At 41.5% G+C, this 576716-nt stretch overlaps 5 protein-coding genes across 20 annotated transcripts in view; 2 read left to right on the top strand and 3 right to left on the bottom strand.

The window, feature by feature from the left end:
* tardbpl (TAR DNA binding protein, like) overlaps nucleotides 1-2774 on the bottom strand; it is a 4487-nt gene extending 1713 nt beyond the window's left edge. For 2 of the 5 annotated variants that reach the window (XR_005053280.1, XM_036988264.1), the window contains exons 1-5: nucleotides 2009-2774; nucleotides 1522-1685; nucleotides 1271-1426; nucleotides 997-1167; nucleotides 793-877 (exon numbers count right to left, since the gene is read on the bottom strand). Coding sequence is in view for 3 of the 5 variants with exons in the window: in XM_036988264.1 (XP_036844159.1) it covers nucleotides 793-877; nucleotides 997-1167; nucleotides 1271-1426; nucleotides 1522-1685; nucleotides 2009-2249 (817 nt within the window). In the remaining 2 variants the exon portion in view is untranslated. Of the gene's footprint in view, nucleotides 878-996; nucleotides 1168-1270; nucleotides 1427-1521; nucleotides 1686-2008 lie in introns of all 5 variants that reach the window. The other 3 variants (XR_002474820.2, XM_036988263.1, XM_021616112.2) reach the window with 3 other exon arrangements.
* A 108722-nt stretch (nucleotides 2775-111496) lies between these two features.
* Nucleotides 111497-374166, top strand: casz1 (castor zinc finger 1). Of its 11 annotated transcripts, XM_036988256.1 has the most exons (23): nucleotides 111497-111694; nucleotides 113493-113549; nucleotides 179196-179299; nucleotides 252379-252431; nucleotides 332958-333551; nucleotides 342005-342938; nucleotides 344493-344558; nucleotides 346227-346313; nucleotides 347406-347496; nucleotides 350278-350442; nucleotides 352897-353069; nucleotides 353600-354492; nucleotides 358569-358704; nucleotides 359178-359241; nucleotides 360256-360410; nucleotides 360551-360673; nucleotides 362197-362520; nucleotides 363061-363268; nucleotides 364226-364397; nucleotides 366126-366274; nucleotides 366938-367169; nucleotides 368022-368339; nucleotides 369175-374166. In XM_036988256.1, the coding sequence occupies exons 5-23, from the start codon at nucleotides 333002-333004 to the stop codon at nucleotides 370470-370472; spliced, it is 6138 nt and encodes a 2045-aa protein (XP_036844151.1). In that variant the 5' UTR covers nucleotides 111497-111694; nucleotides 113493-113549; nucleotides 179196-179299; nucleotides 252379-252431; nucleotides 332958-333001; the 3' UTR covers nucleotides 370473-374166. The 11 variants fall into 11 exon arrangements, with proteins under 11 accessions (XP_036844151.1, XP_036844152.1, XP_021471780.1 ...); XM_036988257.1 differs by lacking the exon at nucleotides 113493-113549; XM_021616105.2 differs by lacking the exons at nucleotides 111497-111694; nucleotides 113493-113549; nucleotides 179196-179299; nucleotides 252379-252431 and adding an exon at nucleotides 276687-277098.
* A 15091-nt stretch (nucleotides 374167-389257) lies between these two features.
* On the bottom strand, nucleotides 389258-505907 carry pex14 (peroxisomal biogenesis factor 14). 2 transcript variants are annotated; one of them, XM_021616103.2, is made up of 9 exons: nucleotides 505758-505907; nucleotides 493947-493991; nucleotides 455562-455646; nucleotides 427283-427408; nucleotides 422172-422257; nucleotides 415963-416065; nucleotides 401394-401491; nucleotides 394897-394988; nucleotides 389258-391771 (listed from the first exon to the last, which is right to left on the bottom strand). In XM_021616103.2, the coding sequence occupies exons 1-9, from the start codon at nucleotides 505791-505793 to the stop codon at nucleotides 391276-391278; spliced, it is 1167 nt and encodes a 388-aa protein (XP_021471778.2). In that variant the 5' UTR covers nucleotides 505794-505907; the 3' UTR covers nucleotides 389258-391275. The 2 variants fall into 2 exon arrangements, with proteins under 2 accessions (XP_021471778.2, XP_036844146.1); XM_036988251.1 differs by lacking the exon at nucleotides 493947-493991 and having other exon boundaries at nucleotides 505758-505879.
* A 336-nt stretch (nucleotides 505908-506243) lies between these two features.
* dffa (DNA fragmentation factor, alpha polypeptide) lies at nucleotides 506244-525356 on the top strand. The gene is made up of 6 exons (XM_021616102.2): nucleotides 506244-506612; nucleotides 520179-520337; nucleotides 520663-520820; nucleotides 521061-521256; nucleotides 521529-521656; nucleotides 522780-525356. The coding sequence occupies exons 1-6, from the start codon at nucleotides 506519-506521 to the stop codon at nucleotides 522990-522992; spliced, it is 948 nt and encodes a 315-aa protein (XP_021471777.2). The 5' UTR covers nucleotides 506244-506518; the 3' UTR covers nucleotides 522993-525356.
* Nucleotides 525357-526905: 1549 nt separating this feature from the next.
* On the bottom strand, nucleotides 526906-534878 carry masp2 (mannan-binding lectin serine peptidase 2). Its single transcript, XM_021616101.2, has 6 exons — nucleotides 534747-534878; nucleotides 533718-533940; nucleotides 533215-533392; nucleotides 530481-530612; nucleotides 529054-529250; nucleotides 526906-528869 (listed from the first exon to the last, which is right to left on the bottom strand). Exons 1-6 carry the CDS (start codon nucleotides 534752-534754, stop codon nucleotides 528705-528707), a joined length of 903 nt encoding a protein of 300 aa, XP_021471776.2. The 5' UTR covers nucleotides 534755-534878; the 3' UTR covers nucleotides 526906-528704.
* Nucleotides 534879-576716: the final 41838 nt, after the last annotated feature.

Genomic DNA, 576716 nt, shown 5'->3' with positions numbered 1-576716 from the left:
ATGAAGGCGTTTCCATAAAATGGTAAACAAAGATACAATCAACTGCATACAGAGATTAAACATCAAATCCAATTCCATATACACGTGGTTGGAGGGGGGGGGGGGGGGGGGGGGCCTGTCGTGATACTCAAATATCTACTTAGCATGCAGTCATCTGATGTCTTTTACAAAATAACGTTTTCTCAAGAAAAAGAAAAAAAACTACATGTAGTAGTTTACCACTAACTATACACTTCAACCACTCGCACTCATTTCCTACAGAATTAGTCACACACACAATTAATGTCTTCTTTAACAAAACAACAAAAAAGGCAATAGTTTTAAATAGCAGAGACATGTGATATGACTAACTCTTTCTTGCCCCTCAAAATACTTACCAGATTAATCTAGAAATAAGACTTTCAATCAAAGCTCTCTACATTCCCCAACCTGATGACTTTGACTCCATAGTGCCAAAGCCAGAGCTGAACCCACTGCCGGAGGCAGAGTTAGTGCCTGCAGCCCACCCAAGACTAGCTGCGCCGGGGCTGCTGTAACTGGTGCTGCTAGAACTATAGGCTTGGCTTTGATCTCCGGTGGCACTTGTCTGCCCGGCGATGGCAGTGCCTGCCACATTGGTCTGACCCTGCTGGTTAGCCAGCATACTTTGCAGAGCGGCAGCCATCATGGCTGGGTTAAGGCTAAAGCCCCCAAAATTCACCCCGCTACTGCCACTGCTCGGTAGCCCTCCACGACCACCGCCATAGCCCTGACCCCCGAACCCACCAGCCCCACGATCCATCATTTGCCTACTATTATTGTGCTTAGGCTCGGCGTTGGAGATGTGCACGCTGACACCCTTGATGATCAGGTCTTCTCCGCACAATGCTGAGGCAACCTAGAGAGACGGGGACGGGTGGAGGAGATGATTCAACACGCAAACCAACCAGAGTGTAATCTGCGTACCACGTCAAGTCTTGATACAACAGGTTGAGGAATGGCCATAGGAAAACATACCTGGTCATCTGAGAAAGTGACAAAGGCAAACGCCCGGAAGGGTTTAGGAATGAAGACGTCGGTGACCTCGCCATACTGCATGAAGAACTGCCGGAGCTCATCAGTGGTAATGTCCTCTGTGCAGCGGCCAACAAAGATTTTACAGTTGCGCATGGGCTCATCAGGCCCTGCCTAACATGAAAATAAAAGAGAAAGCACTTGAGTATTTTACCTGCACAGGGAATAGAACAAAATGGAGACTTACGAAAAAAATTCAAATGAGAGTACTCCTTACATATTGATTAAATACCTTAGAGTTTGGTAGTTTGCAGTCACACCATCTTCCATCGATCATGTGTCGCTGAGAAATCACTTTGGATTGAGTCTCATACTCAGTGAACCGAACAAAGCCAAACCCTTTTGAGTTCCCAGTCTTGACATCTCTTTTGACCTGCAGAGAGAGTGAAAAGTATGATTATTGACATGTATGGTTACCTTTATGACATACATCAACCATTAAAGCAAATCTTTTTACGGTTGTGTTACCTGCACCATGATGACTTCTCCAAAAGTGGCAAAGTAGTCTTTCAAATCTTGCTCAGATGTTTTCCATGGCAACCCAAGGATAATGAGGTCTGATGTTCTATCAATACCTCTCTTCATTTTTACAGCAGAGGCGGCATCCATTTCATCCATCTTCCTTTTGTTATCTGACACAGGAATACAAAATGTTGTAAGATACCACGATAGTACAAAATCAAAAGGCAGTCAAGAAAAATAATTGGTCATTAGCCTAAACACGAGCAAAATAGCTAGCGTGGCAATATAAATGTTAAGTAGTACTGAAATAGTATAGTTAACTAAGGCCAATAAACTTTTCGTGCACCAACTTTAGTTAATGGGTAACTCCGTAAATGAGGCTGCATAGCTACTGTTACAAGTAAGGTTACTAACTAGTTACGCATGACTGGGCACACTGTACAGTCAGTCAAACGTAGCTAGCTAGTACTGGTAGTTAGTTAGTATACCTTACCTTTTGGGTAGTTGACGACGTACACCAGACTACCCCAGTCATTCTCAGGTGCATGCAAGATGCCCTCAACCAGACGGACGCCTCGCATGCACTGAGACGCAGGGCTCCTGTAACGTAGGCCGCACGCTCCGGGAAACTGGGCTGCTACTGTTGACAGCAAAACAGTGCCATCATCCTCAGATGGGATCTCCATTGGCTCTTCGTTTTCATCCTCTCCCACGCGAATGTATAATTCTGCCATGGTCTCTAAATTAGATTAGCAAGTAACGTAAACTAGCTAGCTAATGGCTAATTCACGGTCACAAAGCTGATGGCGCACGCGGGGTTGTCAATTGTTAGCTAGCAAGCCAGTTGGCCTAGCAATATTCCAAAGCGCTTCTAATCTAGCTATTTTAATAAAATGACAAAGACACAAGTTATAATTTATACGTTCACGGGCCATGCGTCTATTTTGAAGGAAAAAAAACTAGATTTGGCGTCTGAGAGCTGAAAGGGCCCTCTTTTAACGGGCTAAAAAAACAACGCACACTTGCAAAATGACGAGCTAGCAGCAGGATCTTGCCCGCATACGATACAAAAATATTGGACTCAACTTCTTTACTAGTTCAAAGAACGAGGTCGACCCGGTTCTTGAATTAAATTATAAAACCAGCATAACTACACCTCAAATTTATGAGACGAAAAAATTATATGAAAGTCGTCAGCTAATCTCCTTTACCTTCAAACTTCTAAAATGTCCGCTTTGCTTGTACACAAATTATGACGTCAGTTTCGTACGGTAACAAAGGAACCTTCAAAATAAAAGCCCACATTTCAACCAGTTTTTCCCACTGGGTAGATTATTAGGTCATTAGTTAGTTAAACTAGGATAGTCACCTTCAATTCTTAGGGCCCGGAAGGAGAGCCAGAGTCTCAAGCCCTCTATTCTCATTCTGTGGACCCACACCTCCATGTACTCTGAGAAACATTCCACATCTCCCTCTGAAAATACTTTTAATTTCAGTGGGTTGGTTCTAGTGTTGCAGGCTACCTGTAATTTACCAAAGTTAACAGAATCTTTGGTCATTTTGGTAATTTATACTTGAATAACTTTTTAAAAAACGTATTAATATAGTATACATTTTTTGTATGGCTAGTGACAGCAGCCACACTTTAGATGTTGTAAGAATTATTTCTGATTTATAGTTATTATTATTTATAGTTATTATTATTCCTCTTCACCGTTTAAACTAGAAATGCCGTTCAAACTTTAAAAAGTGTAGACTGGTTTGGAATAGTATGCTTGCATAAAACTTTGTATACTTAAAACTATTACATTTTTTGTCTCATGGGATTTCCTCAGCATTCTAAAGGTCCCATTGTGACATCATAACACCCAACATTCTATTCTATTCACTGTAAAAAATGTACCTTTGACACAAATCAGCTACTTTGAATACTTTCCCAACAATTTAGACAAAAAAATTAGAGCATATGAAATCTGCCTCTACTTCTCTGATATTCAATTCTGAAACAACAACAAAAAATGACAGCCGTTTTAATAAACCCATGAACTACTTTTCATCTCAAGTTTTACAAACAACTGAAATTTTACTTACCCAGCACTTTAGCCAAAAACCAAGAGAGAATGACATATTGGTCTAGTTCTCTTCTATTCAAATCTGGAATCAGAACAGAATTATCTTCTACCAATCAAAAAACGACAGCTGTTTTAGTTCCGCATCAACTACTTTTCGTCTACACTTTTACAAGACAACTGAAATGTTGACCACCTACCCTGCACTTTAGACAAACACTTAAATGGCATCTTGGTCTACTTCTCTGCTATTTAAATCTGGAATCAGAACAGAACCATCTACTACCAATTAAGAGATTGTTTTAAAACAGATCAGCAATTTTTAGTAACCACATCACCTAATTTACCACTGACATGAATTAACTGCCATAGAACTTTTCAGAACTTACAAATTATAACAATGGGGGGATCACATAAGACTTATTATGCCACACAGTACTGTTTGTTTACATATAGTTAGTTATCTTTTACCTTAAGTACTGGTCTGTAGTCTGCCTTGCACAGTAGTAAACCCCCATCCAGCTGGCGACGCTGATGTGCAATTCTTTGCTCACCACCCCAAGCAATTTAAAACAATGTGTTGATTAGAACACCGAAGTAGGGTTGAAGAATACTTTGTTTTGATTTCAAACATTCTTTGTGTGGAGTAAAGAAAGATACAGTGCCTTGCGAAAGTATTCGGCCCCCTTGAACTTTGCGACCTTTTGCCACATTTCAGGCTTCAAACATAAAGATATAAAACTGTATTTTTTTGTGAAGAATCAACAACAAGTGGGACACAATCATGAAGTGGAACGACATTTATTGGAGATTTCAAACTTTTTTAACAAATCAAAAACTGAAAAATTGGGCGTGCAAAATTATTCAGCCCCCTTAAGTTAATACTTTGTAGCGCCACCTTTTGCTGCGATTACAGCTGTAAGTCGCTTGGGGTATGTCTCTATCAGTTTTGCACATCGAGAGACTGACATTTTTTCCCATTCCTCCTTGCAAAACAGCTCGAGCTCAGTGAGGTTGGATGGAGAGCATTTGTGAACAGCAGTTTTCAGTTTCTCACAGATTCTCGATTGGATTCAGGTCTGGACTCTCTGTTGTTATCATCTATGCATAGTCACTTTAATAACTCTACCTACATGTACATATTACCTCAACTAACCACATTGACTCTGTACCGGTACCCCCCTGTGTATAGTTTCTCTATTGTTATTTTATTGCTGCTCTTTAATTACTTGTTACTTTTATTTCTTATTCTTAAACTGCATTGTTGGTTAGGGGCTCGTAAGTAAGACTTTCACTGTAAGGTCTACCTGTTGTATTTGGCGCATGTAACTAATACAATTTTATTTGAAAAAGGCTGGTCCCCTCTGTATCCGTGGTACTCGAAATGGCACTGTCAGTGGATGAGTTTGGGATTTTAGACCTTGGTACAGTCTGTGCTATCCGGGCCTCTCCTTTACCAAAGGACCATGCAGAGGATGGTGGGGTAGTTACTGTTTGGCCTGTCCAATCTGTGGCTTCTACGACCCCGTAGCACTCACTTCCGTCATCATGAAGTGCTTTGAGAGACTATTTGCTTACCGCCCCAATAGGTCCACAGACGACACAATCTCAATCACACTGCACACTACCCTAACCCATCTGGACAAGAGGAATACCTATGTAAGAATGCTGTTCATCGACTACAGCTCAGCATTTAACACCATAGTACCCTCCAAACTCGTCATTAAACTCGAGACCCTGGGTCTCGACCCCGCCCTGTGCAACTGGGTCCTGGACTTTCTGACGGGCTGCCCCCAGGTGGTGAGGGTAGGAGACAACATCTCCACCCCGCTGATCCTCAACACTGGGGCCCCACAAGGGTGTGTTCTCAGCCCTCTCCTGTACTCCCTGTTCACCCATGAGTGGCCATGCACCCCTCCAACTCAATCATCAAGTTTGCAGAATATACTACAGTGGTAGGCTTGATTACCAACAACAACGAGACAGCCTACAGGGAGGAGGTGAGGGCCCTCGGAGTGTGGTGTCAGGAAAACAACCTCACACTCAACATCAACAAAACAAAGGAGATGATCGTGGACTTCAGGAAACAGCAGAGGGAGCACCCCCCTATCCACATTGACGGGACATTAGTGGAGAAGGTGGAAAGTTTAAGTTCCTCGGCATACACATCACAGACAAACTGAAATGGTCCACCCACATAGACAACGTGGTGGAGAAGGCGCAACAGCGCCTCTTCAACCTCAGGAGCCTGAAGTAATTTGGCTTGTCACCAAAAACACTCACAAACTTTTACAGATGCACAATCGAGAGCATCCTGTCGGGCTGTATCACTGCCTGGTATGGCAGCTGCTCCGTCCACATCCGCAAGGCTCTCCAGAGGGTAGTGAAGTCTGCACAATGCATCACCAGGGGCAAACTACCTGCCCTCCAGGACACCTACACCACCCGATGTCACAGGAAGGCCAAAAAGATCATCAAGGACAACAACCACCCGAGCCACTGCCTGTTCACCCCGCTATCATCTAGGAGGCGAGGTCAGTACAGGTGCATCAAGCTGGGACCGAGAGACTGAAAAACAGCTTCTATCTCAAGGCCATCAGACTGTTAAACAGCCATCCCTAACATTGAGTGGCTGCTGCCAACATACTGACTCAAATCTCTAGCCACTTTTATAATTAAAAATTGGATGTAATAAATGTATCACTAGTCACTTTAAACAATGCCACTTTATATAATGTTTACATACCCTACATTACTCATCTCCTATGTACAGTGCCTTGCGAAAGTATTCGGCCCCCTTGAACTTTGCGACCTTTTGCCACATTTCAGGCTTCAAACATAAAGATATAAAACTGTATTTTTTTGTGAAGAATCAACAACAAGTGGGACACAATCATGAAGTGGAACGACATTTATTGGATATTTCAAACTTTTTTAACAAATTAAAAACTGAAAAATTGGGCGTGCAAAATTATTCAGCCCCCTTAAGTTAATACTTTGTAGCGCCACCTTTTGCTGCGATTACAGCTGTAAGTCGCTTGGGGTATGTCTCTATCAGTTTTACACATCGAGAGACTGACATTTTTTCCCATTCCTCCTTGCAAAACAGCTCAAACTCAGTGAGGTTGGATGGAGAGCATTTGTGAACAGCAGTTTTCAGTTCTTTCCACAGATTCTCGATTGGATTCAGGTCTGGACTTTGACTTGGCCATTCTAACACCTGGATATGTTTATTTTTGAACCATTCCATTGTAGATTTTGCTTTATGTTTTGGATCATTGTCTTGTTGGAAGACAAATCTCCATCCCAGTCTCAGGTCTTTTGCAGACTCCATCAGGTTTTCTTCCAGAATGGTCCTGTATTTGGCTCCATCCATCTTCCCATCAATTTTAACCATCTTCCCTGTCCCTGCTGAAGAAAAGCAGGCCCAAACCATGATGCTGCCACCACCATGTTTGACAGTGGGGATGGTGTGTTCAGGGTGATGACCTGTGTTGCTTTTACGCCAAACATAAAGTTTTGCATTGTTGCCAAAAAGTTAAATTTTGGTTTCATCTGACCAGAGCACCTTCTTCCACATGTTTGGTGTGTCTCCCAGGTAGCTTGTGGCAAACTTTAAACAACACTTTTTATGGATAACTTTGAGAAATGGCTTTCTTCTTGCCACTCTTCCATAAAGGCCAGATTTGTGCAATTGTTGTCCTATGGACAGAGTCTCCCACCTCAGCTGTAGATCTCTGCAGTTCATCCAGAGTGATCATGGGCCTCTTGGCTGCATCTCTGATCAGTCTTCTCCTTGTATGAGCTGAAAGTTTAGAGGGACGGCCAGATCTTGGTAGATTTGCAGTGGTCTGATACTCCTTCCATTTCAATATTATCGCTTGCACAGTGCTCCTTGGGATGTTTAAAGCTTGGGAAATATTTTTTGTATCCAAATCCGGCTTTAAACTTCTTCACAACAGTATCTTGGACCTGCCTGGTGTGTTCCTTGTTCTTCATGATGCTCTCTGCGCTTTTGACGGACCTCTGAGACTATCACAGTGCAGGTGCATTTATACGTAGACTTGATTACACACAGGTGGATTGTATTTATCATCATTAGTCATTTAGGTCAACATTGGATCATCCAGAGATCCTCACTGAACTTCTGGAGAGAGTTTGCTGCACTGAAAGTAAAGGGGCTGAATAATTTTGCACGCCCAATTTTTCAGTTTTTGATTTGTTAAAAAAGTTTGAAATATCCAATAAATGTCGTTCCACTTCATGATTGTGTCCCACTTGTTGTTGATTCTTCGCAAAAAAATACAGTTTTATATCTTTATGTTTGAAGCCTGAAATGTGGCAAAAGGTCGCAAAGTTCAAGGGGGCCGAATACTTTCGCAAGGCACTGTATAATGACTTACACAACACATTCACAAACACATTCACATCTTATTAGACCGAAAATGTCCATTCATCCATATTCCATAACTTTGTATCTTTGCATCCACCATCATATTTCTCTCCCTAAATGATAGCCCACAATTTTTCTAATTCCTTATGAGTAATTATTACAGTTTGTATATGCTGTAGTTTTCTAGTAGGAGAGTGTATACAAGTGTAGTAGTCTTATTTGTGATGAAATATGTGATCCAACTGCCCCACACTCCAAAGTAATAAGGTTGATATAGTAGTCTATCAAAGTAATCCAATCAGCTATTTTAACATATTTAACTTTGACAATATTTCACTGCTTACTTAAGTAAAACATTTTAAACTTCTTACACTACCACAAAAATACTGTGAAGTCGCAAAAATATTTGTCATGGAAAATTACCATCTAGTTTATATCTGTGTCCAAGAGTTTCAAGTGGCTAGATCATATGGTTAAATGGAGAAAATAGCCTAAGCATCTAATCAACAATGGCATTGTTAGGTGTGCTTTCTGAAAGCAAAGCACAACTTTAAAAACTGTTCATACTTCTTCTTATTCTGCTGGAACCTCTTGTTTCAAAACTGTAAAAGCTACCAACACTAAAACCAGGAGCAGGCTGGCACTGGTCAGTGAGAATGTTGGTACTACTACTACTAATAATAATACTTTTCACACTACAACTATATTTGCATACATCTCAATGCATTACAATGGCAATAGACTTGAATGGGAAAATGCTGCTCCCTTTGGCTCCCCCACAATTCGTATCTGATTCTAATCAATGGCCATTTTTATGGTGCAAGAAGGAATTTGTGATTTTTAAAATATATATACAGTACCAGTTAAACGTTTGGACACACCTACTAATTCAAGGGTTTTTATTTAATTTTACTATTTTCTACACTATAGAATAATAGTGAAGACATCAAAACTATGTAATAACACATATGGAATCATGTAGTAACAAAAAACTGTTAAACAAATCTAACCATATTTTATATTTGAGATTCTTCAAAGTAGCCGCGCTTTGCCTTGATGACAGCTTTGAACACTCTTGACGCTCTCTCAACCAGCTTCATGAGGAAGGCTTTTCCAACAGTATTGAAGGAGTTCCCACATATGCTGAGCACTTGTTGGCTGCTTTTCATTCACTCTGCAGTCCAACTCATCCCAAACCATCTCAATTGGGTTGAGGTCGGGTGATTGTGGCCAGGTCATCTGATGCAGCTCTCCATCACTCTACTTCTTGGTCATATACACAGCCTGGATGTGTGTTTTGTCTGTCTGTGTCACGATCGTCGTAAGAAGCGGACCAAAGCGCAGCATGGTGTGAATGCATAATTTTAATGGATGACGAAAACACAAAGTAAACTGACCAAAACAATAAATGAACAACGACCGTGACGCTATATACAAAATGTGCTGACACAAACACTACACATAGACAATCACCCACAACCAACACTGACAAAACAGGCTACCTAAATATGGTTCCCAATCAGGGACATCGACTAACACCTGCCTCTGATTGAGAACCATATCAGGCCAAACACAGAAACAGACAAACTAGACATACAACATAGAATGCCCACTCGGATCACACCCTGACCAAACAAAACCTATAAACATACAAAGCAAACTATGGTCAGGGCGTGACAGTCTGCCCCTGAACAAGGTAGTTAACCCACTGTTCCTAGGCCGTCATTGAAAATAAGAATTTGTTCTTAACTGACTTGCCTAGTTAAATAAAGGTAAAATAAAAAATAAAATATACCACGGTTGTCAGTCAATCAGCATTCAGGGATTGAACCACCCACTTTATAAACATATATGTTTAAAATAAACAAATAAACAATTAAGACCACTTGAAAACTACAATGTACAGACAGGTATATTCCCAATATTGGTCTGTGGAATTATATATGGTGTCATTTCATGGGGGACTGGATAATCAAAAGTGTTGCTGGGCTTTTACTCCACCCATTCCATTGCCCTCAATGCAATACACTGTATATGAATTCAGAGCAAGCTGGTGGGAGGATCTATAGGTGGATGGCTCATTATAAAGATTTAACCATGTGTTTGATACGGTTCCATTTATTCCATTCCAGTCATTACAATGAACCCATCCTCCTATAGGTCTCCCCTCTTGCCTCCACTGTATGAATTACATATTGGCTTATAGAGAAAAAACAATTATTACAATTATTGATGTACAAGTGAGATTGGGAGTACTAAGTAGGGTCTAAAGACTCCTTAACACACAGCCAACACAACACAAGTCTCTGAATGTACTTGAGTGGCCCAGCCAGAGCCCGGACTTGAACCCGATCAAACATCTCTGGAGAGACCTGAAAATAGCTGTGCAGCGACGCTCCCCATCCAACTTGACAGAGTTTGAGATGATCTGCAGAGAAGAATAAGGGGGAAACTCCCAAAGTACAGCTGTGCCAAGCTTGTAGCATCATACCAAAGAAGATGCCAGGCTGCTCCCAAAGGTCCTTTAACAAAGTACTGTGTAAGGGGTCTGAATACTTATGTAAATGTGATATTTCAGTGTATTTTATTTTGATACATTTGCTAAAAATCTAAAAACCTGTTTTTGATTTGTCATTATGGGGTAATGTGTGTAGATTGATGAGGAAAAAAATGATTTCATCCATTTTAAAATAAGACTGTGGTAAAAGGGGTCTGAATACTTTCCGAATACACTGTATATCAAATCAAATCAATTGTTATTTGTCACACGCTCCGAATACAACAGGTGTAGGTAGACCTTACCGTGAAATGCTTACTTACAAGCCCTTAATCAACAATGCAGTTCTAGAAATAGAGTTAAGAAAATATTTATTCAATATTTATTTAATTATATAAACTAATGTAATTTTTTAAATAAAAAGTAACACAATAAAATAATAATAACGAGGCTATATAGAGCGGGTACCTGTACCAAGTCAATGTGCGGGGGTACATGTTAGTCGAGGTAAATGGTGACAAGGGGACTTGAAAACATACATGAAATGAGTTGCAAAATGAATAGGAAATATAGTCAAGATGTTGACAAGGGTATAAATATTTTTTTAGCAATTAAAGCCTTGCAGACCTTGTCAATTTGTTGAGGTTATCTAAATGGATCTCATCCCATGCTTCCTGAAGCACCTCCCACAAGTTGGATTAGCATGATGGACACTTTTTACGTACCATACGGTCAAACTGCGTCCACAACAGTTCAATAGGGTTGAGATCCGGTAACTGTGCTGGCCACTCCATTATAGACAGAATCCAAGCTGACTGCTTCTTCCCTAAATAGTTATTGCATAGTTTGGAGCTGTGGTTTGGGTCCTTATACTGTCATAGGAGGAAATTGGCTACAATTAAGCACCGTCCACAGGATTTGGCATGGCATTGCAAAATGGAGTGAGAACCTTCCTTCTTCAAGATCCATTTTACACTGCACAAATCTTCCACTTTACCACCACCAAAGCACCCCCAGACCATCACATTGCCTCTACCATGCTTGACAGATGGCGTTACGCACTCCTCCAGCATCTTTTCATTTATTCTGTGTCTCACAAATGTTCTTCTTTGTCATCTGAACACCTCAAACTTAAATTTGTCTGTCCATAATACTTTTTTTCAATATTCCTCTGTCCAGTTTCTGTGTTCTTTTGCCCATCTTAATCTTTTCATTTTATTGTCCAGTCTGAGATATGTATTTTTCTTTGCAACTCTGTCTAGAAGGCCAGCATCCCGGAGTCACATCTTCACTGTTGACGTTGAGACGGGTGTTTTGAGGGTACTATTTAATGAAGCTGCCAGTTGAGGACTTGTGGGGCGTCTGTTTCTCAAACTAGACACTAATGTACTTGTCATCTTGCTCAGTTGTGCACCGGGGCCTCCCACTCCTCTTTTTATTCTGGTTAGAGCCAATTTGCGCTGTTCTGTGACGGGAGTAGTACACAGCATTGTACCAGATCTTCAGTTTCTTGGCAATTTCTCGCATGGAATGGCCATCATTTCTCAGAACAAGAATAGACTGATGAGTTTCAGAAGAAAGTTATTTGTTTCTGGCCATTTTGAGTCTGTAATCGAACCCACAAATTCTGATGCTACAGATACTCAACTAGTCAAAAGAAGGCCAGTTTTATTCCTTCTTTAAACAGCACAACATAATTGCAAAAGGGTTTTCTGATGATCAATTAGCCGTTTAAAACGATAAACTTGACAATCGAACAAAGGAGTGAATGTTGCTGATAATGGGCCTCTGTACGCCTATGTAGATATTCCATAAATAATCTGCTGTTTCCAGCTACAATAGTCATTTACAACATTAACAATGTCTACACTGTATTTCGGATCACTTTGATGTTATTTTAATGGACAAAAAAATAGCTTTTCTTTCAAAAACAAGGACATTTCTAAGTGCCGCCAAACTTTTGAACAGTACTGGCTTCTAGAGAAAAAACTATTCATTATGCCGATGTAAAAGTGGGGTTCGGTTAGTACTGGATAAAACGAGGTTAGTACTGGATAAAACGACGTTGTAACGGTTTTCTTGTGTTGAAGGAGAGGCGGACCAAAACGCAGCGTGGTTATTATTCATGGTTCTTTAATAAAGAAACTATACATGAATAGACTAACAAAACCAAGAAATGTGAAAAACCAAAACAGCCCTATCTGGTGCAAACACAGAGACAGGAACAATCACCCACAAACCCCAACACCAAACAGGCTACCTAAATATTGTTCCCAATCAGAGATAATGACTAACACCTGCCTCTGATTGAGAACCATATCAGGACAAACACACAAACAGACAAACTAGACACACAACATAGAATGCCCACTCAGATCACACCCTGACCAAACAAAACATAGAAACATACAAAGCAAACTATGGTCAGGGTGTGACAGACGTGTTGCTGGGCTTTTACTCCACCCTCTCCATCACCCTCAATGCAATACACTGTATGTGAATTACATATTGGCTTACAGAGAAACAACTATTATGTGCTGATGTAAAAGCGGGGTTGGGAGTTCTCAGTAGGGTCTGTAGAATCTATATATTGTGTTATTTCATGGGGTACTAGATAATACGGAGTGTCGATAGGCTTTTACTCCAACCATTCAATTGGAAAATCTGTATCGATGTCAGTTGCATATTTCTATTTGATATTGATATCATACATATGTTAGCTAGCTGGCTATGGCTATCCAACCGTTGAACTCTTCCAAGTCAAGGCAAGCTTTTTTTAACTGCTAAACTGCTTGCTGACTATACACTATACTGCATGATTGTAGCGAGTTTACTAATGTGTTAGTTTTAGTAGCTGTGTTGACTATGACGTTACTAACATTGTTAGCTAATATGTTGACAGTGATGTAGGCTGTGTGTAGCAGTTAGCGGTTATGATATGAAGGTTTGGCTTGGAAAGGTTTCTTCGTCTGGCCACAGACAACTGATGTGTTGTGCACTGAAGTCCACAAGCGAAGGGAAAAGGTGAGAGGAGGAGAGCGCGTAGGTGCGAGAATGAATTATACAATGAGCAAAATGTTCATGCTGTTTGTATGTGGCTGCTATGAAAGTGAACTGTGTTTGCGCGTGATCAGGGGTGTATTCATTTAGCTGATTCTGTTAAAAAAAGTTTCTTATACGGAAGCAAACTAAATGTGGATAAACATACCTGGATTTGTTCAATAGAAACTCTCGTTTACAACTGTTGGATTAATGATTACACGCTAGATCAGCTAGATGCAGGCATGAGTGTGAATGGCGGTATTGAATGTGTCACTGTGTCACCTTGATTACTATACATTTTTCTCTCGACCTGTGAACCCACATTATAAACTTTAATTCGTAGGCTAGGTTGTAGCAACCTCATGATGGGTATAGGTAAAATTTGAGTGTCATGCAGTAGCCTAAACCTATCGATGTAACACTGAGCTGGGTGAATGGAATATGAATGACAGTCATCCAATTTGCTGTAATTGTCACGTTCTGACCTTAGTTCCTTTATTATGTCTTTGTGTTAGTTTGGTCAGGGCGTGAGTTGGGGTGGGTAGTCTATGTTCTTTTTTCTATGTTGTATTTCTGTGTTTGGCCTGGTATGGTTCTCAATCAGAGGCAGCTGTCGATCGTTGTCTCTGATTGAGAATCATACTTAGGTAGCCTGTTGTCCCCATTTTTGGTTGTGGGTGATTATTTTCTGTGTCTGTGTTTTCCACACGGAACTGTTTCGTTTTCATTTTGTGTAGTGTTCAGTTTTAATAAAAAATATGATGAACACTTACCACGCTGCGTATTGGTTCGATCCTTCCTACTCCTCCTCAGAAGAGGAGGACGACAGTAATAGAAATAAGGCCATGCTCATCAAAAATATTATCGTCCTCCCTTACCTTAAACGTCACCAACCGCCACTGCTCCCATATACGCTACATTTATCAATAGATGCAGTGTAGATTATGTTCCTTTTATGCAAAATTGACTCAGTCGGCAAATGAATTTGAGAGAATTGTCCACTTTATTCTTGAATCATGCCTTTGCCTATACTTTATTGAGATTATGATCACAAATATAAACATATTGCTTAACTTTGTACATGCTGTTAAGCAATGAGATTTAGTAAAGTAAAGTAAAGTATCAAAACATCCCTACACCTGGCTTGTCATAATCACTTCGCCCTTTACATTCTTCAAAGGCCCCAGGTGAATTTTCACACTTGGATATATCTGGTGACTGCTCTGATCCTTTGCTTTCATTTCCCTGGTATTTACGTGTTATATTTCAAGACAAACACAGCTGAGAATGCACTGCACCAATAAAAACCCATGCAACAACAGTTTGCTTACCTCAATCACAAAGTGCCATGGATTGGACTATGCTTGGTGTCATCCTTACTATGTAAGTACTGAAGTTTAAAATTGATACTCACTTTTATTTGTGTTTCTTTATTACCAATATTTTAGGCTATAACTTTGGCCTAGGTGTAAAGTCATTCTTTATTAGATTTTATGCCAAAATGGCTATTTGCTGTATGTTAGATAATGTCTTGGCCTGCATGTTTTGTATAATCTGTTTATCTACACAGGAATGCTTGAAGACTTCAAATTAAACTATTTCTTTTTTTACAAGAGGGACTATTGATTTATTTGACAGTAGGACTACCATATTTGTCTCAACTATTCTGCCTTGTTTTCTGTAGTTGTTTTGTCCTGCCTATCAAAGGGGGTGTCCTGAAAGTTCAGAAAAGAGACTGGATGGGGAACCCACCAGCAACATTAACAGGTATTTTCCCTTTCTAAGCTATATTTAGTTTTATGTAAGAATTGTATGTCAGTGACATTGGACAACTGAGAGGCAAGAAAAATAACTAACTAGGGTTGCAAAGGGAGGGTATATTACTGAAAACTTTCTAAGTTTACCAATAAACGACCAGCATTTTGGTAATACGTTTTTATTTGTATTTTCTCAGATGACATAGTGACCCTTTTGGGTACTTCAGATGCAATTATCGCTGGCCCTCTGTGTGGCCTTATCATATTTCAAATATGTCAAATAAATATTATTAGCAAATAAGATTATTACAAAAATAAAAATAGAATGACAAAGCTGTAAAAAATGATCCTAAATTTAAACCACCAATTTCGTGAATACTATTGGTGTTTAATATGAGGGTTTCAGCATGAAATATCCTTTATTTTTTGTACACACTTTTATTTATTTTACTATGTCAATATATATGTCTATGTTGTAACAGTTTTGTCGCCAAACTGGTGTCAGTTGCGAAAAAAGTCAATAGTTGGAAGAGTTGCAAAGTTAATTGAAACCTAGAAAAGTACATTTACTGAAGTAAATGTGGTGTGTTTGGTAGTCTTGAAATATTTATGGTTGTGAAATAGTAGTGGTGGTGATGGCAGTATTAATTATAGGAGTAGTCATGGTAGTAATAGGGTTTTCATAGGCTATGTGTTAGTTATAGTGACCTATTTTTGATGGTTTGTTGCTGTGGAGTTATTATAGTGGGTTATAGTAGGCTAGTATAGTGTGCTAGAGTGAGTACTATATCACATAAGCCATATAATGTGTTTCAAAGCTATCAAATGTATCTGTGGCAGTCCCTTCAGTTTAGAATCATGAAGCCTGCATTCTGCCATACAACAAGTTTTATAGTTTTGGAAGTACCATGAATTTGAACAAAAAGCTGTGTTTGAAGCTATCGAAGTTGAGTCAGTTTGCATTTGAACTTTGTTTTGTTGCTTGTAGCGTAAACACCTCAGTGGCAAATCCAAATGTGGCCTTTGAAGTCTATAGAGCTTTTACTCCTTTTTAAAATGGTTGTGAAGTCAGTATAAAGCCCCCGGTAGCTCACTTTCTGAAGTGATTTCTTTTTGACAATCAGATGAAAATGTCACGACTGGTTGTGCTCGTGCCACATTAAAATGTAATGAATTGTTACTGCTCAATGACGTCTTTACTATTAGGCCCATACATTATTTGAATCAGCTGTGTAGTGCAAAAAACAAAACATGCACCCCTTGGGGTCCCAAGGACTGAGTTTGGGAAACACTGCACCACTGAAAAGGCACCTAATTGGTGTATAGACCCACGTACATGTCAACGCTGGTTTGGTGTTTGTAGCAGTTTGTAACAGTTCAAGAGCAGTGACGAATCCAAATATTTCCTATTCAAGCCTATGGAGCTTTTATGTACATTTAAAATGGTTATAGTCAGAGTGTGAATTATGGGGAATCTACTCTGGTTATGGTTCAGAAATTATAAATGGTATCAAAAAGCTGTATACAAGCAACCTATTCCAGACCGGTCTGCATGTTTTAAAGTTTGTGTGGCGTTTCTAGCTTAAACGGTTGAAGGCCTGAATGTTTCCCATTCAAGTCTATGGCAATTGAAATGCATTGAGATCTATGCAAATGTGGTTGTAGTGGAAAAGGTATAGGTAGTATCAATTTTTTAAATGTTTTTCAAGCAACCTGAAGACAGTCAGCCTGCCCGTTTTAAAGTTGTTTTGGTGTTAGTAGCTTCAACGGTTCAAGGGCAGTGGCGAAACCAATTACTTCCCTTTCAGGCCTATGGAGCTTTTATGCACATTTTAAATGGTTATAGTTCAAAAAAGTATAAATTGTATCAAAATCTGTATACAAGGAACCTATTCCAGACCGGTCTGCACATTTTAAAGTTTGAATGGCGTTTCTAGCTTAAACTGTTGAAGACTAGTTACATGTCAACATTTACCCATTCAAGTCTATGACCTCTGAAATGCACTGAGATGTATGCAAATATGGTTATAGGGTCCAAAGTATTAGTAGTATCAAAAATATATTTTTTCAAGTACACACCAGTGCCAGCCTGCACGTTTTAAAGTTGTTTTGGTGTTGGTAGGTTTAAGAGTTTTGGAGCTAGTGGCTTTATTTCCAGTGAAATAAAAAGAAGTATGAACAGTTTCTAAAGTTTGGCTTTGCTTTCTGCAAGCACACCTAATAATGACATTGTTGATTAGATGATTTTTTCACTTACCATTAGGCCACCAAGGCAATTCATTCCCTGGGGCCTCACATCATCAGGGGGCCTTGTGAAAAAAAGTCACAACTTACTGTTGGGAGTTAGAATAGTAGAATACACAATATTGCAATTTAGGGAGTTGGTAGTGTATACACATATCGTTTTTTTATTCAAGTATAAATTACCCAAGTTACCATAGATTGCCATAGATTGCTTGTTAATGACCAAAATTACATAAGATTCCGATAACTTTGGAAAATTACAGGTAGCTTTGGAAACACTAGAACCAACCCACTGAAATTAAACTTATTTTCAGAGGGAGATGTGGAATGCTTCTCAGAGTACATGGAGGTGTGGGTCCACAGAATGAGGATGGAGGGCTTGAGACTCTGGCTCTCCGGGGCCCTAAGAATTCAAGGTTACTATCCCAATTTAACTAATTAATAACCTAATAATCTACCCAGCGGGAAAAACTGGTTGAAATGATGTCATTGCAACCATTAACTGGTTGTAATGACGTTGTTATGTCAATTCAACCAGATTTGCACAGTTTTGCCTGCTGGGTACCAGCTATGTTACAGCTTTCAAATATACCTTTTGGCATTAAGCTACATCACATATTTGTTTCATGAACATTTCACATTTTGTATTCTACATGAGCAGTTGTGTCACAATCAAGATTAGACTGCATTGTTATGACGTATTGCCCTAACGTTTGTTTTGTAATGCCTTTTCATCCCTTTGTCCTCAGTAATCAGCCTTGCCTTCCTGGATCTGCTGAACCTCCAGCTGTCTGCATGTGGATTCTCACTACACAAAGATCCTGACAAGAACTACATCTTTAGAGTTATGTACAATGGCTGTTTTGTCCAACATCAGGTAAGATAGCAGCAATGTAGGACTTTGGCTACGTCCCGATTCGGCACCCTTCCTCCTTATTCACTTTGAGATGATCTTGTAATTAAAACTTCTTTACAAATGCAATAAATTATTATTATTATTATTAATTGAGTGTTATCTTGCACACTACTCATCAGACATGAATTAACAGTGGTGGAAACTCCCTTCAGCCAATGCTCAAATGTGTTTACATTTGTGATGGGATGTGTGCAAGATACATTGTAGCTATTAGGCTACCTTTGCCGGACCCAGTATAACCCCTTTCTGTTTTGTGTGATGGTTACATCCTAGCAGCATGGCAACAATGTCCTTGTGCTGAATTTGGTGAAAAGAATCAACCGGTTTGGAGGTCGAACTCACAGCTTCATAATGAAGTGTCCAATGGTTCCTGCACCACCCAACAGAGAACACATTCAGTGTGATCCAGACTACATCCAGGTAAAGCGTTACAATTCAGTGATGTACGTCAGCAATATCTCTGTGAATTCAAATAAAGTATTTAACGCGTGTGTGTGTGTGTGTGTGTGTATGTGTATGTGTGTGTGTGTGTGTTTGTGTGTGTGCGTGCGTGCATGTGTGTATGTGTGTGTGTGGATGATTGGGATTGGGATTGGGCAGGGAGGTGGCTGTTTTGTATGTAAGTTTATGATACCTTGAATAAAAGGCCCATTATCCTGCACCAAATGGTATCTTTGTCAATGATCATTGTTATTGTGACCATAGCTGATAATGACATACAGTATTCCCACAGGTGATCAGACAGATCCCACTGGACAGCTGGAACAATGAGGTTAACAAGATATACATACACTGTTCACTCTGTGTGTGTAGTCATTGATTTATTGCATGAATCAGATCGTACAATGTGCTAACATTGTGTGTGTATGCATGCATGTGTGTGTGTGTGTGTGTGTGTACGTGTTGTGTGTGCACATGCACGCACTTGTCCGTTTACAGCTTCAATGGTCGCTTTCCTTGAGGGGTAATCTAATTGTAGCCCTTGAGGATGCTAGCTTGATCCAGGTATACGCTGTCATGAATGGAGCAAGCATCACAGTTCAAGGCAAGAGGAGTGAAATCTTGAGTCCAGTGACGGTAAGCTGCCACATTGTGGCCATTCAAAAAATTACAATGGAAACCAATAATGTTACAACCTAGTGGAACCAGCCTGATCGCTGTGTCCACCATTCTGATTCCACCAAGATAATAATGTTGGTGAACTGTGGAGAATTATTTGCATTTCAATGACTTATTTGGCCATCCATAAAATAAAAATACTTATTGTAGTTCTCAAATGGATGGGCAACTTCAGATTGTTGTAATTGTTTGTTCTTGAATTAACTTGAAATGACAGGTAATGGAAAGGACAGGGGAATTTCTTGCCTTGAAGTTGGTCAGTGGACAGTATGCCTACAGTATGGAAGCTACCTGTCCAAATGGTGGGTCACGAGAAGCAACAATCATTTACTTTGCTTAGACCATCTGGTATCAGTCTACTTAAGCTATAGCCTAGAACTGTCACAAGTGTGACATGATGTTTGTCATAAATGATGGGTAAAATTGTATTTTAAGGTAAACATATTAGCCACTAACTTGTCATGTATAAGTGTCTATATAATTAGCTCATAAGGCATTTATTGTGCCTTATATCAATAATGCCATGATGTATAACATGTAAAAGTAGTTTAAAATATGTCAGCCATGTCAGTGTTTTTCACTGTCATAAACTGTCACAGGCATGATATCATGATAGTTATGCAGCTTGTATCCCTTCAAGTTTGACTGAAAATCCAAAACAAAATTGATACAGTTGTGGGCACTAAAACATTAGGTTGTGCTGTAGTATTGGCAGAACAATTGCCACAATGCACAATGCACTCTATTGTCTCCTAGTGATAGCTTGCCACAAAAACCTGTACCAGTTTTTTTTCATGGACTCATTTTTTGATGCCTGCAACCACTGAATGAAATTGAACACAAACGTAATGTTAATTTCAAGTGTCTCTATTCCCACAACGTAATGCCACCTCCTCACACACCCTCACTTTTAATGTCCATAGTTGTGTCAGTGTCCAGCCCAGCAGCAGAGGACACTATAGTGCACATTTTTAAACGGCGCATGGGTTTGACAAAAAGAGGAGGCTACGAGAGTGACTCCCTAACAGTTAGCAGTGTTTCTGTGAACCAGACAGAGAAGTTCACTGTCTATGAGACCCATGACTTTATCCAAATCAGCGTCCCTACTGCCCTTATCCTACAGGTCAAGGTAGGTGTGTTTCTGTAAAGTCTGCCACTTAGCAGACGTTTTTATCTAAAGCGATTTACAGTTCATAGTGACACGAGGCTGATGTGAGAGTCACACTCACAACCCTGCATGTACTAGCATGCACACAAGACTGTAAGTCGCTTTGGATAAAAGCGTCTGATAAATGGCCCATATTCATCTTCTTCTTCTTCTTCTTCTTCTCTAACCGACTGAGCCATAGCATTTTGACCTAAATGAATGCAATCTACAGTTATCTACACTTATCATACAGTGCTTTTGGAAAGTATTCAGATCCCTTGACTTTTTCCACATTTTGTTATGTTACTGTTCAATCTTGTTTTCTTCAGACCAAATAATCTTGTTTCTCATGGTATGAGAGTCTTTAGGTGACTTTTGGCAAACTTCAAGCAGGCTGTCATGTGCCTTTTACTGAGGAGTGGCTTCCGTCTGGCCACTTTACCATAAAGGCCTGATTAGTGGTGTGCTGCAGAGATGCTTGTCCTTCTGAAAGGTTCTCCCATTTCCACAGAGGAACTCTAGAGCTCTGCCAGAGTGACCATGGGGTTATTGGTCACCTCCCTGACCAAGGCCCTTTTCCCACGATTGCTCAGTTTGGCCGGGCTGCCAGCTCTAGGAAGAGTCTTGGTGGTTCCAAACTTCTTCCATTTAAGAATGATTGAGGCCACTGTGTTCTTGGGGACCTTCAATGTGCAGAAATGTTTTGGTACCCTTCCCCAGATCTGTGCCCTGACACAATCCTGTCTCGGAGCTCTACGAACAATTCCTTTGAGCTTATGGCTTGGTTATTGCTCTGACATGCACTGTCAACTGTAGGACCTTATATAGACAGGTGTGTGTCTTTCCAAATCATGTCCGATCAATTGAATTTACCACAGGTGGACTACAATCAAGTTGTATAAACATCTCAAGGATGATCAATGGTAACAGGACGACCCTGAGTTCAATTTCGAGTCTCATAACAAAGGGTCTGAATACGTTTTTTGTGTGTAAATACGTTTTTTAAATTAAAAAAAAAAAAAAAATTAGCAAAAATAAATAAACTGTTTTTGCTTCGTCATTATATGGTATTATTGCGGAGGATTTCTTTATGTGGAAAAACGGAAGGGGTCTGAATACGTTCCGAATGCACTGTATAAAATCAAATGGTCTTTTACAGAACTGCCCCACTGACGACCGGCTTGCACAGCCTTTCTATAGGGTAGACGTTGTGCTCACGTTCAAGGAGACTAACCACAAAATGTACTGGACTATGGAGAATACTCTGCCATGCACAGGTGAGGGTGTGCTCAGTAACAGTGACAGAAACGTTATGATCAACATTAAGCCTCTGATGTAACTCTTACAATTGAAATAAAAATAGCAAGAAATATGCAACATGTTAGCTACAGCAGGCCTGCCACTTGTTTTGTTATACAGCTGAGGAATTGAGCTGGGGTAATGTAACCCCTTTCAAATATAATTCACTTGATAGTTTTAACATATTTTGAAGCTATACGTTCTTTGTTTACATTGTTGTTTGTAAACAATGGAGTAATATAACTATATATTGGGTTATGATAGGGCAAGACAGTTGTGCTAAGCTCATGAGGCATTTAAATCTTATATTCTTCAAAAATAAATATCAATCATTTAAACTACTTTTCAACAGATTCCTTGATCCAAGCCTGTGCCTTTAAAGTGTCCTTTTGTAGCTAATGTTTTTTAATTCTGCCTTTTTGCAGAGTCCCCCAGACTACTATCAATCTCACCTATATATGATCATACTTCAACAACATTGGACCCTATTTTGACATACACTACATCAACCCCTGCTTCCTATACCACAGTGCCCTTTAGCTCGTACTCAACAATGGACCAACAGTTTCAATCAACAGAGAAATCTCAGGAGGGCACCTCCACCTTCCCAGAAACAACATCAATTGAGAGGACTCAGGCTGAAGAAACAGGAATAAATACATCACCCACCAGTTCCTCACATACACAGACCTCTGGTCCCATTATCTACTGGAGTAATGTGACGTCAATGACTCCAAGTACAATAGACAAAGCAACACAGGACAAATACCAACAGACAAACAGCACAGGTAGAGTGCCAAGGATCGTCCAAGGATCGTTCGTTACAAGTCAAACAGAACCAGTAGAATTCCAAGGAGCAGCTGCCACAACTGCAACAATGCAGGCAGAATTCCAAGGAACAACCAATAGAAATGAAACAGCACAAGTAGAACTCCAAGGAACATCTGTTACAAGTGAAACATCAAAGGTGGAATTTCAAAGAACAACCATTGCAAGTGAAACAAAACATGTGGAATTCCAAGGAACAAACACTACAAGTGAAATAGGACAGGAGGAATTCCAAGCAACAACAGTTACAAGTGAAATAGGACAGGAGGAATTCCAAGGAACAAACACTACAAGTGAAATAGGACAGGAGGAATTCCAAGGAACAAACACTACAAGTGAAATAGGACAGGAGGAATTCCAAGGAACAAACACTACAAGTGAAATAGGACTGGAGGAATTCCAAGGAACAAACACTACAAGTGAAATAGGACAGGAGGAATTCCAAGGAACAAACACTACAAGTGAAATAGGACAGGAGGAATTCCAAGGAACAAACACTACAAGTGAAATAGGACAGGAGGAATTCCAAGGAACAAACACTACAAGTGAAATAGGACTGGAGGAATTCCAAGGAACAACAGTTACAAGTGAAACAGGAGAGGTGGCATTCCAAGCAACAACCATCACAAGTGGAACGATGCAGGTGGAATTCCAAGAAACAACCAGTACAAGTGACACAGCACAGGTAGAATTCCAATGAACAACCATCACAACTGACACAATACAGGTAGAATTCCAATGAACAACCATCACAACTGACACAGCACAGGTAGAATTCCAATGAACAACCATCACAAGTGACACAGCACAGGTGGAACAACTGCCGCAAGTGAAACGATGCAGGTGTAATTCCCGGAACAGTGGCAATTAGTACAACAGATCAGGTACCATTCCAAGAAGTGACTGTTACAGTTGAACAGGTGGAATTCAAAGGGACAAATGCTACAAGTGGGACAGCATGGGTAAGATCCAGAGAGACAACAAGTAGAAGTGAGGCAACACATTTGCAATTCCAAGACAGCAAACAAATCTGAGGTTATTTTCCACTCATCCCCAACAACTGAGACAAAACCACAGTTCTTTTATTTTTTTATTTAATCTTTTTTAACGAGGTAGGCCAGTTGAGAACGAGTTCTCATTTACAACTGTGACCTGGCCAAGATAAAGCAAAGCAGTGCGACACAAACAACAACACAGAGTTACACATGGAATAAACAAACGTACAGTCAATAACACAATAGAAAAAAGTCTATATATAGTGTGTGCAAATGGCACGAGGAGGGAAGGCAATAAATAGGCCATAGTAGCAAAGTAACACTGGAGTGATAGATGCGCAGATGGTGATGTGCAAGTAGAAATACTGGTGTGCAAAAGAGCAAAAAGTAAATAAAAACAGTATGGGGATGAGGTAGGTAGATTTGATGTGCTATTTACAGATGGGCTGTGTACAGCTACAGCGATCGGTAAGCTGCTCAGATAGCTGATGTTTAAAGTTAGTGAGGGAGATATGTCTCCCTATAAGTTGTTACAGTTATTATTCCAAATTCCTGTTCAAGTGAAGCCAACCATACATCCCACTGTGACTGCACCACCACCTCAAATCAAATCAAATGTTATTGGTCACATACACATGGTTAGCAGATGTTAATGCGAGTGTAGCGAAATGCTTGTGCTTCTAGTTCCGACAGTGCAGTAATATCTAACAATTTCACAACAACTACCCTATACACACAAGTGTAAAGGAATGAATAAGAATATGTACATATAAAGATATGGATGAGCGATGGCCGTGCAGCATAGGCAAGATGCAGTAGATGGTATAGAGTACAGTATATACAGTGCCTTGCGAAAGTATTCGGCCCCCTTGAACTTTGCACCTTTTGCCACATTTCAGGCTTCAAACATAAATATATAAAACTGTATTTTTTTGTGAAGAATCAACAACAAGTGGGACACAATCATGAAGTGGAACGACATTTATTGGATATTTCAAACTTTTTTAACAAATCAAAAACTGAAAAATTAAGCGTGCAAAATTATTCAGCCCCTTTACTTTCAGTGCAGCAAACTCTCTCCAGAAGTTCAGTGAGGATCTCTGAATGATCCAATGTTGACCTAAATGACTTATGATGATAAAAACAATCCACCTGTGTGTAATCAAGTCTTCGTATAAATGCACCTGCACTGTGATAGTCTCAGAGGTCCGTTAAAAGCGCAGAGAGCATAATAAAGAACAAGGAACACACCAGGCAGGTCCGAGATACTGTTGTGAAGAAGTTTAAAGCCGGATTTGGATACAAAAAGATTTCCCAAGCTTTAAACATCCCAAGGAGCACTGTGCAAGCGATAATATTGAAATGGAAGGAGTATCAGACCACTGCAAATCTACCAAGACATGGCCGTCCCTCTAAACTTTCAGCTCATACAAGGAGAAGACTGATCAGAGATGCAGCCAAGAGGCCCATGATCACTCTGGATGAACTGCAGAGATCTACAGCTGAGGTGGGAGACTCTGTCCATAGGACAACAATCAGTCGTATATTGCACAAATCTGGCCTTTATGGAAGAGTGGCAAGAAGAAAGCCATTTCTTAAAGATATCCATAAAAAGTGTCGTTTAAAGTTTGCCACAAGCCACCTGGGAGACACACCAAACATGTGGAAGAAGGTGCTCTGGTCAGATGAAACCAAAATTTAACTTTTTGGCAACAATGCAAAACGTTATGATTGGCGTAAAAGCAACACAGCTGAACACACCATCCCCACTGTCAAACATGGTGGTGGCAGCATCATGGTTTGGGCCTGCTTTTCTTCAGCAGGGACAGGGAAGATGGTTAAAATTGATGGGAAGATGGATGGAGCCAAATACAGGACCATTCTGGAAGAAAACCTGATGGAGTCTGCAAAAGACCTGAGACTGGGATGGAGATTTGTCTTCCAACAAGACAATGATCCAAAACATAAAGCAAAATCTACAATGGAATGGTTCAAAAATAAACATATCCAGGTGTTAGAATGGCCAAGTCAAAGTCCAGACCTGAATCCAATCGAGAATCTGTGGAAAGAACTGAAAACTGCTGTTCACAAATGCTCTCCATCCAACCTCACTGAGTTTGAGCTGTTTTGCAAGGAGGAATGGGAAAAAATGTCAGTCTCTCGATGTGTAAAACTGATAGAGACATACCCCAAGCGACTTACAGCTGTAATCGCAGCAAAAGGTGGCGCTACAAAGTATTAACTTAAGGGGGCTGAATAATTTTGCACGCCCAATTTTTCAGTTTTTGATTTGTTAAAAAAGTTTGAAATATCCAATAAATGTCGTTCCACTTCATGATTGTGTCCCACTTGTTGTTGATTCTTCACAAAAAAATACAGTTTTATATCTTTATGTTTGAAGCCTGAAATGTGGCAAAAGGTCGCAAAGTTCAAGGGGGCCGAATACTTTCGCAAGGCACTGTACATAGGAGATGAGTAATGTAGGGTATGTAAACATTATATAAAGTGGCATTGTTTAAAGTGACTAGTGATACATTTATTACATCCAATTTTTAATTATAAAAGTGGCTAGAGATTTGAGTCAGTATGTTGGCAGCAGCCACTCAATGTTAGGGATGGCTGTTTAACAGTCTGATGGCCTTGAGATAGAAGCTGTTTTTCAGTCTCTCGGTCCCAGCTTGATGCACCTGTACTGACCTCGCCTCCTAGATGATAGCGGGGTGAACAGGCAGTGGCTCGGGTGGTTGTTGTCCTTGATGATCTTTTTGGCCTTCCTGTGACATCGGGTGGTGTAGGTGTCCTGGAGGGCAGGTAGTTTGCCCCTGGTGATGCATTGTGCAGACTTCACTACCCTCTGGAGAGCCTTGCGGATGTGGACGGAGCAGCTGCCATACCAGGCAGTGATACAGCCCGACAGGATGCTCTCGATTGTGCATCTGTAAAAGTTTGTGAGTGTTTTTGGTGACAAGCCAAATTACTTCAGGCTCCTGAGGTTGAAGAGGCGCTGTTGCGCCTTCTCCACCACGTTGTCTATGTGGGTGGACCATTTCAGTTTGTCTGTGATGTGTATGCCGAGGAACTTAAACTTTCCACCTTCTCCACTAATGTCCCGTCAATGTGGATAGGGGGGTGCTCCCTCTGCTGTTTCCTGAAGTCCACGATCATCTCCTTTGTTTTGTTGATGTTGAGTGTGAGGTTGTTTTCCTGACACCACACTCCGAGGGCCCTCACCTCCTCCCTGTAGGCTGTCTCGTTGTTGTTGGTAATCAAGCCTACCACTGTAGTATATTCTGCAAACTTGATGATTGAGTTGGAGGGGTGCATGGCCACTCATGGGTGAACAGGGAGTACAGGAGAGGGCTGAGAACACACCCTTGTGGGGCCCCAGTGTTGAGGATCAGCGGGGTGGAGATGTTGTCTCCTACCCTCACCACCTGGGGGCAGCCCGTCAGAAAGTCCAGGACCCAGTTGCACAGGGCGGGGTCGAGACCCAGGGTCTCGAGTTTAATGACGAGTTTGGAGGGTACTATGGTGTTAAATGCTGAGCTGTAGTCGATGAACAGCATTCTTACATAGGTATTCCTCTTGTCCAGATGGGTTAGGGTAGTGTGCAGTGTGATTGAGATTGTGTCGTCTGTGGACCTATTGGGGCGGTAAGCAAATAGTCTCTCAAAGCACTTCATGATGACGGAAGTGAGTGCTACGGGGTCGTAGAAGCCACAGATTGGACAGGCCAAACAGTAACTACCCCACCATCCTCTGCATGGTCCTTTGGTAAAGGAGAGGCCCGGATAGCACAGACTGTACCAAGGTCTAAAATCCCAAACTCATCCACTGACAGTGCCATTTCGAGTACCACGGATACAGAGGGGACCAGCCTTTTTCAAATAAAATTGTATTAGTTACATGCGCCAAATACAACAGGTAGACCTTACAGTGAAAGTCTTACTTACGAGCCCCTAACCAACAATGCAGTTTAAGAATAAGAAATAAAAGTAACAAGTAATTAAAGAGCAGCAATAAAATAACAATAGAGAAACTATACACAGGGGGGTACCGGTACAGAGTCAATGTGGTTAGTTGAGGTAATATGTACATGTAGGTAGAGTTATTAAAGTGACTATGCATAGATGATAACAACAGAGAGTAGCAGCGGTGCAAAAGACCGGGGGGCAGTACAAATAGTCTGGGTGACCATTTGATTAGATGTTCAGGAGTCTTATGGCTTGAGAGTAGGAGCTGTTTAGAAGCCTATTGGACCTAGACTAGACTTGGAGCTCTGGTACCGCTTGCCATGCGATAGCAGAGCGAACAGTCTGTGACTAGAGTGGCTGGAGTCTTTGACAATTTTTAGGGCCTTCCTCTGACACTGCCTGGGGTAGAGGTTCTGGATGGCAGGAAGCTTGGCCCCAGTGATGTACGCACCTTAGCTTATTGATGAGTAGGGGCCTGAGGTCACACAGTGTGCTGTGAAATCTGTGAATGCATTATAATGTTTTTAAGTTGTATAAACTGCCTTAATTTTGCTGGACCCCAGGAAGAGTAGCTGAATGGGGATCCATCATAAATACAAATACAATTTCAAAGGAGCAGCCTTTCAAAGCACTTCATGGCTACAGACGTGAGTGCTATGGGTCGGTAGTCATTTAGGCAGGTTACCTTAGTGTTTTGGGGCACAGGGACTATGGTGGTCTGCTTAAAACATGTTGGTATTACAGACTCGGACAGGGAGAGGTTGAAAATGTCAGTGAAGTCACTTGCTGTGAAGACCTGGCTGCAGGTTGGTTACAAAGGTAGCAGGCAGCTTATCATAGACCAACCCTAACTGCAATTCACTAACCCTAGTCATTAGTTCCTATAGCTTAACTAGCACGTAGCCTAACTACAGTAGCCTATGTAACGCAAACTTGTAGCATTGCAAGCACTAGGCAGCTGGTTTGTGATTTGAAAGGTGCTGTGGTGGTCACTAGGCCTACTGTTGAGGGGGGATTACAAAGGCAGAAGCATAGCAACCTCTCTCTGCCAGCCACTGCCCCGAGGGCAGACATTATCCAGACACATTCAAGCCTGTAGTTTAGTAAACATGTCTCAATTCAACATGGCTTGGAGCTTGAGGGACGGATGCTAAGAGGAAAGCTCCCACAGTGGTGGGACTAAAAAGTGGGACTAAAACGCCTGAAAAGAAGTCATGGAAACTCATTCACGGTGTTTTATCCATTGGGATTTGTAATTGTAGTTCATTATAATCATGTCTAATATTTTTCTTGTGATATTACTGAAATGCATATTGTTTGATACCACTATATCTCCTTGCAATTCATGGACAAATGGGTTGATTGTGTTGTATTGCCTAATGATAGTAGCCTACAGTGGATTTCATACCCCTCAATTATACAGTAGTGCATATTATTTTAGGGTTATGCATCCTGAGAGTAATGTTGGCAAACTATTGCGTAAGAACATTTCAAAGTCAAGGTAAAATAGTAAAAGACAATAACATGCTCCTGTTTTCTTGCATAATCCAACATCTGCTTTGAAACAGTAATACATAAAGTACTGGCTTATTTTTGTTTTTAATCAAATAAATTAAGCTAACCATCTGGTCTACATTTCACGTTTGAGGAACTGTAGGATTTTGCAGTAGCTGCAGTCAATTTATTGGACAAAAGAGGGCGGTATTGTTCATATTTTCTCTTGATTTTAAAGATGAATGGGTTGTATTTCCAGAGGGAAGCTCACAATTCTGCTAAAACTGAAGGTATTTTACATTGTTATGTAATTTTGACCTCAATTTGGTATTTCATTTATTCTTTCTTTTAAAAAATGAACAGAAAAATACACATTTGATTGAAGTGAAAGGTCTAAATGAATAGATCTATTTTATTGATATTGTATCATGGCCTATTATCCAGAATTTTCATTAAAGCATCCAAATGAATAAATAATTACTTTAAGAAATCATTTATGGTAACATTTCCTGACCATTCATAGTGAACCAAATCCTGTTAATAAATCTAATTGGTCTTCGTCATGACAAATTTGAGTGAAACATCCTTATCCATTTTGTACACCTTGGTTATTTTGCCCTCATCCTACGCACTGGAGGCTCCATCCATTATACCAAAGCACTGTTACGCAGTAAAATGCATCATATACAATGGGCTGTCAAGCAGAAAATCTAAACTTCCTTGTGCCTTTGGTCCCCATCTGGCATATGAACTTGTGAGCAGGAAACATGATAGTGCCGCAAAGTACACCAACATCCTACGTCCATGTGGCTTCTCTCTGCCAGTATGTCCACCAACATCCTACGTCCATGTGGCCTCTCTCTGCCATTATGTCCACCAACATCCTACGTCCATGTGGCCTCTCTCTGCCGTTTTGTCCACCAACATCCTACGTCCATGTGGCCTCTCTCTGCCGTTTTGTCCACCAACATCCTATGTCCATGTGGCCTCTCTCTGCCATTATGTCCACCAGTATCCTACGTCCATGTGGCCTCTCTCTGCCGTTTTGTCCACCTACATCCTATGTCCATGTGGCCTCTCTCTGCCGTTTTGTCCACCAACATCCTACGTCCATGTGGCCTCTCTGCCGTTTTGTCCACCAACATCCTATGTCCATGTGGCCTCTCTCTGCCATTATGTCCACCAGTATCCTACGTCCATGTGGCCTCTCTCTGCCATTATGTCCACCAATATCCTACGTCCATGTGGCCTCTCTCTGCCATTATGTCCACCAGTATCCTACGTCCATGTGGCCTCTCTCTGCCATTATGTCCACCAACATCCTACGTCCATGTGGCCTCTCTCTGCCATTATGTCCACCAATATCCTACGTCCATGTGGCCTCTCTCTGCCATTATGTCCACCAGTATCCTACGTCCATGTGGCCTCTCTCTGCCGTTTTGTCCACCAACATCCTATGTCCATGTGGCCTCTCTCTGCCATTTTGTCCACCAGTATCCTACGTCCATGTGGCCTCTCTGCCGTTTTGTCCACCAACATCCTATGTCCATGTGGCCTCTCTCTGCCATTATGTCCACCAATATCCTACGTCCATGTGGCCTCTCTCTGCCATTATGTCCACCAATATCCTACGTCCATGTGGCCTCTCTCTGCCATTATGTCCACCAATATCCTATGTCCATGTGGCCTCTCTCTGCCATTATGTCCACCAGTATCCTACGTTCATGTGGCCTCTCTCTGCCATTATGTCCACCAATATCCTATGTCCATGTGGCCTCTCTCTGCCATTATGTCCACCAGTATCCTACATCCATGTGGCCTCTCTCTGCCATTATGTCCACCAGTATCCTACGTCCATGTGGCCTCTCTCTGCCATTATGTCCACCAGTATCCTACGTTCATGTGGCCTCTCTCTGCCATTATGTCCACCAGTATCCTACGTTCATGTGGCCTCTCTCTGCCATTATGTCCACCAATATCCTATGTCCATGTGGCCTCTCTCTGCCATTATGTCCACCAGTATCCTACATCCATGTGGCCTCTCTCTGCCATTATGTCCACCAGTATCCTACGTCCATGTGGCCTCTCTCTGTCATTATTGTATCCGTATAAACTATTAACTGTCTTTACAAAGTAAAAAATCCCTTTCATGTGTTTGTGTGTCTTTTTTGTGTTTTAATTTCAGTCAAAGCATATGGTTTGCACATCTGGGAGATATTCAACATGATGGCACCCAGCCCCCACACTGCGGCTGTGAAGTGATCCATACGTGGTCTTCACTGCTATCGCAAACAATCCCTTTCTTGATGGGCTATGTTCTCAGAGGGATTTTAATGTGTTAGGTGAATAAATAAATGTACACAATTATTGGAATATTTACAGAAATAAAGTTCAACTTAAAACATCCACTCTCAAAGAAGGGCAAAAAGCTTCTACAGTAGTAGTTTTGTTAGTGCACTGCAACATAGACATAGACATTTTAGCCTTTGAGTTTGAGAGAGTTGAAACAATGCACAGGCGTCTTCAGTCTAGTGTGCAATTACATTTTCCAGGCACCTGTGACTAATCTGGATGTGCTTACATAACCTATTTCACTTATGTCATCATTTCTTGAAACTGTGGATGTGCTTCTACTGTAAAGGACTGACGTGGGATGTCTTGAGATTGCTCTGTAGCCTACTGTGCATCTGCTTTTCCTCATATCTACAGGCCTGGCTGGTTGGTGAAACCAATGAACATACTCAATCTACTCTGCTGCAGCCTAAGGACTAATACCATTTATCCAAGACAACAACACTACATAAAGATAACAGTAACATACACAAAGATGTTGGCTGTGCCATATTTTCTCTACTTTTATTTTGATGTTTACACAGAAAACACAAGTACACACAACACCCCCCCCCCCCCCCCCAGAAGTCAGTGGAGTATCACAATGTTGAGTGAAGGTCGATTGGAGATCCTGTTCAGCAGCTCACAGCTCAGTGGAACAGCTTGTAGTGCCATTGCCTCACATGTTTTGGAGAGGTGGATAGGGATTCATGCCACGGGGGGAATGAGGGAGAGGGGAGGAAGGGGATGTGGGGGTTTTCGGTGGTTTCACTGGGCCTCTTCATCTCGCTTGGAGGGTAATTACAAAATCACGGGTCAACCATGCATGTAACCACGGTTACGTTGCACAGTAGCAGATGTGCTCGTGGCATTATCGGGTGCGAGCGCAAAGGTAAACAAAAACAGATGCAGCTGGTTGCTACGGACCCTCGCCAAACTTACGCAGCCTAATTGTTCCCATGTGGGGATGGCAGAGCTGAAGCAGTAGTAAAAGGGGGGATATGCCCCGTTTAAGAGATGCCCATTGGTTTTCAATGGGAACATTTGTGAATGGACACGGGTTGTTCTTGAATTGCTGTGGCATATGCATCCCTTGCCTTTGCAACCATGAAAAACAGTATAACGTGACAAATAGTTATACATCATACATGTTTCAGTTATATTGAACTGTGTATCATTGATACAACATAATGCCTAATGACCTTTATATTGCAAACAAAATGTTATGCATTGTTTATAGTACTTATGGCAAGTCAATTGGGTTGTCCCAGTAGTGATGAGCAGAGTTGTATGACATGTGGGGCGGCAGGTAGCCTAGTGGATATAGCGTTGGACTAGTAACTGAAAGGTTGAAAGCTCGAATCCCTGAGCTGACAAGGTAAAAATATGTCCTTCTGCCCCTGAACAAGGCAGTTAACCCACTGTTCATAGGCTGCCATTGAAAATAAGAATTTGTTCTTAACTGACTAGCCTAGTAAAATGTTTAAAAATGTATTGGGGATTTAGAGATATTTTTTAGAAATATGAACACCCACTGGCCACACCACATCATTTCAACATGGATAATCTGGTAATGTTTGGTTGAAATGTTGATCAATGAGATTTCAACCTAAAGTATATTCACTCACTCAAAAGACAGCCAAAGGTTTTTGAATAACCAATGTGTTATCACTGCACTCTCAACCATTTAAAAGCACAGCAAAGTTCAACTGGTAATACAATGTCAGATATTTGTTTCATTTATAAAACAGATTAATGCGATATCACTGTGTTTCATCTAATAGTAGAACCAAATGACCTGGACTGCAGTTGAGATTACATTAAAAGTACAAGGTACAAGTGATAATTTTCGTTTGAGATCATGCACAGATTATTACAGCAAGTGTGAAGATCTCTACAGACCTGCAACGACCTATGCATGCTATCTTGAACATGCACACTTTATATGATTACATAAGAAGAAGTGTATAGTTACAGTAACCTCAAAATGTGGCCATGGATGTGGCCATGGATGTGTTTAAGGTTGAATGTAACATTTGTTTGTGAGATAGCCTAAATGTAAGGCTATTTACTGTATTACAAAGGTAATATTGAATTTTGTTTGGTTGACAACACAACCAAAAAATCAACATTTAAAGATTTGGTTGAGTTGGAGATGTGAATCCAACATATTTGTTAACTTATCGACAAGTTAATAGGCTATTGATATTGAATTGTGTTGGTTGTCAATGCAACCAACAATATTTAGCTTCTGCTTGGATAGTGCCATCTATGCCACTGACTTAGTCTGGCTTTAATTCATGTTTGTCTACACATTAATAATTGATACAGTGCCTTCAGATAGTACACCCCTGGACTTTTTCCAAATTGTTACAGCCTGAATTTAAAATTGATTAAATGAGATTTTGTGTCATTGGCCTATACACACACAATACCCCATAATTTCACAGTGGAATTATGTTTTAGATGTTTAAAAAAATGTCAATAAAAAATGAAAAGCTGAAATGTCTAGAGCCAATAATTATTCAACCTCTTTGTTGTGGCAAGCCTAAATAAGTTCAGGAGTAGAAATGTGTTTAACAAGTCACATAATAAGTTGCATGGACTCTCTATGTGCAATAATACCGTTTAACATGATTTTTGAATGACTACCGCATTTATGTACCCCACACATACAATTATCTGTAAGATTCCTCAGTTGAGCTGTGAATTTCAAACACATATTCAACCACAAAGACGAGGGAGGTTTTCCAATGCCTCGCAAAGAAGGGCACCTATTGGTAGATGGGTAAAAATAAAAAAGCAGACATTGGATATCCCTTTGAGCATGGTGAAGTTATTAATTACACTTTGAATGGTGCATCATTAAAACATTTGCATCCCGTAGCTCTAACTCCAAAATGTTTTGGGACACAGTAAAGTCCATGTAGAATAAGAGCACCTCCTCCCAGCTGACCACTGCACTGAGGCTAGGAAACATTGTCACCACCGATAAATCCACGATAATCGAGAATTTCAATGAGCATTTCTCTACGGCTGGCCACATTTTCCTCCTGGCTACCCCAACCCTGGCCAACAGGTCCGCACCCCCCCCGCAGCTACTTGCCCAAGCCTCCCAGCTTCTCCTTCACCCAAATCCAGATAGCAGATGTTCTGAAAGAGCTGCAAAACCTGGACCCGTACCAATCAGCTGGTCTAGACAATTGTTGCAACCCCTATTACCAGTCTGTTCAACCTCTCTTTCGTATCGTCCGAGATTCCTAAAGATTGGGAAGCTGCCGCGGTGACACTCTAGACACAAACTGTTACAGACCTATTTCCATCCTGCCCTGCCTTTCTAAAGTCTTCGAAAGCCAGGTTAACAAACCACTGACCACTGACCATTTTGAATCCCACCGTACCTTCTCCGCTGTGCAATCTGGTTTCCGAGCTGGTCACGGGTGCACCTCAGCCAAGCTCAAGGTACTAAACGATATCATAACCGCCATTGATAAAAGACAGTACTGTGCAGCCGTCTTCATCGACCTGGCCAAGGCTTTCGACTCTGTCAATCACCGCATTCTTATTGGCAGACTCAACAGCCAGTGTTTCTCAAATGACTGCCTCGCCTGGTTCACCAACTACTTCTCAGATAGAGTTCAATGTGTCAAATCGGAGGGCCTGTTGTCCGATCCTCTGGCAGTCTCTATGGGGGTGCCAGAGGGTTCAATTCTCGGGCAGACTATTTTCTCTGTATATATCAACGATGTCGCTCTTGCTGCGGGGGATTCCTTGATCCACCTCTACGCAGACAACACCATTCTGTATACATCTGGCCCTTCTTTGTGATAACAAACCTACAAATGAGCTTCAGTGCCTTACAACACTCCTTCCGTGGCCTCCAATTGCTCTTAAACGCAAGTAAAACTAAATGCATACTCTTCAACCGATCGCTGCCCGCACCCGCCCTCCCGACAAGCATCACTACTCTGGACAGTTCTGACTTAGAATATGAGGACAACTACAAATACATAGGTGTCTAGCTAGACTGTAAACTCTCCTTCCAATCATATTAAACATCTCCAATCCAAAATTAAATCTAGAATTGGCTTCCTATTTCGCAACAAAGACTCCTTCACTCACGCCGCCAAACATACCCTCGTAAAACTGACTATCCTACTGATCCTTAACTTTGGCGATGTCATTTACAAAATAGCCTCCAACACTCTACTCAGCAAACTGGATGCAGTCTATCACAGTGCCATCCGTTTTGTCACCGAAGCCTCATATACCACCCACCACTGAGACCTGTATGCTCTCGTCGGCTGGCCCTTGCTACATATTCGTCTCCAGGTCATCTATAAGTCTATGCTAGGTAAAGCTCTGCCTTATCTCAGCTCACTGGTCACCATAACAACACCCACCCGTAGCACGCACTCCAGCAGGTATAACTCACTGGTTATCCCCAAAGTCAACACCTGCTTTGGCCGCCTTTCCTTCTACTTCTCTGCTGCCAATGACTGGAACAAATTGCAAATATCGCTGAAGTTGATACTTATATCTCCCTCACTAACTTTAAGCATCAGCTGTCAGAGCAGCTTAACGATCGCTGCAGCTTTACACTATTTACATCTGTAAATAGCCAATCCAACTACCTACCTCATTCCCATATTTTTGCTCTTTTGCACATCAGTATTTCTACTTGCATATCATCATCTCCACATCTGTCACTCCAGTGTTAATGTGCTAAATTGTAATTACTTCCCTACTATGGCCTATTTATTGCCTTACTTCCTCACGCCATTTGCACACACTGTATATAGACTTTCTATTGTGTTGTTGAATGTACATTTGTTTATTCCATGTGTAACTCTGTGTTGTTGTTTGTGTCGCACTGTTTGCTTTATCTTGGCCAGGTCGCAGTTGTAAATGAGAACTTGTTCTCAACTGGCCTACCTGGTAAAATAAAGGTGAAATAATACAGGCATCCTTCCTAACTCAGTTGCCCGAGAAGAAGGAAACTACTCAGGGATTTAAACATGAGGCCTATAGTGACTTAAACAGTTAAAAAACAGTTACAGAGCTAAGCACAGGCAAAATCCTAGAGGAAAACCTCTTTCAGTCTGCTCTCCAACAGACACTGGAAGACAAATTCACCTTTCAGCAGACAATAGCCTGAAAACACAAGGCCAAATATACACTGAAGTTGCTTACCAAGACAACATTGAATGTTCCTGAGTGGCATAGTTGCAGTTGGACTTAAATTGGCTTGAAAACCTATGGCAAAACTTGAAAATGGCTGTCTAGCAATGATCAACAACCAACTTGACAGAGCTTGAAGAATTTGAAAAGAATAATGCGCAAATATTGTACAATCCAAGTGTGCAAAGCGCTTAGAGACTTACCCAGAAAGACGCACAGCTGTAATCGCTGCCAAAGGTGAAGGTGATTCTAACATGTATTGACTCAGGGGTGTGAATACTTAAGTAAATGAGACATTTCTGTAATTCATTTTTAATAAATTTGCTAAAACTTCTAAAAACATGGTTTCACTTTGTCATTATGAGAAAAAAATTATATTTAATCTATTTTGAATTCAGGATGGAATTCAACTAAATGTTGAATAAATAATGGGGTATGAATAGTTTCGGTTGGATTCATGTCTCCATCTTAACCAAAAATCTAGAATAGGACTAAATCAAATCAAACTTTAAAATGCACTTTAACAAAGTTTGATTTGATTTAGTCCTATTCTTTAAAGCTGCTATATATAACTTTTTGGGCGACCCCACCAAATTTACATAGCAATGTGAGTTATAGATCTGTCATTCTCATTGAAAGCAAGTCTAAGAAGCGGCAGATCTGTTCTACGTGTGTTTTGTTTTTGCTTCAAACAGCTGAAAATACAATATTTGGGGTTCTGGAAAATATATTTCACAGTGGTTTAGATGACACAATAACTCTCTACACTATACTTGTTAATTTTGTCACATGAACTGAAATTAGGCTAGTAGAATTTTTACAAATTTGTAGACAAACTGGAATTAAAGCCAGACTAAGTCAGTGGCACAGATGGAACTATCCAAGCAGAAGATACATATCCTCCATATGTTGATATTTGGTTGAGTTGACAACCAAACACAATGGAATATCACTAAATATCATTACGTTTTAAATCAGCCAGAGCTTGAAACCCTATGCCTATTGTATTGTCTATTTTTAGTTTAATTCTGGGTTGAATTGAAACAATAGCTGTTGATGATTTCGCAAATACTATATGGGCCTAAGTAGTATCATTGATGATATACAGTATGAGTAATAAAGAATGGTCACATTTGATTTGCTCTGTAAATCTCTCCTTTCGAATGACTTCGATAGCAATAGAGAATCTATTTAGTTGTGTGTGTGTGTGTGTGTGCGTGCGTGCGTGCGTGCGTGCGTGCGTGTGTGTGTGTGTGTGTGCATGCTGATTTACCAGATCATTAGAAGAGGGGAAAGAGGCTTGACCTAATATTTCCTTTGTTGTTTGGTCAGGAAAGGGACGTTATTGTAAAAGTACCGTAAGCATAAATAGTCCTCCCGTTTCCATGACAAAGTCACAAACATTGAGCACTGAAAACAAAAGACTAGAAGACTATAAATCCAACCACTGTCAATTTTGTTTAGTTTTCAGTGTTTCAAGATAAATATGGTTTCAAAACAACACATCCACTTTTCCAAGGAGAAGGGGAAATCTGATCATTTTTTCCATTTTTTTTTTTTTACTTGGCCAGTTTCATATTCTATATTTTCCAGCCCACTCTGCCCTGATTAGTAATGGGAATATCTGATACTTTATTTTTTTTACCATTGGGTCAGGAAACTCCTACAGCTGTAAACGTGTTTTTCTAACCGTTGAAAGAAAGGGCATTGTCTCAAAGTACCAAGGAGCAGATAGTTTATTATAGCCTGTCCAACCATCAAAATCAAGCATGCCAACAAAATATCTCTCCAGCTCTGCCTTTGGTAACAATGCACCATGGGTAGGATAATAAACAATGTGTATGTGCGACCATAGGGTCAGCTGCGATGAATGATCAAGAGAGGATATCATTTAAATGGCCTTTCTGTTTTCTAGTGCAAAAGCTTTTTTTCAACAATTCAAAATCTGAAAGTAAAGAACTGTTGAAATTGCAGTAAATGTAAGTGCTGTTTGAAGGCAATGTTTGGTTGTGGGTTCACTTAAATGACCAATGAGTTGAGGTTTGATTTGGGTCTGAAAGGATATTGTAGCAACCTTAGTAGGCCTGCAACAGCTAGCAACCTCATCAACAGGTTCAAGCCTCTTCGTGTAATAGCTAAGGTGTTGGATTGACAATCGCAGGGACCTGGGTTTGAGTCCTGGTCAAGCTATCCCCGAAATTCTCTTCAATATCATGTCCCAAATAATTACATCTCCATGTGCTGTTCATTTCAATTTCAGCCAGCTTTCACTGTAAAAACCAAGCATGGACACAGCAGGGCAAACATGGACAAGAAGGAAATCATCCCTCTCTCAATCACTGTATCACTGAGTCATCTCCTCATCGCTGAGGGAGACGCCCGTTAGAACCCAGACAAGAGCTGCTGCCTTATCACTTCTAATACGAGAGCAAACACAGGAGTCTTTACAGCATGTTGTCTAAGCGAGCAACGCTGAGCAAGATTACTGGGGCTTTTTAGAAGCCAAGAAGAGACACCATGAAGTAGTATTTTATCTTTGCTTGCCTTTCTGTGAAGCCCGGGGATAAAAGAGCAGCCTCCGCGAGCTGCGTCTGATTACGATCTAATTGTTAACATTCACTGTGTCTTATTATCTGCCTGTTGTTGCCATACACAGAGCAGTTAGGGGCCTTTTTAGTGTTGGCAAAGATTTGAAACGAGAGACTCGTTGTTACTACCCTGTGCGTTACCGAAGTACTAGTTAGCGCTAAGGTGGCAGGAGAGGAGCCCCCAGCTCGACAACAACAACAACAACGAGAGCAACATCAACAACAAACAGGAATTGATGGCGAGCGTTTATTATCTGGTTTAATTGCTCGTCATCTGGAGGATCTGACAGTCGCGGTTAATGAGAGAGAGAAGAGGCACGCGCTGTTGGCAGCAGGCTTCATAGAGAAAGGGTGGTGTGTGGGGAGTGGAAGGGGGTTCTTGGGGAGGGAGGGCAGAGAGCATTCCAGCTCAACAGAAGCAACGGAGGCACAAGCGGAGGCTGCCAAAGCATTTGTTTATCACATTATCAAAACAGTTCTGAGTTTGAGTTTCAAGGGCTTTTCGAGCATCGTGTTAACCTGTGTGTCGTTAGCCCACGTCACCGCACACACACACACACACACACACACACACACACACACACACACACACACACACACACACACACACACACACACACACACACACACCACGTCAGCCCTGATGTATACTGTAATCAGATGGTGAGCATAGACAGGATATCGCAGAAATGTAGCCCCTTCCTCAATTTCTCATCTGGGCTGCAGGCCTGGCCAATGTCCAAGTAGGGACCTCCCTGACATTGTGCAGTGTCACGCACACACAGGCAGGGTTCACCAGAACAAGCATCAGGACCAGACCCATAACAGCAGGCCTATAGGGCTTAAGAGCTGTTCTTTCCTTTCCGCATGCACACATTTAGTTTTCTTGTTATTTTAATTTAGGTAATGGGAAACTAAAATGCTTTGAACCCTATTTAGCCATATTCTAACTAGCTGCTGGGTTTCAGGGAAAAGTCAAAGACACCACTTATCCTTCACAGCGAGATAGCATGTTTGAGGTTAGGAATACAGTTTCATTTTGTTTCATGCAATGGGAATGTTATTTTCTGTAATGTTTCCATGACAGCGTTGTGAGAGCTGTAGTGTGGAGACTGGCCAAGACACTAGGTGGAGACAGAGGAGCCAGTGACTGTCCCATTTCTCTTCACTGTAGATAGCGGTGTACTCTGACTCTTGCATCTTTCTTGGGCAGGTGCTCTAAGAGGAGATGGTTATTCATTTGGTAATGCCATGTCAAACGTTTTAACACATTTTGTAAGAAAGCTCAAATTTGTGTTTTTTTTTAAACAAGTCCATGGAGACCCTCCATGTTTCAGTCTGTTTACGTCCATTTGGTGCCTTAGGAACACAACCCTGGTTCTAACACGCATGTTCTATGGGCCTCGTTTCTAAATATAAATATAAAAACTGAACTTGGCGTATTTGTATTTGTATTTATTATGAATCTGTGAATCTGAAAAGGTAGCAGCTACTCTTCCTGGGGTCCAGCAAAATGAAGGCAGTTATACATTTTTGAAAACATTACAATATACTCACAACATATGAAGATTTCACAACATATGAAGTGTGTGCACTCAGGCCCGTAATCTACGACCACATATCTAAAACACAAAATCCTTGTGTATGTGTGTGTATAGTGTGTGAGTATATTGTTTGTGTGTGAGTATAATGTTATCTTGTGTTTGTATCCATGTGTCTGTGCCTATGTTTGTGTTGTTGCACAATCCACGCTGTTCCATAAGGTGTATTTTTATATATATTTTTCCAATCTAATTCTACTGCTTGCAGGAGTTACTTGATGTGGAATAGAGTTCCATGTAGTCATGGCTCTACGTAGTACTGTGCACCCCCCATAGTCTGTTCTGGACTTGGGGACTGTGAAGAGACCTCTGGTGGCAGATCTTGTGTGGTATGCATGGGTGCCTGAGCTGTGTGGCAGTAGTTCAAACAGACAGCTAAGTGCATTCAACATGTCAATACCTCTCACAAATACAAGTGGTGATGAAGTCAATCTCTCCTCCACTTTGAGCCAGGAGAGATTGACATGCATATTATTAATGCTAGCTCTCTGCGTACATCCAACAACAGTGCTGCCCCGTTCGGAGCCAATTGCAATTTTACTAAGTCCCTCTTTGTGGCACCTGACCACACGGTTGAACAGTAATTCAGGTGCAACAAAACTAGGGCCTGTAGGACCTGCCTTGTTGATAGTGCTGTTGAGAATGCAGAGTAACGCTTTATTATGGACAGACTTCTCCCCATCCGAGCTACTGTTGTATCAATATGTTTTGACCATGTCTATTTACAATCCAGGGTTACTCCAAGCAGTTTAGTCTCCTCAATTTCCACATTGTTCATTACAATATTTAGTTGAGGTTTAGTGAATGATTTGTCCCAAACACAATGATTTACATTTTTGAGATATTTAGGACTAACTTATTCCTTATCATTCTGAATAACTGCAGATCTTTGTTAAATCAGAGAGGTGCATAGTGTTGAGTCATTCGCATACATAGACATACTGGCTTTACTCAAACCCAGTGGCATGTTGTTAGTAAAGATTTGAAAAAGAAAGGGGCCTAGAAAGCTGCACTGGGAAATTCCTGATTCAACCTGGATTTTGTTGGAGAGGCTTTCATTAAAGAACAACCTCTGTGTTATGTTAAACAGGGAACTTTTTATCCACAATATAGCAGGAGATGTAAAGCCATAACACATACGTTTTTCCAGCAACAGACTATGTTCGATAATGTCAAAAGCAGCACTGAAGTCTAACAACACAGCACCCACAATCTTTTTATCATCAATTTCTCTCAGCCAATCATCAGTCATTTGTGTAAGTTCTTGTGCTTGTTGAATGTCCTTCCCTATAAGCATGCTGAAATGCTGTTGTCAATTTGTTTACTGTAAAATAGCATTGTATCTGGTCAATTTTTTTTCCAAAAGTTTACTAAGGGTGGGTAACAGGCTGATTGATCGGCTATTTGAGCCAGTAAAGGGGGCTTTACTATTCTTAGGTAGCGGAATGACTTCTGCTTCTCTCCAGACCTGAGGGCACACACTTTCTAGTAGGCTTAAATTGAAGATATGGCAAATAGGAGTGGCAATATCTTCCGATATTATCCTCAGTCATTATCCATCCAAGTTGTCAGACCCTGGTGGCTTGTCATTGTTGACAGACAGCAATCATTTTTTCACCTCTTCCACACTTACTTCACAGAATTTTAAATTACAATGCTTGTCTTTCATAATTTGGTCAGATATACAGTGCCTTGCGAAAGTATTCGGCCCCCTTGAACTTTGCGACCTTTTGCCACATTTCAGGCTTCAAACATAAAGATATAAAACTGTATTTTTTTGTGAAGAATCAACAACAAGTGGGACACAATCATGAAGTGGAACGACATTTATTGGATATTTCAAACTTTTTTAACAAATCAAAAACTGAAAAATTGGGCGTGCAAAATTATTCAGCCCCTTTACTTTCAGTGCAGCAAACTCTCTCCAGAAGTTCAGTGAGGATCTCTGAATGATCCAATGTTGACCTAAATGACTAATGATGATAAATACAATCCACCTGTGTGTAATCAAGTCTCCGTATAAATGCACCTGCACTGTGATAGTCTCAGAGGTCCGTTAAAAGCGCAGAGAGCATCATGAAGAACAAGGAACACACCAGGCAGGTCCGAGATACTGTTGTGAAGAAGTTTAAAGCCGGATTTGGATACAAAAAGATTTCCCAAGCTTTAAACATCCCAAGGAGCACTGTGCAAGCGATAATATTGAAATGGAAGGAGTATCAGACCACTGCAAATCTACCAAGACCTGGCCGTCCCTCTAAACTTTCAGCTCATACAAGATGAAGACTGATCAGAGATGCAGCCAAGAAGCCCATGATCACTCTGGATGAACTGCAGAGATCTACAGCTGAGGTGGGAGACTCTGTCCATAGGACAACAATCAGTCGTATATTGCACAAATCTGGCCTTTATGGAAGAGTGGCAAGAAGAAAGCCATTTCTTAAAGATATCCATAAAAAGTGTTGTTTAAAGTTTGCCACAAGCCACCTGGGAGACACACCAAACATGTGGAAGAAGGTGCTCTGGTCAGATGAAACCAAAATTGAACTTTTTGGCAACAATGCAAAACGTTATGTTTGGCGTAAAAGCAACACAGCTGAACACACCATCCCCACTGTCAAACATGGTGGTGGCAGCATCATGGTTTGGGCCTGCTTTTCTTCAGCAGGGACAGGGAAGATGGTTAAAATTGATGGGAAGATGGATGGAGCCAAATACAGGACCATTCTGGAAGAAAACCTGATGGAGTCTGCAAAAGACCTGAGACTGGGACGGAGATTTGTCTTCCAACAAGACAATGATCCAAAACATAAAGCAAAATCTACAATGGAATGGTTCAAAAATAAACATATCCAGGTGTTAGAATGGCCAAGTCAAAGTCCAGACCTGAATCCAATCGGGAATCTGTGGAAAAAACTGAAAACTGCTGTTCACAAATGCTCTCCATCCAACCTCACTGCGCTCGAGCTGTTTTGCAAGGAGGAATGGGAAAAAATTTCAGTCTCTCGATGTGCAAAACTGATAGAGACATACCCCAAGCGACTTACAGCTGTAATCGCAGCAAAAGGTGGCGCTACAAAGTATTAACTTAAGGGGGCTGAATAATTTTGCACGCCCAATTTTTCAGTTTTTGATTTGTTAAAAAAAGTTTGAAATATCCAATAAATGTCGTTCCACTTCATGATTGTGTCCCACTTGTTGTTGATTCTTCACAAAAAAATACAGTTTTATATCTTTATGTTTGAAGCCTGAAATGTGGCAAAAGGTCGCAAAGTTCAAGGGGGCCGAATACTTTCGCAAGGCACTGTACTTGGATGTGTAGTGTCAACGTTTGTTGCTGGCAATGTCATGCCTTAAGTTTGCTAATCTTGCCAATTAAAATATTATTAAAGTAGTTGGCAATATCAGTGGGTTTTATGATGAATGAGCCATCTGATTCAATGAATGATGGAGCGGAGTTTGCCTTTTTGCCCAAAATGTCATTTAAGGTGCTCCAAAGGCTTTTACTATAATTCTTTGTCTTTTATCTTTGTTTCATAGTGTAGTTTCTTCTTCTTTTTATTCAGTTTAGTCACATGACTTCTCAATTTGCAGTACGTTTGCCAGACCTATTTGCCATTTTTATTGCCTAATCCCTCTCAACCATACCACTTTTAAATTCCTCAACAATCCACGAGGATTTAACAGATTTTACAGTAATTTTCTTAATGACAGACACTTACGCTATGCCCTCCGACGAACCATCAAACAAGCAACGTGTCAATACAGGACTAAGATTGAATCGTACTACACCCGGTCTGACACTCGTCGGATGTGGCAGGGCTTGAAAACTATTACGGACTACAAAGGGAAGCACAGCCGCAAGTTGCCCAGTGACAAGAGCCTACCAGATTAGCTAAATTACTTTTATGCTCGCGTCGAGGCAAGCAATGCTGAAGTATGCATGAGAGCATCAGGTGTTCCGGGTGACTGTGTGATCACGCTCTCCGTAGCCAATGTCCGAGTAAGACCTTGAAACAGGTTAGCATTCACAAGGCCAAAGGGCCAGATAGATTACCAGGACGTGTAGTCGGAGCATGCTCTTCACTAACATTTTCATCCTGTCCCTGACCGAGTCTGTAATACCAACATGTTTCAAACAGACCACTATATTTCCTGTGCCCAAGAACAACAAGGTGACCTGCCTAAATGACTACCAACTCGTAGCACTCACGTCTGTAGCCATGAAGTGCTTAAAAAGGCTGGTCGTGGCTCACATCAACACCATTATCCCAGAAACCCTAAACCCACTCCAATTTGCATACCGCCCTAAAAGATCCACCGATGATGCAATCTCTATTGCACTCCACACTGCCCTTTCCCAACTGGACAAAAATAACACCTATGTGAGAATGCTATTCTTTGACGACAGCTTAGTGTTCAACACCATAGTGCCCTCCAAAGCTCATCACTAAGCTAAGGACCCTGGCAGTGTGGTGCCAGGATGACAACCTCTCCCCCAAAGTAATCAATACAAAGGAGATGATTGTGGACTACAGGAAAAGGAGGGCCGAGCACACCCCAATTCTCATCGACGGAGCTGTAGTGGAGCAGGTTGAGAGCTTCAAGTTCTTTGGTGTCCACATCACCAACAAACTATTATGGTTCAAACACACCAAGACAGTCATGAAGAGGGCTCGACAACGCCTATTCCCCCCCAGGAGACTGAAAATATTTGTCATGGGTCCTCATATCCTCAAAAAGTTAGGGCCTCCCGGGTTAAGGGCACTGTATTGCAGCGCCAGCTGTGCTACCAGAGACTCTGGGTTCGCGCCCACGCTCTGTCGTAACCGGACGCAACCGGGAGGTCCGTGGGGCGACGCACAATTGGCCTAGCGTCGTCCGGGTTAGGGAGGGGTTGGCCGGTAGGGATAACCTTGTCTCATCACGCGCCAGCGACTCCTGTGGCGGGCCGGGCGCAGTGCGCGCTAACTACGCTGGTACAGTGCCTTGCAAAAGTATTCACCCCCTTGGCATTTTTCCTATTTTGTTGCATTACAACCTGTAATTTAAATGGATTTTTATTTGGATTTCATGTCATGGACATACACAAAATAGTCCAAATTGCTGAAGTGAAATGAAAAAAATATATACTTGTTTCAAAAAAATAAAAAAAATAAAAACTGAAAAGTGGTGCGTGCATATGTATTCATCCCCTTTGCTATGAAGCCCCTGAATAAGATCTGGTGCAACCAATTATCTTCAGAAGTCACATAATTAATTAAATAAAGTCCACCTGTGTGCAATCTAAGGGTCACATGATCTGTCACACGATCTCAGTATATATACACCTGTTCTGAAAGGCCCCTGTCACGCCCTGACCTTAGTTATCTTTGTTTTCTTTATTATTTTGGTTAGGTCAGGGTGTGACGAGGGGGGTTTGTTTAGTTTTTGTATTGTCTAGGGGTTGTTGTATATCTAGGTGTTTATACGTCTATGGTTGCCTAGATTGGTTCTCAATCAGAGGCAGCTGTTTATCGTTGTCTCTGATTGGGGACCATATTTAGGTAGCCATTTTGTCTAGGGTTTTTGTGGGTTCTTATTCTATGTTTAGTTTCCTGTCTGCACTAGCCATTTTCACAGTTCGGTTTGTTGTATAGTTTGTTCAGTGTTCTTTCTTTCATTAAAGAAGTATGTACGCTTACAACGCTGCGCCTTGGTCTCCTCCATATGACGACCGTGACAGCCCAAGAGTCTGCAACACCACTAAGCAAGGGGCACCACCAAGCAAGTGGCACCATGAAAATCAAGGAGCTCTCCAAACAGGTCAGGGACAAAATTGTGGAGAAGTACAGATCAGGGTTGGGTTATAAAAAATATCCGAAACTTTGAACATCCCACGGAGCACCATTAAATCCATTATTAAAAAATGGAAAGAATATGGCACCACAACAAACCTTCCAAGAGAGGGCCGCCCACCAAAACTCACGGCCCAGGCAAGGAGGGCATTAATCAGAGAGGCAACAAAGAGACCAATGATAACCCTGAAGGAGCTGCAAAGCTCCACAGCGAAGATTAGAGTATCTGTCCATAGGACCACTTCAAGCCGTACACTCCACAGAGCTGGGCTTTACGGAAGAGTGGCCAGAAAAACAAGCAAACACGCTTTGGTGTTCGCCAAAAGGCATGTGGGAGACTCCCCAAACATATGGAAGAAGGCACTCTGGTCAGATGAGACTAAAATGTAGCTTTTTGATGTTCTTTTTGGTGTTCTCGGGGTGATGAGAGTTCTCGGGGTGATTTGTCTGGCACAAACCCAACACCTACCCACAATGAAGCATGGTGGTGGCAGCATCATGCTGTGGGGATGTTTTTCATCGGCAGGGACTGGAAAAGTGGTCAGAATTGAAGGAATGATGGATGGTGCTAAATACAGGGACATTTTTAAGGGAAACCTGTTTCAGTCTTCCAGAGATTTGAGACTGGGATGGAGGTTCACCAGCAGGACAATGACCCTAAGCATACTGCTAAAGCAGCACGTGAGTGGTTTAAGGGGGAACATTTAAATGTCTTGGAATGGCCTAGTCAAAGCCCAGACTTCAATCCAATTGAGAAAAGATGGTTGTACAAAAGCAGGAACCCATCAAACTTGAAGGAGCTGGAGTAGTTTTGCATTGAAGAATGGGCAAAAATCCCAGTGGCTAGATGTGCCAAACTTATAGAGACATATGCCAAGAGACAAGAGACTTGCAGCAGTAATTGCTGCAAAAGGTGTTTGTGTAAATCAAATGATACACACACCCCAAAAAATAAATTTGAATTCCAGGTTGTAAGGCAACAAAATAGGAAAAATGCCAAGGGGGTGAATACTTTTGCAAGGCACTGTAGGTTGATTGATAACCTGAACCAGGTTGCAGGCTTTCTCTTTAGTGGGCAGCCTGATGAAAGCCATACAATATTTAAATCAACCAGGAAATATACCTCTCTATTGATATCACATACATTATCAAGCATTTCACACATGTTATTCAGATACTGACTGTTAGCACTTGGTGGTCTATAGCAGCTTCCCTCCAGAATGGGCTTTAAGTGAAGCAAATGAACCTGTAGCCATATTACTTCAACAGTATTTAACAGGAGATCATATCTAAGCTTTACAGGAATGTGGCTCCGGATGTAAACAGCCACACCTCCACCTTCGGCATTTCTGTATTTTCTGTTGATCTTATAATCATGTATTGCTACCCCTGTATCATAAAAGCTACTATCTAAGTGAGTTTCAGAGATTGTCAGATATGAATGTCATCTGTTACTAGCAAATTATTGATTTCATGAACCTGGACTATTAACGTGGGCTATTTTTTAACACTTTTCTGGGATGCATTATTGTTTTCATTGCTTTACTGGGAAGCTTAGCGGAAGTAGAGATGCTCAGGTTATTTATGTTAGTGCAGAGTGAGCTGCACACAGTGGACTTCCTCCTAGGGCACACCACCTCAGTGCTAACAGTATAACTCTGGTTCATAGGCATATGATTACTGCATACAATAGCTGTAAAAACTGCAGAGGCATTTGGGGCAGTAAGAGGGATATAAATTAGGTTACTTACATAGTGTCTTCCAACTCCCCTGGGATAATGTAGATTTGCTGAAGCATTATGACAACTCAGCAACACAATGGTAGGGATTAAATGAGCTGGACTTGGGTCATTGATAAGTCATTGTCTCAACATGTCCTTATAAAGCTGTGAAGGGATCCAGGAACCCAAATGATTTGGGTGGATGCCATCCTCCTTATAATAGAAACTTTGTCTCCAGAAGGTATCAAAATTAGGCTATTTTTCTAAATGGGGGATATAATGACACGCTTTCCTAAAAATATAATAGGAAAACATAATAAGAAGATGTAGCCATTTGCCTTTAGTGAGGAGAGCGAAAATCTATGTTTTCTGTTCTTGGAATCTAAAATAATTATACATAGGAATCTATTTCCTATTATTTATTTTATTTTCATAATCATTGCATAATAAATATAGTGGAAACTCGCCTAGCCAGAGTAGCTTCGCCTTCATGTGGGCGCTAGCAAGCATGCTAGGTAGTGCTAGGTATCAAAGGCCATTGTCAACCAATCCTGTAGGGGTTGGAAGCTATGATGAGCTTTGATTGGTTACTCTCGCTGCGATATTGGACAAGATTTGCTTTAAGTTATGCTTTGCCCAACATTGGTCCTGCCCTGTTCAGCTCCCTCGCCCATTGAAAAAGAATGGGAAGCCGTTGTTTCACTTCGATGCAGTCACTAGTGTATAGGCCCCACAATTCCCCATATGTATAGGTCCCATATTAAGTGTGAAATTTATGCAACGGTTATAACTAAGGCCACAGGGCTGTGACTTTTCTCCCAGTTCACTGGAATACAGAAGCCAACTTGTGCACATTGGTATTGCATCCTAAAGAGATGTGGGGCCAACCCTGCTCACAATTAAGTTGCTACTGTAACTTCATCATTGGTCAAAGAAATCACATTTAGGAGGTCCTTTTATCCAATTTATTATTTTATTGATGTGACAGTGTGGCATATCAGGATATGTATATACACTACATGACTAAAAGTATGTGGACACCTGCTCGTCAAACACCTGCTCGTCAAACATCTAATTTCCTGTGGCGGCCCTCACGAGAGATAGTTTCATCGTAGAGCTTGATGTTTTTGTGACTGCACTTGAAGAAACTTTTCCGGATCGACTGACCTTTATGTCTTAAAGTAATGATGGACTCTCATTTCTCTTTGCTTATTTGAGCTGTTCTTGACATAATATGGACTTGGTCTTTTAGCAAATAGAGCTATCTTCTGTATACCACCCCTACCTTGTCACAACTGATTGGCTAAAACGCATTAAGAAGGAAATAAATTCCACAAATTAACGTTTAACAAGGAACACCTGTTAATTGAAATGCATTCCAGGTGCATGAAGTTGGTTGAGAGGATACCAAGAGTGTGTAAAGCTGTCATCAAGGCAAAGGGTGGCTATATTTGAAGAATCTCAAATATAAAATATATTTTGATTTAACACTTTTTTGGTTATTACATGATTCCGTATGTGTTATTTCATGGTTTTGATGTCTTCACTATTATTCTACAATGTAGAAAATAGAACAAAATTAAGAAAAACCCTTAAATTAGTAGGTGTGTCCAAACTTTTGACTGGTACTGTATATATACTGTATTTTCCTGCTGTAGCAAACGGGGTCAAATTAAGAACCCCTATATATATTTGAGCTAGTTTGCTACAGCAGGAAAATAATCCTGCAGCAAGAGGACATTTGAATTATTATGTGTATTATAGTTAATTTACATTTTTGTAGGGGTTGATACATTTTTCGTTATGGAAAATCAACTCAAGTGGAAATTACCAACTTCAAAAGCCTTTTTAAAACTCAAATACACTACAAATGTGCATTTCCTGCTGTGCAGGAACATTCTCAGCAACAAAAGAGTGATCAAATTAAGATCCTACATCTGCACCACAACCATTGAGTCTGAATTTAACTTGCATTGGGTACATACCCTGCGAAAATGACAAGATGGGAAATAGAAGATTTCAAATCGAGTCTTAAATAAATCTGTATGTACTGCACCAGCAACAACGGTGAGAAGTAATCGCTTAACTTTGAATGGAACAAAATATTGTTGTACAGAAATTATATTTTTTCACTAGCTTAAATTTGTTAGTTCGTCATAAATGTTGCCTCACTAAATCTGATACATTTCCAGACTAAAATATGCCTTGTACAGGTATCTGTCTATGCCTCACCAAACCCTGTTACTTGTGCATGTACCCCAGTATGTCTAGTGCTGTCCGTTTCAGGAGCTAGACACCCAATTACTCCTTTTAGGGAGATGTTCTCACAAATGTTGCCTCCGTATATGCTGAGTACTTTGCTCTATGCCCATAAACAGTGCCAATAATAGACAAAACTGACAATTTAGATGAAGAGGAATAAGCATAAAAGCATGAGGTGCGTAGAAAGTGCATGTCATAATTAAATGACTTAATGGGTGAGGGTCCCCAGATAGATCACATGCAATTTACATCAAGAGTCAGTGTAATAAAGACTTTGTAAAACTTACATTGAAATTCAATTAGACTGTTGAATGCATAACCAAAGCCGTGAAAAATGAACTCATTGGGGGTCCCTTTTCATTTTTGCCCTCAGGCAAAAGAGACCATTAATTTAATACATTACAATTTTTTTTCACATTAGCATTTTTAAGTTACTGCGCATTTCAGTACTAATGTACCCTAATACAATAACAGAGGCTGCCAGAGACTGCATTATACAAACCAAGTAAGAAACTCAGCTACAATTGTTACCTTGAGTAGTCAGGCCACTTTCAATGAGTGAAGCTTGAAAAACGCCCAGCCAACCAAAAAACAAACAGCGGAAAAGGACTCTATTGTTTCATTGATTCATCGTATGTTAAGTTATTATTTTGCTGCAGGCGCCGCTCATGTTTCAGAGTTTGGAGAAAATAGCATCGACTTCAGTTGCAAGCAGTTGGCACTTCTTCATTTAAGATATTAGCGTTTTATCTCACAATAGTGGATGTGCACCCTTCAATCAACCAGAAAGTCAAAACAAAGCATCGAGCCCTTTAGATCCTCAACCCTTAAGAGAGGCTGTAATTAAAATATATTTCATTAACTGTTCCAGCATGGTAAATATACATTTACACAGGGTCAGTAAACTTTATAACACATAATGATTCCAAGTATAATTACTGTGTAACAGTAGCTATGAGAAATGTGGTAAAACGATGCAAAGTTGTTTACTGGTTGGTTCAAGTGTGGCCAATAATGTCAAGCAGGTCAACAGTATCCTGAGGCTACTAGCTAGTAGCAATTGGGTGTACAAACTATATACAATCTTTCCATGTTATGGCCCTTTTAATGGTATTGCTTTAGAATATATTATTTGTTTAATCTTGACTTAACCAAGTGGGTTAATTAAGAACCAGTTATTGTTGTCCATAATGACATTGGCCAATGGTTTGTTGCAAGGAAGATTTAAAATAAAATTGTTCAACCAATTCACATACAATTTCATTCACACACAAAGGAATGGGCCAGCATTAACTTACTGCAGCTACAACAGGTGTACAAGACAAGTCTAGTTTGATACAGAGAGGATGGTGTCGGTGAACCACAATGGTACAGACCATATTCATTTGGGAGTGGTTTGAGGCAAGACTGGTATGGGGAGATGTTATGTGTGTGCACATTTTGAAGTTGACATTTTGTTTTCCAAGGGGGCCATATTAAAATGTATCACACAGATGATGAATGTTTTTCAGAAGTTTCTAGTTTTATTTCATTCTCTTATTCTCTTATTGTGCCTTGCCCAACAACACTCATTCCCAGAGAGAGAGAGAGAGAGAGAGAGAGCGAGCGAGAGAGAGAGAGAGAACAACAACTCCATTTGAGAACAATGTACAGGGCATGTTTTGGACAGGCAGTGCTGGAGATGATTTAATAGAAAGTGGACAGCTGTAGGGAAATGCCCCCCAAATTAGTTTTCCGGTATAAGACAAGAGGAGGTTTGAACACTTAAGCCAATCTGGATGACTCCTCCATCTAAGGGACAAAGGAAACCAACACAACCATTTTCACACATCTCTAAAAATAACAGCATGGGGGACGTACACGTGTGGCAGAAAGAGGGGGGAATAGAGTTGTTAGTCAGGGAAAATCATGTATTATTAATGTAAACACTGTGAATGTAGTGCTTCTTTTCCTTGTTTTCCGCACGCATTTTTCCATTTGTCTTGTGTTGCTAAATTTTTTACGTTTTTTTTTCTCCCCACATCGGAGTGATGTTACATATAATTACTGACTTTGCACCAAAATCACATCTGACATCACTTGGTTAGCAAATTAGAACATTTCAGAGAGGGAATAAATCTCCTGGGACAGAAGGGCATAGAAAGAGTGAAAGTAACGTAAATATTACATGCACTTCCCCCGGAAAAGTGCCAAAATCATTTGAATTAACAGAAAAGATGTGAAGCCTAATTGAAAAGTTCTTATTTATATATTTATGTTTAGAGAGCTCATCAAGTTTTCGAGAACAGGATGCTCCTTGGCCACAAACACGGCATCATCATCTTCCACAGAAAAAGGCCAGGAAATGCTGAAGTGCGTTTTTGATTTATTTATCTTAACCCAGACGGATACTCCAAGCATTAGTAGGATTTTGCCATTTGGTGGTTGAAATAATGGATGGAATGTTCATTCATTTTTTATCCCCGCATGTTGTGTGAAGGGTAAACATGCTGTTTGAGATGTCTTTTCTCTGCTCAACTGTGTTTTCTCATTGTTAGCCTGAGTATAGGGTGTAGAACCTAGTCACAAAAGTGCATACAATGTATTCAAACTGAACGTGGAAAGCATTAGATGCCAACTTGACTTTCCAATAATTCTCAAGCATCTGTTTTCTTGACTAAAAATATTTTTATTTTACAATACATTGTAGGAAGACCCATGTCATCATGGAGCAATGTCAGTCAGTACATGAAAAGACAATTGTTAATTATTAATAATTTCCATGGGGAAAGCTGTTGTGAGGGCCCCATATCTCAATGTTGTTACAATGTCATATAATTAACAATCTTACACACATTGCTAACCTTCAGTCAAGTTCAAAGCAAGCTGTTTAGTTTAATTGAGTGTTATATAACTCTGTGTGGTCGCTAACTTTAAAGCTAAAATCTGGAAAATGGCACTTAGGACCACCACTAGTTTTGGTATACAGCTGAAGGATATGACTGGGAAAGGTTATTCTTCAAGAATCAATAGGTGAATATCAAGAATGTAAATGACCATTGAACAGAGTCCCAGATCACCTTTAAAGAAATTGCTGTTTCATAATAACTACTGTGTAACATAACAATGGCTATACTGTTTAATTTACCACTGAACAGATTTCCAGATTTTACCTTTAATGTCATTGTTTCATAATGCTCCAAGTTGTTTTACACTATATTTTTTATCTCAGAGAGCATTTCCGCAAAGAAATGTAAACAACTGACTGCAACAAGCAGGACTCATCATCCCAGATGGACTAAGTTATGCCACACCCGTACCTCACCACCAGTCATGCAATACAATGCTCTCACTTCGGACCCAGACTCCAACCCACGCACATCTTCTGATGGTGTGTTCTGAATCATTTTAATATGTCCTAATAACGCAGAGGGTATGATTGTGCTTTGCAAGCCCTCGAAGATGAAATATGTTACATTGGGGCCTGATAGTAAAGGATATTGCTTGCCGTTCATACATAATTGAACAATCTTGAATGTCAAACCAGTGGGAGCAAATGCAAGAGAAGCAACAGTACACCTCACCACAAGGTACACAACATCCTCTCAATTCTGAGTGAATGAACAGAAAAGGACATGTGTTATGTGGTATACCAAAGAACCGGGAGGAGCTTGACGTGAGCCGGTACAGCATTTGAGAGCCATTGGCAAAGATGTAATGGTCTTCTTATAGCATAGCCTTTAATAAAGCAAATGTTTCCCTGGCCTGACCCTACTGTTATTGAGAAATGTGTTGCTGGACATTTTGAGGATTGGGGTGCAAGCCACTGGGGTTGGGGTGCAAGCCACTGGGGTTGGGGTGCAAGCCACTGGGGTTGGGGTGCAAGCCACTGGGGTTGGGGTGCAAGCCATGTGTTCAAATCAATCAAATAAAATAACATGTCAAATATTAGTCACATGCGTCGAGTACAACAGCTATTCAGTAAAATGCTTACCTAAGAGCCCCAACATTTTTCACATTTTCCAATACTTACGAGCCCCCAAATGTTTCCAATTGTACTAGAATGTAAACATTTAAATTCCAGCTGCATTTTATTGGCTGCCTCTAGCTAAACCACAGGTGAAGAGTTTTAAAACATCTTGTTGGATTTAAATCTCTCAATCTTGCAGTTCCACTTCCCCTACTCATGTGTGGGCCTAGCTCTCCTACATAACACAAATACTACAGCTTAATAAAGAATACTGTAGAATTCTATACTACACACTGTAGCATCCCTCCATCGTGTAGTGCCTACTATAATATTTTTTGGTATACTGTAGAATTGTATACTATACACTGTAATATCCCTCGATCAGGTAATGCTTACTTTAGAAAAATGTAGATTGATTGGACTGCTAGCTAGCTTTACTGCTAGCTGCTTGCTTTGGCAATGCTGGTTTGAACGTGCTGGTCTTGGGGCGCTCATGCCAGGGATTTCCTCTTAGGTTCCCCTTCGATCATGTAGTGTTGTAGCATACTGTAGAATCATTTACTCAATCCCTTGATTGATTGATTTTATTTAACTATTTAAAAACACAATACAACCACAAATGTGGATACAATGCATTTAGAAATCTGTCGAGCATAACCCTAAAAATTAAACAATAGTATTTATATTCTGGTCCTGGTTCAAACATCCAATGTTACACATTTACAACTAACTCACATGAAAAAGCAGTATAGCATACTATGGCATAAATACTTTATTATTACTATATTTATAAACTATAGTGTTTTGACTGTCGTATACTATAGCATTGACTAGTGTTTTTGCGGACATGACTGAAGTAAACTATAGTATTCAGTGTAGTGTTTTTGCAGACATGACTGTAGTATACTATATCAAATCAAATGTATTTATATAGCCCTTCTTACATCAGCTGATATCTCAAAGTGCTGTACAGAAACCCAGCCTAAAACCCCAAACAGCAAGCAATGCAGGTGTAGAAGCACAGTGGCTTGGAAAAACTCCCTAGAAAAGGCCAAAATCTAGGAAGAAACCTAGAGAGGAACCAGGCTATGGGGGGTGGCCAGTCCTCTTCTGGCTGTGCTGGGTGGAGATTATAACAGAACATGGCCAATATGTTCAAATGTTCATAAATGACCAGCATGGTCAAATAATAATAATCACAGTAGTTGTCGAGGGTGCAACAGCTCAGCACCTCAGGAGTAAATGTCAGTTGGCTTTTCATAGCCGATCATTAAGAGTATCTCTACCGCTCCTGCTGTCTCTAGAGAGTTGAAAACAGCAGGTCTGGGACAGGTAGCACATCCGGCGAACAGGTCAGGGTTCCATAGCCGCAGGCAGAACAGTTGAAACTGGAGCAGCAGCACGGCCAGGTGGACTCTGGACAGCAAGGAGTCATCATGCCAGGTAGTCCTGAGGCATGGTCCTAGGGCTCAGGTCCTCCGAAAGAGAGAAAGAGAAAATTAGAGAGAGCATACTTAAATTCACACAGGACACGGATAAGACAGGAGAAGTACTCCAGATATAAAAAACTGACCCTAGCCCCCCGACACAAACTACTGCAGCATAAATACTGGAGGCTGAGACAGGAGGGGTCAGGAGACACTATGGCCCCATCCGATGATACTCTTGGACAGGGCCAAACAGGAAGGATATAACCCCACCCACTTTGCCAAAGCACAGCCCCCACACCACTAGAGGGATATCTTCAACCACCGACTTACCATCCTGAGACAAGGCTGAGTATAGCCCACAAAGATCTCCGCCATCGCACAACCCAATGGGGGGCGCCAACCCAGACAGGAAGATCACGTCAGTGACTCAACCCACTCAAGTACCGCACCCCTCCTAGGGACGGCATGAAAGAGCACCAGTAAGCCAGTGACTCAGCCCCTGTAATAGGGTTAGAGGCAGAGAATCCCAGTGGCGAGAGGGGAACCGGCCAGGCAGAGACAGCAAGGGTGGTTCGTTGCTCCAGAGCCTTTCCGTTTACCTTCACACTCCTGGGCCAGACTACACTCAATCATATGACCCAATGAAGAGATGAGTCTTCAGTAAAGACTTAAAATGTTGAGACCGAGTCTACTATAACATTCACTGTACTGTCTTTGAGAACTTTACTGTAGTATTCACTGTAATGTTTGTGCGGACATGACTGTAGTATACTATAGAGCCTTGCACAGGCATGAATTTTAAACCCGAGCCCTACCCATGTGCGATTGCTTCAGTTAAATTTAAAGCACTGCCCAAAATAAGAAATAACTTCCTAAGTTAGTAACTCCTTTAGCTGCTTCTCTCTGTCATGAGAGAACAGTTAGCTACTTTTCATCACTCTAAACTCTTGACAACTCAAGGAACATTATTATTTGCTGTGAAATAATCTCTCCTGTATTTGACAAGGTTGAAGGGCTTGACACCATGTTATGATCTTAGATATGACTGTACTGCGCAGCAGAGCACGAGCAAATGGCTCAACTTCAAAATGGTAATGATCAATTTAGTGATACCCGAGCCCTACCCGTACCTTAGTCATTGATGAAAAAACAGACCCTACCCAGCCCTAACCTGATGTATATTGTCGGGGCGTCGGTCTCGGGTAGCAGAGCTATAGTATTCACTAGCGTTTTTTGCGGACATGACTGTAGTATACTATAGTATTCACGGTAGTGTTTTCGCAGTCATGACTAGTATACTATAGTATCCACTGTAGTGTTTTTCCCGGATTTCATTGTTGTCTTTTAACAGACATGACTGTCACGCCCTGGCCATAGAGAGGCTTTTTATTCTCTATTTTGGTTAGGCCAGGGTGTGACTAGGGTGGGCATTCTATGTTTTTGTATTTCTTTGTTTTTGGCCGGGTATGGTTCTCAATCAGGGACAGCTGTCTGTCGTTGTCTCTGATTGAGAACCATACTTAGGTAGCTCTTGCCCACATGGTTTTGTGGGTAGTTGCTTTTTGTTTTTGTGTCTGCACCAGACAGAACTGTTTCGGTTGTTCTCTTTGTTGTTTTGTCAGTCAGTGTTCTGTTCTATTAAATAATGATCAACACGTACCACGCTGCACCTTGGTCCTCACCTTCTTCCACCAACAGCCGTTATGATGACTAGTATACTATTCTATTCATTGTACTGTTTTTGCGGACATGATTGTAGTATACTGTAGTAACACCTGACGACTAGGTTTAGCTAAAATGGCACAACCACCAGACTACACCAGTTACTGTTTAATGTAATTAATCATTAATCTGGCCCTTTGTACTTCTGATGGTATAAAAGAAAGAACAGTTAACCACTGTATTTACATAAACAATAAATATTTTAGAATACGAATTACTTTATTTAAAGACAGTCACCTTATCGGAAGGTGCTGCCAATAAACTGCCTGGACCTCAAACCAGCAATGTCTCTCCAAACCAAGCAAAAGGACGTTATTGCAGTGGCTTTACACAATGAACATCTTGAATAAAGTTGCCGCTATGTCGTTACGTGTCCTACGTACACTTGTAACAACCTAATCATTACGAAACTTCTATTGATCAAAGCCACACGTAGCAAATAAGCAATTACATTTTTTGTTGTCCAAATTCAACACTCATTGACCTCCATACAAAAACTCCTCACTTGTGTTCGAGAAAACACCCCCTGCTGGAGAAGACACATTTTGGGCCCCAGTTACCCCTCCAGTGTCTTCACTTCCCCTCTGTCTCGCCTGAACATGACCAAAGTGTGCTTATGCATTTCCTGCATGTCCTCCCCTAATAAGGGTGCCCAGGGAAATAGTGAACAGAATTTTGGTACCTAGCCTGTCACACAGTATTCTTCAGTTACAAGATTGTGACTGACTGAAGTTTAGGTTAGGGTTATGGTGATGCCCATCTACTATGGGACTCCAGTTAAAGAGTAGGCGGGGGCAGAGATGCAATTCAGTTTAAGAGTCTTTATAAACTCAGCAAAAAAAAAGAAACATCCCTTTTTCAGGACCCTGTCTTTCAAAGATAATTCATAAAAATTCAAATAACTTCACCGATCTTGGTAAAAGGTTTAAACACTGTTTCCCATGCTTGTTCAATGAACCATAAACAATGAATAAACATGCACCTGTGGAACAGTCGTTAAGACACTAACAGCTTACAGACGGTAGGCAATTAAGGTCACAGTTATGAAAACTTAGGACACTGAAGAGGCCTTTCTACTGACTCTGAAAAACACCAAAAGAAAGATGCCCAGGGTCCCTGCTCATCTGCGTGAACATGCCTTAGGCATGCTGCAAGGAGGCATGAGGACTGCAGATGTGGCCAGGGCATTAAATTGCAATGTCTATATTGTGAAACGCCTAAGACAGCGCTACAGGGAGACAGGATGGACAGCTGATCGTCCTCGCCGTGGCAGACCATGTGTAACAACACCGCGGGACAGATACAGGATGTCAACAACAACTGCCCGAGTTATACCAGGAACACACAATCCCTCCATCAATGCTCAGACTGTCCGCAATAGGCTGAGAGAGGCTGGACTGAGGGCTTGTAGGCCTGTTGTAAGGCAGGTCCTCACCAGACATCACCGGCAACAACGTCTCCTATGAGCACAAACCCACTGTTGCTGGACCAGACAGGACTGGCAAAAAGTGCTCTTCACTGATGAGTTGCGGTTTTGTCTCACCGGGGGTGATGGTTGGATTCGCGTTCATCGTCAAAGGAATGAGCGTTACACAGAGGCCTATACTCTGGAGCGGGATCGATTGAGGTGTAGGGTCCATCATGGTCTGGGGCGGTGTGTCACAGCATCATCGGACTGAGCTTGTTGTCATGGCAGGCAATCTCAACACTGTGCGTTACAGGGAAGACATCCTCCTCCCTCATGTGGTACCCTTCCTGCAGGCTCATCCTGACATGACCCTCCAGCATGACAATGCCACCAGCCATACTGCTCGCTCTGTGTGTGATTTCCTGCAAGACAGGAATGTCAGTGTTCTGCCATGGCCATTGAAGAGCCCGGATCTCAATCTCATTGAGCATGTCTGGGACCTGTTGGATCGGAGAGTGAGAGTAAGTGAGGGAGGGCCATCCCCCCCAGAAATGTAAGGGAACTTGCCTTAGTGGAAGAGTGGGGTAACATCTCACAGCAAGAACTGGCAAAGCTGGTGCAGTCCATGAGGAGGAGATACTCCAGAACTTAATGCAGCTGGTGGCCACACCAGATAGTGACTGTTACTTTTGATTTTGACCCCCCCCCCTTTGTTCAGGGATACATTATTCAATTTCTGTTAGTCACATGTCTGTGGAACTTGTTCAGTTTATGTCTCAGTTGTTGAATCTCGTTATGTTCATACAAATATGTATACATGTTAAGTTTGCTGAAAATAAACACAGTTTACAGTGAGAGGATGTTTATTTTTTTGCTAAGTTTAAATTCAGGTAAGATGATACATGACAGGGAATGATTGACTGTGGATGACATGAGACTCATCTTGAATTAAGACTTGGTTGGCTTTGTATATAGTATGGTTTATCTAAAAAGAGACAGAAAGGTGCAAATAATAACGGCAATAACAGCAAAGAACATACAATTAAATCAGCTGTTAATGGCAATAATCAATGACAATATGCAAATGAAATAAGCATATAAATTGGTAACGCTATGCATAAAAGTAGCAGTGATTAACAATGAATGGCCAGAGAGGGAGTGCAATAGCATGCAGCATGGTAGGCCAAAACTTTAGCAGGCTAATTTATCAAAAGCTACATAGCACATCATGGCAAGCAAACAAACAATATAAAGCTAACAAAAGTAGCAAGCATAGCCATAAAGCAGGCCTAGTCAGCATAGGAAAGGCAATGCAAAAAAGTGCAACAATTTTTAACGTGTCCACTAACAATAGAAATACCAAAGAGAACAGATCAATAGACTCAAAATTGCTATTTGACTGAGCCATTAGCATTTCACAGCCATTAGTGTCCAATATCAACTACACAAAACAAACAATATCCTCTTCTATAAGATAAAAGGCTTGTACTTACATTTCAATGACGCATACTGGTTGTTGTTTGAGAGTTGTTTGTCATGCTCAACTACTCAGCTCTGTCTGGGTGAAGGATCCAGATTGATAGGAGGCGCCCACGAACCTAGTATTTATTTATTTATAGGGGACAATGCACATGAATCAACATCAATATTACAATAATGCAACATCCATGTTAATGTGCCGGGGTTAGCCAAAAGCTAATTTGCACCTGTAGTACCTGGGCAGGTAAGGGCCTTTACACAGCCACTATAGAATTACTCACTAAAACAATACAAAATACAAATACATTACATCCAATAATATATCATTCTAACAACAACACCATCATCATCATCATCATCATCATCATCAACTGTCATCTTACATATGAGGAACCACAGATAATTCATGTGTACAGGTTGATAGATTTGAGCCATGTTTTCAAATTAAATTTAAAAAATACAATAATCAATGCAGCTTCTCAAGTCCATGGGCATTGCATTCCAGGATATTGTAGCTCTAACAGAGAAGGCCGAGTGACTGATTTTACTGTGTCAAAAAGGAACAACACAATCCCCTCTAGTTACTGCCCTTGTTATCCTGGAAGTGCTTTCCTTGAGCATGATAAGCCGCCATTGGGGTGGAGGGGCAAGACCATGCAGGATCTTAAAGGCTTGCATCTGCATATTGCTTAAAGCTGAAAGCTATCCAGCCTAAATCAATTATGTTTGTAAATGATTTGACAGTGGTGGTAACTGTTTGGTTTGTTATCAAAAATATTTAGTGTTTGTTTGTAGAGTGATTCAATTGGTTTCAGAAAAATAGCTCCTGCTCGTGACCAACATGTGAGGCAATATCTCAGATGTGAGAAGATCATAGCATACATAGTTGGGCGGCCTCCAGAGGAAGGAAAGGTCTTATAAACCTAAAGTTGGATAATCCAAACTTGACCGTGTTAACCACCTTCTTCACATGTTTCTTAAATGTCAAGTTGTCCAAATGACACCAAGATACCTGAAGTAAGACACAACTTTCAGATTCTCCCCATTAACAAGATCAGCTTGTTGGGAAGAATCAATGGATTTCTTAGAGAAGTACATACAAAGTCTTGTCGATATTTAAATGCAGGCAATAATTAGTATTCCATTTAGAAACATGTACCATGGCTTCAGCTGTCTATTTTTTTAGTGTACATACAGAACTGTATCGTCTGCATGTTAACTTGTGGGCAAGCAAGTGGGAGATCATTTATAGATAGTAAACAGAAGGGGACCTAATATTGACCCTTGTGGTACCCCAGTGTTATAGTAAAGAGAGTCCGACTGAGTGTCCCCCAAACAAACCCTTTGACTTCTATTTGTCAGGTAGGAATACATCCAAATAATAACTTCAGTGGACACATTTAAGGGAGGATAGTTTGGATAGAAGGACCTCATGATTCACAGTATCAAAGGCCTTTTTAATATCCAAAAAGACTGCTCCAACTTCACCACTTAGAGTATGTCCACTTTAGATTTAATGCACTCCAGATTATAGCAATTGGCTGTTTCGGTAGAATGGTTTGTTCTGAATCCAAATTGCATTTGATGTATGGAGTTTCCCTGAATGAGGTGATCAGTCAGATGATCAGTCACCCATCTTTCAGCTACTTTTTATAGCACTAGAATAATTCTTATAGGTCTGTATTTTTCCACCAGTGTTAGGTCATCAGATTTTAAAGCAGGTACCACTGCAGCAGACTTCAAGCATTGGGGAAGAACACATATGATGGGAAGATTAACTAATGTACAATAGTGGCAAACAGAGAATATTTGTGTCTCTTCAGGAATACAGTGAAAATACATATTTTGTTCTAGAGCTCCTGAAGAAGCTAATAATACTGTCCACTGCTGATGCTGAGATTTCAGGAATTCGTAATATTGTTTTTTAAAATTATCTATGAGGTGAGAACTGTGGTCTTGAAAATCTTTGAGCCAGTTCCCTGACAGAGTCAACAAAACAAATTGTTAAAGGTGGTGGACATGAAATCGGAGTCTTGCATTAGAATCAAATTAACCTTCAATTCAGGATGGTTTTTTGGACTTCTCAGCTCCTCTCCCTGGTAGTTTGAGATTTTTCCAAATCACTTTGCCATTTCCATTTGATTCATTGATCACTCTAAGAAAGAACTCTGCTTTTGCTTTTTTTATATACCTTACCATCTTATTTCTCAGTGGTGTAAATATACGTCTGTCATCCTTCTGACCAGACCTCAATGCCTTTTTAAAGGAACGATCCCGTTCTCTCATCTGCATCCAGACGTCCTCGTTGAGCCATGGTAGAGAAGTTTTCCGTCTTGGCTTACGTTGAACTTTCCTTAGTAAAACAGGTATCCGCTTTATCAACAGCTGATAGAAATGTTCCGTATCCAGACTCTGGGTCTTCATTTCTTAACAGATCAGAGCAGTCAATTTGACTTGTAGCTGAATCGTAGTTACTCTGCTCACTTTTCAGTATTTTTTTATCTTACTGTTGCACATTAATATGGTTCTTACTACAGTATATAATGTCTGCAAAAACCCTATAGTGAATAGTCCAGTATACTGTAGTCATGTCCGCAAAAACACAACAGTAAACTACAGTCATGTCCTTAAAAACATTATAGTGAATACTACAGGATACTAGTCATATTCACAAAATCACTGCAATGAATACTACAGTAAAGTCTGCAAAAATCACTACAGTTAATACTACAGTCATGGCCGCAACAACTCTACCGTGAAAATTATAGAATACTAGCATACTAAAATCTGCAAAAACACTACAGTGAATACAATAGTTTACTTCAGTCATGTTCGAAAAAAACACTACAGTGATTATTATAGTATACTATAGTCATCTCTGGAAAAACACTACAGCAAATACTATAGTAGTCTGCAAAAACACTACAGTGAAAACTATATTATACTACATTCATGTCAGCAAAAACACTACAGTGGATAATACAGTAACATTTGAAAAAACACTACAGTGAATACTATACTATACTCGAGTCATGTCCACAAAAACACTACAGTGAATACTATACTATACTTGAGTCATGTCCACAAAAACACTACAGTGAATACAACAGTAAAGTCGGCAAAAATCACTATAGAGAATTCTAGAGTATAGTACAGTAATGGCCGCAAAAATACTACAGTATACTACAGTTATATCCACAACACCACTACAGTCAAAACAATATTATACTATAATCATGACCGCAAAAACACTGCAGTGACCACTACAGTAAAATCTGCAAAAACACAACAGTAAATACTAGAGTAGAATAAATAAAAAAACACTACAGTGAATACTTTAGTATACTAGAGTAACGTCCACAAAAATGCTATGGTGAATGCTACATTAAAGTCTGCAAAGACTATACAGTATACCACAGTCATGTCTGCAAAAACAGTATGGTAAATACTACAGTAAAGTAAAAATAAACACTAAAGTGAATACTTTAGTATACTAGAGACATGTCCACAAAAACACTACAGTGAAAACTACACTAAAGTCAGCAAAAACACTACAGTGAAGAAAACAGTAACGTGTACAAAAACACTACAGTGAATACTCAAGCATACTACAGTAAAGCCAGCAAAAAGACTACAGTGAATACTACAGTAAAGTTAGCAAAAACACTAGTCAATATTACAGTAAAGTCGTCAAAAACACTAAAGTGTATATTATAGTATACTACAGTCATGTCCACAAATACTACAGTAAATACTGGTTATGTCTGCAAAAACGCTAAAGTGTATACAATAGTATACAACAGTGATGTCTGCAAAACGACTGCAGTGAATACTATAATATATTAAAGTCTTCAAAAATACTACCGTCATGTCCGCAACGCTACAGTGAATACTATACTCCATTCATATCCGCAAAAACAGAACAGTTAATACTACAGTGAAGTTTGCAAAAACACAACAGTAAATACTTTACTATACTAGAGTCATGTCCACTAAAACAGAACAGTGACTAAATACTACAGTAAATTCTGCAAAAACACTACAGTGAATTAAAGAGTATACAACAGTGAAGTCTGAAAAAAACATAAAGTAAATTCTTTAGCGTACTAGAGTCATGTCCACAAAAACACTACAGTGAATGCTACAGTAATGGCTGCAAAAAAACACTACAGTGAATACTACATCATGGCCGCAAAACTCTACAGTGAATATTGGAGTGGATCTGGTTTCCGAGCTGGTCATGGGTACACCTCAGCCATGCTCAAGGTCCTAAAAAATATCATAACCATCATCAATAAAAGACAGTACTGTGCAGCCGTCTTCATCGACCTGGCCAAGGCTTTCGACGGTCAATCACCGCATTCTTATCGGCAGACTCAAAAGCCTTGTTTACTCAAATGACTGCCTCGCCTGGTTCACCAACTACTTCTCAGATAGAGTTCAATGTGTCAAATCGGAGAGCCTGTTGTCCGGACCTCTGGCAGTCTCTATGGGGGTGCCACAGTGTTCAATTCTCAGGCCGACTCTTTTCTCTGTATACATCAATGATGTCGCTCTTGCTGTGGGTGATTATCTGATCCACCACTACGCAGATGACACCATTCTGTATACTTCTGGCCATTCTGTATACTACTATGATGTAGTCTATCACCATGCCATCCGTTCTGTTACCAAAGCCCCATATACTACCCACCACTGCGACCTGTATGCTCTCGTTGGCTGGCCCTCACTTCATATTCGTCGCCAAGCCCACTGGCTCCAGGTCATCTATAAGTCTTTGCTAGGTAAAGCCTCGCCTTATCTCAGCTCACTGGTCACCATAGCAGCACCCACCCGTAGCAAGCGCTCCAGCAGGTATATTTCACTGGTCATCCCCAAAGCCAACTCGTCCTTTGGCCGCCTTTCCTTCCCGTTCTCTGCAGTTAATGACTGGAACGAATTGCAAAAATCACTGAAGCTGGAGTCTTTTAAAAAAAAGTTGCCAATCCTTAAGAACTGACTTGCCTAGTTAAATAAAGAAACAAAAATTAAAACACTACAGTATACTATAGTCATGTCCACAAAAATGCTACAGTGAATGCTACAGTAAAACCTGCAAAAACACTTCAGCGAATACTACAGTAAATTCTGCTAAAATACTGCAGTGCATTATAAAGTATACTATATTCATGTCTGCAACTACACTACAGTAAATACTAAAAATGCTACAGTGAATGCTACAGTAAAGCTTGCAAAAACAGTACAGTTAATACAACAATCTTGGCCGCAAAAAGTCTATAGTGAATACTATAGTATAGTACAGTCATGTCTGGATAAACACTACAGTTAATCCTACATTAAAGTCAGTAAAAACACTACAGTCAATACTATAGTATACTAACGTCATGTCCGCAAAAACACTACAGTGAATATTACAATAAATTCTGCAAAAACACTACAGTGAATACTATAGTATACTAAAGTCATGCCTGCAAAAACACTACACTGAATACTACAATAAATTCAGCAAAAATACTACAGTGCATACTATAGTATACTACATTCATGTCTGCAAAAACACTACAGTTAATACCACAGTCATGGCCGCAAAAATTATATAGTCAATGCTATAGTATACTACAGTCATGTCCGCAAAAACACTACAGTGAGTAATAGAGTAAAGTCAGCAAAAACACTACAGTCGATATGACAGTAAAGTCTGCAAAACACTACAGTGAATACTATAGAATACTAAAGTCATGTCTGCAAAAACACTACAGTGAATACTATAGAATACTAAAGTCATGTCTGCAAAAACACTACAGTGAATACTAAAATATATCCTGCAAAAATACTATAGTGCATACTATAATATACTACATTAAAGTCAGCAAAAACACTACAGTCAATATGACAGTAAAGTCTGCAAAACACTACAGTGAATACTATAGAATACTAAAGTCATGTCTGCAAAAACACTACAGTGAATACTAAAATATATCCTGCAAAAATACTATAGTGCATACTATAATATACTACATTAAAGTCAGCAAAAACACTACAGTCAATATGACAGTAAAGTCTGCAAAACACTACAGTGAATTCTAAAGAATACTACAGTAAAGTATTCAAAAATACTACAGTGAATTCAACATTGAAGTCTGCAAAAACACTGCAGTGAGTACTATAGTATACACATATAGTAATACTACACTATTTAGACCATAGTATGCTATAGGATTTTTTTTATGTGGACTCTCTCTCTCTCAACCTCACTCTCTCCTTCCCTTCTCTGTGATAGCCATGCACTGACGGTCCGGGGAAGAGCTGTCTATGAAGATATAGCCTGACTTTGGTACTAAATGAAATACAGAAGAACGCTGGATGGAGGCTATTTATTTCCTTTTGAGACCTAGTCTGTTCAAAGATAAATGACTGCCTGTCTACCAAGCAAAGAGCCAGCTTTATATTTCTGACGTTTTCGTGTTTAATGTGCTGTATATTTTATATGGCCCATCTTTATGCACTCGCTGTTTAAATGTTATTTTAAAGCTCAAATGCAGTTATTGATGCTCTGGCTCGAGTACATTATGCATTATTTGTTAGTAAGCACCATTTTTGCATATTGACGGTAACAAGAAAATGCATGTATGGAAATTCGAATATAAATTGACTTATGTTTACGGGGCCCGGATTCTGCTCGCTAAGCTCTTTCTCAGAATAATATATAGTTCTTTAAATTTCTATTCCTGGGGACCACTCTTAAAGACACCCGCTTGAGGGAAAGGAGACATTTCTGGACCTTTAGTTTTTAAAGAGTTTTATCTTATATTACAGGAGTGACAGATTGTGCCTCTTTCTATGGCTTTTATGCTTTGTTTCCAAAGCCACGCGGAGAGGAAGCGCTATGCCAGGAGGAGAGAGCGTCTGATATTGATAAGTATGGAGGGTGGAGAAGAGTGTACTCCAATGTAATGCAGCTTTATGGTTTCCTTTTTCATTTAGCATGAGCAGTTTTTATGATTTCATGGCTTCGATGAACGGGAATGGGGAATAAAGCCAAAGGGTTGATGCAAAGACTCAGGACTCACTGAAACCACCCACAGAAAACAGTATTTTAGCCATGATCCAAGCCAGGGGACTCACTATATACAGTGCCTAGTGAAAGTCTACACACCCCTTGCACAGTCTTCACATTTTGCTGCCTTAAAATGTTATATTAAAAGGGATTCAATTGCATTTTTTTCCTACCGATCTACACGACCTACTCCACATTTTCAAAGTCCAAAACAAATTATTGAACATTCCCCCTGGGGCATGTGAATGTCTTTTCACCTCAGAGTTAGTACTTGGTGGAAGCACCTTTGGCTGCCATTACAGTGGGTAATCACTTTGTATAAGATTCTACCAACCTTACACCACATACAGTGCATTCAGAAAGTATTCATTGTCTTTTTCAACATTTTGTTAAGTTACAGCCTTATTCTAAAATTATTTAATTGTCTTTTCCCTCATCGATCCACACACAATACTCCATAATGACAAAGCAAAAACAGAAATATCACATTCACATAAGTATTCAGACACTTTACTCAGTACTTTGTTGAAGCACCTTTGGTAGCGATTACAGCCACAAGTCTTCTAGGGTATGATGCTACAATCTTGGTACACCTGTATTTGGGAATTTCTCCCATTCTTTGCAGATCCTCTCAAGCTCTGTCAGGTTGGATGGGGAGCGTCGCTGCACAGCTATTTTCAGGTCTCTCCAGAGATGTTCGTTCAGGTTCAAGTCCGGGCTCTGGCCATGCCACTCAAGGACATTCAAATCAAATCTAATCCAACTTTTTTGTCACATGCACCGAATACAACAACTGTAGACCTTACCGTGAAATGCTTACTTACAAGTCCTTAACCAACAGCACAGTTCAAGAAGAGTTAAGACATTTTTTACCAAGTAGACTAAAGTAAAAAATTATAATAAAAAGTAACAATAAGAATAACGGGCTATATACAGGGGGCACCGGTACCGAGTCAGTGTGTAGGGGTGATGTGACTATGCATAGATAATAAACAGCGAGTAGCAGCAGTGTAATGTAAATTGCCCGGTGGCGATTTTATTAATTGTTCAGCTGTCTTATGGCTTGGGGGTAGAAGCTGTTGAGGAGCCTTTTGGTCCTAGACTTGGCACTCCGGAGCAGAGAAAACAGTCTATAACTTGGGCGACTGGAGTCTCTGACAATTTTATGGGCTTTCCTCTGACACCGCCTATTATATAGGTCCTGGATGTCAGGAAACTTGGCCCCAGTGATGTACTGAGCCATTCGCACTACCCTCTGTAGCGCCTTACGGTCAGATGCCGAGCAGTTGCCATACCAGGCGGTGATGCAACAAGTCAGGATGCTCTCGATGGTGCAGCTGTAGAACCTTTTAAGGATCTGGGGACCCATGCCAAATCTTTTCAGACTGCTGAGGGGGAAAATGTTTTGTCGTGCCCTCTTCACGACAGTCTTGGTATGTTTGGACCATGATAGTTCGTTGGTGATGTGGACACCAAGGAACTTGAAACTCTCGATCCGCTCCACAACAGCCCCGTCAATGTTAATGGGCCTGTTAGGCCCGCCAGAGACTTGTCCCGAAGCCACTCCTGCTTTGTCTTGGTTGTGTACTTAGGGTCGTTGTCCTGTTGGAAGATGAACCTTTGCCTCACTCTGAGGTCCTGAGCAGGTTTTCACTAAGGATCTCTCTGTACTTTGCTTGGTTCATCTTTTCCTCGATCCTGACTAGTCTCCCAGTCCCTGCCGCTGAAAAACATCCCTACCTCATGATGCTGATACCACCATGCTTCACCATAGGGATTCTGCCATGTTTCCTCCAGACGTGACACTTGACATTCAGGCCAAAGAGTTTAATCTTGGTTTCAGGAGACCAGACAATATTATTTCTCATTGTCTGAGAGTCCTTTAGGTGCCTTTTGAAAAACTCCAAGAGGGCTGTCATGTGCCTTTTATTGAGGAGTGGCACTCTACCATAAAGGGCTGATTGTTGGAGTGCTACAGAGATGGATGTCCTTCTGGAAGGTTCTCCCATCTCCACAGGGGAGCTCTGGAGCTCTGTCAGACCATCAGATTCTTGGTCAACTCTCTGACCAAGACCCTTCTCCCCCGATTGCTCAGTTTGGCCGGGCTGCCAGCTCTAGGAACAGTGTTGGTAGTTCCAAACTTATTCCAGTTAAGAATGATGGAGGCCACTGTGCTCTTGCAGACCTTTAATGCTGCAGAAATGTTTTTGTACCCTTTCCCAGATCTGTGCCTCGACACAATCCTGTCTCTGAGCTCTATAGATAATTCCTTCGACGTCATGGCTTGGTTTTTGCTCTGACATGCACTGTCAACTGTGCCATTCCTATGCATTGAAATTTACCACAAGTGGACTCCAATCAAGCTGTAGAAACATCTCAAGGATGATCAATGGAAACAGGATGTACCTGAGCTAAATTTCGAGTCTCATAGCAAAGGGTCTGAATACTTATGTAAATAAGGCATTTCTGTTCTTTATTTTCAATACATTTGCAAACATTGGGGGGTTAATCCATTTTAGAATAAGGCTGAAACGTAACAAAATGTGGAAAATGTGTCAAAATTGCTCAAGCTCAGTAAATTTGGTTGTGAAACATTGATGGAAAGCAACCGTCAAACCTTGTCTCTGACTTTCGAGCAGATTTAAGTCAGGACTGAGACTGTACCATTCAGGAACACTCAACATCTCTTGGAAAGCCATTCTGCCATGTCTTTGGCATTAACACTTGTGTAATTGTCCCTTTGAAAAATAATCTCAGGGTATTTTTTATGAATTAGGAACATTTTCTATAATGTTCTTTCCCTTTGAAAATGTGGAGTGTGTTGTGTAGATCTGTAGGATTTAAAAAAATGTTTTTATCCCTTTTTAGGTTTCATTTTAAGTTAGCAAAATGTGAAGACTGTGCAAGGGGTGTGTAGACTTTCACTAGGCTCTGTACATACAGGTTTTCATTCCAACCAATATCACCAATTAACACGGCTCATTTATGTACATGGTCTCAATCTGACTATGTGATCAAAACTAACCAAAGGTTAAGGTTAGGTTTTGAAATATGTCATCTTTCTCTGACTTGGGTTCACATGATTTCCAACCTAATTTATTCAATCAATGTCCAACTGATGCTCAGCTAGAGTGAAAAGTAAAGAGCTGTTGCTTGCCTTTCTTTCTTATACAGAGGGCAAGGGGGGGTGGAGTTGATTTTTACGACAGTCAAAATATGCTTCCACAATGAACAATAAACAATTAATATTCTATTTCATAAGGAGACACATTTTATTATGAATGTTAATATGTATTATAATCCACTACTGCTACATAATGTCCTCCGATACAAAACATTGCTGGTCTCACTTTAAACTAACAACAACTTTAAAGGAATAGTAGCTGCAACAACATTTTTTTTTTTTAAATGTGTATAATTATAACACAGATATTTATTATTCCTCCACAGTTTTCTTAATCTTAGCCTATCTAGTAATTGTAGAATCACCCAAGTTTGGTAGCCTATGCTGTTGGATGCACTTTCTGGCCAAGGCCATGGCGAGCGACAGCTATAGCCGGGGACAGGCCACCAAAATTGTGGTCTGTCCCCGGAAATCAGGGACATCTAGTCACCCTAACTACATTTCACAAAAAAATATATATATATCAATCCGTGATTGCTAGTGATGGCTAGCTTTGCTATCTATGCTACCAGTCTGTCTTATTGAGTGTTAGCATGCTAATAGCATACCATGCACACACAAAAAAGTATATTTATAAGGGGTATCCAGTAGGTTGATAACAATATCAGCCAAATTACCGTATATTGTAGTTTAAGAGAATTAACTAGATTTAACCAAGGATTTGATCAAGCTTGGGCTAATTTGAATAGACACCAATGGAATATATTTCCATCCATTCCCCAGTAGAAACTACGTGACCGCCGTGAAACATCAAACTTTGTTAAGCGATCCGAGTTCACCAATGACACTAGCTAATTTTACTAGAACCAAAATGTGTCAAAACAATACATTCATGGCCACAATGTATTTAATATTTAATCAATACATTCATTTGTTTCTCTACAAGGCAAGCACCCTCAGCTAGCTGCTACTACTGTAGCTAACTAAGCCGAGTAGTTAGCTAGCCCACAAACAGCGGTGAAACCAGATGGCACAAAGTAGCTAATATAACAGCTGTTGCCTGGAACACATTTTAACTAGCTAACATTAGCCAGCTCCACTGTAGCACATGGGAAGAAAGCTAATAGGTGCAAGAGAATACTTTTATTGCCACCACAATGTATTTAATGTTTCATCCATACATTCATTGGTTTCTCCCATTGACTGTGCATGGATTATCCACGAGTCAAACACCCTCAGTTGGCTGATAAGCTAAAGCTAAATAAGCCAGATAACTTTTTATCCAAAGTGAATTACTGTCATGCATGCAAACATTTTACATTCCAGGTGATCCATGGAATCAAACCCACTATCTTCGCATTGCAAGTGCCATGCTCTACCAACTGAGCTCGGTTTGGAGGTGGCAAGAATGCCCTACATACATTACCCTACAAGCTACACTTGGATATAAAGTTACTTGAGTTCGAGGGATGTCTTTACTTCGAAGGGAAAAACATATTTTATTTGTATTACTTTACAACGACAAAAAATGTTAAATATTTTTTTTAAACATTTTGTTTATACATTTAAACATAGACAGAGACAATACATTTAAAAAAAAAACGAAAAACTAAAACATTTATCAATGTTGATATGCAAATATTATTGGGGCACTTTTTGGAATGAATGAATGTGTAGCAGAAGAGAGAAGAAGAAAGATAGAATATGTCCACAAGACACATTAAATAAAGCCTATGGCTGCATCCGTCCCTTGATCCTCACTTAACAAACTCAATTGCGATCCCAATACCGATACTACTGTTTTCAGCATCCTCTCCTCAGAAACAGAACCCCAACTCTCTACCTTTGAATGAGGTTCTATTTTTTTATTGTCTGCATCTTGGATGCATAAAGGCTTTATTAGGGGAGCTTACAGACATAATTGCGCAGAATCAGACTTTTTGAATCTGTTTAAATGATTTTAAAGGCAGAGTGGAGAGCCCTGATTCCCTGATTTATTGTGCTCTTACCTTGGATTGATGCTTTGTTGTCCCTTCTCCATCCCTTCGCCACTTTTACGGCATCATGTTGTATCTAGAGATGTGGCGTCCCAATAAAGAGCCTTTAAACATTTGCTTGGTTTTCTATAAACAAAGTACAAAAAAACTGTTAAAACAACTTATGTAAATGACTTTCCGAATTTAACAGGATTCCCAGCTATTTACACAGTGTGTATAATATCCTGAGAATATCATATGCATATGAAATGCTGACACACCTTTTTGACCAAATGTTTAAGTTTAGGCTATATACCATGTACATATTATATGAAAATATTATTTATTTAAAGATATATTTTTAAGCGTCTTTCACTCTCTTCATGAAAACTGTACTGTATTCTTATTGGAGCTACAAAGGCACACAATGTTGGATATAGCATATCCATGCCAACTGCTGTGAATGCATTACAATACATATCTTAACCCCCATTGTCATTTCTAACTTCACTTCAGTCAAGAGCTCTGCATTGTATTGGTATCTAAATGAGGACATGGCCTGAAAGCAAGAAAAAGAGTTACAGGGACAGGTAGGGCACCAAGTAAGACATACATTTTAATCAAATGTTACACAGAACAACTCCAAGGCCCTAATACAAGTGGGCTTATTGTGAGGGGCTCTCATTTGGACAAACAAGATGACTGCATCATTCTCTAACTATCAACTCCAGCCGAGAAGCGCCTTGTGATACAGGCCTGTAAAATAAGTGATGTTTGTAAAAAGGGACATTTCTGCTCACTAAGCACTTCTACAGGGACGCTCCGGAGTTTTTATGTGCGGGTTCATGAGCTCCCAAAGCTAATGCATGCTGACACAATGTTTTGATATCATTACAACATTATACTCACCATTTTTTGAGTGAAAAAATTCCAGTAATTCATAAATATATTTATGTCAACTGCACTTAATATTGATTTTGTTAGTGTACAGATTCAATAATAAGGTACAGAGTGCATGAATATTTAAATATAATCTTCATTTCTGCATCTCCTAATGGCTTCTTCTCCTCTACACTCAATTTAAACACAATTTGGGAACTATAATGTATTGAAAATGACTGGAATTCGGCTATAAATCACATGAAGGAATATTGTAGACCTTTTATAAGATAGTTCAATATTAGTCCCCAGAGGGACCAGCACAATTAGATTCCTGTTTTTCAACTTCTCAATTATCCTCCCCCTGCTATCATTTCAGGAGATAGTGTTCTCACCCTTCTTCCTGCCGCCCAATTTCCCCTGTAGAAATGTAAAAAAAAAACCTGCTAAATGGACTAGACAACAAAGAGGATTGTTCCAAAGGAGCAAAGGTCAAGTCGCAGGCAAAAATCTACGTAGCCTCAGCTTTGCCATGCAAATATAGGTACAGATCTAGGATCAGTTTCCCATCCCCCAATCCTAACCTTAACCATTACAGGGAAAATGCAAAACCCAAATTCAGTGTCTACACACGAATCAACACTGGATTGTCTCTCTCATGCCGTCTTATTGTTTTTAAGGAAACCAATGGTAGGTATACAGTCAGATATTATTTAAAGCTAATGAATAAAAGTTAGAGTGAGGAGATGGATGCTTCAATTCAAGCTAGTGTAAATGAACACAACCCCTCTAATAGGTGCGTGGAGCCACAGTGTGCAATCCATATGATGCCTATCAATAATTCATCCATGGTTTGCCCTTTTGGGAGGCATTAAGGTAATGTGAAGAGCAGTCAGTCCAAATGGTTTGCAAATCCTTTTTAAAAGTATGTATGGTAACACTGAACACTGTTTTTGGTCAGCATTTTCAAGTGGTTTAAAAAGTTGGTATCACATGTATTATTTTTATTTCATCAACATTACAAAGTACAATTGAACTACAAATGATGTGAACACGCAGATGTACGAAGACTCTGTAGACATAGCGCTCAGTTAAATGCAGACATGCTCAGTTCAAGACACGCGCAGTTAAATGCAGTGTTTAGATGCACTACACATATTTTTATTAGCAATGTGGTTCAGGGTGAAATGCAATGCAGACAGAAGAACATAGACAGAAGAGTGTAGTGATAGCCTGGCCACTAGTCTATTTCTGTTCTCTTGCCAGTCTGGCACCCAGGCTATGGTAGTGCAAAGCCTCAAAATGTATTACTACTGGAACATTAATAGGTACCCTCAATATGGCCGCCGGTCCACCCCATCACAGAACCTTTATTTGAATGGGAATATCCATTCTAGTAACTACATTTCTACAGTTGCAACACAGGCACCCAAGTGGACTAAAATGAGTAGGCAGTCACAGTCCCCTCACGTAGAAACCACGGCTCACACGTATTTCACACTTTCTCAATCCAACAGCTGATAATGGTTTGTTGTTGGAAATTCCTGTGTATGCATCATCATCTCCGAACATGTGGTTCCTGTTCACAAAGCACACTTTGTTGTCTTCACTTGCCCTTCCAAAAAAAGGCCTGCTTCAGCATTAGTAAATTGGCAGTTCAGAGATAATCTTATGTGTCTTTGTGTTATACTCAAACATGTGGATGTGATTTGAGTGAGAAACAGGCTCTCGTTATCACCTACAAACAATCACTAGCTAAAGACTAACCACTGTCAGAGCAACCAGTGTGAAAAGGATGTTAAGTGTAACCATGTACAGTGCAGTGTCACAATTGGCTCTCAGTCCAACTTAGTTATGATGTTCTCAAAATGTACTGTGTGTGGATAGGATGTGATATAGGCCCAGAATTTGTATGACTCTAGTGCTCAGTGATTAGGATAGAGCCGTATTATGTAAAGGTGGCCAGCTCAGGCGGCTAATGGGCTCCCTGTCTCTATAAGTTATGGATGTAGCCTTTTGTGCAGCAGGGTCGCACATAAAGCCCCCCCTTTTTAATTCACAGTCACCCACGGTCATGCTAAATGGTTGATGGCGGAATTGGAGGCCCTGCTTTATTCCAGTACACACACACTTCTTTCCAAAAATGGCTATTGACATTGATAAAGGATTACAAGGTGTTTCTCTGGGGTGTTTTCACAAGGTTAAATATCTCTACTGATAGTGTCTTTCTGCTGGTGTTCTAGGAAATTCTATAACAGTGGAATAAACTCCTAGAAAATGTCTACAATTTCATTGCATACTGACTGATATATTATTACATGACTCATTTGTATGAGGTTTTTATGTTGGATTCTGCCAGGTCACCTGTGATACAAGTCAGTATTCGATGTCCATCCATGTCTGAGGACGTCAGGAGACCGGCCAACTCAGGCAACAGTGAGCCCTGTTACGTAGGTTTCGGTTTTGCTATAGGTTTCGGTTTTGCTAGGGTGTTGTGGACGTGGATGGAGGATGGGCATGAAGGTTACATGTTTGAATCCAGTGATATAACGTTTTTTTTTTTAAGCCTATCCCAACCTTAACCTTAAAAATGCGGCATTAATGCCGAAAATTAACTTTAAACGCTTTGAAATTTGACGTTTGGAACAACTTCGGAATTTGACATTTGAGAAACATGGAGGAACGTCTTATTCTGATGTGAACTATCACTTAGAAGGATTGTAAATATGAAAATATTGTAAATATACAGAAAAGAAAGACATCACACATCCAACAATATTTTAGGAGGTTGAGTTGTTTTATTGACAGTTGAGTCTAATGCCTCAAACACATACGGTACAACAAGCTGGCAGCAGTGGTCAATAGCATTTCTAATTCTGGCTTCATACTGTAGCATAAAAGCATGGCTTGGAAGCCTTTCATGTTAATTGTGTCTGTGTTTCTGAAAAGTTCCTTAAAACAAAGACGCCAGGCCGGCTTCCTCTGCCAAACACTGATTGTACAATAGTTCCCTTGTACAGCACTTCATTTTTCCTTTCTTGAGTAGATTATTAAACATTTACCATTCTTTGTAATAGCCTCATTTCTGTCAGTTTTCATATTTTAATCTGGTTTTAAGGAAAACAAGATACATTAATCAAATATGACAGAACACACTCTTAATGTAATCATGCAAGGGAATATGAATTGCAAATGCCTCGCCACCCCCTCCCCCGCCCCTTCCCCTCTTCCCCCAAATGTACTTCCATTAATGTTACAAAATAAAATAATCATGACCATTTTAAATAGAAATCAACTACATGGAATATGGCGGAATATTTTAAAACTGGGTTTGGGAGAAATGCGCTGAATGTGGCGGCTTAACATCAAAAGCTAGCAGCTTTGTGCTGTATGAACAAGGACTGGCGTCCGGGGAAAAGGGACTCAGGACAAATGCAAGATGACACATGCATCGTCAGGCCCCATTTCCTCACCGATCGAGATGGAACACAAGTTTCCTGTGTCAAGAACAAAGATTCTCCTTTGCTTAAATGGCTCCACTAATGGTACTTCAGCAGTCCCTGGCCTCCCCTGCTGCAAACTGGATTGACAGTTGCTGCTAGCTGGGTTACAGAGGAACAAGACTGCCGAGATTTCTCTTGTATACAGCTCAGCTCAGATTGGGAGTGCAACCAAGAGTAAAGGCCTTGTTCACTAACAATCAGTAACAGGAAAGTTGTGAACAATCTGCATGGCAAAATGCATGTTTGGACTCGCTTGTTAGATAAGATCATGTTTACTGGGTAAGACAATGAGAAACTCACCTGGATATTGGTTTAAACACTCTCTCGCAACAGGGAAATGGAGCATTGATGTTGATTTCTCTGAGTCTAGAAACTACTGGTCACTTTTTAATTTTCTCATATTTTTTTATTGGACAGAGGATAAATAGTGGGAAAGACAGGAGGAGAGGGTGTCGAACCCACGTCAACACAGGTAGGTAGGTAGGTGAGTTCTAGTCCATGCAGACCACATACTGGTCACTTGTCTTGATTAGAAAACCTTGCAGGATACTGCATTTAATAATGACATTATCTAGGGCCTATCTAGATTTGTTTTTTCTAAATATCATAGACATGCAATCAAATATGTCACTGCATGTTTTCCATGGTTGTAGACTGGACACAAACCGAGGGCTATTGTAATACAATGGACACCTCTTGATGTACTGGATATGGCAGTGCATTGTGTTCTGAAAGTCTCCAATATTGCATCCATCCACAATCAAAACGTTGCCTTAAAGGGGAAAGATGTTGCGACGGAACATTTCAGAGACATTGTCTTTAACTGGAGAAGCACCTTTCACAACAAGTCAATATCCAGCACAGAGGAAAGGGCCCCTAATTAGATTAATTTGCCTCTTGGATCAATGTTTTCCTAGGGATGTGAGTTATAAAGGCAGAGTGGGGCATCAATAATCAAAACCAAATAAAGATGCGTGTTTGAAGAAATATATCTGAAAGTGCTCATAAACCCCATGCTAAGCACGCAAAAAAGAGATATGAATATTTAAAGATGGAGGGAAAGAAAATAGCTCAGGTAGGAAAAAAAAATAGGCAGTTTTTAAAAGGCCCGACCTTGGCCGGGGCCGGACGGGAGTGGAGGAATCCTTTAGAGGGTACCTCGTCCATACTTAGCGAAAAGCAGATAATTCGTTAATGTCACGCACTTGTTGGAAATGGCAGATAAATGGATTTCGGCCATTATTTGCTGCCTAAGTGAAGTGAATGAGGAAGCGTCGCCGAGAGGACAAACTCAGTTATGACTGATAAGTGTCTAAAAGCTAATGAAGGCTGGATAGACCAAGGTCAATGGCTGCCAGTGAGGGACCTGCGTTGCTCCGTTGTCCTGCTGCTTAAATAAAGAGGGAAATATACATTGAGCTTTTAACACCTTGAAACATAGGAGAGACTGAAATATGAAATATGGGCTTGTAATGGCTTTTTAATGACCGCCCCCCAGCCTCCTATTCTGGCCCAAGATTGGAAATCGGAGGTGAACCTTGATATCACTGCGCTAAGTGCTTGTAATGCACCGTAACTTCTGGCCATCCTGTTGAGTGAGACAGTTCTGCCTTAGGAGATAAATGCTGTGGTCCCGGACAGGGTCCCCTCCCCTGTGGGGCCTTATTCAGTCGAAACAGCTACTTACTCAGACAGTTTCTGGGGTTAGGAACAACAACCTTCTTCATAGGCTGGGAGAAGTGATCATTGTACATATAAGGGCCCTTTAAAAAACTATTTTGAACATTTCCTAGAAGTTAATATGGTGTTGGATTCAGTAGGTCAGATCAAGAAAGGAGGTGAGCAGAACGCACAATGATGTAGGGTCTATAATGCTTTGGTTGTCAGTCACTTTTTGTAAGCCCTCGCTAGAACATAGAAACTTTTCGATCAACCTTTTATGCAAAGTCCAGTTAAGAAACCATCAGTCTGAACAATAATAGAGTGACCTCACATTGGTGTACTTGTTCACCTTAGGTCAAACATCCCATATTCCTCTGACTCTTAGCTGGACCCTCCTTTTGAAGAGCTACACTAACAAACAGACCAATTAACAAAGTTGTGGTGAATAATCACAAAATGATTACAACGATGATGTCCACAACGTCATTTTGGTTGTGGCTTCCCTTCGTGCCACCACTTGTTTAATGTCCTCTGAAGACCTATATTACACCCCAATTAGATGGCACTCTTGTTTCCTTACATCAAGGGCTTGACTCTGCTAGCTTGTCACCCTCCCTCGGCCCAATCAATTTCATTACTCCAGTTACAGCCCCAGCCCCGGCAAAGCTGTGCCCTTAAACTTCAGCTCCTGCGCCGATCGATCAATAGCCCACGTCCCTGCCAAGGTTCCATTTAAAGTTCATTTATTTCAAGCCATCATATAAAACAAGACAGAGCATCGATGCAGCCCCACTTTGTTTTATTTGACTGAAGATTTCCAGCAGCATGACACTCCAATCTGCTCCCTTTCCACTCTAAGGGCTGTTCTGAGAACAGGTGGAAGGAGGGTCCTTTTAGAATGGAGCATGTGCTTATTGAATTTCAGTAAGACCTGGAATCATCTGTATGAATGGTTCATTCCCTTTGCATTCCTAGGATGATTAAAAAAGCTCACATTATATGGCCTTTTTCAATCAGGACTGGGTCCCACTCCAGTCTTTTTTTGATTGTAAGCACTAGTGTCTATGAAATTATGTGTCTCAAGAAAACACTGTGACCTAGGCGAGTACGGCATGCTGTGCTGTGACCCGTGCGGGGAAAAAAAGACTGCATCTGTATAGGGCGTTATACTTATCACTGTCACCTAGTGTGACGTCTGGGTTTAGGCATGGCTATCGTTTAATAGCCATTCCATGACGTAGCAATAGGACTTCAACACAAAGTCACAGAAGTTAACAAAGTTATGAACCCCGATCCATGAAATATACAGTACACACTCTTGAAATGAGCGTAACAATAAACTATAATGTGCTCAGAAACTCCCAGAATTCAACACACCTTCAGTGAGCCATATATTTCCCTGTACACCTCTCCCTGTGGATTCCATAAGTCACCAGTTAATTAATTTAAAAGATGAATGGAATATAGTTAGATCTGTCTCCTCCATTACATGCATACTGTATATAATGTCTATGCAGCTTTGGTTCACAATTACACACAGCATTTAGTTTAAAATTCATAAGGCCTAGATAGGAGATGATCATCCTTAAATAGTAAAAGCCTGCATTTCCAACCCACCTCCTTATCATTCATAGCTTGATAAATAAGTGGCAGAGATAGGAGAGTTTTGGGACCAAAACTAATATTGAGAATTTGCCTTGAATATTGTGATCATTCCTAGAATTCACTCATATCAAAATTAAAAGTAAAAAAAAAAAGATTCAACCTCCCATGTGGCGCAGCGGTCTAAGGCACTGCACTGCAGTGCTTGAGGCATCACTACATGCCTGGGTTTGATGCCAGGCTGTGTCACAGCTGGCCGTGACCGGGAGACCCATGAGGCAGTGCACAATTGGCCCAGTATCGTCCGGATAAGGGGAGGGGCTGGCCGGTAGGGATTTTCTTGTCCTATCGGGCTCTAGCGACTCCTTGTGGCTGTCCGGGCACCTGCAAATTGACTTCGGTAGTCAGTTGAACGGTGTTTCCTCCGACACATTGGTGCAGCTGGCTTCCGGGTTAAGCGAGCGTGTGTTAAGAAGTGCAGTTTGGCGGGTCATGTTTCGGAGGACCAGCTTGGGCCAGCTTGGTTTGGCTTGGCTCAGTAATGTGAAAAGCCCTCTAGAGAATGCTGTTTGTAATGGTGAGTCATAGTTGACTATCTAACCTGGGAGGCATCCCAAATGGCATCCTATTCTCTATATAGTGCACTACTTTTGACCGGGACCCATATGGCTCTGGTCAAAAGCAGTGCACTACAAAGAAAACAGGGTGCCATTTGGGACGCACCACTGGCAGTGAAGCTTGGGAACTCAGCCTTCCAATCATTGCCTCATTTCTGACACATGAACGTGACATCACGGCCTGTCACTGCACGTGTCTCGAAGTTCACCTAGCATTTTCCCCTTAATTATAACTGTCACTAACAATCAAACAATTCCCTCAGTGGAATGTCGCTTCTCGTCCTGAATGGCACGGAAACGGTCTAATCTGGCTCATTTCCTTGCAAACAAAAATGCCACATTTCTGTCTCCAATCCTCACAATTGTGATGGGGATCAGGTGAAGGGGTTTCTTACTTCAGGTGTTGGATGGTATATGCTTAATTGAATGGGAAGTCAGAGAGAAAAAAGGTATGTTGTTGGAGTGTGTATTATGTGTGGCTGTGTGGCTGTGGCTGCATCACACGGCTAACCCTACTGTATTAGACTTGGCAGTAAAATCCAAATCTCTGGGAGTGATTTCTTGCAAAGCTGGCCCAAATGAAACCATCTTGTTTTGATCAGGGATTCTGGCTGCGATACCAGCAGTGGGAGCTGTGAGGACTTGGCAGTCGGTTAGCATCGCAGACTGTGGCACTCGTACAAAATACACAAATATTTCCACAGTAATTATGTGTCAAGTTAAACACGCAATTGAGGGCTTGGGCTGAATGTGTTGGAGGAGGTGGGGAGACTGGGGTGAGGGCACAGTGTTAGTTGGACGCCAGGGATTGAGTGAGACCCCTAGCAAGACAAATTAGGCCATCAGACTTTGATGGGGTTCAGAATTTTTGGCTACAGCAACGTAATGGACCGCATTGTAATTGTGAACGCTCTATGGATTGAGTAACATCATGTGGTCTTGGCACGTTCCTTCTCAATGGAGAGAGGCTCTTCCAGTTCACAAGATTTCCAGTTCAACTTCAAAGGTTGGGTGGACAGCCAAAGGACTAAGTAATCGTGAGATCATTGACTTGTCTTTTTTGCGGTCCCCTGTTTTTACAGGCACATTTGTAAATCTACATTGGCACCAGTGCTCTACACTGAAATACGATCACTGTCTTGTTCCACAGTTCAACTAAGGCAGCTGGAATACGGAATGATAGAAAGTTAGAAAGATGGGCTTCAGAACCACTGTGTTCTGACATATCAGTCAGAATAATAAAGGAATGAGACCACTGAGACTAATCCCACTTCCCTGTATATCTTTGTGTATATAAGAGATATTCTATCATAAAAGGAAACAAGTAACACGTGACTTAAACTCAACATTCAGTATCAACGCAATAAGGATGACATAACAGCCATACTAATGGCCCAAGACAAATGACCATAAACGTAAACTTAAAGTAACCCCATAGATATATATCACTGATACAGTATATTGTCTATGAGTAACCCCGTTGATAACGTATGAAGTCGCGACAAAGGGCCTTGATGTGTTGTGAAAAGTGTTGTGTCATTCCTAAGTAGCATTATATAGGCTTTATGTAGGCTCTATGATCTGAAGCTGTGCACAGGAATCTTTTCTCTCAGCTGTAAGTCTATGACTGCACTCATTACACCGGCAGCTACAACTCTAATCCTCCTCTACTCTCTCTCCTCACTCAGATGGATCCGGCACTGTGACAACGCTCCTCGAAAAGAATACGCTCATTAGCAAAAAAACAGCCAACAGTAGATCTCCCCCTGTCTATTAGTGTTACATTTACTTCACATATGACAGTGATTCATCACAAATACTAGCTTGGATGGCGAATCCTGTCGCTTTACACTTCTATTTCTGCTGTGACAACCATTAAATCACCTGCCACAGCTACACTACACTAATGCCACTATACTTCGGATGTGGAACCTTTATAGGGCTTCCTCATAGGCCCCGTACACACTCATGTTGTACAACTGGTGCACAACGCATTTGATGCAATGGGTGGGATACAATTGATATGTTTGTGATATGTTTGTGATTGGGGGGAAAAAATGCTGTTGTATCACAACCATTATAGCAAATGTGTTGTACATCTGTTACTACTTCCAACAAATGCCTTCCATGGACAGACTGACTGAGTTAAGTCTTAAATTCTTGCAGAGAATATCACTAACAGAAAAATATATTTGTCAACTTTTACCTTCAATATCTTCAGAACAGAGATCTTAAAGTTAGCCTGATATGAGAGAACAGCTGATCAGAGAGGAGTTCAAGAGATTGTTGCCAAAGTGTCCTCAGATCCTCAAAAGGTTCTACAGCTGCACCATCGAGAGCATCCTGACTGGTTGTGTAAACAATGTGAAATGGCTAGCTAGTTAGCGGGGTGCGCACTAATAGCGTTTCAATCGGTGACGTCATTCACGCTGAGACCTTGAAGTAGTTGTTCCCCTTGCTTTGCAAGGACCGCGGCTTTTGTGGAGCGATGGGTAACGATGCTTTGAGGGTGGCTGTTGTTGATGTGTGCAGAGGGTCCCTGGTTCGAGCCCAGGTAGGGGCGAGGAAAGGGACGGAAGCTATACTGTTACAGTTGCATAACTGCCTGGTATGGCAACTGCTTGGCCTCCGACCGCAAGGCACTACAGAGGGTAGTGTGTACGGCACAGTACATCACTGGGGCCAAGCTTCCTGCCATCCAGGACCTATATACCAGGCGATGTCAGAGGAAGGCCCTAAAAATTGTCAAAGACTCCAGCCACCCCAGTCATAGACTGTTCTCTCTGTTACCGCATGGCAAGCGGTACCGGAGCGCCAAGTCTATGTCCAAGAGGCTTCTAAACAGCTTCTACCCCCAAGCCATAAGACTACTGAACATCTAATCAAATGACTACCCAGACTATTTGCATTGCCCCCCCCCCCCCCCCCCCCCTATTTTACACTGCTGCTACTCTCTGTTACTATCTATGCATAGTTCACTTTAATATCTCTACCTACATGTACATATTACCTAAATTACCTAAACTAACCGGTGCCCCGCACATTGACTCTGTACCACTATTGTTATTTTACTGCTGCTCTATAATGATTTGTTACATTTATTTTCTGTGTTTTTTTTATCTTATTATTTCTTGTTTTCTTAATTATATATTTTTTTCTTTAAAAAAAAAACTGTGTTGTTGGTTAGGGCTTGTAAGTAAGCATTTCACTGTAAGGTGTTGTATTCGGCACATGTGATAAATAAAATTTGATTTGAAGTGAAAAATAAACAAAAGTATGTGTTTGAGTACCACTGGAGCGCATATGGTACGCTGACATTCTGCTTTCAGGCAGCCTCGAGCCTCTGTTCCCTCTACCCCGTATGGTGTGGAATTTTGTATTTCCTGAGGTATTTGTCTCTTATTCTTGAAAAAAACATTGTCTGTTTTTGTTTTCCTCCTCCTTTTTGTGTTTCTTTCAAGAAATGGTATGGGAATTGAGAAACAGTAGGACCCACTCTATTTCTTATTTAAATGCTCACATTGTCTATGCCAAAACAGTGATTTCTCTCATTCTGAATCTACATAAAGACCACTTTCCCAGGTGTCTGCTACAGATGGTGATAAAATGGTATTTGCCTTTTGAAGGGTGTTGTCTTGGGTTTTCTTAAATCCATTATTTAGGATATCCTTGGCTAGATTTCTATTATTATGTATTTTCCTCAAACTTACTAAGTTCCTGGTTGAATTGTCCCTTGTCACAAAAATTGTGCTCTAGAAAGTTTAGTGCAAGGTATAAATTGTTTTTGAAGAGTAAATGGTAACTGTCTGGCTGAATATTCACCTAAATATTTTTTCTTTCACCCATTGATCAACATTGAGCAACGTCAAAATGAATCATCGCTGTGATAGATGTTTAGACCAATGTTCTCAAGCCCTGTGAAGCCAACAGGAAGACCCTGAGACCCTCAAGAGGTCCTAGAAAAAGCAGAGGGATAACGAATATTTACAAAAACGACAGAATGCCATCAGTAAGCCCAGAATACCTAACATGATATGGAAGAGCACTGTTGGCACACTAACATGTTTTTGAAAAATCTAAATCAAAATGCAATTTCATCCTTGGGTGTCCACAATAAATGCATGTTTATGGCTATAGCACAGTGGTTCCCAAACTTGGGGTCAGGACACAGTGTTGGATCGCATTATCTATTAATGGGGTTGCGAGGGGAAAATAGAACAAATCTTTGTAATTTCATAAAATGCAATGCCTTGCATGTTGCAATGTTTAGTGGTTCGAATCCATTCAATTAGATCTGTAAGAATATACTTGGACCCTGTTCGTATGTGTTAGGAGGGCACGCAATAGCCTAAAAATGTATGTAAGCGTATACTAAATAACTTTTCAAATGGTTGAGGTCTCTGGAATTTCCTTACGCCAATTTGTGTCATGCAAACCTTTGCATAACCTTTGCTCTTTGAAATGTTGTAGCTGAATCACAGCGCGCTTGTATTTTCCCAGAGTCTCATCTCAGGGCACCAAAAAAGAAAAGGATGAGAACCCCAGGTCTTTATTACAGTCCAGATTTAGCCAAGCCAATGCTCATCCATCTTAAACGTTTGGGGTAACAAAACACATCCTATCAAACGCATCCTAATTAGGCCTACAATCTTGTCCAATACTTTGAGTGTCTATGTGTGCTATCATTTTCATTGTGCAATTAAAAGCAGCACAGTGAACCAGTGTTAATGAACAACATCATCAGAGCAACATATCACTTGTGAAAGATTTTCAAACCTATGTCTGCTTTAGGCCTACAAGTCAATCATTCAATCTGGCTGTCCACAGAAACTCCATGCTGGGAGTTTATGGGCTGTGGTGTATTAAATTATACCAGTAGGGGTCGCTTTAGCCGTACAATACTATGTTCCTTTATAGGTGTGAAAGGGCTGCCTTTTCACCCCTAAAAACAAACTTTCACCGGAGGCTTCTTGATCAACAATATTTTCCACACAAAAAGTGCAATTTTTCCTCACAACTTATTAACCCTTAAAGTAAAAGTAGCCTAACTTATAAATGTCATATTTTACTGAAATTAATGTTATTGACTATTCAAGTAAAATATTATTATCATCAGCCTACATGTGCACTTTTCAAACATACTCAAACTTTATGTAAAGATGTAATGAACTGATCTGCATATTTTCAATTAATTGCTATTATTTTCAACACCAAACATGACCATAAATAGCAAAGCAATCGTTTTACCCTCAAATCCATGTAGCTTGTGCCATCCAGGTCTTGCAATGACATGTGGAGCTCTGATATCCTTTGAGCACACTAAACTGGTTTTTGGATGCAAGGGTATGCAAGGTTATTGTGAGTTACGGGTTGCAATTAGTTTAACAAAAAATATGTCTTCAAATGCGGCTATTTCTATGTAAATCCCGGTAGCCTACTAACGCTCTAATCTTTTAAACAATTAATAAGGCTGGCTCGTGTATGGTGACGCGCGCGGGTCAGGGTCAAGGTGTTACTCAAATTTCGTTTCATTTGCACAAAGACAGACAGACGCCCGCCCTAATGATAGTCAATATTGTTAATGACAAAGAAAGGATCCTTTTAGGACACAGACGTCCTTAAAGTTGTCTGTCTCTGCTTAAACTCGCAAATGTGGAGAGCTAGGGTGTTTTTGCAATGCAGCAATCTGCTGATTTGTAATTTAAGATACAGTAGGCTACTTTGAAAAGGTAAACTTGAAGGACTCGGTCATTTAGCAGTTTACCTGTGTAATCTGAGTGGCTGAGTTTGTGCCTTGCGATTTCCAGTCGAGAGGGGAGAAAATACAGACTAGATTTTTTTTCTCCTTGTTTAGCATTAAGCAGTTTACAGAAAATGAAGCATTTTAAAATAGCTGTAAAAGACTGAGGTGCATCTGTCTATTCTATATTAAGCCATTCCTATCAAAACAACGCAGGGTAATGTATTTAAATACAAGTCCTATTATTTTTATTGTTATTTTGCATTTTCTCATTCCCTGCCTCGCATCTTTGGCCACCAGATGTGTCTCCACATTGAATAATTATTTCTCCTCCCCAGAGTCAAATAAATGCAATCAATATGAGTATTGCTCTCAGGCCTTGAAATATTACATTAATGTTCCATGTGGTGACATTTTAGCTGGAATTTTCAAATACATCATGAAGGCTCAAATTAATATTTATCAGCGAGAGGCTTTTATGCTTTGCAAAACAGTATTAGCGTGAACTCGAATAATCTCGTCCTATAGTCTGAGCATGGTAGAAATGGCATTTAGGCCTACCGTTAATGTATTTTAAGCTTTAACAGCTCTATGTGTAAGTTTTCGGATATTCTCAATGCTATTGCTGCATATGCATAGCCTATTAGTTGCAGAGGATTCAGTTTCTTATTTCTGTAATTTAGCCTATATTTCTTTAAAAAAAAATGGTTTGTTATCCTCAAAATGATAATTCATTTGCTGACATTGTTTGTAGATATTGTATGAGTAATTCTATAAGAAACTTAAGCTACTTCTTCAATAACAGACACCAGTTTGTGCTTGTGATTGAAGAAATCTTTGAATATGTAACATCACATAGATGAGCGGGTGGAGGGGGGGGGGGGGGGGGGCTGTGATGATAGGGGGAAGGTGATAGCCCATGTCAGGGGACGCGCCGTTGAGAATTATTTATTCAAGTATGTTAAACTATTTGTCCTTCCTATCCTTGCTGATCAGTGCAGAAAAGCGCAGGAAATTCAAAAAAGATCAATTTCTCGATATGTACTTGAACTCTCAAGATAAAGGCGGATCCACAACACAATGCTCTTGCACACCACTCAGCAAAGACATTTGATGAAGATTGTGTTTTACGCACGGTTCCTTTGCAAGGCATCGCAAGAATCATGCTGTCAATCTAAGGAAATTGTTATGCATCCTTCACCTCAAGGAATTGAATTCTATCGTTTATTGATCTGTTTTAAATTATTCTTGTCATTGAACCCAAATTTATTCTACCATTGATCTTACAGGGAAAATATGAAACGATTTGGGGTTGCTCTTTGGTGACCCCCAGGTCAAGGAGATTTTAACATTGGTCTTATTGAGCGTAGCATATGTCGCCTCTCTTAACTGAAACTGCGTTTATGCGCTCCCACCTTTCCCGCGCTGCACTGCACGAACGCACAAAACATCTGCTAGGACGTTAAAACAAGAAAGTCCAGCGAATCCCTACAAAAACTCTATAAAGAAAACGTCTGTCCATCAATAGCTTGTATGGGAAGGAAATGTAGCTGTCTATGGGTCATTTTTGCTTAAACCCCTACTCTTATTATTCCCACTGGCATCGAACTGCTGTCCTCCCCAGACAATTCCAAATGCAGGACTAGAAAGGGGATTCGAAGGTGCGTTTTGAGAAATTGATCAGGCAACTACTTGTCTGTGCTGCCCACTTACTTAGCAGTCCCCTATATTGTCTCTATAAACTAAAGTGTGATAGGCCTATGTGTTAGGCCTATTATGAATGAATTCACTCACTGGGCTTTCATATCACCCAAAATCCCTAGGAAAACTATACATAAAATAAAACATGACTTTGTCAGGTTATGTGGCTATGCAAGAGGTTTTGTGTGATGCCGGGTGTAAACTTGTATTTTTACGATGTGTAATATGGAGATTAAACCCACTCTCTTTGCCGCTGAGGAAGTACCCCCTCTCAAAGGCAAGGCATGAATTACATTGTGAATATATCCCGTTGATATATTGATTGAGTGGTTAGAAACAGTGTCAGAGTCCACCAAGTGTGTGGAAGTCAATACCCTGACAACATACAGTATGTGCTCCACAGTAGCTATACAATGATATTGGGTCATTTTTGCATTTTCCCCAGTAATGGTTAAGGTTAGGATTAGGGGAGGTGAAGCTGATCCTAGATCTGTACCTATGGGAAACGTCACCCTGGAGCTAGCCTTGCTGCAATAAAGCAGCATCTCTGTGCCTCTAAGAGCTTGTACACTGAGCCAGGTGTTGCGGTAACAGAGTTCCCCCGTGGCCTACTGATGAAGAACATCTGGAGTGCTTCTGTTCCGCCACTTCTTTCCTGTCCCCGATATGACCAGGCGATGTAGCTAACAGTGCGATGCATGTCGACACATGGCTCCAAGGTCCCTTGACAGGGTATGAAGTGCTCCAATAGTCATACCTGGCAATGCTGCCCTGTTGACATTGTGCACCGGGTTTCCATATGTGTGGGACTGGTGTCAGGTGCTGGGGCTCAGAGCCTATTTCAGTGAGGAAATCTCAGGGATGCTCTTGGAACTGTTTCAGGTCCAAATGGACATCAGACGCAGAAGCAAGAAAGAAGCTGGAACGACCCGTATTCATAAAGCATCTCATAGTAGGAGTGCTGATCTATGATTCATTTTTGCTTCATAGATCATAAAAAGATTACATTGGCAAGGGTGGACCTTGCAGCACTCCTACTCTGAGGCTGCGTTTAGACAGGGTGCCCAATTCTGATATTTTTTCCACTAATTGATCTTTTAACCAACCAGATCAGCTTTGAAAAATATCTGAAAAATATATCAGAATTGGACTGCCTGTGTAAACGCAGCCTTTATGAATATGGGTCCTGATGGCTAAGGATCAGACTCAGGTAATAGCACAGGTGAACACATCCCCTTAAATGGCAGTTGTTGTGAAGAGAAAATACCTCAAGAACAGTGGCGGTTGGTGCCGTTTAAGATTAGGGAGTACAATATTTTTTTTTATGAGCACGGCCTTATTTCTATTACAGCATATTGGACGACTGTCATTCATATTCAATTCAACCCAGCTCAATGTAGCCTGGGGCGGCAGGTAGCCTAGTGGATAGAGTGTTGGACTAGTAAAAAAAAGATTGCAAGATTGAATGCAAGAGCTGACAAAGTAAAAATCTGTCGTTCTGCCCCTGAACAAGGCAGTTAACCCACTTTGTTCTTAACTGACTTGCCTAGTAAAATAAAAAAATGTAACATCAATAGGTTTAGGCCACTACATGATACTCAGATTTTCCCTATAACCATCATGAGGTTGCTACAACCCCAGCGGAAATCTAATTAGCCTAATACAAAAACCCAAAAGGTGACAGAGCTAGAGCAGTGTTTATCAGACCATGAGACATCCCGAAAATCAGTCTTCCACAAGCGTCTTGGGACTCATCATTTTTATCAAATACTAGTTTCATATATTTTTTTATGACACTTCAAGGGGTCTTAAAATTCAAATTGCAAAATTATCATTGGTATGAACTTCTTAAAACAATTATATTTAGCTTAGTAGAACTTACACAATAATTATGACCGGTGGACGTCTTCCAACCTATCAGAGATCTTGCAGCATGAACTGACATGTTGTCCACCCAATCAAAGGATCAGAGAATTAATCTAGTACTGAAAGCATCAACTACAGTTAGCTAGCACTGCAGTGCATAAAATGTGGTGAGAAGTTGACATAAAGAGTGAGAAAGTCAAATGTTCAAAAGTTTTGAATAAATGTATTCATTTAAAAATGAAAGAGAAGCAAGAGAGACAGAGAGAGATAATTTGTTGTATTTTTTTAACTTTCACTTTCATTTAGCTAGCAATTGCAGCTAGCTAGTTTAGCCTACTCAAACACCCGGCTCAAACAGAGAGGGATGCTACACTATGTATACAAAAGTATGTTGAAACCCCTTGAAATGAAGGGATTTGATTATTTCAGCCACACCCGTTGCTGACATGTGTATAAAACTAAGCACACAGCCATGCAATCTCCATAGACAAACATTGACAGTAGAATGGCTTTACTGAAGAGCTCAGTGACTTTCAACGTGGCACCGTCATAGGATGCCCCATTTCCAACAAGTCAACACAATAACTGTTCGTTGGGAGCTTAATGAAATGGGTTTCCAGGGCCAAGCAGCCACACACAAGCCTAAGATCACAATGCACAATGCCAAGCGTCGGCTGGAGTGGTGTAAAGCTCGCCGCCTTTGGACTCTGTAGTAGTGGAAACACGTTCTCTGGAGTGATGAATCACGCTTCACCATGTGGCAGTCCAACGGACGAATCTGGATTTGGCGGATGCCAGGAGAACGCTACCTGCCCGAATGCATAGTGCCAACTGTAAAGTTTGTTGGAGGAGGAATAATGGTCTGGGGCTGTTGTTCATAGTTAGGGCTGTGCCCCTTTGTTCTAGTTAGGACTGTTACCGTCTGGAAATTCGAGGCATCATCAAGTTCTTGTCGAATTGTTAATGAGAGTGTCACTTTCTGACCTTAGTTCTGTGGTTATGTCTTTGTTTAGTATGGTCAGGACGTGAGTTGGGTGGGTTGTCTATGTTCCTTTTTCTATGATTTGGGATTTCTGTGTTTGGCCTGGTATGGTTTTCAATCAGAGGCAGCTGTATATCGTTGTCCCTGATTGAGAACCATACTTAGGTAGCCTGGTTTCACTTTTGAGTTGTGGGTGATTATTTTCCGTGTCAGTGTTTTTGCCACACGGGACTGTTTCGTTTGTTTCGTTCTTTCACTTTGTTATGTTGTATTTTGTAGTGTTCAGTTGTACATATTAAAATGGACACTTACCACGCTGCAAATTGGTCCGATATCTCTTACTCCTCGTCGGAAGAAGATGACGAGCGTTACAGAAGCACCCACCACCAAAGGACCAAGCAGCGTGGTAACGGGCAGCAGCAGCGATCTCAGGACTCCTGGACATGGGAGGAGATTCTGGACCCTGGGCACAGGCTGGAGAGTACCGCCGCCCCAAGGCAGAGCTGGAGGCAGCGAAAGCCGAGAGGCGGTGGAATGAGGAGGCAGCACGGCAGAGCGGTTGGAAGCCCGAGAGGCAGCCCCAAAAATGTATTGGGGGGAGGGTCACACGGGGAGTGTGGCTAAGTCAGGTAGGAAACCTGCACTCCCCTTGCTTACCGTGGAGAGAGAGGGACCGGGTAGGCACCGTGTTATGCCATGAGGCGCACGGTGTCCCCGGTGCGCAGGCATAGCCCGGTGCGGTACATAGCAGCGCCTCGTATCGGCCGGGCTAGAGTGGGCATTGAGCCAGGTGCCATGAAGCCGGCTCAGCGCATCTGGTCTCCAGTGCGTCTCCTCGGACCGGGGTACATGGCACCAGCCCTACGCATGGTGTCCCCGGTTCGCCAGCACAGCCCAGTGCGGGCTATTCCACCTCATTGCACTGACCTGGCTACGGGGAGCATTCAGCCAGGTAGGGTTGGGCAGGCTCGGTGCTCGAGAGCTCCAGTGCGCCTTCACGGTCCGGTCTATCCGGTACCGCCTCCACGCACCAGCCCTCCGGTGGCAGCCCCCCGCACCAAGCTGTCTCTCCGTCTCCTCCCTACAGGTGCTCCCGCCTGTTCAGTGCTGCCAGAGTCTTCCTCCTGCCCAGCGCTGCCAGAGTCTTCCTCCTGCCCAGCGCTGCCAGAGTCTCCCGTCTGTCCTGAGCTGCCAGAGTCTCCCGTCTGTCCTGAGCTGCCAGAGTCTCCCGTCTGTCATGAGCTGCCAGAGTCTCCCGTCTGTCCTGAGCTGCCAGAGCCGCCCGTCTGTCCTGAGCTGCCAGAGTCTCCCGTATGTCCTGAGCTGCCAGAGTCGCCCGTCTGTCCTGAGCTGCCAGAGCCGCCGGTCAGTCAGGAGCTGCCAGAGCCGCCTGTCAGTCAGGAGCTGCCAGAGCCCTCTGTCAGTCAGGAGTCTCCCGCCTGTCCGGTGCTGCCGGAATCTCCCGTTCGTCTGGTGCTGCCGGATCCTACCGTCCATTTGGGACGTCTGTCAATCAGGAGCTGCCAGAGCCCTCTGTCAGTCAGGAGTCTCCCGCCTGTCCGGTGCTGCCGGAATCTCCCGTTCGTCCGGTACTGCCGGATCCCCAGTCCGAGGTCGGCAGCGAGGGTCGCCGCTCTAAAGAGGCCACGGAGGCGGCTAAAGAGGCGAACAAAAACTATGGCCCACCCAGACCCTCCCCTATAGGTACAGGTTTTGCGGCCGGAGTCCGCACCTTAGGGGGGTGGGGGGGGGGGGGGGGGGGTACTGTCACGTTCTGACCTTAGTTCTTTGGTTATGTCTTTGTTTAGTATGGTCAGGACGTGAGTTGGGTGGGTTGTCTATGTTCCTTTTTCTATGGGATTTTATTTTCTATGGGATTTCTGGCAGTCCGATATCTCTTACTCCTCGCCGGAAGAAGAAGACGAGCGTTACAGAGAGACTGATGAAGTGTGTAAAGCCTGCGCAAAAAACAAAGCAGAGCTCATGCCTTTCATGCAACTTCAAATCATCATTAGAGTCACATCATGCAGCCTTAGTTTTTATCACAACTACAGTGACATAAATAACTCTAAATTAAGCATATAGGAGTACCTGTTTCTTTGTTAATCGCTCAACGCAGAATATGTGCATGTGCCCACTCCCTCAAATAATTTGAAGAAAATATCCTTTCTTTTGTATTCAGCTATGTTGTAATCTTCATTAAAAAATATATAAAATAATGCCAGAGAATTCTAAGCAAATCTTGTCTGTTAAATTAACTATTGTAAGCCCATAGCCATATGGCATAGCCAGATCAGCGCCTAACATAAGGACAACTCATGGTATGCTATTCTGTTCTTCTAAAATAGCAACATTTTCTTTAGACCCGTCTAAAATATATCAGGAATTTTTTTCAAATGTAGAAGTTCCAAAGGTCTGTGTCAGTGGATGGTAGGCAATATGTGGAAGCCAGGAGATTCTAAATGTCTTTATGTTAATTAACGGTCAATTACGGTGAGACCAGCAGTTATTTGATTGACAATAACCAGCTGACAAAATTTCATGACCACCACAGCCCTAGTTCCAGCATACAATGACATTCTAGACGATTCTGTGCTTCCAACTTCGTGGCAACAGTTTGGGGAAGGCCTTTCCTGTGAAATGGTTTGTCAAGATCGGTGTGGAAGAACTTGACTTGCCTGCACAGAGCCCTGACTTCAACCCCATCAAACACCTTTGGGATGAATTGGAACGCCGACTGCGAATTAGGCCTAATCGCCCAACATCAGTGCCCGACCTCACAAATGCTCTTGTGGCTGAATGAGACAAAGTCCCCGCAGCAATGTTCCAACATGTAGTGGAAAGCCTTCCCATAAGAGTGGAGGCTGTTGTAGCAGCAAATAGGGGACCAACTCCATATTAATGCCCATGATTTTGGAATGAGATGTTTGACGAGCAGGTGTCCACATACTTTTGGTCATGTAGTGTACAAACAGCATGATCATTTTGCTCGTTAATTCCTTCTCACATCTACGCGCTCTCCTCCTCTCACATTTACCCTTTACTTGTAGACTTCAGTGCACAACACATCAGCTGTCTGTGACCAGGCAACAAACACTTACAAGCCAAACCTTCATATCATAACCTCTACACATAGCCTACATTGTTGTTAGCATATTAGCTAACGTCATAGTCAACATAGCTACTAGAACTAATGCATTAGCAAACCCGCTACAATCATGCAGTACAGTGTACAGTCAGCAAGCAGTTTAGCAGTTACACCGCCGGGCCCCAGGTGGCAATAAATTAATAAAACCAAAAGCTTACCTTAACTTGGAAAACTTCTAGTGTTAGATATCCATAGCCAACTAGTTAACATAGCATCCCTTTCTGTTTGCTTCTTCTTCACTTTTGAAGAAATTCATTTGGAAGAAATGAAAACTGTTCAACAATTGTTTTCTTCCTCTTTGAGTCAACTACTCACCACATGTTATGCACTGCAGTGTTAGCTAGCTGTAGCTTATGCTTTCAGCACTAGATTCAATCTCTGATCCTTTGATTGGGTGGACAATATTTCAGTTGCTGCAAGAGCTCTGATAGGTTGAGAGGACATCTTATGGAAGTTGTCATAATAATGAATGTACCCAGAGGAGGACGGAAACTATCTTTCCTCCGGCTACACCATGGCGCTACCATACAGAGTGCTGTTGAGGCTACTGTAGACCTTCATTACAAAACAGTGTGTTTTAATCAATTATTTGGTGACATATGAATATATTTAGTAAAGTTTTAATGTTTCATTATTTTTATTTTTATGAAATTCACCGAAGAAGGTGGTCCTCCCCTTCCTCCCCCGAGGACTCTCCACTGTTCAAGAATACCTCAAGACAATTACAAGGAGACCATTTTGGTATGGATTATAACATTCATTTACACACACTACCAATTGTCAAACAATCAGCCTGTTTCAAATGCACATTATACAAAGTAGGTGACCATCATGCACTAATGCACACAGATACATGCTTGTTACTCTGTTCTGCAGATATAGGGTCGAGTTGTATGAAGTCTCAAACAAGTTGTTATTGAGCAGTGAATTAACGTCACATAATTTATTTGATGCCAGGTGAGTTTATTCATTTAAAAAGAATAAGGAGACAATTTCAACAGAACAGTAGCATAAACGTGGTATACTTGAGAGCTGGTATTAGGTAGCACTGTTTCTTATTTAATCATTAGTTTCAGAATGTTTTTAATTCAGACACTCAAAATGACATTAAAAAAGTAAAGGTTCTCAGAAATAAAATGATGTATAGCAGTATAGCAAGTAGCAGAGCAATTCAATCGTCATTTCTGATTTAGGTCAAAAATAATTTCCATAAATATTCCATCAGAGCAGAAAGAATAAAGGATTTGCACAAATGTTAGATAAGGTCACGTGTTGGCTTTCTTTCTTTGCTAGAATTGCTTTTTGACGAGAGTGAAACATCAAGATCTAAGACAAAAAAATTGAACTCTCCCTTTAATGCTCTCTCTTAGCTGCCATTCTAAGCAGCTGAGGTTATAAAAGGGTTAAATTTCTTGGAAGCTTGTCCTGCATGCTACCCAATTGAATGGCAAGCACTGTGGCTCCAAAACAGCCTGTGCGGAAATAAAACAATATATAGAAATGCACAATAGTGGGATTTAATTTTCCTACTACCATCCATTTATATAATACATCAAATGAAGCCCAAATTAATTTGTACCCAGGCTCTAAAGTAACAATGTAATCTCAGTGCTGTAGCACAGTTGCAAATGGATTTCTGTCTCTTGTAATTTTATAAGAAACACTCTGGGGGTCACCTTAAAAGATGTCGCTATTTTTTAAAGCCAAAACTATCCTGTGGCCTGTCAGCAGAAGGAATGTCGGCGATGCAATCTGTTTTGTGCCATCGATTTGTTTGGTATTGCGTCTTGTCACATGGTCGGGCTGTTAGGTCCACTGGTATTGGCAGAGATGACTAATTTTATACCCAGATGTCCATAATAAAGTTGGAGTATCTGCTTACTTGTGCTCAATCTAGTCCTTTCGAACTTCCTGACTGGTGCAGAATGATTTGAACCCTGCTAAATGTTAAAGGAACTACATTACATAGCACAGCATGAATGGAGGAGATGGGCTCAGCAGAATATGATGATCTTTCTATTAGTAGGCCTATCCCCTGGTATGCATTTAAATTTAAATTTTAGTTATTTAGCAGACACTCTTATCCAGAGTGACTTAGATGAGCAATTAGGGGTTATGTGCCTTGCTCAAGGACACATCAACAGATTTTTCACCTAGTCAGCTCAGGGATTCAAACCAGCGACCTTTCGGTTACTGGCCCCATTCTCTTAACCGCTAGGCTATCTGCCACCTAGCCCAATGCACACTAATGAGTAAATTTGCTATTTAACGAAACCGATAGCCTCTGCTTTTTCTATTAGATGACTACAGCCTCTCGCACATGATGCTGTCAACATAAAAAGTTTGTTCATGTAGAATGCATATTCAGAGTGTAATTTATAGGGAGCAATATAAAGGCATACATGGTCAAATAATTGTAAGACCGAAGAAAAAGTTGATAGTTGACCCCATTCAAAAAAGCCACTTTTGGTCAAAACGGGTAAAGCACATATATGTATTTTGCTCTTTGTGTGCCTGCCTATACACACACACACACACACACACACACACACACACACACACACACACACACACACACACACACACACACACACACACACACACACACACACACACACACACACACACACACACACACACACACACACACACACACACATCTAGGATTATAAAACACAAAAAGTGATACACAAGCATGAAAAGGTCAGAAACTTTTTTCCCATTTCTAAATGGGACAATCATCTGACACTGTGCGTCACCCAGCACCTGTCAGGCTATCCCTCAGTACTGAGAGCTCCCCCACTGCCATAATATATTGCCCCTTATACTACAAATCCACTCAGCATTTTCCAAAATCTTTCATACGTCACATGATCTTACCCAAATACCCAGAGGGCCATAACTCAGTACACAACCCCCCCTTCCTGGACCACCCCGTTTTGCCTCCTTTTGGGAGCAAAGCTCACTATTTAACCTTTGTGGAATGGAGGAAGCTCATGTATTTATTTTTTCAAACAACAACAAAAGACTCTTGTCATCCGTAGAGGTCACTTTGGATATACAATGCGCCATGATTTAAGGTGTGTTTTAAGGAACACAGGCGGTTCAGACCGAGTAGCTGCCAGAAAGGGCAGTTTGGGGACATTGTGTTCATGATGTAGCCTAAAATAGAGAGGTAGATCAAGAAGAAATGCCCCTCCAACCCCTCATATGATAGTCCAAATCACCACATCCTCCCTCAACTCGTTGCCCACCAAGCAACCCGATCAGATGGCTTGTTAATTTCCTCATTTCAGAGTTTTATGGATTTTCCAGTTGCTGCTCTGTTCATAAACAAGCATTTCAGCTGACCCCCCCCCCCTCTCCCCGCGCCTCTTTGGACGTCAGCGTTTTCTCTGAAGGAGGAATCTCCAGCCCTGAAAGTTTATAAATAAGCCTTCTATCAAGTTCCACAACAGGTGTGACCTCTCCGTGTCCTAAAACTGAACACTTTCAGTGTGTGCTATCTCAAAAGCGGGCAAAGGGATCAACTATTTACTGCCATAATACATAGAAACATTGTTCAGGCACTGAGGTCACCTAAAATACACTGCACGTGCATTAGGTTGTTTTAGAAATAAAGTTGCCCTTTTGCAAGAGCCTGCCTTTTTTTGCGAGAGCCTGCCCTCTAAATTTTTGACACAGTATTAGAACGCTATGCCAACATAGCAGCTGTAGCAGAGACAGACAGTCATGTAGAGTTCTGTCCCTACCAGGGGAGTTTGGGATATTCGACTGGGCTTTCAAGGATACCCCTATATCAGTTGATATATCAGTTGATATAGGCCCAATAGCCCTCATCACAACAAAATGTACAGAACTCAGCCCATGTCTCTTCAATGAACAACCAATCACACAATGTGTGGAAGTAGGATAGTCAGGACAGTTTGTGCCGTACCGCCTTCTTTTCAACAACTACATTACACATTTGGCAAGAACTTAAATTAGCTTTGGTTAAAGTCAAACATTTGATTAGATAATACAATGATGTTACATAAAGTGTCATTATGGTGGATCATCATTTATTATCTGTCCTGAAAATGTTGGTGAACAAAGTTATTGTATGTCAAATGATGTTGACATGTACTGTCATTAACCCCTAGAAGATGGAGACTCTCCTTAAGAGTCCAGTTTCTTTCAAGGTTTTTTTTACGTAAGTAACTTCAATGGAACCTTCTCCTGATGGTTACACTTAGCCTGCCCCTAGGGGGTGGTGCATGGCCTATACACTGTAGACCTCGGTGATTTGGTAAGCATTCATTCAGTGCCAGAAGATTTTATAACCGAGTTTGTTTGTAAATATAAACTGAGAAACAAGGGATTATGCGTAATGTTGGGTAAAATGTGCTCCTCCATGTTACTCCCATGTCCTTAAATGTTCCTTGTCTCTGTCCCTAACCGGTGTCAACTGAGAGCTGGCTTTTTGAACGGGGAGCAGGTGAGCAAAGAATGAAAGCTTGCTGGATTACTTTACATTATTCAGATGTCTCCATTGCACCCCATGATGACTTGATGAGACATGCCAAATAGTGACCTCTCCCCCAATATGCATACAAGCGCACCCACACGTACACACAAACACATGCACGCATGCACACGCACGCGCAAAAGCACACACAAACACACATGCACCTGAGTGTGCAAATGCACATGCATACAACCACAACAACAACAACAACAACAATATGACCGTACACTCATCCCTGTTGATTGAGTCAAGCCACGGAGGGATGTTAGATCTGGGTCAACCTGCACGGGGTCAACACCAGCGGGTAATAAAGCTAGTCAAGTTTAATGTGTATGTGGCTCTTGTCACAGATAAGCAGCTGAAACAGCTATTGGTGTAGGAGTGGGAAAGATAGAAGCAAACAAGTGCAAGAGGCACAGAGTACCCTTTGTCCCAGCCCTCGACATTAAAGAGTGTCAAAAGCTAATAAATATTTCAGAATTAGGTGTGTGTCAGGGGCAGGGCCCACTCTATCGGCCGTCTGCTCTCTTTACTCTCCGAGGGGGAACAGGTGCAGGCGCATGAAAGAAGATTTCATTTCTAAAATAGCATTTAGCATTTTAGCCCTTCTGGAGACCCTCTCTGGGAGAAATGATCATGTAATCATACACCGAGCTGGCTGAAAACTTCTATAGTTGATCCTCAGAGACATATGGTGGCTTAAGCAGAGAGGGGGAGAGTAGGAGAGCACTAGGAGGAACGGTTGAGGGGGATAAAAAAAACAAAAGGATTAGGACATTTTTTTTCTTCAAAGATGGGAAGCACATTTCAGGCAACATTGCGTAAATGACGTCTATGTTTCATAAGTTTGAACATCAAAGAACAGCGCAGTAGAGCTTAGTAGAGTACAGCACAGCACAGAGCTGTACAGTACAGTACAGTACAGTACAGTACAGTTCAGTACAGTACAGTACAGTAAAGTGAAGTACAAACATAGTGTACTCAACTCTAGTATGCTCTACTGAACTGTATAGTGAAATATACTCTACTCAACTTTTTTAAAACTTTACTGTACTGTAATCTACAGTGCTTAGCAAACTTTTAGAAAAAAAAAAGGTATTTGACCATAGACAACAACAGACTTTCAGCATGCTTATTGGGAAAGGCAGTCAACATGCTTGGCACTGATACTAATGACTGATGATTGGCTGAAAGAAATTGATAGGAAGAAGATTGTGGGAGCTGTTTTGTTAGACTTCAGTGCAGCTTTTGATATCATTGATCATAACCTATTGATGAAAAAAAGCAGGTGTTATGGATTTGCATGTCTTATCATGGATTGAGAGTAAACTATTTAATAGAACACAGAGTGCTTTCTCTAATGGAAATTCAGAGTGTGGTGGCTTGGGCCATTATTGTTTTCTGTTTTTACTAATGACCTTCTACTGACCTTGAATAAAGCCTGTGTGTGTATTTACACTGACGACCGAACAGTATACATGTCGGCTATGACAGTAAAATAAATAACTGACCCCCTTAACATAGAGCTACAGTCAGTTTTACACTGGGTAACTAGCTGGTGCTAAATATCTCAAAAACGAAAAGCATTGTTTTTGGGACAAATCACTCGTGCAACGCTAAACTTCATTTAGATCTATTATTGAATAATGTGGCGAAACACATAGACTCATTGGCTGCTAAAATTGGAAGAGGTCTGTCCACGATAAGGTGTTGGTCTGCTCTCTTGACATTTAAGTCGACCAGACAGGTCCTACAGGCCCTAGTTTTGTTGCACCTGGACTACTGCCCAGTTGTGTGGTCATGTGCGGCAAAGAAGGACATAGATAAATTGCAGTTGGTCCAGAACAGAGCAGCACGTGTTGCACTTAATGTACACGGAGGGCGAATGTCAGTTACATGCATTTCAGTCTCTCCAGGCTCAAAGTTGAGGAGAGATTGACTGCAGCACTATGGGTCTTTGTGCGAGGTGTTGATGTGTTGAAGGTATCGAACTGTCTGTTCAAGCAGTTGGCACACAGTTCGTACACTCATCGGTACCGCACAAGACATGCAATTAGAGGTCTCTTCACAGTCCCCAGGTCCAGAACAGAGGCTGGGAAACACACAGTATTAAATAGAGCCATGACTACATGAAACTCTCTGCCACCCCAGGTAACTCAAGCTAGTAATAAAATCAGATTCAAAAAACATAAAAAGAACACCTAAGGCACACCAGGGACTGTGAAGAGACACAGACATTTTTATATACTTTGAATTGTAATTTGCATTGTATTATGTATTGTATTATGCAGGTGGGTGGCCTTTCACGAGCCTTGGCTTGTGTGAGCAGGAACGGCTCATAGGGCAGGCGCTATCTCCTGTTTCTGAAGCGTGACGCAGAGGCAGGAGATGATGTAGTATTATGTAGTGTTATGTATATTATGTTTATTATGTATACTATGTATTTTATGTATTTTGTTGTTTTGTTTCCTGTTTGGACCCCAGGAATAGTAGCCTCTGCATTGGCAGCGGTTAATATGAGATCTCAACAAACACTACTGTTACTACTGTACTCTACTGTACTGTGCTGTACTGAATTATACTATATTCAAAGGGAGAGAGAGAGGGGGATGGGTTGTTCAGACTGTTTTCACACTTTCCTTCACCACCAGACGACAGAAAGAGAATGAATACAGTTGTGAGAACATAAGAATATGCCAGCGGAAGAGAGGACTGTAGGTGTTTGGTAACAGAATGACGGCACAAACAGCACAAACCGTCATTCTGTTACCAAACCTTGCATCTGCTCTGTTCTTCAACTAACCGTGTTTATGTAAAATGTTCAGTGGGAAATTGTTAAAAGTAGTCCTTGTGCATACATAGAGTTGTATGGTTTGTTTAACTTTGCAATCGTTGGTTTTTGTTTGACATGCATTTTAAAGTGAAAAATTGGAGTCTCAGTTTCACTCTGTTATCGTGGAACTGCCCATATGGCAAACACTTCAGCCATCACTGAAAGCAAATACACCCCTCCTGATATTTTACAGTAGGCAGGTTTTAAAGCACGTGAATATATTTAAAATATCTAATATACATGCTAGATTGATAGGCTTATTTTACAAATCGGAGGACCATTTGTCTTGGACCCACCACTTCAGTCCAGTCAGTCCAATTTAAAGGGGCTATACATAACTTTTACCTCTGGGGGTGCCCTTGAGCCTAAAGGGGTCCCCTAAATGGACAGAAATATTGTCCAGAAATGACCTCAATAGAAAGAGAGGGACAGGCAGCTTTAAGCAATGCAGTATGTGCCACTAAAATGAGACAAACTAGATACAACAGGGCCAGGGGTCTTCAGTACCTTTTGCAAAGAGAGGGTTGTTGCGTACATCAAGACAACAAAATAGTCATGTGGTCTCTTGCTCTATCCTGCTTTGCGAATTAAAGTGTTGTGGTATTAAGACTAATATCTTTGACATTGTCTTGTGATGGCTCTGTTTAGAGGGCTCTGTTTATTTTCATCATTAGAGGAGTGTGCTGTCTCTTGAACAAGCGGGTCGAGCTTGCACTCGCGAGCCTCTGCGTCTTGTTTTTGAGTTTTTCCATTCGAGTCATCAAATGCTGCTCGCACATAATGAGAGATGTGGCAATTAATTTTCTTTTAATCAAGGTCGAAATGAAGTAAATTGGTGCAGCCCGGCGAGCCCTCATTTTCTATTTTTTGCAGTGATGCAAAACAAATAGGATAAAATTATGGCCCTCCTCACCTTCTGTAATTATAAAGCGTGAACGATCAGAGGGAGATGATATGTGATATACACTACCTCCAACTCTCCCTCTCTCCCCCAGAGATCAGATTTCAGCTCTTTTGAAACAGATGACCATGTTTTCCTTCCTTGCTTCCCTAATTCGTCTGTTCTTTTCTCCCTCTGCTTCGGTTACAGACAGAGGGAGCAGCTCAACATGACATTGACTGCTGTGTTGTTCTAATGCCTTTCAAATCTTATTAAAGGCCCAATGCAGTCATTTTTATATCAATATCAAATAATTTCTGCGTAAGAATTAAGTACCCTGCTGTAATAGTTTTCCATTAAAATGGGCAAAAATGGCTTTTTACCCCCCCCCCCCCCCCCCCCCCCCCCCCATAATTCTCAAGCAAGAACTTTGCTAGGGATGTCTGGGAGTGGTCTGAGTGGGGAGGGCAAAACTGAAAACTAGCTGTTATTGGCAGAGAGGTTTGGAACTCTCTTTGTTATTGGTCTATTAACATGGTTCCAATATGTACTGGACATTCTCCCTTTTTCTTGGATCTTTGTCCAGCTATGTGAAAAGTTTGGACGTGTGTAAAACCCCTACAGAGTCTGCGTTGTTTTAATATAATATGCCCACGGGAAGCAATTATGGTGCCTGTAAGTATATTTAGTCATAGCCTATTTAAAACAAGTTGTTTAGTTTTTGTTTAGAATTTGATTCGAAACATTCGCTCTCTTTTTAGTGAATTTGCTTATTGACAACATTTGACATGTCCATGCTCAGCCATAATGCAATTTACAGTAGGCCTAGCCCCTATAGTGTGAATGCTATGTATATATTTCCACATTGAAGGCATGCAATTACTGCAAACAGGTTCAAGTTAACATATTTAGGAAAGACGAGATAGGTCTAAATGTATTTATTTTGTTTTTGTAAGATATTTAAACTACAATGGACTAACATTGGAATTGGAGTTGATTCCAAAGCAATACATAAAAGACCGTAAATACACAACTTGAAGCAACCACATATTTAGCCATGGAGCACGTTCTGATTGGCCAGTGAGGGGCCAAGCCTGGATACACCCACAGCTTGTGTATTCATCAAAACCCAGCAACTGCGCTGATAATTGTGCTTGTGAAAATAGCAAAAATATTTCTGACACTCCCCCAAACCTCTCGCGCTACTGCATAGCAGTTAGATGGACCATTGCGTTAGGTTTGTTCAACTAGAACCCTTAGTTTCATCACAAAAAAAGGTTTGATGATGTAATCTTTGTTTAGTGTCTTTTTGATTCTATTAAAGAAAATGATGCATTTGAGACATGGGACTTTTGCCTCTGTTGTTTGTTCAGGGTTTTGATTTTGTGATACTGTAATGCTCAAAGAGGGCCCCACAACTCCATTTCCTCTTGGAAGTGATTGAGGAAGTAACCACCTACCTCTTATTGTCCACTAGTTAAGAATGTAAGTACTATAAATTGAGAAAACACATTGCCACGGACAAAAGCACCAAAACATTGCATTTAACATGTGCATTGTTTCCTTTCACCTGTTTTCACGCTTTAGAGAAGCACTGTTCAAGGCTGCATTTTTAACAGAGACCGTCATTTTTCAGCGTTGTCGTGAGAACTGCGAAAATCCCAAAAGTTTTCATAGTGAGAGTAACTCTCTGGCTAAGGAATCCACAGCTCCTGCCCTCTGTTGCTCATGTTGCGTGCATCTGTCACACCAAATGTGTCTTGGCGCAGCCTTAACCATGAGGTGGATGTGCAGTGTTGAAATGCATATAACAAAAACATATACAAAGGCTTCATAGAGCATTAGCGCTTAAGTCAGCACTGTTAGGTGGATCCGGCAACAGCTGTCCAATCTGCTATTCCCTTACCCCTCCCCAATATCCCCCATCACCTTTCAAAAATGCTCCCTGTTTACCATACATAGGCAGCTGCCACCGCTGTTAACTTCCAGAAGACAGCCGCCTGCTAGAGGACATTTGTACATGTCTTTATCTAATTAAGGTGAATGCCAGTTCCCTGGCCTCCCATGCAATGTGACTGGAAATAACAGTCGACCTTGATCAGGCTCTTGCCAGTGGAGAGCCAGGAAGCGTGTGGAGGGCATGTGTCTTAATTGATCAAAATGTAACTTTTGCCAAGCAAAGTTGCCCCTTGTCTCATAAGACATTTCACGTCTCTACCACGTCAAAACAATTGTCAAATGTTATTGAGGCGGAGAGACAGTGAAATTCGAGGTTAAATGTCTTAAACTATCTCAGGGCTCTGTAACTTGACATAGCTCATGCAACCTTTGTTGTGAATTGACCCAAGTTAGTGGTGCAATGGCTCTCTACTCTCTCTGAATGGAGCAATTTAGTCCTACTATATCACAATTTGCACCTTTAGTCAATAGTATTGATGAGCATAAACCATGGTGGAAAGTTAGATATCAACATTTAGAGATACAATGTCACCTGGTTCATGTTCATTAGGCACCAAACAGAAGAAAACAAACAAACAAACAGCAAGGCATACTAGGACTTTCCGCTGTGTGCCCTAATGAACATGACCCAGGCAGTGGTAGAAAAAGTACCCAATTGTCATACTTGAGTAAAAGTAAAGATACCATAATATAAAATGACTAAAGTAAAAGTCACCCAGTAAAATACTACTTGAGTAAAAGTCTAAAAGTATTTGGTTTTAGATATACTTAAGTATCAAAAATAAATTGCTAAAATATACTTAAGTATCAAAAGTAAAAGTATAAAACGAATTCCTTAAATTAAGCAAATCAGACAGGCAACCTAAAAAAAAAATTTATGGATAGCCAGGGGCACACCAACACACAGACATAATTTACAAACGAAGCATTTGTTTTTAGTGAGTCCGCTAGATCAGAGGCAGTAGGGATGATAAGAGATGATTTGGACAATTTTCCTGTCCTGCTAAGCATTCAAAATGTAACTTGTACTTGTGGGTGTCAGGGGAACATTTATGGAGTAAAAAGTACATTATGCTCTTTAGGAATGTAGTGAAGTAAAAGTAAAAGTTGTCAAAAAATATAAATAGTAAAGTAACTACATAAGTAGTACTTTAGACCACTCCTCAGGACTGGTTAGTTTAATCTGTAGGCCTAAACTTCACCCTATCAGTTATCCTCAGGAGCAATATCATGTAAGCTATTGTATGATCACAAGAAGGGTAGGAAAAAAAGAGAAAGCTCTTTTGGATGGTTTAGCAAAACAGTTTTTTTCAAACCTTGTCCTACCATATGATTAGTTTTTAATGTATTATAATTAGTGGTGGCAAAGGAGGAGGAGTCAGTAGGGCAGGGGTGTGTTGGCTACACCCTAGAGAGCAGACCTTATGAATCAATGGCTGGTGATAAATGTACTGGGTCATTACTGAATCAAGTGATCTGCAGAATAATCTATAGATTTTTTGGTCTTCCTTAGTGTACTTCTTTATTATTCTGCATCGCAGTATTGCAACGTCAGGGGGAAGCCTTGATGGATGGCTGGGTTCTCCCTCTGCAGTGCACTGACCATGGGGATATGTTTAGGACCGTACGCAAAAAAAAACAACCCAAGGCTCTTGGACTGTTAAAAATTCACTCACCTGTTTGTTTCTTACAAACACAAAAATTACTTTATTCTGATGTTTTGCTCTAATACAGTGGGATGTGCCTATATATATCACACATGTGATGCTATTTTCATCTTAAAATGTTTGCTTATTGTGTGTTATTTTTATTCAATGTTAAAATACAAGTTGATGTACTCTAATACAGCAGTCTTAACATAACATTTAAGGTTAACATTTGAAGTGACCCACTGGGCACACACTGGTTGAATCAAAGTTGTTTCCACGTCATTTCAATGAAATTACGTTGAACCAACGTGGAATAGATGTTGAATTGATGTCTGTGTCCATTGGGGAGGAACTGTCTTGATAGCACCAGCAGTAATGCACTGTATGGCCATATTAAGCATGTAGGGTATGTAACAATATCCAGCCAACGATAATAGGATGTGGACTTGAACTATGAACATGTCTTTAATATTTATAAAAGACTACAATTCAAAACTGCATTTATTTCACTTGAATCACTTAAAGTGATAAAGGCTATCAATTTATTGAGAGAGGTTTAAATGTAAGTTATTAAACACCTTTAATACCCCCCAAAAGGCATAAGGTGAAAGTAGTGGTGGGGAATTATTCAGGTTATCCTAACCGCAAGTTGAATTTAGTGAAATCCCTAGTTTTCCTCTAGTTAAAGAGATAATGTTTTCAAGCCTAACTTGCCTGGAATCGCAGCTAGTAGAGCTAGGCCACAAAGTGTGAGTTTACAAATCCTTGCAGGCTAAACCCTACAATGAGCCTAGAGATCAAAACACTACCAACCTGTTAAGTTGACTGTGCTATCGATCCTCTAGATTCTTTATTATGTAGAACAGGGTGCATCACAAAACTGCTAATTGGCAATAATCTGTTTGTCAATAGTTCACAAGACTGCAGAATTTAGATAAGGAAAAGTTCAGGTTTAAAATACATTATCATAGCTCTTCTATTCCTATGGGCTTTGATCCTGGAATACCTTCAAGTTGTCTCATGCTCAGAATATTTTACAGAATAATGACACATGGATGGTAGAGAGAGAGGATGGAGAGGGGAGGTGAATGTTTTGCTTTTGAAAGTAATAGGTGATTGTGTGTTAAATTAAATAAATCAGACATTTTTCCAATTATAATCATTTTCAACCAAATGAATGAAACATATTGATCAGAATGGATTAACCTGATGCCAACCCCCCCCCCCCCCCTTTTTTTAAAATTATAGTTTGCAAAAAGATAACCTTTCATGCCTAGATGCTTTGTCATTACTTCCATGCCACTAATACTCTATCTACTATGTAGTAGACAAAGACTATACCATGGCCCTATCCTAACACACAAAGTAGGGTATATCATGTTGATCTGAACATGACATTGAAATGGAAGCTTCTTTTTGCCCATGTGGTCAATATAGGCTTCTCTAATTATCCAAGTAACAAAGCGGCCACCCCGCCTCTGTTTTGGTAAAAAGCTGAGGGATGGGCCTGGAGAAATGTAACCACTCTCAGATTAATAGACAGAGCTATGGGTGCAAGGAATGACCAGCCATGATATCAAAATGATAGTTTTTTACCGTGTTTTGAGGCTGTAATGGGTGTTTACATTTACATATATTTGGGGTTCTGATGGGGTCTGACATTGAACTAAGCTCATGAGGCATTTACAGTGCATTCAGAAAGTATTCATATCCCTTGACCTATTCTACATTTCGTTGTGTTACAGCCTGAATTCAAAATGGATTAAAGATTGTTTTCATCACCCATCTACACACAATACCCCATAATGAAGAGAAAACATGTTTTTAGACATTTTTGCACATTTATTGAAAAGTAAATACAGAAATATCTCATTTATATAAGTATTCACACCCCCAATACTTCGTAGAAGCACATTTGGCAGCGATTACAGCTGTGAGTTTTTTGGGGGTAAATCTAAGAGCTTTGCACACCTGGATTGTACAATATTTGCCCATAATTATTTTGAAAATTCTTCAAGCTCTGTCAAGTTGATTGTTGATAATTGCTAGACAACCATTTTCAAGTCATGCCATAGATTTTCAAGATGATATACAGTACCAGTCAAAGTTTGTTCAGTCTGCTTTCCAACAGACAGTGGGAGACAAAATCACCTTTGAGCATGAAAATAACCTAAACACAATAACAAATCTACACTGGAGTTGCTTACCAAGACAACATTGAATGTTCCTGAGTGGTCTAGTTACAGCTTTGAATTACAGTACCAGTCAAAAGTTTGGACACACCTACCTACTCTTTATTTTTTTACTATTTTCTACATTGAATAATAGAATAACAGTGAAGACATCAAAACTATGAAATAACACATATGGAATCATGTAGTAACCAAAAAAGTGTTAAACAAATCAAAATACATGTTATATTTGAGATTCTTCAAAGTAGCCACCCTTTTACTTGATGACAGATTTGCACACACTTGGCATTCTCTCAACCAGCTTCACCTGGAATGCTTTTCCAACAGTCTTGAAGGATTTCCCACATATGCTGAGTACTTGTAGGATGTTTTTCCTTCACCTGCAGTACAACTCATCCCAAACCATCTCAACTGGGTTGAGGTTGGGTGATTGTGGAGGCCAGGTCATCTGATGCAGCACTCCATCACTCTCCTTCTTGGTCAAATAGCCCTTACACAGCCTGAAGGTGTGTTGGGTAATTGTCCTGTTGAAAACAAATGATAGTCTCACTAAGCGCAAACTAGATAGGATGGCGTATCGCTGCAGAATGCTGTAGTAGCCATGCTGGTTAAGGTTTGCCTTAAATTCTAAATAAATCACAGACAGTGTCTACCAGCAAAGCTCCCCCACACCATCACACCTCCTCCTCCATGCTTCACGGTGGGAACCACACATGCGGAGATCATCCGTTCAACAACTCTGAGTCTCACAAAGACATGGCGGTTGGAACCAAAAATCTCAAATTTGGATGCAGACCAAAGGACAGATGCAGGACCTGTCTAATGTATACTGCTCGTGTTTCTTGGCCCATGCAAGTCTCTTCTTCTTATTGGTGTCCTTTAATAGTGCTTTCTTTGCAGAAATTCGACCATGAAGGCCTGATTCACGCAGTCTCCAATGAACAGTTGATGTTGAGATGTTCTGTTACTTGAACTCTGTGAAGCATTTATTTTGGATGCAATCTGAGGTGCAGTTAACTCTAATAAACGTATCCTCTGCAGGTAACTCTGGGTCTTCCTTTCCTGTGGCAGTCCTCATGAGAGTCAGTTTCATCATATCGCTTGATGGTTTTAACGACTGCATTTGAAGAAACTTTCAATGTTCTTAAAATGTTCCCGGATTGACTGAGCTTCTTGTCTTAAAGTAATGATGGACTGATGTTTCTCTTTGCTTATTTGAGCTGTTCTTGCCATAATATGGACTTGGTATTTTACCAAATAGGGCTAGCTTCTGTATACCACCCCTACCTTGTCACAACACAACTGATTGTCTCAAATGCATTAAGGAAAGAAATTCCACAAATTAACTTTTAACAATGCACACTTGTTAATTGAAATGCATGCCAGGTACTTCATGAAGCTGGTTGAGAGAATGGCAAGAGTGTGGCTACTTTGAAAAATCTCAAGTATAATTTTATTTGTTTAACACTTTTTTGGTTACTTCATGATTCCACATGTGTTATTTCATATTTTTGATGTCTTCACTATTATTCTACAATGTAGAAATAGTAAAAATAAAGAAAAACCCTTGAATGAGTAGGTGTGTCCAAACTTTTGACTGGTACTGTAAGTCAAAACTGTAACTAGACCACTCGGGAACATTCAAAGTTGTCTTGGTAGATTTGGGTTTTAGGTTATTTTCCTGCTGAAATGTGATTTTGTCTCCCACTGTCTGTTGGACAGCAGACTGAACCAGGTTTTTCTCTAGGATTTTGCCTGTGCTTATAGCTGTATTTTGTTTATTTTTAGAAAAAAAAAATCCTTAGTCCTTGCATTCCCATAAAATTATGTAGCCACCACCATGCTTAAAAATATGAAGTGGTACTCAATGATGTGTTGTGTTGGTTGCAAACAGGATGCATGCTTTGGAATATTTTCACTCTGTCATTTAGGTTCGTTTTGCGGAGTAACTACAATGTCATTTTTTTTTATATCACAACCATTAAGCTCTGTAACTGTTTTAAAATGAACATTGGCCTCATGGTGAATTCCTTCCTCTCCGCCAACTGAGTTAGGAAGGACGCCTCTATCTTTGTAGTGACTGGGTGTATTGATACACTATTCAAAGTGTAATTAATAACTTCACCATGCGCAAAGGGATATTCAGCTTCTACCTTTTTTTCCACACATTTACTAATCGGTGCCCTTCTTTGCGATGCATTGAAAATCCTCCAAGGTCTTTGTGGTTGAATCTGTTCTTGAAATCCACTACTCGATTGAGGGACCTTACAGATTATGTGTGATGTACAGTGATGAGGTAGTCATTCAAAAATCATGTTAACCACTTACATACAACTTATTATGCGATTTTTTAAAAGCACATTTTTACTCTTGAACTTATTTATGCTTGCCATAACAAAGGGGCAGCTTCAATTTTTTTATAATAAAACTAAATAATTCTACAAACAAAATTCCACTTTAACATTATGGAATATTGTGTGTAGATCAGTGACACAACATCTCACATTTTAAATGCAGGCTGTAACACAACAAAATGTGGAAAAAGTGTGAATACTTCCTTAAGTCACATTATAAGTTAGGCCAATATTCTTCAATAATTAATATATATTATAAATCTATAAAAAGTCCAGAAATGGATGTAGCAACTAAGCATTCAAGTTTTAATGTGGCCCTTTTCTTGAAGAACAGTTTACTACACTAGAGCGACAACTATCATTTCTAAAGCCTGTCAGGCTGAAATAGAGAATGACATCAGGATTCCGTTCCAGCTTTTCCAACCGACAATTGCTACCGAGAAATTCAATTAAGGACTCCTCTTCCCACTTCGAGCCGGTCTCCAGGGCAGATCTTCCGGGCAACTCGCCCCATGTAAGAAATTGGAAAATGCAACAATAAAACAAGAAAAACTGAAAAAAGGTGCCAACTTTGATCAAGCATGCTCTCTCACAGTCCACCCTAAACACACATACCCCTTAGTTGGAATTGGAAAGTCACCGAAAGACAGCGAAGTAGCCTACAGGTAAGAGTTTTCATTTTCACCTCACTATTTTTGCATTTCCAAAGATATCACTTAAAACGCTGAGCATTCATCAAAGTAGCCTACTATTTTCGGCGTCGCTGTCTTTGACGCCTGTAGACTACCTGCCATTCGGCATGAAAATACTCTCAAAATGATACCTTTAGCAGACGAATGGTTTAACGGTGAACAGCTTGCTTCTACAGTGTAGCCCCTACCTCAGCGCGCGAGCTGGCGGACAGGAGCAGTCGAGCGACTCATAGGTAGGCTGCTGTGCTTTTGACAGTGTCGAGCTGGGCTTTCCAAAACTTTAAAACAGACCGCTGTCAAATTCCAAACTTTCGGAAAGACTAAAAGATAACAATGTAGTCCACCATTCAATTGCCAAGTCAACTTTCTTGTGACTGTTTATTTACGCCATCTCTATCGCACTGCCAAAATATACAACAGAGATGGCTTCTTCATTCTTTTTCATTATAGGTCAACCAACAAGAAAATAACACAGCATCAGTGGCATAGCGCAGGTTCGAGGGGTCCTCGCACGGTCGAGCACCCCCCCCCCCCCCCCCCCCCCCCCCAAGAAAAAATATATTAATAAAACATTTTTTTGCCATGGGGCAGAGGGAAGAATGTGCAGTTTTATAGCTAATCTCATGCTATTTTAAACATTCTGCCATATCTTTGAGAGAAAATGTTGCTGATTTAGAGCTAATTTCCTGCTATTTTTTTTCATGGCTTATGACGCGTTCATATGCTGTCTGGTGGGCGGACCTCCAGGGCTAATGTATTTATCAAACTAGTAGGCCTAGCAACAATGCATGGAAAAGCATTCCATATTCAATGGCAATGCAACAAAATGTCAAAGTTAAGCATGCATTTGATGAGGGTTGTCTTATCTTATCCACCCCATTGTATAATGATTAGCCTACAATGTTGCCATTATGTGTCTGCATTTTTTGTTTGACTTTGTAGGCAAAAAACCCAACAAAGCCTCACATCGTATTGCCAACTCACAGGCACACATATCCCACCCTTTTCCTTATTAAGTTGTTGAAGCGGCACATGACACACACACACACACACACACACACACACACACACACACACACACACACACACACACACACACAATCTACACTCTTCATAGCACATAAAATAAGACATCAGCCACATAGTGGTATTCAGTCCTGAAAGAGGAGATTCATTATACTTGTATGGCTAGAATAAACACGATTTCTCATCTTATAGTTAGTAGGTTTCTTTTACATTCAAAATATTAGCCATTTAGAAGACACTTTTATCCAAAGTGACTTAATGATACATGCATACATTTTTTGTATGGGTGGTCCTGGGAATTGAACCCACAATCTTGGCTTTACAAGCACCATGCTCTACCAACTCAGCCATACAGAATCACTTATGGTATGATTTTTCTCAAATATCAATGAGCTGATCAGTACAATAAGCCAAGGAATATGGTGGATAATACTGTATTTACCTTAAGTCTTTACCTCATTTTCAAAGCATTGTTTCAATGATATCTTTGCATATGCCAGTGTGTATGTTACGTGTAAATTATCCCCATACAGAGAGACTAGAGAAAAGATCACTGGTACTTTAAACCCAGGAGTTCTCATATTCTCGCCGGATCTTTCTCCTTTGCTAATTATTGTGTTGTTTTCAGGGCAAATATGTCATATCCATGGCGACCAGGCAGGTTAATTGTCTTTCGCGTGCAAGGCTCCCATAAGTAATTAATTACCCTTTTTTTTTTCCTTCTCCCCTGTCTTTGGTTAAACAGATCATTCAAGGGAAGCCATCTCCCATATTAAAAATGCCAGTGGTATTAGCGCACAAGGTAAACATGAAACTTTTTTTCCTTCTCGTCAAGCATTGGGGATGTTGGTTTTATATTTTATTCTGTGTGTTTTATACACATGCCATATGTGTATGTGTACCGGTATGGTTTCATTGTGCGTATCAAGCTTCACTATGGACCAGTACTGTAAATGCAATAGGTTTATTCCTTATTTATCTCCCATACTAACACAACAGATGAGTTTAGATGCTATTATGATGTAGGCCAATTTGTTATGAAGCTAGGGAAAACACTTCACTATCCTTGTTACCAACATATTTCAGTGAAGCAGTTTATTAAGCACATGTTGAGGAATATTATATAGTAACTTTTGTCTTAAATGATTACAATAGTAAGCTCTCGCCAGATAAAAAGGTAAGGTACGTCAGCTTCTTACAATGGCATAGTTTGAAACTCCGAAGGAAAGTTTATGCTGTTTAGTGGTTCGATGGTGCACCTGTAATTGTTGACAAAACTCTGTTATGTGGAGTGGTACGGGCTTAGTGTGCTTCACATGATCAACAGAAGTTGCAGTGCAGTAAAGTGTTGTTCAGGAGTTAGAGAGAAGAGTGGGTTGAAATTAGGCTAGATGCTGATCTTAAGTCAGTTTAGCATTTTCCTCACTAATGGGGAGAGGAAGCTGATCCTAGATCTTTACCTAGAAGAAACTTACCCCCAGAGAGAGAGAGACACACACACACACACACACACACACACACACACACACACACACACACACACACACACACACACACACACACACACACACACACACACACACACACACACACACACACACACACACACACACACACACACACACACACACACACACACACACACACACACACTTTTCTTCTTCCTCTACTTTCTCCAAATGTACCCCCTTTTTTCGTTGATTGTGTGAAAAAGTGAACGGAAAGACAGGTGAACAGAAGGAAGGACTAAAACAGTACAGTAACATACATACCGTTTTAAGTAATGTAACTTCAATTGTTGGTGTATGGGTGTAATACATCAGGCCTCTTGATTGGATCGCACCATGCCGACACAGGAAGTATTGACTTGTATGCAGTGGCCCTTGGTCGACAGGGTGGTTGAGTCTTCTTGCGTAGTCGGCTGTCTATTGTCATACCTCCAACCTATACATATTCTGTAGACCTATCAGTCAGAGAAACATTCAGGTGTCTAATTCAATCAATCAATCAATCAAATGTATTTATAAAGGCCTTTTTATCTCAGCAGATGTCACAAAGTGCTTATACAGAATCCAGCGTAAAACCGCAAAGAGCAAGCAATGCAGATGTAGAAGCTCAGTGGCTAGGAAAAACCTAGGAAGAAACCTAGAGAGGAACGAGCCTCTGAGGGGTGGCCAGTCCTCTTCTGGCTATGCCCGATGGATATTATAAGAGTACATAGCCATTAAGGCCAGATCGTTCTTCAAGATGTTCAAAAGTTTCTTGATGACCGGCAGGGTCAAATAATAATCACAGTGGTTATAGAGGGTGCAACAGGTCAGCATCTCAGGAGTAAATGTCAGTTGGCTTTTCATAGCCTAGCATTCCGTGGTCGTGACAGCAGGTGCGGTAGAAGGAGAGAGAGGGTCAAAACATCAGGTCTGGAACAAGGTAGCACATCCAGTGAACAGGTCAGGGTTCCATAGCCGCAGGAAGAACAGCAGAAACTGGACCAGCAGCATGATCAGGTGGACTGGGGATGGGTACAGCCAGAAGTTGTCCGGCCAGGTAGTCCTGAGGCATTAACCTAAGGCTCAGGTCCTCCAGGAGGGGAGAGAGAGAGAGGGCAGGAGAGAGATTGGAGAAATAGAGGGAGCAAACTTAAGTTCACACAGGAATTACACCAGATAAAACAAACTGACCCTAGCCCCCCCGGCACATAGACTATTGCAGCATAGATACTGGAGACTGAGACATGGGGGGTTGGGGGACACTGTTGCCCCGTCCAACAATAGCCCCGGACAGGGCCAACCAGGCAGGATATAAACCCACCCACTTTGCCAAAGCACAGCCCCCACACCACCAAATGGATATCAACACACCACCAACTTGCTACCCTGAGACAAGGCGGAGTATAGGCCACAAAAATCTCCCCTACCGCACAAGCCCGAGCAGGTGCCAAACCAGACAGCAAAATAATGTCAGTGACTCAACACACTCAAGTCAAGTATAGTGAAAAAGCCTGGCACGAAGTGATATACCCCTCCTAGGGATGGCATGGGAGAGCACTAGCAAGCCAGTGACTCAGCCTCCGTAATAGGGTCAGAGGCAGAGAATCCCAGTGGAGAGAGGGGAGCCGGCCAGACAGAGAATGCAAGGGTGATCCGTCACTCCAGTGCCTTGCAGTTCACCTTCACACCCCTGAGCCAGACTATACTCAGTCATAGGACCTACTGAAGAGATGAGTCTTCAGTAAAGACTTAAAGGTAGAGACTGAGTCTGCGTCTCTCACATGGATTGGCAGACCATTCCAGACCATTTCACGAAAATGGATTGGAGAAAGCCCTGCCTCCAGCTGTTTGCTTAGAAATTCTAGGAACAATAAGGAGGCCTGCATCTTGTAAACGTAGCGTACGTGTTGGTATGTAAGGCAGGACCAAATCGGAGAGATGGGTAGGAGCAAGTCCAAGTAATGCTTTGTAGGTTAGCAGTAAAACCTTGAAATCAGCTATAGTCTTAATAGGAAGCCTGTGTAGCAATGGAGTAAGAGGCGAGCATTGGAGTAATATGATCGGATTTTGAGGTTCTAGTCAAGATTCTAGCAGCCGTGTTTAGCACTAGCTGAAGTTTATTTACTGCTTTATCCGGGTAGCCAGAGAGTAGAGCATTGCAGTAGACTAATCTTGTTTTTGTCTTTTGCAGAAAAACATTTCAGATTTTTGCAATGAGACAAGCTGCTCTTCGTATACTTTTGATATGTTTGTCAAAAGAGAGATCAGGGTCCAGAGTAACGCTGAGGTTCTTCACAGTTTTATTTGAGGCATCACATCAAACAGCAGATCTCTTTGTTTCTTGGGACCTAGAACTAGCACCTCTGTTTTGTCTGAGTTTTAAATGTAAAAAATGTATTCTCAAGTAAGTATCTGTCAAGGTTTTGCAGAATGAACCCTGTGTGTGTCAAACCTGTGGTTCAAATGCTATTTTAAATCTTTCAATGTTAGCTTTAGCATTCCTGCAGTGCCAGATGGGCAGGGTTTGCACTTTTGCAACTACTCTATTGGTTCCATTGTGCCAGACAAGCTCAGTCAAGCTCAGCTCAAGTATTTAAGATGATTTCAAATAGTATTTGAATCCAGGTCTGGTGTGTGTTCTTTTCCAGTTTGACCTTGGCTCTGGACCTGCAGGTCTTTGATGTCAAAACAAATGTTAATAATCTCAGGCTGCAATTTGACAGGCCTCAAGAGCTAATACTATTGTTTTCTCACACTTGAACTCCCTCAATTGCCCCATGTAATGATTTTGTATCCAAATTCACACCACACAACAACGTCCATTCGGTCTCGACTTGTAAAATCTACTGCCCTCGACACATACAGTAGTACAAGTGCAAATAGTGCTTGTGTTTTTAATCATCATTATTGTTTTTATTTTAGTGCTGGGGAAATGTCCTTTTTGCATGCTTGATCAACCAGTAGAGAAATCCATTATAATAGAGGCTCAAGGTGAATTGCATCCCGAGCAATCTTTCCCTCTTCGAGTGAAGGAATTTTCCCGGGCAAAATAAACAAATCACACAGACAACAGTAATATAGGGTTGATTTTGAAGGCATGAAATAACTATCGATTAAATCCTTCAGTTCATAGATGGTAATGGCCTTTTTGGTAATTTGTTCTAGGCCCTTTCAATACAGAGGAGAGAGGGAGAGAGAGAAAGATGGAGGATGCAGGGGTGTGTGAGAGAGAGAGAGAGAGAGAGAGGGGTAGAAGGATGCAGGTTAGAAAAAAAGAGAGCGACGAGGAAGAGAGCTCACAAGACCGAGAAAGGGACATGCTGCCCCTTTCCGAGCTCATTATCATTCTTAATAAGTCTTAAGGAAAGAAGGAGCATTGAGTGTAAATGCACGGTAATCCTAACACTGGCCAAGGTTAGTGGGGACGTCAGCACATGCACACTGTTCCCAGCTGGCTGCTTTGGGACAGGGGAGGGGAAAAGGAGGAAGAGAGTTAAGCATAGACGCTCAAGGAGAAAGGTGTCATTAAGGTCCTTCTTTCGAGCCTGTGCCTTTGAGTAACACTTATCATAAGACCTGCCGGTATAATGCGTTATGATGCAGTTATAATGCATTGCATCATTTATAATTTATGCCCTTATGTCTTATAATCATCTCCTAATGACACATAGACATAACATATGATACACTTTTTATAAGACGTGAGGTTCAAACAACTTATAAAGCATTCGTAAAATGTCACCTGCCTTTCCGACTGATGTATGACCTGGAGCTGATTAACGCGGTGGCAGTCGATGATCTTACCTAGCAACCATGTAGTAAACAGTCCCGTATCAGATTTAAATCAATTGGTTTAGAAGATTTGTCTTGGCTGTTTTCCCTACCAATCAATTGCATTACTCGTTAATCATATAGATATTGAGGTCACTTCTGTTGGATATGTGTATGTACTTTGAATGTAACTTTATTCTGTAATAGGTGAATATCTATATTCTTATTCCTATACCAGATGTTACATATGATGTGGCATTTGAGATATGTTAAAGGTGAAATCAACAACAACAAAGCGGCCCCCCCACCATTATTTCGGGGTAAGCAGCAATGTAACCAATTTCAAATTCATAGTCAGCGCTATGGATGCAAGGACCATCCATGTGATCAAAATGATCGTTTTAACAATAAAAAAATAAAAAAAATAAAAAACAAGCTTAGCCTATATTTTGGGTTCTGATGGGGTAAGACAGTTGTACAAAACCCATGAAGCATTTATACGTTCTATTCTTCAAGGGTCAATGTCTATAGTCATTAATTTAAAAGTTTAAATGGATGTACCAATCCCAGATTGCCTCGTTAAAGAAAAAAAAAGAAGCAAACCATGTGACTTCTTATAGGGCTTTAAAGAAGTGGCAGCAACTACATGCTTATGCCAAGCTGTTGGGTGTGGTCCAAAAGGTGAGTGGTAAAATGTGTTGGCTAAATCGGTGCCAAATTAACTCATTAGACGGATTGCCAACCACTTGGAGTGTCCAATTGCTGCATTTGTTTAGTGTATAGACACAAGGTCAGCCTTGAATTCCGGATATTGTTTTATACACCCCTCCCTCCACCCAAATTCAAGGCAGTGCACGTGCACAACATACTGTGTAATCTGTGTTTCGTCATTCATCAGTTAAATGAATCAGACATCTGATGACATAACATGACAGGCTTATGTTAAACCATGTTATAACCATCCCAGTTCACGTAATTCTCTTTTAGCACCAACTTATAGCAACTACTTGAGTCGACTGAAGCTTTGGAAGTGCTGAGCTTAATAAATCTCCTTATTGTATGCAGTCACTGGACGAAAGCACCAGGTATATGAGCAAAACTGTCAATATCAAACTAGCTAAACTTTTGAATTATCATATCACATGAACTGCTTATTCTAGACCTTGAATTAGTTTAGAGCTAAATTGTAATGTAATGTTAGTGTTCATGTTTGGTTGAAGAGCTTTGTCTTTCTGTCACATATCTGTGAGGCAGTAGTGTTGAGAGTTTAGTTGGTCTGTTTGAGAATGAACAGGCAGGGAGGGTAACAATCAAACAAGCGAATGAAAAATGATCCGATGGGCTAAGAATGAGAGGTGCCCTTTTGTCTTGTTCCAGAGTAATGACATCTCTGCGTCTCTCTGTCACGTAAAGATGATTTACCCACACACAGATGTTCTCAGCCTAGTTGCTCGTGAACCTGCACCATTTTGTTCTATTTTTTGCCCTTTTAAAGGTTAGGAGTGAAATTCAAAGACTTCCCCCTACTGTAAGTTTAACTCCCCTCAATCAACATTGTGCCGTTGACGTGCTGTTATTGTCTTGACTGGGAATGTGGAGAGAGCACGGAGCAGGACTGGGATTGGGCAGGTATGGCTGCTGTGTGTGTGCACACGTGTTGAGGATGTTACATCAGTACTAAGATACCTGTAGGAGTATCTCAGTTTTGGTTGTTGGTTGGGGCTCGGTTGACAACCGGCTCCCTTGCCCCGCCCACCCCCCAACCCCAAGGGAGCCTGGGAGGCAAAGAGACATCACCATGGTGATTAGAAACACAGCACCCCCACACAGTGGCAGTGGTCCATTGTGACTGGCGTGCGTTGAGGTGAGAGGGAACAAAATGTCACATCAACAGGTTTTTTCATGTGTTTTTGTTTTTGCCATAATACTCAGTGGGATTGTTCGGGCTCGGATTCATCTGCTCAACTACACACCGTAGAGACTGCCGGAGCGAGGGGAACTAGTGTAAAAAAAATATGAAATAAAGAGAGGAAAATGGAAAATCAGCGAAATCAACATTACAACCACTGGACAAACATGCATGTTTGTCGATTGAACAAAGTATCATTTTAAGCCAAGGTAAAATAATGAAACCAGATTGATGCGATAATGGTTAAATTACTGAATCGTAGTGTAGAATCGAACCCATGCGCGTAACATTGACAACTCTTCAAGGTGTCAAAAGCATTCCACAGGGATGCTGGCCCATGTTGACTCCAATGCTTCCCAAAGTTGTGTCAAGTTGGCTGGATGTCCTTTGGGTGGTGGACCATCCCTGATACACACGGGAAACGGTTGAGAGTGAAAAACCCAGCAGAGTTGCAGTTCATGACACACTCAAACCGGTGCACTTGTCACCTATTAGCAGGGCTCCCGAGTGGCGCAGCGGTCAAGGCACTGCATCTCAGTGCAACAGGCGTAACTACCGTCCCTGGTTCGAATCCAGGCGGTGTCACATCCGGCGGTGATCAGGAGTCCCATAGGGCGGCGCACAATTGACCCAGCATAGTCACTTGAAACCTGTTAACTCTACATCCATCAAATGAGTAGATAAAGCATGTGTGGTTGGAGGGGTGTATGCTGGGTGAAGAACATTCAGAAATCTCTTCCATTGCCTGTGAGCATCAGAGGTGAACCAGTTGTATACACAGCTCGAGCATTCCTCTGATTATGTTCCTCCATTGAGTCAAAAAAACTTCTTATTCCAGGAGGACCATGAGCTGTTGCTATCGATAAGGTCAAATGGAAGTAGACGGACTTTTGTTGCTTGTTGTGAGCGCCGAGGGAACTTTATGCACTTGGCCAGATGATTCTGCATCTTTCTTGCATTCTTCACATATGATTCAGATAGTGCCCGTGGCATTTTCCTGTGAAGATTAAAAAACAATTAGTTAAAAAATACAATTCCATGTACAGATAAATAGTTAAGCAGTTAGATTAAACATATCCTTTGTAAGATACATGTTCTAAAATGAAACATGTATGGAAACAGGTGAATTAACACTCCTCAGTTAGCAGGCTCAAGCAAGCTAAAACCCACATGGAGGCAAAAACTAACTAGCAGAAATTGTAACTAGTTAGAATTGATTTTAACACACTTTGATGTAGGGTACTATTTACTAGTTAACAAAAAAATAATGTATGTCATATAAAATATATTCACCACACCCAGTATTGTAATCAAAACTTACCAGAAAGCATGTAGTCCTTGGCTCAGACAGTGTAGTAGTGTGTACTCAATAGCATATCATTAGTGTGTAAGATCTTGAGAATCAGCTGTACATGTGATGAGAGAGTGCACTGCACATGTGATGAAAGAATCCACTGTTCATGCAGAGGGTTGCAATTCCATTGAATTGGGGAAAGTTTAACCAAAATATGCCATAAGAACTAGAATTGCCTAATGTGTATCCCACAAAAAAGGTTCACCGTTATAAGCTAACTTTTTTTGATGAATTTAAGCAAAATTCCAGGACTTAACTTCCCATGGAAAGTTTACGGACAGTTTCCGACCCTTTGCAACCCTAATTTAAGCTAGAGATATCAGTTTTTTTTGCATTAGATTTGTCTCTGTCCACTGCATCTGGCAAACTTCTGCATCTGCGGTGAAAGGTGGCAGAGCTGGTGTTTGTCGCACCATGAGACATCCCTAAAATCTGTCTTCTCACGAAAACGTCTGTTGCGTCCGAACGGTTTGACCTCTAAAATGACCACTCTATGACCACCCCACGACACCCAAGTGTCAGGAGACTCATCTGAAGTTGGTGTCGAAGGAAAGAAATTCCACAAATGAACTTTTAACAAGGCACACCTTAATTGAAACGCATTCCAGGTGACTACCTCATAAAGCTGGTTGAGAGAATGCCAAGAGTGTGCAAAGGTGTCATCAAGGCAAAGGATGGCTACTTTGAAGAATCTCAAATATAAAATATATTTCGATTTGTTTATACTTTTTTGGTTACTATATTATTCCAAATGTGCTATTTCAAAGTGTTGATGTCTTCACTATTTTTCTACAATGTATAAAATAGTAAAAATCAAGAAAAACCCTTGAATGAGTTGGTGTGTCCACATTTTTGACTGGTACTGTATATACCTGTATACCCAAAGGGGTCCTAAAATTACAAATCAAATAGCTTAATGATCCAGAGTATGGCCATCTTAAAACAATAACATTTGTCAGTTTTGAACCACCCCCACCCCACACTTAGGTTTACAGGGGTTAATCTTTTGTCTTGCCCACAAGACACAAGATACACAATCCATGTCTCAATTGTTTCAAGGCTTAAAATCCTTATTTAACCTGTCTTCTCCTTCATCTACACTGATTGAAGTGAATTTAACAAGTTTAAACATCAATAAGGGATCATAGCTTTCACCTGGATTCACCTGGTCAGCCTATGTCATGGAAAGAACAGGTGTTCCTAATGTTTTGTACACTCAGTGTATATAGACAGGGTGACCTAATTCTAGTTGATGGCCCCTGTTCACAGAGAGTCTGAGTAGGAGTGCTGATTTAGGATCAGTTTATCCTTTAAATCACAATGAATAAGTCAAGAAGGACCTGATCTTAGATCAGCACTCCTACTCTGAGACGCTTCATAAATGCGTGCTTTGCACTCCTACTCTCAGACACTATGAATACAGGCCCAGATTATAGTTCCTCCACTAGGGGCAGCAGGCCCAAATACAAGCACCCCGAGCACATCTAATAGATACAGAGACCCCCACTCTAGCTGGAGCTCACTTGTCAATGTCCTGGTGAGGAGACATTAGTCTCCTCAATAAGACATTGAATATGAAACAAAATTAAAAATGTGTCTGAACTAAAATTGGTATGCAATGAAAAAAGGGGCTATGACACATTCAAATTCACTAGTTTACACAGGTACAGGGCAAACAAAAAGTATAGCCCCAGTCATTACAACTGAGACTTTTCAATATTGATTTAGATGTTAATATTGATAATCGTTGGTAATATTTAATAACTCTATACTGCTACATTTCAAATAGTTTTTGCCTGACTACTCACAGCAGCATGCCCTGCTATGTACTACTACTGTGGCAATTCATTAGTGTATGTTAATATCCTTCAAACTCTCACTTGATGCTGACCTTTGGCCTTTGGGAAGGTAGTAGGGCAGTAGGTCTGTGGCCATAGAGCCAGGGTGGTGAGGGAGACTAGTTGAAGAAAGGCAGCAGGTTTTGCCGTAACCCCAGTGAAGATGGGGGCCGTTTCCTGTGACAGGCGCATTGATGCCCTTGGCCCCTAGGGTTAGAAGGCGAGGTCACCTCTCTGCCAGAGGGCACTAGGGGGTGGCATCAGACACACAGCTCCACGTCTGGCACGCTGGCACCATGTGGCATTGCGTGGCACCGCTCCTGGCCTCTGGACCTATAGTTGGTAGCAGACCTGTTGTTCCTATATGAATAACCTAGTGTCATCTATTTTTTCTCTCGGGGTCTACACAAGTGTTACTTTGTGTTTGCCAGTCATAATGGTATTACCATTATTTGAGGAAATAAATGTTTCTATCTGAAAATAGTTACATTTGAATCTTTCAGTTAGTCGTTACCATGTTTGTTAGTGATTAACGTGCACAGTAAAATTGCAAGAGTTGATTTAACTTCCATGGAGTCAAATTCAACTCTATTTTGTGGTTTATATTGTCCCACCCCCATTTTGAAGAAAAATGACTCTGGTCAAGGTGTATATTTTTTTTGTTGAGTTAAAAACTAAATAGAGTAAATATCCAACTCTCAGGGAGTTCACTAATTTGAACTCCAATTGCCATTTCATTAACTCCCATGCCATTTTACACTTATCTTTGTTGTTTTGAATTAAGAATCAACTCCATCAGAGTACACTCTAGTTTAGTAGTTTACTACCTTTTAACACTAGTGAGTTAGGCCCTGAGCCAATTGAATGTTAGGGTTAACACCAGTAATCATGATGTCTAATACCTTATGATATCCAGCCTGATGGACATCCAACAATTGGAACTTTACATCTGCCAGAATATGCTGTCAAAGTGATTGCTAAACTGGAAGGTACAGTATACTCGAGACGGATGACCTAGCCCCATCACTCAGCTATTTTGAGAAACAGGAGCGGGGAGGCGGTTTGTAATTGTTTTAACCACTGATTGCCCTTTTAAGAATGGGAAGTATGCAAATAGCACACAGAACGGATCTACCACTTCTCTGGCTTGCTTTCAATGAGAATGACAGATATATAGTCTAACTTACATATCAACATACTGCGATCATACTACATATTGCGGAAATGAACACTGTCAAATCAACTCTGATTTTCTTTTTAAATTAGTTAATAAAAACATTTACACAGTGAATTGAACACATGTATGGGGCTACTGACTCTGGTTACTCTTAATGGAGTTAAAAGTACTCCGTCCCAATGACCTCCAATTATCAACACGAGCTCCAGGGAATATTCACTCTGTTGAGGGGCTAAGATAACTCCTGTAGAGTCAATTTAACCAAGAAATGTTAAAACTATGATTCCAACTTGCCTTGATTTACTGTGTGTGACTCCTGTACTTAAACCGCTTCTTCATGTATAAAAATACACAATTCTGTCTAGGGAGAGCCTCTCCGAACCCCCACCCTTACCAAATAGATGCAGAGATGCAGGTCCTGGGAGAGTTTTCTATTTGGAGGCCTGATTTGACTTGGACCTCAACCACAACTGAGCCTGTCTCAATCAGCCCCGTGTTGTAATCCCACTTCCTCTCGGTTCAGCAAGTAAATAAAAAATGTTGCGTTTATTAGAATACAGCTTGCCAGAAGGGACTCTTCTCTCTCCCTCCTTTCCTATAGCTGCTCCAGTAATTAGCAAATTGATTAGGAGAACTTCAACACACCTCCTTGGCTTCTTATCTTGCCGTTCTAGGACAATATTGTTGTGCCGTGGGACGGCGTAAATATTTTAAGGGAAACCCTCGGCGAATCTCATTAAATGGCTATGGGGCAGAGCAGCTGTCTCCTGCTGAAGGTCCCAGCCAATTTTCTAAACTGTGATTAAAGAAAAGTTTTGGATTATTTAAACATGCCATGTCCTGTGGGTTTTGCTCGGTGCCACTGAAGTCCTTACTGACTTTTCAGAGACTTTTCTCTCTCCCTCCTCGGTAGTCTGTATCTCTCCTCCTCTCACCTTGGATACATTAGTCTGAAATCACCAGGGTGATGAAGCTTTGAAAGCGGTGGTCATTCTGTAATGGCGTGTACGAAATGTGACAAAGACCTCTTTTTTTTATGTACAAATGCTAATTCTTTTTTTTTACCCCCATCCCAAAGCTGCAGAGGGGAAAGACTTGGTAGCAATTTGGCAGATAATCAAATTGCATTTTAAATGGAGCCGTTTAAAGATGACTGGAGTCTGCTCTCAGGAAGACACAGTGGCACAAATTAAGATGGAATAAGCTGCTGTGTGCTGAAAGGAACAATACAACAAAATCCTCATCACAATAGTTGGATGCATTTATGTAAATGGCCAACTTACAATATTGGATTTGTGTTTTTTAATTAGTTAAAAGGAACCCAGGTATACAATCAAGCTTGTTTTTGTAAATGCAGACAAGAATACTGTTTTTCTTTTAATTATGATTTTGCCCTGGTGAAGTGTCACTTTTTCCTCCGTGTCCTCACAATGTAACTAATTGAAGGAAAATGCTAACCAACAAGACATGATTGGTTAACGGATGTGGCACCTTGGAAACATTCTGCTCTTCATTTCAGATTTCGGCCTGGCAGAAACGGCAAACTGCGCTCGAGTATGTTTGTCTACAAAACTGTGCTTAGGAGCTGTCCCCCCACATTTGGTATACATCATTAAGTTCTTCATAGCCAATCAAATTGTCCATTCACACGGCATTCCAGAACATATTAGTGACATCTCGTTAGCAGAAAACAGATAACTGACACACAAAAAATTGGGAAACAGGCCTGAATTGTTTATCCCTCAGAATAACTAGAAAGGGTGATTCTCACGAATTGATGAAATGGGATTTAAGTTCCCTCAAAGCCCGTCTTCCTCTGTTGCCCTCTTTGTCCCTCTATGTCCCTCTCAAAAGAAAACACTCACCAAATGAGCTGTTTACTGTTCAACACCCCTCTTGCTCTGGCTATATTTCCTGTTCACTTTAGCATTTATTCTGGGAACCAATACAGCCATCAAAATGGTTTAATATCTATAAAAAAGCCATAACGGGCATCACAACAAGTGGTGCTTGACTTGTAAGTTTAAAGGCTTCTTAATTGGCTGTCATTTTCCGACTCTTCAGCAGCCGCTGCTGTAGAACTGTCTGTTTTAAGGCCTGTAAAATGCATAGGATAACAATGTGCGACAGAAACTCGGTACAGTACATAGCGAATAATGTGCTGTATTTCCTCGGGTGTGTTTCAATCTTAGCCCTGTTTCCATTTGAATTTCCTAATTGACTGGTAGCTATAGTGATAAGTTTGACCTGAACTCAGTGATGCACATGAGAGGAAACCATGTCAACCCCGTGACCTCATACATTGATACCCGGATCCAGGAGAATTCCCCTGAGATCCTTTACTATGATACAACTAGACAGTGTCTATGTTTTTACTTTGAATTTGTGGTCAGAATTACCTAAATAGGCTCCAAAGTGCATAATGAGACATTGGTTCCCCAGAGAAAAGAGTAAACTTTCGGAAAACTAGCTGTCAGTACTAAGTAACAGTGTGCAATCAGCATTAGGGCTCTAACCACCCAGTTTTTAATACAGTATATACATATGAGGTGAGTAATACAAGATATGTAAACATTATTAAAGTGACATTAAAGTAACTAGTGTTCCATTTAGTAAAGTGGCCAATGATTTCAAGTCTTTGCAGCAGCCTCTCTGTGTTAGTGATGGCTGTTTAACAGTCTGATGGCTTGAGATAGAAGCTGTTTTTCAGTCTCTCGGTCCTAGCTTTGATTCACCTGTACTGACCTTGCCTTCTGGATGATAGCGGGGTGAACAGGCAGTGGCTCGGGTGGTTGTTGTCCTTGATGATCTTTTTGGTCTTCCTGTGACATCGGGTGCTGTAGGTGTCCTGGAGGGCAGGTTCTCCACCCTCTGGAGAACCCTGCGATTGTGGGCAGTGTAGTTGCCGTACCAGGCGGAGATACAGCCCGACAGGATGCTCTCAATTGTGCATCTGTAGAAGTTGGTGAGGGTTTTAGGTGACAAGCCTTCTTCACCACACTGTCTGTCTGGGTGGACCATTTCAGTTTGTCAGTGATGTGTACGCCGAGGAACTTCAACCTTTACACCTTCTCCACTGTGGATAGGGGGGTGCTCTCTCTGCTGTTTCCTGAAGTCCACAATCATCTCCTTAGTTTTTTTGACATTGAGTGAGAGGCTATTTTCCTGGCACCACACTCTCAGAGCCCTCATATACTCCTCGCCGTTATTGGTAATCAAGCCTACTACTGTTGTGTCATCTGCAAACTTGATGGTTGAGTTGGAGGCGTGTTTGGCCATGCATTCATGGGTGAACAGGGAGTACAGAAGAGGGCTGAGCACGTACCCTTGTGGGGCCCCAGTGTTGAGAATCAGCCAAATGGAGATGTTGTTTCCTGCCTTCACCACCTGGGGCGGCCCTTCAGGAAGTCCAGGAACCAATTGCACAGGGCGGGGTTCAGACCCAAGGCCTCGAGCTTAATGATGAGCTTGGAGGGTGCTATGATGTTAAATACTGAGCTATAGTCAATGAACAGCATTCTTACATAGGTATTCCTCTTGTCCAGATGGGATAGGGCAGGGTGCAGTGTGATGGCGATTGCGTTGTCTATGGACCTATTGGGGCGGTAAGCAAATTGGAGTGAGTCTAGGGTGACAGGTAAGGTGGAGGTGATGTGATCCTTGACTAGTCTCTCAAAGCACTTCATGATGACAGAAGTGAGTGCTATGGGGCGATAGTCATTTAGTTCAGTTACCCTTGCATATTATTCATATTAGTCCGTATTATATGGCAAGAACAGCTCAAATAAGCAAAGAGAAACGACAGTCCATCATTACTTTAAGACATGAAGGTCAGTCAATACGGACAATTTCAAGAGCTTTGAAAGTTTCTTCAAGTGCAGTTGCAAAAACCATCAAGCGCTATGGTGAAACTGGATTCTCATGAGGACTGCCACAGGAAAGGAAGACCCAGAGTTACCTCTGCTGCGGAGTATAAGTTCATTAGAATAACTGCAGCCCAAATAAATGCTTCACAGAGTTCAAGTAACAGACACATCTCAACATCAACTGTTCAGAGGAGACTGCGTGAATCTGGCTTTCATGGTCGAGTTGCTGCAAAGAAACCACTACTTAAGGCCACCAATAAGAAGAAGAGACTTGATTGGGCCAAGAAACACGAGCAATGAACATTAGACCGGTGGACATCTGTCCTTTGGTGTGATTAGTCCAGATTTTATATTTTTGGTTCCGATTACCGTGTCTTTGTGAGACGCAGAGTAGGTGAACGGATGATCTCTGCATGGGGAGGTGTGATGGTGTGGGGGTGCTTTGCTGGTGACACTGTCGGTGATTTATTTAGAAATCAAGTAACACTTAACCAGCATGACTACAACAGCATTCTGCAGTGATACTCTATCCCATCTGGTTTGGGCTTAGTGGGACTATTATTTGTTTTTCAACAGCACAATGTCCCAAAACACACCTCCAGGCTGTGTAAGGACTATTTGACCAAGAAGGAGAGTGATTGTGCTGCATCAGATGACCTGGCCTCCACAATCTCCCGACCTCAACTCAATTGAGATGGTTTAGGATGAGTTGGACCGCAGAGTGAAGGAAAAGCAGACAACAAGTGCTCAGCATATGTGCAAACTCCTTCAAGACTGTTGGATTCCAGGTGAAGCTGGTTGAGATAATGCCAAGTGTGTGCAAAGCTGTCATCAAGGCAAAGGGTGGCTCCTTTGAAGAATCTAAAGTATATTTTGATTTGTTTAACACTTTTTTGGTTACTACATGATTCCATATGTGTTATTTCATAGTTTTGATGTCTTCACTATTATCATTCAATGTAGAAAATAGTAGAAATAAAGAATAACCCTTGAATTAGTTGGTGTGTCCAAACTTTTGACTAGTACTGTGTAAATATATATATATATATATATATATATATATATATATATATATATAATACATATATAATATATGTTTGTGTTTGTGTGTGTGCATTTATAGTTTGGTACTGGTTTCCTACGTTATCATAAGCTGTGAAGTTGTGTTATAGGCCTATTGTTTATGTTTTGAATGACTCAGCAAGAACCAAAAATGATGCAGGAAGCAACCGGCCAGACCTGCTAGTCATGGGTAAAAAAACGAGTATTCTATTTACCTCCCTGAATGTTTTTCTTTTACTTGTACGTATTGTTAAATCCACTTCAATCTTTGTAGATAAATGGGAGACAGGTTAAAGAAGGGTTTTTAAGCCTTGAGATAATTGAGACATGGATTGTGTATGTATGCCATTCAGAGGGTGAATGGGCAAGACCTAAAGATTGAAGTGCCTTTGAACGGGGTAAGGTAGTAGGTGCAAAGTGCACCGGTTTATGTCAAGAACTGCAATGCTGCTGGGTTTTTCATGCTCAACAGTTTCCTGTGTGTATTAAGAATGGTGCACCACCCAAAGGACATCCAGCCAACTTCACACAACTGTGGGACGCATTGGAGTCATCCCTGTGGAACGGTTTTGACACCTTGTAGTGTCCATGCCTCGCCGAATTGAGGCTTTTCTGAGGGCAAAAGGGGTGGTTGCAACTCAACCTTAGGAAGTGTTTGGTGTGCACAGTGTTTTAAACTGAAAGAACACGTGATTGGTGTTTTTAAATCACTGATGAAGGATTTTGAGGCTGATTCCCTGACCTTTTTAATTTGCTGTTTTATACTCTTGTGAATTCAATGGTTTTTACTAGATTACTTGTAGTTTTTCATGTTGTCTGTCTGTCTGTAATTTTTTTGTAATGACTTGGTGCTGCCTATCTTGTCCAGGGCGCTCTAGAAAAAGAGATTTTAATCTCAACGAGCCCTTCCTGGTTAAATAAAGGTTAAATAAAAATAATAAATAAAAAAGTGTATATCACTGACATTTAGTGCCTTTAAATGAGAGATTACCATATCTGGACTGTGATACATATGATTTGCATTTGACACAGCTCTGTCATGTACTGTCATGTTGTCTTGTCTCTGTCCTTTCCCTTCACCCTGTCTCCCTCTGCTGGTCGTGTTAGGTTACCTTTTCTCCCCCGCTTTCCCCCAGCTGTCCCTTGTCTCCTCTAACTACCCATTCACCCCGTTCCCCACCTGTTCCCTTTTTCCCTCTGATTAGGTCCCTATATCTCTCTCTGTTTCTGCTCCTGTCCTTGTCGGATTCTTGTTTGTTTGTGTCATTCATGCCTGAACCAGACTGCCGTCATGTTTGCTGTAACCTTGTCCTGTCCTGTCGGAATCTGCCGGTCCATCTGAGCCTACCTATGTTTGGTAATTAAAGAAGCTCTGTTTAAGTTGATTCGCTTTTGGGTCCTCATTCACGCACCGTAACAGAAGAATCCGACCAAGAATGGACCCAGCGACTTCGGATCCTCTCCACTCAGCCGTCGAGATCCAGGGAGCGATGCTAGGCAGACACAAGCAGGAATTGTCTGCTGCTCGACATGCCGTTGAGACCCTGGCCACCCAAGTCTCCAACCTCACAGAACAGGTTCACCATCTCCGCCTCGATCCACCGGCCACTTCCAGGGCTTTCGAATCTCCGGAGCCCAGAATCAATAACCCGCCGTGTTACTCTGGGGAGCCCACTGAATGCCGCTCGTTCCTCACCCAGTGTGATATTGTGTTTTCTCTCCAGCCCAACACTTACTCCAGGAGCACTGCTCGTGTCGCCTACGTCATATCTCTCCTTATTGGACGGGCTCGTGAGTGGGGCACGGCAATCTGGGAGGCAAGGGCTGAGTGTACTAACCAGTATCAAGACTTTAAGGAGGAGATGATACGGGTTTTTGATCGATCTGTTTTTGGGGAGGAGGCTTCCAGGGCCCTGTCTTCCCTATGTCAAGGCAATCGATCCATAACAGACTACTCTATTGAGTTTCGCACTCTTGCTGTCTCCAGTGGCTGGAACGAGCCGGCCTTGCTCGCTCGTCTTCTGGAGGGTTTCCGCGCAGAGGTAAAGGATGAGATTCTCTCCCGGGAGGTTCCTTCCAGCGTGGATTCCTTGATTGAACTCGCTATTCGCATTGAGCGACGGGTTGATCTTCGTCACCGAGCTCGTGGAAAGGAGCTCGCGCTCTCCGTCGCCTCCCTCTCCGCATCACTACCATCTTCCTCTGCCGGCTCGGGTGCTGAGCCCATGCAGCTGGGAGGTATCCGCATCTCGACTAAGGAGAGGGAACGGAGAATCACCAACCGCCTCTGTCTCTATTGCGGTTCCGCTGGTCATTTTGTCACTTCATGTCCAGTAAAAGGCCAGAGCTCGTCAGTAAGCGGAGGGCTACTGGTGAGCGCTACTACTCCTGTCTCTCCTTCAAGATCCTGCACTACCTTGTCGGTCCATCTACGCTGGACCGGTTCGTCAGCTTCCTGCAGTGCCTTAATAGACTCTGGGGCGGAGGGCTGTTTTATGGACGAGACCTGGGCTCGGGAACATGACATTCCTCTCAGACAGTTAAAGGAGCCCACGGCCTTGTTCGCCCTGGATGGTAGTCCTCTCCCCAGGATTCAGCGTGAGACGCTACCTTTAACCCTCACTGTTTCTGGTAATCATAGTGAAACCATTTCTTTTTTAATTTTTCGTTCACCTTTTACACCTGTTGTTTTGGGCCATCCCTGGCTAGTTTGTCATAATCCTTCCATTAATTGGTCTAGTAATTCTATCCTCTCCTGGAACGTCTCTTGTCATGTGAAATGTTTAATGTCTGCTATCCCTCCTGTTTCCTCTGTCTCTTCTTCACAGGAGGAGCCTGGTGATTTGACAGGGGTGCCGGAGGAATATCACGATCTGCGCACGGTGTTCAGTCGGTCCAGGGCCACCTCTCTTCCTCCACACCGGTCGTATGATTGTAGTATTGATCTCCTTCCGGGAACCACCCCCCCCCGGGGTAGACTATACTCTCTGTCAGCTCCCGAACGTAAGGCTCTCGAAGATTATTTGTCTGTAGCTCTTGACGCCGGTACCATAGTCCCCTCCTCCTCTCCCGCCGGAGCGGGGTTTTTTTTTGTCAAGAAGAAGGACGGGTCTCTGCGCCCCTGCATAGATTATCGAGGGCTGAATGACATAACAGTGAAGAATCGTTATCCGCTTCCTCTTATGTCTTCAGCCTTCGAGATCCTGCAGGGAGCCAGGTTTTTCACTAAGTTGGACCTTCGTAACGCTTACCATCTCGTGCGCATCAGGGAGGGGGACGAGTGGAAGACGGCGTTTAACACTCCGTTAGGGCACTTTGAATACCGGGTTCTTCCTTTCGGCCTCGCTAACGCTCCAGCTGTCTTTCAGGCATTAGTCAATGATGTCCTGAGAGACATGCTGAACATCTTTGTTTTCGTTTACCTTGACGATATCCTGATTTTTTCACCGTCACTCCAGATTCATGTTCAGCACGTTCGACGTGTCCTCCAGCGCCTTTTAGAGAATTGTCTTTTTGTGAAGGCTGAGAAGTGCACTTTTCATGCCTCCTCCGTCACATTTCTCGGTTCTGTTATTTCCGCTGAAGGCATTAAGATGGATCCCGCTAAGGTCCAAGCTGTCATTGATTGGCCCGTCCCTAAGTCACGCGTCGAGCTGCAGCGCTTTCTCGGCTTCGCGAACTTCTATCGTCGTTTCATCCGTAATTTCGGTCAGGTGGCAGCTCCTCTCACAGCCCTTACTTCTGTCAAGACGTGCTTTAAGTGGTCCGTTTCCGCCCAGGGAGCTTTTGATCTCCTCAAGAATCGTTTTACATCCGCTCCTATCCTTGTTACACCTGACGTCTCTAGACAGTTCGTTGTCGAGGTTGACGCGTCAGAGGTGGGAGTGGGAGCCATCCTTTCTCAGCGCTCCCTCTCTGACGACAAGGTCCACCCATGCGCGTATTTTTCTCATCGCCTGTCGCCGTCGGAACGTAACTATGATGTGGGTAACCGCGAACTGCTCGCCATCCGGTTAGCCCTAGGCGAATGGCGACAGTGGTTGGAGGGGGCGACCGTTCCTTTTGTCGTTTGGACTGACCATAGGAACCTTGAGTACATCCGTTCTGCCAAACGACTTAATGCGCGTCAGGCGCGTTGGGCGCTGTTTTTCGCTCGTTTCGAGTTCGTGATTTCTTATCGTCCGGGCTCTAAGAACACCAAGCCTGATGCTTTGTCTCGTCTCTTCAGTTCTTCAGTAGCCTCCACTGACCCCGAGGGGATTCTCCCTGAGGGGCGTGTTGTCGGGTTGACTGTCTGGGGAATTGAGAGGCAGGTAAAGCAAGCACTCACTCAAACTCCGTCGCCGCGCGCTTGTCCTAGGAACCTTCTTTTCGTTCCCGTTCCTACTCGTCTGGCCGTTCTTCAGTGGGCTGACTCTGCCAAGTTAGCCGGCCACCCTGGCGTTCGGGGTACGCTTGCTTCCATTCGCCAGCGTTTCTGGTGGCCCACCCGGGAGCATGACACGCGTCGTTTCGTGGCTGCTTGTTCGGTCTGCGCGCAGACTAAGTCCGGTAACTCTCCTCCTGCCGGTCGTCTCAGGCCGCTTCCTATTCCCTCTCGACCGTGGTCTCACATCGCCTTAGATTTTGTCACCGGACTGCCTTCGTCAGCGGGGAAGACTGTTATTCTTACGGTTGTCGATAGGTTCTCTAAGGCGGCTCATTTCATTCCCCTTGCTAAGCTTCCTTCTGCTAAAGAGACGGCACAAATCATCATCGAGAATGTTTTCAGAATTCATGGCCTTCCGTCAGACGTCGTTTCGGACAGAGGTCCGCAATTCACGTCTCAATTTTGGAGGGAGTTTTGCCGTTTGATTGGGGCTTCCGTCAGTCTCTCTTCCGGCTTTCACCCCCAGTCTAACGGTCAAGCAGAACGGGCCAATCAGACTATTGGTCGCATCTTACGCAGTCTTTCTTTTCGCAACCCTGCGTCTTGGTCAGAACAGCTCCCCTGGGCAGAATACGCCCACAACTCGCTTCCTTCGTCTGCGACCGGGCTATCTCCTTTTCAGAGTAGCCTCGGGTACCAGCCTCCGTTGTTCTCATCTCAGTTCGCCGAGTCCAGCGTCCCCTCCGCTCAGGCTTTTGTCCAACGTTGCGAGCGCACCTGGAAGAGGGTCAGGTCTGCACTTTGCCGTTATAGGGCGCAGACTGTGAGAGCTGCTAATAAGCGTAGAACGAAGAGCCCTAGATATTGTCGCGGTCAGAGAGTTTGGCTCTCCACTCAGAACCTTCCCCTTAAGACGGCTTCTCGCAAGTTGACCCCGCGGTTCATTGGTCCATTCCGTATCTCTCAGGTCATTAATCCTGTCGCAGTGCGACTTCTTCTTCCGCGATATCTTCGTCGCGTCCACCCGGTCTTCCATGTCTCCTGTGTTAAGCCCGTTCTTCGCGCCCCCGCTCGTCTCCCCCCCCCCCCCCCCATCCTTGTCGAGGGCGCACCTATCTACAGGGTCCGTAAAATCTTGGACATGCGTCCTCGGGGCCGTGGTCATCAGTACCTAGTTGACTGGGAGGGGTACGGTCCTGAGGAGAGGAGTTGGGTTCCCTCTCGGGACGTGCTGGACCGTGCGCTGATTGATGATTTCCTCCGTTGCCGCCAGGTTTCCTCCTCGAGTGCGCCAGGAGGCGCTCGGTGAGTGGGGGGGTACTGTCATGTACTGTCATGTTGTCTTGTCTCTGTCCTTTCCCTTCACCCTGTCTCCCTCTGCTGGTCGTGTTAGGTTACCTTTTCTCCCCCGCTTTCCCCCAGCTGTCCCTTGTCTCCTCTAACTACCCATTCACCCCGTTCCCCACCTGTTCCCTTTTTCCCTCTGATTAGGTCCCTATATCTCTCTCTGTTTCTGCTCCTGTCCTTGTCGGATTCTTGTTTGTTTGTGTCATTCATGCCTGAACCAGACTGCCGTCATGTTTGCTGTAACCTTGTCCTGTCCTGTCGGAATCTGCCGGTCCATCTGAGCCTACCTATGTTTGGTAATTAAAGAAGCTCTGTTTAAGTTGATTCGCTTTTGGGTCCTCATTCACGCACCGTAACAAGCTCTTTCCTTATGGCATTGATTTGAAAATATTGTTCCAAGGATAATGGTACAGGGGGAAATGGATTGATCAAGTGGATGATCATAAAACTGAGATCAATATTGGGGTGTGAATTTATTTTTGAACCTTTTTGAACCTGAATGTAGTATCATTTATGATGTATATGGATACACTTCCTATTAGAGACAAAGCATGGACTATACTGCACCTTCACAGAGATACATAAAGATGAATGAATGCATATATTAGCAATCAGGGCATTTCCGGATGATGTTACCTACCAGTGTATTTCACTTGCCATACCTGCTGCTAAGTGACTCTTCTATAACATAATGCAGGTAATCCTAAGCATTTATCAATGTTAATGTATTGACTATGAAGGTATTACTGTCTGTAGTCTAAGTTATTATTCTGATACGAGGTGATACCAGATAGAATATGCTTACATCTACACGCTACAGTATTACCAAGGGCAGCTAAGGGCTGAAAATCTTGTGCTGGAAATCTTCCTCTAATTACTGTGAAGATCTTCAAATCCCAGTCCCACTGCTGCAAATTAAGTTATTACAAGTATTTTTTTTATTTATGGAAAAAATTGTAGCTTCTTAGACGAATAGGCTCTTGTTTTACAGGGAGGAAGGCACTCTTTTTAAAATAGAAAAATCCTGACTTGGTGAAAGTTTTATTTAATAGGGACTTAAAGCTTTGGGATTTGACCTTTATTTAACTAGGCAAGTCAGTTAAGAAAAAAATCATATTTTCAATGACGGCCTAGGAACAGTGGGTTGTTCAGGGGCAGAACGACAGATTTTTACCTTGTCAGCTCGGGGATTTGATTCTTGCAACCTTTCGGTTACTAGCAAAAATATAAATGGGTTTTAAATATTTTGCTTCAGAATCAGGCAAAGACCCAGTCCTGGCTCTTATGAATTTGTATTTGTTTCAGCAATAATGAGTTGGGAAGACACTGTCATTGTTTGAAGTTATGAGACAAAGACTAAAGGTAATGCAGTGGGAGGTTTTCTAAGTTGTTCTAAATTGTCTGAAACTGAAGAATGAAAAATCACAGTTTCTAAGAATTAGTTTTATTAATAGTTCATTATTTGATAGCTGGTGAACATGCATGCAGTATTAAACTTGGCTCAGCATCCCATTGATGTTTAGGGGCAGTGTGTGTGTTTGTGTGTCTCTACACGTGCATAAGTGCGCATGTATGTGTGTAACACAAAGCTCTGTCAACAACGACCACACCCTCTGATCCACCTCCAGGATATTTGTTTTCCTCGTGCATTAGAGGCCCCAATACCGGGCGCCATATGACCCTGCTGGCACAGTCCCTCACTTGCCATCTCCAATCCTCTTACAGGAACAAAATAGAAGGAATTGCCTCTTGATCCCACAAATGCCATCAGTTTTGTCAGTACCAAGATATACTGTGCAGCGTTTATTTTACTGTCTTAATAGACACTCTCACACACAGTTATTCCAAGGAAAAGTGTCCTTCATGTTGGGCCCCTGGCACACTGACAATAAAATATGGGCAATTTTCAGGTGGGGATGGCACTGTAGGAACGACGGTCAGGTAACCGCTGACGAGCTGTGGTCCTCTATAATGAACTCCCTACATTGGAGATGGTCGCCGGGAGTGTGGTTCTTCTGTGTAGGCAGAAGGTGCAATAGTGGGTATTAGATGAGGATTACGTAACTGTGGCCACAGTGCAAGAAGTTTCAGGCGCTCTGCCCAAAACATGTCATGGACTACTGCCATGTACAACAGGGTCGAGGTGGCCTCACAACATGGCAAGTGCTTGGTTAAATGATTGGTTCCAGGAGATTCTCCAATGAATTAATTGTTTCCACTCCATGGTTAAGTATGTGCTACTCTTCCCAATCGAGTGCCGGTACTTGGTTATTACACTTTAATAGCTTGCTTGCCAAACTAACGATATATAACTGCATGTGCAGGCTCAGATCAGAGAAGATGAATTGGCTATTAATTAGAGTTACGCTGAGAGGGCACAGGGGAGAGACTACTCATAGCCCTGCAATCAGTGTCAACGGGGGCCCTATTCTGACTGGGCGAGCCAGGGCAGGGCCAGGTCAGAAAGGCTCAACGTCAAATCCCTGGGAACAAGGGGTGGCCCAGCACCAAACATGGCCAATCCGTTGTTGAGTCAAACCCAGGACATGTCGGTTTAACGTCGACCGGCCACAAGTTCATCAGATAATCTGAGTCAGCACTGCCGGAGAGGCATGAGGCCGGGTGGGAAATGATGCTTGACTTGTCCGAGCCTCCTCAACAAAAGCCTCACGTCCGAAGGACTTTGAATTACAAAGTTATGGTGGAAATATTTGACGGCGGATATGATTTGTGGGGAATATTATTGTTTGGCTCACTTTTCAAGCGCTGTCTCGGAATTAGCCCTTTTATCACAATTAATTAAGATAGCCTATAGGAGATGTTCCATCTTGAGCTCATCCACGCGGGATAAATAAGTCAAGGCAGCAAGATATATGTCCCTTTATTGGCTGACATGATCTCGGCAGCATCTGTACCGGGGGAAGGCTGTCTCTGTGGCGCGACTTTGTAGAGGAGTCTCCGTCATCACTCACTCTGAATGCTTCTTTTATGACTCGTTTTGTTAAAAACCTATTTTTTTAATGCAAGGTATAAGGAGTTATGGCCTGTCTATGCAAATGAGGCAATTTTGACAGTTTGTTATTCATGTCATCGCCTTTTTAAACACTTAAAGGTATAAATTCTGTGGTGACAGGCTGCTCCGAAATTGCCACTAAATATTATTAAATATTTTAACAAGTTCCTTGTAAATATGCCTTAAATGTTTGAACGATGGGCAGAAAGAAAAATGGCCTTGCATCAACTTATTAGAGGCAATAAAAATGGTGGTGATTTACCATGGATGCAGAGCAACTTAGGGCATCTTTTTTTTGTTTATCCTGTTTGCTTCCTTTGTCCTGATGTGCACATTAAACAGCCCGGCGTTGTATTAAAAGCTCACGCTTTCACAAGTCGTGAAACACTGGCGTCGGACATTCTTGAACTGGCGGTCCCTCAATGGCTTCAGGGCAATACATCACAGCAGCAGTTTTAAAGTTTTAAAGCATCCCTTTCTCCTTTACTGTTGAAAGTGTTAAATTTTGTGTTAAATTTTGTGTGTTAAATTTTGTGTTGTCTGTGGTTATAAGAGTTAAAGGGCTGCTTCATGTGTTTATTTAAGTATCTCAGGAAATACCATCAACTTTATCTAACTATGTGTGTATTTGCTGTGATATATGCCCATTGTAACAACATTTTAAGTGTTCCTACGGAACTTTCACTGCATTCATATATCTGTCCACAGCCAAACAACCTGAATTTCAATGTAAAGTCATGGCTGCAACACGCTTGATGTTTACTGGGGGGGGAAAAGGGTTTTGCATTGAACAGCACTATCAGGCAGTTTGCAACATTCCTTTTACTAATCTTTTCCAAGTTGATCTCATTGGTTATATTATAACTTAGCCTATGTAACTTAGCCTATGTGCTGTGCTTTTTTGACTCCAATGGTTTTGAAAAAGCTCACAGTTATACACTGAGTGTACAAAACATTATAAACACTCTTTCCATGACGTAGACTGACCAGGTGAATCCAGGTGAAAGGTATGATCCCTTATTGATGTCACTTGTTAAATCCACTTCAATCAGTGTAGATGAAGGGGAGGAGACAGGTTAAAGAAGGATTTTTAAGTCTTGAGACATGGATTGTGTATGTGTGTCATTCAGATGGTGAATGGGCAGGAGAAAATATATTAATTACGTTTGTGTCAAGAACTGCAATGCTGCTGTGTTTATCACACTCAACAGTGGTCCACCACCCAAAGGACATCCAGCCAACTTGACACAACTGTGGGAAGCATTGGAGTCAACATGGGCCAGCATCCCTGTGGAATGCTTTCATCACCTTGTACAATCCATGCCCCAACGAATTGACTCTGTTCTGAGAGCAAAAGGGGGATGCAACTCAATATTAGGAAGGTGTTGTTAATGTTTTAGTGTATATTGTTTTATGTTCTAAATCATGTTATATGTTCAAGAAATCCATGTGAAATGCTCCTAAACTAAGAGGTGGAAAAAGGAATTGTCACATTAATAACCCTTCAGACCAGCACCTTGACATCAACACCAGACCTCTCTGCCAGCTACAGCATTTATCAAAGTCAACAGACTACTGTGACTAGTCTTGTAAACCTTTACACCAGTTTAAGGAAATAGGCCCCTGAACTTTAAAAAAATAGTTGTCAGTTGAAGCTGAAAACCCAATTGAAGTCACCATTGGAAAGTAATGGACAATAGTCAACTGGCAGCTCTCAAATTGACTTGGTCCCTTCCTGATGTTTCAGTCCAAAGTCCAATGTTCTCTCGTGGGATGGGAGACTGCAGTTGAAGTTACTATCTATTTGATTAAAAAGTCAGGCAAACTACACTGTCAAATATTTTTTCAATCTATGACACAATAATACAGTGGTTTGTGGTGCACTTTACAATTGGTAAAGGCTATCCAGCAAACCAAAACTGTTTTTTATGAATGTTCCCAGAACATTGTTGTGGGAAAGGTGGAAAAACATTCCCCCTAAAAGTTCTAATAACACAATCTGTCCAGTTGTGTTGATGATAAAATGTTGGTATTCGGGTGTTGCAAGTATGTTAATAGAACATATGTTTTATGTTCTTTTAAAGTTTCCAAAACATTTCATTATGTTGTGATAACAGTGTGGGGACATTATAAGAAATAGGTTACAAAAACACAAGATCTGTCCAGTTGTGCTGACGTGTATAAAATGTGTATTAGTGTGCACAAAACGTTCGCTCAATGTTTTAAGAGTGTTATTCCTATGTTCCTAGAATGATCAAATTAGGTTTTGAATTGACCATAGAGGTACTTTCATGTGTTTGTGCTATTTTATTGTTGAGGAATTTGTTTGTGTAACAGTTCATGTAGGAACACATATGACAACATATACATTTGTATTTTTACTGTATTTGGTTGGTAGTCACACGCAGGGATTGAACCTGTGAGCTTTGGAGTGTTATCCCTGAAATGAATCGACTGCACCACTGGGAATAGGATTTACACAGATATAAAGCTGTTTACACCTTTACCCTGACTTCCAGGTCGGGGTCTTTGTCTTTTGCAGAGACAAAAACAAGTATTCTCTATTATTTCTTTAGCAATCCTCTTTATATACTGTAAAGTTGGGATGTTAAAGCTTTTATTTGTCCTACAAACATTATGTTCAATTATTGTGGTGAGGTGAACATAGGTGTGCATATGTACGAAGACATATAGCCGTAGTTTGAATCATCATTTAAGGATTTCAGTGCAAAGACATGTCCACTGGAAACATAATGATGCTGGTGGCGCAGCAGACTAAGTAGCCTATAGGCCTGGAAGATGGCAGATTGCTGGTTCAAATGTACTGTCTGACGTTTCTTTAAAAAAGCTATAACTAGGTTTGGACAATACCTTCATCCGATATCATGATGTAAGAAGATTGAAATGCCATTTGTTTAAAAGGTTGGCGTCTTCAGGTGATAATGTTGTACACATCCATATTAGCAGAACATTATAGCAATGTTTTCAGAACTACCATTGTCGTTGGAAGTATGTTTTTATTACGTTATTCGAACATCAAATGTCATAACTTTATAAGTCTCACAGGAATGTTTGTTGTTAAATGTGTTAGGAGGAATGTCTACATCAACATTAGCTGAATATTCCTGGAATGTTTTTTTCAGCACAACTTCTATTGCTCCAAGTATGTTCATATCAAATCACACTATAACTATATGACAGTCTAGCAGGAATGTTCGCTGCATGTTGTTTTGGGTGTTTTGGATGAGGTCTTCATAAACATTAGCAGAGCATTCCTTCAATGTTTTCTCAGAACCAATGTAATTGAATCCAGACGTAACTGCTGAAGTATGTTCAGGGAATGTTTTTGGAACATCATAACGTCACACTATAACTGGGACCAGTGTAGGAGTATTCCCTGCTTGTTGTTATGGGTGTTGCGAATAACATATCCCATTAACGTTAGCAGAACGTTCCTGTAATGTTTCCTCACTTCTATTGCGCCCACATTTAGTTTGCGGCAGTATGTTCTAAGAACATTACAGGAACGTTGTGTTATTACATTCCCGGGAATGTTCTGCGGTAGTTATTACAGGTGTTTCGAACAACATTTTAGTGATTGTTAGGAGAAAATTCCAAGGACATTTCATTTCAAACATTTTCTGAGAAAAAATATTTGATAATCATAAACAGTCTTTGAATGTTTGTGGGACGTTATCGTCCTAATGCTGGCTGAAATCCCAACTGGAATTTAATAGGAATGTTAGCTAATGTCCTGGGAATGTTCCCGGTTTGCTGGATGGGTTTTTGAAACGACAAGAAAAAAGGGCTATTCAAAAAAACATATGTCTCTTACAGTGCTTTAGTAGGTTTATATTTTATAATCGCCATTTACAGATTTTTTTTACCTGCCTGGTTTCTAATCTGACATTCAAAAAACATCAGCCCTTTTAGAGCAACCTATCATTTTGCAACTTGAAGTGGTTCATTAATAATTTATTGTACTCCAATGTCATATAAACCTAGAGTTTGGCATACTGTGAGATAATTTGTCTTCAATATTACATTGACAGTCATAGGCCTCAATGCTGAAGTTTTTCTTGTTAAATTCAGGTTTCCTTGTTAAATTCAAGCTCACTGTTACCAAGTCAATCGTTCTCCATGCAAAACATACACAAACCCCTTGCTGGTTGGGTGTGGAGCCCCCGTTTCTCCAAACCTCCAGTGCTTGCCAGCGCTGTCTACGCACATCACTCTTTCTGGTTACTGTGACGTGACGGCTGCCTTGTCAGCAACACAGCGCATCTCTCTCTCTCTAAGCCCTCTGCAAGTTTTCCCTGGGGTTGGCAGAATACGAGTGCCCCTTGTCTGACTGGCTATAACCTTGCCACCAGCTTATGTGCATGCATGCGTGTGTGTTTTTTTTACTCTAAAGACTTGAACAATGATGACTCAAGCCACACAGAGTACACCTCAGGGAGAACGGAGTGAAAAAACAAGTGGATTTTGGACTGCAGTTAGATGTGAGACAAGGCAGCCGGGCAATGGGCTAAAAGCCTGGGCAGGTTTTTCCTACCGGTTCATTAGATTATGCCGTCTCGTGTTCAGGAAGTGCTGAAAGGCACTGGAGATTGTATCAGTGGGCGAAACGCAGTCCTTTGGTCCAGAGACAGTTGCCAGTCCTTTTCTTTGAAATGCCAAAGTAGTCCTCAATCCGGTTAAGGCAAGATATGATGTATGTCTATCCCCGGCCCCCTCCCCTGTCACAGGTTCCTATTAGCAGGTTAGGTACGAGGACGCCTGTGTTGGTATTTCTGCTATCGCTCGCCTGTGTACCACACATGCATTTTTTTTGAATTATTTATTTTCCTGACACCACCATATGGTGCTTGCAACTTGTTTGTCTTGCAGTGTGCCGAAATAAACACGAGGCCTCGATTGGCTTACCCTTGGAGTGTTTACATACGAGGCTTTCTTCAAACAATGCATCTTTTTTTTGCTCTTTCTATTGGTGGGCGGGATCTATTGATGCAATTATGAGCAACCCGCTACAAGCAAGATACCCTTTCTTTCCTCCAAATAAGGGAATAAATGATCAACGTAATTGGGCCAAACCGCGGAGATGTATCAAGGAGGTGCACAGAGTGAGACCCTACACTCTGTCGGTCACCGGAGAAGGCAGGAGAAGCTTCTGGAAGGGTTCTGGAAAAATGGGGTCCTGATCTTCTTGGAAATGCCACAATAAATCGCCTGGGCCATCTTCCCCAACGCATGGATGATTAAATGTGCTCCTAAACTGCCCTGATTTGTGGGGGCACCTTGCCGATTTTATTTGCCACTGTTAACATTTTCATTCCTGCATTATGCATGGTGCTGTGGGGCAAGAAACTGCTGCAAACAAATGGCCTAAGGGATCGGTGTCAACACAGTGCTGCCGTGAGGAGGGGAAAGACTAACAGCGCTGCCCCTTCTCTTTTCTACCGGTCCTCACTGACAACAAGGCAGCCTGTTGGCCAGACAATACAACATAAAATGACCAGCAGAGAAATGCACAGCAACACTTCAAGTGTAAAGAATAAATTAAAATCATGATGCTCAAAATAGGCTAGGCTTAGGTTTCTTTGGGTCTTCGTCAATGTTTCGATTAATCGATAAGGAATGGATGTTTGATGGAGTGTTCTTATGTGATTGGATAGGATGCTACTTCCTACTGCATGTATTCATTGGGGTAATTTTTACTAGTTGGCTCTGACAACCTCTGTACTGTATCGCTGATTCCTTTGTGCTTTGGGATTTCAATGTCTCCTAGCAATAACAAGTGAGTGATTAAAAACCAACTGTTTGAAAAATTCTAACTTAATGCCAGTCCTGATCTTTAAAACCTTAAACACTCAAGCGGAAATCTGTGTTTTTACATTTGTCCTATTTAGAAGTGCTATTGAAAGCGTATGGCTGGGTTGGGTTGTCAGCTGTCTTTGCATGGGCGCATAGTCCCACACTTAGCAGGTATCCATGCTCTCACCTCCAAATGACAATGCAAATACATACAAATGACATTGGACAATGTTGTATTCCGATGTAAGAATAGATATGCAAGTAGCTTTGTAGTACGAATTCAAATTCCAATACAGAGAAAATGATATACATTTCACAAAGCTGCAGTACAACATTTGGACCCACTTGCACCGTCATCTTTAAAGGCTTTATGACGCCTTCAAAAAACCTTAATAAGGCCTTCAAAGATGTTTCACTAAGGGTGGGAAAAAAAGGTTATGCCACACTTGGCAAAGGGCCATATGTAAAGACCTGTTTATAACAGTTTTTATATAGTATGCATCATTTGTGAAGCTTCTATGTAGCCCTTATAACGGTTTTATGTAGGCTTCATGAAGCATTTGTAACATCACCATAGCTCTACATGCTATTATGTAGTACACTATCTCAGAGCACAACAACTCTTCAAAACAATGATGCTGGAACAATACATCATACAAAATAGTACATCTTTATCAGACATATTATTCTGGTAGTTAGGTAGACTGTATTCAATGCATGGTTGCCTACCATGGGCCATAGTGTAGTCCATTGCTTCAGTTCAGTTCCATCTCTCTCCCCTGTGCCCTGCCATCAAGGAGCTCTCTGCTTTGCTTTATTAACGTTAACTAATGCACAAGGCATTGGAGAGATGGCAGATATTGTCTTTTTATGACTTGACCTTTGAGATATTAGTTTCTTTTTTGATGAATAACTGTTGTCGTGGTGGCTCTGAATGAGGGAATTACATCTCGGGTAAACAACTCGGGAGTTTTCCGATGGTTTCAAAGGTGGCTCCTGACACAGGAGAGGAAATAAGTATACATCATCAGCCCCTTTTTCGTGTTGTAACCACAGCAGCACACGATGGGGAAAAGTAGGTTTTTAGTGACTCGACTAGGAGAGTTGCACTCAATAGATGGAAAGCGGTTCATTAGGAATGGCTTTTAGAGCATGGAAAATGACCTTTTACCTTGTAATTGTAGTCGAGGTTCATAGATAGTTGACTGGAACCATGGCGTATGTTGACAAGGATCACTGGAAACAATTAGCATTACATCTTCCCAATGTCTTCGACGAGTGGCTTTCAGTCGCCACTTTATTCACACTGCTTTGCTCCACTGCCATCTCGACTCGATTATATGTGACAAATATGTAAGACAAATAAGATTTAATACACTATTAAATTAATCAAACACTGTGAGCCACAACTAAGCATAGGCTACTACTTATGTTTCTTCTCTTATAGGAAATAAAGTACAGTATGAAGTATTTTGTGAATGACAATGACAATGTCCCGTGCAGTACTGGTAGATTTCAAACAGGAGGGAGTTACTATACCTGTACAATTTAACTGAATTGTCTCGCATTAAGTCGTACGGCATAGCTTCCTGGCATGAGGCGGGAGCATCCAGAAAGGATGGAATATAAGTTTTATCTTATTTCTGGGCCTGTGATTTAGATTTTATTTTATTTTACAATTTAAAATGCATAAAGAAGCCACACCAGGCAACCGATACATGTACCAAAATTGAAGAGGATTATATACACAAAAAGTAATGGCTTGTTTTCATTGTGGTACTCTATTTGTAAGCAAGTGGCTGTAGGGCAAAACATTTGATCAATGTGTATGTGTGTGTATATAGTGTGTGTGTATGTATATATATATATATATATATATATATATATATATATATATATATATATATACAGTGCCTTGCGAAAGTATTCGGCCCCCTTGAACTTTGCGACCTTTTGCCACATTTCAGGCTTCAAACATAAAGATATAAAACTGTATTTTTTTGTGAAGAATCAACAACAAGTGGGACACAATCATGAAGTGGAACGACATTTATTGGATATTTCAAACTTTTTTAACAAATCAAAAACTGAAAAATTGGGCGTGCAAAATTATTCAGCCCCTTTACTTTCAGTGCAGCAAACTCTCTCCAGAAGTTCAGTGAGGATCTCTGAATGATCCAATGTTGACCTAAATGACTAATGATGATAAATACAATCTACCTGTGTGTAATCAAGTCTCCGTATAAATGCACCTGCACTGTGATAGTCTCAGAGGTCCGTTAAAAGCGCAGAGAGCATCATGAAGAACAAGGAACACACCAGGCAGGTCCGAGATACTGTTGTGAAGAAGTTTAAAGCCGGATTTGGATACAAAAAGATTTCCCAAGCTTTAAACATCCCAAGGAGCACTGTGCAAGCGATAATATTGAAATGGAAGGAGTATCAGACCACTGCAAATCTACCAAGACCTGGCCGTCCCTCTAAACTTTCAGCTCATACAAGGAGAAGACTGATCAGAGATGCAGCCAAGAGGCCCATGATCACTCTGGATGAACTGCAGAGATCTACAGCTGAGGTGGGAGACTCTGTCCATAGGACAACAATCAGTCGTATATTGCACAAATCTGGCCTTTATGGAAGAGTGGCAAGAAGAAAGCCATTTCTTAAAGATATCCATAAAAAGTGTTGTTTAAAGTTTGCCACAAGCCACCTGGGAGACACACCAAACATGTGGAAGAAGGTGCTCTAGTCAGAGGAAACCAAAATTGAACTTTTTGGCAACAATGCAAAACGTTATGTTTGGCGTAAAAGCAACACAGCTGAACACACCATCCCCACTGTCAAACATGGTGGTGGCATTATCATGGTTTGGGCCTGCTTTTCTTCAGCAGGGACAGGGAAGACGGTTAAAATTGATGGGAAGATGGATGGAGCCAGATACAGGACCATTCTGGAAGAAAACCTGATGGAGTCTGCAAAAGACCTGAGACTGGGACGGAGATTTGTCTTCCAACAAGACAATGATCCAAAACATAAAGCAAAATCTACAATGGAATGGTTCAAAAATAAACATATCCAGGTGTTAGAATGGCCAAGTCAAAGTCCAGACCTGAATCCAATCGAGAATCTGTGGAAAGAACTGAAAACTGCTGTTCACAAATGCTCTCCATCCAACCTCACTGAGCTCGAGCTGTTTTGCAAGGAGGAATGGGAAAAAATGTCAGTCTCTCGATGTGCAAAACTGATAGAGACATACCCCAATTTTTCAGTTTTTGATTTGTTAAAAAAGTTTGAAATATCCAATAAATGTCGTTCCACTTCATGATTGTGTCCCACTTGTTGTTGATTCTTCACAAAAAAATACAGTTTTATATCTTTATGTGTGAAGCCTGAAATGTGGCAAAAGGTCGCAAAGTTCAAGGGGGCCGAATACTTTCGCAAGGCACTGTGTGTATGTATGTATGTATGTATGTGTGTGTGTGTATGTATGTATGTATGTATGTATGTATGTATGTATGTATGTGTGTGTGTGTGTGTGTGTGTGTGTGTGTGTGTGTGTGTGTACAGTGGGGCAAAAAAGTATTTAGTCAGCCACCAATTGTGCAAGTTCTCCCACTTAAAAAGATGAGAGAGGCCTGTAATTTTCATCATAGGTACACTTCAACTATGAGAGACAAAATGAGATCTTGCGTGGATCCCCAGATCGAGGGAGATTATCAGTGGTCTTGTATGTCTTCCATTTCCTAATAATTGCTCCCACAGTTGATTTCTTCAAACCAAGCTGCTTACCTATTGCAGATTCAGTCTTCCCAGCCTGGTGCAGGTCTACAATTTTGTTTCTGGTGTCCTTTGACAGCTCTTTGGTCTTGGCCATAGTGGAGTTTCGAGTGTGACTGTTTGAGGTTGTGGACAGGTGTATTTTATACTGATAACAAGTTCAAACAGGTGCCATTAATATAGGTAACGAGTGGAGGACAGAGGAGCATCTTAAAGAAGAAGTTACAGGTCTGTGAGAGCCAGAAATCTTGCTTGTTTGTAGGTGACCAAATACTTATTTTCCACCATAATTTTCAATTAAATTCATTGTAGGATTTTAATGTGATTTTCTGGATTTTTTTTATTCTCATTTTGTCTGTCATAGTTGAAGTGTACCTATGATGAAAATTACAGGCCTCTCTCATCTTTTTAAGTGGGAGAACTTGCACAATTGGTGGCTGACTAAATATTGCCCCACTGTATATATGTGTATATATGTGTATGTATGTGTGTGTGTATATGAGCATATACACTGAGTGCACAAAAAATTAGGAACACCTACTCTACGACAGACTATCCAGGTGGAAGATATGATCCCTTATTGATGTCACTTGTTACATCCACTTCTATCAGTGTAGTTGAAGGGGAGGACACGGGTTAAAGAAAGATTTTTAAGTCTTGAGACATGGATTGTGTGAGTGCTCTTCAGAGGGTTAATGAGCAAGACAAAATATTTAAGTGCCTTTGAATGGGGTATGGTAGTAGGTGCCAGGCGCACAGGTTTGAGTGTATCAAGAACTGTAACGCTGCTGGGTTTTCCATGATCAACAGTTTCCCGTGTGTATCAAGAATGGTCAACTCCCCAATGGACATCCAGCCAACTTGACTCAACTGTGGGAAGCATTGAAGTCAACATGGGCAGCATCCCTGTGGAACGCTTTCGACACTTTTTAATCCATGCCCCGAAGAATTGAAGCTGTTCTGAGGGTAAAAGGGGGTGCAACTCAATATGAGGAAGGTGTTCCTAATGTTTTGTACATTCTGTGTATACACATCTAACAAATCACTCCACTAGCGCAGATTGCTTTCATCTTCAGAATTCTCCCTCCCACTCCTTGGCGTGTTGATAAAGCAATTGTGGTTGAAGAGAGCAAATATTTAAGGTATCTGCAAGTGTGATACACATCTGTCAGGCAGCCCAAGGGCGAAAACCAGCACACAACAAGGCAACAAATGCTGATCCGGGACTTCTCTGCGGCAAAATAAAATATGGCTCAAGTTTTCATTAAGGTGCTATTGATTAGCTTTTCCTGGCAATGAATTATGGGCGACATTAAATAAAAAGGAAAATATTTTTATGACTTTGCTTGGGCCATGCCAGAATCCCCCCTTGCTTCTCTTTACACTCGCCCTGACAGGCGTTTTGTTTTCTCTTGAATTCTTGTGGCTCTCATGAAACCTACAGTGAGGGTTTTTTTCCTCCAGAAAAATAGAGGTTTGTTCGTTTTTATAATCCTTGATCTTTGAATTGATTGTGACATCATGAGCCATGAAGGACTTTGTTAGGGTTTAGTGAGGTTTGAGTACGGCCCTGTGTGAGATGGGTGTTTCAGTCACAGAAATAGAATGATTAGAATAGATTATATTTCTATGGTTTCAGTGGCAATGTGTGGACCATGCCCAAATACTGTGCAGTAAGCTCTACAATCATTTCGGTAGCAAAGGAGTTCCAAGGAACACATTGAAATCTAAGTTCAACTTTTAATCGACAGGACAGGAGACCATATAAACTACCAAAATCAATAAAACCTTTCTAATACTGCAGATTGAGGATTGTTTAACATTTATCATTTCAGGATGTGATGTGCAAAAATAGTTTTTTTTATTTTACCTCTCCTTTCAAGTCTTAACCTGAAGTTAACTTTTTCGTATTTTTATACCCCCTCTGTACACATATCGCATACCATATCACAATTAAAAGGTATGCAGAGGGAAGCTTAGGGAATGAAAGCGTAGGTGAAACACAGACATTATGTTTGAATAGATGAAAGAAGAAGTGTGGTTGTGAAGAATTATCCTTCCTGGGTGTTTAAAATGAGCCATAGAATTCTATGAGCATAATGACCCGTGATTTAATATCTTGTCAAATGTCTACTACCATTCATGTATTGCAGAGCGTCAGTGTGTGTGTGTGTAACTCTGCATGTGTGTGTGTGAAAGTGTTGGTGTTTGAGTGTGTATGTTTATGGCTAGAGGGCAGGTCATGTAGGTTGCGATGAGAGGATATATGCAACATTTAGATGTATAGTTTCAATGCTTTTTGCCATAGCTAATTCAGAGAAAGGCGTTGCCTAAGTCATATGAATTATGACAAAGATTTAGTTGTGATATGGTATCGTTTTGCAGAGTAGTGGAATGTTTAAGAGTAGAAGTTTCCGTTGAAGGTAACTGATGACCGAATCGTCACACTTTTAACTCTAATTAGATGAATAAAGAATCACGTTTTTAAATTGTGAGCGAGAGTTGCGCCTATTCCTGTTTTGGGGAAAATGTTTTCTGGAAATTGCATTGGACTGAAGTGGCAAAAGCAGGCACTTTTGCTGACAGGGTTGGAAGATGAGTAAAGAGGTGTGAGAGAATGAGTAATCCATTTTGGGCAGGAAATTATGATGATATTGTTGATGATGTTGGCAAGGTTTAGAAAAAACATCTGTGTTGACAAGTCGGGGAATGCTAGTTCCATGTGATACTGTTTATTGTAAGCTGTTATCAGTATATTCTAAATCCATTCTGTACAGGAACATATTGTTCATTTCTTAATTCTCTTTTCAATTTAAAACATGTCACTGAATTTGTAGAAGCATATGCATTTGTTTGCTGTCAGATGAACTAACTCTCTCACTCCCTCTCTCCCTGCACCTTCTCTCTCTCTCCCTCTCATTTTGTCTCACTCTCTCACACACACACACACCCACAATAATTCACATATTCTTATACACAAAACGTTAGCATAGGGTTCAACTTTACTGCGCATCTTTGGAATGTCGGGGTAATTACATCTATTCTAATAATTATATTTTTCTAAATAAGCCTTGAACCAGTCTGTCTTGTTTTGTGTTCTCAAATACATTTTGTCTCCTTTTTTTTCTGACTGCTAGAGGTTACTGGGGTCAATTTGTATTTGACCTGGAGTATGTTTTTTTAATTGTAATTTTCATCTTTTGATTCTTTAGACTCTAACAAGCTAAAGTGATGTGGATTTAACAGGACATAAGTTAAATATTTGGATATCGTACCATTTTTTGTGTGCCCATGCATCGGGCAAGGGCTGAGGGGCCCTTGAGGCATAGAAATCTGAGGCCTCAAAGATACCATTTCACACTCAATAGTGTTGCTGAGCCGTACAGCCCACTTGATGTGAGCCCGTAGCTCTTGAGCTTGCTTTCACTCTTTGGCTTGTTATCCCTACTGACACTTAAAGTAGAATAATTTTTGCGAGTCATATCTTAAAGAGAGCATTCCAGACATCGACTGTCCTTGCCAAGAAAAAAAAATATTCTGTCGCTGACAGTCCTATTATTAAAACAAACATCTTGCATAATGTGTTTGTAGAGAAATTTGATTCACACCAACTACAGATATACAGTACCAGTCCAAAGTTTGGACACACCTACTCATTCTTTATTTTTACTATTTTCTACATTGTAGAATAATAGTGACTATATCAAAAGTATGACATAATACATATGGAATCAGGTGGTAACCAAAAAAGTTTTAAACAAATCAGAATATATTTGATATTTGAGATTCTTCAAAGTAGCCACCCTTTGCCTTGATGACAGCTTTTCACACTCTTGGCATTCTTTCAATTAACAGGTGTGGCTTCTTAAAAGTTAATTTGTGAAATTTCTTTCCTTCTTAATGCGTTTGAGCCAATCAGTTGTGTTGTGACAAGGTAGGGGTGGTATACAGAAGCTAGACCTATTTGGTAAAAGACCAAGTCCATATTATGGTAAGACCAGCTCAAATAAGCAAAGAGAAATGACAGTCCATCATTACTTTAAGACATGAAGGTCAGTCAATCCCTACCATTTCAAGAACTTTGAACGTTTCTTCAAGTGCAGTCGCAAAAACCATCAAGCGCTATGATGAAACTGGCTCTCATGAGGACCGCCACAGGAAAGGAAGACCCAGAGTTACCTCTGCTGCAGAGGATATTTTCATTATAGAGTTACCAGCCTCAGAAATTCCAGCCAGAAGAAATACTTCACAGAGTTCAAGTAACAGACACATCTCAACATCAACTGTTCAGCGGAGACTGCATGAATCAGGCCTTCATGGTCGAATTGCTGTAAAGAAACCACTACTAAAGGACACCATTAAGGAGAAGAGACTTGCTTGGGTCAAGAATCACAAGCAATCACAACCAATGGACATTAGACCGGTGGGAATCTGTCCTTTGGTCTGATGAGTCCAAATTTGAGATTTTTGGTTCCAACTGCAATGTGTTTGTGAGACGCAGAGTACGTGAACAGATGATCTCCGCATGTGTCCTTCCCACTGTGAAGCATGTCGGAGAAGGTGTGATGGTGTGGGAGCTTTGCTGATGACACTGTCTGTGATTTATTTAGAATTCAAGGCACACTTAACCAGCATGGCTACCACAGCATTCTGCAGCAATATGCCATCCCATCTGGTTTGCACTATCATTTGTTTTTCAACAGGACAATGACCCAAAACACACTTCCAGGCTGTGTAAGGGCTATTTGACCAACGAGAGTGATGCCTCAGATGACCTGGCCTCCACAATCACCCGACCTCAACCCAATTTGAGATGGTTTGGGATGAGTTGGACCGCAGAGTGAAGGAAAAGCAGCCAACAAGTACTCTGCATATGTGGGAACTCCTTCAAGACTGTTGGAAAAGCATTCCAGGTGAAGCTGGTTGAGAGAATGCCAATAGTGTGCAAAGCTTTCACCAAGGCAAAAGGTGGCTACTTTTTTGGTTTCTACATAATTCCATATGTGTTATTTAATAGTTGTGATGTCTTCACTATTATTCTACAATGTAGAAAATAGTAGAAGTAAAGATAAATCAAAAACCTTTGACTGGTACTGTATACTGTGGGATTTCTGACATTCGTGGGCTGATATGAATTGGAACAAATGCAACGAACACACAAACTTACTGAAATTTACTGTTCCTTGTGTGTAAAGTAGTCACTTGTTTTTCAAGCTAAATTGCTGGGGTAAAAAATGACAATACAGGTGAACATTGACACTTGCAGTAGGCAGGAAAGATATTCCTTCGTCAAAATACAGTTTTGTCTTGTGTTGTAGAGCCCATCTGGACTGTTCTTCTTAGAGATATTAGAACACTTTGAGAAAGGAAGACCACTGCAGGAAGAAAGAGCAAGGATCTGTTCCATATGAATCATTTATTAACGTTGTTTCATTGAGATTCCTCCACAGGTCATGTGACTGGGTATCTTGTTAACTTGTTAAACATTATGACAATCAAGATTATGAATAGACTGATTTGAAGTTGCATTACTGTGTCAATAGAACTGTTTTAGATGCGACAGTACGTTATATAACAGCCCAATGACTGCTAGCAGTTTTTTTTGTGCTCATACTCAGGCAGTTAGTGTACCAGGTGTTTTTGTCGAAGATTTTTCCACAAGATAAATGGAAAAGTGCCATGCCTCTCAGACTTCTTATCCTATTAATATGTCCTATAATCCTCTCACCATCACCAAAAGCTGAGTTTTATGACAGAAACATGTTTTTGTCAGGCATAACTTCCAGTTTACGTTTTCGGGTAATTATAGTATTGTGCACACTGGAGTGGCACAAATGAGCACTCTGGGCGATAGATCAGTTGGCCGGGTGCCCATCACTACCTGTGTACGGCCTGGACATGAGCAGGGGAGCAGACACACGCAGTCCCGCTAGACTCAAATGTTGGAAAAAGACAGCCAAAGCGTGAGTCAACTGTGGGAGTTTTTGGTTCTTTCCGTTATGTTGTAAACTAGGGGTGTATTCCGTAGGAACCAAACAGAAGCAAATGGGACGAAACAGGGAGGGACCTACCTGAATTTGTCCAATAGGAAACTTGTTTTTGTTGCAAAACATTTTCCTACAGTGTGCATGAATTAATACACCCTGACCGTACATGTATGACAGGATTGGAAGTGTTTGATCCTCTCCCTGCCCCTTCTAGAACCAGCCTAAAATAAGGATTCAAACCCGCAACACAGATGATCTGTTCAGAATTATGATGAAGAGGAGCAAGGAGCAATCAATCTGCCATTTTAGATCTGATTGGTCTGAAACTCCTATAGCGGGCCAACCCTGTATAAGATACTGTGGATTCTGTAATGAAGGCACAGGGCTGAGATAAAGTTCTCAATGAATTGTACCTGGCTACCATTTCTCAAGACTAGAGAAACCAGGGGTGTATGGAAGAGGAATCAAAACATTATCTAGGTCATCAAAGCTGCTACCACTGTTGGGATTCATCCGTAGGGTTCAGTTGGGGTCTGAAGGGTTGTGCTCCCTCCCAGAGATGTCATGAAAGAGGAGTTGATGTCGCTGCTCCCTGCTCCCTGACAGCTGAAGCCCATGGAAGGAACTGGAGGATGGAGAGCAGCGATTAAAACCAGTTCCTCCTTATTACAAGTGGAATTTCCTCCCAGCTGATTGAAGTTTGAGCATATTGCTGCCATATTCCCTCCCACAAGAGGCCTGAGTTGTAATATTTTGCAGAAAGGAGGGGGCGGATGAGAGACTATCAAAGTCTCTCGCTTTCAGCGTTTATTTTTTATTTTTTTGCACACCATTGACCCAGCTGTTGAATTTCCAAAGCATTTAGTCATTTAGCACAAGTCGTCCAGGATAAATGGAAGGCTATTATTAGTATTTCTTACCAGAGAAAATGTCATTTCCAAACAGACTAGCCTACAGTTAAAAACAATGTGAGGAACACTACGATGAAGTCAAATATTTACGCAGTGATCTGATCAATACTCGCTCAGAATGAGTATTAATATGTAGAGTATTTATAATACAATGGGGGGGACCACAGTATGTAATCCCATGCCATTTAGCTGTTCTATGCTAAATTAATGCAATCCCCTAATGTTTAGTGTAAAGAATCAATCATGCAAAAATCTATTGTTGCATTAGCCTTGAAAGAACAATAATAATAAAAACGCTATAATGGTTTTAGCTTCCTTTCCATAAATCATGTTGGCGGGGGGGACAGAGGTGGGGGCATCTTAACTTGCAGAGTGTGCCATTTCAGTCCTTCTGAGGAGTTGAGGTGATGCTGAATATTGATATCATATTGAACAATAATCCAACATAAACTTGAGCCTTTTTTCAACCTTAGGTGTCGTGAAATACGGCGTGACAGTGAGAGTCACTCTACTGTATCTACCGGTAACTGAATTTGACCCGACACCTCTCCGCGATGACATAAAGCAGTTTTGTGTTCGATAGCCACTCAACACCACACTGTAAATCAACATGAAATGCATAAAAAAGGTGTCGGGCGTGAGATTTACTGTAACACTGAAAATCCTTTTAAACAAATATTAAAATAAAGCCCAAATCAGTCTGAAAGTCGTTTAAGAGGTCATCGCACTTCAGTTTAGAGCTGGGCACTGAAAGCTGACAGGCTGTCGGAATTTACATTTGGTATTATCATTTGATTGATGACATGTCTCACAGTCTCTTGTCTCGTTGCGTACTGTAGTGCTCTGTGTCTATGGTACTGTGTGTCTATGGTACCGTGTGTCTATGGTACTGTGTGTCTATGGTACCATGTGTCTATGGTACCGTGTGTCTATGGTACAGTGCGTCTATGGTACCGTGCGTCTATGGTACTGTGTGTCTATGGTACAGTGTGTCTATGGTACCGTGTGTCTATGGTACAGTGTGTCTATGGTACCGTGTGTCTATGGTACAGTGTGTCTATGGTACCGTGTGTCTATGGTACAGTGCGTCTATGGTACCGTGCGTCTATGGTACCGTGTGTCTATGGTACCTTGTGTCTATGGTACAGTGTGTCTATGGTACCGTGTGTCTATGGTACAGTGCGTCTATGGTACCGTGCGTCTATGGTACCGTGTGTCTATGGTACCGTGTGTCTATGGTACCGTGTGTCTATGGTACCGTGTGTCTATGGTACCGTGTGTCTATGGTACTGTGTGTCTATGGTACCGTGTGTCTATGGTACCGTGTGTCTATGGTACCGTGTGTCTATGGTACCGTGTGTCTATGGTACCGTGTGTCTATGGTACAGTGCGTCTATGGTACCGTGTGTCTATGGTACCGTGTGTCTATGGTACCGTGTGTCTATGGTACAGTGTGTCTATGGTACCGTGCGTCTATGGTACAGTGCGTCTATGGTACCGTGTGTCTATGGTACCGTGTGTCTATGGTACAGTGTGTCTATGGTACCGTGTGTCAATGGTACCGTGTGTCTATGGTACCGTGTGTCTATGGTACCGTGTGTCTATGGTACCGTGTGTCTATGGTACCATGTGTCTATGGTACAGTGTGTATATGACACGGGCCAAATGCAAATGGTACAAACACCGGAAAGAAGAAACACAATGCAGCTTTGAATAGTCACCCCTTAGCATTGTGAGAGATATTGAAATGTACCAATAACTAAGCAAATGTCACTTTTGTACAGTAGCATCATTATACAAACACACATATAGCCTACAGTATGTTTGAACCAATAACGTGAGTGAGTTTCATGAAGGTTTGGCAACATTTATTTGTGAAGTTATGGCAACAGATCAACATTTATTTGTCGCGTACATAGATTAGCAGATGTTAAAGTGTGTCTAGCTCCAGCAGTGCAGTAAATGTCTAACAGTACAAAACTAATATACAAATAATCCAAAGAAAAAAGTTTTTTAATATATTTTTAAAAATATCAGAACAAGCTATTTCAGAGTCTGGAATATAAATACGTGGCGTGTATAGACAGTATGGACAATATATAATTAGGAAAAAGGTATGTACAGCAGTAGTTATAGGATGAGCTATGTTGAGAATACAGTAATACAGATTAAGTCGTCCGTGGATCTGTTGGGGCGGTATGCAAATTGTAGTGGGTCTAGGGTGTTGGGTAAGGTGGAGGTGATATGGTCATTAACGCACTTGAATGTCTTACTCCCATCGTCTACAGAAATCGGGAGCACACAGTTCTTGTCAGTGGCGGCTGTCCACGTCGGCTGCTCTGTGTTGTTTTCCTCAAAGCGGACGAAGAAAGTGTTTAGTTTGTCCGGGAGTGAGGAGTCGGTGTCCGCGACGTGGCTGGCTTTCCCTTTATAAGCCTTGATTGTCTGGAGTCCCTGCCACACGTGTCTCATGTCTGAACCTTTGAATTGCGACTCCACTTTGCCTTAAGGAGGTCCATGTTGCCAGTTACCTTGCCATGGTTAAATGTGGTGATTTGCGCTCTCAGTTTTACGCAAATGCTGACATCTATCCACGGTTTTTGGTTTGGATGAATTGTAATCGTCACTGTAGGAACAACTACCTGATGAACCCAGTCACTGAGTCAGTGTGTACGTCGATACTATTCCCAGAGGCGACCCGGAACATTTCCCAGTCGGCGTGATCAAAACAATCCTGAAGCAAAGATTCCGATTGGTCAGTCCAACGTTGAACAGTCCTTACCACGGGTGCTTCCTGTTTAAGTTTCTGCCGATAGGCGGGGAGGAACAGGATGTAGGCTTGATCTGATTTGCCCAATGCCAGAATTCATTAATGACAAAGGTATTGTATGATAGTTTTAGGAGTAGGTAGACCTAAGAAAGTGCTTTCTATAATGTAGTTCCAGCCTGGGGCCTGTAGAAAAGGCTTTGCAAGTTAGCCCCATTTGAAGAGGCATCTCCATTACACAGAGAGAATACCCTCTCTTCCAGGAAGTGGGTGGAGAAGATAATACCCTGAAAGAGGGAGGAAAGAAGAAAAACAATCAAATTAATGAATATTTTTTTTGCCATAATCAGTCATTTTGAACTTAAACCAAAAAGAGCAACAAAACAAATAGTTTTTTTGGGAAAGAATACACGTATTTAATGCCTTCAAGCAAAACTAATTAAAGACCACACCTCATTTACATAAATAAGCATTATAATTTGCATGGCGGCACGAGAGAAAGGGGCGAGAGAAAAGAAAGCAATATTTTGCAGTCTGCTAATTTCAATTTATTTAGGATTTAAGCTTAATAAAGATTCATTTTGGAGGGGAAGAGAAAATAATCAAAGAGGAAATGTGAACTATCTCCAAAGATGCAGCAGCCCTATTCAAAGGGCCCTTTCCGAGTCACTAGATGACTCCTAATCTGGAGTGGCACTTGCTGGCCTGCCTCCAACACAACTCCTTGAAAGGTAAAACATTTTAGAGCCCAATTTATTAGTATGCAATTCTGGCATCGGGTAGAGAATTAATGGCGGTGACTGATAATGACTGTAATCGTGGCACAAATGGGGTGTTGAAATAGCAAACAACGGGCACAAGGCATGTAATGGGGATTTTATTAATTACCTAAGGTCCCTAGCATGAGCAAGCCTCCAGGATTTACTGTGGCCGTGCCAGCCGGTCGACGAGGGGTCGCACGGCCTAATCTGAGAATGAAGGGGTCAGTACAGAGGTGAAAACGGGGTCAACGTGGCACGCTACTGCACTCAGTCTAAAAGAGCTACATAATACCGTCATGGCTGGGAAGCAGGGTCTCTAGCACTTAGAAGATGAGGGGATTCCAATCAGTTGCCCCTGATATATGCTCTTAAGCAGCAGGATCGTTTAGGCCCCTATTCAATCAGAAGTGCATAAACAGGAAGTGATGGGTCAAGGAAAAACAACATTTTCCTCACACTTTGAGAAGGTATTTTTGAATCGAGTTTGTTTTTGTTTCACCTAACAAACATTAAACCGCCCATCAAATGATTCTGAAGACGTACATTTTGACAGAGTCTGACAAGTATCGTTAACTTACATTCACCTGCTTTCGTTTACCTTTTCAAACAGCAAACAAAACAATGTCAGTACGGTGAATTGTATCTCCTTTTTCCTTTGTTCTCAGTCAGAAAAAAAGGACTGTCAGGTAGGGAGGCCCATTCACACATCAACTCATCAACAAGAGAGGATTGATTAAAAGTCCCCTTTATTACCTCCTGCATCCTTAATGGACACTATACTTTCAAAATGGAAGAAACAATTAGAGTTTTACTGCTTTGTGGGCACTACTGATTTATATAAATCACAGCACGGGTGTAAATTTTTCAATAAAAGACAGAACCACTCCTCGCATGCATAATCAGCGTGTCTACAAACACACTGTAGGGGAGAGTGGGGTATGTTGAGCCTTTTTTCAATTCAGCATCACTATGTCAAGGGAAATATAGTATTCTTTCTAATGAAGATATTGTATCCACATATATTTCAGGATGTTGTGTATCCCTGGAAATAATCAGAATTAATGTAGACATAACAGTTTTGAAAACATAGCTTGTCCATAAAAGTGGTCTCGTTGCACAATTTACCTGAGGTGTGGGGAAATTGAGCATAGGGACAGGATAAGTTGAGCTGCCTTGGGGTAAGTGGGTGTTTGTGTCCTATGACAGTGGGTGATGATGCTGCTAGGTCAAAGTTGAATTCATGGGATGGGGGTGTGGTAGATTGTCTATTTTAAATGTATGCCTACATTGAGATACAGATCTCTCTGTTCAATATCACTTACCCTTCCATTTCTTGACCAGTTTTCTGGGACAGTGATGCTATCACGGTTGCATAGGCAAGTTCTCTGCATATGAGGCTACTAAGCCCACGAAACTGGTCCATGAAATTCTTGATATGTTTAGCGAGCTCAGACTCCGATAAGACCTTGTGTGCCTCTGCTACTCTATCATAGCCCCTCTTTTGTACAGGTACATGTTCGTTTTATTTTTTGTCAGTGTACCTCTTCAGTGTCATTGTTTATCTTTTCATCCCTTGCTGCTGCTCATATTGACTTCTTACCTTCTCTCAATTCCTTGGCTGCTCCCCCAAGAACCTCAAGGAGGGCCAGACCCCTGCTTGTTTTACATTAGTATACACAGGGCACATTGCAAAAATACTATGCATAAAACTGACTAAATGTAATCATAATCATCATAATCGTATAGGGTATGGTGGCCATTTAATAATTGGCTCAACTTACCCCAAGGCAAACATTTTTACTATATTAGACCACACAGCTACAATGATACACTTTCATGCTAGGTTTAGGACCTCATATTGTAGCATATAGAGACCCCAGCTGATATACAAAACTATCTACTTTGGTTTAGATACAAGCATCATGAAACCTTAACACAATAAATTGATTTGACTTTGTGAAAATGTTTTTTGGAACTAACTTACCACTTTTTTTCATGTAGTTTCTTCCTCCACAGACTCCATGAAATGATGACCACTTCCTAAATATTTGGTCACATGATTAATTTTGTTTATGGTTCCCAGAAACAAGGGTTGGTTCAACTAACCCTTTGGCTCAACTTACCCCACTCTCCCCTCCAGTAGTGCACATGGCAAGTTCACACTCTTTTAAATTGGTTGGGCCCCACTGGTAAGAGAAGCAGCTTGAGGGAATATGTAAACAATTTGTATGCTTTACCACCCCTAATATTTCTCTATATGTTTGAGGCCAAAATTTTTTAGAGAAATTAAAGTGCAACTGCTGTTTGGATTTAGGATGTGTGTTTCTTATGAATTGTGATTTTTATGAATTAGAGGCTTCTTCCAACATTATTTTTTATTTTTAAGGATGCACATGTGCACATGTGCACACACACACACATGTGCACACACACACACACACACACACACACACACACACACACACACACACACACACACACACGTAAAGAGAGCAGCTGGGTTTTATTTCAGAGAATAAAAGCAATAATGGTTGGAAGCCTTTGAAATCATTAATAGATAAAAGAATGAGAGATCACATGACATCTGGAGGGAGATTGAAGTTTGATCGCATCTTGCGTCTGATCCATTATCCAGCAAAAAAGAGACGGATTACAATCTTCTTCTAATTAACCGTTTTGAGGGAAGCATAGTTTAGGTGTGGGATTTGATCTACACAATAATTTCCAAAGAGTCAAAATATATATCTGTATTTGTCTGGACAATACACTCAACATAGATCAGTGTAAGAGGAGAGCCTGTATGGTGCTTTCAAACTGCTTCAATAGAAAATGGGGTATGCTTACGTATGTACTGGATTTGCCTATAGTATGTACCTCTCTGTCAGGGAGTGGGCACGGTACATTCTTGTGTTTAACCGATGGGAGGGATGAACATGGTACAATAGAAAATCTTGCCATTCAGGTTCAGAGGTTTTAACCCGGTCCTCAAATGTGAGAACTTGCACATACTGTACATAAGACTTTTTAAAGCTTCCGGAACTCCGTTTTACATTTCTCAGGACAGGTTGCCCCTCTTACTGTCTGAAAACTAGTTTGGCCTCCTCGGTCCTGCTGTACCGCTATGGTACTTTTTTCCAAAGAAAATGAATAAAACAGCTGTAAAAAGGTCCATAAAAGAGTTCGACTACAAAGAGACGACTTCTCAAAGGACTCAAACAGATCTTCAGATACCTTAATCTAGACTGTCATCTGACTTGGTTTGATTTGCGGCAAATACGAGTTCCAATTAGCGATGGTATCAGATCTGACCTAAGTATGAGCAACTAAGAGCTTTTAAAGAAATGAATAAAGGAAAAGTGAATTAAGAGTAATTTTGTGTAATTTGTAGCCTTTTCATTCAACAGTAGTCGTCACTTTGTTTTCAGATCATATGTACAGAGATTAGGGTACGCGTTGATTACTTCATTTCAGTTGACAGGTTAGCTCGGCTCAATAGATGAAAAGGTATTTTATCAAAAGACTTGAAAAAGACTTTAATTTGAAGCGCAGCGTGTACAGTCATTGACTGGGTTAGTGTCTTATAGTTTCTTGTGATCCTTTTTTATCAGCAGAGTCAAAATGGTATGCGCCACTGTATTCACAAGTTCTGACTAGGTTTTCAAAACAGACATAGGTAATATTTCAACTTTTTTTAACCTTGCTTTTTCCCCTATCAAAGGCCTAGCTTTTGATTGTGTCTTTTTCAACTTCAAAGGTCAAATCCATTGTTCGAGGAAAAAGTAGTGTAATTCCTTGAAATAGAGATCCGAGTATCAACGTCCCCTTAACACTACAGTACCGTACAGCACTTTCAGGATATAGACTGTATGGAAATATGTCCAATAAATGTATCAATTTATACAGAGTAAGTGTACATTACTGTCCGGGAAACAGAAACCTAGAGTCCCTTTTGTACTCAAAAACACTTGAAAGGAACTCCATATAAGCTATGTGTCCACTTGTAAACTGTAGACATCATTGTTGGGGGTGGGGGAGAGAAGGAGGCGAGTGAAGGAGAAAGCGAGATTACGACTAAGAGAGACTGAGAGAGGGATTGTGCCACATGTCAATCAGTCTCCAAGATGGGATCTGATATCTTCCATAGTGCATGTAAACAGTAATTCTGTGGCAAGAGTACTATAGGCAGTTATGAGTACTTTATAAGCTTAGCCCCTGACCTGTACCTTTTAGCAGTGTCCAGCTGATCTCTGCCTGCTCGTCATGCTGCCTCTCATCCATGTGAATCTTTATAAGTACAGTGGCTTCAGAACGTATTCGTAGTATTCACCCCACTTTCTCCATATTTTGTTGTGTTACAGCCTGAATTTAAAATGGATTAAATTGAGATTTAGTGTCATTGGCCTACACACAATACCCCATAATGTCCAAGTTTAATGATGTTTTTAGACATTTTTACAAATTAATAAAAAATGGAAAGCTGAACTGTCGAGTCAATAAGTATTCAGCACCTTTGTTATGGCAAGACTAAATAAGTCACAGAATAAGTTATGTGGAATCACTAATAGTGTTTAACATGATTTTTGAATGACTACCTTGTCTCTGGACCCCACACATACAATTATTTGAAAGGCCCCTCAGTTGAGCAGTGAATTTCAAACACAGATTCAACCACAAAGACCAGGGATGTTTTCCTGTGCCTCGCAAAGAAGGTTGGTATATGGGTATAAAAAAGCTGACGTTGAATGTCCCTTTGAGCATGGTGAAGTTATTAATTACACTTTGGATAGTGTATCATTACACCCAGTCCCTATAAAGATAAAGGCATCCTTCCTAACTCAGTTGCCAAAGAGGAAGGAAACTGCTCAGGGATTTCACCATGACCCAATGGTGACTTTAAAACACTTACAGAGTTTAATGGCTGTGATAGGAGAAAACATTGTAGTTACTCCACAATGTTAACTTAAATGACAGAGTGAAAAGAAGGAAGCCTGTACAGAATAAAATATTCTAAAACATGCATCCTGTTTGCAATAAGGCACTTAAGTAAAACTGCAAATAATGTGGCAAAGAAATTCATTTTATGTCCATATTACAAAGCGTTATGTTTGAGGCAAATCCAACACATCAATGAGTACCACTATTTACATTTTCAAGCATGGTGGTGGCTGCATCATGTTGTGGGCATGCTTGTCATCGGCAAGGACTAGGGAGTTTCTTTTAGGATAAAAAGAAACAGAATAAAGCTAAGCACAGGCCAAATCTGGTTCTGTTTGCTTTCCAACAGATACAATTCACTTTTCAACAGGACAATAACCTAAAACACAAGGCCAAATATACACTGGAATTGCTTACCAAGATGACATTGAATGTTCCTGAGTGATCTAGTTATAGCTTTGACTTAAATTGGCTTGAAAATCTATGGCAAGACTTGAAAATGGCTGTCTAGCAATGATCAACAACCAACTTGACAGAGCTTGAAGAAATAAAAAAATAAGTGATGTGCAAACATTGTGTAATCCAGGTGTGCAAAGCTCTTAGATACTTACCCAGAAAGACTCAAAGCTGTAATCGATGCCAAATGTGATTCTAACATGTATTGTGAATACTTATGTAAATGAGATATTTATCTATTTCATTTTCAAAACATTTTCAAATATCAGTTCTAACAGGTTTTCACTCTGTCATTATGGGGTATTGTGTGTAGATGGGTGAAGGAAAACATTTATTTAATACATTTTTAATTTAGGCTGTAACACAACAAAATGTGGAATAAGTCAAGGGGTATGAATACTTTCTGAAGGCACTGTACATTTTTAACACCGAAGTGTGCATTTATTTTTCTTTATCTGGTTAAACACCTGTTTTGACCAAATATCCCTCCAAATCTCATGTATATCTCAACAACTATTTGGGTACACTATTTTTTTACACTTTTTAACGAAATAAAGGTAAACTTTGATTTAAAAAATGAATGGACAAAACCTCTATTAAAAAAAGAACATGACATGCCATGAACTACCTGTCCCGTTCAGACGTGAACCATCTTTCAACCTGGCACTTATTATTTGTGTTTTTACCTCAATGTGCTTGTCCCATGGGTGTGTACATTTTTGCAGAATGTGAGGTCATGCTTGAAAAATGTAATGAAAAGCATTTCATGTCATGACACATCAAAACCTGTTTTTACATAAGGACCTGCATTTTTTATATCCGTGCAGTCGTCAAACGAATGTTCCTCTCTCGTTTTGTTTGTTTTTTTCTTATTATTTTTTTCCTCTGCCCTTTGCTCATAACCGGATCTGAACACAGAGAGACGGGAACAAAAACTGACAGCATTCTTTCACAGTGACTTCACCCATTTTGTCTCATCTGATACCTTTTTGGAAATCATGAAACTAATTCCCTAATTCCCTTTTCATGTGCACAGTCAATCCACCCTTTTCAAATGAATTCTGATTAATTGGTACAAATTGAATGCCGTGTTCGATATAAGTACACCACCTGGACAGGACGCTAATCTATTGCAGGACCTGCTATGAAATGAGTTGTATAATACATCAAAAAGTACATTTGAACTCCAGTCTAGTTTGTCCTGTCAAGTGTGTTGGCCAATGATGCATTTCCACTTCACAACAAAGTTCCATTCTACTTCCAAAGTAGTGTTCCTCGGGGCATTCTCTGTGCAGATGCCCCAGTGTTTAAGAGGTGTCTGAGACAGGAGTGTTACCTCACCTGGTCTTATATTTACCTCAGATGGTAGGATTAGGAAGTAGCCATGTGGAAGATATGGCTCTAATCCACTCTTCCTCCGTCTTGGCTAACACACACACACGCACGCATGCACCCACACACAGGCCGATTGGCCTTCTGGCAAATGCCAGATGCCTGGACCAGTTTTTAGTAGGGTGTGTGTCAAAATGGACATATCTTTTTTGATGTAAAAATAAAACATTCAAACATTTGAAAAAGGTGACCCTTTTGTGCAATTTCTCTGTTATACAATAATGAGCCTGTGGCTGATCAGTGGTTAATGGTCGGACCCCCTATCAAGATGGTTTACTGATAGACAGCTGAGGTCAGCAAAGAAAACTGCTCTGACTCTGAACAATTCCTTTGACCTCATGTCTTGGTTTTTACTCTGACATGCACTGACAACTGTGGGACCTTATATAGACAGGTGTGTGCCTTGTCTTGTCCAATCAATTTAATTTACCCCAGGTGGACTACAATGAAGTTGTAGAAACATCTCAAGGATGATCAATGGAAACAGGATGCACCTGAGCTCAATTTTGAGTCTCATAGCAAAGGGTCTGAATACTTATGTAAGTAAGGTATTTCTGTTTTGATTTTTAATACACTTGCAAAAAAATGATATAAACCTGTTTACGCTTGTCACTATGGGTTATTGTGTGTAGATTGATGAGGGGAAAACAATTTAATACATTTTAGTACAAGACTTGTGATGTAACAAAATGTGGAAAAAGTCAAGGGGTCTAAATGCTTTCGGAATGCACTGTAAATGTAGAAAGAACATATTCTACATTGTTCCCCTCAATCAAAACATTCTGTTTTCTGGGCGACTAAAACCACGATCTGGCCAAACCGTAAATTGCAATATCCTCATGATTCTTGTAATGAAAGTTTTTGCCCTGCCCCTGTGCCTGTGCCCTTGCTGGGGCCTGCTGTTGTGTTGAGCAAGCCACTCTCTTTTCCTCCTATGCACTCGAGAGAAAAATGTGTTCTGATTGTGTACTAATTCCAAATTGCGGGAAAAACACAGCTTTGGAAACCTCATCCCCTTGTTCCTATCAAAGGGAGGAGGGTCTCAGCTTTCTGTAGGTATCATTTTTGTTTCTCAACTCTCAATATTCAGCTCAATAACAACTATTTTACAGCCAGTATATTTGATATGGCTTTGAGAGCGGTGCGAGCATGAATGCGCACCGGTCATTGCCAGGGCACAAGCCTAATAGGCCTCGTGGGCAGTAGCCTACAACTGCAGCATTTGTTTAGGACATGACATTTACTGTTGGATGAATAGATGGCTACTAGCAGTGGGTATTATAGGTAACACTTTACTTACTTCAGTCAAAAAGAGGGTGTCTTGTACTGCACCTGAAATCTGCTCCTGCATTCATCCCAGTCATCAGCAACAGACCATTGGGGTAGGTGCATGTCTGACATCAATGTGTGCGCAATTACAATGATAATTTAATATGTTAAATCAAAAATATGTAACATAAACACACTTTTGGCACGTAGGCCATGGTGAAATCGAATGTTTTACCTTGTGTGGTAGGTTTTGTGGGTTTCAACATTTTTATCTAGGTCTCATAACCAGCCATAAAATAACTACCTTGGTAGTTTAAAAAAAAAAATGTTTTAAGTCTTATGTAGGTGTCATAACAAGCCATAAAATAACTTAATATATGTCACAACAGGTCTAAATATATGTGTCATGACAATGCTATGACCATATTATAACAGGTTATGTCAGCTGGTTATGACATATTATGCTATAGTTCTGACCGTGTCATAACGTCTTTCTAACGCTGGGTGTAAAGTGTTACCGTATTATATTAACAGTTAATGATCTAGTGTTTTGAGTTTTAACTTCCTCAGGTGTTGAACCCCAAATTAATTAGCCTATGGTGTTAGTTAGTGCACATAAAGATGTATGGATTTAATCTTTATTGAACAAAAAAACAATCATGCAACTACAGTGCCTTGCGAAAGTATTCGGCCCCCTTGAACTTTGCGACCTTTTGCCACATTTCAGGCTTCAAACATAAAGATATAAAACTGTATTTTTTTGTGAAGAATCAAGAACAAGTGGGACGCAATCATGAAGTGGAACGACATTTATTGGATATTTCAAACTTTTTTTAACAAATCAAAAACTGAAAAATTGGGCGTGCAAAAGTATTCAGCCCCCTTAAGTTAATACTTTGTAGCGCCACCTTTTGCTGCGATTACAGCTGTAAGTCGCTTGGGGTATGTCTCTATCAGTTTTGCACATCGAGAGACTGACATTTTTTCCCATTCCTCCTTGCAAAACAGCTCGAGCTCAGTGAGGTTGGATGGAGAGCATTTGTGAACAGCAGTTTTCAGTTCTTTCCACAGATTCTCGATTGGATTCAGGTCTGGACTTTGACTTGGCCATTCTAACACCTGGATATGTTTATTTTTGAACCATTCCATTGTAGATTTTGCTTTATGTTTTGGATCATTGTCTTGTTGGAAGACAAATCTCCGTCCCAGTCTCAGGTCTTTTGCAGACTCCATCAGGTTTTCTTCCAGAATGGTCCTGTATTTGGCTCCATCCATCTTTCCATCAATTTTAACCATCTTCCCTGTCCCTGCTGAAGAAAAGCATGCCCAAACCATGATGCTGCCACCACCATGTTTGACAGTGGGGATGGTGTGTTCAGTGTGATGAGCTGTGTTGCTTTTACGCCAAACATAACGTTTTGCATTGTTGCCAAAAAGTTCAATTTTGGTTTCATCTGACCAGAGCACCTTCTTCCACATGTTTGGTGTGTCTCCCAGGTGGCTTGTGGCAAACTTTAAACGACACTTTTTATGGATATCTTTAAGAAATGGCTTTCTTCTTGCCACTCTTCCATAAAGGCCAGATTTGTGCAATATACGACTAATTGTTGTCCTATGGACAGAGTCTCCCACCTTAGCTGTAGAGCTCTGCAGTTCATCCAGAGTGATCATGGGCCTCTTGGCTGCATCTCTGATCAGTCTTCTCCTTGTATGAGCTGAAAGTTTAGAGGGACGGCCAGGTCTTGGTAGATTTGCAGTGGTCTGATACTCCTTCCATTTCAATATTATCGCTTGCACAGTGCTCCTTGGGATGTTTAAAGCTTGGGAAATATTTTTGTATCCAAATCCGGCTTTAAACTTCTTCACAACAGTATCTCGGACCTGCCTGGTGTGTTCCTTGTTCTTCATGATGCTCTCTGCGCTTTTAACGGACCTCTGAGACTATCACAGTGCAGGTGCATTTATACGGAGACTTGATTACACACAGGTGGATTGTATTTATCATCATTAGTCATTTAGGTCAACATTGGATCATTCAGATCCTCACTGAACTTCTGGAGAGAGTTTGCTGCACTGAAAGTAAAGGGGCTGAATAATTTAGCACGCCCAATTTTTCAGTTTTTGATTTGTTAAAAAAGTTTGAAATATCCAATAAATGTCGTTCCATTTCATGATTGTGTCCCACTTGTTGTTGATTCTTCACAAAAAAATACAGTTTTATATCTTTATGTTTGAAGCCTGAAATGTGGCAAAAGGTCGCAAAGTTCAAGGGGGCCGAATACTTTCGCAAGGCACTGTATAGTCTAATTGTCAACCCAAAATTCATGTCAATCACTGGATTAGGTTGCATATCAAAATACACTACATGACCAGGATGTGTTTACTTGCTCGTCAAACATCATTAATATGGAGTTGGTTTCCACTGGATGTTGGAACATTGCTGCAGGGACTTGGTTCCATTCAGCCACATGAGCATTAGTGAGGTCGAGCGATGATGTTGGGTAATTAGGCCTGGCTCGCAGTCGGTGTTTCAATTCATCCCAAACGTGTTTGATGGGGTTGAGGTCAGGGCTCTGTGGAGGCCAGTCAAGTTCTTCCACACCGATCTCGACAAACCATTTCTATACGGATCTTGCTTTGTGCTTGGGGGGCATTGTCATTCTGAAACAGGAAAGGGCCTTCCCCAAACTGTTGCCACAAATTTGGAAGCACAGAATCTTCTAGAATGTCATTGTATGCTGTAGCTTTAAGATTTCCCTTCAGTGGAATTAAGGGGCCTATCCCGAACCATGACAAATAGCCTCAGACCATTATTTATCCTCCACCAAACTTTACTGTTGTCACTATGCATTGGGGCAGGTAGCGTTCTCCTGGCCAAACCTAGATTTGTCTGTCGGACTGCCAGATGGTGAAACGTGATTCATCACTCCAGAGAACGCGTTTCCACAGCTCCAGAATCCAGTGGCGGTGAGCTTTACACCACTCCAGCCGACGCTTGGCATTGTGCATGGTGATTTTAGGCTTGTGTGCGGCTGCTCAGCCATGGAAACCCATTTCATGAAGCTCCCGACGAACAGTTATTGGGCTGATGTTGATTCCAGAGGCAGTTTGGAACTCGTTAGTGAGTGTTGCAACTGAGGACAGACGATTTTTACGCACATCAGCACTCGGGGTTGTTGTTGGAAAGGTGGCATCCTATGACGGTGCCACGTTGAAGATTACTGAACTGTTCAGTAAAGCCATTCTACTGCCAATGTTTGTCTATGCAGATTGCATGGCTGTGTGCTTGTTTTTATACGCCTGTCAGCAATGGTTGTGGCTGAAATAGCCGAAATCCACTAATTTGAAAGGGTGTCCACATTCTTTTGTATATATAGTGTATCTTGAATCATGCATTCCTGCTTGGACGTGTTAGAGGAGACCTACTTATTTCTTGAATACCCCAGTAGTCTATTTATCATACTTCCTAATAAAGCACTATGGATGACTTTATAAGGGTCATGGGCAAATGAGGGAAAATGAGTTGGCAGGTCGCGCAGTGATGTGTGCTTGTGTGGATAAAATGCCAGGGCCAAATTCTTCACACACACACACACACACCTACCTCTACAGTGCAACAGAGGTGGAGACCAGTATTTCGGTACTCCTAATATGTGGCAATGTTTTGATAAACATTTGTCAGCCTGAACTCAATGAGTATGTCTGCAGGCACATGAATATTTCGATTTTAAACAGATTATGGCAGTAGTCATGTAAGCTTACACCTTACTTTGCTTTTCTTATTCGGCGTAAAGTCACCGTTTTTTTTTGGTTAGTAATCTTTTGAATTATTATACTGAACAAAAATATAAACGCAACAATTTCAACGATTTTACTGTGTTACAGTTCATGTGAGGAAATCAGTCAATTTAAATAAATTCATTAGGCCCTAATCTATGGATTTCACATGACTGGGAGTACAGATATGCATCTGTTGGTCAGAGATACCTTTAAAAAAAAGTAGGGTTCCAGAAATGTATATGATCTGTGCATGTACTAGCACCAGCTGAGCGAGCCTCCCTCTTTAGTGCCAGTGAAGTGAGTTGGGAACAACTGAATGTTTGAGTCTTAGAAGTGGTTTTCACATACAAACCTCATATGTTCAAACTCCGAATCAAATTTGCTTCACAAAAATAACATGGTTGCTGTGGCAGAATGTTTATTTTGATTGCCAATTTTCTGCATTCATCAGAGTGCCATCAGGTCGCCTGTTTTCAGATGTGTCCCTGTAAACATAATTTTTAGGGAAATCGTTCTTCTTCAAAAGCATGTGAACATTTTAATCAAACTATTATATTAATCTGACTATCCACAATAAACGCATTAATGTGTGCATGTAACCGTACTCAATGTACCTCGCACCTGTCATTATAGCTGTTGGATTCGGCTGTCCACACTATATTACACTTGGGATTGTTGTATATCATCAATCCGTTGGTGTGGCCGGGATCATTCCAGCAAAGAAAGATCATAAAACGTTCGATTTGGATCTTTACAGAGTTGTGTGTTTTCTTTTAATGCATCTACACCCACTGAATAAACAGTAACTGAATTTCAGATCAAGTTGACCGCTGTCATTTAAAAGTCAGCCCAGCCGTCTAGATTAGATTTCCACTGAATATCACATGCAAATGGACAGAGAAAAATGACGTTAACATCTGAAATATAGCGATGAATATGATTTCCATACCATAATAGCATCATCATGCTATCACTTGGATGATTGATGTATACAATGATACCCTTAACAAATCATTCCTATCATTCCACTCTAGGACTTTATCCCAACTACCATCATCTTAAATGGCCTAGTGGAAGTCTCATTGTGTTATATGTGATGCTAAGTCCATCTCATTAGGGATATAATGGGAAAATGTAATTAGCACTGGTAATAATTATTGTATTTATTACGTTTTCTGTTTATTTATCAACTACATTTCAACCGGTAATTAGCAGTAATTAGGAGTGGGTTCATTTCCTTATCTTAACTCATTATGCGTATTGTTAGCAGTTTTATCAAAACTGCTCATAATATGAGAATCTTTGGATTTACCCACTGTATCGAAAGAGGGTATTGGTTTATCATTAGCTGTAGAGTTTAAATTGTAATGGTTGTTCCCCTTAAAGGCGAAGTTCAGTATTTTACAACTTAATGTTAGATGGTTCCTCGCCCTCAGAGGAGTATATGGGGCATGCAGCATGTTCAAAATGTAATGGTCAAATTAACTCAATTATTTGGTTTGACGTTACTTCAAACCATACATTTTTTACCTCATGCCCTCATCACTCCCATGTATTTTTAGATGTTTAGCTATGGTGGCTACAGTTAGTTTGGACACACCTACTAATTCCAGGGTTTTTCTTTATTTGTACTATTTTCTACATTGTAGAATAATAGTGAAGACATCAAATCTATGAAATAACACATATGGAATCATGTAGTAACCAAAAAAGTGTTAAACACATTTTATATTTGAGGTTCTTCAAAGTAGCCAGCTTTTTCCTTGATGACAGCTTTGCACACTCTTGGCATTCTCTCAACCAGCTTCACCTGGAATGCTTTTCCAACAGTCTTGAAGGAGATCCCACATATGCTGATCACTTGTTGGCTGCTTTTCCTTCACTCTCCCAAGTCATCTCAATTGGGTTGAGGTTAGGTGATTGTGGGCGCCAGGTCATCTGATGCAGCACTCCATCACTCTCCTTCTTGGTCAAATAGCCCTTACACAGCCTGGAGGTGTGTAAGGGTTATTTGGTCATTGTCCTGTTGAAAAACAAATGATAGTCCCACTAAGCGCAAACCAGATGGTATGGCTTATCGCTGCAGAATGTTGTGGTAGACATGTTGGTTAAGTGTGCCTTGAATTCTAAATAAATCACTGACAGTGTCACCAGCAAGGCACCATCACACCTCCTCCTCCATGCTTCACGATGGGAATCACACATGCGGAAATCATTGGTTCACCTATTCTGCGTCTCACAAAGGCACAGAGGTTGTAACCAAAATCTAAAATTTGGACTCATCAGACCAAATTACAAGTGTGACTGACTGGCTCAAATCGGTCTTATGTAGCTAAATTGAAATTGGGTTTCTTACATTGGATAAAAGTAGAGACGCAGAGCTACAAAATGGTATATCATACACTGCATATCAGGAACAATGGGAAAGAAATTCTGCTTTGAAAGTTGATAAACTTGTAAACTCACTTTTGAGAAATGGGCCTTTGAATGTTTTGGTACCTACTGGAGAGCTCTCCGTTGTCTACACCCATTCAGCATGCTTCACACCCTCTTAAACCAGCCCCACCCATCTCTTTAAGGATTCACATGTAAGATCATGTGCTAAACCGTGAGTACTGTAGTAAAGATTAAGACTAAAAGCGGTAGTAGCCTACAATAAGGAAAAATTCCAGGTAAACAGTAATTGTCCAGATACAAATATTTTATAAATATTAGATGACGCTTCCACACATCCAGTGGTGGAAAAACTACTAAATTGTCATACTTGAGTAAAAGTATAAATCATTTCAAATTCCTCATATTAAACCAGACGGCACAATTATACATTATATATATATATATATATATAATTTTTTTTGACGGATAGTGTTGGAGTGTACCCTGGCTAAGACATAATTTTCAAACTAAGCATTTGTGTTTAGTGAGTCTGCCAGATCAGATCCAGATCAGACGCAGTACGGATGTTCTCTTGATAAGTGTGTGAATTGGACAATTTACTTTTGGGTGTCAGGGAAAATATATGAAGTAAAAAGTATTTATTTTGGAATGTAGTGAAGTAAAAGTAAATGTTGGCAAAAATATAAATAGTAAAGTAATGTACAGATACCCCCCCCAAAATACTTAGTAGTACTTTACACCACTGCCCAAATGCCTTCACACCAGTACAATGCCTTCACACCAAATGCCTTCACACCAGTACAATGCCTTCACACCAAATGCCTTCACACCAGTAAATTAGCATCCTTTATATACTGTTACACACACATGTATCACATAGTATTCCATACATAAGTTAAGGCCATGCAACCTGAGTTAGGTGCACATGTACAGTACATAAACAGATGCATGCGCTATATATTTATCTGGTGGACACTTGATAAGGTCACATGATATTGCTGTGGTATGTCACAACATCATGTTACGACCACACATATCAATATTCATTTTATATATCAATATTTTGCTAAGTCTTGCTAAGTGGATGGGTCTCTACAGAAGGTGTAAACGGTACAGTCAAATGGTTACTTGCATAGTAGCAATGTCAGAAATAGATAGTGTCAGTATAAACAAAATAATATATAGTATGTACAAGAACAATATCAATAATGATATCAGTGATAGACGAGGTAGTTAAATGCATACAATCAGGGGTAAAGTGGCTGAGCAGCAGGATACAAAAAAAATAGTAGCAGCAACGTATGGTATGTGTGTTAGGAGAGAGCCTGTTTCTGTCCTGCCCTTGACTTTGGTACAGGGCATGTGATGTCCATAGCCTCTTCGTCACAAAACTGATCATCTCAAAAAGATACGTTTGTCTAGCTGTGTCGAGTCCAGGTGGTGCTTGTATAGGCAGACCATCTATGGGAGGAAGGATGTCAGCGTTGCGCAGCAGCTGAAACCTGGTCTTGACAGTCCGAACGCTCCTTGTTGACACCACGCTCCAGAGCATCGAAGCTGTAAAACAGGGAATAACAACAACAACAAAAAATCAGAAGACATTACAACCCTGCACAACATCAATTCACCTCTCAAGTTTAGATAAGAAGAATAACCTCATACAATGAAAATTATTTTCACCTGAAGTGCTGGTGCTGCTTGATCTGTGGCAGTGGACTGAAGTACGGAGTCAGGTGTTGTTGCCAGCCATAGCTTTCCACCAGCACCGTACCATCCTCCAGTCCAACCAGCTGTGGGATGTTGACTCCTGTCACAGTGCTGTCCAGCACAATACCAGCAATCTCAGACAAATTGTTCACTGTGGTCTTTCTGAAGCTCTGCTTGATGAGGCCGAAGCCCCAGTCGGGGGAAAACTTGGTGTGGCCTGCGATCAGGAAGTGAAGGTCCAGATTGTGGTGGAGCTTGTGTATGGTCCGCCAGGCACAATACCAGAGCACAAACGTTGTCATGTTTTGGCCACTGCAGTTATCACAATTCAGGTCCACACGTGTTTCCCCAAGCTCCGTAGTTGGTGAAGAAATGGTGCATGTAGTTGATGACTGCGCTGCTGTCTTTGCTTGCTTGGGCCAGCTCTCTTTTTGATGGGAGGCATTAGACTATTCTCCTTGTATGACTGGTGGAGGAGAGTCAGGCGTGTTCTACTGATGCTGAAAGACAAATTCCAGATACAAATATTTTAGCATTATTATACAATAGATGCAAAATGGCATTCTGAGATAACATCACTACACACAGTTCATACATGTAATGTTAGCTAGCTAGCCAGCCATCTAACGTCAGCTGGCTAGCTAACAGCAAGCTTTAACTAGTAATACAAATCAATTGTCATAGCTAGCTAAAGTTAACCAAATAGGTTCAATATTAGCTAGTTAGCTAGCTAACATTAGGCTATAACTAGCAATGCAAAATGGCATTCTGAGAAAACATCACTAACGTTACACACACTTCATACATGTAAGTTAATGTTAGCTAGCAAGCCAATCATCTAACCTCAGCTAATGTTAGCTAGCTAACAGCAAGCTTTAACTTGGGGTCTTTTGTTTCGAAATGTCACGTTAACATTAGCTAGCTAGCTAAAAAATGAATCCCAATCCATAGAGTAACGTTACTAGCAATACAAACCGATTGCCAAAGCTAGCAAAAGTTAACCAAATAGGTTCAATGTTAGCTAGCAAGTCAGCCATCGAACTTCAGCTGGCTAGCTAACAGCAAGCTTTAACTAGCAATACAAAACGATTTTCATAGCTAGCTAACGTTAACCAAATAGGTTCAATGTTAGCTAGCAAGTCAGCCATCAAACGTCAGCTGGCTAGCTAACAGCAAGCTTTAACTAGCAATACAAAATGATTTTCATAGTTAGCTAACGTTAACCAAATAGGTTCAATGTTAGGTAGCAAGCCAGCCATCGAATACCAGCTGGCTAGTTAACAGCAAGCTTTAACATGCAATGAAAACAACTTTCTTACAAAATAATAAACTTATAATATCTGAATCTGTAGCTAGACTTTTACCCGTATACATGGATGAAAGCTTCACGGCAGACCGCAACCCCTTTTATTAATTAAGACGTCCTGTGTCGTTTCCGTTTTAGTTTGTACAGCTTTTTTGGCCTATCGGGTTCCACTGATTTCAAAACTCAGTCAACTTCTTCCGTGACAACACTGTTGATTGCTGTTTCTTCCCAATCACTGTCATCAGAAGACTCTACAATGTCTTCTTCAATTAAAATGTGTTTTTTCCTACCTAAATCAGGGATTTTCTCATCGTCTGAGAGTGTCAGCATGGCATGATCGTTTTCCAGAAAGTATTCCATCACAACTTTTTCCCACGGACCTTTGTCAGTAGCGCCTGATATAATCAGGGCAGCAATGTTATTGAGAGCAGTAGCAACACATTTGCTTATCCTCTGCAGCATAGGTAACTCTGGGTCTTCCTATCCTGTGGCGGTCCTCATGAGAGACAAGTTTAATCAGGGCGCTTGATCGTTTTTGCGACTGCACTTGAAGAAACGTTCAAAATTCTTGACATTTTCCTTATTGACTGACCTTCATGTCTTAAAGTAATGATGGTCTGTCATTTCTCTTTGCTTATTTGAGCTGTTCTTGCCATAATATGGTATTTTACCAAATAGGACTATCTTCTGTATACCACCTCTACCTTGTCACAACACAACTGATTGGCTCAAACACATTAAGAAGGAAAGAAATTCCACATATTAACTTTTAACTTGGTACATCTGTTAATTGAAATGCATTCCAGGTACTTCATGAAGCTGGTTGAGAGAATGCCAAGAGTTTGCAAAGCTGTCATCAAGGCAAAGGGTGGCAACTTTGAAGAATCTCAAATATCATTTTATTTGTTTAACACTTTTTTGGTTACTTCATGATTCCACATTTGATGTTTCATAGTTTTGATGTCTTCGCTATTATTCTACAATGTAGAAAATAGTAAAAATAAAGAAAAACCTTGGAATGAGTAGGTGTGTCCAAACTTTTGACTGGTACTGTACTTTCAGGGTAAGAAACCATCTAACACTAAGTTGTAAAATACTGAACATTTCTTAAAGATACAGTATTGAAGATTATTTCAATTATTTCTCCTTTTTTAAAAGGCGCCTCCACCACAGGAGGTTGGTGGCACCTTTATTGGGGAGGACGGGCTCGTGGTAATGGCTGGAGCGGAATAACCCCATAGTGGAATGTGACCTAAACAAATTAGGTATTTTTAGGAGAACGATACCCCTTAGTTTTCTGATTCAGAAGTGGGTGTTTTCCATAACCTGTAGCTTTTCAATTCTCATTTTGCCATTGAACAAATGTTCATTAAACACTGAACGTTTTTTGTCCTTTTAAATATCATTGTGTCTTAACCGAAAACAATGACAAGATACTGGAGAATTTACTTAATTATTTAAATATGTATTTTTTAGGGCATTTTAGATTGTATTCAGACAGATTAGAAACATGACCCGCCAAGCCGCACTTCTTAACACCCGCTTGCTTAACCCGGAAGCCAGCTGCACCAATGTGTCGGAGGAAAGACTGCTCAACGGACGACCGAGGTCAGCCTGCAGGCACCCGGCCCGCCACAAGGAGTTGTTAGAGTGTGATGAGCCAAGTAAAGCCCTCCTGGCTAAACCCTCCAATAACCCGGACAACGCTGGGCCAATTGTGCGCCGCTCCATGGGACTCCCAGTCACGGCATGTTGTGACCCAGCCTGGGATCGAACCCCAGTATCGAGCCTGGGATTGAAAGCCCCTTCAAGTGCAGGTCAAGCAAATACTAGAGAAAGCAGACTGTATTGCAATCATCTCTGATGGGTGGTTGAATGTTTGTGGGCAAGGAATAATTAACTACATCATCTCCACCCCTAAAACCAGTATTCTACAAGAGCACAGACACAAGGGACAACACACACACCGGTCTCTACATTGCAGATGAGCTGAAGGCAGTCATCAATGACCTTGGACCACAGAAGGTATTTGCACTGGTGACAGACAATACTGCAAATTTGAAGGCTGCTTGGTCTAAACTGGAGGAGTCCTACCCTCACATCACACCCATTGGCTGTGCTGCTCATGCATTGAATCTGCTCCTCAAGGACATCATGGCACTGAAAACAATGGTTATACTCTACAAGAGAGCCAAGGAAATGGTTAGGTATGTGAAGGGTCATCAAGTTATAGCATCAATCTACCTCACTAAGCAAAGTGAGAAGAATATGAGCACCACATTGAAGCTGCCCAGCAACACCCGTTGGGGTGGTGTTGTCATCATGTTTGACAGTCTCCTGGAGGGGAAGGAGTCTCTTCAAGAAATGGCCATATCACAGTCTGCCGATATGGACAGCCCCATCAAGAGGATCCTCCTGGATGATGTATTTTTGGAGAGAGTGGTAAGCAGCCTGAAACTCCTGAAACCTACAGCAGTAGCCATTGCACAGATTGAGGGAGACAAATCCATCCTGTCTGATGTTCAGACGCTGCTTGCAGATGTAAGAGAAGAAATCCGTACTGCCCTGCCACTTCACTGTTGCTCCAAGCAGAGGAAACTGCAGTTCTGAAATACATCAAAAAGCGTGAAGACTTCTGCCTGCAGCCCGTACATGCCGCAGCGTACATGTTGGACCCCAAGTATGCTGGCAAGAGCATCCTGTCTGGTGCAGAGATCAACAAGGCCTATGGTGGCATCACTACTGTGTCTCACCACCTTGGCCTGGATGATGGCAAGGTTCTTGACAGTCTGGCGAAGTACACTTCCAAGCAAGGGCTTTGGGATGGAGATGCAGTCATGCCAACATATCTCATCAGCCACCTGGTGGAAGGGACTTTGTGAATCTGAAGTCCTTTCCCTTGTTGCCTATGTCATCCTCCAAATCCCACCAACATCATCCACCTCAGAGCTCAACTGGTCCTTGTTTGGGAACACACACACCAAAGCACGCAACAGGTTGACCAATACAAGGTTTGAAAAATTGGTAACCATCCAGGCAAATTTGAGGCTTTTTGAGCCGGACAACAAGCCATCCTAAACAAGGTTGGAAAGTGACAGTGAAGATGAGGCCTCAGACTCTGATGTTCAAGAGGTGGACATTGAGGAGGTGCAGGGAGAAGACATGGAAGTCTGAGAGGAAGACAACCAAAGCTTTAGTTTTTAGACTATCATTTTACAAATGTATGTTGAAAACGTTTTTGGGAGATGCGATGGATCATTGTGGATCATTCAGTATTGCTTTTCTTTTGTTGTTCAGTGAAATCATCCCATGTGAAGAGTCTACTCATTGAAATAAAGTTCAATTGGTAACTAAATTGTTTTTTTTTGTTTATTGGAAGGATTTAATCCTGTGCAATTATTTCTACTTATGATAAGGTAAAAGGTTTCTGTCTTCATTTGATATGGTAAATATATCCAATGCAAAAACATCTACATTTAAATGGTATTAATATTAATTTTCATATATTTCCATTAATTCCCATATATTCCCGTTAATTCCCACGGAAAGTTTCCACCTCTGAAAATTCCCCAAAATGTGCAACCCTAGTTGCAACCCCCCTTCTGCCCTCAAATCAGCCAGTGTACCTGGCACATTTTACTATACCCGGTTGAAAGGCATAAATGTTTTGCTTATTCACCCTCTGAGAGTCACACATACACAATCCGTGTCTCAGTTGTCTCAAGGCTTAAAAATACTTTTTTAACCTGTCTCCTCCCCTTCATCATCACTGAGAAGTGGATTTAACAAGTGACATCAATAAGGGATTATAGCTTTCACCAGGATTCACCTGGTCAGTCTATGCCATGGAAAGAGCAGGTGTCCTTAATGTTTTGTACACTCAGTGTATGTGCATATTAGGCACCTCTGGTATACGAAATGAATTGTACCGTAATGTGTAAAGAAGTCGCAAATAACTCAGTTGATATACAACACTCTCTTGTATCCCTTTAGGATCCAGCTGCCAAATGATTGCCCATCAAGCAGCCATGAGCAGAGTCCAGACTGTAGCTCAACGGTAGGCTGGAGTTCAGACAGAGGTGCTGCCCAACTGACATGTGAGTCTTATTTCTCTTCTACAGTAATTCTACAGTAATTAGGCATGCTACACTGCCTTCAGAAAGGTTTCACACCTCTGATTTTGTTGTGTTACTGCCTGAATTTAAAATTGATTAAATGTAGATGTTTTGTCACTGGCCTACATACAGTACAATACCCCTTAATGTCAAAGTGGAATTATGTTTTCAGAAATCTTTACAAATTAATAACAAATTAAAAGCTAAAAATGTCTTGAGTCAATAAGTATTCAAACCCTTTGTTATGGCAAGCCTAAATAAATTCAGGAGTAAAAATGTGTTTAACAAGTCACATAATATATTGCATGGACTCTCTCTGTGTGCAATAATATCTGCATTGTGTCCCACCACCCGCCAACCCCTCTTTTTACGCTACTTCTACTCTGTTCATCATATATGCATAGTCACTTTAACCATACCTACATGTACATAGTACCTCAATAAGCCTGACTAACCGGTGTCTGTATATAGCCTTGCTACTCTTCTTTTCAAATGTCTTTTTACTGTTGTTTTATTTCTTTACTTACCTACACAAATCCAATACAACCAATTACTGAGTACCACTCTCCATATTTTCAAGCATAGTGGTGGCTGCATCATGTTATGGGTATGCTTGTAATAAAAAATAAACATAATGGCGCTAAGCACAGGCAAACCCTAGAAGATAACCTGGTTCAGTCTGCTTTTCACCAGACACTGGGAGATGAATTCACCTTTCAGCAGGACAATGACCTAAAACATAAGACCAAATCTACACTGGAGTTGCTTACCCAGAGATACTCACAGCTGTAATCGCTGCCAAAGGTGATTCTAACATGTATTGACTCAGGGGGTTGAATACTTATCTAACCAAGATATATTATTGTTTTATTTTACAAATGTTAGAATTTTTCATCCACTTTGATATTACAGAGGATTTTGTGGATCATTACAAAAATCTATTTTAATCCCACTTTGTAACGTACTTTCTGAAGGCACTGTATATGGGATTGTCATTGAATGTTATCTACAGTGCTGCTCTCAAGAGAGTCTTGCCCTCACTGGTGTCAAGGTAAGTCAACACTGCATGTTAGATTTTGCAACCATACTATAGTAATTTGAATCCTCTTCAATATAGCATACAGTGTTACACATCTTTAAAGAGTATAATTTTAGGTAAGTAACATGTATTAAGTGCCACGCACAATTGGAGTATCATTAAAGTGTCTGAATTGACCTGGCTATGTCTACTTAAACATGGGCCTGCTTTGTGATATTGCAAGCTATGGAGACTAATCATTGAGTAAGATACTTAAAGGAATAATCCACTCAAAAACTATCTTTTGGTATTTTTTTCATTAGTCCACTGTGATACAGTTCCAAAGATGTTTTGCATATCAGCAATCAAGTTTTCAAGATATAGGACTTTCAATCAACAAATTGTAATTTGTCACTTATCACGATGGTGCGTTTTGGCAAGTTACAATTTGGTTTTTGAAGTCCTATATCTTGAAAACTTGATTGCTGACATGCAAAACATTTTGGAAATGTATCAACAATGAACAAATGAAAAAAATACCAAAATATAGATTTTGAGTGGATTATTCATTTAAGTGGGTTGGGAAATGCAACATTTCAATGAATAGACAATTATTCATATGAATAAAAAAAATGTTATGAGTGATTTGGATCGAGTATGTTTTTATTGCCTCTTTTTTTATGCAACACATAAAAGCTCTTGTATAGTACAATATCGGTGTCTGTGCTCAGTGTTGAAGTTGCACCTCTGCTTCTTGAAACAACTTAATTGTCTCAAACATGTACGCAAGCAGCACACACGAGTCATGATACCCCAAGGCCTAGATTAATTAAGCTATGAAAGCCCATGAGCAGGGAACATTCAGCAGGTGCCTGTTTGCCTTGGTATGGGACTTGGTTTTGGCAGTGGTGCAGTGGCTCATTATAAATCCATAATTAAGTTACAATTTTATTTGCTTTTTTAACATATAGTCATCAGGGATTGACTTGGTTTAAACTCAGATTTTGTTAAGTGCACTCTTGGCTATATTGCTACGTTATGTCCTATTCTACTTCAATCATTTGACTCTTTATTGGCTTCGTGGATGAGAAGTCATGAAGGATAATATGGTCGTGCCTTTGTTGGTTTTGACCCTTTTCCTATAGGTGTTAAGATTCAAATTTGCCATAGTCATTTCTGGTGAAGCTTACATTCTCCTGATTCACTCTTAATCCTAAACAAGCTGATTTGCCCTCCCCCTCTTCACCTCGGCACAAAACAAATACAGTGGCACCCTACTAGGTGCAGGGATGGTCTCCTGAACCCCTACTGTTCAACTCATCCTGTTTTGTGGTCTGTTAGCTGTACTAAGTGAATAGGGAAAGGCAGGTCTCTGTGGGTAACGTCTGTCTTTCGAGTCACCTGCCAGGAGAGAGGGAGGGTGAGAAGCCCAGTGGGGGGGGGGCCCTAGGTGGGATGAGCTGGGCTGTGGGAGAGAATCCCCTGCACACTGGGTGGTCAGCCCCAAATGAGAGGCTCCACCAAACGGGTAACGTATGCCAAGAGCTTGTTCAGGCTAACCATGCAGCCTGTGGAGGGGGGATTGGGCAGGAAATTGAGGTTAATAAGCGTGCTGTATATTAAGCAGTGGTGGGGCGTCCCCAGCCTCTGAGTGCTCAGGTCCAGCACCTCTCTTAGAGACGTTGCCAGCGAACTACAGTTACGTACACCACGGAATACTTCAGCAGTTATGCAGTGACATTATTTATTATGTAGCACAGCATGCATGCTCAAAAGAGGACTTGTTAGAAAAATGCATAAAGATAAACATTAGAGAACTACCGATAATCAGTCATGCCGATATTTATGGCTGGTATTAGCCTTTCTTAGTCCATCGGCTATCAGCCCTTGAGTATCGGCGCAGCCGATTTCCCTTTCATAGCGCGAGTGCTCTTGCCTCTCGTGTAAAACCCTGCAAGCCGGTGCCACTCATTGCTAGTTAGCCTGTCGTCGAGGATCCTCTGGGCTGCTTGCTTGCTACCCACTTATGCTGCATATACATTTAGCACACTTTAATAATGCCACACGAAATGTAGGAACTTTGTAAGTGATAATTAATTTACTGTTATGCAAAACAATGTCCAAACTGGGGTCCAGCACTTTACAAAGCAATGTAGGTTCAATGCCCTAGAACTTTGTCATAGTAATGCCAAATATGCTCATTTCGAAGCTGATTGTCACAAAACATTTAGTTAATTCACTGAGTTAGCTAAATGACTTGTCTTTCCCTTGCTGAGCTGATCTGCTGCCCGAGCCGAACTGCCTGGCTAGCTACATGAGACACAATCGGCCTTGTAGTATTTGATTTTTGTAGACATCTGCCAGAAGTAAATTCATCCACAAACACGAATATAATATCTTTCATATGACCACATTTTCATGAATTTTATGATATAATTGTCAAGCCAATTCAAATGACCAGGGACATGAACACGGAAGTCCAGTATGTCTTAGGAACGCGTCACTTGCACACGGTATAGGCTACTTCTATGAAAATGTTGTAGATCAGTAGACCTAACATGGTCCCAAATGAAAGGGAAACCGATTGTTTGTCGTCTGTAGCCCCATAGACTAATGAAATCAGCTCAATAACAGAATGTATGCACACAGTCCTATTGAATATGAATTCACCTGTATTGTGAATAGGTCTATGCCATCAGGATTTACCCAGTTATCAAGAGATTTACCATCAAATAAATAATTACTCTTATGCAGTTATATGGTTAAAACAAAGTCAAATGGATTATATGGTTGTATAATTGATTTGTTAATGCTTACATGGTTGTCTCTGGGGAATATTTTGCCCCCAAAAAATTGGTATCGGCATCGGCCCTTAAAAACCCACATTGGTCGTTCTCTAATAAACATCCATTATTTTTTACCCATTTTGCATGCCTTATTATCTTATCTGACAATATGAAACAGAACTAGTAATCATTTTGTTGTTGTCGCTTTATTCATTTAAAAAAAATATATGCAGTTAAGTTTGGACACCTACTCATTTCAGATTTTTTCTTTATTTCTTACTATTTTCTACATTGTAGAATAATAGTGAAGACATCAAAACTATAGAACAACACATATCATGGAATCATGTAGTAACCAAAAAAAGTGTTAAACAAACAAATCGAAATATATTTTAGGTTCTTCAAAGTAGCCACCCTTTGCCTTGATGACAGCTTTGCACGGTCTTGGCTACTACATACTGCAATATTTTTGGTTACTACATGATTCCATATGTGTTATTTCATAGTTTTGATGCCTTCACTATTATTCTAAAATGTACAAAAGAGTAAAAATGAAGAAACATCCTTGAATGAGAAGGTGTGTCCAAACTTTTGACTCGTACTGTATATCCATATTGTAACAAATACACAGGGAGAAAAAGGTGTAGATTCACACGTAGAGTGTGGCAGGTGTTTATTTCGCCTTCGCAGAAGGCAGGAATCGTGGTCGCAGGCAATGGTCATACACAGGTAGGCAAACAGGCAGGTGAATCAAAACTAGGACTGAAGGTTATAACTGGTTCTCACAAATGAGCTAGGAAAAGGCTTAGTAGAGTCAAAACGAACAATACCTCACAAAGGCACACAGAATGAACTGAACTAAATAAGTAGCTGATGAGACCAGGTGAGTAACTAACACAGGTGAAATCAATGAACAAAAATGAAAGACAGGGCTACATTCAAGAACACAAAGAAACAGGGCACATGGTTGACTAAGGAAATAAATACAGAACCTTACACATATCTTAATATCTGTTATTTGTATTCATTGCCATAATTTGTTTTATTTTAGTGAGGTACTTACTCGCCATCTACCTGCAATGTATGAAAAGCAATGATCCCAACACCGAGCATTGTGAAAAAGAGGCTTATTTTTCCTATTTCACATTGCTTGCAAATGAGTAAGATTAATCCTCAGACAGATTGGCCAGGAAGACCAAGGAAATCTGTTCAGGTGAACGGAGTGGTCAGCAATCTCAACAGTAGGTGTTCATTGTATATTACAACGCGCACTCTAGTTTGTGTAGTGCATAACAAGCCATACCATTGAAACTCACGGCTTTCTCTTATTCTTTCCCCCACTGTGCTTGGCCCTAGGGAGAGGCGCGTTCAACGTGTTGTAATAAGGGTAGCTGATATAATGAAGGTCATTGTAATCAGAGCTAATGTGCCAAGGAGTCAAGACACTGTAGCTTTATTTGCCAGCTAGGCCCAGCATTTTGTGCCCATGGGGATCAGGCTGATAGTGTTATCTTTGCTAACCTGACTCTAATACAGGCCTTGCTCCGCTGTTTGTGTCAGCATCGCAGCTGAACTTTTCCCAGTGATACGTTCTGTGTGAGGATGGGGCAAGGATTGGGCTCCACTCAGCTCCATTCTGGTTAAATCCCATCCCTAGGTGTTTGGCTACTCTTAATTCAGATATTTAGAGAGCCTAGTTCTCTCTCTCTCTCTCTGATTCCTTGGGAGGACAGCAGGGCCTTACATAGTCTTCCGTTGGATGTATTTGACATAAAAACAACAACATTGCATTGACGTCTGGTCTTGAAGACGTACGTTCAAGCGATGACCTCTAAATCTAATCCTCTCCTTCACGATATGCAAATGACTCCAGTTCAAACTCGATTTGTTTTTGGTAGTCTGGGACACTGAGTGGTTTATTTTCAACTTTTACTCTGCAGTGTAAATATGTGAATAAGAATGCCTTCTTAAACCTAGACACTCTTCATATATATATATATATATATATATATATAGTATATTTTGCTTCAGCCTTCATTTTATTTTCTAATATTTTTTTTTTAGCTCGTTTGAAATGACAGAAATAATGAGAAGTACTGTATGCAGAGCCATGTGATTTAGCGAAACCAAGACTTGAACTTTGTCTTAATGTGATATCTGAATACGCCCACAGTGGGCCTCTGGGAATGATTGATGGTAGTTGTATTCGTATTCAAATATAGGCATTTATGTGGTTGTGATGAGAGTACAGTACTATATTTCTATCATTTCCATGATTGCAGAGGAGAATGTAGCTACTGGCAGGGATAGCCTATTCCTTTCCTAATGTCCCATCTTTTAATATTTTTTTTTACAAAAGTAGTTTTAAAAATGGACTTTAACTGCAATGACATTTATTTGATATGTAAATTAACTTGCAATAGATTGCTTATTTGTCAAGCAGTATTTGATAAGTTCAAGGAAATAAATATAGAAGGAATAGTGACTTTAGGCCCCTTTACCAAATGTACGTTTCTAAAGGAAGCTACAGATCATTGTAGATTTTCTTGTTTTCACCATTTAGAGTTACACATCACATTTATCAAGAGTTTCCAAACTCCAATGTTTGACTCAGTATTCTTTTATACACCCCAAAGTCTGTAAAATGTGAAACAAAACTCATACCAGTGGGCTACCCCCAATGGAAACTGAAAGTTGGCTCACAGCTCTTTCACTTTTCATAATTGCCTTTTTAACTTAACAGTGCATGCCGCCTTCTGTGACAAACATCAAAGGCCCTTCCTTATTCATTCGAGCACCTCCAGAAAAAAGAGCTGCCCATATCTAACCCCGTGCTACTCCCCTGGCCCTATCATTCAAACTCCCACCCCGGCTCTTTGTGGCTTCCAGAGGACCACAGTGAAATGATCTCTTTTGTTGCGCATCATTAGTTCCATCTGTTGTGCGAGCAGGCCTGTCTGTTCCGGAGCACGGCAACGTGATGGTCGCCAGGGGCGATCGGAGACGCCACTGTCCCAGCGGCTCGTGGCACGACCTCCGCTACCGCGGCTGCCTCCTCCACTGCCCCCCACCGCCTCCCCTCTCTCCTCCATGACACTTTTACTCTCTGTCCTCTGTGTTTACTTATTTATTTATGCATCTGGGGAAGAACGTAATCACATACACTTTGTATTTCTCGATTGGGCATTGTATTGTTGGACGATGACTGTAAAGGACAGAAGTTAGCAAGGAAAGTGTTTTTGTTTCTCGTGCTGTTATTTAAAAGTGTAATATACAGTATACTGTAATGACAAATACTCTTACTGGAGACACCAGATAAACAGATATACAGTGGTTGCTCCACTAAAAGTTTTGCGATTATGCTGCAGGACTTAGAGGTAATTTGTGGTTTAGTACGGTACCCTGCGTCACCACTTAATTGCTCCAGACCAGTGCAAGGGGGAGTTAGAGCATGGATTATGCTTTGGGGTCCTACTGTGTCTCTAACTGACAATGAATGAGTGACATAAACCTAAGTAGAAACTAATAATTGAGCATGATTTCAGTATTACTTACTAAAACTGTTGTTAAACAAAGGTTTTTATTATTTTATTTTGTCAGGATTATTTTGCTCTTACTGTAGTAGTGTAGCCCACTCCCGACCGGTCACGTTGTACAGTGCCTGAGTGGCACAACGGTCTAAGACACTGCATAGCAGTACAAGCTGTGTTGCTACAGAGGCTGGTTCAATACCCGTACCGGCCTTGACTGGGAGACCCATGAGATGACTGTAGGTTTTTGGTTTCTCTCCCTCTAAAAACAGAAATACATATAACAAATTGGCAAATTAGTAACAATGTCTCACCCCATATTCAAGAATGGCCTTTTTTTCGCTCATTTTACGTTATTTGAAAATGAAATAATCTCCAAAATATTGTTATTTTTTAAACAAATTGATTATTATTATTATTATTAAATTAGAATTATATAAAAGCCCCTTGGATATTTTAGCACAGATATATTATTAACCCTGTTATTAGCAGGACAATATATATTGGTCATATTGGTCATGGCTCCCGAGTGGCGCACAATGGGACTGCCTTGCGGTTCTCCAGCTGTATCCACTGAAAGTGCGCAAGGTTCAAGGCACGAGGGCAGGGGGCACGGGATGGGCCGCAGAGCCACTCAAAAGATGGGGTGGACCCCCACCCTGCCACATTGGATAGCACAGAGAAATAGTTTAAAGGGCATTCCACGAATAATGGCGCTGACTAGGGAAATGTTCCCGTTGTTCTTAGTGCCAGTCTGCACGTTCAAACTAAAACAATGTAACCAATAATGGCATCGTTATGCTTTCAGTAATAAAATAATGATAAAAATACTATTTACTAAAATACTATTTCAAAATAAAATAATTAGAATAGCCCATTATGGGCTATTAGCAGGACAATATACCTTTACCAACACCTCTCTGTATTCTGATACTTTTCTTTTTTCTTCATTTATTCGAGAGCCCTCCCACAGTCCCCCCCAAGAATAAAAATACAAATAAAAAATACAATTAATTCCATTCCCCCCAATGCACAAACAACCAAGAGAATGAACTAAAGAGAAAAAAGAAAAAGGCAGAAGAAAACAGCAAACAACAATGCAAAAATAAATAAAAAATACTTTTTTAACCTCTCTGGGATAGGTGGGACACTTGGGTCCCGCATGGCCAATAGCCAGGGAAAATGCAGAGTGCCAAATTCAAATACATTTCTATAAAAATCTAACTTTCATTAAATTACACATGTAAGATAGCAAATCAAAGCTACACTCGTTGTGAATCCAGCCAACATGTCAGATTTCAAAAAGGCTTTTCGGCGAAAGCATAAGATGCTATTATCTGATGATAGCACAACAGTAAACAATGAGAGAGTAGCATATTTCAACTCTGCAGGCGCGACACAAAACGCAGAAATAAAATATAAATCATGCCTTACCTTTTGTTGGCACTCCTATATGTCCCATAAACATCACAAATGGTCCTTTTGTTCGATGAATTCCGTTGGTATATATCCAACAAACAAAAAATTATTTGGCGCGTTTGATCCAGAAAAACACAGCTTCCAACTTACGCTATTACATGTACAGTTCAATTTGGAAGTTTACATACACTTAGGTTGGAATCATTAAAACTCGTTTTTCAACCACTCCACAAATTTCTTGTTAAAAAACTATAGTTTTGGCCAATCGGTTAGGACATCTACTTTGTGCATGAGACAAGTAATTTTTCCAACAATTGTTTACAGAGAGATTATTTAACTTATAATTCACTGTATCACAATTCCAGTGGGTCAGAAGTTTACATACACTAAATTGACTGTGCCTTTACAGTTTGTAAAATTCCAGAAAATTATGTCATGGCTTTAGAAGCCTCTGATAGGCTAATTGACATGATTTTAGTCAATTGGAGGTGTACCTGTGGATGTATTTCAAGGCCTCTTTGCTTGACATCATGGGAAAATCAAAATAAATCAGTCAAGACTTCAGAAACACAATTGTAGACCTCCACAAGTCTGGTTCATCCTTGGGAGCAATTTCCAAACGCCTGAAGGTACCACGTTCATCTTTACAAACTATAGAATGCAGGTATAAACACCATGGTACCACGCAGCCATCATACCGCTCAGGAAGGAGACAAGTTCTGTCTCCTAGAAATGAACGTACTTTGGTGCGAAAAGTGCAAATCAATCCCAGTACAACAGCAATGAACCTTGTGAAGATGCTGGAGGAAACAGGTACGAAGTATCTATCTATATTCACAGTAAAACGAGTACTATATCAACATAACCTGAAAGGTCGCTCAGCAAGGAAGAAGCCACTGCTCCAAAACCACCATAAAAAAAGCCAGACTGCGGTTTGCAACTGCACATGGGGAAAAATATGGTACTTTTTGGAGAAATGTCCTCTGGTCTGATGAAACAAAAATAGAACTGTTTGGCCATAATGACCATCATTATGTTTGGAGGAAAAAGGGGGATGCTTGCAAGCCGAATAATAACATCCCAACCGTGAAGCACGGGGGTGGCAGCATCATGTTGTGAGGATGCTTTGCTGCAGGAGGGACTGGTGCACTTCACAAAATAGATGGCATCATGAGGGAGGAAAATCTCAAGACATCAGTCTTGAGGTTAATGCTTGGTCGCAAATGGGTCTTCCAAATGGACAATGACCCCAAGCATACTTCCAAAGTTGTGGAAAAATGGCTTAAGGACAACAAAGTCAAGATTTTGGAGGGGCCATCACAAAGCCCTGACCTCAATCCCATAGGAAAATTGTGGGCAGAACTGAAAAGGCGTGTGTGAGCAAGGAGGCCTACAAACCTGACTCTGTCAGGAGGAATGGGCCAAAATTCACCCAAATTATTGTGGGAAGCTTGTTGAAGGCTACCTGAACCGTTTGACCAGAGTTAAACAATTTATAGACAATGCTACCATATGCTAATTTAGTGTATGCAAAATTCTGACCCAATGGGAATGTGATGAAAGAAATAAAAGTTGAAATAAATCTTCTCTCTATTATTCTGACATTTCACATTCTTAAAATAAAGTGGTGATCCTAACTGACCTAAGACAGGGAATTTTTACCAGGATTAAATGTCAGGAATTGTGAAAAACTGAGTTTAAATTGATTTGTCTAAGGTGTATGTAAACTTCCGACTTCAACTGTATGCGTGTGTTCTTGTATGTGTTTATATGAATGAGAGTATGTATATGCATGTGTACAAACACCTGCACGGCATCAGCCTCAGGCAAACACGCAATTGTTGTAAAGACAGTGCCCCTTAGTGTCATTCAAATGTACTTTTTTGTTATGGTTTATTTGAACTTTAAAAAAAAATTTTTTGACAATCATTCTATCTCCCGCAGAGCAACTCCACTCCCACTTCTCTCCAATTCCACATCCCAACCCTCAGCTTCCCTCAGCCCATCCCACCTATCTCTGCTGGCCACCCTCTTCAGGTTTCTACGCAACACATATCTTTCAACTCTGCTGTGATGTTTAACGTACACTTTCAATCTATCTAATCGAATAGAATCCACAGATTGCGAGTTGAAGATAAATACTTTTTCTAAGAGTATTAGTTATTGACTGACCCGGTCTCTCCAGATCTCCTAACAGTACTATTTCTAGGGTCTAGATCAATGCTATGCCTTTTCAGCCATTCCTGAACCTGAGGACAGAAACAGGCTACCTGAGGGCAATAACAAAATAAATGGTCTATTAATTCTGTATCCTCACAACAAAATCTGCAGAGCTTTGATCATTTTATGCCCCAAATATTCAAAATTTTGTTGGTGGCAAGAATTCTATATAATCATTTTAGCTGAAAAGCATGAAGTCTTGAATCTTGTATTGTTTTATGTATCAACTCATACATCCTGTACCATGGAATCGCTACATCAAAAATCTCTTCCCAACTATTTAGCAATCTGTATGGCACAGTTGTCAACATTCTGGTCTTCAAATGAAACTGGTATACTTTCCTATTTATGCTATTTTTATTTCTCCGCCAGTTTTGATCCTTTATATTGGTCAGACAGACCAGTTCCCTACCTCCTCCCGTTGCCACTTGCCTCCTCCATTTTTGGGGTGTTGCTGTAATCAATTGGTTGTACTCTTGGATTGAGCAGACCATCCCGTACAATTCTGATAACTCCATGAAGGACATAACTCTACCATTCCAATTTACAATATCATTTAAGAACAAAATACCCCTTTCAAACATAAATGTTCCCATAAATGTTCTATATTTTCAGGAGGATGAAATTAAAATTGTAGCCAGCTCGGCAATGCTTGTTTGAAAAAGATAGATACTTTGAAAAAAGTATAATTTTCAATTAATCAAAAATGAGACATGGCAATCTGCACAAAGGCAAAAAGGTAATTTTAAAGCAATGGATGAGCTTTTCTTAGTATTCTACTTGAGAACCATTTAGGGTTCAAGTAAAACTTTTGAATAAGTGAAGCTTTTAGAGAGAGGTTTATTGCTTTTATATTTAATAATCTCAACCCACCCAATTCATATTCATTTTATAGAGAGGCACACTTTTATTTTGTCTGGTTTAGCGTCCCAGAAAAAACAAAATATTTTTTACTCAAATGATTTAAAAAAAATTAATCATCAGGAGTAGGCAGCGCCATAAGTAAGTGAATGAAACTGAGATATGACTCAGGAGTTAATCAGGGCAATTTTTCCATAAATAGACAGGTATTTAACTCTCCATGGTTACAGGATCTTGTCTATTTTTACAAGTTTTCTATTGAAATTCATTGTGGAGAGCTTATTTATATATTTTGTAATATGAGTACCAACTATGTCTACTTCATCATCAGCCCATTTTATAGGTAAACTGCAGCGTAATGTAAAAGTTGCATTTTTTAAAGGTCCAATATGTAATTTTCTACACTTATCATAATTAGGTTTTAGTCCAGAGAGTACAGAATAGTTATCTAGATCTTCAATGAGACATGGCAGACAAGATCCTGCAGACTTAATGTAAAACTTGAGTCATCAGCATACATGGACACCTTTGTTTTTAAGGCTTGGATTTCTAATCCTCTAATGTTGTTACTGGATCTGATTTTAATAGCTAGCATTTCGATGGCCATAACGAATAGATATGGTGATAGCGGACACCCTTGTTTAACTCCTTAACAATTCAAAACTCTCTGAGAAGTAGCCGTTATTTACTATTTTACACCTGGGGTTACTATACATTATATTTAATAATTTTATAAGAGAATTACCGAAATTGAAAAAATCCAGGCATTTATAAATAAAATCCGGTCTTACTTTATCAAATGCCTTTTCAAAATCCGCTATAAATACCAGGCCTGGCTTCTTAGATGTTTCATGATGTTCTATTATTTCTAGTAGTTGTCGTATATTATCTCCAATGTATCGTGCATGTAAAAAACCTGTCCGATAAGGATGAACAATACCTGGTAAAACCCTTTTAATTCTGATTGCTATGCATTTCGCTAGTGTTTTTGCATCACAACATTGAAGTGTAAATGGCCTCCAGTTTTTTAGATAGAATGGGTCTTTATATTTGCCATCTGGATCTTGTTTTAATAATAGAGAAATCAGTCCTTCCGGCTGAGTACCTGACAGACTACCATTTCTATAGGAGTAGTTAAAACAATCTAACAATGGAGCTTTTCGTATATCAAAAAGGCTTTATATACCTCTACCAGTATGCCATCAAGCCCTGGGGTTTTTCCAGACTGAAAGGATTTAATAGCCTCAAAAAGTTATTCCTCTGTAATTTGGCCTTCGCACTGATCTTTCTGTACATTTGTTAATTTTCCATTTTTTACATTATTTGGAAAGAATTCCTTACCTTAATCTTCATTCAGTGGGAGAGGATGAGATGGAAAAGAGAACATCTGCCTAAAATAATTAGCTTCCTCTTATAAAATATAATTTGGAGAATCATAGATGACTCCGTCTTCAGTAACGAGTTTCTGCAAATTATTTTTGTTAGCATTCCTGTATTGGAGATTCCGGAAGAATTTTAGCATTTTTCTCCATATTCCATCCAGTTTACCTTATTTTTGTAATAGATTACATTAGATTGTTCATAAATAAGTAAAATGTATTTGTTTTTCCTCTAACTTATTTTGTATCTCTGTAGTATTGTTTTTATTGCTATCTACCTGTACTGTTAGTTCATGGATTTCCCTTGTTCGTTTTGTCTCTTTAGCCAGAAACAGCTTTTTTATTATTGATGAGTATTGAATTGAATGACCTCTGAAGGTACATTTAAAGGTATCACAAACAATAAGGACATTTGCTGAACCTATATTATACTGGAAAAATTCAGTTATAAATTATTTTGTCTTCGTTAAAAATAAGTTGTCCTCCAGTAAACTTTGATTCAATTTCCAATATCCCCGTCCACGTGGAAAATCTATAAGAGTTATGTGAATGCCAATTATATGATGATCTGATCGCATTCGGTCTCCTACTAAAACTTTTTAAACCTTTGATTTAGAGAGAAAGAGACAAGAATGTAGTCAATACGACTAGCTTGATTTAGTCTCCTCCATGTATATCTCACTGGGTCGGGTTTTTTAGTCTCCAAATATCCACTATTTCTAACGTGTCCATAATATTTGTTAAGGGCTCGGTGATGATAGTTTGTAGAGTGATGACCTTTACAGTCCATTGAGGTACTTAAAACTGTGTTATAGTCTCCTACCATAATGATTTGATCATTTGTTGCCTATAAGTTTAATAAATTGTTATAAATGTTTTTGAAGAAGTATGGATCATCCTGATTTGGACCATATAGATTTTCGTCCACTTTCATATTAAAAAAGATCCACCTTCCTTGCGACTCATTCCTGACTATGTGCACATTCAGATCTAAAATTGTGTTAATTTAATATCATCACACCTTTTGAGATGCTTTGTCCATGACAGAAAATTATTTCACCCTCCCATTCATTTTTCCACACAACTTCATCTAAGGATGTAGAGTGAGTTTTCTGTAAACAGCATATGTTTATGTTCCTTTTCTTTTTTTACAATCTGCTAAACTGTTACAATTATAACTGGCTATACTTATTTCAACCCTTACCATAACTAGATACTATTCTCAGTCTAAATTGACCATAATTTGTGCTTGTAAAGTTACTACCATCAGAGGTATTATAAATTAGACCTTTCAAATGTCTAATATTTAGAATTCAAGAAATAGGTTCTAGCAATATTTGTTTGATTCCCTTGCCTGTTTGCCTGTGAGCCAATGCCACAGATGTTAGAAAATTGAGACAAGATATTATGTGTGTAGTAAATCTGAGTAGGTTGATGTGTATGGTATTGGATGTGATTTGATGAGAGTGTGTACGATGTCTGTATAAGAGTAAGACTATAATGTGTGATGTCCAAATAAATAATAACTCTGCCAATTTGTATGGTTGAGTGTATAGGTGTGTAACATGTAGTGTGAATAGCCTTAATATTCATGATGATAATTGTAATCCTTATTGTATCACTGTCATAGTTGCATCAAAATTACCTTTAACCTTCATTGAAAAACACATTCCAGCAATTGACGTTTCACATGATCATGAAAGAGACCTTGCATTACTCTGAAGACGTCTTCACTACAGTACAAATGTCTTCCGTACAATATGTTATTATTCCCCAATGACCCTATTCTGATATCTTCCCCATGCATGTTGTAAACATATATAAACTTGTAGACAAATACATAAAAAAATAGACAAACAATAAACATATTAAATTAGAAAACAGTTCTCGACAATAGAGAGAGAGGGAGAGAAGAGAAAAGAGAGAAGAGAGCGAGATCAGGTGTGTGTGTGTATGTGTAAGTCCGTATGTTTAAGCGAGCATGTAATTGAAGATTGTTCATATCCACTTCATAGTGTTCAGATATTTTTACAGTTCCCATACTTTATTTTTTTAGTAACCTGAAGTCCCTGTAGAATTTAGTACAGGTGTTATGGAGCTGTCTCGGAATAGCTGTCCATCTATAAAGAGTTTGTCCACAATGAGAAAGGCACGCTTACCCTTCTCCCTTTGTTGCCTTTGTACCGGATACAGTCTCTTACGACGTTCGTTTATCTCCCTTGGAAATTGGTCATTGAGACCAAATTTGTTCCCTTTAAACTCCCTTCCCCTGCTTTTGATCAGCTCCTTTTGTTGGTAGTGTTCAAATTTTGCGATGATCAGTTACCATTGAAGTAGAGGCTAGTGCTCTGGCTGGAATCCATGCAACACTGGGCACCCTTGGTCAAGTCGCTCCGAGCTCCAAGTCTGTGTACTTGGTGGAATGCCACCTTGTTTACAGTAGGAAATTTCAAGGCGGATTGCATGAATTCTCTGATCGCGCCCTCTGGATTATTTGATGCGTCCTCAGGAATCCTAGGGGGAAAAATGATTTTCACGCATTCTACGGCTTTGCATGTTTAGTAGCGACTCCTTCATCAACCTGTTTTCCCTGAGTAGACAATCCATGTTGGAATCGTGGATTTTTACTTGGCTGTGAGTGCCTTGTTTTCTCCTTGGAGCGTGAGAATTTCACTCAGGCTAACTCCAAACTTCCCCTCAGCCCTGCTACCTCCTCACACAACTTTTCCAGTGTTGCATGGATTCCAGCCAGAGCACTTGCCTCTACTTCAACGGTAAGTAAATCGTCCGTGTCTGTAGATGAATCTGTTTTTCTTTTTTTGTTGGGTTAAAGTTATTTTGTGAGGTAGTCAGATCTTTCCATGATGGAGTATGTTGTTCCTCCATAGCGTAAAGCTGTTGGTACTCATCGATTTCCCTCAGGATCTCCTGAGTATCCAGGTTGGCACTTTACTGCAACCAGTTGTTTCACGAAATGATACCAATGAGTTTTTCCCACGACAACGACAGGTGTCTGTAGTACAGCCAGCTAGCACTTGCAAAAAAATGGAACACAAACTTCCAGTCCCAGCTGTAAAGGCTAACCACGTTGTGTAATCCTTAGCAACAAAACTTTAGTTCTGATTTGTGGATGGGGCCTCTCCAGTGGCACGTTGCTACAGATACCCGTGCCGGCCGCCACCATGAGACCCATGAGGCAGCTTTTGGTTTCAATTTAGAATCCTCAACTCTATATGTAATTATTGCCGGAGAGTCACGTCATATTTTTTGTTATACTATAGGCCTACCGTAGGCGACATGAGTCTCACTAGTGTTGGGTAATGTGCTGTTAAAAGTGGTGTAGGTCTTATTTATTTAAAGAGCATATTGAAGTTAGAAGCAATAGGATTTTAAGCAATAGTCTACTATTTTAGCACCGTTTCACCCTGCTCTGAGACAAGCATGTGGACTGGTCTTGATAAATCAAGGAGTTTTTTATTTTGACTGAATCTCCGTTTGGGTATTGGTTAGACTACAATTAGGGTGTATAAATGCTATGCTCTTAGTGTAACCTTTATTTAACTAGGCAAGTTAGTTAAGAACAAATTCTTATTTACAAGGACAGCCTACACCTTACTCCCCGTCAGAGAATTGAACCCCGCTCTCTGCATGCCCGCACGACACGGGATTCTTTATAAATAGCCAAGTACTGTAGCCTACTCCCGACTGTCACGTTGTACAGCGCCATATTTTCCATTCCATCTTAACAGAAACCCAGAGGGTTTTTCATTTTTCTTGGAATAGAAACATAAAAAAAAAATAATAATATTAACCTTTCTGACGCAGGCGTTTCGCTAGTGACCCACCTCGACAGCATCCGGTGAAATTGCAGAGCGCAAAATTCATATTACAGAAATATAAATATTTGTCATTCATGAAAATACAAGTGTCATACAACAAAATTAAGCTTAACTTCCTGTTAATCCAGCCGCTGTGTCAGATTTCAAAAAGGCTTTACGGCGAAAGCACACCATGCAATTATCTGAGGACAGCGCCCCGCATACAAAAGCATGAAACATTTTTCATCCAGGTAGGTGTGCCACGAAAGTCAGAAATAGCGATATAATAAATGCCTTACCTTTGAAGATCTTCTTCTGTTGGCATCCAAAAGGTCCCAGCTACATCACAAATGGTCCTTTTTGTTCGATATATTCCTTCTTTATATCCCCAAAAACTCAGTTTAGCTGGCACGCTTCATTTAATAATCCACCTCCTTCAAAATGCATACAAAATGAATCCCAAACGTTACCAATAAACTTCTCCAAACAAGTTAAACAATGTTTATAATCAAACCTTAGGTACCTTAACCTCTTAGAGCTCTAGGGGCGCTATTTCATTTTTGGATAAAAAACGTTCCCGTTTTAAGCGCGATATTTTGTCACGAAAAGATGCTCGACTATGCATATTCTTGACAGTTTTGGAAAGAAAACACTCTGAAGTTTCAGAATCTGCAAAGATTTTGTCTGTAAGTGCCCCAGAACTCATTCTACAGGCGAAACCAAGATGATGCATCACCCAGGAATTAGCAGAATTTCTGAAGCTCTGTTTTCCATTCTCTCCTTATATGGCTGTGATTGCGCAACGAATGAGCCTACACTTTCTGTCGTTCGCCCAAGGTCTTAGCAGCATTGTGACGTATTTGTAGGCATATCATTGGAAGATTGGCCATAAGAGACTACATTTTCCAGAGGTCCGCCCGGTGTCCTTTGTCTAAATTTGTGCGTAATCTTCAGGTGCAGGCATTTTCTCCTGGGATTCAGGAGAGAAACCATGTTTCCAAGAACGATGTATCAATGAAGAGATATGTGAAAAACACCTTGAGGATTGATTCTAAACAACGTCTGCCATGTTTTCAGTCGATATTATGGAGTTAATTTGGAAAAAAGTTTGCGTTTTGAGGACTGAATTTATGGATTTTTTTTGGTAGCCAAATGTGATGTATAAAACGGAGCTATTTCTAATACACAAGGAATCTTTTTGGAAAAACTGAGCATCTGCTATCTAACTGAGAGTATCCTCATTGAAAACATCAGAAGTTCTTCAAAGGTAAATGATTTTATTTGAAGGCTTTTATGTTTTTGTTAATGTTGCGTGCTGGATGCTAACGCTAATGCTAACGCTAAATGCTAACGCGAAATGCTAACTCTAGCTAGCTACTTTTACACAAATGATTGTTTTCCTATGGTTGAGAAGCATATTTTGAAAATCTGAGATGACAGTGTTGTTTACAAAAGGCTAAGCTTGAGAGATGGCATATTTATTTCATTTCATTTGCGATTTTCATAAATAGTTAACGTTGTGTTATGCTAATGAGCTTGCTGATAGATTTACACAATCCTGGATACAGGGGTTTTTTCATAGCTAAACGTGACGCAGAAAACGGAGCGATTTGTCCTAAACAAATAATCTTTCAGGAAAAACTGAACATTTGCTATCTGAGAGTCTCCTCAATGAAAACATCTGAAGTTCTTCAAAGGTAAATGATTTTTTTGAATGCTTTTCTGTTTTTTTGTGTAAATGTTGCCAGCTGAATGCTAATGCTAAATGCTACGTTAGCCATCAATACTGTTACACAAATGATTGTTTTGCAATGGTTGAGAAGCATATTTTGAAAATCTGAGATGACAGTGTTGTTAACAAAAGGCTAAGCTTGAGAGCTAGCATATTTATTTCATTTGATTTGCGATTTTCATGAATAGTTAACGTTGCGTTATGGTAATGAGCTTGAGTCTGTATTCACGAACCCGGATCCGGGATGGGGAGATCAGAAAGGTTAACTTCTTAAGGTATAGGGGGCAGCATTTTCACTTTTGGATAAATAGCTTGCCCAATTTCAACTTCCTGCTACTCATGCCAGGAATATAAGATATGCATATTATTAGTAGATTTGGATCGAAAACACACTGAAGTTTCTAAAACTATTTGAATCATGTCTGTGAGTATAACAAAACTTATGTAGCAGGCAAAACCCCGAGGACTAACAGTTCAGATGTTTTTTTTTGTTGGTCTCTTTCTGTTCACTCTTGTTCACTCTCATTCACTCTGTTCACTCAGTTCCTACCGCTTCCACTGGATGTCACCAGTCTTTGGAATTTGGTTGAGGTTATTCATTTGTGCAGTAAAGAAGAAGGCCATCTAGGAACTACGTAACATTGTTGAGAGTGCACAAGACGTGAAAAGTAGCATGTTTTGTATTATTCCTGTATTGAATACAGATAGACCCGTCTACAATTCGATCAATTATTAACATTTAAAAATACCTAAAGTTGTATTACAAAAGTAGTTTGAGATATTTTGGCAAAGTTTATAGGTAACTTTTGAAATATTTAATATTGACGTTGGATTTTTTTTCTGGATTTTGTCTGTCATAGTTGAAGTGTACCTATGATGAAAATTACAGGCCTCTCTCATATTTTTAAGTGGGAGAACTTGCACAATTGGTGGCTGACTAAATACTTTTTTGCCTCGCTGTATGGACGGAATTAATCGAACAAAAGGACCAATTGTGATGTTTATGGGACATATTGGAGTGCCAACAAAAGAAGCTTGTCAAAGGTAATGCATGTTTTATATTTTACTTCTGCGTTTTGTATAGCGCCTGCAGGATTGAAATATGCTACCTTCTTTGTTTACTATTGTGCTGTCATCAGATAATAGCTTCTTATGCTTTCACCAAGAAGCCTTTTAAAAATCTGACATGTTGGCTGGATTCACAATGAGTATAGCTTTAATTGAGTATCTTACATGTTTAATTTTATGAAAGTTTGATTTTTATATAATTTTTGAAAATTTGCCTCGCTGCATTTTCCCTGTTTTTTGCCCAAGTGGGACGCAACCGTCCCCTAGCATCAAGAGGTTAATACGTAAATAAACGATAGTATTTAAGACGGAGAACGCGCTCTCATCCATGCGCATGAAAACACTACAGCCAGAATGGGAGCCACTTAGAAAAACTACAAATTCTTGCTCATTTTTCCAAAAACAAGCCTGAAACTCTTTCTAAAGACTGTTGACATCTAGTGGAAGCCCTAGGAACTGCAATCTAGGAGGATTTCTCCTCATAATAAACATGACAGCCATTGGAAACAGTGGTAGGCTGGACATGATTATTTTTTGATGGTTTTACCTTGGGGTTTCGCCTGCCATATCAGTTCCGTTATACTTACAGACATTATTTTAACAGTTTTAGAAACTTTAAGGGGTTCCTATCCAAATCTACCAATCATATGCATATTCTAGCTTCTGGGCCTGAGTAACAGGCAGTTTACTTTGGGCACGCTTTTCATCCGGACGTCAAAATACTGCCCCCTGGCCCAAATAGGTTAAGCAAAATTTCTTAAAATCAGTTCCATATACTATGTTCTTACAAAAAAGGTTTTAAATTCTCTAGTACAGCCACTATTGAAGGCTATCAAATGCTTCTCAAAGATGCCCTCTGGTGGTTAAACTAGCACTTACTAGCATTAATGGTACCAGTGGTTGCTACCTAAATAACGTGCCATGGAATTCTGCGGCACCACGCAAGCTGTGCTGCAGTACGCTGGAACTTTTAAAGGACGAACCACTGTACAGTGCATTTGGAAAGTATTCAGACCCCTTCCCTTTTCCACGTTTTGTTACGTTTCCACGTTTTGTTACGCCTTATTCTAAAATGGATTCAAAAATGTCTAAAAACCTGTTTTTGCTTTGTCATTATGGGGTATTGTGTTTAGATTGACAAGGGGGAAATTATTTAATCAATTTTAGAATAAGGCTGTAACAAAATGTGGAAAAGGTCAAGGGATCTGAATACTTTCGGAATGCACTGTACATACAGCAGATAGTTATGTTCTTAGAGTGCAGTATGCAATAAGGTTGCTTCGACCGTTAGTTTAACGTCCAAACGACACGGCATTGGCTCAACGTGGGGTAGTTGGCAGTCCAGCATTTCTAGTGTTAATTGGTGCTGTGGAACAATGTTTCCACTTTCGGTTCACTTAGGCCTTCGAATGGTCAGTTTTCCAACTTCCATTTTCTTGCAGGAGGGATTCTACACTGCACCAAACAGATGTAGCATTTTCTCTACAACAAGCAAATATTTTATTCATGATTTACATGAATGATAAATCTTCAGAATGTCTAAATGCTGATGGGCATACACAATTTAACATCTGTCTTCCTCAGAATAATTAATAGCATAGCAGAACATTTTTTCATCTCACTTTTACTCGATCTAAATACATCTAAAAAACAATGCAAGTGTGCATACTACATTGAGTAATGGGGAAACAAATGTCACACAATTTTTTTGTAGTGCACTACTCTTGACCAGAGCCTTATGGTCCCTATTCTAAAAGTATTGGAATATTTAGGGAATAGGGTGGCATTTGGCATGCACTTGCTATGTTCATGTTCAGTTCATTTAAGATGGAGACTCAGAGATCGAAAGAGATTCATCAACGGATACTTGCTCCCCAGACCTCCCCAGATCACATGTAAATGGGATCTCATTTTATAATGGTCATATTATTGCTATTTTTTGAATGGTGATAATGCACTGGCCTTATCACCCTAGTGGGCGGGTGAATGTACAGGACAAGGACATCTGTGTGCATGTAAATGCGAAGATCACCAGATCATTTTCATTCAAGATGGAGGTCATATCTGTTGAAATGACCTAACCTTGCAATGTAACACCTGGGTGTAAAAGTGGACTCGTCCTATCTAGTGCGGGAGAGTGTAATGTACCTCTAATGTCTAAAGTGCGGAAATAAAATACGATTTATAGGGGGGTAAGGAGCCTTTGTGTAGACTGGAGGATCCTGTAACTCTATAGTGTGAAATACTGTAGCTGTGTTGGTATCACCCGAGGTGACACTCTATTGCCAGAGTACTGTATTTGTTGGAGCCATTATGAAATAAAGGCCCAGAAAAAGGCCACTATTCAGTTTGAATTGATTCCCTGAAAACTCCAGAAGTGAATATGCTTTCATTTTGATGGTATTACTATGGACAAAATGTGTTGTCAGTTTCACCTGTCAGTTTGGTCCATTACGATGATTTTATTTTTCAGAGTGTATTTTCTGTGATAAAATGGACATTTGAAAGCTTATTAAGTCTGAGTGACACCTAGAGCTGTGAGCCAACAGGAAAGTAAGTAGTCTGGATCTGGTTTCAGTTCATTTTTGCTCAATTTCCCTGCCCTGATCAAATACTGCACTTTCTAGTAGGGTCCTAATGGGAGTGTCAAGTTCACTGGGTCTTCCTCGTGGCTCCATTACCTGCTAAGGATGGCTGTTAAAAAATGTACATCATTTAACAGAGTTTAAACAGTGTGTATCCCTGTCTGTAGGTAGCACCCAATAGGCTACTGATGGCATTTAAAAGGAATTTTCTCTCTGTATATGAACTCTAGGAATGTATAGAGGGTCAGCAATTACTAATACATTGTTCTTAGGACTTATGGAATTAAGTTAATTTGAATACTGCAACATTCCTCTGCAGGCTATACGAAGCCATACAGGCAAATCTGTCTCCTGTTTTCCTCCTCTGTCCCCAACTTTCACGGTTTGAATTGCTCTTTTCAAAAATGCCTTTAATGCTGCTTCACTCTAAGCAGAGTAAACATGACCACTGATGTCTCGGGTTCAGGAGCCTTCAAACGGCCCTTTCAATAAAACAAGCTCAGCTGTGAGACCCAACAGGATCTCCCATGCAGGGCAGCCCCCCATGAAAACCTTCTCTCCTGCTACAAAGCCATGTGCTTTTGGTTCCCCCAGGGGAGGCGGCATTATCTTGTGGGCTTTATTTAAATTTGTTGGGAAGGTCTTGCCTTTTTTCATATACTGTAATAAAGTACTGTATTTGGCATTTAGGGGTACTATTAAATTGTAATTTCTTCCCTCAAACACTCCCCACTGTCTGTCTTATGCGGAGCCTGGATGGAGGTTCACTTGAGCCAGTTTCCCGGGTCAAGTAAATAAAGGCAGGTGTTTGGTATGGCACACGCGGTGCTGGGTGGGCCACACCTGCTTGCCCCATCTGCCTCTGGCATAAGCATGGGACGACCGGCGCTGAGAAGCCTGGGAGGCCTGTTGCGGATGCCAGCTCTTCTAGCACTTTGTGACTGACACTAATCTGAAGGGTGAGAGAAAGAGAGAGCGGGGTGTGCTGGGGAGAGAGGGGAATAATAATAACACACGCATCATGTGACTGAACTGGTCTTTTCCCCCCATCTTATTCTTCATGGAGTAGTCTTTTTTGTGATGAAAATAAATGGTATTTAACTATTGCTGGCTTCCTATGACACGTTCCTCTTCCTGTAACACAAACACTTCTATCTTGGAACACTTTCATTTATTCTTACTGGTAGAACTGGAACTGGTCACACCAGGTCAGAGTTTGAGTAAATAATGTCTTATACTGTGTGTCACTTTTTATCGCTCTGTCTTAACTTTCTCTTAAATTGTCAAAATGGTGTCTACTTAGTGTATTACTTGTTGCACCATCTTGGGCGATGACTGAGCTTTGGCCAAGACGTTATTGGACCATTAAACCGCTCCCTGTCAAGCACCCTCTGCTCAGTGTAAATGCTTTGAAATGACTTTAAGCAGGGGACGGTGCAAAAATGAACATGGGAAAGACTACTTATTCTCTTGATGATGCCTTGTCCATTTAAACGTCGTCATGCTCATTCATAAATGGATACGGACTGAGGTCATCACAGTCTCCTTGTCCGAACGCAGGAAGTAACTTTGTGTGAATGGATCCAGGACAGTTGAGGTACAGTGCCTTGCGAAAGTATTCGGCCCCCTTGAACTTTGCGACCTTTTGCCACATTTCAGGCTTCAAACATAAAGATATAAAACTGTATTTTTTTGTGAAGAATCAACAACAAGTGGGACACAATCATGAAGTGGAACGACATTTATTGGATATTTCAAACTTTTTTAACAAATCAAAAACTGAAAAATTGGGCGTGCAAAATTATTTAGCCCCCTTAAGTTAATACTTTGTAGCGCCACCTTTTGCTGCGATTACAGCTGTAAGTCGCTTGGGGTATGTCTCTATCAGTTTTGCACATCGAGAGACTGACATTTTTTCCCATTCCTCCTTGCAAAACAGTTCGAGCTCAGTGAGGTTGGATGGAGAGCATTTGTGAACAGCAGTTTTCAGTTCTTTCCACAGATTCTCGATTGGATTCAGGTCTGGACTTTGACTTGGCCATTCTAACACCTGGATATGTTTATTTTTGAACCATTCCATTGTAGATTTTGCTTTATGTTTTGGATCATTGTCTTGTTGGAAGACAAATCTCCGTCCCAGTCTCAGGTCTTTTGCAGACTCCATCAGGTTTTCTTCCAGAATGGTCCTATATTTGGCTCCATCCATCTTCCCATCAATTTTAACCATCTTCCCTATCCCTGCTGAAGAAAAGCAGGCCCAAACCATGATGCTGCCACCACCATGTTTGACAGTGGGGATGGTGTGTTCAGCTGTGTTGCTTTTACGCCAAACATAACGTTTTGCACACCACATGTTTGGTGTGTCTCCCAGGTGGCTTGTGGCAAACTTTAAACAACACTTTATATGGATATCTTTAAGAAATGGCTTTCTTCTTGCCACTCTTCCATAAAGGCCAGATTTGTGCAATATACGACTGATTGTTGTCCTATGGACAGAGTCTCCCACCTCAGCTGTAGATCTCTGCAGTTCATCCAGAGTGATCATGGGCCTCTTGGCTGCATCTCTGATCAGTCTTCTCCTTGTATGAGCTGAAAGTTTAGAGGGACGGCCAGGTCTTGGTAGATTTGCAGTGGTCTGATACTCCTTCCATTTCAATATTATCGCTTGCACAGTGCTCCTTGGGATGTTTAAAGCTTGGGAAATCTTTTTGTATCCAAATCCGGCTTTAAACTTCTTCACAACAGTATCTCGGACCTGCCTGGTGTGTTCCTTGTTCTTCATGATGCTCTCTGCGCTTTTAACGGACCTCTGAGACTATCACAGTGCAGGTGCATTTATACGGAGACTTGATTACACACAGGTGGATTGTATTTATCATCATTAGTCATTTAGGTCAACATTGGATCATTCAGTGATCCTCACTGAACTTCTGGAGAGAGTTTGCTGCACTGAAAGTAAAGGGGCTGAATAATTTTGCACGCCCAATTTTTCCGTTTTTGATTTGTTAAAAAAGTTTGAAATATCCAATAAATGTTGTTCCACTTCATGATTGTGTCCCACTTGTTGTTGATTCTTCACAAAAAAATACAGTTTTATATCTTTATGTTTGAAGCCTGAAATGTGGCAAAAGGTCGCAAAGTTCAAGGGGGCCGAATACTTTCGCAAGGCACTGTATATCGCTAATGTATGTGATATTCTGCATCTCTAGCAGACCAGATATAGAACACATACAGTGGGTTCCGAAATTATTGACACCCTTGATAAAGATGAGCAAAAATTACTGTATAAAATAAATAATCCAAATACTGAGCAATATTTTATGCAACAAAGAAATTGGGAAATTATATTGTTTTATACTAATACAGTTTCTCACACAAAGTGATTATGTTTAACAAATAATATTTTTTTTTTCTTCAAAAAGGTAGGGCTCAAAATGATTGACACCTCTGTTTTCAATACCTTTTCTTTACTTCAACTTGTGAGGATAACAGCACTGAGCCTTTTCTAAAATGTTTAATTCATTGGAGAACACATTGGGAGGGATCTTAGACCATTCCTCCATACAGCCGGAGCTGTATTTTAATGTCATCTGACCAAAGCACAGGTTCCAATCCAAGTGCCAATGCCGTTTAGCAAGTGCTTACATTTGTTGGATGACATGAAAGTAGAGCTCTTTGGCAAAGCACGCCAGTGTTGGGTTTGGAGTCAAAATGAGAATGCAAGAGCAGAAAAGTACCTCAAATCTATGGTAAAATATGGTGGTGGATCTTTGATGTTATGGGGCTATTTTGCTTCAACTGGTCCTGGGGCCCTTTGTAAGGTCAACAGCATCATGAACTTCACCTAGTACCAGGATATTTTAGGCAAAAACCTGGTTGCCTCTGCAAGGAGGCTGAAACTTGGCTGCAGGTGGAGCTTCCAGCAAGACAATAACCCCAAGCACACATCAAAATCCACAAAGAAATGTTAATTGGCCACAAAATCAACATTTTGTAATGACCATCTCAGTCTCCGGACTTGAAACTCATTTAAACCTGTGGTTTGAATTGAAGAGGACAGTCCATAAGTACAGACGAAGGACATCAAGGATCTGGAAGGATTCTGTATGGAGGAATGGTCTGAGATCCATCCCGATGTGTTCTCCAACTGTGCTGTTATCCTCGCATGGTGAGGTATTGAAAGGTATTGAAAACAGGGGTGTCAATAATTTTGTCCCCTACCTTTTTGAGAAAAAAAGCATTACTTGTTAAACAAAATGTATTTCTCTGAGCAAATGCGTTAGTATAAAATAATAAAATTTCCCCCAATAAATGTGCTTTCATTTTATACAGTAATTGTTGCTCATCTTTATCAAGGGTATCAATAATTTCAGACCCCACTGTAAGTTCAATTCCAAAAGCAGTGCAAGCTGCTGTACAGGGAGGTGTGAAAAGTGGAATGGTTGTGTCCCAAGGTCTAGTTTTAGAAAGACCATCTTAAATTTGACGACTTCCCGAAAAACTATTTACCAAGACACCCACTGTCTTATCCCTCCCTTCTTTAAAGCATTCACAGTAAACTGTATGTAAAGGCGTGTGCATTGTGAAAGAAGTCATGGGGAAAAGGTTTCTAATGGGAGTGGTACAAAAAAGATAATCTTCCTTTGGCAAGCTTCTGGATTAAAACATTTACACCCGTCTACTGTGGTTAGTGTCAGGGTTTCAGAAAATAATTGCCAAACACTTTTTTTGGGCCAAACATCAGAATACAGAAAAGTCATAGTCAAAGAAAAATCTATCGACCATAGATGGGATTTCTTGTCAAATGTTGGTTATCTCTCACTCCAAAGTGATACATTGCAAGGAAACATGCCTATAAGGCCTTGTGGACTTTGTACGATGTGGCCAGTGTATGGTGAAATTGCCCCTAGATGCTGATCTTGAATCAGTTTAGCATCTCCCCCACCAATAGTTACGGTTAGGATTGGTTGGAGGGGAAGCTGATCCTAGAGGAAACTTCACCCCGGATAGCCTCAGTTATGTAGTAGAGTTTTCACTCACAGCCTCTGTGAGTAGTCCGGCAACAGCCTACAACTTGCTGTTTGTAATCTCTCTCTTGTTGCGTTGTGTGAACTGTACACCCAATAAGGAAATGGATGCCACTCTTGTAGTTCAATTAATACAATGTAATGCACATTCAGCTAAACCAGGTGCAGTAAAATTAGTTTCTTTACAGGGTCAGCCATAGTAGTATGGCGCCCCTGGAACAAATTAGGTTAAGTGTCTCGCTCAAGGGCACATCGACAGATTTTCACACAGTCGGTTCAGGTATTCGAACCAGCAACCTTTCAGTTAGCATTGTTGTAGCAGATATTGAAAAATGTCTATTCAAGGACCGACTAAGAGACACATTGAGTGTATTAGATTTTGTCAGTGATATAACCCTTGGGGCAGCCCAATTTTGTAAATATCCTTTCCTACAAGGTTGTCTCACTGCCTATGTCTTTGTGGATGGAACAGAGACAGCGCGAGAGGTTCCTAAATATTGTAGCTCACCCCATAGAACTGAACCAAGCTGTTTCTAGGGGTTTCCACTTTTCAAGCTTAACATGAATCAGTAATGTAGATATTTAGGTAAAAGTAATATTTATCTTGTTTTCTGGCAAAATCAACTGGAAGAATCAGTGATGCAAAGGGGAGGTTTTAGTGTGAAATTCTGGTGAAACAAATCCATCTGGCATATGAATAATTTAGATGGCTCAAGTTGGTTCCTGTTGCTGTTGTTTGTGCTCAGCTTTCTCTCCCCCGCTCGGTTCTTCCCCCCTCCCTGACATCACTCCTGAGGCTTGTTAGTGATGCTTAGAGGGAAGCCATGCCACATGAGGGATCGCGGGGAGGAGATATTCTTTTTTTCTCTCTCGCACTCACACACTCACGCACTCTCACACACACACACACATGCATGCATGCGCACACACACACACACTGGCTGTTTAGTGAACTAAACAACTATGCAACCTTTGAGATTTGAGGCCCATTTTAGTGATCAAAAGCTTTAAGTGTGCATGTGGTAACTAGGCTGAGGTGTGGCCAGTAACAAATGTTTTCTTAGCACTTGTTGTGAATGTGTTATGCAACACTGATGAAGGTGTAGTATGTTAGTGTTATTCACAGTTTTAAATGTTAAACATGCATATGGAGAAATGAAATTTACACACACACACACACACACACACACACACACACACACACACACACACACACACACACACACACACACACACACACACACACACACACACACACACTCACACAGTCACACACACACACACACTTACACAGTCACACACACACACACACACACACACACGCACACACACACAGTCACACGCACATCCAACCAATATGTGTCCTGTATTTATTCTACAAATGCAAATATGCTAAGCTATGGTTGAGTTGTCTTCTCTCATGTAATCCAGTCCCTGTCTTTACAAGAACCAGCCGGGATGAGGGGGGTGGCTGTCTGGAGGTAGAGGGAGAAAGGAAGGGAGGGGGGGGGGGGGGGGGGGGGGGACGTGACAGACCCTTGGAATCCCAACCTCTCTCTCCTGGCGCCTGCACTAATCAACCCCTGTAATTTATGCAGAAAATATGATTTATATTTAATTTCACTACACTTGCATTGTTAATTTGAGATGTAATTAACGCGTCGCCACGGCAACTAATTTCTCAATGCCGTAAATTATCGCCGCCTTTTCATCAAAATTCAGTTACTTTGGCTCCTATGTACTGATGCAATTAGGTTACCGGGGCAACCCGAAAGTGTTCATTTTCTTTTGTGTAATTGCAATGAGGCAAGTTTTTATACCACAAGTCTTGTTCACTTTTTTGGTTTAATAGAGAGCACACACATTTTGGTACTTCGGCAAAAAAAGACTGGAAATCAACTTGTGTAACAAACACCGGTACACACAGGCATACATTACACAAACACTCACACACACTCACATGCATAGAGTTGTGAAGTAAATTAATTGATTACCGACAATGCTCTGCCATAACATCTATATTTGTTTCAAAGTTGTCCTTTGGACAAGGACATGATGTGGGAAAGGGAATCCATACATGTGATATGTGCTCACTGTTCAAATTAAACAGGACACACACACACACACACACACACACACACACACACACACACACACACACACACACGCACAGCAATATTCCCAGTACCCACTGTCCCCTTTATTCCCCCTACATTGGCTGTGAAATGACTCAATATTTTAATCAACTGTAATTTGCACTCAAAGACAAGACAGGGCCACGTATGTGCCGTTGTCGCCCCGGCTGGCATCGAGTATGCCCACCGGATGCCTCTGAGCTTCCCCTTGCTGCCCCGCGCTGCCACGCATGCCAGTCTCGGCGGCTGATTCGGTGCGTCCAGCTCCAATCCATCCCCCTTAGCTGGTCTTCAGTGGAAATATCAGGTCATTGGCTGCTAAGCTCTGGTTAACTGAAAAGGTAATTAAATTTGTAAGCAGGCTTTTTGAATCTTTTTAGCCTCTTCAGTAATACCAGTACGGATTTACAATCCTGTTTGAAGCGCAGCTGTAGTTTGACTCCTCAGCAGTAAGGGGCTAACCCAAGTCCCAGCGACCAGAGCAGGTCCAAACACTGAAACCCAATAATTGACTAGTGGATTTTCAGTCAAATGGCACCATATTCCTATAAAGGGCACTACTTTTGCCCAGAGATCTATTGGCCCTGGTGAAAAGAAGTGTACAGTAAAGGATACAAGGTGCCATTTTGAACACTGACATGTTGTCTGCTTTTATTCCAGTTATACACAGACATGTATAAGACAGTGATTGTTTATTAGATATAGCTGCCCTACCATTTGGATGCATATAACGAAAGTAATGCACTGTATTATGTTAACGTTTGTGTATCGGTTTACAAAGGTATCGTGATACTGTAGAGTTGAAGCATCTTTTTCTTTCTTTCGACGTTGTCTGCTACCCCCAAGGCCACATGCACAATACTAACCAAACCATGTGGTCAATACTTAGATTTGTCACACACCCGTTTGATTTTTATGGAGTGCTACCAAGGGATTGATTTGCCATATCCGTGTCTTGGAAGAGAAAGAGATCACGGTGAAAGATTTCTTTTTCTATCGCCAGCTTTATTGTCCCCCCGCTGACATGAAACAACAGTTTGACATTATTTGCAAAGACAGGGTAATGTAGGAGGATTCAGAACGCGGTATCTCTGGGGGGGGGGGGGGGGGAACCTCTGGGAGAACCCTGTGAAATGCACTCTTTAAAAGCATGCGTCTCACCACGCTACTGACACGTTAGATTTCCACAACAACATGTTTCTGATATCCTTTTTCCTTTTTAGCACACTGCGTAGCAACTGCAAGACTGGGGTTATCGGTTCCACTACTGTAACATTGAATAGCTACTTTTCCCCCTTTGACCCCGCCCTGATCATTTAACCATACTTTTGCTTTGATTAAAATTGAGTACAACTACTATTAGGTTTTCCATTGCACTTTCTCAACAGTCACTTTGGGCGTAAAATAAATGTTTGTAGTCAATGCCTTTAAATTCTAGATGCTGATATACTCGATTTGATTGGCAGATCTATACGGTTTTGGTTAAAATGTCAGTTGACCACCTAAGAGCCTGTTTGTGAAACTTTCCTAATAGTGCATTCAGGTCTTAGTCCTGCTATCAGTAATCAAACAAACAAACTGTCAGCCTACATTCTATTCCAAGAGTGCTGTTACTTTGACTATGGAATCATACAACTACAGAACTACAGACATGATTAGGGATCTGAGGAATCTTCCCCTCCCAAGATACTGAGTCCTGATGTAAAGAACACAATCAAAAACATCCCTGTCTCTGCAATGTAGGTTGAAAGTATACGCATAATGAGAAAAATGGTCATCAGAGAAGTTTTGATGTAACCCATTCTGCAAAAAAACACAAAGTTGATTATACTTGTTTATTTATTCAGGTCTAAAAGAGTATTTGCTTTTGTCACATTTATTCCCATTTTGCCAGCGCGAGGGGCCTTGGAAGACGAGTTACCAAGGAACACAAAATTTTAATTAGTGTATTTTAATCATTCAGGCTTTTCGAGCTAATCCACAGACCCCTGAGAATTCCCAAGATGCAGCTCTGTGCTGCTTTACCATTTATTGTTGAGTCTATTATAATTACTGTTAGCAGGTGGGGGCAGGGAGACGTTTATTATGTTTTTCCGTCTTTATTATAATTACTGGGGGAAAAAATTAAAGGATGCGGTTTCATTAAGTTTAGAGATGATGCCATTTTCCTCCTGTTTTTTCCTCAATCTCCTTCCTCTCTTTGTTCGGTAATACCATTGTACTCGCTTTTCAGTCGGGGGCTTTCATACGTTGCACTGCATTATGTGAAGAAAACAACCAAATGAAACAGATCTCCTTTTAAGAAAAGCAGAGGGGGGAAAGATGCTGTTAATGAAGTGCATTTCTGAGGCTGTTTTTCCAAATCCACCCGATGCTATGAAAATGATGTAGATGGATTCCTCTGAAACCACTGTTTAATGAAGTTGGACTGGGATCAGAACAGAATTGCAGAAACTAGCGTATGTTTTCCTCACTTTCAGAGTCAGTCAGTAAACGAAGATAAGAGGCCTTGAGTAAATCGTTAAGCCCCGAGCTTTGGGTGCTCTACAGGGATTTTTGCATCTTCCAGAAATATTTTATGTGGTTGTCTGTTTGTTTTAATGCCACTTACTTCTTCTTGAGTGAAAATTTGAACAGAAAATCTAAGGCTTTGTCTCTGTTGGATTAGTGGCAGCATTGCTAGTTTGAGTGCTTCATGGGAAGTTATGTGGACAAGTAACTTTTAGCACAAAGTCTTGCTTTTAAATATGAGACACATACTGGGACAGACACAGACATGGGCCCCCACATGCAGACACACACACACACACACACACACACACACACACACACACACACACACACACACACACACACACACACACACACAACCAGCTTCATCAGTTTCTAGAGTAGGCCATATGGGTTGGCTACTCAGGAAATGCTCCATCACAGCTTCTAAAGCAGTTATGCTGGAGTCAACTACTGCACATAAAGCTTAACGCTTGCCATCATTTCAATGTCTGTCAAGGGCACCATTTGGGCCATGCACTGCATCTCATCAATTTCTTTTGAGACCAGATCTAAAACTGTCAATTGCCATGAGTGAATCTCATACCAGCTCCACAGCAATGAAACTACTTTGGCTTATGTCATTGTGCCACATAGTACGACAGGTGAAAGATCACCTTCTGGCCTTCATTTTCTCTCACAAGGACCTTTGGACTTTAAACACTACTTTGCAAAATCCTCCATTTCTTAAATACTTTCATGTCCAACTTGTATTTGGCACTGAATCATTGGGCTATTCTGGGACCTTTTGGATGGCAGAAAGAAGCCAAAAGTAATGAATCATTCTGAGTGGCTGTTTTTCATGTTTTCGTGAAGCATTCCACATCTCCCCATGAGGTGGGTTTCATGAGAAAGCAGAGATATATTTCAGGACAGATCCCTGGAAATATTAATTAATAGACCTTTGAAGTGTGCCAAAGGCCAGCGTAATGCAATTATAGAGTCTTTGTGATGTGTCAGGATTTTGGAATTATAAAATAACCCCAGATTGGCAGCAGTAATTATGGTCAGAGAAAAATACATTCTTTCACGTTTTTCGCTGATATTACTAAACCAACAGCTACATTTGAAGTGCTCTTTTTCCTCAGACAACTAGTCATAATTTTCAATGCTGCTCTTTTAGACCAGGTAGCATTGAAATATGTTGATTGACAGTATGATAGTCACATCTTGTAAATCGAACTGCTTTACTGCCATTATTGGTGTATTTTATAAACCTGCGCAATAATTCATCCGACCCCTCCAAGTTTCCAAACTTTTGCTTGAAAATAAGGAAATCACAGTTGATCATCTTTGACATTAGAGGGCAACTTTACCTCATTGTCGTCTCGTAAACATGTAAACTCTCCTGAATATTTTACAGGTCTTATCCTGTGGGAGTTCCACTTGCCTCTGGCCTCTCATGATGTGTATTTCAACTGCTGCATAATCCTGAGATCCAAAACAGGGATTTTGTTTGGGCTGAGTTGTTACGAGGGCTGGCTATGCTCCTTTCTCTTGAAGTGTGCACTCGTTCATTACTTCCCACACATTTAAGTGTTGGGCTACAAATGTAAGTGTTGGGCTATACCGATCATTTCCTTTCATATCAGTGAAGGGGAGTGAAAAAAGTGTACACTTTCGGGGCATGGAGACATGATTGGGACCTGATGAAGGCCTCGGCAAAGCACTATGAGTAGGGCTAAGTTCTGTTTTCTCGGATAATAACCAAAGGGAGGCACTACAAACTGTAGGCAAAACTCCTCATTCTAACCAGTGGGGTGGAACTATTGTTATTTCTGAGATGAACTTGTGACTGAGGTGCTGGCATGACCACAAACAACATCTATTTAGGGTACAAATTTCTTGTTGGATGTTTGTGTTTGGTCTGTTTATAAAATTGACAGATTAAATGATACCTCTCTTGGCAAAGTCATCCTCAACGATGTTCCATTCAAGGGTTAACTCCTATACTACTGTCTCAGAACAACCTATTGATGTTTTCTTCAAAATAAGAGATTTACCCAGATTAGTTTGTTGACAATCAAAGTGGATCAACAATACGCATATGTCCTTTTTATAATGGCAAAGTTAAACTCGCACATTTTCTTCTGACCTCAAAGTGTGCACTATTGATTAATTGATTCTCCCACCTCTTAAAAAAAAGACTAAAGTGCCTGAAGAAATCTAGAATTGGTCTCCATAGATCCGAGGCTTCCTTTCAGGCCTGAAAGGAAGACTTTATTGTACCCGAGGTGGGCCAGATTATGAAAAACAATGTTTTTCTTCTCTCTTCCGAGAATTGTATTTCTAGTTGTAGTTAATGTATAGAATTCATCATATCTTTGTAAGCAGTCTGTATTGGTCATTCTCAGTAGCATACCTCCGATAAGCTTTGTGGAATAACAATTATTGCGTCTGTGTCAGAGACCGCTTGGCATAGTTTTGGTGCCAAGTCAAAGGGGTGGGGAAAATGAATGCTCCATTAGCATCCATGATGGGTCTCACAGGGGTGTGTTTGCAGGACGAGGGGATGATGTGAAGGCTGGCGTGTTTTCGACAGAGGCCTCTTTTCCATTGGGGATTCAGAAGTACAGAACCCTGTTTTTTTCAGCATGTCATTTATTTTACCTTTAGTTGATGGGGAACACATTGTCTTTTACAGCAGAGAGGGGATGAATGAGCCAATTGAAAACTGGCCACTGATTGGCTGAATTCCGGGGTGGGGGGGGGGGGGGGGGGTGGGGTATTGGCTCTGTACTCCAGCACCTTGGATTTGAAACAATACAATGGCTATGAGGTAAATGTACATACTGTCAGCTTCAATTTGAGGGTATTCTCATCCATATTGGGTGAACCGTTTAGAAAGTACAGCACTTTTTGTACAATATGTTTCTGAACACTTCTTCATTAATCTGGATGCTACCATGATTATGTATATTCCTGAATTAAATGTGAATAATGATGAGTGAGAAAGTTAGACGCACAAATATCATACCCCCATGACATGCATTTTGGGGGGGTATGATATTTGTGCGTCTGTAACTTTCTCACTCATCGTTATTCACGATTCATTCAGGACTATCTGTAATCACAGTAACATCCACATTAATGTAGAAGTGTTTAGAAACCTATTCTATTGACTCCAAAATGACACAATACATTATTTACTATACATTTCTATTGGGCACAAAATAATCTGAAACTCAACCAAAGCAAACAGAAAATGCATCCAACAGTTTGTAGAATCACAAGCTTGATGTAATCATTGCGTGCTAGGCATATGGGACCAAATACTAAACTTTTGACTACTTTAATATACATATAAGTGAATTTGTCCCAGTACTTTTGGTCCCCTAAAATCGCGGGACTGTGTACAAAGGTTATTTCTAAACGGTTCACCCGATATGGACAATACCCTCAAATTACAGCTGCCAGTCTGCACTTTAACCTCTTGGTCATTGTATCATTTCAAATCCAAAGTGCTGGAGTACAGAGCTAAAACCCCAATCATTTTGGAGCTCACTGTATATCACTGTATATAAAGTGATCTGTGTATTTGAACAACAGCATAAATACACCTATTTCACTTTTCCATGTAAAAACAGAATCACCACTGGTGCACATGCTGCTACTGTTTTGATGACCAAAAGTGCTGTTTTTAGAAGGAGCAGCGCACAGCCATCTCACGGGTGCATCAGTAACACAAGCACTGGGAAAACGCAACAAGCACTGAGGCGACAAGTGAAAACAAACTATCTAACTGGGGATAGCTAGCTAGCATAACGTCACAAGCATGATGAGTTTGCCAGTAACTTTAGTTAGACTAGATTGGCATGAGAGCTATCCACCAGCTAATGTCCACTAGCTAGCATCTAATGGCTGGGGGAACAAAAACTCTGTTGCGAATTAGGCACACAGACAAAAAGGTTTTGTCCTACCAGATCTGCGAGAAGGTTCTAGGCAAGCTAGTATATCCTTCTGTCCTTGGACTTTTGATGGATGTGGATGTCTGGTTCAGGTCCCAATGACTGTCATGATTATGCAATTTGCTCTTTACTGCCATCTGTTCAGCACCTGGATGTTCATTTCAACCAGTGTTGCCAACTATTTTTCAGTGAGAATCACTATTAGTTCATTGTTTTGTTGCTAGATGACGTTTTGACATTGCTGCCATGACGTAGCAGCACCAATTTACCGCTGCGGTCCCCGACGTAGCGTTTTTGTCAGAACACCAGGGTTAACTCCCAAGTGGCTCAGCGGTCTAATTTACTGCATCTCAGTGCAAGAAGCGTCACTATAGTACCTGGTTTGAATCCAGGCTGTATCACTTCCGGACGTGATTGGGAGTCCCATAGGGCAGTGCCCAGCGTCGTCCGGGTTTGGACGGAGTAGGCCGTCATTGTAAATAAGAATTTGTTCTTAACTGACTTGCCTGGTTAAATAAAGGTTCAATTATTTATTTTTTTAAATAACACCCCCCTCTCATAGAATAAGTGCCATGGGATCTTTAGTGACCACAGAGAGTCAGGACATCCGTTTAACAACCCATCCGAAAGACTGCACCCTGCACAGAGCAATGTCCCTTCACTGCCCTGGGGCATTGGGTTATACTTACACCAAAGGCAAGAGTGCTCCCATCCAGGGACCTACCAAGACTGATCCTGCTTAGTTTCAGAAACAAGCCAGTAGTGGGATGCAGGGTGGTATGCTGCTGGCATGGTTCATCCACTAGCTCTGGTTCAAGGGAGAGTCTGTACACCAGTCGCCTGTTTTATCAGTGTGACATGTCACATGGTTCATCTACCAGCTTTGGTTTAAGGGGCTTCAGTACAGAAATCCGTTTTTTTTAAGCATAGCATGTCACCTGGTTCAGCCACCAGCTCTGATTCAAGTAAAACGAGTCAAACAGGCCTGACTAAAAAACTGACATTAAAGCGTCAACAGAAGGTTTCTGTTGTACTTCACCTCTCACATAGCACCAGGTCTGCATCATACAAATTACGGCTCAATTTGGTTGCAATCATGCTCTTAACATGGAGCTGGTTTGGAGAGGGGCTTTTCTAATTATGGGCAATCTGTAAAAGATTGTTGTTGTGATTAGAACACAGGTTGTGTCCCAAATGGCACCCTCTCCTTATATAGTGCACTGCTTAGGGAATGGACCTTGGTCAAACGTAGTGCACTATGTAGGGAATAGGATACCATTTGGGACATTAACACAGGCATATGCGATACTGGAAAGCACAAGAGTAAGTAGACCTCAACAGACCAATACCCCCTAAAGGAAGGCTGTAGTCTGTTCCATTGTTTTAAAGCTACAATTATAGAGTTATGCTATACATATCCATCTATTGATGATGATGATAATGCACATTGACCAATTTGATGTCTGGTTCAGTATTATCTTTGAGTTTGAAGATACATAACTAATTAGTTTTTTTTTACACAGTTAAAATGGGGCGGCAGGGTAGCTTAGTGGTTAGAGCGTTGGACTAGTAACCGGAAGTTCAAATCCCCGAGCTGACAAGGTACAAATCTGTCATTCTGCCCCTGAACAGGCAGTTAACCCACTGTTCCTAGGCCGTCATTGAAAATAAGAATTTGTTCTTAACTGACTTGCCTAGTTAAATAAAGGTAAAAAATAAAAATGAAGCATAGGATCCACCATTCGGGATTTGGCCATATTCCACAATGATTGAGATATCTGATCTAGAAGAAACATGTTCAATGTCCAAAATATCCTTATGTGTACTCACTGTGATTACATAGAGGTGATATAACCAAGCAGGTGGAAAAAGCACATACTGTATCCATTAATTAGACGCCCACAAAGCGGGTTATGGCTTGTATCAATGTCATGCTTACAGAGGGAGTTTTGGTGTCAGTTGTTGAAAAATAGTGAGTCTCAAACTATATTCCTCTAATCCAGAAATGAGTGAAGAGGAAAAGCCTCTGAGTGACCTTTCTGTTCGTCAATAGCAACCACAATTTAGTGGCAGGGTGAACTTTATTTCAAAGGTTACCGAATTAGCTTAAAATTACTTACCAACGCGATTTAAAATGCTGAGCTCTCTTTTTTGTGTTGTGGCTGTAAATTAATTTAAAACAGCAGCGTTTTGAAATTCTGAGAGACATGTCCCCCCAAAATTGAAAAAGAATGGGAGAAGTAGGGCTGTTTAAAGGCCCAGTGCAGTCGAAAACGTGATTTTCTTGTGTTTTATATATTCCTCCACATAATGAGGTTGGATTAAAATATTATGACATTATGAAAATTATGATAATGCCTATTTAGTGTAAGAGCTATTTTTTTTTAAAAACATTAAATGTAAGCCTGTTTTGGTGGGATGGAGTTTTGGCCTGCCTGGTGACATCACTCAAATTACTCAATAGACCAATAAGAAAGAGAATTCCAAACCTCTCTGCCAATAACAGCTAGTTTTCAGTTTCCCCCTCCCCACTCAGACCAATCCCAGCTAAATTCTTGCTCTTTGCTAAAAAGCTATTTTTGTTTCTGTCTGACCATTTTAATTGAAACAATCACAGTAAGATACTTAATTGTTACCCAGAAATGATTTGATATTGAGATAAAAAAGGCTGCAGTGGGCCTTTAATGCTTTTGGCGAGGGGAACGCATGTCTTAAATGATGAGAAAAATAATTTAGGCTTAACTGAAAACATATGGTATTCCACTGGAGAGGAAGCCTTCTTAAGAGGATCATGGCTGAGTAATAAACGTAGACACAAAAAGGGCACGTGTGGCGGTTTGAGTGGAGGAAGTGTTTTTCTAAGGCAAGATGAAGCCAAAGTTTCTTTAAAGGGGCAGTGGTGGTTCATTGAACCCTTCGTAATCAGAGCACTCAAAGCTTAAGTGGCATCAGGACACTCTCAGACACACGTGTGTGCATACACACGCACACACACGCAAAATCACATGCATACTCACATGAAGTCGATCATTGGAGAGCCCTGGAGTGCCATAAGCCACAGTGCTCTCACAATGCCATATTTCTTATTAGTGTTTTATGTCTGTAATTATTACCATTAGAGCAGACGTCCTTATTGTACCCTATGTAATTTTGTAATTATAATTAGGATATTTTGATCTTGTCTCTCCCCTTGTTCTTCTTGATATGACTGCTGAATTGAAATGTGTCTAAGTTTAATCATAATACCCTCTGGATAGAGCGACATACTGCACTCGTCTTTTGCAACAAATATGTTGTGAGGACCCTGGCTCTCTCCACTGGTTTTCAATACAGAATGTACAGTGCATTTGGAAAGTATTCAGGCCCCTTGACCTTTTCCACATTTTGTTATGTTACAGCCTTATTTTAAAATGATGACGTTTTTTCCCCTCACACAATACACCACAATGACAAAGCAAAAACTGTTTTTTATAAATTTATAAAAAATATAAACTGAAATATCACATTTTACATAAGTATTCAGACCCTTTACTATGTACTTTGTTGAAGCACCATTGACAGCGATTACAGCCTTGAGTCTTCTTGGGTATGACGCAACGAGCTTGGCACGTCTGTATTTGGAGAGTTTCTCCCATTCTTCTCTGCAGATCCTCTCAAGCTCTGTCGGGTCGGCTGGGGAGTGTTGCTGCACAGCTATTTTAAAGTCTCTCCAAAGATGTAGATCGGGTTCAAGTCCGGGCTCTGGCTGGGCCACTCATGGACATTCAGAGACTTGTCCCAAAGCCACTCCTGCGTTGTCTTGGCTGCGTGCTTAGGGTCTTTGTCCTGTTGGATGGTGAAGCTTCGCACCAATCTGAGGTCCTGAGCGCTCTGGAGCAGGTTTTCATGAAGGATCTCTCTGTACTTTGCTCCGTTCATCTTTTCCTTGATCCTGACTAGTCTCCCACTGAAAAACATCCCCACAGTATGATACTGCCACCAACATGCTTCACCGTAGGAATGAGGCTATGTTTCCTGCAGATGTGACGCTTGGCATTCAGGCCAAAGAGTTGTATCTAGGTTTCATCAGACCGGAGAATCTTGTTTCTCATGGTCTGAGAGACTTTAGGTGCCTTTTGGCAAACTCCTGTCAGGTATATTTTACTGAGAAGTGGCTTCTGTCTGGTCACTCTACCATAAAGGCCTGATTGGTGGAGTGCTGCAGTGATGGTTGTCCTTCTGGAAGGTTCTCCCATCTCCACAGAGGAACTCTAGAGTTCTGTCAGAGTGACCATCGGGTTCTTGGTCACCTCCCTGACCAAGGCCTTTCTCCCCCGATTGCCCAGTTTGGCCTGGCGGCCAGCTCCATTTAAGAATGATGGAGGCCACTGTGTTCTTGGGGACCTTCAATGCTGCAGAAATTCTTTGGTACCCTTCCCCAGATCTGTGCCTCGACACAATCCTGTCTCAGAGCTGTACGGACAATTCCATCCTCATGGCTTGTCCCGAAGCCACACCTGCGTTGTCTTGGCTGTGAGCTTAATTATTTATTTTTTGGTTTATTATTTTTGGCTGTGCGCTTAGGATCGTTCTCCTGTTGTAGAATAATAGTGACGGCATCAAAACTATGAAATAACACATATGGAATCATGTAGTAACCAAAAAAGTGTTAAACAAATCAAAATATGTTTTATTTTTGAGATTCTTCAAAGTAGCCACCCTCTGCCTTGATGACAGCGGTGCACACTCTTGGTATTCTCTCAACCAGCTTCATGAGGTAATCACCTGGAATGCATTTCAATTAATAGGTGTGCCTAGTTAAAAGTGCATTTGTGGAATTTCTTTCCTTAATGTGTTTGACACAATCAGTTGTGACAAGGTAGGGGTGGTATACAGAAGATAGCCCTATTTGGTAAAATACCAAGTCCATATTGTGGCAAGAACAGCTCAAATAAGCAAAGAGAAATGACAGTCCATCATTACTTTAAGACATGGTCAGTCAAGTTTTGAAAGTTTCTTAAACTTTGAAAGTTCCTTCAACTGCAGTCACAAAAACCATCAAGCGCTATGATGAAACTGGCTCTCATGACGACCGCCGCTGGAAAGGAAGCAGAGTTAACTCTGCTACAGAGGATAAGTTCATTATAGTTACCAGCCTCAGAAATCGGCAATTAACTGCTCCTCAGATTGCAGCCCAAATAAATACAAGTAACAGACACATCTAAACATCAACTGTTCAGAGGAGACTGCGTGAATTAGGCCTTCATGGCAAAGAACCACTACTAAGGGACACCAATAAGAAGAAGAGACTTGCTTGGGCCAAGATACACGAGCAATGGACATTAGACCGGTGGAAATTTGTGCTTTGGTCTGATGAGTCCAAATTTGAGATTTTTGGTTCCAACAACTGTGTCTTTGTGAGACACAGAGTAGTTGAACGGATGATCTCCGCATATGTGGTTCTGACAGTGAAGCATGTAGGAGGAGGTATGATGGTGTGGGGGTGTTTTGCTGGTGACACTGTCTGTGATTTATTTAGCATTCAAATGTACAATATGCTACAATACACTTGGAAAGTGGAGATGTCACAAATGTTCAAATGTACAGTAAACATTAGTGGAGATTAGAGGTCTTCACAGGTCCGGGTGGACCTGACGTATACCCAGGACCCTACCTGGGAACGATCTGTAGTTGACACTCAGTTCCAGGTAAAGTTCTGTTTGTTTTTCTTCAGATCTCGGGTCTATGTAACTACATCTGTAAGTTATTTGCTTCGCCCCACAGTTAGCCATGATGGTTAACTAGTTAGCTTAATTTGTTTACCGCGCCTGCTCATACACTCGTTTGCTAGCTCATCTAACACTGATGAAATTCTGTCCATAGTGCTTTTCTCAAATTTTAAAGTCAACGACTGTTTAAAGACTGAAACACTGGATGTTTATTTCCTAGTTGTTTACGTCAGTATTTGTTTTGACTTGAATGTTGGCTGATGGGTAATATACAACGGTGTAGCGCAGTTTTACGAGGCCCCCTGCAAGGTGCAAGCTGCAAACTCCTTGCAATTCTACACTTTCTGCCATGGGGCAGAGAGAGAAATGTGCAGTTTTATAGCTAATTTCATGATATTATACACATTTTACCATGAGAATGAGAGAGAACTTTGCAGTTTTAAAGGTCATTTCCTATTAGTCTTCACATTTTGCCATGAGGCTGAGAGAAAATTTAGCAGTTTAGTAGGCCCCCAACTGAGCTTTTGGGGGCCCTTCGCGAGGTCTGCGGGTGTGTGTCTTACGCCACTGGTAATATATGGTCAAATATGAATACATGTCATGAAACCACACACACACCTTGAGTTTTAGCAAAAAAAATATGATTTTGCTTATGGATGTGGGGAAATGTGCCCCTTTTTTTCAAGTGAGATTATTTCTGGACAATATTTCAGAGCCCTTTTAGCTCAAGGTCTACCCCAGACACAACAGTTATGTATAACTTCTTTAACTAAAGCACACTGTATAAGATTAATTTCAAAAATGTAATTGCAATGGCTGTAACAGAATCATTTCATACAACTCACAGAGCTTTAGACGCATTGTCATTGACTCATCCAGATGAACATATATGAACAATAAGGAGAAGAAATCATCTAACAATCAGTAACACATTTTTCATCTGCTGCTTTGTTTATTCTCAATGATTAGTCCCTCTAACTACTCTCTACCGACCAGTTCATTCCCTCTGCACAATAGTTCCCCATTCTACCATTCCGTATGGAACAACACTCAACTCGTAGTGACGTTTTCTTCTTCATTATATATTAAATGATATGATTGCACAGGCTGTGGTGGTGTCACCTCTCCTTTTTAGTGGGAATTTCCCCCTACATTAAATGCACGCTGTTATAGGGCCCAAAGGGGCTCAGCAGTCTATTTTCCAATGATGTTGTCAGCCATGTGGCTTACACCCCTGAGAGGCAAAAGGTAATCAGCCTCTTCATCTCCAGAGGAGGGGCCATGTCATAGTTCTGGCTGACTCCATCTTTCCCTCAACCACTGCTTGTCCTTGCTGAACAGTGCTTACATCCCCAAAAAACTCTTGCACTCTTTTGGTCTAGTTGGCCAAAAAAAGAAAGTGTTTGCTGCTCACTTCAAAGTAGCATTCATGCATTCTGTAGTGCAATATGTGTTTAATGGGAGGTTATTTTATTGACATGTGGTGCATATTAACTGGGCTTCTTAAGATTTACATAGCATGTAGTCATTTGTTTGTTATCCTTGGAGTTAAGAGAGGAACTCAAAGCTGGGGGAGAATGATGCAGCTGTCCTGGAGAACCTTGGTTACTAGGGTTATGTTTAGAAACAGATCTCTGATGTTCTCTGTACCTGTATTTCTTTGAGGATGATCAATAAGAACATAATATGAAAACAGATTTTTACACCTACAGATTCCTTAGCAGGATAAGGTTCTCTAATATTTTGCTAAACATGCTACAATTGCTTCCTTTGATGACTTTATTGCCTGTACTATAACTACATTTTCATATTTCAAAAAAAGACAAAGAAAATAGAGAAAGCAATTAAGAAATTGGCTATGTGCTTAATAGCATGGAAGTGTTAACATATCTAATGTCATAATGAATACCATATGTACAGGAGAAAAAAATGAGAAAATACTTTTTAAAAACACGGATGTGCTGTTTATGTTGAGCTAATATGAACTAAATGAACCAGTGAGGGAAAAGATCAAAACCCAGTTATGCAAAAGATCAAAACCCAAACTCCCCTTATTAAAGGGCAAATTTCTTTCAAAGCTTTGAAATCCCTTTTCCTTTCAGAAGGCAGAATCACGTTTGCGTTTCCTTCCATGTGTAGGTGTTGAAACAATTGCTTTGTTCTTTGCGCCTCCCTAAAATAGCAGACGTACCAGGCTTGTAAGAAAATTAGTGAATTTAATTTCCTTGAGTAATGAAAATGTCATGCACCATTTAATAAAACTGTATGAAAAAAGTCAGCGTTTCACACATCGCAGATAGCTGGGCCCCACGGATTTGAAAGTTCGACAGTTGCCCCTTTTGATGTTTTCTCAGAGTTTTGTTTCTTTTTTCTTGAGATGTGATTTGAAATGAATCTCTACAGCTTGGATGAACATATGAACATTAGAGCTGCTTGCTGTCTCCCCCACAACTCAGGGCACTGCAGGGTGAGGTAACAGATATCTCTTTCCCCTTTAAACAGCAAATTATTTTACGTTTATGAGTTTGTCTCATCTTCAAGGTCAAAAATGTAATTTTTGGTCTTTCAAAGGGTTATAACCTTAAAAGAGAGCCTCCATCCTCCCTGATTAATGAGAGACTCATGCATTTGATGTTTCAACGGTGACATTTTAAACTTTAAATATTTTATATGCATACCTATGAAAAAATGAAGATATGCATTCATGTGGAATAAACGGTATTGCAGAGAAGAAAGGCTGGGCTGGGTATCATTTTAATAGAACAGTTAGAGTGCAATGGTTTTTCTTGGTGATTTTTATTTGAGGTTTTTATGTGTGCGCAAGCTGATTTAAAGGCACACTAAATCATTGTGGATGGGGAGTAGTGGGTTATGCATTTAATCAAGGAGTAGGCTTTGGGAGAGTGGCTGGTCGAGTTAGTGAGAGCTTGCCACCATAGTATTTAGGCCTATCCTTTTTGTTCCTGTCAAAATAATGGCCTGTTTTTACTTCATTTGTGAGGAAAAAATGTAATCGTGAGCAAGCAACAATGACGCGGAGGGATATGAGGTTGACCTTTTCACAAATTCAAAAGCATATTATGCACCATACAGTACTGGACATGTAGATGTACAAGTTCATACATGTACATCTCAAGTTAGGCAAACCTAGTCCTGACTAAGGAGTCCTCACAATATTCCCCCAACCATAGACCAAAATACAATAAATCATTTGTGAAGATAAATGTTTGCATAATATACTCATCAAGAAACGGCCCTTTGTTATGTCTGATGTAAGAATGCCCATTTTCGAACGACAATCACGGAATTGGAAATGATCCAATTTGCATCATGCTTTATCAAAGATGCAGGAAGGGGGTGTGTAATTGTGATTTTTCTTGATTTACGTTTTCCTTTTCCCTCATATTTTCTCTAGTCACATAGGCTATCTAAGTGGAAGGCGTTCATTATTGCACAGTAGGCCTACCACAAATCTACAGTGAACTCTTTGCTTGTGTCATCTGGTTCATCTCTCTACCTACACTGTTCCCCATGAAATCTAGTCATCTACTCATTGGTTGTGTCTTTAGACATGAACTGGCTTATGTTTTGTGTTTTCATGGAATATTTGGGTATTCCACACAGCAGACATAGAGACAACCAAGATGTTTTGGCCTTATATGTTTTAGCACACATTTAATGGGGAGTTGCTTGTCAGTCGAGGCAACAGAGCTGTACTGTTTGTAAGACATTTCCATTATCAGTGGTTCTTTGAAAATTAAAATGTGTGCTTAATGCTTGATGACTTGCTTTCCTGCTGAACGACCAAACTCAATATTTAGGTCATAAGTTACAGTGCTTCGTGTCAGAGCTGTATAGTTGTCTGAGGTCTTAATTGGAATGATGGCCTCACAAATTAAGAATGAGTTGAATAAATGAAAAGTCACAGAAACACTTCAATTTGTGATGGTATGTGGTTCTTATGGACAAAAAAGGATACATGACTGTTCGCATGTTGGTCATTTTCATATACTTTGGAATAGTTCTGTTTTAATTGTCAAGTGTTTTCAACCCTTTTACTTAACACTAGAAGCACTGAGGCAGTCACTGAGGCAGTCACTGAGGCAGTCACTGAGGCAGTCACTGAGGTAGTCACTGAGGCAGTCACTGAGGTAGTCACTGAGGCAGTCACTGAGGCAGTCACTGAGGCAGTCATGCATTTTCATTTCAAATATGAATATCTCATTTTTCAAGTTATCCCCCCTCCGTCCTTCTCTTTTCCTAAATATGTTAGAATTTCGATACTACGAACAGAATTTGTAGTTATATGCAGTTTCAAGAGGACATAATTAACCCGCTCTTCATTCACCACCAGTCAGCCTGCGCAGCTGAACTATATCGAAACTAATTTCACGCATATAATAATAGAGTTAGCCTAAAGACAAGATTAAATTGACAATAGTCTGATGGGTGACAATATTATCAATTGTTAAATTGTACATGAAGAGGTAGTGCAGCGCAGCTTGGAATTGAGGCAGGGAAACGGAGCGCCATACATGGACCTTTTCAAATCCTTCTAAAGAATCACATGCAGGTATTAGACTGTTTGTTCGACTGTTAGAATGTTGCAGTCAAAATATCTGCTCATTGGCTCAAAGCGGGGTCCCTCGAGGCCCAGCTTTTGTTGTGTGTGATACAGACAAAGATATCACTAAAACACAATTATCTCCGAGGCTGTTTGGCTGTTTGAAACAATACGTGTCCAAATCAATGAATTAAATGTACTTACACCCCCAAAAAGCATCTTGCTTACTGCAGTACTGCACTTACTGTACAATCAGGCGGCCAAAATATTTAACCAAAGTAGGATTTCAACAGGGACATGTTTTCTATAAGGGCACAGTTTGTTTTCTCCTCCTATTTGCTCCTGTGGGGGATTAATACTGTCAATCACGTTGATTGGCAGGCCTCAAATCACATCCTCGCAGCAAAGTGGCAGATTTTTGTCAGCACTCGTCAGGAGGAGAATGGCCTTATCAGGAGAACCTTGTTTGGAGACGCACAAAACCGCTAAACCCGCAATTCATGGGAGATCTGTTTACAATCTGCACCGGCCATTGACTGCTAAACAGCCCGCGCAGAGCCATCCTGGGCCACTCCGAGGACGAGAGGAGCAGAGCAATTACATTCTCAAACACCAATCTGAGTCTAGGTCGGCATGCAAACAGACATTGAGCTCGCGCACACACACAAACACTGACGGCTTCAGGCGGAGAAATACGTTTACTCACAAATTAAACGTAAAGTGTTAACCATGTTAAGTGTTAAAGTGTATGTTCTTTTTTTGCACGTTTTTTTTCTGCTAGTAGGGTTTTCTGTATGCGTACTTGGGGATAACGTAAATCCATTTTGAATTGTGTCAACTCTCACACCGAAATCCTTTTTGTTAATAGAAAGGCAAAATCGGAAATGTGTCAATGAAGTTTGCAATGGTGTCTGTCTACTTGGTTAGCTGTTTCCCCAACTTGGCTGTTATCAAAATGCTTGAAAGTTATGATTAGGAAGACTTTTAGTGACTGTCACCCTCCGAACAGTTTTTGCCTGAACAAAGCTATGGGTTTGTTTGAAGCAACTTCTGCTCACTTTGTAACGGCAACTTTGAATACAGTAGGCCCTGTCATAATGCAGGCATACAGTATAAGCAGTACACTACATAATCATTAATGTCACCAATGCAGCTTTTCTAACTTAATTTGGACAACTAGCGGGGATTTTATTAGAGTTTTCTGAGCAAAGAATATACATATATTTTCTTATTGTTGGACATAAAAGACTGTAAAAACACCAGCAAATCAGCTCAAGGTCATTTTGGAAATGTGGGAAATCTGTTCCAAAGTATTCCCACACATATCCTTCCTTGCCTATGCCGCTCGGCCATCGCTCACCCCTTTAGATTTGTGTGTATTAGGTAGTTGTTGGGGAATTGTTAGATTACTTGTTAGATATTACTGCACTTTTGGAAAGAGAAGCACAAGCATTTCGCTACACTCGCAATAACACCTGCTTACCATGTGTATGTGACCAATACGATTTGATTTGAGATATACACTACATGACCGGAAGTATGTGGACACCTCATTCCAAACATCACATTCCAAAATCATGGGCATTAATATGGAGTTGGTCCCCCCTTTGCTGCTATAACAGCCTACACTCTTCTGAGAAGGCTTTCCACTAGATGTTGGAACATTGCTGTGGTTACATTGTGGGGACTTGTTTCCATTCAGCCACAAGAGCATTAGTGTGGTTGCGCACTGATGTTGGGTGATTAGGCCCTGGCTCGTAGTCGGCGTTCCAATTAATCCTAAAGGTGTTCAATGGAGTTGAGGTCAGGGCTCTGTGCAGGCCAGTCAAGTTCTTCCACACCGATCTCGACAAACCATTTCTGTATGGACTTCACTTTGTGCATGGGGGCATTGTCCTACTGAAACAGGAAAGGGCCTTTCCCAAACTATTGCCACAAAGTTGGAAGCACAGTATCGACTATAATGTCATTGTATGCTGTAGATTTAAGGCTTCCCTTCAGTGGAACTAAGGGGCCTAGCCCGAACAATCCATGAATTAACAGCCCCAGACCATTATTCCTCCTCCACCAAACTTTACAGTTGGCACTATGCATTCGGGCAGGTAGCGTTCTCCTAGCATCTACCAAACCCAGATTTTTCCATTGGACTGCCAGATTGTGAAGTGTGATTCATCACTCCAGAGAATGCGTTTGCGTTTCCATTGCTCCGGAGTCTAATAGCGGCGAACTCCAGCTGACGCTTGGCATTGCGCATGGTGTTCTTACGCGTGTGTGCGGCTGCTCGGCCATGGAAACCCATTTCATGAAGCTCCCGATGAACAGTTCTTGTGCTGATGTTGCTTCCAGAGGCAGTTTGGTGAGTGTTGCAACCAAGGACAGGCGAGTTTGCACTTGGCAATCCCGTTCTGTGAGCTTGTGTGGCCTATTTTAATAAATATATATATAAATGTTAAAGGTTAAATAAAAATAATTAAAAAAAATATAAATATAATAATATATATTTATTTAACCGTTAACCTTTATTTAACTAGGCAAGTCAGTTAAGAACAAATTCTTTATGTAAGCAAGGTTTGAAATGATTATGTTCTAGTCCAATATTATATATGTTTGGTCTGATTCCGGTCAATTTGCAGACATAAATATTTATGTTCTGGCCCCCTGACCATCCTTTCAATAAAAAATCAGCCCGAGGCTGAATCCACACTGCATTCAGAAAGGATTCACACTCCTAGATGTTTACCACATTTTGTTATGTTACAAGTTGAATTTAAAATGGATTAAATTGCGATTTGTTTTGTAACTGGCCTACACACAATACCCCATAATGTCAGTGGAATTGTGTTTTTCAAAAATTGTGCAAATGAATGAAAAATGAAAAGCTGAAATGTCAGGAGTCGTTTTTTTTAACCCATTTGTTATGGCAAGCCTAAATAAATTCAGGAGTAAAAATGTATCTAACAAGTCACATAATAAGTTGCATGGACTCACTCTGTGTGCAATAATAGTGTTTAACATGATTTTTGAGTCACTACCTAATCTCTGTACCCCACACATGCAATTATCTATAAGGTCCCTCAGTCTAGCAGTGAATTTTAAACACAGATTCAACCACAAAGACCAGGGAGGTTTTCCATTGCCTCGCAAAGAAGGTCACCTATTATAGACATTGAATATCCCTTTGAGCATGGTGTAGTTATTAATTACACTTTGGATGGTGTATCAACACAACCTGTCACAACAAAGATACAGACATCCTTCCTAACTCAGTTGTTGGAGAGGAAGGAAACTGCTCAGGGATTTCACCATGAGGCCAATGGTTACTTTTAAACAGTTACAGAGTTACAGGCTGTGATAAGAGAAAACGGAGGATGGATCAACAACATTGTAGTTACTCCACAATATTAACCTAATTGACAGAGTGAAAAGAAGTAAGCCTGTGTAGAATACAAATATTCCAAAACATGTGTCCTGTATGCAACAAGGCACTGAAGCAAAACATTTGGCAAATCAATTACATTTTTGTCCTAAATACAAAGTGCTATGTTTGGGGCAAATCCAATACGTCACATTACTAAGTTTCACTCTCCATATTTTCAAGCATTGTGGTGGCTGCATCATGTTATTTATATGCTTGTAATTGTTAAAGACTAGGTCGTTTTTCAGGATAAAAAAGGAACACTTAACCAGCATGGCTACCACAGCATTCTGCCACGTTACGCCATCCCATCTGGTTTCCCATCTCCAGGCTGTGTAAGGGCTATTTGACCAAGAAGGAGAGTGATAGAGTGTAGCATCAGATGACCTGGCCTCCACAATCACCCGACCTCAACTCAATTGAGATGGTTGGGGATGAGTTGGATCGCCGAGTGAAGGAAAAGCAGCCAACAAGTGCTCAGCATATGTGGGAACTCCTTCGAGACTGTTGGAAAAGCATTCCAGGTGAAGCTGGTTGAGAGAATGCCAAGCGTTTGCAAAGCTGTCATCATGGCAAAGGGTGGCTTTGAAGAATCTCAAATGTAAAATATATTTTGATTTGTTTCACACTTTTTTGGTTACTACATGATTCCATATGTGTTATTAGTTTTGATGTCTTCACTATTATACAGTGTAGAAAATAGTGAAAATAAAGAAAAACCCTTGAATGAGTAGGTGTCTCCAAACTTTTGACTGGTACTGTATATATCGCACCAATGAGAATGGTTTGTCACTTACAAAGCAGCGCTAAAAGCTAGAAATATTTCACAGGAGAATTAATAGCATTATGGAGGGTGTCAGTGGATGATTTCTTTTTTCCCACCCCAACTGCCAGTCAGCATCTTTTTTTTTTAATGTTGTTGTTAAAAAATATTTAATCTAAAGAGGCTGATTGTTGTTTTTACGGGCCCAGAAGTGTTTCTCTATTGGGATGTACTAAATCATCGTAGCCTCACTTCTCTTTGGCCTCTCAATGATCTTATATGGAAAAATGGTGGAGAGTTGCTCAGAGGAGTTTGTACACCAATTTATGGGATCTGTTATCAGGACAAAAGCAACAACAGGTGTCACTATCCATTGAATATTCTGTTCTTGATGGAGGGCCCAATCAGAATTGGTAATGCCAATCACTTTTCACTGTAGATATACTTATCACAGTACTCAGTCTAGCTAGCTGTTTCTAAAAGTTATTTTCATCGGAGGGATTTGATTTATATAGTGTCCAGGCTAGCAGTTTTTGATTGATATAGTGATTATTATAGGCTTACAAGTGTAATGTTCTTCTGCTTAAAATTTCCAAAAGCTCAACTATTGTATTTTAGTTTATTCCTTATATTAATCAAAAGTATAAACGCATTAAAAAAGTAGTACGTTATATTATCTTTTATGGCACTCATGCTCAACTATTCTTGTCTGTTCAAGCTACGTGTCAATCACACATTTACATTACTTGAAATGCAAGCCATATACCGTGTATAGTGCCTTGGGCATTAAAGCTTGAGGATGATGCAAACAGCAGAGTACATTGCTCCATCCATTAAAGGATTTTAATAGTGGAGTTACATTAGTGATTTTATTTTTACAGTAATAAATACATCATTGATTGAAGCATTTTCCTTGTAGGAGATGAATTGCATTAGTCTAGCAATGCAAGGAGCTGAGATATTGGACGGATGAACGAAAGCCATAAAATCTATTTTAACATGGCATACAATATGGGTATATGGGCATTCATTTCTAAAGGCCCTATTGGTAAAACTTGAGATTGAGTGTTTAAGAAAATTAGCATCAGCAGTAAGGAGTTTACTCATTATGTGCATATACTCCAATATACTCCAAATCACAATTTACTCTTGCACATTTTATTGCATCACAGTTTTTCTCAGTTGATGCAGAAAATGTAATCAACACCTGGTAATAGCTGTATCTAGTGGCTTGAGTCAATTGGAAATTCATGTACAGTACACATGGTGTGTTCGTAAAGTACAAGCATAAAGTACATTCTCAATCTTATATCCACGAATATATTCATGACACTTATTGATACAATAGATATGTGGGTAATGTTTAGAGTTTACTAGACAACCATGTGAATACAGATCACCAAGATTGAATTAACGCACAGTAAGAAGATTCAAAAGTCTTAGGTACATTTTGTATCATTTTTCTCCCCACCACCTCAGAGCAGTAGGAATTAGACAACGATTAGAGAGGGAGGGAGGTGGGTTGTTTATTCCTAAACTCTTGTCATAAAAAGAAAATACTTTGTACTGTGCCAGGCACTTTGATATATATAGTACCCCTTTGTAAATAAATCCACACAGTGCAAGTGAGAATTTTCTCTGGAATTTGGTAGTTAGGAGATTCAGAGTGAATGATGATATGTGACAATCAGTCACAGCAATTAGTGTTACTGTTAAGAAGCTTTTTTGTTTTCTCTCACCCATTCAGAATGTCACAAATAAATCCTCACTTGCATTTGCATATTAATTGGATCTGAGACGTCAAGCATCTTTCATTAAGCAAAATGATCTGCATATTTGGAGACATGAAATAGTTTATTTTGACGTGGGAAAAGAAGTCATTGACAATTGACCGCACATAGGATGTAAACTTTGGCTGGATGTCGCCTGGTGTATTAACCCTTTAGCCCCTGGCAGTAGTGGAAACATAAAGCAACAACGGGCTGATTAAACAATATCATTTAGCATTACACACTTTAACATGGCTAAGCCAAAGACAACACAATATCTAAGTGCCCTATAGTGTTGTTATCATTGTATCATTTTAAACGTTCTCACGGTTTGCATGAATTCCTTTTGTAACTATAGGTATCATATTTTAATCATCTTGGATTATTAATTGACAGGTCAGCTAGAGTCTTGCTTAATTTTGGATATAGTTTTCAGGCCTGGATTATTTTAAGTTATTTGACTAAATTAAATGTGATCACAATTTATTAGATTTATTCCAGATTAATTGCTAAATTAATCAAAGAATGTCTGGCTATTAGGTTAATGCATAGCTAACCCAGCTACCTAGTACCTAGCTAGTAGTCGTAGCTAGAAGTAACTAACTAGTAGTAGCTAGCTAGTTAATGATTAGCTAGCTAACTGTCAGCTAGTAACAATGTCTGGGAACACATACATTTTTTTGGTCCCACGCTATGCTATATAGAGGGTTGAAAAAGGAACAGGCACATTTGGCAAAGTGCCAGATAACACCTTTTTATCTTGTATGAATTTGCTTCTAAATGATTTGTGAAGCATCTTTGAAGGTTTTCTGAAGCCTTTAGTTGTTTGTTTATTGGGACCATTTCTTCTTATTACGTGTTCCGAGAACTTGTTTATTCATTAATTCAAGCGATGATCGAGTGTAACATTTATTATTATTATTATTATTATTATTATTATTATTATTATTATTATCTACTTTTAAAACACAAGAGCCACCCACATTCTTTGAAACCTCTGACATAATGTGTGAGTGTAAGTTTATGAGTCTGCAAGTGATTATATTCTCTCTTAAAGTGTACCCTGTACTTGAAAAGTAAATATAATCCCGGGATAGTTTGAAATGCCAAACAAAGTGGACGAGAGGGGAATATGTTGTTTGTCTGAAATCTTTGTGTGTCAGATACAACCGTGCTTTGTTTGCTGTGACTGTTGCCCATTCTAAAGGGAAATTCACATTGGTTGGTTCGATACGATTAAGGCACAGAGGCTGGTAATGGAAAGGCTGTGTATCGTGGGGTCTACATGGTTAGGGGCTAGACTTGTGAATAATTTGATTAGGTTGCAGGGGAATATATCTGGAGGATTATGTTAATGGCGTTGCCCCCATGCAGAATTCTTTTGAACTCTTCAGAACTCACATCTGCTGGGGTCGACAGCTAGACAGGACGGCTGCCTTCTTGTAGCCTGGTTCCTTTGCGTTCGAGGAAAGTGTTTAAAGGTCATTCCCAATACAAAGACTAGCTCTCTATTCTAAAGAACTTCCAATTTATTTTTTGTTGATGCCCATGCAATTATCATTTTATTTTAATCAACAATAGCTTAGCTTAGTAGAATGATTACCGTATCCTAATTAGCTGGTCTGTGACACTAATAACCTCTTCCTATCATACACATTGAAATAGGTGTTGCCTGTACACTGTATTTTACGGTATATTTCACTCTCCCTCTCAGCCCTCTTGATTATGAGATTTTTCCCCAAGCCTTATTGGGTATATTTCTGGGTGTGGATATGTTTGTGTTCAGTACTATGGCAACCAAAGTCAAGGTGACCAAGACCATGTTGAACACATTAGATTACCAGAACACAGAGGCAGGAGACAATGCAGTCAGCACAAAATACAATTTATCTGCTGCCTGATTGTGGGGCTTTCGGAGACCATCCCCTGACTGGTTGTGGATTTATTGGCTTGGTGAGTCTGACTACCACACTCCCTAACATCCCCCTTAGCTGTGTGCAGGCGGATAGGGTGACAGCATGTTTATAGTGCATTTCTAGACAGGCGAAAAGGCACCTCAAGAAGGGCTGTCAGGTGAATATTGTAATTTACAGAAAGCTGAGGCCCCTATTCACTATGTGTGGTATCTGAAATGTTTGAAAAATATACAGTACCAGTCAAAAGTTTGGACACACCTACTAATTCCAGGGTTTGTCTTTATTTTTTTACTATTTTCTACATTGTAGAATAATAGTGAAGACATCAAAACTATGAAATAACACAATCATGTAGTAAGCAAAAAGTGTTAAACAAATCAAAATATATTTTATATTTGAGATTCTTCAAAGTAGCTACCCTTTTCCTTGATGACAGCTGTGCACACTCTTGGCATTCTCTCAACCAGCTTCATTAGGTAGTCACCTGGAATGCATTTCAATTAACAGGTGTTCCTTGTTAAAAGTTAATTTGTGGAATTTCTTTCCTTCTTAATGTGTCTGAGCCAATCAGTTGTTTTGTGACATGGTAGGGGTGGTATACAGAAGATAGTTACTTTAAGGTCAGATAACCCAGAAAATTTTAAGAACTTTGAAGGTTTCTTCAAGTAAAGTCGCAAAAACCATCAAGCGCTATGATGAAACTTGCTCTCATGAGGACCGCTGCTGGAAAGGAAGACCCAGAGTTCCTCTGCTGCAGAGGATAAGTTTATTAGAGTTAACTGCACCTCAGAAATTGCAGCCCAAATAAATGCATCACAGAGTTCAAGTAACAGACACATCTCAACATATTCAGAGGAGACTGCGTAAATCAGGCCTTCATGGTCGAATTGCTTCATAGAAACCACTACTAAAGGACACCAATAAGAAAAGACTCACTTGGGCCAAGAATACGAGCAATGGACATTAGACAGGTGGAAATCTGTCCTTTGGTCTGATGAGTACAAATTTGAGATTTTTGGTTCTAACAACCGTGCCTTTGTGAGACGCAGAGTAGGTGAACGGATGATCTCCGCATGTCTGGTTCCCACCGTGAAACATGGAGGTGGCGGTATGATGGTGTGGGGTTGCTTTGCTGGTGACAATGTCAGTGATTTATTTAGCATTCAAGGCATACTTCACCAACATGGCTACCACAGCATTCTGCAGCAATACGCCATCCCATCTGGTTTGCGCTTAGTGGGACTATCATTTGTTTTTCAACAGGACAATGACCCAACACACCTCCAGGCTATGTAAGGGATATTTGACGAAGAAGGAGAGTGATGGGTTGCTGCATCAGATGACCTGGCCTCCACAATCATCAGACCTCAACCCAATTGAGATGGTTTGGGATGAGTTGGACCGCAGAGTGAAGGAAAAGCAGCCAACAAGTGCTCAGCATATGTGGGAATTCTGTTGGAAAAACATTCCAGGTGATGCTGTTTGAGAGAATGCCAAGAGTTTGCAAAGCTTCTCAAGGCAGCAGGTGGCTACTTTGAAGAATTTCAAATATAAATTACATTGTGATTTGTTTAACACTATTTTGGTTACTACATGATTCCATATGTGTTATTTCATAGTTTTGATGTCTTCACTATTATTCTACAATGTAGAAAATAGTAAACATATAGAAAACCCTTGAATGAGTTGGTGTGTCCAAACTTTTGACTGGTACTGTATGTGGTGTACATGTGACAGCTAATCTGGCAGACACAAATTAACCTTAAGAACAAGACATTGGATGGGCTGTCTTGAGACTTCACTTTAAAACTACTAATTGTCACTATTGTCATAATTGTGTGAGAGGATTAGTGAATTTCAAATGTGGGTTGATCTCGCTAAGTATTTTAACTTTTCAATATATTTTAAACTTAGTCAAAGGTGTACCATTTTCATACCATTACAACACCGCAACAAATGAAGTATAGGTGTTAAACGTTAACCCCGCTTTATGATGTGTTGACTCCACAGTAACAAACAAAAAAGCAGAAGTATTTGCATAGTTTGCATATTTGTTTCTTTTTCAATGGCAACTGTGTTGGGAGCACTCTGGACCTATTTGATCAATTTCCAAAACAGCTGAATGCTCTAATTTTAGCAGCTGGTTTGAAATCTGGCATCACCTTAACAGCACATGTTAAATAACACTCATAATGTATGCTCCCCCTGTGCTGGCCCTCAGAGATGAAGTATTGTGGGGAGGACTGTCTTCCAGAAACTGAAGCAGCTACACCAACACTGTAAAAAGAATCACATTGGCAGGCTGTGTATTTGCGGGATTCAGTCCTGCAAAACAAAACGGGGAAAAAATGAGAACGTTTTACAGTACAGTGTGCTACATCATGTTTTGTTGAATCCATCTGACTCTGTCTATATCTCTATTGGTTTCTCTCCCTATATCTCTGTCTACCTCTCCCTCTCTTTCTTTCTCTAGCTTTATCTCTCTCTCTCTCTCTCTCTCTCTCTCCCTCACCCTCTCTGCTTCGATTGATATGTGAGATATGGCAACGTGACAACCGTGTCTCCTCTGGCTTAAACCTGCTCTCCCACCTTCCTCTTTAAGCTCTGAGAACTACTATAGCATTCAAGCTAAAAAAAAAGCCAAGCTTCCTACTTACCATGTCCTTGTTCTTTTCCAGGAATTCCCGAGAAGCAAACATGTATTTGTCCAACAGGAAGGATGACACAAAGGCGTACTGTAATTAAGTTCAAAAGATCTCTAATCTTCCCAGTTTTCACTTGTAAAACTAAAGCAATCAGTTGAGGAATCTAGAAGCAACCTCTTTTGTGGTTCTCTTGTGCTATTGAAATAGTCTGGATTGCCCTGGCTTGTGACCACTTGCTGAAGGGGTTGGGAGTGATTTAGAGGGGACAGCTGGATAACAGAGATTTTATTTATCTATTCTGAGCCCTTTCTTTTTTGCATGCAGATATCAGCTTGCAGTTGCTGTTTTCGCGTCTTTCTGGCATATTTGGGCAGATTGTGTGAAACTTGTGTGACTAAAGGGAGCAACAGCTGAGGGAAGATGTGTGTGTGTGAAGAAAGGAACAAAATGGAAAACTCCAGAAATCTTAACCAGAGGGCAAGTTGGACCTCTGGAGTTTCTGACTTCCTCCTTAAAATGTCAATGAGAAAAAGAGAAAATAGAGTGGAATATCTTAGAAGCAAGGGCAGTGCTTGAAGTGGAATGAATAAGGTGCCGGTAAGCCTCACTGAGCAAGGGCCAGGGACTGGTTGTTTTGTGTAGTTGCTTTCACCTCAGATTTGACAAAAACAAACATCCATCATAAACCTGTGATAGATAAACATGAAAGCCATGTTGGATATGATACTTTTGTTGTGTTATATAGCGTATAGAGCTTTGTTTTCTTTAATAATGTTAAAAAAAGGCTTTATTGGCAGTTGCGTAACACAAAATAATTGTTTCTGCTTCAGCCCAGGTTGTTTGGGATAGTTCCCCTGTGCTTTGCATCTACTTCTCAGGCATGTGAATATTTGGCTGTGTTGTGCTGCCTGCTATGTGTGCGAGGGGAGATACAGCGGCATTATTACCCAGGAGAGGTCATAGGTCAAGCATTAAGCATACTGCCTGCTTAGAGCTTGGCATCAGAGATTTCACTCTATTGGCCCAGGAAATACTCCTGTGTCTTGTCTAAATAATCAAGGAGTCCTTTGGTGGAGAACTTTCCAAAACTGATAAATTAACACAAGAAACTAAGATTAAAGGGGAGTATGGTTGTAAGGAGCCCAGAGTGTCAAATTGAAGATTTTTCCCTCTTAATCACAGTGACTGCTCATTGTATTTTCTACCTAACTATTCACTTGACTGGTTTTTGCTTTGGGACAGAAATGCCCTGTTGTTGGTCACATACTGTTACCTTTAGTCTCATTTATGAAGCGTTTCATAACCATGTTTTTTGACCTTCTACATAGGAACAGTTTGTATTAACCTCATTCCTCCGAAAAATTGGGAAAACAATGGAACAGGCAGGAGCAGGAAGTCAGATCACACAGTATCAAAACGAGATTAGAAACTGAAGAAAAGGCTAAAAACAACACTGAAGGCAAGAAAACAAAAGTACTGGCACTGAAAATGAGAAACGCCGTTTCACTGAATGTAAGGACCCGCAAGTTATCAATGGTATGTATCAACAACAAAAAATCCTACTTTGTCTTGATTAAATGCACTAGACTGGACATGATCCAATAGCCTTAACCTTTTTGTTGTATATTACACAACTCTTGCTTTGTACTGCAAACCTACTCCACTGACATTTTCCATTAAATTTTGCCAAAAGTACACAGTAATGGCATGTACATATAATCAATTGCAGCCCCTTTTGACCTGCTGTGGCTTCTGAACAAATATGCCACACTCAGAGCCCCCCACCTCGCCTACTATTGGAATCTATGGAGAGGGACAAGGTTAGAGAGTGAATATTATCACACATACTCAAAATAACCCAGAATGCAGCCAGTGCCATATTAGGTAATGAATCTGCAATGGAAAAGCAAGTGAACGATACATTTATTGACAGGCCAGTGTTACAGTGGCTCTGAAGGACACCATAACCTACTGACTGACTGACGACACATACTGTGTCATGTAACTTTTAAACATATATCCTGCTGAGTTAGACGATATATGTTGTTTGGAAGGAGGGATTTAAAACACTTTTACTCAGAGTTTGATTGTATTAGTTAAGGTCAAATTACATGAGCTTGACTACTTATAAGAGAAACATAGAAAGGCTTCTTCGGTCATTGCCTGCGGCTTATCTAAACGCATCACCTGCTTCCGTAACTGAATAACATACCATGATATTGATAGCGAAGCACAGTGGAGTATTTAACACGAGTCTTTTCCCCCAATCCTTTGCCTCTCTATGTTATGTGTTAAAATCGTTTGGTGTGTAAAGTTGCATCCAACTATGGACACATTTTCAGTACATTTTCAGTCATTTAATAGATATGAACCATTATTCAGACATAGGCTACTTCTCTTAAGCCAAATCATTTGTTTTAATGAAGTTGTATTATTCCAAGTTGAACGAGTTACAAGCAAGTTAAAAGTTATATGAACGTCAGAAGCAAACAAACGACCGGTGGGAGTCAGTTGACCATTATCACTCCTTCACTTCAACAACAGAAAAAAGCGGTCTGTTCTGTAACACATCTCACTTGTGTTTCATTCTATTTTGGGCCCAATTCTCCTTCTTTGAACAGAGGGCAAAAGGCAGTGCGGGGGTTCAGCAGGGAGTGTGTGTGTGGGCTCAGGAGCGCTCCGGTTTAGGAAAAGTGACACTTTGCCTGGAAATACTCTCCAGAGCAGTTAGATAAGGAATTTAGTGGCTTTATCACAAATGCCACTGTTTAATTTAAAAGGGTGAGGCACTTAGGATCTGGCACCGGCCTTTCGGTCTAGTGATAAATTTGCAAGAAAGTGGAAATGATTGGAGCCCAGGGAGAAGCAGATTAGCAGGATACAAATATAGAAGTGACATTGTAGTGGGTATTAGTCAGGTGCTCCTCGGAACAAGTGGCTGCTTTCTGATAGGCCTGAGAGTGGGGCCTGCCCGTGGCTCTCGGCAGCTGGATTGATTGCGGGGCTAGATTGATTGGAGCAGTGAGGCATGGGCCGTTTGTGTTTCCCATAACTACACCCCACCACCAGCCCCTCTGCCTCTCTCTTTTTTTCTCTCGCTCTCTCCATAAGGCACATCTCTGCCTCTCTTTCTCTCCTCACCTCTTTCTCTCTCACTCCATTGACCCTCCCCCTCCCTCTCTTGTTCTCTTCCTCCCTCTCTTTTCATTCACTCCTTCCCTCTCTCTCTCCCTCCCTCCCTTTCTTTTCATATACTCGCTCTCTCTCTTTTTTTTTCAACAATTGGTGTGGTGTTCGTTTTGTCACTTTGGTGTAGTTTCCAGAAGTCCTGAACTGCAGTCCCTTGCCACTCTTTCTGTCAATGCTAGACCTGCTGTCTCTTTAGCCTCTATTGACTCCTTTTAACCTCATCCTATCTTCCACACATTTAAGCAGCTGCTTACCTTCCCTCACTCAGTTGCTCCACTCCTTCATGGAAAATGATCAAGCTCCTATTATTTAGTAGCAAGGTAGATTTGACTACATATAGGCTATGTACACACATAATTATTAAGATGTTTGGCTTAAGATGTCTCTCAAGAACATATGCCAACAAATTGGATTACAAGTCCGACGCTAAGAACAGTTCATGTCATTAAAAACAAATCATTTTCTCAGTTACCCTTCAGGAAATTAAAGACAAAGAATAATCATATATTTTTAAATGTTTTGTCTTATTTTTCTTTGAATTTCCCAACACTGGTCTCTAGTTAGAGTGAGAGAGAGAGAGAGATTCATCCACTGGCCTGAACTCCGTTGTTTCAGAGGGGGCCTCACAGAGGAGAATCAGTGACCCTACATGGGCGCCTTTCCTGCATAGACCAGCATGTCTAAAGGGAAACTGATAGGCTAGTGAAATATCTCCCACTTACAGAAAAGGGGGAGAGAGACTGGGAAGGGCAGACAGGACAGAACAGATATGGATTGGGTCACAAGGCTGCACAAGGTCTACCTAAGGAAATTAATATTCAAAGTACATTTGGTGTCACTTGAGTGGAAGGGCACGACCTAAACAGCTACCCCAAACCATTCCCAGTGTTGGTCAGGCATACATACTGTAAGCACTACATGGATATTTGTAAATGTGTACATATATCGACATATGTTGTGGTCAGTGACTGCTATTTATAAACATTTGGATATCATAGTACAGTACAATCTGGAAAGAGGGTTATACCTAACCTAGAAACCTGAAGGGTTCTTCCTAGAACCCTCTGTAAAATAAAAGGTTCTACATAGAACCCTATGTAAAAGGTTCTACCCAGAACCTTTTCTACAAGGTTCTTTCTATATAGAACTATTCGTGGAGTGTTCATCATGAGAGCATTCTGAATAGCCCAAAAAAGGACTTCTCGGTTCTTTACAAATGATTATTATTAACCAAGTTGTGGAATGGGGATGTATAAGGTGTTATGCACAGCAGTTATTATGTAAAGTATGTTAGGTATTAGGAACAGTTAAAGGAATAGTTCACTCAAAATCTATATTTTTGTATTTTGTTCATTAGTCCACTGTTAATACAATCCCCCAAAAGTGTTCATGTCAGCAGTCAAGTTTTCAAGAGCACTTTTAGCACAGGGCAAAAACTGATGCGTTTTGCACAAAAATCTCACAAATAATCAATGAACTGTTCGTGTCTGTTCGTGTTGCACATCCAAAAGAAGTTTAAGAATCCGTTTCTCCCATGTCAATAGAGTTATTTCACCTGGACGTCCCTTCTCTCTGTATCAAATGGTGGACATGCGGTGGGAGTCGAGATGCACTAAACATGCCCAGGGGGCTGCAGGGAAGCCGCTGTCTCGTTTTCTGGGGCAAACAAACACATACAGGGAGCAGACATGGCTGTCACTTCTCACATAGCTCCCTCTATCACCCCAGGGCAGGGGGGCAGGGGCAACCTCTGTAGTGTAATGATGCCACCTCCATACACACACACACACTCACATGTTTGCACACGCACACGCGCACACACACAATCTTCATGCTGTACTTATCAGACACGTGCTTGCCGACCGTAGAAGTGCACTAAATCAAGATACTAAATCATATATACAAAATCTGATTTGTATATACTTTCTTTTCAAACTGGCCATGTGACCATCCCAGGATAAAAAGCAGATTTAAGACCATGGCCTCTTGCTCCATTTTTTACTTAACAGATTGATCAGTGATTGACTGTGCTGGCGCCTAGCAGTAGTTTAACTTTACATGGCGAGGATGAGGTTTAGCAGTTTTCAATAGTATTTCAAGATAGCCTTACTGCTGCTGTTTTTGGCAGACTAACAGCTGCCAGCAGCATTAGTGTAGCAGCAGACACTTCTGAATGTTCCCCAGACCAGGCCTCATGTGTCACATGGACCCATTCCAGCCTCCCCGAATGCCAGTTCACATTCAACAAGACTGGTTGAAAACAGTACATCTGCATCTCTGAGTCCATCACAAATGGCACCCTATTCCCTTTATAGTGCACTACTTTTGACCAGGACCCATAGGGCCATAAGCGTTTGTCTCTTTTAGACTTGGAGGCGTTCAAGACTATCCAGTGAATGCAACCTTTTGCACATTTTTAAAGCCCCTGTTTCTCTTTATTTCGTCCCCTCACTCTGCCGTATTATATTGACAGGTCACAGATAAGAAGTGTATTTCAATTACCGTAGAGCTTTTTTAAATTCTAGAACACTGTAGACCAAAGGGAACGAGGTATTTAACCCCACTCGCTCCTGCTTTGACAACATTGCTTTGAATTCATTCGGATGTAAAATTAATTCTTGCAAATGTTCTCATTGGGACTTTCTGTTCATATTTGCATTGCTCGACATTCAAAATTGGAGAAAGATACAAATGATTGGGCTTGGCTCAGTAAATTCATTGTACTGAGAAAAACTGCAAAATGGACGGGGTTCAGTGGTTTTTAGGCCTTTTGAGGGTTTGTGTGTCAGGATTTATGTATTTAATTACACACTCATTCTCCTAATGTAAAAGGAAAAAGGGATAAAACACACACCCAAGCCTGTAAGCCCAGCTGCCCTTGCACTGAAAGTTGGCCACAGTCACAGTTTAGCTCCCCTTGAACTGGGCTAATACTTGTCTATTCTGATTAGGATTAGTATGTGTAGTAGGGACTCAGGGACCCAGGACTGGTAATCTAATAAATCAAGATAAAAAAACTCGGAGATTGGTTTACTGAGGGCTTGGATTTACTATTGGCCATCTCAGAGAGACAGGGATTAACACAGCATTTGGTGCTGCTACACAGGTCCAGGCCTGGACACAGGGAGAGAGACGGACAGACACAGGAGGGAGGGACAGAGAGGAAGGACAGAGAGGAGGGAGAGAGGGAAGACGGGAGGGGGAGAAGGCCTGGCAAGGGCTTTATATTGCCGAATAGACGGGAAGTTTAACTCAGAGTGACAAGGTCAGGTTAGCCCTTGTACAAAAGGCTTTGTTCCATAGGCAGATTAAATGGCTCTTCGACAGTTTTTACACTTTTGGATCTTGTTGAACATGTTGGGAGTTAATCCTGTAGGTGATGGAAGCCCAGTTGTCAGGGCGATGAGTGGAACCAGAGAGGTATAAAGGAGAAAGGTCCACATAGGGCGATATGAACAAGTACTTTACCCTTATTCTCAAATAACAATTGCAATCTGCATGAAAATTACGTTTTGGTTTTATACCACGTTGTGGTCTACATACTGGCTTGTCATGTCTTCCTTTTTGTAGATGGGGAACCGTGGGCCTACCTGCAATTGCATCCCACTCATACTCCATGCACCTTAATGGCTGTTGAACAATCAAGACTTCACTGTAACTGACTGGATATTGTCTTGGTTGGCTAGTGGATTATCATTGATATGTATGAGATTAAAGGGATAGTTCACTTCGTTTTAGCTTTTGAAAGCACTGATAATTGATACAATCTGTTTCCACTAGGATCACAACATTCCAGACATTGAAAAAATACACAACTAATGAACTAAAAACGGTTTGGATGAAACAACAACACCCCACAGTGTAAATAAGATGACTAGCTAAGCTAATAACTAGTCTAATTAACTAAGTGATGTATCACGTTAAAGCTGGTCTGTAAATTGTTCAAAAACGGGTAGCAACAGTTGTTAGCTGTGAAAAAGTGGAGGAATCGTATAAATGTAAGAACTAATATTAATAGTTCTGCCTTCATGCCAGGCTGAGAAATATGATCTATTTGTTTAAGTGGAGGCAATTTCTGTGAAGCTCGTCCTCTGGCAAGTGATTTTCTGTGAAACCCTGAACTAAAATAGTTTCCTTACCTGATATTTGAGCAACCTCTGTTAATAACTCGCTAATAACTCGCTAAGGTTAACGTTTCACATTCATCAAATGCGGAAGAAAGGCTTATCTGTTTGCCTGACTTGTTAGCGAATATCAAACACAGTGAAGTCTCTTAAGATTCCACCAATAGAGGTAGAGAAACTTCAGTAAGACATCCCAGCTTGTCCAAAATAAGCCTTTTTTCTCTTTCTGAGGGAACTGTTAGCAATATCACTGGGCAATTAACAAGGAAACGAGAGAGAAATGGAGAAGCCAATTACTTCTACGAGTTAGCTAAAGGCCATTTTAAACTGTGTGCCCATGACATAATAATGTTTATGGTAAATATTATAGTCGGAGACGGCGAGTGCTTGGCGTGAGAGGGAGGGAAAAAAAGGCATCAATCTCGGATCGAGAATAATTTATTAAGATCTGAGATGCGGCAATTACGTGGAAAGGACCAAAAAGAAAAAAAAAAGAGCCAACTATCCAGGAACCGCATACATGATTGCAATCTTGATTAAATCCCCCTGGATCTAATGAGTTGATTTTCTGCTGTTAATATTGCATTGGCTTATGATGGATTCGTTAAGATAATGGAACGAAGCTAAAATATAAATGACTCCCTGTCAAGGAGCAGATTTTCGTCATTTTCCGTCTGACACCTCCGCCGTGGGGATTTGGCGGGGCCTTTTTGTGTTTAGAACCATCAGGATCTAGAATACTAATTTTTCATGTGCAGACGACTCTAACAAAGCTTCCTGCTTCACCCTCTGTTCTCTCTAAATACCTCCTCTCAAGGTAGGAAGAAAGGGAAAACAGGATCCAACTTGCCTCTTACCAGCGCTATATCCTCTGTGTTCACCAATGATACTGTATCTCACACAAAATCAGAACCATACACCAAAATATTTAATATTATCCTTTTTTGCATCTGTTTTCCAACTACAGTGCCTTCAGAAAGTATTCATACCCCTTGAATTATTCCACATTTGGTTTGTTACAGCCTGAATTCAAAATGGATTCAATTGATTTTACAGACATACCCAAGACGACTGACTCAAAGCTGTAATCGCCGCCAAAGGTGTGTATACAAAGAATTTACTCAGGGGTGTGAATACTTATGTCAATGAGATATTTCTGTATAACATTTTCTATCAATTAGCTAAAATGTCAAAAAACACGTTTTCACTTTGTCATTATGGGGTATTGTGTGTAGATAAGTGGGGGGGGGGGGGGGGGGGGGGGTCAAGGGGTGTGAATACTTTCTGAAGTCACTGTATTATATGACACACAGAATACAAAGATCCATTCTTTAGAAAAATGCAATGAATCTGGCAAAACATGTAAGAAATGAAGTTTTTGTATTGACCTGTGTTTTTGAGATTAATTAATAATGTGGCCTCTCCTTTGGTGCTTGCCAGACCAGCTGAGCCAGTCGCGCTCTCAGTTTAAATGGTCTGTCACTTAGGTCAACGAGAGGAGTGAAATGTTCAGTGCATAGCATATTGATCCCATATTACACATGAGTAACAACAGAACATGGATAATTTTGCGCTCAAGAGTGGAGGAAAGCTTATGCAAAAAGCATTAATAATCACCGAGGGGGGATACTAGACTGTGAATAAGTAGATATTACATACCATCATTTGTCGTGGCTGGGTGAGAATCATACACCAAAAAGAAGTCAGTGTTACACTTGACTTGGTTGTGATATGTAGCATTCATTAAACCTTTATATGCATGACATACATAGTCATAATGCCCTGCATATGTTTATATGCTATGCCCTACATATGTTTATGCAGCATTGACATAAAACATTATAACACCCACTCCATAAGAACTGTTATAAAGCACACTTCATAAGAAAAATATATGTTATAACAGAGACATGGACATATAGGTTTTCAGCAGAGACAAAGTAGTGTTATGGAGTGTGTGTTATGTTTCATGTCAATGCATTGGTACAGAGTATATAAACATATGTAGGGAATTATGACTCTTTATGTCATGCATATAAAGACTTTTTGAACGCTACATATCACCACTCTAAGTAAAGTGTTACCAGAGTCAATGTTGTTAGGTTTACCTTGCTAGCAAGATCTACATTTCTGGGGACGTTTTTATATCAGACAATATACCACTGATATGACACAAAACTACTTGTTTACTGTTCTAATTACGTTGGTAACCAGGTTATAATAGCAATAATGCACCTCAAGGGTTTGTGGTATATGGTCAATATACCACGTCTAAGAGCTGTTCTTAGACACAACGCAATGCGGAGTGCCTGGATACAGCCCATAGCCATGGTATATTGACCATATACCACAAACGCTTGAGGTGCTTTATTGCTATTATAACCTGGTTACCAACCTAATTAGAACAGTAAACAAGTAGTTTTGCGTCATACCAGTGGTATATTGTCTGATATAAAAACGTCTTTCAGCCAATCAGCATCCAGGAGCCAAACTACCCGGTTTATAATAGCAAATGTATCTTTCAGTGTGGATTCATGTTCTATAACATTGTACAACAAGTATGTTGGATGAGTATCACAAAGGCCATATGGACTAAAAGCATGATCATTCCAAAAAGAAAATACTGTGCGGTTATAAATGTTGTTCAATTCAACCTACCAACCACATCACTGGCTTTTTTAAAATCATCATCTTAATCACTATTGTTGTCAAGTTTCATGCTTGGCCTGACCCTTCTTTTGTGGCTATTATAATATTGTTCTCCTTTTTCCGTGCAATATTACCAGGGAAACCGTCTGATTGGGCCTTTCTTCTGCGTGTCACTTTTTTTGTCCTTTAACATGGTTTTCCTAAAAAGTTTTTTTTTAATCAATCAATTTGGAGGCAGAAAATAGGCTTTGTCACGGCCAGGCCCAGGGTCGTGTGATGCTTGCTTTGGCCAGTGACAGGTCCTCAAAAGGGATAAAAATGAATATTTTGGGGGGGAAACTGGGGTTTCCATGGCGCCGGCACTTGTTGCACATTGCTCACCATTCCACAGTCCTGCATGGTTTCAAAGGGAGGGACAACAAAAATTAGTCGAGGAGCGGACGGCTGGGTATGGCTCAACTGTAGATGTGGCTGCCCCTGAGCCCCCGCTCGCTCCTCTCCTAGGAGAATAGGAGGGAGAAGTGACAGCCCAAAAAAGGGGGCCTACTAGGTGTTGTCGAATATGCATGAGCAGTGTCAATAAGTAAATGTTCAATTTCTCATTGTGCCACGGCCATTCAAAAAGTCACTTGGGAAGGACCACGTAGCATTACACAGAGCAGGAGAAACTGAGGAGAGGGTCATTTGTTGAGAAGGTTATTCTTGTAGTATGCAGCTTCTGGTTTGTGTAATTAGCGATTGCTTGTGTTTGGGCTGGGGTCATGTAAACTGTACGTTTCTAAGTTTATGTGTGAGAAATGGAACCAGGAAACAAAGACAATAGTTTGGCAATCATTACAACAAAGAGGATTGTTATCTTAAGTGGTTCAGCTCAGTGGAATGACTGTGTGTTCCTGATTTTTATGTTCGATTTGTAAACCCACACACACTCAGGTACAATATATAAGCTTGACTTGTTCACAGACTTAATGTTTTAAAATAAATATATTTTCAATATTTTATGGAGATTTGGTTTGCATTAGGTGTGTTCATGACATTAACATAACATGCACTCTGGGTGTGTGTGCACTGGTATACTTCACTCTCGAATTCATTGGAGCTATTTTTGTACAAAGTAATCTTATAGCAAGAATGTTGTTGACCGTGATTACCGCTCGCTCCTCCTTCGGTTCCTCTTACAATTATGTATTCTTCTGTGTTTGGGAAATGGCTTCATGAGGTCAAGGTTTTTGCGTGTCAGGACTCCTTTAAACAATTTGCTATAATTTCCATAACATCACCACCACCCACAATAACAAACAAGGTTATACGCTTTGTAATCGAAATAGCATTCGTTCCCATGTCATGGTGAAAGACCAGACCTGTACACATTTAGATAAATGTAGTAAGATAGTAAAATGCTGTTAAAGTTCTTTTACTCACTAATCAATATATTCTCCTTTGCTCAACCAATTCAATAAGCGAAAGGTTGCATCTGCATGTTATTTTATACTGTCAGCTGTTATGATGCTGAGTGTCCTTTCAAAAGAAAGGCCTAGCTATCATTTGAAAACCTATTTTTTTTGTCTCGGAGATTCTCCACAGTATGCTGTCAGTCTGTCGGAAAGGTTTAGAGAGAGCCAGGATATGCTCCTTGATGGGATTTTATCATGCTAGGCATGCCCTGTTTCCTGATGAATATATTAAAATTATTACTGTGCAAACAGAGTTTCTAATTACTGACCTGCTTGCCATTGTACTGCGCCTTCTTTATGGTCCCCCCCTCTTCCATGCCTTGTTTATTTATCTGCACCAGTGAATACAGAATAGTCTGTGCAATGTAATTTCCATCCACATGAAAATGCTTTTGAAAATGCCAATCTCGCCTATTATACAGTGTAATTACTCGTCTGCTTTTCACATCTTCAGCCAGTAGGGAGATTGTTGGAGAGGGAGAAACAACATCTTGGTGGGGCTTCACTTCTGCTGCTTTCATAGAAGAATGTACTGTTGTTTTTTTTGAGGCCAAGGACAATGTTTGTCAAATGTAATTAACGTGCTATTGATAGTGTAATTTAGTGTAGTGCCTACTGGTTACAATACTGTCTGTGGAGCACAGTGTTGTATGAGGAATACCTTCAAGTCATAAAAATATATCATTTTTGTTAACTCAGCGACAGTAGATACAGTATATATACAAACGTATGTGGACAACCCTTCAAATGAGTGGATTTGGTTATTTCAGCCACACCTGTTGCTGACGGATCATCATCTGTCCTCGGTTGCAACACTCACTACCAAGTTTCAAACTGCCTCTGGAAGCAACGTCAGCACAATAACTGTTAGTCTGGAGCTTTATAAAATAGGTTTCCATGGCCGAGCAGCCGCACACAAGCCTAAGATCACCATGGGCAATGCCAAGCGTCGGCTGGAGTGGTGTAAAGCTCACCGCCATTGGACACTGGAAATGCGTTCTCTGGAGTGATGAATCACGTTTCACAATCTGGCAGTCCGACGGCCGAATCTGGGTTTGGCGGATGCCAGGAGAACGCTACCAGCCCCAATGCATAGTGCCAACTGTAAAGTTAGGTGGAGGAATAATAATGGTCTGGGGCTGTTTGTCATGGTTCGGGCTAGGTCCCTTAGTTCCAGTGAAGGGAAATCTTAGCGCTAAAGCATACAATGACATTCTAGACGATTCTGTGCTTCCAACTTTGTGGCAACAGTTTGGGGAAGGTCCTTTCCTGTTTCAACATGACAATGCCCCCGTGCACAAAGCGAGGTCCATACAGAAATGGTTTGTCGAGATCAATGTGGAAGAACTTGACTGGCCTGCACAGTGCCCTGACCTCAACCCCATCAAACACCTTTGGGATGAATTGGAATGCCGACTGCGAGCCAGGTCTAATCGCCCAACATCAGTGCCCGACCTCACAAATGCTCTTGTGGCTGAATGGAAGCAAGTCCCCGCAGAAATCTTCCAATGCCTACTGGAAAGCCTTCCCAGAAGAGTGGAGGCTGTTATAGCAGCAAAGGGGGGACCAACTCCATATTATTGCCCATGATTTTGAAATGAGGGTTCAACAAGTAGGTGTCCACATCCTTTTTGTCATGTAGTGTATAGTGTATGACTAATATGTGGTGTTGGGACAACCTTGTCACATTCCTGTGTTTTAGACGTCTTCTGTACCTTGCGTTTGGTGTGGTTCAGCAGGTTTTTCTACTTACAACGCCAAAAACGTATGTTTCAAGTTCTGTTTCATTGTTACTGCCATTCTGACATCTCACGCTAGTTTTCACTCTGTTAGCCTGTATCTTATACTGTAGGGCTATGTGTGGTATAAAGGTGTCACCTATTTACCGGGCGCATTCTGTCCGTGACCCCGCCGTGGAAAAGGGCAACCCTGTTGTTTACTCGTCTGTCTGAGATGTTGCACAGGGGTTTGATCAGGGGAGTTGATAGGAGCTGCAATTTAAAAAGAGGACACTGCAGCCCTGAACAAAAACAATTAAAGGAAAATGAAAGACGTCCCCCAAGGGTTGAAAATAGAAAATTAGCAACATGCATGCTGGAATCCACAGCCCCCCCTTGCCCACCCCTCCCTTTCCAAACTTACTGGGCCTGCATTGTTATGTATGATCAGATCTGCCAGTTCCTCCTCTAAGCTCCTTGTCACATTTTGACTTAATGAAGTGCAACTTAGAAGGGAATTGGGTTCATCATGCTAGTCGCACGATGCTCCCTTGTTGTAGCAAACAGGAGCGGCATGGGACTGAAGCGCTACAGTGCGAGTCGTTATCATTCTGGTCAGTCTGTTTAACACAAAATTAAACAAAGAACTAATTAGTGCCTTATGAATTAATAACTGCACTGTTGCCGAGTAGAAGTTAGGTTGCTGAGGGGAGATAGAAAATAAGTAGGAAGATCAGGTTAGAATTATTATTGCGTTTTGGCCTCACTTGTGCTCTCAAGGTTAGGAAACTTTGTTGAGAAGTTGCAGTGACTCAACTGGTTCTGCCTAAGTAAGTTTCTGTCTTTGTCAATGGCTGGGTACTATACAGTTCAGTGGGCTTTGAATGTCATTCATGAAGTATAGCCAACTGTATGCTTAAATACACATATTCATGTTTTTTTATATTTTTTGTTTTAGGCGTTATATGGCTGGGTCATAATCCTTGTTTTACGTTTATAGCAGGATTTTCCAGAAACCTCTGGATTTTCTAGAAATTCGCACCCTTCAAACCCCTGCTCAAAGTGTCTCTTCTGTATAACGTTATGACCTTACCATGTCTCACATCTACAATGTTGCACCATGTCATTTGAAATGTTTTGCACCTGTATCATATGACTGTTGCCATAAGGGAAAGAGATCACGTTTGACCTAATTTCACATTCTCCATGAATGTGTTGAGCAGGCCTTGGCTAACTAGACCTTCAATGTTATTGGCAAATAAATTCACACCCTTCAATCTGATTGTGGGATTACAGATTCTAAGTAAATTATCATTGGCAAGCTGTGCTGAAATATTCACAAAACTGGTTAACCGGATATCGCACCTGCTCCCCACTGTTGATTTGAAGATGGGACTCTGTCATTCCTCCATCCCCCTCCCTCTTTTTATCTCTACATTCTGACTCAGTGTAAATGGCCATTCAGCTGAAGTACACCTTCCTTGGTAACACTTTAAATGAAGGGTACCAACATAAGGACTTCATAACACATTCATAATGCATACATACTTCGTTCAAAAGAAAAGCGATGATTAAAATATTCAGTTGTCCACAGTCATTTTAACATGCTTATGTACTGCTTAAGAATGCTGTATGCATGGGTTATGACTGAGCTATGAAGTCCTTATGTAGGTACCCTTCAATTAGTCTTAAACATTTTTTTAATTTGCCCATCAGAGATGTGCAGAGAATGGACCTTCAAATATATGTATTTCTTTATATGCACAGTACTAGTCAAAAGTTTGGAAACACCTACTCATCCAAGGGTTTTTCTTTATTGTTACTATTGTTATATTGTAGAATAATAGTGAAGACATCAAAACTATGAAATAACACATATGGAATCATGTAGCAACCAAAAAAAAAAAAAAGTGTTAAACAAATCAACATTTATTTTATATTTGAGATTCTTCGAAGTAGCCATCCTTTGCCTTGATGACAGCTTTGCACAATCTTGGCATTCTCTCAACCAGCTTCATTAGGTAGTCACCTGGAATGCATTTCAATTAGCAGGTGTTCCTTGTTAAAAGTTCATTTGTGGAATTTCTTTCCTTCTTAATGTGTTTGAGCCAATCAGTTATGTTGTGACATGGTGGTATACAGAAGATAGCCCTATTTGGTAAAAGCCCAAGTCCATATTATGGCAAGAACAGCTCAAATAAGCAAAGAGGTCAGGTCAGACAATCCGGAAAATATCAAGAACTTTCTTCAAGTGCAGTCGCAAAAGCGCTATGATGAAACTCACTCTCATGAGGACTTTAGACTGGTGGAAATCTGTCCAAATGTGAGATTTTTGGTTTCGACCGCTGTGTCTTTGTGAGACGCAGAGTAGGTGAAAGGATGATCTCCGCATGTGTGGTTCCCACCGTGAAGCATGGAGGAGGAGGTGTGATGGTGTGGGGGTGCTTTGCTGGTGACACTGTCAGTGATTTATTTAGAATTCAAGGCACACTTAACCAGCATGGTTACCTCAGCATTCTGCAGCAATACATCCTCCCATCTGGTTTGCGCTTAGTGGGACTGTTTTTCAACAGGACAATGACCCAACACAACTCCAGGCTGTGTAAGGGCTATTTGACCAAGATGGAGAGTGATGGAGTGTTGCATTAGATGACCTGGCCTCCACAATCACCCGACCTCAACCCAATTGAGATGGTTTGGGATGAGTTGGACTGTGGAGTGAAGGAGAAGCAGCCAACAAGTGCTCAGCATATGTGGGAACTCCTTCAAGACTGTTGGAAAAGTATTCCAGGTGATGCTGGTTGAGAGAGTGTGCAAAGCTGTCATCAGGGCAAAGGGTGGCTACTTTGAAGGATCTCAAATATAAAATATATTTAGATTTGTTTAACACATTTTTGTTTACTACATGATTCCATATGTGTCATTTCATAAATTTGATGTTTTCACTATTATTCTACAATGTAGAAAATAGTAAAAAATAAAGAGAAACCCTTGAATGAGTAGGTGTGACCAAACTTTTGACTGATACTGTATATGTAGATACTGTAATAGATGATTGTTGGGCTTTAATGTTACCCCATCACACACACACCTCTCTCCCCTCTTTCTTAGATGAAGTAAGTCTATATGGAGTGACTTGGTCCCATGCTGGAAGAGAAAACGAGGTAGGACAAATATACCGCATGACTGATTACTGCCACCACATTCTCCCCTGTTCATATCTACAACAATATCAAGCATCTTCATTAATCACCATGGATCAATGTGTCTGGGGTTGTAAAAATTGACAAATTACTTATTAGAATCCCACCGTTTTATTTTCCAGCTGATTAACTCACAGTGATGTCGTACACTGTACATATGCCCTGATGTATCGGTTTTTCGAGGAGGCATTCACAGCATGAAATGGCTGGGGCTATGATCATATATGCAGTCAGTGTTCTTCTGCTCTTGGTACCATGTAATATGGTGCAGACAGAGCTATTACCTGTGAGTGTACCTTTATATGACCCTTTCCAGGTAGTGCTAGAGCTGGAAACATAGTGGTATAAGGACACTCCACCCATAAATGTTTGACTTAAAAGAAATACATAAGGCTCCATACAGTAAAAGATACATTAGTGATCATCTCTTAGTGATAGGGCTTTATCAAGTCAAGAGAACGACACATACTTGAAGCCCTGTCATAAGAGGATACATAACATCTGCATAGTAATGACATAACAGATGCCATACGCGGTTGTGTCCTCTTATGAAAACGGACTTATGTTATGACACATGTTATGTTATGGCATTTCTATGACACAAGCCATTGTTTAGGTTCATTAATTGTCATTGCTATAAGTTGACATAAGATGCAAAGACTCTTTAGGATAGAAGGTCATTACTAAGAGATTGTTATGTGAGCTTCATTATGAATGTTCATGAAACAACATTTACATAACAAACATTCAACGTATGCAGTATGTCACTTGTCACTTGCAAGGTTGGTTGTCATAATGACAATAGTTATCGTTTGCCTGGTTTTGGGCGTTTTAGGGGTAAATTGTAACTAAGCATGCTAAAATATTACATGCAGGTTACCTACTTAAGGACTTCATAAGACATTCATATCCCATACCTACAGCATTCATAGCAGTACATAAGCATTTCGTACAACTTATCACAGCAACTGCAAGTTGATGTTGTCGTTAGTTTTTGCGGTTGTTGAATATACTGCTTATGAATGTGATATGTGCAGGTTATGAATGTTTTATGTAGCCCTTATGTCAAGTGTTACCCCATAATCTCCCAGACATAATTTTCTAATGGTTCCATTGAATGTCATTCACTAATTACTAGTAATTACTCCAACCATTAGATGCAGAAGGGTAAATACAGATGACTTTTGCCACCATTAGTAGTCATTATGTTGTTATAAACCTTTGAGTCAATTTACAACCTTTTAACCAAGAAATAAGAGCCACAGTATTAAATAGTTGTCCCTAACTTGTACGCCATTGTCAGAAACTCACAATACTATCTAACCAATAAAAAAACGAGCTTGTACAAGTTGATTGTTCAGAGGACGTTAATGACTTGTGACTTGTAGAAACTGGGTTGCTTTTTTTTCTGAAACAAAACCTTCTGTGCTAATGATGTTAGCTGGTAGAGCACAATGCTGATGTAGGAGTCTGTCATGAGGATGCACACAACAGCCCTTGCCCCTGGCTTCCTAGTCAAGAGGGATCTGTACATTCAGAAGTGACACCGTGGGCTGTCTCATGTCAAAGTGAGGACCCTTAATGTCACCGGGGGGTGGCATGCCTGTGAATTAAGACGGGGCTGCACCACACTTCTTTGTCTTGGTGGCGTCAGTCAAAGAGTGGAGGGAAGAGACACTCTCGGCATCAATCAGGGCCCAAATACGTCTCCAGATTGATGTTACTTTAATTAATCCATATTAATGGATGCACCAACTAGAGGCATTCTAATTGTAACTTCTAGGACTATATAACACCTTCATAACCACTGCGTACACATTCATGAAGTCTTATAGAGCCTTGAAGCATAGCCTACGAGAACCTGTATCTTTCAACTTACAGGATATACTAGGTGTAAAGTGAATGTTAGTAACACAGGTTGAGACTAGGACAAGCCATGGTGTCTTTCAATTTACGGGAATGTTAGTAGTAGGGCTGTCAAACGAGGAAAAAATGTTTACCCAAATTTAAGATGTTTCAAGTAAAAAACACATCACATTGGGTTGTAGGTTTATATATGTGTGTGTGTGTGTGTGTGTGTGTGTGTGTGTGTGTATATTTTGATTATAGGGGAAGAAAACACAAAATAAACTATATTCCGAGACGATAACAACAGATCAGCCAGGTCTGAGATCATTTAAAATATAATAGAGCTATTATATCGAGCCTAGGCTACTTATCCATTTTCTTCAACATGAATTAGTCACAAGCTGCAACTAGAATTGGGATCATTTGCATAAATATTTTGACCTGATAACTGCAACAAAAACAGTAGCTAAATGGAATGGATGTCCTCTTCTGATTAAAATCATTGTGGGAAATTAGAGTTTAAACTAGAGGCATTCAACCATGGCATTCTAAACATTCTCGTTTGCTTAGATAACTAGCTAAAGTTAGCATAACTAACTAGCTACTTCTGTGCAAATGAAGTGTTTGCCATTATCTAAAGAAACGCCTGGGAATGTGTTCATGGTTGAACCTTCTGTAAGTTTTCCTTCAAGATTGTTGCTCAAAACTGCGCGCATAGTGGATGTTTTAGCACCACACTGAGACAGACCGCTCTACAGCTGCTGTCTTTCGGGAAGCTTTTTTCTTAATTTCTCTGCCGATTTGGAAAGGTTGATTAGCCTGGGAGACTGTAATATGAAGGGGAGGATGATTTCCTTCTCTCCAATACGCAGGGTGCTTTGGGAGGCCCAGTGAAGCAAGTGTGTGCCAACTACAGCAGCCCTCGCATCCTGACCCGACTCTCCCCTCGCCTTCAACCTGAATAGCTGGAGTATAGTTAGCTTAATTGGGTTTTGATATATTTAATTCAGCTAATCAGAAAGCCCAACTGGCTCCAACATCGGGCCTGCATGCCTTTCCCCCCTTCCACAAAGCTCCCAGAGAACTGGGGTGGAGGAGAAGACTCCCAGACTGGATTCCCCCTCTCTCTTAAACAGTGGGAGGAAAATTAAACTGGCAAATTTGTTTTCATTGGTTCTGGGGCTTCCTTTGGGGAGTCAGAGGCTTTTAATTGTGCTCGCTGTGAAGAATTTTGTAGGGCTGCTTACCAACAACAAAACTGCCGGCTCCCTTTTCTCTCCTCTTTGCCGTTCTTGAACGCTCAGGCTCTCAAAAAGGAGTGTGCGAGTTTGTTAGCGAAAGGGTTGAAGTGCCGAAAATGTGGCTTTCTTTTGCATTGTGCAGGCACAGCTCTCCTTTAAGGTTTATTCCTTTATGTTACATTTCTTAACAAAAGCATAAGGGGTACAGTATTGTGATTTAGAACATTGTAATAGTGTTGGGATTAGTTGTATGGTTAATAACAACATCCCTCTGAAATGGTGGACTTTTTTTTTTGTCTTTTGATACTGGTCATTGAAAGTTATTGTGTATTAGAGTCATGATTCTACAAAAACATCTGTGGCTTATTTGTTTGCCTAGTCATGAACTGGAGTAGCTAAATAAACTCCATCGTCCTGCAGGAGAAGCATACCATTTGTCTCTTAGAGACAGAGAAAAAGTCGATGTAATATCTCAACGATAACAACAACAAAAAGAAGCCGCCGCCCCCTCATTTTCCTATTTTCTCTCGCTCTTCCATTTTTTGGCCTTTTGAATTTTTCCAGTGTGTCAAAACAAGCAAAGGCTACATGGAAACGGCAGCCTTGTGTAAATATTTATGATGTAACATCTCCATGAGAATAGACTTTCCTCCGAATCCATCCATCATTACGGGCACGTCATGAAAGCCCACCTCCCGGTGGCGGCTCAGGGCCTTAGGAAGCCTCAGACAGGAGCGGCGTGTCCCCCTCTCGTTCAAAGTATTTGTTTTTCTTTTGACTGGGGGCCGCCCAGCTGTGAGGGCATTTCATGTGTCGGCCCCTCCGCTTTCATTCAGCCTCGACTTCAAAGCCCATTTTGGCCCATTGTTTCTGTGACGTGGCTGGCGGCCCCGAGAAATGCCCAAACAGAAAAATGTGATGTAGGTCAAATTACAGCAGTTGTGCCTCTGAAAAAGTGAAATATCTTATGGTCCAAATGTAAAGCCCTGGTTACCGCGTAGCCCTGGTTACCGCGTAGCCCTGGCTTTTGTCTTTCGATGTCCACCTCCTCACTTGCACACACCAAGTCTGAATGCTGTAGTTGTTGTTTGTGGAAAAGAGCTGAAAGCATTGTGTAGAATTGACCTGTCTATGATAGAACAACACCAACCAGACACAATGCTTTTCCTCCAAATTCACTCTTTCCTTGTAACATTTGGAACACCGACAGACTTAAGTTGGAAAGGTTGTGCCAGTTACTCAAGTAGACTCTGACTGAATTCTAAACGTTGTTGCAACAGGTCAATTAGCAGTGGAAAACCTTTTAAGGGAGGATATTGTTCTTAGTACTGTACTTTGAGGTCTTTTGCTTGTGCAGGTATGATCAAGATTTTGAAATGTTAGTTCTGTCCGGGCCTTTGAGTTGTGTAATTGTATGAAGATATGGCACATTGTCTTGATGTTGTTAGAAACGAGAGGAAAAAGTATTCTGCGGTCTTTTCTCCCCCAAGCCACAAACTGCTGAGTATGTTTATTTTTATATATATATATATATATATATATATATATATATATATATATATATATGTGTGTGTGTGTGTGTGTGTGTGTGTGTGTGTGTGTGGCTATTATCGTGATGTTGTTGTCCTGTTCCGTACTTGATTACCAAGGTTTTAGGCTTTTCGTCTTGCATCTGCAAAAAAATTGGTGTGGCATATGTTAGTGAAGTATTGCCAACCCAGCCTCTAATAATACTAACATTAGCCACAGAGAATGTGATTAATACATCAGCACTCTGACAGACTGAGCCACAGTCTAGAAAAGGTAATATGGATTATTACAACGGTTGCAGAGCTCAACGCCGCCATCCAAGTTTATCCATTTATCTGCAATGATGAGACTCCTTTGTGTTGTGTAGGATTGTAACATCTATTTAAATAACAAAAGATATAATTCACGTGCACAGTTGTAGACCCCAACTGTTGTTTAATATTCAATCCACGCAACAATACACACACAAAAAGGAAGTATTGAGCAAAAACTTGACTTGGAACGTCCATAGAACATCCACAGCATTATACATTTTCATTATTAATTGAGAGCCATGCTTCTAGCGTTGGATCCATTTTCCCGAGCTTAGTGTGTCCGATTACCTTCAAAGACAAGTGTTGTTCCTTTATTGTTAAAGGTACATTTGTCAAATGCTAAATGATGTAATTCACAATTTATGTGTGTGTGTGTGTGTGTGTGTGTGTGTGTGTGTGTGTGTGTGTGTGTGTGTGTGTGTGTGTGTGTGTGTGTGTGTGTGGTTGTGCATGATGGTGGTGTGTGTGTTTGTGCTTGTGTGTGTGGTGGTGCATGATGGTGGTGTGTGTGTTTGTGCGTGTGTGTGTGTGGTTGTGCATGATGATGGTGGTGTGTGTGTTTGTTGCACAGAGTTGGCTTTGAAGGGTACACAGAGTAAATGCTATTTTTCTCTCTTTTTGAGTGCCTCTTTTCTCTCAGCGGATCCATTCAAGCTTTCAATACCTTTTCTCCACCCTTTTTTCCCCTGTCTCTTTTTTCAGCGAGCAGGAGGGTTTTACTTTACTCCTTTGTCATCCTAATTGATTGCATTAACCTTTTGAGTATTGAATTTCCTGTGCATCACGCCGAGCACAATGTGGAATATTATCATAATCCCTCCAAGTAATGGACACAGGGCAATCAACAATGCTTTGGGAAACGTACATCTTTGAAAGATGGAGCATCATATTATTTTCAATCAAAAGGGCTAGCTGCACAGGCCTGGCAGGCGTTGGGAAACTTTGACAATGTCTTAAGTGGGGAGGGTTTCATCTTTGAAGCACACGTTTGCCACTTTGAACCTTCACTCTCTTCACTGTCTTTGGAAATGGTTAGCTGAACGGTGTGAAAGTGTCCCTTTTAATCCTTTCATCTTGATGAAAAGAATGTACCTGTATAATCCTATCTAACAAGGCTGCAGCCGTAATAATATCAGCCACGCGTGATTTGTCTAGTCGTGTCTTCTATTTTTCAATTACTGTAGAAAGGATGCTTTTGGTACAGATGCTGATATCTATGGTGCTGGAATGTCATTTCCTCAATATTGGCGTGTCACAAACAAAATGCATTAATAGATCGTCATTTTGTAAACGATATGAACAAGTGAAAACGCTTACCTCCTGCTATTGAAATGTATTGTGAAGTTTAAGTTGTTACGTTGTATTTGAGAACCAATTGTGATGAGCTAGAATAAGGAGATTATTTGGTAACACTTTATTTGATAGGTACCTGCATAAGGACTTCATAACACATTAATAACGCATACTTGTCTAAAGAAGCCCTTATAAAGGTACCCTTCAAATAAAGTGTTACCGATTATTGAAAGTGGCAAATTGTCATAAAAGAGGAACTATATAGCACTTCAGTCCTATGACAAAACCCTGCTTTACTGCACCACAATATATGTCAATTATAGATCCTCCTCACCTGAAGTCACTTCTGTGAATTTTCATCCTCAGGATGAAGTGGCTTTAGAGACAGGAATAGCCCTTGATTTACTTTGCTATTGCTGGGTCACGGCATTTAATCTCTTTACCCACTTTAGATTAGCCTTTTTTGGTTGAGGAGGACATGTACATGGATTTGCCTGCTTTTAAAAAGACTTTGCAGGAGTCAGAAATATTTGTAACCTTTCTTGAGTGTTGTCCTGTAACCCTACGGCATGATGTCACAAACACTGTTGGTCCAACAATAGTTGTTCTATTGCATGTTTCAGTCAATTTGTGTCATACTGAATACCCTCACGTCTGGGTTCTCTCTAGGGCATGTCTGACAGAAACAGAAAGGGAACACTTTACATGAAGAGTATACGCATGTCTGAAATATGTCTGAAGCAATACGCATGTCTGAAATACAAATGTATCATTGCAGTAGGCACTACTGTGACATAACACATACATGACATTGACATAAGCAGGTATTACATTATTATGCACTTCTTATTAATGGGTTATGCGTGGGTTATGAATGTGTTATGAAGTCGTCATGTTGGTACCCTTCAAATAAAGTGTCACCAATTAAACACTTAACTCAAAGCCTACAGACATAAAGCCTACACAAATCTGTCATAAGGACAAAAACTGTAGGTCATTACGGTTTGACCATATACTTCTCACGCCTTCAGCACTTACACTCTTGTAAAGATGCATACAATGGTTAGAAGCACAACTAAATCCGATGTTTATAATGTCATGCTTCATAAGTGTTAACGTCATAGGTCATAAGCATAATCATGATGCCGTTCTTATGACCGCCTTATGAAGCTTAATGTCAGTAATGTCATTGAGCTTAAATGGAAGTGTCACGGAAATTACACAGATCAACCTTGAGCCTAAGTATGCCTAACTATTAGAGGCAGTGGATGTTTGTAAAAAAAAAAAAAAACATGACGACCAACTGTGCCAGTTTTAAGTGACACCTGATCGGTCACAAGTTCTTTGCAGCACAATAATAGCTACACCGCAACCACATGAAATAAGTTTGCGATCCCAAACGTAGTGTACTGAGCAGAATTCAACAACATGCTCAATACAGCCACAGCAACAACAAAAAAAAGCAGGAGTTCTAGCAAACACCAGGCAGTAGGTTTGGATTAGCAGGGATAAAAGTCACAGCTTTGTTTGGGCCTTTATTGGTGGAATAAAAACGGTCTTTTCAACAAAAAACCCTGTGCATATTTGCAATGCTTGTTGGATTGCAGGGTTGTTGAATTTCCGAACCTGACAAAAGAGGCTGTCTGTATATGGCGCTGTCCTACACTAAAGCCACCTGGCTTTTTTAACAGTCTCTTTTGTGTTTCACTGTAAACACCAGTATAAAGGCATTCAAGTAATTGATTGTTAAGCAACAGATAGAATCTGTGTTATCATGTTTCCCTAGCAACAACATCTATTGTCTGAGTCTGCTTAGATGAATTGAAGCAAAACACTCCTTAATTCATATCAACTCTATTATATATTTTTTTCAGCCAGGGTATGAAAAAAAATCAATTGAAAGAGGCCTTTATGTACAGACAGATGCTGTTTTTTGATCAATAATTGTTTTAAACGGGGATGGAGTGTTTTGGTTTGATGTTGTCTGGTTAGTTATTCAAACATATCATGTCCTCTGGTGCTCAGGAGTCCTTATGTAAAAAAAAAAAGAAGAAAAAAAAGAAAAGAAAAAAAGATTTCAAATATAGAAATGTCACCTTTTAGGCCTAGCACATCACCTGTCCCTTATTGATCAAAACAGAATGGTGTGATTGAGTGGGTCAAAAGATAGGTCAAGGTCAGTGAATGACGCAAAGCCCTCACCCTGTCCATCTTTTGTATTCCATCAAGCTTCGCTGATATTCCACTGGGGAAACGGTTTGCCCTAGGCATATGGAAGCTAAAGGCCTTAAAAATGAATGCACCCATTAGTTAAATGAAAGCACCCATTGAGTTGCCGAATATTGACATATCCTCGTAATTCTCTGAATGTCATGGACGATGACCAACCATTTGATCAATGTATGCTTCAATGTAAGCAAGTGAAGTCTCAAGGCATACTAGGTAGTCGATACAATGAGGATTGAAACTCTTGACACAAGGTCAAGCTCTGTTTACCTGTCTCAAAGGAGAAGTGGCCAGTGTCCTCACAGATTATTCACAGTCAGATGAACAAACCACACATCACATCCAGGACCATCATCACCATAGACCTAAAGTTGTCAATTTAGTGCATATGTAGGAGCCTTGCAGGACCCAGCTGCAAGCAGTTTGTTTGGCTGTGTGATGGGGTTGCCAGACAGGGCTTAGTAAAATATCTAGTTTTGAAAGTCTACGTAGTGAGTACATTAGAGGATCCTACTTCATTACTAGAGCCTTGGTAGGACGACAGGCACTTTCGACATTAATATCTGTTATCCTCTGATAAATTGCGTCAAACAAAGCTACAGTGAATAGGCTTTCGTGGACGTAGCCATCGTGTCAAACATGCCTCAGTAGGGGGATTCTGAGTTCTGTGGCTACATACTGTACCCTAGAACTGCTGCTAAAGACATCTCTCTCTCAGGGTCTCAGTTTCATCCCTAGATTTGGGTGCCGGCAGAGCTGGGAGCTGGGATTTTTGACATTTATTTACGCGACTGGCAATCGGTGTCCTGTTTCTTGGCTCCTGTGACTTAGCCAGCTGTCACTTATCAGTGTACACCAAGTTCAAGCTTCCCAACTGGCACCCTATTCCCTACTTAGTGCACTACTTTTGACCAAAAGCCTATAGGACTCCAGTTATCCGGTGATAAACCAATGTAAGGGATGATCCCACAAGTGCAATATGTATGCTGCATGTCCAGTACATGTTTGGTAAATATAGCTAGCGCATTGCAAATGGAGCTGGCTTGAAAATTGTCTCTCCCAATCATTTCCCTACCTAGAAACTTGTTGCGTTAAGGCACATGTGTCAAACTCATTCCACGGACGGCCGATGTCTGCAGGTTTTCGCTCCTCCCTTGTACTTGATTGATGAATTTATGTCACTGGTTAGTAAGGAACTTACCTCACCTGGTTTTCTAGGTCTTAACTGAAAGTTAGGACCAAAAATTAGCAGACACTAAGCTCTCCGTGGAATGAGTTTGACTCCCCTGTTTTAAGGCCTGAAACTGACACTTTGGTTGTCACTCTCGTCCTCTCTCATTTTCTTCTTTCCCTCTGACATTAGCTCTCTGTCTCTCTCTCTCTCTCTCTTTCTATCTCCCTCTCTCTCTCCCTCTCTCTCTCTCTCTCTCTCTCTCTCTTTCTCTCTCTCCGTCTCTCCGTCCCTCTTTCTCTCTCTCTCTCTCTCTCTCTCTCTCTCTCTTTCTCTCTCTCTCTTTCTCTTTCTCTCTCTCCGTCTCTCCGTCTCTCTCTCTCTTTCTCTCTCTCTCTCTCTCTCTCTCTCTCTCTATGTCCTATTCACAGACAGATATAGAAACAATCCTTATTGATCTAATCTGGTTACGGCCTGCTATTTTCAACAGTTCCATCGAAAAACTCCCGTCCTCCCCCTCTCTCTCGGTCTCTCTCCATCTCCCTCCCTCCTTCCCTCCCTCTCTACCCCCCATCTGCCCTGACCTACATGGCAGTCACATGGCCCCGGCTCCCTGGCTCGGCATTTTATGGAAAATCTGCAGGAGAGATAAAGCCACAGGGTTATAAGTGTTATCCCTGCCTGTCCTTTGAGGAGGGCTAAAGACTGAATGAGGTGTTATTCTACCAATGCTGTTGGACACACACAGGCAGTAAAGAGGATATCTCTCTCTCTCCCTCCTTCCCTCTGTCTCTCTCCTCCCCCCTCTCCCTCTCCTCAGTTTGATTGGATTTAGTGGAGTGCCACCGCTGTGACTTTGGGGGATTTATCTTTCCTTGTTGCTGTCGTCTGCAGCCTGGCTCGTGTTATTTACTTAACTTGTCTAGAAATGGACCCCCGATCTGGAGCTTACCCCGAAGCGAGCGAGTGAGTGAGAGAGAGGGCGAGTGAGCAGCTTGCACTAGTTAAGATGTGCCAGGCCCTTGCTGTATGCTTGCGTGCCCCCTCGTTCGTCTAGCTCCCTCGTCGCTGCTGAGGGGTTAGTTTTGCGCTGTGACCGAGTCCCCTTCACACTGTCGCCTGCCTGGACATTTTCTGCTGCCCTTGCTATTCAGCCAATTACACCAAAAGAGCTTTAGCGATTTTTACCCCCCCACCTGGTCGTGGATTTATTTATTTATTTCACAGACGAATGTAAAGCATCTCTGAAGGTTAAAAAAAATGCTGAATTTCATAGTGCTTATAATGTCAACTTTTTTATCGGGATGAGCTAATCAATAGATGTCAAGCCTGCCTTGCGCAAAACAAATGCCCACACAATAGATAAGACCTAATAGGGCTCTTTGCCTTTTACTCTTCCATTTTGACCCATTCTTAATGTCAATATCAATTAGTCGAAAACATAAGGAATTCCATGAAAGTAAATAAGCACGGCGAAACAGCACCGTCTTTAGAGGATAACATATCACTTTCACTCTAATACAAGTAACAGTGTTCCAAATCAGCAGTGTGCAGAATCCCCGCTTGTTGTGCTGTGGGTCAACGCTATAACATATTTGAGCTGAGCCTTTATTGAAGCTTTATTAGTCCATTTTGGGTTTTATATTCTCTTTTGTGAAGGCCACAGTTATGTCCCAAAGTGTACCCTATTCTCTATACAGTGCACTACTTAGGGAATAGGGTGCCATTTGGGACGCAGACAACAAGGAAGTTAAAGAGCTGCAGTTGACCAGATAAGAGACACAGGCTCCAGGATGATACAATCCTTGTCTGTTGATTGAATAAATGGTCAATGACCATGGTTTATCTTGAGTTAGGAGCACATGTTAACTGCCCCAATTCTGATAGAATGTAATTTTACACCGAGAGTATTCCCAATAATACAACTTTAATAGCAAATCCTACCATGAAAACCATTTAACAATAGGAATAGAGAAGGTCAGGTCAAAGTGAGTGGAATTAAGTCAAATAAGTCTTATTAAACGCAGGTTAAGGTAAAGAACTGTGAGTATCTTACTGTATACTACAGTGTAAGTCTATGTTTTATGGAGCTGTGTTAGTCCCCTATACCTCTATGCTGAGAGGTAATAGTCTCTGGCTGTCTGTAAGCCCTGACATTAATCTGGTCTGTCCCTCACTGTCTGCTTCAGTCACGTTACGGTCTGTCCCTCAGTGTCTGCTTCAGTCGCATTACATATTTAATAGTTGGTTTAGAAGGACGCTCGCCTGCGGGTAGGAAGTATATTACCTCTTAAAAAGCTGAGCTGCCATGTTAACAGTGCCATTTTACAGACTCACAGAGGCCTCCTTTTCATTTAGAATACTGGTCTTTCCTGTTCTTGTCATGTGTTTGGTACCTTCTTAGAAACGGATGGCTTGTTGAAGCTAGGACTCAGTCATATGCAGTGTATAAAGTACATGACCTAGTGTATGTGAAAACTTGAGATAACTATCAATAGAATGTTGAATGTAGTCAAGACCTCCAAAGCAGATGAGGAATGTATTCATAGCATTCTGCCATCTTGCATTCTAGTGCTAAAGTGCCCAGAGCAGATATCTTCTGAAATATTCGATTAGCAGCTTTGCTCCATTTGTCATGACGTCTTTGAGAAGAAATGTGTCTAATGATCGGTTTTTAGCTCCATAGTGAGCAGTGTATTAGAGGCGACTTGCCCCTGGGTTGATATTCAACCCCGTGGGCCAAGAAAAAAACATAAACTAAAGTTGTTTTTACGTCTCTCGTAAAGAAAACCAAGAGTTACCCAAATTATAATTGTGTTTAAAAGGATTGACACACCACAAAAGCACAGTGTGCCAAAACAAGAAAGCAACTGAAGAAAGGGCTTTTCTACCAGTGTCAACTGAACCACGCCTAACAGTGGGAACGGAAAGCAAAAGTGCTTCATGTGACAAAATGAAGACAAAAACACTCCAAGGGGAGGTTAGAATTAGGATCCTAAAAGATTTATGCCACCATTTTATTTATAATTTGTTTTCTTTACCTTATCCGAATTGAAGACTTGAAACTGAATATTTGATGAGCACAGCCCAGAACTAAGGATGTTGTGTTGGAAAGGCGAAAAAACAAAGAGGAGCAACAACAAAGAAGTGTATTTTGAAAAGTTGTTACTAGAGAAAACACCCGGACCGGCTAGCGTTTGCACAAATGGCTCGTTAATTATGTTTGGGGCGTTAGCTATCCGCAGGTTTGCGTTGAGCCCTGGTGAGGCTAGCCTGCGCCTTCCCGTATGCACTGCTCTCTGTGCTGGGCACAGAACACCATCTGCATTTCGCTGTTAACGCGCCTTCACATCGAGGGAGGATTAGGAGGAAAATCCCCAGGTTTTTTTCAACCGGTTGACAAATATCAGATTTGTCTCAAAAAAATGAGCTCCATCCATATCTTCCACCATATGACACACATAAAAGATTATCTCTAATACCCGGCCAGCTTGAGTATGGAAAAAGCAGATTAAAGTTTCAGTTTGGTCATATTTACAGATCCACTTCGAGCGTTTGGCTGTCTGCGAGCAACGCCAGACAGACCTCTTCAAAAGGAGCGAACCCCTCTGTACTTCTCTGAAACTAGACGTTTGTTTCTAAACAATTAGAAGTCGTATTTATCCAATACATCACCGCCCAATCCAGTCTGAAGGTTGTCTTTCTCTTTTGGGCCTTTTAAACAAACAAAGTCAGCCGTTAAAGAGCCTTAAAGTGAATAACAGCAGCAGGTGTCTTTTCAGACAGAGCTTTGTAGTGTTTGCAGGGCATGCTGAGCTGTTGTTTTAGCCGCCCATTGGTGAAGGAGAAAGGGGTGGCTGGGAAATGGGCCTAGTGGTGACCTGAGACCATGGCTGGTGCTGTCCTTATTATCATCATGAATTTACTCTGCCGTAATTCCTAGTTTGTCCTATTCTATGCATATTCGACAAAAAGTTTTAATTTACTTAAACACAACCTACTTGCATGGTCTCTTTCATCTCTGGATGTAGACTACTCTCTGCATACTGAACATTTCCATTGGTCAGTGAATGCCTTTGAAAGGAAGTTTTCCCGACAAAAATAAGCTACTTGAGCTTCAAGGGGGTCAGCTCTATGGCCAGTGAAAGGTCTTCTTGCGTGGCCGCACATGAAGCGTTATTCCCATCGCGATGAATCAGGGGATTTAAACATATGAGGACAGTGTTCCTTAAGCCCTGTCCATTATCAAATCCATAATCGGCATCTGCTACCGGTGAGAGAGAAAGGACCTTACAGGCCTACGGTCTACCTGTATCACTGATGTGGCTGCAGGCACCCTGCTTCTGCTTTAAGACCACTGGCCCACCCAGATGTTGCCTTATGAGTGCAGGAGCCCCATAAATGAAATTAAGGTGTCAATTAGTAAATTACGGTGTAATAACTCAGAGGGCAGACATTTAGAGACAGAGAGCACCTCGACTAAGTTCATTTCCTTCGGCCCAGGAGCTTCGAGTTTGGCACACGTCACTCTCCACCCCAGACTCGCTGAACAAGGGCCCCAGCGCTCTTCCCCTAATTTTATTTTCCCCTGGATATCTCTTTTTGATCAGCAATTTCCTTCTGTGGGTTTGTTTTTTGAATGAGAGGGATGCACTTTTTCTCTCCCCAATTTGGCTTGGGAGAATTTTATAATTTAGTAATTAAAATCTTTGTTAGGCTTTAGAAATTGCGGCTAATTGAATTTAATGGGAAGATGAATTTCAATTTTATTTGATTAGCGGGACCCCTGGCATAGGTATTTATGGAAAAAACTCTACAAAAATATGCTGTGTGGGCTAAAATGGCATAATAGAATTACGGATAATCGGATTTCTCCGTCATGAATTTCGCTCTAATTTTCCATTAGATAGCTGGTTTACAAATATTTGCTCATCTGCGATGGGAAAGGCTATCTGTCTAAAATGATTATGGACCGAGCCTTCAGAAATATGTCCCTTTTTTTCCTTCCCTTTTTTTCCCTTCCCTTTTAAAAACCAGATTGCGAGGGATCAAAATTAGGAAGATTGCATTATGGATGTCTGCATCCGGGAGAGAACTGCGGAAGATATGATGATTAAAGGCAGGGGATGAAAGCACTGTTTTGAAAAATGTATTGACAGTAAAACACATTTTATCCACATAATCTCTGCTCTCAGTAATATCATTTAGCACTGTATTATACAAGACAAAATATCTTATGCTGACAAACATACAGTACCTCATACCAGCTTGTGAAAGGGGACATTTTAATATATCCAGACAAGGATTTACCATATCAAATGAATATCAATACTCAATCATAATTATGAAGGCCAAATCCACATAAATTAGTGACACACATCATCAAGATGTTGATCATTAAGACTTTGGTGCATAGCCGTCACCAGTATGCTAGGTATGCCAAAGTTTAATATTCAGCACCTTCTCTGCGCAAAAATAAATATATAACGCTATATAAACAGACGTGAGAGGGAATAATATCCAACATCACAGACTCCCTAGAACAACACAAGGGCAAATGCTTTTGTCAAAGCCCGCTTGAAGCCTGAATTGAGCTTTGGCACATTCAATTTCCTGCCAATTTTACAAACTCGTGACAGTAAGTGTCAGAATAAACAATCCTTGATTATCTGTTAAAAAACACAAACTCTTAACTTTTTTCCCAGAGTAAGACAAACTTTAAGGACACCATCCCTCTGTGACCAACACATTCCGCCCATACCCTTGGTCATGTATCCTCCACTAGCCAACCTCTTAGCACAGTCTACCCCCCCCTCCCCCCACACACACACACACACACACACACTCTCCCCCTCCTCACATTAGCTCACTCACTCTTTGCCCTGAACTGCCAGAGACAGCAAGAGGGGTTCAAAAACACAATCTAACTCTCGGCAAAGGTCAGATTTCTCACTCGGCATGTCCCTGAGCTTTGGGCACAAAAGCCCCTGAATTCACATCTTTCAACTGGGCCCTGGCTTTTGTCCTAGTGGAATGGAGGCCTGCGAGTGGCCCTGCACCAGACCAGCCCCTCCTGGAGTGCGCAGTCAGGGGCGACCAAACGTCTGGCGCAGCGGCCCTTTGACTGATGTTCCCCTGCCATGTCACACCCCCACACACCCCTCCCTACCACCACACCTCATCCTCAACACTCTCCAGCATGCCCCATACAATACTCGGAGACCACATCAAACGAATGGCCCCCTCAGTTCTTATTGAAAAATAATGGTATCGCGCCCAAATATGGCAGCTAGAGTCCCGAGTGCCTGCAATGCCCATCCTTCCTTTTGCAGGGTTTTACATTGTTTTACATTACAGAACTGATCCACTTCACAGTACAAGGTAAAATGGGTTGTTTCAATCCCATTTCCAGTTAATGCTTGTTGTGTTATTTGTATGTGCTGCACCACTCGGGCGGCTCCCGAGTAGCACAGCAGTCTAAGGCACTCCATCTCAGTGCTGGTTCGATCCCGGGCTGTATCACAACCGGCCCGTGTTCGGGAGTCCTATAGGGCGGCGCACAATTGGCACAGCATCGTCCGGGTTAGGGGAAACCGGGGTAGGCCGTCATTGTAAATAAGAATTTGTTCTTAACTGTCTTGCCTAGTTAAATAAAGGTAAAATAAAAAAGTCAAGACAGATTTATGCTCGAATATCAATCAGCATTATAACCACCCGTGTTCTGTAAACAGATGATGATGTCAGGATATTTTTGAATTCTGAGGCAATGTGTGAGGCAATGCACTGTACTGGACAATTCATTTTTGTTGCACGGGTCTAAGTTCAATGTGGGACTGTCTTCAAATTGCATAAATCATTGGTACTGTAGTTTACTTTACTGTTATTGTTATGAGTGGGGAATTTGGGTCTTAGGCCTGCCTTAACTACAGATTGAACAAGTTGTACATGTACAGTGCCTTGCGAAAGTATTCGGCCCCCTTGAACTTTGCGACCTTTTGCCACATTTCAGGCTTCAAACATAAAGATATAAAACTGTATTTTTTTGTGAAGAATCAACAACAAGTGGGACACAATCATGAAGTGGAACGACATTTATTGGATATTTCAAACTTTTTTAACAAATCAAAAACTGAAAAATTGGGCGTGCAAAATTATTCAGCCCCTTTACTTTCAATGCAGCAAACTCTCTCCAGAAGTTCAGTGAGGATCTCTGAATGATCCAATGTTGACCTAAATGACTAATGATGATAAATACAATCCACGTGTGTGTAATCAAGTCTCCGTATAAATGCACCTGCACTGTGATAGTCTCAGAGGTCCGTTAAAAGCGCAGAGAGCATCATGAAGAACAAGGAACACACCAGGCAGGTCCGAGATACTGTTGTGAAGAAGTTTAAAGCCGGATTTGGATACAAAAAGATTTCCCAAGCTTTAAACATCCCAAGGAGCACTGTGCAAGCGATAATATTGAAATGGAAGTAGTATCAGACCACTGCAAATCTACCAAGACCTGGCCGTCCCTCTAAACTTTCAGCTCATACAAGGAGAAGACTGATCAGAGATGCAGCCAAGAGGCCCATGATCACTCTGGATGAACTGCAGAGATCTACAGCTGAGGTGGGAGACTCTGTCCATAGGACAACAATCAGTCGTATATTGCACAAATCTGGCCTTTATGGAAGAGTGGCAAAAAGAAAGCCATTTCTTAAAGATATCCATAAAAAGTGTTGTTTAAAGTTTGCCACAAGCCACCTGGGAGACACACCAAACATGTGGAAGAAGGTGCTCTGGTCAGATGAAACCAAAATTGAACTTTTTGGCAACAATGCAAAACGTTATGTTTGGCGTAAAAGCAACACAGCTGAACACACCATCCCCACTGTCAAACATGGTGGTGGCAGCATCATGGTTTGGGCCTGCTTTTCTTCAGCAGGGACAGGGAAGATGGTTAAAATTGATGGGAAGATGGATGGAGCCAAATATAGGACCATTCTGGAAGAAAACCTGATGGAGTCTGCAAAAGACCTGAGACTGGGACTGAGATTTGTCTTCCAACAAGACAATGATCCAAAACATAAAGCAAAATCTACAATGGAATGGTTCAAAAATAAACATATCCAGGTGTTAGAATGGCCAAGTCAAAGTCCAGACCTGAATCCAATCGAGAATCTGTGGAAAGAACTGAAAACTGCTGTTCACAAATGCTCTCCATCCAACCTCACTGAGCTCGAGCTGTTTTGCAGTAGGAATGGGAAAAAAATTCAGTCTCTCGATGTGCAAAACTGATAGAGACATACCCCAAGCGACTTACAGCTGTAATCGCAGCAAAAGGTGGCGCTACAAAGTGTTAACTTAAGGGGGCTGAATAATTTTGCACGCCCAATTTTTTAGTTTTTTATTTGTTAAAAAGGTTTGAAATATCCAATAAATGTCGTTCCACTTCATGATTGTGTCCCACTTGTTGTTGATTCTTCACAAAAAAATACAGTTTTATATCTTTATGTTTGAAGCCTGAAATGTGGCAAAAGGTCGCAAAGTTCAAGGGGGCCGAATACTTTCGCAAGGCACTGTACCTATCATTTCCCATAGTGCATTATACGACTTGTTATAAGCATTCATAGCTGCTCAAGGTTATTTATATCCTTTACATAATGGCTATAAATCCATTCAGAATGAAATAGACACACAGGAGATTTATACATGCATAAATTTGTATTATCAAACTTGCCATTCATAACCACTAATCGCTCCTTATTATAGTCCACCTTAAGTACATTTAGAAATGCTTATAACACAGTTATAATTATAATGCACCACACACAGGTTGTTCATAGTAGTGATGAGAAGTTCGGCTCTTTCTACTGACTCTGATCTTTTCAACTTGTTCAGTCAAAATAACTCAACTTCCTACTGATTTCGTTCATTTGAGTCAGTAATGCAAGAGAGCACAATGAACTGAAAACTCAAAATATTCATGATTCTACAAGCCTCTCGTTCATATGTCGTTCCCCATAAGGAGCTTATTGAAGCTGTCATTTGTGACTGAGACTTGTTAAAGTGGGCTTTAAACAATCTACATTTGTTGATTGCTAGGCATATGAATACGATTATTTCTTGGTACATTTGAAACAAGGTCTAGTTGTGGCCGCAACCGGACTAGATTGTAAACGACTCTTGGCAGAATGCATTGCTTGCCTGCTGTGAGGGTGATAAGCACAATATCGTTCACAAATTACAGCACCCCAAATGATTCCTTTTCAAGTTTGAGTTTGTTGAGCCGAGGCTGTGTATGTTTTGCTTTTACAAAAGCTGTGTCCATCATAACATTCAGTTATCAATTGATTGTATTCATTCTTGCACCATCCGATCAATTAACAGCTCTAAACATGTCTTTTTCTTCTCTTTGCTGCCTGCAGCGTGATCTAATTTGCCTGCACGCATACTGTATATGACAAACAGTTGTTGGTTGGAGCACGTCTCCGGACGAGCATGTATTAATCCTGCTGTGTAGAACTCATTGTGGCCAGCTGGTCAAACGAAATACAAAAATACAAAAATGTACGAGTCACTCAGAAAAGTGACTCTCTCGAGTCAGTAAAAAGAGTTGTTCAAAAAGAACGAATCCTTCACAAACTAAGCATCACTAGTTCATAGAAAGTGCCTACACTCTGTAACCAACTATACTGAACAAAAATATACATGCAAAACGTAAAGTGTTGGTCCCATGTTTCATGAGCTGAAATAAAAGATCCCACAAAAATGTTATTTCCCTCAAATTTTGTGCACATATCCCTGTTTGTGAGCCTTTTCTCCTTTGCCAAGATAATCCATCCACCTGACAGGTGTGGCTTATCAAGAAGCTGATTAAACAGCATGATCATTACACAGTTGTACCTTGTTCCGGGGAAATGGTCACTCTAAAATGTTCAGTTTCCTCACACAACACAATGCCACAGATGTCTCAAGGTTTGAGGTATCTTACAATTGGCATGCTGACTGCAGGAATGTCCACCAGAGCTGTTGCAAGATAATTGAATGTTCATTTCTCAACCACAACAATTTGGCAGTACATCCAACCGGCCTCACAACCACAGACCATGTGTAACCACGCCAGCCCAGGACCTCCACATTTGGTGTCTTAACCTGCGGGATCGTCTGAGACCAGCCATCCGGACAGCTGATGAAACTGTGGGTTTTCACAACCTAATAATTTTTGCCCAAACTGTCAGAAACCATCTCAGGGAAGCTCATCTGCGTGCTCGTCGTCCTCGTTGACCTGACTGCAGTTTGGCGTCGTTACAGACTTCAGTGGGCAAATGCTCACCTTCGATGGCCACTGGCACAATGGAGAAATGTGCTCTTCACGAATGAAACCCGGTTTCAACTGTATCGGGCAGCTGACATGGTGTCGTGTGGGCGAGCGGTTTGTTGATGTCAACGTTGTGAACAGAGTGCCCCGTGGTGGGGTTATGGTAGGGGCAGGCATAAGCTGCAGACAATGAACACAATTTAATTTTATCGATGGCAATTTGAATACACAGAAATACCGTGATGAGATCCTGAGGCCCATTGTCAGGCCATTCATTCGCCGCCATCACCTCATGTTTCAGCATGATAATGCATTGCCCCATTTCACAAGGATCTGTACACAATTGCTGCAAATTGAAAATATCCTAGTTCTTCCATGGCCTGCATACTCACCAGACATGTCACCCCATTGAGCATGTTTGGGATGCTCTGGATCGACATGTACGACAGTTCCTGACAATATCCAGAAACGTTTATGTTCATTGTAGTTATCACAGCTTATTGTGAAAATTACTTTGTGTCACAAGTTTCTTCATAATGCATTTTTGTACATTACACAATGTTCTTACAAATTCCAATTTGTTGTGGCTAACATTAGCTAGGTGGCTAACATGGCTAAGGGGTTAGGGTTAGAGATTAGGGTTAGGGTTAGTTAACGTGCTAGTTAAGTAGTTAAAGAGTTAAGGTTAGGGTTAGCTAACATGCTAGCTAAGTAGTTAGAATGTAGTAAGTAAATGCAAAGTTCCTAATTAACGTGATTGAAATGCATTGTATACAAAATCATGTACTGTACATTAAAACATTTCAAAAAAAAAATTTGTGTCTATTTCGCACTCTATGATAATGAGTTACTGTAACAGGTCATGCTTGCTATTGGCATTCATAACAGCTCATGGCTCCTTATTATAGTCCTATGTAAATATATTCATGCTTATAATGCATTCAAAATGCATCACACAGGTTGTTCATAGAAAGTTATTCTACTTACCTTACAGTGGGGCAAAAAATTATTTAGTCAGCCACCAATTGTGCAAGTTCTCCCACTTAAAAAGATGAGAGGCCTGTAATTTTCATCATAGGTACACTTCAACTATGACAAAAAAAATCCAGAAAATCACATTGTAGGATTTTTAATGAATTTATTTGTAAATTATGGTGGAAAATAAGTATTTGGTCAATAACAAAAGTTTATCGCAATACTTTGTTATATACCCTTTGTTGGCAATGACAGAGGTCAAACGTTTTCTGTAAGTCTTCACAAGGTTTTCACACGCTGTTGCTGGTATTTTGGCCCATTCCTCCATGCAGATCTCCTCTAGAGCAGTGATGTTTTGGGGCTGTTGCTGGGCAACACGGACTTTCAACTCCCTCCAAAGATTTTCTATGGGGTTGAGATCTGGAGACTGGCTAGGCCCCTCCAGGACCTTGAAATGCTTCTTACGAAGCCACTCCTTCGTTGCCCGGGCGGTGTGTTTGGGATCATTGTCATGCTGAAAGACCCAGCCACGTTTCATCTTCAATGCCCTTGCTGATGGAAGGAGGTTTTCACTCAAAATCTCACGATACATGGCCCCATTCATTCTTTCCTTTACACGGATCAGTCGTCCTGGTCCCTTTGCAGAAAAACAGCCCCAAAGCATGATGTTTCCACCCCCATGCTTCACAGTAGGTATGGTGTTCTTTGGATGCAACTCAGCATTCTTTGTCCTCCAAACACGACGAGTTGAGTTTTTACCAAAAAGTTATATTTTGGTTTCATCTGACCATATGTCATTCTCCCAATCTTCTTCTGGATCATCCAAATGCTCTCTAGCAAACTTCAGACGCGCCTGGAAATGTACTGGCTTAAGCAGGGGGACACGTCTGGCACTGCAGGATTTGAGTCCCTGGCGGCGTAGTGTGTTACTGATGGTAGGCTTTGTTACTTTGGTCTCAGCTCTCTGCAGGTCATTCACTAGGTCCCCCGTGTGGTTCTGGGATTTTTGCTCAGTGTTCTTGTGATCATTTTGACCCCACGGGGTGAGATCTTGCGTGGAGCCCCAGATCGAGGGAGATTATCAGTGTATGTCTTCCATTTCCTAATAATTTCTTCAAACCAAGCTGCTTACCTATTGCAGATTCAGTCTTCCCAGCCTGGTGCAGGTCTACAATTTTGTTTCTGGTGTCCTTTGACAGCTCTTTGGTCTTGGCCATAGTGGAGTTTGGAGTGTGACTGTTTGAGGTTGTGGACAGGTGTCTTTTATACTGATAACAAGTTCAAACAGGTGCCATTAATACAGGTAACGAGTGGAGGACAGAGGAGCCTCTTAAAGAAGAAGTTACAGGTCTGTGAGAGCCAGAAATCTTGCTTGTTTGTAGGTGACCAAATACTTATTTTCCACCATAATTTGCAAATAAATTCATAAAAAAATCCTACAATGTGATTTTCTGGATTTTTTTTTTTTTCATTTTGTCTGTCATAGTTGAAGTGTACCTATGATGAAAATTACAGGCTTCTCATCTTTTTAAGTGGGAGAACTTGCACAATTGGTGGCTGACTAAATACTTTTTTGCCCCACTGTACATATATAGCCTCTACTTGTACACACAGCATATCACTTAAAACTGGATGTGAGCAAGTATAAACACATTAATTAAGCAGTATTGCTAAACTTTAGACCAAAGTTTGCTTTGCTAATGCTCCACATGAAGATCACATCTCACCAACTCCAGTTAATCCTCAAAACAAATCAATTGGTATACTATACATTCATATGCTATAATCTTTTTCCTCTACCATTAGGCCGAGAGAAAATGTCACTGAAGACCCTTAGAAACCTGAAAACATGTTGCTTGTGGTTGCAGTTCAGCTTCACCTAAAACAATATTAGTCAAATAATCTTTATCTAATGTCTACTCTAAAATTGCTGTGGATTTAGTGTTTACCTAAGGTAGTGAATGTATTTTAATGGCAGGATCAGGGTGTAGGCCTTTGATTCCATTCCTTGTAAGGCCATTTTCCCCTTTAAGTGCTGTATTAAGGAGGAGACATTTTTCCATTATTTACTAGGATGACTCATCGTAATTACAGAATCAACCAAAACCTGTTTTATGTACACACTTTGGACTTTGCTGCCAGCAATCAGGAACTGAAGCCTTGACTCATATCATAGAATTATGTTTTTTTTATAACCATACACAAGTATATTTCCCCTTTTTCAAAAACATTGAACGCTAGTGTTATTCTTTCAAACGCTTTCTTTGTTATAAAAATTGTTGTTACTTATTCGTCATTGAAGTTGTTTGTGTTAGAAAGCACACTAATGTCTCAATGTTGTCTTGGTTAATTTCTAGTACGTTTGAATGATCTTATACTATGTGTATGACATGTGAATATTTTCTATAATACACTGGTAATATTGAACATTATGTTCAGAATGTCCAGAGGCAAACTTTGCATGCCACTGCGGAAGAAACTGCCAGGCAAATAAGCTAGGGGTTTGTCTTATAAAGTATTGATTGTCACCTGGTAACGGCTGTCGTTTATAATTTCACCTGAAATTACAATGAAAACTGATACCTTATCAGATGTAGGGAAGGAAAGGGGTAGAGAGAGTGAGAAAGGTGAGAGAGAGAGAGAATGAAAGAGAGAAAGAAAAAATAAAAGAGTGCGAGGAAAGAGAGAGAGAAAGAGAATGAATTAAAGAAAGACTGCTGAAAAAGAGGCATGTTTGTTTGTTGGGGGATTTGGTAGAAATATTGAACATACCTGTACATTTCTAAACCAACAGTGCTGGATAAAGTTTCATAACATATGTGAATCTGGTCAGTACTTCTTGTTTTCTTCCCGTAAGGGACTTCAGTCAATGTGATATATTTCTAACAGTCTTCAAGAAATGTTGTGTTCATAATCTCTCATAATGCACATTTTATTTTTCCACAAATTCCACTTTTTAATTGTTATACCATAAAATATATAGGTATCATGCAAAACATTGGTTTATTATAGTACTACAACCTGAATAATATCAATAAAATTACCTGATAAAATGTTGAAAAAAATAATAATCTTAGTCTACCTTTGAAAACCATAAAAAGTCAAGTTTCTGAGCAATATCCTAAAAGTGTGTAATATTCTATACGAACCACTATTCCCCCTAAACCTCTTTTTAATGTTGCTGCCTTCCTCATTTGAATAGAGCCAGGCAAGGCTCCACCCCAAGAGAGTTGAAAGGCTAGTAGACCACAAAGATGGAAAGGGCCAGCCCACTGAGGGGAGGAAAAAAACTGCTCCGGTTCCTGCTCTGCCGTAATTTCCTAGCCTATTCAGACAACATCACCAACAGCTTGGTGTGTGTGTGTATGGGAGCGAACCAGAGGGAGAGAGCGAGCGCACGAGAGGGAGCAAGCAAGCAAGCAAGGGGAAGGCTCTATATTCTTTCACCCACCCCCCCATCAAACTACAGAGAGGAGGGGCCAGACCCCAGCTGCCAATCAAATTCACTCGTGGCAGCCGGCATTATCTCAGCAACAAACTATTGACAGATTACATGTCAAGGAGTTTAGTGCATGATTGAAGGAAGCCTTTTTATCTAGTTACTTTTCCGCTCTGCTTCCCCCTTCACCAACCAACCATTCTAATGATTTTCTAACAGAGTTTAGTAATATTATGAAAGTTACATGTCTGAGAGGATTTAACTTCGACTTCCCTGAATATGGTGAGTACTCTTCTTCTTCTTCTCTACTATCTTGGTCAGATGTTTTATTAGTTGACAGTTAAAGGTGTGCCTTTATCAGTGACTAAATATACCGAGAGGGGGGAAGTTGTCCAATATTAAACTACACATGCTGTGTAGATATACACCCGAGTGTACACCCTTATTTATAGATCTTTGACAGTGCCCAATGGTGGTTGCAATATCAAAATATGATCTCTGAGTTCACGAGCACACATTAGTGTACTCATAACACTGTGTAGCACATTCAAGTGGGGGAAAAAAGTTAGCTGAGCCAGTTTCATTTTCTCCTGTAAGAGTCAAAGTGTATATCTGTGCTCTGAAGTGAACCAGCATACACACTGCAAGGCATTTTCACTTCATTTTATCTTTTCTAATGTTTGGTTCCTTTATTTGGTTTTAGGATTTTGAGTAGATGAATACGCTCCATACTGTAGAAATACAGACTGGGTTCACCCTCGTAGGTATGTGAAATGGCATTAGGGTGTATTGAATGGCCTAAGGGCTTGTTGCCAAGGGGACAAAGCAAACAAACTGTTGTGTTCCTTATGTTGTCACACATGTAAAGGGAGCACAGCAACAACTACTATCCCTTTTTTTGGTTGCTCCATTCATTTTGAATTGAGTTTAGGCATACATAACTAAAACAGGAGACAACACAGAATATATACACATACACAGTACCATATATACAATGATTTATCAAATTATGTGTATGTCTTAAATATTGTAGGAATGTTCAATATTCATATGGCGTGAAATATCTGATCCAGAGTTTTCTAGACCACAGCTTGTGCTGAAACATTTCATGGTGTCATTCTCCCCCATGCTTTTTTTGGACTAACCTGTTTCAAAATGCCAATTGATTACATTTCTTACTTAGACTTTTCTATTCTAATCTGGGATACTTTTAAAGTCAGTTAACAGATTGAATGAAGCCTCGTCATATTCTTCAATATCCACGAATTTGGCTCGTCGTATAGCTGTGTACTGTATGTTTGTGTGTTTGTTTGTTGCGCATGTGTGTTTTTGTTCTCCTCTCTGTATCTGAGTGTGTGTGTGAGTGTTTTTCCTATGCGTAATGTAATTATTTTCACCATTGATACAAATGACTGTGTTACTTTTCTGTGAGTCATTCTGGACTCACACTGACTGTAATCTAACTTATTTCTGTTTCACGCAATTAATTTAAACAAACACTGAAGATAGCAATAAACATAGTAAATTCCTGTTTATAAGTTCCTGAAATCACTATTTTGGTGAAAGATTGTTCATCATTTTGAAAGCAGCCTTTTGTATGGCTAAAAATTACAGAACATTGCTGAGAAAATTTGGTTGATGAAATTGTTTGATATATTTTTTCACTTTCATATTCATATAAACTTAACTGAATTATGCATTTTTACTACCGTTTATTTAAAGTACTTTTTGATAAAGTGTACAATGGGTTTTTCTATAACTAAGCAGTGTCCTTTTTCTGTATCATATTTGATACCTTCGAATAAGATTTCATTTTCTCTCTCTCTCTCTCTCTCTCTCTCTACTGCACCTGTCCTTATATGTTGGAGGGCCCTACACAGTTTCATTCAACATTAAAATAACGTGTTTGAGGTAGAAGCAAAGGATGCTAATACTTGATAATACAATTCTTATGAACTGTGGCGTTCAGTGACAATCAACTTGTAGACCATTTTGCTGACAAACTTGCACAAACAGACCTAAGGGCTTGGCTATTATCTCGATGTTACCTTGGTTGTCCTGAATTATAGTTGAAACTACCAGTAAACAAGTATAACCCTCGATCCACCCAGACACACCCTAATTTCAAACTTTTCACTCAGCTCAGAAAATGTTTTTTTTTTTTAACTTGTTTATGAGTCATAATAGCGATTGCCTTCTCCCTCAGTGAGTTGTCTGATTAACCCTTGGTGGGACTTTCTCCACCTTTTACGGCCCTCTACAAAAAAAAGGGTGAAATGATGGGGGAAAACAAGACCCGAGGTCTTGCAGCCTTCCATAACCTTTTATCACAATTTAGCCATAACCCGAATCAATTTGATGTCTTAAGCAATAAAAAATGCTGTTGCTGTCCTGATTCTCCGGCTCCTCGGATGACAGTAAATTTACATTTTTTAATTAAACTAGCTGGAATTTTTATGAGGGGGCTGGGTTATGCTAATGAGAATGTTGTGTACCACAGATTAACAGAGTTTTGAAATAAATTTAGCAGGGCGACGTTTGGAGGGGAGGGGGGGGGGGGTGGAATGCAAGCCATTGTCTTTAACCCCTTTTATGCCGATTTCTTCTGGGGGACTCTGGTTATTCTGTGGAGCCCTGTCAGGCAAGAGTGCATTTTAGCAATGAGGTGATTAGTATCGCCATGTCAACCGAGGCAAAACATTAGAATTCCCAATATATTATTTACATCTTGCTGAATACAACACATAAAGGTGTGCTTTTCTTATCACTGACATATCGGAATATGTCATTGTGATGACTGACTGTTTGTAAATGACAATGAAATTCTGTATTTTCAAGCACAACAAAAGTTCATACTTTAGTAAATTTTAAAAAACAGAGTTATGCAAAACTGTGAACGATTTAAGACGTATATTCACTAGGCTATTTATCTACTTAATTTGTTCACAATTACATTTCAATAATTTCCATATTGTAGTTTTGCCACAGGTAACTTTCATATCAATTAGTTAATTTTAATTTCAAATCAAAACACACATGTACGAACAATTATTGGGGCATTGTTTAAAAAAAATTTTTAAAAAAAAGTGTCATAGTTAATCGCAATGTATATGTTTGTGTAGTTTTATGGTCCGCTCTGAGTGAGTGTGTGATTGATGTTATGTGAAGCTGTGTGTGTTATACCAGGCTTTAGAACAGCTAGAGGGAGAGAGTGAGGGAGGGAGCGAGGGAGGGAGAGAGAGAGAGAGAGAGAGAGAGAGAGAGAGAGAGAGAGAGAGAGAGAGAGAGAGAGAGAGAGAGAGAGAGAGAGAGAGAGAGAGAGAGAGACAGCTGAGTCCTGCCTGAGCATGTCCCCCGTCATCAGACACAAGCCACCCTACACCATAATTACCCTAGTCCCCCCCTAATACCCAATTCGCACCAACTCCCCTTTTTTTGTACCAGCAGACAGGGAGGAACATCCGAGATCAAACGCTCAAATGCTTAAATCAAGTCCAGATGCACATGGACGTCCATACATCTCCCGGGCAGCAGTAGGCAGGCAAAGCGTTCAGGGGGGCTACTTGATATGGGCCAGGAGCAGGGGCAAGTGGCATGGCCGCCCCCTTTCTTCACTCCTGTGCACTCATGCAGTGGCCAGCACCTAATTAAAACCTCAAAGCTCCCCGTCACCAATCTGGAGTAATGGCCTTATTAATACTCGGAGAGGAAGTACTCCAGAATAATAAACAGGTTGCACCTTTAGGCCTTCGTTATGTCTTTATTATCCTCAAATCCACCAAGGCAATTTAAAAAAAAATAATAATAATATTACTAAAAACGTATTTGTCCCAGCTAAAGAACGATTTAAAAATATGTGTTATTATTATTATTATTTTGTATTATATTCTTTCAGTACAAGTATAATTGCAAATATGTTTCTTTTGTGTCTTGAGTGTCTCATACATTTACAAAATATGTTGAATTTGCCAGAAAAAAACATGACATTTGATAAATTGACATCTTTATATTTCTCAGATTTGTGTGTAGGTTGAGTTGTATTATCTTCTTTCTGCTATAACCCCATGAAATAAAATACGAGGAGGATATCATCTCAACTTGTTAATCTGAAGCCCCAATGTGCAATGTCATGTATTCACATGTGCAGAGTCAATAGAGAGGCTTCTCTCTATGGCTTTTATGCTGCTCCGTTTCATTCACAATTTTACATATGAAATTATAATTTCATGCAAAGTATGGGAGAAGAATCATCTGGGCTCGTTGATATGCCATATAAGAGAGAAAAGGAGGAGAAATGTGGAGACAATTAGCAGTGTGAAAGACTATGCTGCATTTGTCTGAAAAGCACAGGCTTCACTGGCCTCGAATGAATTTGCATGCTTCGCTTATCGAAGCACACTTATTAGGCCCGTCTGAAAGAGAGATTAAGCCGGCACAAAACACGTTGACTAATCCTTTTAAATATGGCAGGGGGGTCTCGAAGGTGTGAACCACCCCTTATGCAGGTTAGGGTGGCCAGGATGGGTATGGTATGTGACAGTGTATGAGTAGCATGGAGGACCTGGGACAGAAACGTTGGGTTAACTGTTTAATGATAGGGACAGTGATTGACATAGATAAACTATCAGCATTTCATCTCTCTGGAGAGTATCTCAACCTTCTCATCTCTGGGACAAATACAGGGGAAGGGTCAGCGGGGTCGGGTGGTCGTAAAATCACATTTTGTCATGTAACATCAGTTGTAGTTTAGTTGTAGTTTCAGTGGAGTGGGGTTGGGGTTATGAGGTGTTGTTTTGAATTTGTCCTCTCCTTCCGTTTCGATATAACTTTTTGATAGGGAAAAGAGAGAGAGAGAAAAAGAAACAAACATGTACGTCTCTTGTCTGTCACCTTCGTGTTTGCACTGCCGAGCTCCAGAGCCAATACCCCTGTCCTCTTTGGTAATTGACTGCAAACAAGGACGCCGGTGGCTTTCAGACAACCGCCCCCAGTCCCCTCCCTCCCTGCACCTCGTGTCCCCAACTCACCGCGTCCCCAACCCACCACCCCTCAACCCCAGGTTCCCCTGATTCGTCGTGTTTTTTTATTTTGACATTCTATTCACTTGGGTCAGTAAAAGGCAGCACCAGCAATAATTACTGTCTGTACATGATAAATCTAAAGCACAGCTGTTCAATTCTGTCATTTGAGAGAGAGAGAGAGAGAGAGAGAGAGAGAGAGAGAGAGAGAGAGAGGGAGAGAGAGAGAGGAAAAAAACAGGGGGCTCAAGAGTTTGCAGTTTGCCTGATTTTTTTATTTTTTTTTACTCTGTAACTTGATCGGATTACATGGTTCTAGGGCCCACACCTGTTAAGAGGCTGTTAGCGGAACAGTTGGCAGTCCTGTGCCCAGAACATTTTTTTTTTTTTTACTGCTTGTTTTTTTCTGAGACCCCTTTTGGGGATTTCTCCCTCTATGTATGACATAAGTTCTATCCTTTGGGGGGAGGGGGGGGGGGGCTCTGGCCTCAGTACAGGTTAATGAGGGGAGCGCATGGTGTGTGAGGCTGCGTTAATGGTCGTGTGTGTGCTTGTGAGAGAGAGGCCAGGTCATCTGACATCTTTCCCCCTCCCTCTCCTGAGACATGTTGTCTGCCATCAGTTTTGCTTCACTCCCAGACCTCAGTCAGTCTGGAGCCGGCCACGAACGATGTCCACACACACACAAGTAATGCGGCAGCAAGTGAGAAAATAATTGGATTTGCTTTGTTCTGCTGCAAAGGGATGGGGGACAGGTGTTGTCACTGTGTTAAAATGGTTTTGGTTAAACCAGACAAAAAGAAGAGGTTTGGTTGAGAACATGTGTTCCGTTTGTTTAAAACAAACCTCAATACTGGCTAAATGAGGCAAATCATATGACACCAATTAAACATCTGAAATGCAGATACACCTAAAAAGAAAACAAGTTCATTTGATAGTTGTTCATGCTTTAAAGCAGTTTGTGGAGTTTCTGCAGCTTATGTGTGAAGTTCAAAATTAGATTACATTTGTAGGTTGTTTTTCTGTTTTACTGCGATGTCTCACAATTACCTTATTTGGCAATCAGCAGTAACACAGCTCTTCAGCTTAGTCGCTGTATGTGGAAAACATACAGTGAATGCTACATATTCCCTAGCTGTGAATAGGACATTATTGGACAACATGATACGACTTGAGAAGACTATGAAATATTTCTCACCGTGCCTCATAAACGTTACGTTTTCGCCCCCACATGTTATTGACACACAGCAGTTGCCACAACTGCGCATTGCCTCGATGACTCCCAAAGTAAAAAAAATACAAATAAAATAAGAAACACAAGCGAAGTTAATAACTATCATATAGTAACTTTTTTAATTGTCCTGATACATAATAGGGATACGACAATAAAAAAAAGGAGCAATGCGACATTAAGGCTTTTATCTTTCTCATCTGCTCTGTGCCCAAAGTGTCATGTCTAGAGCTGTACCAGCTGATCTTCAGAGTAACATAACCAGTAAGGGCTTATTGTTTTAACAATATTGGAGGCCCCCTCTCATGCCCCTCACCCACGTTCCCTCTGTTCTCTCCCTTGATTCATTTCACCGACTGTCCTCGGCTGCTGGAAAATGGCGTTAATTTTTTTATTACCTGTTTGACTCTCCAGCCTTATTACTGGAGCCCCTTAATGTTCTCCGTAACCGTGGAAACCAGATGAATAAATGTCCGCCAAAGAAAATTAGATGATTAAACAGGTCACCCTTGCAAAACAAATTCGCTTGGTCGAGCGCAATTTGTGTACCGAGTGGCTGTCTTAACAGTTTGCTAACAAGGGAATTGTTTGTTGGGCTAACTGAGAGAGAACCGAGAGGAAGGGGACAATACAGACATCTGGAAAGGGGGGACTTGAAAAGGATTGAAAGAAACGCTTGTGATAATCGTTTAGGTTTAGAATACAGATCTTAAAATAATTTATAAGTGGCTAGAATACACACGTTTCACAACTGTTTTAGCTTTCTTTTCAGTCCAGTCACACGTGTTCTTATTTTCATATTCATGTACCAAATAAATGTTCCTGTTATTGTACAGTAACTCTGCCCCTCGGATCCTTTGTACAGAACCTACAAATATGACAGTTAGAATGTAATACTTTTGAACTGTACTACTGAGCACGAGAGCCTCCCCAGTTTGAGGAAATGCTCCTTTCCAGTGTGTATTCATATCAAACCTCACCACAAACATGCAGAAGTAACGTTTAAGTTTAAAGGCACCCATGCGTGTTCATCATCAGATCCTTCAGGCTTGTTGTCCGCAATCAGTGAAGAGCAGTGGCAAATAGAATTTCCCTCATTTACCAAGCAACCAATCATTACTGGTAATTGTCCTTGAGGCCATCTGTATGGGATAGATCGTCCTCTGTCCCTGTTATAACAGAGATGTCCCTTGTCCCAAATGGCACCCTATGGTCTTTATAGTGCACTTCTTTTGACCAGGGCCCATAGGGCTCTGGTCAAACGTAGTGCACTATTTAAGGGATAGGGTGCCATTTGGGACACAGAGATGGTCATGAGCTTACATTGACATGTAGCGGCTAGTACCGCTCTAATATGCCAGTCACAGCACCAGCAAGGAGACTACGTTACCCTTTCATAAGCAATGCAAAACATCCTGTTTAATGCACATCCACGACAAACTGTAGGTGATGATTTAGGATGTATAAAGCATGTCGTTTTTTTGTTGTAAAAATGTTTTTTTTTTTGTATCATCTATGAATAATGTTTTGAAGGTTTTCTGTAGAGCCACTAGTGTCACCAAGTATTTTTCCCATGTAACTCCCCCACCCACCAGCTCTAACCCTAAACCCCCCTTTCTCATAGTTGTTTTACCATCATACAACTCATTGTAGACAAAAATGGCCATATCATCCAGTTTTTTACTGTTTGGTGTTTTCATGTCCTGTAAATAAGAGTTGGCCTGGGCGGATTTAGCTGTCTAACGATAGGGCAAAACACGCAGACTTGGACTTAAAACCATGGCTGCGATTCCCATTGTGACCACAAATCATAAATGTTGGCGACTTAGCGGTGGTGTTGTTTATGGAAGGACGCCATGCTACGCCACTCAAGGGTGTTGGCTGTTTACACTGAAGCGCCACCACTTTACTTGCATTCGCTCTAAAACAACACCCCCCCAAACCATCCTTTTGGTCCCATCTCTAAAGTTGACCCCACATTTATAAACAAAGATTAAGGGGACGGTCCACTTTAATGGGAGGGGTTGTTTATGATATCTTTTGATCCATCAGCAGGACCAATGATGGTGAGCTAGGATGCATTTTTTTTTGGGGGGGGGGGGTATTTCTACGTCTGAAACTGGAAAGCACTTGTGCATTATTGATGTTTTAATTTGTGCAAATGCCTGAGTCTTTGTTAAGTGATTATAGTGCTAGAGAGATAACAGGGAGCTACTTATCTTCTATGAAACAAGAGCTCGCTCACTGCCCACACCGAGAGAAGCTATTGGAGTAAATCTAACCAGTTCCGTGCAGTAGCCTACCCACACTTTGGCTTGGCAGAGAGGGGGGAGGAGAGAGGGAGAGAGAGAAAGAGTTGAAAATATCAACGTGTCCGAGATAAAAAAGAAAGTCAGTTTATCCTTTGTACTTATTTCAGTCTTGCCTCTCCCATTTATGATGCTGTTGTATAGGCCTTTCACATCCCTTATCAAAAATGATTTGCTGTAAATATAATAAAAGTGACCTGAAAAGGCCAATAAGCAAATATTCTGCGTGACACCCAAGGCAACTGACCTTGAAAAAGAATGCAAAGTTATAATGCCCCATGCATGCAAAACAAACCAATAAAAGAATGCCCATGGAAAGAGAGGGAGTTTAGGCAAATATAAGAAAGAGCGGAGAGGGACTGGTTTTTTATACCCTGATTAACTAGGAACAAAGGTTCATAAATGTTTCCATGACGTGGTTTTGTGCCATTGGAACCCAATCATTTATAACTGCCCTACAGCAAGACAACTCATCAGATAAACAAAGGGAAATAAAGTATGGCGATAAAGTTGTGCCGACTACATTTAGTTGTTGTGCCATACTAATTCTAATTTAATCTTGCCTACTAAATGTGCATAGTGTATATATTAGAACAAGTATGAGCAATTTTTTCACATCTGAGAGAAAAAAGGAGTTTGTAGATAAAGTTGCATCTACTACATTTAGTTGAGTTGTGTCTACTATATTTAGTTGAGTTGTGTCTACTATATTTAGTTGAGTGGTGTCTACTACATTTAGTTGAGTTGTGTCTACTACATTTAGTTGAGTTGTGTCTACTACATTTAGTTGAGTTGTGTCTACTACATTTAGTTGAGTGGTGTCTACTACATTTAGTTGAGTTGTGTCTACTATATTTAGTTGAGTTGTGTCTACTACATTTAGTTGAGTTGTGTCTACTACATTTAGTTGAGTTGTGTCTACTACATTTAGTTGAGTTGTGTCTACTACATTTAGTTGAGTTGTGTCTACTACATTTAGTTTGTTTGTGTGTACTACATTTAGTTGAGTGGTGTCTACTACATTTAGTTGTTGTGTCTACTACATTTAGTTGTTGTGTCTACTACATTTAGTTGAGTTGTGTCTACTACATTTAGTTGAGTTGTGTCTACTACATTTAGTTGAGTTGTGTCTACTACATTTAGTTGAGTTGTGTCTACTACATTTAGTTGAGTTGTGTCTACTACAGTTAGTTTAGCTGTGCCAAGCAAAAATATACTTTTTCTATTTTACATCTGAGAACGATCAAGTCATCCATAGCACAAAGTCACATCAGTGGTGCTTCACTGTGACAGGCTTGTCTCCTTGTATGCAAACGCTGTTTGGCGTGTAGGCCGAAGGTCGCAGTAGACGGTGGTGATGAGGTTACAGCTCCTCCTCTGCTGTTTGCTGTCTCTATCATCACCGTCTCCAAAACGAGCCTCTATCGTCCTCCTGGTCTCCCTTTCTCCTACAAAGGGCTCCGGCTCCAACTTGCAGCTGTTCACACACAACCTGTCTGACTATACCACACAGCACACACTATCATACCTGGGAAACACGCTACATTCACCAACCTGGAACCTCATACAGCTTCTATCAATGCCAATGATCTTTTTGAGAGCTATAGACTTGGTTCAGTCCTAATTCATTACTTGTTGTGTTACGGCCGTTTTCTTTGTAAATATCATCAGTTGGAGGCTGGGGGGATAGCTGTTGCCGTCTGTTATGAGCTCCCTGGTGGAGTTACTGTACAAAAAACGCGCACGCACGCACACAGACACACACACACACACAGACACACACACACACACACAGCCACACACACACACAGCCACACACACACAAATAGTCACAGGCTTCCCCAGGCATTTACTGCTTTATGAAGCTGTCTCATGAACCCACCAGCAGAACATGAGAATACAGAAAGAAAAGCCCACATTACTTTGATGATTTGGTGTCATTTGTGGACTACAAAATGCTGCATTTATTGTGTTGAGGGAGAGGAGAGAAATTCAGAATTTCAATTAGCGTACGTAATCGGAACCTGCCCGCTTTGATAGGCATTTTCTGAAAAGGAATACAGCGGCACTTGTAAAACATTAATTAAGTGGGGAGTTTTTTAAAGGAACGGGTAAAGTGTGCTTTATGCGGGAATAAAGGACATTTACCTCACACAGAGGCCGTTTCAACGCTTTGAGTGAAGAGAGAGGGAAAAAAGGCTTTAATTTAGAGCTTTCAGTCATGCTATAAAGTAGACGATATCATATATGAATGCCAGCTTTTTCGCTGAAGAACAGAAATCTATCCGTGGCCGAGTGAAACCCGAGCCAGCCCGAGGAAAACAAGCCTCTATTTTAACCACTTTCTACATGACAGATGACATTTAGGCCGTCTTTTGGATCACATTGCTCTGGCATGATCTCTTACTTTGCCAGACCTTCGATAATTAATGGTTGATATGAAATGTTAATCGTAACTTGATATCAATTCTTTTTTTGCTATTATCCCGCATAAAGATGATTACGGAGAGCACACAATATTGCATTTGAGACTGGAGATTTTTACTATCATGGTTGGAGAATGCATTCTCGAAACATTCCGAATGTAAATGGGCACTATAATAGAGTGCTGTGGTTGATTGTACATGTCCATGTTTGATTGGGACTGTGGTATGTTTGTGTATGTTGTAAGGGACTTAAAGTCCTTACTCCAGTCTCCTTTTCAGCTCACTTATTAGTTGATTTACTTAACAATAGGGCACATCTCAATAGGGGGTCCAGGTATCCTCATGACATGACACAAGTGGGAGGGTGGGCCTTTCCTCTTTTGTTTTCTATTGCTCCTTAAGCAAAGGGGGATGCCGATGAAAGACCAACTCCTTGAATGGCCTACTCCAGGAAGTTAGCGCTTGTGTCTAAAAAAAACAACAACACAATTTTGCTCAAAACATATATTTTTAACCTTAAGTATGTGTACATTATTTAAACGTACAATATTGTTTTTGAACAGGAAATGTCTATTAAGCTTTCTTGGAAATAACACTCTTAGTGGCGTTGCTAGCTGAAATGTATAACCCAACTTGCACTTGTTGCCCCTATAGTGTTGTTACAGTGTTGTTACATCTCATGTTGAATACCTTTTTACCTCGTTTTTGTTACAGTATCTGTCATTTTGTGTGCTTTTTGCCTATTGTTTGTGTTATATTTTACAATGTCTCTTATTTTGTGTGCTTTTTGCCTTGTTGTAGTTACAATATCTCATTCCCTATGCTTTTTACCTAGTTGTAGTTACATTATCTCTCATTCCCTATGCTTTTTGCCTTGTTGTAGTTACAATATCTCATTCCCTATGCTTTTTACCTAGTTGTAGTTACATTATCTCATTCCCTATGCTTTTTACCTAGTTGTAGTTACATTATCTCTCATTCCCTATGCTTTTTGCCTTGTTGTAGTTACAATATCTCATTCCCTATGCTTTTTACCTAGTTGTAGTTACAATATCTCATTCCCTATGCTTTTTGCCTTGTTGTAGTTACAATATCTCATTCCCTATGCTTTTTACCTAGTTGTAGTTACATTATCTCATTCCCTATGCTTTTTGCCTAGTTGTAGTTACAATATCTCATTCCCTATGCTTTTTACCTTGTTGTAGTTACATTATCTCATTCCCTATGCTTTTTACCTAGTTGTAGTTACATTATCTCTCATTCCCTATGCTTTTTACTTAGTTGTAGTTACATTATCTCATTCCCTATGCTTTTTACCTAGTTGTAGTTACATTATCTCTCATTCCCTATGCTTTTTACCTAGTTGTAGTTACAATATCTCATTCCCTATGCTTTTGACCTAGTTGTAGTTACATTATCTCTCATTCCCTACGCTTTTTACCTAGTTGTAGTTACAATATCTCATTCCCTACGCTTTTTACCTAGTTGTAGTTACAATATCTCATTCCCTATGCTTTTGACCTAGTTGTAGTTACATTATCTCTCATTCCCTACGCTTTTTACCTAGTTGTAGTTACAATATCTCATTCCCTATGCTTTTGACCTAGTTGTAGTTACATTATCTCTCATTCCCTACGCTTTTTACCTAGTTGTAGTTACAATATCTCATTCCCTATGCTTTTTACCTAGTTGTAGTTACAATATCTCATTCCCTATGCTTTTTACCTAGTTGTAGTTACAATATCTCATTCCCTATGCTTTTTGCCTAGTTGTAGTTACAATATCTCATTCCCTATGCTTTTTACCTAGTTGTAGTTACAATATCTCATTCCCTATGCTTTTTGCCTAGTTGTAGTTACAATATCTCATTCCCTATGCTTTTTGCCTTGTTGTAGTTACAATATCTCATTCCCTATGCTTTTTACCTAGTTGTAGTTACATTATCTCTCATTCCCTACGCTTTTTACCTAGTTGTAGTTACAATATCTCATTCCCTATGCTTTTTGCCTAGTTGTAGTTACAATATCTCATTCCCTATGCTTTTTACCTAGTTGTAGTTACAATATCTCATTCCCTATGCTTTTTGCCTAGTTGTAGTTACAATATCTCATTCCCTATGCTTTTTGCCTTGTTGTAGTTACAATATCTCATTCCCTATGCTTTTTACCTAGTTGTAGTTACATTATCTCATTCCCTATGCTTTTTGCCTAGTTGTAGTTACAATATCTCATTCCCTATGCTTTTTACCTTGTTGTAGTTACATTATCTCATTCCCTATGCTTTTTACCTAGTTGTAGTTACATTATCTCTCATTCCCTATGCTTTTTACTTAGTTGTAGTTACATTATCTCATTCCCTATGCTTTTTACCTTGTTGTAGTTACATTATCTCATTCCCTATGCTTTTTGCCTAGTTGTAGTTACAATATCTCATTCCCTACGCTTTTTACCTAGTTGTAGTTACAATATCTCATTCCCTATGCTTTTTACCTAGTTGTAGTTACAATATCTCATTCCCTATGCTTTTTGCCTTGTTGTAGTTACATTATCTCATTCCCTATGCTTTTTACCTAGTTGTAGTTACAATATCTCATTCCCTATGCTTTTTGCCTTGTTGTAGTTACATTATCTCATTCCCTATGCTTTTTACCTAGTTGTAGTTACAATATCTCATTCCCTATGCTTTTTGCCTTGTTGTAGTTACAATATCTCATTCCCTATGCTTTTTGCCTAGTTGTAGTTACAATATCTCATTCCCTATGCTTTTTACCTAGTTGTAGTTACAATATCTCATTCCCTATGCTTTTTACCTAGTTGTGGTTACAATATCTCTCATTCCCTATGCTTTTTACCTAGTTGTAGTTACAATATCTCATTCCCTACGCTTTTTACCTAGTTGTAGTTACAATATCTCATTCCCTATGCTTTTGACCTAGTTGTAGTTACATTATCTCATTCCCTATGCTTTTTACCTAGTTGTAGTTACATTATCTCTCATTCCCTACGCTTTTTACCTAGTTGTAGTTACAATATCTCATTCCCTATGCTTTTTACCTAGTTGTTACAATATCTCATTCCCTATGCTTTTTACCTAGTTGTAGTTACAATATCTCATTCCCTATGCTTTTTGCCTTGTTGTAGTTACAATATCTCATTCCCTATGCTTTTTACCTAGTTGTAGTTACATTATCTCTCATTCCCTACGCTTTTTACCTAGTTGTAGTTACAATATCTCATTCCCTATGCTTTTTGCCTAGTTGTAGTTACAATATCTCATTCCCTATGCTTTTTACCTAGTTGTAGTTACAATATCTCATTCCCTATGCTTTTTGCCTAGTTGTAGTTACAATATCTCATTCCCTATGCTTTTTGCCTTGTTGTAGTTACAATATCTCATTCCCTATGCTTTTTACCTAGTTGTAGTTACATTATCTCTCATTCCCTACGCTTTTTACCTAGTTGTAGTTACAATATCTCATTCCCTATGCTTTTTGCCTAGTTGTAGTTACAATATCTCATTCCCTATGCTTTTTACCTAGTTGTAGTTACAATATCTCATTCCCTATGCTTTTTGCCTAGTTGTAGTTACAATATCTCATTCCCTATGCTTTTTGCCTTGTTGTAGTTACAATATCTCATTCCCTATGCTTTTTACCTTGTTGTAGTTACATTATCTCTCATTCCCTATGCTTTTTACCTAGTTGTAGTTACATTATCTCATTCCCTACGCTTTTTACCTAGTTGTAGTTACAATATCTCATTCCCTATGCTTTTTACTTAGTTTTTCATCATAATGTCATATCAGGACAGACTATGTTTTATACCCTAATAGATCATTTACTCTGTACATAAGCACCACAATAGGGCTGAACTGACTGTGAAATGGGAACTTCCTACTATCACTGGTATCAGTTAAGGCCAAGGTTGTCGAAGGTAGAATATTCCCACATATGCAAGAGAGTAAAGTGCAATAGTTGATGATTATTGAAGTTTATGATGAGCATATCTCTCAACAAAGAAAAAAGAAAAAGAAAGGGCCTCTTCACATGTTTTTTGAGTTGTTGTGAATGTTGTCCATATGCATTTTCCACAGACAATTGTAAATCCTCTTTCGGTTGGCGACGATGAGTACACATACAGATGATGCATTAAAACTCCCATAACTCGCACACCCAGCAAAGCTCAAAATCAATTGGAATGGATAGTTAAGCTGGCCCCTAAAAATCAATGAGCAATTCATGTCCTTGATCAGTGTGTCATTTCTCTCAATGTTAGAGGCTAAAAAGCTATCAGAGCAGGACACACACACACCCTTAAAAACGTTTGTGTTGATGAAGAATAAATACACGTACATAGGGTTCTGTGTAATTAACAATGATTTCTGTTTGATTAGTTTAAATATAGGTTTTTAAGCATGTCATCATGCCAATAGTTGGTTATACAGGACATTGCTTTACATTAGACTGTGTGTGTTATTGATATTTGGCCAAGGCCTCACATACAGTATACTGATACATTCTTTCTGGCTATAAATCCTGTATGAACCCACATTTACAGAAATACAGTTAAATGACGTGGGGAAATGTTATCTGGGTTGGACTCCATTGGTTAATATCGCAATCAAGCTATCAAAAAATATCAAAGGGTCAAATTTCAAGGCTTGCATGTTTTTTTTGTCCTGCAAAATGTCGCAATCAATTTGCATGGCATACCAAGCCTGAAAAACAGAAAAAGCTATAACCGCACACACACACACACACACACACACACACACACACACACACACACACACACACACACACACACACACCACACACACACACACACACACACACACACACACACACACACACACACACACACACACACACACACACACACACACACACACACACACACACACACACACACACACCACACACACACACACACACACACACACACACACACACACACACACACACACACACACACACACACACACACACACACACACACACACACGTCTCCCTTTCCGGTATAGCGGGTAAGAGGATAAGGTTGACCAGATTAAGAGGAGAAAAAAATGCTGTATTTCAAAATAGTAATTTTGTCCTTATTAATGCCATTAGTGTAACAGTCAGCATGGATCAGATCAACGGATGACCGAAGTAACTCCTCTGTCTCGGCGCTGTGACGGGATCATGTCGGGAACAATTTGAGCATTTCGTGTTGACGAGTGAAGTTTCAAGTGCTGCAGTATATCCTGTAACCCCCCCCCCCTAAATTATGCCTATAGTCTCTCTCGCTCTCTCTCACTCTCACAGTCACTCACTTGGTCACTTAGTCTCTCTCTCTCTCTCTGTCTCTCTCTGTCTCTCTGTCTCTCTCTTTCTCTTTCTCTCTCTCTCTCTCTCTCTCTCTCTCTCTCTCTCTCTCTCTCTCTCTCTCTCTCGCTCCTTAAATACTTTTATTTAAATTCCCTACTAACATTAAGTTATAGATGTCATTGCTGGCCAAGTCTCTCATTTTAGTGCTGTATTTTCAACCCACATTCAAGTAATGACAATGTGACTGTCCTTTCTGATTCACAGGACATTCTCTGAGGCTAACCAGCCACACTGTGATTCCTAGGCTGGCGTTTAAGCACAGTATTATTGGTTATATCACTTCGGAGAATGTTATACCAGTGCCAAATTCCAATCCTAGAGTAGAAATGGACAGCAATGTGATGCTGTTTCTAAAAGCAGAACTATCTATGCTCTTTTCCTATTATCAGTCCTCCAGTATCTCTTTCCCTCACTCTACTAAGCCTCTAAGTTCGATAGATATTAGCACAGAATAAACTGCCAGTTCAGTCCAGTTGCTCTTGCTAAACAGGTGGGCTTTCTGCGTGCCTGTGTTCTTGGTAACATTCTAAGGGGTATTCAGTCCATTCTGTCCCTAGCTAGGCTAAATGCCTCAGATTTGGGCGAAGAGGGCCTTCGAACCAGTTGTCACCTGTCATAAAGTTGGAGAGTTATGGGAGCAGTGGAGCAGTTGCTCGTCTCTCCTGAGGTGAGAAATGTTCCAGCAGCTGCCCTCAACTCCCTCCTCCGCCTCCTGTTTTTTTAAGGGGATGATATTTTTTTTGTCATTTCCAATAAAGCAATAAATGAATGTTTGTGGCAACTGGGGCTGTAAGGGAGTGAATTCCAGCGTCGCACACTGTCACTCACAACCCTGTCCATCACCAGTCATAAAAACACACAAGGATTATTCCTTTTTTAGGAACGATTGGTCCATGTAACTTCTTTTAGTTCCTGCTCCTTTTTACTTGTTTACCTAGCTGAAAATGACTTATTCCGTTCGTGCCACTAGCCTTGTTGTCTTTTCTTTTCTCTAACGTAGTGACACACCTCTGTGTATGGCATGTAGCCACTCTTCTGCTTCTCTGCTGCCTCTCTCTTTCCATCTCTCTCTCTCTCTCTCTCTCTCTCTCTCTCTCTCTCTCTCTCTCTCTCTCTCTCTCTCTCTCTCTCTCTCTCTCTCTCTCTCAATCCATCTGCATCATGTCAATCTGTCAGACTGCCAGTGTCTGTTCCAATTAGATTCCACTTAATACATGTAACCTCGATTAACATGCAATCAAGCCCAGATAAATCACGTCCTTTAAGTCCGCCCCCCCCCCCCCCATCCTCTCCTGTGTTGCTTTGCATCATTCTGTTTTCATCAACTAGCTTTACAGCCCACAATGTTTTGTCACACTGTATAAGATCACATGTTGACAATACGAGTCGGTAAAGCTTAGTCAACATTGAAAGAAGGTAGGAGAAAAGGAGGTACAGTATATTTCTCCTCCGTGGTGGTTGTTCATTTTGTTTTGCCCCGGCATGCTATCATTTCACACCTCTGTTTGCAGTAATGTAAAAACTTCCTCTTGTGGTTCAAACTCTTTTTTTTTGTGCCATTTCGGGCTTCAGTGGGTGTAAGTTTCTTGATTTCATCACTTAGTTCAAGCATACAACACACACTCGCTGGAGTTCTACGATGCTTGAGGATGCAGAGGCAGCACTGTACTATAGTCTAATCAGTGATCCCCGTAGCCTGAGAGTGTTAGCATCTCTAGATTGCTGGTCAGGGTACAACACAAACAAGGCCATAGTATCAATCCCCCCAAAAAATCACACGAATGAATGCAAAATAAATCAGGCAACTAAATGAAGAGATGCATGTTCTTTCTCTGCTGACAACTGAAATACTTATCTGCCTCTGTATTAGCAGTAAACAAATACACAAAAACTAACATTCACCAGGGGATTGGGTGGATAGATAATAATTATTTATCTAAGTTAATAATTCACACTGTTTATGCTAATACCGTGGGGGACTGTTGAATTAACAAAGACAGAAACCTAAAAATACAAACTGATGCAAAACAACCTGGGGCAGTAAAAAAGCACACACAGCACTCTGGGGTCTTGTTTTATTAATCGGCGGCTAAAAGTGCTAACATTGACACGTGGAACAGATTAGTCCTTTAATAACCGGGGAGGGTCAAGATGGCGGTAGGATCGGTGAGAATATCCTTGTCTGAGACTAGCGGCCTCTGTGTTTTATATCCCCGACTCCTGCCTCCAGGGGCTAGCCTCATGCTAACTATAAACAATGACCTATCTTTTAGCTTTAGTCTGAGGAGACTTGAACCAGAGATTATAGCTTCACCTCAGCAATAGTTTTTTTGCAAGCAGTGGGATGGTTCCAAGCTTACAAATGTTGGTTCCCAGAACATTGTGGGGAAGTAATTTTTCAAATAACCGAAGGAGAACCTTTAGGGAACATTCTGTGCTAGCTGGGTTTACTATGTTAACTCCAACAATCATGACTTTAGAGTTTCAATGTACCAACACTATTCAGGATGGTCTGCCTGCCTGTTTCCTAATGATACAGTAAACTACATTTAGAGTGATGTATTATTATTGCGTCTCGGCTGTGTCCCGCTCTGTTGTATTTAAAGTAGAAGCTATAGTCTAGTTCGAGAAAAACAGCTTTGTTTCATTCATCCGGCCCTACATGCTCAGGGTGAAGCTGTATGCCATTAATCGTTTTAAATATCTCAATGCTCCTCCATAGTCGACACGGATTGCCAGTTTGCAGAGTGTAAATAGGGCTGGGATTTAAATTAAGCTATGAGAAAGGCTCAGGTTGATCCATTTCTTATCTGCTGAGTTGTCAGCCCCAAGCCTTTTATGGGACTTTGGTAAATCTTACATGGACAAGGAAATTCACCAGTCCTGGCAATGTATTAGTAGCCTTTACACTTGTTCCCTTATAAAGGGTGTATCTTGTTACGCCCAGAATTGTGTACTATCTACTTTTCAACTTTTGTCAGAAAACATGATGAACTACCATTTTAGTCTTTAATTTCATGTACTACATTTATGAACTTTTGGTAAGAACAGAAGTCGTTCTTTGTCTGATTGAGTATTCAGTGTTCACCCAATAACCTCTGTCTCTCTTTCTTTTTCTAGCTCACCACTACATCCATAACAATGTTGCACTGTCCCTTTAAAGGGGATGACAGTTTTGACAAAAAGTTTGGATTTTTTTTCTTTCTTCTTCTCGTTCCCAGAGAAAAATAGCGAATAACGCTGATGAGTTTTAGCAGCTTCAGCCAGGCGATGGGCAAATATAATAAGTGTTTTCGTAGACGTCACCCGTGATTATCTCATCTTGGCATTTTGGGTGAATGTGGTGGATTTAGAGGCTCGCTTCCCATTGTGCTGACATCACCCTTTAACAAACGAAATTAAATCATGGCTAAAATCATTTGAAACTCTCCCAGAGTCTGTCTCAAATGGCTAAACAATGAGTGTCTGGGACATTTTTAAGGGAAGTGTGTGTGTGTATTTAGGCATGGGGGGATGGGGTATACTGTGGAAATGGGGGCAAATTTAGCCTCACACTGAATAATTGGATGAGGGGGAGCCAATATTTAACCATTTCTGGGCTGTCGCAAGAGCATTTAGAGGACAATGTTCTGGCGCAGTACTTTGTGCTTTGTGTGTGTGTGTATCTCTTTCTATACTTATTATATTTATACCCAAATAAATAGTTAACACTTACAGACATTTTATCAAAATAATTCAACTATAAAGACTACAAACTACCTTAGACTTAGTGTTGTAACAAATGTTGCTTTGCTATCCATCTGTGAGAAATATACATGATGCTAATATATAGACTTTACATTGAAAGAAAAACAGTCGAACAGTCGATCCTACATCAATCAAATTGTCATAGACAATTTTAGCCTATGTAATGATTTTCATGAGAGTATATTATCACACATAAAAATGTGGTTTCTTGATACCGTACAGCTAGACATTTATAGATTCCTCAAATTAAAGGGCAATTTTCCAGTTGCTCGACCCAGTCTAAGGGCCCGACCCAGACTAATTAGTTAAATATTTGTTGCTGGGACATTTTTAGCTCTGATGAAACAATAATAGTGTCTTAGGCTATGCTATGCTATTAGCCTGTGCTAGCCTGGCTGAGGTACAAGCAGGCCAGTGGACTGTCCAGCCATCCATTCTCTCCCCTCGCATGCCGTGACTTGCCACCCGTGACCCAGGGAAGTGAGCGAGGAAGTAAGGGAGAAAAAAGGAGCCGGTGAAGGAGTGCAGTGGTGGAGTGTGGAGGTGCACCGGGCCGCTGTTCGAGGCCTCAGGCCGGCTGGCGTGGGCCAATGTGACAGGATTAGCCAAGCCCCGGTGAGCATAGCTGGTAGTGTGAACGTGTGTGTGTGTGTGTGTGTGCGTGGCCCAGGCAGACAGGCAGGCAGGCAGCGTGTACAGCAGAACAGGATCCAGAACTGCTGCTTGCCACCAGCATAGCAAAGACAAGAGAGAGCAACAGTGTATCCTTCCCTCACTGCCAATCCTACCACTCATCCTCACCCGCCCGCCCTCGACCAATGGCAGACTCCCAGCCCATGAGATAGGGGGTGGAAAGTGGGTGTGTGTGTGTGTGTGGGGGGGGGGGGGGGGGGGGGGGGGGGGGGGGGGTAAAGTGAATGTGAGTTGGGAAATTATCCTATTAAATTGAATTAAAGAGGCAGTCTTCATTTACCCCAAGAATGATGGATTTGGATAATTAACAGTGTTAATGGGGAATGGTTAAAAAGGGCAGGGGAAGTGGTTAGTGCAGACATGGAAATAGTGTGGGGTAAACCCCTGTATTGTATCTCTACTTGGGCCAGGCAGGACAACGGGTCCTTTTACGAGGAGCCAGCCAGTGGTCACTTGCGGGGATTGTTTTACAACGATTAAGCGTTGAGAGAGTGTCACGTACCATTAAGGGGTGAAACGCTACAAATCTAAGTTCCTCCGTTTTCCAAGGTGTTCCTTTCTCACCCTCTACTTTTCAAAGGACGAGATGGGGAAACTGTAAGGTGATCTTATCCCGTAGTCAGACAATAGGAGACCACATCAAAGCCAATTAGAGTTGTTGTGGTTTTACACAGGCCCTACAGTATATACAGTATTCATGTGTACAGGAAACCATAACACGCTCAGTAGGAGAACGGTCAGCAGCACTGCGTGTGTAGGCCTATGGGAGTGTTTTGCATGGCGGGCCAGCTATTGGTTTAAGTGTTGGTACTCTTTAGTAGTAGTGAAATACATCAGTGAGTGCATACACACACCCCACTCAAATCCACCATCACCGTCTCGGGACCTAGTTAAACGGCTAGGGGGTGGGTCCATGGTCAGTCAGCGCACAACACTGTATCTCTGTATCTGCATGTCCTTAATTCTTGATGATGTGCAGGCCTTGGGCAGTGTGTGTGATGGAGAGGGAGAACGCCCGCCTTCCGAGTTGAAATTATCGTGCGGGCCAGGGCCTCTAAAATGAAAAAAGATAAAAATCACGTTGTGTCCCCAGCAGCAGCTGACGAGCTCTGGCGCTACCACTGAGCCGAGGTGACACTACGGTGACACCCAGCCACAAAGAGGGGCCAGATGTATAGGCCACAATGTGTCACTGGGTAATCGGCAGCTTTTCTACTGCCCGGTAAAGTAATAGCTAATCTCATGCCGAGGAACTAGTTAGCATGCGTTGACATTTACCTATTGGCTTGCTTCAGTCAAGCTTGGCAATTCTGGTCATCTTTCATAAACTCATGGAATATACAATGTACTTAGATAGATGCCTTTTAAGGGGAGGGCAGTGAAAACTCTCTGTTAACCTGGATGCATTGCACCTATTTGCACACCTGAACTCCTTTTAGATGCGGAACATCTTAAGTGAGGGATCAAATCATTTTATGCTACTTTTCTCCTTTTAAAAAAAAAAGAGAGAGAGAGAGAGTGGGAGAGAGAGAGAGAGACTAAAAAAAACAATCTCATCAAGCAGGAGGCCGTTTGCTTAGCAAGAGCTGACAGTCTTTGTGTATGTAAATGAAGAATTTAGACTAATGGAGTTGAACCATTTCTAATTTTGTGATGGCAAGAGGATTTTGATTGAAAGTAATTAAGCAAGCTAGCTGTAAAATTAATTAAAGCAAAAGGAGGGGGGGGGGGACTTTTATTGGATTGGATAGCGATATAGCTGCTGTCAGGCAGGGGGACAAATGGGGGTGACCTGGATTCTCTGCCCTCCCTCCTCCCACACAAGACTTTTATGTCACTTTAATCTCCTGAGAGCGGCTGGTGTGCATTTGTTCGAAATAATCAAGGAAATATGGTCAGAAATTGTCAGCTTTCAGATCTAATTTACCTGACAGCCTCGCAAGTGAGTGGGTGTGTGTGCGTGTGTGCGCGCGCATGGCAGATCTTCCTCTTGTTTTTACCCCTCTCAGCTCTCTGGAAAATGCGTTTGACAGTCTTGAAACGTCTTGGTTTGTTGTCGGGGAAGAAAAGGAGGCAAGGCACTTGGTGGGGTTAACATGGACGTTTCAATGAAGCAAATTCATCCCAGCTTAACACCTCTGTCGTTTATACACATGCACACACACACACACACACACACACACACACACACACACACACACACACACACACACACGCATCATTGTTTCAGTGCCATCCTTGCCTCGCAACTCCAAACTTTCCGCTTGGGCTACCTACCATGGTTGCTCTGCTTTCCTTTGAGTTTCCAAGTAGCAAAGGAGCAGTAGATGCATGCTCTGATAAAGCTTGCTACATTCTACTGTAGTTTATATGCTACTTACATATATCATACAATAACCCTACTAATATCCTACGGCATCAATCTGACTGTGCTCTGTGTGAGAGTGATATTAAATAAAAAAGCACCACAGGGCACCTTGGCTTCCAGAGTGGATGAGAGTCACACTTCTTCCTCTCCTGGGTTGGAGATTTTAAGTGGCGTTTGTGACACAGGGCCTGCGCCCCACATGGCACTCTATTCCCTACGTAGCGCACTACTTTTGACCAGAGCCCTATGGGTCCCGGACCAAAAGTAGTGCACTACATAGGGAATAGGGTGCCATTTGGGACGCAGAGGGTCTCGGCATGGTCCTCCACACCCCCTAAAGAGACACTTAATTACAGACTAGCCCAGCCGGTGCTGCTAGGACTCCCCACCCACCGTTACTGCTGCTACCGCTACCACCATGCACCGCTAGAGCCACTCTCCAGGCACAAGGGCCTCTGGGAAGCCGAAATGCCGTAGGGCGACCGGGGGCCCCCCTAACAGGATTAAAACGCCCTCTAAAAATAGGGCCTGAGCGCCTTTCGCCCCCTCTCCACCAGGCTCATCTGCCCTGAGGATCCTTCCTCCACCCCTTCCCCCCTAAAGCTGGCCCCACCCGGATCCCGTTTTATCAATCCATGTAATAAAAGGTGGAACAAAGAGCTTTCTCTCCCCCTTTCTGTAATTAGAAGTGGGGCTCTCCAGAGGACTGACATTCCTTGGGCCCTAAAACATGGTTCCCCCACCTCCCCCTCATCTCGCCACCGCTCATCCATAACACGGCTTGTGCCGATAATGTAAATGCAGTCTGCTAAGGGCTAACCAGCCCTTAGCAGACATTTGCTATAGTGTTATCAGAGTGCTACAAATGAAGGTTACATTTAAAGTGATACATTATTAACCCTAATTGATTACTTATAACACGTATATGTTCACTGTCACCTCCAGTTTCACTCCTTACTGGTGTGTGTGCCAAATCGCTTCTGTCACTGGCCCCCAGTCTAAAACGTTAAGTGTCAACCTATACTGTTAACAAAACCGTCGAAACCACCTGAATTGAGAATATCAGGTATATCCTGGTGTGTATGGCTGTTGAAGTGAGATTGAGAGAGAGACTCGCGAGAGAGAGAGAGAGAGAGAGAGAGAGAGAGAGAGAGAGAGAGAGAAAGCCGCATTCACAGCCAGTCACGCTTTAAAGAAAAATGTGTTTTATACAATATGCAAATTTCCGGGTCTTTAAGTGACAGGTTGATATGTGATTAAAGGACAATTAGAGTGCTGGAAATAAGCGACGGCAGACGGGTCAAGTGCTGAGCTGCCGAGCTAAAAGGTAGCAGACTATTGAGGAAAAACATTCATGGGGGACGCTAGGAACAGGACCCAAAACAAATTAGATGCAAGAAAATGGTTAGCATAGTCTGCCAATAAACCCAGAGAAAGAGGGAGGGGGAGAAAGGGAGAGAGAAATGGAGAGAGGAAGATCGAAGTCCATTCGGGTCCATATACCATATGAAAGTGATGCGTCAATTTTACTTCCGTATTCCTCGTTGGCTAAGAATGCATCATCAAAGTCATAAAAATGTGGTCATTTAATATATACGCTCAGTGGCCAGTTTATTAGGGAAACCCATCTAGTAACAGGTCGGACCCTCTTTGCCTCCAGAACAGACTGAATTCTTTGGGGAATAGATTCTACAAGGTGTGGCATTCAAACCTTGTTCAATTGATATCAAGGGACCTAATGTGTGCCAGGAAGACATTCCCCACACAATTACTCCACCGCCACCAGCCTGTACCGTTGACACCAGGCAGGATGGGGCCATGGCCTGCTCACACCAAATCCTGACTCTGCCATCAGCATGACTCAACAGGAACCGGGATTTGTCGGACCAGACAAATGTTTTTCCACTCCTCAATTGTCCAGTGTTTGTGAGCGCGTACCCACTGGAGCCGCTTCTTCTTATTTTTAGATGATAGGAGTGGAACCCGGTGTGGTTGTCTGCTGCAATAGCCCATCCGTGGCAAGCACTGACTAGTTGTAAGTTCCGAGATGCCATTCTGGACACCACTGTTGTACTGGGCCATTATTTGCCTGTTTGTGGCCCGCTGTTAGCTTGCACAATTCTTGACATTCTCCTTCGACCCCTCTCATCAACAAGCTGTTTTCACTCACAGGACTGCCGCTGACTGGATGTTTTTTATTTGTCGCACCATTCTCGGTAAACCCTACACAATGTCGTGCGTGAAAAGCCCAAGGAGGCCGGCCATTTCGGGGAGATACTGGAACCGCCGCGCTTGGCACCAACGATCATACCACGCTCAAAGTCGTTTACAGTTTAAGTCGGAAGTTTACATACACTTACATAACCTGTTTTAATGACTCCACAAATCCACAAACCCGAAAAGTTTGGCCCAAATTAAACAATTTAAAGGCAATGCTAACAAATACTAATTGAGTGTATGTAAACTTCTGACCCACTGGGAATGTGATGAAAGAAATAAAAGCAGAAATAAATCATTCTCTCCACTATTATTCTGACATCCTAACTGACCTAAGACGACATTTTTACTAGGATTAAATGTCAGGAATTGTGAATAACTGAGTTTAAATGTATTTGGCTAAGGTGTATGTAAACCTCCTACTAAATTGTTTAACTTGGGTCAAACGTTTCGGGTAGCCTTCCACAAGCTTCCCACAATAAGTGACAGAGCTGGTGTAACTGAGTCAGGTTTGTAGGCCTCCTTGCTCGCACAGGCTTTTTCAGTTCTGCTCACAATTTTTCTATGGGATTGAGGTCAGGGCTTTGTGATGGCCACTCCAATACCTTGATTTTGTTGTCCTTAAGCCATTTTGACACCACTTTCAAAGTATGTTTGTGGTCATTGTCCATTCGGGAGACCCATTTGCATCCAACTGATGTCTTGAGATGTTGCTTCAATATATCCACATAATTTTCTTGCCTCATGATGCCTTCTATTTTGTGAAGTGCATCAGTCCCTCCTGCAACAAAGCACCCCCACAACATGATGCTGCCACCCCCGTGCTTCACGGTAAGGATGGTGTTCTTTGGCTCGCAAGCCTCCCTCTTTTTCCTCCAAACATAACGATGGGCATTATGGCCAAACAGTTCTATTTTTGTTTCATCAGACCAGAGGACATTTCTCCAAAAAGTACGATCTTTGTCCCCATGTGCAGTTGCAAACCGTAGTCTGGCTTTTTTATGGCAGTGGCTGGAGCAGTGGCTTCTTCCTTGCTTAGCAGCCTTTCAGGTTATGTCGATATAGGACTTGTTTTACTATTGATATAGATACTTTTGTACCTGTTTCCTCCAGCATCTTCACATTGTCCTTTGCTGTTGTTCTGGGATTGATTTGCACTTTTCGCACCAAAGTATGTTAATCTCTAGGAGACAGAATGCGTCTCCTTCCTGAGCAGTATGATAGCTGCGTGGTCCCATGGTGTTTATACTTGCGTACTATTGTTTGTACAGATGAACGTGGTACCTTCAGGTGTTTGGAAATTGCTCCCAAGGATGAACCGAACATGTGGAGGTCTACAATTGTTTTTCTGAGGCTTTGGCTGATTTATTTTGATTTTCCCATGATGTCAAGCAAAGAGGCACTGAGTTTGAAGGTAGGCCTTGAAATACATCCACAGGTACACCTCCAATTGATGTCAATTAGCCTATCAGAAGCTTCTAAAGCCATTACATCTTTTTCTGGAATTTTCCAAGCTGTTTAAAGACAGTCATCTTAGTGTATGTAAATTTCTGACCCACTAGATTTGTGATACAGTGAATTATAAGTGAAATAATCTGTCTGTAAACAATTGTTGAAAAAATTACTTGTGTCATGCACAAAGTAGATGTCCTAACCGACTTGCCAAAACTATAGTTTGTTAACAAGAAATTTGTGGAGTGGTTGAAAAACAACTTTTAATGAGTCCAACCTAAATGTATGTAAACTCAATTCAACTGTAGTTCAAATTAGATTTTTTAACTTTTTTGTCTTACTTCTTTGTGTCAAATATTTAAATTGAATTCATTGGGTATGAGAAAATCAATACACTAATAGAAATATAATTTTCTATATCTTAAATGACGTGTTTTCATGAATTTGATGATAATGATAATAATCTTGAAGCGTATTCAAAATACCTGGGACATGACCCAGGAAGTAGAGTATGACGTAAGATGAGGTCACTTGCACATCGTATTGCAATACCACGTGCAATACCATGTGATCTATTTGTTTCCAGTGCTTTCACTCGATTTCATTGGGCACATTTTCAACGCTCACTCAGCCTATTCATGACATCACCTTGTCCTAGTACGAGTAATGTCCTTAACCCCTTCATCTGAGGCCAACACGTGGTCCTGACCCAGCCCTGGTTCACTCCACTCCCACTTCTACAACTTAGGGAGGTATTGCTTGTGTCCCAAATGGCACCCTATTCCCTATGTAGTGCACTACTTTTGACCAGCCTGGTTAAAGGTAGTGCACTTCACAGGGATAAGGGTGCCATTTGGGATGGAGCCATGGTCTTGAGGTATTGTCTCTCTCTCACTCTCTGTGCACACGAGCCGAGACATAAAAGGGCTTGCGCCGGTTCTGGCAACAGATGGCCTTGTCCCCATAATCCCCTTTGATGCTGCGGTGGGCAGTTGCTCCTGAACATCTCGTGGAGCCAAATCTCCCCTGCAAACTTGAGCTACTTTTCCTTTAACTGACCCCAATTGTCAAGGAGCTGGCAGCTGTCAGAGTTGGTTAAGTGCGTCTTTGCTGGGAGACTGAAGGCCACAGGTTCCTCTCTCTCTCTCTCTATTGGCGAGCGGCAAGAGAGAGAGGCTTCCTTTTTGTTGTCAGTTGTGTCGGGTACATTCCACGGTTAAGGCCTGACTGCGAAAGCACGTTGACCTGGGGATTCCTACTTAAAGTCCATTTCTCCGTCCCTCTTTTGGAGAGTAAGTGATAGACAGTAGGAAGGTTCCCAGGGTGCAATATTGTGGGCACAGATGGCACGTGTTCAGCTAAGAGGCTTAGATTTCATCAGGGCTAACCTTCATTATTGTCATTTGTAAGAAATCAGAGTTGTTGTTTCTCTAATTCATGTCTTGGTTACTGTAATGTATGGTGTTTCAAGGGACAAACATAATGTTTGGCTATGTATTTTCAACACACATTCTGTGGTTTGAGAATTAAGTAACACAAATGTGGAAAGAGAATATGTGTATGAGTAAAAGGCAATATCCGTAAAGAAATATGTAGGTTTTCTATTTTCGTACCTGTTGTCTCTTTTGTCCTTTTCCAGTATTTCCTGTCCTCTTAGCCATCTAAATGGGTGCTTAAGTTTAGAGAGCTGTCCATTTGCAGCCTATGCTGATGAAATAAGTTTGGTTGCTATAAAGAAAGTGGTTCTCCGATAAAATCCCACGTTAGCAAAGAGCTCACTAATGGAATTTTTAAAAGAATTTAACGAGTTCTCTTAACCTTCCTCTCCACATCTTCACTTAAAAGTAGATTGGCGCTGTCAGGATTCTGTATTCCGTTCTAAACACAGATATTGGAATATTGGGGGACCAGTATGAAAATGTACTAGTGTAAGTCGCTCTGAGTAACAGCATCTGCTAAATTACTGACATATAAATGTAATATACTTGGGTATTTAGGCAGTTATATGGATCGTGAGAAAGAGCAGTCCATTGCTTGATGTGACCTTAGATTTGTATTTTTTTTCAAAGCCTTGGAAAAGATACAGGAAACACAGGTCCCTTTTGATTGCAATGCCTGCGTACAGACTTGTCCCTTTGATTCAATAAAAAATCACTCAGCCTTAATGTTTGAGTGTGCTAGCACCATTATCACCTTTAGCTCTTATTAATTCTCCTCTGTAAATAGAATCAGGGATGAACTTTGTCTTAACCCGTGACGTTTGCAATTTCCCTCTCCCCCTTGCTTGAAGCCCGATTCACAGCCTTCTAATCAGTGGACAACTGTTAAACTTCTACTTTGTAAGTAGAGACGATTGATTGTGATCGCGTATTCCGCCATGAAATGCCAGTGTTCGAAAACCAACAGGATGCAAAAATGTGCCCTTGCAGGCTGTACGATTTTGGAAGACTACCTTTCAATCATGTATTGTTTTATCATGTATTGTTGTATTGAACACACAGGTTAATCATCGGTGAAATTTGCTCACGTTTCAGTAGGACTGCCTTCCAAAGTGCACCCTATTCCCTTCATAGTGCACTACTTTTGATCAGAGCAAAAGTAAAAAAGGTCCCTGGTCAAAAGTAGTGCACTATATTGGGAATAGGGTGCAATTTGGGACGTAGATTAGGTCTTCTGAGATGCAAATACGTAATAGCTAATGGGATTCTGGGATTTTTTTCTCCCAAGGCGTTATGGGGCTGGCAGCTGAACTTGAACAGGACTCAGCGCATGATGCTGAGTCGTGTGCAGGACTATTTCAAGACTGAAATGCGATTGTTTTAATACTTTAATCCACCTGTCCTTGGCATTCGGGATGTTGCAGAACTCGCCTAATTATTCCAGTGCCCTCTATCCATACTGTGGAATATCATTCAGTAGGGCACCCCCCCCTCCCTCTGAAATGCTTATTATTTCAGGCATTGTAATGAAATAGGGGTTTTTCTTCAGAAAACAGGCACAAGATGATTGTCCTCCTTCAGATAAAATGAAATATTGTCTGTTTGCTTCTTTGAGAGTTTCTAACTGTTAATAAACTTAGTTCCCCATTTCTCTACATGAGCCTAATGGAAATGTTAAAAATGCATGCTAACGTAGAAGCCCTGAATTATTCCCAGAGCAAGTGATTAAACATCAAGAATGTGCTCAATCCTCCCAGGTTTCAGCCACGGTAGTATGCAAACACAAATATTTTATTTTCATTAAAAAGCCCTCCTCTCCCCATATCCACCAACTGCCCCACCCCTTCACACAAAACCCCAAATTCACAAAAGTGATTATTTTAATTGTTGCCCAGGAATGGATTTGTCTTGACTGGATGCTAATCTGTCAGGGCCTGGTTGTCAATTGCGAGTCGGGGACACCAGCAGTGATGGCTGCCCAGTGCAGTGATAGCCCCCTAAGGGACAGTTAACCCTCAAATCTCCTTCCTCTCTCCTTTCCTCTCCACACCATCCCAACCCCCTGTCTAGCCCAGCTGCCTGAACCCATGGTGGCACTGAGAGGTGTGGGAGGGGGGCTCGGGTTGGTGGTGTGTGTGTATTGGAGGGGAGGGTTATGAGATCAGGGGGCAGGAGCTTGATAGTAATGCTTGTTGATGGTTTCAGAGATACTTCATTTCAGAAACAGGGGCCTCATTAACTGCAGTCTTCATCAGCCGGCGAGCGGGCACATTAGGGGTCCACAGGAAGTCAGAGTACAGCAGGAGAGTGCATTAGGGAAGCATGGAGAGAGAGAGAGACGCTCTTTTCCCCCCTGCGTTCCTTCCACGTTTCTATATCTTAATGTACCTTTCAGAGGAATTCAAACAAGGGTCAATAATGATGCATTATTCAAGCAGTGTCCCTCCCTTAATTGTGCTTTTTAAAGCCTTGGACATTGACAGCATCATGGTTTACTGCCCAGTACATCTGGGGCACAGATCGGCCGGATGATGGTTCACTTTTTGTGTGTGTGTGTGTGTGTGTGTTTCAGTGGATACTTGACTCTCGTCATTGTAATTAGCTGGTGCATAGATTGACAGACAGGCAAGTGAGGGGTTAAGAAAGAGGCCCAACTGGACATCTACCCCAGTCGTCTGTCCTGATGACCCCATTTCCGGAGACATTAGTCTCGGAGACCAACCTTAGCACTTTTCACAACAATGGATGTTAGAATGCTCTTTGTTTCAATTGAAATTGCAAATAATATGCTAATATGTATTTGTGTGACATTATATTGTCATATACTACATATGGCATATTAACATGTATTATTTATATGAAACTCTTACATTTATTGTGAAATCTTTTGTTAAAGCTGCTGCCTTTGGGGATCCATAATAAGTACAATATAAATACAAAGGTCTGGCTGAGTTCAAAAGCCAAGTCCAAATGCCCAAACTAAAGCAAACAGTGCCTTTTCAAGCAGGAAGTGTTGGGCCCTGATCAGTGCAGTGTGAGCGTATTGCTATTAGAGATCTAGCCAAACGCAGGCTATAGTGTGGGAATGTTTAGTTTGGGACAGAAGCCTGTTATTTTTGCCACATTGATGAGGGGGGAGGACAAACTGCAAGGATAGCAAAAAAGTTCCCAACTTTTATTCAAAGCCGCCATGCAATGTTTTGCATCACACGATACATACCATCCAATCGTATTAGTCTTATTTTAGCTTCAAATGATAAACACATAAACCCTGTTTGTCTGTCATCAGGTGGTAATATTTATATTTATCGGCTTAGGCGAAGCATCGACAAACATGTTACACACCTGCAATTTTACAGTACATGGCTCTGCAGTGTGGTGTCAAGGAGGTGAGCCTGTACAGTACCGTTTTGCCGGGAGACAGAGAGAAACACTGTAATTACTGTCTTGCGATTCATCTAGTCTACTGCATAAAATAGTGTTTATCCAGTCTACCATGTTTCTGTCTTTGGCCGAGGGAGGGAGGGAGGGCCGTGTTTTGCACAATAGACAGCCAGGGCAATCAGGAGAAGAATCGTGACTCCGAAACGTTCAATCTATCTGCTCTCAGTTCGGTTATACGACGCCTGGAAAATGAGCTGCCCCCAACCCCCCCTTTTCCGACACACCCACACACAAATAAACATAAAAGGCTAATTTGTTAGCGCCCTCATTTCGGAGGCCCAAGCAGCGGAATATTGTGGTGGAAAAGTAATGCTTTGTCAAATGTTGACATGTGTACCAAACACAGGGCCCTCAGTGCTAGTGGCAGCCCTGCATTGGGAGAGAGGAGAGGGGTCCAGGCGAGGCACGCTGTCTGTCTGTCTGCCGGCACATGAAGTGAAAATGCTTTGAAATGAGATTAGCCTTCCAACCAACTCAGCCTCCCCTTATGCTACTGTGCATAATTGGAGATGAGTGCGTGTGTGTGTCTGTGTGCAGGGATGAACTGGGACCAGAAATCGGCCAGGGCATTTCTGACACACCAGCCCATTTTTCACCTGAAGGCCCCTTTTGCGTAAAACCCTCAATTTAGACAGGCCCACTGGGCTAAAAATGAACCAGCCCATCTGGCATTCACTAGAATTGCTCTATGACCAGTTCTTCCCTGTCTGTGTGTTAACACGTATGTGCGCGTGTACAACAGACCCATTGAAACGGTGGACATATTTAGTATAAACATTTGAAGTGTGGAAGTTACTCTCGTAGGGTGACAGGTCTCGTAGGGCAGTCATATGACTGAGAACCTTTTTTTTTGTTTTTAATTGATGTAGTCTCTTTTGGTGAGGGACCATGTCTCTCTCTTCTCATCCATATAGCTCCACCTTTTGTCCTCCTCAATGTCCATAAGGGCCCTCACCACAGTGTCTGTGACATATGTATAGAAAGACCTTTGTAGGCCCCTTCAGAAGCCATACTTCCTGCCACTAAACCTCCACTTACCTTGGTACAGGTCAGGGTGACACTGGACAAGGGGAGGGTAAAGTCCCCCCCCCCCCCCCCCCCCTCCAAAAGAATACAAATTGAGAAACAACAAGCAAGGTCCTCCTAATACACGAGCACTGTGCAATATGCTGATGTTTTCTTTTGCACACTGTGTTTGCTAAATTGCCTTTGACTGTGTGCATCGTTAATGAAACTTTATGTCCTTGTAGAGAGGGCAGCAAGTCCGTTCCAGTTAGGACCGGGACCATCTTCCCCTGTCTGGCTTTTGTAAGACATTTTTATTATTTTTTTATACCCGTCCTTATGAATAAATGAAGCACACAAAGCCATTTTTTTCCATATTTGTGTAAATTGCTTTAAAAGCATTTTATCATGTCATAAAAGAGAGCAATTGATCTGCCGAGCTTAGCCCATTGGACAGCTGTGTGTTTTGTTAATGGCCACTTTGCTCCGAGCAGCTTATTAAAACATTTATATATAAATGCTAAAATTGCATAAATTATTTAAGCACAAAGTAAGCATTTTTTTTTTTTTGGTCAGGTTACGGGTGGCGGGGGGGTATTAGTATGGAGATTTGCTTTACTTTATTATCTCCTGAAATATATTGTAAAATGTCTGCCCAGACACATATAGTGCCTTCAGAAAGTATTCATACCCCTTGACTTTTTCCACATTTTGTTGGGTTACCGCCTGAATTTTTTTATTCATTAAATTGAAATTTATTTTGTCACTGCCCTAAACACAATACCCAATAATGTCAAAGTGGAATTGTGTTTTTCCAAATGAATTAAAAATGAAAAGCTGAAATGTATTGAGTCAATAAGTATTCAACCCCTTTATTAAGGCAAGCCTAAAAAAGTTCAGGAGTAAACATTTGCTTAACAAGTCACATAACAAGTTGCACGGACACAGTCTGTTTGCAATAATAGTGTTTAACATGATTTTTTAGTGACTACCTCATCTTTGTACCCCACACATACAATTATCTGTAAGGTCCCTCAGTCAAGCAGTGAATTTCAAACACAGATTCAACCATAGACCAGGAATGTTTTCCAACGGCTCGAAAAGAAGGACACCTATTGGTAGATGGGTAAAAAAATAAATATTTGGTAGATGGGTAATTTTTTTTATTAAAAAGCAGACATTGAATATCCCTTTGAGCATGGTGAAGTTATTAATTACACTTTGGATGGTGTATCAATACACTCAGTCGCTGCAAGATACAGGCATCCTTCCTAACTCAGTTGCCGGAGAGGAAGGAAACAGCTCAGGGATTTCACCATGAGGTCAATGGTGACTTTAAAACAGAGTTTAATGGCTGTGATAGAAGAAAACTTAGGATGGATCAGCAACATTATAGTTACTCCACAATACCAACCTAATTGACAGAGTGAAAAGAAGGAAGCCAAAAACATGCATCCTGTTTGTAACAAGGCACTTAAGTAGAACTTAAACAAATGTGTTAAAGCAATTAACTTAATTTATACAAAGGGTTATGTTTGGGGCAAATACAACACATTACTGAGTACCATTCTCCATATTTTCAAGCATAGTGGTGGCTGCATCATGTTATGGGTATGCTTGTAATCGTTAAGGACTGGGGAGTTTTTCAGGATAAAAAATACATGGAATGGAGCTAAGCACAGGCAAAATCCTGGAGGAAAACCTGGTTCAGTCTGCTTTCCACCAGACACTGGGAGATTAATTCACCTTTCAGCAGGACAATAACCTAAAACACAATGCCAAATCTACACTGGAGTTGCTTACTAAGAAGACAGTGAATGTTCCTGAGTGGCCAAGTTATAGTTTTGACTTAAATATACTTAAAAATCTATGGCAAAACCTGAAAATGGTTGTCTAGCAATGATCAACAACCAATTTGACAGAGCTTGAAGGATTTTGAAAGTAATTATGGGAAAATGTTGCACAATCCAGGTGTGGAAAGCTGTTAGAGACTTACCTAGAAACTCACAGCTGTAATCGCTGCCAAAGGTGCTTCTACAAAGTATTGAGTCAGGGGTGTGAATACTTATATGAATTGAACATTTTTGTATAAAAATACATTTAAAAAAGCAATAATTTCAGATAATACATTTTCACTTTGGAGTATTGTGTTTAGATGGGTGAGAAAACAACAACAATTGAATCCATTTTGAATTCAGGCTGTAACAGAACAAAATGTAGAATAAGTCAAGAGGTAAGAATACGTTCTGAAGGCATTGTATGTGTCCTCCTCACCACACTCACACATGCAGAGGGAAAAAAGTATATATTTTTTGATGACTTCGTTTCAGCAACCACGGAATGTCACCCATATCCTGGTTGATTGTACTTTCGAGTTTTATGATGTTTTTTCATTGATTTGTTTCCCCGGCGCAGCTGCCGACCTCTATTGAGGGACGAACGTAATCAGCGCTGACGCAAATTAGATGGTTATTCGTTTCGAAAATTGACAGAAAAACAATAAAAAAGATGAAATGCTCCCAAATCAATAGATATAATGAAATTCAAATAATCCGAGAGATGAGGTCTCCATGGCAACTGATAATGTGGAAAAGAAAACAATTTAATAAAGGACAGACACGCTTTGAAAACAGATTGGGGGGATAGCTGTAAAGAGGAGAGAGGAGAGCAGAGGAGAGAGGGAGGGAGGGGGCGAATGGAGAGACGGAGGGAGAGGGGGGATGTTTGTGGCTGTAGTGGTCGGTCCATAGCTTGTTTCCCCTCCCGCGTGTGAAGGATCTGTGTCTGTCCCAAGGACACGGGAATAATTAGAAAAGCTTTCAGGCCAGAAAGTGCAGATTCAGGTTTTAATACACAAAATTATTTCATGGGCAGTGAATCGGAAAACCATTTGTTGGTGACCTTCCTGAGAGCCCCCCCCCCCCCCCCCCCCCCACTCTCAACCCCCGGTACAGGGCAAGATGGAGGCTGCGTGGCAGTGCAGCCTGAGTTATTGCATATTTGTATTTTTATAGTGGCAGGGGGAATGGAGTTGGTGGGGGGGAGTGTGTGTGTGTTTTGGTGGGGTGGGGGCCAGGGGGGTGGGAAGGTGTCAGATAGAGCTTCACTGAGGTGGGGGCATTGTGTGTGTCTGTGTTTGTGTGTGGCTGTTGGGTCCAGGTTGCTGGCAAGAGGGAGGCAAGGGAGAGACAGAGCATAGGAGAAAGAGAGAGAGAGGGGGAGAAAAGGGGAAGTTGCAGATTTGGCTGTATTTACAGATCAGTTGTCAAAAGAGCCATTTAAGGGGAATGCAACCATCCTTGCATAATGGCAGGAGAGGTGTCTGTTTATTAAAAGGGAAAGACAACGGTAAAACACAGAGAGTCAAACAGGGTTTTTTATTATTGAAGACAGAGCAGCCAGGGAGGGGGTGTCAAGGGAAAGGAGTGGGTGTGGAGGGACTTCATTCTAGTCTATGGAAGGTATGTTTTAGGTGCCTTTTCACTCTGTTCACTTGTTACAGGGAGAATCATGAGATGACTATGGTGGCATTTTATTTATTTGAAAACATTGTTGTTTGGTTGTTGTTGCTTTCTCTATTTAAGCAGGAGGGTTGCAACTTATTTGTCTGTTGCAACCGGTAATTCAAACGCAAACAATGATAAGGATCGATAGTCTCCTGAAAGTACGATAAGGATCAATAGTCTCCTGAAAGTACGATAAGGATCGATAGTCTCCTGAAAGTACGATAAGGATCGATAGCCTACTGAATATACAATAAGGATTGATAGCCTACTGAATGTACAATAAGGATCGATAGTCTCCTGAAAGTACGATAAGGATCGATAGTCTCCTGAAAGTACGATAAGGATCGATAGCCTACTGAAAGTACGATAAGGATCGATAGCCTACTGAATATACAATAAGGATCGATAGTCTCCTGAATGTACAATAAGGATTGATAGCCTACTGAATGTACAATAAGGATCGATAGCCTACTGAAAGTACAATAAGGATCGATAGTCTCCTGAAAGTACGATAAGGATCGATAGCCTACTGAATGTACAATAAGGATTGATAGCCTACTGAATGTACAATAAGGATCGATAGCCTACTGAATGTACAATAAGGATCGATAGTCTCCTGAATGTACAATAAGGATCGATAGCCTACTGAATGTACAATAAGGATCGATAGTCTCCTGAAAGTACGAAAAGGATCGATAGCCTACTGAATGTACAATAAGGATCGATAGTCTCCTGAATGTACAATAAGGATCGATAGCCTACTGAATGTACAATAAGGATCGATAGCCTACTGAAAGTACAGTGTTTCTTTTCTTTTCAAAGTGCCAAACCAAATTCACTCCTATATTACCTTATCAACAAAAGTGTCTCGACCTTCGATCTCTTAGTTTAACATCCGTATCCCATTATTTAACATCCTATTTCTCTAATTGCTCATTGTCAACGTATTGCAGACTCCCTGAAAGGGCGGTGCGCAAGCTTGTCTGTCAAATGTGCTTACCTTCCATTTTTGTGTCATTAAAACCGTTTGTTTGAGTCAAATAAAGGGCGATACACCCTCTGTTTAAACAATGCCAACCGCACGTCGTCCAGGATATCGTATCTTAACAACAGATAATCTTATCCTGTTCCACCCGAGCAATAAAAGAAAAGACGCCTGCATCATAAGGCTTTGGCTGATAATCCCCCCCCCCCCCTCCCCCCATTATTTGAATGACAGATGAGCTTAATTGGGACCTTTGTATTGCCTCAATACACGCTCGTAAAAATAGTTGAGCAATATTTCATATAAACTTGTAGGATCAGATTCTGTTGTTGTCAGCAACGTCCCTTCCCTTAATGAGAATTGGGCTGAAATCACACTAAAGATATAAACTGCCTGGCACTCATATAGGACATCGTTCGTCTCACATCATATCATTAAGGGCCTTGTTTATGGTTCAATTGCAAGCACGTCGATTAACAATAGCGTGTCTAACTTATCTTTTTAGTTTTAGACTTATGTTAATGGTCAGTTTTAGTCCAGTGCTTGGTGTTGGGAATAGTTCCCAAAAAAGTATCATCATCACAGTTTTTTCTCTTTCTTGAAAACTTGACTGCTGACGTACCATGTTTTGGGATTTTATTAACAGTGGACTAATTAACAAAATACTAAAAGATAGTTTTTTTCTGTGAACTATCGCTTTAATTTGGGCCTAAGATTGTTCATTCCAGACTTTGACTTTCTTGTAGTTTACTTTGTCTCTTGCTTTTCTGTAGCAAAGCAACAGCAGCCCTCATTGTAATGAGTGAGTACTGGGGATTTGGCATTCTCTAGTGGGCCACCTAATATTCTCCCAGTGCTAGAAGTGCCCCACAAGTAAGAGAGAAACTAGAAATTCCCCACTGTAGAATTACAGAGAGCTTTCAGATTTAGCGGGCCTGTGTCAATGAAGGGTGTTTTCTTTTCTGTGTTTTTTTCCTAAATCAATCTCCCGGGGACAAAAAATTGATTGAGACCTGAAACGTGAGACCTGATAGACGTCAACTTTCACTGTAGGGGAGAGGGTGTGTGTGTGTGTGTGTGTGTGTCTGTTTGTGTGTTTGTGTGTGTGTGTGGCACATGTGATCAGTATCAACAACAGCCGTAGCAGCAGTAGTCGCTGTGAGCCTGTGTTTCTGTGTGTGTGTGTGTGTGTGTGTGTGTGTGTGTGTGTGTGCGCGCGCGCGCCTGCCTGCTTCCTCCCTCCTCCGGCTGTTGGCTCTCACTGATACAGTGTAACTCAATCTGTGCCATCACACACACACACACACACACACACACACACACACACACACACACACACACACACACACACACACACACACACACACACACACACACACACACACACCACTATGGGGGCTGTGCCAGGACTGAGCCGGGCCAAATAGGGCTGAACAGGGCCAGGGAGCAGGCCATGAGTTCACCACCCACTACCCACCTGCCACACACACACACACACACACACACACACACACACACACACACACACACACACACACACACATACTCTGCACGGCACAGGCTCTCATTGTAAGCAGTGACAAGATGACGCTGGTTAAGTGGCTCCTCTCTCTTCCCTGGGCCTGCTTTTCCCACTGTAACTGTGGGGTGGAGAGGGTGGTGAAGGACCCCTACTGGTTAAGTGGGTAAACTCGCACAGCCTTGACATCTGTGCTGAGGGAGGGAGGGGGAGGGGGAGGGGAAGGTGGAGAGGGGAATGAGAGCGAGAGAGAGACAGAGAGAGTGTGAGAGAGGAAGATAGAGAAAGAGAGAGGGGAGTGAGAGAGTACAGCCCATGCAGGCATTGAGCCGGTTGAGGAGAAGGAGGGAAAATGCCTTGCTTTGTGGAGAGAATTCTTCCAGAGCAGGAGGGAGAGGTGAGACATAACACAGAGGGCGGTCTCCTGCCAGGTCTCCTGCCAGGTAAGACACTCTCTCTCTTTCTCTCTCACACACAACACTCTCTCACAGACACTGGGGGTAAAGATACGTTGAGGTACACAGGCTGGTACTGGTGGCTGTCAGTGTGAGGCACTCATGTGTAGTGACGGGAGGGGGGAGGGTGCGTGTGCGCGCGTGCGCGTGTGTGTGTATATTTGTTTTCAAGTTGTAAAGATTCTTAATGTATAAGTTAGACTATGTAAGACCTGTATATTTCACCAACAAAGAGTATTTTCAGAATTGGCCAAAAGTGATTGAAGTTATGGAATGTGACTGGGTTCAAATATTTTTGGGGATAGATGTTTGATGTTTAGTCAGTGTTACCTCTGTATTCCACAGGTGTACTTCTAACTAGATTACACTGTTTAACTTTTTAAAGGATTACATACAGTTTACATAGCCAATGGTTATCATTTACATTCATTAATAATGATAGAATGTTTGCAGTTTTCAGCAACATTCACAGGCTGTTGGGACACAATAACAAAAAAATCTAGAATTTCGCGACAATGTTTGCTGAGCTAAAGTGAGTGACTTGTGCTGTTGGGCTAGATGTATCACTGTGTTTACTGATGTACGGAGGAAAGTTTGTCAGCGGAGGGATTTTCTACAGCTTCGGGTGCAAACAGTGTCTGTGGAGAGGGTGAAGGACTCCTTTCTTTCTGTCCCTGCAGACAAGTATATCCTCCTCTAGTACAATAAAATGTTCCTCTTTTGGTTAAATAAATACTGGGTCTGTGAACCTAAACAGATTTGCATGTGGCCCTCTCGTTCTCCTCTCTCTCTCTCTCTCTCTCTCTCTCTCTCTCTCTTTCTTTCCTCCTTCTCCCCCTCTCTCTCCCCCTCTCTCTCTGTCGCTTTCTCTCTCTTTCTCTCTTTCCCTCTCTCTCTTTACACACACACTACATGGGCCTGACATCCCTCGACGAGGCCCTCACTCGACGAGGCCCTCAGAAAAGAAACAAGAGACAGAAGTTTGTTGGCTTTTATTTTCCCAATGGTTGTTTATTTGTTTTGATAACAAAGCAAACAGGCTGAAGGTGAAGTCACACTATTTAATTTGTCTTGCGTTACCGTGGCGATGTGGCAACCGTTCTTGCATCCCAGGAGGACTACTATGGTTGCAGCTTGTGTGTGTGTGTGTGTGTGTGTGTGTGTGTGTGTGTGTGTGTGTGTGTGTGTGTGTGTGTGTGTGTGTGTGTGTGTGTGTGTGTGTGTGTGTGAGATTTTACTAAGCAGATATTTCCCCCTCTGTTTTCACTCTGACCCGGTAGGAGGTTGATGACTGAATTGTGGAGTACATGTTAACAGTAACTGGTGATTTATAGAAATACTTAGGGGAAGTGAGGCCGCACAGACTGGAAGGAAAAGCATAAAGCCTTTTAAGTTAATGCAAAAATACAGCCTTTTAAGTAATAATTGTTGTTACTACTGGTGAGCCAGGGTGGGCTAGAAGTTTGAGGTGAAGTATGTGTGTGAAGACCGATCTCTAAGGCTACTCTATTGAACAGAAGTCTCATTTTGGTCCTTTCTCATTTGACAATTTTACCTAATTTTCACTTTTTAATACCTGTTTCTGAGCAATTTGCTTCAAACTAAAACCATTCCATTTTTGGTGTACCGGTCAACTACAGTGCTACAAAGCTTTTGGATGAACTACTGTCCTGCAACAAGTGTGCTCCTATTGATGTGTAGAAAGCTGCATAGCTACAATCCGTCACAAAACCTGCATGCAATTTCAGAGGAATCAGGCCCTTTCCTCCTTTTGGCTCTTGAATCCCCCAGATATTATCTACTTGGGGAAATATGCTACTATTCAAGTACTGTTTAAAGATTCAGGCCACTTGAATGTGCTCTACAGTTAGATTTTTTATTTTTTTTTATTCTTCCTTTTGTGGAGTAAGGAAAAGTGCTTACCTAGGAAGAGGGATGTCTTTTATTTTTTCAAGCCACCTTTTAGACTGAGTGAAATGTTTCCCCCAGTTCACTCACGGACAACTTTATTTCTTACCAGGGATTTAACACTCACTCAGTCCCCCCATAAATACAGCGTCCCTCGGCTCTTAGCTAACCATAACTCATCCCGCTAACTCTCTGGCTAACTAAACTCAAATAGCAGAGCGGAGCTTGTTTGTATTTTTCTGTCTGTCTCCCCCTCTCTCTCTCTCTCTCTCTCTCTCTCTCTCTCTCTCTCTCTCTCTCACCTGATTAGTAAGGGATGCTGAGGTGCAGAATCTCTCTGACTACTATCGTCTCAACAGTTGGCCTTCTGTTGCTCCTGTGATATCTTTGGCCCCACTTGTGGACCAGGTTTTTTGGAGAAAATGCACATTTGAACAAGAGCCAATGCAATCTCCTGGAGGCTATTTAAAGTGAACCTAATGCTCAGGGAATGAACGTGACAACACAGGAGAAATATGGACGTCGTCTTTACATGTCGTGACCCAGCTCAGACCTAAAAAAGCCAGAAGAAAATCTTTGATATCTCTCAATGAAGATCTCTTTGTATGAAGCAAAGTTGAGTTGAGAGCCTAGTTTTCTAGGCACCTGTTGAAGGCCCCAGTCCATGGAGTGGGGGAGACAGTTGAGAAACATATGCTTAGCTGCCAGTTGCTATTTAGGCCTGTCTTCCTGACAGTCTTCCTGAATATAAGTTGAAATCATAGGAGCGGAGAAATTCAGAGGACAATAGAAATGTTTACTGATCTCGTGCTGATCGACAGGTTGGAAGAGACATAGTTTTTCGCCGAGCTGCTGAATTGGTTATGATCTTCTCTGCCTGTATCTTCTGTTCTCAGCCGTTAGTCCCACTGGTTGGCAAGAGCTGACACTGACAACTCCTCATGCATCTGAAGGCCTCTTTAAAGTCAACATCGCACATTTTGATGTCTCGTGGCGGCTCCTCGTGTTTTGTTGTATTTGCGTCTGAAAACAGGGGCTTGCTTGGAGAAATCCCCCTCCTCAGCGGCACGGGGAGGCAGATCCCTTTCTGTCTCACTCTCCTCCTCTCCTCCTCTCCTCCGCACTGTCCTTCTCTTTTTGATCTCACCATCAAATCTTTCTTATGACTGACACTCGCCGGAGAGCGGCTTGGGAAATGCGCTCGGGGAAGAAGACGTTTGAGAAAATGAGCCCAAGCAAGCCATCACCTTTGATAAAGACGCGGGTTCCAACAGGGGAGAAAAAAAATGAACATTGTTAGTAATGAAAATGCCATCCAAGAAGGCAGCACTCCTCTCATCTCAACCGATTACATTAACCGTGTACACACAGAGTCAGTTGCATTTTGACAACATTTGGAAAATAATCAATTGAAGTATAGGCCTAGATATCAACACATAAGAAATCATTTATAATGTTGAAATAGTTTAAAATCAAAATGTTCATTATATAATATTTAATATGACCCGTAGTTGATATGTCTGTGTTTTGGAGCATTGAGCGAATGGCTCCTAGGTGAGGTAACTCCGGGCCATGCTTACCGGCTCCACAGTTTGGCGGAGACCCCGGGGATTGATGTCTGTGGACCTGTGGGATCCTACTGTACCTTTATTACACATCAGCTGGGTACCAAACTAATTTGATAAAATGCCACTTAATCGCTGGCACACCGTCAACTGTGTCACTGGCTGGTAAACTGACTGGCACGGCATTAGAGTGTGTATCGCACAAGAAGGAGGAAAATAATGGAGGGAGGGGGGTGCAGGAGGAAAAGTGGAGAGCACCAGAGATGTTAGCTTTAGTAATTGCTACCTCCATGGAGGAGCATGGGAGAGGACAGTGAGGCAAGCTTACAGAGAGGGCCCTGTGCACAGATAATAATGGGGTAGTATTGCAGCTCTGACAGTGTTAATATTAGAGCGTGCAGAGCGTTTCTCTCTCTCTGTGCGTGCGTGTGCGTGCGTGCGTGCGTGCGTGTGTGCGTGTGTGTGTGTGTGTGTGTGTGTGTGTGTGTGTGTGTGTGTATGTGTGTGTGTGTGTGTGAGTGGAGATAGGGTGCCTCTGATATTTACCCTGCTGGTAAGACTGTCAAGCCCACCTGACAACACAGTTTACCCACCCGGCTGTCACCCCCGCCTCTCCCTGCCACTGTAAGACACTCTCCGAGCGCTCCAGTACGTCCTCGCCCTCCTTCCACACAACGCAACTGTGCTGGGATCAGCTATCAGCACCCATACTCATCTTCCTCTCTTCCAGAGAGGGGGGAAGAAAGAAGAAAAGGGAGCACGGGCCAACTTCTTTGGCTTTTTCTTTCTTCTCTCTTTCTTTTCGTCTTCTATTTGAAGTTTGCGAGGCACTTGTTAAAGCCTGGCTGCATCCCGACACACTGAGAAAGGTTATGAATATGCATCAAGGCACCATATGGCTCCCCTAGCGCTGGGACTAGGTGTGTCCAGAAGGTAGAGCGGGCGTTGATGCATTATTCGCCATTCAAATTACAGATGCCGGTGAGAATCCTGCAGGAAGTTAGAAGTACTAGTTTGACACCACTTTAGACAGGGTAGAGCGACTACAGTACCTATGGTACTGAATGGCGTGAAGCAACAGTAACGTAAAGCTGTGGATGAGCACAGTGGAGGTCCTAGGCAAGCAATTCGGTTCTTTTTTAACAGAGTTCCGACCTGTACCCTGCCACCTGACATGAGTGTGATTAAAAGTGATATTTCTGACACGTTAGGATACGCACGGGAAGTAACCTTCTCTAAAGCGTTCATTATTAGATGCATGACAGACCTGAATATTTATAAAATAGGCTTTAATAATTAATAACAGCAATCTGCTACCGTAATTCATCAGATTTGCACTTCAACGGAGTATCCGTTTTCACTTTAAAATAATAATAAGAGGAATATTAATGCTGCAGAAATGTAAAATGGGCAGCTGTATAGCATTCAAACATGCAAGCTTCAATGTTCAGTTTTGTGGTGTTTTACTTTTTTTTTGTATCTATAATTATTTATTCAACATTACGTTACAACCAACAACACTATCCTTTCTCAAGACCTATGTGTTTGATGCTTGACATTTTGGCAGTTGTTTCTGGTGAAAGAAGCAGATGATGTTGAGAAAATTCAGGAAACCAGGTGGGTTTTGGTGTAGAATGCAAAAGGAGTTGTTGTGGTTTTTATCAAAAGCATATTATTTGTTTGAGTCAGCTAGCAACACTTCCTTTTGTAGCCTATTCTGTGTCTTGGACCAAAATAGAAGGCTCTTTTTCTCTGTAAAGCAGCTTTATACCCGCCTCATGGTTTCACAGTCACTTTTTGTTTCAATGCGACTTTCAAATCCAACCAAGACACATTGTTCTTTCAACAAAACTCTCAAAGACATGACTTTTCTGTTTTAGGTGAAATAGAAACATTTAGTTCTTCCTTTACTTCCACCTCTAGTTTAGTTTTAACCTGTGTTTAACTATACAGCATGTTGTGTTGTTGAATTGTTTTACTCTACCCATTTGAGCTGAACTGTGTAAACATGTTTCATGTGTGTAGAAGTGTCACTGTACATATTTGAGAGTGTGTGTGTCAGAGCCTGTGACGTGACCTACAGCCAGTAGTCAGAGGAGCAATGTGATTGGAGGGTACCATGTTGTCTAAGGGCCTGCAGCCACCTCAGACTCTCTCTCTCTCTCTCTCTCTCTCTCTCTCTCTCTCTCTCTCTCTCCCTGCCGACTGAAACGTACACTATCGAACCCTGTTGTCTTTCTAACAACTGACAAACCCTAGCTGTGACTACACTCACCTCAGCCCCGTGCTGTCAGAGGTAAATAAGAGTCAACATACTGCAGTGTTCACTGAGGGGACCCGTCTCTCTTTAATATGCTCTCTGCATCCACACCCCAGGCCCCAGATTGGGATTTTCCACCATGAGACTTTCCACCAGTGTTTGGTCTACTGGCTCAGACTTTTGTGTTTCGTTAGTGAGGCCCAGAAAAGAGACTTAGGCGAGCTTAAATGACAGGAATATCAATTCCCTTCAACCAAATATGATACTCATGGTCTTACAAAGAAGGCTATTTATCTTTCCCTAAATATCTTTGACTGCACTGTATGCGAAGGGAAAAACTTAAAAACATTATTTTTTTACTGAAAGCGTAAATACCTTTCGCAGGCTTTCTTTTTACACAGCTTTCGCCTTTCAGATAGAGGCTACAGTAAAGCTACAGTAAAGGTCTTATCGTATATTTAGCTAGCTACCTGTGCTAGATGACATTTAGGGGGCACCTGTGATTCATTCCGCCGCACTTAAAATCCAAAAGAGAAAAAATCTGTCAAGCAGAGCAAATGCTTTAATGGTGGCCAGGGATCAATGTTGTCAGCGCAGGCATCCTATCTGGAAAGGTACGCTTTTTGGTTAATGTCACCTCCTCCCTCTCTCACAGTCTCTCGTCTCAAGGAGATCGGCAGGAAATCTGATGTGAACAATCCGAAGTAGGCCGAATTTGAGGAAATTGCTTGAAAAACATTGACTTGCTCTCTCTCGAACACTCACATACACACACTCACATAAACGAGGCCCCTTGTATCTGAAAAACAAATTTGAAAAGTAACCTTGGAAATCAATTAAGCCGTCCCGGGAGCTGTAACGTTTCCTTGAGAAAGACCACCTCCCATTTCTCTCCTCCCCCCACACTCACACTGAGTTGGTACCGGCCATTAAAATGCTGCCATATGCAACGAAGAAGCTTTGTCAGGCTCACTCGGTGTGGGCCTTTATTCATATTATTTTTTTAGCTGCAAAGTGCCTTATAGGCTGTCAAAATGTCTTAACAGTCTTGTTAAAGAAATGCCACAACTCATTTCAATGTAATGTTATTCATATGGCTGGTGTGAGAGGGGGCATGTCTGAACATCTAAACAGGCCTGCTTTTTAGGTTTCACATTAGGGGGTTATCTTGGAGGCCTTGTCATTGATTGACATTATCTGGCCTGACAGGGCCTCATATCAAGGTTAACCTCATGGACAAAAGCAAAGCGCCACCCGGACACACACACACACACACACACACACACACACACACACACACACACACAAGGCCCTCTCCCCTCCGACTTCCTGTCCAATGGGTGTGTGAGAGAAAGAGAGCGAAGGTGTCCAGGCCTCATCTGCGTGTGCGCGTGCGTATGTCCGTGCACCCGCAGTGGAGATTTCCGCACTCTTAATTGATAACTAATGGAGCGTCTTGCGCTGGGTTTCCCCTAGAGGACAGGCCCTCCTGATGGCAGTGGTAGGGGTGGGGAGGGGGAAGAGACTGACTTACTCAGCAGTGTGGTGCCGGAACCCGGTAAATTAAATATATCCCCAAAGATAATGACTTGGAGTGACAGACACCAGTCTGTCTGGGGGGCCTCCCTCTCTCCCGACCTCTCCAGCCGTGTGCCCTCGCCGTGGAGAAGAGCCTGCACTAACCCCCACACGCTTCCCCACACACACACACACACACACACACACACACACTCACACTCACACTCACACTCACACTTTCCCTTCCCACAAGCCTTTGCAACAAAAGCAAAAAAAGATCCCCGTGACTAAAATACAACTCAAGCAGTTAATCTGTACAGATATTAGCTCAAGGGCCCTCAAGTGGCGCACTGAGCTCGAGCCCCCTTCTTCCAGCATATTACCCACACTGCCCCGGTGCGGCTCGCCGTGGTGTCAACCGTCACACACTGCCGCCATCAGGGAGAGCCAGAGTCGTCGCCTCGCCCACGCTAATTTTGACTTCTTATTCGGTTGTTGGTTTTTATTTAGAGACTCCCGATTTGTGGTCTAGCTACCTGAAATACAGAGAAATTGTCTTTATTTGAAACTACAGTGCCGGCTGCTAGGACAAATGTTATGTGCAATTTTAGAAAGGTACTGTAGATGTCAGTCTGCTACGCCACTAGCTGAGGAATCACCCTCTGCGGCAAACTGAATATAAAGTTAGCTGTTTTGGTTCTTCTTGCCTGTCAGAATGGCTCACGTCACCCACGTTATTTTCCTTGTCTGATAAACCGTTTGGCTCGTCTGTTTTTTGTTCTAGAAAATGTCTGTAATTACCGTTTGTGATCGAGCCAGGGGGCATATTTGTCCTCCCAAAAATGCAACGTTACTGCCTGATTGCACCCAAGTTCAGCGTCTTTCCCCTTCCGTTTGCACTCAAGATATACATTGTTTTCTGTATCCCTTGTCCTGTTTCCCGAGAGAGTGTGTGGGTGTGTCAAGACTTGTGTGTGTGTGTGTGTGTGTGTGTGTGTGTGTGTGTGTGTGTGTGTGTGTGTGTGTGTGTGTGTGTGTGTGTGTGTGTGTGTGTGGGTGGGTGGGTGTGGGTGGGTGTGTGTGTGTGTGTGCTTCTGTGTGTGCGTTTCTGTCTGCGTGCATACATGTGTGTATGTGTCTTTGTTTATGTTTGCGGCAGGCTGGCGATACAGGGTGAGTATTGGGCGCATGGCTGGGGGGCTGCAGTGTGATATCAGCCCAGGGGTAGTGCTGCTGTGAAGTCCAAACGGGTCCCTCAAGGTCAGTCCCTAAAAGACATCATGCAACATGCAAGGTCACATCCTAGACTAAAAGCAATAAGTGCTTTATTGATAGAAAAAAGACAGCAAGCAAGCAGATGTGCAACCAACTGATTAATAATAAAATAGATTTGTGAGAGAGCGGTACCGACAGAAAGAGAAAGAGAGAGAGGAAGAGCGAGAGACAGGGCGGGAGGGAGAGCTTTGTCCTGTGTGTGTATGTGTGAGTGCATGTGTTTGTGTGTGTGAGACTAGTATGTGCTTGTGCTTTGTTCATTTTGCTCTAAAATAGCATTTAGTAAACTCTGGGTGGTTATTGTATTGACCTGGCGTGTATCTTTGAAGTAAAAGATTGATCCTGCACTGGAATCTAAACAAGAAAAAAAATCCATTTCAATCCACTGGTAAAAAAGAACAGAATGTGACAATGTGACACATTAGTGCTCATGGCAGTTTTCCTGGTGCACGACCTTTCCTTTTTAAGGTCATCACAATGTTTTGCGTAATTTTTTGCTAAGTGAGTGCTGCTTGAAAGGCCATTGGGAGGCACAGACCTTGTGTTTTCCGTTTACACATAGTTTTGTTTGACAAGGGAGACAAATCTCATGGAGTTTTTCCATGTATCTGCCTCTTGGAACAAAAGTGTGTTTTGTGCTGGCTAACTATTGTTGGATTATGAAAATGAGCTGAGGACAGTAGTGCATACAAGTCATCTCCTTTACGTCCTTTTATCTTTTATTTTCTCTCACTCCCTCTAACACAGCCTGGCAAACCTGCCTAGTGAGTAACGTTCTTGGCTAGCTGAGTGACTGCCTGAATAAGTGAGTGGTAGATATCAGGTGGTGGGGAAAGCTCAGCCCAACCAACCTGTTTCTTCTACGCCAGGACCCCAGAGGAGAAGAATGCTGGGAAAATTCCGTCTGCCCTCCCCCTCTCTTCCTCTTCCCCCAGAGCAATCACCCTGTGATCCCCCATCCCCGCCTCACCCCCTCAACCCCTCTGGTACAGTACATCCCCTTCATCCACCTATATCCCCTCCTACATAAACTTCTCTCTCTCTCTCTCTCTCTCTCTCTCTCTCTCTCTCTCCTATCCCCCCCCTCTCTCTCTCTCTCTCTCTCTCTCTCTCTCTCTCCCTCTCGCTCTCTCTCTCTCCCGCTCTCTTGAATAGTTGGCAATGGCATTGTTTTTAATCATCAGAACCTCCGAAATTATTATTATCGCTTCTGATGCGGCAATTAAAACTTCAGGTCAGAGGCACAACGAGCGGTGATCAGCAGCCGAGCCGAGAAGTTTTAATTAGACGATCAGAACCATTAATGCACAAAAAAAAGGTGTGCGCTGGGAAATTAACGGGAACGTCTTAATCAGGGTTAGTGACTCCGAAGAGGAGTCAAGTGAACAGAGAGCAAAAAACAAATCATTTCCGCACCACTGGGACAAAACTCAATTAAATATGCATGCAGAAAATGGAAATTTGGAGCTTCGGCAGCACTGCACTGTTGGGGAAACTGTGGCAAAATCTCGCGGCGGAGGTCGCAGACCTGCTTATTGTTATTCTTGTGTAATAAAAATTAAAGAGGGGCCAGATGCAGGGGCCAGGTCTGGGTGCTGTGGCGTGTTTGTCCATCAGTGGCTTCTTTCTGCCTGGCTTCCCTGGGCTGCGGCAGCTCACCTTCGGCCGTGCGAAGGAGAGAGAGAGAGAGAGAGAGACAGCGGGGGGAAACGCTCTCTTCCTGAAAGCTGTAAATTAGCAAAAAATAAAAACCAGAGGACTGTTTTCGTGTTAAGGTGCGTGTGTGTGTTTGTGACTGTGTGTGTGTATCGCACAATGCATTCAGAACCCCCCCCCCCCCCCCCCCCCCCCCCCCACCACACCACCCTGGAGAAACAGAGACACAAAAGGCTCACTCAGCCACACACCGGGAGTTCGGGCCTTGTCGATTAATCTGCCTGAGGTTTGCAAAGTTAGAACTGGTCTTTTTTTCCCAGGAGCTAAAAAACTGGGTTACATATTGAAAAATAATCCCGAGCTGTTCAGTCTTTTCCCAGGCCAGTTTTGGATTAATTAAATTCAAATATTACCAAGGTTTTTGTCCCTGTGTCAGTCAAGATGTTGGAACCCAGCAGGAACCTACCAAAACTGCCAATGTTTGATTATACCTAAGGAGATAAGCTCCCGTTTTTACAGGTCATATCTACTCTTCTCAGACTGGTTCTTAAGTATATCCTCCATAGAAATGTACAAGGCAGCATGTAATCCTTTACTTTGCAATACAATACATAGTTGGAGTGAGCTATATTCTTACCTAGACTTCCTATTGACCCTTTGTAGAACATATTAGCTGTATAGTAGTTAGATATCTTCCAGTACTATAGATAAGAAATAAGCCAACATTTTGGTCAGCTCCCCCTGTGTGGCAGAAAGGGGCCCTGCTTGACCCTGCCAATCCAGGCAGCCATTCACGCCCCCATGTCCACATCTCTCTCTCTCTCTCTGTCTCCTCTCTGTCTACTCTCTCTGTCTCCTCTCTCTCTCTGTCTCTCTGTCTCCTCTCTCTCTCTTCTCTCTGTCTCCTCTCTCTCTGTCTCCTCTATCTCTCTCCTCTCTCTCTCTCTCTCTCTCTCCCGCTCTGTCTCTGTCTCCTCTCTCTCTTGCTGTCTCCTCTCTCTCTGTCTCCTCTCTCTCTCTGTCTCCTCTCTCTCCCTCTCTCTGTCTCCTCTCTTTCTGTCTCCTCTCTCTCTCTCTCCCTCTCTCTCTTCCTCTCTCTGTCTCCTTTCTCTCTCTGTGTCTCCTCTCTCCCTCTGTCTCCTCTCTCTCGCTTTCTATCTCCTCCCTCTCTCGCTCCCTCTCTCTGTCTCCTCTCTCTCTGTCTCCTCTCTCTCTCTCTTGCGCTCTGGCAGCCTTTTTTACAGTCGTTGCACGTACATGCAAATAATGCACTTCCAACAGCGTTATTAGGATTTGAAACACCACTTGATTGGGCATGATATCATTCTGGCACGTAAACAGAGGGGCTCGGCATCAAAAAGACACAACAAGACACGCCGGGGTTCGGAAAGCTCAGTGCCGAGAGTAGATTTGAACGTGAGCCCTGTGTTGAATGTAGTCATCCAGTTCTGAGAAGAAACAGGGCTTACAAATTGCTTTGATGCACATCTTCTTGACTTGAAAAAGATCCCCTGTCCCAGTACAAATAAGTGGATGCGTTCAAAAATAGTTTCTTGACTTTTTCGTCAGGTTTTGGCCTTATACAGTCAACGTAGCCCCGCTGTCTCAGCCCTGCACAGTTTCCAGTAAAAAATCTTGTCACAGTTACAGTAAACAGTAGGAAACATACGTTTCATTTGGTAGTGCTCCGATTCAACTCTTATTTGTCTTCCCGAGCTCTTAGTGTTTTGTGCGACCGAGGTGTGTGGCTTTGACAATTAGTAGTCTATTCTAAAACAGAGGAGCGATGCATCCAGTCTTGTTTTTCTCCCTGATATTCATTAATGGCTGAGATTGCTTACTGGACTCTTGGGAAGGGGGAGTTGGCCCCAAAGGAAAAAGTTGTTCTTTCATGTAGGTCCCCACTGATTTTATCTCATTGTATGCTGTCATGCACACAAATGACGTGAGGCCAGTGTAACCATAGCAATCCCTGTTGTACGCAGTGGCAAAAGCTGCTGCGTGTGGACAAGCGTTCTCTACACTGAAAACAGCAAGTTGTACTGTAAAGTCCCCAGGCCACTCCAATCCACAAAGACTCTTAATTTCCAGTTGGATTCCCAATCTCTTCCCGTAGATATTTCGGTCTTTTAATAAAGGTCTCCATATGTATTGTATTAACCACATAGTTTTTTAGAGCATATCTAGTAATTAAAACATTCAGAAGATTTAGTGTGAAGCCTATTGTGCTTCTCAATCAGTAGGAGTTTACCCCAGGAGTCGAGCTCTATGTTGTTGGGGAAAAATGTACATAAATAGTCACTAATGGAAAGAAACAACTCGGCAGGGGTCATTTCCTACAAGGAGCAGGAGATTGCGATGCAAAGGAAATCGGTAGTTAAAGCATGAAATACTGAGCACAGTAAACAGAAAAATGACCTCCACTGCAACGCCCAAATGACCTCAATCTTCCTTCGGAGGGGTGTTTCTGAAAAAATACCCGAACATTTATGTCTTCCACTTCCTAATAGTTTTTCCAGCTGATTTTTTCAAAATTGCTGTCCTCTAAAAATGTGACCTTTTCACCCCGGCCCGCAATTGTCTAACACAAAATTGTACAGTAATGTGCCACTGATATACGGCGAGCTCGAGACTGCACATAATTCCACAAGTCATTGTTTCAAATGAGGAAGTCCACAATGTAAATAAAGTAACTGAGAAAGCATGTGTGGTGGGCAGAACTGGGTGCATTGTATACTGGCGAGGTAATATCTGTAAACTCACTCACACTAGGGCTGTGTTCCAAATGGCTCCCTATTCCCTATATAGTGCACTACTTTCGACCAGGAAACTGGTGCCATTTGGGAGGTAGCCACAATGTATCTTCGAATGAAAAAAATGAAAAAAGGATTTTAAGCGCTGTCTGTGATTTACATAATGCCAGCAATGGCTCACGCATAATTGTGCTTGATCTTCGCTTTATGGCCTATATGTAATGAAGAAGCCTATACTAGCTCTGACTTTGCTGATAAATACTTTATTGAGGGAAAATGTACTTCTTACGACTGTGATATGTGGTTGTCTCACCTAGCAATCGTAAGATGAATGCACTAACTGTACGTCGCTCTGGATAAGAGCGTCTGCTAAATGACTCAAATGTCAATGTAATTATACACATTTTTATACAAAGTCAATTGAAATAGAACTTTGTTTCCTCTCCCATAGTAATATCTTATTTTTTCCTCAACAAAAATAGCATACCCAGTAAAGTACAATGTATTGATAATGATAGTGACATACTTTTGAGTAAAGAGAAATACAGTTTCAGTATTTGGTACAAAGAATACAACTTAAAGTGGACGACACTGCAGAAGATTTGGCCTTCTCCTTGTTTATGTCAATTGAAACATTGACAACTTTGATGAGTTGGGCACCAAACTAGCCCTGGTGGTCTTTTTAAAATGGCAGGAAATAATTCCAAAAGTGGTTAAGATGATGGACAGCATATTATTCACTAACGTCTAAGCTTTGCCCGTGATATAAGTTATTTACAACATGATAAAGATCTGGACATGATTTTTTTGCCTGGAACATCTGCTCAAGGTGAACTTTGGTGGCTCTTTTCATCAAGTGAAAGGTAACAGTGTGCAGTTTCTGCCCTAAAAAGGCAGCTCTTAATATGGAATGCTAGAGGCAGCTGCACTTGCTTTAGCCGAGGACATGTTTTAAAGATTGCCTGGGCTAGGTGAAATAATGCCACCCACTCCTACCCCTAACAGTCACTCTGTCACTGTTATTGTTCAGTGGAGCTTCTTTAGAGAAATAGAGATTATACTGTATCTCTGTATCTCTCAGTTTACAATGTGTATTTTCACTACGGAAACAATGACAAACAATTTTGGTAAACATACATTCGGAAATCATTCAGACCCCTTGACTTTTCCCCAAAAAAATGTACATTACAGCCTTATTTCTAAATGTATTCAATTGTTTTGTTCCCCTCATCAATCTATACACAATATCCAAAAATGACAAAGCAAAAATGGGTTTATAGAATTTTTTGCAATTGTATTAAAAATAAACTGAAATATAACATTTCCATAAGTATTCAGACCCTTTACTTTGTTGAAGCACCTTTGGCAGTGATTACAGCATCAAGTCTTCTTGGGTATGACGCTACAAGCTTGGCGTATCTGTATTTGGGGAGTGTCTCCTATTCTCTGCAGATCTTCTCAAGCTCTGTTAGATATGATGGGAAGCGTCGCTGCACAGCTATTTTCAGGTCTCTCCAGAGATGTTGTTTCTCATGGTCTGAGTCCTTTAGGTGCCTTTTGGCAAACTCCAAGCGGGCTGTCATGTGCCCTTTACTGAGGAATGGCTTCCTTCTGGCCACTCTACCATAAAGGCCTGATTGGTAGAGTGCTGCAGGGAATGTTGTCCTTCTGGAAGGTTCTCCCATCTCCACAGAGGAACTCTGGAGCTCTGTCAGAGTGACCATGAGGTTATTGGTCACCTCCCTGACCAAGGCCCTTCTGCCCCGATTGCTTAGTTTGGCCAGGCGGCCAGCTCTAGGAAGAGTCTTGGTGGTTCCAAACTTCTGCCACTGTGTTCTTGGGGACCTTCAAAGCTGCAGACATGTTTTGGTACCCTACCCCAGATCTGTGCCTCGACACAATCCTGTCTCTGAGCTCAACGGACAATTGCTTCAACCTCATGGCTTGGTTTTTGCTCTGACATGCACTGCCAACTGTGGGACCTTATATAGACAGGAGTGTGTCTTTCCAAATCATGTCCTATCAATTTAATTCAGCACAGGTGGACTCCAATCAAGTTGTAGAAACATCTCAAGTGTGATTATTGGAAACTTGATGCACCTGAGTTGAATTTCGAGTCTCAGAGCAAAGGGTCTGAATACTTTTGTCAAAAAAATCTAAAAAATTCGAAAAACTTGTTTTTCATTATTTTTTTATTTTACCTTTATTTAACTAGGCAAGTCAGTTAAAAACAAATTCTTATTTTCAATGACGGCCTAGGAACAGTGGGTTAACTGCCTGTTCAGGGGCAGAACGACAGATTTTTACCTTGTCAGCTCGGGGGTTTGAGCTTGCAACCTTCCGGTTACTAGTCCAACGCTCTAACCACTAGGCTACCCTGCCGCCCATTATGGGGTATTGTGTGTAGATTGATGAGGAAAAACATAAATGTAATCAATTTTAGAATAAGGCTGTAACGTAACAAAATGTGGAAAAAGTCAAGGGGTCTGAATACTTTCCGAATGCACCGTATATTTGAGTGGACAAGAGTATTTTCAACATACTTGTTGTCATGTTGGCTATGAATTCACCTGCAGAATGAACACATTTCAACTATACATCTAATCAGCAACAAATGCATGTAAATGTATATTTGTTGTTTTCATGGCCAGTGCACCTACCGCCTTACCAGTAATATTGTTTGATAACGGCCAACAACACAAAGCAACAGGCAGCAGCAGTGCAGCCTACTGAGTGCAGAGGAGAGGACCACTATACCAGGCGGTGTCAGAGAAAGGCCCTAAAATTTGTAAAAGACTGCTGCTACCCAAGTCATAGAATGCTCTCTCTGCTACCATACGGCAAGCGGTACCGGAGCATCAAGTCTGAAGGTTCCTTAACAGCTTTTACCCCCAAGCCATAAGACTGCATAACAGTTAATCAAATGGCTACCCGGACTATTTCCATTGACCCACTATTTTACACTGCTGCTAATAGCTGTTTATTATCTATGCATAGTCACTTTACCCCTACCTACATGTACATACCTCAATTACCTAGACTAATCTGTACCCCCGCACATTGACTTGGTACCGGTACCCCCTGTATATAGCCTCATTATTGTTATTTTATTGTAATTTTTTTTTTAATTTTAGTTTATTTAATGTTTTAGATTTTTTTTGAAAATATTTTCTTACTTAAAAAAAAAGAATCTGCATTGTTGGTTAAGGGCTTGTATAAGTAAGTATTTCACACCTGTTGTATTCGGCTCATTTAAAATGTGATTTGAGAAGAGAAGAGCAAAAGAGGAGTTTAGAGTTTGCTGGCTAGCTAGCTTACTTCTGCTAAAACTACTAGGAGGGCTGGAAGTAAAGCATGGACTCTAGCATTCTACCCCTTGCCTGTCAGGGTTAAAACTAAGCAGCCCCCCACTCATTGGCAGAACCACAGCCTCTTTAGGTAAAGGGGAAGATTGGAAGATAACATTTCAGGAGGGTCTCTACAGAGCTGTCATGTGAAGGATTATGTAGCTTGTGTATTGGCTGCTTGTAGTACCTTAGGGGGTCCGATACTGATCTGGATGTGGTTTTCCTATTCAGCTCTCAGAGAGTTTTTTCCTTCTTTTTTCTGCAGCGGCTAATACGTTAAAACTCTGACTAAACTGACTGTCAGTGGTTTGGCTAACATATGCCCACTGTATGTATGTATCTATCTCTTTGTCCCTGCAGTCTTGTGATTGCTCTTATTATTCTTTTTTAAAGGCACTGCTTTGGGGCTATTTATAGGAGCTGTTAGACTGTTTTTTCCATGGTGAAGCTCAAATAATCACGTGAATGACACTTGATCGATGGCCCTTTGTTGATGAAGAGAGCTGGCCTACAGCTCTCACCTGATAAACGTGTTCATTGAGGGAAATGATGATGACATTTGAATAACACAAATATAATTCCATGGTAGAATGTTTGATAATAACATATGGTGGTTCTTAAACATGTGAATTGACATTCAACAATTTTCCTTTCTCTCTTTTCTTTTTCTCCAACAGCTGAAAGGACTTTATGCACTGAAAAGACCTCAGGAAAATCCAACATGGCCGGCAAAAGGAAAGGTGGCCTAAAACTCAACGCAATCTGTGCCAAGCTGAGCCGTCAGGTGGTGTACGACGGCAGCTCCCAGCATGCTGAGGGAGACCACAGTGTGGCGGAGAACAGCGAGCGCGGGAGCTCCCATTATGACGACAGCGGCGAGCGATTCGAGACCAACTTCCCCGAGGGCCTGAGTCTCGGCCAGAGCCTCGAAGAGGACCAGAAACGGCGCAAGGCCATTGAGAAGTGGGTCAACGGGGAGTATGGGGATGAACCACCACCCTCTGCCCTGGACTGTGGGGAGGAACAGCAGCAACAGCAGGGACTCAAGCCCAACAATGGCGAGGACGGACCCCCCGAGGGTGTGTACATGGTACAGCCCAAGGGCTGTAGTGACGAGGAGGACAATGCGCTTGATGAGCCCGAACCCATGTTCGACTCTCGGGACGGCAGTTACCACGACGACAAGGACTCGGAAGACGGGCCTCAAAAGGACGTCTACATGCCGTTGATAAGTGAGCCCCCGAGTCGCCAAACATCTTTCTCCTCTCCAGGTACAAGGCTCTCTTTCTTTTCTCGTTGTTCTGTTCTTTTCTCGTCACTCCTCTCGATGAATTCTGTTCTCGCTTTAACTGCCCTTCAAACCTTCCATTCCTTTCACTAAAGTGTTAAGTAGCCAATATATATTACGTGGGGGACATAGCCACATCCAAGACCTGTCCTGAACCTGTCCCTGGAAAGAGAGACTGTAAGGTTACAATGAGATTTCATGGGTTGCAAAACAATATTGTTTTGAACGTTCGTTTTAGGACTGATGCCTAACTGAGTGTTCTGCCGAATGCATTGTCAAATAGCGCTGATGAATATTTCATCAAAAGTGCTTTACAGAGGCTTGGAAACATGATGAGGCAAATAATAAGTAGGGAAACCTTTCGTCATCATTGTGATGGTGCCAGATTGACTATAGATGCAGTATAACTTAAGCTAGCTAGATAATATTGAAGGAACAGCACCGAATTTGAACTAGCTATCGTTAACATTGCGAGCTATTTTTGACAAACTTTGCTAGCTAATGACAACATTGCTAACTTGACGACATCATAATGATGGAAAAGTTGCTTCCTACTAATTACTTGTGTACTTTAGCAATGTAATCATATTTTCAAGCCAGTATAGTGTAATTAGATCTCTTTCAGAAGGACTGGGCATTAGTCATCAGTCGGGCATCAATATGCGGCGTCTGCAGAGCGTTGATAACAATGGCAACGACGCGACCGAGGGACAGAGGTGCATCCCATGATTAGCCAGTGACGGTATTACTCCACAGACAGATGGAACTGACTAACAGGCTATTGGGAAAACAGGAACCTGTGTTTGTGTGTGTGTGTGTGTGTGTGTGTGTGTGTGTGTGTGTGTGTGTGTGTGTGTGTGTGTGTGTGTGTGTGTGTGTGTGTGTGTGTGTGTGTGTGTGTGTGTGTGTGTGTGTGTGTGTGTGTGTGGTTACAGTAAGTGAAACAACAAATTCATCCGGTATTTGGAGTAGGCTTACACTGCCTGCTCACTCTGTGTAGGCCAAAAGAGTTTGTCAGTCCAAGGATAAGCTTCATAATACACCCAGAATTACATTTAGAGTTTTAGATTTTTCCCTAAGCTCACTAAACTTAGTCACTGCCCAAGCCCACTATTACATACAGTGCTAGCCTAGTCTGCATTGGAGGAGCATAGGTCTCCATCGTTGCTGTGGAACGATTAGCTCTTAGCACTCGAATCCAGATAATCGGTTGTCAAATAAAGTCTGAAATAGAATAAGAACCTATTTCTTGCCATCTCCATTGAATCACAGTTGAGGGTACATTATTGTTCATGAACTTAACATTTGATGAAAGCAGATATTCTGTAAGTGTATTTGCTTTAATTAATTTATTCATCAATTGATTTGCTGTGCATTAGTGGCTTACAGCAACAGCCTATTAAATGATCTGTCTCTTTTTACATGATATTCCTCTGGTAGCACTGAGGGACAATCAAATAGATTAGGTGGCATATACCTTAACGGTGTGGTCTTGATGTGGCAACAGCAACGTGTTAACTGCACAAACAATCTCCAGAGAATGCACCGTTTACAGACTTGAACTTGGAAACCAGGAGGAGGCACATTGCTATCTGAGAGACTGGGCTATATAGCTACAGTAGAATTCAAAACACAGAGCAGTAAAAAAAAAGAGAGAGAAAAAAGACAGAGACAGAGAAAAGATTAGTTTCACAGATAACCACAAAATAAGTGACAGAACAAGACACAGTTGGAGTCGTGTTGTTGTCGTGTGGTACAAAACAGGTTTTGTTTAGGTCTGTTTTCTGCTTGCTCACCTCACTTTTCACAGACATTTTTTGGTCTTTCATCTCGTGTTTCAGTGTCATGTACATATGCTGCAGAAGGTTTTTTTTCGTATTATTATTCTTTCCTTTTTTGTTTACACCGGTGGAGCAGCAGTGGCTGTGGCCTGTCAGAGAAGTGGGGCCAAGGGCTTCTCAGAAAAATATATTTTTTTTCCGGCAAATGCAGGGGCTTTGTGGTTTTAATTAGTCATTTTGTGTTTATTTGGTGCCTGTAAAAAAAAAAAAAAACTGTCTGTAAATGTGTGTTTGTGTTGTGAAACAGGCTTACACCTTTCCCTCCGTTGGGTCCCTGCTACTTTACATCTCACAACAAAGGCAAACTGTTTGAAGACTGTGGAGAGAGCATCCTGCATTAGTAGCAACTCTTGTCTTTGTTTTTTTTTTTTGCATTGCTCTTTGTTGATTGTAACTAGGGCATCTATATTGCCATGTTTCTGTGGCGCTCACAATTAAAACATTTTCCCCCCCTCTCGCCGCTGTCTTTCAAAGGCTGATGCGGAGCGCGCATAATTATGCATATAAACATAGTGGCTTAATTATCTCTCACAACATCAGTGACAATGTAATTAACAAACATTGCAAGATCAATGAGAGAAACTGCGACCTTCAAAACATTTAACTCCTCACATCGAGGCACCGTGTGGATTTCCTATCAGTGCAAAACCCCAGAATACTTTTCCTAGATCATTTAGATGTTACATTATTAGGCCTCTCATAAGCTATTCAGTGAAAACAACTGAATAAAAATGATGAAGGCAATGACAAAGATGCTCATCGAATCAAACATAACTGACCATGACTTCCAATTGCACTGCTATGTTCTTTGTCAAAGGTTATGGATCATTTTCAAAACATTTTATTCTATTTATTTTCTATATATTTATTTCAAAATAGCAAGCATGTTAACTTCCAAGAATTTGAGGAATCGTTCTGCAACTCATTAGTTTCTCAGTCATCCCAGACATTTGATTCCACTTTAACAAAATGCTCAATTCAACAAACCTACAATGCACTGTCACTTCACCCAGACGAGAGCTCAGTAAAATCAAAATTATTTTTTTATTCCAGTCAACATTGTCTAAGTTGTTACATTAAAGCTCATTAAAGCGGTTTTTCCTCAGGCCAGAGGTGCCAATACCATCATCCTCATTCCATGTAAGGACTTGAGACATCAGCTCAACACATAGAACTCTAGAGTTCAGGTGATTTCGAAAGAATGATTGACCGAACGATTAGCATTGGAAATGTCCTGCTCTAAAACCCTAGGTGTATTTAAAGTGAGATTATAGGCCATATATAGTCACAACAGCAAGCTGAAGCCTTATCATCTCCAGCACCTCACCGTACTCTATCTGTGACCCTCAGAAGACATGGTGGCATGCTGATATCCGTGTTTGGTCAGCAAAAAGGAGATATAATGCCCATTTGTTGTCACATCAGGGGAGGAGGGAAATGTGGTCCTATATTGCCTCAAACACAGACAAGGCCCTGGGTCTGTGTCACGTGTTGCAATTTGCCAGGCATGAAGTGCAGAGATTACACCCACTTCTTTTAATACTCTCCAATGACACCACAGTGAGAGAGGGGGAGAGGAAAGAAGAGAGGGAGGGGGAAAAAAAGACAGAAAGCACAGTAGCAGCAAGGGCCAATCTCACCTTAACCTGTAAGCCCCGGTCTCCCTCACAGGCATTCGCATGACATCATTAAGAGGGTGCGAGATAAGGCTGGAGAATAAAACTCATTTACATGGTGTTTCACAAAGGTTATCTGCTGTCGGTTCCAGGCGTAATCCTTTCAGTTCAAGTCCAATTATTGGCCTGCCATTGATAGTCCGTCACATGGTCTGAGAGCGGAATAATGTGACTCGGCTAATTTTAAGAATAACTTCTATAAAAAAACAACAACAATAACTTACATTATAAACCTACTACTGCTAACACTGCAACTATCACTACCACTACTGCTATCTGCTAACTACTTAAGCAATAAGGCATGAGAACTCAGGGATTATCGTGTGGTATACCACAACATTGTTGAGTATTTGTTTCTGTTTGGCTAGAAGGGCATTCTAGAATGGACATTAAAACCAGATAACGTGACAGTTGGAAAATATATCGGGACACCTTGAAATCATGACGCAATATGCGCCTACACATGCAGACCGTACTTGCTACAAAGTTACAGAAAGCTAAACAACTAACTTTATTTTAATGAGTAAATTAATTTGATTTAATCTTTCCACCAGACGATACAGTCCGGGCAAAAGTTCTGAGGTTTTGAAGTAGCTAACGAAACAGGCTGGCTAATTATTTTTGGGATGTTTTGACCCAGTCGTTAATTCTATTCATTCCACGTTGCTATGCTAAACAAATCACTGGCATATAGCTAGCTAGCGGAAGTTCAATGATGACAAGAGTCAAGAACTTCAATAAATAATGATTGAATAAATTATGTATAAATAGGCAGCAAGAACTACAGCAAATAATGATTTGATCCCAGGCTTTGTCACAACCGCCCAGTGTCGTCTGGGTGAGGGGAGGGTTTGGCCAGGGGTGCTTTACTTGACTCATCACGCTCTAGTGACTACTTGTGGCGGGACTGGCGCCTGCAGGCTGACTTCGGGTGTATGACTCGACCTCCGCCTCTCCCGAGCCCTTTGGGGAGTTGCAGCGATGAGACAAGATGGCGGTGGGTTTCTGGTATGGGCAGGCATAAGCTACGGACAACAAACACAATTGCATTTTATCGATGGCAATTTGAATGCACAGAGTTACCGTGGCGAGATCCTGAGGCCCATTGTCGTGCCATTCATCCGCCACCACCACCTCATGTTTCAGCATGATAATGCACAGCCCCATGTCGCAAGGATCTATACACAAATCTTGGACGCTGACAATGTCCCAGTTCTTCCATGGCCTGCATACTCACCAGACATGTCACCCATTGAGCATGTTTGGGATGCTCTGGATCAACGTATATGACAGCGTGTTCCAGCTCCTGCCAATATCCAGCAACTTCGCACAGCCATTGAAGAGGAGTGTGACAACATTCCACAGGCCACTATCAACAGCCTGATCAACTCCATATGAAGGAGATGTGTCATGCTGCATGAGGCAAATGGTGGTCACCCAGATACTGACTGGTTTACTGCTTCACAACCCTACTTTTTTTTAAACGTATCTGTGACCAACAGATGCATATCTGTATTCCCAGTCATGTGAAATCCATAGATTAGGGCCTCCTGAATTTATTTCAATTGCCTGATTTCCTTATATGAACTGTAACTCCGTAACTCCGTGAAATTGTTGCATGTTGCATTTATATTTTTGTTCCGTATAATATACTACAACCACTGCAAAACAATGATAATAAAAGTACTACCTTAGTAATAATACTAAAATAACAAATGAATAGTATAGATCATTCATGACAAGCATCATTTTTTTAATTAGAGGGTTTTTTATTTAAAGTACATGAAGTCTGAAAAAAGGATTGTGCAAGTGTAAGGTTGTGTTTTTGTCATCATAATAATAATAAAATAAAAATGATATTAAAAGATCACTTTTTGAATCAAGGCTGTGAAAAGCAATAGTAGGCTATGTGCTAAAAATACTTTTACGTATTAGGACTATGAGAAAGACAATCTGAAGAAATGTGTTTTAAGCCCCATTTTAAAAGCTCTGATTGATGGAACGGCTCTCAGGCGGCCATGGAAATGCAATGAAATGCCTACCCAGAATATTGCTTACCTCACAATAATAGTAGTAGATTAAAAAGATGCATTACAACAAGAAATGAACATCAATAAATACACATACAAGACATCAACTATTTAAGATACAGTGCAGTGCAACCATATTATAATTAGCTGTTTAGCAGACTCACCACTTGGGGGTCAAAGCTGTCCTTTTACTTGGGGTTAAAAGCGGTCCCCAGCTGAACATTTTGTCATTGAAACTTTTTGACTCATATACTACTATTCCTGGAACCAGTGGAATGTCTTGTCCCTTGCTTCGAAGATGTGAAGACGGTCCTATCATTAGAGCTATATGATATGACCTGAGGCGGCCTGGCTAACCATGCTAGACGTCATGACCCTGCTACAGTAGAAGCCCATGGATGTAGAGTACAGTAAACGCTCCCATGACTAAACCACACACTAATGTCAAGGTGTATCTTAGGACAACACATTTGGTACATGTCTGTATAAGTAGATAATGATATGATCATGTATTTAGCAGACACTTACAGTAGTTAGTTCATACGTTTTCATATTGGTGATCCCAGCAGGAAACCAACCAGGATCTTGGATCTACCAACTGAGCCAACAGAATTACAGATATGATATTTTTTTGTATGGAGGTCCTCCTGAATTGAGAAGTAGGTGAAAGTCAACGGGCTGCTTGATAAACTCAGATAAATCTAGTGCCCATTAATAAAGTACTATCTTATCTATGTTATCTTATCTAGCTCACTCTGTCGTCAAACACAAATGTACAAACATGCTGATCAGATGATATGTGACAAAACAGGCAGGAATTTCCTCTCAAATAGAAATACCTGATCCATTTCTCTTACATTTTTCATGCCCTTTCGATCCGCCAGATCCCCTTTCATACCAATGTGCCACAGAGAGCAGTAACCCCGGCGACGCTGATGGAAATTTGGGGATTATTTTACACTCCGTGAAGGAGATGTGAAAAGGCATGTGGGGGAGAGGCGACCGATTTAGCAATAACACAGAAATCCGAGACGAGAGCTGAAATCTTTTTGTATTAATTACCAGGACGGCGGCTGGTATTACCGCTGGCCCCGCCTTGTGTGTGTGCGTTAGCGATGAAAAAAGCAATCAAATAAATTAAGAAAAGGTCTGGAGGAGCGGGGTCCTGGGCCCGTGGCCAGAATGGAACCAAGAATGCCAAAAGTTTTACATGACACCTAAGTGAAGTTGTCATCTGGAGCGTAGTGGCTGTGTTCATGATATCTTATCTGACATCCAAACTGACACCAGGCAAGATTTTTGGAATAGATCTGGATCAGTAAACACTACTGTTAAGAAAGGAAAAGCTGAATGCCCAAGGGTTTCCTCCTCTCTGTATCATCTCTCTCTCTCTCTCTCTCTCTCTCTCTCCCTCTCTCTCTCTCTCTCTCTCTCTCTCTCTCTCTCTCTCTCTCTCTCTCTCTCACCCTCCCTCTATCTCCCTCTCTCTCTCTCTGTGTCATGCTCTCCCTTTCTCAGACACACACATACACATATACATACACTCTCTCAATCTCTTTCTCATACGTATACACACACACACACACACACACACACACACACACACACACACACACACACACACACACACACACACACACACACACACACACACACACACACACACACACACACACACACACACACACTCTACTGCTAGTGGCGTGTCTTAATAAGGGATAGCTATGCAGTGCTCTTTCTTCCCCCTCTTTTTTTCAAGCACATTTTTTTCCTCCCTTTCCCCCAACTTGCTGACCTCTTGCGCTAACCTGGATGAAAGTTAATGAGCCAGAATTAATCTCCACATAATGCAATTAAACTATACATTTACTACATGTCCCCATGTCCTTGGGGAGGTTGTTCAATTTAATGGACTCTTAAAATAAAAAAGTGGCGTTTCAGTTCACAAATATGTAAAAGCACATATGTGGCTTCCGTAGATAGAGACGCGATGGACTTGAAATAATGTTTTTTACTAAAGGGAACACGTTTCTGGAATGTTGTCATAATCAGAAGGCCCATTAGTAAGGTCTTTCACTGAGAAAAATGAAACCTTGTAACCTATTTCAAATTCTCAAGCATTCAACAATATACAAGAGATTAAATGGTATCTTCTCTTTCCATGACATCGACTGACAAGTAAATCCAGGTGAAAGCTATGATCCCTTATTGATGTCACTTGTTAAATCCACTTCAATCAATGTAGATGAAGGGGAGGAGACAGGTTAAAGAAGGATTTTTAAGCCATGAGACATGGATTGTGTATGTGTGTCATTCAGAGGGTGAATGGACAAGACAAAAGATTCAAGGGCCTTTGAACAGGGTATGGTAGTAGGTGCCAGGCGCACCAGTTTGTGTGTGTCAAGAACCGCAACGCTGCTTGTTCCCATGTGTATCAAGAATGGTCCACCACCCAAAGGACATCCAGCCAACTTGACAGAACTGTGGAGTCAACATGGGGAGTGCTTTAGACACTTTGTAGTCCATTCCCTGACAAATAGAGGCTGTTCTGAGGGGCAAACCCAATTTGAGGAAGTTTTGTACAATTGGTGTATATCTAAAGTGTTAGGTGAGGATAGCAGTACAGGTAATTTCCAAGTCAGAAGACTGACTGGGGAAGTCCCATGGAATGTTTTGGTTCATTTCCATTACGTTCGGCTTAAAATGACTGACAAAGAATCAGCCCTTTTCAGTTTTGTACAGTGCTTTTGCTTCCCCTTTCTTGGTTTTATGATTTTTGGATAGAAGAATCTATTGACGTTCAATAGAACAAAGAGGTCATACAAAAACGGTGTGTCACATATCTTACCTAAGGGCTCTGTTCTCTCTGCTCCTCCCTGTTCTGTGCAGGAGAGGCGTCCACTCTGCGAGACTACGCAGCCAACACAATGAACGAGTTCCTGGGCATGTTCGGCTACGACGACCAGCAGGTGAGGGACGAGCTGGCCAAGAAGATCAGCTTCGAGAAGCTCAAAGCCGCTACCTCAGGCTCCGACCCATCCTCCCTGAGCAGCGAGGAGGCCACGCGGCGAGCCCGCTTTTCCAAGTATGAGGAGTACATCCGCAAGCTGAAGGCTGGCGAGACCCTGCCCTGGCCCATCCACACCAACCCCAAACAAGAGGACCTCAACTCCAAGCTTGCCCAGGAGAAGAATGCCCTGCTCCAGGCCCAGATGGCCGCCTCTGGGGGGTGCCATTCCGGGGCTGAGGGACAGATTTATCACTCCAGCCTGGACCACAAGCAGGGGCAAGGGCAGGGGCACAACCTTGGGCACAATCCCCCACCAACCAACCCCACCTCCCACCTCCAGAACATGGCCTCCCGAGCCTCTAAGTATGACTTCTTCATCCAGAAGCTGAAGATGGGTGAAAGCCTGCGGAGCCAGCAGAATGGCAATGCTTACAAGAAGCCATCCAAGTACGACCTGGAGAATGTTCGATACCTGCACCTCTTCAAGCCCGGCGACGGGAACACTGACATGGGGGGCGCCATCGCCTATAAAACGGGGAAGGTGGGCCGCCCGTCCAAGTATGATATCAAGAACATCCAGAAGCTGATGCCGGGGAGGCCCGAGTCCTCGCTGATGCCCAGCGTTCTGCCTGCCACACCTGGGAACCCGGGGACACCTGTGGCTGCCACCTCGGCCTCCTCCGCTGGGGCCACGGGCCCCCCAGGACTCATCATGGATCAGACAGGCCACTTGGGCTTCAACACCTCCGACTACATGAAGTCCAGCTTCTCCAAGACCGACTCCATCACCACGGGCACTGTGTCTTCTGTCAAGTAAGAACCTCTTCAGATGACTTAAATGACACTTTAGCTGAACGACACCACATAGGTACAGAAGATCTGCATGAGAAACATGCTAAGCTTTTCTCACACAGCAATATTAATGTGTGTACTGTATACTATATACTGTATATTACGCGCTTATTCAAGTCATACATTTTATTGAATGAGTTGTGAGATCCCAGTAGTGAAAATTGGTCGCTCATGACAAAAATTGTCCAAGGAAATAATGAAAATCTCTCACAAAATTATGTCATTGCACCAAAAGTTGCCTATGCAAACCTCCCTGAATTATTAAATCAAATAACCCGTCAACTGAGTCCCCCCCGATTTATTTAGCTTGTGTTTTGAAATGATTCCAGGTTTTAATATTGTACAATTCTCCTAAATTGTCTCTGTGGGACACCTGGGAGATAATGGGCGTCTCACATACACTTAACTGCCACTGCGAGTCAGTTAGCCTAACGCAAAGGTAATTGCCACCTCCACAACAGCCGATGCGAATGTAGTGTGAAATAGCGCATGGTGCCAATAGATCCACGATGTGATGAGTAGCGAAGGCCCATGAAGTGTTTACCTGCTGGGCGCTCTCTTCGGAGACTGATTTAGCACAGTCATCGCAAAGTGACTGACTTCCTCCTTTGGCTGGGGTGGAACAACTGTCCCTTTAATGACTTTGCAGCTGTGACTAACTTACCAGAGAGTCACAGGGCCTAGGCTGAACACTAAAAGACACTACATGGTCAATCCGACGTCTGAGGTGACCATGCAGCGTTGAGTGCGATGCAGCCAACTCAGACTTCAGGGCTTTCATATTTCTTGCGCTTAGCAGAGCAGAGCTATTGGGAAAGAAGTTGTCAGGAAGTGAGTTTGTGTTAATACAGGACGTACCGCCCCCACCTACCATCAACCAATCATGTCAATGTGGAGCTATACGGAGCCCTCCGCATTGTTAGTGCTAGCAAACGAGGGGGTTTGGGAAGCTAGCCCTGGTTAGTGCTAGGAAAAAAGTGGGTCCCTCTCAAGGCAGGTCACATTTCAGTAGGAACCATGCAATGTTTAAACTTAATGTGTCTCTGATGATTGGACTCAGTTCATTCACCTCCCCCCAGTCTAGTTCTATTGGTTCTACCCAACTTGTCGCTAGCTGAACCAATGCCTTCTGTTCCATCGAACCCTGTCTTCTCCTTCTGTTTGAACTCAGTCCATACTCCTGATGAGACATGACAACAGCCTTTGGAGGCAGGGTCCTTAGGGACCTTTAGAAAATACTTTGCCTATCCCCATTATCTAGATTTGCATATGAGCACTCTCCAAAATAGCTATTTTCCACTGCCTTTTGCCTTTCATTGTTGGAAAGCCATGCAAAAGTGTGTTCATACCTTCCTGATTCAAACCCATGTGAAAACCGCTGTCGCGTCACAGAAAATGTATATTAATTGCGGTAGTTTGAAACAGATTGTAGGTAAATATTGTGGCTGTAGTTTTTATTAACAGTGCACCCAATACCCCATTAATCCTGTCTCTTTTTGTGTTTGCTTGTATTAGGAACGGCTTACCACCTGAGAAACCTGTCACAGAGGACGTCAACCTGTACCAGAAATATATCGCCAGGTATGCAAATCCTCCGTCTCCGGTGAAGCAAATGTTGTCCCGGACGTTGAGACAAAGCTTTTTTATTAACTGATGGCGTATTTTACACAGTGATGAAACTAGATGTGTAAAATAGTGGTAGAGGTCAAGTTCTGTGCTGCAAAGTCAGGGAAATAGTAAGAGGCCGAGTTTATGGACTGAAAGGAAGTGGAATTCTGTTAGGAGGAACAAGGCATGAGATGGTTTCTATGGTGGTGAGAGGTGTGCTGACAAGATGGTTGTACTTATTCTGTTTGAGGTCGAGAGTTTCTTACAAAGTTACTACAGTATACTGGAACACTTTGCATGTCAGTCTTAGTAGTTAGTAGTCTGAGTAGTTCAAGCGTACTGTGCGGCGGTATATGTAACGAATATAGAGGGAAACTGTTGGTTACATGGCTGCATGGTCTCTGAATTGTCCTCTTTATCACTCACAAAACACGGAGGCAAAACATTGCAAGGTAGTCTCATATTTCAATAGACAACACAGTGTCCCATTCTCCAGTCATGTTGAACTCCACACTAGAAAGGTGATTGTCACTTGTTTATTTCTTCACTTTAAAAAGAAAGGAAAAGCACTGTTTCAAAAGCCCAAAGTGGCATTGGCGTTAATGATTACTTCTCCAAACCGTAACATGAAGGGCACAAATCAAAAGCACTGTCACTGACAGACACACACATTTTCATCATGCACACACATGCACACACACACACACACACAAAAACCTTCCTTGGACTGATTACATTTTGCAGATTTAATTAAGGAATTTTTAATGAGGCTTCTGCTGGCACTGCCAAGAACTGTTTTGATATTTGCGCTGCATAATGCATAAAATTTGTCTAAACATCTCGGTAGTTGATGCACGGGGAGGCTGCAGATAAGCCCAGATACAGTTTCAATTTCCGTGTTGGGGAGAGAGAGCGAAAAAAAGAAAGGGAAGAGGAGGGAGGAAAAAAGACAGAAAAGGAGGACTCATAAAAAGGGCAAATGTAGACTGGGGGGAGGGGGGTAGGGGTAGGGGGAGGTTCATCTCTCTGGAGCCACAACTAATGAGCGCACATTTATGCTAAAAACCCAGCTTTGTAAATGTTGTTGACTCCCACCTTCCACCCCCCTCCCCCTCACCAACCAAGGGGGGAAAAGTTATTTATCTCCTTGCCGCGCACCAGTTTGATGTTTTAAAGAGCTTCCCTGGTAGTGTTTAGTCGCAGTTTTCCCTCTTTAAATGCTTTCATGCACCCACTATTGCCGCGGCACTTTGATCTGCGTTGACTCTATTGTAACAGGAGATGTGCCGCAATCTCTGTATCGTTGTGATATTAATATTTAATCTGCAGCTGAATAGCAGCGGCCCATTAGGCCCCCTGACGCGGCAAGTGGGAATTGTCCATAGGCAAAGTGATACAGCTGGGCAATGAGCAGAGGGGTGGGCCACAGTCCCAGGGGGGCTGTGTGTGCGTGTGTGTACGTGAGCGTGTGCGTGTGTCCGAATACGTGTGTACATGCACAGTCCATAGAGGAGTAGGGCTGAGAAAAGCACCGATGGTGGGAGAGTTGGTTGGTGTGTGTGACCGTGTGTGTGTGTGTGTGTGTGTGTGTAATGTACTCTACTGTTAGCTCCATTTCTGTTTTTTTTTTTTTTTCTAAAGAAGCCGTCAAACCTTCCCGAAGCCCCTACCACCACCACCACCACCACCATACCCTGAGCCCCCCACCACACCACCAACTTTTAAAAGGTAGTGGATTTGCCGTTCAATTAGCCTAATGAACTCCGCAAAGTGATCTGTAAATGCAGCCCTAGGATAGTCATACAGGCTACAGGCAACAACAACAAAAAACAGAGAGAGATAGAGAAAGAGAGGTAGAAAGAAAGAGAACGAGTGAGGGAGAGAGCAGATGGTGCTCTTGGCAGCGGCAGTGCAAATGTTTATTTGTGTGTTTTCAGTCGTAATTGGAGGTTTTTTAACAGTCATCAGTAAACGCACAAGGAAAATGGTGCCCACTCTTTTACCTGGATAAGTCTTTACCGAGTCAGACTCTTACAGTCAAGAGGAGGAGGAAGGGGACGGGAGGGGGCGGCAGTAGCGTGTAGATCCACTCAAGCCTCTCAGCAGAACCTAACCTTCCTTTGATTAAAGCAAGCGCCGTTAACCTGAGAGAGAACTCCACAACATTGATTTGGCAAGGTTTAAAAGGCAAATGAGGGGAATCATGCGTGGGGTTTACAGTTTAATAAGTGTCTGTGTACCGGCTGCTTTTGAAATAAACGGAGCTAATTTGAGTCGAAATTGGTGTGACAGGCGAGTCAATTGTGGCGGTGTGCGGAAAACAGACGTATTTGCGTGACGAGATGAGTTGTTTTGGAGGTATGGTTAGGATTAGGAGGTAGTTCTCTGTGAGGTGATTGGATTTCCTTTTGGTAGTGACAGACACCTTGAATGTTAAAGGGGGGAAATTTGGGTTAGGTTAAGTTTCGGGAATAGAAACAGGTGTTTCCCTCCATGAAGGTGATGTTTTTGTCCATTTGCTCACTAATCGCCAGAAGAAAAGGAAGGATGCACCCAAGAGAATTAGGGAGGGAGTTTATATTCAGACAATACTATCATTGCAAAATAGCATGCATGATTTTATACCACAATAACATAATTTTTCAGCCCCTTTTTTGTGAAGATAACGTCTGCTCTATGACTGTCTTCTATGAAGAAGCATTGGAGTGTCCACAGCTTTTACACCTGTGCCTTGATTAGTCATGACAAAATCACTCAGTGTAAAGTCCACATGGCCCGTGATGTAACTCTGTACTCTTTTTCTTGTCACTTGGCTTCCAGGTTCTCGGGGAGCCAGCACTGCGGACATGTGCATTGTGCCTACCAATACAGGGAGCATTACCACTGCATGGACACGGAGTGCAACTACCAGGTGAGTAGCTGTGTGCTGAACGTTATACATTTTAGGACACCCCTTCAGCACTATGACAAAAGTCCCTTGCTATGACACGTTTTGTGAGAATGTCCTACAATGTTCACCATACACCCTGGTGAACAACTCTAAGGTGTACGTTTTAGGACTTTCCTATGACTTAAGTCCCTACTCCCTATGACAAATGTCCCCACTCCCGATGACAAAAGTCCCTATTACTTATACAAGGTTTTGTAATGTTGACCTAAAATGGACACTGTACACCCCCTATTTAGGTGGCCTAGTCAGACACATGTTTGCCTTGTTTCCCCATCTCCCACAAATTGCAGGCTTCCCCTCTCTCTAGTCTAGGCCTTGCCTCGTGTCACCATGACAAACGAGATAACAGCAGCGGGGGTAATGCTGTACTCTTAACAGCCATGGTTCAGTGCCTCCAAATGTACTGCGCTGTGCTGTACTCTACTCTACATCCCCTACTGTCTCAACTTCAGCTAGCGAGAACCCATAGAGACGGTGTCGCTGGGTGATTCAGAGACGTCTCTATAACTCAGTGTCCCGTTCACAAATATGGGGAAGTGTATGAGCACAGAGTTTGAATCCTCTTCCGTGTCTTCCTGACCTCTTGACGGGGAAAACTAAGGGTTCTAGGATATACAGAGATGAATAATATGTCATCACTTCATCTCTGCTCATGCCCAACAAAGGCATGCACAGATGAAACGTTGTTGACGTGTGTCCACCGAACAGGTTATGACTGCTGGCACTCGTCCAATTGAGAGCAAAGGCTTTTTTTTCTCTCCCTAAGCTGATTCCGTGCACAGTTGGTCTTTGACAATTGGCCTTTTATCCTGGGTTAATTGTAAATATGCTTGAAATATGGTTCCTTTTCGATGTGTTTTTTTATAATTTTCCTGGAGACATCTGCCGTTGCTCTGGGTCTGCTTTTAATCCCCTTTCACGTTATTAATCTTGTCCCGGTCCCAAGAGTTGTCATGTACGGCACAGGGAGGGAGGTAAAAGAGTGTTAAGGAGATCAGACTACCGGCCTGTGTGTTTGCCTTAGCATATGGTCTAAAAGAGTTAGACAAACACACGTGTATTTGTCAAAGACGTCAGATCCTCACGCAACTTGAGCGGTATGTTTTTTCCGTCCTTCCGTCCGTTTTTCCGAATGAAGGCATCTGTAGCTCCAATCACAAAGCATAACATCTAGACTTGTCACAAGTCATGCTTTCACCGTTCGACAGGATGGACACTTGGCTGAATGTAACGGAGAGAAAAAAGGCTTTGAAATGATTTCAAGTCGTCCTTTAGAATTTTCGTTGGGGTTATCAGGTCAAGTCCCCATCTGTCATTGACTTGAAGTGCAGAGCTCAAAATCTAGACATTTGGGTGTACATATCCGGCAAAAACCGGCCTAGCTAAGATAAGCACCTCCTTTGGTAGTGATAATTCATGAAATGTTACATGACACACTCCTGGAATATTATCCTGCTGCCAGGCTCAGTGGCATTCTCCTTTCATGGGCCTGTGTGTGCATCCTCTACAGTGGTGGGAATCCTAAAATACATGGTGCATGTCAAGTGGCTTCCAGCTCCCAGACTCCAACTGAAAAGAGGCTCTTCTACCCTAGTCAGCTATCACCAGGCTTATTTTGGCTTCCATAGCGGATCAAACGCAGTGGGACATCCGCAGCTCAACTTCTCATCTCGTCCTCATTTACTGCCAAAGATAATCATTTTCAGAATGAAAAATGTTTCTATGGAAAATCAATAGATCAGTTATTGGTGACAAATCCTTAGCCAGAATGATACAGTACTACTGTAAGTTACAGGGTTGCAGAAGATAAAACTTCAGGGGTGGGAAATGGGTCAAGAACTAAGGAATGGCAACCAGCTGCCATTCATTTGGGCCTTGGTGATACAAATGCTTGACACCAGGAATTACCATACTTTGTAGAAGCAATTGTATGTGTTTTTAGAATGATTGAATTACATTTTTCCCCTGATCTATCTCTCTGCTGTACATAAATATGGATATAAGTAGCTCCAGAGTCATTGATTCAGGCTTCTCTAGTTACAGTTCCTGTAACATCAGCTTAAGCCCAATTACTGCAGATTTGGTTGCTCTAGGTCTCTCCAGAGTCCCTTTTCTGTTTTTCTTCTCCGCTCCTCAGTGTAGGAGGCTTTTTCATTTTGAGGAGGGTATCGTAGCATATTCCCTCCTTATTACAGCCAAAGCCGGCGCGAAAACTGCACTGTTAATGCTTTAATTAAAAATGGAATCATATCTCGGTGAGGGAATTGAAAGGGAAAACGTTTTTTTTTTGGTTAGCTTGTTTGTTTGTTTGTTTTGTTGTCTATTTTTTTTTCCCTCCAGTTGCACGTCTGAGAAACCATCTGCACGGAACATAATTTTGCAAAAGCCAGGAACATCGGAACTGTGATCTTGCATGTCAAGTGATCCATCTTCATTTAAACAAAACGGAGGAAATGGAAAATAATAGAGATACGAGCCGAAGACTTTCCACTTCTTAAATATGTCTTTGTTGCTACCTATCAGTGCCACATACATAGCCCTGGACATATAGAGGCCATGTATGTAAATATGAATAAAGTCCTGAGAGAGTCTGGCCCTCTACATTACAACACACACAGCCTCATCTCCTACTTTGCAAGTTGGCTCCTGCGCTTTGCAGCTGTTTCCAGAGCAATAGTGACTTGATTTTGTGACTATTTAAATAAACACCAATCTGTTGCCGTGCGTTTTGTCCCTTGGCAGAGGTTCACCAGCAAGCAAGACGTGATCAGGCACTACAATATGCACAAGAAGAGGGACAACTCCCTACAGCATGGCTTCATGCGCTTCAGCCCACTGGACGACTGTAGCGTCTACTACCATGGCTGCCACCTCAACGGGAAGAGCACCCACTACCACTGCATGCAGGTAAACACACATGCACACATACACTCATACACACACACCAAACACACACGCACACTCGAAAGATATGCTGCTTGCTTAGCCAGTACTACTTCCTCCTGATTGGGCTTCCACTGAGGCTGGAACCCAGGACTTCTGCTTTGCTAGAACATGTGACCGCCCTCCTGAAGAGTCTTACCAGTCGGCACCACGCAAAAAGCTAGCTATTCGCTGGCGCTAGTGGGGACATTTCAGGCTGAGGAGTAAGTTCCACACATCCCAATGTGTGACATTCACCCCTCAAACTTACTCAACAGTGACCCCAGCATTGAGCTGAGCACAACTGTACATCTGGGTCACGGCATCAACTATAAAGGACGTCACACTGCTTGCTTAGCCAATACCGCTCCCTCCTGATTCGACTCACAACGAGGTTCGAAACCAGGACCTCTGCTTTGCTAGCACATGTGACCGCCCTCCTGAAGCGTCTTACCAGTCGGCGTTACGCGAAAAGCTAGCTATTCGCTGGTGCAAGTGGGGACACTTCAGGCTCAGGAGTAAGTTTCACACATCCCAATGTGCTACACATATACACACTCTTGTTTCACACACAAACACACATACACACGCACACACACGGCACTCCACCACACACATTACAGACCCATGACCATTGTCACCTATGGAGATCTGAGGCTTCTTGTGAAATGGGATTTTGCAGACTCATGCATAATTCATTGATGTTGCATTCCAGAGCCACACACCACAGTACCGGATATACAGTACATACTGGAGTCATTTTCTGGAATTGGCTAGCTATACAGATTCAGTGTGTCTGTCCTTTAAAGGGATAGTTCACCCAAATCTACCAGAAGCCTATAAGGAAAATGATTGTCATTTTATTTCTCGAGTGATACCATTTAGGGGAAAATTTGGGGTGGCATGGAGAGTATAGCATAAACTCCTCCCACCAAAAACATGAAAAAATGTGTGAGCAGAGACATGGCCCCCATGCCAAGCCCAGGGAAAACCAGACCACTCAGGCATGACAAGATGCACACCGATGAGCTCTCCGAGTCTTGAGAGCGCTGCACTTTAACTGTATCTATAAAAGGGAATTACACTTCTTCCACTTTTTCCATTAAGCCCAAATTGCCATTTAAGAGCAGTTTTTGTGCGTTTAACAAAAGGTGTCATAAAGTAAATAAAATAAAAATGAAAGGGATGAACCCATGTCGTTGGAGCAGCGGCGGCAGCACTCTTCTCTCCCTCCCCTACTCTCTCCTCGCTCCTTAATTGGCATGGGTAAAAATTCAGTTAGTTGTTTATATTAACTGAAAATTTTTCATCTTTTAGTACCAAGCGACGAGTTGAAGATTATTCCCCCCACCGGATTTGTTTAATTTTTTTCCACATCTGCTTATTTTCAAGGTGTCATCGCGCCGAGTGCTTTCTCACCGGCAGGCCAGCAGCCCAGGGCTTGGATGGCCAGAGATATATTCTTTTTTAAACCCCCCTAACGGCGTAATTGTTATTAAGACGTTTCAGCCCTTGTTTTAACAGGCCTGAGAACCTGCAGATGTTGGCATCAGGCACCTCTGATTTAGTGGGGAAAAAACAGAGTGGCATTTTTTTCATTGTTTGACTCAATATGGAGAAGTTGCCCCTTTTGCGGCGGTTAAAAAGTGCCAGGGATGATATACAATTGCTGCTTTTAATTCAAACATTAGCTGTATTTTCCTCCGGGCCCCGAGGGCTCCTGAGTACCAGAACATTTTAAACTAAAGAAAGTGACAATCAACCTGCCCACCTCTTACCCCCTCCTCCCCTCAAGTTGCTCTGTGAGTTACAGTTAGGTTGCGGTGATTGCATACTGTAGCGCTCCGAATATGAATAGCATCAGCTTAAAAGAAAGCCTTAAATGGAAGGTATTTTTTAACCACACACGACCCTGGTAGTTATACCACTGTCTCTTACTTAAGTTTGTCACGTCGCAATGTTTCAAACAGAGCAGGTTTGCCTTGTTCTACTTAACATGATGTTTGATAAGGTCTCTCGACTTGTCACACAGACAAGTAGCCTAACTTGAAAAAAATACCTCCGTCCGTCTTACAATTTCTAGGTCACCGGAGACTCTTTCTTACCACACTGAGCTCATTTCTCAACAGAGCCTTTCTCAGTTCTCTTAATGGCCCCGCTGTGTAAAAGTCTGACTTAGTCACTGTCCTAAACCACTGCTATTTGAACGAACAAAAACAATGTAAATCAATGCTAGGTTGCCTCTTAAAGATTGGTGTCAGAGATTTATTCATTGATGTCAATAAAGTTGAAGGTTTGTCTCCACACCTCTTTTAGGTCCTTATGGTAACAAATGATGTTCTCAATACCATACCTGGTTAAGTAAAGAATAAGTTATATGTCGATTTATTTGCCTATTACTGAGAAGCTTCAATCCCACACTGCCCTCTCTGTCTGCAGGTGGGCTGCAACAAGGTATACACCAGCACCTCCGATGTCATGACTCACGAGAACTTCCATAAGAAGAACGCCCAGCTGATCAACGATGGCTTTCAGAGGTTCCGCGCCACTGAGGATTGTGGGACGGTGGAGTGCCAATTCTACGGGCAGAAGACCACCCACTTCCACTGCAGGTCAGGAGATCAGAACAGAGTACCCCCCGTAATCGAGATAGAGATTGTATTTACAGGTGTCTCTTTTCACCAGGTCTCAACACTGTTTGAGTTTAACTCACACCAGCCACTTTGTTTAATGTGTGCATCCATGATTGCCCAAAGAAATCGGAATCAAAGTCTTTTTTTCATAGAATGCAGTTTGAATCTGCTTCATACCATGGGTTCGATGAGCTGGTAGGCTCCACATAAAAAATTGGATTGTAAGAATTGAGATTGAAATCGAAAACATGTTTGGTTTTGCCGAACAGTCATTTGGAATGGGTCCTTAGCTGGCACAGTTTAAAACACCTCTGGTAAGTTGTGAAAGCGATGATATCTCAATGGAGGTTTATTGTGTCACCTTTCTCCATTAGGAAGTATCTTGATTATGTGGCTTCAATCCACGACTGCCTCAAAACTTTTCCACTGTACAGTAAAGGCCTTGTAACTTAGCATCTTAGGTGACATCTTTTGAACTTTTCTCCCTGCTTCCCTTCCTCCTTCCACAGGCGCCCGGGGTGCACCTTCACCTTCAAGAACAAGTGCGACATTGAGAAGCACAAGAGCTACCACATCAAGGATGACGCATATGCCAAGGATGGCTTCAAGAAGTTCTACAAGTATGAGGAGTGCAAATACGAGGGCTGTGTCTACAGCAAGGCCACCAACCACTTCCACTGCATCCGCTCAAGCTGCGGCTTCACCTTCACCTCCACCAGCCAGATGACCTCCCACAAGCGCAAGCACGAGCGCCGCCACATCCGCTCCTCGGGCGTGATGGCCCTCTCCTCTGGCGGCTCCTTCCTGATGCCCAAGGAGGAACCCGGAGACGAGTCGAGCAACGACGACCTCATGGACTTCTCGGCCATCAGCAGCAAGAACTCCAGCCTGAGCGCCTCGCCCACCACCCAGCAGTCGTCCAACGGTCCCGGCACCCACTTGCTTGCCACACCCACCACGGTGATGTCGTCCTCCGGCGGTGGCCACAGCGGCCTCAAGCCCACCTCCTCGCTGCCGCACTCGGCACGCATGTCAAGCCTGCTATCCCAGGCGCTGCCCAGCAACATGCCTGTGGCACTGGCGCTGTCCAACAGTGCCCTCGCCAGCGTCAACAATCCCTTCTTCCCGCTCATGCCCCGGCTGCCCATGCAGCTGCCCCATTCGGCCGCCAGCCTGATCTCGGCCGTGTCGTCTGGCGCCCACTCCATGCCCACCGACTCACTGTCCCAGGGCGGCTGCTCCTCGGCGGGCAGCGATGGCGCCATGGCATCCACGCCGACCTCCTACGCCTCAGCCTCTTCCATCATGGAGAAGATCTCTGCTAGCAAGGGCCTCATATCCCCGATGATGGCCAGGCTGGCAGCAGCTGCCCTCAAGCCCTCTGGCAACCACCAAGACACAGGTGGGTGTTTTTATTATGTTGTAGTGTCCCATGTGGCTCAGTTGGTAGAGCGTGGTGCTTGCAACACCAGGGTTATGGGTTCGATTCCCACGGGTGACCAGTTTGAAAAAAGTATAAAAGAATGTATGTACTTTCTCTAAGTTGCTCTGGATTAGAGCATCTGCTACATGTCTAAAATGTGAATATTTTGTGTCTATGGTAAAGGAATGTGAGATAGCTCAACACATTATTACACAGCTTGTTGTGGTAGTAGCAATGCTCTCGTTCAGTGTTTCCCAAACTGGGGACCCCATAGGGTGCATTTTTTGGTTATTTTGGTTATTTGAATCAGCTGTGTAGTGCTAGGGCAAAAACCAAAACATGCATGCCTTGGGGTCCCCAAGACTGACTTTAGGAAATACTGCTCTAGCGTATGTCGGCCATTTGTTTTTGCTCTTTGCGTTTATACCTCTTTTCTACTGCAGCAAGAGCTAAAAGAGTGCACACTTAGGTCACCTAACCAATATCACTGGCCCACGGTGGATGAGAATGTAGCAGTCACAAACTGCTAGTTCCAGGCTTGAAGGGGCATACTGAAGGCGTGGTTCACTGCTCCACGCTTGTTATTGTGCCGATGGTTAGCTAGATACCTGCAATCCATTTGTAGATAAATGCGCTGACAGAGAGGAGAGTGGGCCCTGTAAAAGTCTCTTACGGCGTTCGGAGGGGGCTCCCGGGGCTTGTGTTGTACATGTTTCCTCATCATTGGTCTCTTATCTGTGCGTGCGCTCGTTCCGAGCAAATGGAGGTGGAATGAAATTAAGTTCAGAAATTGCAAGAACAAAACCCATTTTTTTCTCTTGCTCTCTCTCTCTCTCTCTCTCTACAAACTGATATAAAAACAGAAATCGCTCAGGCAGAAATGACTCAGCGCACCAGAGCATTCAGAGAGAGGGTGGTTTTTTGCAGAATGCAAGAGCAGACACAGATACACACACAGGCACACACATGCACACAGGCACACACATACAATTTGGGCTCACAAACAACAACCTCATTGTCATGCATGCATACTCCAAAACACACACTCACACAGCCCAAGCACACACACACACACACACACACACACACACACACACACACACACACACACACACACACACACACACACACACACACACACACACACACACACACACACACACACACACATTCACACACTATTTGGGTTCAGACACAAACAACCACTACTCATTACAAAAGTAGCAAAAATAGTAAATAAAGATGTCTAAAAGACCATAAAACAGTCTCACACTGTCACAACTGAGCAAAAAGAAGACGAGGCTACAGGCCCGAGCTGAGACTTTAGCAGGTGCGGTACAGATTGGAAAATTGGGCTAAGACAGGAGAGCGTCTCCGCATGCTGGTGGGCTGGAGGATTAGTTGCCTGGTGGTGTTGTTGGAGAAGGACGGGGCCCTGGGAGAGAGCAGGGCAGCTGCTCGGGGGAGGTGTGATCAGGTAGCACAGGCTGTCAGTCGGAGCTCCACCTCTGGGCCTCCAGGCAGCAGGTAACAGGGGGAGAGAGAGATTGAGAGAGAGAGGGCCTGACTGGGAAGGAGGGCCTCCTCAGATGGGGCTGGCTCCCCTTCCGTCTCTCCACTGCACCAGAACATGAGGGGAGCTCAGCACACACAGGGCTACGCGTTCACTTTTTAAACAGCAGTAATAGAGAATATAGATGTTTCCAGTGGCACTTAGGTTTTCTCTGAAGTTGAACTTATTGTTCGTAAAATATGTGTGAACAGGGCATTCGGGCTAAATTGAAGAGGAAGTGGTTATGGCTCAAAGTGTCAAAAATGTTTGAGAAACCTTTTAGCGTGTGGCTATTTTTATATGTTTTGTGTGTGTGTTTTTACGGGGCCGATCTCTTCCGTGGTAAACTATGTATTATTTTTTCATGGGTTCAGTATAGACTGCTTTTTATCAGTGTTTCTCACCAATTTACCCCTAAATGTTTTTTTGTTTTTTTAAGATCCAGGCCTCCGAAGGGTTTACTAATTAAACACAGAGTGCAAATGATCTTTCACGACCTCTGTAACTTAGCCAGAGTAATTACATTGTGGTCGTTATTCCTGGAGAACATCCAGAAAAAACACCACGTTGAAATCTACACATTTTCTTCCTCCTTTTTTTCATGACAAGAATCTTTGCCGAGATCTCTAAGCATTTTTTTTTTGTTGATGAACATTCACCACTAACTTTTATATGATGTGATTAACTAAATGTCTATGTGTAGGTCATATATTCCTCCATATGATGTGATTAACTAAATGTCTATGTGTAGGTCATATATTCCTCCATATGATGTGATTAACTAAATGTCTATGTGTAGGTCATATATTCCTCCATATGATGTGATTAACTAAATGTCTATGTGTAGGTCATATATTCCTCCATATGATGTGATTAACTAAATGTCTATGTGTAGGTCATATATTCCTCCATATGATGTGATTAACTAAATGTCTATGTGTAGGTCATATATTCCTCCATATGATGTGATTAACTAAATGTCTATGTGTAGGTCATATATTCCTCCATATGATGTGATTAACTAAATGTCTATGTGTAGGTCATATATTCCTCCATATGATGTGATTAACTAAATGTCTATGTGTAGGTCATATATTCCTCCATATGATGTGATTAACTAAATGTCTATGTGTAGGTCATATATTCCTCCATATGATGTGATTAACTAAATGTCTATGTGTAGGTCATATATTCCTCCATATGATGTGATTAACTAAATGTCTATGTGTAGGTCATATATTCCTCCATATGATGTGATTAACTAAATGTCTATGTGTAGGTCATATATTCCTCCATATGATGTGCTCTCATCAGGTCTTTGACTTGATGTAATGTCCAATGACAATTTGTCTGGCTAGTTAATCACTGGGTTTCTTTTTTAGGGGAGTGACCTCACCCCAGCCACAAAACGGCCTCTCTTCGACCCCCTCCTCCTGGTTTCCCCATCCCCCCCACCACCACACCATTGTCAGCTTAAAAGGCTATGACACTGACACATCCCCATCTCTGTCCCTTAGCTTTGAGCTGACAAGGCCCAAGACTGGCTTTTCCACTCGCATTGCCTTTGATATGTCTCTGGGTCATTTTCTAGTCAGGGACGCTGGTTCCGAGCTTCCCACTCACATAGCTGCTTTCTTGCAGGGCACATAGTTGGCCCCCCGCGACCTTGCCCGTCACAATACGTCACTACCAGGCCCTGTTTCCTAAACAACATGGCCCCACACAATACCAATCACAGGCGATGCACTCACTCAGCACAAGGGCCTAAAAGCCCTTGCCAGGCACTCCTTCACTCTTATTCGTTCTTCTTTTTTGAAGAAAATACCACTTACTGTCTACCCAAAGCCCGGCTTTCTCTATATCGCCCGAGGAGAAATTAATATTTCAATCACTTGGGGATTGATGGGGGGGGAAGCTCACCTTCCTGTCAGCAGTCTTTGCCCCCGCCCCTCTCGTCTTTATTTATTTATTTATCATGCCGTTGCTGTCCTCACTCACGACATCATCTGCTGAATACCTATTCAGAGGAGAATCCGATCTGGAGGTCACGCTATTTGAACTGATCTGATTGGCTGTCAGCTCCAATCTGACCGACATAGCCCTGTTCCTCTTGGGCATGCTCAGTTGGCATTGGCTGCCTGCCGTTGTCAGGCCAACAAGGACCAGGGAAGGAAGGAAGGGAAGGGAAGGAGGGCGGGGGGGAGGGCAATCGGAGACTGCCACTTTCTCTCAGCATTAGCATCCGACTTAATGACCAGTTAAGAGGCAGCCTAGCAAATGAGTTGTGACAAGTGCTGCTGAAAAAGGAGTATTTTCCCCTCATATCTCCTGCCTCTCAATCACCATTTAAAGGCCTTGACGGCCTGACATCATTTCGCAATAATTATCACTCTGAGTATTCTTTTCGGCTGGGACAGGAGTCAGATTGGATCTTGTCACAGGGTAATAATGCTGACCAACAATAACTTTGTTGTCGCTCTCTCTCTCTCTGGCTTCTCCTCAGGGAATGGGCTGGCTGGTTCTTCAGCGAGTCTGTTCAATCTGGTTCAAGTGAAGCAGGAGCCAGTCGACCATACCTCCGGGGCCTCCCAGGACTCCATCCAAGAGCACAGCCTGGACCTGAGCAAAAAAGACCACAGGTAGAGTCACAGGGACACACTCCTAAGGTTTACCCCTTAAAAAGTGGGTTTACTCTTAAAGAAAGTAGGTTTACTCCTAAATAAAACAGGTTTACTTCTAAATGAAACAATGTTACTGTATGAGAGTTGGTGTGAGAGTACTTCATAGAAATGATGAAAGTGTGACTGCAGCTTTGCGAAGGGGATGCGATTTGTTCACTGACTCATATTTCTGAAAGCAGTTTATTCCTCAAAAAGGACTATGTTATCTCGATTTGCATCTCAATATATGGCCCCCAACACGTTTCGCCATCTCTCACTGATCTCACACCTCGGATGTTGACATAAACCACAACTCCAATCTTCCCTGCAAATTTGTTTAAAAGCTGTGTTTTTGCTCTTCATTAAACATGCACACCCTCCTGTGATAAATAATAATATTTACTGTTCTTATGCAAATCTTGACTAAACATTGTTTATTTTCCTTGTTCCAGTAATGAATCAAACGGACACCCTGTACCGGGAAATACATCTCTTTTATCCTCGCTTATGAATAAGGTAAGATCCATCCATCAAACGCTTTTCATCCCCAAGACAAATTAGTGGGACGCACAGAGCCTCTGTTTGTTTTTTAATGTTTCACTGCTAATAAGATGAGTTTGTATCATTTACATTTTCCAGCCATTTTTCATGTGGTGTAATTCCACCGTACCTCTCACAAATTAATATAATGAACCAGGAGCTGGGTGCCATGCCAGATATATAGAGATGTTTGTTTTTTGATGAGCTGTTTTGAACTCGACATCCATTTTTTTCCCCTCCTCCTTTCTCCTTTTTTCTTCCCCGGCTTCCTATCACTCTATATTTATTCATGGAGTTTGTAAATTATTTGATTAAAAACTCGGGGGGGAAAAAGAGAAACAGTCACCCTCATTTTTTAAAAAGAGTAAATGTTTGCTGAGGGATATTTAAATGTGTGATTTTGTGAAGATTGAAATGGACATTGTTTTAATCATACATATTTTCTGACTAATACAAATGTGCGGGTGGTTCCCATTACCTTGATGATTTAAAGAGTTTTCTGGCTCCATTTTTTTTGGCAAACTCACTCACACTACCGGCTAAGGGGGTTTTCTTGCCCTTCTGCTTGTATTCTTGTATCAGGAACACACTCAAACACACTCATGAGTGGTTTCCACAAAGCGGCCGTTGAGGCCTGACGGGAGAGGGGCTTGATGATCAGATGTCCTACAGCTCTCCCCTTCATGTAGGCCTTTTGGGGTCCCGTTCCAAGTCACCACATCACATAAAGCACGCACAATCGCTCACAGTGGACACTTGGCATGCGCACTTGGCCTGTGCTCAAGCAGAAGCCGGCTGTTTGTAAACTCGGCTGAGCTTCCGCTCTGCCAAAGTGTGTGTGTGCGTGTTTGTTCGCGTGAGATTGTGTGTGTAGGTGTTTGCACGCCTGTGTGTGTGTGTACCTATGTACATTCCGTGTGTGTGTGTGTGTAGGCCCGCGCTCAGCTAACACTGCCGTCGGTGGTGCTTTATGTGCTGTGTGTTTTGCAGATGAATGCCGGCTTCTTCAGTGCCCTGAACCTGAAGACGGAGATGGAGATCGGCCAAGGGGCCGACACCTCAGAGGCAGCACAGTACCTGAGCCGCATCATGAAGAGGCCCATGCCAGACAAACCAAGCGAGCTCTGGAGGACATATCTGCGCAGGTACTTGAAGAGCTCAAATATAATGCTTCAGAGGGGTAAAATGTCATTGTATTTCTTGAATTATTTTCCCCTTTTTTTATTATTATAAAAAATGTTTTTATACTAATTGTATCTCCTCTCTGTTTTGTTGCTGGGTGCAGGTTTGACACGGAGGACTTCTGCGAGGCCCAGTGTGACTTCCTGCAGAAGGTCCACTTCCATTGTCTAGTGGAGGACTGCGGGGCGCTCTTCAGCACGATGGACGGAGCCATTAAACACGCCAAGTGAGTGTGGTGGCACCGCACCAGAAGACTAGTCCATGTGATACACTGTGCCATAGGCATGTTTCTTCTGGCTGTGCAGATTCAGAATCAGCATCAGCCATAGGGCTCATCAAATCAAATCAAATGTATTTATATAGCCCTTCGTATATCAGCTGATATCTCAAAGTGCTGTACAGAAACCCAGCCTAAAGCCCCAAACAGCAAGCAATGCAGATGTAGAAGCACGGAGGCTAGGAAAAACTCCCTAGAAAAGGCCAAAACCTAGGAAGAAACCTTGAGAGGAACCAGGCTATGAGGGGTGGCCAGTCCTCTTCTGGCTGTGCCGGGTGGAGATGATAACAGAACATGGCCAAGATGTTCAAATGTTCATAAATGACCAGCATGGTCAAATTATAATAATCACAGGCAGAACAGTTGAAACTGGAGCAGCAGCACGGCCAGGTGGACTGGGGACAGCAAGGAGTCATCATGCCAGGTAGTCCTGAGGCATGGTCATAGGGCTCAGGTACTCCGAGAGAGAGAAAGAAAGAGAGAATTAGAGAGAGCATACTTAAATTCACACAAGACACCGGATAAGACTTGAGAAGTACTCCAGATATAACAAACTGACCCTAGCTCCCCGACACATAAACCACTGCAGCATAAATACTGGAGGCTGTGACAGGAGGGGTCAGGAGACACTGTGGCCCCATCCGATGATACCCCCGGACAGGGCCAAACAGGAAGGATATAACCCCACCCACTTTGCCAAAGCACAGCCCCCACACCACTAGAGGGATATCTTCAACCACCAACTTACCATCCTGAGACAAGGCCGAGTATAGCCCACAAAGATCTCCGCCATGGCACAACCCAAGGGGGGGCGCCAACCCAGACAGGAAGATCACATCAGTGACTCAACCCACTCAAGTGACGCACCCCTCCTAGGGACGGCATGAAAGAGCACCAGTAAGCCAGTGACTTAGCCCCCTCTAATAGGGTTAGAGGCAGAGAATCCCAGTGGAAAGAGGGGAACCGGCCAGGCAGAGACAGCAAGGGCGGTTCGTTGCTCCAGAGCCTTTCCGTTCACCTTCACACTCCTGGGCCAGACTACACTCAATCATATGACCCACTGAAGAGATGAGTCTTCAGTAAAGACTTAAAGGTTGAGACCGAGTCTGCGTCTCTCACATGGGTAGGCAGACCATTCCATAAAAATTGAGCTCTATAGGAGAAAGCCCTGCCTCCAGCTGTTTGCTTAGAAATTCTAGGGACAATTAGGAGGTCTCCGTCTTGTGACCGTAGCGTCTCATGCATCTCAACGGTCAACCCAACCCATGTTGATACAATAAAAGAAGCATACTGTATATTTAATAATGAGGCAAATATATTTTATCATGATGATCATTGGTTGTTTATTACAGTAAATTGTGTAAAAGCAATTTTGCTTAGAAAGCTTTATACAAATGTTAAGCCGATAATTTGAGTCGATGACTGAATGAAAGATCTGACTTAGTGTGTCCCCACCATGTCCATCTGTTCAGCTTCCACCTACGAGCCACGCTGAAGGTGAAATCAGAGCCTCACTTCAACAAAGTCAAGGACTGCGGCGACGGAGCATCCCACCAGTCCACCGCCCCTGTCTCCATGGCTAACAACCCCGCCATGGACGTGGCCAACATGTCATCCTCGTCAGGCGGCGGCTATGGCTCCTCCCCCTCACTGCTGGCATGGAAGCAGCTGACGGGCAGCATCCCACAGCTCAATGCCTCCATGCCTAACCTGCCTGCCAATTCGCCGCTGGCCACCACCTCTCTGGAGAACGCCAAGCCACAGGTCAAACCGGGCTTCCTGCAGTTCCAGGACAAGTAAGGGACCGTGAGACTTGCAAATAACACGCATGAAACACTTTGACTTGAGCACCTTAATTGAACACGTTCAGGCAAAATCACTGACCACTGACATGACAAGTTGTATTGTCATTAGGCTACACAAAAAATACAATTATAAAATGAAAGAATGTTTTAAGAATCGTAGGTTTAAGGAATGTAGGTTGTCATGACCTCTCATGGCAATATACTTTAAATGAAATGTTATAGATGTGTGGATTTTGATATTCTTGGACATTGGAGATCCTGTATTCCAGGGCTATTCAATTACCAGCCCTCGAGTGCCAAAGTACGGCTGGTGTTCCTATCTACCTGGTAGTTCATTCATCTGGTATAACTAATAATGATAAAATTGATTGGTCAGAGAGTCCACTCCCCTGGCGTCCCAGGTCCCTGATTAGACGGACAGAATGAAAACCAGAAGCATTTCATCCCTCCATGACCGCAGTACAGAATCCCTGTCCTATTTCTGTTTAGAAAAAGGTATTGAACATACCCCCCTTTCTTTTATGTTTTTTGTTCATACAGTGACCCTTGCCTGGCCACTGACTGTAAGTACTCCAACAAGGTCCACTTCCACTGTCTCTTCGGGAACTGCAAGTACGTCTGCAAGACCTCGGGGAAGGCCGAATCCCACTGCTTGGACCACATCAATCCTAACAACCACCTGGTCAACGTTCGAGACCAGTTCTCCTACTTCTCCCTCCAGTGTCTATGTCCCAACCAGGTAGGTCCCCACCTTCCCTCTCCAAGCACCAGCAAATGACTGTCATATCATCAAGTTTTCTAACCATGAAGTATACAATCTATTAGACCTGTATTTGAGGTGATTTAACTCCAGTCTTTCAGAACCGCTCCTCGTCTGTCTTCTGTCTGCTGGGAGACGACAGTCGACTCACCCCGTAATGTCTGTTTATATGTCAATGATGTCATTTTGACTGCCGCATTCTCCCCTCAGAAAAGGCCAATTTAGCTGATATTACCTAATAAATCATTGTCAGCCGCACAATAAACAAGGCTGTCTTGAATAGGGCAAAATTTGGCAAATGTTTCTCAAATTAAACCCCTTAATGGAGGCTCCTGCCTGCCTCTCGTGAGCCAATATTTGGAGGATTTTTTGTATTTTATTTCATTAATAATGTGTCTAAAATCATCCTCTCACTTAGCCCCCCCCCCATATCCACCTCCTCCCCTCCCTCCCCCTACCCACCTGAACTGAGATAATCCTATATAGCCTGGCTCCTATGGGGGACACAGGCCAGAAACAGATAGTGGTGTGGAGACAGGTTTTAAAAAGGGAGGGGTGGGTTAGAGAGTATTTGATAGACCGATCCTTCCAAATGTACAAGAGGGTAGTTGGTGTCAAGGTGTGAATTGTTGGTAGAGTAGAGTAAAATAGATGTCCATTTGAGCAATCAGCAGCACCCCAAAATCTGTTTATTGTAGGACCTGCAGTAACTATAAATAAATACAAATAGGAAAACAGAAGATTCGTTGATCAGACATCAGAACAGAAACTGGTTGGGAATTCAGCAAGCTTATCTCGCAACATTTTGTTCTGGAGTTTGTATCCACAAGTCAAGTCAATCTGCAGCAACTTTGGTTTAAAGTCATTGTTCTAGCCTGTTTCCCAGTCTTACATTAGGATGACCGCCCCTCTGTCTCTCTGCCTTCCTTCCTCCAGCACTGTGAGTTCAGAATGAGGGGCCATTACCACTGTCTGCGATCCGGCTGCTACTTTGTCACCAACATCACCACCAAGCTTCCCTGGCATGTCAAGAAGCATGAGAAGGCAGAGAGACGCGCCGCCAATGGCTTCAAATACTTCACCAAGAGAGAGGAGTGTGGCAGGCTAGGTAAAATTTCAATTTAAACTAGTCTCTTTTTCTCTGTCTCTTTGTCTCTCACTCTCACTCTCTCACTCCCTCTTTCTCTTTCTCATTCTCACTGCTAGGCCAGTGAGAGATGTAAGGGTTAAGGGTGTGAAATCAAGAGAGATGTAGTGATGTTTCCACATTGATTTTCTGTGGACGCTCCGAGCAGATATTCTCTCTATACGCCTCAACTGTCACAGAGAGAGCTGCTCCCAATCCTGGCAAACACATTGTCACGCTATCACAGAGCAATTCACATGGCATAAAACAAGTCTGGCTCGTACTCAACTTTTTATGGAATGTTTTGCATAGGCACTATGAATGTGAAACCTTATTTTCCTAGTGATTACATTGTCGGCACTGTAACATCTATATTTGTTGCTTTCTTTCTCATATAACTTAAATGTTTGGCTATATGTTATACTAGACTTGAATGCATATGTATATATTTATAAGGGACAAACCCACTCAGGTTGTTTTCTTTCTTTTTTATTGTCAGAAATGAGCGATTACATACTTGTTTGTGTTTGCTGTGTACTTTTCTCAGTCTCCCCTCATCATCATTCCCAAATTATTTTAAAAGTCATGTCTTATTTCTGGCTGTTCTAAAAAGTTCTTCTGAACACAAATGAAAAAGACAAAAAAGGAATTCCTGTCCTCTATCCTGATCAGCCCCGTTGTATTGTTTTGTTTTGAAAAGGTAAAAGGGATCACTAAAGCAAGCACTCAAGTTATAAAACATTTATGGGTTTGGTGGTATCCATGGCAGCAACATTCAACTGAACACGGCCGATTAAGTTACCTGGAAGGGTCTCATAAAGGCCCTGAATGTCAGTGGCTACAGTTATTGACTCAACTTTGCATGGTTAAAGTATATGTGCAGTGTTACTGTGTACAAAAGCTATTGTTTCGTGCACCTGGTCCCATGGTTACTGACATGCTAGCACCTGCCCAGCATTTTGCTCTTTCAATTATTTCTGCCTGCTTTTATATAATGATATTTGGAGGAGCCGACGTTTCATTTGAAATCATGAAGCAATTCTAAAATGGCTCCCTAAAAGTGAGGAAAAGAATAAAAGAGGAAGAATCCAACAACAACACAACAGTGCCATGGCACAAAAAATGAAAAGACAACAATGGCTCGATTTTGAAAAATGAATTTAATATGGGAATAATTGTATATTTACTTTGGTTTGCAGGGGTGTGTGCATTATTGGCCTACACTGCATAGGATAATGTATTTATGTAAATTCCTAATTGAATAAAGGATGTCACTGTAATAAAAGAGCTCCACAGGTTTAGTCCACGGCAGCCTAGACTGGCTCAGTGTGACACTGGAGTCATCTAATCTAATATGCCTCCTACATATACGGTTGTTTTTGTCCCTGCTATGTCATGATGCTGAATCTAAACCAAAGTAGAGCTTCTTAAAGACAGGATTTTACCAGGTTTTCAGAGATAGTTAGAGGACATCTTTAAATGGACACTTACACTTCACATTATACAATAACTGACATTTACAGTTGCTTTGAATTGTAGTTTGGGCGAATCTCTGAAATGTGCCAGGCAATACCAAATTCATATGTGAAAACATCACATTTCTCACGTAGCATTGAGTTAAACTCTGTGAAAACGTCATATGTAAAAAAAAAAAAAAAAAAGTTGATTTCTTCACCTTGTGATAGAAACCGTATCATTGTCTCTTTGCAGGCTGCAAGTACAACCAGGTGAACAGTCACTTCCACTGCATCCGCGAGAGCTGCCAGTTCTCCTTCCTGCTCAAGCACCAGATGACCTCGCACTCCCGCAAACACATGAGGAGAATGCTGGGAAAGAACTTTGACAGGGTTCCATCCCAGGTAACGAAAAGTGTGTGTCTGTGTGTGTGTGTGTGCGCGCGCCACATAATGTTCTGAACAGTGCAATTATTAAGACAAATATGTGGGGAGTTTCCATAGAACCATTGCCGGTGATAGTTTGCATATTGAAAGTATGCAAAAACACGCAGTTCCTCACACACCCTTTCACTGAAAAATGTGACTGTGGCAGATCATGTCATAAGGTTTTGGGTTTTATAATTTTCCATTGTGCTTCCTGATTCCTGAGTCAGATGCATGGATAATGAGTAATGAACACCTTTGGTGACACTGTGCATGTTTTATTTGTTTTAACCTTCATGTTACAGTGTATCTATGGGATTTGCCGCTAATATGCTGTCGTTCTCAAAAAAAGTATCATGGAGGTACATTTTTTCCACTGAAAGTGTCTCTAAAGAACTGTGTTTTTACATACTTGCAATATGCAAACCACCGCCAGCAATGTCATTGTTATATCAGTACTCTATGGTGATGTAGTGCCAGTATACGTATGCCTGACAGTTGGTGCCCTATGAGAGAATATCTTACATAAATGGGGAATCCCTACATTTAAATATGTCAATAAATCTAATGTTTAAAAAAGAAGAATCCTATATGAGGAACATTCCCTACAATATGTATTCCCCCCTGTGTGGTCCTCTATAGGTGGTGTCCCATGGCCAGAGGGCCGATGACATGCAGCACTTGTCGGGCATGGGCTCAGGCCTCATGGGCAGCCACCCGGGGATGACCCATGGGTTCTCCAGCATGATGGATGAGACGGATGACTACATGGACTACATGGGCGGGGGCAGCCCCCTGTGCCTTTCCTCTGAGTCCTCCAATCAGGACCGCAGTTGCAGCAGCACCCCCGTGGGCAATGAAAGCTCCCCAGCAGGTGAGTTGAGGAGCGGGGGCAGGATATAGAAGCTAGGGTTAGCCAGACTGGTTGAGGAGTGAGTATTAACATTGTGGCTATAGCAACTTGCATACAAATGCATACTGTAGAGTTGATAACAAGAAAAACAATGGATTTATGGACGGTGTTGCTTAGTGAAATGATGGCGATATTGTTTAATTTCAGTGAAAAGTAAATTGTCTATCAAGTTCTATTAAAGAAGCAAGTAAAACTTGGTTATGAAGTTAGAATGAAGTAGTGTTTTTGTATTGTAAATCCAGCGTCATTTACAGTACCATTAGAACTCACAGGACACAGCCATGTCAATTCATGTCCATATCTCATCAAAATCATAATTTCCTGATTTCGTAGTGGATTCCATTTTTACAACAAACAAAAAAATCTAACAATAGGAAGAGTGGGAAACCAATAAAAATCCATAAAGTAACTGTTCTCTTATTCGGAGGCCATTTATTTTCTATTATTCATTTACAGTAATAACTTATGGCAATGTAAGTTTGATAGTAGACTACATTTACCTTTTACCTAAAAGCTATCCCTGTGGCAACAAACTTCTCAGATTCTCTGCTTTTCAAAATCTGATCTTGCCTTCATCAAATGAGTTTCACATTTCCATTATTTTGTGTCAAATGTTATCCACCATTTTCATCATTGTTGCTTTGGCTGGTGTTTGCTTTCTTGATTCGGCTTCATTTTGTATCATTCTCTTATCTTTTCCCTTTTTCCCTTCCATCCCTGTGTGTTTGAATGGGTCTGTGTGTGTTTGCGTCTACCCGTCTGTCTGTTTCCCTTCCTGTCTTTCTACACTTCCTGGTCATCCTGTCTTTCCAGGACCAGGCTGCCCGGTCACTACTGCTCCCTCTACCCCCGCTGACACTAGCGCTCCCCAAAACGCACCTCCTCCACCACCTCCTCCTCAGCCTGGACTTCAGTCTCAGGCTCCATCTTTCCCTCCTGCCCTCCTCCGACCTCCTCTTCCCTCGCTCCCATATCTCGTCTCTCCATCCTGTCTGTCATACTCTCTGCTCAGCGCCTCTCTCGGAGCCACTCGGAGTGTTGTCATGCCAACCAACACACCAGCTTTCAGCCCCATCATTGCCACTCCGTCTCCGGTTAAAAATGACGTCCCTATAGTGCAGGATGCTGCAGGTACTTATCCCGACGCAAACCAACATTGTAGCTGTCAGTGTCAATTGGTGTAGATGTAGTCTACTTCAGTGTGTACTTGTTTGATCCAGTATGACTTCTCAAAATTGTGGGTCACCATACAAACATTATTTGGGAAAACTGTGAAAAAGTGAACATTTGGGAAAACATCTGTAAGTTAGCCTGAAAAAGTCAGGATATACGGTCTAGATGAGACATAGAAACGTCTTTATTTTCCATTTGAGCCATTCCCTTATTCTCATGGAGCTTGGTCTTACGTCTCCATTACACACAGGTTATGCACAGTGTCCCCCTTTGGTATTTACAAGGCTGTGGAAACAGCACTGTAAATTCAGCACCTGTAGTCCAAAGCCGTGGCCTTGTTTAGCTTCCATTAATGGGCAGCGCATCAGCCGCCTCTTATTTTAATCGTGCCCCCACTTTTATCGAGGCCCCTGCTTCCTGTCGAGCCGAACAGGGATCACATCATTAGCAGTGACTCCAGGGGACTCGGCAAGGTAGGCTACCCCTCGTAAACCAAAGGCAGATAAGAGGGGCCGCCAAGATCCACATCTCTGCCACTGTTTGGAGGCTGTAGACACCCAGTAAAAATGTCAAGTACCGATTAGCAGCAAAGTCAATCTATCATTTAACCCCCCCCTTCCCTTCTTCTCCTTCAATAATTTGTAAAGACAAAACAATATACAATTGGGAATGTAGGACAGCCTCTCAGAAATTCCACAAAGGAAGATCTCCCCTTGGCCCAGCTTGTTTAGTGTGCTGTACCACTAAAAGTCGATCAGTTGTGGAGTCCTAATGTTCTTTCCCCTCTCTGTAGGCAACACCATCTCCATCCCTACGGCCACCGGCGCCAAGAAACGCTTCTGGATCATCGAGGACATGTCCCCCTTCGGCAAGCGGCGTAAGACGGCTTCTGCTCGCAAAATGCTGGACGAGGGCATGATGCTGGAGGGCTTCCGCCGTTATGATCTGTACGAGGACTGCAAGGACTCCGGCTGCCAGTTCTCTCTGAAGGTGACCCACTACCACTGCACCCGCGAGAACTGCGGCTACAAGTTCTGCGGCCGCACGCACATGTACAAGCATGCGCAGCACCACGACCGCGTGGACAACCTGGTCCTGGACGACTTCAAGCGTTTCAAGTCATCGCTCAGCTGCAACTTCTCCGACTGCCAGTTCTCCGGCAACAGCACCCACTTCCACTGCCTGCGCTGCAGCTTCCGTTGCACGGACAGCACCAAGGTGACTGCCCACCGCAAACACCATGGCAAGCAAGATGTGATCAGCGCCGCTGGCTTCTGCCAGTTCAGCTCCAGCGCTGACTGCGAGGTTGTCGACTGCAAATACAAGCTCAAGTGCTCACACTTTCACTGCACCTACCCCGAGTGCAAGCACACTGTAGTCGGTATGTCCCAGATGGACTCCCACAAGCGCAAGCATGAGAAGCAGGAGCGCGGCGAGCTGCCGTCGGTGTCTCCCCGTCAGGAGGGGGCGCACCACATGACGGGAGGAGTGTCCGCAATGCCCCACGCCTCCATGGGCCTTCTTCCAGCCTCGCCCGGTGGCCTCCCAGGACTCTCCCACCACCACCATCACCACCATAACAACAACAACCATGCCCCCTCCATGCTCTACCCCCCAGCCAGCGTGGCATCTGACTACAACCACCCCTATCCAACCTCCTTGGTCAGTCTGGACAGCTCCCTCAACCTGGGCACCGACACCAGCAGCTCCCTGTTCTTCCTGAAGAACGCCGCTGGCCTGGGCCTCAATGACTCGTTGGACCTGAGCAAAAAGATGCAGCATCACCATGACCCGAGCCTGACCATGGCTGCCGGGCCCAACCCCATGCCACCGCTGGGCTTGCCCGCTCCTCAGGATGACACCACGGGAACATCGGGCGACCCCGAAGATGACCAGTCACCCGAGGAAGAGGCCAATGCAGAGGAAGATGAGGAGGATGAGGATGAGGCGGAGGAGGATCTGAACACTGACTCGTACGAAGATTCGATGCCACAGCCCGATGGCGACAACAAGGACAATGACGAGAGTTTTGACGCTTCCTTAAACCACACTGACACTTCCCAACTGGAAAAGCAAGAGGCCGACCCATGAAAGATACTCTGACACTGAAGAAGAAGTATCCTGTATACTATGAACAAACAAATTAAAGTGGCCTCATTTATCAAGGTTAGAGACACTGCAGATGACAACAAGAAGACGACAACAACAACAACAACAACAAGAAATTATGGCCCAAAATGATTTATGATGATGTTTACAAGATGACCAACAATAGAAATTAAATTATGCATAAAAAAATGAACAGAGAAACAAACCAATTAGGCCCTGTTTTACACGTGGGGCAGCAATGTAAACATTTTACTACACAGCAGTCTTTTTGTGTGCGTGCATGTTTGACTTTTAATTTATTTTACTTTTATTTTGAACCTTTTTTGTGCGTGGAAAAAAACGATAAGAAAAAAAAATCTCTATATATAACTATATACGTAAGTGTGTGTGAACTTTTATATACAAAGGAAATTACTGGTGCAGTCTTTACATGAGCTGCAGGACCCTTGTTAACAATGAAAGGGAAAGACATCACTGTTAAATTACATTGAGGAAAAGTTCTGAAGCAGAATGTGTTTGAACATTTGATCCTATTTCTGTATTCATATTATTATTATTACTATTATTATTATTATTACTACATTAAGTGCAGGGGTCTGCATTAGTGTTTTGGCTTGTCCCCTTCTCTCTTCATCCTTTGCAAGGTTCTTTTTCGTTCTCAATGTACATTTTCAAATAGAAGTGACCAGTGACTGTGTCCTCAGTCTCAACTGCAGATGGGCATAGATCTCTGAGCGAGCATTGCTCTGTGTATGCAGCTACCTGGGAAATTATGTTAAATTCTCACCAAAATCAAGCTTGTGGACTTGCAATTGTAACCCTTACCCCCTGTCGAGGAACCTATTAAGTTTGCATTTGGATAGTGCACTTTTATATAAACGATGATAGATATTCAAACATATTTTTGTTACCATATGCATCATTGCATTACGATTGCGTTATACTTGCATAGTAAAATCAGACGGCTCGGAATATTGATTTAGAACTAGGCGAGGAACCATCATGACTAACTAGCTGGGGGTCTGAATGAACTGACCAGAGGAAAAGATGAGTCACTCAGATGCAATGAGGAATGACAGAGGTAGCGTCAGGGAGTGTTTGTTTGAAATGTACAGACAGAAAGCAAAATGTGTCAATGTTGGACATTTTGTTTTCCATTTACTATGGCTGTGGTTTAGCGCCTATTGTAACGGTTTTATTTAATATTTATGTGACCTTGCAATGAGACATTTTTAGGGTGTTCTAGCACTTTTTTAGATTTATCTTCAGAAAAAATATGGCATGCATCTTTTAACAGGGAATTTGCTTTAAGATGTCGTTTTAGTTCACTTTGCTTTGATGCACAAATAGTTGTTAAGTGTGACAAAGAACTGTTGTTCTGTGTTTTATTTAAAGTAAGGACTGATTTTATTTGCTTCTGTGATTGGAGGATTTAAATATGAAATGGGCATGCCCGAGTTATGGTGGCCTAATAACGACACTAATAAGAAGAACTGTGATTTCAATTAATTATTAAAAACATGACAATGCTCAGATACTGTAGTACTAAATTATCACACAAAACACGTTAGTCTAACCTATCTTCAGGTTTACTGGGGGGGTGAAAATTGTTATGATGAATTATTTCTTGAATATGGCTTTGGAAAAAATAATCATAATATAGGGAATTATGTGTGTAGATTGTTATCCACAAAATATTGTTTAGAGAAGAAAAAAAGGTTGTACAGTATTTTCTTCTGTAAAAAGACTATATATGAACAAAATGCTCTTTGATGAACAGCTTCCTTTAAAAATAAAACAATTAAAGGAGAAATGGATAATAAAAAGTCAAACATTGAAATAACCCCACTATAGTTTGCTTGTGTGTGTGTGACCTTTTTTTTAAATATAATTTTTCTCCCCCCCTTAGATTTCTAGAGGAAGTCAGTAAACATTGTTAGGACCCTTGCCATACTGTAGCACTGAAGGCAGTAAGGGGATTCCGTTTTTTACCTTGACATTTTCAAAGCTAATACAAAAAAAAAAAACACTGATTTAGACCTACTAATGGATGTTTCTGGTTTATTTAACACTTTGTTTTATTCATTTTTCTGTTTGTCATTTTTGTGTGTGCTTGTAGTTTTTCCTTAATTTGATATTTTCTTTAACATTTTACTTTGCTGTGGGCATACATGCCTCTCTCACGGACTCAAATGCAAGGCAGTGCATCACTTTTTATTTATTTGAGTTTTTCTGACAACATTTTGGGAATAGCTATTGGGCTGGAAGATATTGTGCACTTGAATACAGTTTATGTGTGTGCCTGTGTGTGTGTAAAATAGCAGGATTTGTAAAAAGTTGAAAATAAAGAAACCATAATTATTATAACGATACATATGTTCTGCTTAGTAGTGCTGTAGCCCGATGACGTCTGGGGTCATGTGTTGTGGGGGAAGTCCCAGAATACTGACACTATCAAAACCTCATGGGGAGAGCAAGTCATGAGGGCAGAGAACTGGTCTCTCGTTCTGTGATAATACTTAGTGTCTGGCTAGTCTCTCTCCCCCCGGATAGAGACCGCTAATAGCAGAGAGACCTGTGGAACTGCTCTGGTCGCTTAGAGCTACAAAGCCTCGCTTCACGTGACCTTTCCTCGTTCTATTCTTCCAAATGCTTTTGTCCCAGTAGACATTGAAGTAAAAGTTTGTCCCAGTAGACATTCAAGTGAAACATCTGCATCGTTGCAGATAGCAGAGAATCAACAATATTTGTTGTCAGGCCGCCCAATGAGGGCTCGCCTCTGGTCAGAGATTAACCAATCAGAACCAATACAATTCAGAGTTTGAAATGGGAATAGTCTGGGGATGAAAGGAGAAATTTGCTGGTGCCAACAAGATGGGTCTCTGTGTCTCTTCACGAAAGGAGTACACTTTTAGTTTCTGGTGTTTTTTTTCTTTGTGAGCTTTGTGCTGTTAGGTCCCTTCCTCTCGTTCAGTGACACACAATGACCAGCGCGCCGCTCTGGTGGTGTCTGTCCTCCCTCAGCCTACAGCTGTTGCCGTCTCTCCTCCTCCTCTTCCTTGTGATGTTTCTTTAAATAAAAAACGGGTAAAGGCATCACCATCTGTCAGCCAGCTGGCATCCTGTATATAATCTACGAGAAGGAAAAAAATAAACATGAAAATTATATTACACAAAAACCAGACGGAAACAACCTCCAAATCCTACATAGACTGCTGCTGAAACGACAGATTGCTTTACCGTTTTAATTAACGGGGAAAAAGATGACATGAAAACAGAAAGAAAAACTAAATGAGATGTCTTTTCTCTGTTGCGTAATAATGTACTCAAAAAGCGGCTTGGTGGCAGACAAATAGAGAAAAGTTGTCAAATATTTTGCACTCCAGGACTAAAAGCCATCTCTAGCTCATTTTCTTTTTGGTTTTATTTCACAACCACACAGGGAGACAAATCAGACGTTTTGTATGAAAAGTAGACAGTGAAGTTAATGGAAAAGTATTTTAAATTACTTGAATTTGCTGCCCTCTGCACTGGTGTTCCTCACTGCATATTTACCACTTTGATTTAGTGCTGTTTAGTCCTTCAATGTGCTATATTCGTTTTTTTTCTTTCTGCATGTCTTATGCAAGGGTTGAGCTTTTCACTCAATAAAATAAAGATGTATTGAACAAAAATAGATCTATGGCCTGTTTCAATGTTGTCTTTTAACAGTCCAGTAAGAACATGAAACGTTATTTAATGATGACTTATAGGCTACAACGCTTGATTGCATGACATGTTTGGGCCAATGTGAGTGGAGCACATGCATGTATACACGTGTGTGCGTGCGTGCATGTGAGTGCATGTACGTGTGTGTGTCTTTGCCTCAGCTTGTCCCAGGTTGATGTGCCAAGAACAGTTTGTGCAAGGGGACAGCAGCAGTGAAGAGACGATCGGCCCTGGGAACGCACACGACAGGTGTGCAGTGCATATGTGGTCACATGATGGCTGTGAGGCAGATTAGGCCCCAAACAGATGAAGCGCTCCTTAATGGCAGCTTTTATTAAGTTCACAATGTGAGGGAGGCAGGCAGGCGGGGAGGGGGGGGGGGGGGGGGGGGGGGGGCGGGGCAGAGGAAAAGCAGGTGGCCTTGTCTCTACAGCCATGGATGAAGATACATCTTTGTACAGCCAAGTCCGAAGAGGACGGCCACTACCGAAAGATTTATTGATATTTGATTGCCCTGGTCTTACTGTCTGGTTGTCCTGAGTTCAGCAGTAATGGCTGTAAAGGAACTACTGCAAATGCTCTGAGAAAAATGTCCCATCTAAGAAATATTGCACTTGCCACTGATCATATCATGTAGCCCCATGTATGATGGAACACTAGCTGCACCATACACATTCTATATAAGTCGGACAAACCATTTACGAACAAGAGAGATTACATTGTGAAAGGAGCGGCTCATTTTCTTTCTCCACCCACCCTATCTTCTTGTTGCTTCTCTTTTAATCCACTGCCCTTTGCGTTCATTTATCTATTTTGGCACGTGTATGGGGTTATTTTCGAGTACCTCTGGTCATGGGGTAAAAAAGGCTTGGTGTGCATTCCAAATGCACCCTATTCCCTATATAGTGCACTACTTTGGGCCCTGGTCAACAGTAGTGCACTTTATAGGGAATAGGGTGCCATTTGGGACGTAGCCTCTGAGGAAGGCTGCTTTGCCATTGGTAGCAGCTGTTGCTATTGAGAGACCCCAGAGGAAATAGAGAATTGGACACACATTCAGCCAATTTAACATTAACTAGACCTTATTGGAGGCTGGAACACATGGCAGAACCATGCAGCGCTACCGTATGGGGTTCTGTTTATATATGCTCTTACTCTCCCTTAAGGAGTATTACGGGGTTGTGTGATGGCATTTAAAGATGAAAAAGAGATGTTGGAAAAGTGCACTTATAAGGTCACTAAGATCGACTAACAGGCAAAAGCAGACGGAATGTGTAAATGTGTAAAATAGAATCACAAATGTATATCTAAGACAAAAGTACACAAAAGAAACAGTTCAATTGTCAATCTGCATTTATTAATATATTTTCTCCTCGCTTGTGTATCCTTTTGACCTTCTCTTATTGAATCACATATAAGGGACTTGAAAGTAACCAAAATAACTTTGACTGCATGAACCTTGGAGTCTTATATGGAAGAATAAAAACTTTGAGCAGTTTTAAGATGAGATCATTTAAAATATCAAACACTGTTGTTTTACACTGATCTTAAAAGAGATTTCCCATCCGCTATTTGACATTTTTTCCACTGTTCAATCAAACCACAACATTAAATACTGTTTTTAAGGTTCCGTCTTAGCAACCATTGCTCAGAGGGATCGTGACTTTAAGATTCAGTATGATTTCATCCTGTAGCTTTAAAATAGATACTGTATATAATTATTTATTACAGTATGTATTATTACACATTTCTGGAAGTGTACAGTACATATGACATGTTATGTCCACAAGTTTTTAGGCTTATGCACAGTATATGTACTGCATTTAGAGCTGATGCTTTCTTCATTTTTTTTTGACAGACCTGAGTTTTTACAAGTTTCAGGTTGGGTAACATTTCTTTTCAGTAACATGACACATTCTCTGGGAGTGGTGAATCTATAAATATTTGCCTTTCAATGTATTGTTCTTTTCAGACCTCAAGATAACAAGACATTCTTTTCTCAGCTCAACTAGAATATTCTTTCAGTTCCAACACCTGCATGTGTACTTATTTCCTTGAAAAACTGGAAAGAAATCTGTTAAGCGGAATGAGAGAAACATCAGAAAATCTACCAAAGTGTTTACTTTTTTTCTTGAAATGAGAAACAGGACAGAACCCTTCACTAAAAAAAGCAAGAATACTTGTGTGTTCCGTCATTTGGGTCGTTCCATGAAATTAGTTCCTTTTGCGTCCCTTTGATATTTTAAGTAGAAATTCCTTACAAATATAGCATTTTAAAAGCCTGTTATATTAAATGACGTGCACTTTAATATAGACCACATGGATAATTCAATAAATCAGATTTAAAAATATATATAAATAAAGACTTGCTTAAGTAGGAATATTCAGCATTTTGACATGTCCCTCCGTCAACCCTGTGTCACTTCTAGGAACATTTCAATCCACTTATCGCAAAATGTCTCATTGCTGCTTTGACAGTCATTTCTGAAGATTATTATTTATTTTCATGTGATTAGTGATGCATTTTCATCTGTCCCTCATTTGAAGGTAAACCCTGTTATGCAAACAGTTAACCACTTTGAAATAATGTACCATTCTACCAAGTTAAATGATTCACAGCAGGTGACATCGTTTGGGTCTTCTGAACAGCATGGTGGAAAAGAGAGGAAGTCTTCTCTCTCTTTGGTCTATTTATAAAAGAATGTATCTTTGACTGAGGTGGTTGAGCTCAACACGTCAACCCTGTTCGCTTAATTAATGTTAGGACTTTAATCATATGTGGAAAATGTGTATAATTTCATGAACACCATGTGGTCCCATGATTTTCATCACATGAGGAGTAGTGGACGATCTTCACCTAAAACCTCAACCCTGTTATCGTCAACCCTGTTAGAGGCCCAATGGTAACTTATCAGTTTGATGTGAGTTTATTTGTACAAGGCATACTTAAACAATGAGAAAATGTTGGATTTATATCAAACAGGCTTTTAATTAATAGTCAGAAAGCTACATACGTATCAGTGACAGGGTTGACAGACAGTGTGGTAAAAGTGAAGCTAAAATGCTCTTAGTTCATAGGATTTTAATGCCTCAGATGGGAAAAGGTGTTTTTTTTCTCCGTAAGTTAAACATATCCTCCGTGCAATTGAATGTTGAAAGAGAAATATTTGTAAGTTCATTTCTTAAATGTTTTCATGTCCAAAAGGCACCCATTTTGTGGAATGACCCATAGACTGTATGTTTGAAAAACAGCATTACGTCTTATGAGAGACCTGTGTAGGTTGTTCATAACTAAATATTTAATTCTGACATCGATTGAATGTCCTTCTGCATCATGTCACTGCAGCAGATGAGAATGTACATTTGATGATTCAGAAAAAAAGCGAGGCCATTTATCGATATGAGCAAAATATATTGTAAAAATTGATTATTCTTGCTGTTAACTTACACTATTATGTTAAAGAGCATTCATGACTGTTCTTGTAGGTACAAAACCCTCTCGCAGCCTCGCAATTCAGAATACTTAACTGCCTGCTAATGGGCCATCAACTGGATTCCCATTGTATTCAAACAGGTTGGGTAGGTTCTCAGAATAATCATACTTGGCCCAATGGGCAAATCAGCAAGCAGTTCACAAAGCAGTGGCAAAGAAAAGGAAACCATCACACAGTTGCAGTGTTATTCATAACATCAATATGATATAGATATTGGTTCCAAAAACTACAGTGCCTTCAGAAAGCATTGACACTCCTTTTTCCACATTTTGTTGTGTTACAGCCTGAATTTAAAATGGATTGAGATTTTGTGTCACTGATCTACACACAATAGCCCATAATGTCAAAGTGGAATGATATTCAAAACATCATTATTTTTTTTTTTTTTTTACAAATGTATTAAAAATTAAAAGCTGAAATGTCTTGAGTCAATAAGTATTGTTATGGCAAGCCTAAATAAGTTCAGAAGTAAAAATTTGTTTAACAGGTCACATAAGTTGAGGGGTGTTATGTTGCAGTGGGAGTTTTTTTATTTGGTCAACAAGCAGTTGTCCGCATCTGTCAAACACAAACACAATCCAATGGAAAGATTAGTGTAGAGGCCCTATAAACAGCATTTGAAAAATGAGACGCCTGTCAACTCCGTTACATAAATGTTTACCAAGGAATACCAAACATTGTGTTCTATTTGTTTTAGTTAGCCCGAAGTTTGCACCTCACCGTAAATTAGTTTTACCCAGTGTTCAACAGGACTTTACAAAGAGAACAAACAACTAGCATCGAACAGCAATGAGAAACAAGCACATAAAATGGTTAATCCTCCGTGGCGAGGAGCCAAGGAGCCATTAAGTTTCAAGTAGTTTGCTTAAAAAATCTGACGGGAGGTCTCCAGAGCGGAAAGGAGAGTGTTTCATCACTTTATAACTCTGTCCAAAAAGGAGAGAGCTAGGAGCAACAATCAAATGCCCAGAGCTAGCAAGCAAAGAGCCAGAGCCATTCGCATTCAGCTTGAGCCGCCACAGCGCACCACTCACTGACGAGAGAGAGAGGCCCGGTTTCTTGGCAAAGGAAGAAGTTCTTAAGTGCTAAGCTGTAAATTTGCTTAATTTGACGTGAGTCCGAGGGGAATGGGATCGTTTTCTTTCAGGGAAAAACCCTGGCAGATTGGCTGACAATGAGCTGCAATGGTCCAACATGGTGTATTGCTGTGTGATGATGGGAAGAAAGCAGGACTGGCAGCATTTGACAGGGCAGTAAAAGACTTCGACCCTGGCACCAGCCTCTTATGACTCACTGGGACATGGATACTGTAAAAAACTGATCTGGCTAATTCCATAGTAAACAAACCTGACTATTTACTTCGAGTGGCTTCTTTTTGTAAAAACATTTCAAAATACTGCCATATCCATCATAACATGCTATGACAGTTTACACCGATATAGTTTTTACTACATACTGACAGCCTATTCTTAAATGATTTGTGGGCATCGATCGAATTTCAACTTAAAAAATGTGATATTTTTCTTCTAAGCCACTTTTCTCTTTGTCCTTGCCCAATATGAATCCTAAAACAGCGGCCCATGACAAGAACCTTTAAAAATACGGGTTTCAGTGACAGCTGTGTCCTTCATAAAAAAGTAGATGGACAACAGGTGAGCATGATGTGTGTGCTAATCTTCTACATTATGGCTGTTGATAACACTCTGCGTCCAGCAGCTCAGTTATTAAAACGCTGTAATTTAATACGGAATACATCAGCAATGTGACATTTGTATCATGGAAGAAGGAAAGGTTTCAAAGATTGGACTGACGCTAATAATAGAAAATGTCTATCATTGACTTTGGTTTCTGTTACCAAAGGAATTTTGCGAGTACCACGCTCCTTCCAAAGTCAGACGTTGGGCATCCAGTGAGGGATTGTGGGATTCTTTTTTTCACTTGCTCTGCCTCTCTCTGAGGGCTCAAAAATGAGGATTGTATTTCGCAGTGACAATCCATGCCAATTCTGTAGGACAAGGTCGTCAAATCTACATCCCTCCCCCTTTTCCCAGAGACCACCCTTCTCTACCCATCAGCGCTTTGAGAGGAGTTCAGGAAAACGTGGCATCCAAAACAACAAATGATTCAACAGTTATGATTAGGAAGACACTACTGTACAGTATATCAAGAAGTTAGCATCAGCAAGCTACATTTATTTACTACATGCCTACTACATTTAGAATACATTATTAGGGATCAGGTGCAATATAACCAGAACAAGTTGTTGAATCCTGATGACATTTGGAATGATGAGTGGTGTTACTCATATCCTGAATAACCATATATGACTATGGGTGTATTTATTGGAAGCAGTAGTTTGAGTGTGTTGCTCAGGTTGTTGTAGTGCTTTATTGCCTCTATGCAGAACATAGTCTCAAGGGGAACGTCACAACTACTGTGCATTGTGTGAAGAGGAGAGTCGTAAAGAGGGAGTATCTACTCCATTTTAATTTCCTCTTGTTCCCTTCCTTTTTATTTTTTTCCATCCCTGCCTCCCTCCCTCCCCTCGCTCCTGCCTGGCTGCAGTCAGGCCCTGTGATTAGTGTAATTTGCAAAAACGTTGGCGAGCGCCGCACCTGTTGCCCCTGCGCTGCCTGCAGCCCTGGGTCCTCGACAGACTGACAAGCACACCCCTGGATAATCCATTCTTCTCTCCACCAGTGCAGGACAACGGCAATTTTTCTCCCCCCTCTCCTTCGTCTCAACCTCGTGTTCTCATATCTGCCACACTCCTGATGCCTCATTACTGGGCCATTCATAAATATCGCCGGCAGTATCCCCTACTTCCAGGGGCTTTCGGTGCTTGAAAGATTTATCGGCCTCTTTTACAGCACCGCTATTGTTTTTCCTAACACTTTCCTCTCTCTGTCGCTCTCCACTGCAGACACCTTCACTTACCTGCCAATAAAGCGACAAAAGCTTTCCACCTGGTTCACATACAGGGGCCCCGTAGCTCCCCCACATGACAACCCTAGCGGTATATGGTGTGTTCCATTTGGATTTGACACGGTGCCAGGAGGAAAATCAAGTGACACGGGCCACACAGGAGGGGAGAAATGTGATCCCACTCCATTGTGGAGAGTTTATATAACGAGTGATGACAAAGTACTTTATGACTTTGCAGTGTTTGTCGGGCTCCGACTGTGATAGAGGCCTTATACAAGCAGGCCCCCGGTGACCTTGACTTATCAAGCGTTCTCATTTTGATCAGAAAGAAGCCTGTGTTCAGCTGCTGTTGAGGATTGTTGTGCTGCTTTTAGAGAGACAGTGATGGCTACAGTACGATGGACTTTTGGAGGTTACCGGGTTCTCCCCACCCTTCCACTTTGAAATACTATTGACTAGGAGCATGTCTGTCTGAGCAGGTAGAAGCTTTTGGATTGCTTCAATGATTTCAGGGGCTATGCCAAATTTACTTAGATATAGGACGCTCCCATGTGTCTCAACAGCCTATGCTGGGAAAGTGGCATGCAAATGGTACAGTACCTGCTTATATAAATAAAATAGTTAAAATACACGAAATTCAAGTGCACTCCATACTGTTATTTCAATCTTCAGAGGCATACATCCCCGTGATATTCAATAAATTATAGGATTTTGTCATATTTTTGACTGTGTACGGTACCTGCTTATATCTATTCTTTCCATTATACTGCTTTTTTAAACATACGCACCTGTGACTAACATTTTGCATTAGGTAGTCAAAAATAACTATTTATTTAACAAAATTGTAACATTCTGTCATAAATAGTGGATGTTCAACTTCATAACAAACATGTTTTCCCATACATTTTTTGGGGTTGATGATTTAATCTTAAATCAGCCATTACTCCCCTTGTGACATGTGGAATGGAAAAGTGTGCAACAGGGAGGTGAAATGGAATGCAAGCCTAATAAAAATATTTGAACTTGATTAAACATTTCTAGCCCATCTATGAGTCACAGGGTTGACGTGTTACGCCCGACGTACTTTGTTTTCCACCACAAAACACCAGTTAAATGGCCAAAAAGAGAAGGGCCATGATTCAATACGGTTGCTGAAGATTCGTGTTGTAGTGTGGTTGACATTTAAAGGTAATATCTGATTTATTCAACATCTGCAGCGTTTACTTTGAATGTGATCTCTGCGACTGCGGTTACATTGCCTTTAATGGTGCATAGTCAAAAAGGGGGGATCGTATTGAATCGCGGCCAACAACCAGCTCACCGGCTTTTACACTACAGATGTAGAATCTTAATTTGATCACCCTGTTGCAGGAGACCTTTCCTGCAATGCAGGACATTTAAAACATGTAGTGTATTTGAGGTTTTTCAAAGGCATCTTACATGTGAAATGTCAGACTTGATTTCCTCTTGTGTCAACCCACATAATGTATAATCCACATTTTCTGTTGCTGCAGGATTATTTTCCTGCTGTAGAAAACTGGCTCAAATGAAGATCCTACATTTGTATGATTTGACTATTAGATGTTTGTTTATTTAGATTTTAAGGAATAGCTTTACCATATTAAAACAATAGTTCAGTTCACATTACAGGGTTGACCTTAAGCCTGAGGGACAAATGTAAATGAATCACTAATCACATTCAAAAAGTAACAATCTTCTGAAATTACTTTCCCAAAGCAACAAAATAACTAGGGCTTTATGATGATGGTGAAAACTTGGTCAAATATAGGTTAAGTGGGGCTAAAATCATCCCAAAAGTCAAACAAACATGATGTGGGATATTCCAAAATGTAGATTTTGCGGAGAAAACAAATATTTATTTTATTGAAGATACACTGCTATTGGAATTCTTAACATGATTTTGTTCAGTTAGAGTGTAGATGTACAGGAACTGCCAAAATAATGGAAACACTTGAGCAAATGAGGGATACCTAGTATATTGAAAGCAGGTGCTTCCACACAGGCATTTTTCATTAGTTAATTTAGCAATTAACATCCAATCATGCTTAGGGTCATGTATAAAAATGCCGGGCAGGCCATTATTATGTCTACCGTGGCTATGCCCCCATAGGATGACATTGCCCCCATCCACAGGGCATGAGTGGTCACTGAATGGTTTGATGAGCATTAAAGCGATGTAAACAATATGCCATGGCCGTCTCAGTCACCAGATCTCAAGCCAATTGAACACATATGGGAGATTCTGGAGTGGCGCCTGAGACAGCATTTAATAACACTATTTGGATAGTACATCTGTAGATGCTCTACAGAACATCAGCAACATTTCATCTAACTATCTACTAACCCTAACCTTAACCTAAACTTAACCTTTGTAAGCAGTTGCTTATCAACAGAATGTTTCTTGATAGTATGAACCTCTGTAGAGCATATGGACTATCCAAATAAAGTGTGAGGCAACAGGGTAGAGTTCCAGAAACGTGTAGAATCTACACTGAGTGTACAAAACATTAGGAACACCTTCCTAATATTGAGAATGACCCTATTAATAAGGACTATAAAAGAGTGCAGACCTTGTTTCTAAAGTTATTCTTCCCCAGAGAAAGCAGCATAGTGAATGATCTCATATTTTAAATAATAGCCTCAGTGTGCCCTTCAGATTACGATACAATCTACCCAAACACGGATTTCCCGGGTGTAAGAGGATTTTTCGAGAGGAGAGAGAAGCCCCCCGGTGATGAGAAGGGCCTAGATCCACATAAGTGTGAACATCAAAGAGTTCCAATTCCACCCTCTTGATGCTGCGATCCACATACATCTTATCTCAGAGGGAAGAGGAAGAGTGTTCCACCATCACACCATTGGTCTGCATTGTCTGTGACCTTTCCAATGCAAAGTGTTTTAGGCCACTTCACTTGCACTGGTTTGTATTCATTAGACCATACCTTAGCAAAAAGTATTGCAACGGAAAATGAAAAAGAGCTGTTGTGTTTCTTAACTTCGACAAAGTTCAGTTTTCTTCCATTTGGTGCCTAATGAACACAGTCCTGCTGTGGTAGATACTTCAAATTAGTGGATTCAGCTATTTCAGACACACCCGTTGCTGACAGGTGTAAAAAAAAAATTGAGCACACTGCCATGTAATCTCCATAGACAAACACTGGCAGTAGAATGGCCTTAATGAAGAGCTCAATTACTTTCAAAGTGCCAATGACATTGGATGCCACCTTTCCAACAAGTCAGTTCGTCAAATCTCTGCCCTGCTAGAGCTGCCCGGTCAACTGTAAGTGCTGTTATTGTGAAGTGGAAATGTCTAGGCGCAACAACGGCTCAGCCGCGAAGTGGTAGGCCACACCTCACAGAACGGGACCGCCGAGTGCTGAAGCGCGTAGCGTGTAAAAATTGTCTGTCCTCGGGTTGCAACACTCACTACCGAGTTCCAGGAAGCAACGTCAGCACACTAACTGTTCATCTGGAGCTTCATGAAATGGGTTTCCATGGCCGAGCAACTGCACACAACCCTAGGGGGGCGGCAGGGTAGCCTAGTGGTTAGTGCGTTGGACTAGTAACCCGAAAGGTTGCATGTTCAAATCCCCGAGCTGACAAGGTACAAATCTGTCGCTCTGCCCCTTAACAGGCAGTTAACCCACTGTTCCTAGGCCGTCATTCTTAACTGACTTGCCTAGTTAAATAAAGGTTTAAAAAAAAATTCAAAGATCGCCAAGCGTCGGCTAGAGTGGTGTAAATTTTGCCGCCATTGGACTCGAGTAGTGGAAATGCGTTCTCTGGAGTGATAAATCATGACAGACCAATCTGGTTTTGGCGGATGCCAGGAGAACGCTACCTGTTCATAGTGCCAACTGTAAAGTTTGGTGGAGGAGGAATATTTAATGGTTCAGGCTGCTTAGTTCCAATGAAGGGAAATATTAATGCCACAGCATACAATGACATTCTAGACAATTCTGTGCTTCCAACTTTGGGATGAATTGGAATGCTGACTGCGAGCCAGGCCTAATCGTCCAACCTCACTAATGCTCGTGGCTGAATGGAAGCAAGTCCCAGCAGTAATGTTCCAAAATCTAGTGGAAAGCCTTCCCAGAAGAGTGGAGGCTGTTATAGCAGCGAAGATGGGACCAACTCCATAGTAATACCCATGATTTTGATATGAGATGCTCGACATTCAGGTGTCCACATACTTTTGGTCATGTAGTGTATGTATAGTAGCCAGAAGTGGATGGTGACAAGCCATCTTTCAGGCTGATGTTGCCCATGGCCTCAGATCAGTTCAGCCAATCGAATCCTATCCTCAAGTCATTAGGATTAGAAAACAGACCTAATCCTGAATCAGTCATTAGAGACAGTCATCCACCAGCACTTCAGCAAAGAGCCTCCACAAGCAGCATTCGTGTGTGTGTGTCTGACAGTGCGTGTGTGTGTGGCAGGCAGCACCACAGTAGCCCCATCACAGACCAGGCTGGTAAGGGCTAACAACCCTCGCATTGATCCGAGGAGACACTCAGCCCTCTAACCTGCTGAACAATGGAGTTCAGAGGCGCGTCGATACACTATCCTATTGAGTGCTCTCCGTTTAGCAGCAAGATTGATGAGGTTAAGTCTTCTAACCGGGTGCCAACCAGTGTCAAAACCAAGGTGCTGCTTGGACAACAAATTCGGAATTCCTAAATCTGGAATGCTAATGTGGCTGTTTGTTTGGGGATTCTAGACCCTTCACAGTTGTTCGCGTTATTTGGTGCTGGCAATTAACTCGTTTTGAAATTAGATGCAAACTGGGGTTGAGTGTGGCGACTGACGGACGGGCCAATGTCCCCTTCAGATGGAGATGAGAAATGAAGATTAGGATAGATGAGGGTTATGTCCCAAATTGTACCCTATTCCCTACAGAGCCTATGGGTCTTGGCCAAAAGTAGTGCACTATGTAGGGAATTGGGTGTCATTTGGGACGCACACAAGGATAGACGAGGGCTTTCTGGGCCAGGAATGCAATGCAGGTCCCATAAGACACTAAATGACGTACAAGCGCATTTATTACAGTAGGCCTCTATAAATCTAAGGTTGGCCTGAACTCCAGGGAGAGGTTAATGGATTACAAAGGGATGCCGTATCGAGCCACCAAGAAGTTTCACCTCATCAATATGTGAAAAGCTATTGATCATTCAGACCTTGACAAATGAAATTCATAAACTTGATAATGCACTGGAATATTCGTATCACCTGAGGAATGGGTATTTTTTTTAATAACGTTTTGTTGTTGTTGGGGGAGTCAGTATATTAATAATTCTGGAGATCAAATAGAAAATACTGATTAGGAATGATATATTTTATGTGCTGCATTGTAAACAGAGTAAAACACCACTCAGCATGGCCATGATTCAATCCAAGGCGCAGCGCACCAGACAGCTGACAATACGCCTTTTAAAGGCATTTTCCCTGACTTTCGCAGAGACTGCATTCACGGTAGTCTGCGCATTTTGTCTCGAGCGTAAATTACTTTTAAAAGTCTGTTATAGTGTGCTGCTCTATGAAACCTGAAACACACAGCAAGGTCTTTTCAATACTGGGACCACTGTATATACTCTTACCACTGCTACACAATAAAAATAGACCTTTACATTTAGAAAATCCCACCAAGCCTAGAGGAACTGAACGCATCGATATGACTCAGAAACATTTATTCCAGTGCTAAAATTGACTGAAACATGTAAGTAGGATATTTTGGTCAGAGGCAGTATCTTCTAAAACGGAGGTCGTCACCATTTATAATTGGGTTGGGTTTGAATTACAACCTTGCCCACTAACATGAGATGAAACAGCTGCACTGATTGTGCCCTTTCCAATTGTAGCTTCCAGACAGTAAAACAGACCTGCCCACTGCGCAGCGGACTAGTTTACATAAGACAACACCTCGCCAATATTATGTTGAAAGAACTCTTGGCCCTTAAGCCCTTTATGGAGGGCCCACTTGCTGATGTGTTGGATAGGGATCACTCCAGTCTGCCATTGTTTTGGGTAAAATGAGAATTGAGACTATGCACACCTGCATCCCAACTGCCACTTGTCAATATTCCAGAATTCTAAACCCATTCGCAAGTGACTTGTGTCCCTCCGCTACCTGTTTTGTAACATTATTCGCTATGAAACACTGCCAGACAGAAGTACACTCTGGTAATAGAGAAAGTTGTAAAAAAACTAAATGGAACCGAAACTCGCCAGTGACTTGATAAACTGATTTAGCTTACGTGGTCTGCCTGCTCAATGTGCCTGCTAGCTACTACTAGCTAACTTCATTGACAAACACAGAGATGGAACTTAGCTAGCCATCTAGTGATAAACAGCATGTAGCAGCTTGTGCTTTATTTACAATAGTTTGACAGCTTGCTGATGATGAAGTTGTACACAGGTTCTCAAAATCAGTCCTGAGCACAGCCAGAACCACCTGACTCGATACTGTCTGCAGTGCACTAATCTCGGTTAACCCAGAACTAAAGTCTTGCGTAATTTGTCAGATGCTCAATTGAGTTCTGGGTCCATACAAGTTAAGATAATAGATAGAGTTCTACCCTCTCTCTTTGCAAGTTAAGTCTATGGGTCAAATGTCCACTCACCTTTCGAAATTCGAAAGATTCTAACAACTGCGAAATCGTGATTTGTCCAAAGCACTGGAACTAATCCTGCTCGTTATCTCATGCATCATTTAATTACAGATTTCTTGATTATCTTAATTCTGACTATTTTGAGGAAGTGGTAGTGGCTATGTTGTTGCTACAGTAACTGCCAGGGTACGAAATGCGAACATAACACACCCACATGAACCACACACCCCCAAGACCAAAATAGTATTTTTCTTAATGAGCAGCAGAAAAACAAAAACATGCTAACATGTTTGATTGAATTAATGTAGCAATGTCTTTGTTAAAAAGACATACGACTGGGGCCGGGATTCAATTTGATCGCCCTTGTAGACAATGCTGCTTTTAAAGGCAACGTTAACTCATTCACAGATGTCGCCTCAATTGGAAATGACCTTTTATATGACAAGGGTGTAGGGGTGTAACGGTTCGGTATGTATTGCGGTTTTGTGGTCACTGTTCGGTTACGGTACAGTGTGAAAATTAAATGCCATTCAATGTTCAGTATTCACAATGTTCCTAGCATTGTCTGTTGTGAGAGGATTGTTGGGCCTCTCTGCATCTGCCAACACCTCAAATGTGTTGATACATTTACGCCAACATCACCGCAGTATACTGGAGCAAGATGGAAACGCAAAGAAACTACACAACATCGTCTCCCCTCTGCATTACAAGATCGATAGGTAGGCTATGTTTATATATTTTACAGTCTTTGTTTAATTGCCGCGGATATGTGCCCATTCTCGGGGGTTGAGAATAGGGGGTTTCGGCACATTGTGAAAGTGCTCAAGCCATGATATAAACTTCCCTTTTGCGCCAATTTCAGCAAACCGGTTGTATCCGCTCTATATAAGCAAACCAAAGCCGAGTTTTGCAATTCATTTACCAATTGTGTTATGTTTACTTAACAGTGACCGCCCATCACGTTACCCCCGAGTGGGAGATGTACGGTGCTCCAGACATGCCGCCTTTATGAGTCAAACGTGCGCATCTGGACTAAAGGAGGCAGTGTCATGATGCGTTTGTAACCAAGTGTGAATTTACCATTTGGCTTGGAAAAACCACTTGAATGGTCCTCAAACTGGTCATTTAAAGTGGGAAACTCTCCTTTCATCCTAAGAACCCACTTCTCCCACATGTTGACCTCTGACGTCATCTACTAAGGAAATGGCCTCTATAACAGCATTTTCAGCAGTTAAATGCAACAACAAAGCAATCTTTTTTTTTTTTTACTCAAATTTGTTTACAAGCATTATAGCTGATCTTTTTAGTTTATGGTTAATACAGCTTGTTGGCCATTAGCCAATCGGCGTTTCTCAACGAGTTCAAATCACATGAATGTATCCAACTGGTATTTACGACTTCACAACTGATAAATTCCCACCTCCCACATGGTTACAAAAGCAGCATCAGAGTGGAAAAGATGCATAGGCAATTTTCATTGAGAGTGGCGACATACTGTTAACATTTTATCCAATTTATTTCTGTCCATCGCCGTTGTAATCTACTGGGAAGCCAAAATGTTCCCAAACTGGAGATTAAACGATGATTGAGGATCCTCCAATTCTGGTTTATTGACCCCACCACTCGCCATGATCGTACAGAACTAGTTCTCGGCTGCGTCTCACAAATAGACAGTTTGAAATGCGGCAATTACGATTAGAATGATTTGCTTACAACCTGCGCATAAACTCTAGTTGTTTTAACGGAATATCCTGAAATTTGTTTTTTTTTCTCAGCTCAGATTTACTCAAGAATCAGACATACAACGCAGTGTAGACATAGCCTATAGGCCTAGTGTTATTATTTTGTAATTTAAAAAATAATGTATTCATTCAGGTTCACAGTGCGAACCGAAGTCCCCTTACCAAACAGTTTGGTACAAACATGTGTACTGTTACACACCCCTACAATGGCGCTGTACCCCAGTGTCAGATTGAATCACGGCCTAATTGATTCGATAAAAAAGTGGCAATTAAAGTAACTTGAGATAAACCAAATTTATTACAATAATATACATTTCTGTTTGATATCAGAAGCTCATACAGTCACAATTATAAGCTGGGTACATTTTATACATAGAGGACCAGTCAGTGAAACTGCAGTAGTTTAAAAGGCATGAGTGACACTTGGGGACCTCTCATTTTAGCAATTCTGCCCACATTATCAATCAGTGGTCTTCATTCGCAGACAAATTCATAGATCAGAATGTCAGATCATGTCCAATACAATTGCAAACAAAAGAATCTCTCATGACAGTATCATACTTCAGATTCTTTACTACCCTGTTACTTCTATTCTAATAGACACAGCGTTTGCGGACTATGACTGCTGCCACTTAGAAAGGTTCACCTACCTCTACCGTTATTGTGTTACTTTGAAGGCCCTTTGATGCAAGTTAAAATACCACAAGAGAGCTGATACCCTCATTTTCACTCGTGGACCTTTTTTCTCTATCTCATCAGCTGGCGAGTGAGTAATTTAATAAGGTAGGTATTCATACATTACTTTCAGTTCCCCCTCCCGCCCCCACCTCTGCCTTCAGACCTAGATTCCCACCTGCCACAACATCCATGGTGACATCCATTGTTTTATACGGTTTAATTACAAAATATTGGCGCTGTTTTAGCGTAAAAGATTACTCACTGTAGGAGGCCTATATAATTTGGACCGGAGGGTTTGTCATGAAATAAAATATAATACAACAGGGCTTTCACGATTAGATTTCCGCTTTTAGCCTCCTTGACATTTCAAGCTGCATGAACTAATACATCTGTTATTTGTTGATCATTTGATTATTAACATACTTCATAAACCAATTCAGCTAGCCCTGCTGGAGACTGAGATGCAGCTGAAGAGGCAGGCTGGGATCTCTCTCACCACATACAGAGTGACAGAATGCACGAGGCAGCCCCTTTAGAAAGAGGTAAAAAAACACATTTATCTTCCCTTCCTTTCAGCGCTCTTGAACGCTCGTGGAACAAAACCCGTCATCGTGTTCTAATCTCAAATTTCAAGGCTTTTATTTCAGCCCAAATGCCACCTCCTGGCCTTTCTGAATTATTGACAGACTGACACCAATGTGAGGGGACACATGAAAGATCCTAAACGTTGCCCTAGCCTAACGCTGCCCTAGCCTAACGCTGCTTGTCCTCTCCCTCGGCTCTGTTGACAGACTGCGTCTGAAATGGCACCCTATTCCCTATGGAGTGCCTTACTATTGGTCAAAAGTAGTGAATCGGATAGGGAATAGGGTTCTGTTTCAGACGCAGTCCCAGTAATATTTTCAGTGATCTCTGGGATGACTTTGAGACGAGTACAGGGGGACAAGCCGTCTGACTCCTTACATAGAACTGAAGAATATAGGGGAGCATACAATTTCTTTGGTGTCCAGAACAGGTTACTCAGGCTGAGTACCAAATGGCAACCTATTCCCTATATAGTGCAATACTTTTGACCAAAGTTCTACAGACCCATGTCAAAACATAGGGAATAGGGTGCCATTTGGGACACACCCTCAAATGATTCTTCAAATGAGCTCAGATACATTGGAAACCAAGCTCACTACACCAGGTGATTATTGTCAGTCATGAAAATTGACAGTACTAAGTGCTACACAAGGAATAAGAGAAAGCAGGATTGCAAATAATTTTTGATAGTAATTTGTATTGAATATTGCTCTTATCTCCCCCATCCTGCTGAAACTTCACATTACTTTCCCAGGCATGCAATCGTTTTGTTTGAATGATGAAAAGTAAATTGATGTAAGCCAGGTGCTTACAAGGGCCAGACACACCAACATTAACCTTTTTTTTGTTGCTATGTTTCTCAAACCTTCGCTCATAATTGAGATTGTTCACTATATAACAGAGGCAAAACAGTACAGTTACAGAAAGGATGGTCAAATGGGACCAGACTGAAACAGGACCTTCAAATGAAATGAGAACCATAAGGAAAAAGGGGTTTTGTTGTGCTTTGTGCTCACGGTCTGGTCTAATCCACCTCGCTCTCGTTGCTGGCCCCCTCGGGCCTCCTCAGCTTGTCCACCTGTTCGTTGATCTGTCCGTCCCCCCCTCGACGATCCTCCGCTGGCACGCTCAGATGCTCCTCCTCCTCCACATGGCTCACGTCATCTTCCTCTTCCTCTTCTTCCTTCACATCCTCCTCTTTCTTCTCCTCCTCACCCTGCACCTCCATGCGGACCTGATCCTTAAGGTCCAGGGGGGGCAGTGTGGCTCCTCCTCCCAGCCCCATGCCATTCTCTCCGTTGAGGCCGTGGGCTCCGTCAGGACCTCCCAGGGCGTCTTGGGGGCTGTGGCGGCCATCTTTGATGGGGGAGGAGGAAGCCGACTCGTTGCTGACGGGGGAGATGTCGCTGCTGCTGTTGGTGTGGTTGATGGAAGGAGAGCTGGTGGAGATGGTGGCCGGCTTCAGGGGCATCTGCCAGGAGGGAATCTTTGGGACGGATGGTGATGCGGGGAACTGCCTCCTGGAGAGAGATAGAAGGCAGGGATATTCGTTCAACACACATCATGTCATCCAAATCAAAATGTTGTCATCACAATCAAAAACTTGTACACTGAAAATCGAAATAAGCACAGTGGAAAGATCACTGTTTCCCATAGTGGGAACACATATACACTACCGTTCAAAAGTTTAGGTTAACTTAGAAATGTTATTGTTTTTGAAAGAAAATAACATTTTTAGTCCATTAAAATAACATCAAATTGATCAGAAATACAGTGTAGACATTGTTAATGTTGTAAATGACTATTATTGCTGGAAACGGCAGATTTTAAATGGAATATCTACATAGGTGTACAGTGGACCATTATCAGCAACCATCACTCCTGTGTTACAATGGCACATTGTGTTAGCTAATCCAAGTTTATCATTTTAAAAGGCTAATTGATCATTAGAAAACCCTTTTGCAATTATGTTAGCACAGCTGAAAACTGTCGTTCTGATTAAAGAAGCAATAAAACTGTACTTCTTTAGACTAGTTGAGTATCTGGAGCATCAGCATTTGTGGGTTCGATTACAGGCTATTCCATGCGAGAAATTGCCAAGAAACTGAAGATCTCGTACAACGCTGTGTACTACTCCCTTCACAGAACAGCGCAAACAGGCTCTAACCAGAAAAGAAAGTGTGGGAGGCCCTGGTGCACAACTGAGCAAGAGGCCAAGTACATTGAGTGTCTAATTTGAGAAACAGACGCTTCATTAAATAGTACCCGAAAAACACCAGTCGTCAACAGTGAAGAGGCGACTCCGGGATGCTGGCCTTATCAGTGTGTGTATATATACAGTGCTTTTCGAAAGTATTCGGCCCCCTTGAACTTTGCGACCTTTTGCCACATTTCAGGCTTCAAACATAAAGATATAAAACTGTATTTTTTTGTGAAGAATCAACAACAAGTGGGACACAATCATGAAGTGGAACGACATTTATTGGATATTTCAAACTTTTTTAACAAATCAAAAACTGAAAAATTGGGCGTGCAAAATTATTCAGCCCTTTACTTTCAGTGCAGCAAACTCTCTCCAGGAGTTCAGTGAGGATCTCTGAATGATCCAATGTTGACCTAAATGACTAATGATGATAAATACAATACACAATCAAGTGTAATCAAGTCTCCGTATAAATGCACCTGCACTGTGATAGCCTCAGAGGTCCGTTAAAAGCACAGAGAGCATCATGAAGAACAAGGAACACACCAGGCAGGTCCGAGATACTGTTGTGAAGAAGTTTAAAGCCGGATTTGGATACAAAAATATTTCCCAAGCTTTAAACATCCCAAGGAGCACTGTGCAAGCGATAATATTGAAATGGAAGGAGTATCAGACCACTGCAAATCTACCAAGACCTGGCCTTCCCTCTAAACTTTCAGCTCATACAAGGAGAAGACTGATCAGAGATGCAGCCAAGAGGCCCATGATCACTCTGGATGAACTGCAGAGATCTACAGCTGAGGTGGGAGACTCTGTCCATAGGACAACAATCAGTCGTATATTGCACAAATCTGGCCTTTATGGAAGAGTGGCAAGAAGAAAGCCATTTCTTAAAGATATCCATAAAAAGTGTTGTTTAAAGTTTGCCACAAGCCACCTGGGAGACACACCAAACATGTGGAAGAAGGTGCTCTGGTCAGATGAAACCAAAATTGAACTTTTTGGCAACAATGCAAAACGTTATGTTTGGTGTAAAAGCAACACAGCTGAACACACCATCCCCACTGTCAAACATGGTGGTGGCAGCATCATGGTTTGGGGCTGCTTTTCTTCAGCAGGGACAGGGAATATGGTTAAAATTGATGGAAAGATGGATGGAGCCAAATACAGGACCATTCTGGAAGAAAACCTGATGGAGTCTGCAAAAGACCTGAGACTGGGACGGAGATTTGTCTTCCAACAAGACAATGATCCAAAACATAAAGCAAAATCTACAATGGAATTGTTCAAAAATAAACATATCCAGGTGTTAGAATGGCAAAGTCAAAGTCCAGACCTGAATCCAATCGAGAATCTGTGGAAAGAACTGAAAACTGCTGTTCACAAATGCTCACCATCCAACCTCACTGAGCTCGAGCTGTTTTGCAAGGAGGAATGGGAAAAAATGTCAGTCTCTCAATGTGCAAAACTGATAGAGACATACCCCAAGCGACTTACAGCTGTAATCGCAGCAAAAGGTGGCGCTACAAAGTATTAACTTAAGGGGGCTGAATAATTTTGCACGCCCAATTTTTCAGTTTTTGATTTGTTAAAAAAGTTTGAAATATCCAATAAATGTCGTTCCACTTCATGATTGTGTCCCACTTGTTGTTGATTCTTCACAAAAAAATACAGTTTTATATCTTTATGTTTGAAGCCTGAAATGTGGCAAAAGGTTGCAAAGTTCAAGGGGGCCGAATACTTTCGCAAGGCACTGTAAATAAATAAGAGAAAAATAGGTAGTGCTTTTTTCAACAGCCAGATGTTCTCCACACCTGCTAAAGATTGGCCAAGATATTAAATTATATTCATTCATTCTTTCAAGATCAAAAAGAAATGGTTACGCCTTAAAAGGGATCTGCAATAAAGGAATACAAAATGTTTACTGCCTAATCAGGTCATTTGAAAATAGGGAAAGAGAGAGAACAAGTTTGGCGACAGATGGTGCTTCTGTGTTTTTCTTCGCTGATTAACCCCTTACGCAAAACTTATTGTGAAAGTCAGGCAAAGGAGAGTGAAACAAAATACTTAAAAGCTTATTAGGATGTACACAGGAAAACAAAACATGTACAACCTGACAGTTCTGAGGCAATTTTCATCTGGCTGATTTTTCCGACGTAAACTGTTGCTTTGAGCCTCATTAGCGGCACTGAGTACATAATCATGCATGCTAATGACTATTACAAAACAGAATCCATTTTCATGCTGTGACAGACAGACAGTGCCAAATGGGGTAGAGCTGAAGGCGCTGTGGAGGAAGGTAGTAGGATGAGCTTCGATAACGATTCCCTATATATTTTTTATTTTATTTAACAAGGCAAGTCCTACTACCTTTCGCCAGTAGTGCACTAGATAGGGGATAGGGTGCCATTTTAAACGAAACCACAGCGTTTGAGTTATTACCTGCCGAGAAGCAAGCCCTTCAATGACCCTATTTCAGCTTTCAGATCGCCGATGGTCTGGGTATCCAGGATGCGGTTGGTTGAAGAGGATGCCTATTGAAAGAAGAGGGAAGATAAACTATCACATACCATGGGTCAGGGAGCATACAGTACAGTCTAGGTCCATAAGCAACATTAAAAGAGGACAGTAAGCTACTTTCGTCAAGCATGTTGCTACATCTCTGTGATTTTCATTTGTTCATGCGACCTAACAGGATAACACTTTCAAACGAGAGAATGGTTGAGAGGGCAGCGATGTAAACAAACAGAGCAAATGCCTAATGCCACACAAGCTGGTGTGTAATCATATCACAACAGCTTGTGAGTCTACATACAAGTCCCCATGTGACGGGAGAGGGGTGGGGGCAAACAACAAGCCTCTGGACTAAAGTTCATCTTTGTAGACAGGATCGTCACAAAAAGGTAGTGGTATTTTCCCAAATGGCACCCTACTCCCTATATAGTGCACTATTCTTGATCAGAGCCCTATGGGCCCTAGTCAAAAGTCGTGCAGAAAAAAATTGGGTTTCACTTGACTGTGGATCATTCCAATTTTTACATAGTTTTCCATATTTCCCAAAATGGATTAGGGCAGGATGGCAGTTTTGGATAATGAACCTTATCCTGAACAATAGGGGCATTCATAAGGCAACCATAAGTTGACAGCTATTTTTCTTCTTTTATCAAAGGTGAGTGTTATCACACACAGCCTGGCATGGCATGAATTGCGACAGGGAATGACGGCTAATTGTAGTGGCCTCTGGCAATATTTGAATAGCAAATAATTTTAAAAAAATCCATCCATTGTATTTCTGTTCCAAGCAGACGTATGAAGTCATTCGTCAAAAGAAAGACACAATATGTGAACATGTAGCCAATAGCGTCGATTTTGTTTGTTTCTATGACATTTCAGTCCTTCTATGCAACTGCAATAGCCAGCGTGAACCAAATTGCTTTTAGCTATCACTGTCTTAGTGAAAATCCACATTTTGGTTAAAGACAAATACACTTTAGCATTTGTAATGGACACTCCTCAAAATACTCTTAAAACCAGCCCATATTCACCTGGACAAGCAGGTGCTTTTGGACCCTTGGTAGTCTAACCGAACAGACCTGCACCCCTATCCTTTTTGTTTCTGAAGGGGAGAAGGGCAGTATATGGATGGGACCAGAGAAAAGGAGAAAAACAAAGTGGGGAAAGCAGGATAAAATAATACTAAAAAACTGTAATTAAGAACTCCAGACTCACTAGAGGCAGCTAGTTAGGAAGCTGAGACACCCTATCACGGTGAGACGGATAACTTGGTCTCTTTCAATTGTAATTACATCTAAGAGAAATTAATTGAATCACATCTGAGAGGGATCAGACTCATTTACATCGGAGGGAGGGAGGGTGCAGTGTTTTCCAGGGAACATCAAGGGCTGTATGTATCAAGCTTCTCAGAGTAGGAGTGCTGATCTAGGATCAGGTGCCCCCTGTCCATGAAATCTTATGAATTGTGATCTAAAAGGCAATACTGATCCTAAAATCAGCACTCTTACTCGAAGACGCTTGATACATAAAGCCCCCAAAACCGTCCTGGGTGTGCATCGGTAGGAGCCTTGGTGAAGGACATTCATGGTTCACCTCATTAGAAGCATCTTAATCCCAGGTCTCCCCAAGGCCCCCCACATAATAAGGTTGGAATGTGCTCCTCTCTCATTTTACCTTTGGAAATATTTTTTTTTATTGCTCCACAGGCTGAGGCTTCTTCTAGACTTCCAAGACGTAAAACTCTTACCTAAGAAACAGGGAAACGCTTCACAGTCATGACGCCTACTTAAAACTGTGGATACAACCCAAATGGCACCCTATTCCCTACGTTGTGCACTACAGCGAAGGTTGATGCAACCGTATGGTAGTTTTGTCCGCAGACATAATATTCCTGCATTATAACCACGCTTATTCATGGCAACATGACATATGTCAGCTGGCATTATACACCATGCTAACTGAACATAAGGTGTTATGTCATGTTGACATTGTGATTTCAGAAATAGCCATGTGGTCATTTCCTTTGTCAAGTGTGGCATGACACCATGTTCATAATAAAGTAATGTACAGAAAGCATTATAGCAGCATAGTAAGCATTACATGCACATAATTGAATCTTCTAATTCTATTCATATGATTATAACTGCCCCTATAATCACTTTGCGTACTCTGGCTTAAGAACGGAGACTTTGATCTATGACCAGTGCTGTTAAGCGCTATACAGTTTCCTCCTAACTGGTGTAATAGCTGTGTTCCTAATCTGTCTTGAGTGGTTGCTTGGGTGTGATAGGGGTCAGCCCCTTTCTGCTGCTTAACTAAGTGGTTCCAGAAAAATATATTACGAGCAAAAGAGAGAGAAAAAATCTAACAACTCCTCCATGGATGGCAATGCGTGAAATAAATGAAGATAAAATGCCTACGGACCATTAGCAACAGATAGGATCTTAACAAGCCTTGTTTCAAAATGTCTAAAGGCAAATTAATTCACAGTTACTCCACCAGCCGACTGTGTTGTCTTTTTCCTTGTAATGCATGTATATTTATGGTAGAATTAGCTTCAAAAGAAATCCCCGAGGAGCGTTTTCCAGGGAAAACACGGGCGCAATTGATTTCAGTCTATTTATTCTACTTTCCCAGTGCCGGAGTGCTTCTTCTGGTACAGAACAGCAGTTTCTTAATCTTCTATGTGCAGCCACTAATAAAGAGAACTATCACTGAATTGAGACAGCGGAGCAAACACAGTTAACTGGCAGATTTGTAATGATAATGGGACCAAAATAGGGGGCTACCCCTCCTGTTAACATTGGAGACGAATTACCCTGAAGCCTATTCATTCTTCACCGAGGCATTTAACAGTAGTGGTATGATGTAGCTAGGTGATCATTTTCAAAATAAGTCATGATTATAGAGTAAATACCCACAGAGTACATTTTGCTGGGCCCTCTGAGGTTTGTAGGCAGAAATATATAATATGTGTGTGTGAGTGTGTGTGCGCAATCTCTCACTTGTATAATGACATCCCCAGTCAGTTTGTGTTGGGGTGCCATATACATTGCAATTCAGCGGTTTCCAAACTTTAAGAACTGTTTACTTAGCAGCTGATGAAACAGAAGTCGGCATGTGTTTCGGGTTAAATGCACATTTCCGCGTTGAGAGGTATAATTGCCAAGAGTGGCGCACTTTGAGCGGCGAGGGGAGAAACCCAGAAAGCCGCTAACTGCAAACGATAAGTAGCTCGGCAGCTCCAACATGTGTTCTTAATCACACGCTCCGGACCTGAAAACAATTTCCCAATTTCCCATATGGCCTGGGAACAACAGGGCTTCTACGTCTCTCTGTGGAAAATTTAAGATCAACACTATAGCTATAAAGCAGAGTTTATGATTTGTTTAATGGGTGTTTTGATGTGAAATATACTTTTTATACACTGCCGCCTTCCAACAAGGCACTCATAGCAAATGAAGCGGGCACTTTTTAATCCAATCTGTGTTTTGGCCAACAAAAAAACCCCATCTCTTGTTCTCCAGTGCTGCAGATGTAGTTCATTGTTTAAAGTGGGCTTAACAGTGACTGGATCGGACTGGGGCTTGCCAGGACAAAGAAAAATGGTACACACAAAGTTCTGTTTGCATAGTGGCTCAGTTAGGGTTTTGTCCACCCCCTCCCTCCCTCCCACCCAAAAACACAACTATCCTTTCAACTCAGTTTAGGAAGCGGCGTGGGGGCAAGAGAGACTCACTCGAAAATGAGCTATGAGTCGGCGGTTTTGATTAACCTCATCCAGGGGAGAGATTCATATTTTTCTCTGCCGTTTGCAGAAACAGATGCGTACGCATATGTTTTCCTGCGCCATCCAGATGCTACAGACGAACACCCCATGTGCTTAACAAGCTGTGGACATAAAACATTGTCTGAGATGGTCTTGATTCCAAGGGAGTTTTTTTGGGCCGATGATCATAAAACAATTTATGACAGCGCGATAAAGAACAAGTAACATTTCATACTTGCACTTAAGTTCACCAATTTTTTTTGACATGACGAGTTTTAAAACAATCATTCGGCCCTTAGCACCTAAACGGTTGTAACTGTGGATTGTGAAAGTGGACGATAAAATTTAAGCCAAGAACAGAGTTATGGCAGAAGATGATAACATCATGGATGTCATGATGAGATGACAAACTGAATTGCTTTCATGGAGAACTGGCCACACAATTTATTTTCACCAAAGTTGCTAAGAAAATGTTGTGATCCATTTAATAAAGACTAGAGACCAGCACAATTTATAAAAAGGTGTGGCAGTAGCAGGAACAGCGACATCTAGTGGGCGAACTTCGTACTTCATTTATGGAAAATAATGCAAGCAACTTCAAAGGATTATTTCTCTATAAAAGGGAGAAAAAAAAAGCATCACCAGATTCACAGTGAATACATTACATAGGATGAAGAAGCAATACTCCAAGCCACAGCACCATACTACTTGTGAGACTGAGAACTAATTCGGTATACTGGTTGTTGGGTTGGGATTGGGGTGTGGGGGATCCGTGGGTGGATTTTGATCATTTTATTGGATTTCTCATGCGATACTCATTGTTAGGAAGGATTATGGTCCAAATCAGATGTTAGGTACTATATTTATTGAAGATTATATGAATCCTATAAATGAATATGAAAATGTTTTGTTCAATCAATTTGCTTAATTTTCTCAGAGATCAAATTATATTTTAACAAAATAATGTTTCAGGAATGCTAATCTTATGTTTCTAACACATTTTGCACAATCTGAGATGGTGGTAGGGATATCTATCCAGATATCCAAACGGACGTTAGTAATCAATTACTTGAGTGAGTACATTTGGTAGCAAATGTACATTTGTATGCCTATTTGGACAATTGAAAAGCTTTGTTATAAATGTAATTACCATTGTGTCATTGTTACCTACATGGATATACCATGACATTTGACTTAATTTAATAAACAAACCTTTGAATGTAGTTTTTATAACGTCTTGAGCTAATACTGTGCATTTAGCCCTCCAGTCTGCCCTGACATCGGTATGCTATTTTCAGCGCTTCAAATAGCAATTACAGGTGTTCACCTAACCGAGTTTCCACAAGACTTGGCACAGAGCAATGCAAAACACTCATCAGAAAACCTTTTTTTGTAATAGAATCAAATCAAAGTTTATTTGTCACGTGCGCCGAATACAACAGGTGTAGGTAGACCTTACAGTGAAATGCTTACTTACAGGCTCTAACCAATAGTGCAAAAAAGGTATTAGGTGAACAATAGGTAAGTAAAGAAATAAAACAACAGTAAAAAGACAGGCTATATTCAGTTAGCGAGGCTATAAAAGTAGCGAGGCTACATACAGACACCGGTTCTATCATGGCGAAATTCAGACTTCTCTTTCCCCATAGTGTTTGGCTAAAACCAACAGTGAAAAGCAGCCTGTTCGCTGTTTACAATTGCCATGTGCATTTGAGTCAGTCTGATTGGTCAAGAGAGCTGAGAGTTTTATTTTTATTATTTAGACTATTCTGATATCTGAAAAAATGTCATGACATTATTTGAATTGTAAAATAATCTCAAATGCCCATCCCTTAGATGGTGTCGAAATTCTCTAGTGCTTTTTTGTTGTTGTTATTGTTGGTAAGGGCACGTTAAGTAAGCATTTCATTGTTTGTCTACACCGGTTGTTTTACAAAGCATGTGACAAATAAAATGTGTATTGAACCACCCTTTTCGATCTTGTCTCATCGCTGCAACTCCCCAACGGGCTCAGAAGAGACAAAGGTCGAGTCACGTATCCTCCAAAACATAACCAAACCGCACTTCTTAACACCGCCTGCTTAACTCGGAAGCCAGTTGCACCCCCAATGTGTCGGAGGAAAAACCATTCAACTGACGACCGAAGTCAGCCTGCAGGCGCTCGCCCCGCCACAAGGAGTCACTAGAGCGCGATGAACCAAATAAATCCTCTGTCTTGGGTCATGTTCATTAGGGCATGCATCGGAAAACATTTTAAAATGTTTCACAATGGAAAATGAAGTAGTCCCTCCCTGCGTCAGTGCGTTGTCTTTCATTTGGTGCCTTATGAACAAAACCTTGAACTTTCCACTAAAAACAGCAGACAGGTGGAGTGTGTTCTACTTCTTTTTACCACTGGCTGTAGCCAGACCAGACCTGGTTCAAATACTAAGTCAAACACTTTCAAATACTTGTATTGCATTTTTTGTTTTTTTGAAATTGTCCTAAAAGTTGCAAACTAAAAAATCAAGCACCACTCAAATACATATGAAGTATTTGATCTACGTATTTGACCCAGGTCTGAGCCAGACTAGTGTGTACGGCACCAGTAGCCTGAGAGACAGGTGAGATTAAGCATATGTGTTTGAGTGTGTGTGTGAATATGATGATGTCGTACCTCAGAGGTAGATAACTCCTGAGACAGGTCATGCATTTTCTGCTGCTGCTGGACCAGGAGGTCCTGTACTGTAGCCAGGGTCTGCTGGAGCTGGGTCACTGCAAACAGAGACAACAAGTACACTTAAAACGCTAGATGTCAGCTGATACTAACGTTTTATTTAGTGGAAGCATAAAGTAGAGGAAGCTGGAACATTTTTACTTTCAGTTAAGTTAGTCCAGAGAAGTCCAACTCAAATACAATATCTGTAAAAACAATACAAAAAATAAAAAGTATAGGCCTAAGTCATTTATTAAAGTTGACCTATGATATTTATAATGATATCCAATAACCAGTCAAATTGGCCCCAGCTTTTCAGTCATAGATGCTTTGGGATATTTTTGAAGTGTAAAATAAAGATATTAATCTCTGGTGTCTGAACTTAAATCAAATAACAGTCTCTAACCTTCCATTATCCATGCAGACACTGGCTTCAAATGCATCTTAAATCCTCAAACGATCAACAAAGGGGGAAAAAATGCCTCATTTGGGTGGAGGCTGCCAGACAAAATGTCCCGCCTAATCCCAATAAATATTGCTCTTTTCTCATTGACTTTGAAGATTGAATTATTTCAAGTGTTGGTGTAAGAAGAGGGTGTATGATTTCAAATAACACGAGCCCCAGTTTGTTGGCCCCTTGCTTTCCAGTCGCACGTGTATTACCAAACAATGCATTAAGTTTCACCGACTGATTCTATTACCGAAAGACAATAAACATTCATATAAATCACTGTCGTGCAAAGTGTTAAATCAAGCCTAATCGCATTAACATCAACAGATATTGTAGCTGCCTACACTTGAGGTTGGTGTCAGCGAATGGTTAAAAGCTTGCCTACTGTGCAAGACTGGACAGACACCAATGTGCCAGTGCTGAGCTATAAGCATCCGTTTGACGAAAATGGGACCCTGTTAAGACATGACGGAAGAACTTTAGGTCACCTGACATACACTCTCCTCCGTATTTATTTGGACAGGGAAGCAATTTTTTACATTTGGCTCTATACTACAGCATTTTTGATTTGAGATCAAAATGAGGAGACAGTACAGAATGTCATATTTAATTTGAGGGTATTTTCATACATGGTTTAGTAGAAACAAAAGCACTTAATGTATTTACTCAACCCATTTGAAGAAGTCATAAGTATTTGGATAAATTCACTTATAATGTATTAAGGTGGTCAAAAGTTTAGTATTCGGTCCCATATTCCTTGCACACATTGAATACATCAAGCTTGTCACTTTACAAACTTGCAGTTGGTTTTGGTTGTGTTTCGGATTGTGATTTGCCCAATAGGAAATGAATGGTGAATCATGTCATTTTGGAGTCACTTTTATTGTAAATAAGAATATAAGATGTTTCTGACCTGTTTCAGAACACTACAATAATGTGGATGCTATTTTGATGAGAAATAATCATGAATAAATTGTGAATAACGATGAGTGAGAAATGTACAGAGGCACAAAGATCATACGCCCCAAAAACTGTTAACCTCCCCTGTTATTGGTAAGGGTGAGAGGTTTGCATTTTTTTGAGGGTATGATATTTCTTCATGATTGTGGGGGTATGATCATCATTATTCATGATTCAGTCATAATTATCAGTAATCATGGTAGCATCCACATTAATGTAGAAGTTTTCAGAAACATCTTCTATTCTTATTTACAATAAAAGTGACTCAAAAATGACAAAACATGAATCCCCACTCAGTTCCTATTGGGCAAAACAAAATCCAAAACACAACTGCAAATGCATCAAACAAGTTTTTAGTCACAAGCTTGATCTAGTCATTGCATGCTAGGAATATGCAACAAATCCTACACTTTTGACTACTTTAATACATAATACATGAATTTGTCCAAATACTTACGACTTCTTCAAAAGGGGGGACAAGATATATAAAGTGCTTTCATTTCTAAATGTTAAAAACAGACATGTATGAAAATACCCTCAAATAAAAGGTGACATTCTGTACCGTTGGAAAATTCTGGTTGAAAGACTCCTGGAATAATGTGGGAATAAGCAGGAAATCTAAAATCCTCATACCATTATTTTGGAAAAACAATTTCTGGGTCAATTTTCCAGAGCCCACAACCTTGTTTCCCCCCCCCCCCAAAAAAGTGTTAGTGACTTCAGGGTATGTAAACTGCACATTTAGTTGCCCAATGCTCATTACTGTAAATGGCTACTGCGACACCGCAATACATCAACAGTTCCAGATGTTGGAGTGAAGTCGCTAGCCACTACGACTATACTTTCAAAATGATCATTGAGACTGAGGCGCAAAGAGTAAACTGCTTGTGCAGATCTTGCATGCCGCCATTTTAGTCCATCCAGTTCTTGGCCACTGTGTATTGTTACCCCTCGCTATCGCAGATAGAAGCCAAGAATAATGAGGTCAATGACTTTGGCTGGCTTGAATCATCAGAAGGAGACTTTGTAGCTGGGCAAGAGCATGAATTTGAGAGACAGAGCAGGGGCTCGCAGCTGCTGCCGAAGTGGCCGACATTGTGTATTCAGTAAATTATTCAGTAAATACCTCCATATAATGTACACTACATATGTCCAGGCCTGTCTCCGCCTTTAATGGCCAGCTGGTCACCAATATGGTTCCCACTGACAAAGAGGGCCAAACAACCGCACAATTCCATTACAGGCTGTGTGTGCTGAAGTGCTTCCAAGACCCATTCATTAATTGTCCGTGTGAAGTTGTAGGGAAATCATAATGGGAGTCAAGGCCCTACTCTGGGCGAAGAGAGTAATGCAGTTGTATTCAAAAGGATACATCACTTCATTGCGCCCGGCACTAGAGCAATACATGAACTTTAACAAAAGGGGTTCAAGCAATTGGCAGCCAGGCAGTCGGACGCTATTACTCAGCGTTGTGAAGAGAAAGAGGGAGAAAAGGGGGGGGGGGGGGGGGGGGGGGGGTGGGGGGGCTCTCAGTGTAATTGCAAACCCTCTCCCCAACTGTTAACTGCAACAGTCATTAACTACAATAGCAGCTTGGCTACTGCAGTCACAGCAAATTAGTTTGCCGTGGTGACTGAGGGGAACGACAGTGGGTTTTCCATGAGAGGTCTTAAGGTCTGGAATATCAGCTCCCTACGGAATACAAGGGACTCTTATCACGGAATCGGTTCTTTAACAATAAACAAAACAGGACTTATGTTATACGGAGGAAATGTGTTTGCATAGCTGGGGCCAAAATGACAATAAAATAACTAATTTGTTAATCAGATTGCGGGAGGCACACCTTGCACACAATCTCATACATACATCGACACGCACCCTGCCAGCTATCCATCTTCCTAAAACACAATAGAACGGTAAGATCCGATCAAACTGACAGTATGAGCACTTTTCCATTCACATTCCTTCCTTGACTGTATGTAATACAGTTTGTTTGATTGGATGATATAAACTCAGCAACATCAAAAAAAACGTCCTCACTGTCAACTGCGTTTATTTTCATCAAACTTAACATGTGTAAATATTGGTATGAATATAACAAGATTGAACAACTGAGACAAACTGAACAAGTTCCACAGACATGTGACTAACAGAAATGGAATAATGTGTCCCTGAGAGGGGGTCAAAAGTACTGCAGTGCATCTCCTCCTCATGGACTGCACCAGATTTGCCAGTTCTTGCTGTGAGATGTTACCCCACTCTTCCACCAAGGCACCTGCAAGTTTCTGGACATTTCTGGGGGGGGAATGGCCCTAGCCCTCACACTCTGATCCAATAGGTCCCAGACGTGCTCAATGGGATTGAGATCCGGGCCCTTTGCTGGCCATGGCAGAACACTGATATTCCTGTCTTACAGGATATCAAGCACAGAACGAGCAGTATGGCTAGTTGCATTGTTATGCTGGAGGGTCATGTCAGGATGAGCCTGCAGGAAGGGTACCACATGAGGGAGGAGGATGTCTTCCCTGTAACGCATAGCGTTGAGATTGCCTGCAATGACAACAAGCTCAGTCCGATGATGCTGTGACACACCGCCCCAGACCATGACGGACCCTCCACCTTCAAATCGATCTCGCTCCAGAGTATAGGCCTCGGTGTAACACTCATTACTTCGAAGATAAACACGAATCCAACCATCACCATGAGTGAGACAAAACCGCAACTCACCAGTGAAGAGCACTTTTTGCCAGTCCTGTCTGGTGCAGCGAAGGTCGGTTTGTGCCCATAGGCGATGTTGTTGCCGGTGATGTCTAGTGAGGACCTGCCTTACAACCGGCCTACAAGCCCTCAGTCCAGCCTCTCTCAGCCTATTGCGGACAGTCTGAGCACTGATGGAGGGATTGTGCATCCCTGGTGTAACTCGGGTAGTTGTTGTTGCCATCCTGTACCTGTCCCCCAGGTGTGATGTTCGGATGTACCGATCCTGTGCAGGTGTTGTTACACGTGGTCTGCCACTGCGAGGACGATCAGCTGTCCGTCCTGTCTCCCTGTAGAGCTGTCTTAGGCGTTTCACAGTACGGACATTGCAATTTATTGCCCTAGCCAAATCTGCAGTCCTCATGCCTCTTTGCAGCATGCCTAAGGCACGTTTATTCAGATGAGTAGGGACCCTGGGCATCTTTCTTTTGGTGTTTTTTAGAGTCAGTAGAAAGGCCTCTTTAGTGTCCTACGTTTTCATAACTGTGACTTTAATTGCCTACCGTCTGTACGCTGTTAGTGTCTTAATTCCACAGGTGCATGTTCATTAATTGTTTAGGGTTCATTGAACAAGCATGGGAAACAGTGTTTAAACCCTTTACAATGAAGATCTGTGAAGTTATTTGGATTTTACGAATTATGTTTGAAAGACAGGGTCTTTTTTTGCTGAGTTTATACTGAACAGAAATATGAAAGCAACTTGCAAGAATTTCAAAGATTATATGTACTGTAACTCATTACAAAGGAAATCAATCAATTGAAATCAATTATTTAGGCCCTGATCTATGGATTTCACAACTGGGCAGGGGCTCAGCCATGGGTGGGCCTGGGAGGGCATAGGTCCACCTAATTAGGAACCAGGCCCACCCACTGGGGAGCCAGGCCCAGCCAATGAGATTCTCGCCACAAAAGGGCTTTATTATAGACAGAAATACTCCTCAGTTTCATCAGCTGTCCGGATGGCTGTTCTCAGACAATCCCACAGGTGAGGAAGCTGGATTTGGATGTCCTGTGCTGGCATAGTTACACGTGGTCGGCGATTGTAAGGCCGGTTGGACGTACTGACAAATTCTCTAAAACGATCTTGGAGGCGGCTTATGGTAGAGAAATTAACATAAGAATTCTCTGGAACAGCTCTGGTGGACATTCCTGCAATCAGCATGCCAATTGTACACTCCCTCAAAACTGAAGACATCTGTGGCATTGTGTTGTATGACAAAACCTCACATTTGATTGACCCCAGCACAAGCTGCACCTGTGTAATGATCATGCTGTTTAAATCAGCTTCTTGATATGCCACACCTGTCAGGTGGATGGATTATCTTGGCAAATAAGAAATGCTCACTAACAAGGATGTAAACAAAGGTATGCACAAAATCTGGGATCTTTTATTTCAGCTAATGAAACATTTGCCATTTGATTAATTTGATGAATTGTTCAGCAGTCTTATGGCTTGGGGGTAGAAGCTGTTAAAGGAGCCTTTTGGTCCAAGACTTGGCACTCCGGTACCGCTTGCCGTGCGGTAGCAGAGAGAACAGTCTATGGGTGACCGGAGTTTTTTACAATTTTTTGGGCTTTCCTTTGATACCGCCTAGTATATAGGTCCTGGATGGCAGGAAGCTTGGCCCCAGTGATATACTGGGCCGTACACACTACCCTCTGTAGTGCCTTGCGGTCAGATGCAGAGCAGGTGCCATACCAGGCGGTGATGAAATCCGTCAGGATGCTCTCGATGGTGCAGCTGTAGAACATTTTGAGGATCTGGGGACCCATGATAAATATTTTCAGTCTCCTGAGGGGGAAAAGGTGTTGTCGTGCCCTCTTCACAACTGTCTTGGTGTGTTTGGACCATGAAAGTTTGTTGGTGATGTGGACACTGAGGAACATGAAGCTCTCAACCGGCTCTACTACAGCCCCGCCTTTTCCTGTAGTCCACGACTTGCAGTCCTTTGTCTTGCTCACATTGACGGAAAGGTTGTTGTCCTGGCAACACTCTGCCAGGTCTCTGACATCCTCCCTATAGGTTGTCTCATCGTTGTCGGTAATCAGGCCTACCACTGTTGTGTCATCAGCAGACTTAATGATGGTGTTGGAGTCGTTTGGCCATGCAGTCGTGGGTGAAGAGGAAGTACAGGAGGGGACTAAGCATGCACCCCTGAGGGGGCCCAGTGTTGAGGATCAACTTGGCAGATGTGTTGTTGCCTACCCTTACCACCTGTGGGGGGCCGTCAGGAAGTCCAGGATCCAGTTGCAGAGGGAGGCGTTTAGTCCCAGGGTCCTTAGCTTAGTGATGAGCTTTGTGGGTACTATGGGGTTGAACGCTAAGCTGTAGTCAATGAACAGCATTCTCACATAGGTGATCCTTTTGTCCAGGTGAGAAAGGGCAGTGTGATTGAGATTGCGTCATCTATGGATCTGTTGAGGTGGTATGTGAATTGGAGTGGGTATAGGGTATCCGGGATGATGCGGTTTTGGTGAGCTATGATCAACCTTTCAAAGACTTAATGGCGACCAACGTGAGTGCAACGGGACGGTAATCATTTAGGCAGGTTACCTTCGCTTCCTTGGGCACAGGGACTATGGTGGTCTGCTTGAAACATGTAGGTATTACAGACTCGGTCAGGGAGAGGTTGAAAAGTCCCGGTAATCTGTCTGGCCCCGCGGCTTTGTAAATGCTGACCTATTTAAAGGTCTTGCTCAAATCGGCTACCAAGAGCGTTATCACACAGTCATCCGGAACAGCTGGTGCTCTCATGCATGCTTCAGCGTTGCTTGCCTCAAAGCGAGCATAAAAAGGCATTTAGCGGGTCTAGTAGGCTCGCATCACTGGGAAGCTCGCGGCAAGGTTTCCCTTTGTAGTCTGTAATAGTTTTCGAGCCCTGGCACATCCGACGAGAGTCAGAGACGGTGTAGTAGGAATCAATATTAATCCTGTTTTGACGCTTTGCATGTTTGATGGTTCATCTAAGAGCGAAGCAGGATTTCTTATTAGTGTCCCTCTCCTTGAAAGCAGCAGCTCTAGGCTTTAGCTTGATGCGGATGTTGCCAGTAATCCATGGCTTCTGGTTGGGATATGTACATACGGTCACTGTGGGGACGACGTCGTCAATGCACTTATTGATGAAGCCGATGACTGAGGTGGTATACTCCTCAATGCCACTGGATGAATCCCGGAACATATTCTCATCTGTGCTAGCAAAACAGTCCTGCAGTGTAGCATCCGCATCATCTGACACACACCCCCGCCCCTCGTCTTACCAGATGTAGCTTCTCTGTCCTGCCGATGCATGGAAAATCCAGCCAGCTCTATATTATCCGTGTTGTCGTTCAGCCACGACTTGTGATCATTGTTAGATGATAGCAAACTAACTAGCTGCTTGGCATCACTCTGCAAGAAGAGTTTGTCATATTAACAATGTACCATTGCTGAAGGACTGGCATTTAGAAAATTAAAGGGATAATCCACTCAAAAACTATTGTTACTTATGTTAATACAATCCCAACTGCATGTCAGCAGCAAGGTTGTTATAGTGTGTTTTTCTATCAGTTTTTATTTCTATTAATTTTAAGATTTTTATTTGAAATTCAGTTTAGTTTCAGTTTGTTTTCAGATAAACTAAATAAATAAAACAGTGTAAGTTTTATAAAAATATATATATATTTCGTTTGTATATTGTAAGATGGAAACTGTGAGGTATTTTCTTTTTTTAATGTATTATTTCTTACATTGTTAGCTGAGAAAACCTTAAGTGTTATTACATACAGCCGGGAAGAACTATTGGAAATCAGAGAGACAACTCTCAGAGCACAATGACCAGGAATACGACTTTCCCAAAGCCGATCCTTGTCTTCACCTCCCAGGGCATTTGAACTGATTCCAGAGGCTGACCGAAAACAACGGCGTGGAAGAAGAAGGTACCGGAGCGGTCCCTAGTAAACAAAGTCAACGAAATTAGGGCAAGAGTTGCTTTCCAAAGAGATATCCGAGATTGTAACATACTCTGTTTCACAGACACATGGCTAGCTAGGGACATGCTGTCAGAGTCCGTACAGCCAACAGGATTTTCAGTGCATCGCGCCGACAAGAACAAACATTTTTCCGGTAAGAAGAAGGGAGTGGGTGTATGTTTCATGATTAATGACTCATGGTGTAATTATAACAACATACAAGAACTCAATTCCTTTTGTTCACGTGACCCAGAATTCCTCACAATAAAATGGCGACCGTATTATCTCCCAAGAGAAATCTCCTCGGTTATCATCACAGCCGTGTATATCCCCCCGCAAGCGGATACCAAGATGGACATCAAGGAACTTTATGCAAACTGGAAACCATATATCGTTACAGCCTTATTCTAAAATGTATTAAATTGTTTTTTCCCCTCATTAATCTATAGACAATCCTCAATAATGGCAAAGCAAAAACTGTCTATAATTTTTTGCACATTTATAAAATAAAAAAAACTGAAATATCACATTTACATAAGTATTCAGACCCTTTACTCATTACTTTGTTGAAGCACCTTTGACAGCAATTAAAGCCTTGAGTCTTGAGGGGTATGACGCTACAAGCTTGGCACATCTGTATTTGGGGAGTTTCTCCCATTCTTCTCTGCAGATCCCCTCAAGCTCTGTCAGATTGGATGGGGAGCGTAGCTGCACAGGTATTTTCAGGTCTCTCCAGAGGTGTTCGATCGGGTTCAAATCCGGGCTCTGGCTGGGTCACAAGGGCATTCAGAGACTTGTCCCAAAGCTACCCTTGCGTTATCTTGGCTGTTTGCTTAGGGTCGTTGTCTTGTTGGAAAGTGAACCGTCGCCCCCCAGTCTGATCGTCATGAGCACTCCATTCAAGGAGGCCTTGGGCTAACTAGCCGTGCTGCCTGGAGTAAGGCCACTGCACCAGAGCGACGGTAGATGGTAGTGCAGGAATTACGTCATCAGGAGGAGGCTGCAAGGTGGGCCAAGGCAGTCTCTCTTGCCAAACAGGGACAGTGGACTCGATGGGACAGTGTGGAGAAGAGGAAGATCAGCTGGAAGGATCTGTGGGCCATGGAAGCGAGGCGGTTGAGCTTTTCCATCAGAGCAACATATGACGTCCTTCCAACACCAGTTAATCTTCACCAATGGTATGGTGAAGAACCGGACTGTGCCCTCTATTCCATGCCAGCCAACCTCATTCTCACAGGGTGTAAAACAAGCCTCACCCAAGGACGCTACACTTGGCGTCACAACCAAGTCCTTACAAACCTTGCGTCCGCCCTGGAGGACAAGCGAGCTGCCACCAACTCCCTACCACCCCCAGCAGCATCACACCCCTTACGGACAACCTTTGTCCGCGAAGGGGCTAAACCACCGAAGAGCGGCTCTACACCATTAGAGCGAGACCAGCTGCGCTTGGCCCGCGACTGGAAAATGCTAGCTGACATTGGCCGGCAACTTGTGTTTCCTCCGGGGATCACAACCACCACCCTAAGACCTGACATGGTGCTCTGGTCCCGTTCGCTCAAGAAGGTCTTCATCATTGAGCTCACAGTACCCTGGGAGGACTCAGTAGATGAGGCTTATGAGCGAAAACATCTGCGCTATGCCGATCTAGCTGCTGAAGCACGGCATCATGGCTGGAACACAGAAGTCCGACCAGTGGAGGTGGGCTGCAGAGGTTGTGTGGCAACATCTACAACCAGATTGCTTAGAGACCTGGGAATTAAGGGCCAGAGCCAGCGTTCGGCAATCAAAGCTATATCGGAGGCGGCAGAAGGCAGCAGAGGAAGATGAAGAGGAAAGACCACAGCTGGGCCCCGAAGTGAGAGGGCCAGGAGGTATGCGGTCAACAATGCTCGACTCAGGGAGGAGGACACCCCTGCCATGCATAGTCCCATGGGATGTTGGCTATCAACAACAAGGCAACTCCTATGACTAATTGGGAATGGGACGCAAGCGTAGGATTGATCACCCTGTCGCTGGCCGCCTTTGGGGAGGGTGTATAGTGTGAAAGGCCGAAACACCCTAGGAACCAAAGGTACACTACTGACGATGCGCTCCCCAAACATTTCACCAGGCTCACTGTTCATGAACTCTTGGAAGTGCTTGCACAAAGGATATCTGGAATCTGTCGATCCTGACTAGTCTCCCAGTGACTGCCGCTGAAAAATATCTCCACAACATGATGCTGCCACCACGCTTCACCATAGGGATGGTGCCAGGTTTCCTCCAGGCGTGAAGCTTGGCATTCAGGCCAAATAGTTTAATCTTGGTTTCATCAGACCAGAGAATCTTGTTTCTCATGGACTGAGAGTCCTTTTGGTGCCTTTAGGCAAACTCCAAGCGGGCTGTCTTGTGCCTTTTACTGAGGAGTGGATTCCATCTGGCCTGATTGGTGAGTGCTGCACAGATTTGATTTATTTAACTAGGCAAGTCAGTTAAGAACAAATTCCTATTTACAATGACGGTCTATCCCAGCCAAACCCGGATGACGCTGGGCCAGATGTGCGCCGCCCTATGGGGCTCCCAAACACAATGTGATTTAGCCTGGATTTGAACCAGGGACTGTAGTGACGCCTCTTGCACTCAGATGCAGTGCCTTAGACCGATGTGCCACTTGGGAGCCCTTTAAATGACGGTTGTCCTTCTGGAAGGTTCTCCCATCTCCACAGAGGAACTCTGGAGCTCTGTCAGAGGGACCATCGGTTTCTTGATCACTTCCCTGACCAAGACCAGTCTCTCCCAATTGCTCAGTTTGCCTGGGCGGTGGTTCCAAACTTCCTCCATTCAGCTATTTCAGCCACAACGGTTGCTGACAGGCACACAGCCATGCAATCTCCATAGAACATTGGCAGAAGAATGGACTTACTGAAGAGCTCAATGACATTCAACATGGCAATGTCATAGGATGCCCCCTTTCCAACAAGTCAGTTTTTCAAATTTCTGCCCTGCTAGAGCTGCCCCGGTCAACTGTATGTGCTGTTATTGTGAAGTAGAAACGTCTACGAGCAACAACGGCTCAGGATGCCAGGAGAACGCTACCTGCCCCAATGAAGTGACAACTGTAAAGTTTTGTGGAGGAGGAATAATGGTCTGGGGCTGTTTTTCATGGTTCAGGTTAGGCCCCTTAGTTCCAGTGGGAAATCTTAACGCTACAGCAAACAATTACATTCTAGACGTTTAGGCGCTTCCAACTTTGTGGCAACAGTTTGGTGAAGGCCCTTTCCTGTTTCAGCAGGACAATGCCCTGAGCACAAAGCAAAGTCCATAAAGAAATGGTTTGTCAAGATCGGTGTGGAAGAACTTGACTGGCCTGAACCAAGCCCTGACCTCAACCCCATCGAACACCTTTGGGATGAATTGGAATGCCAACTGCGAGCTAAGCCTAATCGCCCAACATCAATGCCCGACCTCACTAATGCTCTCGTGGCTGAATGGAAACAAGTCCCCGCAGCAATGTTTCAACATCTAGTGGAAATCCTTTCCAGAAGAGTGGAGGCTGTTACACAGCAGCAAAGAGTGGACCAACTCCATATTAATGCCCATGATTTTGTAATGAGATGTTCGGCAAGCAGGTGTCCACATACCTTTGGTCATGTAGTACATATGTAGTGTACATGTGATATTTGAGGCCCTCTCTCACTAAGTGAGGTACACAAATCCCAGCTAGCATATAACATTCTGAGAACCATATGTTTCTTAGAGATTGGTGAGAGTGTAGTTGTCCTATGGTTATTTTGTGCAGGATACCCAGCAAGCACATAATTTTGTGAGAACCATATATTTCATAGGTGCGAATTTCAGTACTTCAGCATAACCTTTCAAAAGCTTTCCCCATGGTTCTATTTAAAGGCATGTTTTCAGAAAGTTAAGAAACTATGTTTTTCTGTGGGAATTTCAGTACTTTTCTGCAGGTTTCTCAGAACATTAAGACAACTTTCCATAACAAACTAATTGGCCAAACCTGATCTTAACGAGTGCTTGTTTGCTTTGAAATGTGGTCTGTTTCAATAAACTAAAATGAACAGCTTTTCATGTGTACAAAAAATGTACATTGCATACTAGCTCCATCCTGGTGGCACAGTTGACTAATTCTATGCATAAAGAAAATATCATAGGTTTGAATGTCACTGACACTGTGCCACAATAAAAAAAAAAATGTGTCTGCATGATTAATGCCTAAGAAAATGAATTTCCATGTGTCCTATCTGTGCTTGGAGTTCAAACAGTGAACCCAAACTAAGCTAATAGTGTTACTCAAAGTCTTATTGAACCATGTTCTCAGATCGTTATTTAAATACCTTCAACTAACCTATCATTTTTGCTCTTAGAACCTCCCTGCAACCTAAAAATAAAGGTTCCCAGAGCAGGAGAAATCCCTTTTGTTTCCCAGAACGTATTAAAACAAACGTTCATTTTTAACAGTCAGCAAACTTAAGGCTTCGTTCCCAGAACCAATGGGAAACCAAAAACTTGGGATTACAACAACTTCCAAGGAACCAAATGCGGTAGCTGGGATTATATTATGATTTCAGTTTGTGAGTGTGTGATATGGGTGTTAGATACAGTACATGTTTATTTCGACATTGTGAAAGAAACGCACACCTATTTAGGCGAGGTGCTAGCTAGCGGAGTGGAACACTTAAAAAAATAAAGGAGAGCCGCACACTCTAGGAGCACAGATGCAAAGTTACGACAGACATTACAAAGAAAACATTTTTATAAACAATGCAGACCTGGGTTCAAATACATGTGTATTTGAGTATCTGGTATTTAAAATACTTTTTCTGTGTATTTGAGAATTTTCAAGTACTTTTAAATGCATGGGAGTGTATTTGAGTCAGTGTTTTTGATTATTTTCATATACATTAAAAGTCAGATAAAATATAAATCGGAATACTTTCTTTGAATGTATTTGGAAGTAATTGAAATATGATTTGAACCCAGGTTTGAAACAATGGCAACACTGCCATGTTGATCTGAGCCTTGCTGTTGGAAAACCACATTAGTGTCTTACTTTTGGCTGTAGCAGATGCACACACCCCGACTTCACTCCTGGACTTCTGTCTACATTCGGATACTTTAACCTTACCAATAAAATGCGGACAACATCTACGGTGAAGCTTGTGGCAACGTCATCTGGCTGAGTCTACCTTTAAATGATAAAGTCAATCTCAATGTGACCAGCCAGATTCAGAAGCTGGAGAACCCCATTGAAAAACCCATTTGACCCCCCCACCCCCCAAAAAAACATTACAACATCATGTTTTTTATAGTAGTTAGTTTTGGAGTCCAAGTTAATAGTTTCAGTATAGTTTTAGTTTTTGAAACAGGTTTGTTAATTATTTTATTTCAGATAACTTTTTTTTAGGTGAATATGCAAGTAAAATAGTTGCACTGTAGAGCCCTGGGGTTAATTGAATTAAATTGTCAGCAAAAGTGAACCCTACTTGAAATAAACCTACCCTTGAAATCTTGTTGTTGATTTGTGGTTGAACATGCATGTGACAACTTGCATTTTTTCAACCCAAAAATCCATTGATGTTCAATGTCAGTACGTTGACAATAAATTACATGGGGTTGATAGGTTGGTTCAACATACTTATGCCCTGTGTGGGTATATCTTCTACTATGCTTTTGATTCATCAGTACCTCCTCTTCTCATGATTCAACCGCATACCTCTTACGGGACTATTTCACTAAGTGTGATCAACTCTTCTGTCTCAAACCAAGAGATCCATCTCGCTCAAATTAAAAGAGACGGGGAAAAAACAGCCCAGAGTTGAACAACGCTACGCTAATAAGACAAAAGTTGCTCTCTGAGGTGTCCCTCGTTCACGCTTCTTCCCACCATGTTTAATTACACTGACGCCGAGCGAGGGATGCATCTCTTTCTTCCCTCCCCCCAACGTTCTCTCACTCTCACACTCAGTTTCTGACAGCCAGGTTGAGATTCCTCACCTGTCCAACATGGGAGACGCACCTGTCACTGCACACTTAATCACTAGGCCCTGCACTGAGACCAGCCGCCAAGCATCACACTTCCCAGTGCAAAATTAAAATGAACTTTCTCACCACCGAGAGAGAGAGGGCGAGACAGCGGTATAGAGAGAGAAAGAGGGTGGGTGGGAAGGAGGGAGGTAGGGAGTGACAAAAAAAAGTTGTCATTTCCCAACCCCTCATTAATATTCTGAGGTTAAGAGCTTTTCAGCGAAACGTAATTAATTGAGGCCGAGCCTGACAGTAAACAAGCAATTTCAAATTAAAGCAAAATGACAGCAGAGTCGTTTGTTAAAAACACGCGGCGGCGATTTTGGCGACAGATAAATGACGGAAAATGTTAAGGAGGGAGGGAGAAGTGATGAAGATATTAATCTTCACCTGTCTGTGTCAGCGTGCCACTCATCTCGGCGATGTTGCTCTCGATTCTCTGCAGATGCTTCTTGTCCTCTTTGCTGCCCATAATGAGGGGAAGGATGTATTTCTGCAATTAAAAACATGACATGCTATTACACTTCTTGCCAGGAAGGGAGAGAAAGGGTGTGTTCTAAATGGAACCCTATTCCCTATATAGCGCACTACTTTTGACCAGGACCCAGGGGGGTTCTAGACAAAAGTAGTGCACCATATAGGGAGCCATTTGTTACACAGATTGAGAGGCAGGGGGAGGCATGTTAAGCAGTTTCAACTCTGAATGGACAAAGTCAACGTCTTATGTTATCACAGTGTGGCCTAAACTGTCTAAAGGTCAATGTTGTAGATTCAGATTTTCACCTGAAAAAAGGAATCAATAAACAAATTAACTGCAGACTGCTTAAGGAAATTCAACTATTGGTGTGGAAAAGGATACTGAGGGGAGGAGGTAACATCTGACAAAGTGACAGAAAATGCAAAACCTACAGTATACCCAGAATATTAATTTCTCACCACTGTTTTAATATCGAAAGACATGATTGAATTGAGCGATAGCACATGTACAGTACCATTCAAAAGTTTGGACACACCCACTCATTCCAGAGTTTGTCTTTATTTGTACTATTTTCTACATTGTAGAATAATAGTGAAGACCTCAACACTATGAAATAACACATATAGAATCATGTAGTAACCAAAAAAAGGGTTAAACAAAAAGTGTGCAAAGCTGTCATCAAGGCAAAGGGTGGCTACTTTGAAGAATCTCAAATATTAAATATATTTTGTTTAAAAAATAAGAAGAAATTGGTTACTAAATTATTCCATATGTGTTATTTCATAGTTTTGATGTCTTCACTATTATTCTACAATGTATATAGTAAAAATAAAGAAAAACCCTGGAATGAGTAGGTGTGTCCAAACGTTTGACTGGTACTGTGTTTCATTGATAGTTTAGACAAATCTTTGTGATCCAATGTGAATGTGGTGGCCAGATGAGACATGAGAAGGCTGACTGTGTCGATGACAGTCATAGGTTGGCTTCATTATTAGACTACACAACGTTATAAAACGTTTGGCAACAGACGATGAAAAGCATTGAACAAGTCTAGCTAGTCCCTCCCTGTTTCAGTCTGTTTTATTTCATTTGGTGAATGAACACAACCATAGAAACATGTGTGTAGTTGAACTCTGCACATGTTAAATGGGCCTCTAGACCAGGGATACTCAAATACACTGAACAAAAATATATGCGCAACATGCAAAGTGTTGGTCCCATGTCTCATGAGCCGAAATAAAAGATCCCAGGACATTTCCATACGCACAAAAAGCTTATTTTTCTTGTTTTGTTCACAAATTTGTTTACATCCCTGTTAAGTCAGCATTTCTTCATCTAAATGACAGGTGTGGCATATCAAGTAGCTGATTAAACAGCATGGTCATTACACAGGTGCAATAAAAAGGATGCTCTAAAATGTGCAGTTTTGTAAGATAACACAATGCCACAGATTTCTCAAGTTTAGAGGGAGCGTGTAATTGGCATGCTAACTGCAGGAATGTCCACCAGAGCTGTTGCCAGAGAATTTCATGTTAATTTCTCTACCATAAGCCGCCTCCAACGTTGTTTTAGAGAATTTGGCAGTATGTCCAACCGGCATCACAACAGTGTGTAACCATGCCAGCCCAGGACCTTCACATGCAGCTTCTTCACCTGTGGGATCGTCTGAGACCAGCCACCCGGGCAGCTGATGAAACTGTGGGTTTGCACAACTTAAGAACTTCTGTACAAACTGTCTCAGGGAAGCTCATCTGCGTGCTCGTCGTCCTCACCACAGTCTTGACCTGACTGCAGTTTGGCGTCGTAACCGACTTCTGTGGGCAAATACTCACCTTCGATGGCCACTGGCACGCAGGAGAAGTATGCTCTTCATGGCTGAATCCCGGTTTCAACTGTACCGGGCAGACAGCGTGTATGGCGTCGTGTGGGCGAGCGGTTTGCTGATGTCAATGTTGTGAACAGAATGCCCCATGGTAGCGTTATGGTATGGGCAGGCATAAGCTACAGAAAAAGAACACCATTGCATTTTGTCCATGGTAATTTGAATGCACAGAGATACCGTGATGAGATTCTGAGGCTCATTGTTGTGCCAATTCATCCGCAGCCATCACCTCATGTTTCAGCATGATAATACACAGCCCCAAGTCGCAAGGATCCGTACACAATTCCTGGAAGCTGAAAACATCCTTGTTCTTTCATAGCCAGACATGTCACCCATTGAGCACGTTTGGGATGCTCTGGATCAATGTGTACGACAGCGTGTTCCAGTTCCTGCTAATATCCAGCAACTTCGCACAGCCATTGAAGAGGAGTGTGACAACATTCCACAGGCCACAATCAACAGCCAGATCAACTCTATGTGAAGGAGATGTGTCGCGCTGCATGATCAAATGGTGGTCACACCAGATAAGACTGTTTTTTAAATCCACGCCCCTACTTATTTTTTAAAAAGGTATATGTGACTAGATTAGGGCCTAATTGATCTATTTCAATAGACAGATTTTCCTTATATGAACTGAAATTTGGGGCGGCAGGTAACCTAGGGGCCAATTATTCATTATTTAAAAAATATATATAGTGAGCTCCAAAAGTATTGGGACAGTGACAAATGTTGTTGTTGTTTTGGCTCTGAATTTGAAATGATACAAAGTGCAGACTGTCAGCTTTAATTTGAGGGTATTTTCATCTATATTGGGTGAACTGTTTTTGAACATAACAACCCCCCCCCCGGCCAATTAAGGGGACCAAAAGCATTAGGGAAAAAAATTACTTATGTGCACTAAAGTAGTCAAAAGAGTAGTATTTGGTCCCATATTCCTAGAATGCAATGATTATGTCAAGCTTGTGAATCTACAAACTTGTTGGATGCATTTGCTGTTTGTATTGGTTGTGTTTCAGATCATTTTGTGTCCAATAGAAATTCATGGGAAATAATGTATTGTCATTTTGTGGTCACTTTAATTGTAAATAAGAGTATAATATATTTCTAAATACTTATATAGTCATGTGGATGCTACCATGATTACGGATAGTCCAGAATTAATCGTAAATAATGGTGAGTGACAAAGTCACAGATGCACAAATATCACACCCCCAAGACATGATAACCTCTCACCATTACAATAACAGGGGAGGTTAGCATTTTTGGGGGTGTGATATTTGTGCATAAAAATGTTTAAACCTTCAAAGTTTATGTTTAGGTAAGTCCCACAGATGGATTTACTGAAATGTCTTTCTATTTGGAACGGAGCAAGTGGCCGTCAGGACCAGGTTGTCCCTGCAACACCTGAGGCTGGGTGACGCCAGTCCTAGTAATAAACACTTTTAAGTTGAAAAATATTAAATTAGTGTCAACAGCGAGTAATTAATAAGTAGGCTACTGGGAGGGCTGTGTTTACATGGCGCCTTTATAGCATAAATAAAGTATGGGCAGACGGAGCATATGGTGTGGCTAGCACTCCGCTCCTGTGACATGACAGCAGGACGCAGCTCCGTTAGGGAATCCCAACTCCCATGCTACGAGCTGGTGGGTCTCTCGCTTGATAGAGAGTAGGAGAGACTGGTACAGGTAGGGTGTGAGAGGGTGCGAGACAGAAAGAGAGAGAGAAAGAAAGATAGCGAGAGATATTTTTTAAAGTAGAGCGAGTGAGCAGGACAGCGGGTACGGAAAGGTAGGGTGTGAGGGAGAAAAAAATAAAATAACCGAAGAGCCCATACTGTATTATAATGCTGGGCCTCTCACTAGATAGAGAGCAGGAGGGGCAGGTAGGGTGAGAGATTTATGGCCAGAGGACAGGTAGGATGAGACACAGAGAGGGCCAGAGGACAGGTAGGGTGAGAGACAGAGAGGGCCAGAGGACAGGTAGGGTGAGAGACAGAGAGGGCCAGAGGACAGGTAGGGTGAGAGACAGAGAGGGCCAGAGGACAGGTAGGGTGAGAGACGGAGAGGGCCAGAGGACAGGTAGGATGAGAGACAGAGAGGGCCAGAGGACAGGTAGGGTGAGAGACAGAGAGGGCCAGAGGACAGGTAGGGTGAGAGACAGACAGAGGACAGGTAGGGTGAGAGACAGAGAGGGCCAGAGGGCAGGTAGGGTGAGAGACAGAGAGGGCCAGAGGACAGGTAGAATGAGAGACAGAGAGGGCTAGAGGACAGGTAGGGAGAGAGACAGATAGGGCCAGAGGACAGGTAGGATGAGAGGCAGACAGGACATTTAGGGTGAGAGACAGACGGCCAGAGGACGGGTAGTAGGGTGAGAGACAGAACTAGACAGAAGGAGAGTTAACAAGACACCAAACTATTTTATAAAACTGTAGATTATAATTATAATGAAGTGCTACAAGTGGAGACATGTTATATGGATGCTACTGGACAAGCTCAATGTAGAATAGTGATTATTACATCGTAATGGAACATACTGTAGCTTAAGGGAACTTGAGCGTAAAGTAGTCACTTGAAGGAATGTAGCAGAATATAGGATAAACTAGTCTTCAGATAGCATTACTGTACTTGTTAATTTCACCTCTATAATTAGAGAATATATTGAAATAGAATAAAACCCCAGTACTCTATTAAGGGAAGGTTATTTTCAGATTTCCTTTGGTTCAGAGTAGTAGATTTATTATGGCATATAGATCATGTACTGCTGGGGCTGGCTCCATAGACAACTCCATGGATGTGTCCCAAATAGCACTACATTTGACCAGAGCCGTATGTGCCCTGGTCATAAGTAGTGCACTACATGGATAATAGGGTGCCATTTGGAATGGAACCCATATACACAAACTCCTGCCATGGCACCCGCCATCCACAAGAAACAAGTCTCAGGCCCTACACCCCCAGAGTCATGACATCATGGGAGCGTTGTGATCCAGCAGCTACACACACACACACACACACACACACACACACACACACACACACACACACACACACACACACACACACGATGGCTGATCAAACTGGTTGTAACGGCTACTGCTAAACTCTCATCCACCTATAAAAGAGAGTAATGGCTTCCACATGCCACTCACAGCAATACGAACAGCTACAGAGGGATTCATGTCAGTAAGGAACAAGGAGCCTTCCAGGCCCATGTTCAGGGGCTGTGGAGCATGATAAAAAACCAAGGGCGATTATTTTTGGAGGGCGTAATATCAAAAGAGGGTCGTGTGCTGTGCTGGCAACTTTCTTTTTTTGCAATAAGGAAAAAAGGATTGAGAGAGAGAGACAGAAATAAATATAATTAAAAAGAGGGGTTCAAATGAGATCATGTGATTGGGCAAGCCAGACATGAGCTTTTAACAACCAGGCAAGACTGATGTACGGAGCGTTTGGCATTAGAATCTAACAAAGTTACAATTGACTGATGTACTAACAAACCCCACTAATATAAATGTAATATTGGGGCAAACTGCGTTGACAGAACTCACTGGACTGTGTAAAATAGATGGTTGGATGAAATAGATCCTCTAGATCAGAGTCTTGAAATCCGGAATACTGCTAGTTCTTTTCTCCCTGGTAATTATTTGATGAAATGATTGATTAATATCACTGATTGGCCCAAGAAACCAGTGGCGCTGCAGACCTTGAGGCCCAGTCTAGATTATGGAATATGATATCAGCCACCTTTCAACCTTCAAATCCTTTGATTTCAACCGGAATGTCAATAAATGCTTACTCAAGGAATAAGCTGACAGAATGCAATCAAGGGCTGAATGACCACCCAATTAGGAGATGACAGAACAGGTGCTTACAGTAGGTATGTTTAAAGGTACAGTCTGGGATCTGGGAATCTGTTCAACGGCCATCTCAATTCTTGATATTTACCCATTGATTACTGAAGATCATAATCATAAGATCATAATCATATAAGAACACAACAAAACGTAGCCAAACATTGTATATCTTCAAAAGATGGTTTAACTATACTTTTGATCTCATGGATTGTCAATCCTTGCATCCACAGCTCCATCTAAGAATTTGAGAATGGTTAAATTTCTCCAGCCCCAATTCTCAACTGTTTACCAAAACAAGTGGCAGGGCGTATGCTCCCCCCAGACAGTAGCTTTCACTTCTAGCCTACCGGAAGAGACATTTCTGGACCGAATTAAAATGGCGTACCTTGTAGAGGTGATGGAAGCCAAAGGCCATGCCCATCATGATGACAGTGAGGGCACCGTAGTCTCTCCATCTGTAGCCACGGGGACCTGAGGAGAGACAAAAACACAACATCAAATCCCTGAGTAACGGTTACACCCTGTCATGGTGAGAAGACCATGTGCTTGTACTGAGGTAACAAACTCATGGTAGGTTGAATTCAGTATTTTAATAGTTGAAATCAAACCCAAAAGATCTTGAAAACAGGGATGGAAATCTGCAATGTTTCCAATCAGAAATTGAATAAAACATTGCAGTTAAATCAATTCTGAAAAAAAACCAACCAAAAAACATTGAACTAGCTAAAATTAATCTCTCAAGTCAAGACAATGCCATACAAAACACTTACGTTATATGTGTATGGGTTGAGAAATCAAATCACAGAGCAAAAAAAAAACATATTGGATTGTGCTTCTATAAACATCTAGGAGAGGAAGAACCTGTACGGGTTGAAAGGTGAGTGTGTCTGTGGGACTGGAACTAGACAGTGTGTGTCTCTGGGGGACAGAGTGAAAGTGTGTAATTGTTTCATTGTTTGAGCTGTCATTTGGGTGGGCCTGCTGTTTCTCTGAGTGGAATTTCCCACATCACAGCAACATTTAACTGAAAATGTCCCTAAACTACAACCAGTAGAGTGTTGTTTCCCCTAGATGTTTTTCTTAAAATGGAGGGGATGAGGACAACTAGGCTAGTTCAACAAATGTGTGTGTGTGTGTGTGTGCGTGCATGCGTGTGTGGTGAGCGAGTGTGCTGGGGGAGTCATGTACCTGTATCTATAGTACATCAAGATGAACCATTGACCTAACATTCAATTCCAAATTCTATAGCAAGACTAAAACCCTGTAGGACATGACTGTAAATACCATATTTCACTTAGGTGTATCACCAGGGCCTGCGTTATGGGTATGCCTTAGGGGACCTGGCTCGCCCTACCGTACCTCCTTGCCCATCCAAATAAAATATTGATAATTTATTTGACCAAGATGCGGCGACAGAAAGACCCATCAATCTCAGTTAAAGCATCGGAGCGAACGAAACAGCGCCCCTCTGTCTCAGTATGTGTAGACCACGTATCTGATGCTGTCTGGACCAATAGAGTATGGCATGTAATACTATTTCTGTCCAGACAGCATCAGATACATGGGCTACATAAAGAGGGGCGCTGTTTCACTCGCTCGGATGCTTTCTCCAGGGATATAGGTTCAGCAGAGAGGAAGAGGCGCTCTCACCAAAATCGGTCCACTATAAGCCCAATGCGTTTCTATAGGAATAATATGCAGACCTAAGCTCGTCGCCTGCATTCCCGCCTTTCTGACAAAGACTCCTGAGCGTATTTGCAATGTGTTTATACAGCGGGAAATGCAGAAATATGTTCTTTTTTTCTATGATCAGCTTGTCAAAAAAATTGACTGTAGCCCGAGTGTCCATTCCATATTGTCCATTTAACTTTGACCTGTCCTGTTTTTAGGATAGGCTGTTGTTTGTTAACATGTAATCACATGTTTTATTTGATTGGGTGCCATTGAGGTTAGGTATTTGATCAGAGAAACTTGTATGGATAGAAACATTTCTCATGACATTGTCTCTCCAGCCTGTAGGCTACAGAAAAGGACACATGCTCTTTCTACCATATGCTAGATCTGCTACATGATTTACGTTTGATAATTTTTTTTGATGGAATGTTGGTGGAGTGTACTGCGATGCATCTCTCCAACAGCACCATAGAGAGGCACGCTGGGAATGGACAAGATAAATATTTAGCGTCCCAGCCGCTTGTTGAGAGAAATGTTCATTGTTTTTGGGAAGAATTATGTGAGGTTTTATAATGTTGCTGGAGCTCAGAAAATGCTGCTCTCATCAATCTGCCACCATGGGAGGCCGCCTAATCCTCCCTAATGAGGGCGCCGGTCCTGCACCCATTTAAAAGATGCGTGCACACATAGGAGGTCCTGTGAAAAAATGGTCCCACCTATGGAAATGAAATTCCCGTCCAACTGATTGGTTCTGGCGCCGGGTCTGTGTATTACACATTAAATGATCAGAGCATCCAGTTTTCGTGTCATTCTACAAGGGATTTGATTGATCTTATTGCTTTGCCACTTGTGTGATTTGCATGTCAAAAAACCCACTGCTGGTCTACTGTACATCGTCAAGGTGAAAAGGACGGCCCTCTCCTTGGTCAAGGGCACACGTCAACACAAATGCAGTGACGACAGGAAGAACCGGCAACCTTTCCCATCAAAAATTCAAAATCACTCTCCCATTGTCCATATGGTATACCACATACATTTGAGTCATCATCAACATTATGGCTCCAGTGGATCGTCGCGTCTCGCTATAGCGTGCCGCTCGGCAGGCGGAAGAGTCCTTGACGTGGATGGTTGACCCTGGCTACCCAGTAAACCTCTGCATCAACTGGGGGGTCTCGCCACTCACCAGTCTCTCTTCCACCTCTTAGGTCCCCCCATTACCTCTCCCTCCTCCTCATACTCTTTTCCCACCATCTCCATCTCTCCTTTTTTATTTGGTCACTTAAGCCATGGATGGAGCTCGAGTCTCCGTCCCCCGTTTTTCCAATCTCCTCTCAAATTTATTGGGTTCAGAGGAGGCCTTCCTGTCCTTCCGCCGGTTGGAAATAGAGATCAGAGGATCCATTACTCCGACAGAGATGGATGCAGGCCCCTGTGTGGCGTCCCCATAACAAGGATATCAAAGAGAGGTAGCCCCCTCTTTTAGGCATGACCCCCATACAAGACTCCCCGGCACTCACCTCATTATGCAGCTTCCCTTATAGCCATTTTGATATAAAAAAATAAAAAACAGTATGGAATGGTCCGAGCCACAGCCCCTAACTACATGGCCATCCCATCAACATCACTTCCATTACAAAACATGAGATGCCGGGGGAGTCAAGGACAGTGCAGTAATAAATGAGGGTGGAATACATTGGGAATCATTGTCATACGGGTTAAGCATTATGCGGACTTCATTCTGCATTGGTAAATCAGTGGACAGCACTCATAACCCATGCAGTAATAAAGATATAGGTTGTACCAGGGCCTTGCTTGGGGTGAAACCCCCTGGTATGAAACATCATTGGGAGAGATTTCCCGTGATGGAGGGGCGACGATATTGGTGAAATAATTACTACGCGAGGCAAATGTGTTGCTTCTGCTACTGGTAAGCACACTTATCATTGGATTGAGGGTAAAAAGGTAAGAGTGCATGTTGACACAATGAATATTACATGTGTGTAAAAGGCGGTTTTACACCCACATTCACTAACTTCCATCCACACTCCACTTTTACTGTAGAATCTTGTCATGCAAATGGTCTTCTGTTTGCAGTTCATGGTATGTAAAGCGCCTCTTTTTTTCAAATATCACAGAACATTGAATACTGTGAGTTACTGAGTACAGAGTAGGAGTCAGTAGTAGAGATTGTGTATATATACAGTTGAAGTCAGAAGTTTACATACTCCTTAGCCTAAATACATTTCAACTCAGTTTTTCACAATTCCTGACATTTAATCCTAGTTAAAATTCCCTGTTTTAGGTCAGTTAGGATACCCACTTTATTTTAAGAATGTGAAATGTCAGAATAATAGTAGAGAGAATGATTTATTTCAGCTATAGTTTCATTCATCACATTCCCAATGGGTCAGAAGTTTACATACACTCAATTAGTATTTGTTAGCATTGCCTTTAAATTTAACTTCGGTCAAACGTTTCGGGTAGCCTTCCACAAGCTTCTCACAATAAGTTGGGTGAATTTTGGCCCATTCCTCCTGACAGAGCTAGTGTAACTGAGTCAGGTTTGTAGGCCTCCTTGCTCGCACAGGCTTTTTCAGATCTGCCCAAAAATGATCTTTAGGAAGGAGGTAAGGACTTTGTGATGGCCACTCCAATACCTTGACTTTGTTGTCCTTAAGCCATTTTGCCACAACTTCGGAAGTATGCGTGGGGTCATTGTCCATTTGGAAGACCCATTTGCAACCAAGCTTTAACTTCCTGACTGATGTCTTGAGATGTTGCTTCAATATATCCACATCATTTTCCTCCCTCATGATGCCATCTATTTTGTCAAGTGCACCTGTCCCTCCTGCAGCAAAGCACCCCACAACATGATGCTTCCACCCCCGTGCTTCCCGGTTGGGATAGTGTTCTTCGGCTTTCTTCGGCTCTCCCTTTTTCCTCCAAACATAACGATGGTCATTATGGCCAAACAGTTCTATTTTTGTTTCATCAGACCAGAGGACATTTCTCCAAAAAGTATGCAAACCGTAGTCTGACTTTTTATGGCGGTTTTGGAGCAGTTGCTTCTTCCTTCCTGAGTGGCCTTTCAGGTTATGTCAATATAGTACTCGTTTTACTGTGGATATAGATGCTTTTGTACCTGTTTCCTCCAGCATCTTCACAAGGTCCTTTGCTGTTGTTCTGGTATTGATTTGCACCAAAGTACGTTCATCTCTAGGAGACAGAACGCGTCTCCTTCCTGAGCGGTATGACGGCTACAGGGTCACATGGTGTTTATACTTGCGTACTATAGTTTGTAATGATGAACGTGGTACCTTCAGGCTTTTGGAAATTGCTCCCAAGGATGAATCAGACTTGTGGAGGACTACAATTGTATTTCTGAGGTCTTGGCTGATTTCTTTTGCTTTTCCCATGATGTCAAGCAAAGAGGCTATGAGTTTGAAGGTAGGCCTTGAAATACATCCACAGATACACCTCCAATTGACTCAAATTATGTCAATTAACCTATCAGAAGCTTCTAAAGCCATGACAATTTTCTGGAATTTCCCAAGCTGTTTAATTAAAGGCACAGTCAACTTAGTGTATGTAAACTTCTGACACAGTGGAACTGTGATACAGTGAATTATAAGTGAAATAATCTGTCTGTAAACAATTGTTTGGAAAAATTGTCCTAAACGACTAGCCAAAATTATAGTTTGTTAACAAGAAATTTGTGGAGTGGTTGAAAAACGAGTTTTAATGATTCCAACCAAAGTGTATGTAAACTTCCGACTTCAACTGTATATATGTGTGTGTGCATGGAGGGGATGGTGTACTCACTGTAGGGTATAGGTGCCAGCTGGGGGGCAAGGAGAGGGTACTGGGGTCCCACAGGGGTAAGGGCCAGGGGCTCGTCAGTACTGCCTGAGCGCTGGATGGCAAGCTCAATCTCCTTATCATTCAAACCTGGAACAGAACAGACATTTATTTACCACAGGGTTTCATCAAAATGAAAGAAAAGTTATCTTGCAAATTCAGCAGGCTATGGTGTGAAATAGGCTATTAGAAGCGCTGTCTTTCTTTTATTACATATCGTTAATGCAGTCTTTGGTGTGCTTATCAATGCACAAGCACCTTTTCCCCCCCACTCCTATCAATAAAATAAATATATGATGTCATACAAAAGTTTTACTGTGCGTGAAGCTTCAAATGCATTCGGTCATTACTAAATGTGTAATGTGATAGGTATTTTAATATTACTATTTTTTAACACAAAAAACATTTGATTACTAAAATATTTTGGTCTTCCTCAAATGAAAGGAATGATGACGCAATCTTTGCAAGAGGGAGGGAATCTGAATCCATTGGTCCTCAACTCACGGCTCAGACACTTCATTCAGGATAAATGGAGTTAGCCCTGAGTTAGCCAACGCTTCATTGTCATAGAAATGTACCTGGCCAAAAGGAGAGCAACATTCATGTGACTGGTTGAACTCAGAGTTGACCAAAGTTACCTCGCTCAGTAGGCCTTTCCACTCACAGCCCCGGTCAGTCCGCATAGGGGTTGAAAATGGAAGATTTGGTCACCGATAAGCGCATAAATAGAACATGTTTCATGACCTGAAATAAAAGATCCCAGAAATGTCCTATATGCACAACAAAACAAAAAAAGATAACATTTTGTGCACAAATGTGTTTACATTACTGTTAGTGAGCATTTCTCCTTTGCCAAGATAATCCATCCGCCTGACTGGTGTGATTAAACAACATGATTATTACACAGGTGCACCTTGTGCGGGGGACAATAAACGGCCACTAAAATGTGCAGTTTAGTCACACAACACACTGCTACAGATGTCTCAAGTTTTGAGGGAGCGTGCAATTGGCATGCTGACTGCAGGAATATACAGCAGATAATTTAATTTTAATTTCTCTACCATAAGCTGCCTCCAATGTCGTTTTAGAGAATTTGGCAGTACGTTCAACCGGCCTCACAACTACAGACCACGTGTATTTTTTTATTTCATTTATTTAACTGTGTGGCAATGTGTGTCTAGCGGTTTGATGATGTCAACTTTGTGAACAGAGTGCCCCATGGTGGTGGTGGGGTTATGGTATGGGCAGGCTTAAGCTATAGACAATGAACACAAGTGCCTTTTATTGCTGGCAATTGGAACGCACAGAAATACCGTGGCAAGATCCTGAGGCCCATTGTCGTGCCATTCATCCACCGCCATCACCTCATGTTTCAGCAGGGTAATGCACTGCCCCATGTTGCAAGGATCTGTACACAATTCCTGGAAGCTGAAAATGTCTCAGTTCTTCCATGACCTGCATACTCACCAGACATGTCACCCATTGAGCATGTTTGGGATGTTCTGGATCGACGTGTACAACAGCTTGTTCCAGTTCCTGCCAAATTTACCACGGAACCCGCACTTGAATGCATTCATGACTCCCATTCTAGGCGCACCAAAATTACAAATAGTGCCTTGTGAAAGCCTAACACTGTAAGATCGCATTTTATGACTTAGCTAGTCATGTTGGCAAAAGAATAAGCTTTCAAATGATGCCCACCTGACCCAGATTGCAATTTATAGTGTATTTCGATTGCGTAAACAACAACAGTTATTGTGTGATCGAGGGGAGGCATGGCTATGTTCTAAACAAAAAACTATAAGTGTGCTTGCTTCAGTTCCTCAACGCCACAGCTAGGAGAGCAAATAAATAACAATAATAATAACAATTTAAGACCCTTTCTTTGAGTCATAAAAGTGCATTGAATTACTTAGGAACTGATCATTTCCCCATAATCTCCAAAGTGTTCTCTTTCAATTGCTACCATGGTTATGCATATGCTTTCTATATTTATTCTGTTAGAAACATTTAAATTTGGCACTGTCCATGTAGGACAATTCCCAAAAGAGTAAAGGGTTAACTCTTCAAACCTGATTTGTAGTATAGGGCCCTGGGCTGGCTGGGTTATGCTTCCACCATGGTAGCTGGAATTGTGCAGTAAAGAATCATGTAAAAAATAAAATATCTTAGCTAGCACAGTACGGTTAGGGTACACCCTATAGTGTGAATCAGGCATTGGACAGCACCTCTTCAGTTACCCAGACATCTGCCTACAGCAGACAGCAGAGCAGGTTTCAAACAAAGAAAGCTGAAACCCCGTTCTCACTAACGGCCACCAAAGGCAAAGAAAATCAGTCTGTCCACTTCTCCAGTTATATTTCCCAGGTGGAGATCTCATACACCCCAGACAGAGAAAATGCATTATTTTAATTTCCTCATTGTGATGTAAATGTATTACATAATTTTGCAAATGCCAATATAACTTAATCTTCAGATCTTTTTTAATGATTTTAGTGATGATTAAATTGCAAAGAGCTCCCTAATGGAGAATGGGAGGGGGCAGGGGGGGGGGAAGTCTTATTTTATTTTGTGGACTGAAAGGATTTTATTTCCGTCGCCATATGCTTCCATGGGTATGTATGTGTCTCGTCTTTAATGAGCATCATAATCTAAACAAAGACGAATAATTACAACTTTCAATGAGCGTCTGAAAAAAGGCTGGCATTGTTCATTCCGAGATCAACCAAAACACAACAGTGGAGAACTAAAATCAAATATACTGACGTGACTCACTAGACAAAAGAACAGGGTCGTGTTCAGTAGTACATACTGTAGCAAAACACTTTGCAGCAGAAAACGAAAACAAGCATCTCTTATTGGATACGTTCAGTTAAGTACCTCCCAATTTCAAAACCTTTTCTCCCTACTGACCATGACTTTAAACACTTCCAATCAGCTGGCTCCATTGAGGCTTGTTGCTGGGGAGAGGTATAAGGGCTAAGGTGTGGACCATAAGGCACTTTCCTCTGTATTGCAATGTGTAGCATCACTGGCTTGCTCCTGCTACCATTTTACCTCAATTTCCCCATGTGATTTCCCTGAGTGTGCTACTGGGCTTCCTGGGTTTCCCTTCCTCCTGCCTTCTGAGAGAAAATCCCCATTGCCGAGATGGCCTTTTAACTTGGGCCATTCCCCTGGGCTTTGGACCATTCTACTCCACACAGCAGGCCTCCCTGCAGTGCTGTGTCATCCCAAATGGCACCCTATTTCCTATTTAGTGCATTACGTTTAGGGCGCTGGTCAAACGAAGTGCACTAAATAGGGAATAGGATGCCATTTGGTATGCACAACTGAGTTGCAAGAGCGCCAAGGGGGATGAGGTTTGCTTCATTTGAGACCGCTATTCTTATTTGCTGTACTATACAGGGCTGTGGGAATGACGGAGAGATGAGAAGAGGGTTGAGAGAGGAGAAGAAGCGATTTGTTGAGCCATCTGTATACACATCAGAGTCTGAAATCCATGTGGAGCTAATCATTACAATATCAACATGTGTTGTGTGACATTAACACACACACACACCATTTCTTCTATTAAATGTCTATGGAATGAGAGAGCAATGACTGCCTGTTAACCAAATCATTTGAGAAGCATTGTGTCACCCAAGTACCTGTGTGAGTGCGATGCAGAAGACTCATAATTGCGGTCCCAAAAGATGTCATATGAGCATTTACTGCCCATCTACAAACCCATCTTGATGAACAAGAATCAACTACAATCTAGCCCTCTTTTTGACATCTTCATGAGGGGCTCTAAAGGTTCTTGGAGAATCAACATGTGTGATGCTGAGAGGCACCTACAGTATTTAAATGCACCAAGGGCTTCAAATGGCCATGAAAATGGTTGAATAATTTAAGGCAAATATTGGCCAGCCTGTCGTCAATGGCGGGCCCTGAGTGCCAGGAAGTGGCCACCGCCATGTGCTGAGCTCGTGCAGTCAGGCTGCACTGTCCAATAAGCAATAATGTGTCCCTGAACTCCGGATTCATCTGACCACAGCAGACACAACAGTGGCAGATTATTGAGTGAGACATGCAAGGGTTGCATCCCGAATGGCACCCTATACACTAGTTTTGACCAGGGTCCCTACAGGCTCTGGTCAAAACTGGTACACTATACTGTATATAGGGAACAGGGTGCCATTTGGGGCACAAGCCCATATTTCCATTTCACCATAGAATCATTCTATCATTCTAAAAACATATTTTAGTACCCTGGGAGAGGTTCCCATTTTCCCTTTTCACCTTGAAATGTAGAGTTTCTCCAAAATAACTTTAGAAAATGTCCTCTTAAAAATATGTGCATGTTAATGGTGTTGGACCTCTTTAATGTTGTTGTGTGCGCAGCACTATGAAAGGGCTTATTTACTTTACATCAAAATAAAATGCATGGAAATTCATAAAGCTGTTAGGTTTTCTTGTCGAATTAAAGCTTGCTCCACTATTGTGTGCTCTGATCCGTTGATTGTTCAGAAAAAGGCGACGACAAATGAAAGACACCTCATATCCATTTAGAAAAGAGAGAACAAGGTGAAACAGATTTTTACATATAAAAGGAAAAGCCTACAAAAAAGGATTGCGGAAATTTATTACGGGTTTCCAAACCTGTGGAATGACCCCTGGACCCCCATTTCGGATCGACCTGGCGAGGAGATGAATTTTTTAAGACATAAATTACATCTAATGACGACACCGTAAAAAAGAACAATAATGGAAAGCTATTCTGTATTTCATTATACTGTATTTGGTGCACCTGATACACGCCGCGCCTGTTTATGAGTCGCCGTATTAGCAGATGCTCAGCCGAAGCATTTGCTGTGACCTTGCCATTCTCATTGGGGCATGAAATTACGGTGCTGGCACCTCGATATTACAGCTATAAATACTGTAAACCGCATATCTGGCCTACGTTTTCTATTGTCTTTCAACATAAACCTGATCGGTATTTATTTAAAGGAAAACCCATTGCTCGTCACATTATTTACGCCTCTATTTTCAGTAGGCTCTTATTCTCAGGGCATTTTTTTAAGGGCAAAGGAGGCGGCGAGGCCCAGCCACCATAAAACACATTTTTCCAATTCTGGCACATCTGAACTTTATGGGTTAAGACCCGGCCCGGACAGCCAATTACAAAAATTGCTTACTAAAATATTTTGGGTGCTAAAAGGTGAATGCTTTTTTACTGTCCTACAAGGTGAATTATTAAGTTGCCCTTGAATGAAAATTACTTACATTATGAATATGAATTCTTTTAAATATATGTCAGGGGTCATAAATAGATGGAGGTCAATGGGTTATTGAAAGCCGGAGTGCAACTTTAACCTGTTTCTCATGCTGTGCTGGAGGAGATTCTAGTCATGTCATTTGGTGTCCCCGAGAATGGCACTATTGCTGCTTGAAAATGGCATGCCCTAAATAATGACCACTCTCATAGCTTATTCATTTATGTATTAAAAAAGAAGACTCTCCTCTCATTTCCCTGCTTTATCGCCTTGTACTGATGACAAAGTGGGAGAGAACCGGGGCTAGGTGGCGCCGTGGAGTAATTTATAACCACATCAATCCCTTTACCTTCTATGCAGGCCTTGGTCATTGCCATTTTTGTCCGAGAGGTGAGTCGCATAACCCCACTTGCAAACAACATCCTATTAATATCTGGAATGATGAACCTTATCCTTACCCTTCATATCAATAATGGTAATCAAATGTTCCCCATGACCCTCTATCAATGGCCCACTACTCAGGGTGAAACCTATTATATATAGTTACCTGCTGTATTACTTCTTCAGCTTATTGAGCCAAACAACTACTGGAAGCTTATTTCCAGAATAAAAATATATTTTTTACACACTTATTTTAAAAAGTCTATATGATTATTCTGAATATGATGCCACAGTAGACATATCCCCAGTCTACCAGTCATTTTGCAACGTAATCAGGGCAGTTACTGCTTCCCTTCTGGACATGTATCAGTGTCTCAGCTAAAGGCCTGCTTTCAAAACATGTCGAAAGAAGGCTAAGGGGTGTTTTCACTGTTGCCGAAATGAGAATTTTTTTTGTCGTTACATGTAGCCTACGTGTGCACTTGCTAGTTGCAAAGGGAAATCGTTGTGCCAAAATGAGGCACAGAGCTCTTCAGGTGCTGCAACTGTTAATTGTGGGGCCTAGATAACACAACAGCCAATATGAGTCAGGAATACATTACCGCTCATTACAAAAGAGAAAACATAACTTTTAGATGGCAATTTCCCCCAAATCGTGCCTGTTGTGATTGGAAAACAACCATTGATGCGGACTATGTGGACTTATTCATCTTGACCCAAAGGGGGGTCGTTAAGCCGATGTACTGTTTATGGCACTATATAGCTTGGCACTGATTATATCCCTTATTTTGCATGTAAGTAGGGACAACATGAGTGGTCTATTATTCACTATATCAAGTCAAACGAAGGTGGAAAGGATCCTTTTGAAAATACCCCTCTGTGCATGCTGTAGGTTTAACGTTCAAGATCTCAAAACAAGTCAACTACCTGACACATGGCCATCAGCGAACATGCATAATTACATATTGATCTAAAAAATACCTATTTTTACTAGTTCTGGAGTGTCTAAGTTTCTAACATCTCCTAGAATAAGATATTTTAGACACTTTATTAATCAAAGAGTCATATCGGGGCTGTGAGAAATATTGACCGTATGCAAAACACAAAATGACATTTTTTTTCTATGCATATTGAAATAGACCACATTATTACGATCTCCTTGGGGAAAAAAAGCTGAGAAATAACAAGAGGCATCCTTCAGCGTAGATTAGGGCACAAATCTGCAAGGAAATAATAATGTGGAGGCGAGATTATTGTGTAAAGAATCTGCAACATGCAATCAAAGTGTGCCCTGTTTTCCCCTTCATCAGCTGGCCAGCATAAGTACTGGCAGAGAGAGGAATCCAATTTAAATTCCACTCTACCGGGTGATGGTATTGTTTCATTTTATGTGTGCTTTGACATTTCTGCCTGTTAATATAGAGTAAAATCGGGAAGTATTTACATAAATATGACATTAAACTCTATTAGAAATTAAGAGTGACATATATTTGTGCTCATAGCAGAAGGGAGGAGGTAATTGAGTTCCAGGGTCAAAAGGTTGAGAGAAGTGTTTGGTAGGCTGTGGATACATGGAGAGAGGAGGAGGCGGCAGTGACTATTGGACTGTCATCTTGTCCATCATCATGTTTGCCTTTGCTCGTAAAGGATGAGACAGACAACGGGCCAATAGTCACCACATTTATTGGTATGGGGTGTGGCCTTCTGCAAATTAAATAGGGGTTGACTCATTTCAATGCTGCTCTTACATGTGAATGTAGGCCTATTCATGAATTGTTTTTAGCAGAATAAGTGACAAACACCTTTAATAAGAATATACAGTTATTATGAAAGTATATTCTCTAACTGAACATAACTAAGATAAAAAATCTCAATGAACAATTCACCTTTATTTAACTAGGCAAGTCAGTTAAGAACAAATTCTTATTTTCAATGACAGCCTAGGAACAGCGAGATAACTGCCTTATTCAGGGGCAGAACGACAGATTTTTACCTTGTCAGCTCAGGGATTCGATCTTGCAACCTTTCGGTTACTAGTCCAACGCCCTAACCACTAGGCTACCTGACGATCCTTTAAAAAAAAAAAAATAATCATTAGCTTGCTTCTGACTTACCTAGGATGTTGTCTTTTCAACCAAACCGTTTTACATATCTGTTAGTTGGTTATTTAGCAAAATCCAGAATAATCTGTTTAGCATTTTTTGAGAATTTAGCAATGCTAGTGAAAACAGATTGTACCAGTTAGTGAGGCATTCAAAAGCATGATTCAAGCAGGAATGGTTAAAATCTGCGTTTCGTACTACTGAAAGCAGAGCTGTTTCTCCACGCTTTTGAATGAACCACTAACTGATGCAATCCACTTCCAGTAGCATTGCTACATTATCCAAAAATGCTAAGCAGGAGATGCTGGACATTGTTGAACCAACTAACAAATGTAAAAATGGTTTCGACAGTAAGTCAGTCAACACCCTAGGTAAATAAGAGATACATTTTTTTTAAAAGTTAACTATCACCATAAACTTTAAATATGCCTTTGAGCAACATTATCCAATTGTTAGCTTATTATTTTAATCATATCAACAACAGTAGGCACCAGTGCCTAAAATGTTGTAAGAGAATTCTACATTCTAACCCACTGACTTTGAATTGAGTCTGTTCTTCGGAACATTCCAGATCAACATCAATTGACATTTGGAAATGTTCTTGATATGATTTCAAATTCTAATAATAGAGAAAATTGTGAACAATTAGTACAGTTTATTTTTTCCCTATCATGATGGGAAAGGATTCAAAACAACATGACAATGATTTGAGATTCAAATATGTTTTAGTCTTACATCAAACCATTTGATATACAATAGGACATATCACATGAAAGACACATTTTACCGCTTGAAGAAAATGTACTTTGTAATAATATGAGAATTCTACCTTGTGTTGATAAGGTTTTAATAACCTCTGCATTCTGCATACCTAATCAATGAGTCTTGCAAATAATGCAGGCGACATCATGAAAGGCAAGCCTATTATGCAGACCTTTCTGGCTCGGAGCCTTCTTTATTTGAAACTCTACCCCCCAAAATATGTGCTAAATCTAACAAGAGCGAGAATGATGGGCATAACTCATTGGGAAGTCTTCTGCAATAACATGAATAAGGGCAAGGCGAACTTGCTTCAGTGAACTCAGCAGGACCATGAAAAAAGGAACATTTTATATGAAATTTAATAAACTGAAATTGGTTTAAGATTAGTCAGCACTTTGTCTAGAAGATTAGTTTCCCTCCTACCCTTCAACACATGCAAGGCGCTCACAAAGTGATACAGCATTGTGACATAATTACATTGTTCAAGGTGAAGCTCAGTAGAAATGTTTTTTTGCTTACAAGGCAATTTGAGAACATGCACATTTACAAATATCATAGTAACCTGGTGCTATTCAAAGGCAGTCCGGGGAAAAGAAACCAAAAGAAAACAACACTTGCTTCAATCCAATTTTGGGGTCACAGGGAAAAAGACCCTGGACCGACTGATGTCTGCTTTGCGATATTACAGTCGGGGTGTGAATTGGCTGAAGTGCTCTCTATTGGTAACATTACCATATACACTGAACAGAAATATAAATGCAACATGCAACAATTTCAAAAATGTTAAGGAAATCAGGCAATTGAAATAAATAAATTAGGACCTAATCTATGGCTTTCACATGACTGGGAATACAGATATGAATGTGTTGGTCACATATACTGTACCTTTAAAAGGTACTTTAAAAGGTACTTGATTAGGTACACACTCCTCTTCAATGACTGTGCGAAGTTGCTAGATATTGGCGGGAACTGGAACACGCTGTCGTACACGTCAATCCAGAGCATCCCAAACATGCACAATGGGTGACATGTCTGGCGAGCATGCAGGCAATGAAAGAACTGGGACATTTTCAGCTTCAAGGAATTGTGTAAAGATCCTTGCGATACGGGGCTGTGCGTTATCATGCTGAAACAAGAGTTGATGAGGGCTGATGAATGGCATGACAATGGGCCTCAGGATCTCGTCACGGTATCACGGTATCTGTGCATTCAAATTGCCATCGATAAAATGAAATTGTGTTCGTTGTCCGTAGTTTATGCCTGCTCATACCACAACCTCACCGCCACCATGGGGTAGTCTGTTCACAACGTTGACATCAGCAAACCGCTCAACCACATGATGCCATACAGGTACAGTTGATACTGCGATTAAACCGTAAAGAGCACACTTCTCCAGTGTGCCAGTGGCTATTGAAGGTGAGCATTATCTCCCACCGAAGTCATATATGACGCCAAACTGCAGTCAGGTCAAGACCCTGGTGAGGACGACGAGCACACAGATGAGCTTCCCTGAGACAGTTTGACAGTTTGTGCAGAAATTCTTCAGTTGTGCAAACCCACAGTTTCATCAGCTGTCCGGGTGGCTGGTGTCATATGTTCCCGCAGGTGAAGAACCGATTGTGGAGGTTTTGAGCTGCCGTGATTACACATGGTCTGCGGTTGTGAGGCCGGGTGGACGTACTGCCAAATTCTCTAAAACGAAGTTGGAGGCGGTAGTAGAGAAATTAACATAGCATTTTCTGGAAACAACTCTGGAGGACATTCCTACAGTCAGCAAGCCAATTGCACGCTTCCTCAAAACTTGAAACATCTGTGGCATTGTGTTGTTGCAAAACTGCACATTTGAGAGTGGCCTTTTACTGTCCCCAACACAAGGTGCACCTATGTAATGATCATGCAGTTTAATCAGTTTATTGATATGCCACTAGTGTCAGATGGATGGATTATTTTGGCAAAGGCGTAATGCTCACTAACAGGGATGTAAATACATTTGAGAGAAATAAGCTAAATGTGCGTATGCAAAATGTATGGGATCTTTTATTTCAGCTCATGAAACTTGGGACCAATATTTTACATGTGTTTATATTTTGATCATCATCCCTCAAGCATGTCCAAATGACTATTTTGCCCAAAGACGAAACGTGCCAGGTTGTGTGTTTTATGTTTTCTCCCAATCTCTTGTGGATCCATGTGCCTTTACTATTTCAGTACTTAAATGACTAAAACCAGATAAAAGTATGAAGAAAAGATAATGGACTATATATGTTTTAAATAAGATCATATTTGAGAACTAATAATCACCAAAATACAAACTAAATAGTCAAGGAGAATCTAAAATAAAAAACTATGCATTTGTTAGATTTTGTTACAATGTTTATAATGTGACCCATGGCAAAATGTGTAGAATTGCAGGAAATTAGTTTTAAAACCGCCAAAATGCTTCACTGAAGTCAACTGGAAGGCCTCTAAAATGTTACGTCAGCAACCATTACCATTGGCCAGGCCCATGACCCTGCCCCCAAACATTTATTTCTTGCACAGAATAGAATAGGCTGACCTTTGTACTATGGGGGATAGTACAGTCGTGGCCAAAAGTTTTGAGAATGACACAAATATTAATTTTCACAAAGTCTGCTGCTTCAGTGTCTTTAGATATTTTTTTCAGATGTTACTATGGAATACTGAAGTATAATTACAAGCATTTCATAAGTGTCAAAGACCTGTATTGACAATTACATTAAGTTGATGCAAAGAGTCAATATTTGCAGTGTTGACCCTTCTTTTTCAAGACCTCTGCAATCTGCCCTGGCATGCTGTCAATTAACTTCTGGGCCACTTCCTGACTGATGGCAGCCCATTCTTGCATAATCAGTGCTTGGCGTTTGTCAGAATTTGTGGGTTTTTGTTTTTCCACCCGCCTCTTGAAGATTGACCACAAGTTCTCAATGGGATTAAGGTCTGGAGTTTACTGGCCTTGGACCCAAAATACCAATGTGATGTTCCCCGAGCCACTTAGTTATCACTTTTGCCTTATGGCAAGGTACTCCATCATGCTGGAAAGGCTTTGTTTATCACCAAACGGTTCCTGGATGGTTGGGAGAAGTGGCTCTCGGAGAATGTGTTGGTACCATTCTTTATTCATGGCTGTGTTCTTAGGCAAAATTGTGAGTGAGCCCACTCCCTTGGCTGAGAAGCAACCTCACACTTGAATGGTCTCAGGATGCTTTACTGGCAAGTTTTTTTCCGGATGCCCCAAACAATCGGAAAGGGGATTCATCAGAGAAAATGACTTTACCCCAGTCCTCAGCAGTCCAATCCCTGTACCTTTTGCAGAATATCAGTCTGTCCCTGATGTTTTTCCTGGAGAGAAGTGGCTTCGTTGCTGCCCTTCTTGACACCAGACCATCCTCCAAAAGTCTTTGCCTCACTGTGCGTGCAGATGCACTCACACCTGCCTGCTGCCAATCCTGAGCAAGCTGTGTACTGGTGGTTCCCAGATCCCGCAGCTGAATCAACTTTAGGATGCGGTCCTGGCGCTTGCTGGACTTTCTTGGGCCACCTGAAGCCTTCTTCACAACCATTGAACCGCTCTCCTTGAAGTTCTTGATGATCCGATAAATGGTTGATTTAGGTGCAATCTTACTGGCAGCAATATCCTTGCCTGTGAAGCCCTTTTTGTGCAAAGCAATGATGACGGCACCTGTTTCCTTGCAGGTAACAATGGTTGACAGAGGAAGAACAATGATTCCAAGCACCACCCTCATTTTGAAGCTTCCAGTCTGTTATTTGAACTCAATCAGCATGACAGAGATCTCCAGCCTTGTCCTCGTCAACACTCACACCTGTGTTAACAAGAGAATCACTGACATGATGTCAGCTGGTCCTTTTGTGGCAGGGCTGAAATGTAGTGGAAATGTTTTTGGGGGATTCGGTTAATTTGCATGGCAAAGAGGGACTTTGCAATTCATCTGATCACTCTTCATAACATTCTGGAGTATATGCAAATTGCCATCATACAAACTGAGGCAGCAGACTTTGTGAAAATTAATATTTGTGTCATTCAAAACTTTTGGCCACAACTATGTAAATCCCGACTTCAACTGTATTTTTCACACTACCGTTCAAAAGTTTGGGGTCACTTAGAAATATGCTTGTTTTCCCACGAAAACATACATGAAGTGAGATGCAAAATTAAGGAAATTTAGTCAAGATGTTGACAAGGTTATAAATAAAGTTTTTTTATTTAAATAATTGTGTCCTAAAAACTCTGTTTTCTTCAAAGACCTTTGGCGTTCTAGTTGTCAATTTGTTGAGGTAATCTGAAGAGATTTCACTCCATGCCTCCTGAAGCACCTCCCACAAGTTGGATTGGCTTGATGGGCACTTCTTACGTACCATCCGGTCAAGCTGCTCCCACAACAACTCAATAGGGTTGACATCCGGTGACTGTGCTGGCCACTCCATTATAGACAGCATACCAGCTGACTACTTCTTCCCTATATGGTTTGGAGCTGTGCTTTGGGTCATTGTCCTGTTGTGGAGGAAATTGACTCCAATTAAGCACAGACCACAGGGTATGGCATGGCGTTGCAAAATAGTGTGACAGCCTTCCTTCTTCAAGATCCCTTTTACCCTGCATATATCTCTCACTTTACCACCACCAAAGCACCCCCAGACCATCACATTGCCATGCTTGACAGATGGCGTCAAGCACTCCTTCAGCATCTTTTCACTTTTTCGGCATCTCACGAATGTTCTTCTTTGTGATCAAAAACACCTCAAAATTAGATTTGTCTGTCCATAACACTTATTTATTCCTCTGTCCAGTGTCTGTGTTATTTTGCCCATCTTAATCTTTTATTTTTATTGGCCAGTCTGAGATATGGCTTCTTTTTTAAAAACTCTGCCTAGAAGGCCAGCATCCCAGAGTCGCCTCTTCACTGCTTTTTGCGTGTACTATTTAATGAAGCTGCCAGTTGAGGACTTGTGAGGCGTCTGTTTCTCAAACAACACACTAATGTACTTGTCCTCTTGCTCAGTTGTGCACCAGGGCCACCCACACTTTCTATTTTGGTTAGGGCCAGTTTGCGTTGTTCTGTGACGGGAGTAGTACACAGCGTTGTACGAGATCTTCAGTTTCTTGGCAATTTCTCACATGGAATAGCCTTCATTTCTCAGAACAAGAATAGACTGACGAGTTTCAGAAGAAAGTCCTTTGTTTCTGGACATTTTGAGCCTGTAATCGAACCCACAAATGCTGATGCTCCAGATACTCAACTTATCCAAAGAAGGCCAGATTTATTGCTTCTTTAAATCAGCACAACAGTTTTCATCTGTGCTAACATAATTGTAAAAGGGCTTTCAAATGATCAATTAGCCTTCTCAAATTATAAACTTGGATAAGCTAACACAACGTGCCATTGGAACACAGGATTGATGGCTGCTGATAATGGGCATCTGTACGCCTATGTGTATGTATGTACGTATATATATATATATATATATATATATATATATATATATATATATATATATATATATATATATATATATATATATATATATTTTTTTTTTTTTTTTTAATACAGTGCCTTGCGAAAGTATTCGGCCCCCTTGAACTTTGCGACCTTTTGCCACATTTCAGGCTTCAAACATAAAGATATAAAACTGTATTTTTTTGTGAAGAATCAACAACAAGTGGGACACAATCATGAAGTGGAACGACATTCATTGGATATTTCAAACTTTTTTAACAAATCAAAAACTGAAAAATTGGGCGTGCAAATTATTCAGCCCCTTTACTTTCAGTGCAGCAAACTCTCTCCAGAAGTTCAGTGAGGATCTCTGAATGATCCAATGTTGACCTAAATGACGAATGATGATAAATACAATCCACCTGTGTGTAATCAAGTCTCCGTATAAATGCACCTGCACTGTGATAGTCTCAGAGGTTCGTTAAAAGCGCAGAGAGCATCATGAAGAACAAGGAACACACCAGGCAGGTCCGAGATACTGTTGTGAAGAAATTTAAAGCCGGATTTGGATACAAAAAGATTTCCCAAGCTTTAAACATCCCAAGGAGCACTGTGCAAGCGATAATATTGAAATGGAAGGAGTATCAGACCACTGAAAATCTACCAAGACCTGGTCGTCCCTCTAAACTTTCAGCTCATACAAGGAGAAGACTGATCAGATATGCAGCCAAGAGGCCCATGATCACTCTGGATGAACTGCAGAGATCTACAGCTGAGGTGGGAGACTCTGTCCATAGGACAACAATCAGTCGTATATTGCACAAATCTGGCCTTTATGGAAGAGTGGCAAGAAGAAAGCCATTTCTTAAAGATATCCATAAAAAGTGTCGTTTAAAGTTTGCCACAAGCCACCTGGGAGACACACCAAACATGTGGAAGAAGGTGCTCTGGTCAGATAAAACCAAAATTGAACTTTTTGGCAACAATGCAAAACGTTATGTTTGACGTAAAAGCAACACAGCTGAACACACCATCCCCACTGTCAAACATGGTGGTGGCAGCATCATGGTTTGGGCCTGCTTTTCTTCAGCAGGGACAGGGAAGATGGTTAAAATTGATGGGAAGATGGATGGAGCCAAATACAGGACCATTCTGGAAGAAAACCTGATGGAGTCTGCAAAAGACCTGAGACTGGGACGGAGATTTGTCTTCCAACAAGACAATGATCCAAAACATAAAGCAAAATCTACAATGGAATGGTTCAAAAATAAACATATCCAGGTGTTAGAATGGCAAAGTCAAAGTCCAGACCTGAATCCAATCGAGAATCTGTGGAAAGAACTGAAAACTGCTGTTCACAAATGCTCTCCATCCAACCTCACTGAGCTCGAGCTGTTTTGCAAGGAGGAATGGGAAAAAATGTCAGTCTCTCAATGTGCAAAACTGATAGAGACATACCCCAAGCGACTTACAGCTGTAATCGCAGCAAAAGGTGGCGCTACAAAGTATTAACTTAAGGGGGCTGAATAATTTTGCACGCCCAATTTTTCAGTTTTTGATTTGTTAAAGTTTGAAATATCCAATAAATGTCGTTCCACTTCATGATTGTGTCCCACTTGTTGTTGATTCTTCACAAAAAAATACAGTTTTATATCTTTATGTTTGAAGCCTGAAATGTGGCAAAAGGTCGCAAAGTTCAAGGGGGCCGAATACTTTCGCAAGGCACTGTACGCAGTTTCCAGCTACAATAGTAATTTACAACATTAACAATGTCTACAATGTATTTCTGATCAATTTGATGTTAATTTAAAATATTTCAAAAACAAGGACATTTCTAAGTGACCCCAAACTTTTGAAGGGTAGTGTATAGAAAACAGTGGACTGCATTTGGACTTTACCCTTTGCCAAAGTTTCAAAAAAAGTGCATTGTTTAAGAGTGTAAGGGTAAGAGCGAATTGAGTTATTGCACATGTGCACTTCACACAGCAGGTGTTCCCTAACGGAAATATTCAAATAAATGCTAGAACGCGCCAATTGGATCGCACTAGCTCGTGCTTGGCACTGCCTACCTCCTTGCTTGTTCTGCCCACTATGATTCATTTGCTTTCATTGGAAACAACAGGCTCTCATCTATCTCGGGTTAGTTATAAAAATCTTTGGTGCGAGCATCAAACAAACAAAGGATTTTAAAGAAGAAAAGAAAGTGGATACATTTATTCTCATGAAGAGTGTAGTAAATGGCACTGGATTAAGAATAGTCCTTAGTTGCTGCTAATGAGAAGCACAAAGCAAGTACTTTTCAAAAGATATTGGAAGTCATTACAGCCTGCTGATGTGTGTAGTAGCAGCCGGTAACAATGGATTTGGTTTCGGGTTACCTCTGGTCATGGAGCTTTTAGGCTCACTTTTCACTGCTTTGCTGCTCTAATGATAGAAGCCAAATCCCTGAGCTCTTACTATGAATTAGTCCCCAAGTAAACAACTGTTTTGAAAAGAGGGCTCATAAAGAAAATGGGCTCATAAACAAGCAGTGATCAGTTGTAGAACAATCTAAGCCAATGTCCTGGGTGCCACTGCCAACAATTCATGAACTACTTAAGGGTCCAAGCCATCTCAATCATTAAAAAGTCAGTGCAGCTTGTGAAGTTGGGGTGTCTTTCTTATTATGTGATTTAAATATTGACTAGCTATCATCAAGCTGCCCACTCAGGAAAAAACTACAAACCGTAACCAGTGCCTGCAACCTGGATCAGGTTGTCAGTCAACCTACCAGGGTAGTTACAAACAGCACAGGAATTACATCTTCAACATGTATTGATCACATCTTTACAAACACAGCAGATATTTGCTTTAAAGTAGTGTCCAAATCCATAGGATGTAGTAATCACAATATAATAGCCATATCTAGGTAAAGCAAAGTTCCAAAGGTTTGGCCTAATGTAGTGTATAAGAGGTCATACAATAAGTTTTGTAGTGATTCCTATGTTGATGATGTAAAGAATATTTGCTGGGCTGGTAGAGAGAATTATTTATTTCAGATTTAATTTCTTTCATCACATTTCCAGTGGGTCAAGTTTATATAAACTCAATTAGTATTTGGTAGCATTGCTTTTAAATTGTTTAACTTGGGTCAAATGTTTCGGGTAGCTTTCCACAAGCTTGCCACAATAAATTGGGTGAATTTTGGCCCATTCCTCCTGACAGAGTTGGTGTAACTGAGTCAGGTTTGTAGGCCTCCTTGCTCGCACACACTTTTTCAGTTCTGCCCACAAATGTTCTATACGATTGAGGTCAGGGCTTTGTGATGGCCACTCCAATACCTTGACTTCGTTGTCCTTAAAATTCTTATGGCTGAAATCCCGTTAACGGGATCGATTGGACAACAGCCAGTGAAAGTGCAGGGCGACAAATTCAAACAACAGAAATCTCATAATTAAAATTCCCCAAACATACAAGTATTATACACCATTTTAAAGATAAACTTGTTGTTAATCCAACCACAGTGTCTGATTTCAAAAAGGCTTTACGACGAAAGCATACCATGCGATTATGTTAGGTCAGCGCCAAGTCACCAAAAACACAGCCATTTTTCAGCCAAAGAGAGGAGTCACAAAAAGCAGAAAGAGATAAAAATTCATCACTAACCTTTGATGATCTTCATCAGATGGCACTCATAGGACTTCATGTTACACAATACATGTATGTTTTGTTCGATAAAGTTCATTTTTATATCCAAAAATATCAGTTTACATTGGCGCGATATTTTCAGTAATGTTTTGCCTCCAAAACATCCGGTGATTTTGCAGAGAGCCACATCAATTTACAGGAATACTCATCACAAACGTCTTATGCATAGAATTAAAGATATACTTCTCCTTAATACAACTGGTGTGTCAGATTTCAAAAAAGCTTTACGGCAACAGCACACCATGCGATAATCTGAGTACAGCGCTCAGCCAGCATACAGATACCCGCGATGTTGTTGGGTCAACAAAAGTCAGAAAGAGCATTATAAATATTCCCTTACCTTTGATGATCTTCATCGGAATGCACTTCCAGGAGTCCCAGTTCCACAATAAATGTTTGTTTTGTTCGATAAAGTCCATCATTTATGTCCAAATACCTCCTTTTTGTTCGCGTGTTTAGTCCAGTAATCCAAATGCACAAGGCGCGGGCACAAGGTCCAGACAAAAAGTCAAAAAAGTTCCATTACAGTTTGTAGAAACATGTCAAACGATGTATATAATCAATCTTAAGGATGTTTTTATCATAAATCTTCAATAATATTCCAACCGGACAATTCCTTTGTCTTTAGAAATGAAAGGGAACAGAGCTCGCGCTCACAGGCGCACGCGTGACTAAACTAAACTAAAGGCTTTCAGCCAAACCTCTGGTTGAAACAGCTCTTATTCGCTCCCCTTTCATAGTAGAAGACTGAAACAACGTTCTAAAGACTGTTGACATCTAGTGGAAGCCTTAGGAAGTGCAATCTGACCCCATAGACACTGTATATTGGATAGGCAATCACTTGAAAAACTACAAACCTCAGATTTCTCACTTCCTGGTTGGAATTTTCTCAGGTTATTGCCTGCCATATGAGTTCTGTTATACTCACATACCTTATTTTAACAGTTCTGGAAACTTTAGAGTGTTTTCTATACAAAACTGCATATACTATGCATATTCTAGCTTCTGGGCCTGAGTAACAGGCAGTTTACTATGGGCACGCTTTTCATCCGGACGTGAAAATACTGCCCCCTTGCATAAGAGGTTAAGCCATTTTGCCACCACTTTGGAAGTATGCTTGGGGTCATGGTATTTTATGAAGTACACCAGTCCCTCTTGCAGCAAAGCAACCCCACAACATGATGCTGCCACCTGCTTTTTGCGTGTACTATTTAATGAAGCTGCCAGTTGAGGACTTGTGAGGCGTCTGTTTCTCAAACAACACACTAATGTACTTGTCCTCTTGCTCAGTTGTGCACCAGGGCCACCCACACTTTCTATTTTGGTTAGGGCCAGTTTGCGTTGTTCTGTGACGGGAGTAGTACACAGCGTTGTACGAGATCTTCAGTTTCTTGGCAATTTCTCACATGGAATAGCCTTCATTTCTCAGAACAAGAATAGACTGACGAGTTTCAGAAGAAAGTCCTTTGTTTCTGGACATTTTGAGCCTGTAATCGAACCCACAAATGCTGATGCTCCAGATACTCAACTTATCCAAAGAAGGCCAGATTTATTGCTTCTTTAAATCAGCACAACAGTTTTCATCTGTGCTAACATAATTGTAAAAGGGCTTTCAAATGATCAATTAGCCTTCTCAAATTATAAACTTGGATAAGCTAACACAACGTGCCATTGGAACACAGGATTGATGGCTGCTGATAATGGGCATCTGTACGCCTATGTGTATGTATGTACGTATATATATATATATATATATATATATATATATATATATATATATATATATATATATATATATATATATATATATATATTTTTTTTTTTTTTTTTAATACAGTGCCTTGCGAAAGTATTCGGCCCCCTTGAACTTTGCGACCTTTTGCCACATTTCAGGCTTCAAACATAAAGATATAAAACTGTATTTTTTTGTGAAGAATCAACAACAAGTGGGACACAATCATGAAGTGGAACGACATTCATTGGATATTTCAAACTTTTTTAACAAATCAAAAACTGAAAAATTGGGCGTGCAAATTATTCAGCCCCTTTACTTTCAGTGCAGCAAACTCTCTCCAGAAGTTCAGTGAGGATCTCTGAATGATCCAATGTTGACCTAAATGACGAATGATGATAAATACAATCCACCTGTGTGTAATCAAGTCTCCGTATAAATGCACCTGCACTGTGATAGTCTCAGAGGTTCGTTAAAAGCGCAGAGAGCATCATGAAGAACAAGGAACACACCAGGCAGGTCCGAGATACTGTTGTGAAGAAATTTAAAGCCGGATTTGGATACAAAAAGATTTCCCAAGCTTTAAACATCCCAAGGAGCACTGTGCAAGCGATAATATTGAAATGGAAGGAGTATCAGACCACTGAAAATCTACCAAGACCTGGTCGTCCCTCTAAACTTTCAGCTCATACAAGGAGAAGACTGATCAGATATGCAGCCAAGAGGCCCATGATCACTCTGGATGAACTGCAGAGATCTACAGCTGAGGTGGGAGACTCTGTCCATAGGACAACAATCAGTCGTATATTGCACAAATCTGGCCTTTATGGAAGAGTGGCAAGAAGAAAGCCATTTCTTAAAGATATCCATAAAAAGTGTCGTTTAAAGTTTGCCACAAGCCACCTGGGAGACACACCAAACATGTGGAAGAAGGTGCTCTGGTCAGATAAAACCAAAATTGAACTTTTTGGCAACAATGCAAAACGTTATGTTTGACGTAAAAGCAACACAGCTGAACACACCATCCCCACTGTCAAACATGGTGGTGGCAGCATCATGGTTTGGGCCTGCTTTTCTTCAGCAGGGACAGGGAAGATGGTTAAAATTGATGGGAAGATGGATGGAGCCAAATACAGGACCATTCTGGAAGAAAACCTGATGGAGTCTGCAAAAGACCTGAGACTGGGACGGAGATTTGTCTTCCAACAAGACAATGATCCAAAACATAAAGCAAAATCTACAATGGAATGGTTCAAAAATAAACATATCCAGGTGTTAGAATGGCAAAGTCAAAGTCCAGACCTGAATCCAATCGAGAATCTGTGGAAAGAACTGAAAACTGCTGTTCACAAATGCTCTCCATCCAACCTCACTGAGCTCGAGCTGTTTTGCAAGGAGGAATGGGAAAAAATGTCAGTCTCTCAATGTGCAAAACTGATAGAGACATACCCCAAGCGACTTACAGCTGTAATCGCAGCAAAAGGTGGCGCTACAAAGTATTAACTTAAGGGGGCTGAATAATTTTGCACGCCCAATTTTTCAGTTTTTGATTTGTTAAAGTTTGAAATATCCAATAAATGTCGTTCCACTTCATGATTGTGTCCCACTTGTTGTTGATTCTTCACAAAAAAATACAGTTTTATATCTTTATGTTTGAAGCCTGAAATGTGGCAAAAGGTCGCAAAGTTCAAGGGGGCCGAATACTTTCGCAAGGCACTGTACGCAGTTTCCAGCTACAATAGTAATTTACAACATTAACAATGTCTACAATGTATTTCTGATCAATTTGATGTTAATTTAAAATATTTCAAAAACAAGGACATTTCTAAGTGACCCCAAACTTTTGAAGGGTAGTGTATAGAAAACAGTGGACTGCATTTGGACTTTACCCTTTGCCAAAGTTTCAAAAAAAGTGCATTGTTTAAGAGTGTAAGGGTAAGAGCGAATTGAGTTATTGCACATGTGCACTTCACACAGCAGGTGTTCCCTAACGGAAATATTCAAATAAATGCTAGAACGCGCCAATTGGATCGCACTAGCTCGTGCTTGGCACTGCCTACCTCCTTGCTTGTTCTGCCCACTATGATTCATTTGCTTTCATTGGAAACAACAGGCTCTCATCTATCTCGGGTTAGTTATAAAAATCTTTGGTGCGAGCATCAAACAAACAAAGGATTTTAAAGAAGAAAAGAAAGTGGATACATTTATTCTCATGAAGAGTGTAGTAAATGGCACTGGATTAAGAATAGTCCTTAGTTGCTGCTAATGAGAAGCACAAAGCAAGTACTTTTCAAAAGATATTGGAAGTCATTACAGCCTGCTGATGTGTGTAGTAGCAGCCGGTAACAATGGATTTGGTTTCGGGTTACCTCTGGTCATGGAGCTTTTAGGCTCACTTTTCACTGCTTTGCTGCTCTAATGATAGAAGCCAAATCCCTGAGCTCTTACTATGAATTAGTCCCCAAGTAAACAACTGTTTTGAAAAGAGGGCTCATAAAGAAAATGGGCTCATAAACAAGCAGTGATCAGTTGTAGAACAATCTAAGCCAATGTCCTGGGTGCCACTGCCAACAATTCATGAACTACTTAAGGGTCCAAGCCATCTCAATCATTAAAAAGTCAGTGCAGCTTGTGAAGTTGGGGTGTCTTTCTTATTATGTGATTTAAATATTGACTAGCTATCATCAAGCTGCCCACTCAGGAAAAAACTACAAACCGTAACCAGTGCCTGCAACCTGGATCAGGTTGTCAGTCAACCTACCAGGGTAGTTACAAACAGCACAGGAATTACATCTTCAACATGTATTGATCACATCTTTACAAACACAGCAGATATTTGCTTTAAAGTAGTGTCCAAATCCATAGGATGTAGTAATCACAATATAATAGCCATATCTAGGTAAAGCAAAGTTCCAAAGGTTTGGCCTAATGTAGTGTATAAGAGGTCATACAATAAGTTTTGTAGTGATTCCTATGTTGATGATGTAAAGAATATTTGCTGGGCTGGTAGAGAGAATTATTTATTTCAGATTTAATTTCTTTCATCACATTTCCAGTGGGTCAAGTTTATATAAACTCAATTAGTATTTGGTAGCATTGCTTTTAAATTGTTTAACTTGGGTCAAATGTTTCGGGTAGCTTTCCACAAGCTTGCCACAATAAATTGGGTGAATTTTGGCCCATTCCTCCTGACAGAGTTGGTGTAACTGAGTCAGGTTTGTAGGCCTCCTTGCTCGCACACACTTTTTCAGTTCTGCCCACAAATGTTCTATACGATTGAGGTCAGGGCTTTGTGATGGCCACTCCAATACCTTGACTTCGTTGTCCTTAAAATTCTTATGGCTGAAATCCCGTTAACGGGATCGATTGGACAACAGCCAGTGAAAGTGCAGGGCGACAAATTCAAACAACAGAAATCTCATAATTAAAATTCCCCAAACATACAAGTATTATACACCATTTTAAAGATAAACTTGTTGTTAATCCAACCACAGTGTCTGATTTCAAAAAGGCTTTACGACGAAAGCATACCATGCGATTATGTTAGGTCAGCGCCAAGTCACCAAAAACACAGCCATTTTTCAGCCAAAGAGAGGAGTCACAAAAAGCAGAAAGAGATAAAAATTCATCACTAACCTTTGATGATCTTCATCAGATGGCACTCATAGGACTTCATGTTACACAATACATGTATGTTTTGTTCGATAAAGTTCATTTTTATATCCAAAAATATCAGTTTACATTGGCGCGATATTTTCAGTAATGTTTTGCCTCCAAAACATCCGGTGATTTTGCAGAGAGCCACATCAATTTACAGGAATACTCATCACAAACGTCTTATGCATAGAATTAAAGATATACTTCTCCTTAATACAACTGGTGTGTCAGATTTCAAAAAAGCTTTACGGCAACAGCACACCATGCGATAATCTGAGTACAGCGCTCAGCCAGCATACAGATACCCGCGATGTTGTTGGGTCAACAAAAGTCAGAAAGAGCATTATAAATATTCCCTTACCTTTGATGATCTTCATCGGAATGCACTTCCAGGAGTCCCAGTTCCACAATAAATGTTTGTTTTGTTCGATAAAGTCCATCATTTATGTCCAAATACCTCCTTTTTGTTCGCGTGTTTAGTCCAGTAATCCAAATGCACAAGGCGCGGGCACAAGGTCCAGACAAAAAGTCAAAAAAGTTCCATTACAGTTTGTAGAAACATGTCAAACGATGTATATAATCAATCTTAAGGATGTTTTTATCATAAATCTTCAATAATATTCCAACCGGACAATTCCTTTGTCTTTAGAAATGAAAGGGAACAGAGCTCGCGCTCACAGGCGCACGCGTGACTAAACTAAACTAAAGGCTTTCAGCCAAACCTCTGGTTGAAACAGCTCTTATTCGCTCCCCTTTCATAGTAGAAGACTGAAACAACGTTCTAAAGACTGTTGACATCTAGTGGAAGCCTTAGGAAGTGCAATCTGACCCCATAGACACTGTATATTGGATAGGCAATCACTTGAAAAACTACAAACCTCAGATTTCTCACTTCCTGGTTGGAATTTTCTCAGGTTATTGCCTGCCATATGAGTTCTGTTATACTCACATACCTTATTTTAACAGTTCTGGAAACTTTAGAGTGTTTTCTATACAAAACTGCATATACTATGCATATTCTAGCTTCTGGGCCTGAGTAACAGGCAGTTTACTATGGGCACGCTTTTCATCCGGACGTGAAAATACTGCCCCCTTGCATAAGAGGTTAAGCCATTTTGCCACCACTTTGGAAGTATGCTTGGGGTCATGGTATTTTATGAAGTACACCAGTCCCTCTTGCAGCAAAGCAACCCCACAACATGATGCTGCCACCCCGTGCCTCACGGTTGGGATGGTGTTCTTCGGCTTGCAATCCTCCCCCCTTTTCCTACAAACATAACGATGGTCATTATGGCCAAACAGTTATATTTTTGTTTCATCAGACCAGAGGACATTTCTCCAAAAAGTACAATCTTTGTCCCCATGTGCAGTTGCAAACCGTAGTCTGGCGGTTTTGGAGCAGTGGCTTCTTCCTTGCTGAGCGACCTTTCAGGTTATGTCGATATAGGACTCGTTTTACTGTGGATATAGATAGTTTTGTACCTGTTATCCTCCAGCATCTTCACAAGGTCCTTTGCTGTTGTTCTGGGATTGATTTTCACTTTTCGCACCAAAGTACGTTCATCTCTAGGAGACAGAACACGTCTTTCTGAGCGGTATGATGGCTGTGTGGTCCCATGGTGTCTATACATGCGTACTATTGTTTGTACAGATGAACGTGGTACCTTCAGGTGGAAATTGCTCCCAAGGATGAACCAGACTTGTGGAGGTCTACAATTGTATTTCTGAGGTCTTGGCTGATTTATTTTGATTTTCCCATGATGTCAAGCAAAGAGGCACTGAGTTTGAAGGTAGGCCTTGAAATACATCCACAGGTACACCTCCAATTGACTCAAATGATGTCAACACTAACTCAAAACTGCAACACTAACTCAAAAAAGTTCTGGGACACTGTAAAGTCCATGGAGAATAAGAACACCTCCTCCCAGCTGCCCACTGCACTGAAGATAGGAAACACTGTCACCACTGATAAATCCACTATAATTGAGAATTTCAATAAGCATTGTTCTACGGCTGGCCATGCTTTCCACCTGGCTACTACCCCGGTCAACAGAACTGTACCCCCCACAGCAACTCGCCCAAACTTTCCCCATTTCTCCTTCTCCCAAATCCAGTCAGCTGATGTTCTGAAAGAGCTGCAAAATCTGGACCCCTACAAATCAGCCGGGCTAGACAATCTGGACCCTTTCTTTCTAAAATGATCTGCCGAAATTGTTGCCACCCCTATTACTAGCCTGTTCAACCTCTCTTTCGTGTCGTCTGAGATTCCCAAAGATTGGAAAGCAGCTGAGGTCAACCCCCTCTTCAAAGGGGGGGAAACTCTTGACCCAAACTGCTACAGACTATCCTACCCTGCCTTTCTAAGATCTTCGAAAGCCAAGTCAACAAACAGATTACCGACCATTTCGAATCTCACCATACCTTCTCTGCTATGCAATCTGGTTTCAGAGCTGGTCATGGGTGCACCTCAGCCACGATCAAGGTCCTAAACAATATCTTAACCGCCATCGATAAGAAACATTACTGTGCAGCCATATTAATTGATCTGGTCAAGGCTTTCGACTCTGTCAATCACCACATCCTCATCGGCAGACTCGACAGCCTTGGTTTCTCAAATGATTGCCTCGCCTGGTTCACCAACTACTTCTCTGATAGAGTTCAGTGTGTCAAATCGGAGGGTCTGCTGTCCGGACCTCTGGCAGTCTCTATGGGGGTGCCACAGGGTTCAAATCTTGAACCGACCCTCTTCTCTGTATACATCAATGATGTCGCTCTTGCTGCTGGTGAGTCTCTGATCCACCTCTACGCAGACAACACCATTCTGTATACTTCTGGCCCTTCTTTGGACACTGTGTTAACAACCCTCCAGGCAAGCTTCAATGCCATACAACTCTCCTTCCGTGGCCTCCAATTGCTCTTAAATACAAGTAAAACTAAATGCATGCTCTTCAACCGATCGCTGCCTGCACCTGCCCGCCTGTCCAACATCACTACTCTGGACGGCTCTGACTTAGAATATCTGGACAATTACAAATACCTAGGTGTCTGGTTAGCCTGTAAACTCTCCTTCCAGACCCACATCAAACATCTCCAATCCAAAGTTAAATCTAGAATTGGCTTACTATTTCGCAACAAAGCATCCTTCACTCATGCTGCCAAACATACCCTTGTAAAACTGACCATCCTACCAATGTCATTTACAAAATAGCCTCCAATACTCTACTCAACAAATTGGATGCAGTCTATCACAGTGCAATCCGTTTTGTCACCAAAGCCCCATATACTACCCACCATTGCGACCTGTATACTACCCACCATTGCGACCCACCTGTAGCATGCGCTCCAGCAGGTATATCTCTCTGGTCACCCCCAAAACCAATTCTTTCTTTGGCCGCCTCTCCTTCCAGTTCTCTGCTGCCAATGACTGGAACGAACTACAAAAATCTCTGAAACTGGAAGCACTAATCTCCCTCACTAGCTTTAAGCACCAACTGTCAGAGCAGCTCACAGATTACTGCACCTGTACATAGCCCACCTATAATTTAGCCCAAACAACTACCTCTTTCCCTACTGTATTTATTTTATTTATTTTGCTCCTTTGCATCCCATTATTTTTATTTCTACTTTGCACATTCTTCCATTGCAAATCTACCATTCCAGTGTTTTACTTGCTATATTGTATTTACTTTGCCACCATGGCCTTTTTTTTGCCTTTACCTCCCTTATCTCGCCTCATTTGCTCACATTGTATATAGACTTGTTTATACTGTATTATTGACTGTATGTTTGTTTTACTCCATGTGTAACTCTGTGTCGTTGTATGTGTCGAACTGCTTTGCTTTATCTTGGCCAGGTCGCAATTGTAAATGAGAACTTGTTCTCAACTTGCCTACCTGGTTAAATAAAGGTGAAATAAAATAAAATAAATAAATAAATTAGGCTATCAGAAGCTTCTAAAGCCATGACATCATTTTCTGGAATATTCCAAGCTATTTAAAGGCACAGTCAACTTAGTGTGTGTAAACTTCTGACCCACTGGAATTGTGATACAGTGAATTATAATTGAAATAATCTGTCTGTAAACAATTGTTGGAAAAATTACTTGTGTCATGTGCAAAGTAGATGTCCTAACCGACTTGCCAAAACTATAGTTTGATAACAAGACATTTGTGGAGAGGTTGAAAAATGAGTTTTAATGACTCCAACCTAATTGTATGGAGACTTCCGACTTCAACTGTACACACACACACACGATATCATACTCACTATACATACACATGGATTTAGTACTGTAGAAATTAGGTTGTGGTGGAGTAGGGGCTTGAGGGCACACAGTGTGTTTTGAAATCTGTGAATTTATTGTAATATTTTTTCAATTGTATAAACTGCCTAAATTTTGCTGGACCCCAGGAAGAGTAGCCGTTGCTTTGGCAGCAGCTAATGGGGATCCATACTAAATACAAAAATGTAACCTATGGATTAGGGGTAGTGCATATTAAAAAGAGAGATAAGACAACTCGCTGATGCTGTTCGCTGGGAGCATAAAATTACTTACAGTAGACAAACAGACATATGATCATATCTAATAATCATAATGTATTGTACTAACAAACTGATGAGCCGGCAAACGGACTCCCTCTCCCTACCTAATTCCACCTTCTAATGTCGTACCTCATATTTATGGTAACGGCTAAATTAAGTAAAAGGCTTAAAAATGCTGAAAGGTAATATCATTGGCAATTCCAGTGTAAGTGCAGGAGGGTTTGTCAATATTAATTTTCCTGAGCCCAAAGAAGCGTCCCGACTGGTGGGTCATTTATCCACAGAGCTTGAATCATGCACTCCACAGCAAAATCGACCACGATCCGACGCCCAGGGCAAAGAGCTATGGCCTTGACCTTTGACCCCTAAAAGCCCACCAACCTCCCCAAAAAAGAACATTGCATGAACACCTCTGGCCAATGTCCATCAGATTCCCGGCTTCAGCATCAACATGCATTGTGTGAACATCAATGCATATAAAACGGATATACTGTAGAGGCCCTGTTGGGACTGATTAGGCTTTTGCGTTTACATATGGTATTGAACAAATTTGAGAGACATTACTGGGGATTTTCAATACAGCATTACAACAATAATTAACTAGTATTTACATCAAAAACAAAATGCGCCACAAACGTCACTCACCTTTTTTCTTCAGGAAAACTTTTCTGGTTTCCAGTGGACTTTGACGCACTTTATGGTTCTGTAAAAATTTCACAGCTGTGGCTATCTGTGGAAAACAAAGAAAGAATGTAGAAAAGGTTGGATTTCAACTTCAAGAATACAAAGATTATCCATCTGTATACAACAGCAAACAAACATTCTCACTCAGTCTAGACAGAAGTGGTAGCCTAGGTTTGTTAAAACCCAGACATGGTATAAATTGATTTGTTTGAAAGTCACTTCTGAAAACTTCCCTGCATCGAGTATTAAGACCACCTGACCACTTTCTAGATAATTCCGGAGAATGACCAAATCAGCTGTTATAAAATTAGCCCATCAAAGAGTGCTGGACAAATGGAGTATGGAGCTTAATTCGCTATCATCCTCTTACAAGACAAACTTCCAGTCTTAAGTGCGTGGGGGAAGAAAATCTATACTTAATGCAGAGGTGATCATTTGTATCTAATAACTTAAGAATCCTTGGCTGAAAACTTCTGTAATTCTTCCAGTTAAAAACGCACCATGATCAAATCACTAAAGCCTAAATGTTGTAATGACTCGAGACGTTAATGCACTAGAACGTTAAATGGCATCAGAACATCAGTAGTTTCAAGTGCACGGCATTCATCAATTCTATTATGTTTTCCTTCGAGATGCACCTTAATTTACCCCACTCCAGTTTGCTTTTCCAAGAATTAGAGAAAAAAAAAAACATCCTTAAATGCTATTAAAACATACATTTGAAGTGGGCGCCTTGAAGTGGTGCCTCTTAAAACAGATAAACATTAAATAACATGGAGAACGGGGGAAACACACACTGGCAAGGAGGGCTTAGATGACTTGTTATCTCACCTGTGGTCCCCTGTGATTCAATTGTAAAAGTCATCCCTCTAATAGGTTAAAAGGTTTTGATTACCCTTGCTTTTCTTGGAGTGTTGAAAGAAAAAAAAGTGATTGAGCACACTGCCAGTGGGTAATTCATTTTGGGTAATGCATTGCATATACTAAAGACCTGTTTCAATCCAAAATAATGACATTTTTAAACTCATCTAAAAAAGGGGCAGCTATGGCAGGGAAGCAGTCTAAAAAGCCATATTATTCTGTGACAAAACACAGTGTGGTGTGGGTGTGATGAAAACGTACTACTCCTCAACATCCAAGTTTTGCCACGTGAAATGCATCCAAACTCAAATGATAGTGATCTATTATCAGCCTTAGACATCTGTATTGTATGTCAGAGAGGTTGAGCGATCTTTGAAAACATGACCATTATTGTTTAGTTATTCCTACAGTGGCATAACATGACTTATTATAAAATACTAAGTTTAAAATGGGGCCAAGTTGTATCATTTTATCAAAGGAGTAGACAAACCGTTCAGAAATATTTATTATCCATTTATTCACCATAACATTAGCATGACCTTTGATGTACACAAGGGTTGCACAAGGGGTGTGGAAATTCCTGGATCTCTATATGCTGAGGGCTTATTAAAGTCAGTCGCCCGGAACCTTCATTGTGACAAGCAGATTAAACCATTTGCGTGGTGAACCACCGACTGATGTTTGAGGAGAACATATATCTGTGTGATAACAAGATGGAAATATTCTGCCTTTTAGGATTCTGAAAGATCATTTACTGATTCAGTGAGTGAAAAGGCCATAAAATGTGCAGCTAAATTAATCCAGGACAATAGGTAATGAATGAAAACTAGAAAAGAATGGATAACATATTGCTAATAAACTGAGGCTAACAAGGCTATAGAACCGCATTAATTGTAGTGACTGAAAGATTGAGACGTGAGAGGAAAATAACCTAAATGTGGAAGAATACGCTACATTTGTTTACATTATTTCCTTAAACTATAAATATTGTACAATTGACAAGTATCTTGTCATCTATGTTAAAACTAGAATGTTGTAATCTACAGTATGTGTCGACATAAAAAAAAAGAAAGCACAACATCAAAAAAAATCTAAAAACTAATAAGTCAAAATGTCAATTTTAGTAAAATGGTTGTAGTGTATCTTCAGGGAGGGTAAAAGTGCTGTTCTTAGCAGATGACATAGCTGGTTTGCACAAGTTCCACCCAGACATCTCAATCAATTATAACCACATTGCACAGATTTCAGTCTTGTCTTGTTATTGACTTATAGATCATCCCTGCTATAGTGTACGGTAGCACATAATTGGGCTTTTAAGGGGTGGGCTGTATGTTAGTACAAGGCACATTTGGTTTGGCAGGATAAATATCAATTGAAATTAAAATGGTGGGTGTGTCTGGCTTTTCCGAATACCGGTAAATACCTTTTGGTTAGTTGAACAATCATTTTCTAATGCTTCTTGTAAAGCTAAAATTGCTAATGCACCAAAGTGCTCCATGTACTGACCAATAATCTTTACAAATGAGATAACCAATAAAGTGTCAGGTACAGCCGAAAAAGAGGCGAAAACTCAATCATAGGAAGAGATGAACACTAACCAATGTGCTTTAAGAGAGTGAAGTTGATGAGCGGACAAGATTACAGCATCATTATTGAGTTTGAATTGGCACTTCTTCTTTTTTTTTACCTTGAATCTTTACTTTAACATTTTGAAAAATGTCTAGAAAACCTAATTATGTTTGAACTAACCAGTAGAATGTTTTTTTCTCTCACTAGTAACAGCATTGAAGTAAAATATTGGTTTTAACCTATGAACATTTACCAATGCACTATTATTAGTTACATTTTTGAAAAATAAAACACTTGGAAAATACTGACTAACTGGCTGGGAGGGCACTGTGCTTTTATTTAATCGTTTCCTTTTTGTTGGTGGAGGTTTTTTGATGTTTAACTGTATGAATATATGAAACCATAAAATATTTTTTTAAAGGGTGCGTTGCTTAGAAATGCTGCCATACAACGGCCATATTGAAAAATAGGATTTCCTGAGTGACTATATTTAGAGGTCAAGTGGGGTTTCAAGAGTTTTCATTTCACTTTTTAGTTTTCCAAGAGAAAAAGCACTCTTACAAAAGCTGAGAAGTGTAAAAGACTTAACACAGAAAACTTAAGGGATCAATGTTACAAAAGTAGAGGTGGAAGTATGTGAAGATTGAGTAAGAATTGTCATATAGAATGAACAGGAACAGATTGTTTCCAAACTGATGGTAGTCTATACTAAAGCTATATCATACCCATGAAGGCACAGATGCAAAGTGAGGGAGGTGCTGAATTGATGTCATTATCAAAGTAAGACCACCAATAATGTGAACTTCGATAGCAACAATTCCACAGATCGTTGCTGTAAATGAGAATGTGTTCCTAGTCAACTTACCAGGTAAAAAAAAAAGAAATGCCCAACATTGTCACTGAGCGCTACTGTAACTAGCTAATGTTAAAGGATCATCGTATCACAAGCTTCGTAAAGAACAGGTGTAAACTAACAGTGAAATGCTTACTTACGGGTCCTTTTCCAACAATGCAGATTACATTTTTTTTTTTTAAACATTGAAATAGTGACACGTGGAATAAATACACAGTGAATAACAAATAACAATAATGAGTAAAATTAAGATGGTTATATAGAGGGAGTACCAGTACTGATAGTCCTGAATGACAGTTCAGAATGAATCGTGAATAGTGATGAGTGAGAAAGATAGACACACAAATATCTTACCCCAAAGCCATGTTAACCTCTCACCATTACAATAACAGGGGAGGTTAGCATTTTTTGGGGGGTATGACATTTGTGTGTCTAACTTTCTCACTCATCATTATTACGAATAATTCAGGACTATTCGTGATCATGGTAGCATCCACATTAATGTAGAAGTGTTTAGAAACATTTTCTTCTTATTTACAATAAAAGTGACTCCAAAATTACACAACACATTATTTACCATTAATTTCTATTGGGCAGGTAGCCAAGTGGTTAGAGCGTTGGGCCAGTAACCGAAAAGGTTGCTTGATCGAATCCCCAAGCTGACAAGGTAAAAATCGGTCATTTTGCCCTTGAGCAAGGCAGTTAAACCACTGTTCGCCAGGCGCCGAAGACGTGGATGTCGATTAAGGGCGCCCACCGACCTCTCTGATTCAGAGGGGTTGTGTTAAATGCGGAAGACACATTTCAGTTGATGGTTGTTGTACAACTGACTAGGTATCCCCCTCTCCCTTTCATTCAATGGGCACAAAATAATCTGAAACACAACCAAAACAAAAATTTGTCCCAATGCATCCAACAAGTTTGTAAAGTCACAATCTTGATGTAATTATTGCGTGCTAAGTGAATTTGTCCCAATTCTTTTAGTCCCACAAAAATGGGGGGACTATGTACAAAAAATGCTGTAATTTCTAAACAGTTCACCCGATATGGATGAAAAGAGCCTCTAGGGCTGGGCTGTATACCATATACTGGTATTGATGCATGGACCGACCGGTTTGGGTTTTTACTTTATCTTCAATAACAGTATTTGAATGCTTGGTTTGTTAAAATTACATTTTTATAGTTTACTACACTACTTGAGTCATCTCTCTCGGCTCCCTCTCTCCATGCTGCTTTCCACACAGACCTAGCCCGTCACTCAAGGAGCGCATTTGTTGTTACTTCACCAGAAGACACTTGCGTTCAGTCTGCATGGTCAATGCAACAATGTTGATGACTACAATGCTGTTTACACTTGCTTCTTAGCCGCTAATGAAAATCGCTAGTTAGCTGGTCAGATTAAACGTAGCTAGCTATACAGCCTGATACCAATGAGGGTGTAGAACTAAATCAGCATGTTGTCTGTGTAACAGTATCTTCTAAATCAAAGAAGAATAAGCCAAGCATGAATATGTTAGCTACATGAAGTAGATAAGAGAAAACATTTAATGTAGCCAAAGGATATAAGGTCCCCTAGGAAACGCTGACAAACACTTTGGTTCCTGCCCTGTCACATTAACTCCTCCCTGGCATTTTTAGCCATTGTGATGTAAAATAACACTGTTTTTAAAGTGCCCACTATTACACTACATGGCCAAAAGTATGTGAAACACCTGCTCGTCCAACATGCCATTTCAAAATCATGGGCATTAATATGAAGTTGGTCCCCCCTTTTCTGCTATAACAGCCTCCACTCTTCTGGGAAGGCTTTCCACTATATGTTGGAACATTGCTGTGGTGACTTGCTTCCATTCAGCCACCAGAGCATTAGTGAGGTCGGGCACTGATGTTGGGCGATTAGGCCTGGCTCGCAGTCGGTGTTCCAATTCATCCCAAAGGTGTTTGATGGGGTTGAGGTCAGGGCTCTGTGCAGGCCAGTCAAGTTCTTCCACACTCGTCTTGACAAACCCTTTCTGTATGGCCCTCGTTCTGTGCACAGGGCATTGTCATGCTGAAACAGCAAAGGGTCTTCCTCAAACTGTTGCCACCAAGTTGGAAGCACAGAATCGTCTAGAATGTCATTGTATGCTGTAGCGTTAAGATTTCCCTTCACTGGAACTAAGGGGCCTAGCCCGAACTATGAAAAACAGCCCCAGACCGTTATTCCTCATCCACCAAACTTTACAGTTGGCACTATGCATTGGAGCAAGTAGCATTCTCCTGGCATCCGCCAAACCCAGATAAGTCCGTCAGACCGCCAGATGGTGAAGCGTGATTCATCACTCCAGAGTCCAATGGCGGCGAGGAATACACCACTCCAGCGGACGCTTGGCATTGTGCATGGTGACCTTAAGCTTGTGTGCGGCTGCTCGGCCATGGAAACACATTTCATGAAGGTCCCAAGTGAATAGTAACTGTGCTGACGTTGCTTCCAAAGGCAGTATGGAACTCACTAGTGACTGTTGCAACTGAGGACAGAAGATTTTTTACAAGCTATTCACTTCAGCACTCAGCAGTTACATTCTGTGAGCTTGTGTGGCCTACCACTTCGCGGCTGAGCCGCTGTTGCTCCTAGGCGTTTCCACTTCATAATAACAGCACTTCTAGTTGACCGGGCCAGCTCTAGCAGTGCAGAAATTTGGTAAACTGACTTGTTGGAAAGGTGGACTCCTATGGCGGTGCCACGTTGAAAGTCACTGAGCTCTTCAGTACGGGCCATTCTACTGCCAATGTTTGTCTATGGAGATTGCATAGCTGTGGCCTCGATTTTATACATCTGTCAGCAACGGGTATGGCTGAAATAGCCAAATCCACTAATTTGAAGGGGTGTCCACATACACTGCATGGCCAAAAGTATATTTTCAACTATAGAATTAGAATAATCATTATTTTTCCATGATTCCAACCGTTCACTCAAGGATTTTGATCTAAATCTCAAGTCAAATCGCAATTGCAACATTTGGTTAAAAATAAGGCTTAGGTTTTTTGCCCATATCATGCAGCCCTATGTTGCAGTGTGGAAATTATCTTAAATGAGAGCAGAAAATGCAGAAATGTATGAAGATGCAGAAAGATATTTTGGGTTGACGTTTAACTGAGCAGTATAAAACAATCAAAATGGAGAGAGACCAATTGAAATCACTTAGAATATTCAGTGCATTCGGAAAGTATTCAGACCCCTTGACTTTTTCCACGTTATTACGTTACAGCCTTATTCTAAAATTAATTTTAAAAAACAAATCAAATCTACACTCAATACCCCATAATGACAACGCAAAAATTGATTTTTATACATTTTTCAAATAAAATAAAACTTCACATTTACATGAATTATTCAGACCCTTTACTCAATACTTTGCTGAAGCACCTTAGGCTTTTTTGGGGGGTCTGAAAACTTTCCGAATGCACTATACATGTTGCCATCCTAGGGTTACGCACTACTCAAAACAAATTTTGAACTGTTATTATTCACAAACATCAAATACAGTCAATAATTTTAAAAACTGTGATATGATATATTTCATAGTTTAGAATTTCCGCCTAAGTAGACATACCCAAGCTATTTACTTACATTTTTCATGAGATTTCCATAAACAATAACTGGTAATGTTGCATAGTCTTAGAAAGGTCTGGAACTCACCTTTCTTGCAAAAATGTTTAATAAATTGCTGAGGTGTACTTTTGAGGACACAATCTCAAGTACATAGTGCAAATACTATAAAAATATGAAAAAGCATATATTTTTCCCTATTCAACAAAAGTAGGGCAATAGGGCTTGAAATGACTGAAATGCTTTCTAAATATAGTAACAATCAAATGATAAACAACTTACTGTAATATTTCACATTTCTTGCAACTGTCAAATAAATATGATCATACTTAGTGACTACATCATTGGCACTATTCATATAAGTGACAAATGTTCTTTCTCCTTAACGTCAACTGAGTGGCACAGAGACACAGTTCAAATGTGTGCAGACTAGTTATAACTTCAGCTTTAAACATGAACAGATTTTGTCAGTCTGTGACGAAGAGAATGTGGTCTTGTTTCAATTCTATGAAATTATTTCGTATTTTTTTGAGAGCTCTAAATCCAGCTGAGAACATCACAGTGAGATGAAACTACAACGCCTGGGTGGAGAAAGAGAAAATGTATTATTTGTCTGGATAGGAGCAAAAATTTGACACGTCACTCACTATGCAAATGTTGGGTCCGAAACCTGACACTTCAAGTCAGCTCCGTGGAAATGGAGAGCAGACCGATGGGGATTTCTGGCACTATAAGGCACGGGACTCCACGGCATTCCCAGAGTGCTTTGTACACCAAAATGTCAGTAGGAACTGGTCCCGAACCGCTCAACATCTAACAACACCAGCACCAAATTGAGTTACACTAAAACACTAGTCGTACTTTTCAGAGCAAATGTTTGGCCTTTTTTTTCTCCAAATAGTGGAGGTTTAGCATAACTGCCAAGGTCTAAACCACATAAAATCTGCTCAAGTCATGGGGTAAATAAACAAGATGTAAGAGGCATTTCAGTAAGTGAAAATCAATTCATAAAATGTTTCATTCATTAGAAGTTAACTTGCTCACATTAAACTCTGAGCCAAGTCATATATTCTACAAAAAAGGTATGTGTACATTTATCTGCAATAATGAACACTATGAGAAGGACAGAACAACTAGCGGCCAGGGGGAGCAACAATGGAGGGCTAAAATGAAATCATTAGCAAGTATAGGATTCAGTCTCAGTGCGAATCAATTCATTTCAAATTGGCCTGTACATTTGTGGAGAAGCACCCCTGATACTATAATAGGCTAATAGACATGGACAAAATTGTGTTAGGCTGGTCTCAAATTTCCCCCAAACAATAGTTTGCAGGACTGAAAAAAGAGAAAGAAGGAGAGGGAGAAAAATTAAGCTTATATTAATTAGGCTATATGCTTTCAGGGGCGATTCACTAACATGGATGGTTGTCTTAAATGCTTAACCCAATTGCTTTGTGTTACCAGAACCCTGCTAAAAGGAATGGTTTAATACAATTAAAGTATTTCCTTTTCTCTCTTAACTGGTTGATATACCCAACAGTGCTTTAACTCCATTTTATAACTACATCTTTAAATGCCCTTCTAATTGTTACATCTTTCCCGCCTACTGTGACCTTTAGCTAAGGAAGCAGAGCCTCATGGGAGCAGCTGTGTGAAATCAGTGACCCTGGGAGACATGGAAGAGTGTGGCGAAACAGAACCATCTATGTGGATATCAATGCCGGCGCCACACAAAGTCAACATTACCTACAACAGTAGCTCTTCCAAAGTTTAAACATCCGAAGGGTCAGGCAATGGCAATACCGGGATCTTTGAAATTGGACCTTTGATTTCATGTTCTGCGTTAAACTGTTGGTTTCTGTTCTGCGTTTAACTGTTCGGTGTCAGCTTGTTTGACTGTTTTGGATTGTTGAGGCATTCCCCGTTATTCCCTGTTGTTACCTCATATACAGTGCATTAGGAATGTATTCAACCCCCCCCCCCCTAACATGTTGTTGCTTTACAGCCATATATTTAAATGATGAAAAAAAAAATCTTCATCAACCTGCACACAATACCCCCAATGACAAAGCCAAAACAGGTTTAGACATTTTTGCAGATGTTTTAAAAATAAAAAACAGAAATGCCTTATTTACATACAGTAAGTATTCAGACCCTTTGCTATGAGACGCAAAATTGAGCTCAGGTGTATCCTGGTTCCATTGATCATCCTTAAGATGTTTCTACAACTTGATTGGAGTCCACCTGTGGGTATATTCAATTGATTGGACGTGATTGGGAAAGGCACATATCTGTCTATATAAAAGATCCCACAGTTTAGAGTCCATGTCAGAGCTAAAAGGAATTTTCTGGAATTGTTTGTAGAGCTCATAGACAGGATTGTGTTGAGGCACAGATCTGGGGAAAGGTACAAACACATTTCTGCAGCATTGAATGTCCCCAAGAACAGTGGCCTCCATCATTCTTAAAAATGGAAGAAGTTTGGAACCACCAAGGCTCTTCCTAGAGCTGGCCACCTGGCCAAACTGAGCAATCGGGGGAGAAGGGCCTTGGTCAAGGAGGTGACCAAGAACCCGATGGTCAATCTGACAGCTCGACTAAACAGGCCTTTATGGTAGAATGGCCAGACAGAAGCCACCCCTCAGTAAATGTCACATGACAGCCCACTTGGGGATGCCAAAAGGCACCTAAAGACTCACCATGAGAAACAAGATTCTCTGGTCTGATGAAACCAAGACTGAACTTTTTGGCCTGAATGCCAGGCATCATGTCTGGAGGAAACCTGACACCATCCCTACGGTGAAGCATGGTGGTGGCAGCATCATGCTGTGGGGATGTTTTTCAGCGGCAGGGACTGGGAGACTAGTCAGGATCGAGGAAAAGATGAACGGAGCAAAGTACAGAGAGACCCTTGATGAAAACCTGCTCCAGATAGATCAGGACCTCAGACTGGGGCGAAGGTTGACCTTCCAACAAGACAACGACCATAAGCACACAGCCAAGACAACACAGGAATGGCTTCAGGACAAGTCTCTGAATGTCCTTGAGTGGTCCAGCCAGATCCCAGACTTAAACCGGATCGAACATCTCTGGAGAGACCTAAAAATAGCTATTCAGCGACACTCCCCATCCAACCTGACAGAGCTTCATAGGATCTGCAGAGAAGAATGGGAGAAACTCCCCAAATACAGGTGTACCAAGCTTGTAGCGTCATCATACCCAAGAAGACTCGAGGCTGTAATGGCTGCCAAAGGTGCTTCAACAAAGTACTGAGTAAAGGGTCTGAATACTTATGTAAATGTGATTGCAAATGTATTACACATTTTTTTTTAAATAACACTTCCAAAAACCCATTTTTGCATTGTCATTATGGGGTATTGTGTGTAGACTGGATTAAATGTTGTTTTTCTCGTCATTTCAGAATAAGGCTGTAACGTGACAAAATGTGGAAAAAGTCAAGAGGTCTGAATACTTTCTGAATGCACTGTATGAATCAAAACTGAAAAGGGGGTAACGACCAACTTGTTTAAATGTGTAACATGCTCCCCTGCTAATGACAAAAGTATAATATAGTTCCCGTTTTACATCTGTTAAGATGCTCAAGAGGTAGGGTGGGGTTGGTTTTCCAAGATATAGAATTTTCCAAATGTGGTTAATCTTTATTGAATAATCTTAACTTCTGAAATTAAAAAGGTCAGCGTGAACGTTTCAATGCACAAAAAGGGCCATGGAAAACTTCATTGACGTTTGGTTGGCAAAGGTTTAAAAATAACAGACAGGCTGCATGTGTGACAACTTTAGCCCCATGGGCAAGGCTACAAACATGACATCAACATCACATTACGCAATTTTAAAGGGGGGGTGGTGGACGGAAATCAGTCTCTTTTGCGACCAGTGCACATTCAGACCAAACTTTCCATTCATAAGTATTTGCCTATCAGATGTTCTTCGTCACAACTAGGCCTAACAGTTGAATTGGTCAATGCGATGGAACTTTGCAGGCTGGAACTCGTGTGAGGCCAGATCTAGACCCTTCAATCAAGCTGTCCCTCACAAAATAAAGCTTTTAGATCAGCACAGATTATATCAGGCCTGTTTATGATGGACTCTTATTCTAGAAATCACATTTTTTTAATGAAATGTGTAAACACCCCCATCCCATTCATAGACATATTTCCTTACGAAAAAAGAACAGGGATATATCTACACTTGAAGATAGAAGTTTACATACACCTTAGCCAAATACATTTAAACTCAGTTTTTCACAATTCCTGACATTTAATCATAGTAAACATTCCCTGTTTTAGATCAGTTAGGATCACCACTTTATTTTAAGAAGGTGAAATGTCAGAATAATAGGAGAGAGAATGATTATGCTTTAGTTTCTTTCATCACATTCCCAGTGGGTCAGAAGTTTACATACACTCAATTAGTATTTGGTAGCATTGCCTTTAAATTGTTTAACTTGGGTCAAATGTTTCACAAGCTTCCCACAATAAGTTGGGTGAATTTTGGCCAATTCCTCCTGACAGAACTGGTGTAACTGAGTCAGGTTTGTAGGCCTTTCCAGTTCTGCCCACACATTTTCTATAGGATTGAGGTCAGGTCTTTGTGATGGCCACTCCAAATACCTTGACTTTGTTGTGCTTAAGCCATTTTGCCACAATTTTGGAAGTATGTTTGGTGTCATTGTCCATTTGGAAGACCCATTTGCGACCAAGCTTAAACTTCCTGACGGATGTCTTGAGATGTTGCTTCAATATATATCCATATCATTTTACATCCTGGCCATCTATTTTGTGAAGTGCACCAGTCCCTTCTGCAGCAAAGCACCCCAACAACATGATGCTGCCACCCGTGTGCTTCAGGTTTGGGATGGTGTTCTTCGGCTTGCAAGCCTCCCCCTTTTTCCTCCAAACATAACGTTGGGCATTTTGGCCAAACAGTTCTACTTTTGTTTCATCAGACCAGAGGACATTTCTCCAAAAAGTACGATCTTTGTCCCCATGTGCAGTTGCAAACCGATACACCTCCAATTGACTCAAATGATGTCAATTAGCCTATCAGAAGCTTCTAAAGCCATGATATCATTTTCTGGAATTTTACAAGCTGTTTAAAAGGCACAGTCAATTTAGTGTATGTAAACTTCTGGCCCACTGGAATTGTGATACAGTGAATTATAAGTGAAATAATCAGTCTGTGAACAATTGTTGTAAAAATTACTTGTGTCATGCACAAAGTAGATGTCCTAACTGACTTGCCAAAACTATAGTTTGTTAACAAGACGTTAACAAGACATTTGTGGAGTGGTTAAAAAACGAGTTAATGACTTCAACCTAAGTGTATGTAAACTTACGACTTCAACTGTATCTATTAAGGGACGTGTTTCAGCAGGTTGAAGACATGGCATCTCATGATGTTAGGATCATTACATTGAAACTTAGGACAAAGTGTCTGAAGTTCTCTCTTTGTCAGTTACAGTTCACATACATTGAATCATTCACCTCCTAAAAATTGTTTGATGAGAAATATTGATAAACAATCAACATTTTGATGGTCCGGTTAAGTTACACATTCAAAACAAAATTGGGTATCTACTATAACATTTTCAAGGTTTCAAGGTTTACATTTTGGACTAGGCTATAACCCATAAAAAATGGCCATCTAAAATCTACAGTTCCTTGAGTAAACAAAAACTACAGTATTCAAATAAAACATCCCTCATGAAGTATTAACTTTATATTAATGTTATTTTTTTCCAATGGCTGCATAGGGTCGAGTTAGCCTCACCAAAACACAAACATATGACTGCTTGGATAAATACATCCACATAGTGGTAGGGGCTGGGTCTGGTGCCGCCCCCATGACTAAAGACCACTACCCCTATCAGTGACACTTCACTTTCACTCACTTTGGCCAAAAGACCGGCATATATATCCCACAAATTTATTTTAATTCAGGTAAAAGGCCTAAACAAGAAGGCTGGGGCCGCTCTGACAGATAAGGGTCATCAGAGATTAAACTGTGGCACTTTAGCTGGAGAAAGCAGCAGTGGTGTAGCACAACAAAACTACTCAGCCACCACAAACATTCAAGCCCCTTCTCAGCAGCAATCCAGTAATGGATACTTCCTTGGCTTCTCTATTGGTCAAAATGTTTTCATACAATAATTTAATTCAGAAACACTTTTACAAAGCAGGAGTGATCAATTTTAATTAGTTGATTTTTTTTCTCAATCGCATAAAATGTAATGTACTGCCATCGATCTCCTTTGTTCTTTAATGCAGTGCCTCTTTCCTGTAATTTGAAGCTTTATTTTTTTTTTTACTCTTACAGTCAATGATGACATTTTGTGACAAGCAGCTCCACTTGTCTTTTATGAGCATTACCGGAAACAAAGACACATAAACGCAAATAGAAATAATTTAAAAGAATACAGTAAACTGAATGTGTTGCCACAATAATAATTTCAACTTTAAAAACATAAAGTGCTCACAGGAATACATGTACACTGTACAACAGGGGTAATCAACCTGGGATCCGCGGCCGCCTAACTTTGAAGTGCATACCTTCAGTAGAAAAGAGGATAATATTTCCTTTCTAATGATTTCAACTCCTAATATTGAACAGATTACACTCACTGGAGTATCTGACATACTGTGCAGCGCGTTCAGAAAGTATTCATACCCCTTCACTTATTACACATGTTGTTATGTTACAGCTTGAATTCAAAATAATTGAGTAAATATATTTTACACACACAATAACCCATTATGGCAAAAGTAAAATGAAAAGGAAATACAGAAATCTGATTTACTTAAGTATTCACACCCGCGAGTCAATATTTTGTAAAAGCTCCTTTGCAGTTTTGAGTCGTCTTGGGTATGTCTGTATCAGCTTCGCACATTTTCTCAAGCTCTGTAAAGTTAAATGGGGATCTGCGGTGAATGGAAATCTTCAAGTCTTTCCATAGATTTTCAATGGATTCCAGTCTGGTCTTTGGCTGGGCCACTCAAGGACTTTCACATTCTTGTTCTGCAGTCATTCCAGCGTTGCATTGGCTGTGTGCTTGGGGTCAGTGTCCTGTTGGAACGTAATTACTTCCGGCGCCGACAGAGATGGCCGCCTCGCTTCGCGTTCCTAGGAAACTATGCAGTTTTTTGTTTTTTTACGTGTTATTTCTTACATTAGTACCCCAGCTCATCTTAGGTTTCATTACATACAGTCGAGAAGAACTACTGAATATAAGATCAGCATCAACTCACCATCAGTACTACCAAGAATATGTTTTTCGCGACGCGGATCCTGTGTTCTGCCTTACAAACAGGACAACTGAGTGGATTCCATGCAGCGACCCAAAAAAAAAACAACTCCGAAAAAGAGGGAAACGAGGCGGTCTTCTGGTCAGACTCCGGAGACGGGCACATCGTGCACCACTCCCTAGCATTCTTCTTGCCAATGTCCAGTCTCTTGACAACAAGGTTGATGAAATCCGAGCAAGGGTAGCATTCCAGAGGGACATCAGAGACTGTAACGTTCTTTGCTTCACGGAAACGTGGCTCACTGGAGTGACTCTATCCGAAGCGGTGCAGCCAACGGGTTTCTCCACACATCGCGCAGACAGAAACAAACAACTTTCTGGTAAGAAGAGGGGCGGCGGCGTATGCCTTATGACTAACGTGACATGGTGTGATGAAAGAAACATACAGGAACTCAAATCCTTCTGTTCACCTGATTTAGAATTCCTCACAATCAAATGTAGACCGCATTATCTACCAAGAGAATTCTCTTCGATTATAATCACAGCCGTATACATCCCCCCCCAAGCAGACACATCGATGGCTCTGAACAAACTTTATTTAACTCTTTGCAAACTGGAAACCATTCATCCGGAGGCTGCATTCATTGTAGCTGGGGATTTTAACAAGGCTAATCTGAAAACAAGACTCCCTAAATTTTATCAGCATATCGATTGCGCAACCAGGGGTGGAAAGACCTTGGATCATTGTTACTCTAACTTCCGCGACGCATATAAGGCCCTGCCCCGCCCCCCTTTCGGAAAAGCTGACCACGACTCCATTTTGTTGATCCCTGCCTACAGACAGAAACTAAAACAAGAGGCTCCCACGCTGAGGTCTGTCCAACGCTGGTCCGACCAAGCTGACTCCACACTCCAAGACTGCTTCCACCACGTGGACTGGGACATGTTTCGTATTGCGTCAGACAACAACATTGACGAATACGCTGATTCGGTGTGTGAGTTCATTAGAACGTGCGTTGAAGATGTCGTTCCCATAGCAACGATTAAAACATTCCCTAACCAGAAACCGTGGATTGATGGCAGCATTCGCGTGAAACTGAAAGCGCGAACCACTGCTTTTAATCAGGGGAAGGTGTCTGGTAACATGACCGAATACAAACAGTGCAGCTATTCCCTCCGCAAGGCTATCAAACAAGCTAAGCGTCAGTACAGAGACAAAGTAGAATCTCAATTCAACGGCTCAGACACAAGAGGCATGTGGCAGGGTCTACAGTCAATCACGGACTACAGGAAGAAATCCAGCCCAGTCACGGACCAGGATGTCCTGCTCCCAGGCAGACTAAACAACTTTTTTGCCCGCTTTGAGGACAATACAGTGCCACTGACACGGCCGGCAACGAAAACATGCGGTCTCTCCTTCACTGCAGCCGAGGTGAGTAAGACATTTAAACGTGTTAACCCTCGCAAGGCTGCAGGCCCAGACGGCATCCCCAGCCGCGCCCTCAGAGCATGCGCAGACCAGCTGGCCGGTGTGTTTACGGACATATTCAATCAATCCCTATACCAGTCTGCTGTTCCCACATGCTTCAAGAGGGCCACCATTGTTCCTGTTCCCAAGAAAGCTAAGGTAACTGAGCTAAACGACTACCGCCCCGTAGCACTCACTTCCGTCATCATGAAGTGCTTTGAGAGACTAGTCAAGGACCATATCACCTCCACCCTACCTGACACCCTAGACCCACTCCAATTTGCTTACCGCCCAAATAGGTCCACAGACGATGCAATCTCAACCACACTGCACACCGCCCTAACCCATCTGGACAAGAGGAATACCTATGTGAGAATGCTGTTCATTGACTACAGCTCGGCATTCAACACCATAGTACCCTCCAAGCTCGTCATCAAGCTCGAGACCCTGGGTCTCGACCCCGCCCTGTGCAACTGGGTACTGGACTTCCTGACGGGCCGCCCCCAGGTGGTGAGGGTAGGCAACAACATCTCCTCCCCGCTGATCCTCAACACTGGGGCCCCACAAGGGTGCGTTCTGAGCCCTCTCCTGTACTCCCTGTTCACCCACGACTGCGTGGCCACGCACGCCTCCAACTCAATCATCAAGTTTGCGGACGACACAACAGTGGTAGGCTTGATTACCAACAACGACGAGACAGCCTACAGGGAGGAGGTGAGGGCCCTCGGAGTGTGGTGTCAGGAAAATAACCTCACACTCAACGTCAACAAAACTAAGGAGATGATTGTGGACTTCAGGAAACAGCAGAGGGAACACCCCCCTATCCACATCGATGGAACAGTAGTGGAGAGGGTAGCAAGTTTTAAGTTCCTCGGCATACACATCACAGACAAACTGAATTGGTCCACTCACACAGACAGCATTGTGAAGAAGGCGCAGCAGCGCCTCTTCAACCTCAGGAGGCTGAAGAAATTTGGCTTGTCACCAAAAGCACTCACAAACTTCTACAGATGCACAATCGAGAGCATCCTGGCGGGCTGTATCACCGCCTGGTACGGCAACTGCTCCGCCCTCAACCGTAAGGCTCTCCAGAGGGTGGTGAGGTCTGCACAACGCATCACCGGGGGCAAACTACCTGCCCTCCAGGACACCTACACCACCCGATGTCACAGGAAGGCCATAAAGATCATCAAGGACATCAACCACCCGAGCCACTGCCTGTTCACCCCGCTATCATCCAGAAGGCGAGGTCAGTACAGGTGCATCAAAGCTGGGACCGAGAGACTGAAAAACAGCTTCTATCTCAAGGCCATCAGACTGTTAAACAGCCACCACTAACATTGAGTGGCTGCTGCCAACACACTGACACTGACTCAACTCCAGCCACTTTAATAATGGGAATTGATGGGAAATGATGTAAATATATCACTAGCCACTTTAAACAATGCTACCTTATATAATGTTACTTACCCTACATTATTCATCTCATATGCATACGTATATACTGTACTCTATATCATCGACTGTATCCTTATGTAATACATGTATCACTAGCCACTTTAAACTATGCCACTTTGTTTACATACTCATCTCATTTGTACATACTGTACTCGATACCATCTACTGTATCTTGCCTATGCTGCTCTGTACCATCACTCATTCATATATCCTTATGTACATATTCTTTATCCCCTTACACTGTGTACAAGACAGTAGTTTTGGAATTGTTAGTTAGATTACTTGTTGGTTATTACTGCATTGTCGGAACTAGAAGCACAAGCATTTCGCTACACTCGCATTAACATCTGCTAACCATGTGTATGTGACAAATAAAATTTGATTTGATTTGAATTGATTTGACGTAAATCTTTGTCCCAGTCTAAGGTCGTTTGCACTCTGAAGCAGGTTCTCATTTTATTTATTTCACCTTTATTTAACCAGGTAGGCTAGTTGAGAACAAGTTCTCATTTGCAACTGCGACCTGGCCAAGATAAAGCGTAGCAATTCGACACATTCGACAACACAACTAACCAGTTACACATGGAATAAACAAAACATACAGTCAATAATACAGTAGAACAAAATTAAATAAAAATATACAGTGAGTGCAAATTAGGTAAGTTAAGGAAATAAATTGGCCATGGTGGCGAATTAATTACAATATAGCAATCAAACACTGGAATGGTAGATTGGCAGAAGATGAATGTGCAAGTAGAGATACTGGGGTGCAAAGGAGCAAAATAAATAAATAAATACCAGTATGGGGATGAGGTAGGTAGATAGATGGGCTGTTTACAGATAGGCTAAGTACAGGTGCAGTGATCTGTAAACTGCTCTGACAGCTGGTGCTTAAAGTTAGTGAGGGAGATATGAGTCTCCAGCTTCAGAGATTTTTCCAATTCGTTCCAGTTATGGGCAGCAGAGAACTGGAAGGAAAGACGACCAAAGGAGGAATTGGCTTTGGGGGTGACCAGTGAGATATACCTGCTGGAGCGCGTGCTATGAGTGGGTGCTGCTATGGTGACCAGTGAGCTGAGATAAGGCGGGGCTTTACCTAGCAGAGACTTGTAGATAACCTGTAGCCAGTGGGTTTGGCGACGAGTATGAAGCGAGGGCCAACCAACAAGAGCGTACAGGTCGCAATGGTGGGTAGTGTATGGGGCTTTGGTGACAAAACGGATGGCACTGTGATAGACTGCATCCAGTTTGTTGAGTAGAGTGTTCGAAGCTTTTTTATAGATGACATCACCGAAGTCGAGGATCGGTAGGATGGTCAGTTTTACGAGGGTATGTTTGGCAGCATGAGTGAAGGATGCTTTGTTGCGATATAGGAAGCCGATTCTAGATTTCATTTTGGATTGGAGATGCTTAATGTGAGTCTGGAAGGAGTTTACAGTCTAACCAGACACCCAGGTATTTGTAGTTGTCCACGTATTCTAAGTCAGAGCCGTCCAGAGTAGTGATGCTGGACGGGCAAGCAGGTGCGGGCAGCGATCGATTGAAAAGCATGCATTTAGTTTTACTTGCGTTTAAGAGCAGTTGGAGGCCACGGAAGGAGAGTTGTATGGCATTGATGCTCGTCTGGAGGTTAGTTAACACAGTGTCCAAGGAGGGGCCAGAAGTATACAGAATGGTGTCGCATGCGTAGAGGTGGATCAGAGAATCACCAGCAGCAAGAGCAACATCATTGATGTATACAGAAAAGAGTGTCAGCCCGAGAATTGAACCCTGTGGCACACCCATAGAGACTGTCAGAGGTCCAGACAACAGGTCCTCTGATTTGACACACTGAACTCTATCAGAGAAGTAGTTGGTAAACCAGGCGAGGCAATAATTTGAGAAACCAAGGCTGTCGAGTCTGCCAATAAGAATGTTGTGATTGACAGAGTCAAAAGCCTTGGCCAGGTCGATGAATAGTCATCAAGGATTTACAGGGGGCTGCAGGGGTGCGTGCTACGCAACTGCTTATAACTAACTAGACGTTAAGTATAACTATAAGAAATCTAAGACATGTTAAATAAAAAGACATCCAGCTCAGGAATCCAGCTTTGCTAACTTGTTAACTAAGAGGCCAGAAGTCAAGATCAAACTTCTTGGTTGCAGCAGAGACAGTCTAGCCAGAGTACCAGTCTCTTAAGCTAACATTTCTCTCCTTGCCATTCATTGTCATTGCCAAAGAGACTGGCATATCTACTACCATCTTCAAATATGAACATTCTATCATTAATGAGCTTGAGGAGAATAGAGGATTCGATAACCCTCACAGCTATCCTCCAACAATTATCCAAATATTGGAATGTTCTCACTTTTCCTTCACAGAACACGTTGGTATCTGGTTGCTAAGCAATCCATTTTTTGTTTGTCCAGATGAAACTAGTCTGTCAAAATTTGCTAGCTCACGTCTAAATACATACTGCAATTCCAACCACAAAATCTATTTGCTTTGATTTTAAGCCTCGAAATACAACTTGCCTAACAGCTAAATGTTTGTTTTTGACTTTGTCATAATTATAATTCTATGAGGCTCTACATGTTGTCAAATGTTAATGTTATTTCCAACGAGCAACTCCACCGTAAATCCAGCTGCATATTAAACATTGAGGTTACCAAAGAGACTGGCCGTTTGGCAATGACAATGGACTGGCAAGGAGTGGAATGTTAGCTAAAAAAGACTGGTACCCAGACTAGACATTCAATCCCTCCTGGATTGAGATCCCTGTTGATCTCTGTCCCAAATTGTTTTGTAAGTAAAAAATTATGATTAAAATCATTATTTTTATAGCACCCATTGTGTGCACATTTGGTAATACCGTATACCCTGGTATAGTACAGAAACGGTATGAACATCTGGATACCGCCCAACCCTAGTGGACTCCAAGTTGTAGTGACATCAAGGATGATCAAATTAAATTGGATGCGCCTGAGCTCAAGTTGGAGTGTCATAGCAAAGGGATATGAATACTTACAGTACCAGTCAAAGTTTGGACACGCCTACTCATTCAAGGGGTTTCCTTTTTTTTCTTCTTTTTTTTCTACATTGTAGAATAATAGTGAAGATATCAAAACTATGAAATAACACATATGGGATTATCTAGTTACCAAAAAAGTGTTAAACAAATCAAAATATATTTGAGATTTGAGATTCTTCAAAGTCGCCACCGGTTGCCTTGATGACAGCTTTGCCAACTCTTGGTATTCTCTCAACCAGCTTCACCTTGAATGCTTTTCCAACAATCTTGAAGGAGTTCCCACATACGCTGAGCATTTGTTTGCTGCTTTTCCTTCACTCCGCGGTCCAACTCATCCCAAACCATCTCAATTGTGTTGAGGTCGGGTGATTGTGGAGGCCAGATCTGATGCAGCACTCAATCACTCTCTTTCTAAGTCAGATAGCCCTTACACAGCCTGGAGGTGTGTTGGGTCATTGTCCTATTGAAAAACAAATGACAGTCCAAGTAAGCGCAAACCAGATGTAATGTCGTATTGCTGCAGAATGCTGTGGTAGCCATGCTGGTTAAGTGTGCCTTGAATTCTTTAAAAAAAATCACTGACAGTGTCACCAGCAAAGTACCCTCACACCTCCATGATTCACGGTGGGAACAACACATGCAGAGATCATCCGTTCACCTACTCTGCGTCTCACAAAGACACACGGAAGTTGGAGCCAGATTTCCACTGCTCTAATGTCCATTGCTCGTGTTTCTTGGACCAAGCAAGTCTCTTCTTATTATTGGTGTCCTTTAGTAGTGGTTTCTTTGCAGCAATTCGACCATGAAGGCCTGATTCACGCAGTCTCCTCTGAACAGTTGATGTTGAGATGTGTCTGTTACATGAACTCTGTGAGGCATTTATTTGGGCTGCAATCTGAGGTGCATTTAACTCTAATAAACTTATCCTCTGCAGCAGAGGTAACTCTGGGTCTTTCTTTCCTGTTGCGGTCCTCATGAGAGCCAGTTTCATCATAGCACTTGATGGTGTTGGACGACCGCACTTGAAGAAACATTCAAAGTTCTAGAAATTTTCCAGATTGACTGACCTTCATGTCTTATAGTTATGATGGACTGTCGTTTCTCTTTGCCTATTTGAGCTGTTCTTGCCATAATATGGACTTATGGTCTTTTACCAAATAGAGCTATCTTCTGTATATCAGCCCTACCACAACACAACTGATTGGCTCAAATGCATTAAGGAAAGAAATTCCACAAATGAACTTTTAACAAGGCACACCTGTTAATTGAAATGCATTCCAAGTGACTACCGTTGTGAGAATGCAAAGCGTGTTCAAAGCTGTCATCAAGGCAAAGGGTGGCAACTTCGAAGAATCTCAAATATAAATATATTTTGATTTGTTTAACACTTTTTTGGTTACTACATACTTCCATGTGTTATTTCATAGTTTTGATGTCTTCACCAATATTCTACAATGTAGAAAATAGTAATAATAAAGAAAAACCCTGTAGCTGTGTACAAAGTTTTGACTGGTACTGTACGTAACGTGATATTTCAGAATTTTATTTTCAATACATTTTCTAAGATTTCTAAAACATGTGTACACTTCGTCAGTATGGAGTATTGTGTGTTATTTTTATCGATTTTGAATTCAGGCTGTAACAACATGTGGAATAAGTCAAGGGGTATGAATATTTTCTGAAGGCACCGTAGGCTATGAAAAAGGACCCGCAAGAAACATTGGCTGCTAGTAAGCTTTCTTGACTTGACATTTTTGCCAACAGATGGTTAACCTTTGCTTAACTTGCTAAACATGTGCAATTAGCGAAAACGTGTTTAGAGTTAGCTTTCAAGTTAATAGGATATGTAAGGATAACCCTAAATAGGAAAATATTGCAGAAAATTAGCTTTAAAACAGCAACATTTTCTCTCAGCCTCGTGGAAAAATGCGTAGAATAGCATGAGATTAGCTAAAAATCTGAAAATGTTTCACGCTGCCCAATGGAAAAATTTATAGGATAGGCTAATTGACATCATTCGAGTCAATTGGAGGTGTACCTGTGGATGTATTTCAAGGCCTACATTCAAACTCAGTGCCTCTTTGCTTGACATCATGGGAAAATCAAAAGAAATCAGCCAAGACCTTAAAAAAAAGAATTGTAGACCTCCACAAGTCTGGTTCATCCTTGGGAGCAATTTCCAAACGCCTGAAGGTACCACGTTCATCTGTACAAACAATAGTACGCAAGTATAAACACAATGGGACCATGCAGCCGTCATACCACTCAGGAAGTTCTGTCTCCTACAGATGAACATACTTTGGTGCGAAAAGTGCAAATCAATCCAAGACCTTGTGAAGATGCTAGAGGAAACAGGTACAAAAGCATCTATATCCACAGTAAAACGAGTCCTATATCGACATAACCTGAAAGGCTGTCCAGCAAGGAAGAAGCCACTGCTCCAAAACCGCCATAAAAAAGCCAGACTACGGTTTGCAACTGCACATGGGGACAAAGATCATACTTTTTGGAGAAATGTCCTCTGGTCTGATGAAACAAAAATAGAACTGTTTGGCCATAATGACCACCATTATGTTCGGAGGAAAAAAGGGGGATGCTTGCAAGCCGAAGAACACCATCCCAAACGTGAATCACAGGGGTGGCAGCATCATGTTGTGGGGGGTACTTTGCTGCAGGAGGGACTGGTGCACTTCACAAAATAGATGGTATCATGAGGTAGTAAAATGATGTGGATATATTGAAGCAACATCAAGACATCAGTTAGGAAGTTAAAGCTTGGTCGCAAATGGGTCTTCCAAATGGACAATGACCCCAAGCATACTTCCAAAGTTGTAGCAAAATGGCTTAAGGACAACAAAGTATTGGAGTGGCAATCACAAAGCCCTGACCTCAATTCTATAGAAAATGTGTGGGAAGAACTGGAAAAGCATGTGTGAGCAAGGAGGCCTACCAACCTGACTCAGTTAGACCAGCTCGGTCAGGAGGAATGGGCCAAAATTCACCCAACTTATTGTGGGAAGCTTGTGGAAGGCTACCCGAAACGTTTGACCCAACTTAAACAATTTAAAGGCAATGCTACTAAATACTAATTGAGTATGTGTAAACTTTTGACCACCTGGGAATGTGATGAAAAAAAATTAAAGTTTAAATAAATCACTCTACTATTATTCTGACATTTCACATTCTTAAAATATAGTTGTGATCCTAACTGACCTAAAACAGGGAACTCTTACTAGGATTAAATGTCATGAAATGTGAAAAACTGAGTTTAAATGTATTTGTCTAAGGTGTATGTAAACTTCCGACTTCAACTGTAGCCGTTTTCCTATAAACAAATGCTTTCTTAAAACTTGCTCGGACCGTACGGGGGGCAAATACTGCCCCACACCACTGAGTTAACACTTCCTCTTCCAATTATGAAGTGGGATGATCAAAACAATAAAATATTTACCATATCTTTTCAACGAATCATTTAAAAATGTTGACTACTTCTCCCTGCCAAGCCGTGACAAAAAAAATTGTTTCGGTAACCTATGATGGGGTCCCTGGGTTGCCACTTTGCCTGGGCGGTGGTCCCTGGGTTGCCACTTTGCCTGGGCGGTGGTCCCTGGGTTGCCACTTTGCCTGGGCGGTGGTCCCTGGGTTGCCACTTTGCCTGGGCGGTGGTCCCTGGGTTGCCACTTTGCCTGGGCGGTGGTCCCTGGGTTGCCACTTTGCCTGGGCGGTGGTCCCTGGGTTGCCACTTTGCCTGGGCGGTGGTCCCTGGGTTGCCACTTTGCCTGGGCGGTGGACCCTGGGTTGCCACTTTGCCTGGGCGGTGGTCCCTGGGTTGCCACTTTGCCTGGGCGGTGGTCCCTGGGTTGCCACTTTGCCTGGGCGGTGGTCCCTGGGTTGCCACTTTGCCTGGGCGGTGGTCCCTGGGTTGCCACTTTGCCTGGGCGGTGGACCCTGGGTTGCCACTTTGCCTGGGCGGTGGACCCTGGGTTGCCACTTTGCCTGGGCGGTGGTCCCTGGGCAAGTAAAAGTTGAAGACCCCTACTGTACAAAAAACTACAGTAATATAAATTGTGATCATCACAGGCAGAAAACAGTTTGTAAAAGTGAAATTCCAAACAGAAGAAAAACAGCTGCAAAATGCACTGCATACCTACATTAACGTATAAGATTAATATGACATAAGTAAAGTGAATATGCAACAGTATAATTGTGAAATATATATATATATATATTTTTTAAATACATAAATACAACAAACCATTGCACACAAACAACATACTTGCTTATTGTCCAACACATCATCCAAACAAACACAATGGCATTTTTTAACTGCCACAGTATCTTGTCCTTCACATCATCAAGAAACTATAACCCTTCACATGCAATTAGTTGATTGAAGCAGAACGTAAACGGCACCAGTGGCAAACAATGTGGAGCTTGTGTCCAAGCGACGCACCACAGAAGTTGTTTTGTGGCGGCACAAGAGCCACCCTGTCACATGCAACTAACAGTGACAAGCCTATCCCCCTCCTCCGTCAGCCCCCTGAAACGCGCACACACGCGCATACGTGCGTGCACGTGACACCGATACGCACACATGCATGCATACACACAAACATACAGTACACACAGACAGACACAAGGGACACATTGTGATGGGCATATAAAGCATAGTGCATTGCTGGACACGCAGCAGGTTGGCATCAGTTTGGGACGAAGTAGCCTGGCCTGCCAAGACGGCTAATAAACATACAATGGAGGGGCAATTGACAAGAGAGGTGTCGTGCTATTGATCATATGATTCCTTTCTGAAGGGCACCGTGACACTAGGATGAGGGGATGCCCACAAAGGCGACGCACTGACAGATTGTGACATTCCGGTTGACATAATCTTGCGTCTCCCTCGCGAGTCAATAGCCGAAGATGCTAATCGTGCGCCGTCTTGGATCAACAATTTCACGGTCTTCAGAAAGGGGAAAGGAATTGGTGGCATGACCCTCCACGCAGGGGTGAGAGCACTTCTCCTCAGGGAGAGCCACAGAGGGAGAAGGATGGAAGCCAGGCAGGCAGGCACATCGGGGCCTGGGCTGCGCCTGAATAGATTAATATCGCCATCTACTGGTCAGGAGTGGTTGGAAGCCGAAACTGGGAGGCCATGACGGCTCAGTCTCTCAGTAAGAGCCGTCAGAGGTGGTTAGGCACTCACCAAGACAATGGGCCTCGCATTATAATACGTACCTGGACAAAAACCACAGCCACACCATCAGGGGGGAAACCCAGGCAGTAGACCTGCCGCAGCACACTGAAGTAGTGAGCAGGCTAGGTCTGTTCCTAATCAAACTAACTGACATGGAGAAAAATGTTGGCAAAGTCTCATTTCTGGAGGCTTCTCAACTGCCAGTGTCTAACCTTAAGCGTTGGATTAGGAAGCAAACATTGCCATGTTTGAGACAAATGAGATGACAGCATCTGAGGAAAAGCAACAATCAGAGTCACAGTTATGCTAGTCCTCGCTTCTCAATCAAGATAAATTGGGTCATTGCATGCCTAAAAGGCTTGTGAGCATTAAAGTACACCCCTTTTGCCCTCAGAACAGCCTCAATTCGTAGGGGAATGGACTCTACAAGGTCTCGAAAGCATTCCACAGGGATACTGGCCCTTGTTGACGCCAATGCTTCCCACAGTTGTGCCACAATTGGCTGGATGCCCTTTGGGTGGTGGACCATACTTGATACACACAGGAAGCTGTTGAGAGTGAAACACCCAGCAGCATTGCAGTTCTTGACACAAACCGGTGCACCTGGCACCTACTACCATACCCCGTTTAAAGGCTTACATCTTTTGTCTTGCCCATTCACCCTCTGAATGGCACACCTACACAATTAATGTCTCAATTGTCTCAAAACTCCTTTAAAAATCCTTCTTTAACCGGTCTCCTCCACTTCATCTATACTGAAAAAAATTCTAAACAGAACATGCAACAATTTCAAAGATTTTACTGAGTTACAGTTCATATGAGGAAATCAGTAAATTGAAATAAATTAATTAGGCCCTAATCTATGGATTTCACATGACTGGGAATACAGATATGCTGCTGTTGGTCACAGGTACCCTAAAATAAATTGGCCTCACAATGGGCCTCAGACTCTTGTTACTCGTTACGTTTTTTCTGTGCATTCAAAATGCCATCCCTAAAATGCAATTGTGTTCACTGTCTGTAGCTTATGCCTGCCCATATCATAACCGCACCGTTAGCATGGGGCACTCTGTTCACAACGTTGACATCAGTCCACACGACGCCATGCACGTGGTCTGCAGTTGTGAGGCCGGTTGGACGTACTGCGAAATTCTCTAAAACGACGTTGGCGGCGGCTTATGGTAGAGAAATTAACATTAAATTCTCTGGCAACAGCTCTGGTGGACATTCCTGCAGTCAGCATGCCAATTGCATGCTCCCTCTAAACGTAAAACATCTGTGGAATTATGTTGTGTGACATAACTGCACATTTTAGAGTTGCCTTTTATTGTCCCCAGCACAAGCTGCACCTGTGTAATGAGCATGCTGTTTAATCTGCTTCTTGATATGCCACACCTGTCAGGTGGATGGATTATCTTGGCAAAGGAGAAATGCTAACAGGGACGTAAACAAATTGTGTGTGTATGGAACATTTCTAGGATCTTATTCCAGCTCTTGAAACATGGGAGCAACACTTTGCATGTTGCATTGATATTTTTGTTCAGTGTACATGGAAGTGGATTTAAAAAAAGGGACATCAACAAGGGATCGTAGATTTCACCTGGATTCACCTGGTCAGTCTAGGTCATGGAAAGAGCAGGTGTCCTTAATGTTTTGTACACTCAGTGTATACACTCAAGTTGAAAATTAAAACCAGTCCACGTAGCATGCCAAAGCTGAAGTGATACTCATAAAAGTGTGATATCGGAGGGGGAATCTCATTTTTCCCCTAAGTTCAGCCAGAATACTCCTGATTTACTATATACTTTCAGAAAGCCTGTAGGCCTAGACAATGGTGCCAGCCTACTCTTTCCACCACAGTAATAAGATTATAAAATCAGCACTATTGCTTCTGTACTTGATGCGTCTAACAACTATCAACTTGAACTGGCATCTCCACCTCTATTACATAAAACTGTAGGAGTATATTGTAAGGTAACACATTGAGCATATCATTTGCAATAGCACTGCGGTTGACGGCACAAGGCGAATTTTGACAGTCACCCGCCACGAATTCAGCACACACTGTTGGTGAAAGTACATGTTAAGATTTCACTGGGCCTCAATAGTATGAGCCGAACAGACAGCCCAGCCAGCCACTCTAATATCACACAGGGTGGCATGTTACAGCAAAGGGGCTGAGTTGGCAAGACGCGACAGCAGACGCCCCACCTGTTCTGTCATTGTGTCGACCTAGACACATAGTAACACAACAATACCACTCTCCGCATTTCAAAAGCAGAGGCATTTGACGAACCCCCCCCACTTCCCTTTTCCTGCCGCCCGATACTTAAAACCACTTTCTACAGGCTGGCGGGGGCAAAAAGCATGACAGGCTCACACAGAAATGGGGAGGGACACACCAGGGAGAAGTCACGTACTTATAATAAATTAGTCGGTCAAACAGGTTCTTGTTGAGCTGGTGGGAGAGATGGATAGAACAAAAAAATGATTTAATATATAGCCTGATCTACATGCATATCTTGGTTTCATGATCAAAATTCTGTGTCAAAGATTGATTTGCTTTGTCGGGTGCAGAGTGTTGAGGTGAAAAGTTAGAACAGATAGCGGTGACAGGAGAGGGGCAATGGAAAAACATGTCTTTCTGTCAAACCTTCAATTTTGAAGATGACTCGCACCAGAAACACTGCCACTGGGGCCCAGGGAAGTGAGCCAGTCCAGGTGTTTAATAATTGCGCAGTCGTGCCAATGGGTTGAAGAATGTGTCAGCCTTTGTTTATCTGCTGGTCTGGACTTGTGCCACACCTTAATGACAGCTCTTAACACTGCTCTTTCCCTATAGACTGCCTGTGGGCACATACATCTCCTGACAAGAGTCAAGTAGTCTACACTGAGAGTATAGTGGGTCTACCATATTATGGGGTGGCTGGCTGATGATGATGTCATGTCGGGCTACTGATAATGTCTGCTCTTCTCTATGTCCCCCAAAAGTGTGGGAAAGTCAGGTTATCAGTGTAGATGTACATTTAAGGTCCAGAGAGAGGACGGGTCTAGTTTAACAAAATGAGACAGCTCCCTGACAACAAAGATCCAGCCTAAGCTAAGAGAATGAGACAGTTTTCAGAAAGCAAGTCTATACAATGACCCTGTCCGACTGAAAACAAATTATTTGGAACTGTCAGAAGTGACTTTGCCAGAAGAGCCCCAAGTGCTTCGTTCCAACGGTGTAAACCAACAGACGCTTAACTTCAAACTTTTGAATTTAATGTAACGCAGATCACCTCATGGTACAGTGAGTGTTCGATACGTACAGTGTCTTGTCTATTGGCCATGGTAGCCTAATTAAGGTAAAACATTCAAAATATTCTATTTGGAATGTTTGCATTCATTATAAGCAGCAGACCTGAATTTCTACTCATTTATAGAGTGCTATCTTATTCTGATACCCTTGATAAAGTCATAATCTCGGGGCACCACACACAGAGAAACTCCAAAATCCTATTAGCGTTTCCCTTTCATTATTTTTCATCAAACTGAGAAAACTGACACGTATTAATTAATATCCATTACGTGTTTTTTTTCTCCTCTCTCCCCGAGAAGACGTTGTGGGGAAAAGAAGCAATTAGCTTAACAAAATAATCAAGAAAATATGTTTCAGAAATCCCTGATAAATGTCCTATGAGGTCCCATCTAAATGTAAGAAGTGTAATACATTCTTGCTGTCATATTCCATTAAACTGCTATTACAGTCTTGATAGAACTATTAGTCACTACATTATTAATAACATTAATGTATTTACATTTTTGGTGTACAAGCTTGCTTTCAAGCAATAATTTATGAACTCGACGTCAGATATGTTATAATGTTCCCCATCTACGGTCTTTTGTGTTTATTATTGATTGTGAAAACAGTCCGAATTCTAAGTTAAATCCCCCACCCGACTCCCCCTTTGTCTTAATGTATTGGAGTGGGGTCTTTGCATTAAGGGACTGAAATAAAGTGCATTTACATCTGAAGCATAACTTCATAATTTACATTCCAACATTTATTAGAGGTGACAAACGAGCGTTTGGTCCACTCATGCTTTTCCACAATGCAGCACTCATTCAATCCATATAAATTACAGCTGGGGTAGTGAGTGCAAGTGCAAATTATTTCATTATATTTATGCAGCACATGTATGAGTCTGTAGGGGGTTACCAGCATGAACAGACTCTGGGCTCTAGTGAGACTAACAAGGGCATTTCCCTTAAGTCATTGTGTAAATCTAGTAAAGACTGACTGATATCTGACTTTTAGATGGGGCCTGCATGGTCTAAAAAGACAGTTGTCCTACATGGTGTTAAAGGGGTAGTCTTAATAAAAAGTCAGTCTTCTCAAATTTCAGTATTCTTTCAAAACTTAATTTAGAAATGTGTGGATTTTGAGATAATGGGTTACTATATCATTTGCAATATAGCAAGCCTTTGGCCTTTAGTTAGCAACATATGATCTCGCTTCTGAACATACATGTCAATTTTCCTGTCTGGAAAACACTTTAAAGGGATAAGCCTAGTTCAGCGAAATTACATATTTAGATAGTGTACCTAAATATGTCATTATACTGAACTATCCCTTTAAGTGAAGTGACTTTTTAGCTCTCCTTATTCATAGCTCGGCCTAATATTCTCCCACTAACCAGCACAAGCATTGCGTTACGTAATTAGAGAGAGCTCAGCAGCATTTTCCCAAGTATACAGTAGTTACAATTGCACTGAGGGAATCCCACCATTTAAACAAATATCTGGCGCTGCAGGGGAGCTGGCAGACAAATTAACAGCTAATAACTCACTGGGAAGCCAGATAAAAAATATATGAAAAAAAATCCCTGAAGTGTAAATTACTAATCATTTCTCTTATTTCCACAAAACTGAAAAAAGCCGTGCAACAGTGTAGTACAGGCAAAAGGCAGCTTTCAAGATTATGCTTTTTACACACTTGATCAAACCATCAGAAGAAACAGAATTCAGCATCAGTGGAGGGATTTGGAATATGGCCTGCAAAACAGTTTGGGCCTCCCCTACTGACAATGCTTTCAGGCCAGAGAAATGAACGAATGAACGAGAGAGAGAGAGAGCTTCAATCACCCTCCTGTTCATTAAAATCAGAGGACATCGCCAAAATGAAAAAGATGCTGACAAATCAAAGGGTCTCAGTACCTGAATTACCATAGTCATTTACTTATTAAAGCCAGGATGCTTGCTGTCAATCAAGAGGCATCACATCCCCCATTTGCGGCGGAAAGCCGGCGTAATTGCATCTCATACTAATCAACACAACTTGTGTAATTATGCCTTGAAAGTGACATTGGAGGCTGAGAGCGATGTGAGCAGTCTTGACAGCGTAGACATCTCTGATTCATCTGGAGATTTCAAGTCTCGCTGTGAGAAACGAGCCACTCACAGACCCAAGTTTCCCTGCTCTCCGATTCTGCACACAAATGTGACGCAAATGGTAAATCAAGCCGAAATAATTACAAAGTGGAACAGTAGTGAGTGTTAAAACCCAACTCAATGATGATTCTTTCCCAAGCATATTGAGACAAACTAACTACGCCCTAATTAAAAATGTTTTAAAATTATATAATGTTAAGCAAACATATGACAGCTCACAAATTTATGAGAGAATTTGGAAATTATAGCTTTGTTACCATGTTGTTTGCATTAGTGTATTCGCTATGATTAACATTTCTACAAATAAATTCAAAAGCACTAATTAAAGTTGATGGAATTCTTCATAATCATAGACTTCAATGTTTGAAAATTGAACTTTCCAGAAAGTGTAATTCTTTTGGGCTGCATCTGCCATTGCACTGTAACTTAGCCCACGGGTCAATGTGAGGTCAAAACTACTACAGCGAACAAGAGGCTCTGAACAGTTTACAATATGAAATCAATACAGCCTACAATCAATCCTTTACATGAACAATGAAATATATGTGCTAATTATTAGCTTAAACATTTTCACAGTTTAGAAAGAAAAGAGGCAACATTGGGGGAAAAAAAGTGTCCCACTGCATTAGAGGGATACTTTGGGATTTTGGAAATTAAAAATCCACATCCCTAGAGATGAACTCATGGATGAAATTTTTATGTCTCAGCATCCAGTATGAAGGAAGTTGGAAGTAGTTTTGCGAGCCAACGCTAACTAGCATTAGCGCAATGATTGGAAGTCTACAGAAACAGCTAGCGCTATCGTTAATTAGCAAATTTGTTCAAACTGCACGCAGAGACATAAAAATGCTATCCACAAGTTCATCTGATTCTGGGTAAGTAGATAAAGGGCCTTGTTGCCAAAATCCCGAAGTATCCCTTTAAAGGAAGTGAGGAACACAGTTCTGGTGCAGCAGAGCAGAAACCACAAAACAGTAAACATTTGGCTTGGACTCCTCTCTACTTATCCTTTTCAAAGAGCAGGGTGGAACCATAAGAAAATCACCAACATCAGAAAGACATTTGGCACACAGAAATAAAGAGGAAAGATTTACTAACAGACCTTTTTATAAGCGCAAGAATCCTTGTCTGTGTCATCCCTTCATCATGACCTCAATATTTCTCACGTTCAAGAACCCGCTGGAGAAAGAGCATTTTGTGGCCAAAAGGGATGGGGGTGGGGAAGCCTGTCTGATTCACCCACATTCTGGTCTAATGAGTCAAAAAGTGTGACCTGCACTTAAAAGGCCTAATTCAGTCAAAAATGTGATTGTGTTTTATAAAAATGTGTTTTATATATACACATTTCCACACTACGAGGTTGGAATAACACTGTAAATTGTGAAAATTATGGTAATGCCTTTTTAGTGTAAGAGTTGTTTGAAAAGGCCGCCTGAAATTTCAGCTTGTTTTGGTGGGATGGAGTTTTGGCCTCCCTGGTGACATCACCAGAAGGAAAAGTTAATAGATCAATAACAAAATAATAATAAATCACACCTCTCTGCCAATAACAGCTAGTTCTCAGGTTACAATTCCTTCTCATTACACAAGTCCAATAAGGCCACTCACTCAGACTACTCTCAGACAGTCCTAGCAAAATTCTTGCATGAGAAATTGGTCTTTGCTAAGAAGCTATTTTTGTTTCTTTTTAACCATTTTAATAAAAAACTCACAGTAAGGTACTTAATTGTTACTCAGAAGTGATTTCATATTGAGATAAATACTGCTGCATTGGACCTTTAAACAAGAAGTCCAAGCCAGGAGCAGTAAACTCATTTTGAGAAGCCAGCAGTGTCGGCAGACCTGGAAGATGTGCTCCGAGCATGCACGATAAATCTGACATGAAATCATAATCATAAAAGCAATTAGCTGACCCTGCGCCACTCGTCCTTGGACATGACAGTGAGAATTCATACAGAGTCCTCTAAGGAGGCTACCAGGGGGGTGAGGGGGGAGGAAAAAAGTGCAACACAGCAACAATAAAACAGTGGGTCCTTCCTGTATCATTAACCACTGACACAAACACATCGAATAGATGCACAACAAGAGCGACTCGGAGAAATTGAGTCTCAGAGACAGGTTCACCAAGACCTAAGAAGTACGCTCAACTAAGTGGACAACTTTGACAAGTGTTACAAAATGCACTGAAAGAAATTCGATTTTTTTTTTTTTCACAACACAAACTCCATATGGTGTAATAATATAGCATTATGGTATATTGTGTGCCCCACAAAATACCATAGATTGTGTTCCCTAGGGAGGCTCTGCAAAACAGTTTTTTTCTGTTCAATGTGCATGAAACCCCCGAAAGAGGACCTCCACTCAATACGAAGGACAGATCTATAAAGCAAACACTAACATAGCTCGTCAGAACAAATGTCAGACGTACAATACATAGAGCATGAGGCGTCAGGCGTTATTCAGATGCTTTTGCACTGAATTTTGATATTTTTAAGCTCGGAGAGTGTTTGGGTAGAAGCAGCTAGAACCACCAGCTAACACACATACTCAGTCTCTCACACAATCATCAATTCCCAACCCAGTAATCACAGTAAGGCCGAAATACTGGCTGCCACCTAGTGACCGTCTTCTCCAATAATCATGAAATATCTCTGTGGCTCGCGCCCCCACTCTGATCATAATTCTCCTTTACTGCAGACAGCTCCAATAAAGGATTACAATTACAATTAAAGTAATGAGCAAAGAGGAAAAAAGAAAAATCTAAAAGGAAGGTTCCCTAGACAAACTAAATTGCAGCCTAGTTTTCTGACAGACTAAGTAACACCCTACTGGACCCATTACTGAATATCATTGCTTATTCTGTTGGAATAAGGAATATGGAGTGTTGTAACAGTTTGTTCAATATGAAAACACATAGGCCTTTCTAAATAAATGTGACATCAGTGAGAGGCTTCTTGTTTTCAGACATGTTGTCTTATGTTTTTTTTATTAAATCAAGAAGATTTTCCTCCATTACAAAACTAGTACTGTAGCCTAGTAGTTAGCTAAATGTGGCAAGCTAGGTGACTTCAATGTGTCAGCTATTATTCACCCATATCTGATTGGTGTCAGATTTGTAGTCCTCAATTTATAGCTTGCCGCTTTAAAAAGTTCTTCATTTGCATTTTGTTCAAATGTTGGCTATGGAGGACAAATATTATTTTTTAACTACTTGGGGGGGGGGGGGGGGGGGGGATCACAAGTTAGGCTCCTGGGGACCTCATGACTTCCTGATATCACTATCATGTCACATGGGACTTACACCCCCAACAGAATCAAAATGTTGTTTTCAAAACAGGCATTTGAAGAACATACATGGCCTTCAGCACGTATTCACATTTTGTTGTGTTAAAGCCTGAATTTAAAATGGATTAAACTGAAAAATGTGTTACTGGCCTACACACAATACTCCATAATGTCAAAGTGGAATTATTATTTTTTTTATTAATACAAATAAAAAATGAAAATCTGAATCGTCTTGAGTCAATAAGTATTTAACCCCTTTGTTGTGGCAGGCCTAAATAGTTTCACGAGGAAAAAAATCACATTAAGTTGAATGGACTCACTCTGTGTGCAATAATAGTGTTTAACAGGATTTTTGAATTACTACCACAACTCTCTACCCCACACATACAATTATCTGTAAGGTCCCTCAAGTTGAGCAACAAATTTCAACCACAGATTCAACCACAAAGACCAGGGAGATGTTCCAATGCCTCACAAAGTGCACCTATTGGCAGACATTTAATGGCTGTGACAGGACAAAACTGAGGATGGATCAACAACATTGTAGTTACTCCACAACACCTAACCTTATTGGCAGAGTGAAAAGGAAGCCTGTTTGCAATAAGGTATAAGTAAAACTCTAACATTGGTGGCAAAGAAATTAACTTTATGTCCTGAATACAAAGTGTTATGTTTGGGGCACCACTTCATATTTTCAAGCATGTTGATGGCTGCATCATGTTATGGGTATGCTTGTCATCAGCAAGGACAATGGATTTTTGGGTGGGATAAAAATAAACAGAATAGATCTAAGCACAGGTAAACTCCTAGAGGAAAACCTGGTTCAGTCTGCTTTCCAACAGACTTTTTTAAATATTTTTTTTATACCAATGTTAGAATTTTTCTTCCGCTTTGACAGAGTAATTTGTGTAGCTTGTTAACAAAAAAATAATATATTTGAATCCCACTTTGTAACAACAAAATGTGGGGGTAAAAAGGGGTGTGAATACTTTCTGATGGGACTGTATGTCTGCCAGGGCTCATGGGAACAGGGAAGAATAGCAGAAGAAAAGGGGAAAATTAGGAGGAAAGAGGTAGAGATAGACCAGGGGGAGCAGAAGCAGTCTTGACCCATGCCACTGGCAGTACTTCCAACATATACGTTGGCATCTCTTCAGCCCCCCCCCACCCAACTCCTGGGCTTTATGCATTTTCATTTTCTCTCTCTCTCTAGCTAGCTAGCATGATGGTGATAGCAGAGGGGCTACGGAAATTCAGAGACTGCTGAGCCAAAACAGATCACTTCAAAGCGCCTTATTTAACGCTCGCTAAATTTTTCATCACAGTCGCTTAATATCCTGGGGAAGGGGAGCTTTTGAAGTTGTGTGAGACCGGGATGTTCTTCTTACAACTTTCCCCCCCTCCCATTACCTCCTCCCTCTGCTCCTCCAACCTAGCACCCCTAAACACACATGCGCACATAGGCCTACTGTACACACACACACTATACATGCACCCACACACATAGTTGCATACGCACACACACACACACACACCCCCCCCCCCCCCCCCCCCCCTCTTGGTTCCCTGAGGGCCAGCTGTACACAACACTTCCACAGCATCATGTAGAGCCCCAGCCTATGCAGAGACACAGTATGGGAGACACAGCAGCCAGCCAGTGAGATTGAAACAACCTGCTCCTCTTCTCTCTCTTTCCAGAGGTCATGCCCGTTAGCATATCCACATTGAATGGTGCGAGCTGGGGTTGACAAACAAACATGGTTCTATTTTTCTGATGACAACGATTGGAGTTTTTTTCAGAGAACTAGATAGAATTGGGAGGGGGAAGGACAGATTTGATGGGGGGCAATGAGGGTAAAAGAAGCAAGATGGCGAGAAGGAGAGGCAGTGAGTGGCAAAGTGAGGACAGGGACGGGCGAGTGAATGAGAGGGACAACCCCAGCCCCCAAGGCAACCGCGGTAGCTGGGAGCGACTAACTAGTACTCCAGTGAACCGGAGGGACCGCTCGGTCTGTGCCAGCCCGCTGAGAGAAAAACTGCAGGTCCAAACCTGTTCCTTCTCAGTGTCTCACCCTGGCCGAGGCGGTGGTGGCAGTGGCTTCACCCGAGCTACCGAGCCGTTCGGTAAGCCAGGGCCCGCTGATCGGGCGAGGTGAGTCAGAACCTGTTAACATTGACTGGTGTCCCTAGCCTGACACTCACACACACGCACGCACACACACCTAGAAGCCTCCTCCCGCCAACCCCTGCCAGCAGTCCCCTTCCTCTCATCCAGATAAAATGCTTTCAGACACAAATTTCAATTATTCACCTCATCCAAATAATGCCATGTGACAAGAATTATCCCTACTGTAATAATCCACTTAACTGGGAAAGAGCAGCTCATCAAAAAAAGAAAGGAGGAAAAAGAGGAGGGAGAGGGGGGACATGTCAACCATGTCTTGAACCAGGACCTTCATAACAAGAATATATCCTCTTTTTAAGAATGGGGGAGGGGGGGGGGGGGGGGGGGGGGGGTAACACACTTGGATAAAGATGAATTAAATTGAAATAAAGCCTAGGAGAAAACTACAACAATCAATGACCCCATGACAGGATTAAATCAGCCTCGGTAGTAGCGAATGAGAAAGGTAAGAGCGAACACTAAGACAATGTGTCACAGATGTATTCAAGAATACATATCGGATCCCTGTTATGAGGCGCACCGGTGCGTTGACGTGTGTGTAAGATATTAGGCTACTAGTGCCACTAGGTTACTAGTGCGGTGGGTACAGTACGCGGACCCATAGCAAGCACCCAGAGTGCCCAAACAGTCTCACAGACTTCAGTCATGAGCGTATTTAAAGCAGTTTAGACCTTTCACTCCACTTATCACTTTTGGCCAATTCCACAGTAACAGAATGATGTTGAAACTCAGATTGGTTTGTTTAAAATGTATGCCAAACAAACAAACAAAAAAACGATAATTGCAAGAAAAAAATTTACTTTCTGTAAAGTTTTCTGTGGAAGTCATTAAAAGTAGTCCTTGTGCATGGAGTCGTATGGTTTGTTTAACTTTGCAATCAATGTTCTTTGTTTAAAATACTTTTTTTTTTTTTTTAAAGGGAAAAATCTGTCTCTGCATCATTCTGTTACTGTAGAATTAATCTTACTCACACATTAGAACCACATTCGGACCACAATGGTAGAAGATCAAAGCTTTGTACAACAATTCAAACATCCAATCGACCCCTGACTTTAAAGAGACGTATCAATGTAGCAGAACAGTTCAAAAAGTCCCTTTTTTTATTCCTCAAAGACAAAACACTAGAAGTATCATCTTATTAAGAAGCCTATTAGATAGTCACTGGTTCCAAAGTGACTGTCAGATAATTGGTCCCCTTGAACAATGAATGATAGCTGGACAATCTTCCATCTTACAAGCCACAACAAAGTTCATGATAAGAATGAACATTCACTGCTTTTTTCTTTTTAAGTGGACTGATATGTGGACTGATATGTGAGCTGCATAGCTCACATACTGTATCTGTGTGACAAGGTTTGTCTTAACTTAAACGTATCCTGTAAGTGACACCTTGTGTGGACAGGAGGCTACCTAAACAAGAATGACTACAATCAATATCCTTGGATACAACATTTGAAATGCAAGCAATATCCTATGTGGTTGTTTGGTGTTGAAATGACCATTGCCATGTTCAAGGTTTACCTTTTTATTCCACTGTATTTGTTTTAATGGCCAATTCATCATGCCATTAAATTGTTGCACATCATGCCATTAAACTTACAAAACAAAAACACAACAGTACTTTAACAGCATTCTGAAAGGTTTGAAAGGAGCACAGATTCTGATGCAAAATAAAATGAGGCCTAACGGACATATTTGTTAAGAATAAACTAACTAGCAAGGAAAACGCTTTTCATCTGTGGTTTAGGAGGAAAATCATACATGACATAAGGGAATAAAAAATGGAAAGATGCAGGGCGTGGTAGTGGGCAATTAAAATGTAGGCCTACAGCCCCTTTGAAAGAGACTTACAACAGCTAATAAAAAGATAAGCTATTCAATACCAATCTGTAACACACGTTTACAGAAAATAAGAAGCATTCTTCCAGGAAAGGGTCATTTAATTTCACATTGCTTCATTTAAAGTCAACAAAACAGTGTTGAACTATCTAAACATGTTCATGAAAAACAGTATTTTTTTTACTTATCTAAAAAAAAAAAATCCTGTTTAGCCTTAGTTTTGATTGAATAGGGCTTTGTGTTCACTCTCTGCCTAGTGAAAATAGGACTAGAAATAAGCTGGTAAACAGTGGAGGGTTTCACTTGGTTAGTTGTGCAGAACACAGTGATGTCATCTTACCAGTGCTTCTCTGGGGGCAACTTCATCTCTGGACGGAGCACGAGGCTGAAAACATGAACAGATGCTTGGATTAGAGCTCCACCTACTGGCAATGTGGAGCGTGCGGGTTGGATTTGTCTAATATTTCAGCAAATGATACTCAGAAGTACACTGCCACAGGGGACATTCATGTAGCCTGAATAGGCTCTCTCTGTACACAGTCGGCACATGCTTGAAAATCCAAGATGCCAAAGGTTAGATGAACATGTGAATTACAGCAGCCTGAACAAAATATCTATATAGTATAGATCGCAAATTGTATAGAAAAGCATGTTAAGGACTATTAGATCTTTAGTATATTAGTCAGATAATAATAAATAGCTTAGGCCTACACCATTTGAAGACTAAAAATCTTAGTACAAAATCTAGGCCTAATTTATCAAAAGGGTTTCTAAAAACAACATTAGGCATGGGCCAACAACTATCAATAGCCTAATTAGAACAACTTTGTATTAAGAGGATATTGACATAGTACAATGGTAACATTCACAAAATGGAGAACAAAACATCCTTAACATTGTCAGGACATTTTATTTAGTGTATAATAATACAAATGTAATATGTAAGATATGTCCGTTTCGAGAGTCCCATGCCCAGAGGCCCAGGTCTGCCTGAAGGGTATGATAGGGTAGAAGACGACATTTAAGATAAGGTCTGAATAATTTACATTTCGGAAATCAAATTATGTTATCTTGTCTGTCTCAGTTCCGCATGTAGGCCTGACACTGTTAGTTCGGTCTTCACAGCAATGGATGACAAAGCAAATGTTGCACTAATTCCTGGGTTGCTGATGTAAAGTAAGCACATTATTGAGGGCCTAAAATATTTAGGCAAATCTAGTTGAATCAGTTGGGGGAAAAAAATCTTCAGACAGTTCCATTCACTTGTCACATTTCGGCCATAAACCTGATAAACTCCTGTAATATAGCACCAGCTATATTGTATTTGTAGTTCCTGAAGCATAGGCTTAATCTCCATTTTGACATTCTGTAGGAAACTGTTACATGACACGACTACGGCTCGGACCCAGGTCCACTCCAGGCAGGCTACAATACAGTGTATTCAGAAAGTATTCAAACCCCTTGACTTTTTCCCACGTTACATCCTTATTCTAAAATGGATTAGATTCCCCCCCACCCCTCATCAATCTACACATAACTCATAACCAAGCAAAAACAGGTTTATAGACATTTTTGCAAATTTATTACAAATAAACTGAAATATTACATTTACATAAGTATTCAGACCCTTTATTCAGTACTTTGTTGAAGCAACTTTGGCAGCGATTACAGCCTCAAGTCTGCCACTCCTACATTGTCTCGGCTGTGTGCTTAGGGTCGTTGTCCTGTTGGAAGGTGAACCTTTGCCCCCAGTCTAAGGTTCTGAGTGCTCTGGAGATCTCTCTGTACTTTGCTCCATTCCTCGATCCGGGCTAGTCTCCCAGCCCCTATCGCTGAAAAACATCCCCACAGCATGATGCTGCCACCACCATGCTTCACCGTAGGGATGGTGCCAGGTTTCCTCCAGATGTGACACTTGGCATTCAGGCCACAGAGCTTAATCTTGGTTTCATCACACCAGAGAATCTCGTTTCTCATGGTCGGAGTCCTTTAGGTGCCTTTTGGAAAACTCCAACGGGCTGTCATGTGACATTTACTGAGGAGTGGCTTCTGTCTGGCCACTCTACCATAAAGGCATGATTGGTGGAGTGTTGCAGAGATGGTTGTCTTTCTGGAAGTTTCTCCCATCTCCACAGAGGAACTCAAGAGCTGTCAGATTGACCATCGGGTTCTTCATAACCTCCCTGACCAAGGCCCTTGTCCCCCGATTGCTCAGTTTGGCCAGACAACCACCAAGGCTCTTCCTAGAGCTGGCTATAAACTTATTTTTAAGAATGGAGGCCACTGTGTTCTTGGGGAACTTCAATGCTGCAGAAATGTGTTGGTACCCTTCCCCAGGTTGGTGCCTCGACAAAATCCTGTCTCGAGTCTCTACAGACAATTGCTTCGACCTCATGGCTTGGTTTTTGCTCTGATAGGCACTGTCAACTGTGGGACCTTATATAGACAGGTGTGTGCCTTTCCAAATCATGTCCAATCAATATAATTTACCACAGGTGGACTACAAATCAAGTTGTAGGAACATCTCAAGGATGATCAATGTATACAGGAGGTACCGGAGCTCAATTTCGAGTCCCATAGCAAAGGGTCTGAACACTTATGTAAATAAGGTATCTTTGAATACTTTTTTTGACTTTTAATCAATTTTAGAATAAGGCTGTAAATTAACAAAATGTGGGAAAAGTATATACAAAAGTAGGTGGACACCCCTTCAAATTATTGGATTCGGCTATTTTAGCCACACCCATTGCTGACAGGTGTATAAAATTGAGCACACAGACATGTCATCTCCATAGACAAACATTGGCAGTAGAATGGCCTTACTGAAGAGCTCAATGACTTTCAACCGTCATAGGATGCCACCTCCAACAAGTCAGTTCATCAAATTTCTGCCCTTCTAGAGCTGCCCCGGTCAACTGTAAGTGCTGTTATTGTGAAGTGGAAAAATCTAGAAGAAACAACGGCTCAGACGCAAAGTGGTAGGCCACATAAACTCACAGAACGGGACCACCGAGTGCTGAAGCGCGTAGCACGTAAAAATCGTCTGTCCTCAATTGCAACACTCACTACCGAGTTCCAATCTGCCTCTGGAAGCAACTTCAGTACACAACCTGTTCGTCAGGAGCTTCATTAAATGGGTTTCCATGGCCGAGCAGCCGCACACAAGCTTAAGGTCACCATGCACAATGCCAAGCGTCGGCTGGAGTGGTGTAAAGCACGCCGCCATTGGACTCTGGAGCAGTGGAAACGCATTCTCTGGAGTAATGAGTCCCGCTTCACCATCTCGCAGTCCAATGGGCGAATCTGGGTTTGGCGGATGCCAGGAGAACGCTACCTGCCTGAATGTATAGTGCCAACTAGGGTTGCACATTTTGGGGAATATTCAGAGGTGGAAACTTTCCGTGGGAATTAACAGAAATATATGGAAAATAATATGAATATAATTTAAATGTAGATGTTTTTTGCATTGGATATACTTGCCATATCGTATGGAGACAGAAACAAACATTTTACCTTACCAGTAGAAATAATTGCAAATGATTAAATCCTTCCAATAGAAATAAAAAAAACTATTTAGTTATGGATTGAACTTTAATTAAATTAGTTGACTCTTCACTTGGGATGATTTCACTGAACAACAAAAAGGAAATATTAAATTATCCCCAATAATCCATCGCATCTCCCAAAAATGTTTTCAACATACATCTGTAAAAGGAAACTAAAGCTTTGGTTGTCTTCCTCTCAGGCTTCCACGTCTGCTCCCTGGACATCCTCAATGTCCACCTCTTGAACATCAGACTCGGAGGCCTCATCTTCACTGTCACTTTCCAACCTTGTTGAGGATGGCTATTTGTCAGGCTCAAAAAGCCTCAAATTTGCCTGGATGGCCAGCGATTTTTCAACCCTTGTATTGGTCAGCCTGTTTCGTGCTTTGGTGTGTGTTCCCAAACAAGGACCAGTTGAGCTCTGAGGCGGCTGATGTTGGTGGGATTTGGAGGATGATGGAGGCAACAGGGGAAAGAGCCACAGATCCACAAAGTCCCCTCCACCAGGTGGCTGATGAGATATGTTGGCACAACTGCCATATTGCATCTCCATCCCAAAGCCCTTGCTTGGAAGTGTACTTTGCCAGACTGTTAAGAACCTTGCCCTCATCCAGGCCACAGTGGTGAGACACGGTAGTGATGACACCATATGCCTTGTTGATCTCTGCACAAGACAGGATGCTTTTGCCAGCATACTTGGGCTCAACATGTACGCTGCGGCGTGAATGGGCTTCAGGCAGGAGTTTTAGGCTGCTTACCACTCTCTCCCAAAACACATCATCCAGGAGGATCCTCTTGATCACCCGATCCATTTTGGCAGACTGTGATATGGCCATTTCTTGGAGACTCCTTCCCCTCCTGGAGACTGTCAAACATGATGACAACACCACCCCGTCGGGTGTTGCTGGGAAGCTTGAATGTGGTGCTCTTTTTCTTCTCACTTTGCTTGGTGAGGTAGATTGCTGCTATAACTTGATGACCCTTCACATACCTAGCCATTTCATTGTTTCTCTTGTAGAGTGTATCCAATGTTTTCAGTGCCATGATGTGCTTGAGGAGCAGATCCAATGCATGAGCAGCACAGCCAAGCAGCCTTCATGTTCGCATCATTGTCTGTCACCAGTGCAAATACCTTCTGTGGTCCAAAGTCATTGATGACTGCCTTCAGCTCATCTGCAATGTAGAGACCGGTGTGTCTGTTGTCCCTTGTGTCTGTGCTCTTGCAGAATACTGGTTGAGGAGTGGAGATGATGTAGTTAATTATTCCTTGCCCACGAACATTCGACAACCCATCAGAGATGATTGCAATACAGTCTGCTTTCACTATGATTTGCTTGACCTACACTTGAACTATGTTGAACTCTGCATGCAGCAAATGAGTAGATAAAGCATGTCTGGTTGGAGGGGTGTATCCTGGGCAAAGAACATTCAGAAATCTCTTCCAATACACATTGCCTGTGAGCATCAGAGGTGAACCAGTTGCATATACAGCTCGAGCAAGACAGTCATCAGCATTTCTCTGACTACGTTCCTCCATTTCTCTGACTACGTTCCTCCAAACTTCTGATTCCAGGAGGACCATGAGCTGTTGCTATCGATAAGGTGTCTGATTCATAATTTTCACCTCGAATAGAAGTAGAGGGACTTTTGTCAGAGGTTGCTTGTTGTGAGCACTGAGGGAACTTCATGCACTTGGCCAGATGATTCTGCATCTTTGTTGCATTCTTCACATATGATTTGGCACAGTATTTGCAAATGTACACAGCTTTTCCTTCTACATTAGCTGGAGTGAAATGTCTCCTCACATCAGACTGTGGCACTTTCCTGTAAAGATTAGAAGAAAAAAATTGTAACAAAACAAATACAATTCCATGTACAGACAAATAGTTAAGAAGTTAGATTAAACAACTCCTTTGTAAGATTAATGTTTTAAAATTAAACATGTATGGAAACAGGTGAATTAACACTCCTCAGTTAGCAGGCTCAAGCAAGCTAAAACCCACATGATGGCAAAAAACTAACTAGCAGAAATTGTTAACAAGTTATAAATGATTAAAACATTTTTCTGTAGGCTACTATCTACTAGTTAACAAAAAAACATGTATGTCATAACATATACTCACCCAGTTTTGTAATCAAAACTTACCAGAAAGCGTGTAGTCCTTAGCTCAGACAGTGTAGCAGTATCTCATTTGTGTGCAAGATCTTGAGAATCAGCTGTACATGTGAAGGAAGAATCAGCTGTGCATGCAGAGGGTTGCAATTCCATTGAATTGGGGATAGTTTATGACACAAGACCTAGAATTGCCTTATGTGTATCCCACAAAAAAGGTTCCCTGTTAAGCTATTTTTTTTTTAAATGAATTTAAGCAAAATTCCAGGACTCAACTTCCCATGGAAAATTTCCAGAAAAACCCTAGAGCTAACTGTAAAGTTTGCTGAAGTAGGAATAATGGTCTGGGCCTGTTTTTCATGGGCAAATCTAAACGCTACAGCATACAATGACATTCTAGAAGATTCTACGCTTCCAACATTGTGGCATCAGTTTGGGGAAAGCCCTTTCCTGTTTCAGCATGACAATGCCCCTGTGCAAAAAGCAAAGTTGATACAGAAATGGTTTAATCGAGATCGGTGTGGAAGAAATTGACTGTTAGCATTAGCGCCTCACAAGATTTAGGGCAACTTGCTAAGAAGAGACAAACTTGCTGATGTAAGAAACACAAACTAATCGTGTTATTATAGAATGCTAGTGGATTTAAATTAAGAAGCAAAGTGAAAACAGCATTGTTGTCATCAACATTGTTACATGTGCTGCATTGGCCATGCAGAATGAACGCAAGTGTCTCGTGGTTGAGTAACATCGAATACACTCCTTGAGTGACAGGGTAGGTCTGGTCTGTGTGGATAGTGGCACGGAGAGAAAGAGTGGAGAGAGATGACTCAAGTAGCGAAGTAAACTATGAAAACTGACACATGGCTTATCACATTTAACAAACCAAACCTTCAAATACCTCTATAGAAGGTAAAGTAAATATCATAAAATACGGTATACAACCCATCCCTACTGCACAGAGATGTTTTCTAGTAATGGTATTGAAAACAATAAGACTGCCATGTTCAAATTAAACATTTCAGTCACTAGTCCATTTCTCCATCGAAGTCTTGGGCTTGTAGGACATTTCTTCTTATGAGTATTGCACCATTGGAATAGCCCTCTCAGAGAGCTGGCATTTATTAGACTATTCAAGGGGAGTTGGGTTGAAGCATTTAAGGTTGATAAGGTAAAACTTAAAAACAATCATCTCTAGCCGGCTTCCACACAGTACCCTGCCCTGAACCTTTGAGACTGCTAATGTAATAGTTTAGCATCTGTCCCTCTCCTCGCCCCTACCTGGGCTCGAACCAGGGACCCTCTGCACACATCAACAACCACCTACCACGAAGCATCGTTACCTATGGCTCCACAAAAGCCGCAGCCCTTGCAGAGCAAGGGAAACAACTACTTCAAGGACTCAGAGCGAGCGATGTCACCGATTGAAAGGCTATTAGCGCGCACCCCGCTAACTAGCTAGCCATTTCACACCGGTTACACTAACCTATGTACATAGAGCCGTTGATCGGTCACTTTAATAATGTTTACACACTGTTTTACCCACCACTATATGAACAGTACCAGACAAAAGTTTGGACACCTACTCATTCACAGGTTTTTCTTTATTTTTACTATTTTCTACACTGTAAAATAATAGTGAAGACATCACAACTACGAAATAACACATATGGAATCATGTAGTAACCAAAAAAAAAAAAAGTGTTAAATAAATCAAAATATATTTGATGACAGCTTTGCACACTCCTGGCATTCTCTCAACCAGCTTCACCTGGAATGCTTTTCCAACAGTCTTGAAGGAGTATTGCTGCAGAATGCTAAGGTACCCATGCAGGTTAAGTGTGCCTTGAATTCTAAATAAATCACCGACAGGGTCACCAGCAAAGCACCTCCATGCTTCACGGTGGGAACCACATGCGGAGATCATCCATTAACCTACTCTCTGCATCTCACAAAGACACAGCGTTTGGAACCAAAAATCTCTGGACTCATCAGACCAAAGGACAGATTTCCACCAGTCTAATGTCCATAGCTCATGTTTCTTGGTAGCAAGACAACCATGAAAGCCTGATTCACGCAGTCTCCAATGAACAGTTGATGGTGAGATGTGTCTGTTACTTGAACTCTGTGAAGCATTTATTTGGGCTGCAATCTGAGGTGCAGTTAACTCTAATGAACGTATCCTCTGCAGCAGAGGTATTTCTGGGTCTTCCTTTCCTGTGGTGGTCCTCATGAGAGCCAGTTTCATCATAGCACTTGATGGTTTTTGCAACTGCACTTGAAGAAGCATTGAAAGTCCTTGAAATTTTCCGGATTGACTGACCTTCACGTCTTAAAGTAATGATGGGACTGTTGTTTCTCTTTTCTTACTTGAGCTGTTCTTGCCATAATATGGACTTAGTATTTTACCAAATAGGGATATCTTCTGAATATCACCCCTACATGATCAGAACACAAGCGATTGGCTCAAATGCATTAAGGAAAGAAACTCCACAAATTAGCTTTTAACAAGCCACACCTGTTAATTGAAACGCATTCCAGGTGACTACCTCATGAAGCTGGTTGAGAGAATGCCAAGAGTGTGCAAATCTGTCAAAGGCCACAGGTGGCTACTTTGAAGAATCTCAAAGATAAAATATATTTTGATTTGTTTAACACTTGTTTGGTTACTGCATGATTCCATATTTGTTATTTCATAGTTGATGTCTTCACTATTATTCTACAACTTAGAAAATAGTTAAAAAAAAATGAAAAACCATGGAATGAGTAGGTGTGTCCAAATGGTACTGTATATACTGTATTTTAGTCTTGGCTCATCCTATATGTACACACATTTTCTATTCATATACTGTCCATACAGTCTATATACACACCATTCACATACAGTACATATATATTTATTTATATTCCGGATTTTGACATTGATCGTTCTGATAGATCTTAATTTCTTGTTCTTTTTTCTACTTTTGGATAATGTGTGTATTGTTATTGTATTGCTCGATATTGCTGCATTGTTGGAGCTAGAAACATAAGCATTTCCCTGTATCTGCGATAACATCTGCAAAACTGTGTATGCGACCAATAAACTTTGATTGGAATTGCTTTCATAGAGGACTATTTTTAATTGTGAGGATGAACACACAATTTGTTTTCATCATGAGCAAAAGCTATTGGTTTTCTACCCAAAGTTGCAAATCTATTTTATAAACACAGGAGACTAGGAAACTGGATAAAAGAGTGGGGCAGTATAGCAGGAACAGCTCAATTTAGAGGTCAAAACTTGATACTATCACACTGTATAATGGGATATTAAGGCGAATGACTTCATTGACTAACATCTCTGAACAGGGAAAAGGACCCTAACCATCACTACATTTAATGGAAATGCATTAGGCCACATGGTATGAAGAAACAATACTCCAAGCCACTGCTTCATACTACTTGTCAGACAGAGACAACTCCTATTGTATACTGGTCTTTGGGATGGGATTAGTGTAGAGTTTGAGGGGGGGGGGGGCTTTTATGTGGGTGGTTTTTGACAATTTTTGGGAATTCCTCATGTCTTAATTATGGATGTTGGGTACTATATTTGTTGAATATCACACGAATCCTTTAAATTATGATGGCCAATTTGGGTGCAATCAATTTGCTTAATTTCTAAAAGATCAACCTATATTTCAACAACACACTTAATCAATGTGATTTCTAGCTGGGCAAGTGGGAGTGCGGTGGTAGCTCACCTATTCGTTTGCTCATCTATCACTGATCAGAAATATTTAGCATGCTATAATGTAGCCTAAATCAAGTGTAGGCCTATCATTTTGCTGGATCGCCTATAGGCAACTCCAAAATCATGCGGATGGTGTGAAATATCAACATGAGACTAAAATGTGTTAGAAAATTATAGCAATCTATACTTTCAATCTGTATCTTCACGAAGATACTCTCAATGTAAGACCCTACAAGCAAAGTGAGGGTAGGAAATAGAGGTTGACCGATTATGATTTTTCAATGCCGTTACCGATTATTGGAGGACCAAAAAAGGCCGATGCCATTTAAAATCGGCCGATTTTTATATATATTGTAATAATGACAATTACAACAATACTGAATGAACAATGAACACTTATTTTAACTTAATATAATACATAAATAAAATCTATTTAGTCTCAAATAAATAATGAAACATGTTCAATTTGGTTTAAATAATGCAAAAACCCAGTGTTGGAGAAGAAAGTAAAAATGCAATATGTGCCATGTAAAAAAGCTCATGTTAAAGTTCCTTGCTCAGAAAATATGAAAGCTGGTGGTTCAATATTCCCAGTTCTTCAATATTCCCAGTTAAGACGTTTTAGGTTGTAGTTATTATAGGATTTATAACGCGTCAACTATTTCTCTCTATACCATTTGTATTTCATATACCTTTCACTATTGGATGTTCTTATAGGCACTTTAGTACTGCCAGCCTAATCTCGGGAGTTGATAGGCTTGAAGTCATAAACAGTACTGTGCTTCAAGCATTGCTAAGAGCTGCTGGCAAATGCAGTAAAGTGCTGTTTGAATGAATACTTACGAGCCTGCTGCTGCCAACCACTGCTTAGTCAGACTGCTCTATCAAATATCAAATCATAGACTTAATTATAATATAATAAACACAGAAATACGAGTTTTTGGTCATTAATATGGTCAAATCCGGAAACTATCATTTTGAAAACAAAATGTTTAATCTTTCAGTGAAATAAGGAACCGTTCCGTATTTTATCGAACGGGTGGCAACCCTAAGTCTAAATATTGCTGTTGCATTGTACAACCTTCAATGTTGTTGTTAATTATGTAAAATTCTGGCAAATTAGTTCACAGTTCGCAACGAGCCAGGCGGCCCAAACGGTTGCATATACCCTGCCTCTGCTTGCACTGAACGCAAGTTGAAATTTAACACAATTTCCTGCTAACATTAATTTCTTTAAACTAAATATGCAGGTTTAAAACAATATACTTCTGTGTATTGAGTTTAAGAAAGGCATTGATGTTTATGGTTAGGTACATTTGTGCAAAGACTGTGCTTTTTTCAGAAATGCGCTTTTCTTAAATCATAACCCGTTTGGCAAAGTTGAAGTAGGCTGTGAATCAATGATAAATTAACAGGCATCGCATTGATTATATGCAACGCAGGACAAGCTAGTTAACCTAGTAATATCATCAATCATGTGTAGCTAACTAGTGATTATGTGAAGATTGATTGTTTTTTATAAGATACATTCAATGCTAGCTAGCAACTTACCTTGGCTCCTTGCAACCTACTAGGTCCTTTTGACGCTGCACTCGCGTAAAAGGCAGTCAAGCCTGCCACACAGTTTCCTCGTGGATTGCAATGTAATTGGCCATAATCGGCATCGAAAAAGGCAGACTACCGATTGTTATGAAAACTTGAAATCGTCTCTAATTAATCGGTCGACCTCTAGCAGGAAAGAGATGAAACGTGGATCAAAAAGGCATGGGCTTGCCTTGGGCTCTGTTTCAACATATCCCTTTTTTATATGTCAGGGGTTCCACACGTCGTGTGGGAAAAATATTATTTGTATTTTATTTTTTATATTTCCATTATATTCTTAGCCTTTGGTGTTGACTGTGATCGGGTTAGCCTAAGTCTGTCTTGTCCATTTAATTAACAAAATAACTATTGATTTCATGTGAATATGCCATTCTATTCTTTTGAAAATACATTTTATTATCGTGTTTCTTAGGACCTGCCTAAAATGAATTAATAATGGATTTTTTTGGTAATGGTGTATATTCAATGGATTTATTAAAATAGTCCACCCACATGGGACTACATCTCCTCCCACTCCTGCCAGTATATGCATGGAGATATACAATTATTATCCTGGCAAGAATGTGGTAAATGGGCTCTAAAAAAACATTGACCGATTATACTTTTTTTTTTTACAGGCAACATGCCGTAAAGTCTGTCTGTAAAGGGCATACGTGTGTCTTTTTTATTTTAAAGATTATTTCTCGCTGATATGAAAGATAAGGGGCATGTCAACATATGTTTAGAAAACCGGTTTGAAAGCTTTGACTATTTGCTTTTCTAAAACACAACGTCGAAATTGTAGTTCGCATGGGGCCAAATGTGGGAAAATGTAAACGCTGAAAACCCTATATATGGAGAAGGATTTTCGAGCGCTATTACTTCGCTAGCTAGAGCATTGATATTTGCGATTCTCGTTGAACTATTACCTACCTAGACACCATGATAGCTACATGACTTTCACATGTATAGAAAGTATGGGTAGTGTCGTGGCCTTCACCTGTCAACACAGAAACATTGAAACTTTTTCGAGCTAGCAAGCTAGACCAAGCTAGCAACTAACGTTAGCTGTCTAGCTTAATCATAGCTAATTCATAGGTTCAAGCAAATGTAATTCATAGGTTCAAGGAAGTGCAATATGCAACTACAAACCATTATATAAGGTATGAAAGTATAAATAGAGACCTGTGTTTGCGGATCAGATTGTTCAGAAGATGCCATCTTTCCCAGCCTACTCCTCTTCAAATCGATTCATTCGGGAACGATTGCTTAGGCCTGAATAAGGACGACTGGACTAAAACTCCGACATTATGTTTTTTGTTTTTTTTCGTTCCTTCTATTATGTTGAGGCAATATAGTAAATATTATTTTCTGATTAGATCGATATAGATATATAGATATAGATATATAAATCAGTGGAGATTGCTGAGGGGAGTATTTGATACTATTTGATACTACTTGATACTATTTGATACTCTATTCTACTCATTCCTCTCCAGCCATTACCACGAGCCCGTCCTCCCCAATTAAGGTGCCACCAACCTCCTGTGATATATATATATATATACATGTATATATTTATTTTTTTCATTATTCAACTTTGTTCAAAATCAGGTCAGTTTGACTTTAAATAGCAAAACACTACATTTCCCATGAGGGCTTAGTTCCAAGCTCAGGACTTCCGTTTTTGCAGATATGTCAAGAATACCGTAAACGACTGTTAGGTTTGGTTTGGTTTAGATATATATTTTTTACATTTTATTTTATTTTTTATATGCATTTATTTTATTACAATTTCAAAATCAGAACTTTGACTTTAAATCGCATAACACTACATTTCCCATGACATCATGTCAGGACATCCGTGTTCGCATTTGAATCTGCCAAGAAGGTGCATGCAGTAAACTTCCGTAAGGTTATTTAACTTTCGGCATAACAAAAGAGTGATGTCTGAACTAAAACCTTGTAAGGTGTGTAATTTTACGCGACAACAATCATACGGTTTGGTTGTTCCTTCTCTGGACCAACTAAAGATTAAAGGTACGCTAATGAATGTTGTAAACAGCTGTCTAGCCAACCACAACTAGCTAAGTTAGCTAGCTAAGGTTAGATAGCTACAGAAAAGTTCTTTGCGTGTGTTATAATAGTTTTGGTAGCTACTATAGATAGTATTCCTGATGAGCTGGGAGCATGCATTCCTCCTTAATGAAGACAAGTCATTGTAACTACGTGTCATATAAATAAAACCCAAATGCAGAATACATTTTGCTAGCCTAGCGCCAGGTAGGTAGGTATCTGTATGTAGCAGCAAACGTTGCCACTGTATCAGCTGTTAAATCATATAATGTTTACAGTATCTATTATTCGTTCATTGGGAAATCAACTGGCAGTCAACTATGATCTCTAATCTTCGTGAATCATCACTACATTCTGGAAACTGTATGAGCAACATTTTGCTCTGTGTGCTCTACATATTCGACTTGTACAAACTTGATTGAATTAGATATGGCACCTCAGCAGACCGAGGTAAAATTAGTTGTATACTGGATATTCGGTGTATATCTGTTTTCTCTAGTCAATTGCTATTGAACCAACCATGCCATGACTATGAAGATAGTATATTCGGAATCAGGGGTGGATGGAGAACAATCCATACTTTTTTTCTTGTTTGTTTTTTGGGATATTGCCAAGGTCCTATCTGATAAGGAATATTTTCTATATTTTCTATATTTTCTCTCTTATTTTCTATGTAAGAGAACATTACACCTTTTAATTTGTTTTTACATTTAACCTGTCTTCTCTTGAGATGAAAGTATTTGACTTTAAGATATGAATTGCCACAATTATGTTTGTTCTTAAAATTATGTATTTTTTAAAAACATAAATAAAGTAAATAGCCTGAATTATCTTGAAAAAAAGTTACATTTTTAAATCATACAAATAGGAAAACGTGTCTCTCAAATAAACAGTTGTTCATTTAAGTTCTGGGCCCATACATGTTAAAGGGAAATGTTAAAAAAAAAACGTCATATTCATAATCTCCAGTACCACCCCAACATCAACATCCAATGACATTGGTGTGCATAGTGTGCTTTTAACCAGTTACAAGTAGACATTGCCTACTAATTTTCTGCTAATTGGTTTATATCATTGGAAGCACTTGTCTTCCTCTCTTGTTTTACTACAAAACATAGACATGTGCCACTTTAACATATGTTGATGTTGGGGTGGTGCTGGAGATGACAAACATTAAGTTAAAACTATTTAGACATTTTTATTTATTTATTTCACCTTTATTTCAACTGCGACCTGGCCAAGATAAAGCAAAGCACTGTGACACAAACAACAACAGAGTTACACATGGAATAAACAAATGTACATTCAACAACACAATAGAAAGTCTATATACAGTGTGTGCAAATGGCGTGAGGAAGTAAGGCAATAAATAGGCCATAGTAGCGAAGTAATTACAATTTAGCACATTAACACTGGAGTGATAGATGTGCAGATGATGTGCAAGTAGAAATACTGGTGTGCAAAAGAAAGTAAATTAAAACAATATGGGGATGAGGTAGGTAGATTGGATGGGCTATTTACAGATGGGCTGTGCACAGCTGCAGCGATCAGTTAGCTGCTCTGATAGCTGATGTTTAATGTTAGTGAGGGCGATATAAGTCTCCAACTTCAGCGATTTTTGCAATTCGTTCCAGTCATTGGCAGCAGAGAACTGGAAGGAAAGGCTGTTAAAGGAGGTGTTGGCTTTGGGGATGACCAGTGAGAAAAACCTGCTGGAGCGCGTGCTACCGGTGGGTGTGGTTATCATGACCAGTGAGCTGAGATAAGGTGGAGCTTTACCTAGCGAAGACTTCTAGATGACCTGGAGCCAGTGGGTCTGGCGACGAATATGTAGCGAGGGCCAACCGACGAGAGCATACAGGTCGCAGTGTTGAGAGTGGTATATGGGGCTTTGGTGACAAAACGGATGGCGCTGTGATAAACTGGATCCAATTTGCTGGAGTGTTGGAGGCTATTTTGTAAATGACATCGTCGAGGATCGGTAGGATAGTCAGTTTTACGAGGGTATGTTTGGCGGCGTAAGTGAAGGAGGCTTTGTTGCGAAATAGGAAGCCAATTCTAGATTTAATTTTGGATTGGAGATGTTTAATATGAGTCTGGAAGGAGAGTTTACAGTCTTGCCAGATGCATAGGTATTTGTAGTTGTCCACATATTCTAAGTCAGAACCTTCCAGAGTAGTGATGCTAGTCGGGCGGGCGGGCGGGTGCGGGCAGCGATCGGTTGAAAAGCATGCATTTAGTTTTGCTAGCGTTTTAAGAGCAATTGGAGGCCTCGGGAGTGTTGTATGGCATTGAAGCTTGTTTGGAGGTTTGTTAACAGTGTCCAAAGAAGGGCCAGATGTACACAGAATGGTGTCATCTGCGTAGAGGTGGATCAGGGAATCACCCGGAGCAAGAGCGACATCGTTGATATATACAGAGAAAGGAGTCGGCCTGAGAATTGAACCCTGTGGTACCCCCATAATGACTGCCAGAGGTCCGGACAACAGGCCCTCCGATTTGACACACTGAACTCTATCTGAGAAGTAGTTGGTGAACCAGACGAGGCAGTCATTTGAGAAACCAAGGCTGTTCAGTCTGCCGATAAGAATACGGTGTGCAGTCCGGTTTCCGAGCTGGTCAGCCATGCTCAAGGTGCACCTCAGCCACGCTCAAGGTACTAAACAATATCATAACCGCCATTGTGCAGCCGTCTGTGCAGCCGTCTTCATCGGCCTGGCCAAGGCTTTCGACTCTGTCACCGTACCTCGACAGAGTCGAAAGCCTTGGCCAGGTCGATGAAGACGGCTGCACAGTACTGTCTTTTATCAATGGCGGTTATGATATCGTTTAGTACCTTGAGCGTGGCTGAGGTCACCTTGAGCGTGGCTGACCAGCTCGGAAACCGGATTGCACAGCGGAGAAGGTACGGTGGGATTCAAAATGGTCAGTGATCTGTTTGTTAACTTGGCTTTCGAAGACTTTAGAAAGGCAGGATTGGTTTGGGTCTAGATTGTCACCCCCTTTGAAGAGGGGGATGACCACGGCAGCTTTCCAATCTTTAGGAATCTCGGACGATACGAAAGAGAGGTTGAACAGACTGGTAATAGGGGTTGCAACAATGGAGGCGGATAATTTTAGAGAGGGTACAGAGGGTACAGGTTTTGCAGCTCTTTCAGAACATCTGCTATTTGGGTGAAGGAGAAGCTGGGGAGGCTTGGGCAAGTAGCTGTTGGGGTAGCCAGGTTGAAAGCATGGCTAGCCGTAGAGAAATGCTTATTGAAATGATTGATTATCGTGGATTTATCGGTGGTGACAGTGTTTCCTAGCCTCAGTGCAGTAGGCAGCTGGGAGGAGGTGCTCTTATTCTCCATGGACTACAGTGTCCCAAAACATTTTGGAGTTAGAGCTACAGGATGCAAATTTCTGTTTGAAAAAGCTAGCCTTTGCTTTCCTAACTGACTGCGTGTATTGGTTCCTGACTTTTCTGAAAAGTTGCATATCGTGGGGACTATTCGATGCTAGTACAGGAAGTTTTTGTGCTGGTCGAGGGGGGTTAGGTCTGGAGTGAACCAAGGGCTATATCTGTTCTTAGTTCTAAAAAAAAATTGAAAGGGGCCTTATTTTAGATGGTGAGGAAATTACTTTTGAAGAACGACCAGGCATCCTCTACTGACGGGATGAGGTCAATATCCTTCCAGGATACCCGGGCCAGGTTGATTGGAAAGGCGTTTGTGTGTTTTAGGGAGCGTTTGACAGTGATGAGGGGTGGTCGTTTGACTGCGAATTCATAACGGATGCAGGCAATGAGGCAGTGATCGCTGAGATCAGCAGAGGTGAAAACAGCAGTGGATTTGGAGGGCAAGTTGGTCAGGATAATATTTATGAGGGTGCCCATGTTTACGGATTTGGGGTTGTACCTGGTGGGTTCCTTGATAATTTGTGTGAGATTGAGGGCATCTAGCTTAGATTGTAGGACTGCCGGGCTGTTAAGCATATCCCAGTTTAGATCACCGAACAGAACGAACTCTGAAGATAGGTGGGGGGCAATCTATTCACATATGGTGTTCAGGGCACAGCTGGGAGCTAAGGGGGGTCTATAACAAGTGGCAACATTGAGAGACTTATTTCTGGAGAGATGGATTTTTTTAATTAGAAGCTCGAACTGTTTGGGCATAGACCTGGAAAGTATGGCAGAACTTTGCAGGCGATCTCTGCAGTAGATTGCAACTCCTCCCCCTTTGGCAGTTCGATCTTGACGGAAATGTTGGGGATAGAAATCTCCGAATATTTGATAGCCTTCCTAAGCCAGGATTCATACACGGCAAAGACATCAGGATTAGCGGAGTGTGCTAAAGCAGTGAGTAAAACAAACTTAGGGAGGAGGCTTCTGATGTTAACATGCATGAAACCAAGGCTTTTATGGTTACCTCTCTTACTGTCATTGAGTAACGAGAGAGCTTGTATATCTCTGGATGCACTAGTTATGCTGGGTGAGGTCACCGCATGTGTGCGAGGTGGGACAAAGGAGGTATCTGAGGCATGTTGAGTGGGACTAGGGGCTCTGCAGTAAACTAAAACAATGATAACTATCCTAAACAACAGTATACAAGGCATATTGATATTAGAGAGAGACATAAAGCAATCACAGGTGTTGATTGGAAGAGCTAGCTAAGACAACAAGAGGAAGAGAACAACAACAGTTAAATCAAATAATTTGCATTTGTAACTATCTTTTTGAATTGTAGTATGTCATTTATACAACATTTTAAAGAAAAACCTGTTTAACAACTAACCCACATTTCTTCTTAAAGAATCTTGTAAGAGTCTGCTGACTAACGCAGGCTTCAAGCTTCCTTTTAAGTAATTTTTTTGCAGGTAATTGCCATAGACTACCAGTATGCAAATTAGGCAGTCAAATGAATGACTATCTTACCGATGCGATTCGTTAGGCTACTGACGAGTCACTAAAATAGCAACCAAAAAACACCATTGTGTGTGTTTGTGGAAAGAAAGACAAAGATCATAGACCATAGCTATGATTGTAGCTGCTTGTTGTTATGGGGCAGCACTGGATCATTTCCATAGTCATGGCACGCCATTTATATAAGAGCTATTAACGGTTTGAAATCTTAAATCTTACTTTTTTTAAATATTTGATGTAATAAAAACATTGTGAATTGTTTTCCATCCATCCCTGAATCAAAATATACCATCTTCATAGCCATGGAAGGCTTGGTTCAATAGCTAGTGATGAAGTGAACCGAAAATCCAATATAAAACACATTTTACCTCAAACCTCTATGGGACATCCCTTAAATTCCTAAAATGCTACTCACTAGGCGTGGTGCTGTCTTAACAAAGCTCACATCCCTGGCCTGGACACAAGATCTAGAATACTACTAGATAATAAGTATAATCATGTGTTTTGTGGAAATGCATACAGTGCCTTCAGAAAGTATTCACACTCCTTGACCTTTTCCACATTTTGTTGTGTTACAGCCTGATTTTAAAATGGATTAAGTTGAGATTTTGGGTCACAGTGCAATAATAGTGTTTTAATATGATTTTTGAATGACTACCTCATCTCTGTACCAGACACATACAATTATCTGTAAGGTTCTTCAGTCGAGCAGTGAATTTCAACCACAAAGACCAGGGAGGTTTTCCAAAGCCTCGCAAAGAAGGGCACCTATTGGAAGATGGGGGATTGTTATTTTAAACAACAGACATTGAACATCCCTTTCAGCATGGGTGAAGTTATTAATTACACTTTGGATGGTGTATGTATACACCCTGTCACTATAAAGATACAGGCATCCTTCCTAACTCACTTGCCGGAGAGGAAGGAAAACTGCTCAGGGATTTCACCATGACGCCAATGTTGACTTTAAAACAGAGTTTAACAGCGGTGATAGGAGGAATCAACAACATTGTAGTTAGTCTACAATACTAACCTAATTGACAGAGTGAAAAAAGGGAAGCTTGTAAAGATATTCCAAAACATGCATCCTGTTTTGAATACAAAGCGTTATCTTTGGGTCAAACACATCACTGAGTACCACTCTTCATATTTTCAAGCATGGTGGTGGCTGCATCGTTATCAAATGTATTTATATAGCCCTTCTTACATCAGCTGATATCTCAAAGTGCTGTACAGAAACCCAGCCTAAAACCCCAAACAGCAAGCAATACAGACGTAGAAGCACGGTGGCTAGGAAAAACTCCCTAGAAAAGTCAAAACCTAGGAAAAAACCTAGATAGGTACCAGGCTATGAGGGGTGGCCAGTCCTCTTCTGGCTGTGCCGGGTGAAGATTATATCAGGACATGGCCAAGATGTTCAAATGTTCATAAATGACCAGCATGGTCAAACAGCAAGGAGTCATCATGCCAGGTAGTCCTGAGGCATGGTCCTCCGAGAGAGAGAAAGAGAGAATTAGAGCGAGCATACTTAAATTCACACAGGACACCGGGAAAGGCAGGAGAAATACTCCAGATATAACAGACTGTCCCTAGCCCCCCGACACAAACTACTGCAGCATAAATACTGTAGGCTGAGACAGGAGGGGTCAGGAGACACTGTGGCCCCATCTGATGATACCCCCGGACAGGGCCAAACAGGCAGGATATAACCCCACCCACTTTTCCAAAGCACAGCCCCCACACCACTAGAGGGATATCTATAACCACCAACTTACCATCCTGAGACAAGGCCGAGAATAGCCCACAAAGATCTCCGCCACGGCACAACCCAAGGAAAGGAAGACCACGTCAGTGGCTCAACCCACTCAAGTGACGCACACCTCCTATGGATGGCATGGAAGAGCACCAGTAAGCCAGTGACTCAGCCCCTGTAATAGGGTTAGAGGCAGAGAATCCCAGTGGAGAGAGGGGAACCGGCCAGGCAGAGACAGCAAGGGCGGTTCGTTGCTCCAGTGCCTTTCAGTTCACCTTCACACTCCTGGGCCAGACTACACTCAATTATATGACCTACTGAAGAGATGAGTCTTCAGTAAAGACTTAAAGGTTGAGACCGAGTCTGCGTCTCTCACATGGGTAGGCAGACCATTCCATACAAATGGAGCTCTATAGGAGAAAGCCCTGCCTCCAGCTGTTTGCTTAGAAATTCTAGGGACAATTAGGAGGCCTGCGTCTTGTGACCATAGCGTACATGTAGGTATGTACGGTAGGGCCAAATCGGAAAGATGGGTAGGAGCAAGCCCATGTAATGCATTGTAGGTTAGCAGTAAAACCTTGAAATCAGCCCTTGCCTTAACAGGAAGCCAGTGTAGGGACGCTAGCACTGGAGTAATATGATCACATTTTTGGTTCTAGTCAGGATTCTAGCAGCCATATTTATCACTAACTGAAGTTTATTTAGTGCTTTATCCGGGTAGCCGGAAAGTAGAACATTTTACTTATTTTATTTATTTTTATTTAACCAGGTAGGCAAGTTGAGAACAAGTTCTCATTTACAATTGCGACCTGGCCAAGATAAAGCAAAGCAGTTTGACACACAACAACACAGTTACACATGGAGTAAAACAAACGTACAGTCAATAATACAATATAAACAAGTCTATATACGATGTGAGCAAATGAGGTGAGATAAGAGAGGTAAAGGCAAAAAAAGGCCATGGTGGCAAAGTAAATACAATATAGCAAGTAAAACACTGGAATGGTAGATTTGCAGTGGAAGAATGTGCAAAGTAAATACAATATAGCAAGTAAAACACTGGAATGGTAGATTTGCAGTGGAAGAATGTGCAAAGTAGAAATAAAAATAATGGGGTGCAAAGGAGCAAAATAAATAAATAAATACAGTAGGGAAAGAGGTAGTTGTTTGGGCTAAATTATAGGTGGGCTATGTACAGGTGCAGTAATCTGTGAGCTGCTCTGACAGTTGGTGCTTAAAGCTAGTGAGGGAGATTAGTGCTTCCAGTTTCAGAGATTTTTGTAGTTCGTTCCAGTCATTGGCAGCAGAGAACTGGAAGGAGAGGCGGCCAAAGAAATAATTGGTTTTGGGGGTGACTAGAGAGATATTCCTGCTGGAGCGTGTGCTACAGGTGGGAGATGCTGAGATAAGTGGGGACTTTACCTAGCAGGGTCTTGTAGATGACATGGAGCCAGTGGGTTTGGCGACGAGTATGAAGCGAGGGCCAGCCAATGAGAGCGTACAGGTCGCAATGGTGGGTAGTATATGGGGCTTTGGTGACAAAACGGATTGCACTGTGATAGACTGCATCCAATTTGTTGAGTAGGGTATTGGAGGCTATTTTGTAAATTACATCGCCGAAGTCGAGGATTGGTAGGATGGTCAGTTTTACAAGGGTATGTTTGGCAGCATGAGTGAAGGATGCTTTGTTGCGAAATAGGAAGCCAATTTTAGATTTAACTTTGGATTGGAGATGTTTGATGTGGGTCTGGAAGGAGAGTTTACAGTCCAACCAGACACCTAGGTATTTGTACTTGTCCAAGTATTCTAAGTCAGAGCTGTCCAGATTTGTGATGTTGGACAGGCGGGCAGGTGCAGGCAGCGTAGTTAGTTTTGGTTTTTACTTGTATTTAAGAGCTTGTATTTGTTTTACTTGTATTTAAGAGCAATTGGAGGCCACGGAAGGAGAGTTGTATGGCATTGAAGCTTGCCTGGAGGGTTGTTAACACAGTGTCCAAAGAAGGGCCAGAAGTATACAGAATGGTGTCGTCTGCATAGAGGTGGATCAGAGACTCACCAGCAGCAAGAGCGACATCATTGATGTATACAGAGAAGAGAGTCGGTCCAATAATTGAACCCTGTGGCACCCCCATAGAGACTGCCAGAGGTCCGGACAGCAGACCCTCCGATTTGACACACTGAACTCTATCAGAGAAGTAGTTGGTGAACCAGGCGAGGCAATCATTTGAGAAACCAAGGCTGTCGAGTCTGCCGATGAGGATGTGGTGATTGACAGAGTCGAAAGCCTTGGCCAGATCAATGAATATGGCTGCACAGTAATGTTTCTTATCGATGGCGGTTAAGATATCGTTTAGGACCTTAAGCGTGGCTGAAGTGCACCCATGACCAGCTCTGAAACCAGATTGCATAGCAGAGAAGGTATGGTGAGATTCGAAATGGTCGGTAATCTGTTTGTTGACTTGGCTTTCGAAGACCTTAGAAAGGCAGGGTAGGATAGATATAGGTCTGTAGCAGTTTGGGTCAAGAGTGTCCCCCCCCTTTGAAGAGGGGGATGACCGCAGCTGCTTTCCAATCTTTGGGAATCTCAGACGACACGAAAGAGAGGTTGAACAGGCTAGTAATAGGGGTGGCAACAATTTCGGCAGATAATTTTAGAAAGAGAGGGTCCAGATTGTCTATCCTGGCTGATTTGTAGGGGTACAGATTTTGCAGCTCTTTCAGAACATCAGCTGACTGGATTTGGGAGAAGGAGAAATGGGGAAGGCTTGGGCGAGTTGCTGTGGGGGGTGCAGTGCTGTTGACCGGGGTAGGAGTAGCCAGGAGTAGCCAACATTGCAGTAGTCTAGACCTAGAAGTGACACAAGCATGGATACATTTTTCTGAATCATTTTTGGACAGACAATTTCTGATTTTTGCAATGTTACATAGATTAAAATAAGCTGTCCTTGAAACAGTCTTGATATGTTCGTCAAAAGAGAGATCAGGGTCCAGAGTAACGCCGAGGTCCTTCAGTTTTATTTGAGACGACTGTACAACCATCAAGATTAATTGTCAGATTCAACAGAAGATCTCTTTTGTTTCTTGGGACCTAGAACAAGCATCTCTGTTTTGTCCGAGTTTAAAAGTAGAACGTTTGCAGCCATTCACTTCCTTATGACGGAAATGCAGGCTTCCAGCGAGGGCAATTTTGGGGCTTCACCATGTTTCATTGAAATGTACAGCTGTGTGTCATCCGCTTAGCAGTGAAAGTTACCATTATGTTTACGAATGACATCCCCAAAAGGTTATAAATATATAATTAAAACAATAGTGGTCCTAAAATGGAACCTTGAGTGACACCGAAATTTACAGTTGATTTGTCCGACAGATAAGATCTAAACCAGGCCAGAACTTGTCCGTGTAGACCAATTTGGGTTTCCAATCTGTCCAAAAGAATGTGGTGATCGAGGGTATCAAAAGCAGCACTAAGGTCTAGGAGCACGAGGGCAGATGCAGAGCCTCGGTCTGACGCTATTAAGAGGTAATTTACAACCATCACAAGTGCAGTCTCAGTGCTATGATGGGGTCTAAAACCAGCCTGAAGCATTTTGTATACATTATTTGTCTTCAGGAAGGCAGTGAGTTGCTGTGCAACAGCCTTTTCTAAAATGTTTGAGAGGAATGGAAGATTCGATATAGGCCGATTAGTTTTTTATATTTTCTGGGTCAATGTTTGGCTTTTTCAAGAGAGGCTTTATTACTGCCACTTTTAGTGAGTTTGGTACACATCCGAGGGATAGAGAGCCGTTTATTATGTTCAACATAGGAGGGCCAAGCACAGGAAGCAGCTTTTTCAGTAGTTTAGTTGGAATAGGGTCCAGTATGCAGCTTGAAGGTTAAGAGGCCATGATTATTTTCATCATTGTGTCAAGAGATATAGTACTAAAACACTTGAGTGTCTCCCTTGATCCTAGGTCCTGGCAGAGTTGTGCAGACTCAGGACAACTGAGCTTTGGAGGAATACGCAGATTTAAAGAGGAGTCTGTAATTTGCTTTCTAATAATCATGATCTTTTCCTCAAAGAAGTTCATGAATTTATTACTGCTGAAGTGAAAGCCATCCTCTCTTGAGGAATGCTGCTTTTTAGTTAGCTTTGTGACAGTATCAAAAATACATTTTGGATTGTTGTTATTTTCTTCTTCGATACTGCACGGTACTGTCTTTCCAAGCTAGTCGGAAGACTTCCAGTTTGGTGTGGCACCATTTCCGTTCCAATTATCTGGAAGCTTGCTTCAGAGCTCGGGTATTTTCTGTATACCAGGGAGCTAGTTTCTTGTGACAAATGTTTTTAGGGGTGCATCTAGGGTATTGCGCAAGGTTACATTGAGTTCCTCAGTTAGGTGGTTAACTGATTTTTGTCCTCTGACGTCCTTGGGTAGGCAGAGGGAGTCTGGAAGGGCATCAAGGAATCTTTGGGTTGTCTGAGAATTTTATAGCACGACTTTTGATGATCCTTGGTTGGGATCGGAGCAGATTTATTGCGATTGCAAATGTAATAAAATGGTGGTCCGATAGTCCAGGATTATGGGGAAAAACATTAAGATCCACAACATTTATTCCATGGGACAAAACTAAGTCCAGAGTATGACTGTGGCAGTGAGTAGGTCCGGAGACATGTTGGACAAAACCCACTGAGTCGAGGATGGCTCTGAAAGCCTTTTGGAGTGGGTCTGTGGACTTTTCCATGTGAATGTTAGTCACCAAAACTACAAGGTCCGATAGGAATTCAGGGAACTCAGTGGGGAATGCTGTATATGGCCCAGGAGGCCTGTGAACAGTAGCTATAAAAAGTGAGTAGGCTGCATAGATTTCATGACTAGAAGCTCAAAAGACGAAAGCATCGTTTTTTTTTTTTTTTTTTTGTCAATTGAAATGTGTTATCGTAAATGTTAGCAACACCTCCACCTTTGTGGGATGCGCGGGGGATATGGTCACTAGTGTAACCTGGAGGTGAGGCCTCATTTAACACAGTAAATTCATCAGGCTTAAGCCGTGTTTCAGTCAGGCCAATCACATCAAGATTATGATCAGTGATTAGTTCATTGACTATAACTGCCTTGGAAGTGAGGGATCTAACATTAAGTAGCCCTATTTTGAGATGTGAGGTATCACAATCTCTTTCAATAATGGCAGGAATGGAGGAGGTCTTTATTCTAGTGAGATTGCTAAGGCGAACACTGCCATGTTTAGTTTTGCCCAACCTAGGTCGAGGTACAGACACGGTCTCAATGGGGATAGCTGAGCTGACTACACTGACTGTAGTGGCAGACTCCACTAAGCTGGCAGGCTGGCTAACAGCCTGCTGCCTGGCCTGCACCCTATTTCATTGTGGAGCTAGGGGAGTTAGAGCCCTGTCTATGTTCGTTATGGGTATGCTTGTCATTGAAAGGGACTAGGGAGTTTTTTTAGGATAAAAATAAATGGAATAGAGCAAATCACAAGCAAAATCCTAGAGGAAAACCTGGCTGTCTGCTTTTCAACATATACTAGAAGACAAATTCACCTTTCAGCAGGACCATAACCAAAAACACAAGGTCAAATATACACTGGAGTTGCTTCAAGACAACATTTCATGTTCCTGAGTGGTCTGGTTACAGGTTAAGCTGAAATCGACTTGAACATCTATGGCAGACATGACAATGGCTGTCTAGCAATGATAAACAACCAATTTGACAGAGCTTGAATAATGTGAAAATGTTGTACAATCCAGGTGTGCAAAGCTCTTAGAGACGTACCTAGAAAAGACTCACAGCTGTAATCGCTGCCAAAGGTGATTCTAACATGTATTCACTCATCGATTTGAATACTTATGTAAATGAGGTATTTCTGTATTTGATTTTTCAATACATTTGCAACAGTTTCTAAAAACATGATTGTCATTATGGGGTATTGTGTGTAGATGGGTGAGAAACAAATCTATTGAATCAATTTGGAATTCAGGCTTAACACAACAAAATGAGGAGTAAGTCAAGTGGTATGAATACTTTCTGAATGCACTGTAGCTAGATAATAATGCAAGTAAGTACTGTACCAAACTAACAGTGATGTAAATAGGGGCGGCAGGTAGCCTAGTGGTTAGAGCATTGGGCCAGTAACTGAAAGGTTGCTAGATCGAATCCCCAAGCTGAAAAGGTATAAATCTGTCGTTCTGCCCCTGAACAAGGCAGTTAACCCACCTAGGCCGTCATTGTAAATAAGAATTTGTTCTTAACTGACTTGCCTCGTTAAATAAAGGTTCATAAAAAAATCAACTGGGGTGTAAACTCTGATGGCTGGTCTGCAAAAAGTAGAAAATTGATGGGCAAAAAGAAAACGTTGGTAAACTGCGTTTACCCTCCGCTACACAACTGCAAACTACAAATGAAAGATAGCAACACACTTCATCTAGGCCTATTACACTCCAGTGAGCATGCAGCAATGCAGAAGTGCAATGTTCCACTTAACTGCCACAAACTGCCACAAATGGTGCCCTGTACTACTTCTGCATTCATCCCTGTCCGGTGCTTCTGATATCAATAAGTTAGCAAAGGTTAGCTTAAAGGGCTATGGGTTTCAGGGAATCCCCCTGGGGTAGGTTTTGCCTATTGTGACTTTTGTCATCACACTATGTTTTCTGACCATTTATATTCAGGAAGTGCTCATGACACTCATGCAGGTGGTATAATCAGGGTGTCAAGGCTAAATACTGCTACGCATATAGATGTCATTACATTATTACATTTATCATTTCTAAGTTATGAGTGATGCATGCTATTGTTATGGTGGCAAGTTCAAGTAAAGTGTCAGTAATCATTCATTCCATATACATGCACTTTTCTGTAATTCTACCTCCCAGGAAGCGAATCTCTTGGGTTTAGCCCAAGTACCTCCGTCTCTGTGGTATTAGAAGATGATGGGACAATAGTTGAAGATGAGGCCTATTTCTTGTGCTTACCTACAAACACAAAGTTTATGCTCTTGCATGAAAAAGAGACGTGGGCCCCACTACGAAGAAGTAAGCTTTTTCTGTTCTGTCAATGCAAATATGTATTGTCATATTAGGCTATATTCATTGTTTAAGCCGACTATTGTGTGATCCGTCATTTTGCGGTTTCTAAGTTGATCTATCTGCAGTTTGAGCCAACCTCTTGGGAAAGCACATCCTCTGACATTCTATGCCTATATTCCAAGAGTATGTTTGTTTCTTTGCTTGTTTTTTGGGCTGACTAGTTAAAGACCAAACTCTGTTCTTTGATTACCTGGCATTGGTCATCTGTCTTAGCTCTCCCAGGTTGCATTCCCATACTAACGCATAGTGATTTTATACCATGCTACTATAGTTGATGGCGGCACAGCTTGGATGACCAGGGAGTCTGTGAATCTTGAGAGCGATGCTGTGGACAGCTCAGTCAGTGGGATCGAGCCCTGGTTCTACCTGGCCCAGCAACTCAAGAAGGACCTGGCCAGCATCATACTGATGTCGGAGGCAGAATTACAAGTAGGGTAACTTCAATAACATTTCCACCTCCATCCCCCCTCTCACATTTAAATGTATGAATATAGAATATCTTGTTAAAGTTAGGTCCTATTCCATCAGATAAAAACAACATTTATGGCTACAGCAGGTATGGTATAAATATTGTTTATACTACTTCAATGCAAAGCCCTCTTTGCATTATGTTTATGTGCTTGCTTTATGTGTAATAGAGAGAATAACTATACATGTTGCGTGTTCCAGACCCTAGTGGACGTGCCTTGTTTAGAGCTGGCCTCAGCCCTGGGCTTCCCGGAGAGGAAGGCGCTGAATCTCCAGGACACTCTACAGAGAGTGTTGGACCGCAGGGAGGAAGAGCGACAGTCCAAGGAACTGCTCCAGCTCTACCTCAAGGCAGTGGAGAGAGAAGACGGTCAAGAGGCAGAGCCTAGAAATGACGGTGAGAGCACTATCAGGAATAAAATGGGTTCAATCTGTTAGAAGATCCACCTATGTGAGTGGAAATGCCATTTGAAGTGAGGGAAGGCATTTTAACTTCAACTCAAAAGTTGTGGTAGTTTATGTAAAAGCAGTGTGTGGCTTTTTTGTCACTAGATGGAGCCATTCTTTAAGCAATAGACAACTAGCCCTGAAATATTGCCTCTAAACCTCTGGCTCAGCCAAGTTGTGTTGTGAGAGTGATCGTGTTCTACCATAACCCATGTCTCACAGGGTCAGGTGATGGGGATGTGACAGACGGGCTGGCGGTAGATTCGGCATCAGGATTCATGTCCAGAACGCTGATGGTTCTCAAGGGTAAAACGAGCCCTGAGACCAGGCTCTCCAATGAGGAGCTGCAGGTATGTCACAAAGACCAACGGCTAAACGCTGCATTTGGTTATACAGGATCGTATTAATAGACTAAAGTGGACCCCTCTCCTTGTCTACTCGCTCCTTGTCTACTCTCCTTAATCTGCATTGATATGAAAGGGCATGCATTGTGAAAACAAAGTCCCTGGTAGGTATCCACAGTATCACAGTGATATGTCCTAAGTTATTCAGTTTAGTGCACAGAAAAAAACGAACAGGAGAGAAATACTTTCCATTATTGAGATGCACTGGATTACGTCCCAATTATCCTGAAAGGGTTCACTTCTCCCCGCGTATTTTAAAGCATTCGATTAGTGTAAGCACAGGTTAGAGGGAGTTTATTACACAGCTCCTTCCCTTTTAAATCCACGAAGGGAAGTGAACAAACGCACAGTTAAGGTAGAAGGGTAGAGAATTTGGACGCATGAAATTGTTTCCTTTCCACCACATGAGGGAAATGGGAAGGCTACAACTACAGTATATGTGAGAATTTCTATAATCTGTCCACTTGGTGGCACTATCCCTCTGCACTCTTGATTTCAGTATACACAGCATGTGAAAATGGACTGCCTAAGTACATCTTTTATCAAGCTGTTAACTCTTATCACCAAACCAAACTACATGCATTTATTTTTTTAGTACGTGTAGTAAGTGTCTGTAAATATGCCAAGTAATCCTGACAACAAAAAATAAGTTTAGAGCAGTTCTAATAACATCACTGTATACCAAGGAATTGCATTTCTTATATTGAATACCATTTTTGTCCCAACTGTATCTGTTTGAAATCCAAGATCAAGGGCTTTTCACACCACTAAGTATACTCGGAGCCTCTTATCTCCCAAGTCAATTATCTTTGAAAACAATATCAATTACATTGAACATAATGAATGTAAGAACATTTACTTATTAAGTCTGCATTATATTATTCCAATGTGGTCCATTGACATTCATGAACCATGAGCAACTAATGCAAATCTCTGCCATGTCTATACAGCGCAGAGACTATCCTATCCCCCATCTCTGCACTTCTGTCTTTCTCAGAATAGATTGCGGTTCTGATTTTAGCTGTATACAACATGAAATAAACCAAACCAAAAATGTTGTCAACTGCAGATGGTGGTGAACAAAGGTGCACGGGCCATGGAGCAAGTCCTGGGCTGGGACTCTGAGAGGACATTGGTGCTGCTGCAGGCATGCGAGGAGCAACTGAGCAGGCGGCTCCAGCAGGTTCAGGCCATGCAGTACCTCCGTAGCCACACACAACAACAGGCCAGCACGCAGCCCTCCGACAAGAGCCAAGCCACACAAGCCAAGCGCAGCAAGTAAGGAGTAGGGGGAAGTTGCCACTACACGCTGATCTTTGGTGATTATGGTTAGCCACTTATGGTTAGGATTAGGGAAGGGGAAACTGATCCTAAATCTGTACTTAGGGAAACTTCACCCCAGAGCCAGCTAGTAATACCCCTCTGTCTCTGACCACAGAACACACACTATCTGCCTTAAGACTGAGACGATAAGTATTTGGATGGTAAAGCATTTTTTCTTGAAATCGAACAATGACCATGAGGTTAAAGTGCACACTGTGAGCATTAACTTGAGGGTATTTATCTATATCGGGTGAACCATGTAAAAATTTGGTCACTTTTTGTACATGGTCCCCCCCCCCAATTCACTTATTTGTGCGTTAAAGTAGTAAAATGTTAAGTATTTGGTCCCATATTTGTAGCACAGAAAGACTACATCAAGTTTGTGACTACAAACATGTTGGATTATCCTGACTGAATTGTGAATAATGATGAGTGGGAAAGTTACAGATGCAAAAATATAATTCCCCCAAGGCATACTAACCTCTCACCATTATAATAACAGGGGAGGTTAGCATTTTGGGGGGGGGTGGATGATATTTGTGCATCTAACTTTCTCACTCATTGTTCACGTTTCATTCAGGATTATCCATAATCATGGTACATTCATGTAAAAGTGTTAGAAATTCAGAAACAAATTCTGTTTTTATTTACAATAAAAAGGATGCAATACATTATTTAATTAATGGGCACAAATAATCTGAAACACAACCAAAGCAAATGCATCCACCAAGTTTGTAGAGTCAAAATCTTGATGTAATTATTGCGTGCTAGGAATATGGGACCGAATACTAAACTTTTGACTACTTTAATAAACATATAAGTGACTGTGTCGTAATACCTTTGGTATCCTAAAATGGGGGGACTACGTACAAAAAGTGCTGTAATTTCTAAACAGTTCACCCGATATGGATGAAAATAACCTCAAATTAAATCTGGCACTTTACCTCCATAGTAATTGCTTGATTTCAAGTCCAAACTTTGAGTATAGAGCCAAAATAAGAATAAATGCTTCACTTTCCCAATAATTACGGAGGGCACTGTATATCGCCTCCTGGTATCAATAAATGCTCATAAACGCTGACATTATTTGCCAAATGGCTTTGGTGCCCCTTTTGTGAGTAAACCACATGATGTCTATCTCTTTAGGTACATTAAGTAAAAGTGTTATTAGCATAGGTAGATGTTAATGACCAGAACAATTAGGAATGGACCAACTGTGCAACCCTTTTGATATGTTGTCTTGGTCTACTCCGCCGGTACTTTACCTACTCAGGAGCAAAGTGTGACACAATACCTGATTCTTGCCCCTGGAAGCTGTAACAAAATTATGGTTGATGTTAACTTAAATTGTAAGCAAATACCTTGGACAATCCATTTGTGGTCAAAGATTAGTAACCCAGTAGTAATCTGTTGACATTATATTTAATCCTATTTTCCTGAAGATTTAAAATGAGAGCTAATTGTTCCATTCCTGTCAATTTTGTATACTGAATCATTGATATGCCTCCTAAAACCTTGCCAAATACTTAGCCTATTTCTTCGGCCTATTTTGCTTTCCCTTTTGACTCTACTTGTTTTGACTGCTCTACATATTATTAACCAATATACATAAAATATAACTTAGAATTCATTCTTTTTGGGAAACAACCAGAATTGGTTTATCTATCTGTACTTAAACCCTGTATATTTAGGAATGTTAATGTAAGAAAGGATATCAGATTTGATATGTAATTGTGATGTAAGCGTGCATCCGTGTAGTGTGGGCCCATGTGAGCTATCTGGTTGTATTGACAGGACATCCTTGTTAATGGAACAGACTTAAAGGGCTGTAAGATCACATTTGAAACCAGTCATTTACAACAAGGACATGGGGCCAGCAAGGAGGCACATGTCATGACAATGAGATGTCAACAGATTTATATATACAGAAAAGTGTATTGAAGGCATTTATGGTGACAAATGGATGGAGAAACATGTTATCTTCACCCGTGTTATGATGTGATTCTTGTACTCCACGTGAATATTAATTGCAATGCTCTGAAGTCCATTACGCACTCGTTATTGCTTCCAATGTTCCTTGAAAGAAAAAGGTGTGTGTTCAGTTTGAAATGGTGCATCTTGGGAGCCCTCTGTATGAAATGAATGAACATGTACGGACTGTACATATATTTTATCATTGAGCCACAGAGTTGTGTAATCAAAGTTTTGCATTGTGATTAATGAGGCTTTTTTTTTAATGGAGCTGTTTCAAATGGAACTGACGTGGCAAGCGGAGTGTGTTAAGTATGACAGCTTTTCTACAATAAAGCGCACAATCCTGACATCACTGTGTTTTCATTCACTACTTTTTCATTTACTGCTTGTTATTTTTTCCAGTGTATATAAAAATGTGCATCCCATCCATGGACAGGAGAATGTAATGCTGTGTGTTTTTTAATGAGCTAAAGGCTATAGAGGATTGCCTCAGGAAGACTAGAGGAAGGATAGGACATTTGATCCACCATTAAATGGTAAACTTAACTCACGGCTTGTGATGCCAAGATACTCTTCTCCGTATCGTCGATATATTGGTCCAGAAAAAAAAAACGTTATGGATTGTTGATATTCAATGAAGTTATTTTATATGTCATGGCGTGTACATTGTTTGGCCCTAAGATACAATTGTAAAGGAATAATGATGGGTGTGAGGGAAAAGAGGTGACTGGCTATGTACTGTTGCTGTATGTGTCTGGACAGTCAGTTGATGGGTTTTATGGTGTGCGCAATTCCTGTGACATTACCTCCGCTTAACCAGTGTTCCCGGAATGAGCAGAAGTGACGTGTGAAGTGTCTCAGCATTTTGGGGGGTTTTGATTGGGAATTGAATATGGTTATATTCATTTTATTATCATTATTTCAGAATATTTATTTGTTTTGCATCAACTATCAATCTGAATGTAAACCAAGTCTTTCAACCATGTTCTTTAGTGGTAGATATTAAACAAAACAATTATGGCATTTGTGAGTTCTGAAATGAGATGAGTGACTTAAAGGAGGCCTTCAAGCACAATAGATCCTTTTCTTCTAAATGTCAAGGTAATGTCATTTGATGGGTCATTGTCCATGAGAACTCGCGCAGCTTATCACAGGAAACTGTTGGCCTTCAAATGATAAAGTTAGGCTCATGCTAGAAGCAATTTGTGAGAACTACAGTTTTCTCTCCTTCCAACAATAGCAGTTCATTTAAAGGGGCAATCTGGGATTGATACATCCATTTTTGGACTGTTAAGTTAATGATAGAATAGGCTATCATTGATTGTGGATAGAAATGATAAATGCATCATGAGCTCAATTCAACTGTCTTACACTCTTGCAACCCACAATTTAATTGTTTTACTCATTTTTCTGTAAACAATGTATTTAAAAACACACTGCTTTGATTCACATGATTTAAAACTAATTTGTTCTCATAGAATAGAGATGGTTAATTCCTGCATCCATAGTTGTAGCTATGAATTTGAGTGATTACATTTATCCAGCCCCATCCCTTAGCTGCTTTCTAAAGTGTCTGAGAACAGGCAATTTCATCAGACTGAAGCACCGTAGAATATCAGTTTTTATAGATGAGTAGCTAGGGAGCACGAAGAATAAATGCATATTGTATGAAGGTTAAACAACGACAAATCATTGCTTCTTAGACGGAAGACATAGCAGCAGCTGATTTGACTTTTAAACTACTTTTACTGCATTAATTTAATGCTTCGAGTGCCTGTTTGTGTGGAAAATATCAGACCGAGTAACTGTTTGCATATAGTAATTGTGAAGTTCTGGCTTTGAGGGTCACTACAATATCTGCTACCTTCGGAAAACCATTGGATATTACAAGGACAGTATTACGGCAATATTTTTATTTGGGAGGTACATGTTATATCAGAAACCAGAGGGCAAAATTGTGAATATGGGTATTTATCTGAATGCATTGGAACTATTTAGAGGTGTCCTGCAAGGATGCCCAGTGTCTCTTTTAGTTATTATACTAGCTATTGAGATGTTGACTCTCTTTGAGGAACTCATTTATAGATATGGCCCAGAGTTTTTTGTGGTAATGTCATGTGATCGGGTAAAACTCTGGGGCCTTTGTTGCAGTAACATTGGATGTTCATTGAAGTCTAGGGTGCTGATGTGCTTTGATCCGTAAGATTTTGTTCTCCTCTGCTTGGCAGGGTACTGCATGACAGCACCCCATTTCAACGAGTCCTGTTAGTCTGTCTCCAAGTCATTGTTGCACTTATATTGTTTAGTCTTTCTTCTGACCTCTGCATCTGTACAGGCACACAAAGATTGCTCTAAACAAAATACTTTTAAAGCTACAGTCTGGGATAGTAGTAGACTGCCCTGACTGAAGCTGTGAAGATGCCTGGGGGAACAACAGGACAGAAGTTGCGTCTGTAGCATCACATTCATAATCTTCATAGGAGATTAGCCTCCACCTTGGTCTCCAGAGCCTTCACTTTGGTCTCACTGGCATTCAGTATGTCCTTCAGAAGTATTAGGATCTTCAAGAGGACCTCAGGTTACTCCTCTAGGGCTTTGAACCGGACCTGAAGGAAATTGGGATCCTCAGCCTTCACCCCTCCGACACAATACTGAACAGCAACAACAGCACAGCTACCACTGACTTCATAATCACATTATAGAATATAATTCAGTAGAATAGATTAGAATAGTCCAACAACAACAACCTGGGGATAGGGGGATTGAAAACCCCAACAGCAATCACAAACACACACTACTAATTATCAAACTAAGCAACAGAAAGCACATGTGATAAACACACCATTTCACCATCTGCCAGAGTACAAACAACATTCAAAAAGAAATGTAGTACTGGGGGAATGTAGTACTGCAGGATGTAAGTTAAAGAACTGCTCACGATTACAGTAAACCCTAAAAAACAATACCAGAGGGGTATCCTATGAAGCACGCTAGATCCACTCAGGATTTTATTACCTATTGTTTATGCCGTCTTTGGTGTGGTTATCAATGCATGAGCACCTTTTTTCCCCACTCCTATCGATAAAATAATTTCATCATAATCATTTTATTTTTCAATCAAAAGTTTTAATGTGCGTGAAGTTTCAAATGCATTCTGTCATTACTATCTTCTTCAATGAAGGTGATGATGACAATATTTTTGCGAGAGCAAGGGAATCTGATTTCATTGGTCTTTAACTTGCGGCACATAAACTTAATTCTGGGTAAATGGAGTTAGCCCTTAGTTAGCCTGCCCCAGAGCAGGTTAAGGATTCATTGCCATAGAAGTGTACCTGGCTAAAAGGTGAGCCACATTCGTATGACTGGTTATACCAAGTTGAACTCAAGAGTTGGCCAAAGTTACCTTGCTAACTCCTCAAACCTGATTCGTAAGATACCGCTCTGGAAACAAAAAATAGTCAATGTTTTGATTGATGGGAAGTTAACTTATCTAATTATGACTAGAGGGTAATGCTCTATTTGAAAGGGAAACCTACTTGCCAATAGTTTCCTGTAAATTACTGGAAAATTCACAGTAAGCCCTTTACAGTGTTATGTAATTAACACTGGAGTTTGCTTGATGAATTAGGCCTTTTATATCATGTGGATTATCAAAGATTTCAGACAAGGTATCACATAGCATGTGATTTAAGTTCTACTATGCTTTTTGAACTCCCAAGCTGGTATACTTAATCTTCCATCCCTTGTTTTTCCCTGAGAGGTCCGACCTGAATGAGACATGAACTTGGTAACTGCCCGTGTCTATCTTGCCAGGAGGAGATGCTCCACAGAACGGTCCGTACTCTTGTCCTTCCGTAAAGATCTTGGAAGAGAAGGAAAACTTGGTCAGGAACTCTAAGGCCATACATCTTCCAAGGGGGGACAGCAGACAAAGACAAGTTGCTTCTAGAGCATGAGTAGGAATACATTGTGTATTCATCAGCCCTTGTTGTGTCTTTGATTGGTTATTTTAAAGGATGGCCCTACGCTAGTATGCACCGGCTGACCTTCAAGACATCATATGGACAGGGGACATCCGAGTGGCCCTCTACGTCAAACGGTTCCTGGAAGTCCAGTAGCACTCTGAATCCCTCTGGTAGGAGTATGGTGTAGTTACAATGACTCATTGTGGGGTATGGACTGGGGTAACCCGGGCTGGTCAACTCTCCTGACCTCTCCGTCAGCACCTGACCTCTGCAAGGCACTACAGAGGAAAAGACACAGATCAAATCAAAGTCTTTATTTATTTGTTTATTTTAAAGCAGTGTATTCTCATTATTTGAAGCACTTCTAAAAGACAGCCTAGTTAATAAAAAATGGGTAGTAAGTGCAAAAACATTGAGAAGCTTTCCATTGTCTTGTCATAATTCGCCCTTATTATCTTTTAGTGGACGCAAAATCCTTCTGGCATAAGCAATCGGGCTCATTTAAACTGAATTATTACTCTAGTAAGTACACAGATGTTGTAATAGACAACAACAAATCGATATCTCAAAGAGGCAGAGTTGCTGTAATTTATATCATTTGAGAAATTTGAAAGCGGATAATTGTTTTTGTCTATTCATCCCCTGATATGTGGTGTCACTTTATCCTCTGGCTAAGAATAACAATTTAAGGCACGTCCACGTCGGTAATTGTGATTAATTACCTAGCATCAGTGCGCTATTAGCGTTGAAAACAGGTATCAATTTTCGACGCCTTTTCCAGGGAGCTTTTCCCTTAGGAATCTCTAGTAATTAACCTAGCCTTGCGCCAGCTGGCAGAGATCAACTACTTTCTACAGCTCTGTGCTTCTTCACTCTGAAATTACTTTGTAATCACTCCACTATGCTGTAATGAGCTGCTGTGTGCGTACTTATTTCAAACACGTGGCAGCAGTGTGCCCTGCTCTGAAAGTGCTGTAAATTATCTTTAGAGATGGACATAAAGTATGTTCTGTGTTCATGGGGTAAGTGAAGGACAAATGGACAGTCAAATGACTATCCTCGGGTACACTCCCAATTTTCTGTTCTTTGGGGCCATTAGAATTCAGAAAGTAAAACATACATTCAATATTGTTTTTCTGTTTTCTTGTGAAGACATATTTCCCCTCGCTTTCTTTGTGCTGTATTCCGAAACATTGGAGAACTTCTTTAAGTGGTATGGATAGGAAAGCCTTTTAGCTGTGTAATGGTCTAAAGCCAATTCTAATTAAATGTGCTATCTCTTTGTAGTATTCATGAATATATACATGTATTCATGTTTGAAACCATTCCAAGCTGAGAGGAAAGCATTGCATTTGTATAATGAATTAATCAAAAATGTAGCCTAAACTATGTAGGCCCTATAGGTTCGCAAACACTGCTATCAGTATTAGACCATCAAATCGTATGAATAATACTCCCTCATTCATTGGATTTCCTTTTTTTTTTTGTCTAGTTTAAATCACCCTTACCAGTGCAGGACCTTTTGTTGTCATGGAGCAGGTATCCCAACCTGCAAGTGCAGTAATAACCACCAACATAATTGTGACAATAATGGTCACACACAGACTCCCCATCTACCGTGCTGAGGCACTCATTGATGTCTGTGAACAAGGAGAGAGAAGCCAGTTAATATAGACCTACAAGAATAATGTTACATTTGGGTTGCAGATACAAACATACATTCAAAGATGGGTTCCAGGTCATTGAGGATGCATTGCTAACATTTCAGGTATACATAATTATGTATCATTGATAATTAAGGGGTTTTACAAGCAGTTTTAGAATAAATGTAATTATTAGTGTATAGATGATACAAGTAGAAAAACAAGTAAAGTGAAGTTCATATAATGAATTTAAATTAATTTCCAGAAGTAATCATGTATATTTCACATTCATAGGCACATTTATATTGGTCCAACGCAGGACAATTAAGTACTGCTATATAGGCAATAGAGTCTGAACAGTCATCTCGGGTCAGGGGCCTTTTTTCCTGATTCCTCTACTGAATTGGGTATTCTGAGATCATTATACCTACTGTTTTATATTGCTAGTTGGTCGTTGTGAGGAAAATTCTGAAGATTTGGGGTTCTCTGTATATACGTATCTTCTGTAGTCTGTCCCCAACAGCAAGGGTCTGACAGCACCATTGTCAACATTCCTCTACTAAAGAATATCATTTTTTAAAATAATTGTTTCCCAAGAGGTTGTGCTTGAATTATACCAATGTGAGTTATCCAGAGTCTCCTGTTTCTTGACCCAGAGTTAGCCCTCAAACATTTCTCCTCTATCTTTATTCCTTTGGTGGATAAACACACACCTTTTTAAACTATTTAGAGTCAAGAACAGATCAAACCCTCTGATCTTTCAGAGTTTATTCAGATGAGGAACCAGGTTTAGGCAAAAGCAATGAAAACTGACTAAAAGATTAGCAATCTATCAGAAAATGTAGAAACAGATGTATTATCTCGATTAAGAAAGCTAAATCCAGCTACTTTCTAAGCTCCATCTCTGCTGGTGATCCTTCTAAATTTTGGGAAACAGTTAATTCACTGAAGTGTACAAAATCCTCTTCTTCCCTACCTAAGCAGGTTCTGTCTATATATGGGATGCTTTTAATCATAATTGCATCTCATCTTCTTGGTAAGCAACTCCAGTGTAGATTTTGCCTTGTGTTTTAGGTTATTATTCTGCTGAAAGGAGAATTAATCTCCCAGTGTCTGGTGGAAAGCAGACTGAACCAGGTTTTCCTCTAGGATTTTGCATGTGCTTAGCTCCATTCTGTTTCTTTTTTATCCTGGAAAACTCCAAGGTGCTTAACGATTACAAGTGTAGCCATAACATGAAGCAGCCACCACTATTCTTGAAAATATTGAGTGGTACTCAGTAATATGTTGTGCTGCATTTGCCCCGAACATAACACTTTGCATTCAGGACAAAAGGTTAATTGCTTTGCCACATTTTTTACAGTATTGCTTTAGTGCCTTGTTGCAAACAGGATGCATCATTTGGAATATTTATATTCTGTACAAGCTTTCTTTTAACCAGGTTAGCATTGTGGAGTAACTACAATGTTGTTGATCCTTCTTCTGTTTTCTCCTATCACAGCCATTAAACTCTGTAGCTGTTTTAAAGTCACCATTGGCCTCATGGTGAAATCCCTGAGCGGTTTCCTTCCTCTTTGGCAACTGAGTTAAGAAGGACGCCTATCTTTATAGTGATTGGGTATATACATACACCATCCATAGTGTAATTAATAACTTCACCATACCCATCGACAAATAGGTGCCTATTTTTGCGAGGCATTGGAAAACCTCCCTGGTCTTTGTGGTTGAATCTGTGTTTGAAATTCACTGCTCGGCTACTGCACACAGTGACTCCATGCAACGTATTATGTGACTTACGCAAATTTTTACTCCTGAACTTTTTTCGGTTTGCAATAACAAAAGTATTGACTCAATACATTTCAGTTTTTATATTTTAAATTAATTTGTAAATGTTTCTAAAAACACAGTTACACTTTGACATTTTGGGGTATTATGTGTAGGCCAGTGACACAAAAATCTAAATGTAATACATTTTAAATTCAGGCTGTAACACAACAAATTGTCAAAAAAGGTGAGGGGTGTTAATACGTTTGGAAGGCACTGTATATGAATGCAGCTGCCACTTCATTAAAGCTGTTAGACTCAGTTTATCATAGAGCTTTAATACTGCCTACCGGTTCAATACACATCCCTGCAGTATTTTCCATGAAGTAGGCTGGCTCTCTTTGAAGTCTCATAGGTCAATTGATTCACTGCTATTTTTTTCTTTACAAAGCTCTTTTTCAAAAACTCCCACAGTACCTAACATCATGATAAACCTTTAAACATATCAGTTAGCATACCTGGTCTCAGGGATGGCTAACTCTAGAAATTCCTTCAGTTTCCTCAGTTAGGTAAAACAGCTTTTTATTTCTTTGCACCCCATGAATGGAACAGAGTTCCCTATAACTGGATGTAGTGGTGCCTCTCGGGCAGTTCAACATGTTGATTGCGAACCTCTTTGCTGAGGAATGTGATTGTTTTACTTCAATGTGTTTTTGTATATTTGTATTTTATTGTATTTTGTCAATTGTGTTCACGCAGGGTTTCCTTGCGGAAGAGATCTTGGTCTCAATGGGACTCCCTGTTAAAGTAATGGTAAAATAAAATTCTACTTCACCTTCTGAGGTGTAAAATGCTTGAAAGCCAGAGAAACGCCCCTCATTGGAGTAGTCACTTCTGAAGACTACCGACATGATGTTCCCGGCCGACAGGATAACTGTGTTACTGGGGGCGTCTACATACTCTTTCTCCCCTTCGCCACAGAAACGCAATGTCTCATTGGCCTCTGCAAACACCTAGTTCAACATGAGCACAGACAGATTTCTAACAAGTTATTGAGTGCATGCAGTTCTTGAGGGTGGTTCTCAGGACCAGTGGAGGCTGATGGATGGAGAAACCGGAGAAAGAGCGCATTGTAATGGCTGGAATGTAATAAATGGAGCGGTAGCAAAACATATGCAATAAATAAATCATCTATGAACACAACTTATATGATCATGTGTGAATGCATAACTTTCATTTGCAAATGTTTAATACCATTCATTCCAATGTAGCCATTAGAATGAGGTATCCCCTCCCAATTTCTCCCTTCACCAGCCTCTACTGCTCAGGACTGTTTACCTGAATATAATCATATTCACAGTGGTGGGAGGGTTCCAGACTGAAGTGGGTGAAGTAGAGTTTAACCCTGTGGCTTTCTGGGACGGAGATGTTCCACACTGTGTGATGGTTGTTGGGGTATGGGCGAGGGAAGTTGGGGGAAGTGAAGCTGCCAAACAACCCCGTCATTTCCACGCTCAGAGATACAGGAAGCAGGACGGCGAGGACAGATACACAATACGCACTGTGTACCAAAGTGAGATGAAAACATTCAAGCTACAGTCTGTAAGATTTACAGCAATTTCAGCTAATGAAATATACAAGTTCATTTTTAAGAATATGATTTATACCTTAATAAGATCAGTAAAACTGCCTTACTATATCATAACCAAAACAATGGACCAATTACCCTATTGTTTATGTTTTTTGTTGTCATTGGAGAGTGTAAACAAATGATGTGAAACTTCAAATCATAAAAAAAGTGATGTTGCTTTCAAGTAATGCCATTCCTTGAGCACTGCATGTTAAAATGTTATTGTGGGATGCATTTGCTCTGTTGTTGATGTTTTCGTTGGTGGTCCTCTGTCATATTCATGCACTTTAAAGGGGCAATCTGAAGTTGCCTCATACATTTTTGGACTTATACATTCATTATATGTACTCATTGATTTAAAAATATACTTAAATTACTTATTAATGCCTCATGAGCTTAGTTCAACTGTCGTATCTCATCAGAACCCAAAATATAAGCTTGTTTGTAAACAAATTAAATGTAAACCAATATTACAGCCTCAAAACATGGTTAAAATCTCAAAACATGGTTAAAAATGTTGATATCATGGATGATCCATCCATAGCTCTGTCTATGGATTTGAGATTGATTACATTTCTCCAGCCCCATCCGTAGCTTTTTACAGAAACAGGGGCGGTGAGATCACTTTGTTATTGTTTCAACTGTTGATTGCCCATTTAAAACAAGTGTGGCTTTAGACTACATTCTTCAGATCTATTCATTTGATTCCTAATGAAGAACTCGCAGTGATAACTTACCAGTTCATCTCGGCTGCAGAAGATTCCAGAGGAGCAGTGTCAGGTTTTGTTCAGTGTCTCAGAACGTTTGACTATCTTTGAACCCTTGTGCTCTCAAGGTTAATGAACTAGCGTCCTGACTAGCCGACTTTGGGAAAACAAACAAAGCATGATGGACTCATGATTTGTTCTATCTACAACACCCTATAACCCTGTTGACTTTTACAGCATCAATCTGGTGCCAACAACTGTTCTTAGACTATTCCTCACTTCAGTAGAGATATATATATATATATATATATATATATATATATCTACTGTACCTGTCGTTGCTGTATATGTTCAGAGCCATATTCCTATAAAAATGAGAGAGGATCAAATGTTGTTTAAGTGTTCACCTGTTCAACATTGACTGGTTAGCAACTTGCTGTCCTCTCAATAGGAAGCTTCTAACTGTGACTAATGCCTGTAATTTGAGCCAGGTTATCACTCAATCAACTAGAGTGTAAACCAATAGTGTTGGATCTATTGAAAGGACAGCTTTTTTCCATCTACGTAACATTGCAAAAAATCTGAAACTTTCTGTCCAAAAATGATGCAGAAAAATGTATCCATGCTTTTGTCACTTCTAGATTAGACTACTGCAATGCTCTACTTTTCGGCTACCCAGATAAAGCACTAAATAAACTTCAGTTAGTGATAAATACGGCTGCTAGAATCCTGACTAGAACCAAAAAATTTGATCATATTACCACAGTGCTAGCCTCCCTACACTGGCTTCCTGTCAAGGCAAGGGCTGATTTCAAGGTTTTACTGCTAACCTACAAAGCATTACATGGGCTTGCTCCTACCTATCTCTCTGATTTGGTCCTGCCATACATACCTACACGTACGCTACGGTCAGAAGACGCAGGCCTCCTAATTGTCCCTAGAATTTCTAAGCAAACAGCTGGAGGCAGGGCTTTCGCCTATAGAGCTCCATTTTTATGGAATGGTCTGCCTACCCATGTGAGAGACGCAAACTCGGTCTCAACCTTTTAAGTCTTTACTGAAGACTCATCTCTTCAGTGGGTCATATTATTGAGTATAGTCTGGCCCAGGAGTGTGAAGGTGAACGGAAAGGATCTGGAGCAACGAACCGCCCTTGCTGTCTCTGCCTGGCCGGTTCCCCTCTTTCCACTGGGATTCTCTGCCTCTAACCCTATTACAGGGGCTGAGCCACTGGCTTACTAGGGCTCTTTCATACCGTCCCTAGGAGGGGTGCGTCACTTGAGTGGGTTGAGTCATTGATGTGATCTTCCTGTCTGGGTTGGCGCCCCCCCTTGGGTTGTGCCGTGGCAGAGATCTTTGTGGGCTATTCTCTGCCTTGTCTCAGGATGGTATGTGGGGGCTGTGCTTTGGCAAAGTGGGTGGGGTTATATCCTTCCTGTTTGGCCCTGTCCGGGGGTGTCATCGTATGGGGCCACATTGTCTCCTGACCCCTCCTGTCTCAGCCTCCAGTATTTATGCTGCAGTAGTTTATGTGTCAGGGGGCTAGGGTCAGTTTGTTATATCTGGAGTACTTCTCCTGTCCTATCCGGTGTCCTGTGTGAATTTAAGTATGCTCTCTCTAATTCTCTCTTTCTTTCTCTCTCTCGGAGGACCTGAGCCCTAGGACCATGCCTCAGGACTACCTGACATGATGACTCCTTGCTGTCCCCAGTCCACCTGGCCGTGCTGCTGCTCCAGTTTCAACTGTTCTGCTTGTGATTATTATTATTTGACCATGCTGGTCATTTATGAACATTTGAACATCTTGACCATGTTCTGTTATAATCTCCACCCGGCACAGCCACCCCACATAGCCTGGTTCCTCTCTAGGTTTCTTCCTAGGTTTTGGCCTTTATAGGGAGTTTTACACCTGCATTGCTTGCTGTTTGGGGTTTTAGCCTGGGTTTCTGTACAGCACTTTGAGATATCAGCTGATGTACGAAGGGCTATATAAATAAATTTGATTTGATTTGATCTGTGACATCCACTTGTATTGATCATAGCTTTGCTCCCAAGCAATATCTGTTTCCATTGGCTGTAGTGACAGTAACATTGTGGTAATAACAAGGAAAGCCAAAGTGCCAAAGGTTGGGCCTAGAGTCATTTATAAGACATCATACAACATGTTTTCTCAGGACTCTTGTTGAAGATGTAAAACATTTATGTTGGTATGATGTGTATGAGGAAGTGAATTCAGATGCAGCATTGGAAGTATTTGTAAAATTATTAATGTGAATTGTTGACAAGCATGCACCTGTTAAACTAAACGTGAGAAATTATAGAGCCCCCTGGATTGATGGTGAATTGAACAATTGTATGGTTCAAATAAATAATGCAAAAGAGGTGGTAAACAAGACCGGCTGCTTAGCTGATTGGTTGACATACTATACATTGATAAATTTTGTGACTAAACTTAAAATAAGAAGAAATGATATTACCAAACAAAGATAAATCACATAAAACACAATAAAAAAATGTATTATAATCTGGGCATTGAAGTTGATGTGTCATTTATAACAAAACCTTTTGATATTGCCAATCATTTCAATGACTATTTCCAGAGTTGTGGACTCAAGTGACAAATTTGATGACTTGTGACTAGACTTTAATAGAAAATAAAATAACTTGAGACTTGACTTGGAGCCTCAAGACTTGGGACTCGACTTTGACTTGACACTGATGACTTGAATTCATCTGGCCAGGTTTGATAATGTTTTGTCACGTATTATGAGGCAAAGAGTCTACGTGGATTACTCTACACGCAGCCAGAGACAGTAGCCGCAGCATCGCCCTTGCAAAAAACCTGCAACAGGTTGGACAGTAAAACGCACACTCTGCATTGATTGGACCAGCAAACTAGCAGTCAACACAGGTCAGGTGGTGCTTTTTTCTCTTGTTGAAATGTTTGCTCTTGCTTTAAATGCATAGGCCCTATGTGGTACATCTATATTCTATATAATACTTCAAAAATTGCTAGCGTTTCATAATTCCATCCCCTATACCATTTATTGCAACACGTAGATATTTCTGTTTCATATTTGATAGGCCTACGATACATTTTCATTTAGTCCTACCATTTCTTACCCTCTGAGGGGGAGCTATGTTTATTGTGCACATGAACGTTCACAAGACTCATGAGGAAGAAATGTTGTTTATTTAATTCAATGTATGGTTAACTTTGTTCATATTTCATGGGTTATGTCAGAGTTCCTTGTGTCTGTGTTCTATGTCTCTGTCGTTCTGGTTGTGGATAATAGACGCACATAGAAATAGGCTACCTAGCCTGCGCTAGAGTCAGAACATTGAATAAGATAAAAATATTTGTCCATGTATGTGTTGAAATGTCATTAATAATCATTAAGTCTGATTAAGTGAAATATACTGTACATTGGAAATGGCCTTTTACATTGTAGAATCAGTTTATTGGTTGTAATTGCCAATTAAGTAATTGTATGGTCCTGGGGGCAAAGTGCTTATATTATGTAGGCCTACCTGTTTGAGCTCCTGTTAGACAGATTCGATTTGGTTTCTCAAGTGGAGGCTGTACAGTCTTAACCTCTATCTGTGTCCGTTCAGATATGATAGGTTAAGCCTGATACAACGGCTATTTCTTTTGGGCTATTGCCCGTGTATACTTGATAAATCTACTTGTATATTTTGTATGATATGGCGCTTTCATAATTGGATCACCAAGACCTGTGAATACATCTACACTCTGAGCACGTCAACCTTCCTTGCCTTCTGCTGATTTCATGCCCTTACGACTGCTACACGGCCCCTATTTTACAATTACATAGGCTAATCAAAGTGTGTTGTAGACAAAATAATGAAAAGGGCTGTCTCGTAGCCTCAATAAATAGAAAAATATCTGTAGTGGAACAAGTCGTTGCATGTATAGATTTATTTTTTACTTGACTTGAGAACTTGTGACTCGACTCGAGTTGACTTGCTCTTAGAATATATGACTTGGACTTGACCCGTTCTACTTGGAACTTGACTTGAGACTCTGACCTTGTGACTTGAGACTTGCTTGTGACTCGAATAATAGTGACTTGGTCCCACCTCTGACTATTTCACTAGTAAAGTGGAAAAACTCTGAAGTGAAACGACAACATTTTACAGTGAACCATCATACTTTTGTAAAAAAGATCTGATAATGAAAGAGAACGATTGCGGTTCTGAATTTGGTCAAGTTAGTGTGGCGAGGTGGAAAAGCCACCAGGTATAGACAACCTTGATGGGAAACTATTAAAGTTGGTAGCAAACTGTATTGACACCCCAATTTGCTGGATCTTTGACAAAAGCCTAAAGGAGTGTGTGTGTCTCCGTTTGAAAGAAGCTAAAGTAATTACACTATCTAAAAATAGTAAAGCACCCATGCTGGCTCTAACAGCCTCCCAATCATTTTGCTGCCTGTTCTTAGTATACATATGGAGAGGATTGTGCTTGACCAAATACAATCCTATTTTTCAGAGAATAAGTTAACTACTGACTCTCAGCATGCATAGAGAAGGGCACTCAACTTGTACTGCACTGACTCAGATGACTGATAATTGGTTAAAATAAATTGATAATAAGATGATAGTTGGAGCTGTATTTCGTTATTTTGTTAGATTTCAGTGCAGTCTTTGATGTAATTGTAAAACTCACTTGTTATGGCTTTACATCACCTGCCATCACATGATTGGAGGGTTATGTATCCAATAGAGCGCAGAGAACATTCGTCAATGGAAGATTCTCGAACATCAGATATGTACAGTGCGGTGTCCCTCAGGGCAGTTCCCTTAGGCCGTTACACTTCTCTATTTTTATAAATGATTTGCCACTTGTTACACAAATCTAGAATAACTATGTATGTGGATGATTCCGCACTCTACATGTCAACACCAAAAGCCAGTGAGCTCACTGAAATTCTACATAAGGAGTTACAGTCGGTATCCGAATGGTTGATTAATAATAAACTGGTCTTAAAGACATCTAAAACTAAAAGCATTGCATTTGGTTAAAAACATTCTTTAAGACCTGAACCTCAACTGGAGTTGTACACAAAGGGTGTGACCATTGAGCAAGCTGCGGAAGCTAAACTCCTAGGTATAACATTGGATGTTCAATTATCAAGTCATATTGTTAAAGTTGTTGTGAAGATAGGGAGGAGTATGTCTGTTATAAAAATATGTTTGGTGTTTTTTTACACAAAATCAACAGTACTGTGCTTTTACCCCCAAGCAATAAGACTGCTAAATATACTGAACAAAAATATAAATGCAGCATGTTGGTCCCATGTTTCAGAAGCTGAAATAAAAGATCCCAGAAATGTTCCATATGCACAGAAACCTTAGTTCTCGAAAATGTTGTGCACAAATGTATTTACATCCCTGTTAGTGAGCATTTCTCCTTTGCCAAGATAATCCATCCACCTAACAGGTGAGGCATATCAAGAAGCTGATTAAACAGCATGATCATTACACAGGTTCACAATAAAAGGCCACTCTAAAATGTGATGGTTTTGTCACACAACACAATGCCACAGATGTCTCAAGTTTTGAGGGAGCATGTAATTGGCATGCTGACTGCAGGATTGTCCACCAGAGCTGTTGCCAGAGAACTGAATGTTTATTTCTCTACCATAAACTGCCTCAAACGTTTTATTAGAGAATTTGGCAAAATTTACCTCACAACTGCGGGATCGTCTGAGACCTGACTACCCACACACTCACAAATACTTACACTCAAACACATACACACACAATACATACACACAGGCACACACATAGTTACACACTCATCACCCTGCTGCTACTCTCTATTATCTATCCTATTGCCTCGTCACTTTACCCTTACCTACTGTATATTTATGAACCTTTATTTAACTAGGCAAGTCAGTTAAGAGCACACTCTTATTTTCAATGACAGCCTAGGAACAGTGGGTTAACTGCCTTGTTCAGGGGCAGAACAACCAATTTTTACCTCGTCAGCTCGGGATTCAATCTTGCAAACTTTCGGTTACTAGTCCAAAGCTCTAACCCCTAGGCTACACGTTGAACCAACTTGTATATGTACATATCTACCACAATTGGATACCCCTGCACATCAACTCAGTACTGGTACCCCATGTATATAGCCAAGCTATCATTGCTCATTGGATATTTATTAATTTTTATTATTATTATTAAATTCTTCATTGTTGGGAAGTAAGCATTTCACTGTTTTTTTTACAAAGCATGTGACGATTAAAAGTGGATTTTATGATTTTTGTTGTTCAGTTCAGGCTCTGGTCTTAATTCATCTTGAATAAGTCTGATAAGATGGTCGTGCAGCAAAGAAAGACCTAGCAAAGCTGCAGCTGGCTTGTATTTAAAATGTGTGCGACTGTCCTTGCATCAGTGTTTTGTTACTTGTCATGTTTTGTGGTTTTTGTGGACCCCAGGAAGAGTAGCTGCTGCTTCTGCAAATGCTAATGCTGATCCAAATATACAAATAAACCTACCCACTGGTCACATCAATGTTGTTTTCCCACGTCATTTCAATTAAATTATGTTGAACCAACTTGGAATAGACGGTGAATTGACATCTTTACCCAACCTGCTCTATTGTGTTGTTTTCCCAAATATTTTAAAATATCTATTATAATGACATTAATTTATTATGATCTTACTTGCTTGATTTGGCTGTACATTTATTTTTAACCTTTATTTAACTAGGCAAGTCAGTTACGAACAAATTCTTATTTACAATAATGGCTTACCCCGCTGGGCCAATTGTGTACCACCCTATGGGAATCCCCAACAGAGCTGGTTGTGATACAGCCTGGAATTGAACCAGGGTCTGTAGTGACACCTCTAGCACTGAGATGCAGTGCTTTAGACCGCTGCGCCACTCGGAAGCCCCAATAAGTGATTTATTATCGATGAAGTGTAAAGCAATCAAGAAAGCATTTTCATTAACCATAACGAACCCAGTTTTTTATTCAAAAGTTCACAGTGGTTAATGTCAACCTATCACAATATAAGTATATGACTGCACTTGTGAAAATAACAAACACCTAGCATTACCTGCAACATGCATCAAACTCCACAGAGAGTTTTTACTATCTATAATCAGACACTGACAGTGATCAAACAGGACTTGAGTGGCTAATTATTTTCGACCCTGCTATTATAATTGCAGGGCAGTGTGATGTTTTGATAAAATGTGAGAAACATAAATGCATTGTCCCCTAAAATTCATCACCTAAACATGTTTGTTTACATCTCGTTAGCACCAGGGGAGAGCAATCAGTGTAGATTTAAAAAAATAAAAAAACAGAAAGTGTGTTTCAAATTAATTTGACCAGATTACATCACAGAGGGAGAAAAAAAACCCTGCACCTGTACTGTGGCAATTACCTTAAGAGCTAAATCTCTTCTAAAGGCTTTTGTAATGCGAGAGCTATTCACTCCTACATTGTGGTGCCTTCCAATAACACTGAATTTTATCTGCCATTAAAAATTATGGGGACCTTTCGACGAGCAACAAATGTATGATAAGTAAGCTTATAATAATCCCTCCATTTCCAATGCTGTACACTGCTAATGGCTGGTGTGAATTATAATAATTATCCACATAAACGTCAATGGTCATATTTCTTTGCAAATGACCTGTCTGATTGTGCTCTTCACAAATGTTGCTGTAACATATTCCTCTGTTTCTGATTGAGGTTTGGTTCATAGGTTGTTGAGCCACAGTTGAGGTGAACCAGAATTGCTACTTCAACATTGGTGTTGATGTACTACAATGAACCCTTTCCCTTCCCATGGCTGAACATGTTATGTGAACAAGATAAGGGAGACTCATTTGAGTCTAATAATGAGTTGCAAATGACACTGGCCAACTCCATTGGACATAGGCCTACAGTGTCTGCATCAAAACAAGGAACTAATCAACTAGTTATGATATCCATTTAAGGTGACGTTTTCATAAAACTGCAGGAATTGAACTACTGTCTACTGTATCTCTTTTGCGTGTCTTCGTGTGTACCATGATTCCAAGGTAAACAGGCAACAGTGTTTCTCTCTCGAGACTATGGCCATGTCCGAAATCTGTCTTGCCTGCTACTTACTAAAACTACATACTATGTACTAATTGTACTACATACTATTTAAAATGTTCTGTTTGGTGAAAACGAATACAGTAAGCAACAAATATCAACAAGCCTAGTAGTTAAGAGCGCTGGGCCAGTAAATTAAAGGTAGCTGGTTTGAATCCCAGAGCCGACTAGGTGAAAAATCTGTTGATGTGTCCTTGAGCAAGGCACATAACCCTAATTGCTCCTGGGTAAGAGCATCTGCTCAATGACTAAAATGTAAATTAATTTGAGGACTGATTTGGTTTGACATTCATTGTCAAATCTACCTTTGGAACGGTTCCACATTGCAAATATATCCTGACGAATGACTTCTGTAGCCATGGAGAGAGAACTTCTGTCACTTGTTGTATCAGCTTCGTATGCATGTTGTATATGAGCAGTACATGCTGCCTTGGCTGTGGGCCTCCCTGTTTGGGAAGTTCTCAAGGATTTTGGTTCCTCAGATTGGTTGAGTGAATGCAACCAGATACAGCCGTGCCAAGTTCTTGTAATTTCCTGATGTATATATTTAATATATCTGCTCATTTGAAGATAGGTGCCACGTGACCATCCATTTCCTTAGCCTCTATGAATGATATTAGTATACCAAAGACAATGCCATCCCTGTAATCACTTTCATTTACCGTGCTCTGATATACAGTGAGACTAAGCACTTGTTGTGACTCTATGCCTTTAGTGCAATCATATCAACTTCATAATCATCATCTCCAGAACCACCCCAACATCAACATGTGCGTTTCTATGTCTTGTTGACATCAACCAATTAGAAGACAATAGTAGGCAATGCCTACTCATAATTGGTTAAAATCACATGATTCACACGATGATACCATTGAAAACACTTACAGTGCATTCACAAAGTGTTCAGACCCCTTTACTTTTTCCACATTTTGTTACGTTACAGCCTTATTCTAAAATGGATTTTAAAAAAAAATTAAACCATCAATCTACACACAATACCCCATAATGACAAAGCAAAAACAAGGATTCACACCCTTTGCCATGAGAATCGGTATTAAGCTCAGGCTCACCTCGTTACCATGAATCATCCTTGAGATGTTTCTACAACTTGATTGGAGTCCAGCTGTGATAAATTCAATTGATTGGACATGATTTGTACAGGCACAAGGTTGACAGTGCATGTCAGAGTAAAAACCAAGACATGAGGTCAAAGGAATTGTCCGTAGAGCTCCAAGACAGAAGGATTGTGTCAAGACACAGATCTAGGGAAGGGTACCAAAAAATGTCTGCAGCATTGAAGGTCCCCAAGAACACAATGGCCTTCATCATTCTTAAATGGATGAAGTTTGTAACCACCAAACTGAGTAATCAGGAGAGAACGGCCTTGGTCAGGGTGGTGACCAAGAGCCCAATGGTAACTCTGACAGAGCTTCAGAGATCTTCTGTGGAGATGGGAGAACCTTCCAGAAGGACAACCATCTCTGCAGCACTCTACCAATCAGGCATTTATGGTAGAGTGGCCAGACAGAAGCCACTCCTCAGTAAAATATACATGACAGCCTGCTTGGAGTTTGCCAAAAGGCAACTCTCAGACCATGAGAAACAAGATTATGTGGTCTGGTGAAACCAAGATTGAACTTTTTGGCCTGAATGCCAATTGTCACACTTGGATTCAACCTGGCACCATCCCTACGGTGAAGCCTGGTGTTGGCAGCATCATGCTGTGGGGATGTTTTTCCTTGGCAGGGACTGGGAGACTAGTCAGGATTTCAAAGATTTTGTTACGATTCATAGAAGGGAATCAGTCTATTGAAATAAATTCATTGGGCCCTAATATATGGATTTCACATGACTGGGCAGGGGCGCATCCATAGGCACACCTACTGGGGAGCCAGGCCCAGCCAATCAGAATGAGTTTTTCCCCACAAAAGGGCTTTATTACAGACAGAAGTACAATCCCGCAGATGAAGAAATCGGATGAGGTCTGCGGTTGTGAGGCCTGGTGGCCATACTGCCAAATTCTCTAAAACAACGTTGGAGGCGGCATATGAAAGATAAATAAACATTTAATTATTTGGCAACAGCTCTGTTGGACATTCCTGCAGTCAACATGCCAATTGCACGCTCCCTCAAAACTTGAGACATCTGTGGCATTGTGTTGTGGGATACAACTGCAAATCAAAACAAATCAAATTTTATTTGTCACATACACATGGTTAGCAGATGTTAATGAGAGTGTAGCAAAATGCTTGTGCTTCTAGTTCCGACAATGCAGTAATAACCAACAAGTAATCTAACTAACAATACCAAAACTACTGTGTTATACACAGTGTAAGGGGATAAAGAATATGTACATAAGGATATATGAATGAGTGATGGTACAGAGCAGCATAGGCAGGATACAGTAGATGGTATCGAGTACAGTATATACATGAGGTGAGTATGTAAACAAAGTGGCATAGTTAAAGTGGCTAGTGGTACATGTATTACATAAGGATGCAGTCGATGATATAGAGTACAGTATATACGTATGCATATGAGATGAATAATGTAGGGTAAGTAACATTATATAAGGTAGCATTGTTTAAAGTGGCTAGTGATATATTTACATCATTTCCCATCAATTCCCATTATTAAAGTGGCTGGAGTTGAGTCAGTGTCAGTGTCAGTGTGTTGGCCGCAGCCACTCAATGTTAGTGGTGGCTGTTTAACAGTCTGATGGCCTTGAGATAGAAGCTGTTTTTCAGTCTCTCGGTCCCAGCTTTGATGCACCTGTACTGACCTCGCCTTCTGGATGATAGCGGGGTGAACAGGCAGTGGCTCGGGTGGTTGATGTCCTTGATGATCTTTATGGCCTTCCTGTAACATCGGGTGGTGTAGGTGTCCTGGAGGGCAGGTAGTTTGCCCCCGGTGATGCGTTGTGCAGACCTCACTACCCTCTGGAGAGCCTTACGGTTGTGGGCGGAGCAGTTGCCGTACCAGGCGGTGATACAGCCCGCCAGGATGCTCTCGATTGTGCATCTGTAGAAGTTTGTGAGTGCTTTTGGTGACAAACCGAATTTCTTCAGCCTCCTGAGGTTGAAGAGGCACTGCTGCGCCTTCTTCACGATGCTGTCTGTGTGAGTGGACCAATTCAGTTTGTCTGTGATGTGTATGCCGAGGAACTTAAAACTTGCTACCCTCTCCACTACTGTTCCATCGATGTGGATAGGGGGGTGTTCCCTCTGCTGCTGCACATGTTAGAGTGCAATTATATACATTTTGCTATGACTTATGCCATATTAATATGATATCTGATTGAGTGACTAACAAAATGAATATGGGCCCCCTGGAAGTCAGGGCCTCTAGGCCATGATTACTACAAGTTTAGATAGCTGGCTAGACTAACTAGACTTTTTTTTTTACTGGCACATGGGATAATTGTGTGACTGTCAGTGAGTGGCATTTTTGTATTTTATTATGGATACCCATTAGCTGCTGCCAAGATAGAAACTACTCTTCCTGGGTTCCAAACAAGATTAAGGCAATTATATACTAAATAAAACAGTACATCACACAACACATTATTAAACAATGCTCTACCCAAACATATCTAAAATGCATAATCCATACAGCAATATAACAATATTATAATGTACGTGTGTGTAGAGTGCGTGTGTGTAGAGTGCGTGTGTTAACATGCGTATTCGTGTGTGTCTGTGTCTCTGCACAGTCCGCACTGTTCAATAATGTGTCGTTTTTTCATTTTTTTTAAAATTCTGATTTTACTGCTAGCACGAGTTACTTGATGTGGAAAAGAGTTTAATGTAGTCATGGCTCTATGTAGTACTGTGCATTTCCCATAGTCTGTTCTGGACATTTGGGACTGTGAAGAGACCTCTGGTGGCATGACTTGTGGGGTATGCATGGGTGTCTGAGCTGTGTGCTAGGTCAATGTCAAAGGTGTTCATTCCATAGACTCGTGTGACGTATTTATTCTTGGTTCAGGGATTTTAGCTATAAAAAAGGGAAAACTACTGATGCAGAACCAAGTTTCGAAACTGCACCTTCTGTATTCTACTATTCTAACTCAAGACTAATTTGAGACCCTGAGTTCCTCATAAAAAAAATAAAAAAAATAACACTTTAGATTTTTATTCTAAACAAAATGTGACTCTGCCCTGGTAGGAAGAAAAGGCAGTAGTAGTGTGGCTGTTAGTGTTGTAACAGAGTAGCAAGTCAAACAATGTACTTCTTGTCACTTTACAATATATATAATATATACTTGACAATATATTTAATCATATAAAAGGCAAACTAAAGTAGCATTTCAAATCATGTCCTGCGTAATCAATGAATTGCTTTTCTGCTCCCTTCACTGGCCTTCAGCTTTGGATGACTGTAAACTACCAAATGATAGTAGAAAAAATATGTTTATCAGTAGTACATTGTAGTTCGAGGAGTAACATATCCACAACCTATATTTGCATGACCTATATTAATTTATGCTTAGAGCGATTCACACTGGTTTCTCTCATGCCTGTCACTTAACCTTAATTGTCCACATGTGAGTACTGTAATTTAGACATGTTGTTGTGCTTAAACATTTTAACAGTGTAACTTCCTATCTTTTTGACTGGAGAAACGTTTCTCAATCACTCTCCTCTCAGAGGATAGTTTACATATCAGTTTGAACAGTTTACATATCCACTGTAGGACCAAAGGTTTACATCATGAAGGGGTATTTGACACATCAATTTTTGAAAACATTTCTGAGAAGAAACAACGACATGGCTTGATGGCAGGGATGAACATGGCACTTTATAATGTTCAGTACGTCCATTCAGACATCAAAGTACACGGCCTAGATGCCCTCCTCCCCCATTAGATCACAAGTCAACATTACCGTCTGAAAGTATAAAATCAATTGCCATCATAGAAGCCAAAGACCTTGGGCAAATGTGGAAATTTGATACCCTGTGTCATGACATGCCTCTTCCAGTTGAAAATATGTAGCCTCCACGGTCGATATTGAATGTTAACCTGTGCACAGCACATGCACACAACCATAAACGCACACACAAACGTGCATATACACAAAAATGGCATGGCCCTTTTGATTTCGGCATGATCAAATCTCGTCCCTTACTTGCGCAAGACAGAGCTCTCCATGCCCGAGTTCTCTCACTCTTGCTCGCTGTACCAAAGGTAATGAAGTGCTTCCTCATAAGAAGTCAGCCAGTCATTAAATCGAGAACATGGCCGCATGTGATCAATTGAAAGGAAAGGACTACAATGACAGCAATGTTCTGATGTAAGCCAACAAAAAGCAGTCGAGAAACAGCGAGTGAGAGGTTAGGATCAATGCGAAGCAAATAACAGGTTTCAGGGACTAACAATTCTTTGAGGATGCACTCAAGCGGAAAAGGAGGTGCTGGCCCTGTGGCGACCTTACAGAATCTTTCACAGTATCATCCTGACATTTCTGTGAACATCTGAGGCCAGGCACAAATGATACCACTAAATGCTAATGTTTTACAGGCAGAGAATATGGGTTCTTCTCCTCCACTCTCCCTCTTGTAAGAAGCAATCACGGTAGTGTCAGCCACCCACACACAGTAGTGTAAGAGCGGATGTGTCACCTCATTTGAATAACGATGAACAATACAGAGTTAATCTACTGCAATTTAAGTTGCCTACACTGTATAAAAAGATACATATACTGTTTGGTGTTATTTGGTATGTATAATACACTGAATGTACAAAACATTAAGAACACTTTCCTACTTTTGCGTTGCACTCCCACCTCTTTCCCTCAGAATAGCCTCAACTCGTCGAGACATGGACTCTACAAGGTGTCAAAAGTGTTCCACAACGATGCTGGCCCATGTTGACTCCAATGCTTCCCACAGTTGTGTCAAGCTGGCTGGAGGTCATTTGGGTGGTGGGCCATTCTTGATACACACGGGAAACTGTTGAGCATGAAACACCCTGCAGCGTTGCAGTTCTTGACACAAACCAGTGCCCCCTGGCACCTACTACCATACCCTGTTCAAAGGCACTTAAATATTTTGTCTTGCCCATTCACCCTCTGCATGGCACACATACACAATCCATGTCTCAATTGTCTCAAGGCTTAAAAACACTTATTTAACCAATCTCCTCCCCTTCATCTACACCGATTGAAATGGATTTAACAAGTGACATCAATAAGGGATCATAGCTTTTACCTGGTCAGACTATGTCATAGAAAGAGCAGGTGTTCATAATGTTTTGTACAGTCAGTGTATATGGTGTAAGGGATGTAGAAAATGTTGCCAATGCAGCGTCATTGACTCAGACCCACATTGGGTATGACACACACAAATGTAGGCAATGGAAACAGTTTCTGTCTTAATTACTTTCCCTCAAAGAATCCAGTGGTCTCCCCTCTGTATTCTCTAAAATAATTCTGTTCTATCGAAGGAATTGCTTTTGTCTATGGCCCAAGGCCAGATGTCCGTGACCAAGGGTAAATCAAATAGAATTGATTTGCAGCCTTAATATTCAGAGTGAATTAGCATTTATTTGTTCTGCACATAATAACTATATTCACATTCATGTTTTCTTTAATGTTACCGCCACTGGGTCACCACAAGTTTTGTTTTTCAATTATTGTTGCATTTCAGAATGAGTGTTGTTTTGAACTTTTTTTATTAAATGGAATGACAACTTTCAGGCAATGATTGATTCATTGAACAGTAAACTTGCTCAATCTTGTCACAACCTTTTTCTGACGTAACAATCGAAATGTAGCATTAATGTTTCAAACATCCATACCCAATGACTCATCTTATTTATTTGGAGGGGTGTAAGGAGACTACCACACCACACTATGAACATTAAACCTCATTAGGGCACACCATAGACAAAGGTTTTACCAAAAAAAGTTCAGATAGTACTTACAGTACCAGTCAAACATTTGGAAACACCTACCAATTCCAGGTTTAATTTTTGTACATTATTTTTTTAAACTATTTTCTACATTGTAGAATAATAGTGAAGACATGAAAACTATGACATAACAGACATGGAATCATGTAGTAACCAAAAAAGTGTTAAACAAATCCAAATATATTTTATATTTGAAATTCTTCAAAGTAGCCACCCTATGCATTGATGACAGCTTTGCACACTCTTGGCATTCTCTCAACCAGCTTCATGAGGTAGTCACCTGGAATGCATTTCAATTAAAAGGTGTGCCATGTTAAAAGTTAAGTTGTTGGAATTTCTTTCTTTCTTAATGCATTTGAGCCAATCAGTTGGCAAGGTAGGGGTGGTATACAGAAGATAGCCCTGCTTGGTAAAAGACCATGTCTATATTATGGCAAGAACAGCTCTAATAAGCAAAGAGAAACGACAATCCATCATTACTTCAAAACATTAAGGTCAGTCAATCTGGACAATTTTAAGAACTTTGAAAGTTTCTTCAAATGCAGGAAGACCCAGAGTTACCTCTGCTGTAGAGGATACATTCATTAGAGTTACCAGCCTCAGAAATTGCAGCCACAAATAAATGCTTCACAGAGTTCAAGTAACAGACACATCTCAACATCAACTGTTCAGAGGAGACTGCGTGAATCAGGCGTTCATGAGTCGAATTGCTGCAAAGAAACCCCTACTAAAGGACACCAATAATAATAAGAAACACGAGCAGTGGACATTAGACCGGTGGAAATCTGTCCTTTGGTCTGATGAGTCCAAATTGGAGATTTTTGGTTCCAAACGCTGTGTCTTTGTGAGACGCAGAGTAGGTGAACGGATGATCTCTGCATCTGTAGTTCCCACCATGAAGCATGGAGGGGAAGGTGTGATGTTTTGGGTGTGCTTGCTGGTGACACTGTCAGTGATTTATTTAGATATCAAGGCACGGCCTCCTGAGTCGCGCAGCGGCCTAAGGCACTGCATTGCATGCAGCGCTAGAGGCGTTACTACGGTCCCGGGTTCATATCCCGGGCTGTGCCACAACAGGCCGTGGTCAGGAGTCACATTGGACGGCGCACAATTGGCACAGCGTCCTCAGGGTAAGGGGTTTTTGCCGGTGGGGCTTTACTTGGCTCATTGCGTTCTAGCGACTACTTGTGGCTGGGTGCCTGCGGTCTGCCAGTTAAACGGTGTTTCTTCTGACACATTGGTGCGGCTGGCTTCTGAGTTAAGCCAGCGTGGTTAGGTGGGTCATGTTCCGGAGGACGCATGACTCCACCTTCGTCTCTCCCGAGACTGTTGGGGAGTTGCAGTGATGATCCAAGATCTAAATAATGAGGAGAAAAAAGGAGGTAAAATACAACAACAACAAAATAATTCAAGGCACCCTTAAACAGTATGGCTACCACAGCATTCTGCAGCGATACGTCATCCCAACTGGTTTGCACTTAGTGGGACTATCATTTGTTTTTCAACAGGACAAATGACCGAACACACCTCCAGGCTGTGTAAGGGCTATTTGACCAAAGAGAGTGGTGGAGTGCTGCATCAGATGACCTGGCCTCCACAATTACCTGACCTCAACCCAATTGAGATGATTTGGGATGAGTTAGACCGCAGAGTGAAGGAAAAGCAGCCAACAAGTGCTCAGCGTATGTGGGAACTCCTTCAAGACTGTTGGAAAAGCATTCCAGGTGAAGATGGTTGAGAGAATGCCAAGAGCGTGCAAAGTTGTCATCAAGGCAACAGGTGGCTACTTTAAAGAATCTAAAATATATTTTGATTTGTTTAACACTTTTTTGGCTACTAGATGATTCCATATGTGTTTTTTTTTTATTAGTTCTCATGTCTTCACTATTATTCTACAATGTAAAAAATAGTAAAAATAAAGAAAAACCATTGAATGAGTAAATGTGTCCAAAATGTTGACTGGTACTGTACATTTACAGTACATTTTAGTAATATAGCAGGCACTCTTCTCCAGAGCGACTTACAGTTAGTGCATTCATCTTAATATAGCTAGGTGGGACAACCACATACAGTGCCTTGCAAAAGTATTCATCCCCCTTGGCCTTTTTCCTATTTTGTTGCATTACAACCTGTAATTTAAATTCATTTTTATTTGTATAGCCCAAATTGGTGAAGTGAAATGAAAAAAAAAATGTAAAAAATGGAAAAATGGAAAAGTGGTGAGAGCATATGTATTCACCCCCTTTGCTATGAAGCCCCTAAATAATATCTGGTGCAACCAATTACCTTCAGTTATCACATAATTAGTTCAATAAAGTCCACCTGTGTGCAATCTAAGTGTCACATGATGTGTCACATGATCTCAGTATATATACACCTGTTCTGAAAGGACCCAGTGTAACGAGTGCGCTGAGAGTCGGGAAGAAAGTTCAGGGAGTGTTTTAATAAATTAACACAACTAAATACAAACCAAGAAACACAAACAACGCACAGACATGACACTGGAACAGAAACAATAAAGCCTGGGGAAGGCACCAAAGGGAGTGACATACAGTGCCTTGCGAAAGTATTCGGCCCCCTTGAACTTTGCGACCTTTTGCCACATTTCAGGCTTCAAACATAAAGATATAAAACTGTATTTTTTTGTGAAGAATCAACAACAAGTGGGACACAATCATGAAGTGGAACGACATTTATTGGATATTTCAAACTTTTTTAACAAATCAAAAACTGAAAAATTGGGCGTGCAAAATTATTCAGCCCCCTTAAGTTAATACTTTGTAGCGCCACCTTTTGCTGCGATTACAGCTGTAAGTCGCTTGGGGTATGTCTCTATCAGTTTTGCACATCGAGAGACTGACATTTTTTCCCATTCCTTCTTGCAAAACAGCTCGAGCTCAGTGAGGTTGGATGGAGAGCATTTGTGAACAGCAGTTTTCAGTTCTTTCCACAGATTCTCGATTGGATTCAGGTCTGGACTTTGACTTGGCCATTCTAACACCTGGATATGTTTATTTTTGAATCATTCCATTGTAGATTTTGCTTTATGTTTTGGATCATTGTCTTGTTGGAAGACAAATCTCCGTCCCAGTCTCAGATCTTTTGCAGACTCCATCAGGTTTTCTTCCAGAATGGTCCTGTATTTGGCTCCATCCATCTTCCCATCAATTTGAACCATCTTCCCTGTCCCTGCTGAAGAAAAGCAGGCCCAAACCATGATGCTGCCACCACCATGTTTGACAGTGGGGATGGTGTGTTCAGCTGTGTTGCTTTTACGCCAAACATAACGTTTTGCATTGTTGCCAAAAAGTTCAATTTTGGTTTCATCTGACCAGAGCACCTTCTTCCACATGTTTGGTGTGTCTCCCAGGTGGCTTGTGGCAAACTTTAAACAACACTTTTTATGGATATCCTTAAGAAATTGCTTTCTTCTTGCCACTCTTCCATAAAGGCCAGATTTGTGCAATATACGACTGATTGTTGTCCTATGGACAGAGTCTCCCACCTCAGCTGTAGATCTCTGCAGTTCATCCAGAGTGATCATGGGCCTCTTGGCTGCATCTCTGATCAGTCTTCTCCTTGTATGAGCTGAAAGTTTAGAGGGACGGCCAGGTCTTGGTAGATTTGCAGTGGTCTGATACTCCTTCCATTTCAATATTATCGCTTGCACAGTGCTCCTTGGGATGTTTAAAGCTTGGGAAATCTTTTTGTATCCAAATCCGGCTTTAAACTTCTTCACAACAGTATCTCGGACCTGCCTGGTGTGTTCCTTGTTCTTCATGATGCTCTCTGCGCTTTTAACGGACCTCTGAGACTATCACAGTGCAGGTGCATTTATACGGAGACTTGATTACACACAGGTGGATTGTATTTATCATCATTAGTCATTTAGGTCAACATTGGATCATTCAGAGATCCTCACTGAACTTCTGGAGAGAGTTTGCTGCACTGAAAGTAAAGGGGCTGAATAATTTTGCACGCCCAATTATTCAGTTTTTGATTTGTTAAAAAAGTTTGAAATATCCAATAAATGTCGTTCCACTTCATGATTGTGTCCCACTTGTTGTTGATTCTTGATTCTTCACAAAAAAATACAGTTTTATATCTTTATGTTTGAAGCCTGAAATGTGGCAAAAGCTCGCAAAGTTCAAAGGGGCCGAATACTTTCGCAAGGCACTGTATATAGGGAGTCAGATGCGCAGGTGCGCATAATGATGGTGACTGGTGTGCGCCATAACGAGCAGGCTGGTGACCTAGAGGCCGGAGAGGGGGCACACGTGACTCCCAGAGTCTGCCACACCACTTATCAAGGGGCACCACCAAGCAAGTGGCACCATGAAGACCAAGGAGCTCTCCAAAGAGGTCAGGGATAAAGTTGTGGAGAAGTACAGATCAGGGTTGTGTTATAAAACATATCCGAAACTTTGAACATCCCACGGAGCACCATTAAATCCCTGATTAAAAAAATGGAAAGAATATGGCACCACAACAAACCTGCCAAGAGAGGGCCGTCCACCAAAACTCACAGACCAGGCAAGGAGAGCATTAATCAGAAAGGCAACAAAGAGACTAAAGATAACCCTGAAGGAGCTGCAAAGCTCCACAGCAGAGATTGGAGTATCTGTCCATAGGACCACTTTAAGCCATACACTTCCTAGCTGGGCTTTACGGAAGGGTGGCCAGAAAAAAGCCATTGCTTAAAGAAAAAAAGTTTGCCAAAAGGCATGTAGGAGACTCCCCAAATATATGGAAGAATGTACTCTGGTCAGATGAGACTAAAATTGAGCTTTTTGGCCATCAAGGAAAACGCTGTCTGGCGCAAACCAACACCTCTCATCACCCTGAGAACACCATGGTGGTGGCAGCATCATGCTGTGGGGACGTTTTTCAATCGGCAGGGACTGGGAAAGTGGTCAGAATTTAAGGAATGATGGATGGCGGTAAATAGAGGGACATTCTTCAGGGAAACCTGTTTCAGTCTTACAGAGATTTGAGACTGGGACGGAGGTTCACCTTCCAGCAGGACGATGACCTTAAGCATACTGCTAAAGCAACACTCGAGTGGTTTAAGGGGAAACATTTAAATGTCTTGGAATGGCCTAGTCAAAGCTCAGACCTCAATCCAATTGAGAATCTGTGGTATGACCTAAAGATTGCTGTACACTAGCGGAACCCATCCAACTTGAAGGAGATGGAGCAGTTTTGCCTTGAAGAATGGGCAAAAATCCCAGTGGCTAGATGTGCCAAACTTAAAGAGACATACCCCAAGAGACTTACAGCTGTAATTGCTGCAAAAGGTGTCTCTACAAAGTATTGCCTTTTGGGGGGTGAATAGTTATGAACGCTCAAGTTTTCCGTTTTTTTGTTATTTCTTGTTTGTTTCGCAATAAAAAATATTTTGCTTCTTCAAATTGGTAGGTATGTTGTGTAAATCAAATTATACAAACCCCCCACAAAAAAATCTTTAGTTCCAGGTTGTAAGGCAACAAAATAGGAAAAATGCCAAGGCGGGTGGATACTTTCACAAGCCACTGTATCACAGTCATAGTAAGAAAACATTTCCTCAATAAAGTAGCTACTGTATCAGCAAAGTCAGAGCTAGTAAGGAGAAAATAAAGTCAAGTGTGAGTGTTTCTTTTTTTTCCTGTTTTTGGACAGTTTTCTTACGTTCTGTGCTTACTGAACACGACCCAGGAAAATAAAGCATGAGCACGCCCAAGAGGAAACACAATCTATTCCAGCTGCATCCAAGTGCCCCCCCCCCCCCCCCCCCCCCAGCATTCCCCATCACCTGTAAACCAAAAGCTAATGATGGAGAAATTTCTCCTGATAAATCTATGTTGAGCCTTTTGCATTGAAGTTCATCCCTGACGTCAGGTGCCCAATACTCTTTCAATTTGGTCCCTCTGTGCCTCTTTTTTCACAGATTACAAATATGGCCATTTCCTTGCTGCTTCAGCCTGGCTTCAGTGCACCGACATAATTCAGCAGACCGGTCAATGATGTGGGGCGAGAAGGCAATGATGAGAAATGGCACACAGGTTCTGCACTCACCACTAGCTTCTCTTCATTATCATTCAAAGAGTGGGGCCTGACAGGATAAAAACAGATTATTAAATGATGCCAAAATATTACAGGTAACAGGGAAATGGAGCAGCCAAAAAATGTCTACCTTGTTTCACAAATGGGTGTGGGACCAACTTAGATTTATTGTCCATGTTACATCAAACAATGGACATGTCTTCTGCTTTCATAACTCAACTCCTGCATATAGCACATCGCACACACACAAAGTTGAAAGGCTAAGGAAGTTTTATTCTCTTTTAGTGAACATTCTCACATTAAACATGATGCAACAGTCATATTGGTAACACTACCTAACATCAACAGGTAAATATAATGCATTATGATGCAGTTATGTCCTCCTTTTAATGTCTTAATATCATATAATAATCCTGACTAAATACGATTAGGTTAAAAGTTACAGTATAGAAATGCATAATAATATAAGCCCCACAGTATAAAGTGCATACATGCATCTAAGAAAATCATTTTCAACTGGTCCTTCCTTTGCAATTTTAGTAATGCTAAATGGATATTGAATGCCTCATTGTGCCTACCTCTAGATAATAGTATGTATCCCACCTTGAATAGCCATTCAAACGCTGACACACATCCAAGCAAGAACACATTATATTTGAGAAGTAAGCCAGAGGGCTGGTAAATATTCTGTAGAATACAAGGACCACCAAGCACGAGCACATTAAAGGCTATTTCTCATAAGATGTTCAATCATAATTGTGACTGTATAGGACATAATGTGTATTTAAATATTGATTATAAATTATATTTGAAGTGTCACACGTGGATCTGTCATCTGACAAATGACCTTTTCTGCTGTGAGGATTCCACATCATTAAACAAAAATCATGGACACTATCAGCAGTATACATACTATGTTGACATTTAAAATTAAAATTGTTCACACCCACAATTGTTAATTTTCTCCCATATTTAACAGTGAAATTTGACCCGAAAGGATTGCACATTGTTAGAGTGACCACAATCAGGTGTAACATCCCACAAGTCCCAAATTGTCTTGAGTAGTAACTGCAGGTTGGGGGATAATAAGATTCTCATCCGCTGCTGCGGCAACAAATCTATCACAGGTTCAAAGGCCCACAGTGCCTCAACTAATTCCATGCTCTAATCGTGAGAGAGGCAGCAACAGTGTGACAGTGTAGGTCATTGCACACATCATTCAGGACATCACTGCGCTTAAACAAGATGGTCGATATCATCTAGTGGCTCCCTTCGTTCCATTTTCTGTAATGGCACTATGGAAAAAAAGTGTGACTAATGAATTAATGCACCCGCAGGCTTTTTATTTGTAGGCTAGGTCTTGTTTATGAGTCATGGTCAAAGACATTAAATGTTGAATGAGAGCATTGGGCAAATAGAAGATAAGGATATGATTGTTTGAATGAGCTCGCATATCCAGAGTTCAAATCACAGTAGGTCTTTGGGCCCTCGCACAACAAATGAAGACAACCAAATTCACAAATACTAGCGAGGATCCCCGATAAGTGTTGAACATGATCATGCAGGTCCAGTCCACTTAGGGTACCGCCAAGAATCAGATTATTGCAAAAAACACATTACTGGTACAGTATATGTTCACAACGTTACATTTTTTGTCCACATCATGGATTTTTTGACATAAGGAGTACAAAAACCATTATGTTTGACGACTGAACATCTAATGAGCAGTAGGATTAACTGTGGAAATGAAATAGCTTCATTATTGACCACAAATAAATCACACAAAAGGACTAAAACTAAAACAAATTCCCCACCCAAAACGTATCAGCAATGAATTAAATGTACTTAAAAGGTAACATTTCAAATGTTGGACCTTTTGCACAATGTCAACGCCTGTGGCAACGAGAGCAATTGCAATTCCCCCCATGCTTTGCAAGCATTCTAGACTGACAGGGCTGTCTGACGGAGTGCCTGCTTAGAAATGAATGGACTCAAATCAAATCAAATGTATTTATACAGCCCTTCTTACATCAGCTGATATCTCAAAGTGCAGTACAGAAACCCAGCCTAAAACCCCAAACAGCAAGCAATGCAGGTGTAGAAGCACGGTGGCTAGGAAAAACTCCCTAGAAAGGCCAAATCCTAGGAAGAAACCTAGAGAGAAACCAGGCTATGAGGGGTGGCCAGTCCTCTTCTGGCTATGCCGGGTGGAGATTATAACAGAACATGGCCAAGATGTTCAAATATTCATAAATGACCAGCATGGTCAAATAATAATAACAACAGTAGTTGTCGAGGGTGCAGCAAGTCAGCACCTCAAGAGTAAATGTCAGTTGGCTTTTCATAGCCGATCATTAAGAATATCTCTACCGCTCCTGCTGTCTCTAGAGAGTTGAAAACAGCAGGTCTGGGACAGGTAGCACGTCCGGTGAACAGGTCAGGGTTCCATAGCCGCAGGCAGAACAGTTGAAACTGGAGCAGCAGCACGGCCAGGTGGACTGGGGACAGCAAGGAGTCATCATGCCAGGTAGTCCTGAGGCATGGTCCTAGGGCTCAGGTCCTCCGAGAGAGAGAAAGAGAATTAGAATTAGAGAGAGCATACTTAAATTCACACAGCACACCGGATAAGGCAGGAGAAATACTCCAGATATAACAGAGTGACCCTAGCCCCCCGACACAAACTACTGCAGCATAAATACTGGAGGCTGAGACAGGAGGGGTCAGGAGACACTGTGGCCCCATACGATGACACCCCCGGACAGGGCCAAACAGGAAGGATATAACCCCACCCACTTTGCCAATGCACAGCCCCCACACCACTAGAGGGATATCTTCAACCACCAACTTACCATCCTGAGACAAGGCCGAGTATAGCCCACAAAGATCTCCGCCATGGCACAACCCAAGGGGGGGCGCCAACCCAGACAGGAAGATTACGTCAGTGACTCAACCCACTCAAGTGACGCACTCATCCTAGGGACGGCATGAAAGAGCACCAGTAAGCCAGTGGCTCAGCCCCTGTAATAGGGTTAGAGGCAGAGAATCCCAGTGGAGAGAGGGGAACCAGCCAGGCAGAGACAGCAAGGGTGGTTCGTTGCTCCAGAGCCTTTCCGTTCACCTTCACACTCCTGGGCCAGACTACACTCAATCCTATGACCCACCGAAGAGATGAGTCTTCAGTAAAGACTTAAAGGTTGAGATCGAGTCTGCGTCTCTCACATGGGTAGGCAGACCATTCCCATAAAAATGGAGCTCTATAGGAGAAAGCCCTGCCTCCAGCTGTTTGCTTAGAAATTCTAGGGACAATTAGGAGGCCTGCGTCTTGTGACCGTAGCGTACGTGTAGGTACAGTGGGGCAAAAAAAGTATTTAGTCAGCCACCAATTGTGCAAGTTCTCCCACTTAAAAAGATAAGAGGCCTCTTAGACTCTTGTGGAGGAGAATTGTTAGCAGAAAAAGCTGCTTAGTTTGATCATGGAAATGTATGATTTAAAACACACATTAGTTAGTAAAACCAGCGCCGCCTGGAGTTTGGTAAATGCATTGGCACTTGGATCGGAACCCGTGCTATAGTCAGATGACATGAAAATAGAGCTCTTTGGCCACACACACCAGTGGTGGTTTTGGCGTTGAAAAAATAGACCCATATGCAGAAAAGTTCCTAATACCTACGGTAAATGGTGGTTGATCTTTGATGTTATGGAGCTATTTTGCTTCCACTGGTCCTGAGGCCCTTGTTAAGGTCAACGGCATCATGAACTTTACCAAGTACCAGGACATTTTAGCTAAGAACTTGGTTGCCTCTGCCAGGCGGCTGACACTTGGCAGCAAGTGGGTTTTCCAGCAAGACAATAACCCCAAGCACTAATTCAAATCCACAAAGAAATGGTTAATTCCCCACAAAATCAACGTAAAAAAAAAACATTGGGATAAAAATGATTGCCACCTCTGTTTTCAATATTGTAGCACCCTCCCATTGTGAGGATAACTACAGTATTGAAAACAGGGGTGGTAATATTTTTACCCCTATTTTTATTATTACTTGTTAAACTAAATCTATTTCTCTAAACAATTGTATTAGTATAAAATCCAATTGTTTCAAATATAGAATTGAGCATGCAATATTGCTCCGTATTTGAATTATTTATTTTATACTGTATTTTTTGCTCATCTTTATGAAGAAATTAAGAATGAAGAAATGTTACAAATTGTACCTTTTAAGTTTTATATGAAGGCCCCAAATCTAAAGCCGGGTTAAATTAGTCAGTTGAGTTTACTCACTGGCATTATTCTATCCGTCTTAAAGTAGGGCCATCTGTAATGACTGGGGTTACTATGGTGACCAGCATCCCGCATCCCTTCCTCATGGCTGTGACACCTCATTTTCTCAGCCGTTGCTTTAGCATTGAGAGTGCAGATGGGTGAAATAATGCGCTTTTAGCCAGCACCAGGCAGCCAAATAATCACACCACAAACCATCAGGCATTATTAGCGCATGCTGTGGAAAATAATAGCATTTTATCCCTCTGGTGCTCAGTAACACACAACTTGTTGGGAGAAATACAACAGAAGCAACCACATTCAAGACCCCTAAGGTCAATTGCAATGAACGTTATCATGGGTAAAAACAAATAATAAAAAAAGAGAAATCTCCTTCCGTCTAAACTTGATCGACTACAACCTAAGTAGAAATTATAATAGACCTTCACATGTTCTAATAATTTAAACTTTGAGAACTCTTTTCAAGGCTGGTTTGGTTGCTCGCGCCATTGTGTTCACCACAATCATGGGACTTGTTTTAAAGCAACAGCATAGTAAACATTTATGATTAATTATGTACAGCTCAATGACAATCCCTAAAATAAAAGCTAGACAGTGAAGGAGTATTTCTTGCTGATTTGGGCAGACAGGAATTATCCCTAATTTGCAATGCAGCCCCCTGAACTTTCATGAAGACTGAATGTACAGTATCTCCGGGGGAAAAAATAGTTTGACACCGCAGACATAAAACAGTGTGCTTTTACTATGGATAGAGGGAGTTCAACCTCACCGCTGATGAACAATCTATTATGAACTCTTGACAGAATTATACATATCTATACAATACTTTTAATAAAGTATATTACTGGTAGCAATATCCTTTTCTTGATGGAATTTCATATTTTTTTATTTAAAAATGTCTTAACTAGTCATCCATACTGTGTTTGTACAGTGCTCTCCAGCCAACCTATCTCAAATGTCACAACTGAACAAATTGTGCACGAGAGATAAATACGACTGCTGTGGGCACTGTATCCATACTCTCCGGGTTAATGAAGTACGAGAACATATGTAGACTGAAAACAAGGATCCAACTTGTCCAACACAAGTTGGATCCTTGTTTTCAGGCCACATATGTTCTCCCTCTACGTGGTCAGTAGTTTAACTGTTGCCATACTTTTGTAAACCATTTTCAGGTCTGTTTACCAACGTTAGTTGTCTCTAATAGTGTTCTTATCCATTCCGGCAGTCCAGTAATGAGAATGAGCACAGGAATGCTTGTTTTTCTTCAAACTGGTACCTTAAATGCGTAAGACATTCCATTTTAGAATTTGTCAAATGTGATAACCAAAATAAACCACAATGTTTCTACCCTTTGAAAAGTAAACTTAGTGTCCTCTCAGGCCTTTACCAGCACAGTCCATTTGGGAACCCTCTTCCCCATAGCTGAAGTTTCGAATTGCATTCTGCATATGTGTTCTTTTATCTGTTGAAACTATGGATATTGCAGTAGCACAAGCAGGACGCAGTCTACACATTGCATTTTGGCAAAACCACACATTTGTGGTGATGTGTTGATATCATCACTCCCTTCTGGCAAAATAACATGAAATTGCTTCTAAGACTGCCCGTTTGTGTCGTGCTTATGTTTGCAATAGCCTACTGTTACAACACGCAAAGAAGTTTGTTGTACAACATGCCGATGTTTGTAGGCTACACCAGACAAAGACTTCCGATCATCGCCACAGGGTGAAAGGAGGGGGAAGCAGCAGCAAACAGCAAATCAAATGTTATTTCTCACAGGCGCCGAATAGACTTTACCGTAAAATGCTTGCTTAAAAGCACTTCCCGACGATGCAGAGTTAAAAAATAATAATACAAAATAAAAATAGTAGCACAAGAATTAAGCTATATACAGGGAGTATCATTACCAGATCAATGTGCAGGGGTACAAGGTATTTTAGGTAGATATGTGCATAAAGGCAGTGGAAAGTGACTAGGCAACAGGATAGATAAGAATAAGAATGAAGAACAGAGTAGCAACTGTGTGTGTGTGTGTGTGTGTGTGTGTGTGTGTGTGTGTGTGTGTGTGTGTGTGTGTGTGTGTGTGTGTGTGTGTGTGTGTGTGTGTGTGTGTGTGTGTGTGTGTGTGTGTGTGTGTGTGTGTGTGTGTGTGTATGTAGTGTATATGAATGTGTGGGGGTTTTGTGTGAGTGTCAGTGTAGTGTGTGTGTATATAATGTGTATATATACAGGTAGCCTCGTCGAAAACCTAAAACGGGAACCTAGGCAATTCCATGGTAGAGAAATATCTAAATATTGGTGGGAACCCGCTGTAAATCAGTGACTCCACACAACACGTCAAACCAATCAAATGCCTTGCGGGAGGATGGCCAGAAAATCAGCGATTAAAACCTCATCAAAATATATTGACGTAAGCCGATTTTGTGGATAGAACACACTTCTGGCAAAACAGAATTCAGTTTTTCCTCCAGGTTTTCTTCCATTTTCTGAAATGTTGCAAACTAGCACAGGAACAACTCTCTACAAAATGTGTCCTACCTGGTCTGAAAGCAGTGACGAACATAACACACTGCACCAAGACCCAGCAACAAAGGGCATGTGGGTTGTCACTAGTTACCACAATGCCAAAAATCTATGACTTAAAAAAAAAAATTGCGCTAATGATAGTTAGCAACTTCCTTCAAGCTGCACGCAGAGACATACAAATTGTATCCACAAGTTAATCTGGGAAGTAGATAGAGGGTTTCATTGTCAAAATCATGATGTATCTCTTTAACATAGTCTACACCACAGGAGGATGGTGGCACCTTAATTGGGGAGGACGAGCTTGTGGTAATGACTGGAGCGGAATCAGTGAAATGGTATCAAATACATCAAACACATGGTTTCCATCTGTTTGATGCCATTCCACTAACTCTATTCTAGCCATTATTATGAGCCGTCCTCCCCTCAGCAGCCTCCACTGGCCTACGCACACACACAAACAGTTGGGCATGACAGCGCCTCTTCTCCCTCAGGAGGCTGAAAAGATTTGGCATAGGCCCTTGGATCCTCAAACAGTTCTACAGCTGCACCATTGAGAGCATCTTTACTGGCTGCATCACCGCTTGGTATGGCAAATTCCCCACCCTAGACCACAAAGCTCTACAAAGTGTGGTGCGGACGGCCCAGTATATCACTCGGGCTGAGCTCCCTGCCATCCAGGACCTCTCTATCAGGCTGTGTCAGAGGATGGCCCGAAAAATGTAGAAAAGACTTCAGCCACCCAAGCCATAGACTGTTTACTCTGCTACCGTCCGGCAAACGCTACTGGAGCATCGGCTCTCGGACCAACAGTCTCAGAGACAGCTTCTACCTACAAGCCATAAGACTTCTAAGTAGCCATAAGACTGCTAAATAGTTCATTAAATGGTTACCCTGACTATCTGCATTGATCCTATCAGCTGCCAAAATAATGTAAACACTTGAGTAAATGAGGGATACAAAGTATATAGAAAGCAGGTGCTTCCACACCTGTGTGATTCCTGAGTTAATTAAGCAATTAGCATCCCATCATGCTTCGAGTCATGTATAAAAATTATTGGCAGGCAAGTTAGTATTTTGGCTACCATGGCCCCTAGAGGATGCCAATGCCCCCATCCATAGGGCACGAGTGGTCACTGAATGGTTTGATGAGCATGAAAACGATGCAAACCATATGCCATGGCCGTCTCAGTCACCAAATCTTAATCCAATGGAACACTTATGGGAGATTCTGGAGCTGTGCCAGAGACAGCGTTTTCCACCACCCTCAACAAAATAACAAATGATGGAATTTCTTGTGGAAGAACGGTGTCACATCCCTCCAATAGAGTTCCAGACACTTGTAGAATATATGCCAAAGTGAATTGAATCTGTTCTGGTTCGTGGTGACACTACCTCTGGTAAGACGAGGGGTGGGAGTGTGTGTCTATTTGTTAACAACAGAGTACCTTATGATAAGCTGTAGACCATACTATCTACCAAGACAGTTCTCATCTATATTATTCGTAGCTGTCTATTTATCACCACAGAACCAAGCTGGCACTAAGACCGCTCTCAAAAAACTTAAATCAGTTTTACCACATTTTTACCAGCATGTCACATGTGCAAATACAGAAAAAAAAATCCTAGATCACCTTTACTCCACACACAGAGATGCATACAAAGCTCTCCCCCGCCCTCCATTTGGCAAATCTGAACATAATTATAACCTCCTGATTCCTGCATACAAGCAAAAACTAAAGCAGGAAGTACCACTGACTCCCTCAATACGGAAATGGTCAGATGACGCGGAGGTTACACTACAGGACTATTTTGCTAGCACACGTGGTCGTCGTCCCCACAGTGACTGTAAGTACATATCCGAACCAGAAGCCATGGTTTACAGGGAACATCCACATCGAGCTAAAGGCTAGAGCTGCTGCTTTCAAGGAGCGGGAGACTAATCCGGACGCTTATAAAAGAAATCCCGCTATGCCCTCAGTCGAACCATCAAACAAGGAAAGCTTCAATTCAGGATTAAGATTGAATCCTACTACACCAGCTCTGACACTCGTTGGATGTGGAAGAGCCTGAAAGGTATTACGGATTAATAAGAGAAACCCAGATGCGAGCTACCCAGTGATGCGAGCCTACCAGACGAGCTAAAGGCCTTTCATGCTCGCTTCGAGGCAAGCAACACTGAAGAATGCACAAGAGTACCAGCTGTTCCGGATGACTGTGTGATAACGCTCTCGGTAGCCAATGTGAACAAAACCTCTAAACAAGTCAACATTTACAAAGCCGCTGGGCCAGACGGATTACCAGGACGTGTACTCAAAGCATGCACGGACCAATTGGCAAGTGTCTTCACTGACATTTTCAACCTCTCCCTGACCGAATCTGTAATACCTACACTTTTCAAATAAAATCAAATGTATTTATATAGCCCTTCGTACATCAGCTGATATCTCAAAGTGTCTGTTGACTCTCTCTCCCCTCCCTCCTCTCTCTCCCCTCCCTCCTTCACCCTCTCTCTCTCCTGAGGAGGGAGGGGAGAGAGAAGGAGGGAGGGGGAAGAGAGAGGAGGGAGGGGAGAGAGAGTCAACAGACGTACAGAAGTGGGAGAGAGGAAGGAGAGGGAGTGATAGATTAAAGGAGGGGAGGGAGGGAGGGGAGGGGGAAGATAGCAGTGAGATATGAGGGAGATGGGGAGGGAGAGGGCGAAGGAGGGAGGGGAAGAGAGAGGAGGGAGGGGGAGAGAAAGGTGGGAGATAGGAGGGAAAAAGAGAGGGAGAGAAAGAGAGAAGGGTGAGAGAGGGGGTGAGGGTGGCGGGGGTGAAAGAAGGGGGAGCGAGAGAGAAGAGGAGGGGAGATAAAGTGGAGCAAGAGAGAAAGAGACAGAGGGAGGCAAAGAGAAGGAGGGAGATAGAGAAGAGAGAGACAGGGAAAGGGGGATTAGAGAATAGAGAGAGAGACATGTCTGTCTGTGAGTCTCATCTTTCTCCATTTTCCCATTGACTGGAATGTATTGACATAAGCCTCAATTTGTTGACACGGATCTTTTCCCATTGAATGCAATGTACTGAGGGGCCTGTAACATACTTTATTTCACAGAAACATGGCTCTCTCGGAATACACTGTCGGAGTCGGTAAAGCCAGCAGTATTCTCAGTACATCGGGCAGACAGAAATAAACATATCTCCGGGAAGCAGAGGGTGGATGGGTGTGTTTCATGATTAACGACTCATGCTGTAATTCTAGGTACAAAGAGAAACCCATACAGGAACTCAAGTAAATACCGGTCAAAATACCTCCCAATTGAATTCTCCTCCGTCATTGCCACAGCCGTTTACATCCCACCTCAAGGTGATACCTCGACGGTCCTCAAAGAACTTCACTGGACTTTATGCAAACTGGAAACCACATGTCCTGAGGCTGCATTTATTGTAGCTGGGGATTTTAACAAATCTGAGGACTATGCTGCCGAAGTTCTATCAACATATCGACTGTCCTACTCACGCTACTAAGAGTCTCGACCATTGCTATTCAAACTTCCGGAATGCTTACAAGGCCCTCCCGCACCCTCCTTTCGGCAAATCTGACCACGACTCCATCTTGCTCCTCCCGTCCTATAGGCAGAAACTCAAACAGGATGTACCCGTGCTTCGAACTATTCAACGCTGGTCTACAAAATTAAAACCAGCCACGTCGCCGAGACCGACGTCTTGCTTCCGGACAGGCTGAACACATTCTTTGCACGCTTTGAGGATAACACAGTGCCACTGACGTCTGATGCTACCAAAGAATGTGTGCTCTCCTTCTCCGCGGCCAACGTGAGTAAAACATTTAAATGTGTTAACCTTCGCAAGGCTGCCGGCCCAGACAGCATCCATAACTGTGTCCTCAGAGCATGCGCTGACTAGCTGGCTGGTGTGTTTATGGGCATATTCAATCGGTCCCTATCCCAGTCTGCTGTCACCACATGCTTCAAGATGGTCACCATTGTTACTGTACCCAAGAAGGTTAAGGTAACTGAACTTAATGAATATCGCCCCGTAGCAATTACCTCTGTCATCATGAAGAGCTATGAGAGACTAGTCAAGGATCATATCACCTCCACCTTACCTGTCACCCTAGACCCACTTCAATGTGCTTACCGCCCAATAGATCCACAGACGATGCAATTGCCATCCCTCTGCACACTGCCCTAACCCATCTGGACAAGAGGAATACCTATGTAAGAATGCTGTTTATTGACTAAAGCTCAGCATTCAACACCATATTACCCTCCAAACTCATCATTAAGCTCGAGGCACTGGGTCTGAACCCTGCCCTGTGCAACTTGGTCCTGGACTTCCTGACGGGCTGCCCCCAGGTGGTGAAGGTAACGTAAACAAATCAAAGGAGATGATTGTGGACATCAGGAAACAGCAGAGGGTGCACCCCCCTATCTACATCGACAGGACCGCAGTGGAGAAGGTGGAAAGCTTCAAGTTCCTTGGCGTACACATCACTGACAAACTGAAATGGACCACTGGACCTTTCACCGCCGATACCCCGGTCAACTAGGTATGCACCCAGGTAGGACTCCAGGTGGTGGGAGGGGGGGATACTGTCACACCCTGATCTGTTTGACTTGTCCTGTGCTTGGCTCCACCCCCACCAGGTGTCTCCCATTTGTTCCCGTTATCCCCTGTGTATTTATACAGGTGTCTTCTGTCTGTCTGTTGCCAGTTCGTCTTGTCTAGTCAACCAGTGGGTTTCCCGTGCTCCTGTTTTTCCAAGTCTCTGTGTTTCTAGTCCTCCCGGTTCTGACCCTTTACCTGTCCTGACACTGTACCTGCCTGCCTGACCACTCAGCCTGCCCTGACTTCGAGCCTGCCTGCTGCCCTGTACCTGGTTTATGAACTTCTGCCTGTCCTCAACCTGGCTCTTGCCTGCCCCTTATTTTTCAATAAATATCAGAGACTAACTATTTGCCTCTGGTGTCTGCATCTGGGTCTCGCCCTGTGCCTTTATACACAGTCACTACAAAGATACTGGCGTCCTTCCTAACTTAGTTGCCAGAGAGCCAGGTCTCTTTGCGAACCAAAATAGCAGGGCTCGTATCATGCACCCAGACATAAAAAAGGTCCATCTTGGACATCAATCTTTGCTTGTTTAAGTACAACAGCCAAAGCCCTCTCTGTGATTTGAAAACTGAGGGGGTCTCCATATTTGTGGAATTGATGTGGTAGCCATGCTGGTTAAGTGTGCCTTGAATTCTAAATAAATCATAGACAGTGTCACCAGCAAAGCACCCCCACATCATCACACCTCATCCTCCATGCTTCACGGTGGGAACTACACATGCAGAGATCATCCATTCACCTACTCTGCGTCTCACAAAGACACAGCGATTAAAGGGCCCCACATACCGGGTGCTCAATTTTCGGCAGTAAAGGTGGAGGGGAGGTCCCTGGTGGATAATGATCACCAGGATGGAACACGGGGCTCACTACCCCTGCCGGTCCTGGCAGTGACTACTAACGAACCTCCCCAGCTCCTGGTTGATCCTCTCCACCTGCTCGTTGGACTGATGTGAGGCTGTACACGGATGTGAGGCTGGCCGTGGACCCCTGCTTCTCCATGAAGGATCTCCATACCCGCGACGTAAATTGGGGGTCACGGTCGGAGACAATGTCCTCCAGAAGGCAATAGTGTCTGAAGAAAGAGAGTGATAAAACGGCAGGATTTAGAGAATCTGTCAACAACAATAATAGCAGTGAAACCATCAGACGGAGGAAATCAGTTACGAAATCTATGGACAGATGGGACCAAGGCCGCTGAGGCACAGGAAGGGGAAGGAGTTTCCCTGCTGGAGCGTGCTGGGTATAGTTGGTTTTGGCACAAAAGACAATAACAACAGATCATCCAGGTCTGAGTACAGCTATTAGAGATCTAGCCTAGGCTACGTGTCCATGTTCTTCAACATGAACTAGTCACAAGCTGCTACTAGAATTGGGATAATTTGCATAAATCTGTTTTACCTGATAACTACAACAAAAACAGTGGCTAAATGGAACAAATGTATGTCCTGTTTAAATTAAAATCATTAGAAAATAGGAAACTAGAGTTGTATCGAGAGTCAGTCAGCCATGGCATTGGAAACATTCTTGTTTGGTTTGCTAGTTAGCTAACATTAACATAACTAGCTAGCTACTTCTGTGCAAATTAAGTTTTAGCTGTTAGTAAAGACATATTTGGGAATGTGTTTTGGTTGAACTTTTTATGAAGTTTCCTTAAAAATTGTTGCTCAAACCTGCGCGCATGGTGCAAAGACAGACAGCACAGCGTCAGCAGCACAGTCGTCACTAGTTAACACAGCCACAAAGTCGTAAACCCTGTTACTATTTATCTTCTTCAAATCTGATGTTAAACATAACCCCAACCACACTGCTGACCGTATACCTAACCTTACATTGAGACCAAAAAGCAAATTTTAGTTTTCATACTGTAATGACCTGACTAGATCATAAAGGAACAATTGTCCAGACATTGAGTTTACGAATTGACGGTTTATTAAACCAACTTTACACAGGCTACTGTTTGGCCGTAGCCCACGGCAAATAAATTAAAGATAACCCACAAGCCAATCGTGACCTTGTCTTGTGAAGCCCAGACGTAAGAGAGAGAACAAAGGCTAAACCTGGTCTTAACTTCCAATGCTCCATCCCCCTGCCCAACCCCCCTCCACGCCACTCCGCCAACCGCCAGGATGCCCGGCATCAGAACATTCCAGGCATTCCCGTGTTTGGCAGATAACAGGTTGATTGGCATGTCGGACCCCGCGAACACTGGGTACTGGTAAGTACAACACAACCACCTACTAGCCTAACACATAACACACAGCTGTCTGTGCGGGTCGCTACAATACATTTTTACTACAGCCAATTAATACTTTGTGGCTGTGTTATCTCGTGGAAACCCAGCAGCATGGACAAATATTTTTATAACTAAACCTTTCTGTGGCAATGAGCTATATTGAAACAGTCAGTAGAGCTTGTTGTGTGTTGGCTTATGGTCCGTGCAGAAACACGTGTGGTTAAAAGGGACCGGGTGATGAAGAATAGAGATGTGATTAACAGTGTCAAATAAATTTACGGTGTTAGAAATGTAATGCATTACTAAGTTTGGCAGCCATAGTCAAAACACATGTTCATTTCGCAGGAGCTACACTACAGGAACAGCAAGTGTCAAGGGGTTTCCCAGTTTGGCCGCTGCTTAAGGGGAAACTTCAACACTAGACACTATTTTGGGTGTTTTCCCAGTCTCCCTACATAATTATGAGTGATGAGAGGTGCTTCAGACATAATTTTGCACCATAGTGGTATTTCTGAATTTGTGCACCGGAAGAGTTCAACCAATGTCATCGGTTGATTGACACTGTAAAGACCAGCATACATTTCATGCTGGTTTATGCTGGTCAGTGCTGGTCTCATGCTGGTCTGACCAGCATGGTCTAACTGGTTCTGCTGCCCGACCAGCATGATCTAACTGGCATACTGTACCAGCACTCGCTGCGTTTTTGCTGGTTACCAGCCTTCGCTGTGTTTTTGCTGGTGACCAGCCTTCGCTGTGTTTTGGACACTGGTGACCAACATAAGCTAAAGCAAAACCCATATCAAGTCACATTATTCTAGCTTGCAAAGTAATGTTTAAATCCTATTGGAATCCAACCAGAGTCTGGATTCAGAATGACTGCCAAGGTTAGAAAGATGAATGAATGAGACGACCTAAACCATCTAAAATGGAACAACTATTTCAGTAACAGGTGCAAGAAGTCCAACTACCAGATTGGGTTAGTTTAGAAAAATGTATTTTATTAATCTTTGTGCAGCACAAGATCAATTCATTGAATTGTGCCCACAGAGTCTTTTGCCTCAGGCTCATTGCAAAATGTGTAGAATAGCAGAACATTTGCTTTAAAAATGCTACATTTGCTCAACCTCATTGTAGAATGTATAGAATAGCATGAGGTTAGCTATAAAACTGCACAATTTATTTATGTCCCATTGCAAAATGTGTAGAATTAAAACAGCAACATTTTCTCTCAGCCTCATGGCAAAATGTGTTGAATAGTATGAGATTAGCTATACCTTGCTCCGACCTTGCAAGTTATACCTTGCTACGCCACTGTCAATTAATGCACATGCAAAAACACAGAAAGAAACCATTCTAAAAATCTAACTGCATTAGAGCAGTTAGATGGGAAATATCATAATGATGGGTGTGGTTTTGCAGACCAGCAGAATTCTGAGTACTTGGGAGTCAACCTCATTTGGGATTTGAACTCACATCCTCTCAGTCAATGGCGTAGCACACACCCCTGCACTCCGTAGCTCCCGCAAGGCCTCCCCTCCACAAGGCCTCACCCCCAGTGTTGGTGATCATGTGCCTTATCTTCTTAAAATCTGATGTTACACATAACCCCAACCACATTCCTGTAAAGCTTAGAGAGGATCTCATGTTAATACTGTTGAAGTAATATTGCTACAGGTTCATATGCCTCCCCAACTGCTAACAGTCAGTATGTAGATAACATGTGTGAAATGCTTGATAATGTATGTGATATCAATAAAGAGGTATATTTGATAAAATGGCACCGAAGAACATGGCTGATGTTTTACATTCTCCCAACCAATTGTGCTATTTAGTTTTTTTTGCGTTTAGTGTAGCTTATTTTTTAACTTATTGTGTACATAATGTTGCAGCTACCGTCTGTTATGACCAAAAATAACTTCTGGACATCAGAACTGCGATTACCCACCGCGGACTGGAAGAAACTTTTTTCTTTAACGAGTTCAACGAGAAGGATATCCTGCTTTCACTAGAACAGTCCCAGATCCATGGCTTTTGCGTGAAGAAAAGACGCAGGAAAAGGGGCCACAGATCGGGCAGCCTTTTGATAATCTATACGTGAGTGAGTAAACTCCCACTGCCATCCGTTTTTCTTGCTAACGTGCAATCATTGGAAATAAAAATGATAACCTACGATTAAGATGATCCTACAAATGGGAAAACTGTAACATCTTATGTTTCATCGAGATGTGGCTGAACGACGATACGGACAATACAGAACTAGTGGTATTTTCCATGCACAGAGATGCTACCTCTGGTAAGACGAGGGGTGGGGGTGTGTGTCTATTTGTCAACAACAGCCGGTGCGTGATGTCTAATAAATAAGTCTTGAGGTATTGCTCGCCTGATGTAGAGTACCTTATGATAAGCTGTAGACCACACTATCTACCAAGAGAGTTCTCATCCATATTATTAGTAGCCGCAAAGAAGAAAATGCTCACCCAGAAGTGGCGCTCCTAGTGGCCGGGGACTTTAATGCAGGCAAACTTAACACGCTTAAATGTTTTACTCTGTCGGCCACAGAGAAGGAGAGCCCACAGTCCTAGCTAGCGGGCCACGTCGGTGGCACTGTGTTATCATCAAAGCGTGTGAAGAATGTGTTTAGCCGGTCCGGAAGCAAGATGTCGGTCTCGGCGACGTGGCTGGTTTTCCTTTTGTAGTTCGTTATTTTCTGTAGTGCCTGCCACATACGTCTCGTGTCTGAGCAGTTGAATTGCAACTCCACTTTATCTCCATAATGACGTTTAGCTTGTTTGATTGCCTTGCGGAGTGAATAACTACACTGTTTATATTCTGCCATATTACCAGTCACCTTGCCATGGATAAATGCGGTGGTTTGCTCTTTCAGTTTCGCGTGAATGCTACCATCTATCCATCATTTTTGGTTAGGGTAGGTTTTAATAGTCTTAGTGGATACTACATCTCATATACATTTCCTTATAAACTCAGTCACCGTATCCCTGTAAGCGTCTAGATTATTTTTGCAATCTACCCGGAACATATCCCAATCCACGTGATCAAAACAATCCTGAAATGTGGATTCCGATTGGTCAGACCGGTGTTGAAAAGTACGAAGCACGGGCACTTCCTGTTTGTGTTTCTGCCTATAGGACGGGAGGAGCAAGATGGAGTCGTGGTCAGATTTGGCGAAAGGAGGGCGGGGGCAGGGCCTTGTAAGCATTCCAGAAATTTTAATAGCAATGGTCGAGAGTCTAAGTAGCACAAGTAGGACAGTTGATATGTTGATAGAACTTCAGCAGCCTAGTCCTCAGATTTACTTTGTTAAAATCCCCAACTACAATACATGCAGCCTCAGGATATGTGGTTTCCAGTTTGCGTAAAGTCCAGTGAAGTTCTTGAGGGCCATCGAGGTTTCGGCTTGAGGTGGGATGTAAATGGCCGTGGCGATGACGGAGGAGAATTCTCTTGGGAGATAATATGGTCGGCATTTAATTGTGAGGTATTCTAGGTTGGGTGAACAAAATGACTTGAGTTCCTGTATGTTCCTAGAATTACACCATGAGTCGTTAATAATGAAACACACCCCTCCGCCCTTCTGCTTTCCAGCGAGATATTTATTCCTGTCTGCACAATGTACTGAGAATCCTGCTGGCTTTACCGACTCCAACAGAGTTACGGCCCTATGTCTCTCTGCAAATAATTATTTGCTCTCAGCTCATCAACTTTGTTATCCAAAGACTGAACATTAGCGAGTAATATACTCGGAAGCTGTGAGTGGTGTGCGCGCTTCCTAAGTCGAATCAGCAGACCGCCTCGAGTGCCTCTCCTCCGTCAGCGATGTTTTGGGTCGACCTCTGGAGTAAGTTAAATTGCTCTTGGGAGAGTGAACTAAGGATCTGCTCCAGGGAAGTAGTATTCCTGGTCGTAATTATGGTAGTTCTGGTTACTGCCATTCTAATATCCAATAGTTCTTCCCGGCTGTATGTAATGACGCAAAACATTTCCTGAGCTTATAATGTAAAAAATAGTACAGAAAAAAAACTAAATACTGCAAAGGTTCCTAATAGCTAGTCGCAATCCAGCCATCTCCGTCCACGTCATCTTCTCTTTGGATTCGGAAGACGTGCTGCACCATGAGCTATGCCGTCTCATTGGCTGAAGGTAACTTGGGGAGAGGGATGAAATGGGTGGTTTTGGAGAACTTATCCACTACTGTCAGGATAGTGGTGTTGCAACAGACAGGGGAAGCCCAGTTACAAAATCCTGGGAAATGTGTGACCAGGGGCGATCAGGAACAGGGAGTGGCTGAAGGAGGCCAGACGGAGCTTGCCGTGGAGTCTTATTCTGAGCACGCAGCGACAAAGGCCGAGACGTCAGGAACCATAGTGGGCCACCAGAAGCGTTGTCGGAGGAAGACCAGGGTTCTACGGGAGCCAGGGTGACAGGTAAGCCTGGAGTAATGAGCCCATTAAAGGACCTGAGACTGGGACGAATCAGGGACGAACATCCGGTTAGCCGGGTCCCCCCCAGGGTCTGCCTTGTGGACCAGGGTCTCAATACCCCAGACAACTGAAGATGCAAGACATGAGGTAGGGAGGATGGTCTCAGAGTCAGAGGGTGTGGCAGCAGAACTGTACAGGCATCCGGCTTCACATTCTTGGACCTTGGGCGGTAGGAGATGGTGAAGTTGAACCTGGTGAATAACAGAGCCCAACGGGCTGCCTATAGTTAAGGCGCTTGGCTGTGCGGAGATATTCTCAATGTTTATGGTCTGTCCACACCAAAAATGGATGTTCTGCCCCTTCCAGCCAGTGTCTCCACTCTTCCACTGCCGTCTTGACCGCCAGAAGTTCCCGGTTCCCTACGTCATAGTTTCTCTCCGTGGAGTTGAGGCGATGGGACAGGAAGGCACAGGGATGAAGCTTTTGGTACTGGGCAGACCGCTGGGACAGGACGGCCCCCACTCCAACATCGGAAGCTTCGACCTCAACCACAAACTGACAGGACAGGTCTGGATTGATGAGGATGGGAGGACGTCGGAGGACGTCCCAGGGGAGGCTGCTACGCCTTAAGGCAATGTGAGTGGCCCAACGCAGGATAGAACCTGACCCAACCCAGGATGGAACCAGTGGTCCAGTCAATAACAAGGTTGTCCCTCTGGAGCCATGAATATCCCAAAACAAGAGGGATGTGGGGAGATTCAATGAGGAGAAGCTGTATGGACTCACTGTGAATGCCTGATACCCGCAGGTTAATTAATGGGAACTGTGCTGTGCGTGACTAGCTCAGATACCAGAGTAGCGTCCATAAAACTCTCATCAGCCCCAGAGTCAATGAGCACCCGGAGAAACTTAGACCGGTCACCCCACAGCAGGATAACATGAAAAGGTAATGGGAGTTAGAAAACCCAGTCTGGTCCACCAGCGTACTCGTACTTACTGATGAGCCTGGTCTTTTACTGGGCAGATGGCTATGTAATGCCCCGCAGCACCACAATACAGACAACTGTTGGAGCTCAGCCTACGTGAACGTTCCTTAGGCGATAATCTAGCTCTTTCCAGTTGCATAGGCTCCGGAGTGAACGACTCGCCGTCCCAGATGATTCCCGAGGGATCTCGGGTGGCTTCGGCTCCTCTCGGGAGTACAGACTTCGGGGACTTCCGGCACTCTGCAAGCAGCAGTGGATGGGTGAGCGTGACCGAGACCAGAACTCCTCTCCCTCCTGTGTTCCCATAGATGCCTGTCAATCCTAATGGTTAAGGCAATGAGGGAATCGAGGTCCAAAGGTAACTCCCGGGCTGAGACCTTGTCTTTTATCTTCTCCAACAGTCCATGAAGGAAGGTATCAAACAAGGACTCCGGATTCCAGGCACTCTCGGTGGCCAACATGCGAAAATCTAATGGGAGTCTTGACGTAATACAAGTAGTGTTTGGGTCACCTCTCCCCGGACACAGGAGAGTCGAACACTTTCCTCACCTCCGCCATGAAATCTTCCAGATGAAGGCAAATGGCGGATGTTTGCTCCCAAACTGCCGTAGCCCAGGAAAGTGCCCTTCCAGATATTAGCGTAATCAAATACGCTATCTTCATCCATGCTCATAAATGAGGGAGCACTGGGAAAGAAAAGCCCGGCAGGTTCTAGGATCCCCAGCATAACGAGGAGGTAAGCGGGGTTCTCAGGAAGCCAGTGTAGGGTGTACAAACCCACCACTGGTAGGGGGATTACTGAGTGTCTGGGAGGTCACCATTGTGGCATGCTTCCTGTGAGATAGTCCACGGAAATGCTCCATTAACGTCTTGAAACCCTGGTCGTGGCGTTCCACCAGTGAATGAAGCCCTTCCATTAGGTTCTGAAGTAGCTCCTCATGTTTTTTAATGGTGGCTCCCTGTAAGGAGACAGCGTGACGGAGCCGGTCCAAGTCTGCTGGGTCAGTCATGGCCAGTTTGTACTATAACGGCACAGGGCAAGACCCAGATGCAGACACCGGAGGCAGATGTTTCGAGTCTCTGATATTTATTGAAAAACAAGGGGCAGGCAAGAGGCACGTCGAGGACAGGCAGAAGTTCATAAACCAGGTCAGAGTCCAGAAGGTACAGGGCAGAAGGCAGGCTCGAGGTCAGGGCAGGCTGAATGGGCAGGCAGGCGGGTACAGTGTTAGGGCAGGCAAAGGGTCAGAACCGGGAGAACTACAAAAACAGAGACTGGGAAAAACAGAAGCCCGGAAAAAAACTCCTTGACAAGACGAACTGGCAACAGACAGACAGAAGACACCGGTATAAATACATAGGGGATAACGGGAACAAATGGGAGACACGGGGGTGGAGACATGCACAAGACAGGTGAAACAGATCAGGGTGTGACACTGTGCATTTAAACACAATTCAAAGTGTAATTATTAATTTAATTAATTAATAACCATGATAAAATGGATTTTCAATGTCTGCTTTTAATTTTTTACCCATCTACCAATAAGTGCCCTTCTTTGCGAGGCACTGGAAAACCTCCCTGGTCTTCGTGGTTGAATCTGTGTTTTAAATTCATGCTCAGCTGAGGGACCTTACAGATAAGTGTATGTGTAGGGTAGAGAGACGAGGTAGTCATTAAAAAATCATGTTAAACACTATTATTGCACACCAAGTGAGTCAATACAACTTATTGTGTGGCTTGTTAAGCACATGTTTACTCCTGAACTTATTTAGGCTTACCATAACAAAGCGGTTGAATACTTATTGGATCATGATATTTCAGGTTTTAATTTTTATGAATTTGTAAA

This window comes from Oncorhynchus mykiss, chromosome 9 (assembly GCF_013265735.2).
Source record: "Oncorhynchus mykiss isolate Arlee chromosome 9, USDA_OmykA_1.1, whole genome shotgun sequence".
Lineage (NCBI taxonomy): Eukaryota > Metazoa > Chordata > Actinopteri > Salmoniformes > Salmonidae > Oncorhynchus > Oncorhynchus mykiss.
The sequence above is the reverse complement of the archived record's forward strand: the minus strand, read 5'-3'. Positions and strand labels throughout refer to the sequence as shown.

Coding starts and splice junctions, on each gene's coding strand:
- pex14 (XM_021616103.2), bottom strand. CDS start 505,793: ATGGCATCTTCTGAACAATCTGATCCGCAAACACAG. Junction 455,647..493,946: donor TTGCCCCCAGAGAAGCACTG/GTAAGATGACAT, acceptor TGTTTTCCACAG/ATAGCCACAGCTGTGAAATT. Junction 422,258..427,282: donor GCTGGCACCTATACCCTACA/GTGAGTACACCA, acceptor GTCTCTCCTCAG/GTCCCCGTGGCTACAGATGG.
- dffa (XM_021616102.2), top strand. CDS start 506,519: ATGTCTGAACTAAAACCTTGTAAGGTGTGTAATTTTACGCGACAACAA. Junction 506,613..520,178: donor GGACCAACTAAAGATTAAAG/GTACGCTAATGA, acceptor TCTACCTCCCAG/GAAGCGAATCTCTTGGGTTT. Junction 520,338..520,662: donor GTGGGCCCCACTACGAAGAA/GTAAGCTTTTTC, acceptor ATGCTACTATAG/TTGATGGCGGCACAGCTTGG.
- casz1 (XM_036988252.1), top strand. CDS start 325,411: ATGCTGGGAAAATTCCGTCTGCCCTCCCCCTCTCTTCCTCTTCCCCCA. Junction 347,497..350,277: donor ACACGGAGTGCAACTACCAG/GTGAGTAGCTGT, acceptor GTCCCTTGGCAG/AGGTTCACCAGCAAGCAAGA. Junction 368,340..369,174: donor TATAGTGCAGGATGCTGCAG/GTACTTATCCCG, acceptor CCCTCTCTGTAG/GCAACACCATCTCCATCCCT.
- masp2 (XM_021616101.2), bottom strand. Junction 533,393..533,717: donor GTGAATATGATTATATTCAG/GTAAACAGTCCT, acceptor ATGTTGAACTAG/GTGTTTGCAGAGGCCAATGA. Junction 530,613..533,214: donor AGCATTTTACACCTCAGAAG/GTGAAGTAGAAT, acceptor CCTTGTTCACAG/ACATCAATGAGTGCCTCAGC.